Genomic DNA, 575,864 nt, shown 5'->3' with positions numbered 1-575,864 from the left:
CTGTAACTGTACTAAACAGGTCTCAATTGACAGAAACTAAACTGATGACTGGTAAAACATCAAATGAATAACACTTCATCAGGGTTAAAAAACATGCCAATATTTGAGTGAAGCAACTTCATACACCCAGGTACAAGTAACAGAATAGCTCACTAACTAGCCCTGAAGATATAAGGTGCGACTAAAAGTGCGACTAACAGACTGGTACTGCGCCTGCTAACTCGACCCACCTAGCTGCACAGCTTAACGAAAACTATTTAAGTGTTTAGCAAAAAGTGCCACGATTCTCTAGGTGTGATGGGAGATAGTGTGACAGTGCGTGAACTCTACCAATCATGGAACGGTACGGCAATCACATGCACCAATAAGAAGCTCTCATCATATGTGATTCAGCCAATGAGGCAACCCTAATGATACCACGTGATCCCTTTAAGTTTTTGAGCATGCTGTATCAGATGAGGGTTATGTAAGGTAAGGTTAGGATGCAATTAATTGGCCAATAAGCCTGTAAAGAGAAAGCTTCCAAGTTTAAAAGATCCAGACCTTGAGGGTGATGCTTGTGACACGTGCTAGACCTGTATTACACGATCTGTACCACTACAGTTCAGAGATTATATCGGTCACGTGCGCAACACCAATATATCTTAACAAGGCAGAGAGAGAAAAGAAGTGTATCACAGTTTAATAAGCCGGGCTTATTAAGATTCAACTGTAGTGGTATACCAATAAGTCTGATAGGTAGTTAATTGAAAAACTCTCCAGCGTGGAGAGATGAAGAGGACAGAATGTTAACTAGACGGAATGTACTGGGACAGAATGTTAACTAGACGGAATGTACTGGGACAGAATGTTAACTAGACGGAATGTACTGGAACAGAATGTTAACTAGACGGAATGTACTGGGACAGAATGTTAACTAGACGGAATGTACTGGGACAGAATGTTAACTAGACGGAATGTATTGGGACAGGTTTCTGACAGGAATCTACATTCTCTACAAGCTACTGATCTCTGTAAAGGTAGAACGTGACCACCAAGTCTGGGTCGTATAGATTGTGTTGAGGGTATAATGGAGGGGGTTGTCAAAGTAACTGATAGATTGCAACATCACAACTGGAGAATGTGAATAAATGTCTCACCTGGATATATATATGGCCCATTAGTAAGTTTAATAAAACAAATATTTTAATAAAACAAATATTTATTTTTACGGCACAATCAAACAATATCAATAATAAATAAATCAGGGGAGGTTTGAGGAGGTTTCAAGTGCCGAAGGCCACTGCTTATCTTTAGGATTTGAGAGTGACCTGTGCTTGAAACCCCCTCAACCATCCACTACGTCAATATAAAACTTATTATACAAATATAGAAAAATATAATTATCTAAGCTAAAATTGCTTATTGGTCTAGTTTGGTGACATAGGAGAGCCCAGTTGAGTTTTAGTTTAGGTTTATGTTTTAAATCATAGTTTGAAAGGTTAGCCATGTTTCATGGCAGAGAGAGATATCATGTGTGCAGAGCCGTACCAGCCATTTAATACAATGGTTCTGGGTTCAACTGTGTGTGGTGTAGCAATGAAGGCTGTTTTTGGAAACTTTAACACACAACATACATTAAAAGTTATGCGATATTTTACTGGGGCAGGTTAATATGATATTAATTTATGCCCAAGTGTACATCAGTGAAAACAACGATTACAACAAGAAGTTTTCAAACATGGCATGAATTCTAATCATATTTTTGATTAAACCAGCTACAAAAACAGCATAGAAATCACAAAAACAACACAAAAAGCACACAAACAGATAGATTCTTACAACTAGTGAAAAGCAATACAACATCTCGGAATGTGTTAAATCACTAGAAACTAGCTGTGAGAACTGTATACCTTGCAGAGTGTGATAAGAGAAGTAATCCCTCTCACCTCAAATACCAGACAGACTATTTGAGAAACAGAGAATATGTACGATAATAATAACAATTTAGCTTAACTATGTATCTGTTTAATTGGGTATTTTGTTATGTTCAGGAAACAGGCTACAAAACCAATCAAATAGCTTTCAAGTTAGATTTGTCAGTCATGAAGACAGGTTAGACAAATAAGACATCAATAAAAAGGACAACGAGAAAGAATTAACGAGGTGTAGTAGCATGATGAAAATCTGAGAAAATCTCAAGACTGGACACGAAAAAGGAATGCAACTCCAAACTAATGGCAGAACAACGTTAGTTAAACTGAGCGCAAAACAGGGATGAGAACTAACTGAGGCGTCGTGACAGTCAGAGTCAATTATAATTATCAAAGGAGGCACGCCATGCTGCTACAAAGGGAAGTCGGAATTCAAGGTGAAGCTCTAGGATTTTCTAAATCACAAATAAAGGCAGTAAATTATGCTGGGGAAATAAACAGGAGCTGTCAAACTGATCAAACAAAACGATTTGTTAATACACCGTTTGTGGGAGATAAGGGAATCTTTAAAACACTTCATATCCCTTCATGTACGTTCCTTTAACACATGACCTTGTAGAGCTTCAGATCTGATTGCTATCAATGAGATGGTAGATCGTGGTCCACCCCACATGACCCACACCAGGGCCTTAAAACCATATCACTTCACCAAATCTAAACAGAACTCCCAGGGTGAAATTGTGGCTTGTGTCTCGCAAAAAAGGCCTGGGTGGTGAAGTTTCGAGTTTTAATGTGGTTACATATTTTAACTGTAGGAGTAACTGTAATCAGCTCCGATGGTTGAGTCTGCGCCCTTGAGCATCACGTGATGGAACATCTGCACTGTGATTGGTCGGAACTGGGAGCTGAGTTAGGTGGTTTCCAAGGAGACCAAACAAGCCATGTTTAACCACAGTAAGCGTGCAGAGGTACTGCAGACATACAACAGCCTCACATAAAGCTCACAAGTTCCAGTGCTCTCTCTCGCGCGAGCTTGTTAACAGGTAACTTTAAACAGTGCTCTATCTCGCGCAAGCTTAAGTAAGAACGTTACAGCAGGATTTAGACGGCCCGGTTTAGTGACAGCACTCTCTCCAGGAGATATCTGATAATACATGGTTTCGGGGAGGGGTGGTGTGGGAGGTTCGGGAAGCGTTTCAGGGTAATGACTTGCAGTGCTAAACTATGTTTAAACTGACCTGCGAGAGCCGTTACATGTTTCTATAATAACATCTGGGCGTGATGTTCAGCGCCAAACCGTATCAAGTGTAACGAGGTTCCTGGTGTGCAGCCGGATTTAATTCACAGGAGCATTTTTATAACGAGGAGCAGGTCATCAGGGTTCCCCTGAATCGACCGTAATGTCCTATTCTGGGATACCAAGGACCATTCACCAAACAACACGTCAGCTCAGAACAGCAGAGAGGTGTGTAAAGACTTCCAATTCTGGGGAGAACACCCACGAAGAATGGGGGAGCCGAATCTAAAGAGTTTTGCGAGTTAAGGATTCGAATCATGGGAGTTAAAATGTGGTGCAATCTCACGTCAGCAAAAATAATGGAGATGAATCTGGAGCCGTGCAAATGCAATATAACCAGCAATTCAGACTGAAGACAAAAGAGAAATATTCGGAACACACTTTAAAAAGCAGTAATAATAACTGTAATTAAGTGAAACGGGAACTGGAGCTGTCAAATGGTTCAAAGACTAATTGCAATTGATTTTAGAAACACTATCTGACCAAAACATGCTCAAATAGTTGCATGTAATTCAGTTAAGCGTGCAAAAGGATACTAATAACCTATTTGAAACTCTGCCCCGGGCAAAGGATCAGCAAGTCAAGACTAACGCACCCTGCTGTATCGGACTAGTGACTGTTGGAGGTGGATTGTTGCGAATTAAAAACGGTAACTTAGCCCCATTAGCGTGTGACGCGGTGGTCACGTGACCGCCGTGATGTCAGGATATAGTCGCAAGTCACTCGGACCCGGATACTTCCATTATTCACAGATATGTCACCGTTATTAAAACTGTGCAACAACAACCCAACACGGGGGGACGACCGCCGTGAAACAAATACAACTTAGGGAGTAGAAAACTGTGGAGATGGATTTAGAGATATTTAATATGGGTATTTATTTGAAACATATTTTAACGGCCCTCACGTGACGATACGTAACAGGACAGATGACAACTCGGCTCGATTATGAGAAAATCTCAGAACCCCTTGTAAGGTAAATTGCCCCAATAACCCGGGGTCCGGGGAAATCGTTAGATCGCTCAGCCCGGAATTAGCTGTAAATTAATATTTGGAGGAGGTGTCACGACTCGCAAAGTTAGGGCGGGTAAGCAGACAGCGGACAAGACAACAGAGGTTGCTGATCCGTGACATTGTTACGGAGCTACTCAGCAAACTAGGTGACGTCACGTCCCGTGGTAATTACGTCACATCACGTGATGTATGTGAGTATCCACAACAAACACAGGCCGGTCGTTGTACGAGTGTTTGGGGGGTACTTGGTGGTCTTTGAGATCTCCGAGCTCAAAGATTGGAACATTGCACACAGAGGAATCGATCGAAGAAGTATAAACACCGTTGTAATACATTTATACCTTGAGCAAGGGTGCACCAAAATCCTCATAAAATATCCCACAAAAACCCAAAGATATCCAATCACTGTGCCGATCCAGCGTCTTTCATCCAATGACAGCGCTAATCTCTTCCGGCTCAACCAATCACAAGCCCCGGTCTGAAATCACGTGACTCTGACCTCAAGGTAAGGATTTCGGTGCCAGTGTTCGAATGTTACAATGTTTTAATACTGGAGAGCACTCTTCTATGCTCGTAAGGTGTTCGCTTCTCCTCAGTTGGAGCCTTTGTCTTAGTCACACGTTAGTCACGCGACCGAAATGAGAGGCTCTGATTGGATGAAGATGATATGTCGATGATTTTATTGGCAGGAGAGCATGCAGTAAACATGATTCAGAGTTTAAGAAGTAGAAGACGAAGCGGAGATATTGTGTATCCGGATACAGGGTCGTGACTGTCGGTCAAATATTCCATTAGCACTGCTGTTCTGAGACTAAATACTTACCTATCAGATTTTGTGAGACACATGTATTTCCAAAATAGGTACAAATATGCTACAAAGGGATTCTTATGATGCCGAAGTGTCGTCATTTTATTGGACAATGTCTCATCTCACCAATTTCACCATGACGTTTTATTCCTCCCAATTCCTCCGCAAGTTTAAGTTGATTTAATGTCATGTATCATGGCACAAGCGTGCTTCAAAAGAACGTGTGGTATTCGCTCTCCTCGACCTACCAAGCAGAATACTATTTTTCTAAACAACACTTCACAGAATTTTAGCAAAAAAAAACAAAATACACACTGAAAACAACACGACCATTTAATGGCTCGTATTTCTACAAACATGCAATTCTGCATTCTAGAATATCAGGGTCTAAATCTAATAAAATACAATACATTACATTGAGTAACTTAAGATCACACAGTGGTTTTATCATTTACACCCCCAGATTACTGAGTAGGAAGTATGGAGCTAATTGAATATATCTCACGGACAATCTCAAGACTAATTCAACGTTTAACTGATGAGAAACTTGACTAGGTTCTAATTATATATATTCTCAGGGTGTTCCAATCACGAGCTGATTTACTTTAATCCAGCCAGTAAGGAGCCGATAAGAAGATCACGTGATGCAGTGGGACGGTGGGGGTTTCATGCAGGATAGAACCCATTGTATTGAGAAGGAGGTTCAATTAGTTTCACGTAACACCAAGTAACTAGGTCGAAGAGACCGGGAAAAACCCTACAGTTGACAGGATTCCTTATATTTTCATATCCGTTATATTGTCCTGGAATCCTTACTCGATAACAATCGTCATAGGAAGAACGCGATCGATCGGTAAAAGAAGAATTATTACAGGACCGTTATTACTTTATTACTGCTTAAGGAGTACAAACATCCAAAAATCTAACACTCACAGGTCGATGAGACATTAAAAACGCGCTGCAAAGTAAAAATCCTGAACCAATAAAGTAAATGAGTCGGAAACAGTAAAAAACAAAGAGCTGATAGGTTGGAAGTTGGGAGGAATCGGCGACGCCAGGCCGGTCTCCGCTCGTTACCACACGGTGACATTAACCACGGCGTGCCTAGCTCCAGCTCTGACCTACCCTATATCACACAAATAAACTATCAGCGTTTACCCGCACCGTCAAATGTTTCAGGTTTGCTTTAATTGACCCGTACTATCGGCAAACAGTTACCAGTGACAGTCCAGTACCAGGGAAGCACCAGGGACATGAGGGAGATAAGTTATATACTAACACGGGGCGTGATGGAAAAGTGGAAATTAGAGAAATAGAAATGGGGGAAAACAGACTGCATTATATTATAATTGAAAATAATTGACAGGATTAAAAAAGCGTTACTAAATGCTTGTAAGCAGAAAATACCAGTTGTCGTACTACCAATATATGAAGCCTTGACAAACTGAGTCGGACTAATTTATACGCTCAACACGGTCTCGAAGAAAATTACAATTTTGTCGCGTCAATTATTATAGCGTAAAATTGCATGAAATGTAATATTATGAAGGGCTCAAAATCAAAAGCTTCCATACAAAAGCCGAGAGGTGTTAGACTTTGAGCCAATTCCAGCAATTGGAAATGTAGGGTTTTGCTAACGGGAAATGGAGCTTGTAACCGGTCGGTTAGCATTTTAAATAGAGAGTAATTCCAGAAGATACAAATACTGAGGAAAACCACTCTACTCGGTTATAGCAGGGGAGTAAGGTTTAAGTAAACCCCCAATTTAATTGTCTAACTACCAAACCGCAAAAACAGATAAAGAATATTATGAGAGTGGTTTAACTTAATTTACCGTACTGCCCAAGGTACATATTATCAATATTGGGAGGGGGAGGCAACCCCATCGATGCCTATGTCCATTTGAGTTCTGACAAAAAATTGAGGAATAAATGGGCAAAATAGGCAGCATTTTCATAATTTTTACGGTAAAAATCGAAAAATAAATATTCTTGATACCATACTATTACTCTGTTTAGCTGAAATATAGCTGTATTTACTAATAATATGACGGCGAATCCCAGGCCCCCCCCCCCCCCATTCCCCCTCCCCCGATATTATATAACTCCACACAAGGAAAGTAAAGAAGTCGTGGACCTCACACAACGAAATAGATAAACTGAATTCTGTCAGAATTCGCAGATCACGACCAACCAATCACGGAGCGAGACTGAGTGGAGAGAATCGTGATTCGCTGAACAGCCGACCTTACGAAGCGCTGTACAGTTAAATCGTTATGTGGCTGATCTTTGATATTGCGAGTTCGTCTCAGACGACTCTTAATAGAGGTTGAACAGAACGGGTTATATGAGCAGAAATGTTAAAATAAAGATTTGATTGAAAAACCATGATCTTACAGACACTAGAAAGAGTAATTTATACTCAGACTTATTATATGCCTCTCAGTTTAAAGGTTTACGAACACCCAAAGAACGCTTCCCAGCGCCTCATTAATTCAAAAACAACCAAAACACCCTGGAGAACACAATTTAAACGCATGACCACTTATTGAGAAATAGGGAGGTAGAAAGAATGGAGCAAACTGAGGCAGTTAAGGTCTGATAAAGTGTGCTGGTGACAGATCCCAACCGAGCGAGAAATATCCCCACAACAGATGGCAGCTGTCTATCACATCACGCATCATACTCTGATAAATCTGTACCGAGCTGTGTTTGTTATACAGCTTCCAGCTCAAATTCTTAGCACGTGCAGAGTTGGAGAAGCCGGAGTAGCGCGCCCCGGAGAGCGGCAGCGAGCACAGTGTACACGCTCTACTATAATTCTCTCAATCTCAGAGCAGTACAAATATACTCCTTATCACATAACGATTAGTGGGGGAAGTTGGCCGGTTGTGTCGATGATGAGGAGGAAGTTTAGTGCTGATCAGATCCGAATGTTCCATGGAGGCAAGTGCTCCGAAACAATCTGGCTTGGAACAAGTTGGAGGGTTTCGGTTGTATTTCCAGGCGTGAGTCAATATCCGTGCTGCAGATTATTAGTTTTAAAAACCTTTAAAAACAAGCACGTAAACTGTCATTAAGTCAGTCGCTTTGTGGGGGGAGAGATAAGGTAACTTTAAAACTTACACGGCCTCAATTCTTTTGATATGACAATTGATTAGGTAATTGGTGAAGTCAGACACATGGTCTAACTAATCGGGGTAGTGGTCTAAGAATTTAGAATAAGGGTAGTGGTCAAGAAAGACTTTAAAAAACAAACAATCTAAAATAATCAACGACACTGCTAAGTAAATTATACTATTCGACAAGCAATATAAGATATAAATTGAGCAATTTTAAAGTGTTTTATCGGGCAGAGGTTGACTGTGTACATCTGACAACACCACTGTCACATGTGAGAGAGATACAGTGCATCAGTAATCAGGAGTAATACCTTGCTACCTCAAGCTATAAGTATTGTTTAAGTATTATTATATATTGTACTAATACTCAGCCGATAGTCGACCAATGAAAATCACAAAGGCACGGCACAACTAGAAAACCTTGCAAATTTTGACCTTCTGCCGATTCCTCTAAATCGGGACAAAACTGGCAAAGGCATTCCAAGCTAAGGATTCCAGAACAGCTCATAAACCTGGACTTTCTGACCAGGGAAGCGGAAGAAGTGAAATTCAACTGTTTATTGTGCAATTTCCGGGCCTATAAAGGTTGCTTCACGTCAATCTAGAGACTAAAGACCAATTGCAGACGATTGAAGATAACATGTTCTAAGCACTACGTCAAACCACAATTCAGAGAGGAAATGCTACTTGTGAATCAGACATAACCATTTATCCTCGTGAATAATGATAACGGAGCAAATCTATGAATCTATATCAATGGCTCGGCATTCGGCACCCTAAGACCAAAAGGGCGCTGACTGAGTGACAAAGAAATGTCCGCTGACTAAAGGATGGCCGTGAGTCAAGACGGATTTATGGGAATCATTGGGCCTCAATGGACTAACGATCAGTTTAAAACCTCTGCTGAATGATGAAGACAATGGTGGTGGTAATAATCGGATATCAAGAGGTCAATTTGTTGGTAGACATACTTATCACTAACAATATAATTTGATAAAACACTGTCGGCTTTTGATTAGACTAACAGACGTGACAGAGACCGTGGCTGAGGCCTCACATGTGACATGTGAAGTTGATCTAGTGACTTTGATGGTCACATTGTTACAATGAACAAATACCACAAATAAAATGAACAATGGTGGGACATAAAGTCATAATTAATGTGGGATCACATAAAATGCAGTACTCACAACACACTAGATACAATAAGAGAAGGAGTGCGTGGTATGGTACAGTAGGCACAGCAACTTTGTGATGGTATCTTATCAGATGGGTGACCACAACGGAATCCTCCTAAATGCTGTGAAGATCACCACGTGATGCCGGGCTTTATATTATATGCACATTGTTGTATGACAAAACTCACTAGCTCACAGCTTCAGCTCACTAGTCCGCTAAGTCCACCGTGTTCTTTACTTAGCTCCAATGCTAATCAACACCGGAAGGTAGGGATAATTTTAAAGTCAAAGTTTCGTCATCTTGTTCATCATCGACATCGCCTTGCGTCAGGAGATGAGGTCCTACAAGTCTCAATACCAATGCCAGACGTTAATCTTAGAAATATCATCTCAGTAAGGTCTCATCTGAACGCAGAGTTGAAGTGGCACGACTAGGAGCAAGTCAGCAGTGCACGAGTCATGGACACAAGATTGGCAACATTTGGTAAGTTACACCACCCCCAGACACAGGGAGCCCATACCAGCACTAAATAATAATATATTGTAAGTTTGGAGCACTGGCAAGGGCCTTCCATTCGGGGATTATAGTTGAAAAACAAGTCTGGGTCATGCCAAGTAAGTTATACAAGTGCTTATTAGTAGCTACTAGTAGACTTTTCTCATATTATGTAGTAAGAGCGAATGAGAGAAACCAGGTACAAATAAAACTACTAATTTGTTATTTCCCTCTTGATGAGCGTGGGAGCGTATGATAAATATTATATCAATTTGTAAGGCAGTCTAGTTAGCACCTTGATAGAACTGTTCCTAGTTTTTGACATGTGCATATTATAAGCGTAATAAATTAAACTGAATATGTTTCGTATGTAAAATTGTAAACTGTGGTAATTGCTGGACTGGTACTACAAAAACCAGATTTGAACTTTGACACCGCCGTTAGTCATGTCAACAGAAACGTGACATTCTGATAAAAATTTTTTTTGAGTCTTGTCAAATTTTCCTTCTAATTAGCTGAATCTTTCAAAGCATTTTGTGCTAGCTTCTAGCTACACGTTAACAGGACTAGCAAATTTGGATAATTAGGCCATAGCACCAAGAATCTGGCTCTGATGGGCCACCCCTTGTAAAACTGATCCACAGCAAAGGGGTCATGCCGTTACTGGTACAAATTCCCAGTCACGGAGGCATGTTAAAATAAATACACGTCCTTAGCCTTATTATCAACTAGCGTTAGAAAAATATTTGAAGTCAAATTCAATAATCGGTGGGAGATAAGAGTGCTTATATTAAGTTTAGGGTCGTGTCAAATTAATTAAAGATGCTGGGAACCACAGCTTCTGCTTTTTCACACTTGTGTCTAGAAGAGTGTTACCTTGAGGGCAACAGATTAAAGTTGATATTCTAAATCATTTGATGGTATTTTGGATTTGGAAACCTTCCTAATCTAATGATGTGCCAACTACGCTACTGGAGAGAGGAAAACTCAGTGTGCATATAACCACTTGCAAAGTTATATTTCAGAAGTGTATTGAAAATAGATAAATACAATGACAACCTGATATGGATTCGTTAAATACTTGTAGAGTCAATAAAAACAGAAGCAGAATTTAAGTAGTTCACAAATACCAGGAGTAGAGGAGAACATTTCAATAATTTCAACCTGCTCTAAAATCTTGGAAATGTAGACAGAAGATGTTCCAAAAGAGAATGGTATTCCCATATCCAGAAAGTAAGATTTTTTAATTACAGGACAGCAACATTTCCAACATAGTTCTTCTAGTCACAACTCACGACACAGTGATGTTGATCAATGTATGTTTAACAAACTGTAGAACCTGATTTAGTCATGCTGTGTATACTCTATCACAGCATGGCTACAAAGGGCAATTGTTAAAATAAGGCTGATTTCTGATGATTTTGTATATAAAAAATAAAAACATCTAAGGTGGTGCATGTTTGTCTGTGCAGTGGTCATCATTTAACAGTTACACTAGATAGCTGAGTCTTGCTACTCCAGAAATGGATTCTCTCAGACAATTAAGCCACATATTCATTTTTTGAAATGTGCGACATATTCTGATTCACAACCAATGTAAAAAACCTGGTTGAGAAATGTTTCCCTCTTAAATAAGGATTTTAAACCTCCAAAAAGAAGCATTTCACAAATCTGATGACTATGGAAAGGACAAATATCTTCTTACATTTACACATCCTATCACAGCCTCATTATACTGATTCTGGGACACAGTTAGGTAGTAAAAAAGAAGAAACAAGGGGACCTCCAAGCCATGTAGCTGAGACATCTCACAGCAAGTAAACCAAAGAGGCTCTTACTTGTAAAAGGTGCATCAATTACATGCCGAAGCAGTTATAGGGTAGTTCATAATTAACATCATGGGATGATTCCATTTTACATGACAAAATACTGACTAGACTAAAAAAGATATCCTATATCACTGGCCTTGTTTTGGGAGCCTATTGTTTATCCTAAACCTGCATTTCTATAGCAAACTCCCCTGAACTTATGATGACTGACATTACAGGAGATACCAATGCAACAACCGCATACATGATTACAATTTTTTTTTAACAAACCTACCCAAGAGCTGACCTGGGATATTCCTTCCAAGGAATGATTTATTTATCCCCAGGCCACGGGTTTGGTGCTGTCATTGGTGCTGTCATGGTTGTCATTGTTGTTGTTGTGTGAACTATAGAAAGTAGGTGAAGCGATGATAATGTTAAGTTGATAGTCTCAGAAGAAAGTTTCCTCTAATCGGATTGCACTTAATAATTTAAACTTTGGCTCCAGAGTCACGAGAAAACAAAATCGCGGTTAAATCAAATGGAATGGCTACAGAAGGCTTGGTATTTAATATCTTGTGGACTCAATCTACGAGGATATACTATATAGCCTAATGGAGAAGATATCTATAAAAATTGTTAAAGGGGAAAGATGGGTAACAGTTATTGAACCAACAAACCAAGTGCACCAGCTAATTCGACAAATTCTTTTAACATACTGTGTTCTGCCAATCAGTTCTGACTGTTGATATTCTTTAATTGGGAACTGAGATCGCTATCGTGTAACTAGAAGCAGTATATGCAAAGTAACTTAGGTGATAGGTGATAGGCAATATGAAATTACACAGATCTTACTTTAACTTTATCCCGTCACCCATGGACTTATCAATTAACGGCTGGTGGTGGTGTCATCGTTTGTCGTACTCAAAACGTTTCGCGGTTGCGAATGCCGGCCCATCGAGGAAAATCTTTTTACTTTGTATTTTAACCATTATAAAGTGTGATTAGTCGGATATAGTACTGAGTTCAAACAGTCCCCGAAACGAAAAAGCAAACATTTGATTTTTGTTTCGGCGACTGAATCGTTGATGGGCCGGCAAATATTTGTTGTCGAGTAGTGTTGAATACTCATATTAACATGATTATTGATTTAATTTAGGAATTGTATATAAATATCTTTGACCAAGTTTAATTGTTAATGAGGATGCACCCCAGCACTGGGCGCGCGCGGCGGCTTTGATGTTAGCGGCTACAAGCTTGAAGCTAGGCAGCTGCAGAAAAAATGCCGCGCGCGTTCAGCGTGGGGCTTTTCGTTTTTGATTTTACAAATGACAAAGCAACTTTTAATGGTTATTAATGGAATTATCGGATATTTATAATTCAATATGTATTGATTCTTCTGTGGAAAATAAAAATTGTATTTTACTTAAAAATTGTATTTTACTTAAAATTTAATAAAATTTATTTTTGTATCTCAAAAATGATGTTGAGTTTTTAATATGACGTAGAATTATAGCTATTCCCCTACAGCCTAAGTATGCGCGTTTGAAGAACTATGAACATGCTTTTACATGCTAGGTCTTTTTATTTTGTTAGTTGGGCCTTCTATCAGAGGTCTCTCACAACCTCATTCCTCCTATGATGGAGTAGATGTGTATATAGTTGGTTGTTGATATTTCATATAATATTGGTAGCAGTGGAAAATTTCCGTTACCTGTGTATTGTGCTCTGCCAATTGCATCACTTGATTTAATTAATTGAATGTATATATATTGTTTCAATATTGCAGAGCTCTAAAATTATTCAAACAATATAACCAGATAATTTCAACAATGATAATTGTCTAGATATAACACCCTCAAAATTGAATAAGGCGTGCGCTATAATGCTATATCTCCACCAAAAGCACATCAAATTTGATTCGTATGAAATATGTCTATAACTTGCTTGGTTCTGCATTAAGTTGAAGTAAGTCGGTCAAGATTAAACAATAAACGGGGAATCGTTTAAGATCACTTTCGAGGCACATCATGGAGAAATTAGACAGTAGTGTTTTTGAGCATGTTATTCTCTTTCAAAATTATTCCAAGTGATTTAATTTGCATAAGTGCATATATTGATTCTGAACACATTGCAAAATATTTGATCTCAAATTCATGAAGTTTGTTACCTGGGGACCTCAGGCTATCATGTTCATAAACATATGAATAGAGATTAGGCGGAATGACAGGCTGAGCGCGGCCCAGTATATATATATAGTAAGAAGTTTGAAGAAAGTTACTGCAATTATGCGCGCAATTTAGGGAATGTGCTTTTAGTGCAGTGGGGATATAACCTGCGCCATTGATGATTGAATGATTAACCAATACAATAAATTAAATGCTTATCTTTTTGAATTATTGTTTTCTATTGCATTACTCAGACTCCAGCAAAGGAATTAAAAACACACAAATTAAGTGTTTAGTGTATGGTGTAGGGTTGTCAAAAAACAATTACAAATATTTTCATCATTTAGCTACAATGTGAAAGTATTAATTAAATTATTTATTTGTTATTATATTATTGATTGTACTTTATTTTCAAAATTATATATAATGTGCAATTGTTTTAACGGGTGACTGTTTTAACGGGTGATACTTTCACTTAGCCATGTGTATACGCGTACTGCGTGACGCGCGCTACTGCAAGCGAGAGGGCTCTGGTTAGAGCAAGGTGATACTTGTAAAATATTTGTTTCACCGCGTCAGTCGTCGACGAGTCCAACTCGGTGCGTGTCATTGTAGGTTATAAACCTACAACGACCTTTTTATTCAGCCCAGAATCATACTTTTCGGAACATAAACTTAAAATTTACAATATCCCTAATTTTCCTTCTGGGGAGGAAATTGGTTGACGATGTCAACCCATCGAGATCGTTGCTCTGCGAAGCAGAGCAACGATTGACGATGCGAAGCAAGAATGCTAGTTCGCGCGGCGCGTCGAAGCGGCGAAGTCCTCCAAGGGAGGAAACATTATTTTCATGAGGCGAGCATTTTGCAAAAAACCGGAAGTCTCTATTTTTAAAACTTTCGGAGTTAGGACCCAGCCAAAAAGGTTCTAGGTTTTTATCTGTGTTCTTCTCGAAATGCTGTTTTAATACTTTCAACACTACTATATAACAAATAATTTGAGGATGTCCAATATGTCCATGGCTTGCTAAAGTCAACTGCATCGGGGGTACTATGATGGTCCAGGGGGTGCTGAAACAGAAGACTGGCACTCTTAACCTGTTAAGAAGTTAAGTAGTTGTAGTGAATAATGTTTCTGTTTGGCAATGTATAACTCCATTCACACCACAATCCACAATTGGACAATTGGACAACCCTGATTAATGTGTAGATAGTGTTGAAAGAATTTTAAACTTAAAACTTGAAAATCACTGAAAAAATTCAGTCCATTGAAATTTGGGTTGCGAAAAGCTGAAATTTTTATTCTGTAAAACTGATATATTCTGTAAAACCCTCTGGTGTCGAGATTACTCCATCAGATCCCAAATTTGGATCCACTACTGTTAAGGAGACCCGCATCCAGTAGGGACTGTTGGCGGTAAGCTACAGCTCCTGCTGGTAATCGACTCGGAAAACAGTAGTGGTCCCCGTTTTTGGGTTGGAAATGAACAGTTAGAATCCACACTTACCGCTCCTATATCCCCTCCTAGAAGCCGTAAATCTCAAAATCCCACCTCCTTAAGTGAAAAGCATGCTCTCCCTATCCACATTCACAAAAGAGCACAAGAAATCCAAGCTCCTAACACAGCCATAGATGAGTTCATAACATCGGAAAGACTGAAATCTAACAGACAACAGATCCTAATATCAGACCACAGCACCCAAGAAGATATCTGTCCAACATGCCACCTAGGTGTTCTTGCTGAACAAGATGGGCTCCTTTGTGAACAGTGCAATGTTTGGCACCATCCCATTTGTGAGGAAATCAACACCAAAGAATACAAACACCTCCAAGATGAAAAGTTTGACATAGCATTTGTATGTGGTAACTGTGAAAAACAACGCCTTACTACATCCACTTTACCTCCCCCGGATGCAGTCATCGCATCGATCAACAATGCAAAATGGGGAGTCCTAAAAGGTTTAAAGATAAGGCCAGCTGTAGACTCTATCTACAAGAGGGTAGTCCTTTGGAAGAAGAACATGTTTAAGGTACCGAAAGGCAAGATAGGAGAGAGTTTTATTGAGGAAGTTGCCAATACCATCAATCTCCTTAACAGTGGCTCTAACCTTGAGAGTGTTGCAATTACTATGACGCTTATAATTTTTCCCCTCCTGCTCCAGAAACCCTCCAAATCCTCTAAAGCCAAAGACCATGTAGCACACCTGGAAAGAAGACTCCAACTATGGAAAGATGGCGAAATAGAGAAGCTCGCTAGGGAATGTAAATCAATACAAGATCGTCTACTCAAATCTAAGTACAGCCCAGGACATCACAACAAAGTCTTTACACGACTCATGTTACTAGGAAAAGTATCCGCAGCCTTAAGATGGAATGGGAGCCAGAGAAGTAAACTCCTGGACACAAGCCCTACTGTCATACAGGAACTCATAAAGAAACACCCCGAAAGCAGCCCATCACTCGAATCTAGTCTGATGAAGGGACCCATTGAAGAAGTAGACAACGTCATATTTGATTCCATTGATTCCAGCAGAATTGAAAAGGTTGCAAGAGACCTCAGCGGATCTGGTGGGCCCTCAGGAACTGATGCAGAGACATGGCAGCATATTCTCTGCTCTAAGCAGTTTAAGAAAAAGCCTGAACTTCTAAAAGAAGCAGTTGCAGTTTTGGCCAGAAAGCTGTGTTGCCAAAAGATACAGCCCGACCACCTGAAAACATACACAGCAGGTCGCCTCATCCCCCTTGATAAAGACCCAGGGGTTAGACCCATTGGGATTGGTGAAGTCCTTAGAAGAATAGTCGGAAAAGCAGTGATGACCACATTGAAACAGGACATTATCATGAACACAGCACCCATGCAACTGTGTGGTGGCTTACAAGGAGGAGTGGAAGCGGCCATTCATGCAGTCAGAAAGATCTTTGAAGAGGAATCCACAGAAGCGATCCTGCTTGTTGATGCTGAAAACGCCTTCAATGCATTAAATCGCAACACAGCCCTTAGGAATCTTCGATACACCTGTCCAGAGCTATTCACTTACATCCTAAATACATACAGACAAGAAGCTAACCTATTCATTGCCAACAGTGATGACCACTTACAATCTCAGGAAGGAACTACACAGGGAGATACCTGTGCACTCGGATGGTATGCACTGAGCCTAATGCCTCTGCTCAGAGAAGTCCAGGTTAAACAGACAGAAGCTGAAACAGAACCAGAATCAGACAGGGAACCAAACACTTATCCCAAACAAGTTTGGTATGCTGACGACTCAGCAGCAGGGGGTAAACTTGATCAACTCACGAAATGGTGGGAGGACCTTAAAGATCATGGTCCCATGTATGGGTATTACCCAAAACCCAGCAAGACATGGTTGATAGTGAAACCAGAGCATGCAACCAAAGCTAAGGAACTCTTTCCAGATGTTCAGATCACTACCAAAGGCCACCGTTATCTTGGATCATATATTGGATCAGAAGAAGGGGTAAAAGAGTTCATACTAAAGGAGACCGAAAGTTGGAAAGCAGACATTCTTGGACTCGTCGAAATAGCTGCAAACGAACCCCAGCTAGCCTACTCCGCTTTCATCTATGGAACCTCCAAAAGATGGAATTTTGTTTGCCGTACAACCCCAGGGATTTCCGACCATCTGAAACACTTGGAATATTGTGTCAAGGAAGACTTTATACCAGCCATTATGGGCAAAAGTTTTGTGCCTGATCAAATCAGAAAAATAGCTTCACTTCCTGCAAGAATGGGCGGGCTGAGCATTCCAGACTGCACATCAACAGCAGAGATGGAGTACACTAACTCAGTAAATGCTACAAAACAGCTCACAGAAGCAGTTTTTCAACAGCTTACTACTTTCCAACTAAACGAAGAACTGCAGCATGACATCATAAGTGAAGTAAAGAAGCGTAAGGAAGAGCTTTACAAACACCAACGTGAAACTCTTATGAATGAGGTATCCCCATCAACACAAAGGCAATTAGAACTCCTTAGTGAAAAAGGAGCATCCATTTGGTTATCCACACTCCCTCTAAAAGCATGTGGGTACGTCCTTAACAAACAAGAATTCTTTGATGCCCTCTCACTCAGATATAATCTTACACTGTCTACAGCTAACAGAAGTCCCCTATGTGTATGTGGAAATCAAAATCATATCAACCATACTCTAACCTGCAAAATCGGAGGCTACGTTTCACTTAGACACAATTCACTAAGAGATACAATAGCTGAACTCCTAACCACTGTTTGCAAAGACGTTGAAACAGAACCCCAGCTTCTCTCCGTTCCTCACACACTTGAACTATCTAATGGAACAAATAGACAGGATGGTGCAAGACTGGACATCAGTGCGAGATCGTTTTGGTCGCCGCTGGACAGGGCATTCACAGATGTAAGGGTACTTCACCCTCAAGCCCAGTCCAACAGTGACAAGAGCATCTCACAGATGTACCAATCTCACGAGAAAAGCAAAAAACGTGAGTACAATGACAGAGTCCTCAATGTTGAAAAGGCTACCTTCACGCCACTGGTGTTCAGTACTACAGGAGGAATGGCAACTGAGGCTTCACAGTTTCTAAAACATCTCGCTGAAAAGATCAGCCTAAAGAAAGGCCAACGGTATTGTGATGTGATGTCATTTGTCAGACGCAGACTGCGTTTTGATCTACTGAGAACCTGTATAATCTCTATCAGGGGATACAGAGGTACCAGAACCCTTCCACCCACGGCAATAAGTGATTTGGACCTTAACCTGATCAACACTCTTAAACCCTAAAAGGTCATGGAGTGCTCTAGTTGGATGGGGGTCTAAACTGCTTTTTGTTGTGATGTGATTTAGTGGATTTTATATATATTATTACAAAGGGTTTTATTTTTATTTTTACCTCAGTTTTAAAATTTGTACCATTTTTACAGAATTTTATATAGGGTCATTGTTATATTATGTGTATATTGTTTGAATATTTTATCAGAGGTGCTTCTGATATCTTTTGGGGCTGTGCTCCAAGAACAGGCTGACATATATATATGGCTTATGGATTATATGTAATGTATTCTGATTAAATGATAGGGCTTGCCAGTCCAACCACCTCATATTTTTCATACTCACTCACTCTCTTGTCCAATGTGTCGTAGTCCGTCAGTCTGTTCAATTTTTCAATCTTTTGAATCATTCTGACTAATCCAGTTTACACTTTCATTGTTTTCCACAACAGAACATTTCAAACTGCTTTCTGCTCTTCCTTCTTTTCAGTGAGTGTGCTAGTTGGACGTGAAGGTGCCCCCTGGTCTGCCTGGTACCCCCATTGCTTCTTCACCATGATGGAAACCCCCACTGACGCTCAAGAAAAGTGTGAGAAACCTCAACCTGGTGCAGACCAGACTTCATCCACTACGGTTCCCGATCAGGATACACCCACCACTTCCTCAGCTTCAGTCATTGACAATATTGACGAAATGCTTAGAGATGTCGATAAACTAATTCATTCAGAAAATCAGGACTCAGAAGAAGACAAAAATGTCAGCAGTCTCCTTAGTTTCTTCTCAAATAGATCTGCTCCCCTCGACACCTATCTGTTAACCCACGCACAGAACCTACGCTCAGAGGTAGACTTAATCAAGTTTAACATTTGCAGTATCCTGAAACTTGAAGTAAACAAGTTTGCGATCATTACACCAGCCATGATCAAGAGTTGTTCATCCCTGAACAAACTAACTTTAGCAGAAGGTCTCCTATCCCTGCTAGGTCTTGCTGAAAGTGTTTGTGCTGTAGTAAGTGGACAGAGATATGAAAACGAAGTCAAGTCCTCTTCCTACTTGTCAGCTCCCTGCAGCTTGAGTATGCCAATGGGTCACACTACCTCGGATGGTAGCTCTCTACAAGATTCTCTAGAAGCCATTCAGAAGTCCATCAAGAACCTTAAAGACAACGATAGCCATCTCAAAACTCTCGACTCCATCAACAGCAAGCTTGCTGAGCTCAAACTTGACATAAACTGTTTTAAAAACAGTAGGTCATCAAATGTTTCCACCCCTGATCTGCCCATGCCTCCTTTTAATATAGGGTCACCTGCACCATGTGAAATGGACCAAGAACAGCTTCTCCTAGATGCACAGAAGCATGCAAGTGTAGACGACCCTAAGTCCAAGCATATTCTGTCGTATGTCCCAGAATTTGTAGATGAAAAATTGAACTCTGAGCTTTCAGTTTTCTTAGACCAACATAAGGAAGCCTTTGATAGTAACTCCGAAAATGGGCATGGGGTTCTGAGCTTTGGCGAACCTTATCAATACCCCGGGGCTAAAGCTGAAAAACCAAAATCGACAGACTTCCCTGATGTTCTGAATGAGCTTGTCTCCAAGATAAAGGAAGAATGTCCTAGTTCAACAATCAATCAGTGCTTGATAAATCGGTACACTGATGGGAACAGCTTTCTTCCTAAGCACTCTGATAACGAGCAATCTCTGGTCCATGATAGTTCCATATTTACAGTATCCTTAGGTGGTGATTGCTCTGTAAAATTCACAAAAAAGGATCAGCTTGAAGGAGAGGTCGTAGAGACAATAGAGGGACGTAGTCTCTATGTCATGAGCAAACAGTCCCAGTTTCTTTGGGACCACCGAATTGATAAAAGCACAGAAAGGAGGGACTTAAGATACAGTATTACCTTCCGCTACGTAAGCAGGAGCATCAATGCAACATTGATTGTCGGTGATTCAAACACCCGGTTCCTCAAATTCGGGGCTGGAAAAGGAACATTTGGACACAAGCTGCCTGGGAAAAGAATCGAATGTTTCACAATAGATCAGTTAGACCCTGTTCTTTGTGTTGGATACAAGAACGTTGTAGTACACTGTGGTATAAATGATATCAAGAGGGGAGGGGGTGATGTTAAACATTGGGCTAATGAGCTGACGAAGAAGCTCAAGAATATTTGTGATATGTGTCCATATTCTAAAGTTATTGTCTCACCCATCCTTCCAACTAGGTCCTCCTGGCTGAATGACAGAGCCATGGAGTTTAATAGTTTATTATTTGGGTACTGTAATACTAATACTAGAATAGGCACTTTAGATTTTGATAGTTTTGTTGATGAGGAGGGTCTACTGGACAAGCAGTTTTGTAGATACAAGAAGCCGGATGACCCAATCCACCTGGGGTCAAGCGGTATCTTTAAACTCTCCCGGGCAATTGCACATAAGATCCTAGGTAGCCCCGTTGATGGGAGGTTGTTCAGTGATGTTACCAAGGCCCAAAAAAGATTTTCCCCACGTTCTCGTAGATCCGTAGTTATGTCATGATAGCCAAACTAATATGCGAAATTTGCTGCTGCTGCAATAGACCTGTGCGTGCTGGACATCCATTCATAACTTGTCAGATGTGTGACAAAATAATGCACAAAAAGTGCAAAACTGATGATAACATAGTCAAATTTCGAGATGCAACATACTGCAAAATATGCACTGATGCCAATGATATCGTTCGGTATAACCCTTTCTACCAAGCTCCCCACTTTGCAAACAATGGCCTCATTGATGATGAGCCAGCTAATTATATTGACGAAAGACAATAAGGAATGCATTGAAAATTATCGGCCTGTATCAATATTACCTTTATTTGGAAAGATCTTTGAGAAGGTCATTTATAAACGCCTCTATAATTTCTTCACATCTAAAGGTGTACTAACAGACTCACAGTTTGGATTTAGAAAAGGCCATTCTACCACCCATGCTCTTCACAAATCTATAGACTCCGTTACTAAGTCTCTGGCAAGCAATAAACATGTCCTAGGGATATTCATTGACTTGAGCAAAGCCTTCGACACCCTTGATCACGATATTCTTTTATGCAAATTAAATTCCTACGGTATTAGGGGCACAGCACTTGCCTTACTAAAAAGCTATTTGACTAACAGAAAGCAGTATGTTATGTATAACGATGTACCATCAGAAACAATGGACGTGAAATTTGGAGTACCACAAGGGTCAATTCTAGGGCCGTTACTCTTCCTATTGTATTATATGAACGATATAGTAAACTGCTTTTCAGACAGTGAGGTGAAATTTGTACTTTATGCTGATGACACTAATATCTTCATATCAGGACCATCTAGAGAAGCAACATACAAAAAAGCCAACTTAGTACTTAAACATGTCTCGATTTACATGAAATGTAATCTATTTCATATCAACATGTCCAAATGCTGCTACATACATTTTAAACCTGCCTCTGAATATGATGACACCTGTGCACGGACCAGACCATTTGCTATCCTGCTAGATGAATCTAGATCAATATTCATCAATGGTAAGGTTATTACTAAAGTCAAGGATACCAAATTCTTAGGTGTTGTTATAGATAGTAAGCTAAACTGGATTGCCCACATGCACTACATCCGTAAAAAACTGCGATCTATGACTGGTGCAATCTGCAGAATTCGGCAATCGATACCTTCTGAACTATATTTGAAAATATATAACGCTCTTTTTGAATCACATCTCAGTTATGGTATAAGTGTTTGGGGTGTTGTCCTCAAAGAACGGTCCAATGATAGTCTTTTCATCACACAGAAGCACTGTATAAGGATCCTTTTTGGCGACCTTGACTCATATTTAGATAAACAATCAACATGTGCACGTACTAGACCATACGGTATGCAAAAACTAGACCATAAACACTTTGAAAAGGAGCATACAAAACCCATTTTTAATAGATTAAAAATTCTTACGGCTCAAAACTTGTACAAATATCACTGCATCTTAGAATTCTCTAAGATTATCAAGTACCACTGCCCATACTCCCTTTATGAGGCTATCAACATTTCAAACCGTGCAACGAGTCTCACGGTTATTCTCCTAAATAAATCAAATACCTTTTTGTTTAATGCAGCCAAGCTTTGGAACGCTGTTCATAAAAAAATTTTAACTTCAAGCAATTGCCTAGAAACGTCCATTAGCTTAAAAACACTATTAATACAAGCACAGGCAGCTGACTTAAAAGATACTTGGACTCCAAACAATTTTAAATTGCAGTAATCAAATCTAATTGCAGCGGCACACACTTACTATTACTATCATGATTGTACTATAGACAGAAAATCTTTCAAATCGATTTTGGGCGCTTTTTAACCATTTGTTGTAATGTTTTTAGATACTAAATATCTAAATTTATAACATTTTTTATCGGAATGAATTAATTGATATTTAATAATTTATTCGGTAGGTTTATCTGGTATTGATATTGATTATATTGAAATTGTTATTATTGAACGAAGCTAACTCTAGACATAGTTAATACTACTTCTTTTAAGAAAGGGACTTGGAGTATAAACGACCAAGTTTGCATAAATTTATGTCCACCCAAGAACTCAGGAGGCAAAGGTGGGTGCGTAAACTTTTGGTCTGCACTCTCCGATCCTGTATCACCCTGGATTCTTCTCGACGTATCTTTGTAAAAGGTATATACCTTCTAGTCAATCTCTTGCTACTCCAAGTCCCCTAAGATATCTGATCTAAAGTTCGTGCTAGTTATATATATATGAAATACATTTTTGTCTGCTTTAATTGATACTAAATAAAATTGTTGTTTTCTTGAAATTGTTGTTTTCTTGCTGGCCCGAGCACCGAGGCAAAATATGTGGATTGTGGCCCGAGTCAAGTGTTAGAGGACTTCGCCGGTTCGACGCGCCGCGCAAACTAGCATTTTTGCTTCGCATCGTTGCTTGACAAGATCGTTATATTAAAGCACCCGTTATATTATTTAGAAGGCATTTTAAATACGTGCCTTTAAAAGCAAAGTGGTTTAGTAAAAATTCAAAACTATCTTATTTTAATTTTATCCATCTTGCTAGTTTTATTGATTATGCTACTTTCACTATGCAAGAAGCTCAAAAATAACTTTGTAAAGTTTAATCGGGTGATATTAACGGGTGATATGTGATACTCGTAAAATATTTGTTTCAAATATTGACCGTCGATGCAATGGGGCGTGATTATGGATTAGATTAATTAACTATTCTGTAAACATGCTTATAAATTTTTGTTTTAAGAGTAAGCTGTAGGATTGTGTGTTGTGAAAGCTAAAGTAAGTTATATTAATGCAATGTGTAAGCTGATTTCGAATAAGGCCTATTATATAGCATAGAAATCATCTCTTGTTGAGTTATGAGCAAATAACTATTTTTTCAGACGTGCGTACGTTGCAGGCTTGTAAAACGATATTCGAGTAATCAACTAGCAAGTTAGGTAACGGCGGGTCTAACAATCAGCTTGCACGTCTTGGTAGATTATTACCTGGTACGCCAATCCCAATGTGCAGCGCTGTTTTCAAGCCTCTCGCATGTACATGAGAAACGCGAGTACTTGTAGCGCGATCATCAATCATGCACTACTGAGCCGCACCGTGCATCAAATAATGTTTCTTGCAAAGTTATTGTAGTACATTTAGTTTGTTACTTGCAGTTATCTTCGTGTGGTTTTAATACAAATGTTTTAATTTTGTCTTTGCCGCTTTTTGGGGTTACACTTCAGATTTTTTATTTGCGCGGGGGTGATGCAACGTCAATTAATGTCAGTATTCCATAAAAACCCCAAACTGACATTGACATTAATTGACATTAATTGACATTAATTGACATTAATTGACATCAATTGACATTAATTGACATCAATTGACATTAATTTGTCTTGAAATATGAGATTATCATTATTTGATAAATATTCAAGATATTCACGTCTATGTAAGTTAGACCGGTTCAAAAAAACAAAATGTCCTTGAATAATTATGAGTATGTTCTTATCTGTTGATCATTAGGTTCAAAGATCACAAAAAAAAATTTCAGCTTCCAACTCTTCCATCTTCGGTCCCCACCGGCCACGCCCATATTTTATTGGTTTCTTATACAGGTAAAATATCTAGAATCGGCTTTTTTAGTATGAAGGAGTACTGTTAGCTGTTTAAGATTCGTTATTCAAATATAAATGTCATGAAGGAATTTCGTTTAATGTGGGTTTTAAGTTCTGATGATGTTGAGAACCACGCCCTTGGATGGCCACGCCCATTTAAGAAAATTAAATTTCGGAAAACCGTATTATTTTAGTTTTATTGTTTAATGATCTGAATTTTTTCACATTTCACATTTCCATATGTGATAGTAGTGAATAAATTGATGATATAATAAACGTTCTTAAGTGCTAAAAATATGGTAGAACTACATAATCTTGGGTCGAAAAATATCGTGTCAATTAATGTCAGTATTCCAAAATTTTGCAAAACTGACATTGACATTAATTGACATTAATTGACATTAATTGACATTAATTGACATTAATTGACATTAATTGACGTTGCATCACCCCCATTTGCGCATATCTCTCTCAACCAGCCGCTCTGACATGGCATGGTTAAGTGTTTTTGGTTAATCATATGAGCGGGATATAAATATTTCATGTTATTTCATCTGATCTTTGTGCCTTTACGTTTTAATAGAATCATCAAAAACCAATACAATAAAACATCTTGATCAATAAATGCCTAGCAGCACCAGACAGCAGCCGTGTACCTTTTTCGACTCTGTGGAGTCCCTGATGGACTTTTGTTTACTTTTGTTAATAATCGGACCAACCTTTCTTTCTCGAAACATGTATCCTATTGTATTTCATTATTGTATTAAAATGTAAAGATATACTCAATACTAGATATTACAACGAAATAGCGGTATACCAAATTGGCCCTTGATATTAACTATAACCGTGTTGATGGTTTTAAATTTTGTATGTTGTAAGTATTGTATTTTAGTTTGTGAAGCGTTTACTCCTCCCCCTCAGCAAGACAGTTAGATTGTAGATTAATGATAATATAATTGTCAAATGACGTTATATATTATATAACAGTTACAAATGTTTAATAGTTGTAGAGCGATTTCAAGAGTAGTGGTCCACAGGGGTCCGAAAAAGCCGTACAGGCACTTGGGTCCTTATCCTTGTCACTAATCTCAATTGGATTCGGTTTACACAAAACATGAACATTTAGACGTACACATTGACACGATATTTATTAGAAAGCAAAAAGTATAAAATAATACGTGCGTGCGCGGCTTGAGCCGCGCCGCATAAGAACGGATGCGTGCAGGGGCTGGAGTACGCTTGTGTGTAGATTAATGAAATGTTGCATTGTAAATATTGAGAATTGACGATATATTATGATCTAATAGTAAATTTTACAAAGCTGGCTTTGGATTTAGGTAAGATTATAATTTATTTTAAAAAAAACCACGGATAGTTTAAATTTATTTCTATTTGTCGTATAATCATAATCAATTTAATCCTGTTTTCAAGAATGCGCGGCTTTGGCGGCCAGTTATCGACTTATACATTAAATTGAATTTTAAATAGAAATGTGAATATATTAAAATTTAAAACTTTCAAAACGGAGGCTTATAAATATTATTATATTATGATTGTAAAATAAAGGATAAAATATTAAATTTGTTTCACTAAAAATTTTTTTCACTAATATTCGTAAGATCTGATTAAGTAAGTGTTACAGCATATACTGTTGTATGTTAATTCAAAATCAAAGATCGGTTTGGTTTCTGGACAGTATTAACGAGTTCAATTTCAATGACTAGACACAGATGTCCACAACCGAGGACTTAATTAGGTCGATATTGTTATTGTACAGGCTTATAACAATATACACATAATATCACAATATAATATAAAATGAAACCTTCAAAAATTAAATATATTCCCCAACTAAAATATTGGCAGAAACATTTCAAATTCACCCTTGGCCTTGCGGCTCCAAGATCAAATCTAGACTCTCTATATCTATTAAGTTATTTTATTACTTCTTTTATTATTTCTCGACCCTCTGTCTCCTTGGAGAGTAGTCACTGTTGTTCTAAGGATTTTGAATTGAAGAAGCTTCCTTATATCCTTCTGTACATGCTTATTATTATTTCCATGTGGTACTCTAAAAATCCCCAAACTCTTCTTAATCTTATTCCTTATAATAATTCTCAAAAGTTTGAAACATGAATAGTCAAGCCACATTTAAATTTCATAATTTTAGACCTGATTCTCAAGTCGCGCCAAGATATTATTTAATCTTTGTCCATATGGAGTTATTACCAAAATTTAGAAACAATTTTGACAGTTAGAAATTTTGGTATCTCAGCTGTTTCCTTAATTCATTCCTCCATATATTTTATCTAATAAAATTATTGTCGTCCAAGTAGTTGGCTGCTGCCCTGAACAAGGTTTTTGGTGCACTCTCCAATGTGATTGTTTATATTAATTAACATTTTATTCAGCAGTAATCATGGACGAAAGCAACCTTCGGCAGCAAGTAATGATCAACCAGTTCATAAATATCTGTGGCGGAACTCGAGAGCAAGCTTTTCAGATTTTATGTGAATCAAAGTGGAATTTTGAGGTTGCACTCAGCTTATTTCTGCGAGAAGCTCAGCTGTGCCAGGCACCAACTGCACAGAACAGTTTTCAGCCATTTAGAGCTCCTCGCAACACTCCAGCAACTCCCCCTAACTTCCCTGAAACTCTGGAGCTCTTCCATAAGCTGCACACAAATGATTCAATGACAACCCCTCAGGTCCCAGAGAATGCTCAGCTGAAGAGCTAGAGACCGGTGACCCCGTTGCTCAGCTATGATCTAAACCACTTCTTGTTGCATCTAGGTGACCTTGCTGCTTCAACTGGCATTTTATCATCCCCGACCTACGTTATATGTTTCTTGGGAGTGTTCCACCATGCTACCTTGTTGACTTGCTGATAGACAATGTACGTGTTGAAAAATTTTAAACTTAACAGTTTTAGCTTTTTGTTACACCAAGCAAAGAACTAAATAAATTTTCTTAGGACTGTTCAAAAGATTTTGGCAGCGTTAATTTGTTGAATAATTATTTAGTTTTTACTTTTAGGAATAGATACGCCCATTATAGGTTACACACATTTTGTCTCTGCACAAAATGTGTCTGGGCAAGTTGATGATTAAAGACATTGCTGCCAATTAATGAATGATTGGTCGTGGGTAGAAATGAAGCTGATTGTTAACCGGGACTGTTTTCTAAGATTACACTTCTTGAGGGTGCTTATATTATTGGAAACTGACCTTTTGTGTTTTAGTAAATATTTTAGGCAGAGTAATTCAAGCTGGTCTTTTATCTTAGGAACCATTGATTGGAAGTCAGCAGTACCTCATTTTGCTGTATGTTGGCTCACCCAAAATTTGAATTCTTTTAATATCTTACCAACGGAAACGAAAAGAAATGTGAAACAGTAGGATCCCCAATCCAATACTAGTCAAGAGAAGCCTCGTCACGAGTGACAAGGTATCATTTGTAACTGTATAAAGTGAAATCTGATAATTTATTTAAATCAATTATTCAGTTTTACTTGTGTCTTTTTTAGAAATCATCGAGAAAATCAAAGTCGAATGAAATTTGAATTGCCCAATTACATAGATCTCTAACGTATGAAAAATAACTGTAAAATAATGAGCTACTTTCCCCTGTATCTAAAAGGTATTAATCTAACTCGCTTAGAAAGCTGGAGAACAGTATGAAGATTTTATCGTCAACATTATGACCACGGATATCACAATAATCTAGAATATTTGACCGATCTGAGCAGCTATGTCGTCAGAGGTGCCACTCATGACTCTGAAATCACTCCAGGTAATGGGTTACAGTAATTTGTGTACAATTAAACCTTATTTGTATGAGATCTCTGAGTGATGGTTCGAGCCATCACGACCTTATCTTTAATATCAGCGATAAGAAATCTATATATTTCAATATTGCTTCCCCTAGAAATAGTCAAATAATAATCATACAATAAATTCTCATGACCTTTAAATTAGATTTTGATAAAAACGACTTGACGAAATGATTTATCATTGGTTAATAATTGGCAAATACATCCAAAATGATTTGATTTAAAGTATACCACGTCACGTGATCTAATACTATCACTACAGAAGGAGTTCAAAGACCTACAAAAGGACAGTGTGGAAGGATGTGCAGTTTGGTTGACTGATGATTCTAACTTATTAGAATGGCAGGTTGGACTGTTCGGACCTCCTGAAACCATCTTCCAGGGCGCTTACTTCAAGGTAAATTTAGATCATATTACTGTTACGTGTTAATGAAAGTTTTGGTTTTGATTTTAAAATTTTCGACTGGTAACCTAGGAACCATAGTGAATGTTGGGTGGGGTAAGGAGTGTTTGATGGCAGGTATGTATGATGTAACCTGGTTATAATATGTTTACAGGCGATTCTGACTTTCCCACTGGACTACCCTTTCTCTCCTCCGTGCATCAAGTTCATATCTGATATCTGGCATCCTAACGTATATCCGGTAAGTAAACATCACTCACTAGAGTCTGTTAATATAACAATGCAAACAATTAGTGCATTGTTTAAGTAATGTAAATCATTACTACAAGGAAGTTATTTTTGTTGGTGAGTCTGAAAGACAGTGCTCAAAGCCCTCTGTTAATAGTCAACTCTAACTTGTATTAGCTTGTTAAGTTTTCCTGGTTCTTTATTACACCTGTTAGAAATGATGGGTGTTTTGCCAAGTTAAATTGTTAAGCTATGACTGCAGTGAAGTTGTAATATGTTATCAATTTTGCGCCAAGAGCAGCCATGTCGTGAATTCCACACATTCTTTTCTTGCCAAATACAGGAATAGGAGGAACCCTCTACCTCAATCTAATGTACGAGGAACAAATATCTGCTTTGTATATCACAATTAACTCAGGTTTAATTATCCCTGGTAAAAATTATCGATGAATGTGCAATTTTGTGAATGAATATCGATTATCAAGCTGAGTAAGAAGGCATGGCAGTGAGCCAATGAGGCGTTTTGTAAACATGGGATCAGTTGGAACTCAGCTGCCGGCCTTCCTCTAAATTCACAGAGTTAGTAGCAATATGTTAAATCAACAAGTCCTCCTGGCTGCTTACAAGGGCTGCTCGACACAATGTATCATTTCATTAGAAGATTCAGACAGTTTTTTCTGGTGTTTATAATGAGGAATTATGTTGAGGAATAGACCCTGATCATAAATGAGGAGCCGGCACTCCATGACAATGAAATCTTTACCTTTTTCAGTGTGTCGCAAGAAGAATTCTTTACTTCTATCGAAAAAACTTACATGAATAATAAGTCTAGACACATTACTTCAACAAATTTTATTTTGTTCCGGATGAAGCCAAAAACTCTCTGTGTATAATACTAGACGTACTGGGAAATGTAATTAGCAGGAATATAATAGAAATACAGAGATGGTGAATGTAGCTCACAACATTCAAAATAATACACATTATCACGTGTTTAGTTGTCACGTGTTAGTTGATGTGTGTCACGTGTTAGTTGTCACGTGTTAGTTGATGTGTGTCACGTGTTAGTTGATGTAGTAAGAGCATGATAATATATAATCAAATATAAAACAAACTTAAAGATGTGCATGTCTATAATAATGTGTAAGAGCTGTACACAGATCATGTAACACACAGTGCGATTCTGTAAGTGCGGTGTTAACCAGTCTATCTACTAGTATTAGCGAGTACTAGCTACTAGCATGCACAGTAAGAGACTAGTTTACTATGTAGTTCTAGTTTACTCGCCTTTATAATAATTAGATTATTTAATATTCTCACGAAAACCTGAGGTCTGAGTGGCACGTGATCTTTGAAACACAGAGTTCAGCAGTTTACGTGTTTACCCACACACTCCCAAAATAGGCTGCAACTGATAAAACATGTTTTACATGTTCCTTGAATCTGGATATTATAATCATTTTATATTTTTGTGTCGTTTAAAAAAAATACAACCTGATTACAGCAGGAGACTGGAATATATACTGTGAATATAGACTGTACTGACTAATATACTATATATATATATATTATATATATATATATATATATATAATATTACATATTTCCTGGAATATATACCTCAGCTAAGCAGTGTTAGTTTCTGAGAAAATCAAACATAAAAGAAACATAATATGTATCTCTCCGATAACATCAAATAGTATTATAACTAATCCTGGTGTTTTTCTTCAGAATGGAACTGTGTGTATATCCATCCTACATCCACCGACTGCTGACGAAGTAAGCGGGGAGTTACCGAGCGAGAGGTGGAATCCTACCCGAACTGTCAGGTAATTACCTACTTAGATAATTACCTTACTAATTAGATAATTGGCTAGTAATTATTGCGTAATGAGGAGACAATTGGGATGTAATTAAGTGGTGGGCATGGTACGAGTGTGTCTAGGCTTCTATTTAAGGGAATATTCTGTGCGGAGACCACACAGCTGCTGACTAAAGATTAAGTAAGCTAGTGAGGTCATATTACTCTAATCGCACTCTCCCAGTGGTGTCTGTGTGATCATGGTCTTATTAACATTTAATGTAGATTATATCTTATCATACTCAACCCAATATCCTTGTCATCGTGCTGCCAGGATATTTGAGCTATGTGCTATGATGATAATATATTATTTATTTTCATTGTTCATTATAATTATCACTATTCATAATGCGTTTTGATAATTTAAGATACATCCACTAATAACCGGCGCACAATGACACCGGGCCGTACTATCGTACTGTTGGTGACAATACAAGTCAACATGTAAGCCACCAAGTGTATCATAACAGTGTTCCTGTACGTGACTATAACAGTACATATCCTAATACATTGTCTGGTTGATTATATGTTGACTGTATGTAATGTTGACAGCTCCTAGGATTGAGTAACTGTGTGAAGTGTGAACTTCCTGCGTTACACTAGGTTGGGGAGGGGGGAGGGGGGAGGGTGGCAATGGCATAAAATGGCATAAATGGAGATTGGAGAATTACCCAAGGGTTTTTCCATTTTCTCCATAGAAAAAGTCTCCATTTTATGCCATTTCAAAACTTAAAAATTTAACGAACGCAATTTTTTACAAAATTTTGACGAAATAATTTAAATATAATATTCATCTAGAATCTGAATATCATTTCGAACACCAAATAGACAATTTTTGCCCTTTTATCGTATATCGACCTTCAACAATTTTCCAGCTCGAACACAAAGGTCCCCGTATACGACAACTAGCGCTGGATGGCGACAACTAGCGCTGTATACATTTTGTAAAAATTGTTAAATAATTTGTTTTTCAAATATCATAATTTTGGTACTAAACGTTTTGCCTTTCCAAGCTGAAAACAATCCTGTAAAAATATTTCCGAGATTTATAAGTTTTCGTATTTTCTATCCCGATTTCAAAGTCCCCAGGCCCACATCACCCTCGATATACGATCTTGGAGTCGAGGCTTCCCCTTTGTAATGCGATCTCAAAGGGCAGGCCTCCCCTATGCAATACGAGCTCGGAAGCGAGAAGTCTGCCTTTAGAGGTACGTATCAATCGAATAACTCGGGCCGAAAATTTTCTAAGTCAAAATTTTAAAGTTTTTTAAGTCAACATTTTAAAGTTTTCTTTAGAAGTAAACAATTTAAAAAGTTTTCCTGAAACCATTTTTCTCCAGTATTCATGTTACCCCCGATCATTATGAGCCGAAAACATTTTTCGGTACCTAGCCCTCGATAATTTTCCTGAAAATTAATGAAATTCCTAAATTGTATCACTATCAGAGTAAATTACTACTAAATTCACTATAGAGTGAAATTGAGTGGAATTTGAATTACAAAATAGTCGAATTGATCTTGGCCTCAAGTAGCCAGGTATGTGTCTGTAGTAGCCTGGGATGAGCTTCTAGTAGCTTGGTATGAGCTTTGAGTAGCCTGGTATGCGAAAATAAACATGTTAGTGTCCAAGTAAGCTTCCAGATATGTAATTCGATGATCCAAATTCGTGGCATAAAATGGAGAATTACCCAAGGGTTTTTCTATTTTCTCCATTTTAATGCCATTGTCCCCCCCCCCCCCACTAGGTTATTGTCACTTGTACTGTCATCATAAGAGGTGTGAGAGAGAAAATATATAAAACTCTTGTGACGTTCCTTGTACCAACTACCTAATATACCTCAATATGTTCATTATATGCAAGCCTCTTGATTTATACCCATAATTTAGTTCCTTTAGTTCCTGTACCAAGGTTACAGGTAAACCATTATATAATGACAAATCAGCTGAGTCAGCTCTTACAACATGTCCACTAGTGGCTACACATATTACATGCACTTAATTCTGACTACCACTGACGTATTGTACCATTTATATGGCGAAATGGCTGGATTCTGATAAATGAACGTATCGTTCTAGAGTTCTAGAGTCATCACTCATCAGTGTTTATGTATGACTCAGTGGAGGAATAGGTGTGTTGTGATTGCTTGCTATATATTCCAAAAATTGCACGTTTTCACCAGGGAGAAAATGGCGAAAGCTTCCTCCCTTCTTTTTAACGCTGTATATTATTCATGGTGATGTAGTATATATATAGGGGTAAAGTATAAATTTTACGAAAATTGTGATGACTCCCCACCCCAAACAGCATTATAAAACGGTGTGAGCAAGTTCTAGCAACTTGTTTTTCAAACACAGAACTTATAAGTAAAACAGGAACTGGCAGTTCTACTCCTGACATGTTCCTGTGGGAAACTTCTTAATATTTCAATTTGGTTTGGACACACAGTAAGACGGCACAAATATAGGTGAATTCTTCGTAGATTTCTTATTTGACACATTTTAGTTCTAAGTATGGCCGAGATTTACAAAATCGCTAATATATCACCTCCGCTGAAAAGCTGGTCCTCGAGTAAAGACCTTTTAATTTAATCTGTTGCAAATCCAGCTTTTAATGACTAGCTTTTAGCAACCAGCTTTTCTAGAAGGTACAGGATTCAGTTATTTATATCTAAAACAGTGCACAGCGTACCCAGATTGGGCGGTATAAAGATTATATATACTTGCAGACTTGCTAATGGACCAGAATAAGGGCCAATGTGTCTTTATACCTCCCCCAAGTTAGAACCTGTTTTTTGCGGAATACTTGTGCGAACTCAACAGAATGATAAGGACCAGGTAATCAAGATGACAAGCTGGTTATGTGCATAAAATCTGTACAATCAATACAATCTGGCCACAGTGGTCTGTGTACATGCTTGAGAGTGTAGGACAATCAGTGCCTGCGTGCTCGTACGTGGTTCAGAGCCTACTTAACCTGACCAGCCTCCTGTGGATATATCATGTATGTGGATATTCGTGATCACCATTGACTAATGAGTCTATCAGAATACCAGATGTTGAAATATGATATTATGGCGACCTCGGACGTCGTATTTAGCGTATTTCAAATTTCAATCTTAAACAAAGCTTAATCAGAGCTCAAAACAGTATTTTTTGTCCGATTTAAAAAGGGTTGTGTTGTTATCATACACATAAAGAAGATAAATATTAGAGTCCCTGCTCTCTCTCTCTCTATCTCTCTCTCCCTCTCTCTCTCTCTCTCTCTACATGTCTCTAGCTCCATATTCTGATCAGTTGATTATAATCTACTTGATTAGAAGACTAAAAGAGCCGAAAATGTCCCACAATTTCATCTCCTGAATACCTTTGGGAGCACGCTCAGATAGATATATTTACAGTTACCTTATATCATACACGGTCTGTTAGATCTACTGCTATATCTCTCAACCTCGCTATTCCTGGCTCTCTCTCTCTCTGACCTGACTGTATTATGTTATAAAACTACTAGTGATATGCTACAAGTAATAAGTTGAGACGTGAAGGATGTGGAAACTAAAGCGCACACAGTGATGTACATTGTAACACCTGATATATATGTTATATCAGCACACAAAGCTGAGTTGCTGGCAGCTGACCCCGGCACTCAGTTATATAACACCCTTATCGTGTGGCTGGTGTTAAAGTCAAGCCTATACAATCTACTGTGAGTTGGCCCTGGGCCAGTCACAGGTGCATTGTCCAGAGTATTTATAATGATGTGGCTGGGCTCCGTTGAATAATGTGGTGGATTGTGTCTTGTGACTGGAACATTTATATCTACCACAAATAATAGCATTACATGATGGTTGATTAACATATCAAATGAACTTCAAATCATCTTTATTTCTTGAGAATTGGACTCGTGCAATCTCACTTCTGGGCCCATTCCAAGTATTTTTATTGGACACTTTCCAGTTCTCCAGTTCATAAACTAATCCCATTTGTCTAGTTTCTGGGCTGGAGGCCAACATTTGTGATACGTTTTGTTCTGTTTTCATCACACGACTCATCAAACGTGTATTGGTCCTCTCTCTGTTTCTGAATAATATAGCACACAAACACACCGAAAGAGAGCAACCATGAACTTTGAGTGAACTTTGAGTATATTGAACAATACGGACCATTTAACTGCTGTGTAACTACTAACTACTCATTACCGACCTTTCTCTTGGAGAGTATAACTATAAGCTATTTTAGTTCTCTTGGCACAGATTTGATGGGTAGTTAAAAGTTTTGGCTGAGTTCCAGAAGGACAAGTTTTAAGGCCACAGGGGGGGGGGGGGGGGGCCGAGGCTTCAAAAAATGCAAAAAAACATTATGCTTTGAATCAATATATATTTTTGTGGTGGATACTTTGCCACCACTCATTTGTCTGTAGCTATTTTACTTTTTTTAATAAATGAGGTTAACCAATTCTCATTTAACCTCATTTTTTTGATAAATCGATAATGGAGGGCAGAAATATTGATGCCATTACAACTGAAAACTACGATAAGCTTTGTTTTTATTGTTTTTGTGTTATTTCAGCATTTAAACTTTGAAAAATATACAAATAAAGGCAAAATACTCAAAAATCACATAACATAAAAAACAGTTTTTTGCCTCTCCTGAAAACCTCGAATTTTTGACTTCAAAATCTATCTTCTCCTAGAGTTTTTATCCATTTCACCTCAAATTTGGAACTTATGTTCCTGACATAAATTTAAAAGTTTGTTATGTAACGATTGTTGTAATTTTGCTCCTAACTCTTTTTATGAGGTTAACCATTTTACATTTTGTTACCCGCACTCATGGTTAACCTCATATCTCAGCTTTGGAGCAAGATATCATAAATCGTTACATAACAAAAACTCAAAATACCTTGAAGAACACTGTTGCCAAGTTACAAGGTTCTAAGTCATAAACTGAAAAAGAAGATAGATTTTGAACACGATTTCATTTAAAGTTTTCATTTACAATAGAATTACAGGTAAACCTCAAAATTCAACGCGCGATATCTTCAAATAGGAAACTTTGTTTTCGGTAAGGACAAAAGCATTTGTAAATTTAGATCGAGCTCTACAACATATCTCAAAATCTCAAAATCGACCTCGGACCCCCCCTGTGGCCTTAAGGGGGCATACCCCAAAACAGTGGTTTGTGCCGTCCAGACCAAATGACCTCATAGGCAGTTCAGTGACCTTCTAGCGCACCGTTTCCACACAAAAAAATAAGTTATGAACAACAAAACACTCTAAAATGCTTCCCTTTGAAGTTATGGGAGAAAATGTGATTTTTTGGCTTTGCAGATAAAAAATCACATTTTCTCCCATAACTTCAAAGGGAAGCATTTTAGGGTGTTTTGTTGTTCATAACTCATATATAAATGTGCTAGTTGCGGTTATTTTGCACCCTTCAAAAAGTCACTAGCACATTCCTATCAAAATTTTAGAAAAATCAGTAAATATTAAAAACGAAAAATGTGCCTAAATTTGTTGTTTGGCTTTGAGGTCCAATAGATCAGAAGGTGAATGAGTAAAAACATTTTTGAGGGCATCAAAAACTGCGCCAGAATTCAGAGAACAATTTGATGTCAAGCATCAAATAATCCGATCTTCCCTGACTGACTTTTTGTTAAAATAAGCCTGAAAAGGACAATTTTAGCTTTTTGACTTTAAAAATTCATAACACACCAGCCTTTTTAGATACGATATCAAGATTTTACACACACCTTGACATAGATGTGAATAAACGGCGAGCAAAATTTCAACCCGATACCGCAAGAAATAATTAACTTATAGCGTCTCAACCACAAAATAATTTTTTCCGAAAATTGCACTCTTAACCAGGAAATGCTCGATTACAAAAATGGGAATTCTCATTGCCCCCTTAAATGTTCCCCCTGTTCCAAGAGTAGTTGATTACTTTTTGGGTGCTGCGTCATGAGTTTTTAAATGAAAAGGTGTTGTCCTTGCGTAATGAGTTCTTTTAAAAACAGTAGTAGCACACGCACACCTTCAAATCGTATTGCATTACTTACTATAAAATTCTGCGGAATCCTTTGGCGAGAGACTGTAAGATTAAAAGTGATCTCCGAAATATGGAGTACGATTTACAAGCGTACTTCATTTTCAGGATTGACCAGGGTTGAGGATCACTAGCAGTGACACATGAACCATCAACACGGATTTGATATTTCAACTGTTCAGGTACCTTTTAAGGTGTTATATTGAACTTTGCTCATAATGATCCCATTAATGAAATCATACGATACTGATAGTGTCAAGCAGTCATAAGTCAAGAAATAAGAGATCATTCTTCTACCCAAACTGCACTTTACACTGCTTGAATCTTGATGTGAATTGTGATATTGGTGAGAGTTATCTGAAGGAAGCAGCTGCCACGTAACAATGGTTACTGAATACTGGCACACTGGCCTCACTTTTTACACACTAGCCTGGCTGGCACCCTCACTAGTACTACACACAGTTGTATGTTAACAACTTGAACTCGTGCCAATGTTTTAAAATGATATATCAGCCCACTATGGATCATTCGACCTTTTTATTCATTGTTCCCCTGGAGGAGGAGATTGGAGAGTAAAGAATTATTGGACTGCAGCCAAGTTCAACTAACTTGATCACGTACATACTGAATATTGTTCCTTCATCCGTAATCTCTCTCCATATTATCGTAAGCATCATCATGTTTCTCCGTTACATTCTTACACATAATTAACCCCCACTGGTAAACGGAAATATTATTTTATCATCTACAGGATACCTGCCAAATATCTAAATTTAATTAGGGTCATTACAAAAACCAGTACAACCAAAAGTGAAAACACCTCATTTTCCAACCAAAACAAGTTGTTGTAAGGACACTGGATCGACAGCAGAACAGACGCTAGGTTACCCCAGATAATGTCCGTCTGTATGCTACCTCTCAGAAAAGTTGGCACGTTTTGTATAATAACCACGTGTTTCACACGTGGTTCACACAATAATATAGAGCACAGCGGTGAATTAGCACTCGAGTACACTTGTGCCACGTTGCCAGAAGAACATGTTATAACATGACTTGTGAACTAGATTGGAAATACGGTAGTTAGTGTCGGATGGATTATATTTTTGTTACTGTCCACTCCTTTGTAAAACTGGCCGCTACTAGTTGGGTGTCTTACTGTGGAGATCAAACCGCATTTCAACCTGGTTCAACTCAAAGGTACTAAGAATGGGTTAATGGCATAATTCTTCATTTATATTCATTTATATTATTTACTGGCACATACGGGTATCGGCCTTACAAAATGACACGAAAAAGGAGATGGCTCTGAAATGCACAAAAATGAGTTTTGTTCTTGTTTTATTATCCAGATAGGTAGTTCAACAGGTATATTTTTCTTCCCGGGGGTTGATTTGATTGAAAAACCGTAAATTTTGCGATAAAAATTGTCATCTTTGAAATCTTCCAAAAAAACATGCCTTACAAAATGACAATTTCGTCACGGCTGTAATTTTTTAACAGCAGCCTATAGAAATTTGATTTCACCTAAGACAGTTAGATAAATATAATAGATTGAAGATTAGAATAGCTTTTACAGGAAAAAGGATGATTAAAAAAAGTTGGGCAATTTTGCGTGAGATAGTGCCTTACAAAATGACAACCCAAAACGGCATCACTTCAAATCCGATTTGGGAAAAAGTTTCATTATTCTTTCACGTGACTTACTGTTAGATATATATGTTGTTTATATTATACCAGTTCTGTTTTTACTAGAATATATTAAAAAAGGAACATTTTTTATACTTTGAAAAAATTTTAAAAATGTCATTTTGTGAGGCGTAAAAATCATTTTTTGTTTTCATACTTGAACACAGTATTTGGCTATATTTGATATTTTCAATGACTGGATAGATCACTTTTCAGTGTTTAGTTAACGTTTAACATGTTTTAGGAGTTGCTATTACTCTCTGCTTTCACAAAATAGAAGCTTTATTTCGTTGAGTTTTGAAATCAGAGTTTGAAATCAAAGAGTTTGAAATCAAAGTTTTGATATCAGAACTGCACTTTTTTAATGCTACTTGATTGTTAACTGTCAGATGATGATTATTTTTAACCCCTTCTTGTATTGACTGTTTCTGATCCATTTTAGATGATGAAAGTAATTCAATCTGAAAAATTGTCATTTTGTAAGGCTTTTCGGTGTCATTTTGTGAGGCATTTTGTTCAAAATTGATGATCAAACAAACACATTTAGGCTCATCATAAGCTTACTGGGTTTAAGAATACCAATAATTAGGCAAGGGGCATCCAATATAAATATGCCATCTTTGTATCATAAAATAAAACTGTCATTTTGTGAGGCATAACACTGTCATTTTGTGAGGCTAGGTCATTTTTTTGTCATTTCTTCTACCAAAGTCACTAAATCAGTTTTTTTATTTGACCAGAGTAGTCTTTGATTGACATAAGTCATGGTAGTACCTGGTTTTCTGGGGTTAAATTCTAAACTTTGGTCTCCATGCTGGGTAACAGTTTGACGGGGCAATGACTGAACAGCAAAAACGTCCATATTTATGTAAGAAATATAGATTCTATGTCATTATCATTCCTTGGGAAGTGTTAATTAATGCTTTTTCTTTCATACAGTAAAAGGAATAGGGTTCAATGTATAGGGAACCTAAGCTACAGCATGGTCTATGTGGGCTGTCATTTTGTGAGGCCTGTCATTTTGTAAGGCCGGTACCCGTATACATATGTAATTACCAAAAAAATCTGACTTATAATATTAAAAATGCCCACCCACGACCCTGGTTGCTGGTTGCTAGTCCCTGCCCTCATATCTTTGATCTAAGGTGTTTTGATATCTACGTAAAATTGGATTTTTCAAAGAAACAAAATCAAATCATTTAGGTTGCTGTATTGAAGGTTAAATGTCAGTAACCTCAGATACTAATAAGATAACATCACAGATTCTGCACACTTACTCAGTAACTGAGTTGCTAATAGAGGTTGCGTGTGTAGGATGTTGTTAACACACTTCACACCCTCTTCACTGTAAACACAGCTGTGTAGTCAGTACACCGGACACACTGTGCGTGACTCTACCAACATGACAGTTACACACATAATAATATGTGGAAATGTGGTAGTTTGAATTGTGTGTTGTTGCCATGTAACCTGCCAATAACACACACACACCATCACAACCACATGTACATAATCTCCGCACTGCTGCAAATATGATAATACTTCTTACAGCCTCCGTTATTATTAAAATCTAGTGCAGCTGGTTTGCTAGCATTACGTAAGATGCTATGTTGGAATATGATGTTACCTCAATAGTTATAGTCAATACTCTTAGTCAATTTATAACAGTTGTCCAACTAGCATATAATGTAACAGAGATTATAGGTTAACAAGATGTGATAATGGGACCGTTGACAGTGAATTACACATGTGTCTTTATCATCATAGCTTTTAGCCTGTTGTTGAAAGCTAGCACTGTAACTCTCACACACACACACACGTATCAGTGTATCACAATGATAATGATATATAAGATCCTTTGTATCGCTCACTGTCAGTAATATCTCGTATGTTTGATTATTTCTGGCATGCTGCCAGGAGAAAAAACGTACTGTGAGAAGTTTCACAAGCTCTGGGGAAGCTCTTCAGAGCGGTGTCCATTGTTTGATTTTCTTCTTTGTAAAATTCTCGAGCGAGATTCGGGGGGCGTGTTTCTCTAAGATGTGATGTGGGTGGCAAATTCATTGTTTGGAGCGATGAAATATGTAAATGAGTGTGACGTGATTGAATGTGTAACATAGGATTTAATATTTGAGCTGAGCTGGGGGAGGTCGTTGTAATGAGTTTCAAATGTTGATGAGTGCTAACAGCGACTAAGGTGACGTGGCTAAATTGTGCGACTTGTGAGAGAATGTCTCATTTTCCATCATGAGGATCAAAGCTTAGATCTGTAAGAGCAGCATAGTGTTAGTTATCTGCAGCAGAAGTAGTTATCTCGACGTGTGCGCCGTGCGGCCATTTTTCTTTAATGATCTTGAGTTTGATTCGCGGCGGAAACATTTATAATATTAGAACATGAAATTGATTTTCTGCCGAAGGTGCTCACGCTACTAAAAAATATGAGATTATTCCACTTATGGCTCGCGGTATATTATGCTACGGAAACTGCGGCATTCCAGTTATTATTATTAAGTTGGGGGGGGAGGGGGGCCCTAAGTTATTTATTACAACTATGTAAAGGTTAACATAGTTGTTTAATTAAATTGTTATTTTAAAAGTAGCCATCTTATGATCAGACGGTATTTGTAATATCCAAATATGGGCATCATCGATAAGTTCTTGCAAAATCTTGTAATTTCGGCGTGATATTTAAACATTGATTCTAGCAACGTGGTAAAACCTTAAATCCACTTCTCCAATGATACAGTCTTATAAAACAAAACAAAGCAGTTTGAAACAAGCTCTGTGTCTGCCAAGAAATATTTGATCGAGTCACGAGTGTACAGGGATTGTTGTATTGGTAATTGGATTGTTTTTACTAATTTGACATCTAACTTTGAAACATAATTCTACATGGAAGGGGTGAATTTCAGATAATTCGTTTGTAATACGTTTATAAATATAATGGGACAAAGACAAAGACGATTATAATGAGAGGCAGTAACCCTGTAACTATGATCTCTCCGGACTAAGTAACTGCAATGAAATGGGACTTACCACCCCATGGCAACATTAAATATATTGGCTCTGTTACATCGCTTTCAATGTGATTCGAGACTCTCTTCAAAAGTTAACTTTACACCTTACCAAGCCTAGACTCTGGTCTCTTGCCACGATACAAATTTGGAATAATCCCAAAAAAATAGCTGAAATCATGAAAAATTGCTCTCTTCCAATCTATCACGCCACGAATTAGATGATCAGAATCTTCTGTTTTAAATGAGAGCGTAAATCCCGTTAGACCGTAAATAAAATGGTAAAGCGTCAATGTGTCTTGTGTACAAAGCAGCGCTGCTCAGGAAGCATGCTATTGCAACATTAACAAATCACAACACGTTCGTTACACCAAGTTCCACAGATTTATATCACTGAGTCAGCTTTAGCACAGTTGTAACAGTAGTCACTGTACTTACACACAAACACACACATGTAAGGGTGTGACCGTATTACGTTATAATGTTCTGATATATAGATGTGTACCATGTAAATATAACATATAACGTGATTGTATATTATTAAGCGAGAAAAGTGATGACTTGTAAAGCGGTGACCGAGCCCTTGTTAAGAGTTGACAAGTGGCATCCAAACAAACGCAACCACATCACTTCACCCCTTACACTCTACTGAACAAAACTGAACACAGCTCTCATTTCACCTCTTACTACACGTTAACAGCTATTACACTACACATTGAACTACACATTACACTACACATTACACTGCACATTACACTGCACATTACACTACACATTACACTACACATTAAACTACACATTACACTGCACATTACACTACACATTGAACTACACATTACACTACACATTACACTGCACATTACACTGCACATTACACTACACATTACACTACACATTAAACTACACATTACACTACACATTAAACTGCACATTACACTACACATTAAACTACACATTACACTACACATTACACTGCACATTACACTACACATTGAACTACACATTACACTACACATTACACTACACATTACACTACACATTACACTACACATTACACTACACATTACACTACACATTACACTACACATTAAACTACACATTACACTGCACATTACACTGCACATTACACTGCACATTACACTACACATTACACTACACATTACACTGCACATTAAACTGCACATTACACTACACATTACACCACACATTAAACTACACATTACACTACACATTACACTACACATTAAACTGCACATTACACTACACATTAAACTACACATTACACTACACATTACACTGCACATTACACTACACATTGAACTACACATTACACTACACATTACACTACACATTACACTACACATTAAACTACACATTACACTACACATTACACTACACATTACACTGCACATTACACTACACATTACACTACACATTAAACTACACATTATACTGCACATTACACTGCACATTACACTGCACATTACACTACACATTACACTACACATTACACTGCACATTAAACTGCACATTACACTACACATTACACCACACATTACACTGCAAATTACACTACACATTACACCCAGTTGTGATATAACACATTTCACTCCTTACACTAATAATACACATAACAGCTCAATAACGGATTTATATTTCAGGACCGTGTTGATAAGTATAGCCAGCATGTTAAACTCACCAAATATCAACTCTCCGGCTAATGTTGACGCCGCTGTCATGTACAGGAAATGGAACACTAACAACGATCCAGCATACGTCGATCGAATAAAGTTAGTTTCTATTCTTTGCCACTTTATATTATCACAAAGTAACATTTAATTACTAAGTTTTCCGGTAGAGTTGTGTTGGCACGCCAAGATTTGTAATGCGATCTTAACACTTAGGAAAAGTGGGAGGCTTACTATACAATTGGTCGATATTCTTGGATTTTTGCCAAAGTACGTGACTTGAAATTGCTATTTCTTAAAAAAATATTAAAACGGATTACGATGTGATACCACGTTCAACTCAAGGGTCTTAATTAACCAATAAACAGTGCATTCCTGGAAATGTTGGTAGAAAGCCAGGTGTCTGAAATTTGAGATGGTCTGAGAACTACTCAGCACTCAGTTTCGGTCACGTTCTATGACTTGGACAGTACGCCGGTCAAGTACCTCATCTAGTCCATTTAGCATGATCGATAGTTTAAATAACGATGTAATATTTACAAATACATCATGAGACTCCGCCGAACCATTCAGTGCGCTCTGTTTTGTTTGGCAGGTATTCTCCGGAAGTTTTGTTTACAATCGTTTACGCGCGCAGTGTTAGCACTCTTATTTATGTCGAGATTCGTAGTTAAATTCTGTATTGACAGCACTTTGAAATGCGCGCTACGAGCGCGCTGACTAACCAACTGCCGGTCGCGACGAATTTTGATGACACCACGTTTTGGAACCTGCTCAAACCGGTAACCTTGAACCTCCCTTTGTCAGCACATTGCGGGTTCATACTTCGGTTCGTCCCTTACATGACAATCGGTTTCTCTAAGCAGCTAAACAATTCGAGATGATGTTTACTATTCTCATTTCAAAGGTCACAAAAACCGAATTTAACAACTGATCATGGTGGCGGTTTATTGTCGACGAAAATAATCATTACCGCATCAAAACGAAAATGCTGTCTATTTTATGGTATAATGAGCTTCGCCACCGTGGTTGATTCTATTGCCAGACTAAGCTGTTAACCGGTCATGAATAAATTGCTGTTCTGATGTAAAATTAAGATGATCTGTTTCGATATTTTCTGCACTGAGTATCTAAGTAACATTTTATTGCACATAAGCTTTAACCACGCCATTTTCAGGGATCTGATAGAAAAGAACAAGACTTTAGCGGACGGTGATGGAGTGACGATACCGTTGACTCTGGCAGAGTACACGTTCAAAACTAAACCAATAGAAGAGGCCCCAAATATGGGCGATCTAAATCTTGACTCTGATTATGATTATGATTATAACGACAGTGATTGTTATTATTCCGATGAGGAGGAGTATGATGATGATTGAGAGAGATTCAATTGTAGTTTTGTAGTCTTGCGCTTTTTCTGTGGAAATAATTTCGGTGTTATTTAAGGGGGTCAACCTTCAAGTTCTATAGAGTAAATCCACCACAGAAACTGTCCTCCGCCTTGAGTAGTGAACGTTTTGTCTGCTCAATGAAGACCACTGAATTAACGATCAGTTTACCATAGAATGATAGATTCCTCTGGATCAAATGTCAAAAATAGCTAATTTGAAATTCTCCCAACTCCCGTCTGATACGGAAGACAGAAACGTAAACGGAACCAATTTAAAGATGATTTTATTAGCCGGAAAATTGTTTTTATATTTTTAAGGGATATTTCTTTTTTATTGTATATGCTGTAAAATCTATTTGACCGTATATCTCATTGTGAAATAAAAACGATTCTTTCACTTGATAAATCAAAATAAATCTGTTGAAAATCAGAACAACGCCTTTCCTGTCATATTTGACCTTGTAATAGAGACCTAATTTTCTAAATCAACCTGTGGACTCGGTCCTAGGAGAACCATCATTATTGTTTCTAGCATTATCCTGGCGCTAATTACAGTATACACAGTTGAATTCTATCATCATTCTGGTCTTGAATAAAGAACAAGGTGTCAATTTTTGCGTCTTAAGTCTCTATTTCAATTGTGAGCAGTAAAGGGAGTGCTTATTTACATGAAGACACAACTTGTTTGAAAAAGTTATCAATCCCCGTTATTGTACAAAAGTAATCCAGGTGGTAAAATCGATATTAAAAGTTAAAAATAGAAACACTGATGGATGATTTTATTATGATACAACCGATCACTCTGTCCTAACTCCAAGTTAAGATATAATAACATAAATACATTTTTGATACCATCGCGATCGTCCTTCAGAAGGCACTCAAAGTGATGAATATTACATTGACTTCTGCTTTTAACTTCACAAAGATTAACAAGCTATGTACACAAAAGTATCTTGTTTTAGACCCGCAGATGCGTGATATACAAAGTCGTTTTCTAGTCGCCACTATAGTAGTACACTAGTAGTACACTAGTCCACTATAAGTTCATTATATTGTCCACCGGGGCTGCCTAGTATAGTTCGCGGTGTCGGACCATATTTCCCTGTCACACACGAAATTCGTGGCCGGTACTACTTGTAGTAGTACTCCCGTGGGCTGGAGTTCTGTAATCTGTAATAATCTATGACTCTCGAAGTGCGACAACGGAGGCTACATATGTCTCATTTTATGCAGTAGGACTTAGGAGTAAGAAGGGTTGAGGAGTTGTCTGTCCATATCCTTGAACCGTGATAACTTCTCCTTCTGATGCTGAAGTGCCTGTCTGTCTAGTACCGAGAGTGCGTTAAATCGTTGTAAGCTTCCTGTCAGTTCCAGGACAGAAGGACTCGGGTATTTGTTATACCTGAAAGAAGGGTTCCTGTTTGGATTTTTAAAATAGCAGGTAAAATTGTAAATACAAAATATGGTGGAATTATAAAAAATAGGTGGTTTTTAATAATTTAAAGATCCTGAGCAACATTGAACGTACACTGTGGAGTTGCGTCAGGTTCTACAGTCAAAGATTTGGTCTTTGCATTGTATATCGAATACTTTGTCATATTTTTACACCCAAAATGGCCGGTGGAAAGCTATTGTGCATATATAATATATATTATATATATATATATATATATCTTTGTCTTACTTGGAGCCAAGAAACGAGCCGTTTGAGAGTAGACTCAGGTTGAGCGGACTAATTGGACTGTGTCCTCCTCCAGGGGTCGGTGAGATCTGGTTCTGTCGTATTGGACTACTCGACCTGTTAAGTTCAACATGATTGGAGTTCAATGTTACAGTAGAAACTTGTTTACTTCATTTCTTGCACAAGAGATTTGGAAGCTTTAAAATAAAAATGTACCTTATCGGACCTAAATTACTGAGCTCGCCCACATTAACTTAATGTCTGACCAAATAAAGACCGGTAAGGTTTTAAATTGATGGTCTGTGCTGAGTGCTCTGAAGTTTACTGACTACATCTATGAGTAACGATCGTTGGAAGCATATGCGTTAACAACCATAAACCAATAACCATGGAGTCTATAAGCTAAGTTTTATACCTTAATGGGGGTTCACACTTCATCCTGATTTTTTTGTGAACTTGGTTTTGAGATACCAACAAACTAGGACCGGTGACTGAACTTTTGAGGGGGTCCCGGACCCCAACCGCCAAACGGTGCCCGCGGGGCAGTCACGCCTATATTTGGTCCAAATTAGGCCAAATTTAGCCAATACCCTGAACATGCCCAAAATCCAGATTTTAGGTGCTCTACTTGTAGCTAGTGGTCCCTTGAACTCGTATATGAATTTTCATCAAGATTGGACAAAAAATGACTGAGTAATGATCCAAAAACCATATGACCATATTTGGGCATACGCACCAAATTTGATCGATTTTAGCCCATAAATTGGTCAAATATGGGCTGTGTATTTGACCAATTTATGGACCTAACTGTGGATTCTGTGTTCAAATAATCGCAAAAAATGAACAAAATCGCCTATATCTCAGTTCGCAATATTTGCAAAACTGATTTCGCTCAAAACAATAGAACTCAATAGGGTTTCAATATTTTTACATGAAATTTTCAGAATTAGAATCAACGTAGAATCGCATTTCGACCTTAAGTTTTGGGACAGAATTTTGAGTTAGGCCTTTAAAAAAATTTGGCGGCCAAATTCCAAAATTTGCAATGCAAAATTCAGAATCTGGCTAGTGGCTGGCCGCCAATTTTTAAAAAGGCCTAACTTAAAATTCTGTCCCAAAACTTAAGATCGACATGCGATTCTACGTTGATTCTGAAAATTTCATGTAAAAATATTGAAACCCTATTGAGTTCTATTGTTTTGAGCGAAATCAGTTTTGCAAATATCGCGAACTGAGATATGGGCGATTTTGTTCACATTTTGCGATTATTTGAACACAGAATACACAGTTAGTTAGATACAGCGCTGATAATCATATAGAGAATGTGTAATATAGGCTTACCTTTCATATAAAGTTGGTTTCACTCAAAAATATTGATATTTGATGAAAATTCATGTACGAGTTCAAGGGACCACTAGCTACAAGTAGAGCACCTAAAATCTGGATTTTGGGCATGTCCAGGGTATTTGGCTAAATTGGGCCTAATTTGGACCAAATATGGGCGTGGCTGCCCCGCGGGCACCGTTTGGCGGTAATTGGGGTCCGGGACCCCCTCAAAAGTTTGGTCACCGGTCGCGGTCCTAGTTTGTTGGTCAACTGCTATCTCGAAACCATGTTCCACAAAAAATCAGGGTGAACCCCCCCCCCCCCCCCCCCCCCTTAAGTTTAACAAACCTTCTTCATTGTGAGTTACACTTGCAGTAGAGTCTGCTCAGAGTATTAAAATTTTGATGTACAGATTACCAGATCTGATAATTAACATGACCAATTGACCATGAGGTGATATGATAACAGTGCGAGCTAACATTAATTTGTTGAACTCTCGAACCACCTCTCACCTCTGATCTACGCGAACTCCATGAATGAAAGGCGACCATGTAATCAAATGAATATGATAATATCTGGGTTACAGAGGTTACTGTTGAGGTGCATCTCTAGACCATGATTGTTCCCCTAATGTTCCCTTTAGTGCCGTCACAAAGTGTAATACCGAAATACAGTGTTCTTATTAGCACACTGGTAAGTGGTAAGATACCAGGAAGGTCTGTTGCTCCAGGAGAACAATGGGGTAGTCTGAGATGTATGGTAATGCTGCTCCTGAAACTGGCACTTATAACTTGGGAACATGGTGATTAGCTGACTGTTACCTTAGGGGACTGCCTGATATTTGTCTGGTTCTGGGACGGTACATCTGACAGGCGGGACACTGTATTCCCTCCGCGTTCAGACTTTGTCGGTCCAGTTTCAGGAGGTCTCGCTCAGCTGTGATCGAGCTGGTGGCGTCCTGCAACATGATTTTTAGCTCTCTTTTAGGATTTAGCTCTCTTTTAGCTCTCTGATAGTAATATACATGCTGTTATTGTTCAATGCTGTGTATCATGTATGTCATGTTTGTTTCTTACTCGGTTTCGTCATTGATAAATGGAATTTTTTTTCATGAGGGCAGTAAAGATTTTATTTAATTAAGAAGAACAGTAGTCTTACTTTCAAAGATTTCTCTCTAATCTTAATCTCGTCTTCCCTCATCCTTAGTTCGGTTTCCAGCTTGGCTAGCTGTTGTTGTACAACACAGCATTCTGTTCGAGCTTTATTCAGGGCCTCTCCGTAGTGTTCCGTCTCTGAGACCCGGGCTGACAACTTCTCTGCTAACTTTGTCAACCTTTGGAGTATATTATTGTAGTGTCCACAAAAAACACAATTTAAAAATCTTGTAACTGAAATGACAAGATCTCCAGATTTTAAAGTTAACAAGCGTACAACTTTTTCATCTTTTGTTATCTAGTTCAGAGAACCGTATTACGACCTTGTACATATTTATTCACTTGCGAAGGTCAATAAGCGAATGTTGATAACTAGTAACCATGTATACATAATATGATAAGGTTATTTTCTATCGTTACTCATTAAAAAGGTTCCACCCGTGCAATGATGGCCCAATTTGAGCAGGAGCTAACCTTTCCTTCTCAGCATCTAAATCATCCCTATCTCTAAAGTAAGTTTTCTTCTCGTTGTCAAGTCTCTCCATTTCTGCGGTTATCTTGGTGGCTTTCCTCTTCGTTTGATCAAATATAGACTGGGCTTGTGCTTCGATATCGAGTTGCTTCACAGCACCTGTTATAGTTTTAAGGATTGAGCCGTGTGAAATAGAGGCGCAATAATATTGATAAAATTAGAGGTCTCAGATCATATATCTTTCTCAACATTTAACTTTTACAAAATTGATGCATGGGCGCAGGTGCGGTACTCCAAATTAGCATTTAAAAACTTATCAAGACAAATGATCCTGAAAACAGATACAGGTTATACTTATAGCGGGTTAGAAAACGTGCCTAGTGACCCACCTTGAGCTACCTTCTCCGTAGCTTTTTGTGATGCAGTAGCTAACCTACTTTTCTCCCTGGAAATGTCCTTTCTCTCCTTATACAAAAGCTCCATTTGTTCCCTTTGTTCGGAGAGGAGGGAACTCTTAGATCTCTCTAAATGCTCCCGACCTTTCTCTAATTTCCTCTCTTCCTCTGCTTTGTCCGCTTCCCAAGATGCCTGAGTTTTGTGAAAAGCTAATGAGAGAAATGTAAATGAGAAAACTGCTAACAATATATTCAATAAGGACTGGGGACGACTGAACGTTCCAGACTGTATATACAAAACGTTTACTAAACGTTTCGTCAGATGTGTGATTATCCCTGCGAAGTGCGAATTCGAGGATTTTAATGAGAGTCTATCATTAGGTATGCATTTTGTATTGTCATGAGTGTGGACAAGTTAGTTTATAATGACAGTGAGTGTCAATATTGCTGCAAGCCACAGCACACAGAGCACCATAATGAGTGCGGCACTGAGCACCTCGTTTTAGGTTGCTTTTTTTTGTGTTTTGGTGTATAGACTATAGAGCTACACGCCATATGCCCATGAACCAAGCTGTAATGTAATACTTCTAGGCAATGAGCTTGGTTGTGGGACACAACCAAGCTCATTGCCTAGAACTAGAAGTACTACATTATATATTATAATGAACCTGGACATTATATATGGCGTGCAGCTCTAGCGTGCTTCTTTACATAACGCACACAGTGTGATCATGAGCTGGGGCTCATCGTTATTAAAGATTTTTTGAATTTGATAAAATAGTTTCAATTACAATTACCTGAAGACTCCTTAATCTGGCCTCGTCAGCAATGATCCTATCTTGTGCTGCATTTGACTGTCGAGTCTGTTCTCGAAGGTGTGACTCCATCTTCCCCACCACGTCCTGATAAAGTGGGATAAGTTAGACATTTTCAATTTTGTTAGAACATGTAACATACTTGATATCTGGCAGGATATGTATTATTATATCTTGGTTATCATTTATAGTATTAGTTTAATCAATCATAGATACCTTAGAGGTCAATCGAAAAAACGTCTAGTCAGCAGTTAGCACTAAATGATTTTATCCCCACGATTCACTGTGCTTACTTATGAGACATGAGTATTGAATATTCGTAATAATATCAATCAATCTATTATAGCAGTCTTCAATTGACAATATTATGTGCTATAGGAACATAATTGAACTTGAATATAAATGTTTAATTATGATGTTTTCGCACTTATTTTTTGGATAAATACATTTCTAATTTAGCCAAGTTTGTACCTTTGTTGAATGTTAAATTGAACTGTTCAAGGAAATGGACCAGAACATTACCGTGCATTGGAAGCGTCTGCTCTTATACACTCTACTGACATTGGCAAGAGTGAACACGTCTCCTGCAACAACCTCTCCTGCTACAACCTCTACAACCTCTCCTGCTACAAACTCTACCAACCAGGATGACCATGAGTACTACAATTATACTACTACCAGCAGTGCTACAACAACTTGTGCGTACTAGCTGATGCAGTCAGCAATTTTTAATGTAAATTTACATACATTTTGTATTGATTTTCAATTTGTTATGAAAGTAAAACGTTTTTTTTTCTATCGGTGGCCTGAGCTGTTTTTCAAGTAGATTTGTGTAGAACACTTCTTACTGTGCTGAAACTGAAAAAAGGTGATATACATATTATTATTTATAATACTAAATTATTTTCAGATCATGCAATCCATCCTGGAACCTGCAAGGTTGTTCCAGTAGGACAATTCCTAAAATTAAAATGTAAAGATTCAAACAACCAAACGTACTTCAAATGTACTCAGGGTGAAGGAAGTTATTCAGTATCCAGCATTGATGGTATAGTTTTATTTGACACGATCTGTGACTCAGATCCTGGATTCTATCAAATTTGTGGTCATACGCAGATGTATGACATTGGCTATGATAATGACGTTCAAGATGGCTGGAATGGCATGCTTTGCGGAGATTATGTGTGTAGTAGAAAAAACCGCAACATACTCGTGGAATACTACAACAAAAGCATAGGTGATTCGCACCCCGTTGACAACTTTGACATAACTTGCAATGATCAAGAGGATTGTTTGAACACATCAATTGATGAAGAAAGCTGCAGCATTACGTCAGATTTTGACTGCAAACTGCATGATACTGTTGAATATGAATCGGTCCCACATCGCTTGGTATGCGACGACGTGTGCGACTGTTCCAACTGTGCTGATGAGGCGTTATCAAGAAACAATAATAAGCGTTGCAAAAGTGAAAATCGAATAGGCATGTTTTGTGAAAAGACGTTTAAAGAAAGAATGAAGACTGTAAGTGTAACAAAAGAAGTTTATATAGAACCACACATGATTTGCGATGATAAAATACACTGTAACAACGGAGCTGACGAAGAGAATTGTATGTCTCATAGTAAGGAATCTTGTAATTATCGATATAGATCAAAAAGGAAGGTAGTGGTAAAAAAACGCCCATTGCAATCTCGCCAAAAGTGTTCGGTCCCAAACTTTTCGAGAGGTAAGTATAAGCCGGTTTGCAGCGACTTCTCAGATCAGATCAACTGTCCCGATGAATCAAAGAATGCTGTAGAATGCTATATAAAAGTCAAAGGGGGTACTAAGTTAGCGAATTTATCGCAATATCTAGTAGATTGCGAACTTCGTTCTGCTTATATGATAGATAAATATACATCATTATTCAACCGTAAGATCAGGTCTGGGTTTTGCAATGACTCATAGATGCAGAGTGTCGAGATCTTTATAATGGTGGTAATCTTGATCATGGCTGTTATATTCATAAACACAAAATGTGTGATAATCGCATAGATTGCCCGGACACGAAATATGACGAGATTGATGACATTTGTAAAGAAATGGAAGAAGAGAAATGTATCAGAAGGGTAGGAAATGTAGAGTGGTTCATTCCTAGCGATTGGATAAATGATGGAGTTAAAGATTGTTCAGATGGATTAGATGAAAACACAGAATTTTGGGAAAATCATACAACAAATTACACCTACTGTCATGGCGACGAAAATGACTGGAGCTCAGTCAGATCAGACAACTGCTCAAACGAAAAGTTTTACTTCTGTTCAAACAGCACTGGGGAAATGCTAGATTACAAAACTCTCTGTGACAGAATTCCATCCTGTGGAAGTGAGGAACGGGTCTGTAGAGTTGCCCGAAATCAAGACATCTTTTGGACTGAACCCTCCGGAACAGGAAGTTTGCAAACAACTTGGCCAGGTTATTGCATCTCTGGATTACATAATCTGGCAGTTCTTGTAAATGGATGTAGAAAAATCGAAAGTGACCAGGTTTTCGGCGTTCTGGAACAAAGGATCACTGTTGTTCCAAACAAAACGATTGACTGTCGATTTTTGTACGGAGTGCCTTATGTGGAGGCATCGTGCCATGGCATTTGCAATAACTTAGCAACATCTTGCAGGTTGAAAGAATTGAAACACGATTCTTGTAAAAATGAAATTCGTTCGGTGGCCACTCCAAAGAGTGGAAATCCTTACCTTTCCTTGGTCCAAAAAATAGGATCATTAGAATCAACTTATGCTGCACTGCAGTTGTTTGAATGTGATAGTGGATCATGTATAACTTTGGATAAAATTTGTAATCTTGCAAACGATTGTGGGGATTGGTCCGACGAAAATAACTGCTCAAATCAATTTTCTTGCATTGGAATAACAGAAGACCGTATACCCTGGAGTAGATATTGTGACGGGAAGTTTGATTGTGAGGACCACAGCGACGAATGTGGAAATGACTGCAGACATCCTTATGAAGTTGTGGAGGGATTGTTTCTGAGTGGCTGCTGCTGGATCCTTGGTTTACTTGCCACGATACTAAACCTCATAACTATAACTACCACGTTTGTCCAGATATTTCGAGAAGATTCTTTGGTCAAGATAAGTAACCTTGCTATGGTTGTCTTCATTGGATTAGGGGATCTGTGTGTAGGTTTGTATCTTGTCGGAATATCAATAGTCAACTATCAATACCAGCATGGGGACTCTACATTCTGTCAAGATTACTACAAATGGCTCACTTCTGATGCTTGCTCTGCCCTGGGAATTCTCAATACATTTGGTTCCCAACTCTCCCTTTACTCGATGACCTTACTGAGTATTCTTCGAGTATTCTGTCTCAAGAACTCAAGCCTGAGAGGAAGTATGACTTGGAAAGGAAAAACAGTGATAGTACTTGTCTGTTCCAGTATGGTTTTAGTTGCTGCAACTATTGCGTTCATTCCTTTGCTTCCCCAACTTGAAGATTACTTTGTCAATGGACTTGCTTATTTCAAAAATCCAATGTTCACAGGATCTTATGATAAAAACAAACACATAGCCATTCTCAGAGAACATTATGGTAAATTCAAAGTAAAAAGTCTCAGCTGGAATCAGATCAGGGAGTTAGTAGCTGATATGTTCACTAGATTTGACAATAGTCCCGTGATTGGCAGCAAAGTTAACTTTTATGGAAACTCTGGCGTTTGTCTGTTCAAGTTCTTCGTACGGAAGAACGATCCTCAAAAGAATTTCAGTTGGTTCGTCATCATCCAAAATGCCATATGTTTCCTCATTATTAGCATATCTTATATGTTAATTCATATGAAAGTAGAAAATTCAAGAAAAGCATCACAAGGCAGCACAGCAAATAAGTCAAAATCTCGAGTGAAAAAACCAAAAAAGAACAGTGCACTAAACCGAAAGATAACTTTGATGGTTCTGACTGATTTCCTTTGCTGGGTCCCTTTCATAGTTGTCTGCAGTCTTCACTATCTTGAAGTGATGGATGCGACTAAGTTGTATTCTCTATTCTCAATAATAATTCTCCCTTTGAATTCTGTCATCAACCCTCTGTTATATGACACTAGTGGAGTCCTAGATTATATTTCTGAACAGTGTCTGATAATTTGCAGAAGGGTTGGTATTTTCAATAAAACTTCCAACATGAACAGCCGAGCGGATCCAGAATCATGTACGACTAAAAGCCGAACTCCCGCACAAGCCATCAACCCTGAACCGGTGGAACTAGAAAATATCAGACCTGACGCTAGTAAAGACATCGTGGCAGAGACTGCCTTCTAGGTCCTGACTTCACAGTTGTTTTTAATTGAATTTTCAATTTAACCATGTTTTTAGTTAATTTTGAAGAATTATATCGGTCATTGTAACGCCAAATCTGTACACTATGTCATCTATGCTAATAATCCCAGAATGTGTGTATGTCTGTGTGTGGGTAATTTCCGAGCGGCTTGATTAAGAAAACGGTAAGAGTTATGGGACTGGTTTTTTTTGGTATAGATTAGACAAAACTCTGACGAAGCCGATAAGCAAAGCTTTTCTAAATAGGCCGGCGGTAAGTGGTTTAATAAATGGTTTTGTATCCCAAACGTGGTACTAAAGCGTCTCTCTCTCTCTCTCTCTCTCTCTCTCTCTCTCTCTCTCTCTCTCTCTCTCTCTCTCTCTCTCTCTCTCTCTCTCTCTCTCTCTCTCTCTCTCTCTCTCTCTCTCTCTCCCCATTTACAGCTCCCCTGATTACAGCTCTGATATATAATTAGGTAATTTAGCAATGCAGCCTGTTTCGACTGGGCGAGTTCATGCTTTTGCACCGTTTATACTTGTGCAATTCAACTGCGATAGTGAAGTCCCGGCCGAAGGCGCGGGTTACACTAGTATAATTATGATTTCATATAATTTTAATTGGAATGTCTGAGGGAAAAATGAGTTCTATAGTATTAGTACTTTAGTAAGATGTTCAAAATGTTAAGATCAAGAATTATTATTAAAATTGTAGTTTTACTGCCTCATAGCATTGAAATTCTATCTAATCTCTATTCATTCTTGATATCCAAGAATAGGGTTATGGAAATTACTTCTGTTATGAAAAGAACCCGGCAAATGAAGAATTGAATATAATATTGTGTATAGAATCTCCTATAATTATAAATATCACAGTTGAATATACATGTTTAGTTGTTATTTTAATTTTATAAACCTTGAAATTGGTCTACCTCCACTCTCCTGTGTTTATGATGAAGTTGGCATGTGTGGAGGTTTAGGAGAAACCAGAGTTTTCTAAAAGAAAAACCTAGGAATTGTCAATGATCTTGTAACCAAGTTGAGTTCTAAGATACTGATATCTTCATATGTTCAGCTTCACACCAATAATAACATAAGTTTTAGTTTAAGAGATGAATACCAAATTATTCTTTAAACTAAAGCATTGCTCAACATGGTCCTGAGTGTATGAGAACAGCTTTACTTTGAAATTACACCTGTTCCAGAAGCCTCAGAGCACAATACATTTGTATCAATAAGTATTATATAGCTCCTGAAATTTAAAAATGCCTCAAATCTGTTATGCTTCATTATTTACAGTGAGTGTTTGAGTTGATCCTTAACCGCGCTCTTATGAACTAAGGAACTACTAGTAATGATAATTTCGGCTGTTTCCTACAAATAATGAATGCTAGCATTCAATCCCATGATAATTGTATGATTCTACGAAGTGAGATCCAATTAATGACGTCAGGAGCAACTGTAGATGGTACACACCGAGAACAATGCCATTATAGCCGATAACAGTGTTGCCTCACACCGGGGGTTCAAGGCTTGCGCATGCCATTTAACCTGTCTGCACATACTTATAACGTACAGTATGATCTATGGAGATTTAAAGCTAAAGTCTCGACTTGGCATTCAATCGATGAGCACGTACAACGTACATCCGAGTTATTTATGGTAAACGGTCGTTTTTGAGGTCGTCGTTATGTGTTTGCTGATTATGTCATTATCATGGTTATTACAAGTAATAGCTGACATCAATTTCTAACGTGAATTTCCTGCTTTGTTTTATTAACCGTATCGCTGAACTTCAACTACGATCATCTCCCAATAAAAATCATACAAATATTTGTAATCGTTTATTTTGGTATGCTTTCTAACATGCTTTATAAGTATTTATAGACAGATCAGTCAAACTCTTTGACTATGAACTGGAAGTGGATATTCATACTAAGTCTAATGGTGACAAAGTCTAGATCCTGGTTCAGCCCGGGAACTAATCCAAATAAGGATACAGGTATCAAATAATAAATATATTTGCCAAGATTTAAAAAATGAATTCGATCAATTCTCTGGTGCATGATCTGTAGTAGTGTACTCCGTGTCAACTCTATCAAATATAGATGACACATGGGAAGGGCTTCGTTATCTAGTTCCTATCTCTAGTCCATATCTCTAGTTCCTATCTCTAGTTCCTATCTCTAGTTCCTATCTCTAGTTCCTATGTCTAGTTCCTATCTCTAGTTCCTATCTCTAGTTCATATCTCTAGTTCCTATCTCTAGTTCCTATCTCTAGTTCCTATCTCCAGTTCCTATCTCTAGTTCCTATCTCTAGTTCCTATCTCTAGTTCCTATCTCTAGTTCCTATCTCTAGTTCCTATCCCTAGTTCCTATGTCTAGTTCCTATCTCTAGTTCCTATCTCTAGTTCATATCTCTAGTTCCTATCTCTAGTTCCTATCTCTAGTTCCTATCTCCAGTTCCTATCTCTAGTTCCTATCTCTAGTTCCTATCTCTGATTCTCTAGTTCCTATCTCTAGTTCCTATCTCTAGTTCCTATCTTTAGTTCCTATCTCTAGTTCCTATCTCTAGTTCCTATCTCTAGTTTTTATCTCTAGTTCCTATCTCTAGTTCCTATCTCTAGTTCCTATCTCTAGTTCCTATCTCTATTTCCTATCTCTAGTTCATATCTCTAGTTCCTATTCCATGGTGTTACATAAATGGTTTCAGATAACGACAATGCAAATGATGTTAATAACGATGAAAGTGCAACTGATAGCGATGAAGGCAGATCAGATAAAGAAGAGAAGAACACGGATTTTACTGAGGATTTTACTGAGAATCCTACAGATGGACAAGATAAGGAGGAAAAGGAGGAGGGAAATACACCCGATAGTGAGTACTGAATGGATTAATTAATTGATTTTTATCACTCACATATTATATATATTATGCACACATAAGATAAGGGTAAATATAGATTGGAAAGTACACAATTAGGATTATTTTGACAAGACAAAATTTTTGGATGTGGATATTATTTCTATCGGGAGGTGAGGCATATTTATTATTTACTAATCACCTTGCACTATTGATGAATCAAAACCCAGAATCACTGTCATGCGCTTCACCTCCCCACCAGAATCCACATCTGTAAATTGGATAAAAACTAATAATTGGCAAGTGTCACGTCACGTTATCTGCTATAAAAATCCAGCATCATCATCTTTAATTTCAGAGATAGAGCCAGGTGGGACTTGCAAGATAGTGGCATTGAGAGGTTTCTTGAAACTGAAATGTACGGATACTAACAACCTTACTTATTTTAAATGCAGTCAGGATAACGGTCAATATCAAGTTAAACACCTACCTGAAAAAGAATTTGATTGTTCGGAAGGAGAAAATATGATTATGTTCGATAAGGTCTGTGAAAAAGATACCGGGTTTTATCAGATTTGTGGCCATCAGAGGTGCGAAAATGACATCCAGAAGGATCGGGAAGGCATGCTTTGTGGAGACTTTACATGTAAAACCGAAAATCTGTGGAACCCCATTGATAATGAGCGTGTAACTTGCAATGAAAAGCAAGATTGTCCGAACACTGTAATAGATGAAAGTATGTGCGACTTTGACTGCAGAGTATACTCACCAAGGAAGAAGGAATTCGTCCCAGAAAGTGTTTTATGTGACGATAAATGCGATTGTTCTAACTGTGCTGATGAATCACTCTTAGGCAATAATCGGTGTGAAAGTGAAAATCCGATCGGTATGTTTTGCAGCAAATCTTTCAAAGTATCTTCATGGGTTTATGAGTCTAAAACGATTATAAAAGAAGTATATATTGAGCCTAGAATGATTTGTGACAAAATCATGCACTGTGACAATGGAGCGGACGAACTTAATTGCGAAGAAGAAAGTGTGGAATCCTGTAGTTTTTACAATGTCTATACAAAGCCAGGATTATTCGGACCGGTAGTTAAAGATAGGGTACTCCTAAAGCGTCCACTTGCACCAATGCAAAAGTGTTCGGTTCCTAAATTTCGGAACTCCGATGTTAAGATGGTCTGCAATGACTTTTCTGATCAGATGAATTGTCCTAACAAAGCAAAAATTGGACTAAAATGTTTGAAAAGAAACGGTTCAAAATCAATAAGTTTGTCAAAATACTTGGTAGATTGCAAAACGCGGCAAAGGATTAAAATATCAATCAGGAAAAACAGTAATACTCTTATCAACGACACGAGAAGTTTGAAACCCTTTTGCACTGACTCTATAGACGCTAAATGTCACAATCTAGGTTATGGCTGCATAGTTCACAAACACAAAATGTGTGATAATCATACAGATTGTCCTTTAACTAGAAGAGACGAGATTGATGACATTTGTAATGACATGGAAACAGTGAATTGTACCAGACGGGTTGGGGGAATAAAATGGTCGATTCCTTCAAAATGGGTAGGAGACAGGTGTTAAGGACTGTGAAGATGGAAAAGATGAAGACAAGGAATTTTGGAGGAAACACAGAGAAAATTACACCGTCTGTGGTGACAAAGGTGACTGGAGCTCAGTCAGATCAGACAACTGCTCAAACGAAAAGTTTTATTTCTGTTCGAATAGTACCAAAGAAAAAGTGAATTACATAAAGCTGTGTGACAGAATTTCATCTTGTGGAAGCGAGGAACAGGTCTGTAGAGTTGCCCGAAACCAAGACATCCTCCAAACAAAAACTAATTTCGGCTCGCGGAACTATAAAAAAACACGAATTAGCTACTGTCACCAAGGATTGGAGAATCAGGCATTTCTTGACAATGGCTGTAAAGAAATCAACATCACCACTTCTCACAACAGAGATAAAGTTTTTGGCGTAATACAGGGTGTGGCAATTCTCCCCAACAAAAGTATGAACTGCAACTTCTTGTTTGGAGCCCAATATTTATTGGCCACTTGTAATGATAATTGTGCTGACAACGAAACATCTTGTAAGTTGACAAAACTAAAACATGACTCATGTGCAGGAGAGATTGAAGAGAAAAACAAAGTCTATTCAATGGCAACTCCAAAACATGGAAAACCATATCTTACTTTGGTCCAAAACGTAGGATCTCATTTCAAAACTCAGCAATTGTTCGAATGTACAAGTGGGACATGCATTAGTTTTGATAAAGTTTGTAATCTTGCAAACGACTGTGGAGACTGGTCCGACGAACTTGACTGCTCAAATCAGTTTTCTTGTAATGGAACAGAAGACAGGATTCCTTGGAACAAGCATTGTGATGGAATATTCGATTGCGCTGATTACAGCGATGAGTGTGGGGATGGCTGCCGGAATTCTAAAGAAGTCATAGACGGAACGTTTTTGGTAGGTTGTTCTTGGACACTGGGTTTACTAGCCACTTTTCTAAATCTGATAACTGTAATATCAACTTCTTTCCAGATATTTCGAGAAGATTCCTTGGTCAAGATAAGTAACCTTGCTATGGTTGTCTTCATAGGATTAGGGGATCTGTGTGTAGGTTTGTATCTTGTCGGAATATCAATAGTCAACTATCAATACCAGAATGGGGACTCTACATTCTGTCAAGATTACTACAAATGGCTCACTTCTGATGCTTGCTCTGCCCTGGGAATTCTCAATACATTTGGTTCTCAACTCTCCCTTTACTCGATGACCTTACTGAGTATTCTTCGCGTATTCTGTCTCAAGACCTCAAGCCTAAGAGGAAGTATGACTCGGAAAGGAAAAACAGTGATAATACTTGTCTGTTTGAGTATGGTTTTAGTTGCTGCAACTATTGCGTTCATTCCTTTGCTTCCCCAACTTGAAGATTACTTTGTCAATGGACTAGCTTATTTCGACAACCCAATGCTTATAGGATCCCACAATAAATACAAACACATTGCCATTCTTAGAGAACATTACGGTAAATTCAAAATACAAAGTCTCAGCTGGACACAGATCATGAATATGGTCGCTGACATGTTTTCAAGGTTTAACAACAGCCCAGTTATTGGCAGCAAAGTTAACTTCTATGGAAATTCAGGTGTTTGTCTGTTCAAGTTCTTCGTAAGAGAAAATGACCCTCAAAAATTGTACACTTGGTTTGTTATCATACAAAACGCTCTGTGCTTCTTCGCCATCACAATATCATACATAATAGTCTATATCACTGTGGAGGAATCAACAAGAAGAGTTTCTCAAGCAACCATGAGGAAAGCATCCACAGCATCCGTATCTCAAGTAAAACATTCGAAAATAAACAGCACTCTCAACCGGAAGATAACTTTAATGGTCATCACTGATTTCCTTTGTTGGGTCCCCTTCATAGCTGTCTGTACTCTCCACTATTTAGAGGCGATAGATGCGACTGATTATTATTCCATATTCTCTATAGTAATCCTACCTCTGAATTCAGTAATAAACCCTCTACTGTACGATAACAGTGGCATTATCGACTATGTTCGAAAGTCTTGTACCATTAAGCTATCTAACTATGTAATCAACACTAGATCTTCGCAAAGAGACGCTACTGTGGTGAGTCAGGGAACTCAACTGGGTATTACAGAGGTTCCAACACAAAAATTAAATGCTGATATTGTTGAATTAGATGATATGACGTCTACTAGCAAGAAAGAAGCTTAAGAAAAATCTTTCCTAAAGGTTGAAACTTTCGGACAAGTGATATTTACTATTTACAAATCTATTTATGTAATAGGAAGATTGTATTCTTAAAATGCATTTGAATTTTTAATTGTTAGTTATTATTTTATTATTAGATATGCCTTGAAATTGGTCGATTTCTACTCTTCAGTGTTGTTCTATGTATGGATTTGGCACGAGTGAAGGTTTAGGAGAAAACAGAATTTTCTAGAGGAAAAAAAGGAATTATCAATGCTCTCCTGTATTCAAGTCCCAAGATATAGATTTGCTCAGATTCACACCAATAATTACATATTGAGTTGGTTAATATATAATATAAGAGATGAATACCAAAATGTAAACGCCAGCGATCATAATTCATAAATTCGCGAGCTTATGCTATAGTTCCTAAATTTAAAAATTACCCAAATCTGAAATTGATCATCCTGACTTCGATAGGAACTCCTGGTCCTGACTATATGAGAACAGCAAAACTTTGAAATCACACCTGTTCGAGAAGCCCCGGAGCACAATATATTTGTATTAATATAGAATAGCTCCTAAAAGTAAAAATTCCTGAAATCTGTTGTGCTTCACACGCTGAATGTTAGGATTGATCATTAGCCACACTCTTATTTTAGCAGGTGACTTAGATATGGACTAATAGTAATGCAATGGTCCTGAGTATTTGGGAACAATAACACCTGCTCGATTAACCCTCAAACCCTGGATCACAATGGATTGTAGTGGGCACAAGACCACGAAATGATTCAGTAATTGTACAATAAATTCCGCTCTCAGTTATTTTACGAACTGTGTAGACAAGTCAACACATTTATACTGTTGTATAGTCCAACTTCATTTTAAATGGTTATTAATATTATCACGTATTCGTTTCACTTCGCTCTCCCAGCACGAGAAGAAGCGAGCTAGAGACCAGTAACTTGTCTAACACCAGTACAGTGTACACGTGAAAAGATGTGTACAATACTTCTTCTGGTCTGTAATTCATAAGAAAATGACCGATAATGTACATGCAATTATATCGTAGAACAGTGCACTCAGCACTGCCGTGGTAATTAGGCTCCTTTAGTACCTTAATCTGCTGGGGTCCCTTTATAACTCTGTTAGATGTTATACGCACTGGAGCTCTTTTTGTATGTAAACTCTGAGAGCATTGTATTGTGTTTAATCTTCTCAAGTGAGAGCAACACTCCTTAAAGTTAGAGCTCAACGTTCTATCTTAACTACACAAATACAATGACCTAACCTAGAAACTTAATGCAAATCAGGCATTGTTATGTTCATGCTTACTCGGGTCGAGCATGGGTACCCTCTTCCCTCATTCTCTTTGTGTGATTTCCAGGTACCGTTGTTTTGTACCGTTATTCTCTGCTGTATAGTGTTTAATATGCTTTATCATTTCAACAATAAAAAGTTTACCATCGTTCAGCTGCAGGACTTCGTCAGTTGCCCAAGTGACCACCAAGTGCTCCAGAGCATCGTGCCCTAGAGCAATATGCCCAGCTTTGATCTCGTGCCAAGAAGCGGCAGAGTATGATTCAGGTTTGGGTTAGTGTACCAGGGTCAGGGTCAGGGTCAGGGTCAGGGTCAGGGTCAGGGTCAGGGTCAGGGTCAGGGTCAGGGTCAGGGTCAGGGTCAGGGTCAGGGTCAGGGTCAGGGTCAGGGTCAGGGTCAGGGTCAGGGTCAGGGTCAGGGTCAGGGTCAGGGTCAGGGTCAGGGTCAGGGTCAGGGTCAGGGTCAGGGTCAGGGTCAGGGTCAGGGTCAGGGTCAGGGTCAGGGTCAGGGTCAGGGTCAGGGTCAGGGTCAGGGTCAGGGTCAGGGTCAGGGTCAGGGTCAGGGTCAGGGTCAGGGTCAGGGTCAGGGTCAGGGTCAGGGTCAGGGTCAGGGTCAGGGTCAGGGTCAGGGTCAGGGTCACAGTCAGGGTCAGGGTCAGGGTACATTGCACAACATCTTGGGGCCCAACGCTTCGGTGTTCGACTTTAATAAATGTTTTGAGTTTAAAATCTAATTTTCATTTGTAGAACTAGAAAAAATTAAACTTCATGACAATGCACACGTTCACCGTACATCCGGGATATTTAGGGTAGCCGATCGTTTTTAAGGTCGTTGTTATATGTTCGCTGATTATATCGTTATCATGGTTATTACAAGTAATAGCTGCACTGGCACGAAAATCAATTTTCGTATCAGCCACAGCTACAAGGATCATCTCCCAATAAAAATCAAACAAATAATTTTACTTGTTTATTTTGGCATACTTTCTAACATACATATCAGTATCTCTAGACAGATCGGTCAATCTCTTTGACTATGAACTGGAAGTGGATATTCATAATAAGTCTACTGGTGACAAAGTCTAGATCCAGCCCAGGAACTAATCCTGATGTACAAGATATGGAGAAAATGGAGGAAGAAAATCCACCCGATAGTGAGTACTGGATGGGTTATGTCTCTATCTCTATCGATTGATCTACCAATAGGCATATAATATTCGATAAGTAATTTTCATTAGTCACACATAATATCAAATATAGATTCCAAGAACATTTTTAGGACACAATAACGATTATTTTGACAAGAAAAAACAAGTTACGATGTGTATTCTGGTGAGGCATATTTTTGAACACGTGACATGTCAATTAACTTATCATCTTCACTATTTTAGAGCAATCAAACCCCAGAATCACTATCATATGCTTCACCTCCCCACCAGAATCCACATCGGTAAAGCAGATAAAAACTATAATTGGCAAGGTCACGAAAAATTCATCTGCGATAAAAACCCAACATCATCATCTTTGATTTCAGAGATAGAGCCGGGTGGGACTTGCAAGATAGTGGCATTGAGAGGGTTCTTGAAACTTAAATGTACGGATACTAGCAACCTTACTTATTTCAAATGCAGTCAGAATGACGGTCAATATCAAGTAAAACACCTACCTGAAAAAGAACTTGATTGTTCGGAAGGAGAAAATAAAATTATGTTTGATAAGATCTGTGAAAAAGATACCGGATTTTATCAGATTTGTGGCCATCAGAGGTGCGAAAATGACATCCAGAAGAATCGGGAAGACATGCTTTGTGGAGACTTTACATGTAAAACTAACAGTCTGTGGAACGGCATAGTTAATAGGCGCGTAACTTGCAATGAAAAGCAGGATTGTCCGAACACAGAAATAGACGAAAGCATATGTGACTTTGAGTTTGACTGCAGAGTATACTCACCATGGAAAAAGGAATTCGTCCCAGAAAATGTTTTATGTGACGATAAATGCGATTGTTCAAACTGTGCTGATGAATCACTCTTAGGCAATAATCGGTGTGAAAGTGAAAATCCAATCGGTATGTTTTGCAACAAAACTTTCAAAACGATTATAAAAGAAGTATATATTGAGCCTAGAATGGTTTGTGACAATATCACGCAATGTGACAACGAAGCGGACGAACTCAATTGTGAAGAAGAAAGTGAAGAATCCTGTACTTTTTTCAACGTCAATACAAAGCCAAGATTGTTCAGACTCCAAAAGCGTCCACTTGTACCAATACACAAGTGTTCGGTTCCCAACTTTTGGAACTCCGATGTTAAGATGGTCTGCAATGACTTTTCTGATCAGATTAATTGTCCTAACAAAGCAAAAATTGGACTAAAATGCTTGAAAATAAACGGTTCAAAATCAATAAGTTTGTCAAAATACTTGGTAAATTGCAAAACGAGGCAAAGGATTAATATATCAATCAGGAAAAACAGTAATACTCTTATCAACGACACGAGAAGTTTGAAACCCTTTTGCACTGACTCTATAGACGCTAAATGTCACAATCTAGGTTATGGCTGCATAGTTCACAAACACAAAATGTGTGATAATCATACAGATTGTCCTTTAACTAGAAGAGACGAGATTGATGACATTTGTAATGACATGGAAACAGTGAATTGTACCAGACGGGTTGGGGGAATAAACTGGTCGATTCCTTCAAAATGGGTAGGAGACGGTGTTAAGGACTGTGAAGATGGAAAAGATGAGAACACAGAATTTTGGGAAAATCATACAAAAAATTACACCTACTGTCATGGCGACGAAAACGACTGGAGCTCAGTCAGATCAGACAATTGCTTAAACGAAAAGTTCTACTTTTGTTCAAATGGCACCAGAGAAAAAGTTAATTACAAAAAGCTCTGTGACAGAATTCCATCGTGTGGAAGTGAGGAACGGGTCTGTAGAGTTGCTCGAAACCAAGACATCCTCCAAACAAAATTGTATTCTATCTCTAGTTTACAACAAATGCCGAGACTTAGCTACTGTATTCCAGGGATGGAAAACATGGCGTTTCTTGACCACGCATGTAAGGACATCAATGTCACCACTACATCAAAAAGCGATCTCATCTTCGGCGTGAAACAGTATATGGCTATACTTCCGAACAAAACCTTGAACTGCAAATTTTTGTTTGGAAATCCGTATGTGATGGCCGCTTGTAACAACCAATGCGATGATAAGAACACGATCTGTAAATTGAAAACACTCAGTCATGACTCTTGCATAAACGAGATCGTAGACACTGACAGGATATACACAGTTGCCACTCCCAAGCGGGGGGACACATTCCTAACTGTGGTCCAAAAAATAGGATCTCCGGAAGTTGGATATCATTTTATAAACCCAAATCTTTTTGAATGTGAAAGTGGTGCTTGTATTAGCTACGATAAGGTTTGTAATCTTGCAAATGACTGTGGGGATTGGTCCGACGAACAAGACTGCTCAAATCAGTTTTCTTGCAATGAAAGTGAAACAGGAGAGAGGATTCCTTGGAATAGATATTGTGACGGAGTATTCGACTGTTCAGACCACAGTGATGAATGTGGAAAAGACTGCTCGAATTACCATGAAATTATAGAAGGGTCGTTTCTGGTAGGCTGCTCTTGGTGTTTTGGCATATTGGCTACTATCTTAAACCTGATTGCGATAATAGCCACGATTTTTCAAATACTTCAGGAGAAATCCATGGTTAAAATAAGTAACCTTGCTATGGTTGTCTTCGTAGGATTAGGGGATCTGTGTGTAGGTTTGTATCTTGTTGCAATATCTATAATCGATCATAAATATAATTATCAGAATGGAGACTCCAACTTTTGTCAAGAATTCTATAAATGGCTCACTTCTGACACTTGCTCTGCCCTGGGAATTCTCAATACATTTGGTTCTCAACTCTCCCTTTACTCGATGACCTTACTAAGTATGCTTCGAGTATTTTGTATCAAGAACTCAAGTTTAAGGGGAGACATCGCCTGGAAAGGAAAAACAGTGATAGTACTTGTCTGTTTCAGTTTGATTCTCTCAGCTGCAACTATTGCGTTAATTCCTTTGCTTCCTCAACTTGAAGATTACTTTGTCAATGGACTAGCTTATTTTAACAACCCAATGCTCACAGGATCTCATGATAAAGATAAACATATTGCCATTCTCAGAGAACATTACGGTAAATTCAAAGTACAAAGTCTCAGCTGGAGACAGATTATGGATATGGTCGCTGACATGTTTTCAAGGTTTGACAACAGCCCAGTGATTGGCAGCAAAGTTAACTTCTATGGAAATTCAGGTGTTTGTCTATTCAAGTTCTTCGTAAGAGAAAATGACCCTCAGAAATTGTTCACTTGGTTTGTTATCATACAAAACGCTCTGTGCTTCTTAGCTATCACAATATCATACATAATAGTCTATATCACTGTGGACAAATCTTCCAAAAGAGTATCGAAAGGAACCAATCCAACATCATCCGTAGTTGCCAAGAAGACGTTACCCACAGCATCAGGGAAGCAGTCTAGCAGAACCAGTGTACTAAATCGGAAGATAACCTTAATGATCCTCACTGATTTCATATGTTGGGTCCCCTTCATAGCTGTTTGTACTCTCCACTATTTAGAAGTGATCGATGCGACTGAATATTATTCTATATTCTCTATAGTAATCCTACCTCTGAACTCAGTAATCAACCCTCTACTGTACGATAACAGTGGCATTATCGACTATTTTCAAAGGTTATGCACTAAAATGTCCAACAAAGTTGGTATCACTAAGTCTCCAAAAATAGATGCTTCTGTGGTGGGTTATGGGACTGAGTTGGCTCCTACAGAACTGGCAACAGAAAACATGAATGCTGATATTGTCGAATTAGATAATATAGCGTCTTCGAATAGGAAGAAGAACGCTAAGTAAAACATTGTCATTATATTTAAATACACTACCACTACTTCCATATTAATTGTTAATGTTTAATGATTCAGGGGTTTATGCTTCATATCCGATAGTTTTATACCATTTGTTTTATCTTTGTTAATTAACTTTATGTTCATGCCTTACTCATGCCTTACTGATCATGCCTTTCTCATTGTGCACTTAAAATATATTATATAAGCATGTGTGTCCACTGTCCATGCGGTATATAAACTACATTTGCCGCATTCGAAGCACCGCAGTAAAAAACAGAAGAACCGAATAGTACCTGAAGGGGAGATATAAAAACACAAGAATAGTACCTGAAGGCGAAATATAAAAACACAACAACAGTACCTGAAGACGAGATCTCTCATCCTTGATGTCCATCTCCTGTTTGTCGAGAGCTCTCTTCAGATCGTGTAGGTACTCGCTCATAACTTTAGCAGCCTTCTCCCGCTCCTCCAACGTCACTGTCCTGAGAAGAGAGAAAACAGTGAGAAGATGGAGGAGTAGTTGGGTCTATAACAGTGGGTGATAGAAAATATTTTTCCTTGCTTTTGAGATTGAGTAATGAGTATCTGTTTAAATAAAACGATTAGCAGGAGCTCAGGGGCTTGCTTGAATGCATTCACTATCGGCCCGTTATAACAACGAAGACCATGTAAGAACTTTTGATAGCTTGATTAAGATTCAAAAGCGAATCAAGACGGGAAAAGTCCTGAGGAGAATATTGCGTTGACGTATATTCGTTGTACGAACACAAGGCAAAGTCTAATGTAAAAATTGCAAATTCATATTTCCACTTTTCCAAGACCAGTAACCATTAACCAACCTGTTAATATCCAACTTGGCAGTGAGAGTACCAATCTCATCCGCACTGAGATTTACTTTATCAGTCAACTCCTTCAACTTAGTGGTCGTCTGCTGAACACTCAAAACCGCACACAGCTCATCTTTTCTCTGTCTCTGCTGCTCCTCCAGCTCCCTCTCGTGTTTCTGTCTAAGTGAACTCAGCTCACTTTCATGTGATGACGTCATAGATTGGAGTCTGTTTTCGTATCTCTGTTCTGTTTCTTCTACTCTCATCTCCCATTTCCGGAGTTGGGACGAGTTTTCTTCCACTAACATAGCTTCTTTGTCTTTTAACCTTCGGAAGGAGGTTTGATTCATATTGTGAAGTTAATTCATGCTGTGAATCTGTGAAAATTATGTCTGTGGGGCATTTTGTCAGTTTTTTTGCACTACAATGTAAGGAAATGTATGATGGGGTATGGTTACATAACGTTTTACCTCTAAGATTGCCGCTGTTAAAAAAGATCTGATTAAAAAACATTAATACTCAAAATTAGACAAGGGCACTTTCAAAAACTATGTTAACGAATCTGTCACGGAAAAAATGTCATCTTCTAGAAGCTCTCATTTGGTGGATATATCCACCAAATGAGTATATATACTCAATATTTTGATCAAACATGTGACATCTACAAGTTTGCGATTGTGAAGTTATATCAATTATTGTTCAGTCTCCATCATATTTTAGGAGTTTGGATGGAATTAAATATTTTTTAAGGCCACCTGAAGTGGATTGGTCTGTTTCACTTTTACCCACCAGATTTAGCCCTGAATCAAAACAAAAAGGGGCAGAAAGTAAAGGTTAGGGTATTGCACACCATATCCTGGAGTTTCATCCCGTTCCAAAAATTATCCATCAAATTATGCAAAAAGAAACTGATTTTTGGCAAATTTTAATTTTTTTTTTTCGTGACAGATGTTTTTGGAAGCGCCCACAATCTTATTTGATACCTTTGGGAGGCTGATTTAATTTCGTTTTGAATTATTCTCTCCTTCTCGTCAAGAAGGGAATTTAAGCCATCTATCCTATCTTTGTGATGCTTTTCTAATGAACCGATAGAGTCCTTGTATTTTCTTTCTGTTCTCTGTTCTACTGTCTCCAAGTCTGCTGTTGCTTCGTGCAGTCTGATTAAAGTATATTAAAATTATTTCATCTCAGATTTGGTATGCAAAAACATCAATATCTTTCCGTATCAATCGCCATTTTTGTGATTATTTATCGAGTCGAACATAATATATAAAACGCTTTTCTTATTCTGATTAGAAGCCTCAAAGCTAACCTCGATTTGGCCGAAGAAACTTCTTTTTCTTTTTCTCTAAGTTTCATCTCTAAGTCTCCTACTTTCGCTCTGAGCTCTTCTAATTCATTGTTTAAACTGCCGGAAGTTTCTGAGTATTTCATTGTCGATTCGTTCAAGTTTCGTTCCAACTTTTCTTTCTCTGCCTCTAATTCGGAGATTTTCTTTTCAAGAACACCGTTTTGCTTTAGTATCATCTGTGTCGCGTTCCCTCCTGTAGCTTCCGCCTGCAAATAGCTGGTTTAGAATTTTATATTCAAAACGATCGAAGTATTTATTTATCCCTCATTTTACCAAAACCCATAATCATGGGTAGAGTGGACCGTTGCCAGTGTCTCTCTTTCCTAAACAAAAGGAAATGATATTAATTTGATTGACCGTTCTCAAATGCAAAATGATACCGAGAATGAAATCGGTCGCTCGCTTTTCCCATTCATTCACGGCTTACGAATTGTATAAATAAGTTTCGATTGATTACATCAATCAGATGCTGTAAAAATCTCTTTGGGTTGCGTTCGGGTCGATACCTAGTATTTCGGGGTAAGGGACAAGGGTGGTAGTTATTACTTATTGAACAAGCTGAAGTTTACTGAATCTTCATTGCCGAGTACAGCTGCCTTTGGGTAGATCTTCTTAATCTATTGCAATTGTAAATGAATGGGAAAAGCGAGCGACCGATTTCATTCTCGGTATCATTTTGCATTTGAGAACGGTCAATCAAATTAATATCATTTCCTTTTGTTTAGGAAAGAGAGACACTGGCAACGGTCCACTCTACCCATGATTATGGGTTTTGGTAAAATATCATCTCTTTTTGATTATGATGTCAGGGTACTTTATAAAGTCGAAATATAAACTGATATCTTCATTAATAAGGAGGAAGTTTCAACGATTTCGAAATTTTTCCTTTAAAAACATTTCCTTGTGTTTAGGGAAGCATATCGGTCGATCACTGACTGAATATGCCACTTAATACTGGCATTAAATTCATATATAATGACATTAAACTGTCGTGGCAAAGCAGAATTTGTTGGAAATCACGAATGAGCAAAATTCTCACCTTTCGCACGTGCAAACTTTGAGCGGACGTTGCGTGCGCATCCAATATTGAATCGCCGTAAATTTTGGCATGTAATTGTTTTATATATAGCTTGATAAGCATGCAAAGTTTCAAAGTATTTCAAGAAGAACTGTAATCACAACGGCACTCTAAAGTTGACAGAAAATGACGAAAACAGCAATTTTCAGTGATTTTAGCAATTTTCTATCAATTTGGGCGTGTCCCCACGTGTGCAACTTTTCGATTTTCAACTTTAAAACTAGCCTAATGCACAATTTATACCTATAGGAAGCAGAACTGAGCTCCACAATTCAAGGCATGGCCCAACACCAAGAATACTAAATCGCAAAATTGACGTTTTTATAAAATAATTCTTCAAAAAAGCACAAACTTCAATGACGAATATCTTTATGAAGGAGCAAGCTAGAACAACTTTCCGGTAGATTTTCAGAATGCTTGAACAATTATCTAAGGTGAAAATTTCCTCAGATTTTAAATAAAATTATTCCTTAATGGTTTAAAATTAATTTTAAAAGTTATTACTTTGTCAAAAATCAAGTTTTAAAAACGGTTAACTTGATGACGTCATCAAGGGGTGTTTATGACGTCAAATAATTTTTTTATTCAATGTAAACTAAAGTGTAAACAATTATTTGCAAGACCTGTGGTCGGAAATGGCTGTATCTTTTATACTTTTGAATCTATGGACACTTAAATACAGGCTACAATTGACTGGCAAAGCGTCTATCCCTGAATATATATATAATATATATATATATATATGTATATATGTATTTGACCAAAACCCATAATCATGGGTAGAGTGTACCGCTGCCAGTGTCTCTCTTTTCCAAACAAAAGGAAATGATATTAATTTGAGGAACAGTCCGCTAATGCAAATTGATACCGAGAATGAAATCGGTCGCTCGCTTTTTCAAATCAATAAGCTTTATTACAATTCGTAAGCCGTGATCGAATGGAAAAAGCGAGCGACCGATTTCATTCTCGGTATCAATTTGCATTAGCGGACTGTTCCTCAAATTAATATCATTTCCTTTTGTTTGGAAAAGAGAGACACTGGCAGCGGTACACTCTACCCATGATTATGGGTTTTGGTCAAATATCATCTCTTTTTGATTATAATGTCAGGATAATTTACACAGCTAGTCGAAACTTCATTAACAAGGAGGTAATTTCGACGATTTCGAAATTCTGCCTTTGAAAACGTTTCCTTGTGTTTAGTTAGGTATTTCTGTCGATAACCGACTGAATATGGCACTTTTTACTCATTCAAGTTGGCATTAAATTCATATATAATGCCATTTAAATATCGTGGAAAGCAGAATATATTCGAAATCACGAATGAGCAAATTTCTCACCTTTCGCACGTGCAAACTTTGAGCGGACGTCGCGTGCGCATACAATATTGAATCACCGTAAATTTTTGCATAGTGGTATTTAATATATAGTTTGATAAGCATGCAAAGTTTCAGAAGATTTCAAAAAGAACTTGGATCACAGCGGGACTCCAAAGTTGATAAAAATCGTGAAAATCAAAATTTTTAGCGATTTTAGCGATTTTAAATGAATTTGGGCGTGTCCCCACGTGTGCAACTTTTCGATTTTTAACTTTAAAACTAGCCTATAACACAATTTACACCTTTAAGAAGCAAAATTGAGCTCCACAACCCAAGGGATGGCCCAACACCAGAGAATACTAATTCACAACTTTTGTGTTTTTATAAAATTATTCTTCAAAAAAGCACTAACTTCAATAGCAAATATCTTTATGAAGGAGCAAGGTAGGAAACTATTCCGGTAGATTTTCGGAATGCTTGAACAATTATCTAAGATGAAAATGTCCTCAGATTTTGAATAAAATTACTCCTTAATAGTGTAAAATCGATTTAAAAAGTTGTTACTTTGTCAAAAGTCAAGTTTTAAAAACACTTAACTTGATGACGTCATCAAGTGATGATGATGACGTTAAATTATTTTTCAATACAATGTAAACTAAAGCTTAAACAATTATCTTTAAAACCTGTGGTTCGAAATGACTGTATCGTTTATACTTTTGAATCTACGGACACTTAAATGTAGGCTACAATTGACTGCAAAAAGCGTCTATACATACATATATATCTTCACGACAATCTGTTGTAAAACAGGGGTTCCAGAAAACCCACTTCCCGATACTCCTGAAACATGACATTTTTTTTACAGTCGATTTGGACAAGGTCTAGACGCCCTGCAAAGTTTCAGATCTCTAACTCAATTTTAACATGGTTTTTAAGGCACCTGAATATGGCGATTTTGGGTTTTTTACCTAATTTCGTATAACATGCTGGCGCGTATTTTGCGCAAATTTCTTAAAAACCTCCATACAACTATTTCTTATTCCTGTCATCTTCAACATTGAATTAGAATGTTTTGAACTTAAATGTACCTGCTGAACTACTTTCGATGAGTCTTAATGCCTGGAAAACAATAAAGGGGATATAATCGTATAGGGGGTAAATAGTGTTGTGAATATAAGGGCGACGGTAATGCTTGCCAGCATTGTGATCACGACAATCTATCGTAAAACAGGGGTTCTAGAAAACCCGTTTCCCGATGCTCCTGAAACCTGAAACTTTTTTTGCAGTCGATTTGGTCAACGTCTAGACGCCCTGAAAAATTTCAGATCTCTAACTCAATTTTAACATGGTTTTTAAGGCACCTGAATATGGCGATTTTGGGTTTTTTACCGAATTTCGTATAACAGTGCTGGCGAGTATTTTATGCAAATTTCTTAAAAATCTCAACATAACTACTTTTTATTCCTGTCATCTTTGACATCAAATTAGAATGTTTTGAACTAAAAATAAATCTGCTGAATGACTTCCGATGAGTTTTAATGCCTGAAAAACTCCTGCCGGAGGCGGCGGCCTTCGGCCGCCGCCTCCGGCTGGAGTGCACGCTTCGCGTGCACGAAAGAGGCTTCCGACGAGTACCAAAGGGGTTATAATAGTAAAGGGGGTATAATAGTAAAGGGGGTACAATAGTAAAGGGGGTACATAGTATACCCCCAATAAAGACACCGCTCGTGCTTGCCAGCACTGTGATATAATAGCTAACCAACAATTTGTAATGTACATGTTGCATATCTCAGGTCATACATAAAAATGCCTTACCGGACGTTATTTGACCGGACATTGCGTGAACGGATATAATTTTGAACGGACATTAAAATGAACACTCAAAGGCATTCATTTAATGTACTTATAACTACCTTGTTGGACTTTATTTTAATGGACATTAAAATGAACGCTAGGGCCTCCAGCGTCCAACACCCATATTTCATATTAGGCACGTATATGTGAAATTTGTATCTCAGCTTCTGGACGGCCTAAAATGACCGCAATGCGCATGTTTATATTAGCACTGTGAAGGGTATGAAAGCCCAAAATGCTCACTTTTGGAAACAATCCAGAAAAACTGATTTTCACTGGAGTGCGAATAAACAGATCTATTCTTCTAAGCTAAGTGAAATCGAGTATGCATTTCGGTGTCTACTACTTTTCTATATAATACAAGGTCCTTTTTAAGGTCATTCTGGATCAGTATTGATCATGATTCATGATGAGGTACGCAATTTTATCAGTAGTTCCAACCCTAGAAGCAAAATTTCTAAATTACCCTCAGGCGCAAATATATGAATTTTGTATTTCGGCCTCTGAACGTTGTAGGAGCATCTCTTTTAGCTCAAACTAACTACTACTACTAACTACTACTACTACTACTATGTTGACGTACTAAGTCCGATCTACGCCAGATAACCCCCTCCGTATATCCCTGTCCCGCATCAGGGTTCACAGTTCCTCTTTAGAGTTTGTCCCAACTTCCTTCAGTAACATAGACGAGTAGCTTTGTCTTGGTCGGCCTTGCTGTGCTCTACCATTCATAGGTTCCCATAAGACTAAATCACTGGCAAGTAGCTCAGGATATCTGATGCAGTGTCCCGCCTTTTTTAATCTCCTGCTTCGTAACTTGTTTGACAGCCTTGGTAGGCTACCATACAAAGTTATATTGCTGACCTTGTCCTTCCATGAGATACCCAGCACCCTGCACCATACGCAGCATCTTTGTGTATGTCCTGTCCAAACTTTTCTCTTGAGCCTTTGTTAGTGTCCAGGATTCTGATCCGTAGAGCAGTACTGACTCACAAGCCGCTATGAACAATCTAATCTTAAGGCTCAAACTAACTGCAATCGCCATATTTATATTAATTTTCAAGCTATAAGGCAACATAGGGTATATATTGCTCATTTTTAGAGATATTCATTAAAAACTGTTTTACCTTCGCTTAGTGGCGAAACGTACCAGTAGGCCGCTCCCTCACTAAATTTTGCCGAATATCCGGATGAATATTGAGTACGGTTCCGGCCGGTTATATGGCTTAATACCCGGTTCCGGTCTGGTTTAGGTTGCGTAGCTGCATATCAACTGGAAATTTCAAGATTTTTCAGGCAATCTGTATTTAAAAAAACTTCATCAGGGGATTTCAGGTAACATTCCAGGTCCTCACAGTCTGATCTTGAGACCTAAAAGCATGTCTCGAGATCTGATCCAGTTAAAAAGTCTATATGCCGGGTACTTAGCATAGGATCACAAGGTCTAATGGCAGTGCACGAAATCGGAAATTTCAAAACTGTTAGGATACATTTTTTAATTTTCTGAGATTTAGCAGCAAGTGGTCAGAAATCTTGTAACTTTTTAGTAAGATTTTAATTCCCCTGTTTGCCACTCGGTTCCGGTCTGAAAAAAAAAAGATTGATTGATATCTGACCGATTCCAGTCCTGCAGCCAAATCCCTAGACAGGTATTCGGTTCATGAGTTCCTAGTCGTATGTGATTGTATCAAATGTGTTATGTTGTATATATACAGCTAAGCGTACGCTATAATATATATCTATAAAACGGAGTACGAGTTACTGGGGTGCCATGAAAGCCCCTGATCGTTTCTCTGCAAAGTCTCTCTCGTTGTGCTAACTTTAAAGTAACTTAGCAATAAGCAACATCATATTCCACATCATTGTTTACATTCAGACACATTGTGTGTACAAGATAAAGTGACTAAAGTGACTCGATTTCAATCTGTTAAGGTATTTACAGTTAATCCGGCAGCAAGGTGTAGTTGAGTGTGCACTACGTTGTACAGAGTTTTTAACTACTGAATTGGTAACTCTAATATAAATATAGTGACTTTTAATGCTATATTATTATTTAATTAAAAAGGAAAGAGGGTGATTATGAAATGAATAACTAGTCAAGCTGGATCGCATAAAAGAGAGGCTCCTACAACGTTCAGAGGCCGAAATACAAAATTCATATATTTGCGCCTGAGGGTAATTTAGAAATTTTGCTCCTAGGGTTTGAACTACTGATAAAATTGCGTACCTCATCAATACTGATCCAGAATGACCTTAAAAAGGACCCTGTGTATAGAAAAGTAGTAGACTCCAAAATGCATACTCGATTTCACTTTATAGCTTAGAAGAGTAGATTTGTTACTCAGTTTTTCTGGATTGTTTCCAAAAGTGAGCATTTTGGGCCTTCATACCCTTCACAGTGCTAATATAAACATGTGCATTGCGGTCATTTTAGGCCAAGCTCAAGTCTTTAAGCCTTTCAGAAGCTGAGATACAAATTTCACATATACGCGCCTAATATAAATATGGGCGTGGTCCCACAGGGTTGGGACTAGTGACACAACATGCGCACCTAAGTGATTTGAGTTACCAAAGACCTATATTTAACCCAATTCAGTAGCAAAAAACTCTGTCCATCGTAGTGCACACTCAACTACACCTTGCTACTGGAGTATTATAAAAATATCAAGATTCTGTAAGATAAGTATCTGTTGGGATATCGGTAGACGAATTAATACAAGGCGTGAGCGCTCTGTTTTTGCTTTGGATGGCGCTGATGGGCGGTATTGGTGCAAAATGCAAAGATACCAGATTCTACTACGGACTGAATCTGAGTACCTTGGACAGTACACGACCAGGGGTGTAGGAATGATTTTCTTCATGGGGGGGCCAAATTCCAAATATTTTTCGAAGGTAGTCGTATATTTTATATTTGTGTTCTTTTTTAGAAAGTTCCTAGAACCTGGCCTTAGTTTGTAGATTATTCCATGGGATATTTTAACTGCCATGAGTTTTTTGTATAGTTAGGTACACTTACATGGAGTCCGGAGAGACTACACTGCCATTTGCCATGCCCTGGCTTGTTTTTATTTTTTATTTTTATAACCTGTATCCTTGGCCGGTACCACATGATTGCAGAGTTGGTAGCACATGCTTCGGCAATCTACCTGTACCTCAGTGAACCGGTGGGTGAACGGCAGCTTGCTTGCAAGCTGTCTGGTACAGGGTGATGTAGTGTGCGAGTTCCCTTAATTGGGTGTGACAATACTCACTTACTCAGGGAAATCGGACTGGGGATCCGTCGGCCTGGTCTACTACCTTGAGCAACTCATTAAATGATTGTGTGGTATTGACGGGGATACAGGCCACAGTTTGTGTTTGTTGTTTTGATCTACAAATAAAGAAAAGTGTATAATGAAGTTCAATTAATTAAATTCTTTTGAATAAATAAAGGTAACCAATATGTGTCGAGATTATTATTTTTCTCTTATAGTATATTCCATCTGATGTCTGATTGTACCACCATGTCTGCCGTAAAATATAGTTTTTAGACGTTAGTGTTACTAATAAGCAGTTTAAAGGAAAATGAGAATTGTTGGAGAATTCTAAATTATTATAGTTTTATCTTTGTTTGGACAGCCGCTCTGACATTAGTAGCTAGTACCATTCTTGGTTACTAGTTGCTAATATGAGCGGGATATTAAAAAATACTTTGTTATTACTTGTTATATTTCCAAATTCCAACGATCTTTCATAAATTGGATTTTTTAGTCATTGTATTTGTACGTATTTATATTAAAATGCGTAATTTCTTGGACCCTTCCTTGTATTATTCTTTACTGAAAAACATTATCTGGTCAGTATATGTGAAATGTGTATTCACAAGTTGTTACATTTCACTGCGATCTTCTTGATTCCTCTTCAAGCCGGTAAGCATTTCGCTATTTGCTATTTGCAACTGTGAGCTTTTCATCATGCATATGTAGATCACAATACACATTACACTCTATTATAGATGAAATGACAGTAATCTTCTGATATAATTATCTTCAGACTATCAGTATGATTATAGGTTTTGAAAATAAAAATATCATTTCTATGTTAATATGTGGTTGATTTCAGAAATATCAATCCTGCAATTGGCCATCACGAGATCGGAATCGCACAACTATCACAGTAACTACACTCCTAACAAAGCACACGATGGAAACTACGATACCTGGTACAGTGTCAAGGATGGTGCAGTGGCTGGGAACTTTCTCAAACTGTATCTCTCAAAAGTTTACAGTATCGGAGAAGTGAAGATGGTTTCAAGAAGATCAGATGATGGTATAAATTACAGACTTAGGATGCTGAATACAGAAGCAAAGGTTTACTTTGTATATATATGGCATAATTGTTACCCAGCCCCCACCCCCCCCCCCCCCCCCCCCCCCCCCCACTAAGTACCCCACCGGCCACCCTAACCCAAATACGAACCCAGACCAAAACCCCTATTGAAACCCTATGGGTGTTTTTCCGGAATTCAAATATCAATAACTAAGATATCAAACGGAGGGTAAAATAGCACACTCATTGGACTTATGCTGCTCATCCCTTGGAAACTGCTACGGGGAATGAGACACCTTGCCATTCATTAAAATAATGACACCTACCCTTATATAATTCAAATAATTTAATCGATTGTCCAAAACGCATTTAACATTTTGTTCAATGATCTCAATCTAATTTCACTCGAATTGATTACGCTAGTGTAATTTTGACACAATAGCTATGTGTAAAACTGATTACGGAGAGAAGGGGGGTTTAAATGTTCCAAAAAATGATTACGTGATATGTGAACGACCCCTAATCACTTGAAACTTACCGTAGAAAAATACCACAATATAAAATATTATTTCAATTTGAATTAGCGCTGTGCTTAACCAATACCATATGCACATTATTATCACTTCGAGATGGCAAGGCCTACTCTCATGCTGTCTATAGGTGATGATTAATTCTGAAAAACTAAATGTTTCGCAGATTGACAATTGATCGGTGTAGTTGGTGTTGTACACACTGCACTGATAATGATAACTAGGAACGGACAACTAGGAACCTTTCATGTGATGTGATACCTGTGGAAGGCCGAAATGAGAGGTTCCTAGTTGTCGGTCACCGAACGTGTTATGTAAATATAGTGTGGATATATGCGAATATATATTCTAATAACTGATATATGGCATATGCACATTATGCAATCTTAAGGAGAACTGATTGAGACAATTGATCACCATACAATGGTAGACTACAATGTACAATGGTAGACTAATCGGAGAGATAAAAGGCTATTGTGGCCTGGTGGTCCAAGTAACTCGTACTCCGTTTTATAGATCTAGATTGTAGAGTACGCTAAACAAAAATTCTATCATGTTTTACAAATTTGAGATGGAACAGAGACTATTTATTGAGACTGATTATAAAGACTGATTATTGAAAAAATGTTTTAACCTCAATTTTTAATCAAGGTGAGAGCAACAAAATGTTAAGAACCGGTCATTATATGCAAGGTTAAGGGGACATACACCAAAACTTTTTTCGCGATTTGACCTCATATTATGAAAATATAGATAAAAACAATATGATTTGATACATTAAACATTTTTTTGGGAGTATGCACTTTCGAAAAACAAAACGTTTTCTTTCTGATGATCATATCCAACTTTTGGGAACAGAATTTCTCTCAATTTTGGGTTTTAAGGTATGAAATCTGGTTTTACAGTTAGCGAAAATTTAGCATTATAAAGTAAAGAACAACAGTGCATGCTACTGTATTAACTATTATATTTTTATATAATTTGTTTGCCACTATAATATCAATTTTGGTGTCATTTTTAAAGGTATTGGGCCAATTGTTTACTGAAACTTCAAATGAACTATTACAACATCCTCCTAAAAGGATCATTAGTTGATCGAAATAAAGATGACGGAATTGAAGCATAAAACTTTCTTCTTTTTTCATTCGGCCTCAATAGTGTTTAATTTCTTAGTAGTATAAAGAATTGAGAATACCATGTCAACAATATCATATTAATTGGTAAATATATTGATACTCAAAGGCACTAGGTGCATATAGAACTCTGTGTATAAAAACCATTGTATAACAAGAATTTCGCCGCGGTTAAACCACGCACGATCAATTTTCCCTACCATGTAGTTGTACTTGTACCATTAATTCTTTTGAGTGAAAAGTGTGACTGGAAAAAAAGTGCACCATATTTACATACTATGTTTTTTATAAATAAGTGGGATTCGTGCATGGTAAAAATTGACGATTTATTTGACCAATGAAGCGCCGCGCATCAACAATAAATGAATCCAGAAAATTGCGGAAAATAACTTTGCGAAGGAGGAATTTCACTGCAATTAATTAACACATGGCTAGCGTCACGCGCAGCATAACAGACGCTTCCTATACACTTAATTATAGGGGAGTGGTCTATATTGCGAAGGAGCAGACTTTTGTCGTCATCGCAGGTCCATCGGGCCACCTCATATATCCAAACCCGATTACTTATTCCCTACGATCTTTTTGCCTTCGGCAAGAGTAGGGAAAAAATCATAGCGCAAAATTCATAACTCCAGAATCTGCACTTTGCAGCACTGAAATATGTGATTTAGTATTAGTATAATAATTACTTGTAGAAATAGTGGTTATCGTTGTTCTTATCAAAAGTAAGAGGAACTGATAAGGAACTGCTGAAGGCCGAACTAATTACAGACACTGTTACTGGTAAGCTGATCACAAAGATGACTTGTGAGTCATACCTCAAATTAACTGAAGCTTTCCAAATATTTGCTACACAGCGGAGTGAGCAAATTTTCAGTAAAGAATTGTATTGCAAAGCGCAAACGATACCTTAAATTTGTATAGTGGTTGTACATTTTGTGCTAGAATTTTATATTTGAATTTGATAACCTTTACGACAAACTAGGCGCTCTAGTGGGCTAGGAGTGGTCATTAGTGAGTGAGTATGTGATGACTCTTGCGTTTACAACATGAGATAAGTGGAAATCGATTGCCATCACACAGAATTAACAAAAATTATATGCACATTTTATTTCTCCTCTGTAGTTGCGATCTTAACAATTGACACGACGATGTTCGACATTTTCATTCTTCATCAGCCTAAAAAGTAAACATTGATTTTTTTGTAGTTGTAAAAATAGTTTAAAATAGACTTCAAGTTCGTAAAGGATCGTCGCTTGAGATCAGAGATTCCAAAATCTTTAGGAACCCAGTAGGGCCTGTCATGATATCATGGATCGCTTAGGTTCCACCAGGATCTGATAGTCCTCATAATTCTGCGGCCTCTATGTATCGTCATCTCGCACAACTCCGTAAGACCCTTGTGAGTTTGGCATGTGAAAAGTTGTAGCCTTCCAGACATTGATTGGGTTAACGAGGTGTCGTACGTCACCTCAAGATCGGGTGACGGGGGGCTGACCAGGCCAGAACCCAATTGATTGGGTCTGAGGTAACGTTATTATGAGCCTGAGGTCACGTGACTGTGACGTCACCAGAGCTTGTTCTCCATTTCCCGCTCATTGGACCAGGTGAGCTTGCATGCTTGTGAATGTGGGTGTAAGTACAGCTTTACTGTAGTTTATATCCAATTACCCACTATTATAGAAACCATAAATTTATTTTCTGACAGAAAGCTAGAAATTTACCAAAATATTGACATTGTTATAAACTTATTTTGATGAACATTCCTGAAGCTGACCAAAAATTGCACGAGAAATCGATTAAAATTGGTTTCAGAGCTCAACAATGCTTCCTTATGCCTTAAAATCCATTTGATATCGATACAATCAACATTATGATCCTGTTTATCAATTAGTATTTAGTAACAGGTAACAAATATATAAATACGCAGAAACAACCATCACACCTACATTACATTCTTAATAACGGGTCGATTTCGAGTGACCAATAATCGTCGTGATGATACGTCATCTGTTCCTGATCATCATAAGCAATCAAGAGACAGGAGCGGCAAGGTCAAAAGGAAATCACGGCACTTGCAGAATCGCGATTTTTCCCATTCCCTGCGACAAATCGCGATTTTTGACGTTTGCCGAGACAAACAGATCTTCGCGACAAATTGCGATTATTCCAGGTCTCTGAGGACCAAATTTCCGCATTCTCCTTTAAATCCGAGGGCCAAATATCACGTTCTTTATAATTATATGGAACTAATCACATCCACAGCCTTCCGAATGTAGGTACGGACCGAAAAAGTATTTTCGGCTCACAATGCTCAGGGAAGCATGAAACATGAACAAAAGTAGTTTCCAGAAAAACTTTGAAAATAATTTCGATTTAGAAAATTTCGGTCTGAGTCATTCTCGATAGGTACAATTAGGGTAAGGAAAGTGCCTCAATATGTAAGTTACTCTCCTTATTTCTATATAAACATAACTTTTATAATAATTCTTACGCTATAATTATAATAATTTTCTATTATCACTAGAAGCCGCACAGACCTACTATCTACACACAACTTACTTACTTGTACTTGAAAAGGTCTCCTCCTAGTCGTTGGAGTGGCCTGCACCACATAGTAACTCCTTTCTCCGGTGTATTAGACCTCTCCAGTGAACCCTGTCTGTAGCTTGTTGTTCTGCATCTTCTATCGTGATGTTATCGACACCTGTGAAGATTGCTGCATCCTCCCGGACACATGACAACCAGTTTTTCTACACACAAACCAACTAGTAATTTTCATTACCCTAATCCAATGAACCAGTGCATCCCTAATTCATAATTCGTGTAACAACATCATGAAGAAGAGTCTGTTTAGATTCGATCTTAACACTTAAGATTATTAATATAGATGCTATTGTTTTGCCTGACGAGCCTGTCGCTCCCTAATCTATCTATACTAACAAGCTAGTTAACGAATTTATGACATCTAGCTTAGCTCCGCAAATTCGCCGCGATTTTGCCTAGTTTGACTTGTCGCGGCGCCGCGATTTTTGGCCCAAATAATCGCGATTTTCTTTTGTCCTTGAGGAGAGGCGGTTGCTTTAAATCAATGGTTTACGTTATTTTTGTGAATTCGACCCCTGTTGAAACGGTTATCACACTTTGTAACTGCATATGTATTGAGGATAGCTTTACAAATAAGAGGATCAGTAAATAAAATTGTTACTTGTTAATAATTAATCTTGAACAGGATCATAATGTTGATTGTATCGATAAAAAATGGATTTTAAGATATAACTATAAGGAAGCATTGTTGAGCTCTGAAACCAAGTTTAATCGATTTCTCGTGCAATTTAGGTCAGCTTCAGGAATGTTCATCAAAATAAGTTTATAACAATGTCGATATTTTGGTAAATTTCTAGCTTTCTGTCAGAAAATAAATTTACCGTTTCTATAATTTAGATATAAACTACAGTACAGCTGTACTTACACCCACATTCACAAGCAAAAACGGAGAACAAGCTCTGGTGACGTCACAGTCACGTGACCTCACAGTCACGTGACCTCAGGCTCATAATAACGTTACCACAGACCCAATCAATTGGGTTCTGGCCTGGTCAGCCCCCTGTCACCCGATCTTGAGGTGACGTACGAAACCTCGTTAACCCAATCAATGTCTGGAAGGCTGCAAATTTTCACATGCCAAACTCACAAGGGTCTTACGGAGTTGTGCGAGATGACGATACATAGAAGCCGCAGAATTATGAGGACTACCAGTTCCTGGTGGAACCTAAGCGATCCATGATATCATGACAGGCCCTAGGAACCCAGCACATAGAAACTACACTAAATGACACAAACTACACTAAATGACACAAATTACACAAACTACATTAAATGACACAAAACTACACTAAATGACACAAATTTAAATAACAACTTGCAATTACTGACTACCAATATAATAACCGCTCGCATAACTACCCCCACTTAGCGTAGATAAGCAAGCATTTCACTGCCGCTAAATTCTTTTTCCATACATTAATCTCAATCGCGCACTCATAATTACTGTAAGCGCTGAGTTACCGGCCAAAATCATTAATCACTGATGGTAAAATTTTGCACAACATTTTAAAAACAATAGTCCAAGCTGTTCAGTGCAAGTCTAAACTTCTTAACCTATAGGATCGATATTATGGATGTGTAGTATCATGTGTAGCGTGAAGCGTTGTGTTTTTAAATCTGTAGTTCATAGTACTTCATGATCACTGTGTACTTTTTGATAAACCGTGTGCAGTGTCCTTTCCAGAGGGTTTTTTTTTAAGAATTCTTTAACGTTACTATTTTCTATCTATTACTGTTTGTATTATAATTTTGAGTAAACATTAATCGAGTAAACCGCTCGATTCCCAATCAATCAATCAAAAATGTTAATTATCTAACCTTTAATCAGGGGTGGGAAATTTCAAAAGTTTTCAAATAAATATTATAACTATTGACGTTTTGTTTCGGGTAATCGAGTAAGGCCTTTTAAAAAAAATTTGCCCGCCAAATTTTTTAAAAAGGCCGAACTCAACAAGAAATGCGGCCGCTTTTCTTTTGTGGATGGCCGCTCAATTTCCCGACCGTGATGGCGTATTTTATCATATTCCATACAACCTGAGGACCCCAGGTTTTACTGTTTAAAAGCATGCAGATATGGCAGAGTGACAGGCCGAGCGCCGCCCAGTTAATTCCATATCGATCTGATCTCATAGTCATAGTACACAGTATACATGGCGGTACCAAGTACAGGAGTCAGGGTTAGGGTCTTTTTTTCCTTTTTTGTCACTGATTGGTCTATTTCATAATCACTTTGGCATGTATATTTGCCTGGGGGCGAAAATAACATCAGATAAATTCTCATTTTCAAAAACACGTAGCAACACATACTCAGATATGACAATGAAATACGGAAGTTTAATCGAGGACGAACCATATAGGATAAGCCCGGACAAAAGCCTTAATGAACTTATCCACGAACTGGGCCTAGGAAGGGCTCACTGTCTCGTTTGGAGCAGCCTCGCCTCCATTATGATGATTCAAAATATGGTATACATGCTGACAACTGTTTTAATGCCTTATTTGAGCTGTGAATGGGAATTGAGTAGCCCTTTTGAATCTGCTATCGGATCTTCACTTTCTATTACTTTTTGTCTGAGTGGTATTTTTCTTGGCAATCTCGCTGACAACTATGGACGTAAATATATTCTCGTTGTCACATCGATAATCCATTTTCTGTGTTGTGTTTTGGCAGCTCTCTCGCCCAATGCAAGTGTCTTTCTACTTGTTCGCATGTTACAGGGGATCTGCAATGGGGTAAGTGGACACGTTTCGTATGTGCTTGCAGTAGAGATTGTCGGGTTTGAGTATAAGGAACTTGCAGTCTCTGTTATTTCGTTCAGTACCCAACTTGGTGGATTATTTCTGTCGTTGATGGCATACTTTCTTCTCAACGAAATAGGCTGGCGTTATTTGTGTGCAGCTCTTGTGGTTCCATTGCTACCAGGGCTTCTTGGCTTGCTAGTTGTCCCCGAATCTCCGCGATATCTGTTTGTAAAAGGACGCACAGAAGATGCTCTTCTAAGCTTAAGGACGCTGTACAGATGGAACTACAGATCTTTTCCGTAGTCGTATTCTGGGGAGAATGCAGTGAAACTCGAAAAAAGAGCGGAAATTTGTGCATTATTCCGTCAGGGCTATGCTAAAACTACAATTATCGTTACTGCAATGTTTACTCTGAACTACTCTATCTGGTTAACATTTGCATCTTACTTGCCATTAGATTTATACAAAAATCGTGAATCAATGACAAAAGTTCCCGTTGGATGTAGTAATAGTCTAAACCAAGAAGCTCTGATTGAAACATTGGTAGCATTTTCAGGTGATGCATTCGGAAGTATATTGGCAGGACTTGCTGGAAGAAAAATAGGAAGAATTTTAATGTTGAAGAGTCTTGGATTTCTAACCTTGTTGACTACAATCTCGATCTACTTTGACCTGAACACAATCTTGAAAAACATTCTCAACATGATGGTTCGATTGTCCGTTACAGCATTCAGACAAACACTATTCTACATCGCTGTGGAGGCATACCCTACAGTTATGAGAAGTACTTCTTCAGGGTTCACCAGTTGTTTTGGAGAGAGTGGAGCAATTCTGGGTAGTTTGCTGACGTACAGTATTTACCCTGTCAGTCCCATGGGGGTTGTCTCCCTGATAGTCGGATCAGCGGTGGTGCAGTTTGTTTTGGCGATGCTATGGGATACTGAGACTAAAAACAACGTTTTGACTGACAGTAAGGAGGATTGTTGTTTGGAAAAAGGATAGCATGGACTAAGACGATCTTTTGGGTGACAAAAATGTAGAACAATTTATAGTAATGTTTTGAGTGATAGTAAAGTATAATCATTTAAATGTTTATATTGGGAGCATGGATTATAAACACATATTTTAGTTACAACAGTTTTATTTAGAACATGTAGTCACTGTTTTCTCGGTCAATAGAAAAAGGAAAAGAATCCAACTTGTATCTACTATCCTACTCATATACGACAAATGTTTTGTTAAACAGCCATGCCCACATCGAAGTTGCTTTCCAAAAAAACTGAAAGTAAAAACTGAAACCAAAGCAAAAAGATATATTTTCAAATGGATTTTTCAAGCAAAAAAAATATAAAATATGTCAGGTGGAATAGAACTTGGTAGCAGGAAATGTGGGAGACTTGTCGGAAGGTGTGAGTGGCTATACCAGTACAGGACACTGCTGAACCAGCACAACATAGACACTGGTAGATTCTATCACAAAGATTATATAATTATTACCATAAAAGGTGGGTTGTGTAGTTGGGATTCACGACCATGTTATGAAAACGACATAAGATTAAAGTTAATTATTTAATATCATAGTTCTCATAGCTACAATATCTTTTAGGATACGAGCTCTGTAGATAAAAGTATAGCTGCAGTGGAAACTGCGTGGTTGTCATGATCAATCAAACTGACAACAATGATCGCAGATTCCACTATTTCCACTATTTTCTTATTTTCACCAGCGAAATTGACTGCCGAAATTATTCCTCAGAAACTATTGATTTTTTTTAGCGTGGACAAATATTTATGAATATGGTTGCCGAATGCCGATGTAAATAGTTGCTGTGACATTTTGTGTTCGACACCTCTAAGGACAAAGGTTCTTTAATGTTTCAAAATTGTATAACATATATTTTATCTTTTGAGTTCATGAATCGAAAAAATTATTGCCGGTCAAAGGTCAGCGCTTTGAGGTCCAAGATTTTCAAAATCGAATAAAAAATGTTTTAAGGCCTATCTCAAAATTCTGTACGGTTCATCTCTTTTAAATGATCCCTAGAACATATCCTGATAGTTTCAGGGTGATTGCTCAAAAAATGTAGGAGGAGATAGAGTTTTAGACTCGATTTTCAGGACGCGCGATTGAAAATCGCTTGCACAATACAATTATACATTTAAAGCGCTGACTTTTGACCGACAATAATTTCGGCTAGGAACAATATTTTACATGGGACTAAAAGCATCTGATAGATGTCACTCCTCTCTATCAGAAACAACTATAAAGTCCATTTCGAGAGAATTTTTGTGAAGACCCCCGGCCCCCTTAAGCCTGGCCTGACTTGGAATCGATCTGGTATGGTAGAGGGACATATGTACTAACATTTATAGCCACTCATAAGTTCGAAATATTGCTCTGGTTCATGGAATGAACGAAATGAACTAAAAATGAACATTATCCTAGAATCGTCTGAACTGAGCTGAAACCGACAGGAAGGGGCTCTGAGGCAATTTTTCCATTTTGGTTTCAGAGTAGTTGAGATTGTGGAAACTTATTTTGTGACCGATCTGGAAACATACCCTTGTAGCCGCAATTATGCCTGGACTCATATGTTAGTGCACATGTTCCTCTACCATACCTGATCGATTCCAAGTCAGTCCAGGCATAATTGCAGCTACAAGCCACAAGGGTATGTTTCCAAATCGGTCACATATGTTCCACAATCTCAACTACTCTGAAACCAGAATGGAAACATTGCCCCACAGCCCTTCCCAGGGACACTTCTGGTATCAATACCAATCGGTTTCAGCTCAGTACAGGGCATTCTACGGCAATGTCCATTTGTTTTTCATTTCATTCATTCCATGAATCAGGGAAATATTTCACAGGAGGCTTAAAATGTTAGTACTCATGCCACTGTATCATACCAGGACAAATCTAACTCAGTTCACGGACATATTATACAGCCAAAAATTATGTTTCCAAATCTGTCACAAATGTTTTCACAATCTCAGATTCATCTTCTGGATCTCTTTATTTTCAGCTTGTTGAAGACTAACAGTATACTCCAAGTCCATATGGATGCAAATTACAGTGTTTGTTTATGTTATATACAAACATGACGATCAAAAAGAATTGAGCGAGTGGACTAAGTCACAGGGTTCTATTTTGATTTTATAAAGGCAAAGGTCATCATTCTGTAAAAGCAAGGATTACTTAGTCAACGAATAATCGTCTACACCAAGCTTTTAAATCATTCGTGGGCGAAGGAACGCACGGGGCGCAAAATAACTCTTTAAAGCTTTAAGACAGTGGTCAATGACTTGAAGCAACTGCTATTTAACTATAGCCGCATTGTTGGAATCTGGAAGTCGTTATTTTCATAGACCATGAACATTATTCGTTGACCTACCAACCCTTACTTCAACAGAATCATGACCTGATAGTGGCTACGCTCCACCCATTACTTGACCAGCTTGAACTCTTTTGAGCGATATGTTTATATAGAACCTACTACACGAGAGCATGTCCAACAGTATAAAATATAGTTCCAATCGTGCAAGAGCGAAGGACCCAGTTAAGAGCAAGCACGCAACAATTCACACCCTTAATTTATTTGTGCTTATAGTCTGAGCTGCTAAGCCGTCTAATAAAATTTAGAGGGATATAATCCGTCAAGATATAGCCTCGAGATGGTTAATGATAGTTAGTTAATGATAGTTAATTTTAGAAACAATAAAGACTCTCTGCACTCGATGTTGTTGTTATATTTCCAAATTCCAACGATCTTGCATAAATTGGATTTTTTTGTAAGATTGCATTATTCTTTACTCAAAAACATTATCTGGTCAGATTATGTGAAATGTGTATTCACAAGTTGTTACATTTCACCGCGATCTTCTTGATTCCTCTTCAAGCCGGTAAGCATTTTGCTATTTGCTATTTGCAACTGTGAGCTTTTCATCATGCATATGTAGATCACAATACACGATACACTCTACTATAGATGAAATGACAGTAATCCTCTGATATAATTATCTTCAGACTATCAGTATGATTATAGGTTTTGAAAATAAAAATATCATTTCTATGTTAATATGTGGTTGATTTCAGAAATATCAATCCTGCAATTGGCCATCACGAGATCGGAATCGCACAACTATCACAGTAACTACACTCCTAACAAAGCACACGATGGAAACTACGATACCTGGTACAGTGTCAAGGATGGTGCAGTGGCTGGGAACTTTCTCAAACTGTATCTCTCAAAAGTTTACAGTATCGGAGAAGTGGAGATGGTTTCAAGAAGATCAGATGATGGTTATATAAATTACAGACTTAGGATGCTGAGTACAGAAGCAAAGGTTTACTCAACAGTAAACGGGGAGACCGGGAGTTGTGGGATAATTACTGGTAGGTCAGATTAAATCTATTATTTGACGCTTATGGTAAAACTGTAAGAAAAACAAATGAAATATCGTAGCAGGTCCTTCAAGGAACTATTTGGAAACCAAATCTATATACGGCATAAGCATCTTAATGAGTCTTATATTTGTTAATTGGAATTTATTTCACCTTTCTTCAGAGAATAATACTGGGGATCGAAGAACTATTGAAGGTCTTACATTCATTCTGTACTGTAACGGAGCTGAAGGGGACATGGTGTACCTCACAGACCTGGATTATAATGAAAACTTCGGCCATAACATTGCTGAAGTCAAGATATATAGCATTATAGGTATGTATATTATATAATATATAATATATTCTATATATATGGCATTATTGTCCCCCCCCCCCCCCCCCCCCAAGTACCCTTATACCCTAACGCCTAACCCAAATCCAAACCCATACCCAAACTCCTACTGAAACCCGATGATCATTCTCCAGCACAAATGCAAAGCAATCAACACCCAGTTTCCAGAATTTAAATATCAATAACTAAGATATCAAAGGAAGGGGGTAAAATAGCGCACTCATTTAACTTTTGATGCTAATCCCTCGCAGCTCTGATGCCAGCTTGTATTGTTATCTACTTAGTGTATATCTATGCAGTTGCCGTGATTTTTCGTGTTTTACGCAGGTGTTCGTAATCTCTTAGAAGAATTAGTTATATAAAGTACAAAATGTTATGAGTTTTATTTTCTTAAATTTTCATATTGAATATGATCTGCTTCCTATATATCGCCTACCTTAACTCCTTAATCATAAATACAACTTTAACGCTTAAAGTATTGACCCACAGGCTCGATCAATTTTACACCTATTAGCGTATAGTAAATCATGGATTGTTGTGAACAGAATAATATGGTTGGTGTCCAGGTGTCCCGTGTCTGGTAGATCAGAATATGGCACTGACTTTGTCACATTCTGGCCATGCGGTTAAAAGCGGTGGACACTCATTATATGATATGTGGTGTGGCGCGCGCGCTCGTGAACTGTTACACTGCGAGGTAACAATATTTGTTTTACATGTAAAGTTGTTGTCGCGGCCAACAAAATATAATCCTGCTCTTGTTAATTAGTTCGAATTTCGTTGCTACGGTACCTTTGTCTTTGTGACTATTTTAAACCCCATTGTGACTGTAAAAGTGAAAAGAAATAAACCTGAGGTGTGTCTGACGTCTTGCTTTCCCAAGGAAGAGGAGTCTTACTAGCTGGGGTACCAGGGGGTTGACTGACTGGGGTACCGGGTCCGGGGACCTGGTTAGGTGGACTTGCTGGTTTGTCCCACGGCAACGCTGATGAGGCTTTATTCTCGTTATTCTCCCAGGGCATAGACTTGTTGGGGATGTCCTCGTCTGCGAACAAACTGTCCTCTGATCGTCTTCGTCGTGGTGTTTCTGATTGTCCACCGCCCCTGTTAGTTTTTCTCAGTAAACCTCATTGACGAAATATTTGTTTAACTGCATAAAAGGATGATAATCTGGAATTAGTTTTGTTATGACCCTGATAAAATGGGTTATACCTGTTTGGTGGTCCCGTATTGGCCCGTCTACCAGCTGAAGGTGGTCTATTTTGTGTAAAAATATCACCCTCACCTGAAATAACAATAAAAGATTGTGTCAGCGTGTTCATTTCAACAAAAATTAACATTAATAACTTTAATCATTAAAGTAAAAATGTGTCAGTACCCATACGTCAATGACAAAAGTAATCGCGATTTTCTTTTGTCCTTGACGTATGGGTACTGACTTTTGGCCCACACTGTATTAAAACCTGGATGACCAGCATGAGTATGCGGTCTAACATCAGAGAATGTGTTGACTGGTTTGTCCATGTTAATTGGGGTTGAGGTCTGTGAACGTCCCTCTAATCTAGCTGTTCCTGGTCTACTCTGGCGATCTGCCCTGGGAAATGTGGGATTACAGCGGGGTGGCAGTGCACATCATTACAGAGTGTGTTTGTTGTCTGATCACATTTAATAAAGAAATATGATTAAAAAATCGATGAAACGAGGGATATCTGCAAAAATTTAATTGAAGAAATACCTAAACATATCGTCAATACTCGATGCTTTGGTTGCGGGAGTGCTTGGTTTATCAACCCTAAAACAAAGACGAGTAAAGTTAGATCTGCAACGGTGGACGTTTAACTTGCAAAATATAGGGATTTTCTGCGTATACATAATCTTGTGGTTGCAAAGTTTTTATTTCACCCTTTATTCTTTACCTGAATATATCTTCAGCAGCAGAAGGTTTAGCAGGAGTACCATGACGACTTCCTGGAGTACGGTCAACTCTAAACATATCCTCTATACTTGATGCTTTTGCCGGGGTAGAAGACTTTGCCGGTGTTCTGAAGACCGTGATCCAGTTAAAACGGTATAACAGATAAGTATGATTAGGAATAATTTTATATTAAAATACGCTAATGAAAGGGTATAATGCGTACTGTGTCAACATTAATGTAGCAGCCGAGATTGATTCAATTTTCAAATAAAGGACATTACAGCAAAAACATAAAACTCATATGTAATTAAAGTGTTAAAGAAAAAATGTACCCTCCAAAAATATCATCCTTGTCCTCTTTCATAAGCATACTGAAAGTGTCGTCAGGTTGTAAGCCAGATTTAGGCGTGTTAGCACCACTGTTAGCACCGCTGTTAGCACCACTGTTTAAACCACGCCTTGATCTTCCTGGACCACTCGAACTGAAGAAACTAACATTTGACTTTTAGCAATACTATGAGTCCAATAATTGAAATAATTTGATTTTGTTTTCACTTAGTTCAATTGTTAAAGAAGCTCCTGTATGCAAGTAGAACGTATTTAATTAGCAACTGACTAGTAACACTGAGCAAAATAATTTAAAAGGTTATTTATTTAGAGTTGTTAATGACCTAGATAATATAAATTGTATGGATTCAATGATTATTGTTATGTAGAAACTTATAAGCTTATATAATAAAGTACCTCGGAGTAAAGCCCATATTCTCAAAGTCATCGGTTTTTGGACCACGTTTAACTGGCGTGGAAGTGTCTCTAGATGGCTCTTCTTTCATCAGAGAAGTTCTATTTAAAATCTGATCAAATTTTGATTTTGATTTTGGAGTGGAATCGAGTTTACTTGCAGGGGCATTTCTCCCCCGGGCAGGCGTAACAGGTTTAGATGAAGGTTTTGGAGTCTCATGTTCAGAATCCAACATACCCAACAAATCATCCTCATCATCATCAAACAAGATTTCTTTCTTGGCTTTGGGAGCAGGTGTCTGTCTTTTTGGAGCTGCTTTTGCTGAAGGAGCAGCAGATGATTGCTTGGCTGGTTTAGCAGGGAGTTTGGGTAGAGGTTTTGCTGACGAGATTTCTGAGTAGTCCGAGTCTCCAAGAAGATCTGCAAGTAGATCGTCCTCACTGGCTGGTTTAGCTTTAGGTTTTGGAGTTGATTGGAAGGTAGCTTTCTTAACTTCAGGTTTGGGGGAGGTGAATGGTTTTGGTTTGGACGTTGCTTGTTTATTGTCTTCGTCGTCAAACATGGATTTACCAGTGGACTTCTTCATGGCTTGTAAAAGGGATGGTTTGCTGTTGTTGGTATTGCCTAGACCTCCGAAAAGTGCCTTGTCGAGGTCATCAGAATCAGTGTGCTTCCCAAAAGTACTGGTATCAGCCTCACTTATATCCACACTCGTCTCATCCCAGCTGTCACCCATCTCCTAAACAAGGTCGTGATATTAGTTATCATATGCTCATATGATATATGTAGTATTAAGATTATATATTCTCAATTTTCAAATAAATTTGCTGTTGTAATTTGACCAACAGTTTCTATCAAATGTGTCATCATATTGTGTAATACATATTATCATTATAATATGGAGGTACCTAAAGGAGGAAATTTAAGTTTTTAACACAATATCATTAAAAAAATATGGACAATCTTTTACAATGAGTAATTCATCAGATAAGCAGATGATGGTTGTTTCAGATTGTGACTTTATCACCACTTCAATACGCTCATATACCTTTAATTAGATTGCTCCAATTGGAAATATTTCAGGGGGAGTATATATTGATGCTTGCTATGACAATATGCTCTGCCCCTGGCTCCATCATCGGACCCTGGACCCGTGAGAAACTAGGGACACTACCACTACCTTCTACTACTCCTCTTGGGGAGGTTGTGGTGTGACATGCCTGCTATTAATCTGTCTGGGCAGTATACTCATCTACCTAGAGTTACTTGTTGCAGTGACCTTTTACTGTATTCTGGGTTCTGTTTTGTGGATATATACCCCCGAGTATTATCCTATTATTCCTACCTACATCCGCACCACATCAGTCGGGGTTAAAGGCGGCATCAGGTAACGGACTGAAGTGATCTTATCCAACAGTTCTATCGATTAAAAGTTCAGGATTTTAATTTTACTTGAATTAGGTTTGATGATACTTGATTATTTGATAGTAACTCGCGCATACCTCCTCTTATAATATACTACAATATAGTACTAAAATATGATAATGCTACATTTGTATCTTTAAAACTAGATCCTTTCTTATTACAGTAAGTTCGGGGCAGCAGCGGGAGTATTTACAACCGAAGTGATGGACACAATTAGCATAGTGTACACCATTATTACATTCATCATCATAACTCTAATTGCTGCGTTAATGACTTTGGCACTGAACAAAGAAACAAGGGGGCTGCTGCTGCAGGATGAGAAGGATCAGGCCCAGAACAATTATCCAATGTACAGCTCAATCGAAAATAATGAAAACGGCTCGGAGAGTCCACAAGAAAATAAAGGGCAATGAAAACGATCCGCATCTAATGACATTTTTCAATATTACCTTCTATTCTATTCTATTCGATAAAAAGTGACTAATTTGAACCTTAAACACCAATTAATTATTAATGATTGTTGATCTGCTGAATAAGATTCAGATATTTACCAAGTTAACCAATCTGTTTCGAAACACGGCTGTTATTGTAGGTTTTGACTGGCCTACACTGCAAGGTGATTGGGCAATAAGTGACACGTATGACACGTGACGTGTTACAAGTGCTTTATCTCTCCACCATGGCATCTAACATCACGTGCACAACATGTACTCGAATATTTGAACAACATAGGGAAGTAGGCCCGACTCTATATTTGTTGATGAGATCACACTATGATATTGAGTAGGTACCATTAGCTGTCACGTGATGAGACTGCCGCGCAAGAACTCTCAGAATTGTCAAATAATTGCCACTTCAACTTCCACAGAAAAAAAATACCATAATCTGTCTGAAGTTATGACATTTACAGCAGATCATTTTCCAGCTCGTTACTGTCTCTAACTACTTGAATCCAAATTTTGCCCTTTTTTCAAGGTAATGGCTGACCCCTAGGGTTATTAATAGTTCATTACGCTAGGTTACCCGGAAGTGCTTTAGTCTTTAAAGATAACAGCAACATCTGCCCTTGGTATATTTCATAATTTGCAGCATCTGCAAGTAAATACATTTTACTTGAAGAAGCTTTTATTTTCAATGTTTTTCATCTTACAATAATTTAAATGTTACCGTATTTTATTGTTATACATTTGACCAAAACCCATAATGGACCGCTGCCAGTGTCTCCCTTTCCCAAACAAAAAGAAATGATATTAATTTGAATGACCGTTCTCAAATGCAAAATGATACAATATTTTTGTAACACGGCAATGTTGCAATCTGGGAGGGGGCTTCTTATTATACACTATACATCTGTATTAAATACACGTACCCACTCTCAGACCAAGTCTGCTCAATGGTTGTGCAATTCTCTGTGACAGTCCCTTGTGTTCGTATCGGTGGTTGCTAGGATTTCCAGTCTTGAAATGAAGTACGATAATTACACCAGATATGGAATCCACGACAAAACTGAAAGGTATCTTCTCTCTGCATACACGTCCTTCATTTTCCTATCATCCGTGATAGGAGACACCCTCATTCTCATTGGCTCCATGAGGTACAACGCTATAAAACTCCACAAGATCATGGTGGTCTTCATCCAGTACATTGCTGTTGTTGATTTGGTCATCTCTATTTTCAGAGTCCTGCCTGGTGCAGTTTCTCTCATTGCTAATGACTGGATCTTTGGTGATATCTTTTGCTCTGCAAGTATCTTCATGACAGGTATCTTTGGGGGAACAGGCTGTCTTCTTATAAGTGCACTTGCATTTGCCAAGCTTCTAATAGTGAAATATCCACTAAGAGCAGTAAACTTCTCAAGGAAGATTGGCAATCTCACGACACTGGGGATATGGACAATCTGGTTCTGTTTCGGAGTGATGGCAATTTATGAAAGAGGTGCTTACTTTAGTTACATGAGCTACAATTGTGATTATTTCAATAGGAACCGTTATCCTATTGTATCTGGAGTAATTTTGGGAGGAGTCGTGATCATCGCTACAGCAATAACCATAGTCAGCAGTGTAATGCTGCTATTTCTTGCAAAGAAGATTGCTGATAGACGAACAGGGGGACTCCAGTGGCAGGGGGTCAGAACAGTCCTTCTCACAGTCGTTGTCTATGTCATAGCAAATGTTCCGTTTGCAGTTAGCCTCTTAGAAAGTGCAAACAACCAGCCACGCTATTATGTTAGGTTTGCAGAGTACATAGTTTATCTGAACATCATCTCAAACTTCTACATCTACACAGTCAGTGTGACGGGCTTCCGTGACTTCCTGAACTCCAGGATTAGGATTGTAGTTATTTCAATTGGGAGATGTTTCGTTCCCAACCCAGTTATAATGCAGGAGGGAGCGAGACAGACTTCTGCCTTGATATTGTAAATACCTGCTGGTGATAAGTGTGTTGTAACGTTGTCTCGTTTAAGAAACCTGTTGGAAACTGTTCGGACAAACAAAGCTTAAAAACTGAAAATTTGTAAATGACTATGTATATCAATTTCACTTAGGAAATCTTGCGAGGCGTCTTGTCCTTGATATTGTCTGATACATACTATTTCACTATTTTACTATTTCACTATTTCTAATATATGATTTAATACTAGTTTCACTATTCCTAATATCTGATTTAATGTTCGTGTTAAAAGAATTAACATTCTTTGTAAACTCAAGAATAAGTGTGTGGTTTGATCGTCATTTTTAGCCCTGGTCTAAGTTATATTATTGGTGGCTATAATTGTTATGTAAGTTTGGAGTATTTATATCTTTAAATAATTGTTCAAGTGATACACTAATAGGTTGCTCGGCATAAGCAACTGCTAAACGTGGCTACTGGAAGCCTACTAATTCGATGATTGATATGTTAGGCATAATCATGTATAATCATTTAATAATTGTATAATTTGAACTTGAAAATTCTATCTTAAGCATTTTAATTCTCTAATGTTACTTGACCGATGTGGAAATTATTGAATTGGATAATTAATAATACGCCTTATCGAAATAAATCATTGGAAATGCTTATATAATAGTCAGAGCTAAGCAATTCTTTGTAAGCACATCATATAACTGAGAGTAAGTTTACTTGGTGTACACAAAATACTGCAGATGCAGCAGAATTTTCATTGTTGTTCACGTGTAGCACACTCCGTCTAGCTTTTAGTGCAGTTTTCATGGTTAATCTCCAGTTTTTTAGAAAAAGAAGGGTTTCTGATGAGGAAAACATTCTTGAAATACCTCAAGAACCTTTACTTTTAGAACCTTTAGCAACTTTAGAACAACCTAACGATGATTTGATTGACAATGAAACAGAGGGAGAAACACCATTTGAGTCAGCTGTGGAAGAATTAACTGATGGGCACGTAACAGAATCACCTTCAACAGAATCGCGGCCTTCATCTTCTGGAGAAGAGAAACAAACCACAGATGTTAATCAGTGCATAGAGGAGATTGGATTTGGGAGGTACCAATGGAAGGTTATACTTGTAATGGGGATGATGTCTTTTGCAGACTCTTGTGAAATATGGCTCTCTTCCGTTATCATAAGTATGGTTTGAAATTTAAAATTTTTTTTTAAAAACTGTACTATCACAAACGTTTGAATTTGTTAGTTGAGGTGCCTAAACAAGGTGTAGACTGGAGTAATCGGCAATTAAAAGGATTGATTTTAATTTTGCTAGGTTCTTAATTCTTAGGTGGGGGCATCGTTACTCGGTACAACTTTATGATGAAAACTTCTTTCGCAGAGATGCTGGTATGTGAATGGAATCTGAGTACAATCGAGATGGCACTCATACCGTCGTGCGTCCTGTTTTTTTATGCCATAGGAAGCATAATTTCCGGAAAACTAGCTGATAAATTTGGGAGATGGCCTAATTTATTGGCTGCATACTACGTCATCTGTGTGACCGGAACAGCCTCGGCTGTTGCTACTTCTTATGTCATGTTTATCATCTTCAGATCTCTCACAGGTAAAGTATTTATCACAGCCAAACACAGCCAACTGCCAAATACAACAAAATTTCTCACATAACTTTGGTCTTATTTATAATTTAGGATACTATGGGCCAATGACCAATGATTTCCAAATCTTTAGGGTTTGGTATTGGAGCAAGCTATGGTGTATCAGTGGTCTATGCACAAGAATTTGTTCCCAAGGGGGACCGAGCCTTTACTGGTTTCCTTCTAAATCTAATGTGGGTATTGGGTGGTATCTACGAGTGTTTACTGGCCATCGCAGTTATGGGACTAGAGAATGGTTGGAGGATCCAAGTTTTGGGCACTGTTGTCCCCTGTATTTTTACTCTGATCATGCTGCATTTCTGTGAGGAGTCTCCACGATATCTTGTTATTAACGGTTAGTTATTTCATTAAACTCAACGCCGGGTTATTGGACTTATTGGATTTATATTTGTGCTCTATAATGATTTCTATCAGGTCAAGAAGATAAGGCTTTCATCGTTGTAAACAAGATGTGTGAGGCTAATGGAAAACCTCCAGTTGAGTGTCACCTTACAGTCAAGAATGAAACTTGTGGAGAGTATATGGCCGTATTCCAACAGCCTCATACAAGGTCAGACGACAAAATATGTTTGTTATAAAAAATTTAATTCAGTGAATAAGCGAATTGAAACATCTTACTTTTGCCTTATTTTATTCTAAAGAGTCGCACACTGCACAGGATGATGGATATTTCATCACGTCTTGACATAGGCCAATTCAATGAGGGACCCAAAGCTTTAAAGGGCCCTCTATCTGAACCTGTAAAAGCCACACCTTTAAGTGGCCAGGAAATAGTTACGTGATAAATACTCGCAGAACATCAGTGATCCTGACGGTTCTTTTTATCTGTAACATGTGGACTTGCTATGGTATTCTGTTTCTAGTTCCTGACATGATGTCTCATGGTTATTGCTCAATGTCAGAGTGGTTTGACGTTATCTACATCACTGAGAGTGGATGTATAAACTACACAAGGGTGAGTTATGTGTATGTAGGGACAATGGACAAGGTTAAAGCTTAACATTCAGCTTCTTTTCCGGAATATATCAATTGTTAAATAACATGGATAATCTCGTGTCATACTGTTTTCTAATTGTTTAGTTTAGAGCAAAACATATAGTTGGAAGAATTAAATACAATTTCCCCCTCCTACAGGCGGAGTACATATTCTTCTTGTGTATAACAATACTGGGAATACCCGGCTACATGATAGGCCCCTGGACCTGTGACAAACTGGGTAGACTCATAACATTCTATTACTCCACCTGGGGTGGTCTTGTTGGAACATGTCTCTTACTCTTTTGTTTCGGGAGTATCGTCATCTACACTGAACTCTTCATAGCCATGACGTTTTACACTATATTCAATGCTGTGTTGTGGATATACTCCCCGGAGTATTATCCAACGTATATTCGCTCTACAGCTGTTGGACTTATCAACGGTATAAGGTAGGCCCTATTATTAGTTGTCTTAGCTCACTTGCTCTCACGTAATGATATACTATTAGGGAAGATATATTTTGGCCTCTCATGTCTCTATTTTAATCGTGGGTAATATAACATATTCACTTCCATAAAATATCAAGACGGCCATAAAATCTGACAAACATTTCAGCAAATTCGGAGCAGCGGCAGGAGTGTTAACAACTTTACTTCTGGACACAGTAAGTATCGTCTACACAATCTACACCTACATCATCATCATGTCTGTAGCGGCGCTGACAACTTTGGCCCTGAGAAATGAGACTAGAGGAACCCTACTGAAAGATGACAGAGACTCAGTCAGGGAAAATTACCCTTCTCATTATGGATCTGTAGACAATAACGAACAAGGCCCTGAAAACTCTCCTGCGGTACCTGCTGGCCAGTGAACAGGAAATATTTGTGAATGTTCATCTTGCAAAGGATATTACAGGATAATTTTTTGTGTAGTTTCCCACCAGTTTACCCTAAAATGGGCTTTACGCCTGCTTGCACTTCCTGTAGGCAATAATTTGCTTACATTTTCCAGTTCTCTTTTTATTTGTTTGCTGTGAAGTGTAAACGGCAGTGTACAGTTTGAACAATGCATCCGGGGTCACTTACTATACCGTTTTTCATTGTATCTGGATCGTATCTTGATTGATCATGATGTATCATTGATTAAACCGATTTATTGACTTATTAGGAGCCATGTATATTGTATATGCCGGCTAAATATTTGCTTAATTGATTATTTTATGTTTTTGTACGAACCCATGCTTTCGAAAGTGAAATCTCAAAAATGAGAAAATTATATGTTTCAAGGAACAGTTTTGGTGTTTCAATAATTGCTTTATAATTGCTTTAATAATAGTTAACGATTCACCTTTACTTTTAAATGGTATTATATGCCAGTTCATGCATCATCTCATGTACTAAAATATTTCAGGGAGGTTATCATATTACGTACTAAGCAGTAAGCACATAATATATTCCGAGGAAAATATTTCAGATAAATATTTTAGAGGATTACAGCTTGGGGTATGGACTGGTTGGGTTTGAAGGAATTTTATTCGAACTGTACTATCCATCTACTTTGTTGCTATCGGTTTTGTATCTTATAATAAATCAATTTCAGTATATTGTGAATTGCCAAGTATTGGGAATGCGACCGTCCAATTCAAGAATGGTTCGGCTATCGTTACAAGCAGGTATGCTCATTGTTCAGACCTTATGTACTTCACGATCGTAATGTAAACGTCTGGCTAGGAAATGATGGAATGAAGCCAAACATTTTTATGTTAACAGCTGGGGAAAAATCTAAATTTAAAATGTACAGGTTTATCTTTGGCACTGAACTGACAGTGATTTGCAATGCTGGTTACCTACATGAGGGAGAGGAAAGAGTCAACTGCCAGGCAAGCGGAGAATTTTCAAAAACACCTGCCTGCACAGGTTAAAACAAATTATGAAAGCAACCAAAAATAATGGAACAAACAGAATTAATGATCAGTATAACAAAGCAAACGCGTAAATGACACTTGTAATGTATTAATAAATACTATCGCATTAACATCACGAAGTACATGATTACGTGATATGACGATTGACCACATTGCTATGCATTCATCAAGCAACAACACATCACTTCATCACTTCAGATATAAGCAAGGTCACGTGTCCTGTGTTGGAAGTACGGATTGGAACACTGAAATGTGACATGACAGCTGATCCTATCTCCTGTACACATCACTGTCCAGACGGGTATTTGTACGAGTTAAATGGAACCTTGCAGACAAGTGGGAGTGTGTCTTGTAATAGTTCCACAGCACAGTGGTCCCACATGTCGAGGGGCAACCCTTTGGGGGAGCTACCAAAATGTGCAGGTGCGTACTTAGTGCTTAGTGCTCAATACTAGCGATATACAAATTAGGTTTTGATTTTTCCTCGATTTGAATATTTTGTTGACAGTTTAGGATCCACTTTTCTGTAAATGTGGAATTCATTATGAACTATTCATGGAAAGAAATAAGCTCATTGACATTATAAAACCACTTTTCAGCGTCGATAACTCCAACACACTACCTTACGTTTGTGGATATGAGTTTTCTGGGATCAGAATCCTGTCCAGATATTAGCAAGACACAGCTTGCTCTGACAACGTACTTCTCTGGTAGTTCTAGTGACTCTTACAGCTGTATTAAGGGCGAAAATCCAGCGTGCAGTATAACTGAGGTAAAATTATATGCCACAGAAATTTTCGATTTTTCGCCGGCTCGAACGGTAAAAATTCCAAGATTGCTCTCGATTAGCTTAAATTTCCAATGATTCATAAATTTTCATTTTTCACAGGTAAAATGCAGTAGCTCTTCAACCTCGTTAAAGATAACATACAACGTCAAGCAGACTGGTGACTTGAAGATACCGGTAGAAACATTCAGCTCACAGATCACTGCTGATGTAAAAAGCAAAAACCTCAAGTTAACTGTCAATACCGTAAAACGTTAGTTATAAGGTTAATACGGTAGTATACCAATAAGTCTCAGCTTAAAAATGCTAAAAAAGGGGTTATATTAAAAGGGAATGACGATTTATATTTTCGATACGATTATACCTAATTTAAAACATCTTTTACAGGTAGGAAGAGAGCGATAGAGTTAACAGGTGACACGTCCGAAATAAGCGGTCCCACCGCTAGATGTGAAGCTGGGGCAGGATACGTTGGAACTGTCTGTGGTATGCCATAGATTTAAACTTTCAATAACTTGACTTCTAAAATATGCATTTTAGGATTTCCCACTTAGTATGTACTAAATGACCACACTAGTACAAACCGATGACCAATGACCATTAAAACTTAAACACTTTGATGCTTCAGTAAAGTGCCCCATTGGACGATATGAAAAAGATGGTGTTTGTACCGACTGTCCTGCAAACACATTCTCAAACACTGTCGGTAGTACAAAGTGTAATGATTGTTCAGACGATCTGAAAACCATCACTACCGGCTCTGACAGTGAATCTGATTGTACAGGTTTGTCTTAATATGACTTGTGAAAAATATTCAAACTCCCCACAGCTGGGTTGCGATGCTACAGCTGATAAAAACGTTGAATTTAGCATCCTCAATACAATGAAATTTGATAGTTGTATGTCCACATCCAAAGAAGATTTAAGAACTTACTTGATTATTTCAGCATTATGTAAAGTACCAGATATGGTAAATGGGTACAGCTATCCTGCATCTGGTTATACAGTCAGCGATAAGACGACTGTCTACACCCATTGTAAGGACTACTATTCAGTTCAACATAATATATTGCAATCCCGCCCTTGCGGACAGCTTGATTCAACCAAACCAGACTTCCCAAATTGCTACAGTAAGTAACAACTGATGGGTGTAATTATTAGTTGTTACCTTTAAATTTCTTTAGATTGGTAGAACTTAGCAATTTTAATTAAAGTTACATCACTTGTCAAATTATATGATCGACCCACTGAAAAGAGCGAAAAAATATTAAAATTACATCAATCCAAATCCGCACTTTCAGAACTGCAAACAACGCTAGCAGCAGCTACTGCCTCAAAATACAAGTTTCATAACTCTTTTAATATGCACATTTCCATGCCATACTTAGTCTTACCCCAAATAAAGGATAAACAACCGCATAATCAACATACTCTCCATCCTCCAGGAATGTGCAAGATAGTCCACATAAGTGACAGCATGTCAGTGACGGATAAATCAGTGGAGATTAATTCTCTGCTAGCTTATAAAGAGCCAGCTAATTTTACTTGTAATGATGAGAAAGACACTGCAATCTGTGCGAATGCGGGGCAGAATGTTTCCCTCTACTGTAACAAAGGTAACTATATTAATAGAACAATTATTTTAGCGCAAAAAATTCCTCACAACTATTTTCTCTTGTGCATTTGCTAACTACTTAACCACAGCGTAGGCAGCATTCATATCAAAGGTATTACATTCTAAAATCACCTCATAACATAGGATTTTTAAATCGCTAATTTCTTTAATAAAACGTCGTTCTTCCATCAGTTTCTATCATACTATTGCTGGCAATAATTGCTGGAGGAACATTACTACTGACAGTTACTATGGTTACTGTCTACTTCCTTTGTTGCATATCTGGTAAAAAGAAGGGGTAAGATAAGAAACGTCCAGTTTATGAGCTTTCTTGTTCTGACTTGATGGTTGAATATGTCATGTCGTTTGTAAGAAAAGGATAGCTATAATAAGTAATAATTACGGATGCAATTATTGATAAGATGTAATCAGTCACATAGTACAATATCACATATTTTATATATCTGTTTTGCCAGGATGGCACGAAGAGAGGAAACTGCAGTAGAGCCTATGTTAAAACTAAATGTAGGATTGGGAGGAGTCTTCAGAGGGCTTGATGAACAAACTTACAATCTGGCAGATCAACGGTATTTTTGTCAAGCACAAACTCATCTATTATAATTCAACCAAAACTTGTTATTTGTGTCAACTCGTGGATTTGCTGAATTTCAAACTGATGTTTACAAGGTGTTTTGTGAAAATCACTGCGTAAAAAATACATTTTCAGGTCAGATGAAGATGATGAATCGGAAGATAAAAAGAAGGAAACTAGTTTTTAGCAGCCATATATTTTAAACTATAATTTTAACTATCATGAATTAAAACATGTTGTTCCTAAAATTATGTATATTTTTATTGTGATATGCGTTTTTATTCACTGTGTACAATTTACAGTATTGTTAAATTTTGCCCAAAATTACTTCTCGGAGCCAGAATGGCTGTTTCATAAATGTATGTGCATGTGATATATTTTATTTTCTTGTTTTTATAATTTCTTTGATGAACAAATAATTTCCTGAAATATTTGTATACAACATTTCAAAGTTGATTGATTTAAACCATTCTTAGAATATATTTCATGCAAATTCTTAATAAAAATAAATTTTCCGCAGGATGTTTTGCATGGCAACTGTTACGATTAACAAACCCTATAATCCAATTTCAACACAACTATTAGCATTATTTTCACATGATTTCACAGTTCACACTTATCATAATTTCATCTTTAGGGAGTTTATCATGAAAACTAAATCAGAAACTTTTTGTATAAATACGAAATTCTCTTACAGTTTACTGCGTTGTTCCAACGGTGGCTAATGCAACCCTTTACACTGTGGATGACAAAGAAGCACCTGAAAAGTATGAATTTAAAGACCTATAATTTGTTTAGTAAAAAGTTTGCCTATATATTTCGAATACTTCACAATTGTCCATTGTTACATATTGATTCGTAGTTATTAATCCAGCACATTTGTAACTGTAGATTTTCAGAATTCTGTACAGTACAGTGGTTAAAGTTTCGTGCGCTGATGGTTTCCAAAGGGAAGGACCTGACAAGTTGACCTGCCAGGTTGACAAATCTTTCAGTGGAAATGTTTCTTGTATCGGTAAGGCATAGACCATATAATTAATAACTTATAAAACCAAACCAGAGTACAGGAACTTTTTTGGCTCTGAAAAATGTTTATTAATCAAACCAAATATGTATTACACTTTCAGATCTGAATGTCGTGACATGCCCGACACTTCATACTGGTTTCGGTACAATGGACTGTGACACATCAGTAACTCCTGTAGCGTGCACTTATTCATGTCCAAGTGACCAGTTCTTTAACAGTGGCGGTGCACTGACATCCACAAAGAAGGTCACCTGTAACACAGCAACTGCTGAATGGTCGCACATGTCAGCCAGTAACCCACTGGGTGTTTTACCCTCTTGTTCTGGTAAGAAATTCAAGCAACTATTCATCCAACATAATATATACATGAGGATTCTTATAGCAATTTCAATGTGGACATTTCGAACACTTCACAGTTCACACTCTTTATTTCATTAAATATTTTTTTAGTTAAATGTACAATACTGCCTATTCTATGTAGTTATCTCATAATAATTAAAGACACAATATTTCAGACAAAACAGACCCCACGTCCTACCATCTTACTGCAAAGATAGGCCTGGCTGGTTCAGACAGTTGTATTGATGGCTTAACAGCTGCACTACAAACTGCTTTGGAGAGCAGTAGTGATGAAGCTTATAATTGTATGGATAACAATCAGTGTGCTATATCAGGGGTGAGTTATTATCGGACTTAATCCCGGCCTAGTACACAGTAGTGTTACGGGACAGCCATTAATAGTGAGATGAGGGTAACTAAAACCTGTCAGGATCAAACAGTTATCTTGGATACCAGATCGATTAACATAATAGTATTTTTGGTGGAAATAATGTTGTTCGATAATAATAGTTTTCAACCAGAGTGCGAAGTGCTCCTCAGATTCTGATGGAAAATTGTCTCTCGAATTTGTTGTAAAACAAAGTGGAGGAGACCTCAAGACATCAGCTATTATTGATGCATTCAACACTCAACTGAAGACTGATGCAGCTGCAAAGACTTTTACTTTGACTGTTGGTGGTAAGAGACGAAAAACGAGGGCAACAACACTCACAGCAGATGGAACTGTTGTGTCAACAGCGGAATCGGGCTGTGCTGCTGGGTCTGGAACTGTAGGAACTTCTTGCAGTATGTCCCTGATTTTAACTTTCAACATTAAATTCGTTCATTAAACAGAATACAAGAAAGGAGAAACATATTTAAGCATTAATCTCATTCTGTTTAAATCTTATAATGTCAGTGCGAATCACAACAGTGTGAAAATAATCTTATTTTGTCACATTTTATCAGTAAAGTGCCCTGCTGGAGAGTATGAAAAAGATGGTGTATGTACAGCCTGTGCTGTTAACACATACTCAGATACTGTTGGAAGTACAAAGTGCATTGACTGTGCAGATTCTCTGAAAACTATCACAACAGGCTCGGACAGTGTCTCTGATTGTTTGGGTAAAAACATAATACAATGTATTTGACTCGGTTATAATTCTCTGAACACTAAATTGTAAGACTGACTTTATGCCCGAACTTATACCCTGGTAGAGCAGTTAATAATTTATATATTCCAGTCACATGCACTGTCAAAGATGTGGCTAATGGTTTCCGCTCTCCTACCATTGGATATACTGTATCTGAGGGAACAACGCTAACAACATTTTGTAATTCAAATTACAGTCTAGAATATGAAACAACTAACAAGGCTCTATGTAAGACTGATACTCAACCAACATGTTATAGTAAGTTTATTCAATTTTTTACATAGCTTGCCTAGTATTCCTAATGCACAGTAAATACAGTTTATCAGTTTATCTATAACACTTTTTTATATTAAATCAGTAATAGCTTAAAGTGACAATAATGTTGTACACAATTAGAACATATATATAAATTCAAGCACTATTTCATGTTTTGTCAACGTTTGTGTTTCAGAAAAATGTGTCATTCAAAGTGTTGATGAAAGAGCCACATTGCAAACAACAACTTTGAAAGCTGGATCAATGTTATCCTACAAAGAGGAGCTAAAGTTTACCTGCTCAAATAAAGACAAAGATATGTTTAATGTACAATGTGCAGGAGCAGGAAATTTGTATGACATATCATGTCCAAGTAAGAGGATTTAATCATTTTGTACAGTCAAAATCCAGCCCCAATTTGATGGCAAAATTTGATGACAAAATTTGATGGCAAAATTTGATAATTTGATAGGTTTCTAAAGAGATTCAATATATGCTTAAACTATGATCACTTGCATATAATAATGCCCAACAGTAAATCTAAGCTCACCAAAAATTAGGGACTTACTATGAATATGGGTTCGACTGTTATACCATTCACATTTGTGGACTGTTCAGTACCTAGAGTTCCAATTTCAATATATTATTTTTGAGACTAAAGAAAAATTTACTACATGGAATGTGTTATCTTCAAATTATCTTCAGCTAGCCATGCAGCTACAATTGCTGGAGCAGTCATTGCAGTTCTCGTTATCATTGCTGCAATTGTTGTTGTGAGGGTGATATATCTTCGTAACAGACCAGTGTGAGTATATAATTCCAAACATAAATGGCTTGGCTCAAATAAAGGAAGTTAAATATTTCATAAACTAACTACTTAAATATAAAAATGAATCAAGTATATAACCTGACATTTTGAAGAATATGAATTATGTATGAAATAATATCATAGGACAAGTGAACCCGAATTGATTTGAGCTGTTTAATATATCTCAGTATGGCTATCTATGAATGTAAGGGGGGTGCAGTTGGTGAGGTGACTTTCGGACCATGTAAGACTGCTTTATACATATAATTTTAGGAAACCAATTACCATCGAGCAAGAAATGGAACGTGTTCAAAGTAGTCCCGAAAGTATACTAGGATTTGTCACCGGGAAAATGGCGAATTTTTCAGAACAAATAAAAGTCTAACTTCTTAAATATGGTTAGTGAACTTAAAAAGATGATCACAATTATAATGGTTTTCTGATTAACCTTGTTCCATGCTGTGACACCTGCGTTGAACAGGTACGCGGCCATTTTGCAGCAAATTGTCACGAAATTTAGCAAAAATCAGGTGTTGCGACATGAGACAAGATTAACCTAGTAGAGACATACCAAACAGCTCAAATCTTTTTAGGTTATTATCTGAGATTGTAAACTTTGTTGACTAATGAAGTCTGCAATAATCATTCACAATTAATTTGGAATTGCTGCTCACTTCACAGTATACTTAAAAGGCTGAAATCGATAATGAAATGTTGCAGTAATACAGAGTGTGATGTGTTACGTTTTAAGGCTACATAATTTAAACAGAGCACAGTACATGTCCTAAATTTATAAACCGTCACCCCTCCCCATCACATAACTTGAATACAATATAACAATTTCAGGTCACAAGAAACTCCACCTCCGGTACCAACACGCAATAGGGGGATGCCACCTCCACTTCCTGAGGATGAAAACCAGCCAGAGCCTAACTTTCTTGATAAAGCATTTGGGGCACCAACAAAGGCATTTGATAAAGTCAAAAATATGGTTTGATCGGTTTTTAAATATTAGGTGATGATATAATCATAAGAACATAACATGCTTGGCGACAAATATAGAGGAGTCGATATTTCGAAAATATGTTGCAAGCAATTTAATTCTTCAATGAGGATGAAAAGGTTGCTGGCACGGCAGCATAAAATAGCATCATTGATCTGTGATCATGATAAAACGTTATTTAAAAATCCAAACCTTGCGATTAATTTGTGACCTTTACGTAACCTGACAAAAACTAAACCTGTCAAAATTTATATATTAATCATAACTAATATTGAATGTATTAAAAAATATTTACGAAAGCTTTTACTGATATTTAAATTGTTTCATTTTAAATTGATTCATTGTGATTGTGAATTGTGCATGTGCAAATTTTTAATTGTGAATTGTAGTGTAGAAATTCAACCTGTAAAAGTACAATAATTGCGCGCGCGGAGGTAACTAAACAGGGAACGTAAAAAAGGTTTAGTGTTTAGGGTCGCCAATTGTAATAATGTAAAAAAGGAAAACGCTACAATATTAGCGCGAACTTATATAATAATGGTTAATTTAGTAATAAAATATATGCATATATCCATTTGTTTGTTGTTATCTTGTACATTGTAGCGCGATGCACTACTGGGCCGGGCCGCGCCGCGCATCTTTTCGCAATCATATATACAGATCGGCGAGATTGGAGATGCGAAGGCATTGAAATCATTTGACATACGTTGCATGCCACTTTTCGCGCGCGAAGCGCGCGCCGCCGAAGGCGGAAAAATAATAATATCTCTGATATTTGGATACGAAACATGTATCAAGAAATCATGAAGTTTTTATCTTTTAGCTCGTTACTGCACAGCGCTTGCAGCCTGTCATTCCGCCTAATCTCTTCACATAAACATGTGTATACGCGTACTGCGTGACGCGCTTGTTTCACAAATAGAATTTGCCACCTTCGGCGGTCGCGCGCTACTGCAAGCGAGAGGGCTCTGGTTAGAGCAAATCAGTGCATCGCTTGACACACGCAGCTCAGCATCCCCTTTTGATCGCGCGTGAAGCGCGCGCGGCCGGCCGGCGTGCACGCTTCGCGTGCACGAGAGGTAATAGGTATACAACATGTAGCAATGCATCGCGGCGCATCCAATATTCAATATTACTACCCAGGAAACCTTATATACCGGTGTTATATCCGGGTATTATAATTTTAAGGCCGTATTTAATTGACTTTACTTTACGCGGAGTTTATGGATGACTTGGAATTTATGGAACATATTCAGTGTAGGATAATTCTGTCCAGATGGAAGGTAGAGACTCAGGTGTTATGCCACGGTTTAGCCGTCTGGAACAGAACCAAGTTAGATAGGAAGTAAAAGTAGAATACTAAGATGGCTGGTCTTTCAACTATTATTTATTTTGCTTGGGCTCCTTGTTGGAAGACCCAGCCAATTTTGTGTTTCTTTCTTATTTAATTTAAGGCAGTATTAGTAATAGACCTAAGGAAGCAGATACTAAGGGGCCGCACGTCCGAGCCGACGTCTCCGGAAAGTAGAAGGTTTAGTTTTGAGTTGGTTAACTTTGAAATTACAGGGAGAGTAGAGAATGAACACACTGATATTAGGCAGTGCGCCATCGACAATAAGACGCGCGCGCTGACCACTGAATGGTTTTTTAGCTCTTATTTCGGCCAGCACATTATTTTGGAAACAATCGAAAAGTTATAATACTTCCCATTTAACAATTGTATTGAAATTTGGTCAGCTTACGTAAACATTTATGTTTTACTGAACCTAATTTAGTTTGAGCAATTTCGATGGTCAGAATTTGAGTTATCAACGAATTTATACCTATTTTGTCATTTTTAGACCTCTTATTCAAGGCCAATCTCCCCCAACTAAATTAGGTTCGGTAGTTAAGTATGCTTGGAAGGTTCTGACAAATTTTTAGCATGATTCATGTTCAGGAACCGAAGATATGACAGAATAATACGACAAAAATCAACGAATTTCGTCAAATTACGCGACTTTTACACCTAATTTTGCTCCAAAAGCCGCGCACCATCAAATATGGCACCTAGGAGAAACTCACTGATCATTTCAAAAAGGTATAATAAATTTGGTACTGTGAAAATTCTCACAGTCTCTACAAAACGATGGTACAAAAATTTTGAAAATCCGAGCTTTTTAGTTTATTTTTATCGTGCACCGCCTACTGATATAATCAAGGGAATTAAATTATATAAAGAAAAGGATCTACACGTAATACTAAAAGAACCAAACTATAATTTAACGCGACAACATGTCGTCTTCCTAAAGTCTATTTTTAGTGTCTCTGGAACTGGAACTACGTGGAAGTTAAAGTAGGGCAGAGTGTCGAACGACGATTGCAGAAAGGCGAAGGTAAGGAGGGGACAGGACCTGAGGCATAATTAGGTTAGAAACGTCGTTCGGTAAATACAATTAATATCAGAGACACAGAAGTGGGCGAAATTAGAAGTGTTATAAACTTTACTGTAGGTCAAATATGAAAATGCCTATTAGTATTAAAATTACTGTTTTAGACCACTAATTGCAAAGGACAACGACTATAATGGTGATTTTATTAAAAAAACTATTACTGTTAGAAAGGATAATTTAAATTAAGGATAGACATTCGCAGACCCACCTAATTGTGCTCGTAGGCCCACGGGCTGATACTCGCTCAAGGCTTGAAGAAGATTATAAGGTATAGTAAGGGATTAGGTATCAGCCTGGAATTCTTGGGCAGAGTAGAGGAGCTAGTAAGGACTGGACTTATAGAGTAGCCAGGAATACCACGGCCGGGAAGGACAAACTAAAGAGGTCCGGCCGAGATTATAGGATGGTGGGTCTGCTAGGTTGCCTCCTGTGTTTCTAAGTTTCTTGTGTCTCCGCCTCTTCCACAACCGCCGTCAACTGCCTCTTCCACGGGTCTTTAGGTCTTCTTGCTGGCTTCATGCAGTCTCACGATCTGGGACTCAATTGTTAACTATAATTTACTTAACTCCTTATCGCACTATATTTACTAAATCTTACATATACTAAATTTTAAAGTTGTCCTAAGCTACCGGCTCTTGTTTGAGGAATATTAGTAACTATAAGCTTGGCCGACGGGGATACGGATGAGAGATTAAGTTTTAGTAAGGTTTGATATGATAAGATATGGGGCAGCTACCCGGCAGTGCATGGGAACTGGCACCCTATCTTAGTTGTTAGATTCCTAATAAGTGTAATTGTGGGCCGATGATGGTAATACAAGCGGTATACAAAGGAAGATGTACGGCTTAATGATCAAGTTAGATTATTAGTTACGGAGCCGGCTACTTATAACACTATATACCATAACAGAAAAAACTATCAATTTGCATGTATATAACAACCGGCTAGCGATATTACTACAGGGTGACCCAGGAAACCTTACTGGCTGGAGCCTAACTTTGAAAGTAAAAGAGATAGAAACGTCTGGTTTTCAATAAAATGTTCGCCTTGTAAAAATAACGTTTCCCCCCAGGGGGAAATTAAAAACAACGTAGATTTTGAATTATCGCGAAAAGTCATATTTTAGGTCATATAAAACTGCACAGCTTTAACTTTGCAGATTGTTGTTCTCTGATTGGCTGAATCGTATCACGTGGTACGCGGTACAATTGCATCTTTGGCATTTGGAATGTTTGAAGCGTGCAAATGCAATGAACTCACGAGCGCGCGCGGAGCTCAACAAGCTGTGAAAAGGCGATCACCCTGTAGTAATATCGCTAGCCAGTAAGGTCTGCTGGGTATGCGATAGCCGAGAAGCTGCAAAGGGGGGGTTGGGGGCGGGGGGGTTGATGGCGAGTTATGCTTTGTCAAAGTGGATGCTTTTAAAAATGAAACCGAAAGTCTTTAAACTTTGTATCGGTTTTATGTATAAGTATCGATTCGCATGACTTTTGACGAAATACCCAATTAGAGTTAGTATAAGCTTGACATACGTTGCATGCCACTTTTCGCGCGCGAAGCGCGCGCCGCCGAAGGCGGAAAATAACATAATATCTCTGATATTTGTGATACGTAACATGTATCAAGTATAAGCCAAACACATCGCCTTTTCACAGCTTGTTGAACTCCGCGCGCGCTCGTTAGTTCATTGCATTTGCACGCTTCAATTATTTCAAGAATGCAATTGTACCACGTACCACGTGATACGATTCAGCCAATTAGAGAACAAGAATCTGCAAAGTTAAAGCTGCGCAGTTTTATAAGGCCTAAAATATGACTTTTCGCGATAATTCAAAATCTACATTGTTTTGAATTTTCCTCCTGGGGGGAAACGTTATTTTTACAAGGCGAACATTTTGTTGAAAACCAGACGTTTCTATCTCTTTTACTTCCGAAGTTAGGCCCCTAACAGTAAGGTTTCCTGGGTATTTATAAAGCAATTACACGATATTTATCGATTATTGTAGGTTTACAACCTACCAGGACACGCGCCGAGTTGGACTGAACAGATATTTTACGAGTATCACCCGTTAACTGGATTACACAGGCCAGGATTTACAGTGCAGTGTAAATTTTGTGTTATCCATATTTATCACAGGATTAAAATTAAATTATAAATCCACTATGATCGTGGATCGACCGTCATAATTGTAACAGAATAAATTATTGAAAACATTCGTTTTTAATTGACGATGTCAATTCTTCGCAGCTCGGCGAGGCCCGCCCAATAGCGCATTTTGCCGATCTAACAAAGGTCGCGAAAAGAATTATTTGATGAGCGGGGTGGCTTAGTAATATAATGCATAACGTTAACGGGTGTTGATTCACGATGTCAATCCTTCGCATCTCGCCGATTTGCATACGTGGTTGCGAGAAGCATTATTTGATGCGCGCGCGACCCAGTAGTGCATCGCGCTACAATAACGGGTGATACTCGTAAAATATCTGTTCCATATATCATGGACCGTCGACGAGTCCAACTCGGCGCGCATCCTGGTAGGTTGTAAACCTACAATGCATAACGCTACAATGTACTACAAATTCATTTTTGTTTGAAGTCAGGGCCAGGGTTAGCCTTCACCTAGCCTAGCCTTGATACATGTTACGTATCACAAATATCAGAGATATTATTCGGCGGCGCGCGCTTCGCGCGCGAAAAGTGGCATGCAACGTATGTCAAGCCTAGCCATGAGTCTATGCGTACTGCGTGACTGCAAGCGTACTGCTGACTGCGTGACTGCAAGCGAGAGGGCTTTGAATTGGATAGAGCTAGGGCTAGCATTATAATTTTGACTAATAATTTATGCTTTATTAGGATATTCGATCAATTAGTTTCGGTTTTAAAGTAATCGTGAAGATAATTATAATATATAAAGATATATAATTCTACGATACAGGGGGAGCCGCGCACTCGTGCGCGGCGGGTCATACAACTTATGACAAGTCAACCCATGGAGATCGACGATGCAAAGCAAGAATGCTAGTTTGTGCGGCGCGTTGAAGCAGCGAAGTCCTCCAAATCAAAAATATTTATATACTTTATTTTCAAATATTTTAATTTGACGTTTTTTTGATTCATTTCCTGTTTCCACATATTATCTAAAATTTTTGAATTTTGTAGAAAATCAAAAATAACTGCATTTTCAAATATTTGGCTTTCTGTGTTATATTGCTCTAACCAGAGCCCTCTCGCGTCGCTTGTTAATTGCACTAGCGCGCGACCGCCGAAGGCGGCAAAGGATATATATTCTACTTGTGAAACAAGTGCGTCACGCAATACGCGTATACACATGGCTATGCATGGTGAATGTGTTATACATTAGCCTTTTAAAGTTAAATTTAAAATAAAGATATTTATTATATTTGCTATTTATAAATTATTTGTTAAAATTTTAATTAGCTAATTACCAACTGACTCATACTCATAGTCGAGTCAAATTCAATATTCAGATTCATGATTCAAGTGTCCATGGTCCATGAACAATGCAATTTTAAAGGATGAAGGAGCCACATTTTAAATTAAAATGCTTTCTCAAAATATGAATTGCAATTGGTCATAATCAATTAGCAGTGTTAGTTATCACAATAGTTATAGTGCAATGATTTAGAATTGGTGGTTGAGACATGAGATCTCTGATGTCTAATAAAAATAATAACAATGAATATTGAATAAAAAGGGCTTTACGGTATTTCTACTCGAAACGTTAGAAACTCTGAAAATCTTAATGATTGGATCGATTTTAATGTGTATTTTGAGCGGCTGATCATACTCATAGTAAACAAATGTTAAAACCACCAATTCTAAGTCGACGCACTGTAGTTGTCGATAAAATCCATACAAGTGTACATATCTATATTAATATAGAATTAAGAAGTAGAGTCATTGATCATGTTAGAAATTAACATTTGACATGGCCGGTTCACAATATCACACATCAGCCGAGTTGTTGGGTTTTGGACCTGGTTTCACGACTTCTTCTAGACCTTATTGCAACCACACCGGACTCTGGATTCTGGAACACGGACATTTGCTGCTGCTTGTAGACCTGTCCTTCTGGGCCACTAAGAACCTGTAAACAAGAAAGTCAGGACATGAAAACAAAAGTTATACTTCATATGATATTGATGACAAAGATTGGTAAAGTATCTTTCTCATTACTACAAGCACTCATAGTCATACTTCTCATGGTGAGGAAATTCATTTTTGCAAAATCTAGCTGATGTTACAACTCATAGATAATATTGTAACAACATCAAAGCTTCGATTAGATGCGAACTTCTATTAATTTCGATGCAGAAGTATTTATCATTACACTTACAGTAGTGCTTGAATCAGTCGCGTGAGATACTAAAATGGTGACACTATGTATAATGCAATTTGCAGGAAGTTATGACTGGTGAGTAATCTTATTATTGATGATTCACGAAGCAATCAAACATGTTATCATAATTCCTAACTTTCTCGGCATACTTTTCAAAAACTATGCCTTACCGCTGTCAGTTCATGCTCTACTTCCATACGGTAACGGTCCAACGTTAGCTACACAAGACGAGGGAAAAGTTAGATACACGTAAACTTGAAACTTGTGAAGCTGAATGCAGATATTTGGCGCGAAAGCCTTATCATACAAATAAACTGAATCAAGTTTAGTGCCTTACCTCTCGCCTCTCTGCTGTCCTATAGTTGTTATCATAGTCATCGGGTAGCAGGTCCGGACAAGTTGGGTTCAATCCTCGCATCATGAGATCCTCCATACTGTTACTATTTGAATACTGTCCGCCCTGCCCCATACTGGAGGATCTGTGGTAGCCGTTACTTGGATAGTGTTGTTGGTTACCATGGTGACCTTGGTAACCTTGGTGACCGTGGTAATTTCCTTGGATACCGTTTGGTAGACTGGAGCTCCGTCCTCTATGACTGTCTCCTGCAAAAGTTAAACATTTTTAGTGGATTAGATGTTCAATGATAATTAATTGTATAAGGTGCGATGACTCAAAATAACAATCATTACAATTAACTTGAAAGGTGTTTCTTGTCTAAATGGGCACTGACCAGGAAGGTGCATGAGGTGAGGAGGTACAGCGGAGAGGGGTCGGTCTGGAGGAAAAGTGTGGACATCAGTTTCTGATGTTCTGTGCATTGGACAATAACACGGATACTTTTCTTTGTACAGCTCGTGCTCGTGGATACTCGGTTCTGAATGGTTAAGGGGTAGTATTGTGGAATTTTACTTTAGGATGAGTAGTCAGGAGTAGGCAAGAGTAGCCAGGAGTAGTCAGGAGTAGTCAGGAGAAGTCAGGAGTAGTCAGGAGTAGTCAGGAGTAGTCAGGAGTAGTCAGGAGTAGTCAGGAGTAGTCAGGAGTAGTCATGAGTAGTCAGGAGTAGTCAGGAGTATCAGGAGTAGTCAGGAGTAGTCAGGGCTGGGTCACAGCACATTAGTTCGTAATACCCCCCCCCCCCCCCGCCCCTCCCCACCAGTATCTCATTAGCACTTACTGTTGTGAGCAGATTGGTAGCACCTGACACAGCACACGAAGTTGGCACACTTGTCGCACTTGTACCGGATGTTGCAGATAATCGTCTGGTCACACTTATCACAAAGGGTCGGACTCGAAACTTCCTCCAGCACTGAAGGGAGATAAATCGAGCTAGTTTATTAAGAATGTTAAGGATGGTTTAAATTTTGAGCTGAGGCAAGGGGGTTAGATTATCATTCATCATTTTTACACACTACTGACTACCACCTGCTGTAGCGTTATTTGCATTTCATTCTAACAATTGATACGGTGAACAGTTCCTCTGTGGGAACCTGGAACAATCTTAAAAATTAGGTCGTAGGGATAATTTCTCAGTGCCCTGTACTGTCCCAACTAAAGTGGGTTAATATCACATCATACATGAACCATCAGCAAAGTGACGATGTGGCCAACACTTCGACAAACGAAAGGAGCCGAATTTGAAATAGAATGTCAGGTTTGGCTTTTGAAATTAATTGCTGATCGAAAGAAAAAGTAAAATCAGCTATTCTGTAGAGACTGGGAAACCTTTCAATTTGTGCTTTGCTCGATTCGAACTAATCGGCAGTTATCAACTGTATTTTGACTTCTGCAGTGAGCGTTGTTTAATTATTTGCTATTTAATTTAGATTTTAATGAGATATTGACAATTAACGATGACTAGCACCAGTGACTTGAATCTCATTATCACACTATACAAACCTTCTGAGAATTTGACAGCCTTCTTATCATTTCTTAGCCGGAAATAATTAATTTGTTTATTAAGTTTAACCCTGGATCGGACCATTACACTTACATTATCAGTTCTTAAACTGCAGAGTACTTAACCACTAATTAAAGTCACTGACATATTAACTGGAAATATACTCCGCAAATGTTATGGAACGTGCTTTCATTGACACTTGACAGTCAACGAATATTCGTTTCTTGTTTTACTTGCTGAGCTTCTATAAATAGCAACACCTCAGATTTCCATACCGTACGTCAACAAAAAGCATGCTCATAAAGGACTAAAGATTATAATTTGTACCATTACTGAAACTGAACATGCTCAGTTCCAAGTATTTTCTCTCCATAATAATGACTGTTTAGTACTCACACTGCACAATGATATTGAGAGTGTCAGTGTGTCTGATGTGTTTTGTGGCGAGCTGCATTTCGGAGTCACTCGATATCGTTATCAGGTCGCCTGTATCGTCTGAAAAACACGTGCGTTAGTGATAAACTCTTACTGTTAGTGACAGTCAGTGAAATTTGGTGAAATGTGTGACCTAGTTTTTCGAAAAATATGAGAAAAGTGAGAAAGTCTGGATTTTGGGTTTCGACTTTCGTGTGAATTGTAAGTTTAATTTTAATGCGTGCAAAAAATCCAATATTTTACACACATACCACGTGACAAGCAGCCGAGCCACGTGCCAATTGACACGTGACAAACAGCAGTGTGAAGTGGCTAGGGTGTGGCTGATATTTGAAACTTGCTTTCCTGTCTGCAATTTGCCTTGGGATTTATAACCGATAAGATAAATACGTAGAGTATTTTATCGTTACTTATGAAGCTGATATTTAACAGCTGATAGGGTTACATGTGTTAAAACTTCAAGGCACTATGACATACGATACCAAAATTTTGGAATTACAAGTGACTTGCCAGATTTTGATCTGGGTCAACATAGAATTGTGGGAGAAATTTGATTTCGACCTCCTTCGTAATTAAATTGTTGGTTCTGCTTTTAAAATTTTATTGTGCTGTTTTTTGTTTGCTCTGCTTTTAAGGTTTTACAAAAATTGTGCTCAAAACTTAGCCAGTCCAAGTACGTAGTGTTGCAACTTTTTAATAAATAGTTGATTTTAAAGAATATGTGCATTTAATTTCTGACCGATACATTCAGTTGCAGAGATAAGTCTCAATAAAGTCAAGTGAAGATGAACAACAGTGAAGCAATACAAGGTCAGTTGTCCCAGCAGAACGCTACAATTTTAATAATGCAGAATCTCATTTCCCTGGCAACCTTGATCCCAGGAACTCTCCTAAACATCTTGGTCATCGCCTACTTCCTGCTCTTATCTCCTCACCGAGGTGTCATCACCAATAAGCTTCTGACCCTGTACTCTCTCTTCAACGCTCTCATTTGTCTCCAAATAACACCCCTTGTTGCCTCCATCTTCACCTCTCACCCTCTCATAACTCCAAAACACTGCCTACTTTTACTGCCCCTTTACAACATCACTTCAAACCTCTCAACCTTCTTTCTGGCTGTTCTAGCTGTTGATATTGGGTTGAGTCTGCTGTATAAAACGGAGCAGTTGCTGAGAAAATGTAAGCTTGTGGTGATGCATGTGGTTTATTTGTGCCTGCTGGTGGCGGTGGAACTAATGCAGCTGAGGTTTGGGGTGGAGGTACGGTACACAGTGGATAGGGGGGTATGTTCGTGGAGTAGTGCGGGAGATAACGTTGTTATCAACTACATCAACATCGGGTCTCTGATAGCTGTTATCATACCCGTGTTCCTGATAACATTATCTTTGTTTTCCCTGATATGTAACTTCAAGGGTATCTCTACCTACAATCATACCCTCCTGTATGCCTCCCAAGCAGCTCTACTCCTTTCAGTCTCCTACCTCATCTTCCACTCGGTCAGTTTCGTGGCGTCCCTCAGGGCTGCACTTTTGCCCCTCGTCAGCTCACAGACTGTTGAAAACAAAGTGCACGAAAGTGGTAGACTCATGAAAGTTCTGCTGGATGGATTGTATGCAACTATTGCCCCAGTTTTGATTTGTCTAGCTGTTCCGGACGTGAGACGGAAATTGTGTTCTTGTAGAGTGAGACATTATGATATCTTTTCTTCTTAAATAACTAATTTGTCGAGAATTCCTCACTTTTTTATGTTAGATTATGACGGCGTTAGATTATGATGGCCTCAACCGCAACGTTAATCATAATGTGGCTCTTGCTATGTGTTGGTTCAGCTGAATTAATTATCATATAATCAAGTTTATTTTTCTTGTTTAGTTAGCTGTCATTCGGCCACACATTAAGCAACTTATACTGCAGTACCATTTATCAATTTGAATTAGTATATCAAAATTATATGTAACTCACATTGTAATTTTGCATGGCTGAATTGTAACGCTTGATTTATGTATATTATTTTATTTTTTTTTTTATTAAATACTTTTCAAATTTTACAGAGTACAGCAATAGATGAATATAAAATAGAATCGTTCAAAATATCGCCCCCATCTGTAAAATATGATGGGCACCCAAACACGGTAAACACATAGTGAACTATGTCCGCAGTAACTTGGACCCATTACATCGAATTAATCTAAATCCAAAAATTTATGAAAAACTATTTAATAACAAACAAATCCATGGTGAATAACTGTGGATATATAGTCAAAATTGGTATTTCAATACGTCAAATTCCAGATACATTAGATACAGGTCTGATATGGTCATTAATGTGTGAGGTGTGCGGGTGAAGTGTGATATGATGTTGAAAGTATAGGAAGGTAGATAAAAAAAATTAATAAAACAAAAATAATAATAATATGGGGAGCAAAGAGACTAGGCTAGGCTGTTGTTTCACTATCCAATAAACATTTCCATAGATGCTTAGTGACCTCAGCTTTGAAAACACTTGTAGACACAATCTGTCTTACCTGTAAAGGGAGTCCATTCCACAGTATATGAGTTCTGTAGAAAAATGATTTTGCCAGTGGGCTATTTGAGGTACATAAGGTGTGTGAATTCTGACTTAACTTAGGTAAAATTGATGACACAATAGACAGACTGTCGAGGTGGCAACGTCTTAGTCGAGAAGTGCCCTGATATAAAGTGAGATAGTGAGGCAGCCATACAGGAATTAAATTGTTCAGAACTTTGTGGAAAAAAATAAGATCATTCAAGTCAAACTTTTGAGACAAAGGGAGAATGTCTAATTGTATAATTAATGTCTAATGTATAATTAATTGAATTTTCAAATAAATGTCATGCCTCAGATTATCTTTATCATGATTTTATTGTGATATAAAGGAATTATCTAGCAATCTAGAATGTGTATTACGTTATTTTCTGTAACAATTTACAACAAAAAAACCGCGCTATAAAGAAATCTGAGTAAGCGTACCTTTTGAATATTGTGACAACTCGAACTGTTCAATTTTTATGTAGTAAGATTTTAGGAGAACAAAATTGTCAAAACAAGAGCAAAACAAACTGTTTGGGACAGAGAAAGGGAAAGAAAAGGGGCAGAAATTTAAAAAAAGGGGGAACACGAAGAGCACTAGGCAAATGAAACTTGAACTGAAAAAGGGGAAAATGAGAAGTAAAAACATTATTTAAACATAAAAACATAGAATCATAAAAACATAAATTAAAAACGTACCTTGCCATTTAATTACAATGTTTTGGTTGTCACGAAGTTTGAGAACTTGTTTAAGTTGCTTTAAAAACTTCCTAAACTCTGTCTGGTGATCAGTTTGAAACACTCTAACATCTCGTCTCCAGTTCTGTTGAAAGTACAACTTCACGCTCATGCCCGACCTGCAGAGGGGGGGGACGATTTGAAACGTTACTTCATTTGTAGTGATCGAATCTAATCAACTGTGACCACTATTACTACCAATACATACACAATTACCAATACATACAAGATTATCAATACATATCACATATAAAAAATGGCAAACAACCAAACGAAGCGGGAAAAGAAACGAAAATATGTATCACTTTCGATTAAACTTCACTCATTCCCCTTCTCGCTATCTACTTACTTTGGTGCGAGGGTAGCTTTGGACATTTTAGAAGATGGCCTATCTGGAGCTTTCATAGCCTTTTTACTCATCGTGCTGACACAGGAAACAACGTCAAAGCCAAATGTACAGACGATAATATGTCTTCGTTTTATTAATGTGATGATTTATTGCCAAAAGTCGATCAGTTGTAAATAAGATCAGAGCGGTTTCAGAAAATTAGCGCTGAAAGACGGCAGCTCTGTGTCCAACAAGTGTCAGTGTAAAAGCTGGAATCACCAACTCAACAAATATCGGCCGAGATCTAAAATCAGAACAGGAATCGTGTCGTCAGCTTGTGTCAAATTTAACAAAACAAAGGATAGCTATTTGGAGTTATTGCTGGAAAAGATAGGACAATGCACATAATCGAGAGACACGTCGTGTATGATTGGAGTAATTTCCTGTTGCAACTGTGGTATAATCCGATTTTAAGTAGCCGATTTGCACGGGGAATGACGCAGCGGAACACTGCCTGAATTAAGATCATAGGTGCACTAGCTTGTTAGCATGTTAGTTTAAGTAATGATGGCAGACTGCACGTACCATAGTTCGAGGTTTGCAGGTACTGCGCAGTATTTAGTTTTATGTGTAGCGAAGATTGGAAGTAGCGATGACACGAGTATAATTGTTGAGAGATATGTTTATAACTCTATATCAATATTTTGATGCTATTACATTTATCATTAATTGGTAATACATGTTACAGGAGTGGGAATCAACAGCACGAGGCAGTAAAAAGGGGTAAAATCAGTTTTCTCCCAAAACTCACAACACGAACATAAACAACAGCATACTCAGATATAAACACAAAGTATATTTATAAACCGGGTAAACACAAAATATTACATCACGAACGCACAAGCTTGCAATTATCTTTTCAACGCCGCCCAGTTTGAAATGGAGTGATTTAACCCAAGATACGACTAGTCGACCAGCTTTATACCTGACAGTGACATTTTTATATCTAGTCTGAGTCATACATATGGGATGGGGTGTAACCAGGGAGATGGTGTATAGTGGTATAACGGGATCAAATAAATGGAGTGTTATTGTAATATTGTAATTGAAGGGGTGTATATTATCGTGACTGCTACCTGTCTGAGTGTCTCACGTCAGACTACTAATTTCTTTAGAGACTCGTGGTAGGCCGCACATTGCCAAGCAAAGTGTTGCCGATTTAAATTAAACCCTGAATTGCTTGTGCAGTTGATTGGTTAAACTTAATGCAGAATGCCCTATATTTATAAAGCTTAAATTCAATGCACGTGTCAAAACAAAGCGGTGCCGTCGTGCCGATAAATTATACTGGGCGGCATCAGCCTCTCCGTTAAATCTCGTGTAATATTACAAAGCCTGAAGAACTCAGGTAAGGGAAATTGATCCACAATTCAACCCCCAATATAACTATAACTATAAGACATCAGACATATATCGTTTGATGCCTCATGCCTGCATTCAGCATTGGACATTCCTAAATTCTGGTCAATTTTAGTGTAAAATGTAGATATATAATGAAAAGCAAGTATCGAATTAAAATGGTTCAAAATCTGGTTTACGTAAAGTATGTGAACGATTCCTTGCAGTCTTTTGAATTTGTCTGCTTCCACAGCACTACTATGCAATCCTATTCGAGCTAGTCTTAATCATAATGGTATAAAGCAAGCTAATGCACATCTGACATCATTATCGTATAATACGTATTTTTCCGTAGTTTATTGGGATGTTTCAGTTAACTGTTATGTCGCAGAATTGAGGATTGAATATCGTATTTGTAGATCGTGCACTATTAATGAGCTTCTTAAAGTTAACTTAATTTTATTTACTGGGCCGCGCCGCGCTTAGCCTAGCCTGTCATTCCGCCGAATGTTAATAATAATATGATTATGAACATTATACTTATAGCCTGGGGTCTCCAGGTAAAATTGTATCGTTACCTGAACGGCCTCCCGGCCACTATTACCCACGTTTTGTATGTTATGTGTAATTAAACAAATCCAATTTCTTAACTATATAACTAAATTGTTTTTTGATTTCGGTTTGGTATGGACAAATAGCGGAAGTTTTACCAGGCCTGCAGGATTCCAAAGATGAACAGGTTTTTGCCGAGATTCAGATACAAGTATAAACTTAAAGTGTTTTTGGCAGAACTGATTACAGATTAGAACCGACATCGATCTCATTCAGTGGGTTGGTCGGTGGTCCAGTTTTTAAACTTGCAGTGACGCATGTAAAGCAGCGCCTAAACTAACCATATTCCTACTATTTTACCTGGTGACTAATGTATCTCTGATTTAGAACACAATTAAATATTATAAAACGTCTTACTAAGTATTTAGATCTCTCACTTCACCTCACACAAGCTAAATGCTTGCGGAATGTTTTACAAATATCTTTCTACGAGGCCTACTATTAGGCCTCCGATAGTCTCTCGAAAGTGCAGTTAGTGATTAGTAAAGGGCCAGAGCTAACATCATTTTGATGTTGGTCCTAATGCATATAATGTTTACAGTGAGTGGAGAACACGTCTCCTATTTAACAAAACCTAGTATGTATGTACATTCAATTGAGAAAGATTTATGGGTTTCACAGCTAAGCACAATTGCTTTGGAATACAACACTATGCTGTCAGAACTATTTTTTGAACTTTACCACTAATTTCACTTGAAGGCATTTTGCAGGGTACCCTCATGCTCACGGTACTATTTATCGTTAATTTACTCTATTTCATCTTCAATTTTAGATTTTATTAAATACTTTTTAAATGTGTAAAATTTTAAAAGTATTTAATAAAATCTTCAATAATAGTCAGTTATTTTTCGCAAAGAAGCCTTCTGAGAGTTCGAGTTTCCTTTGATGTTATAATATTATTGGTTAGTTGGGTTCTAGTCAAGTAAACAAGGGTTTTTAATAACAGAAAACTTGGGTGAAGAACAAATAATTTACTGTGGATACGCTAACCATATGATAGCATATGCTGACCATACGCTAGGCCCTAAAAGCTTTACCGTGACAAACTTGGGAAGCAGACTGGTACCACTTGTCTGGTAGTTTGTGAGAACTAAAGTCTCACACTGTTCCCTATCACGAGTGTGCACGTGACATGTAGTACTGTACGCGTGACATGTAGTACTGTGCACGTGACAATAATGCCTGTACGCGTGACAATAGTGCTTGTACGCGTGACAATAGTGCTTGTACGCGTGACAATAGTGCTTGTACGCGTGACAATAGTGCTCGTACGCGTGACAATAGTGCTTGTACGCGTGACAATAGTGTGAAACGCACCAAATCAGCCTGATCTAGTCAGGTCTGCTGTCCCAGCTTTGACGCAGTTGTGTTTAGTTTCAACATTAAACGGCATTATAAATACACACCTTACTCATGCACACGGGGCTATAGCACAAATAACATGGGCAAGTTAAAATCGACTCAAAACCGTGAAACAAATTGAAAATTTCAAAACTTAAACCTAAAATTAAATACCATTCTCCTGAATTTCTGGATTACAATCAAATTCTCCCGGGAAATTTAACGTTAGACGCCGTGAGAAGTTTGGTCCCTTTAAATATTTTGCATTCTTAAGTTTTGGTAAGATCGTTTTTTGATCCGTGATTGCGTTGGGTAAACCCTGTAAAATTGGGCAGCCAAAATAGCAAAATTTGCATGAGGTTAAAACAACTGGGAATAAAAATGATTCTTTATTCAAAAATAAATCCAACATGTCATCTGTCTGGTAAGTGGGGAAATAACGAGACTTAAAAGAAAGTCTCCAATATCATAACCCCTCAAACAACGAATTAGAACAGTTTAAATATTCAGCCAACTGAATGGTCCCTCTTTTTTGATAGTTTGTTTTTTCAGCATTTCTTTTCCTTTCGAATTTACACGTTTGTTATAATACTTCTCGAATGTCCAGGGCGTCCTTAAGTTGAGAAGTCACATCAAATTGTCGGCTTGGTTCATCCTAGTGCAGAGCAGAAGACCTGGTTCTCGGGAACCGAATCATGTTATCCTATCACTGACTATTGTTGATCGTACTCCTTACGAATTCTGCCATATCTACGTCAGAGTTTCGAGATATTATGTAAAACTCGTGTGCCTGAGGGGATTAATCACAATTATAGGATTTGTTTTTCATCAGAAGTTTGGGGAGGAGAAATTGTTATAGGACGTTACTTTCGCTGATATTTAGTTCTACCAGGGATTAGAATATAAAATCATGAAATATTTGAAGCAAACACATCGGCGCTATTTCAATAAAGGCGGTACATCTAACCCAATGTATATGTGCTCGCAATTTAGGCACAAAGAATATTTTACCTCTAAATCAGCTATGTCTGACCTCCCTTGAGGATCTTTGACCAAACTGAAAGAAGAGTTTTACGTCATCATTATAGACTGAAAGAACCGCTATTTGTCTTAAGTCTACTAGCTGTAGCCCTATTAAATGTTGGTGTTAGGATTGATGGGAATAAGCAGCTAAGTTTTTTACAAAAGAAATTGAAATTTCTTGTTAACCAACCATTTACTGACGAAGTCCCTAAAAGGCTCCGAGAAAGTATCCTCCACTGGAAGTGTTGGCGGGTTCTGAAAAGTACTGTTTAAGGAACAAATAATCTGTAACACAATATCAAATAACTGCTAATTTTAGAAGACTTTAGAAATTTAAAATTTGATCTTGAAAGCGATTCTGCCGAAAATATGTATTCCTTTTTTGACAGAAATTTTAGAACTCTGTATGATAAATGGTTTATTAAAAGTCAGAAGTCTAGTGGTAATAATTCTCTTCTTCGCTCTGATTGGATTTCAATAGGAGTGGCCAAGAGTAGTGACACTAAAAACAAACTCTATGATATTTGGGTTATGAATAAAACTAGAGTTAATTGGAACAAATATGTTGATTACAAACGAGTGTTTGATGCTATTAGAAGTAAAGAAAAATTTGAGTATTTTGATAAATGTTTTAAAGCAAATCAACATGATTTGAAAAAGACTTGGAAACTGATAAACGGTTTGCTAGGTAGGAAGAAATCAAACAGATTACTAGTTTTTCCTAATCAAGATGCAGCGCATAATTTTAATTATTATTTTGTTAATATTGCTAATGATCTTTTACTAAAAACGTATGGTGAAAATGCTAACGCGGATTTAACAGATTTTAATAAATATATGCCTGAGAGGAACATAAGCGAGCTATCGGATATTAATTTTTCAAGTGAAGAAATAAATAATATTATAAGTAAGCTTAATAATAGCAAGGGTACGTATTATTCTCCTAGGGTCCTCAAACTTTTAGCTACCACTATAAGTCCTTTACTGGCTGATATTTTTAATAAATGTGCAAATGAAGGTTATTTTCCGAAAGAATTAAAAGCAGCAAAAATAATTCCTTTGTATAAGAATAAAGGATCTATTTCTGATATAAGCAATTATCGTCCTATTTCAATGTTACCTGTTTTTGCTAAGATTTTCGAGAAGTTAATACATAAAAACGTATCTGATTTCTTTAATAAGCACAATCTTTTCTGTGATAATCAGTTTGGTTTCCGCAGTAAGCACTCAACCTTTCATGCACTTGTTTCAGCAGTAGAAAATCTTCATGATGCTATCGATAATAAGAATTTTACATTAGGTATATTTATAGATTTTTCCAAAGCTTTCGATACAGTGCGGCATAATATTTTGTTAGAAAAGCTGGAGAACTATGGTATTCGAGGAAATGTCATTAAATTATTAAACAGTTATTTATCAGATCGGGTTCAGTATGTTAGCTATGGTGGATTCGAAAGTTGTCTCTTAAAAATAACCTGTGGTATTCCACAGGGGTCAGTGTTAGGCCCCCTGCTCTTCATTATTTTTATCAATGATTTGGCAAATATTTGTGAGTTAGCTAAATTTATCCTCTTTGCGGATGATTTAAACCTTTTTCTTCAAAATAAAGACCGAAATTTACTTTACAAAAATGCTAATGAGGTATTATCAAAGATTCACGAATATTGCTGCTTAAATAGGTTAATCATTAATTTTGAAAAATGCTGTTTTATGGAATTCGGAAATAGTAAAGTTCCTAAGAATCAAAAGTTTGTTGGAATACTTAACAACCAGTTTAATCAAGTGAATAAGTGTAAATTTTTGGGAGTCATTATTAATTCTAATTTAACGTGGAATGATCATATTACCAATGTAATAACGCAAGTTTCAAAATCTTGCGGATCACTCTACTCAATAAGTTCTATAGTACCAGCCAAAGTGTTAAGACAAGTATATATTTCACTTGTTCAACCATATTTAATGTATTGTATACCACTGTGGGGTGCTGTTTTTCACCATCCTTTGCTGCAAAAACTGTTTGTGTTGCAGAAAAAATGTATTCGTATTGTGAGTAGGAAAACAATAAAGATTGATCACAAGTTTCAAAATACTAAACCAATGTTCTTTCGTTTGAAATTATTAACCTTGTTTAACTTATTTACATACTTTACTGGATGTATTGCAATGAGGCTACTTAAAGAACAAATTCCTATTGATGTTTATCGCCGGTTTAGCAAGTCAAGTAGATCATGCAGACTGCTATATCCTAAATTCTCAATGTCTAAGACCAAGAATAGTAATTTTGTTTTTAATGCATCCAAAATTTTAAATTATCTCCTTGATCATGATGTACCGTATCATATTTTGTCAATTTCACTATTTAAAAAGAGATTTAAGAACCATTTGCTTCATATACAAAACCTAGGGCTAAATGGGGATCATGGATGGCTACCATGTAATCACGATATCTTCTCGAATGTATCAATTTCATAAAATAAGTTAATTTCAACTAGGGAAATATAAATTGAAGTTAATGTTTTGGGGACGTTTGTGTGTTTTTTGTGTGTATTTTATTGTGAGTATTTAAAACAAGATAGGGACTATAATTGTAACGGTTTAAGTGTATACGTCTTTATTAATGTTGCCTCCGATTTCACTACACTGAAAACATTCACTTTTTATTTTTTGTGTTATTTTTTACTTGAGATCTCATATCATAAAATTTTACCATCGCGATACGGGTATTAATTTACCTCCCAGCGGTGAGACACCGCTTCCCTCCATCGCCATGTTTGAAGCTCTCCCATCATCTGTTCTACTTCAGAGGGAAGTGATTTATTTTATATTTTAAAATTGTTATTATTCCAGTATAACAAATAAATTTTCTAATCGTGTAAAAAAAATCGTGTAAAAATCGTGTAATTAGGAACCGTATTTCAAGATAATTACCAAGCGTACACGCGTGTAACGTTAAGGAAAATGCTAGAATTTACACCCTTTCTATAACGTTAAATTTCTCGCGCGTTACATTTACGCGCGTATTTGTGGGTTGAATCAGACATTCTACTCTGGGGTTATCAATCATAAATGAATAAATAATCATATTCGTGTAAATATTTAGATTTTTATTCTTTGTTTAAATTCTTCTAGAATGAACAAATTAGTCTGTGCCGGTCAAAAGCTTTCCTTAAGATTGATAACACAATTGAAATATAAACTATCGAGTTTTGGACGTTCTTTGATGGTTTAATTATAGACCACTGTTATTTGTACCCCGGCAATAAGCAACTGTATCGAATAATAGAGGTCCGACTGCATAATTTAATTCTCTCGCGGAGACGCCATGTGTAGAAGAATAGAGCATTTGGAGGTAATTTTATACCTCTAAAATTGTTTTTAACAAAGCTTTTCGAAAAACAAAAGTCACGGATCAAACAAAAACTACCTTAAAGATGGTATTAGTATTTAGTTGGTCAGATAGATAACAGTTACTCAGTCCCACATTATACAAAAGCAATAGCTACCCAGCTCATGCCATTTTCCTACTGTTTCATCAAATATCCTTTTCAACTACATGAATTACAATACACCATATAAAATGGAATTAGTCTATCGTCGATACAGTGGACTGGAAAAATATAAATGAAAGGAATTATATGTAAGGAATGAATAACAATTGAGCTCACATCTTTTATCTTGATTCCACTGTAGGCAAGGAACTTACCTCTTAAATAAATTTGTTGGATTTACATCGCATTGAGCCTCTACGGCACACGCACACACGCACGCACGCACGAAAATACATTATATACACGCAAATACACCAGAAAAACTCGCAGAGGGATTTATAATTGAGAGATCTGCTTTTGGTACAATAAAACGATCGCATACCTCGTTAACGATATAATTAAGAAGCTCGAATATAGCCATGGGTGGTCGGGGGTCATTATCCTCAACCGTATCTCCAGCTGTTAAAGTCCTGTAGGATAATATCTTGTTAGGATCTTATATCTGATAGTATTTATTTTGTTTCTATCGCATTACATATTATGAACAATAATATTGTATGTATATGCCCAAAAATGAAGCAAAATATTTGTCTAGCTTGACAGAGTTTTCACCATCCATTTTCACCACATTTTCAATCTGAAAACAGTACCCTGATATTAATAAGGTGTGAGTGTAACGTACTTATCTCTATTTTCTCTAAGGGTAGCAGGATCAGGTGGAGGTATTGGGTACTGTCCTATAGCCATCTCAATCAGGGACAATCCAAGACTCCAGATATCGGACCTGATGTTGTATCTGGTTCCTAACAACCTCTCCGGCTAAAACATTACTAGTTATAGAAATATGATAATGATAAGGAAATATTACTAGTTAGTGAAATATTGCTAGTTAATGATAAAACATGGACATTTCACAGAGTGCGCATGGGATTTTATGAGAATTGTAGGACATAGGTACAGTAAAGACAGCCGACAGGTATTCGATTTACGGAGCTCGATAACTGTCCTCAAATTAGTGGTTATATTAATTTTAAGAGCTGTGAGTGAGCCACCATATAATATGTGCCATATAACTCGTTCAATTTGACAGGTGAGTCAGTTCTCGTTATAAAACCGGCCGATTTACCGTACAAATGGATGTTCACGGTGTCGGTAAGATTTTAAAATCTCCATAAATGTCATTTATTTCTATTTCTTGGAACCTATAATTTCCTATCCACCTGACAACGTATTTAATCTCACCTCTGGTAGGATTTTAATGGATAGTTATACCTAACCCAAACGGAAATCGGAGCTGAGGAGCCACACTCCATAGTGTAGACATAATTTTAAAATCTCGTGAAATGCTTTCATCAAGTGGCGACATTTCGTGAGTACACCGGAAAAGTAAGATATCACGAAACATTGCTAACTTACACTAGTAAAACAGCCGCTATTTGTGTCCACTTATAATCTGTCTACGACAAATTTGTGTAGTGGTCAAGTCGGTAATTTCCAGAGTACGACGATCTACTCAAAACACTACTTTATATCAACTTTCGTTCAGGTGTAATTGTCACTTAGTGTTAAGTTTTAAACCTGGGTTCCAAGGGCTTGAGAGGTTATTTACTCTTTTCAACAATTTATATTGATCATATTTTGAATCTTCAGAAGTTACAATACAAATAACAATAGATACAGAACAATTCTGCTCGGTTTTACGGAAAGAAAATACGTGAACCTATCATGCCTTACCTCAAAAAGCTCCACTTTTCGTGATAACATAGCCCATTAGTTCTAACAAGGAAACATCAAGAGATATACGAATACGAAGTTCCAGACTAGATGATAATTTGCTGAAAGTTCCTCCTGCACCACATTTTAGACGAATAGATGCTGCATTTATGTTTAGTGGACCAAAAATTTGGAGTGAACTACCCTAGTCAATGAGATCATTATCATCTATAGAGTTAGAAGCGCTCATTAGCACAATGGATATAATTGATATAGCAAATATACGAACTATTCCGTTCTTGCTTTAGCAACTATATTACGAGGATACAAAACACGTACATTGTACAACATAATTAATTATAATTATCATACGTTTACAGTGGGCAATTTCTACTGTCCATGTCACATACTGATTGGAAAGTGGCGTACAGAAGATTGGCAAGTCACATTATACAGTTAATATCGCGACGTGATAACATGAACGTATGAAAGTATGAACTACATAATTCAAATTTGTCGACGTTTAGTGAAAGATCAGCAGACACTTATCCTACATAATTCTAGTTCATACTCATCACAACATACTCTAATCCCTCTAATAGATCAGTGAAATAGAGTAAGCTTCACTTTCATCTTTTAAACTCTGCTCAGTGCTATGTGATAGTTGTACGATAATTGATTATTAATTATACAGATTGTTAGAACATTGCATATTCCATATAATGAGGTGAACAATAGAACAAGATAGAAGCAGACTGCAATACTTGACAAGAGCTTGATGGTGGCTGAGTAAAGATAAAGGACGTACAAACCAAGAATGGAAACTTGGGTCTATACCAACCAAATATGGAAACTTTAATTGCTGAAGTAAGGCAACAATACAATTAGTACCTTTCATCATTAATTATTCATAAATTTCAGAGGACACAAAGCCAATCGAATTTCATTAAGACCGAACTAGCTGAAGAGAAAGTGATCTCACAAGAAAACGAAAGTGAAAATGAAAGTGGAAGTGAAAGTGAAAGACACTTACCGACATATAAGATCTAGTTCCCACAAAGGTATTAGCTTTAGAGTTGATAAGTTCACCACTGACACCAAAATCACACATCTTGATCTCTCCTCTAGTGTTCACTAGGAGGTTACTAGGCTTCACATCTGAAAATACGGCATATCATTAATACGCATAATAGAATAGTAATGTTTGGGATTGGGTTTATTATTGATATAATTAAGGGATAAATCGTACATATAAATGCTATTCCATTATAGAGTACAGACTTATAGAGGGAGAGGAGGATGTTAACTATTGTTGGAACTGGGACAGGGTCCGGGTGGCCATGCACTTATTCAAGCTTATCAGTCAAACTCTGGTCACCTTACTAGAGTCGCTTTACAGTTTACAACCATTTCCTGCTCTAATAAAAAGCTGCCAGCAGTGTGTGACTTTGTTTCTTTCAGTCGTTATAAATAGTGTTCAGTGGGGAAGGTTTGTGAAATGTTGATCCGACTTGACCTAAACTCTCTCGGACAGTTCCATATTACCCAAACGGAAATCTGTGTTACGTTTATTTTTATTGTAACACTAGTGTAACCCGTGCCTACGGCCGGGACTTCACTATTGCAGTTGAAATGCAAAAGTATACACCCACCTATTATATTTGAAAATAGGCATAACATTGTCGTATAAAAGTATGAACTCCCTCTACTCCCACACACACACACACACACACACACACACACACACACACACACACACACACACACACACACACACACACACACACACACACACACACACACACACACACACACACACACACACACACAAAAAATTTTTTTGACTCTAGTGTTCCGGATATGGTCCGCACATGCCACGCCCATTTTTATAGCGTTTCTTATACAGGTAAAATAGGGAAAATCGCATTTTTTAACATGAAAGCGTCATTTCTGTGCTTTGAGACTTTCTACTCTAATATAAATGTGATGATGGCATTTCGTTTAAACATATTTTCAAAACTCTGTGACCACGCCCTGGCCGTGGACCACGCCCCTATTTCTTATACACATAAAAACACGAAAATCGCAGATTTTTAAATGATTGGATTGATTTAGAGCTTTGAGACTTTCTACTCGAATATAAATGTGACCCAAGCATTTCGTTTGAACATGGTTTAAAATTTGATAACTCTATAGATCGTCATTGATAGGATCAGTATTAATGAGATCGAATGATTACTTCATAGCTCGTCACTAACTGGATCAGCATAACATGACTAAAGACTAACGAGGTCCAGAAATGTGAGCCAAAAGATACCGTTGACACCATGGACACCATGGTCCATGGTCAATGAATGTTGAACAAGATCTGGCCCTTGACATCCTTGTAGCGTCCACGAGTCACATAACAAACCCTGGTAAGTGCTGACACCGGCAATAACGTTTAAAAGAACTAAAAACGATGAGTAATTATCAGTCAACCAACCAAGATCATTTATTTTAAAACTAGTCAGATCACCATGCCTAATGCTTTTGAGAGCGAATGGTCGCGCAATTTCACGGCCCTACTAAAAGTAATTTGATGCAAAACCCGCCAAGTTAAGGAATATAGGGAACCTAGACTACGGATGTAAAACGAGCAGCATAATGCTATAAAATGAGCAGTATAATGCAATAATGCAGGAAATGACAACAATGGGCAGGATACAGGTGCTGCCCACTTACTATTAGTCAGCTCATTCCTATCCATATTTAGAATTATTTTGCAGCTTAATTGAAGGTGTGCAGGTGAGATTATGCAACTAAGTAGTTTAATCGGAGTTGTCTTCACTGAACCAGCTAACCGGATTTGCTTCCGGGATCTTGTCTCATATAATACCAGATTAATATTGTAATATTCGCAGAGCACTTGAATGAGCAAACAGATTCCATTAACTAACGAATGTCGTATTATTGTATATAACTACAAGATTACTCGTTATATTACGAAAATACTAAATTAATTAATATGGCTACGGTTAAGTTGAGCAACTTGTAATTGTAGTTGGCAATACGGGATGGAATGGTGCTGGAGAGCACAACACCTGCGCTTGTTACTGAGGTTGTGTTGTTATCGTATAGTTCATAAATAGGGACATTATTTCAGACTTGGATAAGTTTGATGCACAGCGCTATTTCTAATTGATTACGTTGTAACAGATCTGTTGTAGCTTCACCGAATTATAGAGTTCAGATGAGAATTAACTTTAACAATTATCACAATACAAAATATACCTGTCTGCGTGGAGGAACCACACAGTCCTAAAGTTAAGATGGCCAATAATTGGTGGAACTCTCCATTTATCATCGTCTAGACATACTTGTAATATTGTAAGAGGACTAAAGTTCAACTTCTATGATACTGTAGCCGGTGCAATTTAAACTTTGATTTCAGGGGATTTCTGACTGAATCTGAATTTGAAGTTCCGATCTTCTGTGTCGTATAATGAACAGTTACTTTCGTGTTATAGTCAGTGTATAGTGCGCTCACCAGCTGCGGAATAACAACACACATTATTATATTCTTTAGACTGTTTATAATGGCATTATCTTTCGTACACTGCATAATATTATATCCAAGGAGCTTCATTATATTTAAATATAGAAGCTTCTTTAGTATACACTACACTGCAACTGGCAACCGGGTGGTACTGCACTGCCCATTGAGTACCAGCCAGTTGGTTCCGGGGAGGTTGAAAAGCACATCACGTACAAATTATACAGAAATTATCTTTGTGTCGGTGCGTGGTGCCCAGCTCTACATGGAGAGAAGACAGTAGAATAGCAGGATTGTTTGGAGCTGAAGAACGAGCGAACCTAAATGTTTACACCAGGTGTTATAACTTCTGAAATGGTTTAAATAGATAATATCAGTAGCGGGTAGCCATGTAGCGGGAATATTGGAATACAGAACTATGGCTATGTTATTGATAGTATTTGCATTTGAAACTTAATTTTAAAACTAGAATTATAAGCTTATAAAATGTGGTTCTGCTGCAACTGTCTTTAAACTATTGGTGTCAGGTGGCTGGCAGGTATTCCAAATCTGACCAGATATCAAAACATTTTTCGACCAAAGGTTTGTAGAGAGTGCGACCCAAAGTAATCATGATTTTCATCAGATATCTGAATCATTTCCAAAAGACAGACATAATTCATGGAATATAATAAGTTTTTAAAATGCAGAGATACATTTATTTTATCAGATTTAGAATCAGATCAAGCACCTTAGTTTATATTTCTTTAAAGTATTTTTTTTGTTTAGCAGTGACTGTTCAGCTACCAGATGCACACCTTAAATTCAATAAATTCACCACACGTTTTTATGTAACCGCTTTGAAACCTAAGCCTAGCTTCACTTCCGATGACCTCATTATTGCAGAGTAACTGCGCAGTTCTGATGACCTCATTATTGCAGAGTTACTGCGCAGTTCTGTTCACAGTCCACACCAAATTAAAGTCGATAACGCCCTTCTGGTAGTGAGTGATATTGTGAAATTCAACTGTTTAAAGTAAATTATCAAATGATGTCATGCAAACGTCCTTGAACTGTGAGACGTGAGTATGAGGCATGACCAGATAATTACTAAAAGATTCAGTTTTGTTTAAAGGACCTAATTCAAAATTGTACTATTTCTCAGATTGCCAGATATGGAAGTACTTCGTTTAAATTGCTATTTATATTATACTATAATTTATACCATTAACAGTAGCGTAGCTGGCATGCAGCAAGTAATCATATTGGGAGTCGCAATGTGGTCGATGGTGCAGACATTTGTAATTATAATGGTATTGGACATTGGTATCTTTTATTAGTTTAAGGCTCTTTTCGCTTTCTTTTCGTGAATTTGGATCGTTAAGTCAAACGTTCAAACAAGTCAATCAATTATTATCTGATGTTTGCATTGTATTCCTTTAGTCGTAGAGTATTTCAATTTTCCACGTGACCAACCACGTAATCAGTAATCCATCCTTATCTCTCTAGTGCGATAAAATTATAATATTATCTACAATTATTGATCTATTACATTTACAGCACAAGTAAGTAAGATAAAATTATGCCTTGCATCTTCGAATGTGGCCGAGATGTCCTATAACTGTTACTGTAGTAACATTGTTTGGGTATCGAGCAATTTGCATTTGTCACTAATTTCTGATCATATTATGATTTGGACATCATATTTCTCACGTTTTCAGACCAATTTGTGACCAATTTGTGAGCATGGACTAGAGATGCCTCAAATTGCTACAAAAGTTTCTAATTTCCACATCATGACTACGTTTAAACTTTTTTTGTGTCAATATATAGTCTCACCACTCGTCCATTGTCATAGACACTTGTGACTTGTCGAAAAAAGAGAGTAAAGGTGAATCTGAAGCTGATATATAATATATCATATCTACAATTGATCTATTATAGCCCTGCTAAAGTTTTTCATTGAACTTATGATATTTTTACATAAGCCATGCCAAAGCAATTAGCATCACTGCGTTTCCATGAATAGAGTTACCAGTGCATATAGCGAGATGTGATCTAATAATAGCTACCTACTTTGCAGGCACCGCCCTACTTGGGAGTCGGTGGAACACCCCTGCCTTTGTTACCAGGGGTGTGACGTAGACGCATCAGCAAACTGTACTGTGAATTTGAAAGACTGTGTCGAAACTCATTAGTGGATTGTGCAGTGGTTCGCAGTTTCATTACAATGCAAGGCTAATTATAACTGTGTCGTCATTGTGGTGAAGTTCCAGTTGCGAAACTGTGAAATTTATTAATTAAAAGATGAAATGTTTCCGGGCGATTTCATACACAATTCAAGTTGGAAGAACAGAACATTTTCAAATTACAAAAATGTGACTTGTAATCGTGAGATTTTTCCAGTATACAAGGGGGCCACGGAGTGTAAATTAAAAATAAATTGAAAATCAGAAAAGTTCTGAAAGTAATAAACCGGTAGGCAGCAGGTGTTTGTAAAGCCAGGTCCCTGCACCGGCGCCTCTGCACAGTCTGCAGATCCATTATACCAGCCCTCATTCACTTAACAAATATATAATAGCAGTGTAAATGAGAGTGACGTAGGAGGACCATGGTCTTTATTACAATACTTAAAGGTGAGGAATGTTTACCATGTGATGACATCACAAGGGGTCGTGACGTCATAGTGGGGTTGTGACGTCATAATGGGTCGTTCTAAAGTGTTGCGCAACTGGTGTGTGGGTGTTTTGTGATGTCGGCGCTTGAGGGCTGAACAGGGTTGAAGCTTGGAGGTAGAAGTGTTAAGTGTTTCACGAATCATTTAAACTATTAACCTTTGTTGTAAAGGTTTTACGAATACTTCAATTAACATCGTTAGTGTATTGAATGGATGCGAATTATCGCTGTGACAAAACGTTTTCCTTAAATTTCGAGGACTCTTTTTAAAATGCTGGTATGGCTTGAAAAACACCATATATGACTTTTAAAGAATTTTCCGGGCATGATACATTAAAATATTAGGACCCACCGTCCCACCAAACTAAATGTAGGAAATGTTCTGTGATTTTTAGCCTTTAAGAGTCCCGGCCTCATTGAAATTTCACAACTTCAAATTCAGTGCGACCAAATTTCTGCGTGAGAGCAGAATAAGATATATATAATATATATAATATAAGTCTTCTAGACTCACACTGCAATGATAGTGCCATGCAATTTCAGCACCTACAAATGCAACCCAGACGTAATAATATTATGCCAGCAGCTGAGCCAATCACCATGAATTCTTGCATCTTTGGGAGTGGACAATCTGTTGGGTCTCCTCCACACAATATATATCATTGAGAGGAGGAGGAGTGCTTGCTAAATATTTCCGTCTGACACGCCTAGATTCAGGGAACATTGAACTTTCTGTCACTTAGCTGTAATATCATGTAGTGTGGGTGGGGCCACAATTATTGATCTACCCAGACTTCAGAGGACATATTTCTAGGTTGCATATTGATTACATTACATGGATTAAACGGTAGTGCACAGCGACACTACGACATATTATAATATAATATAATTTATGATACATGTTGTTCAGTTTAGCAAAGAAATTAACCATGTTATTCAGTTGAATATTTAAAGTTTAGTCAGCTCATATTCATGATGTCACAACAATGCAAATGGTGGGCTGGTGTAGTTCAGTGTATGTTCCGTAGTGGAACGTATTTAGAGATGGGTCGTCAATAACTTTTGAAGGAGTTGCGGACCACAATCAACCACCGATAGCCTAAGGGCGGGGATGGTAAATATAAGAATTAATGTTACGCCCAAAAACATTGGAATTGCAGAACATTTTAAAACTGGGTTTGTGGTTGCATAAGGTCGGCTGATTAAAGGATAGGGGGTTGACGGCAATAATCAAACAGGCATGTTACTGAGATAATCTTGAAACTATCTTGTAGTATAATTCCCACAATTTTGAATTTAAGTGAGTAAAATATTTTAAACTTCTCGTATTTGCAAATATTTATAATCCTAATTCCTATTATTAGTATAGCTAATTCCTAGACCTAATTCATAACCTTGTTATATTATCCTCCAAGTAATCCTGTAAATCCAAACCTGTAATCTGCAAATTTCTTACAATCCTGATAACCTAGTAACCAACAGCCCGGAATCTAATATTTAAAAGGTTATTTGGTTTTTAAAGAGATTGAGCAGTCAACCTTGGAGATATATACAACAGCTGCGGACTCTTTAGAAGACACGGACATAGAGAACACACTAATGGAGGAAACCAATATATCGAGGATGCGGACCTGATTTCGGAGAATGTGAACGTGACTTTAGGATTAGAATGCAGCGCAGTGAAATTTATCATTATTTAGTACTGATGTTACTTTAACCGATTAGTAGTAACTTAAAACCGTGTTTCAGCATCAAAGTATTGTGGTTTTAAAAGTAACATATTTGAAACAGTCGCTCAGCTAGCTTTAACCTATTATATTCTACATTTAAACGGTTGGTGTGCAAGTTTATTAGTATAATAGTTGCAATAGACTACAATGCATATAAATAACTTGTGATGTACTGCGTCTCTTACGTAAGGTGTACTCTGCAGGGTGCCCACTGTCCAGGCAGTGTATTGCCTCCCCCCTATTATTTCCCCTCTCTCCTGACGTCATAGCACTATAAAAATCACATAGAAACCAGGCGTGTGTCTCTAGGGTTGGGGCGGCTGGGCTTACAACTCGAGGGTTCACAGTGCAGGATTACTGACGTCACGGAGATTGAGAGTTTATTTGTTCAACCGGTGCTTACGTCAATGAAAACTAGTGTTTATTTGTTTAATATAGATAATGTGCAAGTAGAGTAACCAAGGCGCTTCTATAACGTTATAACCCCCTCCCCAAAACAAGTTACTGGTTTAAAGTAAAATATTAGACTGGGTGTGAACTGACCTCTGTGTAAAACTTGTTGTTGGTATCTCAGATACTTCAATCCTTCCAACACCTGAGGGAGAATGTTTTGTTATAATCATCTTACATATTATGGACTTAACATGTACTCTAGATGCAGTTATAACTGAATTGAGTTGGAACATTTCATTAGAAATATAGTTAGAACTTGAATAGGAATTTAATTGGTAGTGGCACTTTACTTCAAATTTACATGCAACAGCTGATCATCTGAATTAAACGTTCTATTAATAACAATGGGAACAAAACGATATTATATTATGTTTCATAATTTAATAAGAAATATTATATTAACGGTAAAAATTCAAAAAGAATTATTAATTCTAGCAAAAAAGGTGTTAAAGAACCTATATCCTAATCAATGCTAATGTTGGTTCATAAAAATCGCTCTGGTCTAAAAGAAGTTATATCACATGTTCTACTCTCCCCAAACAAAATAAGTTCAGCCAAACATTTCCCCGTCGCTGGACCATTAAGAATCCCCCAAAAAGTGTGTCCAGTAGCAACATAAACATTGTGAGTCCCTGGCACCTTGCCAATAATTGGAATATCATCATGCGATCCAGGCAGATAACAAGCCTGTTTCGCAACTACCTCCGCGCTCAGTAAACACTTGGAAGCGTGACCTGCTTGAGCGATCAGCTCGTTACATTTACCAGAGTCAGGTGATATTTGTAAAGGATTATCCGGTAGTTCAACATAGTCAATCTCTCCGCACACGTACACAGTCCCATCTGGTAGAGGGTAAATCTCAGGGTCCACAGTTCCACTGGGTGTAGAATGGTATTGGAACAAACACTCTGAACCCACGCTAGTGGAGGGTCGCAGCACCACGCTGTGCGCGCGAGTCTGAGGGCGCAGTGAGGGTAACTTGTACTCTGAGAAGTGTTGGTGAATGAACTTAGTAGTCCATGGTCCTGCAGCTACCACTACAATATCTACCGGGACAGGGTCCTGATTGGTGGACGTGAGGAGGTGGGTGATGACACCGTCTGATTTATTAACTCCCAAAACTTTGCTGAGCTTCAATTGAACACCTCTAGATTGGGCAACTGCCAGCAGCTTATTACAGAGCAGTTTTGGAGAGACTTTAGCCGTGTTCTCTGAAGTTTCTAGTAGTTTTATGCCAGTGATATAATCGTCTGTTACCCATTTAACAGGTACCTTGACACATTCCTTGTCCTGACCTCCCCTTTTTTGTGAAGTATTCACCTGATAAGTGTCTACTCCTCTGTAGTCTAAATCAGGATATTCTCCCTTCAACTCCATGTGGAGGTTGTAGCTGGCACGTCCCAGTGCACTGAGATCAGTTTCATCGCACCAGGTCCGCGCAAGAAACCCACCTGCTTTCCCGGACGAGTGGCACGCAACACTGCACTGTTCGTAAATAGTGATGTTTGTGTGTCCGAGGCTTGATAAGTAATAAGCGGAACTGATCCCGATTATACCTCCACCAATAATGGCAACATGGTCCGAGGACTTCATCGCCTCAATGAGTTGATGTGGTATAAATCATCCTACTTTAAAGTTTCTGTTGTTATTGACTGTTGTTTAGTAATTGATATAACTATAAACTATCATCCTTATTAAATTCATAATTTATTGAACAAATTGCACTTACCGCTACGGTTATTTTCCCTAGAATTGGTTCAGGGATCCGTCCACATTTCTTGAGAATAAGATCCAAGGATCCACCATCCTGATAAATTCTTAAATTATTTTTCAGAGAAATTCCATGAGATCATCCCCTTTATTTTAAATCATATCATATCAAGCTGGAGCGTGGTGCTTAACTATTAAAAGAGGTAATTAAATTAATTAATGACGAATATTTAAATACTAAATTCATTAAGGCGGGGATCTAAACTTAAACCTCGTTATTAATTAAGAAAACTTCAAGAAGAAATAGTTAACTCACCATGTACTCCATACAAAGGGATATTTCCCCCACAGTTGGGCTGAAGAAGGTTCCGTAGAATCCCACAATGTAGGGTGAGTTACACTTGTGTAGAACTGTCAGCTCTTGCATTATTCTATATCTTATGGTAGGCTTGATCTCCAGTCTTATTAACTGAAATGTAGACAAATTAATTAGGTGGCTCACTGTTTTTTAAGCTGCATGTTAATTGATGATAAAATCGACAACGTGACATGGGTTGTTACATTATAATCTCCATATTGTTGTTTAGATTATATTATATATTATTATACACCCGAGCCCGATGTATGATATAATTATGTGTTATATAATCATAATTTATACACTCGTGTGTCTGCTTCCGATGGGTCCTGATAACTTAGTCCACCTGATCACCTATCACTTTTCGATCAAAATATCGATAATTTCAATTAAGTTATATCAATATCTTTTATACTTTATAAAGTCTATTTTCATAGTTTATTTATAATTTATACAATTATTAAATGGAAAGAAGACTAAATACTGCTCTATGACTAAGTCAACAATCAGACTTTTCAAGTTATAAATATAATACCTTTCTAGCCATGATTATCCCCGATTTGAGATGTCTAACTTTGCTCACCACACCTCCATTACCAGCTCCAAGTTCGTGTATCTTCTCGAAATCCTCGTCATTCATTTCACTTCCGAGCAGAAGCTTCTGGTTGAAGAACTCATTCATCCTAGCCCTCTGGGCTGTGGAAAGCTCAGTGTCTTCTACAGCTTCTTTAAGTTGTCTTACAAACGAACTGAAATTATTAACCTTTAGACATGTGACTTAACTGAAGGTAAAATAGATTCACAATGACTGATAATAGGTGAACATTCTTAAAATGCCAAAGAATGCATTACTTCAAGATATGACAAACACTAGAAAGTAAACATACTCCATGGAAGACTCCTGACTGGGAGGAGGTGACGGGGTGGGGCTCCTTTCGTTGACAGTTGCACATGATGGAATTGTGAGAATAGGTTTGTTTGGCTTCCTCCTAGAAGCCATGACCTATTTTCTATCGTTAACTTAACTCATTCCATTGACCTATGATATTTGCAAGATGATAATGATGAATTTAATTCTTGTGATCAAATTATAAAAAAGAATTCAAGAAAATATACTCATGTCACAGATAACTTTTGTATTAAGTAAGGAGCTTACAAAATTGGTGCGGGACTCAAAAGAGAAGAAGGTGGATATCAGTGCATAAAATGGAGGGTGATAACAAAAAAGTGTAGAACTTCAAAGACAATTTCAGTCTTTAATAGTAATTATAGTAATAGTACTATGTTTACAGTATGCACTGAAGGGGTATCCTAGGAAGTTTCTTGAACTTTTAACAGGTACCCCTCCTCATTTAACCCTCAATTAAGTTTCCTATCATTCGGCTGAGTCGACCAAGGAAATCACATAGATCCAATGGATCCTTAGCTACTCCCTAGACTTTTGTTTGACAAAAAACTGAATTATGATAATATAATAAACCAATTAATCAATTATCTAATTTAAAGCAAGCTAGTCCATATACAGTAAAAAATTGATTTATCGTGCCCCTGATTTCCACAGCAATGTCCTTTCCCACAAAATCGGTTTAAATCGAGGTTTTACTGTACTAAAAGTAAATCTTTGTTTAAAAATCAAAATCAATCAATTCCAAAATCAGAAATTGAAGGTTAGTAAACTTTCATGAATTTGGTCAAAGTTTATATATAACTTACTTTCAATTGTCATGGCCATAGGTCAATGAAGACTTGCAATAAAACTTAGCTTGGTTCAACAGCATCACAGTGCATGTCTTGCATAGCCAAGGTAATTTCCAGAAAAATGCGGCCTTCTCTTTGTTGGCACATCAAATACATACAATAGTGTTCATTAATCAATACATCACATATTTATTTTGAACATGTTTTTCTAGTAAAACAAAGTATTTTAGTAAAACAAAGTATTTTATTTATTAGCAGTGCAATCAATTCATATGATATAATTATAAGGATATAATAGTATGTCACACCTATTTAACTGTTACGTTTGAGTAGTCGTGCCATGGCTAAATTTAACTAGGACCAGTGGTGTCGATTTACATTTTTATTATTATTATTAAATCTAAAATAGCTAATAATTTAATAAATTATTAACAGGCCCCTTAACGTGGGCAATAATATACGCTTTATAAATTATATAAACAAATTGCAGTCTATTTTTCCAATGTTGTTAAGTGTCTCTTTAGATCTGTTTTGGTGTTTTGTGGGAGTTCCCACATTTGTTGGTTGAGAATGCTCAACATAACATACATGATGCTTGACTGCTTTATTGACCCGGACAGGCACCGGGGGCAGACATCCCAACACCAGTGCGTTGGGACATAGTGTTGGTCTGCTTCAGGACGTGTTAGATCCTAGAGAAGCTGCCATCCCCTCTACTGCTTTAGCTCAGCGGCAGCATGAGCCCTGGTTTCCTGCCACATTGGTACCTCTGAAAGTACAGAAAAGTGGTGGATTTCGGGGTCCAGGATCCTCCCTCTTTAATCTTTACGGTGGTATTATTTCTCTGAGATGTTTGCAGAGTCTTTATTTTATGATCTTTCTAGTTTAGTTGGATAAATCCTGGAGAGCATCATTTTGTCCCCAAAGAAATTCGACTCTTCTAATGAATGCTTTTTGTGTGCTGCTTTTTGTTAACACTTCATCTAGATAGGAATGTGAGTCAGCCCCACCCAGCTCTTCTTTTAGCTGCAGGTAACTGGTGTCTTGCACCTCCAGACACAATAGGAGCTGGTGTACAGGAGAATCATCGAAGCTGTTGCAGAAACGACAGGCCTCACCACTGTCACCACACATGATCTTTTGGATATTCGCAAAGAGTGGTGAGCTGCCGTGAATGTAGTCCATTATTCGGCTGTCCAGATTTTTACTCGTGTTGTGCCCGAATAAGAAGTTGTTTTTGTCTAGGAGCAGCCCACTGTTTTTGATCTTTGTGATCACACCAAGTATCTTGGTCTCCTTGTTGTTACTGACAGTTCTGCATTGCAGATTTGTTTCGATGCTGTCAATCCAGATCTTATTTTTGTAGCTCATTATGTCTGCCTGAGTGTAATAGGCCAGATCCTTGAAATGTTGCTGCGTTAGGTCCACATTCTGGTTCCGTGTGACCTATTTTCTTTCCACAGGAAGTACTTTTTCAGTGACATTGTCAAGACATGAAAGCTTGGTATTCTGCTTTCGTCAACTTGGTAGAGTGTAGCTGAGAGATTGTCACCTTGTGTGAGTACTTTGCACATGAATTTAACCGAAAGAGCTTCGAGTTGCACATCCAGTGGTGGGAGGTGGAGAGCAAGTTCGGTTAATTCCCTTTGTGGATTCAGGACTGATCCAGATATTTTACATTTAATAGGTGAGTCTAAGTGACACAAATGGAAAATTTTAAGAAAAGACGGATCAAAACACAGATCCAAGGACAAGGAGACCCCACTGCAGGACCATACATGCTATTGGCTTGTGCATGGCCCAAAAGGTTCCAGTTGTCCAGGAAACTGTACATAGCTGGTCAACTAGTTTTGAATTCAGACTAGACTTGATGAGTTCTTGGGTTTCTAGAGGTAATATTTGATGGTGACAGGTTTGTTCAGGCGGACATGGAAATTATGCGATGAATATATAGGTATATAAAAATCATATTAATATAAAAATAGATCCAAAAATAGATCCTAAAATTCACACGGCAGTCAGGGAACTTCCAGACAGGATGCTTTTGAAACAGGTATAATTAGCTCTTTTGTAATTAATTGTATGCAAGGGATGGGATGCTGATGCCTGATCAACTAAGCTGGTTCAATGCCCCAGCTATTTAGGGGGAGCCACTCAATTTCACGGGGGGGGGGAGCCACTCAATTTTCACGCCCAGGTGTTGTCAGTTGCTGGGTTTTCAGTAACAGCTTTTTGATACGGCTCTCGATAATTGAGATGGGGGAGGAAAGGTCGGAAAATTTATTAGAGCCAGGGACCATGACATTGTTTTCATTAGGAGTGCATTTGTCGAATATTTTTTCAACCAAACTGTTCCATATAGTCGTACCTTTGACGACAAAATTGTGTTTAGAAATGTCAAGTTTGTGTCGGGGGACCCGCATAGTTTGGCTACATGTTCTGGAACTTGTTTGGAATAAACTTGTCAGAGAGATGGGTTGATGCAGTTTCAAGATTTTAAACAGTTCAGTGGATATATGTTGGATGTACAGGCTGTGGATTCTTCTGTCTCTCATTGCTAGTGTACATACTTATTGGGGATCCAAGAGCTTTATTGGAAGGAGCTTGAGAATAAAATACTCTTGCATCTAAAAATGCCCTTTCCAATGGGTTCCTTATACTCCTAGAACTGACATCTAGCTTAGCTCCATCTGCTTTGTTGGCCCCTGCAGGAAGTTCTCTCCCATTGACAGGAAGAAGTTGAGGTTCAGTGGTAACATCTTTACATCCAGCAGTTTCTAAGAGCTCTGCTATTATATTTTAAACTAATTTCAACACTACAAATCTAATACATTTATTGAGAATTATGTAATGTAACGTGATGGAAATATTTTAAACGGGCATATCCTGTCCAAACCCAGGATGCACTACATGAAGAATTCGTCATTCGTTGTAACTTTGTATGAAAAGCATTAATATCTCTCAATGAATTGTGGCAAAGAGCTACATATCCACCCCTTTTGCATATTAAGGAGTGATTTATTGAGTTGTCACTTCCACAAACACATTTTCTTGCAGCATCTTTTATAGCGATACACTCACATAGCCATGAGTCTACGTGTAAGCTGCATGACGCGCTTGTTTCACAAGTGAAACAATAAGTGTGAAGGCCGGATTGGCATATGTTTGTGGTTACTAAATTTTATGTTTTTATAAACGCTGATTCTTGATTTTGATTCCGTTCACCTTCACATAGCCATGTGTATACGCGTACTGCGTGACGCGATTGTTTCACTTCGGCGGTCGCGTGCTACTGCAAACGAGAGGGCTCTGGTAAGAGCAACCGTTTAACTATCGCTACGATTGCTTTAATATTAATTGTTTTTGTTTGGCGTTTTGTGGTTGCGATGATTGACCATTGTTAATGGTCTGGCCCGGCGCGCGCTACTTCGTAACACTTGCCATCGGGCCAATAATATTTCGAGAAGAAAGCGGCACGCGCTTGTATCACGTGGTGACCCCCACTGTCGCTTCACTATAGTGTAGTAGATTTTCTACGATACAGGGGAGCCGCGCACTTATGCGCGGCGGGTCATACAACGTATGACAAGCGCGCGCTACTTCGAAGAAATTTAGAACATCCGTCAATTGCGATCATCATGATCAAAATTATTTGATATGCCCAGTACTTATTCACATAGCCATGTGTCTACGCAGCGGTCGCGCGCTACTGCAAGCGAGAGGGCTCTGCAGTTAGAGCAACAGTACTTATATTGCATATTCGCGCATGACATATAAAGAAAAGGTGCAAATTATATTTCCATCGAAAGCACATCCACTTTGATACGTATAAAATATGGTTATATGTTATAACTTGCTCGATTTTGCATTAAGTTGGCGTTTTGCGACCAAAATTTAAGAAATAATCCAAAATCGTATAACTTTCAAATAACTTTCGAGGCACCTCGACAAAAGCTACTGTATTTACGCGCGGTATTGTGCTTTCCACGAGAAATACGTCAGTGCAGTAGCATTTTTGAGCTTGTTATCATATTCAATATTGTATTTCAAAAGTATTCCAAGTGATTTGCATTAGTTATAGTGCATATATAAATTCTAAATACATTGCGAAAGATTTTACCCAACGCGAGCTGACTACTCAGAATGCGCGAGCACGTCAACATAAAATTTTTCGCGCCCTACAAACTTCGGTAGACCTTATAATTTGCAACTGAACGCTTGCGTATGTCGTAGTTCAAGCTGCGCGCGCGGTATGAGTATTTTCATTGCATCATACAACATAAATTATCGGATTATAAGTAGAAGCTATTTGTACAGGGATTTTCTCATCGATACTTTAAATGACTAATCTTTAAAAAACAAGGTCGATTCTTATACAATTACAATATATTTTGCATATGCGCGTTAAATCAATTCGTTATCATGTAATAATGTGTGTCATACTTAAAGCTAGGAATATTTGTGTATGGATTTTCATTCTAAAACATGGAAAGATTTCATCAATTAATGTAACTTGGTACCATATGGTTTATTTGATCTTATATGTTATCGATTTATATAGTTTTACGTTATCGTGTATCATGTACTGATAGTTATACATTATTATTATACAACGAGTCCAACTCAGCGCGCGTTTTGGTAGTTTATAAACCTACAAATAATTTTATCCCCTGATAAACTCCAAGATATTATACATCAACGGATTATAATCTCATTGTATAGTCACATAACATGATACCATGACCTAAATTTTGACAAATGGCTAAGCTCTTGACAAAAAATATAACCTGTAAAAGTCATAAAAATGATAACTTCACATAATCGGGTGGAAATCATGCTCTTTAAAATTTTTCACGAAAGTTTTTAACAGCATATTGTTTATCACATTTTTTTACACAAGATTAGAATCATGTTGTAATTTTGTTTTCCAATATTTTGATCAAAAATAATTTTTATTTGGATTTCAAAGTACGCACTACGCCGCGCAGTTAGAAATCGTAATTATCGTATTATATTAGGAGATTTGAGATTTAATCATTATTTTCACAAGTGAGTCGATATATTGCAATCCCATCTCTTTTCGTTGCTGCTCACAGCATAGAGCTTCAATGCTCAAACCGTATATCTAGTTGATAGTAAAGTAGTATAGAAGTAGTAAAGTAGTATAGAAGCTGTTTCGTTGCACATTGAAATACAGATGTTACTAAATGATCTTAAGAGGTTATTTAATGTAATCGATTTAGTGTTACTGCCTTTAAGCTGTGATGTGCTGGAGACTACTAAAACTTGTTCTAGTATAGAAAAGCACAGCGGATTTTGCTATCATGTTACTCTTTTGTAGATCAGGATCGAATTTGAACGTATTACTCCTAAACAGATTATTTCAATTCTGCATTATATGGAAATATCGATAACCCATTCGAGCCTTTTTTTAAACGTGTTTATGTTTTTGAAAAAGTATATTATTGTGATACTTCCATGTATTAAATCGTTTAAATGGTATGGTAAAGAACAGTACACAGATACTTATTCTTTGATGCCCCGAAACACATTCCTAGCTCTAGATCTGCCTTACATTTCAATAATGGCTCTTTCATCACAGTTGCTTGATAACTGCTGATTTGTAATGCTTAAAATTGATCCCACTCAGTTTGACTATCTTAGGTTAGCTGTAATATCGAACTCGACAGTAGCTTCCTCTGTCATGTCGGAGATCTCAGGAGACGACTGGGTATTTTGTGTCAAGAAGAGGTTAACCTCCCACTTAACAAGATAAACATCAAATTCATAGGTTTGTCTCTATTTTGATGGTTACTGATACAGCAGTTCATGTGTTTAAAATGTATGGGTTAAATTCTAATTAAATTCGGTAATAAATATTACTGCAAATGTTGTAAACGGTAAAACCATTGTGTATAAGACAGTCAATTATCTCAGGAGTGCCAAACAGGGACCGTTTTAATCGAGAGGACTTCTCTGATGACAGAGATGTGGAAAAGACTACGTCCTTCTCTGGAAAACTACAAGGATAAAATACCCACCTTCTTCGGGAAAAAGTCCATCATATGCGAAAGGTAAATCGTTTATTTTTGAAAACCCGATCACGATCAAAGCATATACAATTTGGGCATGTCCCAGCCAACTTAAGCCGAAAATCTGGCTTTGAAATCTTTAATTTGAAAACACCCAAAAATGTAGTTAATATACCCCTCCACCATACCAGATCGATTTTAAGTCAGCCAAGGCATAATTACTGCCCAAAAAGCCTGTTCCAAATTTGTCTCAATTCTGTTCCAGAATCCCAACTTCTCTGAAACCAAAATGGAACATTGCCCACAAAGCCTTTTCTGAGGATGCTAGGGCCACCAAACTTTTCAAGGACACTCCTGGTATCGATACCAATCGATTCTGATCGCCTTCAACTCAGTTTAGGCGATTTTAGGGTAAAGTTCATTTTTGTTCATTTCATGAACCAGGGGATCATTTTGCACTAAAAAGGTTTTTTTAAAGTTGAACAAAAAATGTCACAATTTGATGTGTGAAAATAGTGCTTTCGATGTGAAACTGGATGATTCTTGACGCACCCTATCCCTTCGGTGGAGTATTACATGTCAAAGAAAAAAACTTCTGAGTTGCTGAACATGTTAGTAAACAATATGCCCCTCTACCATACCATATCGATTCCATGCCAGTCCAGGCATAATTACCGCTAAAAAGCATGTTTCTAAATTTGTGTCAATTGTTTCCACCATCTCAACTACTCTGAAACCAAAATAGAAACATTGCCCCAGAGCCCTTTCTGAACATGCTAGGCACACCAAACTTCTCAGGGACACTCCTGGTATCAATACCGACCGATTCCAATTGGTTTTAGCCCAATTCAGGGGATTCTAGGAAAATGTTCATTTTGTGTTCATTTCATTCATTCCATGAACCAGGGGAGTATTTTGCACTTCTAAGTGGCTGGAAATGTTAGTACATGTGTCCTTCTACCATACCAGATAGATTCCAAGTGGACACGTTCAAAAAAAGGTGGCACTAGAGATTGATTTTTTTTAAATGAGTTTTAAAAATGGTCATTGCTCTTTGTTGGTTGATATATCTATCTATACCTTTAGAAATTCGATTAAATTTCATGATCCTGAAATCACGGAGTCTGTAGTGCTTATATCACAGGAGTTATCGTTATTTGTGTGCCAATGATTCAAAAATCACACAATTAGAAATGCAAGATGAATCAACACTAGATAATCTGAAAAGTACTATTCACAAAGACGCCAAAATTGATATGGTGACTATAATGCATGTAAGGAATAAAATGTCTTATCTGAAATTGTTATTGGTGCCAAAATGATTCAAAAATCACAACTTAAACATTGGAAATGAGCCTATTTTGAGCAGTAATTATTGAATCATCTTACGTTTTTATTGGCTTTCTATCATTTTTTAGGGTACAAAATAGTATTAAATAGTATTAAAACCAGTTAATATGATTCAAAAATCACATTTTCGTTATTGGTGCGCTATTAAGTCTCACTATAGTAAGCCTTAAATTAAGTGCACAATATGACAACATATATCCATTCTATGGTTCTTATTATGTGATTTTTGAATCCATGTCTAAGCTTATACCATATTGAAGGCCTTTGAGCGATAATTTTTGATCTGGGTGGTTAAATGATTCAAAAATCACACAAATCTGGCTACCAACTATGTAATTTTCTTTAAAGTATGACAATTGAATCATATGTAATGTTCAAGTTGTAATGACATTTTGAAAAGAAAGGTAATGAATCGATAATCACATTTCAAAAATTCAATTAAGTATTATACGTAACTGATTGATTCATTTGTCACAGTATGGAGACAAAATTATCATGGCTTGAGTAGTAAAAGTACTTGCCTAGTTTAATCAGTTTAAAATCAGTGTTTTGTGATTATTGATTCCACTATTACTCTAATAACGAACTTCTCCATGACCATAAACAAGTGCAGTGTCCCAACAAATTACTGCAGATTTACTATGAATACCAACCTGATATAGAGCCAAAAAGTGATGTTGTTGTTGTGAAACCAGTATTTCTGGTACCCATAGGGGATTTGAAATCAACTTATAAATCAAATGTCATTCCTCAAAGTATCATAATCAAACCCCGGGCGAGTCCAAAATTAGAAACCTGAGTATTGATTCATATGAAATATGAATATCTCTTTAACGATAAAATTTCCTGAACCAGATCTGACTCGCTATGTCTGTTCAGACATGTTTGTCTGCCAGATCGTGGTACCTGAGTCCCTTCATTGCCTTGCATTGAAATCACACAATAACACACAAAGCTAGAATCACGGCAAATCGACATTCATCGCTTTTTCATCGGAGTACTAATGGACAGTGTTCAAATGGACAGTGTACATTCCCCTGATACAGCATCATTTCAATACATGCTCATTTATGTGATTTTTGACTCATTATGGCACTTTTAACCATCTAAATTCTCTAAATATTAGTTAGCATGATATAATTGTGATTGATAGAGTTCATTGTTACAATCATTCCGTTGATATTCATATCACATTCATCATTCTAAAATACTTAGTCAGAATTAACCCTGTATGTGATAATTGCATCGTAACTCCACATTTAACCGGTGATTCTTTGCACTTTTAACACTCAGCTATCTCAAAAAGGTTCAATAATCACATTGAGAAGCAGGACACACTCACAGAATGTAAATTCATCATTAGAGGTGCAAGAAATGAATATTTTGTGATTTCTGGCTCATATCTGCACAATTAACAGATATAAAGAGATGAATGACTTTATTATGTGACATTTGAATCTTTTTGGACCACATTAAAATTTGGTTAACTTTCATAGCATACTCCTTGAGATACAAGTATTTTAAAATGCTTCACACAATTTTGGCAGTGAAAAATCAATCTCTAGTGCCACCTTTTTATGAACGTGTCCAAGTCAGTACAAGCATAAATACGGCTGTAAAAGCATGTTTCCAAAATTGTATCAAATGTTTCCACCATCTCAACTACTATTTTCATTTTTGTTCATTTTCCATACATTCCATGAACCTGGGTAATGTTATTTGAGTTTTGATGGCTCTTAGGCCTAGTTTTTACCTACATCCATCTTAGAAAACCGAATTGAGGCTTCCCAGCACTTAAATACAGTCAATACTTCGATGTGCCCGTGTTCCAAAAATCTGGATTCTCAGGAGGATTATTGTGCCAAAATTGGGACATTTTGGAACATTGGTAACATCGGTTCTAGACATGCAATGATTCTCAAACTTGGTTTGAGTGGTCCTAGGACTAATATAAACACTTTCCGACCCATTTTAAACCATTCTGAGCATTTTGAGAAGAATGTTCATTTTCGTTCATTTCTGGTCATTCCATGGGTAGTTTTATACGACTTTTTATGGTTCCTAGGCCTAGCTTACGGCTATATCCATCTTAGAAATCCGAACTGAGCCTTCCCAGCACTCAAATACGGCCAATACTGTGATGTGCCCATGTTCCAAATTTATGAATTCATCTACTGCATCTTCTGATGGCGGCTGGCGCGAATTCGATTTTCGGTAAAAACCACATCAGTTTTCAAATTTGAGATATTTTTAGCGCGCGGCGCGCGCACTGCGTGTTAAATTTTAAATTTACGCCAGCTAGCAGGTGTCAGATTTACTGGTTATAATTGTGGGAAGTCCATCTATGTTTATTATTAATAATTTTTGGTTGACTATTTATTTTCCCCAGGAAACTTACTCACGTGCGAAAGACGAACTCTAAGAATTGGAGAATAACGGCAGTAGACAGCAGCTAACTTCCCCTGTACTCAACGACATTGAACAATAGACATGAAATGACTCGCTGACCCCCTACAAAGTACTTGTGCTCGGAGGCAGAATTTGGCATCGTTTGGGTCGAGAGATTTCCAAGGGTAATGATACAGTTAAACTGTATAAAAATACCTCTCAAAAACAACCTTCTCCTGGTCGGCCATGTCCCTCATCCTGCACTTGACCCCTGCAGAGGTCACAAGAACATCGGAGCACAAATGAGCGAGAAACGGGGAAGCCTTAGCTTCCGGGTCAAGGACTGCATCACTAGCACCTACCTATTGAACCTATTGATAGGTTTAAAAGTAGGCATCTTCACGCAATCTGCGGACCACCTCCTAGCAGCGAAATACGGATATACCCTCCCTATTACATGCGTTCAACCGGCACCCGAACCACACGCTGTTTCTTAGACACAACTTCCCACTTAAATCAGTGTCCTGTCGCATCAACTGGCATCGGCAAGTGGCGACACTGTGTAGACTCAACCCTGAGCTTGATCAGAATCTTCAGTCACAAACCTGACACCGTTTCGGGGCTTGCAATACGGGTTTCTGTCAGGCTCCCAGCAGTTTCTTTTGGACCACCATCTCATCTGACAATCACCCGAGGATACCTGCCAGAGCTCGCAATTTACGACGAGTTAGCTTATGGCACCTCTGGCTGTTAAGTGAAGTCATAAAGCTCAAACAGCTCTCATCTCCCATTCTCTCTTCCTAGACAGCAGACCTGGGAGAAACTCCTTCTAGCCGGACGTCACGCGTGATGTACGAGAAACTACGGACAGGTGTGTACCTATACTTTTTAAAATTACACATTTCGTCTGGATTGTGATTCACTGCAAAACAAGTCGCAGGTTCCAATTGTAGAACTATAAAATTTTAATAATTCATGGTTGATTATACGGCCTAAGCGGTATACAAATAAAGCGTTATTATTATTATTGCCTCTAATCCTCAGGGTACTCCTACTTGCGTGCGAAAGACAAAGGCAGCAAGAATCGAAGAACAGAACCCCGACCACACTGCTTGTGAGAAATGAGCAGCTCTTGATCTAGGACAAAAAACTTTCTTCTGTTTAATATCTAAAACGTGTTACGTGTGATATTACACCAACTTTTGATTAATAATACGAAACTTTATACCTTATAAAGTATGATATTTAAACACGAAAATTTACATTCTGAAATTGGTATAGTGTTCCTTTAACTGTTCCTTCAACTTTCATCGTAGCTTTTTTCAAAATATTCTTCAGTGCCATCAACAAACAGATTTTTTCATTTGACTGAACTGTGCCATATTTGATATTGCCTCTGTATTTTATAGGGAAAATTTTTTAAATCTTGCAAGTTGATGTAATTAAGTTTTAAGTTAACGTATTATAGATATGTTAACACTAGTTTATGTTTCAGTATTTAAATTGTTTCCATTTATAGTTTAACCGATCCCTGTTGTAGAGTTATCAGATCTTTACTTAGGATAAACAATATAATATGAAGTTCGATAATAATATTAATAAACATTAATTGTATTCACTGTTTTCTAGTCATCAAACTTCAGATCAGGAGGTGACCGGGACATGATTTTAGGCCTGACCGGGACCGGGACCGGGATACAAAATGTGACTTGACCGGGACCGGGACCGGGACTGAGATTATCAATTTACCGTGACCGGGACCGGGACCAATAATTTCTGGGATTTCTATCTTACCGGGACCAGGACCGGGACCAACAATACAATTTTTTCGGGATGACCGGGATTTGACCGGGATGACCGGGACCAAAACTGGTATTCTCATATTGAAAGCTGCAACTTTCATTTACATTATAATTGAACAATTTGATAAGTAATAACTAGAATATTAAATTAGAAAAAACTAGAAAAAACCCGTCAACATGGGGCATGGGCCTAATGTACTACACCAATAATGTTCATGTACTGATTACTCAAGTTCACCCTCATTCCTCATTCCTCAGTCAATGATCCCTCAAATTATTCAACAGTTTCATTCTCCAATTGACAATTGGGCGTAGCCCGAGTTGAAAACTTGATGTTAGTTTGCACTTATGAGTTATGTAACGATATTAGTTACCTAAACTTGTTTAGCAATTTTAAACATTGTTTTATTTGGCTCAGAGGTTGTTTAAAGATGAAATTCACAATGAATGAAAGTAAAAACTTAAAATCACAGTGAATGAAATTATGTAAAAGATCCCGGTCAAAATCCCGGCAAATTTGAGTGATTGACCGGGACCAAGAATCCTGAATTAACCGGGACCGGGATCATAAATAAGCATTTGACCGCGACCGGGATGAAAAATGTGACTTGACCGGGACCGGGATAACTCAAAATTGCCAATCCCGGTCACCTCCTGCTTCAGATCGGGGTAATATAATGTACAAAATGATACGCTCTCGAATGCACGCTTCCTTTTCCTCACCTTCGCATCTTTGATCTTGTTAAGTAAAACACACAGAAATGTTCTGTAAACTTGACTTTTTATTTAGGCCGGTAAAAACCCATAACTGACTGAGGTTTCGAAATACAGCCAAGAACTCAGATATGACACAATCAATTTTATCAAGAGTTTAAATTCCCAAATAGTCAGACTGAGCAGGTTGAGCTGTAGTAAAACACAGTACTGAGGTGTTAAAACATTTTCATTACTATCTTCAGTAACATCCTGAATCAGAAACTCGGTTAATATCAGTTCCTACAAAGTGTAACATTGGAAATGAAATGACACAACTAAAAACGATACCTATGAATATTTTTAAAAACATAACTTTTGTGCCCCAATGCAATGGAAAACCTTTAAGATAAATCCAGTAATGGAATCCCAAACGGGTCCACGGCATTGAGCCCCAATGGACGTATAGTTCTTAGTTTCTGAATATAACGGTGTTCATCCACTCTCTCTCCACAATCAATTTTATGTGTATGAAACAAATTTTCAACTGTCTGGCGGCGATCAGCATGTCATACTGACTAAACTCTAATCGGTTTATGAAAATTACATCCCGGTTAATGAAAAGCGTAGCCTGGAGTTCCCGCTCCCAGGTAAAAATACATACATAAATGAGGACCGCCAAGCAAGGAATGAAGAACGAAATTAAATGTTATCTAATCGATTACAAATCTTGCAGATTCCTGAAATTAAATGTAAAATGCAGCTAAACTCGTGCATCTAATAATAATATGACAATATGATAGAATTGTAATAATGCTACATGCTACGCGCGCTAAAACGATGAATCTAATCTAAATCTAGTAACCATATCAACGCGCAGTAACCATAGTAACGCGCTCGATTCAATTCCAGTATAATATTGCGACGAGTGTTTACATCACTAAATTAGCTGTAACTTTGTGTGATTATGGACGATCGTGCTAAATTTAAGGCGCTGTGGCTAAAATCGTCCACTGAACCAACAGGTAAAATTTCAGAGAGATCGTCCCCAGCGCTCATTTTCACCTCGCGAATGATCAGCTCGCAGTGGGATACCTCGATTCATAAAGTTTGAAATACAAAATAGAAGTTAATATATATAAAGCAATGCGCACAATTTGGGGAGTGCATGCTTTTAGTTGTTAATAGTTAAGCCCGGCGCGTTGATTCACGATGTCAATCCTTCGCATCTCGCCGATCTGCATACGTGGTGGTTGCGAGAAGAATTATTTGATGCGCGGCGCGACCCAGTAGTGCATCGCGCTACAACCCGGCGCGCGCCATCGGTGATCGGGCAATATTTCGAGAAGAAAACGGCGCGCGCTACTTCGAAGAAATTTAGACGAGTAACATCCGTCAAGTAATTGGTATTATAATAATGTAAATTAATTTATTCGTTATCGCCATCTGTTCATCATTGCATGTACTAGGTAGTGCGCCATCGACAGTGAGTTACTGGGCCGCGCTCAGCCTGTCATTCCGCCAAATCTATATATATATATGTTAATGAACATAATAGCCTGGGGTCCTCAGGTAAACAGTGAGCCGCGCGTGCCGACTATAGGATGGTTTTTTAGCGCTAATTTCGGCCAGCACAATTTTCTTCAAACAAATAGATATTAAGTATCCTTCCCGACCTCTGATTGCAACAAAAATTGGTAAGCTTACTCATAGACTTACAAGGAAAGTGTCCGAAAAGTTTAAAGCATATCCAACCATCAGACATTATGTTACAGCTAAAAGCAGCGTATTTTGCCCCATTTTGATCACTATATCAACTCCGATATCCACCAAATTTTTCGGACAGTTGTGAAAGCCCTATTGGAAGGTCGTCGCCAATTTTCAGAATGATCTCATTCAAGGAACTGGAGATATATCCAAATAATACGACAAAAATCAACGAATTTGGTCAAATTTGGTCAAATTACGCGACTTTTATAGCTAATTTTGCTCCAAAAGCCGCGCACCATCAAATATGGCACCTAAGCGAAACTCACTGATCTTTCCAAAAAGGTATAACAAATTTGGTATTGTGAAAATTCTCACAGTCTCTAGAAAACAATGGTACAAAAATTTTTTAAATCCGAGCAAGTTTATTTTTACGGTGCACCCCCTACATGTACGTAGTACGTACATGTGATTTAAATTATCATCATCCTGCAAAAGTGAGATTCAAATCAATTATGTATGTTATCAACACTTAATATTCAAAATTAGTTAAATTTAGAAATAAAAGCATTTAGATTTATATAATCGCTGAACCTGCTAACTTGTAACTTTTTCAGCAACACGCACGTAAACCGGTAAACATGTTTAATTATATTAACTTTAACATTTAAGCTTCTCAAATATTCAGAAAAACAAAACCGTACGACTATAATATATTACTAAGGTGTAGCTGTAATGTGTAACTGTAAGGCCAAAACACAAGTGACAATGCAAGTGAATGAATAAAAATGATCTTTCGCACACGATTATACAGTTCTTTGATTATTGCAATTTTGTGATTATTAGATTTTGTCTCTGTAATAAGTCTCAATACTTTTTTTCCGTACTATAGTATTACTATTAGTACTACAACACTACAACAAGTTACATAGTTTCGGGCTGGCGGAGGTGTGCATGCGCAATGCGAAGCCGTAAATTGCAACTTATAGAATCCTTTGATAGGTCACCTTATCCCATGCAGAGTCTTTACTAGAGCGGGTCTTCTTTGAAGTCTTTGTTGAGGTGGTGGGAAGATTCTTACTTTAGATGTTAGGTACTGCCTAAAGCTAGGGACTGTCAAAGTGTATATGTAAATATTGGCTACTATGTTCAGCTGTTTCAGGAAAGATGCTACTCTTCTAAATTCAACTTCAGTAGAGAGGGGTAACGTTTTAACGAAGAGCTTCGTCAAAATGAACAGAATCATGGGAAGAGTGGAAACGCATACACATACCGCTGTCAGCAGCACAGTTGATACGCCTTTCCAATTGAGATTTTCCCCTTCTCGTCGCGCCTTTCTAGCCTCGATCAACATCATAGTGGAAGTCGCTATGACAATAACACACGGTACTATTAGCCAAATAGCATAGTTAATAGTGGTGAACATCTTCAAGTTTTGCTCGTACTCAAGCAGACGCACGTATACACATTTGTAAACACTGTAGTCAAAGCTGACTTCCATTCTCGCAGCAACCATAGCAACTACTGGCGAGTACAGGGAAAAGGTCCAAATGGCCGCACAGACCACATGAGCTCTTTTGTGGGTCCAGTTCCAAGTACGAAGGGGCCATTTCAGCTGAAGCCACTTCCCTGCAGTCATGGCGCACACCAGGAGTAAACTTGCTGGAAGGCAGAGGTAGGTCAAGGGATCTCTGATGTAGCAAAATGCGTCTCCTAAAACCCACTTATTGTGCACCAAAGACACAAACGCTGGGAAAACGTAAAAAACTGACAAGATCAAGTCAGCCACAGCAATATGCTGGATGACCGTAAGTATAAAATCTGAAAGTTTCAGAGCATCGTATTTTATGGAAGCTACTAAAATAGTCGCATCACCGACGAGAGAAGATACGAGTACGATGAAATGGTATCCCGCCCAAACATATCTGACATTGGTATCATTGATACCATACAGCGTCACGTTGTTTGAGATCACCATTTTACAAATAATAAGAAAAATAGGCAAATACGTAGAGATTTTGGAAACTAACTCTTTCAATACAGTAGGAAGGGTATACAATTTGCTCATTTCTACTCTACCATCGTTTTCGCATTTCGGAAGAAAATTACTATATTGAGTAAAAGGAAATACACCTTGACACTGCATGATAAATCAAAATCCAATCCTACACACATATTTTGTTTACATTGTTACTGGTCTTACGTGTAATCATGAAGTGTTCTACAATTATTTTTTCTATTTAGAATTTCGATTTTGACTTTTGATCCTCCATTCTTTTTTATAGTTACGCAAAAATTAACTCGTCAGGTTTGAATAAAATTGTAATCAATATTACGTTTCAACCAATTTTATATAGAAGCAAGCTTAATGCACTTTTAATGCATTCTCTTAAAACTTTTTAAGCAAGTATTAAAACTGTATAAATTACATTTTCAACGGTATTAATAGTTTATAGTATGAACGCAAATCTCAGGACCCTACGAGAAAGTATGAATCGAGTCAAAACAACATACAGATCCTTAATTTTGCTTCAGGCCTAAAAATAGATTTTGATTTAATGAACATTTTCTTTAAAATTACAAATAACTCGCATACTTCTAGTAGTTAAAGTAGTTAGTAGTCAAAAGTAGATTTGTCGGTCTAGAGAGGGGGCTTCCATCTTCAATCTTAAATTCTTAATCTGAAAATATTTAAATTAATGCTTTGTGTAACTCTATATTTGGTATGCTGTATGAGTTGTAGTTGATAACTACGTATAACTTATTTGACGTACTATTATAATTAACAGGTTAAAAATAAAAGTGGATGGAAGAAAAACTTGATGATAAGAGTCGAATCTGTAAGTGTACAGAGCCCAAAATCCGAGCACAGCACCGTAGAATTCCAATGAAGCTTATCACTGTGGAATTCCACTGAAACATATTACAAAGAAATTCCACTGAGATATATTACTGTGGAATTCCATAGAAACGTATTCCGCCGTAAAATTATGACGTGAATTGAAATTTCATCTCTATGAGTCTATCGTAATTGCCAATCGGCATCATCAGTTCCAAATTAAATGGATTGGGTAAATCACGACTTTCAGTAGAAGGATCCCAGTTCACAGAGCTGTTTGTGTCGTTTTTCTATTCTACCAGTACCACTCTTCCCAAAACCTGTCATATAATTACCTTTTCTACTTCTAGGGCAAACCGGAATTTTGATTTTCTGCAGAGGAGACAGGAGCTGAAGATAACTTTCTGCAACGACCAGCTTGGTATAGAGTAGAAGTGGTACTAACATAGTTTGTCACCAATTAAGGATTAAGGACCAAGTGATAACTATAAATATCAGCTGCGTTCTGACTGAAAGTGGTTCAATGGGTCGGGACTCGGGATGGGATGGGAGTTAGAGGTTAATAATAAATATAAGAGAGAAAGGGGTTTAATTTCACTAACTTGTGACCTAAAAGGGGAAGTCACATATGAAGCGGTTCGATGATCATGTGAGAGAAACAAATAGCACGAACTGGACGCGACAAAACAGAAAACGGGTCGGCTGACAACTCAAAACACATACACTCCTGTACTGCAGACCTGGTAAAGTTACCTTTCTGATGAGTGTTAAGGCATATTTAGTGTAGCGTCGATATATCTCGTTTTACAGTAATCCTGTAGATCGAGATTCGAGGGTTCCCAAGTTTCCCCAGTTTTTCTGTCTTGGCAAGACTATCATGATTATTAAACTTCCATATATTATGTCATATACTCACCTTTTTATTAATCGGAGCGGGATCCCAATGAAAATTGTAAATTTAACTGAGATTATACTGTTAAGTTAAACATTTATTAAGCAAAGAATTAGCAAAAATGTTCATAATTTTAGCCAGGTTGTAATCGTGAAATAGTTCCCAATATTTCACGATTATTCCTCAGCGTTAATGTTTAAGAGTCTCGTACTAACCTAATTATCGTACATGCATGGACATTCTTTTGGTCGTCAGCTTATAATTAATTAAAAGTACCGAATTTTCTTAATCAATACCATATCCTTATTCAATAATTTGTAAGCTGTAACATTAAAATGTTTTACTTGGACAAGGATGTGTATTGCAGGTCTGATCTTGCGCGTCACCAACACACTCATCTCCTCCGTGTTGAAGTGCCGGGTTAGTACAAGTCCTAGTTCGGGTTTTGGTTCCTACTCCGCATTCTTTAGAACATTCCGACCAACTACCGTACTCAGTGTACCTACCGTGAACTGAAATTCAAGTAAATTGTTTAAATATTGGAACATGTAATACATTTTTACGAAACTTATCTTAACTATAAATGATGCAGCTTTGCCGGATAATTATAATTTCGCACCTCCATTAAAATTTTGTAACTATTAAATATCCTGACGCTGAAAAACTTATGGGACCAGGAGAAACAGACAGTAACATACGTTTATATCTTACAGCTATAGTTCAAACTTACCAGGAATTGTTATTGTTCTCAGTTCAACTGTGAAAAATTCATCCGCTTTGTTCCTAAACGGAGGCTTTGCCAGATTTACCCATTGAACGACCATCTTCGTTGCTCTTTTCAGGAACCCACTTTCACATTCAAAAGTCTCATTAACTATGTCTAGCTCCATCCTCAAGTTACCAAGCGTATCCACAGATAGAATCAAGTTTGCCTCGCCAGTGTGAAGTTTCTTCAGTGCAGGGTGATCTGTTGAATCCTTGGTGCAGCTAGTTGATGAGTCCTCCCAGTTGACGACCGTCACACTCTGGTTAATAGTAGATTGTGTCTCGAATGATCGCATGTGCACTCTGACCAGTCCAATACTGGATTCTTTATCGTCTGAGAAGAAGTTGAGAACCACTTGACAGCGGTAGTTTAGGACATTATTCTTGGTAACCCCAGGTTTGAGTCCGAATCTGAGGTCTATCTTCTCTTTCGTCAAGTTGATCTCGTGCGTCTTATCACCTAATTTAATAGGGTCAGAATTTTTGCACAACGGAGGTAAAGTATGGCAGTGCAATTCTACCTATAGCTTCAAGGTAATCATATGCATAGCTCTAGTGACGCCAATAACAAACCTCCTGATCTGAAATTTGGAAACAAACCTGAACTTTTGATGAGTTGGAAGTGACACTCTTCGTCACACTCAGCGACAACTCCAATATCTTTAGCATTGGCATTTGTAGAAGCAGACTGTTTCCAGCATTTTTCAGATTGCTTAATCATGGGTTCTATCGAGTATAACCATTTCATAAGTTCGAGGTCCTCGCAAGTCTTGAGGAGAAGCCTGTTATCCTCGCTTGCTACACAGTCCTTGTCATCGTCCTTAGGTTTGATAAACCTACTCGTTGAGTTGTAGCAGAATACGTTCCTCACAGCACAATCAGAGGTCAGAATGAGAGTATCGTCCCTATTTCCGGGCACAGTGACACACTGGTTGCTACCTATTGGTCGGATCATGCCACACATTTCATACGTTAGGTTCAAGGTTCCGAGACTTTTGTTGGGATCTGAAATACGAAATGTTTATAATTATATCGATACTGAGCTTAAGATCTATTCTAACACCTTTTTGGTTTATAAGAATTGTTAAAGCGCATCTTTTGAAAGGAATATATTCAGTTAAAGCCATTTTCAAGTAATACGTTTTTTGAATCGTCCACCGCGACGTTGAAAATTTCTGAATCTTCAACGCAAAACGGACGTTGTAATTGTAATTGTAATTGTAAGTAACGTATTTTTTAGCCATCTGAACTTAAGATGAAACAACGTCAGATATTATTGTATTGTATAATGAGCTCTGGGTACTGACCTGCATTTGAAGCTGCTGACACTAAAGGGATGATCAGTATCAACATACCTAACATGTCTAATTCTACTGGTTTAATTCAACTTTCGCTGGATTACATCTATAGAAAAAAACTGATTAATACTGATAACGAAATGCAATTCAAACAAAATATTTGCCGTTTTCCTGTTGAATGGCCAGAAAATATTTCGCAAACAAAATGGATAAGTTACTGTCGCGAATATAATATAATAATACGGAGTATAATTTACTTCAAATCAACAGGACGCGTTTAAATGGACCACGTTGAAATTTAATTTTCTGTACTAAATTTTATATCAACGTCACAAAATTTCTTGGACAATAGTTTTGAAAAAAAAGTCTTTACGATTGGAAAGATAAGCATTTACTGCATCGCTTCAATATTTAAGAACAACCATCACTATTACTATCAGTAATATTGACAAATATTATTCTGTATGTTATACTCACAGCACGATCTGCTCTTTCTTTAGAATTACTAACTACTAGTTATCCCACTCTACTCCTACTATAGCTGCCTTACTTCAAGTGCTCATATTCAATAAGTACTCAGAGTAATTGCAGGACTCTTCCTCAGAACTTATTCCTTAGAACTCGCTGGAGTAAAATGAGTGCGAGAACAAAGAAACGAAGCGACAACGTCCCCCAAATACCAAATCTGAAAAGGTAAACTGGATAAAATGTGTGTAGTTGTACGGTGGCAACAGTGCATCACGTAATTACATATTAGGCAACAGGACATGTGGTCAAGTATTTTAGTAAAATTTGTATCCTCATTCTTTAAAACTAAGTTAATCTATGATAAAGGTACATAAATATTGCTTCCAGTAGATTTATAAAAGTAAAACGTTGATGCGAATTTAACAGTATTGATTATAATTTAGAATCAAATCTGCATGAATTCAAACCCAACTAAATTTAACAGTCGCCAGACGTCTTACTGACCAAACATCTCCATGTTACCTACAGTATAATTAATGAATGATTAAAACACATAGAAACAGTGTTTGATGTTTAACTTTAATACTGCAAATAATGTTAGAGCGCTGCTTGGGTGCTTATAGGAACACAAACACAGAAGGTGACATTCCATGTGGGATATGGTGACTCTTCAGCCGTTACACACGTTCATGTTCTACAAAAGAATTCATTTGGTATCTGTTTTGTGTTGACGTATTTTCGGGAACATTCCTTACCTAGCTTGTTATTTGACAGATTTGTTATTAACCACGGTACCAATTGATGGACAAATGTTAGTTGCGAGTCCGTCTCGGAAGGTTCTGCAATCTGCACCCACTATTGAGCGTCTTAAAACTTTGGTTTTATATTTTTGCTGGGATTTAGATCTTCATGTTACTTTTTATTTCATTCGTCATGGTATTGTGATTTTATTCAAGACTTCCAATTTAAATTTTATTAGTTTGACACAAATTGATACAGCAATGTAGAGCAAGTAAAGAATATAGATAGACCATAGTAATATAATGAATGAAACGGTTCTTCAAGTGATCAATTTTTTCTTAGGCACGTGGTTCTGGAACAAGTAGTCCTATGGCATATTATCATTATATATTATGGTTATCGGACAGAATGAAGTTTAAATCGCTAAAATTTTGCAGCTCAGCGGCTTTTTGTGGCGACTTAGAGGTGGCGGCATGTTGCCAGCATTGCATGGCATCCTTTGTGTAAGGTTTACACTATCACTATGTCCGTAGAAATATTTCCTTTACCCTCATGAGTTTTTGTCCATATTGTGGTTGCAAAGGTCTTATAATATAGATTAATTGTCTATATTAATAAAGGCCAAAGGGTCTATACATATAAACTGCTAACTAACCTTATTATCTTATGCCTAACATATTACGTACGTATTATTTGACCAAAACCCATAATCATGGGTAGAGTGGACCGCTGCCAGTGTCTCTCTTTCCCAAACAAAAGGAAATGATATTAATTTGATTGACCGTTCTCAAATGCAAAATGATACCGAGAATGAAATCGGTCGCTCGCTTTTCCCATTCATTCACGGCTTACGAATTGTAATAAGTTTCGATTGATTAGGTACATCAATCAGATGCTGTAAAAATCTCTTTGGGTTGCGTTCGTGTCGATACTCGATACCTAGTATTTCGGGGTAAGGGTGGTAGTAATTACTTATTGAATTAGCTGAAGTTTATTGAATCTTTATTGCCGAGTACAGCTGCCTTTGGGTAGTTCTTCTTAATCTATTACAATTGTAAATGAATGAGAAAAGCGAGCGACCGATTTCATTCTCGGTATCATTTTGCATTTGAGAACGGTCAATCAAATTAATATCATTTCCTTTTGTTTGGGAAAGAGAGACACTGGCAGCGGTCCACTCTACCCATGATTATGGGTTTTGGTCAAATATCATCTCTTTTTGATTATAATGTCAGGGTACTTTATAAAGTCGAAATATAAACTGATATGATATCTTCATTAATAAGGAGGAAGTTTCAACAATTTCGAAATTTTTCCTTTAAAAACATTTCCTTGTGTTTAGGTATGCATATCGGTCGATCACTGACTGAATATGCCACTTAATACTCATTCAAGTTGGCATTAAATTCATATATAATGACATTAAACAGTCGTGGCAAAGCAGAATTTGTTGGAAATCTCAAATCACGAATGAGCAAAATTCTCACCTTTCGCACGTGCAAACTTTGAGCGGACGTTGCATGCGCATCCAATATTGAATCGCCGTAAATTTTTGCATGTAATTGTTTTATATATAGTTTGATAAGCATGCAAAGTTTCAAAGTATTTCAAGAAGAACTGTAATCACAACGGCACTCTAAAGTTAACAGAAAATGACGAAAACAGCAATTTTCAGTGATTTTATCGTCTATCCCTGAATATATGTATATATCACGACAATCTATCGTAAAACAGGGGTTCTAGAAAACCCATTTCCCGATGCTCCTGAAACCTGAAACTTTTTTTGCAGTCGATTTGGTCAACGTCTAGACGCCCTGAAAAATTTCAGATCTCTAACTCAATTTTAACATGGTTTTTAAGGCACCTGAATATGGCGATTTTGGGTTTTTTACCGAATTTCGTATAACAGTGCTGGCGAGTATTTTATGCAAATTTCTTAAAAATCTCAACATAACTATTTTTTATTCCTGTCATCTTTGACATCAAATTAGAATGTTTTGAACTAAAAATAAATCTGCTGAACGACTTCCGATGAGTGTTAATGCCTGGAAAACTCCTGCCGGAGGCGGCGGCCTTCGGCCGCCGCCTCCGGCCGCAATGCACGCTTCGCGTGCACAAAAGAGGCTTGTAACGTGTACCAAAGGGGGTATAATAGTAAAGGGGGTATAATATTAAAAGGGTACAATAGTAAAGGGGGTACATAGTATACCCCCAATAAAGACACCGCTCGTGCTTGCCAGCACTGTGATTATGTTGTTTATTATGTTGTTTCTTCATCTCTGCCTTTGTTCATAAGAGGGCTTCTATCCATCGTCTTCTTGCACAATTCCTTAAGTGGGGTAAGTCATCGTTATGTGAATGTTTGCAGTTTTCCAGACATTGATTGGGGTGTCTAGTGGTTAATTTTATGTCTAGTGGTCAACTTATGTCCGGTTTTCTAAGCTTTTTGTCTAAGTTTTAGGGAAGTTGGGAAGTTTTTGGCTAACAATGTTACGTCAGCAGACGAGTGGGTTAAGAAATGCTTGTGAAAGTGGATTCCTGTAAACCAATTTTTACACGGTTCATGTGTCATGCTACCCAGATCTTTATGAGCCTAACATATTTTTTTCGGTTTTCTGAATTCCGTACCTACATTCGGAAGGCTGTGGCTGTGATGGGTTCCATATACTTATAAAGAACGTGATATATGGCCTTCGGATTTAAAGGAGAATGCGCAAATTTGGTCCTCAGATTTGAAGAAAAATGCACAATTTGTCGCGGAGAACGTCAAAAATTGCGATTTGTCGTGGAGAATGGGAAAATTATGATTCCTCACGTGCCACGATTTCCTTTTGACCTTGGTCACAAGTCACACGTACTAGGCCTCATAGGGTCTCAGAGTAGCGACTATAAGTATATAACGTTGGCACGTTATCTGCATTTGTCAAGATGCTTCGTTCTTCATCTTGTGACTCACAGGCGGTGGTCTTTTGTTTGATCGTGCAATCTAATCGCATTATATATCTCATCTGAAACTATGCTTGGTGTAGCTTGGCCGAACGTCGCATGATCAAGTGAAATAAGGTCGACATTTTATACCCCTAACCTACAATCCCTTCTACTTCTAGTTTTTAACCCGGCCTTTCTCGAACACTTGTACGATTTATGCGATTAACACTTCAAACTCAGAGTTCCCCAATTTTCTGTCGCTTTGGCACTTTGTTCTTTCTTATTCCACCTAAATTATTCATTTCCCTCCCTATATAGCACACCAGCTACTAATTTTATGGGAATTGTTTAGAATGAAGCTGTAGCATGCGGAAAATCCTAAAGAAGCTGCTCAAGGAGCTAAAGAATATACTTGGAACGGTTCCCCTTTTGCTTAATGGTCTTCTAATATTGGCAGGGAAGCTGATAAGAGCGATTTTAGGTAGATATTAACGGGCAATAAATCAATTCTAGAATGTTGTAGGTTAATAACGCGTAACAAAACGTACGCCGAGGTGGACTCGTCGATGGTCTTGGAATGAATATTTTATTTGTGATTTGGAACAAATATTTTACGAGTATCACCCTTTAATATTATATTTGATATTATGAATGGTATACAAAATAATTTCTCTCTTTTTTATTTTATTTAAATGTACACAATGAAAAATCTAAATGCATGTCATTGTCTTTTGTGGCAAAATTTGGGACAATATCGATTTTGAGTTATACCAAAAGTTTTATTTTGAGCCAAATTGCAAATAATAATAATTACAATTAACGAACTGTAACTTTGTATATTCTTATTACTATTAGGCGGCGCTCAGCCTGTCACATTTCTTTCCACCATTATATTTTTATAAAGCCTGGGGTCTCCAGGTAATTGGTAATGCAGATTCAAGTCCTCTGATTGACTGAATTGTGTCACGTGAAGCTTGGAATGTGTTACTGTTACGCATTCAAGATTTGCACACGGTATCTCAACGTCTCAGACTCTCAGGGACCCTAGTGCAGATACTTTTTATTTTTGACCGTAGAATTCATTGAAAGTAGTCCTGAGATGATTAAACTAACTCAACCCGGTTAAAAATGCGCGCAACTTCGTCATTTTTACACAGTACATTTGACATCGTAGCACTTGCCTAACTCAAGAATTAACCATTGTTAATGGTTTGGCCCGGTGCGCGCTACTTCGAAGAAATTTAGACGAGTAACATCCGTCAACTCGAGAATAAAAAACGGCCGCTACTTTGAAAAAATTTGAACGAGTATCGTGGCTATGAAACCAATACAACGCGCAGTTTAAAGACTTTCGCTTTCATTTTTAAAAGCATCCACTTTGACAAAGCATAATTCTGAACTCGCCATCAACTAAGTCAAATTTCAATTTTAAAATACAAAAAGAAACTAGAGAATTTTATCAACACAATAGGGAGACGCTGGATGGGGTATTAAAAACGCGATCTTCACCCTCAAAATCGACTTTTAAAATGTCATATTTTCCCCCGTCAAAATAAGCCTTATATCGAAATATCCTCCCCTCTTTCTCAACTCCCTACCTCCTCCCCCACCCCCCTTTCGTGTACTGTGCTCTCTTCTTTTGCAGCTTCTCGGCTCTCTCATACCCAGCAGACCTTACTATACTGGCTGGCAATATTATAGTAGGTTTACAACCTACCAGGACGCGCGCCGAGTTGGACTCGTCGTGTCGACGGTCCTAATATATGGAACAAATATTTTACAAGTATCACCCGTTATTCCGTTAAGCGATATTACTACAAGAGATCTTGACCATTGTTAATGATCTGGCCCGGCGCGCGCTACTTCGTAGCACTTGCCGTTTCGAGAAGAAAGAGGCGCGCGCTACTTCGAAGAAATTTAGACGAGTAATATCCGTCAACAAGTAAAGTGATCGCAGCTCTTCACAGTTTGTTGAACTCCGCGCGCGCTCGTTAGTTCATTATAGCGCGATGCGTTACTGTGCCGCGCCGCGCACTTAATAAGGCTTCTCACAGCGACAGATCGGCTAGATCGGCAAAATGCGCTACTGTGCCGCGCCGAGCTGCCATGAATTGACATCGTCAATTAAGTTAGTTCATTGCATTTGCACGCTTCAATTATTCCAAGAATGCAATTGCACCACGTACCACGTGATTGGTGATACGATTCAGCCAATCAGAGAACAAGAATCTGCAAAGTTTGATTCACGATGTCAATCCTCGGCGAGGCCTAGTGGTGCATCTTGCCGATCTACCGAAGAAGTTGCGAGAAGGATTATTTGATGCGCGGCGCGGCCCAGTAGTTTGACCATTGTTAATGATCTGGCCCGGCGCGCGCTACTTCGTAGCACTTAACATTTCGAGAAGAAAGCGGCGCGCGCTACTTCGAAAAATTAAGGAAGAGCTTTACAAACAGCAACATGAAACTATCATGAGTGAGGTATCCCCATCCACACAAAGACAAATAGAACTCCTCAGCGAAAAAGGAGTATCCATTTGGTTATCCACACTCCCTCTAAAAGCATGTGGGTATGGTCCTCAACAAACAAGAATTCTTTGATGCCCTCTCACTCAGATATAATCTTACACTGTCTACAGCTAAAAGAAGTCCCCTATGTGTATGTGGACAACAAAACCATATCAACCATACTCTAACCTGCAAAATCGGAGGCTACATTTCACTAAGACACAATTCACTCAGAGATACGATCTAGCTGAACTCCTAACCACTGTTTGCAAAGACGTTGAAACAGAACCTCAGCTTCTCTCCGTTCCTCACACACTTAAAATATCAAGTTTTAATACTTTCAACACTACTATATAACAAATAATTTGAGTTCAAGGATGGCAAGTAACAATGTACCCGAGAGGGTGTCGATACGAAAAAACGTGGAGTCAAGACGAGTCCCCCTAAGGATTCATCTTCTGATAATGTCCCAGTGCCAGAGGAAAAATACTGCCAATGTGATGTTTACATGTCAGAAGAACTATCAGTTGAATGTGAAGCTTGCCAATTATTTTGGCACCTGAGTAGTGTTGGTTTATCTGGCCTTAAAAACGAGATGTTACTGAATCTAACAAACTGGAAGTGCCCATACTGTTTTGTGGCGCCTCATCTTTGATAAGACCTCATCTAGAGTATTGTGTCCAATTGTGGAATCCAGTTGCGGCTCATGGAAGTTGGGGGACTGTTTTGGAGCTGGAGAGCGTCCAGAGGCGGTTTACCCGTCTGATTGATGAGGTGGGTACTCTTCCTTACAGCCGTAGACTGGAAATCCTTAATTTGACAACGCTGGCAGAGCAGCGAATACGTGGGGACCTTATTGAAGCTTTTAAGGTTATTAATGGCTTGACTGATTATGGTTCAGACTTGTTCAGACCAAGCAGATCAGGTCTTAATCTGGTTTCATCCAATAGATTTAGTAAGAGTGTGACAAAGGTCAAGACTCTTCAGTGTTCTTTTCTTCCAGAGCGGGTTGTTCCTTATTGGAACAAACTCCCTTCAGAGGTGAAGAACTGCTTGACAGTTTTGAGTTTTAAAATTGGATTGGAAAGTTTTAAAAAGAATATGATTTCTAAATGTATTGTAAATGACTTTCATTTTTGGCATGTTTCGAAAGAAGTTTTAACAAGAATTGAAGGTACCAGTTATATCAGTAATAAGGAAAAACACAATGATTATCTGTGGTTCCATCCTTATGTAGCAAAGAAACGTTTTATAAATCTTTACTCCACTGGGAAGTATGAATAAATTAAATTTTGTAATGTTGTTTTTATTCATGATTAATATTTGATAAATTATTACCTTTAAATTTGATGGAGAAATAGTTATTTTTCCATGTAGTGTGATGATACTTTGTAGACATTAGTGATGATTTTATGTCATAATTTTTACTTTACTTTACTACTTTATCAAATGGAACAAATAGACAAGATGGTGCAAGACTGCAACTGGACATCAGTGCAAGATCGTTCTGGTCGCCGCTGGACAGGGCATTCACAGATGTAAGGGTACTTCACCCTCAAGCCCAGTCCAACAGTGACAAGAGCATCTCGCAGATGTACCAATCTCACGAGAATAACAAAAAATGTGAGTACAATGACAGAGTTCTCAATGTAGAAAAGGCTACCTTCACACCACTGGTGTTCAGTACTACAGGAGGAATGGCAGTTGAGGCTTCTAAGTTCCTAAAACATCTCACTGAAAAGATCAGCCTTAAGAAAGGCCAACGGTATTGTGATGTGATGTCATTTGTCAGACGCAGACTGCGCTTTGATCTACTCAGAACCTGTATAATCTCTATCAGGGGATACAGAGGTACCAGAACTCTTCCACCCACGGCAATAAGTGATTTGGACCTTAACCTGATCAACACTCCTAAACCCTGAAAGGTCATGGAGTGCTTGTTGGATGGGGGTCTAAACTGCTTTTTGTTGTGATGTGAATTTGTTATATATTATTGCAACTAGGGTTTTATTTTTTACCTCAGTTTTTTAAATTTGTACCATTTTTAAAGAATTTGTATCTATCTAAGGGTCATTGCTATATTATGTGTACGGGTATATGACCCCCAGAATATAGGTCGCTTTTTGAGCACTTAGAAACAGGTGTTAAAACTACTTCTTAGCATGTTTAGGGGTGTAAATATGTACATAATAACCCTTTAAATGTTTCTTGGGTAGTTGAAAATAATTATTAGGTTTTTAAATGTACTTTTTTTTCACCTGTAAAAATACCATTTTTTAACAGGGCCCCCAGAATATAGGTCCAAACATCTGTTCCTAAGTTTTTCTAAAATTGTCACAGACAGTTATATGCAGTCAGAATATGTTGCTGAGACTGTATTGATGATGCCAATGGCTCCAGATACTAAATTGAAATGGTTTAGAGTATACTTAATAGCAAAAAACCAAAAACTATGGCCCCCAGAATATAGGTATGCAAAAATCGTCCTCAAATACTCCATCTTCATACATTTTGATGATGCCATCTCTTCAGCATATGTTCTTTAACTGTTTCTCATCACTACCCCACATTCCTCAGTGCTCAGGGTGACAGAGAAAATGCAGAATCTTGGTCGCTATTTTTTTTTCAAACCTATATTCTGGGGGCCATATACCCGTAATGAGTAAAATCTTTAATTTTACTAGTTAAAAAGCTTTCATGCACTCATTTAGTAGGGATCTTAACTAAATACTTAAATAAGATTGAAGGAGTGTCCCTAGATCTCTAGATATGATTGAGGGGGGCTGTTTTTATCTGTATCAATACAATGTGCACCTCAATGACTGTAAATCAGACATTTTTGGCCGCCAAATTTTTTTAAAGGCCTACGGGTGTGCGCTTTAGGGTTTCTTGGACAAGACTAAGGGGGACTAAGAGAAACGAGCACGTTATGAAACTGATTTAAACTATTGTAGCATATTTAACAGTAAGGAAAATGGGAGCTAGCTGTTGAACTTCTTTGAAGTGACAAAGCTCTCTCAAAATAATACGAGGCTGTGCTGATTAGAGCTGTTTGATTCAGCTTAAATAAACATGTCCAATTATCACGCTTATTTCAGTAATCATTCCTCCGACATCAATCTCGGGCATCCGGTATTAACCTCGGGCTTTCTGGTACTAACCTCGGGCTTCCCGTCTCAACAATAATTCGATATTCATGCATACAATATCATTGTCTTCGCGTCTGCGGCTATCAATCAACTTTCAAGTCATCAAACAACTAGCTCCTAAATTCTGTTATCTTTAAAATTGATCGTTATCAGAATTTATCTTTATTCTTAGAAACGGGCTTTGGCCGTAATCAATCATAAATCATTTGTCAATCATTCGGTATCGTACTGTGTCATGCTGTTCAATAAATGATTCCGCTTATTTGATCAAAGTTTGAATCACTCGAGATCTCTCAAAGAATTTAACACTACTTCAAGATTTAAGATTAAAGTGGATTTATCATTTTATTGTCCTAGATTCAAATTCTTGTCCCAAAATCAGGAGATGGAATCAGGTACTTTAAAGAAATCAGTCTGGAATCAGTTGGCACAGCTCCATATCCAACTTTACAACTTTCACGTGAATTCTACAAAAAACTAAAATTATTAAAGAAACTAAAGTTAAAAATCTAATTACGCATGCGAACTCGATCTCTACACGGGTATTTGCCTCACAGAATGGCCAAAAAAAAGGAAGGTCTCTCAAAGTCACAAAACACACTTTATTCCAGTTTTTATCTCATAAGAAGCTAAGTTGACACTCATATTTTTCTTCCCGGGGGTTCATTTATTCTCATAATCATTTTTTCTTTGAGAAAAATTGGCCGGAAAATCTTCCTCCAAAAAAACATGCCTCACAGAATGGCCAAATCTGAATTTCTATAATTTTGTTGATGGAGATACTTTTTAAATTTCTATCACCACACGTTCTTAGAAAACCTATTAAGGAATGGGGTAATAACCTAAAACTCACGAAAAAACTGAGCTGTGAAAAATTATTTCACAAAAAAGAAAAAATGCCTGACAAAATGGCAAAAAAAAAAAGAAAACGAGAAAATTTTATTTTTCTAAAACCTTTGGCTCTTGTTTCAGGCATGCTGCTGGTATTAATATGCCTTGTTAACACCCCCATATAGGTGAAATTTCTTAGAAATGAATAAAAAGGGCATAATTTCCTACACCAAAAATGGCCATTTTGTGTGGCGTTGTTCATATTCCCTGATTTCATGATTTATAACCTTCATTCGGCTGTAAAAACACTCCATCTGGGGTGTTATTGTATGATAAATAGCTTGTGAATACTTTAGACTTATGGTTTCATTGAATAAAAGGAGTTTTAAATTTTGGCCATTTTGTGAGGCATATTTTGGCCATTTTGTGAGGCGTTTAGCCATTTTAACATTTTGTTTCTTCCTAAATTGAACAATGTTCGTTTTATTTGATGAATACTATTCTTTAAACATCTTCTGTCATACTGGTGCCAGAAGTTCTCACCAAAATGCAAACTTAGTTCAAAAATTTGAAAACAAATTTTGTGAGGCATATTTTGGCCATTTTGTGAGGCGTGTAGCCATTTTAGCATTTTTTTCTTCCTATATTGAACAATGTTCGTTTTGTTTGATGAATACTATTCTTTGAACATCTTCTGTCATACTGGTGCCAGAAGTTCTCACCAAAATGTAAACTTAGTTCAAAAATTTGAAAACAATTTTTCAGTGCTCAAAATTTCTACATAAACAGTCATATTTATGCCAGAAAATGTGGTCCTAGTTAATGATTTCACCACAGGAAGTGTTGCCAGAAGACTTTTGTTTCATATGGTATCCACAAAACCTACCAGTCTTTTATAAAAAATTAGTTACAAAAACATTTACAAATTTGGCCATTCTGTGAGGCTAGCCATTCTGTGAGGCATTTACCCGTAACTCAAAATTCTGTCCCAAAACTTAAAAGGTCATGAGACAATTCTACGTTGATTCTGAAAATTTCATGTCAAAATATTGAAACCCTATTGAGTTCTATTGTTTTGAGCGAAGTCAGTTTTGCAAATATCGCGAACTGAGATATGGGCGATTTTGTTCATTTTTTGCGATTATTTGAACACAATGAAACGAAAAGTTTTCAATGAAACGAAAAGTTTTATTTTACATTCCTTTAATCATAAATAAAATAAGAGCTTAAACCACGAATTAGTTAGCTAGAAGTAAACTTGAGGAAATATTTTTGGTGATTGTATATAATTATTTAAAAAGCTTTATTTGGTTGTTAGTATTGTAATTATGGTAAGTGGTTGAATTTAGTGAGACAAGGTCAGTTTCTCTATTATCTTAGAAAAATTTCTACTTTACAGTAGGCAATGCTGAGTGGCAGGAATGAGGGACCAAAACGCTTGGGGCTAACAATGGCCCATTTACAAACCACTTCAGACATGGCAATGATGTCATTTATGCTTAATTCGTCTGAAACTGACCCTACTGCACTTGTAACATTCTATAAAAATCTCTTCTAAAATAGGTATAAAAATGCATAACACAAAACACACAAACAAAATGTTTATAATCCTTATATAATAAATTAAATTTCTATAGAACTTTTAAATTTCTATAAAACTAATAAACCTATATATATATTCATTTTGCACCCAGAGAAAGATGTGATCACAGAGGTAGTTTCCAATATTATGTTCATGACAAGGTATGGGGCTGCTGCAAGTTATATTTTGCTAAGATATTACCGCTTTTTCAAGCTTAAGTAATCTAGGCAAGGTCAATTTTAAAGTTTTTGAATTTTGTCGAACGCTGTTTAAGGCTAAGTTCCAGTCATTTGGTTCTCCTTCCTTTTGAGTGTGAGTGATGGTGATTCTTATGGATGATTTGAGGTGATTGGGCTTATAACAGGTGAATGTAGTTAGCATGAGATTTTGTCGTACTGTATTCCATATTGTCCCTGCTCTGTATATGTAGCTGTCTGATGGTTTAGGTGTCAGAATGAGGGTCTCTTTGCCAAGTCTGCCAGATGTTTCAAAGAGGGAGTATAGTGATATAGGGGTTCTATATTTCAAGACCTTGAAGATGTCATTAATACAATGGTAGAAGTACAGATTATGCACATTCATGATTTCATGAGTGTTGAAGAGGGGTTTTGTATGCTCCTTTCTGTAGAATTCCTTGCCCAAGATTTGCTCCCCGTAGGGTCTGCATCGTGCACTAGTTTTAAATTTATCCAAGTATGCTTCTTTATCTCCAAACATTATGCGGGCACACATTTTCTGTGCTTTGAACAGAGGTTCAAGTTTTTTGTTAGATGCCCCTCCCCAGACAGTTATACCATATGCAAGATAGCTTTCAAACAAAGTGTGATATAGATCTTTATGGAGTGATGTGGGAATGTTATCTTTAATTCTATTTAGCATGCCACAGCAGCTGGCTAGTTTTTTTGCTAATTTCCTTCTATGTGCGTTCCAGTTTAGGTCTTCATCGATTCTTACACCTAAGAATTTAGTTTCATGTACTCTCTCCAGGGGTATGCCATTGATATTGATTTCTTGATCTGAGGGTGTATCTTCATCTTTGTTGGATCGAGAGTATGAGAATTCAAGGTAACAGCTCTTGCCAGTGTTTATGTGAAGTTTATTGGCAAGCATGTAGCGGTGTACGGAATTTAGGACTTCATTGGCTTTTTTGTATGCTAGGTTTTTACTTTTTGCAGCGACGAAGATATTTGTGTCATCAGCAAATAGAACAAATTTAGAGTTCTTTTCAGAGTTTGTAAGATCGTTTATGTAAATTAAGAACAGAAGGGGCCCTAAGCAGCTCCCTTGTGGCACTCCAAAAAGCACAGGTAGAGTATCAGATAATCCACAGTTAGGTAGATATTGAGCTGATAATCATAGAGAATGTGTAGTATAGGCTTACCTTCCATATAAAGTTGGTTTCATTCAAAAATATTAATATTTGACCAATTTATGGACCAAAATCGATCAAACTTGGTGCGTATGCCCAAATATGGGCATATGGTTTTTATCCCATAAAGCCATAACTCGGCCAATTTTTATTCAATTTTGATAAAACTTAATATGTTTGTTCAGGAGACTAGTAGCTGCAAGTAGAGCATCCCAAAGCATGGTTTTGGGCATGTTCAGGGTTTTTGACCAACCTATATTCTGGGGGTCGTACAGACCTATATTCTGGGGGGCCGTAAAATTGTGGTGACCATAACGTTTTTCCAAATTGTCAGTTTGCAGATGTCTCGATGAAAAGATAGCTTAAAATAATACTTATACTCATACCAGTAGTCTTAATGGCATGTGTTGGACAATTTTTCGCCATATTTACCCCTCTAGAAAATGACAACATCGTTTAAATCTTTCGCTGTCATGACCAAATATACCAAAATACCTCATGTAGGTCCAAAATTCTTATCCAGAAACATTAGTTACATGTTTTACTCCAACCTAACAGTAACAGATCCCATTAGTATCGCTTATCTTGGTTAGAACTGTATCCACTAACAATTAACATGACCTATATTTTGGGGGCCACCTATATTCTGGGGGTCATATACCCGTATATTGTTTGAATAATTTCTTATGTCATTGGTATATTATGTGTATATTGTTTGAATCATGGCATGTCATAAGTCATCAGGAAATAATATGCTATCAGCTGTGTTGCACCTATTCAATCAATGTCTGTTTTCAATTTTGCTCAACCGACTAATTGCATTTAGATTAAGGTTTTTTTTTTACAAATGTCTCAGACCCATAGCTAGATCTGTGAATTTTAGGCAGACCCACTCGACAGCGGCCAAATTTTGCGCATTATGAGCCCCAAGCCCGATACCCACTTTGCCTCCCAATTATATTATCATCTCGTAACTTCATAATGAAGGTTCCGTTATTCATTTAAAGATTAAGTTTTTTCGATTCTGGGCACGTAGCCCGACACGACACGTAGCCGGGGCGAAGCTCCTTTGGTTGGCTAGGGAGGGGGGAAGGCGCAGCCCCCAGAAAATTTTTCAGAAATTATGTGTTTTAGACGACATTTGGCATTAAAGAAATTTGTAGGACAGTAATAATCAGACATTACAATAATACAAAATTGGGGGGCTAGGGGGGCGCAGCCCTGGCCTTCGGAAAATTTTTGAGAAATAGGGTGTTCCAGACGACATTTGTAGGACAGCAATAATCAGACATTACAATAATACAAGGTTGGTGGGCTGGGGGTGCAGCCCCCGGAAAATTTTTGAGAAATAGGGTGATTCAGACGACATTTGGCATTAAAGAAATTTGTAGGACAGCAATAATCATACATCAGAATAATATAAAGTTGGTGGGCTAGGGGAGCGAACCCCCAGGAAAATTTTTGAGAATTAGGGTGATTAAAACGGCATTTGGCATTAAAGAAATTTGGGGACAGTAATAATCAAACATCACAATAATATAAAGTTGGGGGGCCGGGGGGCGCAGCCCCCCATAAAATTTTTGAGAAATAGGGTGATTCAGACGACATTAGGCATTAAAGAAATTTGTAGGACAGTAATAATCAGACATCACAATAATACAAAGTTGGGAGGCTAGGGGGGCGCACCCCCGCGAAGTGTTTGAGAATTCGAAGGTAGGAAGTAATCAGACATCACAATAATACAAAGTTGGGAGGCTAGGGGGGCGCACCCCCCGGAAAGTTTTTGAGAAATAGGGTGATTCAGACGACATTAGGCATTAAAGAAATTAGTAGGGCAGTAATAATCAGACATCACAATAATATAAAGTTGGTTTGCTAGGGAGGGGGGGGGGGGCGCAGCCAATCAGAAATTTTTTGAGAAATTATGTGTTTTAGACGACATTTGGCATTAAAGAAATTTGTAGGACAGTAATTATAATCAGACATCACAATAATACAAAGTTGGAGGGCTAGGCAGGCGCAGCCCTGGCCTTCGGAAAATTTTTGAGCAATAGGGTGTTCCAGACGACATTTGTGGGACAGCAATAATCAGACATTACAATAATACAAGGTTGGTGGGCTGGGGGGGGGCGCAGTAATAATCAGACATCACAATAATATAAAGTTGGGGTGCTGGGGGGGGGGGGCGCAGCCCCCAAGAAAATTTTTAGAAATTATTTGTTTTAGACGACATTAGGCATTAAAGAAATTTGTAGGACGGCGATAATACAAAGTTGGGGGTGCAGCCCCCGGAAAATTTTTGAGAAATAGGGTGTTTCAGACGACATTTGGCATTAGAAATTTGTAATTTCAGACATCACAATAATACAAAGTTGGGGGCTAGGGCCTAGGGGGAACTCAGTACTTGTCACATTGAATGGAATAAGTACATATTGTATAGTGGGATTTGGGAATAATTTACGAAATGCTAAAGTCGATTGCCTGTCGTGTCGTTTAATCAAACAGTCATAACCACAGCCCACTTACCAGGCGACCATGGGGACTAGGGGGCTTATTTGGGGTTCAATTTTATTCCGGGGGTCTTCCCCTTGGCTACGTGTCTGCATTCTAGTTGCCAGACCCACTCTATTAGAGTGCAGACTCAACATTTTGGTTGCCAGACCCACTATTCTAGAGTCCAGACCCACAATTCTGGTTGTCATATCTCCTATATTCTAGTTCATAGACCCCCAATTCTGGTTGACAGAGTGAAGAATTACCATTCTGGTTGCCAGATTCACTCTTCTAGAGAGGAGACCCACTCTTCTAGTAGGTATAGAGTCAAGACCCACTATTCTAAAATGCAGACCCACCATTCTGGTTGCCAGACCCACTCTTCTAAGGCGAAGACCTACCATTCTGGTTGCCAGCCCCACTCTTCTAGAGTGTAGACGCACCATTCCGATTGCCAGACCCACTATTCTTGAGTGAAGACCCACCTTTCGGGTTGCCGGACCCACTATTCTAGACTCTAGACTCCAGACGCACAATTCTGGTTGCCATATATCCTATATTCTAGTTTAGACCCCCAATTCTGGTTGACACTTGACAGAGTGTAGACTTACCATTCTTGTTGCCAGACCCACTCTTAGCTAGAGTGAAGACCCACTATTCAAGAATTCTGACCCACCATTCTTGTTTCCAGACCCACTACCCTAAGGTGCAGACCCACCATTCTGATTGCCAGACTCACTCATCTTCATTCCCTTGATTGCAGACCCACTATTCTGGTTGCCAGACCCACTCTTATAGATTGCAGACACACCATTCTAGTTGCCAGACCCACTCTTCTAAAGTGTAGACCCACCAGACCTATTATTCTAGAGTGAAGACCCACCATTCGGGTTGTCCAAACCCACAATTCTGGTAGCCATATCTCCTATATTCTAGTTTATAGACCCCCAAATCTGGTTGACAGAGTGTAGACTTACCATTCTGGTTGCCAGGCCCACTCTTCTAGAGTGAAGATCCACTATTCTAGAATGCAGACCCGCAATTCTGGTTGCCAGACCCACTATTCCAGATTGTAGACCCACCTTTCTGGTTTCCAGACTCACCCTTCTAGAGCGAAAAGCCACCATTCTGGTTGCCAGACCCACTCTTCTAGAGTGTAGACGTACCATTCTGATTGCCAGACCCACTCTTCAAGGGTGCAGACCCACATTCATGTTGCAAGACCCACTTCTAGATTTCAGACCCACTATTCTAGCTGCCAGACTCACTTATAGATTGCAGACCCACCATTCCAGCTGACAGACCCACTCTTCTCAAGTGCAGACCCACCATTCTGGTTGCCAGACCAACTTCTAGATTGCAGACCCACCATTCCAGCTGCCAGACCCACACTTCTCAAGTGCAGATCTACCACTCTGGTTGTCAGACCCACTCTTTAAGCCTGAAGGGTGCAGACCCACCATTCATGTTGCCAGACCCACGTCTAGATTGCAGACCCACCATTCTAACTGCCAGACCCACTTCTAGATTGCAGACCCACCATTCTAGCTGCCAGACCCACTCTTCTCAAGTGCAAACCCACCACTCTGGTTGTCAGACCCACTCTTCAAGAATGCAAACCCACCATTCTGGTTGCAAGACCCACTTTTAGATCGCAGACCCACCATTCTAGCTGCCAGACCAACTCTTCTCAAGTGTAGACCCACCACCCTGGTTGTCAGACCCACTCTTCAAGGGTGCAGACCCACCACTCTGGTTGTCAGACCCACTCTTCAAGGGTGTACGTACACCCACCATTCTGGTTGCCGGACCCACTTCTAGATTGCAGACCCACCATTCCAGCTGCCAGACCCACTCTTCTCAAGTCCACACCCACCACTCGGTTTGTCAGACCCACTCTTCAAGGGTGTACGTACACCCACCATTCTGGTTGCCAGACCAACTTCTAGATTGCAGACCCACCATTCCAGCTGCCAGACCCACTCTTCTCAAGTCCAGACCCACCACTCTGGTTGTCAGACCCACTCTTAAAGGGTGCAGACTCACCATTTAGCGGCCAGACCCACGCTTCTCAAGTGCAGACCCACCACTCTGGTTGCCGGACCCACTCTTCTAGAGTGAAGACTCATTATTCTCGAATGTAGATCCACAATTCTGTTGCTAGACCAACTTCTAGATTGCAGACCCACCATTCCAGCCGCCAGACCCACTCTTCTCAAGTGCAGACCCACCATTCTGGTTGTCAGACCCACTCTTCTAGAGTGAAGACTCATTATTCTCGAATGCAGATCCACAATTCTGGTTGCTAGACCAACTTCTAGATTGCAGACCCACCATTCCAGCCGCAAGAACCACTCTTCTCAAGTGCAGACCCACCATTCTGGTTGTCAGACCCACTCTTCAAGGGTGTAGACCCACAATTCTGGTTAACAGACCCACTTCTAGATTGCATACCCACCATTCTAGCTGCCAGACCCACTATTCTCAAGTGCACACCCACCACTCTGGTTGTCAGACCACTCTTAAAGGGTACAGACCCATCATTCTGGTTGCCAGACCCACTTCTAGATTGCAGACCCACCATTCTGGTTGCCAGACCCACTTCTAGATTGCAGACCCACCATTCTAGCGGCCAGACCCACTCTTCTCAAGTGCAGACCCACCACTCTAGGCAACAGGGGTGAATAATATCAACAAATAAAGATTGTTTAATTTTTGCAAAAATTTCTCGTCATGTGACAACCCTTCCCAACCCCCCTCAACTCCCTACCCCTCCCCCCTAAAAAACTCATCGGATTTTTGCTTCCCGCGAACATGATTTTTTCTGAAAATTTTTGTCAAGCCAGATCTGTAAATCTATCAAATATGTTAAAAAAAAACCTTAATTTAGATCCAAGAAAACAACAATTTCAAGAAAACAAGTGAAGATCCGAAGTAAACCCCAACACACCGAATCAATTGGGTTTCTGCAAGGGTGCTCAACCAGCAGACCACATACTGACGTTCTTAACATGCAGTGGAAAAATATGTGAAAGTCGAAAAGAAACTAGTCTTATTTTGCTTTGTAGACTATGCAAAGGCTTTAGATACTGTTTGTAGGGAAGCGCTACTCTACAAACTTTGTAAACTAGGAGTTCTAGGGCGATTTTTCGATTGTATGGAATACGTGTACACCCATTCCTCTGCTAAAATATAACTCCTCAACAAGTCCTCTGTGGGACTGAACAAGGGTATCTCATGTCCACAGAACTGTTCAAATGCTTCGTACATGCCCTCTCTGAGCTACAAGCTCCATCATTATTACTAAATCTAAAATAGCTAATAATTTGATTAATTATTAACAGGCCCCTTAACGTGGGCAATAACATACGCTTTATAAATTATATAAACAAATTCAAGTCTATTTTCCGATTTTGCTAATTGTCTCTTTGGATCTGTTTCGGTCTTTCAAGGTGACACATGCTCTGGGATGATGATTTAGTACTTCTGGCTTTGAACCCTGAAAGCCTTCATAAAATGATCTTTGTTCTGTACGCCTACTAGACTGTTAGGAGTGGGGCCTAGTGGTCAACATATCTTAAACTGCTATCATGGTGTTCAACCACGATGGTTGTATACTCAAAGAGAGCAAGACCTTCGCACATGGTTTAACATCGATCGACTCAGTTCGTGAGTACACGTACCTAGGAATGACTTTTACTCCGACAGGATTCCTGAGGTCACACAGCAGTGTGCACACATTAAAGATTGTGCTGACTTGATTAAGCAATAGCGCTGACTCGATTAAGTAACCGGCGTTTGAGAGAAACAAAGAACATTTTTAGCCGTATGTTTTATATGGTTTTCTTGTAACTCTTAATGTTTTTTTTTTACTGAGTCACCTTAAGCAGAAGATGTTTTAAAGTTCTGGATACCCACCAGATGGTGATTTCATGAGATTTGTACTATAATAATTAGTTGCAGAAATTGGTTTATGTACCAATCCTTTCGGATTTGTATTGGTGGTAAATACAGGTTTCTGCTTCTCCTCAGCAGGTGTTATACATGCAAAATATAGCTGGTCGCTCATTCATGAATTAATCTACAGATGTTTGAAACCGTTCTGATGTATCAGGAACACCCTGTAGTTATATTTTCTGGATCTTTTCTTTATATAAAGAACATAATTTTTCCCCTCAATTTTTCCTCAATCTTTGCATGAAACACCTGAGGTCAAAATTTATTTACCTCACTAAGTATCAGAAAGATCTTATAATTAACATTATTACTGATCAGTGACATCTCACTCTTAGATTTGATGGAATGAAATGATGGAGAGGAACTACACAGTACACGGTTAGGTAAACATGACCACAGCCCGCTTACCATACTCTTACAACAAAGGTATTTGGGGACTGTTACAATCTACTGCACTGTACAGTTATATTATCTTCTCATCAATTAAGTAGATATCAACACGATTGCTGTGAAAGTTTCTGTATAGTGTATAGTTATTTTCAAAATAAATGCTATTTAGCTGAGAACTTTTAAATCCTTGTTGAGCTACGTTTTACATGAAATAGAGGGATGCCACGTTTTATTGACTTGATTAAAATTTCCAGGATCATCACAGCAGGGCTCAGTGTACATCTTCAATAAAGATGAAGATGGTTCCTCTTCAGAAAATGAGGACATTCCATTAAAATCTGTCCGTTCTAGGACAAAGGTAATGTTTTAGAGATTACTCATATCAGGAATATGTTTCACGTGGACATGGAGTGTAGAGAAAATTTTTTGCAAACCCTTAGAATGATTTAGCAATTTTTAGCAAGTTTTAGCAAGTTTCGATATCTAAAACTGCACATTGTACTGAGGTATGATTTTAATTTTCAATTATCTTGCTAGTATTCGAATTCTGTAATCTGTATTGACTTTTATTCCAGCAGTTGAAAGAAGACAAGGACGTGACAGACACCATATCACACGTGGTACAGCCTAGCGACACCCTATCCTCATTATCCATCAAATACAACTGCAAGGTAAGTGAATGTTGCATGTGCTGATTAAGTGTAGTCGTAGGGCGATCCTGTGCACCTATTTGGTATTGGTTTATGGCATACTGGTTCAATAGTTGTCGTGCGAATAACGAAATATTTGTGGTAGTTGTACTAAGATGTACTGATTTCTGTGTTATGGCTAAAACCAGAGCTGGAGTCTAGATCGCTTGCATCCCTAAAATACAATTTTGTTAAAAAGACTGAAAGTTATTAGAAGCTTTCTCTTTACAGAACTTGGATAGAGTAACAATTATTGCTCTGCTATGGCTGATGAATGAAGATTTAAGGTTTTAAGGTTTCCCATTTTGTTATATAATACATGTACTTCACAATTAGGAATTGTTATTTCTAAGACTCCTAATTGTTTCTTCTCAAGTTAGATTATGGATTTTACACAACTACTTAGTTTACATTTTCGTTTATTATTTCACAATCTTAATCGTGTAGATTCTTAATTATATTCAATGATGAGGGCCATTGTCTTTTGTCGCTCAATGTGGCACCTGTTCATTACTACATTTCGTGAGTAACAAGGTGTTACATCATAAGGACTAGGAACTTGTCACATACTACTTAATTACTAGGTACTTAATTACTGCTTAATTACTACTTAATTACAGATTTTAGAACTCTGCCTCACCGTCAGCAAGTTTTTATAAAGGTTATTATTACATTAGCGTTAGTCTTTGTTTCACGCACTTATCATATATAAGGTGGAATTCTAATGTATCGCTGAACCAAAATGTACTGACGACAACGCAGCCTCATGCAACGTCCGTTTCCAGTACATCACGTGGCTTATCTTGTGAATAGCACGTTATGTCAGACCATCTTGTCGGTAGTACCAACTCTAATTTTAATCAAAATTCCTGTTTAGAGCCCATCCTTTATTTAGAACATGTCTGATTAGTTGTGCTGCTCAAATTCAGAACATTCTGTGTATTCTTATGATAATTCACATGTACTGAGTACACTGTGTGGTTAGGGCCTGTCGTGATATCATGGGTTCCACCTGGATCTGGTAGTCCTCATAATTCTGCGGCCTCTATGTATCTCGTACAAAAATAGGTGTCACAGTGTGGTGTGTACACAGTGTGTGTACACACGGTCTAGTGTGGTGTGTGGTGTGTAGTGTGTACACAATACACACCACACAGAGACACAGGATAGGAGCTTGCTAATCGCAATTGTTGTTCTTTGAAACATTCAACTATAATATTGAAGTAGAACTATTGAAGTATAGATGTAAAGGTGTAAATATTGAGGCAAAGAACTATTGTCTAAACATTGAGCAGATAGTATTAATTATTGAGGTTTATTACCGACTGTCCTCACGACTACAGGTGTAGGTTAACACGACATTTAGACACCTAAATTTATTTCTGATACACACGAGTGTAACATGTGATCCGGTTTCCTAATTCGAAATTGTTGTAATTTCAAATTTGTTTGTACCAACTTTTCCTCGTTATTACGAAACCTTTCATTCTAAAACTAACAAACCTGTGAATTTAGAGCTCCGCTTATATTCTTTGTATACATATATAATGAGACTGATCAGTCAGCAGAGGGTCCATTAAAACGGTCGATTAAACAGCCTTTTCACGTTTTCCATCTCGGCTTTGGATTTTATAACTTTAACTTGTTAAAAGGGGGGGGGGGGGGGGGGGGGGTCATGAGTATTTTTGAGAGTCCCGACGAAAATGCCAAATTCTCATTCTCAAAACGTTTCCAGGCGAAAAACTCATTCTCAAAAACTGACTTTGAGTATTTTTTGACCACATTGGACTGATATGAAGAATGATTTGGTATATCACTATTTTTGAGAAAATGATAAATCCATGCTGAATTTCTCGTATTCAAAAATAATTTTTGAGACATTTTTGAGAAAATGAGAAATCCATGCTGTATTTCTCAAGATTCAAAAATGATTTTTGAGAGGAAAATTTTTGAAAAAAATGAGAAACCCATGCTGAATTTCTCAGTTTTAAAAATAATTTTTGAGACATTTTTTGAGTATTCCCGGCGAAAATGGTAAAATTCTCAGATCCAAAAATACTCATGACCCCCCCCCCCCCCCCCCCCCCCCCCCCCCCCCCCCCCCCCCCCCCTAAAAAGGTCAATTTCTGTTTAAGTGCTCAACTAATGATTTCACAGAAGATGTTACTGGTGCTCCTTCGTAAATAATGCACAGTATTTAGTCCCTTCAGAATTGTTTAAAATGGGACTTTAACCTAGTCCACTTTTTCTAGTCACAATCATTCTATAATAACCGGGAATAGAGTTATTATATGTACAATACGGTTACACCAATGTTCTGACTCATTGTTTCCATGACATTGTCGAAACAGCTGATTTAGTGATTTTACCTCATGACATTCGTATAACCCTTGAACAGTTGCTCTAAGTTAAAAGTCTAAACCATTGCCATCTATGATGTTTAGCCGTATTTAGGGAACGTACTCTCAAATCATACAAAGCATGTTTAAGTAGCTTTCGAATGAATCCTTGTGTTTTTTATTTCCGGATATTTATCAGAAAATCGTTTGGGATAAATCTGTTTTAGTTCAAAATTTACTTTATGTTGAATTTCTGGGGCTTTCTTACACTGCAGAGGCCACATTTTATATTTTTCTTTAGCAATATACTTAACATGTTAACAAATAGGTCCACCCTAAATGATAATAGACATATTATATAGTATACAAAAGGTTCAAATCTCAACAAAAGTTGTCTCTAATAATGAGGGTCCGCAGTATAGTAGTCCCATTACCTTAGTATTGCTGTTCCACTACTAAATAAAAAAGTTGTCTCTGTAAAAGTTGGTATTGTTTAACGACTACACAGTGTGTAGCGACTACACAGTGTGTAGCGACTACACAGTGTGTAGCGACTACACAGTGTGTAGCGACTACACAGTGTGTAGCGACTACACAGTGTGTAGCGACTACACATCCAATGATAAATTTAAACTTGAGCACTTACAGATCCAGAATAGAGCATCAGTTACAATCATAAACAAAATCTAACTTTCCAATCAGCAGATAGATCAATTAGAAGCTATGAAAAGATCTCGATGCAAATTTTCATGTCATATTAGTTGTTTATAATTTAGATCTCAAAAGGCTGAGCGTGAGTTTTTAACATTGTAATGTTTGGTATGGAGCATCACCGAGAGTATGTCGGGAGCCGTGATGCTCCCTACTTAACATAACAATGTTTACAATTTCCAAAGGCTTGTGTCGTATTAAGTGACCAATATCGTCAGGTGTCGGAGCTAAAGCGGGTAAATCATATATGGAATGCTAATGAGTTATCAGCACGGGACAGCGTCTTGATACCAATCGTAAAACACAGCCTACTATTAGACCGGGACAACAATAATGACGATATCGTAAAGGACACTCCCCAGCCAGTAGATATTAGAACTATTAGTATCAAGAGTTTATCCGATTCCGTTGACACTGAAATGTTTCTGGACCGAATGAACAAGGACATAGAGACCTTGCTCGCTGCAACGCGGGATAAAACTAAGAAATCATCTCTGACTGAGGTGAAAAGTGCGCTGACTGTTGAACGAATATTTCCTAAGCAAGTAACAAGTAGTCGCACCGGATCGTCTTACTGCAATTATATTGGAATTTTCTTGGGGTTCTGTTTTTTGTTTGTAGGTATTCCAGTAACGCTAGTTTATTGGGAAGTTGTTGTTCAGCGGATTAAGAATGTTGGTAGATAGATTGCTGATACTTTTTAATTTTAACGGGTATGTAATTCATTTGATGTTAATTTCCCCAATTTTAAATAAAGATTCCCTTTATTTAGTGTTCCCTGTGTGCTTTGGTATGGCAGGTATTTCAGGGGCAGTGTGTTAAAGATTCCTTACATTCCCCTACATCATTTTGATTTGATATGTAAATAAAACATGAGGTAAATTTTATCATTAAATAAATGTGAATATAATATAAGATTTATGATGTCATCCTTGACCCAATGTTATATTGAGTGTTTTAATTTGATCTGCCTCACGGCTCACCCCTCCACTCCATAATATGTTGGCAAGATATCATAAATTATCGAAACTGTGGAAGAATTTTAACTTCGTTTGGAAGAATCAGTACGTTTGGTGTATCTTACGGAACAGTATGGCCGCATTTCGAAGCTGTATTGCATTTAATTTAAGAAGTACTAGAGCGCAATCTCCGCGCGACTTGTGCTAGTAAAAAGTTAAAGTTTACATCATTCAAAACCGCGCGCGTAAATATATTATATAGCTTTTAGCTTAGATATCATCTACGTAAACATTAATGTATGAGTACTGCGTAAATGTAACATATCTATTTTACTATAACTACCATCTATTATCACTAACTCAATGCTCCTCTCATTGACCATTTATGACAGTAAATTACTTGCTTATTTCGTCAAACTTCTCGTTATACCAACTCCTATTCTGAACAAGCCACGTCACCTTAATGTGCGTCTCATCATTTACAGCCTGGCTTAATGCAATGCGGTTAAGTCTATGTGCAAACAGAGTTAAATTCAGTAAGTCTTGTATTCTTAATAATTGTAAACATGTGATTACTGGCTAATGTTTGTACGTTACATCGAATATTAGCATACCAAACACTCACAATCGACTATTTGTTTGTCTAAACTAACGGTAATCAATGTATCAACAATGTATCAATAATCAACAACACGTACTCGCCATTATCATAACATGTCCGATGTTTGTATTGTATAACATCTTGTCTCTGCTTCTTGTTGTTTCTGGAAAGTTCTTCATCCCTCTCCAGCCTGGCGAAACGGTTCGAGTTTGGTGCCAGGGACATGATATTGAATTTGGGAACTGTAAAATAAGGGGTGGGACGAGTTGTCACAGAGACTTTACATACACAGATAGCCAGCTGCCTCTTTCATTGAGTTGTAGTGCCAAGAGTAGAGAAGATAGGGAGACTGTCTCGCTATCTGTTGAGATTGTTAGACAAGTTTTCAAGTCAGTAGCTGTCGAGATAAACGATGATGTTGGGAGATTGAGCTGTCTCAATAAATCACCTGTAAGCACTTTAAGAGATGATCCCCGTGAGACATATCCCATACTGTGGTGGGCAAGTGACGCTAGAGGGTCTGGTGCTACCGGGAACATTCTAGACTCTGAGTACATCAAACAGAGATTCTGGAACTTGGAACTTTATTTTATAGAACCGGGCGATGTAGTTAATTGCAATGGAACTAGATTTAGTCATGAGGATCTGAACAAGGTCTTCACTACTCCCCCAGTTTATGGGACTTTAATTGGCAAGACTGGTGAGCCTGTGAAACCTACTGTGCCGCCCAATAATGGATCAACAAATGAAACTTCCGTAGATAGTGGGCTACCAAAGAATTCCGGTTTATCAAGAACGACTTTATTTTTGGTTTTAATAGCTGGGGGAGTAGTGTTTCTATCTTGTGTAGTGTGTGTGTTTGTGTGGTTATGCTGGAGAAGACGGTTTAGTCAGCCGCGGAGAGAACCACTTCCTGTTCAACCCGGAAATGAGTATCAAAGTCCTGATCAGTGTTTAGACGTTCACTACGAAGATATAGATCTAAAAAACAGCCCTGGCTACGAAACTGACCTCCGTCTAACTCCCTCCCCCCGACTGTGTTCTGAAACTCAAAACACAAGGTTTCTAACTCAAGAAAGTAGCTGCCCAATAAGCCCATACAGTTACGCTAGAGTCCAGCGTGCACCTCTTCCTCCACCTATCCAGCTACATCCTCCCACACTTTCACAAACCCCTCCCATCTTGCTGGGGTACAGTCAGCTTCACGACCCTCTCCCTGACCTCATGTCCTCCTCGCAGCGTTACAACACGATACCCGGCAGGGACGGTGAAGTGGAGACTAGACAGGATGATGGACGCAGGTATAACAGACTTGCTAGGGATGTTGCTGAGGATGTGACTTTACAATACAATGTGCTGATCAGATAAGGATTGTTTTTACTGTCTTTATAAAAATCCTTCCGGGCTGTTAGAGTGGCAAAATAAGGGAATGAAAACCAAGTTTTTAGTTCGATTTTGAGGGGCGTTTGTTGTGGCTATGATATTTCATATTTGGGTTTACATTGTCTGAACAAGCTTGCAAATTTTGGATGATCGACAGGTTGACTGTATTATATAAACCACAAAACTTCGTATTTTTATGTACATCTGATAACCTCTTCATTACCTTTCCTCCACGTCTTTTGCCGTACTTCAGGCAAAATTTTGAGATTAAAACCTACTTCAGACAAAATGTAAGTTAAGAAGAGATTGATAAGATGCAATATATATGTTTCCATAACCTCCCTCTGGTACAATTTTAAATAAACAGGCTTCCAAGGTTCGATAAAAAGTATTCTCCTCTCAGATAAGAGGAGGGAAGTATTAAATCGAAGTTTTAAAACGTCTTATGATTAAAATTCTACTTTGAAGGTAAATGAATTATCTCGTCATGTTTCCAAATCCATATATAAATGTATATATATATATATATATATATTAAAGGAAGAAATAGAATGGAGCCAAGCAGATAATGAAGAAACTATAGCGCTGCAGTCACAGAAGATCAAAGAATTAGAGCACCAAATGCAGATCAAAGAAGCGGATAATGCAATGATTTCCGTGGAGATATCTCAACTGAAAGAAGCAGTAAAAGAGGATATTCAGAGTATGAAAGAAGAAATTAAACTTCTCGATCTGAACGATGCAACGAGTGCTCAAGTGTGACTGTGCTCAATGGAGAGGTAGAAAATGGTAATCCCAGACCCAAATGCGCTAAATTTTGCAGTGGTACAACTGGGAGGAGGACGACTTGGTCCTTAGCGTCAGGAAAGTACGGATTCACTGTGTACAAAGAGGTTGATATAAGTGGCTATCACTACCACAAAAGAGGGTCATGCCTGGTATGGTGCTGAGGGGCAAACAGTCGGTATATCTACCGTCTATCGTGACACATCTCAATCTTTTTTGTTGGTATTAAACCCATACCATCTACTTTTGGATCAGCATTTGCCAGACGTTGGAATGTTGAATGGATAGCAGTAGGTTTTACGTGCTAAACATTGGGAATGGTTGTGGAATGTGGATACTGGGTTTTGACAGAAGACAATTATTACACGCTTGTTGATACAATGTTTTTCCTCATTCAATTTCAAAGCCGTTGAAGTTTCAAATGACGCTGATAAATATTGCAAATTTGTAGCTCTTGGCTGACATGATAAGTTTTTACTAATACATCACCAACAAGCCAGCACAGCAACATGATGTGCTTATACCTGGTGTTGTATATTCCACCCCCGCTTCAAGCTAAACACTTCTCCCCAACTCTCCGTTCTGCCTACATTCTACAACTTGCTGCAATCTCTTCTCTTGATACACACTTTCTCACCATGTTACAAGCGGGAACAAAGCTCTCCAAGGACCCTGCCGAGACTAAAGATTCCCCCGAACCCCAATTGTTCCCTCCTCTAAACTTGCCGTTCAGACACAGTGTAGTTGATGGTTGGGTTTACCCACCTTTCATCAAAGAGGACACGATCGAGAGAACCCGCAAGTTCCAGCTAAGAGAAGAAGATGTGTTCGTGGCTACTTATCCCAAGTGTGGTACGACCTGGACACAGAACATCATCTCCAAACTACACGAGGTCCATCAGACAGGGGCTCTACAAGGTCTCGGGAGTCACTTGCTGGAGATCATACCTTGGTTAGAAAACTCCTCTCACGAGCATATCGCAGAGAGACCCTCTCCGCGCTACCTCAAGACTCATAACCCCTACCAGCACCTTGCTAGAGATCCAGCAGTTCGCTGCAAGTACCTTGTTGTATCTAGGAATCCGAAAGACGCGTGCGTCTCCCTCTATCACCACGCTAAGGGGTTCTCTGTTTTCAAATACTCTGGAGACTTCCACAGTTTTGCTGAGCTGTTTTTAGAGGGCAAGGTTGAGAGTGGATGTTGGTGGACTCATCTCAGACAGTATAAGAAGAACAAGGAAGACCTGGATATTTTGCTGCTGAGATACGAGGATCTCCATAGTCAAGGTCTCCACATGATCAAACAGATTAACGACTTCGTAGGGCTGCCAAGTCTTACAGATTCTGATTGTGAACGGGTTCTGGTGGAAACTTCCTTTGATAAAATGAAGAAGGATCCTTCTGCTAACTACTCGTGGATGGATCAAGGAAGAAAGAAGGAGGAGAGCCCCTTTATGAGGAAGGGAAAAGTCGGGGATTGGACAAATTTCTTTAGCAAGGACTTGAGTGATAGGTTTGACATGAAAACGAGGGAGACGTTAGGAGAGTTTGAAGTTTTCAATGATTACATTACTGGGTTCCCAGAGCAATGAGTCATGTAAATTATACTGTTTTATAATACCAATAAATTACATTTTTGCTGAATATTTACCCGAAAAATTATGGATATTGTTGATGAATGACACGAAAATTTTCTTTTAAAATAAAAATCTTTACTGTTTTACATTCTACATTATTAAAAAACGATTAATAAACTGATTTTACTGTCCCTCTGGTAACAAAATATCGACCATTTTTCATTAGAATTATTGCCTAATACTCAACGCACCTCTGAATTGCAGAAAATTGAATTCCGAATTTTTGCCTAATACTCAACGCACCTCTGAAATTGCAGAAAATTGAATTCCGTTATGATTTATGATAGTCTGTCATCCAATGTCAACCTGGCCATTAATTGCTAATATCACCCCGAGAAATCGGACTTGATACCGGCGATTTGTCTCAATTCGTGATGACATTTCTCTTCCTCCGCAGGCGTATTATGGGGGTCTTTATTTGAAACCATCTCCGATGAAATCCGAAACGCCACTATACTATACGCCGCTTCTTCAGTTCAGAGCAAATCAGTTGACAAATTTCAAAGGTCGTCATGTTTTCTACCACGAATGTTCACTTTCCAGACTAATTCATTTCAATGCTACAAATCACGTGGCTATCATGTTGTGCAGGAAGCCCTTCTTGTATCCCTCATATTCCATCTGCTGGTAGAAAACAACGATGAACGCAACAACTCCAGAAAATATCGCTACTGAGAATATGCCAATCACAACTAAGACGACTATAACTGCGGGATGCATTCCGTCGGCCTGAAGGCGGTGAAATGTTATGCACGTGTTGTGACCTCATAGCACGTGCTGTGATGTCATAGCACGTGCTGTGACTTTATACCACGTGATATGACGCCATAACACCTGATCGAACTCTAAAATTTTATTGTTATTACAACGATGATCTAGGAAAATCTATTTTTGTCAGGATAACTCACCTCGGTGCAGCTTAAGATCTGGCCCCCTACTTCACACTGCTCCACCAGATGTACTAACAAGTTATCATTGAACAGGTCCGGTGATATCATTTCCATCCACCCAGCGGTACCGGCCTTGTACTTCCTGTAGTTAGTAAGATAATCACGAAATTATACTCCTAAATGGTCAACAATTTGGATGAAATGGGGTTCAAACAATGAGAAACATGAAGCTAAATGTTCGTACTAACTTACTAACGAGATAGTTATGAAATTGGCTCTGACTTTGCAGACAGTTCAGTGTAATTTTAAACTGAGATTCTACAAGTACTTGACTCCTGCATGTACTTGCTGCACATGACTCCTGATTTGGAAAAGCAGTGACCTAAAATAACTCAAACACCTGTTACTCGTCACAAGAAAACGTCAAAAAGTCAAGTTTGACAAATAATTCATAACAAGATAACATTTAAACAGCAATAATAAAATTTATATTTCCTTACATGAGATCAGCCAGACAGCAACCAGGATTCCTCTCCCGCTCAGATGCTATGATAACAAGATGGTTCTTACACTGGTCCGTGCAAGTCACTGCACTGCCTTTTTTCCATTGTCGTGTCTCTGTTCCACATGCCTTACTCATGTTCTGTACCACCTTTTGATGATCAATTTGAGACAATATCAATAATGAAACATGGAAATGAATAATGGAAAACAGTTTACCACTATATCATACTATATATGGATATACATGATTGGATGCGAAGGATAGTACTTTTTTCTCGGCATCCATTTCATCATGTCTCACAAGAGAGTACCTGTTTAGTACCTGTTTAGAGTGTACCTGTTTAGAAAATACCTGTTTAGAGTGTACCTGTTTAGAGTGTACCTGTTTAGAGTGTACCTGTTTAGAGTGTACCTGTTTATAGTGTACCTGTTTAGAGTGTACCTGTTTAGAGAATACCTGTTTAGAGTGTACCTGTTTAGAGTGTACTTGTTTAGAGAATACCTGTTTAGTACCTGTTTAGTACCTGTTTAGTACCTGTTCAGAGAGTACCTGTTTGGTACCTGTTTTGGGTGAACCTGTTTAGAGAGTACCTGTTTAGAGATATTGCTGTTGGTATCCAGGTACTCAATACAACTCTCCTCTGTTTTCTTATCAGCTAAACTGGCACACAGCAGATCAGCTGACTTGTACATGAGTTCTCTGAGTTGCAAGTGTGAAATACCCGGCAGGACGTCCTGTATCGGTAAGTCTGAAACACAGTTCCTCATCTCTCGCGTGACTGCAGTGAAACAGTCGTCCTTGCATAACTTTCTGGGATTATTGTAAAAATGTCAGACTCAGAACGCTGAGTAATATTTGCAGAAGAAGCGTGCTCAAAGACAAGTGGTGCTGGCAGACATTTGTTGTAGGTGGAAAATGGCAAGTTCAAAATGGTTTGGATTCGAACAAGAAATGCGGCCGCTTTTCTTTGGTGGGAAAAAATTAGATTAAATGAAAGGAAAAACATGATGCACTGGTTGGTACAAAACGTGATTTGAGCTAAACTCACTTGATGATTTCCCACTGATCAGTAAGATAAGATGTCACGTCGGTAACAGAAACATTAGTGGATTTGTAGAAACCATTAATGAGATACTCAGCTAGTTTAACTCCGTGTGACTGACACTCAACCTGTAAGTATTATCTGTACTCCGTTGTATACACCGAATTTCACAGGATTACACAGAATTAAAATTAAATTATAAGTCCACTATCGTGATCTTTGTGTTTATTGTACACAATGCAATTGAATAGGTAAACAAATCATTCTCCAGGTTGGTTTAAAATCTGGGCCAGCATTGTATACATGTGAGATGTTTGTAAAATTGGTACTCCTCAGTGTTAAAGTTCATAACCTGTCCGTCCATTCGTAGTTCCTAGGACCTAAACCTTATCAAGTCTGAAAACCTTTTAGCTACTTAAAAATGTTCGATTCTAAAATTACAATTATAGGCTACTGATCAGCGAAGAGTGACTGTAGCAAACCTTATACTTCATATTTTTCATGATGTAGTCCACACAGAACTTGGTACTGTACGTAAGATTAGATGTCGTAGAACAGTCGTACGTTTTTACCAGCTCAGGCACCATTTTTTTCTCTGGATGGGCCTTGCTCCCCTCTGAAATAGTGTCACGTGAACACACTTTGAATTCATCAGTGTAACTACAAAAGTAATGCAACAATAAGTTCTTAAAATCTGAAAGAAATACAGGCTGTAGAAATTGACCTCTTGTGTTAAGGACCATTTTAAATTCTCTGTGTTCAGTGCATTTCTTTGTCGTGACGTCACATCCCCCACGTGTTTTTGACACGGATGATTTGTACCTGGGGTGTATTTAGGGTTACTTGTAGTGGCTTGGTGGCTAGAACGTCAGTCACATGGTGTAGGAAGGGTGTTCAGATACCAGTGATTCAGAATCAAGCCACTTTTAGCTTTTTACAATACGCAACATTTATAATTCAGTTAAAAGATTGTACTATAACATAATATATAGTATAATATTGTATTTGGGCTAGAAGGGAAATATAATTATTATTTATAAGGATTAAAAGATAAGCCCACCTCTCATTCCACTTGGTGTTGGTATCATTGCAAGTTTTAGTAAAATTAGTACAGTCGACTGTCTCCTTCTCACAGGTTGTGTCACAACTTGTTAGCTTCTGCTCAGTGGTGCTGGTAATCGTGGAATTTACTGAACCTGTACACCTGCCACGTGATAAGTGTGTTATGTGTCATTTACACTGTAAATGCCGCATGTTTATGTAGTTTTGACTGCCATTCTTTCCATTTGTAGGTTAAAAGAAAAGTAAAGAATGTAAATTGTTGGTAGTTAACTGATAAGACGTAGGACCACTGTAAAATAGTGTGTTTTATAGTGTGTTTTATAGTGTGTTTTATAGTGTGTTGTATCACTGTAATGGTAGTAACCGTACCTAATGGAGGTGGAGTTACAGATGGTTCTGGCTGGTTTAAAACCAGGATAGCAGATTGGGGGGTTGTATTGAGGGTAACCCACTGCTAGTCTACTTTTTGGGACTTCAGAGACTACCTTACACTCTCCATAAAACTCTCTGAAATAAGAATTTATTTTAGACTCCTTAAGTAAGTTTTGTTCTTGCGAATCTTGCGAATCTTGCGAAAGAATTCAAGTTAAAACAACAACAAAACGGTTCAATTTACACATAATTAAAATAAATAGCAGCTACTTAGGTGACATAGGTAAGTGACTTACTGGCAAGTTGCCAGCCCTCCGTCCACATTATGATACAAAGTACAGATCCTCTCAAAATCTAAACAGGTTCGTTCAAAGTGGTGGGTGCTGTTCGGATGGGTTTTGACAACACTGTTGTTATATGTGCAGGACTGAGTGAAACTTTTGACACTGTATTTACAAGTACTTTGGACCTGGTTATTTTCTATCAACTCGTAGTGCGGCTCCACCTTCGCGGTTATTTCACATTCTATGTGAGCACCTGGGAGGTTGGAAGGTGAAATGGTTATTTTACACTGGGCGTAATTTTATGCCTATCTTGAGTATGTAAGTACTTATCTTGATGAACAGGAAAGATTTTTATCAACTTTTCATGTAACTCAACTCGAGGATGATGAAATTTCGCAAAGATACAAACTCCTTAATTCATGATCTCTTTTACGGAATACCTAAAAGTTAACAGGCATTACGTACCATTGTATGGAGGGATAGTACAGAGATGATCCTCGGTAATAGCATTAACATAATAATCCTGAGAGTTAGAACTCTGCACCCAAACAATAACCAAAACCACTACCAGTTCCACCCTGGGTACCATGTATCTTGTTGGTCTGTAATATTAGGAGATAATATCAGTAGTATTAGCAGATAATGGTACCAGCGGAGATAATGGTATCAGAGATACAGCCGCCCAGGACACGGGGAGTGTTTGTATTGTTCCCTTTTGTGGGATGGTTTAAAATAGCAATTTCAAAGGGTTCAAATCATATTTGACATGAACAATACTTGATTATCAAATGAATAGGCCGGTATTCAGAACCACTGGGTAAAATAAAGCAAGGTGGTATAGGTAACTGGTAGCTAGACAAAGTACGAAGTGTGTGTCAAGCTGGTGAGCAAACCAGAGACCACCGAGTCAAAGAGAGGCGGAGCAAAGGACACTGGTCGACATACACAGATTGTCCTGGTCACATAATTAATTATACACTCACATAATATTATATCACTATACTGCAGGGAGACAATCAGCTAATCAGACACTGCTACCGCTCACGATCTGAAGAACACAGTAGTGGCCTGCTCGCTCTGCTGTCTTTATCTAATTGGGCAAAAATGTCTTTGACATTACATTTACTGTTTAAAAGTTTGCGTGCGGGTCAGTCCGTTTTACGTCGATAAGTCTACTGTTTTATGACGTATAAACAAAGCTAGACGTTTCAGGGCGAGGTTATCTTAACTAAAATCATTAACTTAATCAATAACGCGAGTAGAAATAACGGCTTTGATGAAGCTCTCTTATCTGGGTACACTCCTTAGCAAATTATTTTAAAAGTTTGAACCACAACATCGGAATAACGAATCTTCTCGACTAACTTCTAAGAAATAGTTTTAGTGGTTAAAATTAGTGCACGAATATTGCGATATAAATTATAATGACTACCAGAAATCTGCTTATTTATTTCTTGAAAACGTGAAGTCTCTTTCAATGTGATCAGATTTGCGTTATTACAGTAAAACCCGCATTTTCTGGGAGTCTTGGGAAAGCAAATTTAGACTAATCTTCCCTGTAAATCGAAATCCCCAGTAATTCGGGGTTTACCCATGTCATTGATCATATTTTTGGGAAGCGAAAAATCTCGGTGAGTCGTGGTTTATCAGAACACGGAAAATCGAGCTTAAACTGTATGCTAACTAAAAGCACTCATTATTAATAACATAAACACTGATCCTACGAAAAACAACACAGCAAAGCAACGTAATGAGTTTATAAAAAGTATAACGATAACTACAAATACAAGCATAAGATAAGGTCATTTCAAGCAATTTCAGGCACTACACAGTACGTTGTCTATGTACTGGTTAAGTCTGGTTAATTGTGGTTTGTGGTCACATGACCTCGTTGTCACATGACCTCGGTTTACACAGCCTCATTACGCTGTCAGTAAGCTGTAGTACTGAGAGATCTTCTTGCATATTACAGCGCTCACGTCACGCAAATTGCTGGCGGTAGATTCCTCGGCCGCTGAAACATTAGACTTCCGGGATATTGGAGGGGAGGAGGTGGGGGTTTTAACTTTTCATAGGAGTTAGAGAAGATGATATGTTGAGTTAGGGTGGCTGTTTGATTGGGTTCACCCCAATATCTCCTAGTCCTTGAGTCAGATCGTACTTAGCACAACCACACTCAGTATAATTACACCAATTAGTACAATTTAACCGCAGCTCCATTGATCTTTAACATATGTGTAATGCACAATTTTGTGGTTTTTCTGCCTTTTAAAGTTGGCGACTCGGGCAGTAACTTGTCGAGATATAATATAAACTTCGTTTTTTAAGTAACCATGGATCAAACTGCGAGCAGCAGAATTAAAAGATGGTCCTAACTATGAACAGGGATGGCCAAATCCCTCGAATGATGGCAGCCCACCGCTTCTATTTTTTAAAGAATTTCAAGTAGTCAGATATAACTTTTGGTCGCACTTTAGCTCTATCAAACGACAAACAGTAATTTAAACGAACAACGAAATACTTTAGAGATTAAACAGCGCCACTGTAATTAATGAAAAATACCCCAGAAAGACCTGAGCGCACTGTTTAAGATCGTCAGTCCACAGTAGAAGAATGCAATAAGCTTAGACCGAAAATAGCTACTCATATAATATTGTATTATTACATATTTATATTGATTGTTCTTTTAGAACATAAACTGTTTTTATTTCTTTGTCTTTACAGCCCTGCCAAAAGTGGAAGACAATCAAACGTAGGTAAGGCCTAAGTACCATTCATTTAATTTCTTCGGAAAATTAGTATCGAAAACAGTGAGCTGCAATTATAACGAACAGCCTTAGATGAACAGTAGATGGCAAATTGCCGAAATAAGGGCCGTCCTTATAAGGTAAATAAAAATATATTCACATATCATAATAATTCAAGCTGTTACGCAATACTAATAATTATGTCGTTTCATATTAATCAACTTGCAGTATCGATCAATCAGATAATCAGAATGCATAGTTATTGTCACGCGTCAAAATCTTCCCAATACAATGGTATCTGATGTGTTTTTCTTTCAGATTTCAACATCGTATCCTTACTTATTTACTGATATAGACGGATCTGGATTCTAGCGGGGAGATGATCCATGTATTTGTTTTGACAAGTGACAATGGTTCTGGGATTGATAAGACAACGCTGGAAGCTGATTATTCACTGTCACGTGTTGGAAAAAAGTAATCCACATCCCTACCAATATCCAGATTGATGGATTAATAATGATAATAATGATAACACTGATCAGATGTTCGAAATTTCTAACGAAAACTTATACCTTTTTTAGTTAAGGTAAAAGTTCTAAATGTAACTGTCTACATTACATTCATGTTCTCAAATCGTGTGTTGCAAAGAGCGGTTTCCTTGGTCTTTACAATGTGAATACAAGAAATTATGATCATTAATCGGTATGCAACTAATAAATAATGTTCTAATCCGGAATTACACTATTACATAGATAAAAGATAAATGATAGTCCTTTATATGCCGTTTTTTAACGGACCAAATCGTGAGCAGTGGAAATTATGAGCAGAGAAAGGCCGCTCACGAGTTTTATTTTTGCATTTTGCCAAAATGATTTTGGCAATTTTACAATAATTTCTAAACAGATATCCTTGATAAAGGGCCCCAATTTCAATGTTTTCACTTTTCGGCTGTATTTAACTTTAACTAGGTAGTGCGCCATCGACAGTGAGCCGCGCGTGCCGACTGTAACTGTAGGATGGTTTTTTAGCGCTAATTTCGGCCAGCACAATTTTCTTCAAACAAATAGATATTAAGTATCCTTCCCGACCTCCGATTGCAACAAAAATTGGTAAGCTTACTCATAGACTTACAAGGAAAGTGTCCGAAAAGTTTAAAGCATATCCAACCATCAGACATTATGTTACAGCTAAAAGCAGCGTATTTTGCCCCATTTTGATCACTATATCAACTCCGATATCCATCAAATTTTTCGGACAGTTGTAAAAGCCCTATTGGAAGGTCGTCGTCAATTTTCAGAATGATCTCATTCAAGGAACTGAAGATATATCCAAATAATACGACAAAAATCAACGAATTTGGTCAAATTTGGTCAAATTACGCGACTTTTACAGCTAATTTTGCTCCAAAAGCCGCGCACTATCAAATATGGCACCTAGGCGAAACTCGTTGATCTTTCTAAAAAGGTATGACAAATTTGGTATTGTGAAAATTCTCACAGTCTCTAGAAAACAATGGTACAAAAAATTTTTAAATCCGAGCAAGTTTATTTTTATGGTGCACCCCCTACTTTAACTCAATCAACAAACTAAACCGCAATTAAATCTTTTCTACGGGATCTGTCAACCTTGTTTATTACTATTAGATAACTCGTTATTCGTGAATTCCAAGTTAATATATTACAAGTTCAAGGCACTTAAGACGTTGAAGGCTAACTAGAACAACGGGTGAGAAAAAAGTTACGGTCGCGGTGGCTACGGAAACTTTGGAATTATTGATTAAACACGGCTATAAATTCAAATGCAATCAGATGTTAGTAATACCGTTGACAAGTATAATTTTCTACCCGATATAAATTATAAGGATTGTTCAAAATGAGCGACCCAAACTGTGTGCGGACAAATTTTTGAGCTGCCTATTTATGAGCCATAGCCAATTTAGATGTTTTTTCTTCGAGATGGCCAGGCCTACTCTCATGCTGTCTATATGTGATGATTATCATTAACTCCGAAAAACTAGGGACAACTGGGGAATGATCCCAGAACCTCGAGATTTCGCGTCTCTTGCTCTACCAATTGAGCTACTGGGATCATTCCCCAGTTGTCCCTAGTTTTTCGGAGTTAATCATCACATATAGACAGCATGAGAGTAGGCCTGGCCATCTCGAAGTGATAATAATAATTAAATGTTTCGCAGATTGGCAATTGATCGGTGTAGTTGGTGTTGTACACACTGCACTGATAACGATATCACGTTGAACGTGTAATGTAAATACAGTGTGGATACATGCGAATATATATTCTAAATAACTGACCAATTTAGATGCTAAAATTAAATTGCTCGTTTACACTTAATCCAAATTAAAAGGGCGAATAAGGTAGGACTAGGTTTTAATAAACCAGTTTCTATATCAGTTCTTTTTCTCCATGGTTCCAATTTTTTGTAGATACGAATAATATATTATCCGGGATATAAATTGTAAATGTGTTCCACTAGGTACACGTGTTGTAGCTGTGTGTGGACTGTGGCCACACTACAGACATAATGTGTCAGCATCTCATGATCAGCTTCACTTTCCTCATTCCTGTTTATGTTGCGGTATTCTCAGTTCTTAACTGTTTATACGTTATTCATATCAGTAGTCAGTAACATTTTATCAGTTTAGATGAATCCCACGTTTTTTAATTATAGTGATTTTTATCACTAAGATAGCTTTTCAAATTAAAGTACATAGTTAGGAGTTAAGTACCCTCTGTAACCAGTTCTTTATCTCGATTATCATAAATACATAGGAAATAATTAATGCTGGTATATTCACTATTTAGAGTTATAAGTCCTCGTGATCATGGAACAGGAGACTACAGAAGAGGAGAGAGTGGAGGAGAAGAAGAGGAAGCTGCTCTATCTTCCTAAGACCTTGTCCTTGTTAACCTGTCCTACTGTAACGAGCACGTCCCGTGTAGAGATGATGTTTAATATTGTTATCTGTGTGTACTGTGTTCCAACTCGTCTTAATCACATCACTCACTCACTCTCTCATCTATAAATACCCAACTAACAGTCAGCTCTATAAGTTCAACCAAACGGTCAGCTTTAAAAAATTTTGGGGGCCGACTTTATCGAAACACCACAGTGACCTCAGTCGTCACACTACGGTGTGATGGTCAGTGCGCGCAGCTGCACACGTACATGCAGTTGTAGTGCGCGCAGCAGCACGTGCAACTAACACAGATCCCAGGACCATGTCATACTCGCGAGGTGACCCACGGTCACTACCTTGTGGGAGGAGAGATATACTATGCTGATCAGTACTTTACGAACGAGACAGTTGTAACGACTGCGTGTAAGGAGGGTTACATTGCTTCTCAACCGACTGTCAGGTGTCTTGAGTCTATGTTTTGGGAGACTTTCTCGTGCACCAAAGCGGGTAAGATTTTTTGTTGTTTGTGTCATTAATTCTTTATGAACTCAATTCTTTATGAACTCAATTAAATAGCGTTATGAATAAATATTCGACATGTTGTAACCTATCTTTTTCGACACGATCGGAGAAATTTATTTTTGACGGCTGATTACTTTTCAGGAGGACTTTGCAAAGTGCTATCCCTCAAAAATGGTCAATACAGTGACCTAAATGGAACAGTCTATGCTGCAGGGTCGCCAGTTCAAGAAACTTTGGAACTCACCCCAAATTGCAGAACTAACTATGAAATCAACAAAGTCGGCAGTTTTACTTGCAAAGATACAACAACCATCAGCTGCAACAGTGGGTAAAACATGGAATCATTTAATTATTATGATTTATTCGACTTTATGTATTGTTTATTTATCATACATTTGAAACGTGATTGTTTTAAATACATTGAAACAATACATTATTTTGTGATTGTGTTTGCGGTGGCTAAATTGGCTTTTGTCTTTGACTTTTGTGTGAACTTCCCCCGTCTCCGTACAACATTACATTTAAACGCATACAAATTACAATCGATTGCGGCATCTTTATGGCAATTGAAACGTCTTTTACCGCCTCACATAATATTCTGATCTATTCATTTCAGAGAAGAAAGACTCGTGTCCGAAACTACCGCTCACCTCCCACCAAGTATCGTGTCACGTTTTCAAGGAAACTACACTGTACACGTGCACAATGACGTGTTTGCTGGACTACTACATTATCAGTACAAACGAAGGTACAGCGAGCATGACTCAGTCTCAGAGCATCTCTTGTAACTCTGTTACTGATACATGGTCCCATCAGAGTACTGCCGGGGATATCAGATGGGACACTTGTTCACGTGAGTCCATAATGTTGTATGCGAAATACTTTCATATCTATCAAAAAGCTTTTAAACCTTTTGTGAGATGAGTGCGCGACCACAATCGTCAACCCCCGTCTCCCTCCATGTTACCAAGCATGCTAGTCTATTGCTCAATTCTCTCACGTATGCAGGATCTCGGAAAGAGCGCCGCGCAAGGGACATGATCAGGCACGCCTGGTAACCTCCATGTTGTTAACTTTACTCTTTTACTCAACTGAGATATCCCCATGCTGTTACCAGGGAAATTTTGTGACAATTTAAATCTAAATCCCGTCTCTCCAATCCTCAGCAAGTGTACCAGCTTCAAAACACTCGCTGTCAGTAAATCTAACACTGACCGGAGGATCGTGCCCTGGTAACACCACTCAACTCGACTCCGCACTCAGCACGTGGTTAAAAGCGCAGGATGACGGCGCGTACACGTGCTTCAAAGATAGCACGTGCTATATTGGAAATGGGAGTCAGTGTAAAGGAGATGGCAGTGGTGTTGTTTACAGCTTTAATTTGTTGCAGTCTAAGAAAGTTGACTCCAATTGTGAGTTTATGACAAATATTTTAGATATCTTTTGTCCACAGTACATATTTTCTATAGAATTCTGTGTATTTCTTATTTACCAAATGGCAAATACCAAGTGCTGAATATTACAAAGGCTAAATTTAATTTAATTTCAACCAGCTAAATTCGCATCATGTATTTAAAATTGACACGTATTGTCAATGTTTGAACCAATAAAACTGTTCCAAAAAAGAGCAATTAAAACTAACTGTCTCCACCCTAATTTTATGATCCCTGTGTTTTGCAGTGCTAATAAGTTTGGGAACTAAGTTGGTTGAGGAGGCGAAAACAGGATCTGTAAAGTTATCAACTAGCTCCAACACACGTGTCACTAAAACCCTCACCTCGACCACCGCAACCACACAACATTCAACCAGCTGTCCTGTGGGGGCCCAAGCTGCGGACTCCACATGTGGTACGTCACGGTTTTATTTAATTTTTTAATCTTGTAAATAATGATTTGGGTATCTATTTTGTTTTTACATTTTCTTTACTTGATGGTTCATTGAAATTACGACTTCAGATATAATCGAATATAAGGTAGTAATCGTATATAATCGAATAGAAGGTAGTAATCTTGAAGTCGTAAATAGAGTATCACAAAATTCCAGTTTTAAAATTGGTTCCTTACAAATGGGAAGTAATGCTAATACAATATTTCCTTTTTGAAAGAAGTTACAAAGAATGCTTTTCTGGAATGAAAAAATTATAAAACAATAAACTGTTAAAATGTCTGATATTGACATTAAAATGATGCCATTCTTTCTCTTTATCCCCCTTCTCTCCTCTTTATCTCTTCTTTCAGTTTCCTCTGTTTCCAGACTTCTTTGCATTTATTAGTGCCAAACAAGTGCAATAAATCTGGAGATATTCTGGGGAAAAAACTCAGAAATTACTGAATTTTTTCACTCATTCTCTGCCCAATGTAATTTCCCTTCCCCATGGGGATCACTGCCCAGAGCAGTGATCGTACAAAGTAAGGAGGAGTGAAATCTTGGATTATTTTCAGGATTTTAAACCATCCAGGTACAATTATAACTTCTTTGTTTTCTCTGATCCCACGAATTGCTTTGGTAACCAGGCATTTTGCAGACATAGCAACGGAGGTTTTTACACCGGCAAGCATCTTGGTGTCTACAATAAATGGGCAGACTGCAGTGAAATTAACTTTTGATTCCATATGATCCAGTCGTAGTTGGTTCAAAGTGTGAATTGAGCCAGCTTTTGCAGTACAGTAATCAGTCGAATTTCTCGACGGAAAGAATCCCAGAACAGATGCCATATTGACAATGTGACCCTCGTCGAGCTCAAGCATCTTTGGCAGAAACAACTTGATGAGCCACAGATTGGAAATAATATTGACTGTTAGTGAATGTTGGATCTGAGTGAGAGTCATATCCTGTAGCCCTCTTCCAAACGCCACTCCAGCATTATTCACTAGGATGTTGATAACAAACCCCGTACCTGATATTTCATCATAAAGGTCCTGTACTTGCTTATGCTTGGTAAGATCACAGGTGTATGGGAAGGCTTCGTGGCCATTTTCTTTTAACTCTGCCACAATTTTCTCCGTCAACTCCTCCTCAATATCTACACAGTGTACAGTGTTCCCCATTTTAGCAAACTGCCGGGCAAACTCTGCTCCAATTCCCTGACCAGCCCCTGTGATAAGAATTTGCTGGTTTCTTATGTCTTTCTTTGGCCTGCATCGGAGGATAAAGTAGATGATTTCCAGTAGTAGGACGAATGGAAGTTTTACGAGAGTCAAAACAAACGACATCTCCAGCTATCTTAAATTTAGGGAAACAGTTAACAGAACAGTGTACATTACATAATATATTGGTTAAATTACATGATGTTCGAATAGAAACACAATAAACTCAGTCAATATAAATAAGCTATCTTAAATATAGAGTAAGATACGGGCTCCTAGATTGGAAAAAAAGACGGATTTGACTGTACTAATAATATATTGGTTAAATTACATGATGTTCGAATAGAAACACAATAAATATACTGTTTGAATGACAGTGTCTGAAACGCAACAAACTCAGCTAATATGAAGAAAGAAAGAAAAATAAATGAAACGGTTAGGTGTCCATTTCAAAACTTAAACTACAGGGTGGCCCAGAAGTATTAAGTAACTGCCCACACGGAACCCGCTAATAACTCATGTAATGCGTATTAGAATTGCACACAAATTTCTGGGATAACTGATAATGATATGGGTCAAACTTAGATTCCCTAAACAACAAAGTTTCGTACAAATTCGTTGATTACAGTGGGCATGCCACTCCTTTTTTTTACTATTTTCGTAAATTTCGTAATAAAATGAGAATTCATTGAGCTATGAAACTCAACATTTTCAAGAAACCTTTGCTTTGGTTAGAAATAGATGAGGTATAGGACACTACAGCAGTCACCACCATGGCGGGACCTTCTCAAAAGGACGAACAGTACGGCGGAATCACAACAATGAACCTGGGGCTGGAATGTAAGGGTCATTCACTATTCATTTTATACACTTCCATTATGGATAAGATGTGAAGTGAAATTGAAAAGGAGATGAATTGTCAAATAATATGATTTTCGCAGACTGAAACATAAAAAACGACTGCAACTTATCAAATTTCTCCAAAGTAGTAAAACTGAAATAACCAACACAATAGAGTTGGTTAACCATGTCAGAGCAGCTGACTGTGAGTGATGTGAGGGATGTGAGCAAATGTGTAGATGTGAACACAAGTATAAAACATCAACACTGTACAGAAATCTTTCCCACTAATCTACGCGGGGATACGTACTTTCGTGAGGCTAATGTTTACAGTAAAACAAGAGGAGTTACCAATTACCATGTGTTATGATAGTCTACTTCCCTCGTATATGAGGCAGGAGCTGATAGTTTAACAACAAAGTGAATAAACTTTTTATTTTGTGACGAAAATAGTAAAAAAGATGGATTGGAATGCCACACCTACTGTAATCAACGAAATTTTACGAAACTTTCAGAGAATAATCAAAGTTTGACACATCTGTAATCCCTGAAATAGTTGTACAACACTAATTCTCATAATTTAAATTACTGGATTTTTTCGATCATCCTCTGTCCGACGAAATTTCCCGTTACGTTCCTTTTAGAATATTCTGTTGCAGCCCAGAGCAGTGATCGTACAAAGTAAGGAGGAGTGAAATCTTGGACTATTTTCAGGATATTAAACCATCCAGGTACAATTATAACTTCTTTGTTTTCTCTGATCCCACGAATTGCTTTGGTAACCAGGCATTTTGCAGACATAGCAACGGAGGCTTTTACACCGACAATCATCTTGGTGTCTACAAAAAATGGGCAGACTGCAGTGAAATTAACTTTTGATTCCATATGATCCAGTCGTAGTTGGTTCAAAGTGTGAATTGAACCGGCTTTTGCAGCACAGTAATCAGTCGAATTTCTCGACGGAAAGAATCCCAGAACAGATGCCATATTGACAATGTGACCCTCGTCGAGCTCAAGCATCTTTGGCAGAAACAACTTGATGAGCCACAGATTGGAAATAATATTGACTGATAGTGAATGTTGGATCTGAGTGAGAGTCATATCCTGTAGCCCTCTTCCAAACGCCACTCCAGCATTATTCGCAAGGATGTTGATAACAAACCCCGTACCTGATATTTCATCATAAAGGTCCTGTACTTGCTTATGCTTGGTAAGATCACAGGTGTATGGGAAGGCTTCGTGGCCATTTTCTTTTAACTCTGCCACAATTTTATCCGTCAACTCCTCCTCAATATCTACACAGTGTACAGTGTTCCCCATTTTAGCAAACTGCCGGGCAAACTCTGCTCCAATTCCTTGACCAGCCCCTGTGATAAGAATTTGCTGGTTTCTTATGTCTTTCTTTGGCCTGCATCGGAGGATAAAGTAGATGATTTCCAGTAGAAGGACGAATGGAAGTTTTACGAGAGCCAAAACAAACGACATCGCCAGCTATCTTAAATATAGGGAAACAGTTAACAGAACAGTGTACATTACATAATATATTGGTTAAATTACATGATGTTCGAATAGAAACACAATAAACTCTGTCAATATAAATAAATAAATAAAATCTTATACCAATTTCAATCAACACAAGTTAATATTTCTATGCAGTGAACTAGCATATAAATTAAAATTCACGATACTGCATAAGGTAAAATAAAATTATTGAAATAAAAGTAGGAATGTATTCGGACCACCTATCTAATGTAAGCTCTCCTGTTCCCTTTAAATCGATTATTTGTTGCTATGACTACATTTAACAACATCTACAAGTTGCGGACATTGGGTCACTAGTCTATACAAAGTGTCACTTGATAAATGCAAATGGTACCTGACAAATTCGATAGAGCGTTGGCAATGAGGTGGTATTGGTAAACCGTAGAAGTATAACACATCGTATTGATATCTGACTGTTAGACTTCTTTACCCGTGTAACCGCTAGTAGCAAGTGACCAGCTATAAGCAGCTTAGCAGAAACGGTATGTCAACAAACTGACAAAGTCTCGCAGTTCATCCTAATTCTAACTAGTAAATAAACAAGATCCGAGTTTTTGAAAGAAACTTATCCTTTTTAGAGCATATATACTTAGTTTCTAGAACAATTATAATTTATATCCAATCCTTTATGACAGAATTAAAGTTGACTTTTGCTGATTCTTATCAGTTATCAACACATACTGTACCACTATAAATTATCTCCAAACATTATGCGGTTCTTGGTGTCTTCATGCAAGATGCGTGAAATCACATCTTTAAGTTTTACTAAATAGTATATTATTGTATGCATAATAATGTGGCCTTTTTATTCGCGTTATATTTCACTGTTAGGTCTTCTTCCCCGTAGGTCTTTTTCCCCGTAACAAAGTTTTAGTCGGAGAATTTAGCAAGGATAAACATAAACCTTTAAATATTAACGTAATCTTCAAGACACGATTGAGGTCTGTACCTAATCTGAATTTTGTGATCAACTTTATCACAATTTGGTTAAACTGGGTCGAATAAATTAAGCAGGGTCCAATGTATTACATGCTAAAATTCAGTATTGTATTATATTTCAGTGTCATGCGGAGTTGGGCTGTACCTTGACGGTACAGCATGTACAAAATGCCCAGTTGGTCAGTACAGCGACAAGGCAGGTCAAGTCTCCTGCAAATCGTGTAGTGATAATCTAACTACACTGTTCCCTGGTAGTTCCAGCAAATCTGACTGTGTTTGTGAGTACTGATAATTATATCCCATATCCAAAAACCCGCATTCTCGCATTCTAAGAATGTAGGAAATTTTAAAAAGTAGGAAATTTTTGACAAAAAGTAGGAAATTCGAGAGCCAACTCTGAGAATTTTCGATAATATTTCAGTAGGAATTTAAGTGAAAGAGCAGACTAAAAGTTGCTGGACCGTTATTTAAATGTCCTCAGTCAGGGATCCACTGATCCAGTCTATCAAATTTCGTTTCACAGACCAAAGTTTGTTGCTATTAGCTACAAAATCTGTGCATCAAGTAACCACTAACCAGATGCTAATTATTGGGGCATTTTCGCGTACACGACATAAATAGTTGTCATTATTACTTTATTAACATTTTACTATCTACTTATCTAGTCTATGAAACCGGATATGTCTACAGTGTCACCCCAGTGTCACCCAGGGCATCAGCAGGCACGTAGACAGGGGGGGGGGCCGGGGGGGGGCTAGGGGGGGAAAAAATCGGAATAAATCGAACCCCAGAAAAAAGATAAGCCCCCTAGTCCCCATGGTCGCCTGGTAACTGGGCTGTGTTTATGACTGCAGTCAGTCAAAGATTTGAACTGTGGATTAGTAAATATCTGTCATAACATCCAAGCAAACATTCTAGAAGACTTCTATAAATAGTCAATAGTGTCCCCTAGACCGTAGGAAATGTAAAAATCTTAAGACGATGAGGTGAAGTTACCAAATTTACGTGAGTATTTGATTCTTCTCAATCCCAGTTTATTGCTGTCCTACAAATTTCTTTAATGCCAAATGTCGTCTAAAACACCCTTTTTCGCAAAAAATTTCCGGGGGGCTGCGCCCCCCTAGCCCCCGCCAAGGGGCTCCGCCCTGGACCCCGATGGGGGCTGCGCCCCCAGACCCCTGCCACAGCTTGCTCGCTGCGCAGCTGGATTGCAGACAGCCCCCCTCAAAGAAAAATCCTGGCTACGTCCCTGGGCATCAGCCCTATGAATTCATGCCGAATCAACCTAAGTTGAGGTAGCTATCACATTAAGACATTAATCGGGTGGAAAACATTTTTGCCAAAATTATAAACTCTTGATACTTCATGCTGTCTCCTATTTTGTGCTTTAGTTAAGCCAAGTGTTTAGGGATTCTAGAATCCAGACAATTTATCCCAATAAAAATTGAAATCAGAAAATAGTATGCTAAAATCGTTCTCCATTGTCAGATTCGTTCCAGGAGGCCAAATCTAGTTTAAATTTCCAAAATTTTCGGGGGCTTCGCCCCCAAAAGTAACCTAGGATTATCTATTAAAAAGCATTCCGGGCCCTAAAAAAGTAAAATTGAGAATCTGGAATCCGCCATGAAAAATCTTTGAACTGCGCGAATACAAAGACTTTTTATGCGAGCGGGCCACAGAAAACGAAAAAATTGAGAATGTAGGAAATTAAAAATTTTTTGGATATGGGAATTATATAATTATAAATATATTTTATTTAATCAAAAGTTGTTGAATAATTATTCCGTTCCATTCATCATTCGATAAATGGTTAATTTTACAGTCATATCTGCACAGCATGTTTGTATTTCATGTTCATTAAATCGAACGTGAATGGAACGTTCTACTTGAATTTAACTAAGATGACCGTTACAAGTTTATGTTTTGAAATAAATTTAGAGGTCGAAAACTTAGAGGAGAACTCGATTTAACGTCATATCTAAAGAGATGTTCAAGTTTTGAAGTTACAATAAAAAAGGTAAATATTAACACACTGAACTTCCTAAATATCAGACAAGTGCACGGTACCGGAGCTTAGTAACGGAGTATCAGTACCTGCTGTTGGCTTCTTCACCACCAACACTACCCTTATAACTCTTAACTGTAACTCTGGTAAGTAACTCCTCTACACTTTTTATGTATTTCTTCATCCCCAAATCTCAATATTTATGTGATCATTACTTTTTCCTTAGTGTGGCATGTAAAAATTGGTTGTTAAAACTCTGCTTTAAAAAAACAAAGGCTGTTAAGAAAGTTATGAAATATTGGTAGTGATAACACGTTCAGTTACTCCGCCCCCCCCCCCCCCCCCCCCCTACTCCCATCTCTCTCACCAGGGCACAACCCCGGATACAAGGAACCCCTCAAATACATGTGCAACCAAACCTACTCCTGCTACCCACAATGTCAGCTCCCTAACCTAGCAACAAATCAGAGTTACCATGACAACCACCTCGCGCCCGGAGTCCTGGTCTCGCACCTGCGTCTCTTCTCTGTCTCGTGTCTCGGAGTGAGGGACAGTGTGACTTGTAAGGCGGGGACTGTCCAGATTCCTGACTGTAAACCTAGTGAGGAAAACTCTTAATATTTTTTATAGAATTTATTGCTCAAGAACAAAGCACATAGATAAGTAGGATCTCCAAAACAAATCCACTGCACGCCCTTATGTATTAATTAAATCTGAGAACACCTGCTTCCCTAAGCCTAACCAGATTTCTTCAACAGACTTGCTGAGTCCGTGTAACATCTAGACATCGTGTTTTTAGCTCCAACTATATCTTCAGGAGTTGAAGCAGTAGGAGCGGAGAAAGTGAAATCCTCAACACCTGCTGAAATAGAGTGTAACGTATCAGCAGTGTTACAGACTGTTAATATTACTTGGTTCTCTGAAGGTCTGCAGATCGCACAGGGTGCTGACTACTACACTATAACAGAAAGTGATTGGAACGAAACTAGTTACAAACAAAGCAGTTCCCTGCAAATAGGAGTTTCTAAGACGGATAAAGACAGGGAGTTTCAGTGCAAAGTTGTTGGAGGAGATTTGAATCTTTCTTTGGATTTAAAATTAGACGTGTTTGGTAAGTTTAGTATATTATGTGGAGATATTTATGAATGCTTAATTTTCCTCGCCAGATACTGTTATTCTATTTCTAACACGCGCTACAAGCTCAGTATCGTAAATGTTGTTTTTTTGGTAAGATGTTTTCATCTTCATCCCCTGATTTCTACCACCCCAGATATTACGGGTAAAGGAGACCGAGTAGACGCGGGTGACACATCAACTCTCACCTGCACCATCACGGGCTCCAGCTCCATTCTCAACGTCACCTGGTCACGTGTTGGTGACGTCACGTTGCCAGGTGATGTTACCACGTCAACCGGCACGTGGAGTGCGGGCACTCAGGTCGCTACTCTCGTGCAGAAAAACGCTCAGAGTAATAGCACGTTTAGATGTGGAGTCGAGGATGGGGCAGGAAAGAAGCACTTTGTGAACATCGGCCTTCAAGTGATTCCTGGTGAGTACTCAGTCACTGTCGATCTCTTCACATGCTATCGATCTGTAAATTTAATGACGTAATAATATTGGATAGCAGTGCCAGCAGTATTATATCGCAATATCTTTCGACTTATTTTCTGTCCGTCGTACGACATTTATTGGTTTTCAATTTCGGTTTTATCATTTTGAACGCTGAAGTAATAAAGTATTTTTTGCACGTGCGTACAGCACTGACGCGCAATTCTATGCACACAGATTCTGACGCACGTGTGCCATTGTTAAAATTTTCGGGTTGTTTGGCGCGTTGTACGTGTAAAAGTTTGGCGTGTGCCTCTTTCTACCTTCGCGTTCGCAATTGTCATTTTCTGTGGTTTTCTTTTTTATACTTCTGACGATCAACAGTTCGTAAATGTGACCGAATCCTAATACGTGATCAAAACTATGGAGGTTCCTTCGATTTAGATGACAGTTTCTGAAGTCTGAACCGAAATGAAAGAATCGCAATATTTTTAAAATATCATGGAGATCCTTCTCAATAACAATACTCTTTCCTCTCAGAAGTGCCAGACAAGGGAGGAAGTCCACGTGGAACAGCTCCCATATTCTATCTGCTCTTCATCTCAGCACTCCTCTCACTAATGTGAACATGACATGGCACATGCAGTTTGATAATATTAAAAGTGAACTGTTTTATGAACTGCTTGTTTGCATTTCTTTCCGTGACATTGATGCTGTTTCTCTCTGTTTGTCCACAGTGTGTGACACCAACTAAATCCACGAAATGCGTGAACCAAAACTAGTTACGAATAACAGGTGTGCTACTGATCCCGTTGATACCTTTCCCGTTGATACCTTTCCCGTTGATATGAAGTCTTTGTGTGGCTGATACTAATTTTAATTTTTCGGCTACATGTTTACAAATTGCAAAACAGCACGAAAACTTAGTTTCGGCCACATTTCGGCTGCAAACTTGTAGATAAAAGAAAAAATTACATGAATTTTACCTGATATGATAGTGGTATAATAAACTGTATGCATTTTTACGAACCTTGTAGTTATTCTGATCATTTGACTTTTTAACTTCTTAACTTAACATGACGATAGTGTTTTATTCAGTAAATAAGAATGAATGAAATATATCTCGTTACTGGGCGGCGCCAGACTCTCCCTCTTACGAACATTCGATCGGAATTAGTGGCCTGAAATCTCAGCGGAAACATAATAACGTCTCTATTTCTTCAATATATTCTATCTGATTTATTGTACTCTGCTTTCTAATTTCCCCCTGCTGGTCCCATATATCCTGCTCACAGAACCAGTGTAATACTACAGTCTACACACAACATGGTGAACTGTGCATATTCTAGTGTGGATTGTTTGTTATTATTGGTGCCGCTCAGTAATGTATTCTGCTGTGTGTTTTGACGCTTCTTTCTGTCGTTTTAACCGATCATTATCTGCTAAAACAATGGCTGTCTATTGTCCATTAAAAGGTGACCCAGTACCCTATTATTAAAGACTTAATGACAACTGTTAGACAATTTATCCTGGTTAACTTCAAGTGTGGTTATCATGTAATTATACTGTAATAACTAATAACCCCATATCTAATTTCAATGTGGCTTATATAAGATGGTGCAGGTACCCTCCTCCTGTTTGAACACGTCACTTAAACGCTAACTTTCTTTGTCCCTCTGTGTCCCTTAACAATATAACAAGTTTTTGTGGAGACCACGTGATAGACACGTGATGGGTTGTAGTTGCTAAGCTACGTGTCTCTTTGTAGGTACATGTGCACGTGGTGATATATAGTGCAGTAGCAGCTGCTGGTCTCACTCTCAGTACCTCGCTTTGAAGTCGTTTTAGTTTCATTCACCCACCCCTAAATGGATCATCTGCTGTTAGTAATTCTCGTTTTTTTCTTGGCTACGTTTTATTCTTTGTTTTTTACTCCATCAAATTATCTTTATCATCAGCTTTTAATTTTGGTTCAAGTATACGCTGAGTTTTTTTGCTGGCTGTATCTGTCTGGAAACCAGGAGTATTAACGCTATTCTCATTACAGATTATTCACGGTTGCCATATTGACGCTGTGTTCAGCTCAACTTCCATCCTTCAAACAAGAGTTTATTTACGAGGATGAGCTGAAATGTACCAGTAAGTAACTTACTACTACTACTACTACTACTACTACTACTACTAATACTACTACTACTACTAATACTACTACTACTACTAATACTACTACTACTACTAATACTACTACTACTACTACTACTACTACTTGTACTGCAGTATTATCAATACTTCAACCTTGCCAATCATGAGCTGCCGACCCAATAAAGTTATTTTTGCAGTTATTGTATTTACAGGGGATTTTAAGTGATATTGATAAGTTTGGTACTCTCTAATGCTGCCAAATGATAGTTACGGCGGTTACTCTGTTGTTATTATACCATTTCAACAGCATAATATTTCCATACAATCATAACAATCCCTCTCTCTCAGCTTGCAGACTTGTTGTTGATGAAATCTCCTTCAAATTCGAAAAAGTCAATCCTAAAGCTAAGATAGAGGTATGTTTCAAGACTGAACTATTTACTTATCCATTCGTTATTTCCTAAGATTCTCATGCTTTTTATATTACCAATAATAATAATACAAGGTTCCATTTCCGTGTTCTCTGTGCAACCTTACTGTCAGTATAAATCTTCACGAGGTAATAATAATGCAAGGTGTCATATTTATGTGTTTTTGCACCCCGACTATCAATCTTTTAACCACAACCTATAATGTTTCAACTTGTCAGACTGGTCAGTCTGGAATCACACCAGAAGGAGAGTACAAACAAAAGAAGATTCCCTATCTTCTCAGTGATTCTCATATAACGGAAATATTGGACCTTGTCTGTGATAACAGGTACATTTGCAACCATTATTTCTATCATTATCCTAAACAATGAACACTAGGAAAACTCCGATTTGTCATGCCAGTGAAAGCAGGATTAATGAACGAATAGTGTGACATTGGGTTCTCAACCATGGAAATTTAGAAGTCCCTACATGCTGTTCTTTCTGGCTCCATGTGCTAGTTAGGGGTCTGAGGTATCCGAAAAATCATGTTTTGAGTACCCAAAGTGTTCTGGGTGCCAGGAATGAGGTTATTAAAGCGGCGAAAATGACCGATTTTGGACTATTTATGAGCTTTTTTGCCCATTTTCATGAGATAAAGAATCAGGAAAGCTGCTCTAGATGATTGAAATGGTTGATACCAATGAGGATACACCCAACACACATAAATATTCGTGATATATGTGATTTTAATGAGAAAAATATGATCTCAGGGCCCATTTTATACCAAAATTTGCCAAAACCACTCGCACTTGTCAAAGCTTCCTCATTTTAGACACATTTAATGATTATTATGGTATCTAACTTATGGTGGATCTGATAGGAGTATGTCTTAGCTTCATTTTAAGCCATCAATGAGCATGCTGGTGTGTATGAAAGTACTTTTATCCTCCCGTGGCCGTCCATTGATATAGTCTGGGCCATGCGCGCGCGCGCGCGCTTTTACAAACATGAATTTTCTCCCTCAGTATCTATCTAAATCTTTTAAAGACATGATTTGAATGCTATCCTACTCAGCACATGAGTGCTACAGGATGGTGAAAGAATTTCTATAAAAAATATGTGTGTGCGCGCGCGCGCGCGCTTTTACAAACTTGATATCCTCAGTCCTTTCACATATACTGAGATTTTGTTTCAAACTTAATTGACTCTGAACCGAAATTGCCAAAGGAAACAGATAGTGTAACTCAGAAAGACCACAAATGTATAGTTTGTGAGATATTGAGGTTATACTCCAAATAATTTACAATGATGTCACACCAGAAAACCTCTATTTTTGGTATATTTAACCTCATATCTTGAACGCGCAGTACTGGATTGAGCTAAACTTGGTCAGGTTTTGTAGCCCTGACTATCCTCGATCATATGGAACAGGAATAAAACTGTTTAGATGTTCTATCTTAATTATATTAGGCACTTAGTTCTGAAAAGTGAGAATGTCATTAATACTGCTTTCACTGTCGCAACTGTTGACTTTGCTAATTCCTGTTTTATAATTGTGACTGTGTAAACGATGTAATTGTAAAATACTTGAATTCTTTGGTCGCAGTTATTGAGTAACACTCGCCATAATATTTCCTGTGGTTAAGACAAGCTGTTATTACACTTTATGTAAAGGAATTCAGGAATTGTGTAACTGCGAATACCACCACAAAAACATTTCCCTGTGGTGTAACGGTATTTAATTTCAGTTGGCACTACGTCCAGATGGGTTACGATCCTATTAACAAGATGCCTCATATCCAACGTATGAACAGTTTGCGGGGTGATCCCGTCGACTTGGACGGCAGTAAGATTAATATCCAGGATAAAGAAGTCACTCCTGACAAAATAAAGCGTGCCGTAAGTTCAATCTTTTCATATAATACCCGAGTTGTGAATGTTTTTGGTGTGTTTATTTTTGGTGTTTCGTTTGTAAGCTTGCAGACATTCGATTTGGGCCGAATTCTGCTACTTGAGCACTTAGCAGTACATAAAACAGTACGCCCATTAATTTCCAACAATTTCAGTGCTTTTCTTTTGTGGAAAAGTACGAGGACGAGATAGTGGAAGTGTTCGTGAAGCTTGTGCAGAGTAAGAGTTTTGTCGAGAAGAGGAAGAGTCCTCTGAAGAAAGCCCTGAAAAGGCTTTGTAATGATAAAGGTAAGAGAGAGAGAGAGAGAGAGAGAGAGAGAGAGAGAGAGAGAGAGAGAGAGAGAGAGAGAGAGAGAGAGAGAGAGAGAGAGAGAGAGAGAGAGAGAGAGAGAGAGAGAGAGAGAGAGAGAGAGAGAGAGAGAGAGAGAGAGAGAGAGAGAGAGAGAGAGAGAGAGAGAGAGAGAGAGAGAGAGAGAGAGAGAGAGAGAGAGAGAGAGAGAGAGAGAGAGAGAGAGAGAGAGAGAGAGAGAGAGAGAGAGAGAGAGAGAGAGAGAGAGAGAGAGAGAGAGAGAGAGAGAGAGAGAGAGAGAGAGAGAGAGAGAGAGAGAGAGAGAGAGAGAGAGAGAGAGAGAGAGAGAGAGAGAGAGAGAGAGAGAGAGAGAGAGAGAGAGAGAGAGAGATAAGATAGATTTCTGTAATTGTACTTGTGTTCACATGACAGCCAAATACTGTTTTTAGGGATTTAAGTTCCATTACAAACATAGTGCCGGATTTATTCTGTATCATTAATTTGATTCATATTTTGAATTATTTTCAGATTTCTGTTCTCCGGACTTCCACAAGACGCTTGCAAAGACCGAATTGTAAGGGCATTGAAAAAGATATTCAAAATATAAACTCAGCTCAAATTTGTTCACTGTTAACTTATTTATTTGAGATTAATTAAGTTCATATTCTAATCACTAACGATATATATCATATTTTTAAATTAAATGGAGGGTTTAAGTTTATTATGTTCAAATAGAGCAAGTGTTTGGAATCGAATACACAACTTTCATATTAAGTTATTGTACTATTGATCAAGTTTTGGCTTTTCTTCCATTGTGATTTCATATTGAAATCAATTATTTCCATTCTTCATAATCATACAAGCGCCACTACAATCTTATTGAATATATCATACTATATTGAAGATAACATCGATGATATGCTGCTCAAATATAGTTGTCAGTGCAGCTGCGTATTTGGTATTGTTTACTCATAGTTTATAATGTAGTTACAAAATTCGTATTTTTCTATGATTCAAACTAAAAACGGTCAATCTTCATTGTTTGTAAAAAAAATTCAAATTGTAGTTGTTTCCTATGTGGACCTTGCATGATTTGTCATTATTAATAGACTAACCCGCCGTCCGCTACTTTGTAGCACTTGCCTGATATCAGATAATTCGAGAAGAAAGCGGCGCGCGCTACTTCGAAGAAATTTAGACGAGTAACATCCGTCAAGCGTTAATATATAAGTACTTCGAAGAAATTTATACCAGTAATTCATATATATAATATGCTTGATTCACGATGTCAATCCTTCGCAGCTCGGTGAGGCACAGTGGTGCATCTCGCCGATCTACCGAAGCATTATTTGATGCGCGCGCGACCCAGTAGTGCATCGCGCTACAAATAATATGCGAATAGTGACTAGGTTAACTTGAGCGCACGCAACCACAAAAAACTTTGTCATACGTTGTATGACCCGCCGCGCACGAGTGCGCGGCTCCCCCTGTATCGTCGAAACTCTACAGTGAAGCAAATCTCTATAGTGAAGCGACCGTGGGGGTCACCGCGTGATACAAAAAAACTCTTACTGGGCCGCGCTCAGCCTGTCATTCCGCCAAATCTTTATTCAATTATGTTATTATGTTAATGAACATAATAGCCTGGGGTCCTCAGGTAAAAAAACTCATGTCACTATGAAGAAATTAAGTTAAATAATTATTTTACATCCTGTGTGCTGTGCTTGTCCTTTGTTAATGGACTAGCCCGGCGCGCTACATCGTTAACGGGTGATACTCGTAAAATATCTGTTCCATATATTGTACGGGCGAAAAAGTTGGTCGCGCGCAGTACGCCGCGCTTTTGGTGTTGACCATTGGTGGCAGGTACTTTTTGTCCTATTATGTCACGGCGCAGTACTGCACGCACACTACACACTGATAAAGCCAGAAGGACTTTCGACAAATCTGTTCCAAATAAAAAGATCGAAAATCGAGTGTTTTAGTGAATAACTTAGAATATAATTTTGATTTTCTCAAGATCTGACTGATAGATTTTCTTTAAACTTTCCAGATAGTTACATGGCTATATGACAGATAATGTGTGACAGTTTGGGAGAATTTCTATATGCCAAAATGGAGATATGACTTCAAACACAAGAAAATATCTCAAAATGGCGGTTTCTAGCGGAACGCAGGCACATATTTCAAGATCCTACCGATAAATTTTCTTTAAACTTTCCAGATAGTTGTATGGCTATAAGACAGATAATCTGTGCGATTTTGGGCGAGTTTCTATGTGCCAAATTTGAGATGTGACTTCAAACACAAGAAAATATCTCCAAATTGGCGATTTCTAGCGGAAAAAAGTCATATATCTCGAGATCTGAATGATAGAATTTTTTAAAACTTTCCAGATTGTTACATGGCTATAATACGGATAATCTGAGCGAGTTTGGGCGAATTTTCATGTGCCAAATTTGAGATATGACTTCAAACACAAGAAAATATCTCAAATTGGTGCCTTCTAGCGGAACGCAGGCATATATTTGGAGATCTGAATGATAGAATTTCTTTAAACTTTCCAGATAGTTACATGGCTATAAGACGGATAATCTAAGCGAGTTTGGGCGAATTTCTATGTGCCAAACTTGAGATATGACTTCAAACACAAGAAAATATCTCAAATTGGCGCATTCTAGCGGAACGCAGGCATATATTTCGAGATCTGAATAATAACATTTCTTTAAACTTTCCAGATAGTTACATGGCTATAAGACGGATAATCTGAGCGAGTTTGGGCGAATTTCTATGTGCCAAACTTGAGATATGACTTCAAACACAAGAAAATATCTCAAATTGGCCCGTTCTAGCGGAACGCAGGCATATATGCAGGAGGAGGTGTAGGGGGAAGAGGACTCAGGAGGAGGTGGACTTAGAAGGAGGAGGACTGAGGAGAAGGAGGAGGAGGAGGAGGAGAAAGAGGTGGAGGAGGAAGAGGACTGAGGAGGATGTGGAGTGTGGACTCAGGAGGAGGAGGACTCAGGAGGAGGAGGAGGATGGGGACTTAGGAGGACTGAGGAAGAGGAGGAGGTGGAGGAGGAAGAGGACTCAGGAGGAGGAGGACTCAGGAGGAGGAGGACTCAGGAGGAGGAAGACTCAGGAGGAGGATAAGGACTCAGGAGGAGGACTCAGGAGGAGGAGGACTCAGGAGGAGGAGGAAGATGAGGATGAGGAAGACTGAGGAGGAAAAGAAAGACTGAGGATGAGAAGGAGGACTGAGGAGGAGGAGGAGGAGGGGATGAGGGGGAGGAGGAGGAGAAGACGACTGATGAGGAGCCAGGAGGAGGAGAAGGACTGAGGAGGAGGAGGAGGACTGAGGAGGATGAGGAGGAGGAAGAGAAGGAGGAGAAGGAGGTGGACGAGGAGGAGTGAGGACTGATGAGAAGGAGGAGGACTGACGAGGAGGAGGACTGATGAGGAGGACGAGGAAGGGATGAGGGGGACGAGGGAGAGGAGGAGGAGTTGAAGGAGGTGGGGGAGGAGGACTCAGGGGGACTCAGGAGGAGGAGGATTCAGGAGGAGGAAGATGAATATGAGGACTGAGGAGGAGGACTGAGGAGGAAAAGGAGGAGGAGGAGGACTGAAGAGGAGGATGAGTAGGGGATGAGGGGGAAGAGGAGGAGAAGGAGGTGGAGGAGGAGGAGGAGGAGGAGGAGAAGGAAGTGGAGGAGGAGCAGGAGGTGGAGGAGGAGAAGGAGGTGGAGGAGGAGGAGGACTGAAGAGGAGGAGGAGGACTGAGGAGGAGGAGGAGGAGGGGATGAGTGGGAGGGAGGAGAGGAGGGGGAGGAGGAGGAGGATAAGGAGGAGGTGAGGCAGGAGGAGGAGGATAAGGAGGAGGTGAGGCAGGACGACTGATGAGGAGGAGGAGGAGGACTGACGAGGAGGAGGACTAAGGAGAAGGAGGAGGTGGAGGACTAAGGAGAAGGAGGAGGAGGATGACTCAGGAGGAGGAGGAAAAGGAGGACTGGGATGAGGGGAGGAGGGAGATAAGGTGGAGGAGGACTCAGGAAGAGGAGGACTCAGGAGGAAGAGGTGGAGGAGGAAGAGGACTCAGGAGGAGGTGAACTCAGGAGGAGGAGGACTCAGGGATACTCAAGAGGAGGAGGACTCAGGAGGAGGAGGAGGATGATGATGAGGAGAACTGAGGAGGAGGAGGAGGGGATGAGGGGGAGGGAGAGGAGGGGGAAGATGAGGAAGAGGAGGTGGATGAGGAGGATGAGAAAGAGGAGGATGAGGTGGAGGAGGAGGACTGATGAGGAGGAGGAGGACTGATGAGGAGGAGGAGGACTGACGAGGAGGAGTATGACTTAGGAGGAGGAAGACTGAGGAGGAGGAAGAGAACGCGCCAATTTAAGATATTTTCTTGTGTTTAAAGTCATATCTCGAGTTTGACACATAGAAATTCGCCCAAACTCGCTCAGATTATCCGTCTTATAGCCATGTAACTATTTAACTATCTAGAAAGTTTAAAGAAAATTTATCAGTAGGATCTCGAAATATGTGCCTACGTTCCGCTAGAACGCGCCAATTTGAGATATTTTCTTGTGTTTGAAGTCATATCTCAGGTTTGGCACATAGAAATTCGCCCAAAATCGCACAGAATATCCGTCTGATAGCCATACAACTATCTGGAAAATTTAAAGAAAATTTATCAGTAGGATCTCGAAATATGTGCATGCGTTCCGCTAGAAACCGCCATTTTGAGATATTTTCTTGTGTTTGAAGTCATATCTCAGGTTTGACACATAGAAATTCGCCCAAAATCGCACAGAATATCCGTCTCATAGCCATACAACTATCTGGAAAGTTTAAAGAAAATTTATCAGTAGGATCTCAAAATAATCGAGTTTCGTCAAATATCGTTCCGAAACCGCCAATTTGAGATGTTTTCATGAGTTTGAAGTCATATCTCAAGTTTGGCACATAGAAATTCGCCCAAACTTGCTCAGATTATCTGTCTCATAGCCATACAACTATCTGGAAAATTTAAAGAAAATTTATCAGTAGGATCTCGAAATATGTGCCTGCGTTCCGCTAGAACGCGCCAATTTGAGATATTTTCTTGTGTTTGAAGTCATATCTCAGGTTTGGCACATAGAAATTCGCCCAAACTTGCTCAGATTATCTGTCTTATAGCCATACTACTATCTGGAAAGTTTAAAGAAAATTTATCAGTAGGATCTTGAAATATGTGCCTGCGTTCTGCTAGAACGCGCCAATTTGAGATATTTTCTTGTGTTTGAAGTCATATCTCAGGTTTGGCACATAGAAATTCGCCCAAAATCGCACAGAATATCGGTCTCATAGCCATACAACTATCTGGAAAGTTTAAAGAAAATTTATCAGTAGGATCTCGAAATATGTGCATGCGTTCCGCTAGAAACCGCCATTTTGAGATATTTTCTTGTGTTTGAAGTCATATCTCAGGTTTGGCAGATAGAAATTCGCCCAAAATCGCACAGAATATCCGTCTCATAGCCATACATCTATCTGGAAAGTTAAAAGAAAATTGATCAGTAGGATCTCAAAATAATCGACTTTCGTCAAATATCGTTCCGAAACCGCCAATTTGAGATGTTTTCATGAGTTTGAAGTCATATCTCAAGTTTGGCACATAGAAATTCGCCCAAACTTGCTCAGATTATCTGTCTCATAGCCATACAACTATCTGGAAAATTTAAAGAAAATTTATCAGTAGGATCTCGAAATATGTGCCTACGTTCCGCTAGAACGCGCCAATTTGAGATATTTTCTTGTGTTTGAAGTCATATCTCAGGTTTGGCACATAGAAATTCGCCCAAAATCGCTCAGAATATCCGTCTTATAGCCATACAACTATCTGGAAAGTTTAAAGAAAATTTATCAGTAGGATCTCAAGATAATCGACTTTCGTCAAATATTGTTCCGAAACCGCCAATTTGAGATGTTTTCATGAGTTTGAAGTCATATCTCAAGTTTGGCACATAGAAATTCTCCCAAACTTGCTCAGATTATCTGTCTCATAGCCATACAACTATCTGGAAAATTTAAAGAAAATTTATTAGTAGGATCTCGAAATATGTGCCTGCGTTCCGCTAGAATGCGCCAATTTGAGATATTTTCTTGTGTTTGAAGTCATATCTCAGGTTTGGCACATAGAAATTCGCCCAAAATCGCACAGAATATCCGTCTGATAGCCATACAACTATCTGGAAAATTTAAAGAAAATTTATCAGTAGGATCTCGAAATATGTGCATGCGTTCCGCTAGAAACCGCCATTTTGAGATATTTTCTTGTGTTTGAAGTCATATCTCAGGTTTGACACATAGAAATTCGCCCAAAATCGCACAGAATATCCGTCTCATAGCCATACAACTATCTGGAAAGTTTAAAGAAAATTTATCAGTAGGATCTCAAAATAATCGAGTTTCGTCAAATATCGTTCCGAAACCGCCAATTTGAGATGTTTTCATGAGTTTGAAGTCATATCTCAAGTTTGGCACATAGAAATTCGCCCAAACTTGCTCAGATTATCTGTCTCATAGCCATACAACTATCTGGAAAATTTAAAGAAAATTTATCAGTAGGATCTCGAAATATGTGCCTGCGTTCCGCTAGAACGCGCCAATTTGAGATATTTTCTTGTGTTTGAAGTCATATCTCAGGTTTGGCACATAGAAATTCGCCCAAACTTGCTCAGATTATCTGTCTCATAGCCATACAACTATCTGGAAAATTTAAAGAAAATTTATCAGTAGGATCTCGAAATATGTGCCTACGTTCCGCTAGAACGCGCCAATTTGAGATATTTTCTTGTGTTTGAAGTCATATCTCAGGTTTGGCACATAGAAATTCGCCCAAAATCGCTCAGAATATCCGTCTTATAGCCATACAACTATCTGGAAAGTTTAAAGAAAATTTATCAGTAGGATCTCAAGATAATCGACTTTCGTCAAATATTGTTCCGAAACCGCCAATTTGAGATGTTTTCATGAGTTTGAAGTCATATCTCAAGTTTGGCACATAGAAATTCTCCCAAACTTGCTCAGATTATCTGTCTCATAGCCATACAACTATCTGGAAAATTTAAAGAAAATTTATTAGTAGGATCTCGAAATATGTGCCTGCGTTCCGCTAGAATGCGCCAATTTGAGATATTTTCTTGTGTTTGAAGTCATATCTCAGGTTTGGCACATAGAAATTCGCCCAAAATCGCACAGAATATCCGTCTGATAGCCATACAACTATCTGGAAAATTTAAAGAAAATTTATCAGTAGGATCTCGAAATATGTGCATGCGTTCCGCTAGAAACCGCCATTTTGAGATATTTTCTTGTGTTTGAAGTCATATCTCAGGTTTGACACATAGAAATTCGCCCAAAATCGCACAGAATATCCGTCTCATAGCCATACAACTATCTGGAAAGTTTAAAGAAAATTTATCAGTAGGATCTCAAAATAATCGAGTTTCGTCAAATATCGTTCCGAAACCGCCAATTTGAGATGTTTTCATGAGTTTGAAGTCATATCTCAAGTTTGGCACATAGAAATTCGCCCAAACTTGCTCAGATTATCTGTCTCATAGCCATACAACTATCTGGAAAATTTAAAGAAAATTTATCAGTAGGATCTCGAAATATGTGCCTGCGTTCCGCTAGAACGCGCCAATTTGAGATATTTTCTTGTGTTTGAAGTCATATCTCAGGTTTGGCACATAGAAATTCGCCCAAACTTGCTCAGATTATCTGTCTTATAGCCATACTACTATCTGGAAAGTTTAAAGAAAATTTATCAGTAGGATCTTGAAATATGTGCCTGCATTCCGCTAGAACGCGCCAATTTGAGATATTTTCTTGTGTTTGAAGTCATATCTCAGGTTTGGCACATAGAAATTCGCCCAAAATCGCACAGAATATCGGTCTCATAGCCATACAACTATCTGGAAAGTTTAAAGAAAATTTATCAGTAGGATCTCGAAATATGTGCATGCGTTCCGCTAGAAACCGCCATTTTGAGATATTTTCTTGTGTTTGAAGTCATATCTCAGGTTTGGCAGATAGAAATTCGCCCAAAATCGCACAGAATATCCGTCTCATAGCCATACATCTATCTGGAAAGTTTAAAGAAAATTTATCAGTAGGATCTCAAAATAATCGACTTTCGTCAAATATCGTTCCGAAACCGCCAATTTGAGATGTTTTCATGAGTTTGAAGTCATATCTCAAGTTTGGCACATAGAAATTCGCCCAAACTTGCTCAGATTATCTGTCTCATAGCCATACAACTATCTGGAAAATTTAAAGAAAATTTATCAGTAGGATCTCGAAATATGTGCCTACGTTCCGCTAGAACGCGCCAATTTGAGATATTTTCTTGTGTTTGAAGTCATATCTCAGGTTTGGCACATAGAAATTCGCCCAAAATCGCTCAGAATATCCGTCTTATAGCCATACAACTATCTGGAAAGTTTAAAGAAAATTTATCAGTAGGATCTCAAGATAATCGACTTTCGTCAAATATTGTTCCGAAACCGCCAATTTGAGATGTTTTCATGAGTTTGAAGTCATATCTCAAGTTTGGCACATAGAAATTCTCCCAAACTTGCTCAGATTATCTGTCTCATAGCCATACAACTATCTGGAAAATTTAAAGAAAATTTATCAGTAGGATCTCGAAATATGTGCCTGCGTTCCGCTAGAATGCGCCAATTTGAGATATTTTCTTGTGTTTGAAGTCATATCTCAGGTTTGGCACATAGAAATTCGCCCAAAATCGCACAGAATATCCGTCTCATAGCCATACAACTATCTGGAAAATTTAAAGAAAATTTATCAGTAGGATCTCGAAATATGTGCATGCGTTCCGCTAGAAACCGCCATTTTGAGATATTTTCTTGTGTTTGAAGTCATATCTCAGGTTTGACACATAGAAATTCGCCCAAAATCGCACAGAATATCCGTCTCATAGCCATACATCTATCTGGAAAGTTTAAAGAAAATTTATCAGTAGGATCTCAAAATAATCGACTTTCGTCAAATATCGTTCCGAAACCGCCAATTTGAGATGTTTTCATGAGTTTGAAGTCATATCTCAAGTTTGGCACATAGAAATTCGCCCAAACTTGCTCAGATTATCTGTCTCATAGCCATACAACTATCTGGAAAATTTAAAGAAAATTTATCAGTAGGATCTCGAAATATGTGCCTACGTTCCGCTAGAACGCGCCAATTTGAGATATTTTCTTGTGTTTGAAGTCATATCTCAGGTTTGGCACATAGAAATTCGCCCAAAATCGCTCAGAATATCCGTCTTAAAGCCATACAACTATCTGGAAAGTTTAAAGAAAATTTATCAGTAGGATCTCAAGATAATCGACTTTCGTCAAATATTGTTCCGAAACCGCCAATTTGAGATGTTTTCATGAGTTTGAAGTCATATCTCAAGTTTGGCACATAGAAATTCTCCCAAACTTGCTCAGATTATCTGTCTCATAGCCATACAACTATCTGGAAAATTTAAAGAAAATTTATCAGTAGGATCTCGAAATATGTGCCTGCGTTCCGCTAGAATGCGCCAATTTGAGATATTTTCTTGTGTTTGAAGTCATATCTCAGGTTTGGCACATAGAAATTCGCCCAAAATCGCACAGAATATCCGTCTCATAGCCATACAACTATCTGGAAAATTTAAAGAAAATTTATCAGTAGGATCTCGAAATATGTGCATGCGTTCCGCTAGAAACCGCCATTTTGAGATATTTTCTTGTGTTTGAAGTCATATCTCAGGTTTGACACATAGAAATTCGCCCAAAATCGCACAGAATATCCGTCTCATAGCCATACAACTATCTGGAAAGTTTAAAGAAAATTTATCAGTAGGATCTCAAAATAATCGAGTTTCGTCAAATATCGTTCCGAAACCGCCAATTTGAGATGTTTTCATGAGTTTGAAGTCATATCTCAAGTTTGGCACATAGAAATTCGCCCAAACTTGCTCAGATTATCTGTCTCATAGCCATACAACTATCTGGAAAATTTAAAGAAAATTTATCAGTAGGATCTCGAAATATGTGCCTACGTTCCGCTAGAACGCGCCAATTTGAGATATTTTCTTGTGTTTGAAGTCATATCTCAGGTTTGGCACATAGAAATTCGCCCAAAATCGCACAGAATATCCGTCTTACAGCCATACAACTATCTGGAAAGTTTAAAGAAAATTTATCAGTAGGATCTTGAAATATATGCCTGCGTTCCGCTAGAAACCGCCATTTTGAGATATTTTCTTGTGTTTGAAGTCATATATCAGGTTGGGCACATAGAAATTCGCCCAAAATCGCACAGAATATCCGTCTTATAGCCATACAACTATCTGGAAAGTTTAAAGAAAATTTATCAGTAGGATCTCAAGATAATCGACTTTCGTCAAATATTGTTCCGCGGAACAAATGGAACAGAAAGTCCAACTCGATAAAGCTTCTCTCAGATCACAGTTTAAGTTAGAGATAAAACCTAGTTAGATCATCGATCAGTTAGTGATTAACAAAGAAAACAAAATATTGAAACAACGGATTATAATATATAATGTTTATCTTTCTAAATCCCGTGCACAGTGTAACATTATGAACTGGAATTGTCATCTTAAATTCTTTGATCGGAGCAACATCTTGAAGATTAACTCAATCTTCAAGTTCAAGCGTTCGGCATCATTGTAGAGGATTTGTAGAAGAAAGTTTTGGCAGTAACTGAAAGTAATTCATTTTAATTGATCAAAGAGGTTGAAACTCGGTTTATCAGATGGTTTGGGAGTTAAGACATGATGCATTACTGATTAAGCTACAAAAACTTGACCCACAATTATGACTGTTCACAATATTGAGCCTACAGTGTGACTGAATTGTATTTGTAAGCCATATAATTATATTCCAAAAATTCTAGTATGTCCTCACCTACTGTATGTTTTACAGTTTCAGGAGAAATAGAGTATAGATTATTCCCAGCAGTACATTATCTTCCAGAAATAATAAGGGCACGACATTCCGGGCTCCGGCACAGCAAAATGAGAGTCAGAGATTAGAGAAGAAAGAATTCTGAGTAACTTTGTCAGACGTCAGTATAGCCGTTTTCATGTCAGAGAGATCCTTCGGCGACTATCAGTATCACACAATGGCAGGTCAGTCCATCAGTAACTGAAAATAAAACCCATTACGTCAGTGTTGCTATTAGGAGCAAATGTTTAGATACAAACTGGTGTTATTATATCGGGAAGGTTGGTAAGATATAATCAGAACTCGGCTAATTAGATATTTGATTTCAAACAAGTCATTTTTAGGTTATACTATTCCGGGAACATTATATATATCGTATTTCTGTCGATAAATGGTTACATTTTTATGTACCATTTATCGACAAAAATGGGCAATTTGTGCGTGTGCATGGTAATTTTTAATTTTAAGTGGAATATGATACGCCAATGTGCAATGTGGAACCTACAGCGTGTAAAGAAATGTGTGTAAAGTATGATTATTTATAGATTACCGCAGCCTGCCGTAATAAAGTAATGACAAAGTAAGCGAACATGTACATCTCGTGATAACATTTCGGTCATGAAGTTGGAATACCTATTACATAACAACATATTATTTTAATTGCCAACTTCACTTGGAGAGAATTCAGGTACGTGTGCTAATAATTGTGTACATAATTCTGATAGGAAATTTAACGAAAATATAATACAAAATTGGTCGCAAAATTGAATATGGGATACTTAGGAGGATTATTGGGACAAAATTGGAACATTGGTTACATCGGTTCTAGACATGCAGTGATTCCCAAACTTGGTTTGAGTACTCCTAGGACCAATATTAACTCTTTCCGACCAATTTTGAACAATTTTGAGCACTTTGAGGATAATGTTCATGTTTGTTCATTTCCGTTCATTCCATGAACCTGGGTAATTTTATGTGACTTTTGATGGCTCCTAGGCCTAGTTTTTAACTATATCCATCTTAGAAAACCGAATTGAGGCTTCCCAGCACTCAAATACAGCCAATACTTTGATGTCCCCATGTTCCAAAAATCTGCAGATACTCGGGACGATTATTGGGACGAAATTGGCACATTGGTTACATCGGTGCTAGACATGCAGTGATTCCCAAACTTGGTTTGAGTACTCCTAGGACCAATATAAACTCTTTCCGACCAATTTTGAACGATTTTGAGCACTTTGAGGATAATGTTCATGTTTGTTCATTTCCGTTCATTCCATGAACATGGGTAATGTTATGCGACCTTTGATGGCTCCTAGGCCTAGTTTTTAACTATATCCATCTTAGAAAAACGAATTGAGGCTTCCCAGCACTCAAATACAGCCAATACTTCGAAGTCCCCATGTTCCAAAAATCTGCAGATACTCGGGACGATTATTGGGAAGAAATTGGCACATTGGTTACATCGGTGCTAGACATGCAGTGATTCCCAAACTTGGTTTGACTACTCCTAGGACCTATATTAACTCTTTCCGACCAATTTTGAACAATTTTGAGCACTTTGAGGATAATGTTCATGTTTGTTCATTTCCGTTCATTCCATGAACCTGGGTAATGACTTTTGATGGCTCCTAGGCTACGGACACTTCAACTTATGTCGCCCCATTATTATTTTACCATTAGAATAGTATGACGTACGCCTATTGAGTATAATTGCAGTTATAAAAATTAATTACGTAGTCATCTTAGCAAAACGGTTATGGAAAAGTTTGCAACTATTTCAGTACAAACCATTAAACGTCTTTAGATCAATACAAGATGGCCATGGTTTAGTGTTTACTCTACGATCTAATATTTTTGGTTGAGCTTGATAGCAAGGTTGTAATTATTACACACCAAACACATACTAGTAACCACTCTAAACCAGCAAGGGGCAAGCTCGCAATGGGCGCAAGAAATGGGGGCCGGCACAAATTTTGAAAAGAAATCGCCTCAGCCCTCAAACTTCCAACTGCTAAATTCAATTCTTAGTTAATGCAGTGTGAGCATTTATTATAGGGAGCGTTCACATATGAAATCAGCACTATTTTGGCAAATTTTACCCCCCCCCCCGCCTGTCAGCAACTTTCAGCATTGAGCGACCCAACCCCCCCCCCCCCCCCCCCCCCCCCCCCTCCTCCCGTCAGCATTTCACAACCCCCTCCGGCCTCCCCCTCGGCTGCTGACGTCATATGTGAACGCTCCCATGAAATTCAAAGTGTAGAGTTTCAGTTAGTATCGAGTCAGTTTAAGCGGGAAAATTTCGCCCACGTGCAGTGTAGGCTCCTCGCTACATGTTCAGTGTGCAGAAACAAATATCTCGCCAGACATAGATACTTTAATCAATTATGTTATATTACAGTTGATAAAGGGTTATGTCTGTGTGTAGAAGTAACCCTATATTATCATATTGTGTGTTAGTTTGGTGTGAAGTATTATGTTCTTTTTAAAAACTAACAGTGTTAAACTAAATTGATATCAGTAAAAGAAGATATATTTTAACAGGTAAAATTCATATAATTGACGATTAAGAGATATGGGAGTGTGTTCAGGGCTCTGAAAGTGGCATACTCTTATAGCAATGGTATGAAATGGTTAACTTTAGTCAAGGTCTCATGTCTCTACGACCTTCGCTTTTGGCGCAGTGAATCTTGCGCTTCAAGCGCAATGCCCAAATTCCTGCAGGAACTTCCCGACATTGTAGAGACCTGAGACCTCGACTTAAGTTAACCATTTCCTACTGTTTATATTAGAGGAGCACACATTTAGAACTCTTTCCATACTCCTTCGTGACTAAATTGACGATTTAGAGAATTTTACCTTTTAAAAATTGGTGAAAAATATGGGCGTGGCACAAGTCAGTATTATACGAAACCGTAGGGACACAAAAAAAATTGTGGTTGTTCTTGACCCTATAGAGCAACTAATTAGAGGTGATATCTAACTATTTGAACGAAAAGTGTTTTTTGTGAACCGCCCTTTATTCTACAGCGAATCATGAACATTGAACATGTACATAAGAACTTAGAATTGTATGAAGTATGAGTTTATACGAGTAATTTATTATGAAATGACCTTTCAATATGCAATTTCGACTAAATTCATGTAGATATCCAATCCATTTCCATGCACAACTGTTGTTTACATTTGGTCTAGTTAGACACAATTTGTTTCAGAGTGACTCGATAATCGCAATATCAAATTAAGATATTATTTAAATGGTCCATGTCATGCAATGCGGAAATATCCCCATAAATTGGCAACTGCCAAAGTGACACTAAAGTTATTGCTAATTCCTTTACAAAACTTAGCAAGTGCTATTAACAATATCCTAATGGATCATGGAAATTGAAATGTTCAATTTTCTTTTCATAAATAATAATTATAATGCGAAGTTTTATTTACCCCAAGTTTGGAGAGTAAGTAGGTTAAACTGGGAATGCCCCTTCCCAGGGACCACATCATCCCTAATAAACCATTAAATATCATGGGAGACCATGCACAGCCGATCGATTATTTACGTACGCTTTATCACAGACACAGTATTAGTCATATTAGTAGGAATATATTGGCGGAGAAACATGCATTGTTTTGTTTAAACCAATTGAAAACCAAATTTACAGCTCCTATTTGCTGTCAATACCTCGCAGTGCCACTGCCCAGGGCGATTTAAACGATCAAAAGGTACATGTTTTTGTTGATACAGCGTGATATTCTCTAAAGGCCAGAAAGTGTAAATTTGTGTCTCAAAATTTAATCTGGTGGTTTATATGTGGTTAATAAAAATACTCTAGCACAATTGTAACTGCAGTTTTACAGAACTCTAAATGCTTAATGAACACTCTTGCAGGTACCACCCGTATTCACACTCAGACCTGAGTTTAGTCATTTTCCGATACGAGATTGGGGACGGGTTCTATAAACAAACAAACAAACATATGTGGTTGCGGCGGTATAGTTCAAAATCTGCAACAATATGGTTAAGATTGCTTGACTGATTTTGTAATCTAAAAGATTGTCATTTGCATCGATAATTTTATCAAATCATTATAAATTTACCGGATCTGACGAGAATTCTGTTTAGTTTGAACAGGATATTTGACCACTTCTTCCCTTGCAAACCACATCGTTGATTTGGGTACCGCTCTTGGTTCTGTTGAAAATCTTATCCTGCAAGTAATTGACTTAAAAGTCTACAAATTTGCACAGAAATAAAATAACCTATTTCACAATCAAGTTGCATTCAAGTTAACAATAAATGACATTAGAAAATGATTTCACGATTTAATTTCATTAGAAACTGAGTCTATTAAAAAAATTCGAAAATTTCATCGAAACATATAATAGTAAACGACTAAATTAGCACTGTCTTACTTAGAGGGGTATGCGGAAATTATGATAAATTTACTTTGTGAGAATCTGAGATAACAAGATCAGAGTAGGTCACCTTCGGGTTTTATCTTTCGTGATCGTGATCCAGTTCCAGGGGAAGTGTTGTCTGTAAACGAGCTTCAGCGAAAAAGCAAAGGGGAGAATAACAGTATAACTCCTCTATCATATTCTAGTAAAATGTAGCAGTGCTAATTTGTTCGTCGTCTTCTGCAGGATGGTACTCTAGCGCTTTTCTAAAATCTGTCCGACTCTGCCCAAACACCTGGATAATTATATTGAATTAGTGAGATGTATCAATTTAATTACGTTTAAATAATTTAACTTTAAGTTTACAATGACACAAATGTATAACCTACCAACAGAGAAGAAGACAGTTTTGAAGAACCTTGATTGATGAGATAGTTAAAGTTAAGAAAGAGTGGTATTATAGCACGGGCTTTTAATTCGCCTGTTGGATTTTTCCCTCCTCTATCATATTCTAGTCAAATGTAGCAGTGCTTATTATTAATAAATATGTTCACCATCTTCTGCAGGATGGTACCCTAGCGATTTTCTAAAATCTGTCCGACTCTGCCCAAACACCTGGATAAATATATTGAATTAGTGAGATGTATCAATTTAATTACGTTTAAATAATTTAACTTTTAGTTTACAATGACACAAATGTTTAACCTACCAACGTCCAACAGAGAAGAAGACAGTTTTTACCTGTTGTAATATAAATTAAAAACTTATCAGTAGAAAATGATATTTAAAAATCACTTGCTTACATTCTCCATTCTCCATAACGAAAACTTAACTCTGCTTGTTCTCGTTAAAAGTTAACAGTACTTCATCTTGCACTAGATCAGTCCTGGCTAACGAAATTTTGAAGAGTATTAGTTCATGATAATCTCACAGAGTTAAATATTTACCGTATTTATACCGTTAAAAGCACACATTTTAAGGTTACTAAGCAACGACAAAAACCAGTAAAGAGGACTTATTTACACGGATACTAAATACTCAAGTACTAATTAACAGCAAATTTGTTAAAAATATATATTTTATTTTAAAAGGAGGTTATTATACATTTAAAGAGTGTACACCGTCAGATCATTTTCCGATTGTATGTAGGAGTTTTACTCCTGTACTGCAGTGTACAAAGGCGATGAAATCAAGGGTTCTGTAATCTATTGTCTATAAGTCTGATTTAAACTAATTAACTAAGATATTTAAAGATGAAACTGTCCGGGGACCTGGAGACGATCAATTTAGTTCCAAAATGGCGTGTTCAGTCAGCTAGCCAAAAACATTATTACCACTAGACTACAACTATGTCACGTCATTGATAGCCAATGATAATTGCACTTTCTACGGATTCGATTATACAATTATAGCGATACTGGGTTAGAAAGACGCGTGATATCTCTTGGATTATCACCATGGTAAATGGGAGGTGTTCAGAAGATTTACTTTACAAACTGAGGTCTATGTTTTAATATCCATGTTCAACGGATAATTGAAGCTTAAATAGTAGGTATGATATAATGTAATATTTACACAAATGGGTTCTTGTTATTGTAAGCAAATCATTCAGTACACACTGAGTGTAAACGGATGTATGGGAATTGGGAGTTGGGACACACCTTAGAAACACTTAATAGCTAACCGTAGTGGCCTTACGTTTAATAACCGATATATAACTGGTGTCCCTCACGTTATTATATCAGGTCTGTTACTATGGAAACGTCCGAGGGGCTAGTTAAAGAATTCAACTTGGAAGTTTAGTCACAGTTCAATAAAAATTACTGCCACTAAAAGTAAAAGCCAATGATTAGTGTACTCTACGCATTCAATTATAACAATTTACTTGGTTAGCAAATCGAGTGATATCTCTGGAATTATCACCATGGTAACTAGGAGGTGTTCAAACTCAAAAGATTTACTTTACAAACTGAAAAGATTTACTTTACAAACTGAGGTCTATGTTTTAATACACAAATGGGTTCTTGTTATTATAAGCAAATCGTTCAGTACACACTGAGTGTAAACGGATGTATGGGAATTGGGACACACCTTAGAAACACTTAATAGCTAATCGTAGTAGCCTTACATTTAATAACCGATATATATAACTGGTGTCCCTCACGTTATTATATCAGGTCTGTTACTGTGGAAACGTCCGAGGGGCTAGTTAAAGAATTCAACTTGGAAGTTTAGTCACAGTTCAATAAAAATTACTGCCACTAAAAGTAAAAGCCAATGATTAGTGTACTCTACGCATTCAATTATAACAATTTACTTGGTTAGCAAATCGCGTGATATCTCTGGAATTATCACCATGGTAACTAGGAGGTGTTCAAACTCAAAAGATTTACTTTACAAACTCAAAAGATTTACTTTACAAACTGAGGTCTATGTTTTAATACACAAATGGGTTCTTGTTATTATAAGCAAATCGTTCAGTACACACTGAGTGTAAACGGATGTATGGGAATTGGGACACACCTTAGAAACACTTAATAGCTAATCGTAGTAGCCTTACATTTAATAACCGATATATAACTGGTGTCCCTCACGTTATTATATCAGGTCTGTTACTATGGAAACGTCCGAGGGACTAGTTAAAGAATTCAACTTGGAAGTTTAGTCACAGTTCAATAAAAATTACTGCCACTAAAAGTAAAAGCCAATGATTAGTGTACTCTACGCATTCAATTATAACAATTTACTTGGTTACCAAATCGCGTGATATCTCTGGAATTATCACCATGGTAACTAGGAGGTGTTCAAACTCAAAAGATTTACTTTACAAACTCAAAAGATTTACTTTACAAACTGAGGTCTATGTTTTAATACACAAATGGGTTCTTGTTATTATAAGCAAATCGTTCAGTACACACTGAGTGTAAACGGATGTATGGGAATTGGGACACACCTTAGAAACAATTAATAACTTAACACATCAGCCTTATATTTAATAACCGATATATAACTGGTGTCCCTCACGTTGTATCAGGTCTGTTACTGTGGAATAACGTCCGAGGGGCAAGTTAAAGAATTCAACTTGGAAGTTTAGTCACAGTTCATTATTTGGTAAAATGAACAGGGACTCCATGTAATGCCGTTAATAAACATTACTGCCACTGGATTACAAGTGTGTCACGTCATTTCTAGATCAATGATTTAGATTATTATTATCATACGATATTTGGAGTACCTGCAGCATAAGGAGAACTCGAAATTCTAGTCTTGAACATATAGTTCAAGGGATATAGTTATAGCAAAAACGATCGGGTTAGGTCGCATCAACAATGCCAATAGTAAAAATATGTTTGATCTTCAAAATTAATTGTACACTAAGGTAAGCGACAAAAACCTTCATTTACATTGGCATGCACCACAATATTCGTTTGTTCATCTGCATATGCAGGTAGCAGCTTAATTATGGCCCACTGAATGACTGAACCGTAATATTGATTGATGATACACCGGTCAGATTGAATCTGGAAACAATCAAACAAATGACATGCAACTCAGCAAGCGATCAAATTAAAGCTGGAAGTGAATAGAATCTGTTATCAAATGTTAAGCTTAATTTCAATACGGTCATAGACAGCGAACAAAACAACAGTGAATAGAATCGATTATAATCTGCGTGAGGAAGTGAAGTTACAGAGCCAGACAAAATTGATGAGCGCTCGATTTTATCACAGAATTTCGAACTGCAGAGTGATTTTACGCCGCGCATAGCTCACGTGACTCAATATAAGCTCTCCTATTGGCGCAAACGTCTCAGCCAATCAGCATCTACGGCACTTTTCTGCCGTAATTGAGTCGTATTTCTACCTACCAGGACCGTCGACGAGTCCAACTCGGCGCGCGTCCTGGTAGGTTGTAAACCTACAAGCTACATCGTAATGCATGACTTGTCTCGGGCCACATTTCGAAAAGAAAGCGGCGCGCGCACGTTACTTAGTACTTCGAAGAAATGTAAACGAGTATCATCCGTCAACTTGCTCTAACCAGAGCTTAACGGGTGATACTCGTAAAATATCGAGTCCAACTCGGCGCGCGTCCTGGTAGGTTGTAAACCTACAAACCAGAGCCCTTTCGCTTGCAGTATACACATGGTTATGTGAATCCGTCAACTCTGTGCAAGAAATTCGAAAAGATCGCCGCGCATATTGGCTTCACATAGCCATGTGTTATGCGTACTTCGGCGGTCGCGCGCTACTGCAAGCGAAAGGGCTTTGGTTAGAGCAACATATTTGCATAGGAAAAGGCGCGAATGATAATATTTATATTTCTTCCTCTTTTAATCAAATCAGCTTCGTCCTGACATGATAATTATGTACAATGTAATGCAAGGCGAAGCTGGGGAAAGTAAAGTTTTACGCTTTGCATTATTATAATTAGAATTAGCACGAGAATCAAATTCACACATTGACGGATGTTACTCGTCTAAATTTTTTCAAGGTAGCACGCGCTGCTTTTTTTAAAATGTTATGGCCTAAGGCCTTAATCCGGGTAATACTCGTAAAATATTTGTTTCGACTCGGCGTGCGTCATATTGCATATAGGTTATAAACTTGATACATATTTCGTATCCCGCTTTCGTATCCCGCCTTCGGTGGCGCGCGCTTCGCGCGCGAAAAGTGGCATGCAACGTATGTCAATAATAAACTTACAATGATGGCCCGATGGCAAGTGCTACGAAATAGCGCGCGCCGGGCCCGACCATTAACAATAGTCAAATTTACATAGCAATACAATAAAAATATTAAATGATTTAAATATTCTTTGATCTGCTGTGCAGGACATTCAAATCTTGTCAGTCAAAAATTTACTCTATCCAAAGCCCTTGCTCGTATCCCTGGGGACCTCAGGCTATCATGTTCATTAACACAATGAATAGAGATTCGGCGGAATGACAGGCTGAGCGCGGCCCAGTAACGTATCACTTGCCTTGAGCCAAATTTAGAGAAGAAAGCGGTGCGCGCTACTTCGAAGAAATTTACACGAGTAACGTCCGTCAACTCCTGGCGCGGCGCCTTCCTTTTTACTTGTGAAACAGAGGTTTTATTTGCCTTTCTGTTTGCCCCGTATTTGGTGTCTGCAAATTTTCCAATGAAATACTTTGTTTGAACATCTTTGCGATCTCTTTTAACCATCCTTCTATAATCCTTATAAGTTTTGTATCTTGTAAGTTAACAACCTACCGGGACGCGCGCCGAGTTGGACTCGAACAGATATTTTACGAGTATCACCTGTTAATTTGTATCTAGAACGTTTTTCACAATATTTCGAGCATTGACATGTTCCCCCTTTATAACCAGTTTTACCAAGTTTACATTTTCCTTTCTAACTTTAGCTCAATTGCAAATTGTCATTATAGAGTTGGTAATAATGGTTGATTTTTGCTATAAGCCCAGGTGTGATCCATGGGTTATTTTGTGTAGTTCTTTTGGCACACTTAGGGATTGATTCACGATGTCAATTCTTCGCATCTCGCCGATCTGCATACGTGGTTGCGAGAAAATGCGCGGTGCGACCCAGTAGTGCATCGCCCTACAAATTTAGGGGTTGCCAACTTACACGTTTTATCGATACTATAACTACTTTTGAAAACATCATGAAATACCGTGAAGTTTTCAATTGCTTTATTTTCTAATTCATGTTCCAAGTCCTTTACAAAGGAGATAACATTAGACTTACAATAGTCGTAATATTGAACTTATATTTTAGGCTACTCTTAGTGGATCCCATACTCCTTTGATACTCATTATACTATCTACATCATTAGTTATAATTTTGTCAATACACGATGCTTCACTCATTATGAGAACTAATCCCGACCACTTTCCCGGTCGAACCGTACCCAAATCAAACTAATTTATGAACCACGCCTATAGCCAACGTCCTTGCGGTGCTGAGCCGATGTAAAACTCTTCTGTCTCTTGTTAACATTTTTGTTGTACTGTGCATAAAAGTGTGTAGTGACAAGTGTGTAGTGGTAATGTATATTATTTATTATGACGACGCAATACTTATAATGCAGAATTAAAAGCTGCTTTCGATATGACTGGTGGTGGGCTCTCTCCGGCGGGACATAGATCTATATAGGGGGTACCCGGGGTACGAGTTAACGAACAGTGTTCGTGTCCTTCCACAGCCCCCTATTACCTGTGTTTCTGTCGGGGCAGCCTAATTCATCCGTTAGAATCGCAGAGTTAGCGGAGCTCATGATATCATATTCAGTATTAATATTATCCATTATTTATTTATTGACATCCTTCAGTCTCGCAAAGTACGGCTGAGGGTTGACAACAGTCTCGGATTCCAACGCTCATGTGGATGGTTTGGGCTTCCCCAAGGCTCTGTCCTTGCACCTCTGCTATTTATCCTCTACATCTCGGATATGTTATGTAAGGACCAGCTTCCACTGGAATGCAGCTCTAACTCAAGTCTATTCAAATATGCGGACGATGGAAGCATAGCAGTATCCCACATGGATCCTATATGTGCTCACCGGATAATGCAGCTGATGTGCAAATACCTTCATGTCTGGTGCAGTAAATGGAAACTAATCCCGAACTGTGATAAAAACAAAACCGAGTGCATACGGGTGTAAGGCTGTCAGAATGATGCGGCTGTCAGAATGAAGTTTTTATCAAAAATCAAATTACGTTGTTAGAAACTTTATTTTGGGCATATTAAACAGGTTTGCATATACTAAAAACACAAATAAACACTTCCATCACTGAAAGAAAGGCTAAAAATGATTTATTACTGAAATATTTGGAAATACACTTTCAAATTTTGACATTGCATAAATGTGAGGCAGTTTTGTGATCTTGTTGTTAAAGTTATCCCTATAAGACCTGGTACTGGTATATCAAACAACTCTAAAAGAATGCATTCATACCCTAAAAAACCCTCAATAAACATGTGTTAACAAATTAAAACAGAAAATTCAAACGGCTGTCAGAATGATGGTATGGCGGCTGTCAGAATGATGATATTCTGCATTCAAAAAAAGTTGATCAAAAACATCAGAAACAACCGATACATAAAAGAATGACAGGGAACTTCTTTGGATTAATCTCCTGAGCACTGCTCACCCTCTAGGTCTCAATGACAACATAAAAGCTTCTGGTAATATTTCTAAAAGCAACTTTAACGATATTTATTTTAAAAGTAAAATAAAAAGATATAAAAGAGGACATGGCAGAAAGAAGAAAAACAAAAGCCATGAAGATAGAATATACAAAAGGACTCTCACTATAAGAGAGATTGACAATAAATATGAAAGTTTAAAAAGAAAAATGTCTGAAAGCAAATACAACTTTTATAAAGATATTTATAAGCAGCCTTCAAAAAGGCGAGCTCAAGCAACTTAGCTCTCATTCCCTCTGCAAATCTGGAGCCATTTTCCTTGTTATACAATCTTTTGCTGACCAAGACAGCACTTCTTCTCCTAATATCACCTCTGTTAATAGCGAGTTTATCACTTTTCACTATTGTTCTAAAATATTTGATAAACTCCGAATAGAATCAGTCATTCGTGATTCTAGGATCTTGACTCTTCTCCCTCCAAACCTTACGCCTTTCCTTCCCTTAAAAGTTTACTATAAGTACGATATTCCTGTCGGGCGTAAGCTTTTTAATTATAATAGATTCCTTAAATCACTTGATAATACTACTATTTCCTCCATCTTGGAAGGTGATTGCCCCTGTTCCAGTTACCCTTATTGCTATCAGCCTCGAGGCCACATCATCACCGGTGACCTTGCTTTCATTGAGCACGAGGATTTAAGAGGCATCATGAGTTACGGTACCAAATTTAGGGAACCTGTGTCTGTTCCTCCTGAGCAAATCTTGGAGAGCCTCAACGAGTGGTCAGCCAACTTCGCCACCCGTATGGCTAGGAAACATGGACTTTCATGTTTGGAATTCCAGGATTGGAAAGATGAGGTCTCCCGGATCTTCACCAATCGCCTTAACTTCCTCTCCTCCTCCCCTAATAACTTCACTCCCTACAATTCAATTCTACAAAGGGATGATGTTAAATCTTATCTCGACAGTCTTTCTTCTTCTTTTATTATTTGCTCCGTAGATAAAGCTTCAAATAATTATGTTTTGTCTGCAAGAAGTTTTATCTTTTAACCCTTCTCAACGAACTTGGCTACGATCTCACTTCTCTAGAGTGTCGTGGAAATTCTACTTATCAACCGGTTAACTCTGTAGAGGATGATATTATTCAGGAACATGTGAACTCATTAAAGATAACTTTAATATTCGTGTTTCTGAGGACAACCTTTGTCTACCGAGAATCTTTTGGATTCCTAAACTTCACAAGAATCCTTATAAGTCTAGATTTATAGCTGGGGCCAGTAAATGTACCACTAAGCAGATATCAGTTGTAGTCAACAAAGCTTTAAAAGTTTTAAAAGAATACTTTTCCAAATACTGCAACTCTATCTACAACAATACTGGAATTAACTGCGACTGGAGCATTAACAGCTCTAAACAGTTCCTGGAAAGGCTGCCTAGACTAGAGATTTTTAATATGCAGGTATACGACTTTACCACTCTGTATACCAATCTAGACCTTCAGGTTGTACAGTCACTGCTTTTCGAGCTAATAGATCTCCTCTTAAGTAATACGAATAAATTTATTTGTGTTTCTCTGTATAAGAACAACAATTTTTTCTCTAAAAAGGAATATAACGGATACTTATGTTTTTCTGCTGATAAACTCAAAACAGCTATTACATTTATTCTGTTTAACACTTTTGTTTGTTTTGGGGATCAGATTTTAAGGCAAACGAAAGGCATTCCCATGGGAGGGAATTCTAGTAGCCAGTTCGCTGATCTTTAATTCGCTAGGGAAGTGTGAATTCAACTACATGACACGCCTAATCAAAGAAAAGAAGTTCGGTCTCGCTAAGCTCCTCTCAAGAAACTGCAGATATGTCGACGACCTCAACACCATGAACTATTTGTATTTCTCTAACCTAATCAGGTCCATTTATCCACCTGACCTGCTTATGGAGAGGAGTGGTGACGACAATAAGTCCGTAAACTATCTCGACATCAACATCTTGATGAATAACTCTGGACACGTCGCCACCAAGCTTTACAACAAACTTGATGACTTCAACTTTCCTGTGGTCATGTACACCTTTCCTAACAGTAATATTTCCTCTTCTGTTGGTTATAATGTTTTTTACGGTCAGGTCCTTCGTTACTCTTCCATTATCTCTGACCTTGATTCTTTTCTGTGTTCTACCAACACCCTTTATAGGACACTTCTTTCAAGATGTTATAATGACAGACTCCTGAAGAGTAAATTCAGAAAGCTTCTGAAAGACCGACCTAGTATTCTGTACAAATACAGTATACTTGATGTCAGCGACATCCTTGACATCACATTTAACGTGGACAGGTGATCACTGACGAGTGATTGCTAGGGGGTCTTGGCACATTAAACCGGTACAGGTATTAAACCCCCGAAACCGGTGTGCCAAGTCATCTGCTGATGATGTTCACATAACATTATTTCCGCTCTCCTTTATTCCTTCCGTCTTTTCTTATACTTACAGTTCAGTTACTTTATTTCACCAGGTCTACCTAAGGATCCATTATTCTTTGGTGGGGTTTCACTTCTGGTATTGGCTTCATTCCCGTTCCTTTTCCTTATTCTTTATACTTATTTTTTTATATAGTTTAATGAGATTTCAAGCAGTTATGAGAGAGAGCTTGTAACCATGGATTGTTCTTCAAGTTGAAGTTGACAATAACATGCAATAAATATAATTGGGGGCCTAGTGCAGTAATTGGGGGCCAGCATTGGAAAAAGTTGTAGTGTGTAAAAGGTCATACTTGTCAATTAGTTCATACACACAGCTAACATAGGCCCTAGAAATACCTCACAGCCCAATATATAAAATTTAAAAGTGTACTATTCAATACGGCTGTCAGAATGAAGGTTTTCTAAATTGCGATTATTGACTTATACCAAAATGCCAGGAATGTTTGATTTGGGTAGAATAACGCTGCAGATATATGTTAATAACGATAGAGGGTCTAAAAAGATTCCTAGAGCCATGATGGAAAAATGGGGACAACTTTGTTTTGGAAAACTTCATTCTGACAGCCGCAGTCTTCCTTCTATGTTGTATAATTCCCCAAGAATAGTGATTTAGTTGATAAAAGAGGTGATATGGTATTGGTGTATAATTTACCTAACTGCCTGCAAGTCCAATATAAACCAAAAAGTTTTTTGTTTGTAATGTAGGCCTCAAAATACAAAACTTCATTCTGACAGCCGTAGTCTAAAAAGGGGTATATTTCATGCCCATTTTTTTCCCTTTTACTGGCAAATTTTAACAATTCCAAACCCCGGGAAGGAAACTTTCCCTAGTTTTTAGGTGTTTGTGAAGTTTCTGGTTTAAAACAGCTGTTTTTAAAGATTTTGTGGCTTTTATAAAAACACCTTCATTCTGACAGCCTTACACCCGTAATGATCGCACCAGCATCCTCAACTGCACCTGATGTCACAACCTTAAGTCCGTTAATTATTGGCAGCAGACCCATAACCTATACGTATCAATCAACTGTTCTCGGATTAACAATCGACAACAAGCTCACATTCAAGGGTCACGCAAAATTCAAACTCAAGCAATGCTGGTTTGCCTGGCACAGGATCACCCAAAACTCCACCCGCCACAGAGGTCTGAATACAAGCTCACTCAGAATGCTCTTCAGAACAGTGGTACTCACAAAACTTCTATATGCTGCTCCTATATGGCTAAAAGATAACCTCGACACTTTCAAAGACTTTTATGCCAGGGTCCTCTTGAAGATAAGCGGGGCCACTCACCATCCTCCCAAAGATTTGACCTCTGTTGCGCTTGGGATTCCACCCCTTGAGATATCCTACAAGATGGTCACTATAAAATTTATAATAAAAGCACTTACAAGTGACCCATTTATGCAAGGGCTCATCTTGCAGCCAGAGGAGGCAAAGGCCCACCGATACCAGCACCATATTGACGAGATATGTAAGTTTCTAACGTGGAAAACTGGGTCTAAAGAACTAAACAGAAGCAAAATAGACCTTCTGACTAGTGTCCAGAACGATGTTGTCAGCTACTCAAAAGAAGAAATAATCCGCTTCATGGAGTTTACTTGGAATAAAAATCTCCTGCTGAACCCAAGAATAAATCAGAGTGAGGGTCAGATACTGGATAACATTGATGAAAGGAGCAAACGATTATTTCCTCGCTACTCAAGCAGAAACACGGATACTAAGGTTATGTCTCTCCTACATGGCCATGACATCACCTTTGCAGCCTTCCAGGCAAGGGTAGCCAACAACTGCGACCCTCAGTGTCCAAATTGTAAGGTATTGGACACCAATTATCACAGACTCTTCTACTGTCCACTGTGCAGCTGCTCTTACAGGGAAACCCTGCAGGACCATTCCTTTAATGACCAACCATCATGGTCTATCTTAAGAGATGATAGTGATAACAGCATCACTGCCTTCCGCTCTCTAGCACAAATTGCCATTGGTGAACTATCATAAAGATGATTATTATAGTGCTCATCTCTTGTGACATTTATTCTTCTTCAGCCTCTACTACTCACTCTACTGCCTCATCTTCTGAACATCATTATCTTTAGTATAGTTGAGGATTCTCAACACCCACTTTCAAGTTGAGTACTCTCGACCCACTTAGTCCACATGCCTTGCAAACTTACAGCACGGTATTTGTAATGGTCTAAGTTCCTAATACTCGCCAAAGATGGTTCCTCTAGTCAACCGTAGGAGAAGAGAAAGCTCAACAACAAATTAGATGGCTGCATTTTGTTTTCATTTTATTAGGTCCTAGTATTTATTCCTATTGTCTTAAAGTTTTAAGAGAACTCACCTTAAATTATTTTAATGCAGTCACTCAGATAAGTTTATATCAGGACAATTCAATAAAGACACATACTCTGCCCACAATAAGGGGCCATAATTGTTTCAATTATGTAACTGTATAGAATTATTATTATTATTATTAGTCTCCAAAACGAGGTGTGAAGGTAAATTAACTTTGAGCCTTGTTTTGGCGACTGCTTAATCGATGGGCAAGTAGGTATTTGTTTTTTAGCAGTGTTGAACATTGAAACAATTATAAAATGTTTATTTTTATCTTATATAACGTACAATATGAATGACATATGCTATAGTGACGTAACATATATAGTGCAAAGAATTAGTAACTTGCTAGATGTGATTTAATAGTAATCGACGTTGACATTTTGCAATTTACAGTTGCACAATGTTAGCGTCGATTATTACTAACATTTATCTGAATTTAATACAATTACATGTCACATATAAATTGGGTAGCTGAATGAAACTCGTGCCTCAGAATTTTCCGTTATTAGCATTGCAGTGTCTGTACTGCGTTAACGACCGAAATTTTCCCAATATGCAATAATTATTTTGCTTCTAAAATTCTCTGATAATTAATAATATATCGTGACATGTAATTGTAAGATAACAAACCTCGCGCGCGCGGCGCTTACATCTGCACCTGAGAATCTCTCAGCAATGTGTGGCTGTCTGCGCGGCGGGCTGTGTATTGTGTATATAGCTGAATTTAAATTTAGATTTATTTGTAAATGTATAATAATATTAAATATGTATTGATTGTTTTGTGGTGAATAAAAATTTTGTTTTACTAAAAAAAATTTTGTTTTACTCTCATGAGTTGGCAGAGATATTAGGGGAAAAATCTTCTACTGAAAAGAACTTCCTCATAACGTTTTACAGTAGCATTATCCTTATTATGTAGATCAATTTTGAAATCACCTGCCAGGTAACTGCATTTAATTTCGGCAAATTATCGAGAATTGCTAAGAGTTCTAATGATGCAACATTTACATCACCACTTGGAGGGCGATAAACTATACACCAACAGTGACCGGAGTATTCTTGCTGCTTAAAGTAACAAACAAGTTTTTAGAGATATGGGACAAATTGCCATTTACTGTGGCACTGAGGGTATCACATACATAAAGAGCGACTCCAGTGCCTTTTCGTTTATCTTGCTGAGTGTTTTGGTAGAAACTATTGTATCCAGTCAATTGGTAAAGGTTATTTAATTCGGGGCCTTCATTTATTTCTGCTAAAGGTATGACCGAAAACTTCATATATCTCTGTAGTTCTCTTGCCAGAGTATCAAAGTTAGATTTATTACCATCGATATTTTGAAATAGTAATGATGAGTACTCGTTCATTTGGTTGCAAAATGTTTTATTAAATTCTTGAACATTATATGGGTTACAGTTATTAAGTGATCAGTTGATGTTAACTGTTTACAAGTGTTTCATCAATGCCAGTACTATTTTTTTCAGAGTCAGTATCTTCATATATAAACGGATTGTAACGAGTAGTGTACAAAGTTAGGGCAGTAGAAATCTTCATATATTTTGTTTGTACTGGATTTAATATAGCATTTATGGTGCAAAGCACAGTCAGACCTAAAACATATTGGCTAATGAAAATGAATTTTGTACAGCGACAGGGCATACCTCTTTGGTCAATTTATTCATGGGTACGGTACGTAACCTTCCCTGTGTTGAGCAGCAGCAGGAAAGGAACCGCTCATCGTCTGGGAGTATGAGCATAGTGTTGAGTCTCAGGAATATCCATCTTAGACGACAACTCCATCTGTCAAATTATATGTTTAGAATCATACATGACAATTGTCCTACAAACTTTATGAACAAATTTAGTTACATATCAGGAGGTAGTAGGAGCGGCGAAAGCTGCAACCTATATGTATAGATCAACATCACATAAAAACTTTCAATACTTGGGGGCAAAATGTTGGATATAATGTTCCAACAATCACGGAATATTGCCGATGTTCAAATGTTAACGTGATTTACTAATAGAAAACAGTACATGTCACTATAAAATTGGAGCCTAATGAAACTCGTGCTCAGAATTTCCCTATTACATTGCAGTGTACCACCTGAACTGCTTTAACGACCGAAATTCCATATCAATAATATTTTGCTTCTAATTCTCTGAATTATAATAATCGTGACATTATATTTGTCAAGATATCAAACCTTGCGCGCCGCCTTACCATTCTGACTGGATTCTCACAATGATGTGGGCTTCTGCGCGCGGGTGTGATTGTTATAAACAACTTTTAATTAATTATTTGTAACTAATATATTAAATATGGTATGTTTTTTAGGTACCAATTAAAATTTGTTTAACTAAAATAATTTGTTTTACTTCATGAGTTGGCAGATATTGGAACACATCTTCTACTAAACACTTCTATAATTGTACATGCATTATCTATTGTAGATCAATTTGAAATCACTGCATGGTAACTACATTTAATTTCGGCAATTATCGAAATTGCTAGAATTTTAATGATCAACTTTTACATCACACATGAGGCGACAAACTATACCCAACAGTGTCCGATTATTTTTCTTCTGCTTAAGTAACAACAAGTTTTAGAGATATTGACAATTGCCATTACTGGCACTGAGGCTTCACATACATAAGCGACTCCATGCCTATTTCGTTACTTGCATGAGTGTTTTGTAGAACATGACATCAATTGTAAGTATTAATTCGGGCTTCATATTTGCTAAATGTATTACCGAAATTCATATATCTGTAGTCTCAGAATCAGTAGATTTATCTAGCTCTCATTTTCCATGGTTTTGCCTCACAGGAGATATTGTGGTCTTTTCTAAATATAACTGTAATACATTGATGTAAAGTTTATTTGAATTTTGAAATATATTAATAAACATCTTAATCTGCACTGAAATCAGGTACCCCTTAAAATAAAATTTTCAAAAAATAATTTCTGGTTGATATCTGGCAAAGCACCTTCTAAACCCCACGAGAACCGTAACTTAATCAATGATTAGTAATCATGCAGAAAGAATTTTTTATTTTCAAAAATTTTATCGAACTGAGTATCATATTGTTAAATAAACTCAAAGCTTATTCAAAACATGTAACTTACAGTGAGCTCAGAAAACGACTAATTAAATCAATTTTGTCAATAATATTCTAGTAAGACTAAATTTTTAATAAGGAATGACCCAATGGGCCCTCCTTAATTGTGGTCTTTTTGGGCACTGACTCCCCCTAATATAGCATCCCCTCTAATCAGTGGTCAACTGGGACAGGAACATCATTCGGCCAGATTTACCAAAATACTGTTTATTTCATTATTGAACTAATAACAACTTTGATGTTACAAGTTACTAAATCACACTTCTAAAGTTGTGAGTTTGTCGTAAATTATATAATTGTATGTATACATACTTAGAAATCAGCAAGCCTTATTATATTGTAACTAACCTTACTGCAGTAGGAATGACTAAGTAGATGTAATGCAATGAAGAAATCGATATTCTGGATTGTCATATTCACATCGTTGTTGGCACTTGCATCATGCAGTTCAGATGGAGAGAAAAGTGCTGACAAAGGCTCTAATGACTGTCCAGGCACCGCTGATGATAAATCTGAACACAAAGATAAGGAACATCATGGAATCTCTATTGTGAGTTTGAACATTGAAATGGTGAAAACTCCTTTGGTTTTAGTGATATGGGTTTTGCTAGCCGTTGGAGTCAAGGTTATTTACCATACAGTGGAGAAGTTTGCAAAATTTTGCCCTGAGTCTTGTGTATTGATAATATTTGGATTGCTAGCTGGTCTCATTCTGAAAGAAATAGTCAGTGAAGATAATATGTTGATTTCATTTGACTCAACCACATTCTTCCTGTATTTGCTGCCACCTATAGTGTTGGATGCTGGCTGGTGTATGCCTCCTCGACATTTCTTTGACAACATTGGATTGATCTTGTCATTTGCTATATTTGGAACATTGATTAACTCCTTTGGGATTGGCCTAGGTCTTCACTATTTGATTCAAGCAGGAGCAATTGATGTTACAAACGCAGCACATAATCCAAATGGAACAGATGTGGATCAGACAATTGACTTACCTGGATGTTTGCTGTTTGGATCTCTGATTGCTGCCGTGGACCCAGTTGCAGTGCTGGCTGTTTTTGACTCTGTCCATGTCAATGAGGTATTGCACATTATTGTTGAAGGTGAATCTCTTCTCAATGATGCTGTGTCAGTGGTTTTATATAGAATTATGACGGTTGTTGTTGGAACCGAAGGTGGGTTAGAGACCAAAGAATATGGAGTTGGCCTCATAGCATTTCTGGTAATTAGTGGAGGAGGAACATTGATAGGACTGGTATACGCAATCATAACATCGCTCTTTACCAGAGTTTTAACTCATGTGAGAGTTGTTGAGCCTCTAGTGGTATTCTTCTTTGCATATTTGTCATACATTACAGCTGAATTGTTCCATTGGTCAGGTATTTTGGCTATAATCTTTTGTGGCTTTGGTATGAAGCGCTATGTAGAAGAGAATATAAGCAGAAAATCCCACACAACCATCAAATACTTTATGAAGATGCTGGCTGTTATATCAGAATCTGTGATCTTCATGTTCTTGGGGCTTGGTATGGTGACTGCAGACTTTGATATCAACTGGGCTTTCATAGGGTGGTCAATAATTCTGTGTCTTGTAATCAGATCATTTGTTGTGGTGTCATTTGTTGCCATATCAAACAGGTTCCGGATTCAGAAGATTGCTAAAGTCGATCAGTTTATTATGGTTTATGGTGGTCTTCGTGGCGCGATATCATTTTCACTTGCATTCATTTTATCTGAGGGTCTGCCATGGAAGAATCTGGTTATAACCACTACATATGCTGTTATCTTTTTCACCGTGTTCATCCAAGGCATTACCATTGGTCCTCTTGTAAAACTGCTTCATGTCAGAACACACGAAAAGAAAAAGCCCACTTTGAATGAGGAGATCATTGAACACATTATGGCACATGTGATGTGGGGTTTCGAGGAGGTAGTAGGAAAACACGGTGAAAACTACTACAGGCAGTGGTTTGATCACATTGACAACACCTACCTCATGAGATGGTTTACAAACAAAAAGCTTGACAAACATGCTAAACACGGTGATGCAGTGGATATTCTTGCTGTGTTTCACAACTTGGAGAAGAAGGACGCAATGGAACTTGCAGATAGAAATGACGTCTTCGACAACTTACATGGTAGAGCCTCTAAATCTGATGAAACATTCGCTGTTGCAAACGTAGTGAAAGCTCCCCAACTTCCCTGTGTTGACGAGTCGGTAGCTCTTGCTGATCCTAATGTTAAGTATCAGAAGTTAGACACTTCAATTAGTATGGATGCAGACGAAGATCACTTCAATGACATCAAGGACCGGACGTTTGCTGCCATGAAGCTGAACGCTCGTCCTGCACCTAAGACAAGACATCGCAGAAACCGGCTTACTCATGCTGTAGAAGACCATGATATCGACCACTTTGGTACACTCTCTGAAGTACCAATAATTTTACCAGATTCTCACCACAGCATGCCTTACCATCAACAAGCCCCTATGGAAAAGCCGCACCACCATCATCATCAGAGAAGACATCATAAAGATCATCACGGCCACAAAAAGAGTTCGAAAAGTGGTAATGGTCATCACCATGGTGACAGGAAGCATCACCACCGGCATCACCGCAAGCATGAAGGCACTGATGACCATCTCTCTGATCCAGGAAATTCCGAACAAGCTAATGTCGAAGAAGGAGTTTCTCAGAACGAGCCTGATAACAATGAAACAACAAGTCAACCACCAGCTTTAGACAGCGGACCTGAAGCGCTTGATAAGCCAGATGAGGTGCAAATGTATGATTTCGGAAACACGATGCCTGAGGTTGACCCTCGGGGCCATCCTGACGAGAACATTTAAATTGTTGTGGACATTTAAGTTGGTATATTTGATATAATTAATTCGATCTATCTGCAGTCAAAATCTCAACATGCAGTCATCAGAAACTTATGTATTTCTATCAACTTAAATTTAATACCTTTCAATATTGAATACTATTTCGATTTGAATCTTGTCCAAGTTGGGATTTGATTGCAGTGCGATATTTTAGCGAAGAATTTTAGTCACTTAGGCATGATGTTAAAGGTTGCTTGTTGGGTAATACGTTTAATGACATCCAATAATATGTCATCATGCTTACGTTTGACTGTAACCTTAATCCTCATACAGAATAAAAGCCTGCTATGCTTGTGACAATAAAATTCGAGTTTGTTTTCAGTTTTATCTTAATCTGGGAGTTGCTTTATTGAAAATATTATTCTGAATTCGATTAGCAGATTAAATTGATAATTATACATGATTTTAGGGATGATATGGTAGTTTTGCTCGATTTTTATTGTATTCACCATTAAATTTAATTTTAGATGATGTGAGAATAGTTTGATTTGTTTGATTAGATTCGAACCAATATAAATACTAAAATACTTGTTAAATGAGTGTTTAACCTATCATCAATAATGCATGCTCTTCCAAATTACCTCACAATTCAATATTCACCAGGACTCAAGGACTGTTTTCTAACATACAGCACCTGTTTTTAACAGCAGGGAAAGTTAAACTGAAAAAATGTAAACTCAACTAATTATTGATGTTAGGAATCCCCGCTGAGTATGTTGTTTTAAATTATAATTGCAGATATTGTTTTATCAACTGATTATTCGACAGATGCTTTTTAGTCTTATTGTGCGGAGGAAATTTGTTAAAACATGAAATTAATCTCATTCAAAATTGTGAAGTTCAAAATTGTGAAGTTTTTGACAAAAGTTCCGTATTCTATTAAATATTTGAAATTTTCATACCGCGCAATACCAATTCCCTAACAAAACAAACTATTCCCTGTTAGTTTAGAATGCCTTGATGAAGGAGTACAAAGTGGTGGTTTTAGGATCAGGAGGAGTAGGCAAGTCTGCTATAACACTACGCTATGTCCAGGGTCTCTTTGTGGCCCGGTATAATCCCACTGTTGAGGACTTCTACAGACACCACGCTAGACTTGATGAGGAGGAGGTGGGTCTTGTTAACTTATTTGGTACTTTATCAGTTTCTACTTTCTGTTGAGTGTTGAAACAGTGTTTATCAATAACACTGAATAGTTGTTCAATTATATCATTGCCATACTACTATACTAGACTTGCGGTTAATACTTAAAAATATTGGCAGTGATTTCGGCTGAAAGAATGTTTGTACTTGGTAAAGGACATGTTTTTGATTGCATTGATTCCAATGACTACAGTAAAAAAAAATTTAAAAATACAAATTTACACAAGAATACATTGCAACCATGCGACTCATAAACAATATTCCAATCCGGATTTTACGCTACAATAATATACGACGTCAAGTCAATAGCCCTGGCTTGTTGCCATTAATCTGGATGGGTTCTCTTTTATTAGTCCAAAATTGTTAATTATAGAAATGTTTGACGTAGTGCAAACAAAGATCTGGTTACTTAAGACTAGTTTCTTGTTCTAAACCAAAGATCTGTTTTCTTGTTCTAAGTGCCGTTTACAAGACTCTGGTTCTGACTGGTTTAAAAGGCTCTACAGAGTAGAGTCTACTCTGATTTCTTACTCTATATTGTGCACTACTAAGTCCATACAATTCACGGTTACTCACTTGCGAATACATTCAACCTGCGTTAAATATAATGAAACTATGCTTGCGTGTGCGCATAAATGCTACATTGTCAGCACAATATTACAAATTGTTAAATTTAACCCGGGTTAGTAGCAGATTATGACTAATAGCTGGAATTGTCTCGACAACGCGTGTTGTAATTATGTTGTAATCATAAAGCATGCGAGGTTGACTATATTAAGATATGTATAATGTACATACCAGGATGACTGTCTTATAGATAAAACCCCGATTTACTGCGGAGTTTGGAGGAAGGAAATTACCGCGGTAAATCGGGGCGCGATAAATCGGGGTTTTACTGTACACGAAACGGTTGTCTTTCATCTGTTTTATACCAGCAGAATGTTTTGGCTGCAATTGAACTAACATATCACACTTATCGTATCCTCTGACACAACTCTAGCGCTCTATGACGTGTTACACCAATAGTTACCCAATAGTTACCCTCTTCTTCCACTACTAGATGAACATTTGATGGCTTCAATATTGAATATAATATTATTCTCACAGCCGGTGTGTGCTAAAGCAGAATGTATTCCTGTAATTGAAGGATAGCTTCCGGTACTACCACAAACCTCATTCTAAATAGCACGACCAATTTGTAGATTGCAATTCAATTATCCAAATTCGCCACTTAGTAGTACTATCACCCTCACACTAGTAAAATGGAGGTCAGTGATTTGAGTTGGGTATAGTGAAAATTGGGATATTAAAATATATTAGTGTGTAAATCTTAGAAGGCATAATTGTTATTTGTATGTAACATATAATATAATTTTGTTGGTTAAACGTTATAACTTATTATAATCGATCAAAACGTCAGTCGGGAGACGAACATTTTTAAGGCACGTGGATAATAGCCTTAGCTTATTTGAGCCTTTTGAATGCACAATATTATATCTACCACGATACACATTTTCCTTTTATTAATGGATCGTTTTGAGAAAATTTTACCAATATTAACCACTATTTAGTTATTTAGTTCTTTATAATTGTAATTTAGAAATTAATCTTTGTTCCCTATTTTGTGGTCAGTGATATCTGGCTCCTAAGGGGCAAGTAGTAACCCCCATTAACAAAACTTTCGTTCCCAAATCATTGGTGACTGGTTAGTTAAGTGTAAAAACTGGACGTAGCTTGGTGTAACGTAGGTCATAAGCGCAAGCACCGCTGTCTTTACAGCATAAGAAATGTGGAGAGTAAAAATGGTAGAATCTAGGAAACAAACGAACGTTACCCCCTTTTGTATGTAACAAATATTCAAATATAACTAATAGCCTGTAACAGAATTACACTATAAATATCCCCACTGCACAGTAGAGTAAATGTAACTAACACGCCGTGTCCTCCGCAGGTGATGGTTGAGATCCTGGACACAGCCGGAACTGAACAGTACAGCTCCATGCACCAACTCTACATAGACCACGGACAAGCCTTTGTCCTAGTGTACGCCATCGACAACAAACAGAGCTTCAGAGACGTGGAACCGCTCCTGAACCAGATCCTGGACATGAAGAACGAGCGGCACTTCCCCATCATAGTGGCGGGAAACAAGAGTGACAGGGAGGAGTACAGAGAGGTGGACAGGGAACATGTGGAGAGGACAGCTAAGGATGTGTGGTTAGTTCCCCACATCCACACCAGCGCTAAAGAGGACCTCAATGTGGGGGAGTTGTTTAGGAGGGTGTTGAGGATGATCAAGAGTTATCAGGACAAACAGCAGGCTGTGAAGAGAAAACAATACAGTAAGAAGAGTAGCGGGTGTTGTGTGTTGTTGTGACTGTGAGGTTAACATTATAGGGTGGTGTGACCTTAAAATACGTGGTTCGACGTCATAACACGTGGTGTGACGTCATAGCACGTGACACATTGATCGCTATGACACAATATTTGACGTCTCAGTTGGTTTTACCTGTTTTTTTGTTTTTCTAGTGGACTCCTATCTAGTCTATTTTGTATACCTATCTTAGTATTAAATGTTCTTCGATTTATGTTCTAGGATCATTGAATTTGATGAATGATAAGAATTTAGTGCTGTCGCGCTGTAGTAGTATTCGATATATTGCCGCAACATATGCAAAGTGTTAGCTCATTATAACATTAATTTTATGGTTTACAGCTATGTTACTTGTAAGGTTTTGTGTATTATAATTTCTTTATAAGGAATTTAAGTTACAGGAGTTACGTAATCTGAGATGTTCTTAAGTGTCAGCTAATTATACCGACGCTGCTTTAGCATGGTTTAAGAATTAATCTGTATCTAGCATCTGGCACGTGACCTGCGTATATATATCATGATGACAACTAGGATATAACATTGGATTTAGATTATCATATATATATAGAGAAAACAAACTGTTCACCAATATACTTACAGATCTGCATGCAGTTTGGAGGTGAACCAAATGTTTCTGGCACATTAGAGCAAAGAACCAATGAGCATGCAGCATTGGAATATTAAGACCAAATGTCATTTTCACGTCTCTAAAAATATATAGTTCACCTCTCCATAAATATCTAATGCTTTTCTTATTTTTGACGCAATGTTTCCATTGGCATCACCATATTAGGAATCTGACAGCTATATTATGCAAATGCTAGCTGTAAATTCTAGGCTAATATGCTGACTTTCAAATTACATACGTTTCAAAATATTAGTTGGTTTTGTTTACATTGTAGCTGGCAACTTAAAAGGGGCCGAATTAAGTTATTATATTAACTTAAAAGTTAATCAGTTATTTAGTTAGCTTTTGAACGCTTATTTTGTACAGACAGAGTATTTTTATAAACATATTTTAAACCTTGACCATGTTTATGTGAACATGCAGATATTTAGTATATAAACATGGATTTTTTATTCGGGAGATCCAAACAAATCCATGATCGCTTTTATACGTGACGTCTTTTCTATCCTCCTGTATAAATTAACTGTCACTTACGAATAATTATTATATCTTACTATCACTATCAATCTAACTAGTCCTTTTATAATATTATCATTCAGCACATTACAAATCGGCCATCGGGGACATGTTAGAGGACTTTTAACGTTTGCATTTTCTAGAACATCAGCTAGTTTACTCTGGAAATTTTAGCGTTATTGTTTGAAGAGTTCGCATTTGTACTGAAGATTTAAATCTCATGCTTGTTTTTTTAGCTAGTAGTACAATCGTTTTATATATCACAATCAATACAATACAGTATGTAGATTGTAGAAATATGTCGCTGTTACATGTTGAATTATTTTATAATATTTGTGGCAAATTCTTGGTTGTAATAAGGGCTTGAGAGGTTTAGATTATTAGAGAGGCGGATTCAGGTTTATTTATTTTGGAGAGTAAAATGGAAATAATGAAGTGAGTTGTACTGATTTGGTGGCACGGAGGTTCTGCATATAAAGGAAAATGTTCTGGTAATATTATCCCTCTACTCAGCTTCAGTGGACAAATTGAACTGAAAAAATAGCTTATTGCAATGGACATTGCATAGAAATAATAATTGTATAATAGAATTTATCGCCTCATAGTACTTCCTACACTCGCTTTGGGCAAATTGAATTTTACAAGGGTATGTCCAGGCCATAGCTTTGAACCCGCCTATGCTTAAAAGCAGATAGGGATTTCAAATAAATCCATGTACTATTTATACTTACTTTTATTTGACGAACAGAGTAATTTATTTTTATGATGATAATATAATATGATACAGATTTTTTTTTCATTTAAAACCGATAACCGTAATGGTATTTCTTATTTTTTCATCAGAGGTAATAAATGTTACATAAATAATCTGGTTTTTATGTAGAATTTTTATTGTTTATAGTACGTATAGGATAAAATCCAAACTTTCTTAAAGTCATATAATCATTGTTTATATCAAATAATGTTATGTTTTCGATATAATTTGTGTGTTTGCTTTTGTATATAAAATGTAGCGGATAATACTAAATACCACACATTCCAACTAGACAGCTCCGCAGTCAAGGACAAACAATCATAAACTCAAACTAAATTTTAAACAATTGTTTAAAATCGCCGTCATCACGTCTTTCCGACCCCAACTCGAGGATAACGTCAATAAATCAGCTGTTTTAAAACTTGCCACCATACAATGTAATCACGGTAATTAGTCACATAGTGGAGCATATGGATGTGACACATTGTGTAGACTCTGTCTTCTCTACACCTACTCAGGTACGTATTATATCGGTGCTACTATAGTAGTAGTATACTATACACTATACATTATAGTATTATGTATAGAGCTGTATCAGTGTATTGTATCATGTTTTGCAGGGTACTCTGGAGTTGTTTAGTAATGTAGGAGCTACTTACTTTAGTCTTTACCATGGTGTTCTACATTGGACATGACTTTTATTTTCAGCAGAATCTTCCCTCGAGTCTTATCAAGAAACGTCAGAAATGTTGCACACAATATAAAAATACCCAACTATTTATCAATACAGGGGCTTTGTGGGGCGTGGGGCGTGAGGCGTGGCCCCCGCAAGGATTGGTCGCTGCCACAAAAAGAGGTGGACAAAGAAAAGATTTTGCTCATATATATATTTTATTTTTCTCGGTACACAAATTCTATTGAAAACTCTCAGTACAGCAGGACAAGTAAAGGCAACAAAAGAATTCTCTCAGAAGCAACTAACAACCTCGAAATATGTAGATGCAAAGTCGAAAGTATCCAAATTTGTTTTTTATTACACAAGAAAAAATATGTACGTGGTTCATATCTTATTATTCAAAAACTAAATGAACCTGTCTCAAAAATTAAATAGAGGTTATGAGCTATTGTCTTTAAGATTGTGTATAGAAGAGGTTTGAGAATAATAGGACACGTATGATAAACTTCTGAATGGGCAGGGTATTATATCTTGATACTATCCAGATTTCCGAACGGTTTAATCAAAAGAGTTATGGTACTGGTTTTTCCAGTATAGTTTCGACAAAACTCTGACCAAGCTTAATGATTATGGCTTTTTAAATCGGCCGTTGGTAAGTGGAGGGCTAAGTGGTTTAATTGATGGTTTTGTACTGCAAATGTGATATTAAAGTGACTCACTTTTTGTCCCTCTCTCACACTCTCACTCTCTCTCTCCCATTTACAGCTCCCCTAATTACTGCTTTGTAACCAAGACCCCCCCTCCTGACAGCAATATGACGTAATCATGGCCTGACCCCCCCCCCCCCCCCCCCTTTTTTGACTTTTTCCCTGGGAACACTTTTCTTTACGTTTGGTGCTGCCCTGATCATAGTGAGCCGAAGTCATTGTTATTACAATGTCTGGCCAATCACCTTTTAACTACTTTGTACTTACTATATCCGATAAATTTCTAAATTTTTTCACTATCAGAGTGAAATTGAGTGGAATTTGAATTAAAAATATTGTCAAATTGTCCCCCCCCCCCCCCCCCCCCCGTAATCAACAAATAAGCATTTAAAAACCCCCTTCCCCCTCGGTTGATTACGTAAATATATGTGAACGACCCCTATACACAATTATTTATAGTTTTCTGAGTATTATATATGTATGACGTACACTCAACAACTACGTAGAGTTCGAGGAGGTAGGGGCTACTGGAATCAAGTACGTTTGCTTTAATCAAGGACAATTTGCGAGTAAAACTTTAAGACAACACAACACGGTGTCAGTGTAACTTATTGTTTCCATAGGGTGGTGTAAGCTAATGTCAATGATCTTAGAATTGAGTAAAATAACAATAAGAACATGCTACTCATGAGTCAGCGTACCGTCTGGTAACTAGAAAATAAGTCTGCTAAGTTCTTGAGGAGTTAAGTTTGGGATTTAGTAGAGGCTCATTACGGGCAAAAATACGTGTTTTCTGCTATGAGTTTGGAGACCTAACCATTAATTGGACTCAATAATATGATGTGTAAGGATCAAGAAAATGTTTAGAAATATAAATACTAAATAGGACCTTATTAGTCACGTGCTATACCAATGTGCGTTTTAAACTTTGACAGTCTATAACCCTTAGGCCAATAAAGTATTTATAACTTTATTTATTTGAAAATTCGAATCGTTAATAACCCCTTTTAATTACGCTCTTTCTTCCACGTGACAACAACACGATTCATAACGATACTGGAAACTTCTGGGGTTTACAAGTTATCGTTATGTATAATTTAAGCATTTAATTATATAGGCATGAAGACCTTATAGCTTTATAGTCTTCCGTAAGGGCTGCAATCACCTTCGGATTGCAGGTTGCATGTCTAGATTTTTTCTTTCTATTATGTCGGGCGGCAATTACACCTTAACACTTGCACAGTTTAGCAACAGTTTAGCCACGTTCCTATATCTAATTATATTTTACTGAACAACTTAAATTATTTATTAAATTATCGTCCCCTCTCCCACGATCTTTCACGTGCCTGCATCACCTGATTAAACACGTGGGGTCACCTCATGTTTTTCCTTTTCTGAACCAACATAAGTCGCGAGCCTCTTACCCTTTTTGTTATTGTACTCCCCCTTTCAAAATTTTCAAGCTACGCTACTCTGTTTGTACGTTATACTTTGCACTGTTTATACTTTTGCAATTCAACTGCGATAGTGAAGTCCCGGCCGTTGGCACGGGTTACACTAGTAATGAATAAATTCCTGGAGTAAAACGGTAGTGAAGTAGTGAGATCATGTAAACCAACTACTGATAATGAAAGTGAAGTAACCCTCAATATTCGTTGTATTTGGTGTGGTTGCAACTTCCTGAAATAGATACCCTTGCAGGTACCACCCGTATTCGCACTCAGTATTGAGTTAGGTCACTTTCCAATACGAGATTGGGAACGGGTTCTATAACCAACAAACCAACCAACTTTCTGAAAAGTGCACGTGCAATATAACTGATTTATTAGTCTTTTATCTGCTGAAAACTCTCGCACCGCACGTACCAGTACTAAAGAATCAGAGTTAATATAGTCTATCTTCAGTGTTCGGCATGATTCTGATCTTGATAATTATTAGTGATGGTGCTTGCTGATTTTGGAATGCTAGCACGCACATTGTGATACACTGTGCTAGCTGATATAAAATGAAGATTCTGGAATTTCAGTGTTTAGTAAATGTTTCAAATATATTCAGTACCGGTGAGCCAGTGCTTGCTATCACAAGATTGTACTAATTGCATATCATCCGACTCAACTGCTCAGTGCTCAACAAATGTTATTGGAAACACTGATATGCCCCTGAAATCTTATTTTATGGACCACAGATTTTGCATACTGTCAAATATCTCATGAGGGTTATAAAATTACAGTCAAACCCCGATTTACCGTTCCCACATTTAATGTGAACTTTAATTTACTGTGAGGTTCATACATCCCCCAAACCGTGATAAGTGCACACTTTTAAAACCCTGCTTTATATTTTAGTGCTAGGGTTTGCTTTTCCCGAAAATTCCTAAGAAATCGGGGTTTAATTGTGGTGCTCCTGTCACAGATCAATATCCTTGTCTTCGGAATATCAAGTACCAGAAACAGTTAATAGATTATTACCGTTTAGCGATAACTTGTAAGCTGACTGAACATTGACTGAGCTAATTTGCAGCTTCGTATATAAAGTAATGTGTTGTATGCCCATATTTTGCTCGATTATGAGAGCATGCACGTAATGGTGTAATGGAAAGGTAGCCTGGATAATCTTCAATAAATTCAATCCCGTGATAGCCAAATCATGAATGTTAAGACTTTAATATATAATATAATACTATTGGACCCAATACGCACGGATTTTCTATAAAGAATGAACAACAATCAGAGTGTGCTTGTGTGAGGTGTATTAAACGGTTTAATACCGGGAGACAAAATTAAAACCATCTTCCAGTCGCCAAATGTACTCTACAAACGTGATAATGTGGTGGATTATGTCCGGTAATCAAGTTATAAAAACATGATCACCACATCCTAACTCTGGTCCTTAGGTTTAGAAATTAGATTTAAAAACCTGGGATCCTGCGATAAAGATTGAATTTCAAAGTGTACGAAGGAGTGAGAAGTGGTATGAAGGAGTAAGGAGTGGGGTGTGGGTTGTGTGTGTGTGTATGTAATTCGTCACCAGCTGATGAATGATACTTTATCATGGTGTTCGTATTAAAACTTCTGGCTTCTCAATCTTGGGACTGTTTATTGATGTTTTCAATGCTACCGTGGTGTTGGGTGTTAGGTGAGAATATTCTATAGTATGTGCAGATCTTAACAAATGTCACCTGAGACTACCTGACTCGCACTGTGACCCCACACTTAGTATGAGAATCTAAAACCATTCATTAGTCTGAAGATTAATAACCAAATGAGCTGGGATAGTTCTGAGAGATATGGACATTGTCTCCTCCTATTGGGAGTTCAGGTGTATAGTTACCAGTTAGGAGGTGGACACGAAACACAGCACTATGGTAGCTGGGCTAATGTTATTTAACACGAAACCGTGAGGTGATATTAACTTCATTACCGGGTCGAGGTTACATTTTTTACATTGTTGAAAAAAAGAAATGCGATTCGCTCGTTAACTCGTTAAGCATTTCACTTGTACGTGTTGAATATAAAAACAGTTAAAACGAGAACAAAAAACCTCTTGTTGTTTAAAAACTGGAACTACTCACGGTTGAATAGTCTGGATAGGACTTGTTAGCGACGCACTGTAGCGTGAGCGGTGACTATTTAAAGCTGTTTTAACTCTGGAACAGTAGACACGATAATTGGAATGTTCCAGAAGGGTGGGAAGGTTGGATCTGTGATAATGTGATACTGTTGTGTATGTGATAGATGATTGTGTAACACTGAAAGCAGGCGTATTAGTAGGGAATAGCTGTGTTTTACACAACATATAGATTGTAGCTACAATAAGCTTACTCAACTTTTGGGCGGGTCACGTGCTAGCATGGTCTTGTGTTATCCTTATATATTATGAGACAATAGAAACACCATCTTATGGCGCTATACTTGTGTGTACTGTGTATTAATATTATCATCTTGTTGGTATTCAGTGATTGTCCTTGAAATGTAACGACATTCATTCACAAGCAAATAACATTATCATTCACAACAAAGAAACGCGTCTCGTTAATACAGAGATACAGAGGCTTATAATTTATATCTTTATATACATTTATCATCATACTGCAGGGGGTCTGAATTTATGACTGTTCTACTGTTAGTTTTAGGGAGGCAAGCGTAATCAGGTTAACTATATTTACGTTGGAGGTAGGTGGCTGTCAAATGCCAATGCCTGTGAGAAACATGATACCGCTGACATTGTAGAAATCATACCTTGGACTTTCAACAATGCACGGACTACAATTGTATCATTAGTCTTACCACTATCAATAACAGTTGTTGATGGTTTCATTTACCATATTAGAACCATTGTAACATGATATTCAAGTATTCAAAGTATTCAGAAATGTAATATAGTTTCTGGGGCGCTTGAACTGAATTCCACGCAAACTTTTGTAAATAATACATAGGAAAGAAAAATTTTTTAGGAAAGAAAAATTTTTATTTACCACAAAACAATCAATACATAATGTTATATTCATAAATAAATTCAAATTTCAATTTCAAACACATATACAGTACGCCGCGCACACAGCCACAATTTAAAATTGTTCAGAAATTCGTAGGTCAGCTGTAGGCGCCGCGCACATGATCTATTTAATTGTTATCTTACAATTACATGTCACATTTCTTAATTTCTAGAGCCAAAATTTCAGAAGCAAAATAATTTAAAAGATATTTCTGTCGTTCACGCAGTACAGGCCGTGAACACCGCGACCTAATTAATATAATAATGGAGAGATTCCAAAAAACCGCGCGCTCGTTATTTGTGATTAAATTGAGTGCGCGCCACTGTCAACCGCAGTACCGCTCAAGCATGAAGTACTAAGCGGTACGCAGTTTTGCGTGAGGCGTAGACATTTGTAGCACACGTTTCATTCAACTAATCCATTATGTGACATGTAATTATATTAAAGCAAAAAGAATATTAATTTTAGTAATAATTGACGTAAACATATGTGTTTAAATAATATCTATAATCTAGCGAGTTACTAATACCATTTGTTTGTATTATTGATTATATATGTTTACACTAGCCTATATTATGATGGAGATATACATTGCATTATATAATTGCTCCAATATTCAACACTGCTAAACAACAAATACCTACTCGCCCATCGATGAAGCAGTCGCCAAAACAAAGCTCAAAGTTAATATATCCTCGTACTTCGTTTTGGAAACTGTAGAATTCCAATAAATAATTAGTGTTTCAATTGTGTATTCGATGGGCAAGCACTCGCCACTCGAGGCCGAGACAAACGGCACCAGCTCCGCCCTGCAACCATGAAGTAATGTAAGCAGTAAGGCGGGGCGGTGGTGTGCGCCGTTTATACGGCCCACAGCACGAGACATTTTGAGCTCCAAGACTATAAAAGTCCCGAATTAAACATAGCGACTTACCATCGTCAGCCGTCAAAAATTTAGAAGTATCTCTACAATTGTTTCCCCTCCTGATAAGCACTCTGCTTTTGACCACTCCTTTCCATTACACTCAGGCACTATCTCAGGGAGTCCCATCATTGCTGTTTCACAGATAACGATCACTGTTTGTTGAAACTCGAGCCAATTATGATTTAGTGCGTGTATCATAAATTATCGCACTACTAATACCTACTTTATTATCCATTCAAATACAACTCCATATTAATTGTACAAGTCATAACACATCATGATTCATGGCGTTATAATACATTGTTAACCTCTGTAGTCTGTACTGACTAAACCCCGCTTTAAGGTGTAATGCCTGTCCTGTCTGGCATGTCTTTGTTCGCACAGCTCTTTGTTGAGTCACTTTAAAGTTTCAGAGAATATGGCGCTTTGTTGATTAACTTATCTCCGTTATAAGTTATGCAAATATTTAAAAAGTAATATTAAGAATGTAATATTCCGCTATGACATACTATTATGGTACAGATACATGGAACTCAAACAGGTCATCACTCGATCTCTCAGACTGTAGTATCATAGTTTACACACAAATCACAATACCTATTATATTATATACAGTGGTATGTTTTATCAGGAAGATCCAGGTTATTTTGGTTATTGGGACACCGGATACATATGTATGTGACTTGCTGTTACGCGCAGTGTCAATGTTCTACTGGTCACGTGGTCTCATCAATTATAAAATAATTTAAATCCTTTATTTGAGCGCGGCGCGTACAATATTATAGCTATTAGCTAGCTTAGCTTAGCTAGCCTTGGCAGCCAGCGAGCGCGGCAATAACCAACACGATCGAACGTGATATTATTATATATGTAGCTCGATCTTGAAGTCCTGACCAACCCAGTTGTTGATGACGATGTCTCCGGTGATCCAGCACAGTGGCAAAATGAGTACAGTGAAACCATGTAAAATGATCAAACCTATGTACTTGTGTAAATGTGTACAAAACGAAGGTATTTGCAAGCCCGTATTAACAGTAAAACGCGTTGTTAATCGGGTAATTGTGAACAATTTTAATCAATATACTTGATCAAGTTCTCATTACGTGCCTCGGAACTGTGTCGGTACTTAACTGGGGGCCGGGGGGATTTGAGACTCGGTTGCGTGTTTATACTAATATTCTGTTAATGAAACATTCTTATAAATTTGACCAGGTTACATTCTGTTGAACGTGAACATGCAAACGGGCAACAAAACGCTATATGCTATCAGAAATGATGCGGAGCGGTCACTACTTATAATTTGGAACTTTACGGTTATTCTGTCATCACTTATAGGAGACAGTATAATTTTAATAGCGACTATCAAATATAGAGTCATCAAACTCCACAAACTGGTATTAACAGTAACACAGCTGTTTGTGACTTGATACAAACTGTACTCAGAGTATTTCCGGGTACTCTGGCAATAATATCAGATCGTTGGGTTGTTGGAGAGCTGCTCTGTCATGTGGAGGTAAATGTCACCTGGGCTTGTGTTCCAGTGACAGTGTTGCTCATGACATGTGCTATGACCACTCTGAAACTGATAACAGTGAAGTATCCTCTGAGAACTGGTGCCTGGTCCACACGGTTAGGACATAAAATCTGTGCTTCTTTATGGGTCCTAACGCTTTTTTGGTACACTCCATTACTAGTAGTGAGACTGCTTTACATCAGAGACACAGTCCACGTAAGCTACATAGAATATGCTTGTGCTTATAATGATCGCCTATATAATGATATACCGATCTAGTCTGGTATACATGGTACTTTCCTATCGGTGATGCTATGTTGAGTATCTTCTCCTTCACGACACTCATCGTTACATCAGTTCTTCTCCTGATCGTGGCTAATAAAGCTGCCTCCCGGCACGGAGAAACACTGAGATGGGAGGGGGTGACCACAGTACTGCTCACTGTTGGAGTGTTCTTTATATCTTACCTACCATTTAGTTTGAGGTTAATGGCATATCTATGTGGAGTTGAAAAAAGCACCACTTCCATTCGAGCTATAATTCAGCTCACTAACCTGAATATAATGGCTAATTTCTTTGTGTACTCCCTTACTGTGCGAAGTTTTAGACATTTCCTAAAAGTGAAGATATCTGAAGGACTAAGGAGACGGCAACTCCATAGTCCATCAAAGACCTGTAGACCTTCAACGGCAGAGACCATATCTAAGACAAAGACCCAATCCAAGACAAGATCCTCCAGAAGTGGTGATGACATCCTAACTCCGGCTGTAGAGCTACAAGGATCGCAGTTACAAGAGGATGGGATACAACACTTTCCAAATATATTGGAAACGACTGTTTGATTAATGAGACAGTTTTGTTCATAGTGCCAAATGCTGTACTGTATTTTCAATGTGATCTTCGATTTTCAAATCTTTACAGTGTCTATATTTTATTCTTTTGTCTTTACTATTTTTCATTCGGTATGTAAAATGTTTCGATATTACCAATTATTGTAGAATATTTCAATATTTTAAAATCGTTAATATTAATAAGTTTTTGGAAGCTAATTGTTCTGTATTGGTAAATTTAAATTTGTTTGTTTACATCCTGTTTTATAATGGTGATTATATATAGATAAAGTTAAATTAATGTTGTGCGATAATTTTGACGAAAAATGTGATTTACTTTCATTGAAAATTATTTGAAATCTTTCTAAGGTGACAAAATGTGTTTTATTTCGATTTCCGACATATTCTAACATATTTCAGCATATTTAACACATTGAACATAGTTCTCAGGACGTGATAACAGCTCAGAAATGTGATTTAGAACAGATAGTGTTTGTAGCTCTTATTGGTAAAGATGTGGTCGCTACAGCTGGGCGCCATCTTTCATTTTTGTGGTGTTTCGTGAATTTTATAGTCCTTTTTGTGGTGTTGTTAATGTCTACAAAACACTCTTAGTACTTTCAATTAGTATATTTATTTTAACTCTATATATATCAGACATTTTCATTAGAAACATCACAAAAATGCGACTCATAAATAATGTTCCTATCCGGATAATGCCATTACACATCTATATATTCAACTAACAAAGCAACTTAACATTTACAGTCACGTTGGGGGGGGGGGGGGGGCGACACACAGGTACGTTTCGCCACTTATCCTTCATCCTTGCTTTCAGCTTTGGTCTTGCTGAAAACGTCTGACAATACACCTTATTTTGTAGGTATGAGAACAAAATATTTTGTCCAGTCAAGTGTATAAGTATAACAGTCAAATGACACAGGTGGACGTGAAACTTAAAGCTGGAAAAACTTTTGCAGTGACGTCTTTACATTCTATATTAACCAATGAATAATTCAAACAGACGGTTCCAAAACAGTCGTTATTCAATGTACAATGTACGAAATAACAATAACCAAATACAAATAGACAGATCCACCCTATATGTTTAAATTAGATCGTTCACCCCCTTCGCCATAGGTTGGCTAACGTAATATGTGAACGATCCCTTATAAAATTAACCAAATTGTGTTGTCCACCAGCTGGCCAATGAACTGACAATCTTCTCGTTATATTTCAAATCTGTCCATCTATACTCAACAGACACGGCAATTTTCTAGTTAAAAAATGTAAGCCATATTTACCACCTAACTTTGATCAAGAAATAATTTATAGTCCGGTACAAAATCAGATATCATCAGTCCAATTTAAAAACGTTATACAGTTGAACACAAAGTGATAGTTTCTTTCTCTTTTTTCTGTTTAAAGGTATAAAGTTCCCCGACCAGCATTTGTCGCTTGTAATTCTTCTTCGTAGTCATTGTATCCTTTCCATTAAATGATCTTTACCAATACTTAAATACTACCCGAATTCTGAAATTATACTTTTGTTGGCCACTTCACAATACGAAATAAACAGACCCAGCAATTTGTCGAGCGGTAGATTGGTACAATTGATGACATGGGTGCAGCTTGTATAGACTCTAGCGATATTTTCACTCACCAAACTGCTGGAAGTGAGACTCCTCGTCGATCTCTGGCTTCTCCTCACTTTTAGTTTTAGAGTAATGAGACCTGAAGACCAGGAATCGGAACAAGTCTGACAGTGAAACCAGACCCACCACGTGCTTGGTGTCGTCTACCACAACTAGCCTGTGTACCTGAACAGTTGGAGCGAGTCAAGCTGTGTTTTTAGCAAATCACTCGCCAAGGAGTTTAACAATTTTTACGAAGAGGCCTTGAGTTTGAAGGGTAGGAAAGTAGCTTTAAACTGAGGAATGCACAAGAACTGTTTTGGTCATGCGTGGAATTACCTGAGCGCTGTAAATTGACTTTATAACATCTATCAGACTGTCCGTAGCCCTACAAGTCAATACTTCCACTTTCTGAAAATTGCGTAAATTAAACACAGATTAAGCTGGGTACATTTTACTAATCACACATTATTAGTCGTAAGCATTCCGGCGATAGTCAATGCAGATGTCCAGAAAATAGACGGTCGATAAGAATTTATTGTTGGGACTATAAAACGGAAGTAAAACAAGCGTAGGGTAAAAACAAGTACAAAAGATAGAAGTCAAACTGGGAAATCAATGTTTACTGGAGTGGCTGAGTGAGCACTTCCAGTGCGACCTGCTTAGAGAGTTAACAACACGTTAGTTACCTGAGTAGAACGAAGCTGCAAACATTCCCTGATCGTCATGTCCATATCATTATATTTACCACGTGAAGCCAGGGTCTGGAGAAAGGAGGAGGTTATTATTGTTGTAGCAGCGGATTTGGATGAGCAGACTCAAAAGTATGACTAAAACAATAAACAATTAGTTAATTTGAAGAGACATGAAACATTTGTATACTTACAATAACATCAAATCTGGCATAGATGTCAACAACTTTCACTAGAATGGGGATACAATTTATTATTTTAATGAATTTAATATTTAATTATTATTGGGTCAATTAAACAACGTCAAAGAGGCAGATTTATTAGATTTATTACAACCCGTTGCAATATCTATTCAACAGTTTAACCGGAAAGTCATGAATCTAAAACATAAACTTACACTCGTCATCAACTATAGGAATGGCTGAGATCTTCGTCTTCGCAAAACACTCCATAGCTTGTAGCAACTTTGAATCGTATCTGAGCTGAAAAGCGAAATGGTGAGGATAGTTGTTGATGTTATACTAGTACTACTATTATTATTATACATTATTACTTGTATTAGTTACTCCTTACGTTCATTTGTAGCACGCACATGCAACATGCACGCACTGTTTGTGACGCTCAATGTGATCGGGTGATAATTAAAATATTTATCGGTAAAACGAAGATTGTCCTATTCAAATGTTTTTACGCGACGTGCGTGCGATCGATATAATCAATATAATAATTAAATAAATATTATATTTATTATTATATATATATATATGTAATATATATTTGTAAGCAAAATTTCCTGTCCCCCTGTTCCAATTTTAGTAGTCACCATTCTAAACAAGTTTTCCCTATAACTAAGTATATATCTTGTCAGAGTTATAACCTCATTTATTTAATGGAGTGTAAGACTTGTAAACAGTCGTATGTCGGTTATACTACCTCAAATCTCCCTAAGAGATTCTCTAACCATAAGAGTCACATAAAGAAAGGTATAAGAAGTTGTAAATTAGTTAACCATTTTTTAGATATTGATCATGATTTAGATTTTAGTACCATAGCCTGCTATAATTCCTCACTTAGTAAGCACCTTTCTGTCATTATAGTAGACGCTTTAGTATTTGAGCCTAATATTAGTAAAGCAGACAAAGAAAAGGCTATGGAAGCTAGAGAGGGGTTCTACCAGACCCAATTGAAAACCCTTGAACGGTTTGGGGGTATGAACACCCTTGATAGTAACCATCTACTTTTTAAATCTGCCGGAGCTTAGTTTTAGTTTTAGTATATTTTGTAGATTTTTTTTAGTTATACCATTATTCCAGAGACGTGCATATTACATTTTTTACTTAAGTATAAATTTTACAGGTTTTTGTTGTGATTTTAAGTGATTTTCCGAGAATCAGTTATCAGTATTTAGATAAGAGATAAGATAAAAGTACATTTTTAACGGCTTTCAGTTTCTTTTTTAAATTTCAGTTCATCAGATTTTCCCACTGCTTTTAGTTTGTATTTATTCTCAATTGTATATGATTCGTATTTGTTGTAGTTACTTTAATGATATAATTTCTCAGAATTGATGTAAATAAACGATGCAAAGACTTTCGAAGATCTAATCACAACCGCTTTCTTTTATTGTGTAGAAGTCCAGCCATGAAATATATATAGCACTTCTACGCAACACATCTGACACAACGTGGTGATTCTTCTACAATCTATCAGCTACAAGCTCGGTACACATCAGAATCCCCAGAGCCTCCACGCTCCGTTTGTCATCCGACATCTTTTTATGAGATTTTAGTTTGTTTTCAGTAACTTTTATCATTATGAGTCCCCCGATGCCTAAATTGGACAACTTAGCAGTTAGATCAGTTAGGGCATCTTGTCAATTGAGATACTTACAGACTACGAGACACCACGGTAATATCCCTAGAGGTATTGCTACTCAAATCAATTTTAGGTGTGCAGTTAAAGACACTTTTTATGTAGAATCCTGTAAAGCGCTTAATCAGTTACAGAAATCAAGAATGCTAGACTTAGTCATAGATAATCAAGTAATCAGGTCTCAGACTTTGCGTAAAAGTTTTTATAGTTTCAAAAACTGCATCAAATCTGCACTTCCCCCATCAGATCATGAAAATTTAGAGAATCATTTATCTAATTTAATGCACAAGGAGAAACTTGAACTAACCAAGCGTCATGAATCTAAGTTGAAGAGAGATAAGGACTATGCTATTTATGTTGCACCTTCATATGTGGATAATGCTAAACCTGTGAAGAAGAGGAGAAGAAGGAAGAGAAAAAAGATTAATCGTACCACATCCCACAGACATCAGAGGACGTTAATCAAAGGTACTCTTCCCAAGGTTGAAGACTTGTCAATGGAAAACATGTCCAGAACAGTTGTAAATCTTACAGACAAAGAGCTTAGTAAAGAGCAACTCTATGTCTTTTTCTTGTCTCACAAGTTTGCACCTACACCTCCCCTACCAGATCTAAGCCGCTTCGAGAACGATCTGTGTAGATGGTTTTCTAAAATGAGAGCTAAAGTTGTATTTGATAGCTTTAAATGTGGACCCAACAAAGCAGATAAGAGAGTTACTGACATGGAACGTTGTCTTATAAAGACTGATGCATCACGTACTTTCGAATCTTGTAAAAACCCTGCACTTGAGGCATTTATAAAATGCTGCAGAGCAGAAGTAGACCTCCACAGGCCAACTCAGAAATTCGTCTCACCAGATAACATCGCTGCGCCCATCAGAGCAGCTCTCAAAGAAGTCAAAGGTTGGAAAGACATTGTAATCAGACCATTCGATAAAGGAGTAGGATTCTTCCTTCTTAGTGAAGAAGATTATATTCAACGAATAGGTGTACATTTAAATGATAGATCTGTATATAGTATTGTAAATAATGTAGATGATTTAGTTGTAGAATTGATTGATAAAATTTCGAATTGGACAATTGAGTTTAAAGATGAATTAGGTATGTCCAAGAAGGTCAAGGAGTGGGTTATTCCATGTACTGAGCTTAACCAGCCTGGAAACATGTACCTGAATCCCAAGGCACACAAACCACCTTTGTATCCTGGGAGGATGATTACCACCGGCTGTGGTTCATACATTGAAAACCTTTCTGCCTTGACTGCGTATGAATTGAAGAAGGCTACTTTGAATTATAGAATTATTGATACCCCTCACTTTCTGAGGAAGATTGATAGCCTGAACGAGTCTAGCATATTGTTGGGAAAGGAGGTTATACATGTTGCCATCGATATATCTAACATGTTTACCAACATTCCTAGGGATATGGGGATCCAACAATGCACTAAGCACCTGAATAAAAGGAGTAGTGGTGATCAATTGTTTAGTACAGAATGCATTATTAGTGCACTAGAAATTACTCTTGATTACAACATTGCTTCATTTAACGGTATAACATACCGCCAGGAGCGTGGAGCAGCGATGGGTCCTAAGAACTCATGTGAGTATGCTGATTGTGCTATGGATAAGATTGATATTTTAGTTAACGAAGGAGATCTAGAATATGGCCCGCCTCATAGACCAGCATTCTGGGGTAGATTACGTGATGACATTTATATGGCTTGGCCCGGTACTGTTGAGGAATTATTACAATTCATGGAATGGCTCAATAGTATCCACCCAAACCTTTTGTTTACTTACGACTACTCTAGGGACGGCGTTGAGTTTCTAGACACCTATGTCTATGCTGTTGGTGATGTTGTCCACACCAAACTCTACTCTAAACCTAGTGACACCCACTGCTACCTTATCCCCACGTCATGCCATAGGAACCATGTTGTAAAAAACATACCTTTTGGAGTGGCGAGGCGGGTGAGACAGAACAACAGTGAAGACACTAACTTCTTGGAGCAGAGAGAGGTCTATACACGTTACCTTCTAGCCCGAGGTTATCATTCCAGTATTATAGAAGATGCCTCAAACAAATTTAGTGATATAGCTAATAGGAAAAACTTGTATACCCTTAAAGACAAGAATGAGTCGACTGCCTGTTTAATACCCATGGTGATGGATCAAAATCCAGCACTTCCCAACATGGGGGGCATTATCCATAAGTATAAGCACCTTCTCAACCTTGATCCGGCCCTGAAGAAGCTGGTACGTGCGGACAGTGTATTCGTGAGTCATCGAAAGAATCAAACTATCGGTGGCATGCTTGTACACAATAAGTACCGTGCCAGTGGAACTTTAAACTGTGATAATGAGAGAGAAACAACTGCAAGCCAGATCCAGGAACCAGACTCCGAAAGTCTAAGGGCGGTTCCCGGGGCTGTCGACCCAGGGTGCCATGCTTGTGGTAAATGTTATGTTTGTAAGCAAAATTTCCTGTCCCCCTGTTCCAATTTTAGTAGTCACCATTCTAAACAAGTTTTCCCTATAACTAAGTATATATCTTGTCAGAGTTATAACCTCATTTATTTAATGGAGTGTAAGACTTGTAAACAGTCGTATGTCGGTTATACTACCTCAAATCTCCCTAAGAGATTCTCTAACCATAAGAGTCACATAAAGAAAGGTATAAGAAGTTGTAAATTAGTTAACCATTTTTTAGATATTGATCATGATTTAGATTTTAGTACCATAGCCTGCTATAATTCCTCACTTAGTAAGCACCTTTCTGTCATTATAGTAGACGCTTTAGTATTTGAGCCTAATATTAGTAAAGCAGACAAAGAAAAGGCTATGGAAGCTAGAGAGGGGTTCTACCAGACCCAATTGAAAACCCTTGAACGGTTTGGGGGTATGAACACCCTTGATAGTAACCATCTACTTTTTAAATCTGCCGGAGCTTAGTTTTAGTTTTAGTATATTTTGTAGATTTTTTTTAGTTATACCATTATTCCAGAGACGTGCATATTACATTTTTTACTTAAGTATAAATTTTACAGGTTTTTGTTGTGATTTTAAGTGATTTTCCGAGAATCAGTTATCAGTATTTAGATAAGAGATAAGATAAAAGTACATTTTTAACGGCTTTCAGTTTCTTTTTTAAATTTCAGTTCATCAGATTTTCCCACTGCTTTTAGTTTGTATTTATTCTCAATTGTATATGATTCGTATTTGTTGTAGTTACTTTAATGATATAATTTCTCAGAATTGATGTAAATAAACGATGCAAAGACTTTCGAAGATCTAATCACAACCGCTTTCTTTTATTGTGTAGAAGTCCAGCCATGAAATATATATATATATAGTATATTCACGCCGCGCGCGCGCGCGCAGTGGCGCGCACACGTGCGCGTAACGATGAAATAGATCGATGCGTGTTACAGTATTCCTACATAGTAGACCCATTTCGAATGTCGCCCCAGTTCAGATACAAAATGGCGCAAAAGTTAGGTCCGTGCGTAAATGTTACAATTTCGCCAGAACACCTCTCACTTGCAGTTTGATGAGATTTGGGCGCTGATAAACATTTTTCGGCAATCAAATATTGAACAGATAAATTTTCATAGTCATGGCAAGCAATTTACCGACATGGATCAAATATGAGTAATTAGAATTCTGTAATACGGTACATTGTTACAGTTCGGATGAAAAATATTGCTTCAGACCGAATTCGAACCCGGACCTTCTGCATGCGAGGCGATAATCTTGCCCCTGGGGCGACATTTACTTACAATTCTGAGAAATAAACCGGGCCGACATTGTACAGTTTTGCTAGAACACCTCCTCCCCATTCCACTATTTATGCGCCAAATTGGACAGGTTTAATGGTCGGTGATACATATTGGTATATAATAGTGAATAAAATGATAGATGTTGGTACATAATAGAATTGATTTACCTGTTTGACATTCTCGTAAGTGCCCACTCCTATAGTTTGTATCGGAATGGAGAAGAAAGGATCAAGTTTAGATTCTATAATGTAAGGGTAGATATGATTCAATATCCGTTTGTGTGTCAGAATGTAGAGTGTATTCCCAGATCTGGGATCTATTACCGGTAACCTGTGTATTTTCTTTTCTAACAATATCTTTGCTGCTGTAAACAACGTCTCCATAGGATCTGAAAGTATCAAGTTTGTATTATGAAGTTTCCTTTTTGTCAAAGATGGACCTTTCAAGGTTTACCGTTTACATTTATGAATTTTGTTAAATATTTGATTTCAAGCCAAAATTATTAGCGCCAAGTTGTTAAAACTTCACAGTTTTGTTGACCTTGTTAAATAAAATAGGAAGTAAAATGTTAATATTTCTATTACACTATCTTAGATAGTTTGATAACGAGCAACCATTTTACATTCCTTACTGCTGACAAAATATCATATTATTCATTATAAAGTAGTAACACTTACCAATAGAAATTAGTCCTTTATTAACATTGGATTTCTCCGAGATAACTTTCCACTCCTCGATAGTTTTATTCTCGATGATATTCGCTATATTCAGATGTTTGCCTTCCTTGTTCTGGTTTTGATGTAGAATGTTAATGAAGTCTGTGATGGTTAACATCCCAGTGTACGCTTGACAGCTCGAGTCCCATATTGGAGCGGCTCTAGTCCCTGGAATGTGAAGGGTACATTGCAACATGTTCATTTTAATACCAGACGATAACACAAACCATAGTACTACCATTTATCATGTAATGAGTAATCATTTAGTCAAAATGTTAATTTTATTTATTTTAGTGTGATATTTTATAATGGATGTGAAAAAAGTTTGCCGAAATTCGTGATTTTGGGTTTGATATTATCAGTGCCCCTCGAAGAGGTAGGGGAGGTGGTGTTGGTTTTCTCTTCAACCCCAAAGTGATTTCGCCTGTACGCAATGATGTTACTAAATATTCATCTTTTGAAGTACTTGAATGTGTCATTGAAACTGCTGGTGAGATTATCAGGCTATGTGTAGTTTATCGCAGCACTCAGGCCAAAACAAAATATGATGAAACAAAAATATCTAAGTTTATGGATGACTTTGATGGATACCTGGACAATCTTCTGCTTAAAACTGGATCTCCAATTATTTGTGGTGACTTTAATTTCCATGTTGAAGACCTAAACAATAATGTTGCCCAGAACTTTATTGCTCTTTGTGAGAGCAAAGGCTTCCTTCAGCATGTTGACTCTCCTACTCACATCTCTGGCGGGACACTGGACTTGTTATTTACTCTAGGCTGTGTAAGTGACTCATTGTCTGTAACAGATATGATGGTAGAGACAAGCACTGGAACCAGCTCTGATCACTATCTAGTAAGTTTTCAGATCCCAGTCACATTCGATTTTCATAAAGCTCGTACATATGAAGAAAAAGATGTCAGAGAGCTAAGCAAAATTGACATGGATAAGTTCAGGGAAGATCTGTTTTGTTCAGAGCTTAACCTTTCTGAATATCAATCCTTAGACGAGGCTGTGAACCTTTATCAAAATGTCCTTGAACAGGTGCTGGACAAACATGCCCCACTTATTACGAAACGATTTACTGTTGAAAAGTCTGATTTTTGGGATGAAAAATGTCAAATTGCTGTCAGAGAGAGGAGAAGAGCAAAACGAAAAGCCAAAAAGTATCCAGAGAATAATGAGTTTAAAACTACTCATTTTGAAAAGTGTGTTGACGCAGAAATCACCATCAATCGAGCTAGAGATAGCTACTATGATAAACAGCTCAGTTCTTGCAAAGGAGACTCGAAAGGGACATACAAAGTCATAAATAAACTTTTAGATAAAGAATATGGCTCCAACAAACTGCCAAATGGTGAAGATATCGAAGTGGCTGAAAAACTCAAGACTTTCTTCGACAAAAAAGTAAAAACCATTTACTCTAATATTGAGAAGGAAATTCACAACACTTCCCTAAACGGTCAAGGTACCAAAAACTCTACTTCAATAGAGAATGCAAAGTGTAGACTTGATCAGTTTAAGGAAGTCTCATTATCAGAACTTGAAACCTTAATTAAGAGTCTTCCCAATAAATCAAGCGTACTCGATGTAATACCAATGTGGCTCTTCAAGAATTGCTTACCCGAGCTTCTCCCAATCATCCATTACATCGTGAATGAATCACTAAGAGTTGGAAAGTTTCCATCTGCCCTAAAAGAAGCATCTATAAGGCCTGGACTCAAGAAACCTACCTTAGATGTTGATGAGCTGAAAAACTATCGACCGATTAGCAATCTAACCTATCTGTCCAAAATACTAGAAAAAGTAGTTCATTGCCAATTAAATGAATATGCTGATGTCAACAACCTATTTTCCCATATCAATCAGGCTATAGAAAATTCCATAGTTGTGAAACTGCAGTTACAAAGATACATAATGATATTCTAATGATGATTGATAGCAAATCGAATGTTGTGCTTCTACTCTTAGATCTATCAGCTGCTTTCGACACCATAAACCATAATCTCCTTCTTACGAAACTGAACAATGCGTATGGTATTACAGAACTAGCACTCAGCTGGTTACAATGTTACCTTAATAATCGCACATTCAAGGTTAAAGTTAAAAAAGCCACATCTTCTGAATGCTATCTGGATATTGGTGTACCTCAAGGATCCATTTTAGGACCACTACTGTTCATATTGTATACCAGAGATCTTGAGGAAATTGTCACAAAATATGGTTTCTCGATACATTTGTATGCAGATGACACACAGGTGTACTTTACTTTCGATGTTCACAGTTCTAATCCTGATTTAACAGCTGTGAAAAATTGCTTTCTGGAGATAAAGCAATGGATGACAGTTAACTTCCTAAAACTGAATGATGAAAAAACAGAGTTCATTGATATAGGACCATATGTCAGCCCAATCCAGTCAATGGATTTAGGAGACCTCTCAATCTGTCCTGTTAGCAAGGCCAAGAACCTGGGATTCCTTTTCGATCACCAAATGAATCTGGACTCTCAAATAAATGCTGTCTCCAAAGTATGTTATTTGAATCAAAGGGACTTATCAAGAATCGGTTCAAAGCTTTCCCATGAACTAAAAGTTCAGTTAGTTCACTCCAATATTCTCTGTTTCATAGACTACTGCAACTCAGTCTATTATGGTATAACAGAAAAGAATCTCCATAAGCTACAAAAGATACAGAACAATGCTGCTAGATTTATCTTTGGTCTTTACGGAAAAAAGATACGTGAACCTATCATGCCTTACCTCAAAAAGCTCCACTTTTTACCTGTTCGGTTCAGAATCAAGTTCAAAATATCACTTCTGGTCTTCAAGTGTCTTAATAACATAGCCCCTCAGTACTTACAAGGACACATCAATCTAAGGGTAGTACGAAGACAAAGTTCCAGACTAGATGATGACTTTTATTTGTTGAAAGTTCCTCCTGCTCCTCATTTCAGACGAACAGATGCTGCATTTATGTTTTGTGGACCAAAAATTTGGAATGAACTACTCTACTCAGTGAGATCATTATCATCTGTAGAATGTTTTAAAAATGCGCTAAAGACGTTTTATTTCCACCTAGCTTTTGATAATATTTCTAATATTTGTCCATAAAGTCTGAACTGATATGAAAGTGCATAATTTTGGGAACTTCATACAAATATTTGTTCATAAAATGTGAACTGATAAAAAGTCCATAATCTTGGTATTTCATCACTAAGTCTCGCTTGAATGACTTAAATGTACATCTTTGTTGGGTATATTTTAATGTCGAAGCGTGTAATAAATGTTAGAATTTATTTATTTATTATTTAAACTGAGGTTCATGAGGTACAGCTGTTACTATTACTACATTATAATTATTAACTTACCATGAGCAATGAGGGCTGTAAACGCTTTCCTGACCTGAATGTTGGGGGATTTATAAATAATACAGCTAAGCGACCCTCAAAAAAGGAAAGAGAAAGAATACTCCTAACATGGTTTAAACAATAGACCAATTAATTCCGAGTATTATAAATACCCCCAAGCTGGACGACTGTGAAATTTCGAATCAGCAACATGAACACTGACCACAATCCGAGTAAAAGTTTAGTGACTATACACCCTATACAGTACTGCAGTAGTACTGTTTACATAGTACTGTTATAGTTGTACAGTAGTTATACAGTACAGTAGTACTGTTATAGTACTGTTATAGTTGTACAGTAGTTATACAGTACAGTAGTACTGTTATAGTACTGTTATAGTTGTACAGTAGTTATACAGTACAGTAGTACTGTTATAGTACTGTTATAGTTGTACAGTAGTTTTACAGTACAGTAGTACTGTTATAGTTATACAGTACAGTAGTACAGTATAGTTGTACAGTACAGTAGTACTGTTATAGTTGTACAGTACAGTAGTAATGTATAGTTATACAGTAGTTATACAGTACAGTAGTACTGTTATAGTACTGTTATAGTACTGTAGTTGTACAGTACAGTAGTACTGTTATAGTACTGTTATAGTACTGTAGTTGTACAGTAGTTATACTTCAGAGTCTCTGTACGGTCACTGGTTACTGTGTTTGTGTGTTCAATAACCTTAAAAAACAGGCTGTGGTGGATTTAAAATGGATGATTTGCTCACCAACAGATTCTTGTCGAATACAATAAGTTTGCCGCTATTTGGAATAAGGTCGTAACACTTCTTTGATTGTAGAAACAATGCGGGTGTATTGATCAGCTGGCAATCTGAAATGTAATGATTGAGAAAACAACATATTCTCAGAAACAATTTGTACGTTATATGAGTAATCACTAACTTTCTCAAGCTTGCCTGGTTTCACTATTCACAACACATAATTAAACCTTTTAAAGTAATGTTAAAAAGTGAACAAAGGAATGCAAAGTCTTGGCTTTGTGACTTACTTTCATTGATGTCCTCAAATATTTTCGCCTGCTTAGTCGCCTGTCTTTTATACAAAGGGGACTGTGGCTGAAATTTGTCTCAATATTAATAACACAACCTATTATGTTAGAAAATAGACGGTATATTCTTTAAAGATGAGACATTCTTTTAAATGGTTAGAAATTTCAACTTGTAAATCGTAGTTCGGATAACAACAATGAAAGGATCAATGATTGCAATCATCACACTGGTGCGACACAAGCATGCACAAAGAAAAGAATTTACAAACATAGAACAGATTGACAGAGTTGTCATGATACATTTTATAATGTGCTTCTACCAACATGTCCCATATCAAAGTAAACTTTCAAAGGAAGCTAAAATACAGATGTTTCAGCGATTTAAAGATAAGAAGATCCTAGAATAGTCATGTTTCTTTATTTAACTATTCCAACTATTCCAACTTTTCTGACATAACCAGATTCCAGAGGCAGTGTCCCGATCAAATTTATAATGAGTTCTCATCAGTGAAATGAGACTCAAATGTAATGAGAGTTTGCAATAGAAACGGAGATTACCTCCACTCCAAGTATTCAAAAAACATCCGTTCCACAATTTCTCTGAATAATTAAAGATACTACCACCAAACAGATAGAAAATGAAAGTAAGTTTGTATGATAATTAACAAGAAAATAAGCAGAAGAAAATCCCAAAGTTTTTATAATCAGCAGCTAAATCGCTTGAAAACTTTAATATGAGCCCATATATAACGAAGTTTTATATTAACAGGAAACGATGTAACAGAGTCAATATATTTTAATGTTGCCATGGGGTGGCAAGTCCCCATACATCGTAGTTCGATAATATCAATAGTTGTTTATCACCGAAAGTTTTCTGCTGAATGATGGTATTGTCATCACTGCTTGAAAGAATCATCAAACAAGACTCAATAACAGTGTACGACTTAATCGTGTTAAATTCTCACTAGAGTCCCTACTTGGTAGTCAGCAGTCACGTGACTTGGTAAGTACGTGACTTGGTAAGTACGTGACTTGGTAAGTACGTGAACTTTATTTCAGAACACCACTTCTGGAATTTGACCTGTACTCTACAAGGAAATGTTGTTATATTAAATACCTGAGTTAGTAGATACTTACAGGTGAATTTGGAATAGACCGAGGAGAAAAAGAGAAACACTGTCCTTCGATCATGAGCCACCGCTGTGAAACAAGAGAATACTTGATGTTTTTTTAGAAAAAAAATCAATCAAATTTCAAGTTATATATTTTTTTGCATGTAATGAGTAAAATTTTGTTGTCGACTATTTTCACCTCAGGTAAGCTGGTTTATAAGTGTTTATCTGTTAACCAATCTTATCTTGCTAAATTAAGTACACTATTCGTAGTAATATTACATGTTATTAATAAAATAATACCCAGTTTACGGGTATACATGTTATTGTGCCCAGGTATGTTATTTATAAGATTAGAGTGGTTTGATATATAACTTTAATAGTGGAACTGGATATAATGCCAAGTGGAGATGTTCGCGGAATCCCATGCACACTGCACAGCAATGCAACATTACAATTAGGCTAACTAAACTTTTATTGTATTTATTATTAATAAACACTGTTTTCAAAATCGGCATGCACTATTACACTGTATTATGAATTAACTCTTACGTCATTTTATGTAGTAACTGATAATGTAAGAAAATAAGAATATTTGGAAAGTTCTAGAACAAATTTCTAGAACTTACTAGTACGTGTGTTATCCGTTAACAAGAACTCTCTAGGCCATACTGGAGTTCATAATTGAATATGTTCTCGAACATCACTACATCATTACATCAATACACATTATTCCTATCCATTCTCTCGAATATTCGGAGGTAGCTGGAGAAATTGAAAGCTGATTATGCCGAGGAAGATGAATATTATACATTACTTTGCTGCATAAATTTGTAACTTTACTAACTAAAAAAATCATGCACTATTATATGTATATAGTGCATGATTTTTTGCATGTATACATTATAATGTATATATAATACATTATAATGTATATAATAGTATGGCTTCACGTGCTTTTACAGTGGATTTCTTCTAATTTAGCCTTATAGAGTTTGATTGTTATATTACATGTATGGAGATACAACTGCAAACTATTTAGCGTATGCCTATCAGTACAGTTGTCATTGTACTATCGGTACATTTGATATTTTGACAGCAATTCAAGCAATTGATTCTATGTCTGGCACTTTATTTGATAAACTGTTAATACTTCTTAATTGAAATTAAGCATCGTATTACACAATTTATATATATCCATATATAAATGAATGGATTCGGCTGTCATTCTTGATCTATATATATAATACATATATATATATCCAGGAATGGCAGCCGTATTCGAGCCCTCTTTGTTCACGATATCGAGCGCTACATTATATAGGATCAGGACTGTTTTGTATGCTAGAAGGTGACAGGGACAGGGACAGGGACAGGGACAGGGACAGGGACAGGGACAGGGGCAGGGACAGGGACAGGGACAGGGACAGGGACAGGGACAGGGACAGGGACAGGGACAGGGACAGGGACAGGGACAGGGACAGGGACAGGGACAGGGACAGGGACAGGGACAGGGACAGGGACAGGGACAGGGACAGGGACAGGGACAGGGACAGGGACAGGGACAGGGACAGGGCAACGTAGCACTATCCATATTTCTTTATTTAACATATTATATACAAAGATACCGAGAGTAAGGAATTGTAAAGACACTTTCATTTTAGTACAGTACATTGTTCATTTAATACAACATATTATGTGATATAATGTATTCTCTATTAACTAGTACACTAAATAAACTAATTCACTATTGTGCAACACAGTTCAAACATGCTTGCTTAAGAGCTTTGATTATGGGATTTTTTTGACATTATGGCATGTCAAATTTTTCGAAAGATCAACAGCGTTTGATCATGAGAAATTATCTAATTTAACTTTCAGTGATTCGCTGGTAATCAGACAGCTTATTTTTTTCTTTCTCAAAAATTGTAATCAATATGTGCGTGAAATAGTGCGGTGGGGCTACAAGAGCAGCTTACAAGTATTATATAGATAAAATACGAATCACGCTTTTCAAAGAGAAAAATACAAAGCAAAGACATGTGCGACACAATCTAGGAATGCACGAAAACACGTGCAAGAGTTACAATCCTACTTACAGGGGAGTTTGGAATGCTGCGAGGAGACGCAATCTCCTCGTGCTGAGCGTTAGTCCTGATGGGAATAGTAGGGCCTGTGTTGCTGTCCTCGGAACTGGAGGACCTCCTGTGTCTGTAGATTGGAACGTCACGTGTCATCCAGTCGTGTATCTGGAATGAGGGGGTCCAGTAGAGCTGTACACACTACATTGAAAAAAAATAATTTCAAATTTGTGCACGAGAAACACCCTCTACGGAGGGGGTTTCTTGAAACATTACATTTAAACATGGTATAAATGATACAAAAGGTTTCACTAAAAGGATGTAACTAGTCTATCAAATAAAGTGTGAAATAAAGGGTCACAGTGATGAACATACTATGTAGCGAATAGCAATACCTAAATATTGTGTATCATGTAATCTATAAGTGCTTTTCAATACAGGTTAAAACGAGGCCTTCATGTCATGGAGCCAGGGTTTGGACCAGGGCTTTTACCCGCTTAAAATATTTTCATCGCGATACATAATACTCAATAAATGTAATAGATTTGTAGTGTTGTAATTAGTTTAAAACTATTATCGTAGATTTAGAGATTGACGAGTGTTTGTAAAGATGAAAGAAAGCGACGGTCAGGCATATACTATACATTTTGTAGTATTATAATTGACAATAGACCTATCACATGTTTAATATTATATCATTATGTAAAATACAAGTCATATCCTTATATCCGGATAATACATCATGGAATAGTTAAGAACGATGTTACACTGGTCGGTATTCGGTGAGGGTTGTTACAGTTACAGTGTAACACACGAGTTCACAAAATTATTGTGAGTTCTGCCAAATATGATCAGTTCACAAAATATAGTGAATTCTACAGAATATAGTGAATTCTACAGAATACAATATGTATTAGAGTTCTATATGGTGAGTTCTAAAAGATATTTTGATATTTTGACTTGACTTTAAATTGAGTTCCACAAAATAGGGTTGGTATTTTTCAATCCATTTTCAGGCAATCTCTGTACTAAGAAACTGAAGCCTTTCAAGAATTCGCGTGTTACTTTACTTCTAGAACATTGAGTCGGGGTATTTCTCAAAACTGGAAGATGATCTTAGTAAAGATAACACATTGTAATATAAAGCGTGAATCAATCTAATTCACGGCCTCCCCTAAATAAGCTGTAAGAAAGTAAATACGATATTACCTAGTAACTTGTAGTCAAACGAGAAGTTTCCGTGACGAGTAACAGTGATGTATACCAGCTGCTGGCACAACAGAGGTGCTATATTTAATGGACATTAAACGATGAGCTGTATTACATATCATTACAGTGTCTTAAATATCAGTCATTGGCCATCTGCCATATTTTAATGTATGCAATATAACACATATCTGTCTCATTTTGAAGGTGTCAAGGTCAAGATGCGACCATGAAAGAAACAGGATGTTTTTGAACAAGTTATACACCATTTTACACCCTTGTCTCCGCTCTGTAATTCTAGAAAAGTAACTTACAACACTCGGATACGTGTGTCGTCTACCCCACATGAGGTGTCGTAGCAGATCAATAGTAAAGCGCATTATTAGTGCACTGAGTCAATCACATACAGTGGCACACGTGCGTCGTGCCGTGTAGAGCTCACTTTGTATCAAATTGGAAACCTACATTGGAAACCTTCTGGACCCACATCGGGTAATAACGATGTGTGCAACACATTCCGAACACATTCCGAACACATTCCGGACACATTCCGGACACATACCTTGTAGTAGTTGGGAGGTGAGGCCACACCAAAGAACCCCATGTCAGGCATTGCAAACCCGAAGGAAGCTGGACTGGTAATGTTAACTGCTTGTGTGAACCTGTTTGTGTCTCCTGAAATTAAATAATTTGATGTACAAACCGAAAACTAGATTAGTCAGAACATTGTAACAATGTGTAAGTATATGTAGGTAATCATTACCCTTTGTTAGAGATGAAGATATGTTACAGTTACAGTTGGGGTATAAGAGATCATGCCTTATGTAATGTTTCAATGTTTCAATAGAAAGGGAGCTACCTTCAGTTTCAAGATCCGTGAAATCAAAGCCAGCTGAGTTCTCAGAATTCCCCGAGTTGGAGTTTGAATACTTGCGTGACCGGGGTGTGCTTGCCATTCCTTCTTTTGCTTCATCAAACGCAGTCTCTGATCGAACATCTGAGCTGTCTACATCGAAGGGGTCTGTTGCTGCTGAGTTGCCTGCATCAGATATACCTTTTTAACAGAAAATTTGTTATAGTAAAACCCCGATTCACAAACCGCCCATTTCTGCGCCCATTTCCTTTTCCCCAAACTTAGCAGTAAATCGGGGTTTCACTGTATATCATTATAGAAATTAGACTACATATTATATGAATTATTCATACATCTCAGATTTCAATCTGAAGTCATTTTGAGGACACTATTCCTCACACTTCTAAAATCAAACAGATGGTACGACTGGCCCAATTCAGTGAAATATCCACAAGAACTAACGTACCTGACCCGGAGAGAGCATCAGGCTCACGGTCGCGGTGGTGGCCTACAATAGGACTGTATTCATCAGGCAGGGTATATTCGGACCAGGGGAAGACAAGATTCTCTCTGACGTCCTGAGTGGGACTGGATGTCAATACATTTAATATATTTGCAGACTGCAGTGATGATGAATAATAGTTTATAATGTGCTCGGATAGTGTTTGTGTACGCAAATTCGAATCAATTCCATTACAAAATTTCTTCTTTTAAATCACTATCTGTATACCTTGCAGAAGCTGTTGTTATTTATGGTTGGGAAATGGGAATTGTGATAACTGTCAATGCTGAATCAGCTGCATGGTTTATGTAAATCTAACATAGATCTCCTTTTCAAGTTTCTACCACACATTCGACCAACTTTGATGGATATAGTTTGATTAACCATATGATGATAATGATTATATGAACTAACTGTTTTGTTAATAATTACGAAAGGCTCTGTGCATCACCTTGTATCACATGTACACAGCTTAAAGACTTGAAAATATCCGGTAACAATGTTTTTCAAAGATTGTTTTAGCTTATGTAACATAGAATCAAAGAAAATAAAATCAAAGAAAAATACCAACAAATTTTGCCTCAACACATGATAACTAGCACTTGAAATGCTTTGCAATCTATTTTTACCATAACTAACACTAAACAAAACTAATGCATGCTAATAAAGATGTTAAAAATTGAAATCATGCATAAGCCAAAAATGCAGTCATCGAAAACCAATATGACACAGCTAAAGACAATTAACCCTACATCACCCTCGGCCTCATGTCTCAGTTCCAAGTGACCAAACAAAACTGGGTTGTCCGGGACCTGTGTGTGTATATTCAATTACATCACGTTTGTTTGGTCTTGACAAAAGTTCTAACAAAGTGGCCGGGCCTTAATTTAACTGTACCCGGCAAAACAGTTGACATTGGGGATATACAGTAAATAGAGATCTGGCAGCAGAATGGCACAACTCGAACTCCAAGCTGTCATTCATATCACATGACTTTCTTTCAACCAATATTAAATTAGTTCAATGTATAGCCATAGGTGCATGTCAACTATTTAGCCTTATACTGTAACATTAGATCACGCTGTTTTTAAAATGTACAATGTGATAATATATCAAGTTGAAGAAAAAAACATGTAATGAGGTGATCATTTCAATTTTGAATTATTGAAGTCTGTTATTTATAAAGTGTCTTTCTCAGTGATACATTTCACCGCCATTTTATGGAGGAAAAGATCAAGGTTTGGAGCAACCATGTCACATTCTACTGCAACTGGCAGTTAAGAAATGCTGGAAAAAAGTTGATATAGATTTTATAAAGTTTATTTTCACACAAAATGAGCAATAAGTATAAGTAGTGAATCTGTATTGTCTTACTGTGAAACCATTGTCATCAGGCAGAGGTCCTCCTTCAGCCATGTCACAAAGCCTCCCTCGCAGATCAACTACATAGCTGGAGAATAGATAATTTAGTTATCTTTCACAATATTGGAGCTTTAGCTAACACCTTGATGTCATAATGTTAAAATTCCTATTTCAGAATATTGTATTAAAATTTAGCAGCATTATTCATATAAACACATCTTTGAAATGGTAACATAAATAATTGAACTAACTGTCCATTAATTATGGATATAAAATAAAATATTTGTTTTACTACCACATGACATATTGTGTATTATTGTACAGGTCTCCTACTCTTTTCACCGTTTATCACAGTTTCCCGATCACCAGGCGCAGGCTGAGGTGACCCTGGGGCTGCTTAATCGTCAGCTCACCCCAAAATCAATCATTGAATTACTTAGTACTCACTTGATGTTTGACAACAACCTTCATAGTTAAAGTTGGTGTATTCAAATTATGTGCTAGTAATATTTTCAATATTACACCAATCTTGATAAGACGAATATTTAAACGATTCAAGAGCTCCAGCAACTCATTTCAATCAATACATCAAAAATGGGGTTGCAGTCGAAATTTTTAAGTTTCGTATTTTTGGTTACTGTAACAATCTCTTCATTTGTCAAGATTTATTCCTGGGAACCACCAAGAAACATCAGAAACAATTGCCGGCCCCCAAAAACCTTCTTGAGAACCCCATAATAAGTCAAAATTGGAGTACAACTGAACGAGGCTGACCGAATTAATCAATCAGTGTATGCAACTGAGAAAAGTTCGAAACATAATCTTAAGGAGGAACTGTAAGCACTAACGAACGCAGGACAGGGAAAAATGGAGGAAATATCTGACGTAGTGAAGGAATATAAGCTTAAGCATTAGAAACAATTTTAATACTTAAATTCACATTCAAGTTGCTTTTGAAATAAATAGTCAAACTAAAAACTACCAAATCATCACAGTGAAAAATAAATTAAATTTTAATTTTGTTGCAGCGCTCAACTTTTATTGAGTAGTAAGGGGTCGTTGACATATTACGATGGCAAGTGCTACTAAGTAGCGGTGGCCGGGCCAGATCATTAACAATGGTCGATCATATCTTCGGTTCCTTGAATGAGATCATTCTGAAAATTGGTGAAGACCTTACAATCGTTCACATATTACGTAATCAGCCGAGGGGGGATTTCAAATGCTTACGGTTGATTACGGGGGGGTGGGGGTTTAGTCGTTGATTACGTAATCAAAATTTTAATTTTTTACCGATTTTCGAAATACCAATTGGACAATTTTTGTTAATTATGTAATCAAACGTTTTTGTTTAGTAAATGCTTTGTTGACGGATGTTACTCGTCTAAATTTCTTCGAAGTAGCGCGCGCCGCTTTCTTCTCGAAATTTTATGGCCCGAAATGTTATGGCCCGATGGCACGTGCTAGGAAGTGGCGCGCGCTGGGCCAGATCATTAACAATGGTCAAGTGCTTTGCGATTATTTCATTCATTAATCCGTTGTGATAGCTTTTAATGAATAAATGGCTTAACATGAACATGTAATAGATAGTAATAAAAATAAATCAGTAATAAAATTAAATCAGTCATAAAATTAAATCAACGACAAAATTACACAATAGCTATACCATATACGTTTAAGAACAAATAGCTCTTTCAAAGCAGCTTTTACAGCGGGTATTGTCTTCATGCTTGGGAACTAAACAAATTTAGTCTTTATTTGTGATTACGGGGGTCAAACCTTGATTACGTAATATAGGGTACGGGGGGTTCTTGTCATACGCTGTATGACCCGCCGCGCACGAGTGCGCGGCTCCCACTGTATCGTAGAAACTCTACAGCATACAGGGGAAACGACCGTGGGGTCACGACTTGTAGCGCGATGCACTACTGGGCCGCGCCGCGCATATTCTCGCAACCACAGATCGGCGAGATGATATGCACCATTGGGCCTCGCCGAGCTAGTATAGGAAAGATTGACATCGTATAGGAAGGATTGACATCGTGAATTAAGGTCACGACGTGATACTAGGGGGTTCGGTTTTGATTACGGTTGATGAGTACGGAGGGGGGTAAAAATTGCCAAAATATTGATTACGTAATATGTGAACGGCCCCAAACTGTCCGAAAGATTTGGTGGATATCGGAGTTGATATTTATAATTTGATGAAAATGGGACAAAATGGGGTAAAATGCACTGCTTTTAGCTGTAACATAATGTTTGATGGTTGGATATGCTTTAAATTTTTCGGACACACTTTCTTTGTAAGTCTATGAGTAAGCTTACCAATTTTTGTTAAAATTGGATCAAGGGAAGGTTACTCAATACGCATTTGTTTCAATAATTTTGTGCTGGCCGAAATTAGCGCTAAAAAACCATCCTACAGTCGGCACGCGCGGCTCACTGTCGATGGCGCACTACCGGTACCTAATTACACAGCATGAAAATCATTTCTTGACAAGTTATGAGTTACCTGGGGACCCCAGGCTATTATGTTCATAAACAAAAAAGATTTGGCGGAATGACAGGCTGAGCGCGGCCCGGCCCAGTAAGTTATGAGCAAATAACCATTTCCATACGCGCGCATGTGACAGGCTTGTTCAACGATATTTGGGTTGTCCATGATTTGGGATTCGAGCTAGTTTTGGTTTTAAAGTAATTTTGAAGATAATATAAAAATTTGAAGTACAAATATCAATATGTGCACTTAATAACTTTTAATATTTGCCATTAAAATCGAAATCAGCATTTACAAATGTAAGCTGCACCACGATTACCGTCAACTACATATTATTTTGTTGTTTGTAGGTGTAGTAAAACGCTTAACCATTGTTAATGGTCTGGCCCGGCGCGCGCTACTTCGTAGCACGTGCCATCGGGCATTTCGAGAAGAAAGCGGCGCGCGCTACTTGAATGTGTATTACTAATACTAATAGGCTGACCCGGCTTGATTGACGATTTTAATCCTTTGAAAAGGCAGAACAATGTTTTGCAAACTACAAAGGTAGAATTATTATTGATAGTTCGATCTCGCGGCTACTTCGAAGAAATTTAGACGAGTAAGATCCGTCAAGTAAAACCTCATATCAAACCTACCAAGACCAAAAACGTGAGGCGCAGTCACACACCTAATTGGACTCGTCGACCGTCTTGGATTATTATATATTTGGAAAAATTAAAAATATTTTACGAGTATCACCCGTTTATGGTTAAGTTAGCATACTATTCTGTATTCGCAATTCACCACAGAAAATAAAAACTGTTTAGGAATTAGGATTGCGTTGATCATTGATACACAACATTGACAACTCACAACAATGAACTTAAAAATTTGTTATCTGTATAAATATAACAATTATAATGATAGTATATTAGATCAAATTACAATTATTATCGATACCAATATTTTCAAAATCTAACAAACAATGGTAATGATCACCTCAAACTCAACAATCTTGTAGGTTTATAACCTACCAGGACGCGCGCCGAGTTGGACTCGTCGACGGTCCTGTCCTGACGGTCCTTATATATAGAACAGATATTTTACGAGTATCACCCGTTAACAACAATCTCAATTAATTTTCACATTTAATGTTTAATGTTTCAATCTTGCGTTTAAACATAAAAGTATGTTGTGTATTATAATTAGTATTGATTTGTTTAGCTCCCCAACCGTTTTACTTTTTATTTGCTCATACATCATTGATCATACGTTTTTTATACATGATACAACACATGGTTTACTCATTTAGCTTAAATATGTGTATTATTTATTGGCTGTTAGTGTTAGTTAGACAACAGGATTCGTATAATAGCAGGGGCACACATTAGCGTGGACACGCTGACAGTACCATTAGAGCGTTGCAATGTTACCAAGGTGAAACAACTGCTGGCTTTATACCATGCTTGCGTCGTTTGTTGGTTCGGTGCCAAGAGAATCCATATCCACAGCGATCTTCCTGAAAATAAAGATTACAGTGTAACCGGTAGTTACATTTCTCGCTCTGGCGGTCCCAGTCATTTCATAACTAACGCCTCATTATTATTCTCGATAATGACCGTTTCGGCGACGGACAGTGCACAGCGTAAACAGTAAAGACGAAGTTGAAAGTACACATGATGCATGACAGTTCTATTCGGGCAACGGGGAGGGTTTTATTCACGGCGGGGCTTTAATTAAGCCGCACGGCAGAATCACATGACTGCCGACACTCAATAGTGCAATTTACTAATTTATTCTATCAATACCATCGTGTTCAGTAAACTAAATTTCTTCTAATTAAGATTTATTTTTATCGAGCCGAGCACAAACCTGCATGGTGTACCAGGGACTAAGAGAATTGTGAGCAACAAAGTGTCGAGCTTTGCGTGTCTTGTTCGGAGGATGCTCCAGTAAGATTTTAGGAAGAATACTGTTCTCAAGCTGCAGGAGAAAGGGTTACACAGCAGTCAACAAGAGCATACGCAACACAAACATTAGAATACCAGAAGAAAAGGAAAGTGACTGGTCTGTGGTCGCTTTCATGAACAATATGCTGGGTACATCCTACATGACTAATCCAACGACTCACTCTGCAACATAGATTTGAAGAAAGCCAGACATTGGAGAAATCTTTCTTGCACGTTCGGCATTTTTCGAGTGTCCGATATGTACTAGAAGTAGGCATTCTGCTCATACCGCGTCTACAAAACCTAGAATCGCACAAAAATCTCCCACAGCAACTTTCACTGCAGCACAACGGCCCACAGTAAGCGGACACGTGACACCACGTTCACAGCTCGTATCACATGACAACCCCACGTGACGGGATATTTCACAGAACCCCACAGAGACTGTTCAAGGGAAGGTGGATTATCTGCTTGTTAAGTCAATCTTCTTAACCGGTCAAGTCAGGTCTTGTTTGTTAGAGGAGTGACAACTTATCTACAGAGTTAGTGTGTCACGTGACTAGCTCTCCGTTGATTAAAATGCTGTTGAACGTTCTTTGGAACATATGCAGCTTGTAGGTTTTAGATGAGATTAAAAAGACAAGAAGCACTCGAGCGGTTTTAGTATTTGGAGCAACTTGAAAATCAAATATATGAATATTTCATTTAAGTTATTTTCATTCCTACATAATGAATGATAATGAAATGTGGTTCTATGCTCAATGTTTTTAACACTCACTAATTCTCACACTTACAAAATCAAAGGTTTGTGAAAAGATCCAAGACTCGAGTATCAAACGTAAAATTGTAAAGCCTCACACATTTAAAGACTGCTCTAATCTTTAGAGGCAAATCATCTCTGATCAACTTTCAAAAGCAATAAATATAAGTATGAAAACAAACACAACATAGTTGTCATAAAATAATTTGCATTGCTCACAAAAATAATTTTGTATAAAATAAAACGAGCACGAGCCCAAACACTCACTATACCGAAACGTTCACAAACATCATCTCACACAGATACACATTGTAGAGGGCACAGGTTTTAGATTCAGCTACCCAATTTGTCTTTAAGTTCATAGATTTAGATTAAAAAGGTTTCACAACAACATATTGGTGACATAGTAAATTTTTGAACCCACTCGGTGGCAAATTATCACCTGGACACATCCTGTGGAGACTGTAAATGACAATATTTGTGAACTTTCCAATATTCATGATCTGTCATACTTCAACCTAACCAAACGCACAGCAAATCGAACAATCGCTACCGAGTCTGTTAAACAAATATCTTCAGCACATTAAAAGCGTTACTTTAATTATATCATAATGGATATGACAAGGTCATTATAATTTAAGGTGTATAATAAGTTATAAAGCGGCGAGAGAGTCCTCAATAGCGGTTTGAGCGGCGTACAGCTTAGCCAGGAGGTTATTTTCTTGCTCGGTGCAAGTCGTCTTACTAATCTTATCTCCCAATACCTGAAGAGATGGATTATTATTCTGAGAGAAGGTACATTCTTATCTTCAATTTAAGCCAAGGAAATATTTCGGTCAAAGTGCTGTATACGGTCGTAATTATTGGTAAAGTTACGCATGAAAGGAAATAAAAAACTGGGGGTCGATATGGTATTATTGGTATTATTGGTACATTGGTCGAGTCTATGCGAAAGAATGTAAATGAACTAGAACAAGTCGTGAAAACAACTTGAGAATAACTGCAGACAAATTATCTGTGAGTCCCACCTTTTCGGCAAGACCGGAAATACTAGCAAGCAGGGCTTTTCTGTCTCCCTCACGACGAGTAAAATCAGCGACTCTGTCCGACAGGGAAGGAGATAGAGTGACAATCTTCTTCTGGAAGATAATGATGGTTATTTGAGGAGCTTTATCTCTCTGGGATTAATATTAAGTCTTTAAATCCGCACTGAGATGTACGTATTTGATCATACACAGCAGTGCCTATTTTATATTTAAATCTATCGCTAAATCTAACGATAACCTTCAATAGTTGAAAAACTTACGCAAACAGCCGTGGCCTCGTCGGTCAAAGTTTTGTACACTGCATCAATCTCCTTCTTGACGTTCTTAAAGTGTTTGCCGTCTTTCTTGGCTTTCACGGCGGCCAACAGTTCACAGGTTTCATCCGAAACGCTGCTCTTTACTTTTCCGGTGGTGGCGAATAATTCCTCTACTAGATAAGCAACCCTCTGTCGAGCCTCTTTGTTCTCGTCCTGTTGAAATTGAAAATGTTCAACCATGTCACCAGATAAATTTGGATTGATTGAGTACATTGTCAATTTTGTGAACTGTCTTTAGTTCTTAAAATGATTACAAATGTGTACTCATGAGGAAAATATCTATATCTTAGTTGTGAAACTGAATGTGACACAATACATAAACACCTACCACAGATATAGAGAAGTCCAGTCGAACGATAATGATAACACTAGCGAATATAACCATGAAGGCAATGACCACGAGCAGAGGCTCTTGCAGCAACATTATTGGATTGAACTTGTAGTAGATCTGAAATAATATAATGTGAGTTGTGACAGTCAAAACTTCAAGACTTGGAATTCAGCCCATTATAAAATGGACTTATGATATTTTTCCTAGAATCTACGTCACGTTAACGTTACTTATCGTATTTAGTTCAGGTGTATAATAATGCGCGCCATTTTGTGACACGTAAATTTCCCTTTTCTGAACTTAAAATATATCCCGACACTCATTCAAAGAGCCGCGCGTTCCAAATAACAATGCAAACGCGCAAAATTGTGACGTGGGGCAGAGCAGCGGTGGTTCCAGTATTTTGTTGTGACGTGTTCCACTGTTCCTTTATCTCGTCACATCGAACCCAAGCGGAGACAGATGTAACCCGACTTGCATTTTATAATTCAGATAAGATAACTAGAGAGTTAATGTTGAGCTGAACATCATTCACTGCATATTTCAGTTGACAGGGCCGATATATCTCTTTATCAAGCGCAAACTTGTCTACCAAATGGGTAAGTCGAATCCCCTTTGTTATTGTCGAGATAGATTCGAGGAAACCTTGGAGTTCCAACTTCACGATTAGCTTGAGAATTGCGATGAAAGATTTGAAAGAAAGTAAGTTTGTTCCACAATGGTTGCTGCTTTCTTATGCACAAATGAAGGGTGGATTGCAGTTACCGCAAATTACGTACACTCGCGAAACTCAATGTTAAGTCATTTTAAAGGTGTGTCCTCTGAGAGGACTACAGAAAAATATAAATGCTTGTAATGTTGCCCCACTGCACGGAAATCTTTAGTAAAAGGCGAAAGATTTATTCGTGATGCAATGAGACCAAGCTGCCTTCTTATCTGAAAACAGAGACCATACATTCTGTTCGAAATATATTCTTGTGTTTGATATCGTATACAAGTTTTCAAAACTTTAGAATCAAATAACACCAACTCACCTCAATATTCTTTATGTGATTCTCCTCCAAGTTTTTAGCTTTAAAAGTAAGGACTGGTCTGCCAAAGGTATCTAGATATGTCTTAACTTTACCGTCAGCTTCACGGACTATTTCATAGTTGGGGTACACTATCTCAAATTCACTGAAAGTTCCAATGTCACTAAAAGTGCACTATAATATTTGTATCTTATTCAATCGCCCAAAGTGAAGGAACAGAACATTCGAATTTTACTATCGAATCTGTAAAAAAGAAGCAAATGTTCTGAGAACCAATGTCACTGACCTAGCACCCTCTGGTAGAATAACACTGACTTCAGCCTCATCAATAACGAGGTTATCGTAACTGTGATCCACAAAAGGAAACTCTAACTTATAGTTCTGCCCGCTGTGAGACAACATCTCGTAGCTAGGGACACTGTAACCGATATAGTATTTTGTCTGCCATCCTCCAAACAGAGGGAAACGTGGCCTGATCTCCAGCTCGTTTGCGTCCTCTGTCTCTCTGAAAAGTTAAAAATGGTCAGAGTCGAATTATATGTTTTCTTATTGCTGGAATATTGCGATAGTTTTTATGACCACTGATGTAATTGGAATTGGGTTACATTACCCTAACTAGTGTAAAGTAAGTGACTGCCTGGTTTTTAACACGTCATATTTTCAGCTAGGAGCAATCCTAAACTAGTCTGGCTGACCCAGTTCAGGTTTCAGAACTCTTCGATATACAGTATAGATATATGAGAAGACGTCTAATAGTTTAATAAAGAGTGACAATCATTTGATTTTGTAAACTGAACTTTGGAAACGTCAAGAAAAATAGGGGTAACATAAATACTCATCACTCAAATGTCGCTTGTAAATAGGAACAAACCTAAGATTACTGGTGGAAATGTTGCCAATGTCGTCCCGGTAGTAAACATTCTTAGAAGAAGCGGGCAGTACAGTTCTGAAGGATTTCACAGCAGTTGGGGCACCTGTAAATGAAACATTACAATACATCGTTAATGCTGTACAATGAAGTTGGTATCGGATATCACTGAAAATAACACCCTGCCCGCTTGATATTGCGGTGTATTTTAGTTGCCACACTCGCAAGACCTAATTAGACGACAGTTTCTTTTCAACACTTCATTCTCCCATAGCAGCAGACACATTACCACACGGACTGGTTGGATTCGGGATCGAGCAACCAGGAAAAGTAAACCTTATTTCCAACAGATTGACTTCATACTCTGCAAGTCCAGAAGCAAGGCACTGCTAACTGATGCCAGGTCATATGCAGGTACAAAGCACCGCAGTGACCACAAACTTGTTGTTGCCAAGGCAGATTTTTCGCAGCGCTTCAATTTGTACAGGGAGAGCAGAGCATTTCAGAAGAGTTATAACACAACAACCTTGATTGGAAGCAAACAAGCTCAACAACAATATCAGCAAGAACTTCATCAGAAACTTGAGCAAACGGTATCAGATCCTGACTTTACCTCCAATAACACGGAACAGCAATTTGATATGCTTTTTGGTGTAGTTAAAGAAGCTGCTGTTTCCACTGTGGGTTTTCGCGAGCCACAGCGAAAGAGGAATCATTCCTCTGACAGTCAAGTTGTTAGCATGTCTGAAGAAAGAAAACAACTTTTACAACAACTGAATAACAACGAATACAGAGACAGGACAGCTCTCAGAGCTAAAATCAACAGGCTCTCAAACGACATTACTAAACGGTTGAAAACATTGAGAGTTGAGTTAGCAAACAGCCTAGCTGACTCTATAGCCACCATAGACGAAGGACGGAGAATGTTTGAAGCTGCTCGTCAACTATCAGGCAAACAGAAAACGGGTGCAGGCTCTGTGTCTGTTTTCAACACTGACAACCAACTGGTAGATAATGAACGAGACAAGGCTGAAATCATTCGCCAGTACTTTGAAGAACACTACACTGGACCTGACAGTGAACCACCACTAGAACCGTTCACAGGTAACCCTAGGCCCCTTCAAAACCCCATTACAGCGTTTGAAGTTGAGCTTGCGGCCAAGAAACTCAAGAACGGTAAAGCTGTTGGACCAGATGGGATCCCAAACGAGTTCCTCAAACACTCTCCTGAAATCTTTTTTTCCACATTTGCACAACTTACTAATCGATCCTTTGAGCTCCATGAACATGTACCTTCTTTCACAGAGGGATACCTTACTCCGCTCCAAAAACCTGGAAAGCCACTAGGCCCCCCTAAGAGTTTGCGCCCACTTTGCCTACTAAACGGTACTAGAAAGATATTGTCCATGATAGTCTTAAAGCGCATCCAAAGGCAAGTATCTCAGTACACTGGTCCTTGGCAGAATGCCTATAAACCTGGCCATAGTTGTGCAAATATCGTTTGGACCCAGCGAATACTAGTGTCAGTTGTCAAGGAAAAACGCTGGTCTCTTCATAAGATGGGCATTGACATGTCCTCTGCTTTTGATACCATAAAGAGGTCGGTATTACTTGACATTTTAGCTGATGCTGGTTGTAGTGAGGATGACATTCGACTGGTAAGGTATTTGCTCGCAAATACTAAACTGAAGATCAAAGTGAACTCAACAATATCGGGAGAGTTTATTGTCACGATTGGAGCTTTTCAAGGCGACAGTTTGTCTGGAAACTTGTTCACTCTATATCTGGCAGCAGCACTTTACCACCTGCGTGCTGTTATGTCCTATCTAAGACCTAACCCTCCCATAGCTGAGAATCTGTTACCCCTCGAGTGGGAGTACGCAGATGATGTTGATTTTACTGATGAGGATAAAAGCAATTTGGAGTCTTTGTTGCCAATATGTAAAGAGATATTGGAAGAGTGGAATCTTTTTGTCAATGAGTCAAAAACCGAGTTCACCCACTTCTATCTGGCCGGCAAGAACGAGGTTGATAACAAAGGAGAGACACTCAGAGGTAGAGAACCTTGGAGGTCATCTATCTCTTTAGGCTCTAAGTTGTGTAGCATCGAAGATGTCAAGAGACGATGTATACTTGCTAACATTGCTTTTCAGAACTACAAAAAAGTCTGGGAACAAGGTAGACGTATACCCTTGAAGACTCGACTCAAGATATATGAAGCACAAGTCGTTTCAATACTGATGTATAATTGCAACAGTTGGGCAACATCTAAACAACTCCAGTGCAGTTATACACGCTTAAGCCTCTGTTATCAGCAGCGCTTATCATCTCAACAACTATCTCATACTCGCAGCTACAGCTTGTTTTACGGATACTATACACTGTGTATAACTGATCAACGATATGCCGACAGTAGCAGAACGTTTCAAATTTGACTTAGTAGAGACCGATGGACAAAAGTTCCTACTTGATACCGTGAAACAGTGTAAAGTCGATTGTGTTCAAGAACTAAATCATGAGAGCGTGAACAAAATTGGTAACAAGGGGGATTTAGCGGCAAAGTTTTTGCAAGCCATGCAGCTCATTGAGAGACAGCATAACATGATCATAAATCAGAGGGTACACGTTAGTCAGTATCAGTCTGGTATGATACAGCTGCAGGACCAAGTTATAAAACTACAGGAGCAACTATTATCTGCAAAAGAAGGACTTTCTAAGGCGATAGAGTTTAACGAACATCTCAAGACTGAGTTTTTTGAGGGTGTTCAGAAAGAAGTCAGTTCAGTTAAACAAAGTTTTAGCGATGTGGTGAAATCCGGTAGTATCGAGAACTCAGCTGCGATTTCTACAGAATCCATTAAATCAGTTGCCAAGCAAATTGCTTTGGAGGAGGAGTTGGGTAGGAACATCATGGTCTTTGGGCTATGCGAGGAGGTCAATGAGGAGATCAATACAAAAGTCGCTGAAGTATTGGAATCATTGGGAGAGAAACCCCGAGTTGAGGCTTGTAGAATCGGCAAGAAATCACCGTCAGCTGCAAGACCGGTTAAAGTTTCCTTTTCCAGTTCTTCGATTGTGCAACAAATACTGAAGAAGTCGAGTAAACTGTGTGGAACAGAGAGATTTAAGAGGGTGTTCCTAGCTCCAGATCGTACAGCAGAAGAAAGAGCTCAGCGTAAAGAACTTGTCCTAGAGCTAAAAAGAAGAGCTGGTATTGAGAAGGACAAAAAACTCTTCATTCGTGAAGGGAAGATTTGTAGCCTTGAGAGGCAAAAATGAGTTTCTAAATATTTTTCGTGTTGTGAGCAAATCAAAAAGTTTAGCTCTATGAGTATTTGTCTTCTGTGTGCTTAGTTTTTGTCGAAGGATCTAACCATTTTATTTCACTTATACAAAACTGTATAGTTTTCAAGGGATTTATCTGGTTTTAGGCGAATCTTGTTCAGAGATCGCTGTTTCATTACTCTTAGTCAGCTGGTGCAGCCTTTATACATACTTTTATATGTATATTTACAATTTTAAATTGCTGTTCAATATCTATTTTTAGTAAACATTAACTGGGGTAGTAAAACCCAGTTCCCAATCAATCAATCCTTCAAAAACTTGATGTCTGCCACAGGAATCATCTCCGTATGATCATCGGCATGACCTACCCTAATGTCATACGAAATGTGACTCTATACAAACGCTGCGAAGTTGTTCCACTAAGTGAGCGTGTTGCTCGTGCACGGTGGAGAATGCTCGGTCACATCCTCCGCAGTGATAATAACTCACCTGCCCAGCTCGCCTTACATTTTGCTGTAGAGAGTCAGAGTTTGATGAGAGGTAGAGTCGGACGACACCAGTCAAACTTGTTAAAAACTATTTTGAACGATTTAAGTGACAGAAACTTTAGACTTGTAAATACAGACGATTTATACCATTTAAGACTTTTTGCAACAGATAGAAAAGCATGGAGAGAGTTAAGCATGATTTAGTGTATTCTGTGTTATTTTTCTCTTGGTGACTTATCAGGTCATCAAGATGTTCTTTATGTTCTATTTTTGATTTGAATAAAGTTATATAATATAATAATATGGTATTTGATATCAAGTTCTTGGACATTGATGTTGTAGAGCCCCGAAACAAATATCTGGCGTGAAGCTGGCACACCTCACCTATGAGAATTCCTACACGTGGTATTTAACCGTGTTTATCTGGAAATCTAACCTTTTCTATGATACCATATTCATTGGTGTGTCCTCTGAGAGGACTACAGAAAAATATAAATGCTTGTAATGTCGCCCCACTGCACGGAAATCTTTAGTAAAAGGCGAAAGATTTATTCGTGATGCAATGAGACCAAGCTACATACAAATCTACAAACCACGGCTATATATTGTGGATAAAATATATCCTTGTGTTTGAAATTTATCACACTTGACACAAATAATTTCAACTCGTAAATTCTTAAAATCATCGAATTGATGTGATACACCTGGATCCAAATCTTACTCATATCATAACGAAAGAAAATTGCTAACCGCTAGACAATAAGTAATTTTTAGATTTCAGCATTAATTTATAAATATTTATCATAATCATAATACAGATTTAAATCACGTGACATTATCAGACTGTTCATAGAATAAGCTACACAACCGGATGTGTTAAAAGTAACTTTTCCTTAGAAAACCTGATAAAGTTACTGATAAAGTTACTACTAACCAATAGGGTTACGCTGGAAGTCAAGTCTTGAGAATTGTGACTTAAGTTTAGCTCCAGTGTGTACAAGTTGGTAATGCTCCTCGACTGCTATGTTACCCCAGTGTGATACCTGAGGAACAGGGGCTTAATATCTCACTCTCATAACTTGACTATTAAATCCACGTTTTTGGTATTATATGTATGTATATATATTTTATATGTATGTATTTATTATATGCAAACGACGCCACCCACAATTTATATATATTGTTAGTCAGCCACTACTGTCAGTAAAACAACGCCTTGACTTCAAATGTCGGTAAAATATAAGAATATACCTTTACAGTCATCCTCAATAAATGTAATAGATTTGTAGTGTTGTAATTAGTTTATATATATGTATAATGTTTATGTATGTCAATTGCTAAATTGTGAAAATCAGGAAAAATTATCTGTTCAAATCAATGGCGAATATTAGCTACCAAGATAGTGCCCATATAAGACCATAACTCCAAACATCTGCTTATTGAAAATTAGTATTATGTAGTTTAAATCATCTCTCACCTCCACAATCCTCTTTAGAGTAGTGACAGTAAGGAAAGGGGAGTTGTTCTCGAAATGAATGGTAACTTTAGCACTAGTTTGAGCAGGTATGTTACTGTAAGGTCCGTATTTAACTGTCTGGCTCTCTTTGTTGCTGGGGCTGCGAGGGGTAAAGGACTCAATCTTACTGGAACCAAGGTTAAACTCTGAAAATTAAAACTATTAATTAAGTCATATTGAAACAACTTGTAATTATTGGGCAAGAGGATCAGAATACGTCCAGATTCTTCTCTTTAATATCAACAATATTCCTGAATCTGAAGACAATTTCCATTCAAACGTATGAGAAACTTACTAGAGAACTGCTCGACAGTGTTGTATACGCTGTAGTAATAAGCGTTGCTATGGAAACGAACTAGCTGGTTGTCAGGCTGGTTGATAGCACGAGGATAAGGCTCCAAGGAGTGGGTAAATGTTGTCATGACTACCAGACTTGTTTTACCTCCACTGCTTAGAGAGGAAGACAGAGTCGCCTCGTATACTCTGGGAAATATTATTTTGTTAAAACTTGCTCAATTTCTTAAAACGGATTGTATCCTTCATGATTTATTATTATTTATAATTTTGCAGTGCACATTGTTTTGACTCTATAAAGATGTAAAAACTATGATTGCGGTAAAGTGCCAGTCAAAGGTATTGGTATGCGGAGAATCTTCTAGCTGATATGCGCAATAGAACACTTAAATACTATACATATTATATTATACTATACATATTGTACAATATATATATATACATATAACATACCCATCAGAAGTTTTAGTGACGGGTAACTCGTTGCCGTGCTCGCTAACGGAGACGAAAGAGAGATGTTTGACAGCACTTGGGTCCACAACCACCTCGTACACCTCAACAACACTTGCTCCACTGTTCTCAACTTCTACCTCAGCTGTCACCTGTAAGTGTTGTGTTAATATATAGTGTTATATACCTTAAAGGGGGTGATGCAACGACCATTAATGACCATTAATGACCATTAATGACCATTAATGACCATTAATGACCATTAATGACCATTAATGACCATTAATGACAATGTCAGTTTTGCTAAAATTTCGAATACTGACATTAATGGTCATGTTTTTTTCCGCACTTCCTGGAACAAGAAGGACGGACACGAGGACCACTTAGAACCTACCTAAAGTTAACTAACAATAAGTAGACGGTACTTTACGTCTTGGAAGGGGATGAAAAGTTAATTTTACAACTTTCTCAAACACTGATATTACTACATATTACAACTAATATAACCCAATTATACCATAACAACAACGTTCTCCCAATCTAAACTTATTATTGAACCATCCTGGGTCTTCACCCAACACTGGGAAGACATATCGTGCTCAATACAGATCGCCACCGCAGGTCTTCTCTCTCCCGACCGAGCATTTCCCTTTCTTTGTGATGCTTTAGATGTCTTAACAGATATAGAAAGCACTTTGCCCTGCACAACCGTGCGCCTTCTTTTTTCATCCTTGCCTGTTATGAGTATACCAGTTATTGTTCCACCAACTTGCACCTCTTGAGCGTTGCATAGCTCTGGTTCTGCTAAACCTTTACAGACTGGGCGATACAACCCAATACTTGTATCCAAGGCAAGACCAAAAAATCTTTTCCTTCGGCTTTTCGCACCAAAGTTGGTCTTGCCTTGGTTACAATATTTGGTCACGACCTTAGTGGAGCTATCAACCAGCTCTTCGTCCTCATAATCAGAAAAATTGTCTTCACTCTCATGGTCTGATTCATCATCTGATTGTTGTTCACTACCATATGAGAGTGGAAATTGGAGACTCCGCCGTCTTTCAGAAATAACATTTCCATTATCACCTGAAAGATACGAACTTCCATGACTAGAAGAGGAAACAAAGAGTTCCTCTCCAATCTTGGATCCTCTTTTTAAGCTTTGGATTATAAGGTTACTCATCTTGACCGAACCTCCAAAATCAACAGCAATCTTTTTCTCTGGATGTTTGCTCCACTCAGAACGAAAGAGTGTCTTCCCCCGGGTATGAGCGGTTTTATGAACACTTGTACCACATTCAACATCAAGCGTATTCTCCACCTCTAATAGTCGGTTGTAACGACCCATGGCTTCAGGGACTCTTGTAGAGTCGATTTGTGTGCGTCTACCGGAGTGCCGTCCAACCCTGATTCGAGCGAAGAGTTGTTCATTTTGATCAGACGATAAAAACCACGGTACTACTGGTGCTTTGGGGTGATTACAAATCAAGTCGACAAAATACAAGACAAGTCCGTTAGCTGCGGATATTAAGTCTTTGAAGCTTTCTCTAGTTATGAAGTTCTCGCTGGTATTTAATTTCTTCGAGTGTTCTCCCCACAGAGTGAAGAACGTGAAAACAGTCCACGCATTTTCAGCTCTTTCTGAAACAGTCAGCGATTTGTCATAAAACGCTGCCAGGAGCAAAAACCCGGCCTTAAGATAGGCCGAGAGGCTCAGAAATCCTGCTTGTTTTAGAACATCCCATTTAGTCGTTAGCTCTGCAGCACACTGCGGGTTTTGTCTATCAGAGTGCTGCAGAGTTGTAAGGGATACAGAGTCTCTGAATTCTTCACTTTCCGTAGCGAGTTTAAGAATCATCCCCCAGTTTAGGGTGAATTTCGTGTCTTCGATCGAATCAGAATCGGCCATTATGATGAATCTAGTACTGAGGTAATGGAGACAGTTAACCAGTTTTTTCAACTCATGACAGATGTCCTGCATGGGAAAGTCTCCTGTTTTGTTGAAGTAAAATACTGGCGGGTACTCCAACTTCGACAGCTCGCTCTGACTGGCTGTTTTGATCCGTTCATCTGTATTGACCTAAGCCGCTGATCTCCGTACGAAACATGATTTCTCCCCTCAATTAGTCAAGGCTACTGCCAGATATTTCAAAATTTGAGATATCTTATGACCATTAATGACCATTAATGACCATTAATGACCATTAATGACCATTAATGACAATGTCAGTTTCGGAAAAATCTCAAATACTGACATTAATGGTCGTTGCATTACCCCCACCTTAAATACAAATTATAACAGATTAGGTCCTTATCTGTTATAAATTAATGATATATTTTTAAATCTATTTATAAAATGATCGCAGGTTTGGAGACAAAACAATTTAAGAAACAAACACAAGTTTTACAAAACGTTCTTTCTTTATCCCTCCTGGCCTACCACTGAGTCAGCTGTCAGTTACAGACTGTCAAGAACAATCTGCAGATCATTAACTGGACTTAATTGACATTTACTAACCTTGGCGATTTGGGTCGTCAGGTCCACAACTCGGTTAACATTTTTGTTCACCAACTGTGCAGTTGCCACAGCAACCAACACTGCCAACACCCACAGCCTCATCCTAATGAATACGTTTTTTAAAAGAAGGATACACACTAAATTTGGTTTACAAAATGTTTAGCCAAACATTTGATTGAATCCCATTGAATGTATGGTTAACTAAATATTTCGTTCTTAAAAGGTGCTCATCGTGTCCATATTCTTATGATAGCATTTAGTCAAGTGGATAATTATAATAAAGAATACGGCATTTTGTTTTCAAATGAAATATAATAATAAATCATTATAAAACTTAATACAACACAAATAAAAGTCAGTTTTGTACATAGTTTTCAACTGATATTGCTTTGTCAATCCGAAAATATCGTTTCTTAAATGGTATATAGCGGGAGAGGGACTGTAGTACTGTCAATCACACGAAACCAAAGAATGCATACAATTATAGTTTAGTATGATGTGCACAAGAGCAACAACATATTTCATAAAGACAACTGAATGTTTATTTTGATAACACTGATGAGGGAAAGAAATGATTGTTTCGATTGGAAACAAATTTGCAGCAACTCGTGAGAAACTGTACAGAAAACTGTACATGTACCTATATACCATTTGTACCCATAGTCTACGTTCAATCTGGCAACTGATCTTAACTTCCGACAATGATGTTGTTGATGGGGATATGGATCAATTTGACGAAGAATCCAATGAAGCCCATGATGCAGAATCCAATAGCAGTTGCAGCAGCTATCTTCTGAAACTCTTTACGATCAGGTTTGGTGCATCTTTTGACTAGTCGGCAGGAATCTTTGAAGAACTGCTGGGCGGGCTCGGACATTCCAAGAATCTGATCCATGTCGAACTTTGTTCACTAAAATATATTGTATGTTATCATATTGATGGTAATAAGCAAGTGAAAAGTTGGAGTCATGAATCCCAAAATTAAGCTTGCAGTTTTGTTTTAAATTAAGTGATTTGAAATTTAAAGGAAATAAATTTATAGGAAATAAGAATGAAATCGGAATGATGCTCCATGTCAGCATTTTGGATTAGTAGATTAAAAGTTAAAACCAATTCAGTTTTGGCAAATGTCCGACCAGTCGTTGGACCAGTGCCAGGCAACAGCTGATGATCTGAGTTAACCATTTCAAAACATTATGCAATGGAATGGATCACCTCGATTTAATATTTCTAAGAAAAAATAGTGTATAAAAAGCTATGTAGGAAAACTGATCTTTTATGTTGCTGGATGATGCAACTGATCAATCGTTTAATCTGCCCTAAACTACTCTGAGTCTTTTGATGTATTTAAAGCACTTGGATTAGTGGCAGCAGTTATAAACTGGCCTAGAAAATTACTTTTTTGTCAAAATAGATCTTTTTGTTAACAAAGGAAACATATCTACAGAACTAATATTTGGCTGAGGAAGAAACACACAGTTATCCATTTGTAGTCTCCAAGTTTTGCATTTTGCAATGGTAGCACAGGCTTAGGCATACAACTATACTCAATAAGTCAACATATTGTGTCATAATGTAATATATTGAATCACAATAAAACATAATAAAACACAAGTTTCTGTCCATTAAATAGAGCTTTTAACTGGTCTTCATCTGTAATAGCAAATGTTTCGAATTTAAAATGGTATATAGAAGGAAGGGATTATGAAAACTTTATTGTCAATCAAACATTACCCAAATATTGATGTACATTTATAAAATAGTTTGGTAAGTTGTAGATAAAATTCAATCTATTTATGTCAAAACAGGATCTTTCTTGTTTACGAAAATTTTATCGTTTACAACAGAATGGAATGATTGTTTCAATAAGAAATAATGCTAAAACAAATCGGGAGAACTGTACAGAAAAACTGTACAACGGACCTTTATACCATCTATACCCATAGTCTAATCTGGCAACTGATATTAACTTCCAACAATGATGTTGTTGATGGGGATATGGATCAATTTGACAAAGAATCCAATGAAGCCCATGATGCAGAATCCAATAGCAGTTGCAGCAGCTATCTTCTGAAACTCTTTACGATCAGGTTTGGTGCATCTTTTGACAAGTCGGCAGGAATCTTTGAAGAACTGCTGGGCGGGCTCGGACATTCCAAGGATCTGATCCATGTTTAACTTTGTTCCTTAAAGTTGATTTTATATTATAATGTTGACAATTATTCAACAAAAAAGAGACCAAATAAATTCAGTGCAGCGATAAAAGATTACTTGGCAATGAATCTCGTAAGAAAGAAGAAAAAGCAATAGAAAATCATACACACAATCAAATCATGTAGACAGTTGTTGATATTTCCTGATTCCTAATATATTCCTAATATTCTCTATAAAAGCTATTGAACTCAATATTTCCAATAATAGCCCATATTAAATACCTGAGCGTAAGGTGGGGGCATCAAATCGCCGTTTGAAAGTGGGACAATTTAAAAAATGTCACTAAAACTATGTACATATTTTTACTGAGACAACTGCGGTCAAGAATACAGAAGGGAAAATGCATCGTTTTCTGATTCTGAACAGAAGGGCAACTGTCTCAACCCCAAGACCATAACAGGTGACCAAGCTTGGCTTGACGTATCTGCTAGATGAGTTTGGACTCCATTTGATAAGACCTATCTTGACAATTAGGGTCACACCCCAATTGCTTATCATACAGGGGGGGTGTCATGCCCGTCTATGTCCGCCTATGTCCTGTCCTTTTTGGATTCTATGAGACAACGGACGTGTTTTTTGGGACATTGGCGGACACGGACGGACATTGGCGGACTCGGACGGACATTGGCGGACTCGGACGGACATTGGCGGACTCGGACGGACATTGGCGGACCGGGACGGACATTGGCGGACTTGGATGGACATTGGTGGACATTAGCGGACATTGGTGGACATTAGCGGTCAAACATTTCGAGGACTGACGAGTACTGAAGAGTACTGAAGAGTACTGAGGAGGATGACTGAGGAGGATGACTGAGGAGGATGACTGAGGAGGATGACTGAGGAGGATGACTGAGAGGGAGGAGAAGGATCAGGAAGACCCAGGAGGAGGAGGAGGAGGAGGACCCAGAAGGAGGACCTAGGAGGAGGAGGAGGAGAACTGAGGAGGATGACTGAGGAGGAGGAGGACTCAGGAGGAGGACTGAGGAGGACTGAGAAGGAGGAGGACTGAGGAGGATGGCTGAGGAGGATGGCTGAGAGGGAGGAGGAGGAGGAAGAGGAGGAAGAGGACTGAGGAGGAGAAGGAGAAGGACTGAGGAGAAGGAGGACCCAGGAGGAGGAGGACCCAGGAGGATCAGGAGGAGGACCCAGGAGGAGGACCCAGGAAAAGGCCCCAGGAGGAGGAGGACTGGGGAGGAGGAGAACTGTTGAGGACTGATGAGGAGGACTGAGGACGAGGAGAAGTAGGAGGAGGACTGAGGAGGGGAGGAGTCCAAGAGGACTGGGGAGGATCAGGAAGACCCAGGAGGACCCAGGAGGAAGAGGAGGAGGAGGACCCAGGAGGAGGAGGAGGACTCAGGAGCACTGACGATGACTGAGAAGGAGGAGGACTGAGGAGTACTGAGGAGGATGGCTGAGGAGGATGGCTGGGAGGATGGCTGAGGAGGATGACTGAGGAGGATGACTGAGAGGGAGGAGGAGGAGGACTCAGGAGGAGGACTCAGGAGAAAGAGGAGGAGGAGGACTTAGGAGAAATGAGAAGGAGGACTGAGGAGAACTGAGGAGGAGGAGGAGGAGGAGGACTGAATAGGAGGAGGAGAAGGAGGGGGACTGGGAGAGGACTGGGGAGGAGGAGGACTGATGAGAAGGATGAGGAGGAGGACCCAGGAGGAGGAGGACTGAGGACCGAGGAGGAAGAGGAGGAGGAGGACCCAGGAGGAGGAGGACTGAGGATGAGGACTGAGGAGGACTGAGGAGGATGGCTGAAGAAAACAACAATTTCAAGAAAACAACAGTTTTATTTAGTATCAGTTAAAGCAGACAAAAACATATTTTATATATATAACTAGTGCAAACTTTAGACCATATATCTTAGGGGACTTGGAGTAGCAAGAGAGTGACCAGAAAGTATATGTATACTTTTAGCAAAAATACGTCGAAATGAATCCAGGGTGATACAGGATCTGAGAGTGCAGACCATAAAGTTTACGCACCCACCCTTGCCTCCTGAATTCTTGGTTGGAAAGACAATTATGCAAAATTGGTCGTTTATACTCCAAGTCCCTTTGTTAATAGAGGTAGTATTATTTATGTCTGGAATTAGCTTCATTCAATAATAACAATATCAATATAATCAATATTAATATCAATATCAGACTAAACTATCAAATAAATAAATTATCAAATATCAATTATTAATTCACTCTGATTAAAAAGTTATAAATTAGGATATCTAATATTTAAGAATTACAACTACAAGTTGTTAAAAACGCCCAAAATAGATCTGAGATATTTTCAGTCTGTAGTACAATAATGATAGCAATAGTTTAAATTATGTGCTGCTGCAATTAGATTAAATTACTGTAACTTAAAATTGTTTGGAGTCCAAGTCTCTTTTAAGTCAGCAGCCTGTGATTGTATTAATAGTGCTTTCGTTCTCAATCTTATCAAGTTAATGGAAGTTTCTAGACAATTGCTTGAAGTTAAAATTTTTTTATGAACAGTGTTCCAAAGCTTGGCTGCATTAAACAAAAAGGTATTTGATTTATTTAGAAGAATAACTGTTAGACTCGTTGCACGGTTTGAAATATTGATAGCCTCATAAAGGGAGTATGGGCAGTGGTACTTGATAATCTTAGAGAATTCTAAAATACAGTGATATTTGTACAAGTTTTGAGCCGTAAGAATTTTTAACCTATTAAAAATGGGTTTCGTATGCTCCTTTTCAAAATGTTTATGGCCTAGTATTTGCATGCCATATGGTCTAGTTCTTGCACATGTTGATTGTTTATCTAGATATGAGTCGAGATCACCAAAAAGGATTCTTATACAGTGCTTCTGTGTGATAAAAAGACTATCATTTGACCGTTCTTTGAGGACAACTCCCCAAACACTTATACCATAACTTAGATGTGATTCAAATAGAGCATTATATATTTTTAAATATAGTTCAGCAGGTATCGAGTGCCGAATTCTACAGATTGCACCAGTCATGGACCTCAGTTTTTTACGGATGTAGTGCATGTGGGCAGACCAGTTTAGCTTACTATCTATAACAACACCTAAGAATTTGGTATCCTTGACTTTAGTGATAACCTTACCATTGATGAATATTGATCTAGATTCATCTAGCAGGGTAGCAAATGGTCTAGTCCGTGCACAAGTGTCATCATATTCAGAGGCGGGTTTAAAATGGATGTAGCAGCATTTTGACATGTTGATATGAAGTAGATTACATTTCATATAAATCGAGACATGTTTAAGCACTAAGTTGGCTTTTTTGTATGTTGCTTCTCTAGACGGTCCTGATATGAAGATATTAGTGTCATCAGCATAAAGTACAAATTTCACTTCACTGTCTGAAAAACAGTTTACTATATCGTTCATATACAGTAGGAAGAGTAATGGCCCTAGAATTGACCCTTGAGGAACCCCGAATTCCACATCCATTGTTTCTGATGGTACATCGTTATACATCACATACTGCTTTCTGTTAGTCAAGTAGCTTTTTAGTAAAGTTAGTGCTGTGCCCCTAATACCATAGGAATTTAGCTTGCTTAGAAGAATATTGTGATCAAGGGTGTCAAAGGCTTTGCTCAAGTCAATGAATATGCCTAGGACATGTTTATTGCTAGCCAGGGACTTTGTAACAGAGTCTATAGATTTGTGTAGAGCATGGGCGGTAGAATGGCCTTTTCTAAATCCAAACTGTGAGTCTGTTAGTACACCTTTAGATGTGAAGAAATTATAGAGCCGTTTGTAAATGACCTTCTCGAAAATTTTTCCAAATAAAGGTAATATTGATACAGGCCGATAATTTTCAATACATTCCTTATTGTCTTTCTTGTAAATAGGAATAACTTTACCAGTTTTAAAAATACTTGGGAATGTTCCACTTTGTATACATATGTTGTAAAGCCTAGCCAAGGTACCAGCGATGAGCTTTGCCGATTTTTTTACAACGATTATAGGTATGTCACTTGCCTTGCCATTTTGAAAATCTCTGATGACCTCGATAATCTCATCTTCATTAGTTTCTTCTAGGTATATGGAGTCAGACACCGAATTAGACATGAATTGAGCAAATGATTCTACTGGTTCCAGAGAAATACTATTGTTCGACAATACATTTCTATTGAGATTGCTTGCAAGAGATGTAAAGTATTCACAAAATTTGTTAGCAATTATTCGTCTGCAAGTAATTCTCTGGCCATCTATGACAAAATCGTCCTTACATCTAGACATATTCTTACCACGGAGTTCATTGATAACTTCCCAGGTCTTTTTTGAGTTCATGCTGTACTTCTCGAATTTTCTAGTATAGCACATAGCTTTTGCCATATTTATTGAGTTTTTGAGAAACTTGTCGAATTCCTTGTAGCAGATGTGCTTGTTTTGATCCCCGTCAGGTAGTTTTAATGTACAAGTCTTCTTCCATTCGAAATACAACCTAGCTTTCTTGTCTATGGAATTAATTAGCCCCTGGGTAATCCAAGGGTTAGTTATGCTGTTGCGTTTAGTGGTTCTAGGAGTAAGAAGTTTGCAAGACAAATCTATCTTTTCTTGAAATAACTGCATGAAAGAGTCAAATGTGTCACAGCTGTGCTGGAACCTATCTATATCGTTTTCTATTTCAAGACAGAGCTTCTCTAGGTTAGCATTACAATAGTCGTAGTGTATGGTAATTTTGTCTGGTGAATCAGGTTTAGGCACAGAGTTAGGGGGAAGCTCAACAAGAGTGAATACAGGGTGATGGTGGGAGATATTATCAGATATCACACCAGAAATAAGGGATTGGTCTACTACATTGGTGTGGATATTGTCAATACAAGTCCTGGAACAGCCAGGCATTTGGTGTGTTGGTACTGATATGGTTGGTGTGAAGCCGTTGTTGAATATTATTTCTTGGAATTTGTCCTCTGATGGAGATGGGTCTTTCAAAATGTTGACATTGAAATCACCAAGAATGTATACTTTTTTGCCATTTAATTTTGAGAGAATACGTTCATATGCTTCGTTGAACAGTTCAAGTGATGCGTTCGGGGGACGGTAGATAACCCCTACAACAGTTGGGTCTTGCAAGCTAGTGATAGATACAAATAGTGATTCTATGTGTTCATTACAGAGAGATAAGCCAGTAATCTTGTTAAAGTTAAGGGAATCGTGCAGGTAAAGACACACTCCTGACCCCTTACTCTTGAACTGGTTTTTCTTTTGACAAAAGTAACGTGATTGATAACAGGAGGAGTATCCGTTAAGCTGATACAGGGCTCCATTTTCGGGATTGGTGTTTGTTTCTGCAAGGCCAATAACAGAGAATTTGTGGTCGATACAAGACAGCTCAACTGCAAAGTTGTCAAAGTTGGATGCATTTCCATCAATGTTAAGAAATAATTTGGACAAATATTTAACTGAATTTTTAGGTAGGATGGTGGCATTCAACTCTTTTATGGAGAATGTTTTGCAATTTTCAAGAACCTTTGAGCTATTGTAGATAGATTCTATATAATTAACTGGCTCATCATCAATGAGGCCATTGTTTGCAAAGTGGGGAGCTTGGTAGAAAGGGTTGTACCGAACAATATCATTGGCATCAGTGCATATTTTGCAGTATGTTCCATCTCGAAATTTGACTATGTTATCATCAGTTTTGCATTTTTTGTGCATTATTTTGTCACACATCTGACAAATTATGAATGGATGTCCAGCACGCACAGGTCTATTGCAGCAGCAGCAAATTTCGCATATTAGTTTGACTATCATGACTGAAGTACAGATCTACGGGGACGTGGGGAAAATCTATTTTGGGCCTTGGCAACAGCACTGAACAACCTCCCATCAACGGGGCTACCTAGGATCTTATGGGCAATTGCCCGGGAGAGTTTAAAGATACCGTTTGATCCAAGGTGGATTGGGTCATCCGGCTTCTTGTATCTACAGAACTGCTTGTTCAGTAGACCCTCTTCATCGACAAAACTATCAAAATCTAAAGTTCCTATCCTAGTGTTAGTATTACAGTAACCAAATAATAAACTATTAAATTCCATGGCTCTGTCATTCAGCCAGGAGGACCTAGTTGGTAGGATGGGTGAGACTATAACTTTAGAATATGGACACAAATCACAAATATTCTTGAGCTTCTTCGTCAGCTCATCAGCCCAATGTTTAACATCACCCCCTCCCCTTTTAATATTATTTACACCACAGTGTACTACAACGTTCTTGTATCCTACACAAATAGCAGGGTCTAACTGATCTATTGTGAAACATTCAACTCTTTTTCCAGGCAGTTTGTGACCAAATGTCCCTTTCCCTGCACCAAACCGGAGGAACCGGGTGTTTGAGTCACCAATAATCAATGTTGCATTGGTGCTGTTGCTAACATAACGGAACGTTATACTGAATCTTATGTCCCTCTTCTCAGTGCTCTTATCTAGGAGGATGACTGAGAGGGAAGAGGAGGAGGAGGACTGAGGAGGACTGAGAAGGAGGAGGACTGAGGAGGAGGACTGAATAGGAGGAGGAGGAGGGGACTGGGGGAGGACTGAGGAGGAGGATGGATGACTGAGGAGAAGGATGAGGAGGAGGACTGAGGACTGAGGAGGAGGAGTAGGACTGAGGAGGGGAGGAGGAAGAGGACTGAGGAAGATCAGGAAGACCCAGGCCCAGGGGGAGGAGGAGGAAGAGTAGGAGGGGGAAGCATCTAAATGTTATTTCCATTTTTGTCCGTTTTTGTCCTTTTTTGTCCGCTCTTTTTTTTGTCCGTTTTGAAAATATAGGGTACCGAACGGACAAAAAACATGATCCCCCCTATAACAGCAAAAATTGAACATTTTATTTAGCAATTTAGGTGTCCATTAATGTCCGCCTATGTCCGCATATGTCCGTCTATGTCCGCCTATGTCCGCCTATGTCCGTCTATGTCCGCCTATGTCCTGTCCTTTTTGGATTCTATGAGACAAGCGGACATAGACGGACGTGACACCCCCCCCCCCCCCCCATACAGGACAAAGACTCTTGAAGAAGCTTACGAAATGAATGAGAACAAGAAGAAGGATAAGTACTTGGAGAGAGTGTTGAATGTGGAGAAGGCTACCTTCACCCCGGCTGTACTCCTCACATTTGGAGGAATGTCTAAAGAGTGTAAGCAGTTCGTCAACAGAGTAGCAGACCTCATAGCAAGAAAAAGGAAGGAGAGATACGTGATGTAGTGAGGCATGTGAGAACGAGGATAAGATTTGCAACGTTGAGAACAACTCTTGTTACTGTACAGAGGAAAGAAGGTGGAAACCAAACATGACACCCTCTATCAGAAGTCTCATGCAACCTCATCTCTGCCCATGCCCCTATAATGGAGTAGATCATTTGTTTTGAAACTTGTGTGTATACATTCGAATGTAAAAGTTTTAAAATATTGGTAGCAATCCCTTACTGATAAGAGCCTTTTCCTTATAGTAAAGTAAAATTTATGACATGACATCATCACACATGTCTACAAAATATCATCGCATTATGTGAAAAATATAAAATAAATATTTCCCCACCAACATGAATTATTAAATTAAAAAATGTATCTAAAAACATTATCCTATTTTAAAAACCTAATCAAACTTCCCAGTGGAATAAAAATTTATAAAACGTTTATTCGCCACATAGGGATGAAACCAAAGATAATCGTCATGTTTTTCTTTATTACTGACATAACTGGCTCCCTCAATTCTTACAAAAACTTTATTAGATACATTCCAAAAATATCAATCATTTGTAAAACTTTTAGAAATCATATCTTTCTTGAATCCTTATAACTTAATTTTAAAGCCTAAAACTGTCACAGAGTTCTTGACAGAGTTCTCCTTGTCGCATCAAACGGGATCAGTAGAAATTTACCCAAGAAAACATTTCAACTATGCGACTCATAGATAATATTCCAGTCCGGATTTTACATCGGTAGAAATGTAAAGTGCTCTGCCAATTGCAACACTTAATTTGATTGTGCTCTGCCGATTGCATCACTTGATTTAATTGAATGTATATATTGTTAGAATGACCTTACAATAAGACTAAAAAATAGGCGGACAGTGTGAAGTTGAAGAAGATTTGGAGATTCTGAACACTTGCACTCAAAACATTTATTCTACAAAGCCACTTAATTCGTACCTTTCCGTGTTTTGACCTTCAAAGTGATGGGCCTTGCTCTCCTTCGATCTGCAAGGAAGTCTCATATTCTTGATTGGTACTTTTTTAAATCAATAAATTTGTACAGCTGCAGTGGTCAAAGTTATTCATAAAGTATCAATTTATATGTCGTAGGTAAGATATATGACCCAAAGGTGTACTGAAGAGGACCTTTGCAATATTCATGATCTTTTAACTAAGTCTTTTGCAATGGTAATATGTATATTCGAACGTGTTTCGTATTGACTGCGGATTTAAGTCTAAATGATTGTTATCATTTGGCAAACTAACTCGGCAAATTAATTCAATTATGATCAGGATACGATCAATTAAAATACAAATTTCGAGTAAGAATTTAAACTTTAAAGGATTAAACATAAACAATAAAATACATAAGGCGCAAGTTATACTGCTGATACTTTCGTGCGAAAACCACATATGCGTGTATAGTCTCCAAATCTTCTCTCTGCTCTTTACTGTTCTTACTCGGACTTTGTTCTTTTGAATGGAACTGTTTGTATACTATTTGTATATAATATTGAGTACAAACAGTTCCCGAAACGAAAAAACAAACATTTGATTTTTATTTCGGCGACTGAATCGTCGATGGGCCGACAAATATTTGTTGTCGAGTAGTGTTGAATACTTATATCTACATGATTATTGATTTAATTTAGGAATTGTATATAAACGTATTTGACCAAGTTTAATTGTCAATGAGAATGCACCCGAGCACTTGGCGCGCGCGGCGGCTTAGATGTTAGCGGCTAGAGGTTCGGCAGCTGCCGATAAGATGCCGCGCGCGTTCAGCGTACATCTTTTCGTTTTTGATTTTACAAAGCAACGTTTACATTTAATGATTATTAATATAATGAAATTATCGGATATTTATAATTCAATATGTATTGATTCTTCTGTGGTAAATAAAACTTGTATTTTACTTTAAAAATGGAATTTTACTTATATATCCGTCAAAAGCACATAACATCAAATTTGATACATGATACGTATGAAATATGTCCATAACTTCCTTGATTATGCACTAAGTTGGCGGCGTTGCTCTAACCAGAGCCCTCTCGCTTGCAGTAGTGAAACAAGCGCGTCACGCAGTACGCGTAGGCACATGGCTATGTGAATTGGCGTTACTGGGCCGCGCTCAGCCTGTCATTCCGCCTAATCTCCATTGTTGTTTACCAACATTAAAGCCTGGGTCCTCAGGTAAAATTGGCGGCGCGTTCTAGCGACCAAAATTTATCGGGGAATCGTTTAATATCACTTTCGAGGCACTTCGACAAAAGCTACTCATAACTCACGCTATTGGAGGACTTCGCCGCTTCGACGCGCCGCGCGAACTAGCATTCTTGCTTCGCAGAGCAACGATCTCGATGGGTTGACATCGTCAACCAACTCAAGCTATTGAGCTTTTTATGGAGAAATACGTCAGTAGCGTTTTTGAGCTTATTATTATCTTTCAAAAGTATTCCAAGTGTATCGTATAAGTGCATATATTAACTTTTGTAGGTTTACAACCTACCAGGACGCGCGCCGAGTCATGGACTCATCGACGGTCCAAAATATGGAACAGATATTATACCCGTTAAATTAATTTAAGATATATCGCAAAATAATTCATCTCGCTTCATGAAGTTTGAAATAATAGTGAAACAAATTTTTTTTAGTGAAACAAATTTAAAATTTAATTCTTTATTTTACAATCATAATATAATAATATTTGTAAGCCTTTAACGGGTGATACTCGTAAAATATCTGTTCCATATATTGGACCGTCGACGAGTCCAACTCGGCTTAACGGGTGATACTCGTAAAATATCTGTTCCATATATTGGAGTCCAACTCGGCGCGCGTCCTGGTAGGTTGTAAACCTACAACTACACGCACCGCAATATTCTTATGCGGCGCGGCTCAAGTTGCGCACGCACGTATTATTTTATACTAATATAAGTTACAGTAATGCTTGGAGGACTTCCACTTCGCCGCTTCGATGCAACGCGCAAACTAGCATTATTGCTTCGCATCGACAAGATCGTTGCTTTGCTTAGCAGAGCCACGATCTGGAAGGGTTGACATCGTCAATCAACAGTAATGCGCGCAATATGGAGAGTGTGCTTTCGGCGGAGACCGGGAGACATAACCTGCGCCAATAAATAAACCATATACTTTAAATTAAAACTTGATTTCTTTGTGCTTACATAAAACTAAAAATGAATTTATTACAAAATCTATTTGCCTCACGCTATGGGCGCTGTTGGAGGATTTCGCCGCTTCGACGCGCCGCGCAAACTAGCATTCTTGCTTCGCGTCGTCGATCGTTGCTCTGTTTCGCAGATTAACGATCTCGATGGATTGACATAGTCAATCAAGAAACCGCTTACATTTTTTGGACATGCCTCCAGTTGTGAGAAATACGGCTGGGGTGAAAGTGGCATTCTCTACGTTCAACACTTTCTCCAAGTACTCAGCCTTCTTCTCCTTTTGTTTCTTCAAGTCGTTTCTGAAATTTTTTTTAGTGAAACAAATTTAAAATTTAATTCTTTATTTTACAATCATAATATAATAATATTTGTAAGCCTTTAACGGGTGATACTCGTAAAATATCTGTTCCATATATTGGACCGTCGACGAGTCCAACTCGGCTTAACGGGTGATACTCGTAAAATATCTGTTCCATATATTGGAGTCCAACTCGGCGCGCGTCCTGGTAGGTTGTAAACCTACAACTACACGCACCGCAATATTCTTATGCGGCGCGGCTCAAGTTGCGCACGCACGTATTATTTTATACTAATATAAGTTACAGTAATGCTTGGAGGACTTCCACTTCGCCGCTTCGATGCAACGCGCAAACTAGCATTATTGCTTCGCATCGACAAGATCGTTGCTTTGCTTAGCAGAGCCACGATCTGGAATGGTTGACATCGTCAATCAACAGTAATGCGCGCAATATGGAGAGTGTGCTTTCGGCGGAGACCGGGAGACATAACCTGCGCCAATAAATAAACCATATACTTTAAATTAAAACTTGATTTCTTTGTGCTTACATAAAACTAAAAATGAATTTATTACAAAATCTATTTGCCTCACGCTATGGGCGCTGTTGGAGGATTTCGCCGCTTCGACGCGCCGCGCAAACTAGCATTCTTGCTTCGCGTCGTCGATCGTTGCTCTGTTTCGCAGATTAACGATCTCGATAGATTGACATAGTCAATCAAGAAACCGCTTACATTTTTTGGACATGCCTCCAGTTGTGAGAAATACGGCTGGGGTGAAAGTGGCATTCTCTACGTTCAACACTTTCTCCAAGTACTCAGCCTTCTTCTCCTTTTGTTTCTTCAAGTCGTTTCTGAATCTCACACCCTTCACTGATTATAGCATTCAAGTCCCCAACTTTCCACAACTTGAGCCTTTTATCAAGATAGATGTTTTACTGGGCCGCGCTCAGCCTGTCATTCCGCCTAATCTCTATTCGGCGTATATGTTTATGAACATAATAGCCTGAGGTCCCCAGGTAAGATAGATGTTGTGATCCTTTGCACGAGAGTTTTTAGAAGGTTTTTGCAGCATTATAGGAATGAAGATAAATAGTAGTCTCAACGCTATACTATCCCATTCTGTCTTGCCATTAAACAGGTTGAGTAATCTGCTTACTTCAAAAATGAAGGCGTTGCCCACTTTGCCCCGCGGCACTAGGAACATGTTCTTGGTCCATTTCATAATTTCACTGTAGGCTAAATCAGCAGCATTGGAGATCTCACTTAATTTTTGTATATTGAATTTTAATGTGAAGCGTTTACTCTTCCCCCTCGGCAATTAATTAGAAAGTTAGATTAATGACAATAATTGCCAAATGACGTAGTAGATATAGATGTTCAATGTTGTAGAGTGATTTCAAGAGTAGTGGTCCACAGGGGCCCGAAAAAGCCGTACAGGCACTTGGGTCCTTATCCTTGTCACTAGTCCCAATTGGATTCACTTTACACAAAACATGAACGTTTACAATTTAGACGTACACATTGGCACGATACTTATTAGAAAGCAAACAGTATAAAATAATACGTGCGTGCGCGGCTTGAGTTGGAGGACTTCGCCGCTTCGACGCGCCGCGCAAACTAGCATTCTTGCTTCGCATCGTCGACGATCGTTGCTCTGCTTCGCAGAGCAACGATCTCGACGGATTGACATCGTCAATCAAGGCTTGAGCCGCGCCGCATAACAATTTATGCGTTTAGGGGCTGGAGTACGCGTGTTTACAGATTAATGAATTGTTGCATTGTAAATATTTAAAGTTGACGATATATTATGATTTAATAGTAAATTTTTCAAAGCTGGCTTTGGACTTAGGTAAAATTATAATTTATTTATTTAAAAGAAAAAACCACGGATAGTTTTTAATTTACATAGTCGTATAACTATAATCAAGTTAATCCTGTTTTCAAGAATGCGCGGCTTTGGCGGCCAGTTATTGACTTGTACATAAAATTGAATTTTAAATAGAAATGTGAATGTATTAAAATTTAAAACTTTCAAAACGGAGGCTTATAAATATTATTATATTATGATTGTAAAATAAAGGATAAAATTTTAAATTTGTTTCACTAAAATTTGTTTCACTAAAGAAGCATAATTACCCCAGTTAACTAGCTTAGCCGGTTTCTTCTCTAAGGCCTTACAATTCTTACATACCCACATTACTTCTGAGTGTTGCCCAAGTTTTTCAAAAGTTGTTTTGTGCATACAACACTTAGTATGATACCATGTTTCACAGGGACCATCACACTTAACGCATTCGAAGCCGGTGACATCATGAGAGCATTTACCACATGGATACACAACAGAAGGGGCATCAGGGTTGCTTCAATTTCTGATTGGAGCCTCAACTGGGCTATGATTGTTAGGAGTTCCTACTTCAACAGAATGATATGTTTCTACTACTTTTACTGAGTCTACTACTCGGGATTGAGATTTATTTGACAAGGGTTTTTCTAATCTGACTTGAGTTTTAATTGAAAAGGGTTTTTCTGGTCTGATGTGATGTCAAAGTCCGTACCTTGAAGAAGATGTGAATGGTTTCTTGTCATTAGGAATTGAGGAAGACATATTAGGGATTAGAAAGCCAAATTAGGTGACATATTAGGTGACATGAGTTCATTGGACATACCTCAATTGGACATACCTCAAATTATTTGTTATATAGTAGTGTTGAAAGTATTAAAACTGAGAGACTAAAGTGCAAAGAAACTACTCATACAACAAAAACAATAATGCATCTCGCCGATCTACCAAAGTGTGGTTGTGAGAAACATTATTTGATGCTCGGCGCAACCCAGTAGTGCATTGTGCTACAATAGCATGAGTAGCTTTTGTCAAGTTGCTTCAACAGTGAATAGTGATATTAAACGATTCCCAGTCCAATTTTGGTCGCAAAACGCCAATTCAGTGCAGAATCAAGCAAGTTGTAGATATATTTCATACATATCAAATTGGATGTGCTTTCGGTGGAGATGTAACCTACGCCATGTTTTATCTGTCACATAACAGGTAGCTCGAGTCAGTTGTTTCAAGTCAGTTGTCACAATGTTCAAAGTGTATCTTGGAGTATATAAGAAGTTGAACTTGCTGTCGATAACTGAAACCCTTATTCCCAGCACTGGCTTTTTTTGAAATTATTATTAATTATTCGAACAATATACACAAATAAATACAGTAATGGTAATTGTCTTACTGTAAGGTTAGACGCCTGAAAGTTAACTTTTGTAAATATATTAATAAATAAAAACGGTGTAGAACCAGGGTAGTAAATAAATACCTTTGTAACTTAAAATGGTCAACTACGTAAAAACAAAATTTCATAAATTCACACCACAACAACATGTAGTTCAGGAGGACTACACAGTTAAAACTTGAATATTTTTGTGTTTGTAGTCTATGCGCCAACTGAGGGGGCTTCTGATAATGGTAAGGATGAAGTTTACCAGCAGTTGCCAAGTGTATTTGATGAGTTACCCCGACACGATTTGAAATTTATGTTTGGTGACCTAAATGCTCAGGTTGCATCGGATTGCAGCTTGCTGTCAAATGTCATTAGTAGACACTCACAGTGGTACCCGATTGTTGGTAACTATCGTTGGTACTTTGTTCCAGCAAAATAATATTCACAAGGGTACCTGGAGATAACCTAATGGCTGTGTTGTTAAAATCGAATAAACCACATCTGTATCAGTAAGAGGTTTGGAATTTCTCTGCTCAATGTTTGCAGGGATGCTGATATCGGCTCAGATCACTATTTGAGAAGAGTACGGGTAAGGATCAAGCTTATGTCAGTATTACACTGTGTTATTCCCAACTTAAAAGTTATAAAACACGTTTTTAAGGGAAATTGTCGTTAAAAAGTCACGCCTATTGCCAACTCCTTGGAAAAGTAGTAAAAATATGTGCACTGTGTAGGCAGAGATGATAGCAGATGATAGGATGTGTCATTTTTGAAAATATGATTTCAGGGATGAATTATAACAACGAGAAATTGAAATTAAGTGTAAAATTCTATTTTATTTTTTCCATGAGGGATTCAATCCCTAGAATTCCCACTGGTCGACTGTGGAGATCATGCAAAACGTATTCAAGTTTTATTTACACAATGATCTTGTCAGAATGTTATGACTTCATAGAGTTCACACTACATACCTTTCTTAAGACTAGTGCTATAAGGTTGACTTATAGAAGATAAACCATGGGTAGGCAGCTAAAGCAGCTGAGCCTTCTTATCAAGAAGAACTTCATACTTTTAGTAAGTATTCCAAAACTTCTTCAGTTTTTATGAAGTTTTTGATAATAATTTATGAAATTGGAATGGAAGCTTCTATAAGAATAAATGTTTGTTTTTAATTGTGATCAATAACTGACATAATATAAACTGTCCCCAAAATTGAACTTTCCCTAAAATTGAACTTATAATTACTATAGCAATGAAAATGTAAGTTTTTATAGATTATCTAATATTTGATAAATTTTTACTTTTAAATTTGATGGAGAAATAGTTACTGTATATTTTTCCATGTAGTGTGATGATACTTTGTAGACATTAGTGATGATGTTATGTCATAATTTTTACTTTACTTTACTTTACTTTATCTCATACTAATGTTTTTCAGTGGCAGAGAAAGTGGCAAGTCCTGTTTGAGATTTTTCTCACATTTGTGCTTTTGTTAGCATTTAGCTTTCTTAAAGGAGTATTCGAGATTGAAGAAACATGCATGAGTAAGTATAGTAATTTTAGCGTCATGTGATATAAATGGTAGTATCTGTTTTCTGCTAGACATTATATTAAGGGTTTGTTTTGCTCCCTAATGATCAGTTTGATGGTACCGGTATGTATAGTTTGTTATCTTATCATATGATACTGAGCTAAGTATGCTCTCAAGAATTTTGAATAATATGGATAAATCAATTAAATGTACGATTTTTTTCAGGAGAATCCATGTTGACGGATCCTCTACATGATATTTGGGGATCGGAGGCTACCAAGAAAATCATCGCAATGTCTCCTGAGAACGACTTAGGTAATTTATCCTCTTTTCGAGATACCTATTTTTGGACTTTGGGGTTAATGAAATCTAGATATTATGATTATTTATGAGCAATAAACTGAGAAAAAACTGCTAAAATTGCGTTGGTAAAAATTGAGTCATTTCATGTTTATATCATCACATTTATATATTAAAATAAGATTGTTTTCAGTTAAGGAAGTGGCTAAACAAATGACAAAAATGGGTGCGTATAAACTAACTGATGATGTTGATGGTGTAACAACTCTTACAAAAGACAATTACATTGAAAAACTCAAAGAAATAGAAGCTGGGTAAGTGGTATCATCTTGTATCTCACAAAAATGTTGGCCATAAGTTAGTTTCTTTGGCTGTGGCCCATTCCAAAAGGGAATGTTGTAAACCAAAGTGTATCAAGAGCCCTTAGGAAAATGAACCCTCAGCCCCCCCCCAATGTAAATGTTTTTGATCTTAAATGTTTTTGATCTGTTACTTTTGTATTAAAATGTGTACCATTCTCTTGATTAAAATATCAGGCTAGATATTCTTAAAATGGTTTTGAGCAATCTCATAATTTCACAGTGAGAAGAAGCATCTGGTGGTATTTCCCACAAATGAGATATTTGATGACTACGTCAGAACGAGCTCCGGCCTTTTCAGAGCAGCGGTTATTTTTGAAGGGGATGAGAAAAACATATCCTACTCACTCAGATATCATAAAAATGACGCGATGCATTGGGGTAAACTCTTAAATTTGCTGACATGAAATGATGGTAGATTTATTGTATGTTTTACGAAAATTCCATAGTCCACAATACTTAACTTTTCATCCAAGACATTTTGTAACATTAGAAATGGGATAAATAGGAATGATTTTGTGAATATAATCTGAAAAATATTTTAGGAAATTGGAACACTGAAAGATTGTATCTTCGAGAACCTGCTGAAAAGTTCATACAAGGAGGGTTAGTTTAAATAATTGATGTTTAATATAATAATAATAATAATATAATTATCTACTCGATATTTTACCATGTCCCTAGTGAATTTGCTCAAGCCCCCTTTGTAAAATAGAAATTGTACTGCAATATTATGTTCATTAACCATGAAAATACATCATGTTTGTTCTAAATCATTTATCATTTAAATTTGAATACTTAATTTATAGATTAATTATCTTTTATTTCAGAGCGTACGATAACACAGGATTTGCTGCGTTACAAAGGTTAATTGAATCAAGTATCCTCATGGTTAAAAAAGTGGATTATAATCCTGCTATTGCCCTCAGGGTATGTCTAAATTTTGCTTGAAATGTTGTAAATTCAGAGCTAAACTTAAAGGGGCTCCTTTTAAGTGAATATTTTATATTATAGGGTTAAGTTATATTTTATATTATAGAGTTAGTACTTTTGTTGCTTCAAACATTAGGTTTGTCATGCCTCACCTGTCGTATTGTGTCGGACTACAACTCGATATATACATACCTCCACCAAATGAGAGGCCTGTATATCGAGGTTGCCGGTATTGAGAAGTTGAGAGGCACAGTAATATGTATGCCTGTATTTATACTATAATATAGAGGTTCTACTGTATCAACGAATCTTATCGTGAGACCACCCTGGTATCACCATGTTTCAGTCTGATATCGACATTTGTCACCCTAATAACACCATGTTTCACTCTAATAACACTAATGACACCATGTTTCAGCTCGTGCCGATTCCATCAACCAAGACTGATCCGTTCGTTGACAACCTTCTCCCAACCCTACTGCCTTTCTCAATGCTTATTGGAGCTTTCCTTATCACCTCTTCTATCGCATCTGACATCGTTGAGGTTATCATCTTATAAATTATCTTGTTTTATTTTAAGTTACGAAATTCTGATTACTCGAGATGTTTCTATTTTGATTCATTGCACTAATACTATGGGATATGTCATATATGAGTGGTGATATTTTGATTAAATTCTATAAAACTCAACAGGAAAAGTGTTCTAAAATGAGAGAAATTCAGCGAATGATGGGTCTGTCTGATACCATAATGTGGCTGAGTTGGATTATCCAGAGGTCTTTCATTGTAATCTCTTGTTCCGCCCTGAACACCATCGCACTTATGGTAAGATAAAAAGTTTTAGTAGGAAACTGAATTACTAGATATATGATGACTGATATCCAACTAAAACAGTTTTAGCCACCAATTACATAAATTACTAGATTAAAGTTATTGTTAGATTTATATTGAGGATCCTGTAAGTTTTAAGTTTGTTTGTCAGATCTTCCTCCTCCCCGATAAATGAAACTTGAAACACCACAGCAGAGAGTTTATTACGGGATTTCCCTTTCAGTTTTTCGGATACACACCTTCGAGCGACGGAACGGTTATTTTTGTGTTTCTACTCTGTTACTACGGAGCTCATACTTCTTTCATCTTCTTCATAGCGTGAGTTTATAAAGTTTCTTGTCTAATATCATTTAATTTTAGGTAACTCAAATATTTTGTAATGTAATGATCAACGAATAGTCACTGACGTGTTTTGACGCTAATATGTTTCATTTGTACGAACGAACCAAAAACCATATTAAAATCTACCCATAAAATAGCTACGAGAAAGAAGAGGCATAAGATCATCATTTTGTAATCGATATCATAGCTTTCTTAATTCAATGAGAATTTTATAAATATGAAAGCGCTTATTCGATCCATGACAATGGCGTCATCTGAAATTCTAGCCCACGTACAACTCTAAGACTCCAGCCCGCGTTTGATTTATGAATTGACAAGCACTGTTACTATTTGTGTGTTCATATAATTCACTGATGTTTTGTGCAACATTTAATATTAAATAATGCATTATCGATCTTACAAATTGTCTAGCTCAACAAAATTTAAACCAGATCCTAAGTAGGTCTACGTTTTTGTGCACTAAAATATGTACCCGCCCACAATAAATTGGTGTCCCAAAAACTACCAAATATCGTATATTTTGGCATGGTTTAAGATAGTGTAATAACATCTGGTACCAAGACCGTCGTCACCTTTGTGATAGAAACTGCAGATGGTGTTGTTAAGAAATAGTATCTTGCCATTTTCATTGTCGATTATAATAAAGTGAGAAATCGAGCAATAATCACGTCTAGACACGGTTTGCAATGACACGTGGTCTTATGTCACGTGGTCTTATGTCACGTGGTCTTATGTCACGTGGTCTAATGTCACGTGGTCTTATGTCACGTGGTCTAATGACACGTGGTCTAATGCTCTAATGTCACGTGGTCTTATGTCACGTGGTCTTATGTCACGTGGTCTTATGTCACGTGGTCTTATGTCACGTGCTTCATCTTTAAATGTGGTTCATTGGTGAATTTAGTTTTACTTCAAAGCAGCTGAGAAAACGTGTCAGCTGGCCTCGTTTTTCAAATGTCTAAGTTCTATCTGACCTCAATATCATGCCTTTCATTGCAAATCAAGTGAAAATTTGAAAGAAAAAAAAAGGATCCTCTCCACGAATACTGGTTGAATTACAGAAAGATGAAACTTGAGTGCTCTTAGGCGTGTTTGAGTAATGGGTTTCACAATTTAAGAGAAAGTTTAAAATGTATTTTCTCCATATTTCAAACATTAGAGCTGTTTGGGGCGGCAAAGCAGAAAGTTTACTGTTCACGAATTATACGTTTATACCTTGGCCTGCTGAGGATGTTACATTCCGGGAATGATTCGTGAAGATTAGATTAGTAGATTTACATATTATGAATATCTCATATTATCTTATTGTACTACTATTGGACCGTGCTTGGAGAAAACACTGTAATAATAAGCAAGAAACCCTGAGATTCCTATCTTAAGTAACGATGGATTTTTGTCCAAAAATCGCTGTGAGGATTATTAAAGAAACCAGGCATCTGATTTTGTGTGTACGTGACCACTGTATTTTACGTTTTGTGTTGTGTGCTACGGTACATCGTTTCATTGTTGGATATGTTGGTATGTCCTACGGGTATTCGTATTTATCTAATTTTATGTAATACAATATTATCATAATATTATAATAAACATAAACCAGTGTGCCAATAGCTGGTCCCCAAATATGCTGTGCGTGACCACCGTCTGTACGTGACCAGTGACCATGGCGTGATTAATGTGTCCTCTCTTCTTGTTGGTGGAAAATGTTATGTCTGCTTGTGATTGGCTATTAATAGCTCTTGTCCGCGAATGTTTTAAATGTATCCACCGATCATGTACGTGGGCGAAAGAATCAGTCAAAAACAGTCTCGCGAGCACGATTGTTATTTTTGCTCTAGCTCAGAATTAACTGTCTTCTTGGGTCAGGATTTGAGCTGGATATTATTTCATTCCTGCATATAATAATCACAAACTTGAAACTTTGCACTCTCACGCTCCGTAATATACTATTATATTGTGTCGTCTACCAAGATTACCTGCACTTAGAGTGGACAATCCTTATTTCTACATATTATGTATTAATACAGTGTAACAGCTAACAATGATACTATGTGTGTAGGGCGGGGCGGGGGGCCGGGGGGGGGGGGGGGGGGGGGGGCACTCACTTTATTTACCTCTCCATTTGGGCAGAGAGGCTACGTCAGCTAACATCTATTGGAAACAATGATACTTTATAAATGTTACATGTAATGTGGCCTCAAGTAAGACTGTGTAAATTAATCCTAAACTTGTTTATTCCGCTGGTAATCAATGATAATACCACATGCAAATCTTGACTCAGAACAGTTGAATTGATAACATCGTGAGCAACGTTAACAAAGTTAAGTTAGCTAATTTTAAAACATACTGAGTGTACCCATCTTCTCTAGGGCACCAATTCTCAACTTATGACATACCAGTTACCATAGCAAATAAATAATGGGAGATAAAATATGTTTATTATAACATAACTAGCGGAACACATTCCACTCTAAAAACTTATAAAAAGAGAACGTGCGTATAGAGTACACTTTACATTGTACATTATACACAAGCACTGACTTCCTTTAGCGTAGTACAATGTGGTCAGCATCAGCCAGCTATTTTTATCTTACTGCTCAATTGTTACTATTTCTTGAAGGAGTAGAGGAATGAACAGTCATATGCTTGTATTGTCATTGTGTCCTTCAAAAAGGCAACATTGCATTGGGACTCGGAGCTAAAATAACAGTGTAGAGGATAGAAATGGTTAATTCAGTGTTGAAGATATTCAAATAAGTATTCTTAATTTAAGCTACAAGGTAGCTGGACGTCTTTTAATGGGGTATTATAAATATATTCATGCTGGTAGGCAATAACGAGTGCACCGTAAATCATCTAGATGTAAATCTACCCTTTTTCTTTCGAAAGACTTTCAAGCCTTTTTTCAGGTCGCTACAAAGGAACTTGAAAGCAGCACCAGCCTTAATGGGGTTCCTGACCTTTATAGAGTATCTACCGTACATGGTGCTATCGAGCAGGATACCTCAATTGGGCAGGTTTGTAGTTAGTTTGTAGTTAGTTTGTAGTTAGTTTGTAGTTAGTTTGTAGTTAGTTTGTAGTTAGTTTGTAGTTAGTTTGTAGTTAGTTTGTAGTTAGTTTGTAGTTAGTTTGTAGTTAGTTTGTAGTTAGTTTGTAATTAGTTTGTAGTTAGTTTGTAGTTAGTTTGAAGTTAGTTTGTAGTTAGTTTGTAGTTAGTTTGTAGTTAGTTTGTAGTTAGTTTGTAGTTAGTTTGTAGTTAGTTTTTAGTTAGTTTGTAGTTAGTTTGTAGTTAGTTTGTAGTTAGTTTGTAGGTAGTTTGTAGTTAGTTTGTAGTTAGTTTGTAGTTAGTTTGTAGTTAGTTTGTAGTTAGTTTGTAGTTAGTTTGTAGTTAGTTTGTAGTTAGTTTGTAGTTAGTTTGTAGTTACTTTGTAGTTGAGTTTTTTCTCAGTACTGTGAGGTTTACCTGTCGTTTTTTTCAAATCGGATTTGAATTCTATTTGATTTTATATCAAATTGTTCGTACCATGCTTGCATATTTTATCGACATCATTTTCTATTCCTAATTGACTCGAATACTACCAGTAATTACAATATTATCTACAATCCATTAAATTTTAAATATTCCCATAATTTCAGAGGAGTAAAGATGTTGGTGTCTGTTCTCCCCCTTTCTGGCACATCTGTCGGATTGGTCACTATCGCCGAATGGGAAAAGATCAGGGTAATCATTATTTTACCTTTCAAATATGCCTCAGTTAAATGTGAGAAGATTTTGCTCACATTTAATGCGATCCTGTAGTAGAATAATAATTAAAAGAGAATAATTATTATTATGATAATATTATTGTTATGATAATATTATTATTATGCGTATATAACTTACCCAGCTTATAGTTTTCTTAGCTTTTATTATAAATTTATGCCACAAAAACTAACACGTTGTTTATGAGAGCAAAATTAATTTCCTTATGATAAAAACTACAATTTGGCGTGATAGTGTCAAGTGATCTCTCTTGGTCCCCTCATATACGAGCCATTGCAGATAAAGCTCGCCAAAAAGCATCATGGGTTCTTAGTATATTTCACACACGATCTCACTCCATCATGCTGACGCTATACAAATAAATGGTTCGAAGTCTGATTGAATATTGCTGTACATTATGGCATCCCTCGAAAAAAATCAGCGATATCCAAGAACTGGAGAGTGTACAGAAAGCATTCACCGCCTGAATATCAGGAATGCGCGATCTCCACTACTGGGATCGCTTGGTCTAGATCTATCTCTGATGGCTCTTCAACGAAGGCGGGAGCGATTCATCATTCTCAATATTATGTGGAAAATCCTCCACGAAAAGACCAGCAATGATCTGAACTTGAAACCGACCGGATATCCGGCTGAATCCGGTTCCGGCCGGCTTCAAATCCGGTTCCAGTTTCCGAAAATTTGGCCGGATTTTTGCCATGTGATGTGATACCTGTGGGAACCCGGAATGAGAGGTTCTTAGTTGTCGGTCACCGATCAGGGTATATACTCCTCCAAATACGAACTCTGCTGTGCTGGCGCAACGAGCGATACTTTACTTCGCTATGGGGTGGTCAGAAGATGTGATGGCCCCGTCAAGTCTTGACGAAACTCAACATAGGTCACATAATGTAGGTCAATTTATAGCGGAGCATAGTGTCCCGCAGTAATGGTTGTATCTGTAATCAATATTCAAATGCACTTATCTATAGCTAATCCATACACTTCATTGACATGTACAACGTGTAACCACTAGCTGCTAGCTTCTCAAGTTAAGATGTAAGATGTAAGATGTAAGTAGTGTAAGACTATTTAATTACAGCTTTAATTTGAGCCAGGTGGTGGAAAGTAATGCCCGTTTGGACTAATTTTCGCGAGAGAAAACGAATGATCTTTAATTTGATTTGCGCATGGAAGAAGATCTAGGGCCAGGGGTCGTCCAAACATTCCATATTTTTTAAATGAATAATTTGTTTCAGCTTGGAGCACAGTGGAGCAACATAGGGAACGGAATCAGCGCTGTTACTGAATTCTCGGTGTCTGATGTGATGCTCATGCTTTTCATTGACATTTTCATCTTTGGAGCTCTCACTTGGTAAGTGACAGTAATTTATATTTTTAATGAGATTGATGATGTGATTTTATTAGATTGACTTAGAAACTATTATTTTGCTTAATAAGTTGAGCGAAAGCAGAGCCTTCTCAACAGCACTTGATGGCAAAGCTTCAAGATTTTAAAGCCTTGTTGTCCCTTTAAAAAGCTCAATCTGTCTGTGAACCATGAGTCCACCGCTGTTGTTTTACTTGCCCTTCTTTCAACTTGCCCTTTTTGAGGAATTAAAGGACAGCAGTCTTACACAATTTTAACAAAAATTCCTGAGATGCCAACAGTTTCAAACTTTAACAACAATAGACTTTAACAACAATAGACTGCACCCTCTTAAAGATTAAACCCCGTTTGAGCACCGTTAGATTACAATACAGTTCAGTATTTGCACTTTTCAATACGTTTACATATATTAATGCTCGCTTATCAGTTTAGAAATATTAGTTTAAGAATATTAGCAGGATGGAAGAAGTTGTTTTAGTTTATGTATCCATATTTCTTTTATTTTATTTTCTTCAGGCTTCTTATCAGATCTTTGAGATGTTCATTTATTTCCTATTTTTGATTTAAATGAAGTTAATCGCCAACTTAACGAGGCTCACTTGTTTTGTCTGCAGCGTTGTTTGATGATGTATAAAACGGACAAGATGCAAAAAATGGTCGACATGATGTATAACACGGACAAATACAAGGATACAAATTTCGATGAAATGGCGGATGAGGGATCAGAGTGGATCCGGCAAACTCTCGGGCTAGTGAATCTCCAACATGTTGGATCTGGTGTTCCCGCATTTTGTTTTACTACACGTCGAGAAGTTACCAGGGATGCCATGGCTAAGAGTCTCAGTGCTGCGTTGAACATTGTTAACAAACAGGCAAAGTACATTATCCAGTTGGAGAACAATAATCAGAAACATCAGTCTGATGCGATTATCAGTCAGGGAATCATTGTTGGTTTACAAAAAGAGCTGCTGGCTACCAAGGAGCTGCTGGCTGCCAAGGACCAACACGTTAATGACCTGAAAGATATGGTTGTAGCATCAGGTGAGGATTTTGTAAAAACAGAGTCAAAGACGCACAGCCACGTGGTTCATGAACCAACGAGCTCAGAAGCAGGACCTTTGTTAGGATTGGATCCAAATATATTTAAAGATGATGTCAAGAATAATGTCGGGGTAGAAGACCGAAGTCGAAAGTTGATGATACTCGTATAAAGGGATCAGTGATGTGACAAGGTCGGTGTTTTGTTGGAAATTAGCGAAAAGCACAAAATAGAGGCTAGCAGAATTGGTGTGAATAAACCCAAGAGCAAGAGTTTCGACACAAGATATAAAGTCTTTTAGAATTTTATTTTGAAATTTCTTTATAAAGATTCGGTTTTGTGAATCTAATATGGGACGAGTAAGATTCCATTTTAGAAAGTTAGAAAGGCAAATTCTTTTATTGAGAGCTGCGAAAATGTGAAAATCACTTAGAATACCAGTTTTACGATCAACCTTTTAATTTTCAGATAAATTTTCTCTTTGTTTCATTCGACAATGATGCCTTCTTATATCATTTGTTAATGGCTTGAAGTTTTTTAATCTAACTTCTTATTTCTCATATAATTCGCACGTGGGCGGTCGTACAGACATACAGAAATAATTCTTTGAATTATAATATAGATGAAACACCCGATGTATAATATATCTTATATAATTATAATTTATACATCGTGTGTCTGCTTCCGATCGGTCCCTGATTACTTAGTCTAACTGATAGTATTGATGTAGAGTGTAGCTCTGTACAGCAGTTCAGCACGCAACTAGAAAGAAAGTTCGTTGACCAGCTTCTAGAACATATCATTGGCAGTCTATCAGAATAAGATCAAAGACCAGAAAATTATAACTGTTCCGTGTCTCGTGCTACCATTACGTGTAAGATATCTTTTGTTTAACAATCTTAATATATATCACATTTCTTGATCACGTACTGGACTTTGAAGTTGCTGGTCCATCTACTATGATCATACAATTATAGTATACATTATTGTGTAACTATTCAAGAAACAGGAAGTGAATGTAAAACTGCATGAATTCTATCAACCTTACCAGAACAGTTCATGATGTTTCAGAAACATCAAGTTGTGTTAAAAGCTGTTTAATAAAAATAGAAAGTGGTGTAATTAGTCTTACACTTTTAAGAGTCATAGTACAGATGAACACTTGTATCGTTAAATATTGTGCTAACAAATAAATATTACATAGTATTACATAGTATTACATAGTAATACTTTCAACACTATTTAATAAAAAATAAGTTGAGTATTATTATGTAATGGATTGGACGTGCTTTAACCAGGTGCAGCCAGTCCACTCACCCTTGACCAATGACCCTGGCTCCATAATATGAATTAATTGTTTTAATTATGAATGAAGAGCTCAAATAAGTTAAGACATAAGTACTTTATAAATATGGAACTGATACGGAACATTCACAAATACCATTCTTACAGTTAACACAGGCACTATTTTGTCCATTATAACTCGTACGTGGCTGAGTTATGATACATTGTTATATGTTTACATAAGTCATCACATTCTTGCCGGTTGCATGGTGTGTTTATATAAAGTAACTAGATACTTCGCTTACATTTTCCAGACGCAGCATACTAGGAATTAGCTCATGTTAACAAGACAGCAAACATAATATGCATTTGCATTTGTATTTGTAACTGAGGAAAATCATTCCTACACCCCTGGTCGATTAACAGTAGCGCAATTATGTCCTTCGGTTTTTGTCCAACTCAATTTGTAGCCAAGAGTTCGATTTATTAACTATCACTCATACGAATGATGCACTATATACTTTTGGTTTTGGGAGCAAACTTGTCACATACGGGTATATGGCCCCCAGAATATAGGTGGCCCCCAAAATATAGGTCATGTTAGTGGATACAGTTCTAACCAAGATAAGCGATACTAATGGGATCTGTTACTGCTATGTTGGAGTAAAACATGTAACTAATGTTTCTGGATAAAAATTTTGGACCTACATGAGGTATTTTGGTATATTTGGTCATGACAGCGAAAGATTTAAACGATGTTGTCATTTTCTAGAGGGGTAAATATGGCGAAAAATTGTCATGACAAAAATCTGTCCAACACATGCCATTAAGACTACTGGTATGAGTATAAGTATTATTTTAAGCTATCTTTTCATCGAGACATCTGCAAACTGACAATTTGGAAAAAAGTTATGGCCACCACAATTTTACGGGCCCCCAGAATATAGGTCTATACGACCCCCAGAATATAGGTTGGTCAAAAACCCTGAACATGCCCAAAACCATGCTTTGGGATGCTCTACTTGTAGCTACTAGTCTCCTGAACCCACATATCAAGTTTTATCAAAATTGGATAAAAATTGGCCGAGTTATGGGATAAAAACAAAAACCATATGCCCATATTTGGGCATACGCACCAAATTTGATCGATTTTGGTCCATAAATTGGTCAAATATCAATATTTTTGAATGAAACCAACTTTATATGGAAGGTAAGCATATATTACACATTCTCTATGATTATCAGCTCAATATCTACCTAACTGTGGATTCTGTGTTCAAATAATCGCAAAAAATGAACAAAATCGCCCATATCTCAAACTGACTTCGCTCAAAACAATAGAACTCAATAGGGTTTCAATATTTTCACATGAAATTTTCAGAATCAACGTAGAATTGTCTCATGACCTTAAGTTTTGGGACAGAATTTTGAGTTAGGCCTTTAAAAAATTTGGCGGCCAAAAATGTCTGATTTACAGTCATTGAGGTGCACATTGTATTGATACAGATAAAAACAGCCCCCCTCAATCATATCTAGGGACACTCCTTCAATCTTATTTAAGTATTTAGTTAAGATCCCTACTAAATGAGTGCATGAAAGCTTTTTAACTAGTAAAATTAAAGATTTTACTCATTACGGGTATATGGCCCCCAGAATATAGGTTTTAAAAAAAAAATAGCGACCAAGATTCTGCATTTTCTCTGTCACCCTGAGCATTAAGGAATGTGGGGTAGTGATGAGAAACAGTTAAAGAACATATGCTGAAGAGATGGCATCATCAAAATGTATGAAGGTGGAGTATTTGAGGACGATTTTTGCATACCTATATTCTGGGGGCCGTAGTTTTTGATTTTTTGCTATTAAGTATACTCTAAACCATTTCAATTTAGTATCTGGAGCCATTGGCATCATCAATACAGTCTCAGCAACATATTCTGACTGCATATAACTGTCTGTGACAATTTTAGAACAACTTAGGAACAGATGTTTGGACCTATATTCTGGGGGCCCTGTTAAAAAATGGTATTTTTACAGGTGAAAAAAAAGTACACTTAAAAACCTAATAATTATTTTCAACTACCCAAGAAACATTTAAAGGGTTATTATGTACATATTTACAGCCCTAAACATGCTTAGAAGTAGTTTTAACACCTGTTTCTAAGTGCTCAAAAAACGACCTATATTCTGGGGGCCATATAACCGTAGGTCCAGTTTCGACTTTCGACTTTCGACTTTCGAGATCAAGATAATATACAGGGTGGAATGTGGATCAGAGTAAATGACCGGACAATTAGGCAAGGTGCTAGGATATGGGACACACTCAACTACCGCCACTATCGATATTATATACTTACTTATATAGCGAATTCTTGCTTGGAATCTCCCGTATGTGACTGTTTATGTGCTCTGACGTAATGCCAGCCAACATTAGTCTGTAAGATTTGGAACGCTCGAAATAAAATAGGGTATTTGTCACCGCGCAATTATCGACTCTGGATCACGCGCGCGCGCGCACGGTGTTAAATTATTATTAAGCTATATATTTTATTACCACGGTGGAAAATACTACTGATGTCATGATCGTCACGTAAGATTCTGATTACCTTAAATCAAAGTATACGTCATAAACAGGATTTTATAACCAGATGATAAATGATTATGCCTCGTTGCCATGGTCATTCAAGATAATCATACTTTACGTTAATATTTACGAAGAACGCCACCCATCGCACTGAGCACATCTAGAATATTTGCTTCAAAAGTCTTATCACTTTCTTCGTTTTCTAAGATCAGTTAGAGATGAATTAACTACATTGATACAACTTATACCTAGTGCACAACATGAATTAAAATGTAAGGATGTTTTGGATTTGAGGATCAGCCTGAACCTCTTTATGCCTTAATCGCAAATATTAAGCGGTATGATATGGCTCTTTCCAATCCCTTGGGAGCAATGACGTGGCTAAGTGTTGAAATGTTCATTGTTGTTCACAAATCGATGCGTCGCTAGCAATCTCTATTCATCTTACATTTTTCCTACCGAAACAAAGTGAGTGTATCCAGTATCACCTTTAAGTATCACTCCAGTAACACCTTTAAGTATCACTCCAGTAACACCTTTAAGTAACACTCCAGTAACACCTTTAAGTAACACTCCAGTAACACCTTTAAAAGGTAGCTGAATCTCGAACTAACTCTGGCAAAGATTATAATATATTATTTTATTTGCAACGGCCCTAGGATCAATGTGCTTTACTGGGTGGTGCTCAGCCTGTCACTGCCATTTATGGCAGTTACAGGCTAAGCCACTAGGCTTAGTGTGTAACATAGTTATAACTATGTTACACACTAAGCCTAGGGTCAGGGTCCCCAGGTAACAGTGTGCTCTATAACCCCAACTTTTAGTTTATACTGAACCCCGACTCTTGCAGGTATGTTGAGAACGTGTTCCCGGGAGAGTTTGGAGTTCCCAACAGTCCCCTCTTCTTTTTAACCAAGAGTTACTGGTGCGGAACTACACCCAAGAATGTGGTTAGTAAAGTTCTGTTCGGTAACTTTTCATTAATGATAGAGTCACTGAAGTGTTCGTATTGTATTGAAATTTTAAGTTTTGCTTTGAAATATATCTTGGATCTCCGATCTATCATTAAAAGTAATTGTATCACATGCATGCCAAACTTAAATTATAGCTAACAATATGCAGATCAGGATCGCGATTATGTGAAATTGAATATATCGGCAAGTCTCGAAAATATTTGAAGCAAAAAATTGTCGAACGTTCAAATTTTAATCTTTTGACCTTTTAAATCAAACTCGTGCAGTTACTGTCATTCATTGATCACACTATTCTGAACAATTAATCATATCGTTTTTCAGTTCAAACTTTATTCAAAGTATGACCAGAAAATGTTCGCTTATTATTTATGCCGGTTGAAAATTGTCAATCACCGATGTTGATTTCTTATTAAATCAAAAGCACTGTCTAGTTTTCCACACTATTCGACTATTTATTGCTATTTGTCAGGTTAACGGTTTCACTGAGGTAGCGGTAAGATGATTAGTTTTTGCTGCTAATTGGAGCTAAATGCAACGTCCAGAATTGAGTTTCTAATTTGTTTTTCAATTCCTGTCACACTTTTTTTTACTAAACCGAATCGATTAAGATTTCTGCTCACTGCTCAGCTACCCTATCTAAAACACGGCCAAGTTCTTAGCCAATATTTATCAATAAAAAATTACGCTACTGATTCCCGAGTATATCCTAAAATATTGCTATTATCTATTGAAGCTGTTAAATTTAAAACTATTTATATTTACGTTTTTCTCTGTTCTCGCTGGAATTGGTATCTTACCTACGGGAACTAAACAACAATGCAATTCTTAAAACTAACTTAAAACATAATCATGATAATAGAGGGTGACGCCATCAAAATAGGCCCAAACATTTTGTCGAATCTCAAACTAAATCATTACTTACTAGTGATGGACACTCAGATTTGACAACCGTATCGCATTGTTTTGACACGAGACAGCCAATAAGCAATCAACTTACAGCACCGAAAAAGCCGGCTAAGAAAAAAAAACAAAAAAACCGTTCTAGATATAATAAGTATAAGAGTTGAGAGTGTTAAAAGATGTAAAATAGGTCTCGGCCCTATGGGTATTATGAGCACCAAATATGTCACGTGAACATCTAAACAGTTTGTAACTGGTCCATTTATTTCTAAGCACGATACCAAACACCGAAATCAAACACTAAAATCAGCTCCTGAGTAGGCCTCAGAAAGAATCTTTGGCTGATGATTTGTATTTATTTATTTTATTTTATTTGTATCTTATTTCAACAATACAACGGTTTATTTTTGTTCAAATTTACACATGAGTAGAACTAATTTTCCGTGGAACTGAAATGATAAATGATCTGGAATTTACTGTACAGTGTACACACCACACAAATGCTACATTTTATATCTCAAAGTAAATACGTATCCTGGTGTGCTAGCCCTGATTTAACTATTCTTCACTGAACCATGTTTAATGTCATAAGTATTCTAAGCACCAAATTTGTCACGTGAACAAATAGGCAGTGTTTGATTGGTTATAGTAGGCTGAGAATTTCTGAGAGAATTTCCTGAAATTGTTGGCTCGTGTACGTTTTGGTTATGTAGGTGATCATATTTATTTCTCATAAATCTACACATTAGTAGACCTTATTCTTTGAGGTTAGTTTTATTTCAACCTGACTGTTTACTGTACACAAGAAGATTATCGCGGCCATGATCCAGCACTAATTCTGATTAAGGTGTCATGAACAAAGTGAAATAACGAAATGAATTCGGCTGTAAGATCACATCTCTTAGGGATTTCCAATGAATAAAAAAGCGATAATCTTTTTCAGAATACTGACTGAATAATTGCCTGCAGACCGATTATTATCTCAAATCTTCGTCAGTGTACTGCCTCAGCAATCCATATTTTTCAATTAGTAAACGTAAATCAGACGTTTTTGCAGTTTTGCGAGAGAATGTGAGAAGGTACTGTGTCAAATTGTTAACTGTGATCTTATTCCTTACAAATATGTATCTCTCAGAAGGTGGATAATAATGGAACATGTGCATAACACGTGCAGTACACAACACGTACAATACACAACACGTGGTAACACACGTGCATAACACGTGGTAACACACGTGGATACCACGTGATCTTATTCCTTACAAATGTATATCTCCCAGGAGGTGGATAGTAATGGAACAGATCATGATAAGGTAGACCCAGAGTACCATGAGAAAGTCACACAGAAACTGAAAGCTGGGATTGTTATCAAGAATCTCAACAAAAGTTTCCAGGTTGGATGTTAGATCGAACTACAGTTGTATGAAAAGTTTTTAGTTCCCTAACTAATTTAGTTAGGAAGTCCAGGAGCAGTTAATATTATTATTTGATCTCTTAATCTTGTATATCCTCTAGACACTTGATGGGGAGAAAGTGGCGGTTAAAAACCTGTCGGTGGAGATGTATGAGGGTCAGATAACAGCTCTATTAGGGCATAACGGAGCAGGTAATTAACATTACTTTTAGTTGTTCGTTCGTTAATTTGCTTAGTACTACACAATGAGATCAAAATATGTAGTTGCAATTTTTATTTTGTTGTCCTAAATTTGTGCCAGCGCCTCTTGCCACCATGATAGTTTAAAAGATTAAAGGGCCTTTTTTCCCAAAATCATTTCCAATTTGAATTAATTTCCAATTTAAACTCAACCCATTTGATATTCAAAACCGCTTTGAATCTAATTTTGAATTTGCCTGATCAAATGTTCCCACCCCCAGGTAAAACAACGACAATAAATATGCTGACAGGAATGTACCCTCCCTCTTCGGGTGAAGCTACTGTGGGAGGACACAACATTATACACGACATGACCGGTTTGTTAACATTTACTCACATTTTAATTGGAGATTTTCTTCTTATAACTCAAATCCAATGGTCATAAAACGTTACAACAATTTTTTAAGAACTAAACTATCATTCTCAGTCAATGGCTGATTTCTGAAGAGAGTGTACTGTTAATCACTTGCATCTACCTTATCCATACCAATCTAACCCTGTCATGATTTATTTTCTATGCCACCCGGAATAAAACCTGTATAAATACCAGGAGTACGCGAAAGTATGGGAGTTTGTCCACAACACAACATACTATTCAAATTCCTAACCGTTCAGCAGCACCTCGACTTCTTTATCCGTCTCAAGGTACTGAAACTTTCTGGAAATTTCCTGGGTAGATAAGTTCTGTTTGGAGTACAACAAGGCAAACGTTTTATTTCTAACAATGGTCAAGCACTGCATAGAGTAACTTTAACTCTCAAATTGTAACGCATTTCAGGGGGTTGAGGACGAGAAGGAAATAGCGGACGAGATTGAGCAAATGTTGGAGGCTTTAGGTATCGAGGAAAAAAGAGACGAAATGTCAAAAAGTTTATCTGGTGGCTTGAAACGTAAACTTAGGTAAGATGTTTCTAACAATTTTTCAATTTAAATCTAGATTTAAAACTAGGGTCATGGAGATCAGTTCGATAAAATGAGAAGAATTGTTAAGTTTTTAAGTTTGGAAATTTATTCTCTTTACAGTGTTGGAATCGCTCTGAGTGGTGGTAGTAAGATTGTTTTGCTAGACGAACCCTCCACTGGAATGGACGTATCGGGAAAACGAGATTTGTGGGACATGCTTCTAAAATTAAAGGTGCAAACACGAAGATTTATTCATTTGCTCTTCAAATCTTTTCCGTTTTGCAGAAGCAAGTTTACTTTTTCGTATTTACATAAACTCTGTAGTTCAAAAGCAACCTTTCCATCTTAAAGGCTGTATGTAATATGAGAATTATAAGACCTAGAGGCTTTGCCGAATGGCGAGTACGCTCTAAAACCCAAACCTAACTCATGGATCAAACCACTCATACTCTCTATCTAAATCTCCTTTTCAGGCTGGTAGAACTATAATCATCACAACGCACAGTATGGACGAGGCTGATCTTCTTGGGGACAGAATAGCTATCATGGCTGCTGGACAGTTAGTCTGCTCCGGATCCTCTCTATTCCTCAAGAGAAAGTAATTGTCTGCATGTTTGAGATATGGTGTTATATTTCTATATTTTAGTTGGTCTCGTCACATAACAGAGATCTAACAAAAAGAGAACTTATTTCCTGTTTCCGTAGATACGGAGTGGGATATCACCTGACTCTGGTGAAGGAATCAGCGGACATGAAAGACTCAGAGGTTGAGAATCTCACCACCTTCATCCAGAGCCACGTTCCAAGTGCGACGTGTCACAGCAACGTTGGCAGTGAGCTGTCCTACCTTTTGAGTGCCAGTGATGTTCAACACTTTGTCAAACTTTTCCAGGTGAGAAGATCTGAAAAAAGTTACCGAAAATTACCAAAATCTAAAGAAGGCCAATTTTGACCTCTTATTTTGTGGCTCCTTATTTTTTGGCGCTTATTAAAAGGGTCAATGTAAGGACGATCTGGTTTCCCTAACAAACTAAGTAACAATTAAATGTCCTAGTTTTCATAAGTCTGGCTTATCAAGTTATCATATCTATATTTTATCGTCCAGGAGTTTAGACGTACTCAAAAACCCGATAATGCATATCAATGGATCGTCCTCATAACTTACTAACTTACTCAAGATGCATAATATTTTTACCATAATTATTAATTCTAGGCCCTTCACAATCATCACAAGTTCCTTATTAACTGTTACTATCTCGTAGGTACTTGAGGAAGATTCTGGAAATTATGGTGTTGCTAGTTTTGGAGTATCTCTCACCACAATGGAGGAAGTATTCATGAAGGCAGGCGAGGGACACGACAGCAATGTAGCTGCTATAGAGTGAGTTTCGTCGAGTCACCTACATGCTTAGTTTGAATGTTTAAGATAAATTAATGATTTTGGGGAGGTTTCGGACAATATTCTGATGCCTTTAACCTGGTAACTACTTTACCTGTTCTCGTATTGGCACTGGATTTAATACTGTTTCTTATTCAGTGCGGATAATAAAGACGAGAGAAAGATTAGAAAGTTTGATAGAAATGAACTGAACAGTGGAGTACCTCTTCTTGGTCAACAATTCTTATGTCTGCTCAAGAAAAGGTTTGAGATAAATTATAAGAGGGTGTTTATTTAATTGTTAGTGTTTATAATTATTGGTGCGATAATACCTGCTCCGCCATAAATTTGGAAATTTTACAGAGCGATTGTGAGCAAGCGGAACAAATGGATTACTCTTGGCATGGGTTTCATTCCCATTCTCTTCATCTTGGTGGGGTTATTCACTTACAAGGGCATGCAATCTATTACCGTAGGAGTTCCTAGAGTTCTCTCCCTAAACGAGTATCCTAACAGTGAGATAAAGGCAAATGTATATTTTGCTGGTAAGTGAAAGGAGCTTTTAGTTTCATTGTAGTAAAAAATTAGGATGTCAAAACATTGACCAAATATCATCTTATCAAAAAAATAACTGTACAAATTTGATTCAGCGTTAACCTTATCTCTTGTAGTCTTGTCGGCTGAGAGTAGAGTTGAATTTGACGTAATTGACACTATTGTTGACTCCTGGAATTTTAGATGTCAGGAACACGAAAGACGACCAATCCTCGAAAGACGACCAATCCTCGAAAATAAAAGACTACCTGAAGAACAAACTTGACGTGATGCTGACGGACTTTACAGACGAAACTAACGCTCTGGATGGCAGTTATGGAGGCACTCTAAAAGATTGTTGCTCAAACCCTTTCTTACAGGTATGGGACCTTAGACCCTAAACAAAATATAATTTTCTGATTTCTTACAAAGAGATCCAAATTTTAAAAGCTGTACCGATCTTATTTTCTTGTCGTTCACTAGATTTACTATTAATTATTGTTATCTAACATAAAGACATAATCAACTTGCTAATTTTGTGTACATAAACAATGAATTTGTGACAAGTAGTTACCCACAGTTGAATACGAAATGCATTGATTTGGACGTCCTTAAATACGATGTGTGTTACGATGATTATGAAGACTCGAAGTTCACTTATACTTTCTGTCGTGCATCATGCTTTGATCTAACGGTCGACGAGGACAAAAAAGGAGCAGATTGCACTGTCAGGTAACATACAAATTTAATTAGATAATTTGTGTGGAGTTCAATCAATTTAATAAGTCTCCAAATTTGAGAAGTTTCGTCTAAGCTTCGTGAAATGATTATTTTAAATGGCTAGAGTTTTTGTTGCATTTTCAACAGTATTCGTAGATACTCCGAGTTTCTCCATATTTCCGATTCACTTCAGTCGACCTAACCCAAAAGACCCCAACGAAAAGACCAACTTCTACCAAAACTTATACCTGAAAAAAGCAACCGAGAATAAAGGCAGCTTCTTCGTCGATGTCCAAGGTACGTCTATCTCTAATAAAACAATTCCATTGCCAGCCGCTTAAAACTGAGAGATTAAGGATTCTCAAAAATAACAATTCCCAGTTCCGTTTTATTTTTAAACATGCCAAATATTGAATATTTCAGGTGGATTAACATTGTCGGACACCTCCGACTCTTACACTGTCTACAACAAAGAAGGAACAAAGGTTCCACTTTTTTTTCTCTCGTGACTTTTTCCAAGCACAATGTATGTATAGTAGAGCGAACTAAAATTTATAAATCTCAGTTCGCTCTACTATACATAACAGATGTGATCATCATAGATATATTTTCATTTTAACAATTAGGATTGATCTCTTACAGTTACACAGTGTTAACAGTGTTGCCCTCAGATACAAACTGGCTATAAAGACGGTGACACCTTAGTAAAACTGTCCTCTGAGGATGATCCCATCGACTCTGATGAAGCTAAAGGGGATGTTATAACTGGTTGGATAAGCTATCAAGGCTTCCATCTTATTCCAGCCTTCTCATCGGCTATCACAAACTTGATCCTGAATATGAACGACAAGGATGTAACAGTGACCGCTACCAACAAGCCACTGCCTGAATTCCAAAACGAAGGGGATGAATTTAGAGTTACCGAGGATCTCTTCGGATTTGTTATCACTTACATATTTGCAGGCGCTTTTATATACGCCGTTTTTACTCAGGTAGGCGAACCTGGCATATTATAGAACCTAAATTTAAAAATTCTTATCCTTGTCTAATGTCGCTTTAGATGGCGAGAACTGAATCTTTGGATTTTGAGTTCTTTTTGTCTATAAAGCGATGTATAAATTTCTAGTTATTATTATTATTATTAATAATGTCTATATACTAATTGTGCAGAGAATTCAGTCCGTCATGTTTGTTTTTCTGACCAGCTTGGATTAAGACAACCGGTCACATCGCTTTCTAAAAACAAGTAGCGTTTATTAAAACCGTCGATGTCAAGTTCGCTTTATATTATCTATCCGTTTATCACAAGAGCGAGTCCGTGTCGAAATGCGCGTCTCTGACCAATGAGAGCGCTCAAAGTGTGTCATGTGATGAAAACTGAAGACACGAGATAACAGGGACAAGGAGATAAATTATCGTAATATTAAAATAAGATTGGTTCTCTATTTTTAGACGAGCGGGTGATTGGTTGTGTAAGTATGCGCTTACAGTCAAAAACAATTTTTAAGCATCAAGGGGTTTTATAGGGTCATGTTTTTCACAAACTTGACTATGTTTAAGTATCATTACCCGATCCCTAATTACTAATTACTAATTGAAACCCCAGAATCCAGTAGAAGAGCGAACAAGTAAGAGTAAGCATCTGCAGCAGATTTCTGGGGTTAACAGTGCGGTGTACTGGCTGTCCATGATTACTTGGGATTTCCTGGTCTATTTCCTCTGCTCTCTTCTCATATTCTTCCTCATCCTTGCATTCCAGGTAAAATGTAACGCCCAAACTCAATGTAACGAGGCCTAGCTGGGCCCTTTCCTTGATTTCTGAGCTATTTTCTTGATTCTGACTATAAACATCTTTTCATGGCAAGACAACAAAATGAGTACACATATGACCACCACCTCCTTCCTATGTATCAGTATCTTATTATTTATTACTTTTCAATATCACCCAGGTGACTGGTTTGACTGAAGGTGAATACTGTGCTACCTTCTTCCTGACCATTATTCTTGCCGGACTTGCTAGCATCCCACTAGTCTACATCCTCTCCCATTTGTTCGAGAAGACATCCTCCGCTTACGGTTTTGTCACCATGATCTTCTTCTTCGTACCACTTGCAGGGTAAGTAGTCAGCAGTTCATAGATATTTCCAAACCAATTCTATTAGAAATTATCAGTTTCTAAGATTTATGACTTAGTCCATGATAAGTTAGCATCGTGCCCAGTCACCTGACACCCGTGCGGCCGAGGCTACTCCTGACAACAAATAACCTGTCTAAGTCTAACCAGGAACCTTTTACGTATTTGATTTAATTCTTACATAAATGCTGATTTCACGTGTAAACAATGAAAAGTTGAAGACTTTAAAAAAATCCATCTTAATTTAACAGGTTCTTACCCGATGATATATCATTTCAGCTTCCTCTGTTACATGATAGTGTACCCGATATATGAAGCTGAAGAGTTCATCAATAAGTTTAAAGGCATTACTGGGAACAAGTACGAATGGATTATACATGTTGACCGAGCCCTCCTTATCCATCCTCACTACGCTATGGCAGCTTCCATGTGTGAGTGCTCATCAAACTAATATATATATATATATATTTATGATGACTTCTAAACAATAAAGAAGAGGTGAGATAGAGAGAGAGAGAGAGAGAGAGAGAGAGAGAGAGAGAGAGAGAGAGAGAGAGAGAGAGAGAGAGAGAGAGAGAGAGAGAGAGAGAGAGAGAGAGAGAGAGAGAGAGAGAGAGAGAGAGAGAGAGAGAGAGAGAGAGAGAGAGAGAGAGAGAGAGAGAGAGAGAGAGAGAGAGAGAGAGAGAGAGAGAGAGAGAGAGAGAGAGAGAGAGAGAGAGAGAGAGAGAGAGAGAGAGAGAGAGAGAGAGAGAGAGAGAGAGAGAGAGAGAGAGAGAGAGAGAGAGAGAGAGAGAGAGAGAGAGAGAGAGAGAGAGAGAGAGAGAGAGAGAGAGAGAGAGAGAGAGAGAGAGAGAGAGAGAGAGAGAGAGAGAGAGAGAGAGAGAGAGAGAGAGAGAGAGAGAGAGAGAGAGAGAGAGAGAGAGAGAGAGAGAGAGACAGAGAGAGAGAGAGAGAGAGAGAGACAGAGAGAGAGAGAGAGAGAGAGAGAGAGAGAGAGAGAGAGAGAGAGAGAGAGAGAGAGAGAGAGAGAGAGAGAGAGAGAGAGAGAGAGAGAGAGAGAGAGAGAGAGAGAGAGAGAGAGAGAGAGAGAGAGAGAGAGAGAGAGAGAGAGAGAGAGAGAGAGAGAGAGAGAGAGAGAGAGAGAGAGAGAGAGAGAGAGAGAGAGAGAGAGAGAGAGAGAGAGAGAGAGAGAGAGAGAGAGAGAGAGAGAGAGAGAGAGAGAGAGAGAGAGAGAGAGAGAGAGAGAGAGAGAGAGAGAGAGAGAGAGAGAGAGAGAGACAGAGAGACAGAGAGACAGAGAGACAGAGACAGAGAGACAGAGAGACAGAGAGACAGAGAGACAGAGAGAGACAGAGACAGAGACAGAAGACAGTTTTTCTGAGATAAAATCATTGCAATTGGACAAAGTTTAAATGAATATGTTTCAGATAACCTCATGCTACTGCGCTCTAAGTATTTAACATATCAAACATGTATGGACGCTGTCGGCAAATCTGCTGCACAGTGTGGTCATCTTAAACCTGTTGGTAAGTTGTTATACATTAGGTTAAGGTATCATTTCATGCTTTGGGTAGTTAATTTGTGCACTATTGACAAATCTCGCGATAATATCGTTCAACGCAATATTTTTATCTCCTGGTGTAAACAAAATAATCAGTAGTGTCACTTCAAATGGAGCTCTTTTAGTGTCGCTATATTTTTACATCTTACAATAGCAAACTTTCAGCATTGTTCACACTCGATGGTAACGGTGTTGGACGCCATGTTCTAGCACTAGTAATATGTGCTATAGTCTACATGGGCGGTCTGCTAATTATTGAAACGTGGTGGTTTGTTATTCGGGCTAAACTGACGAAAGTGAGCCAATTCATTTGCCAATTAATATGCAGCAGAAAAGCCAATAATGGCGTCAGTGAAGCTGAGGATGATAATGTGACCGGTGAAAGAACTAGGGTACGAGGACACCAGTTTAACATCGAAATTTGTAATTTAAATCGCGTCCAGACTCACGTATATACAACTACAAGATTCCAAATAAACTTCAAGAGTTAAAAATAAATTGTCTGATCTTATGGCATCCATCAGGTAAACGAGAACCTATCAAGTTTGGTCAGCTCTGAAAGTGTTGTTATGCGAAACCTTCATCGTCAGTTCGGAAAAACAACTGCTGTTCAGAACCTTTCTCTTGCCATCGCTAAGGGAGAATGCTTTTGGTTTGTTAGGGGTCAACGGGGCAGGAAAAACCACAACATTCAATATGATGACAGGTGACACGGTGATGACGTCAGGAAAGGGTATTTGTACGGTCATGACGTCACCAGGAACCTGAGGAGTGCTCAGAAGTTTATCGGATATTGTCCTCAGTTCGACGCTCTTATAGGTGGGATTTCAAATAACGAGATGAAAACTTGATTAATTTCATTATCTTCTCTTTGTGACGGAAGTCATGTCTTTTTATGTTATTACTTTATTATTATCATTACCATGATTATGATTAATGATTATGTATTTGTTGGTATGCTAACCTCACGAAAGTTATGAGGGAGGCTTTTACTAGATCTTTTTCTAACTCTCAAACTTTGCAGGGCACCTAACGGGCCGAGAGTTACTGGAAATGTTTGCTAACTTAAGAGGGGTACCCTACTCTGCTTTAGATGATAGTGTTAACGAAGTTATCAGGATGTTCAACCTTGAGATCACGCTGAGAAGGAATGTAGATCTTACAGTGGAGGTTAGAAATCCATAAACACTTCATCGATCGGTATTTTGTTTTTAAGATGCATTCCTTTTTACGTTGGGTATAGTTGTACTAAGTACTTTTATCTCTGGGGAAAGGTTTGTCCAGGAGGATTTATCTTCTGTCAATCCAAGCACTCCAATGATCAATCGCATGTACCTTTCTTGGTATCTTATCTCTATCTCCACAGGAAACAAGAGGAAGTTGTCGACCGGTTTAGCAATAATCGGATCTCCTCCACTTATTTTCCTGGACGAACCAACTGCTGGTATGGACCCCACTGCTAGACGTTTCCTCTGGGATGTACTGTGTTACCTGCGCGGAACTGGTCAGTTTAGATTTAAACTCATTAAGTGGGATCTTTTCTATTTATACTTGAATGTTTCTTTTGGAATCGTATTCTTTGTCTTTTGAGAAATTCTGTACGGATGCCGAACAGATACCGACTTTAAACTTTAAAAATAGATTCTAGAAATATTTTTGAAAGATATATGTAGCTTGTTGGTTTTCATGAATCTATCATAGTAACCTAACCATAACCCTCCAGGTTGCAGTATTGTTCTAACCTCCCATTCTATGGAAGAATGTGAAGCACTGTGTACTCGTATTGTTATCATGGTGAGTTATAATGATGATATTTAGTAATGTTTCAACTGTCATTCTGTTGTCTAAATACCGAATACGATTAGCTTTTGTAAATCAGCGTGAAATTGAATAAAACATTTACCATTCATAATATAAGAATATTATATGCATACGATAATCTAGATAATCACCAAAAGAATTGAGGAAGAAAATATGAAAACAACTTTAAAAACTATATTGTTTCTCAGGTAAACGGAGCTTGCCGTTGTTTGGGCAGTATACAGGAGCTAAAGAATACCTACAGTCAAGGATACACAGTCTGTCTTCTCATGGAACCAGAGGACCAGACCAATGTTATCAACTTTGTTGAGGAACAGTTTAAGGGCGCAATATTGAAAGAGAACTATCCGGGTCAGTGCTATATAAATATTTCCCTAACATTTACCAACCAGCTCGCATTATCGAACATTTAAAAACATTTACATAATATATGCACGGGAAAACCCCGATTTATCTCGTCCCGATTAAACGCGGACATCTTCTTGTTACTAATAATAATTTGACAGAACAGAAAGTGATATGGTATTAAATTGCAGGTTACCTGATGTTCAGTTTGGGTATAGATTACAAATGGAGCTACATATTTGAGGTTTTGGAAACAAACAAAGTAGAATTGAACCTCAAGGACTATTCCGTTGCTCAAACCTCGTTAGAACAGGTAACAAAAATAACCGATTAATTGGTTCATTAATCGAGCTGTCGTATGTCGACGTGTCACGAGACTCAGGATCTTGATGGGGCTACCTTTATTGCTATTGTCAATCTAAAATATCGGCTGATCTCCCGAAATAACGTTATCTTTAAATCGCCAATACTCCATTTATATTTAACCACAATATAAACGACACATCTACGTTGGTTATTTAAACTCTAAAAGCCTTATGTTCAGCGATTGAATGATGTCAATTTGTTTAAAAGGAGAAGGTTTTAAGTCTGAATTACCAGTCTGATCTTCCCATCGCACAGGTATTCTTGAACTTTGCCAAAGAGCAAAGAGAGCCTGATAAGAAGAAAAAAGGTTGGTTTGGAAGGAAAAAGAAAAAGAATGAAGTAAAACCCAATGAGTCTAGGGTTAGTTTGAAAAAGAGCATCGTAAGTGAAAATCGGGCGTCAGATTTAGACCACGGAAATTCTTCAGTGTAAAAATGGGTTCAATGATTCCGCATGGCAACAATATTATAGGAAACAATTAAAAAGAGATTATAAACCTATTTGTTCAGATATCAGAATTAGATTTATGATTCAGCTGTCTATGATTTAGCTGTTTTTATTTTACCTTTTGCAATTTGCAATTTGCATGTATGATCTATATTTCTCTTCGATATTATGATCTATATTTCTCTTCAATAATATGTTTGCTGTAATAATCAGTTTTCAGATTTACAGTCCATCAAGTAGCTATTAGTGATGTAATCTTACTTTCTTACGAGTTTTCAGATCGACCTAAAAGTGTTCATCTGTTATTTAGATCAAAGTATAACAATATTGAGTTTAATGTTTATAGCTGTGGCTTATTCGTGTAACGTGTATACGAACACGATATAATATATCGTGTTCGTACTAGAAAGAAAATAAATACTAATATTTCACCCGGGACACTTGCCTAATTGTTTCTTAGTCCTTTAATTGTAAGCAACAAACAGTTTTTTTTGATTATCTCAAAATGAATTTTTACTTGGGAGGTGATGATATGTGGTTCTCATTTTGCCACGAAGTTATGCTGGGAATAGTTAGAGTTTGTCTTGGATTATGAATTAGTGAATTAGTATTACACTTTGTTAAAATGACTTCGCTGAGTGTACGAGATGAAGTTGAGCTGATGATCAATAAATGTGAAAATTGATGAAGCCGTAGTACATACATATTACATTACACTGGATCGATCGAGCTTACACAGTGTAGTTTCCTCCAATCTGCGCCTATATAAACGTACGCGGCGCAGACAGGAGGAAATTACACTGTGTAAGCTCCAGTGTAATGTAATATGTATGTACTACGGCATGAAGCTTTTGTAATTTTATCGTAGATTTTACTGTATAATATTAGCTGTTAAGTGTTTTTAAAAACTGCTGGAAATTTAAGATTCATGTTCAGTGTTAAACAGTCCAATTATTTCAGTGTTCAGTCAGATGATAAATTAAATTCTACTTACAATCTAATCAAGTTTTTTTCAATTATCTGTCACTAAAAAACGGAGAAACATGTCCCCTGCATGTTGAATAATATATATATAAGCTTGCAATAAGTGTTAGTTACTTAATAACTGAATGATATCTCAACTATGTGTTCGTTAACAGGACAGTGCAGTGATTCAAATAAGTACACCCTCCTCAAGCAGCTTGGAACTAGGAGTATCGGAGAATCAACCCTTGCTTCAGCTGATGGGCGGGACAAAAAGTGTCAATAAAAAAGCAACAATGAAAAAGAAAGTAAAATACAGTTGAATTTTAATCACATTAAGAACTTGTAGGGCGATGCACTACTGGGTGACTGGGTCGGCCATTGCTCTATACTAACCAGAGTCCTCTCGCTTGCACTTTGCAGTTGACGGATGTTACTCGTCTAAATTTCTTCGAAGTAGCGCGCGCCGCTTTCTTCTCAAAATATTAGCCCGATGGCAAGTGCTACGAAGTAGCGCGCGCCGGGCCAGACCATTAACAATGGTCAAACTTTGCAGTAGCGACGTAGCGTGCGACCACCGAACGGAAACAAGCGCGTCACTGGTCACGCGTAGACTCATGGCTATTAGAATCATCCGCCAATAAAAATTCAGTGATAGCATATACTTATAAGAACAATATAAATATTTTTCCATGAACTTAAATTTAGCTTAATATATATAAATATAGTATATACTATTATATAACGGGTGATACTTGTAAAATATTTGGTCCGAATTGAAATATTAAACTGTCGAGGCGGAAAATTAAACCGTCGACGAGTCTAACTCGGCGCGCGTTTTAGTAGGTTAACAACTTATAAAATTTTAATTGAATTCTGAAATCGCAAATATCGCGCGCGCCGACGCGGTAAATTTATTAAAAGCAGAGAGTTTTCTTAATTGACAATGCTAACTCTTCCAGATTACCAAACGCGTTGCTCTGCGCGATGCGAAGCAATTCTTAACGGGTGATACTCGTAAAATATCTGTTCCATATATTGAGGACCGTCGATTGCTCTAACCAGAGCTTACCTGAGGACCCCAGGCTATTATGTTCATTAACATAATGAATTTGGCGGAATGACAGGCTGAGCGCGGCCCAGTAAACCAAAGCCCTCTCGCTTGCAGTAGCGCGCGACCGCCGGAGGCGGTCTATCTACTTGTGAAACAAGCGCGTCACGCAGTACGCGTAGACACATGGCTATGTGAAACCGTAAAGTAAAGTAAAGTAATAATTATAACTCGTGCAAGTCCGAAATGGGCCGTGTGCTGCTTCTAGGAAGTACATATGACAGTGCATATCAGCACACTGTTGGCTTTCTTAGAGACCTGATGAGAACCAAGCGGAAATCATGATTGCCTGGTAAGCAAGTTCACACTCATTCCGAATGGCGGTAGACTTTACAGCTACACTGCAGCTTACACTGTAGTAGGAATCGCGTCACTGATATCCTCCGAGCATAATTACCAGGATAAATCCTGTACCAATCACAGCTTGGTGACCTGGCCTGCCTGCCTCAGACGGGGTTTGAACCCCGGTCTTCCGCTTGGGAGGCGAGTGAATTACCACTACACCACCCGGCCGACGAAAAAGTAAAGTAAAGTAAAATTTATGACATCACATCATCACACATGTCTACAAACTATCATCGCACTGTGTGAAAAAATATATAATAAATATTTCCCCACCAACATTAATTAATTATCAAATACAATATTTAAAAACAATTTCATCAAAAACATTATCCTATTTTAAAAACTTCCCAGTGGAATAAAGATTTATAAAACGCTTCTTTGCTACATAAGGATGGAACCAAAGATAATTGTTATGTTTCTCTTTGTTACTGACATAACTGGCTCCCTCAATTCTTACTAAAACTTCATTAGAAACATTCCAAAAAAAGCAATCATTTGTAATACTTTTAGAAATCATATCTATCTTATATCCTTCTAATTTAATTTTAAAACCTAAAACTGTCACAGAGTTCTTGACGTCCGGAGGGAGTTTGTTTCAATATGGAATAACTCGCTCCGGGAGAAAAGACTTCTGGATAATCTTGACCTTTGTCACACTTTTACTACATCTATTGGATGAAACCAGATTAAGACCTGATCTGCTTGGTCTGAACAAGTCTGAACCATAATCAGTCATAGCATTAATAACCTTAAAAGCTTCAATAAGGTCCCCACGTATTCGCCGCTCTGCCAGCGTTGTCAAATTGAGGATTTCCAGTCTACGGCTGTAAGGAAGAGTACCCACCTCATCAATCAGACGTGTAAACCGCCTCTGGACGCTCTCCAGCTCCAAAACAGTCCCCCAACTTCCATGAGCCGCAGGTGGATTCCACAATTGGACACAATACTCAAGATGAGGTCTTATTAAAGCTTTATATATAGCAATCATAACAACCTTTTCTCTAATAACTAAATTCCTTACAATCCAACAAATCATACGATTTGCCTTATAGATTAGCGATACATGCTTTGATCTGTTCGTTCCAAAGCAGGGAGCTATGGGTAATAACCCCCAAATCTTTTTCCTGATCAGATACTTCAAGTTCTATACCATTTACCTTATAATTTAAATTAGGATTGTTGTTAAAATTAATGTGCACTACTTTGCACTTGGCAGGATTAAATTGTAAAAGCCAAATACTTTCCCAAACTTCTAATTCTTCGATATCTTCAGCAACACTACCGTGGTTAGCTGCATTACCAATTAATTTAAGATCATCAGCAAATAACCTTATCTTATTTTTTACAAGGTCAGGCAAATCATTAATATACAGAATGAATAGGAGAGGGCCTAGAACTGACCCCTGAGGAACACCAGATAAAACATGTTTAACCTCGGACCATTGTCCTTCTACAGAAACCCTCATAGTCCTGTCTGTCAGAAAATCTTTAATAACATCTAAAACCTTTCCTTTGACACCAAAGCCTTCCAATTTAGACAGAAGTCTAAAGTGGGGGACTGTGTCGAACGCCTTACTAAAATCAAAGTATAGAAGATCAACCGGGGCACCTTCATCTAAAATGTCAAGAATGTCATCAAATGTCTCTAAAAGATTAGATAAACACGATTTACCCTTAACAAATCCATGCTGATGCTTCGAAATTCGATGTTCTAGAAAATTTAAAACATGTGCTCTCACCAACTTTTCATACACTTTGCACAAAATACAAGTTAATGAAACTGGTCTATAATTTAAGGGGTCTGATTTAATACCCTTTTTAAACAATGCTACAACAGATGCAGATTTCCACACTGCAGGTAAAGATCCTGTATCTGAACACTTTTGAAATAATTTAGTTATTGCTTCAACAAAATTGTTGTCATAAGCTAGCGATTTCAACAACTTCGGATGAACACCATCCGGACCAGAACTCTTAAAAATGTTAAGCTTTAAAAGTTGCTTTTTTATATCAGAACTGTTGACTTCCATATCATCAATATCATCAATACTCTCATTGTCAGGTCTTAAATTCTCAGTTTTAGGGAGAGGGCCAGGTGGTTCACGCACAAAAACAGAGCTAAAGGCACTTGCGAGTACCTCAGCTGACTCAGTCGAACTATCTGTGCGTGTACCATCTCCTCTATCTAAAGAAACCACACTAGACTTAACTTGACGTTTATTTCGTAAATAAGAGTAAAAAGACTTACAATTCTGCTTCAGATTAGATGTAATTTTCTTTTCATAATTAACTTTATAGCTTTAATTTCTGCTAATTCATAAGTATGTTGTTTGCTACTTGCATAACTAAAATTAACATCAGATGGATTAATATCAAACTCAGCCCATGCTTTATCTTTATTCTTTCTCATTCGTTTAAGTGCAGATGTACTCCATGGCAACTTGACAGGTCTGTTGTCGAGATAAACCGAAGCAGTCGGAACAGCTGCAGCAACAGTCTCCAGTTTACCATGTAATTCAGCCCACATATCTTGAACATCATTGGTAGAACTATAATCCCAGTCGATATTTTTCAAACTAAAATTTAATAACTCTTCAGAGGAAATCTTACCCCATATAGGTTTGATAATCTTCTCTTTTAAACATTTGCTAGTATCCGGCGAAACAACTAGTTCGACAAGTATCCCAACATGATCACTCTTACCAAGCGGAGAAACGATCTTACAACCGTTGACAAGAGCATCATTTGTATACAGGACCTGATCAAGAAGACTCTCCTGGAGAGTATCCTTCACAAGCCGTCTTCTAGTTGTCTCGTTGGTGAAATACCAAGTTAAACCACTGTCATTGAAAACATCCATGAATTTCTGTTGAGTAACTAAAAACTGGTTCTTGCTAGCAATATTACTATTTATGCTACCAGTTTCCCATAAAACATTTGGTAAATTAAAATCTCCTAAAAGGAGTGTTTCAAAATCATTCCTTTCACTACAGATGCTCTTGATACAAGATATTAACGCATTATTCTCAGGTTCTAAATTCAATGAAGTGGATCTGTAAATACAACAAATACTAATCAGTCCACCTGATGTGTTGATATTAACAGCTAAAGAATCCGGTGCCTTTAAAAAAGAGTTCACTAGTGAAGCATTACAACAGTTTTTAACATAAATTATAGAGCCTCCTCCACCACTTATACTGCCAGTGGAATTGTCAATTCTAAAATCTCTATCTTTTCTAAACATACTAAATCCTTCAATATAAATTTCGGCATCTAATATATCACTACTAAAATGAGTTTTATCAGTTATTTAGAATATATATTCGCATTTATCCACACTATATTTGCATTACACGTACAACGTGATATCATTATCAGTGCAGTGTGTACAACACCAACTACACCGATCAATTGCCAATCTGCGAAACATTTTAATTATTATTATCACTTCGAGATGGCCAGGCCTACTCTCATGCTGTCTATATGTGATGATTAACTCTGAAAATATATGAGTGGTGATTTCGCTCTGAGAATCAGGGTCAGTAGCTCAATTGGTAGAGCAAGAGACGCGAAATCTCGAGGTTCTGGGATCATTCCCCAGTTGTCCCTAGCTTTTCAGAGTTAATCATCACATATAGACAGCATGAGAGTAGGCCTGGCCATCTCGAAGTGATAATAAAATGAGTTTCTGTTACACAAATTACCTCAATAGATTTATACATTGATAAAATACATTTTAGTTCATCAATTTTATTAAATAGGCCGTTAGCACTGGTATAAAAAATATTTAACGGCTGGGCACTGCGGCCTCCGCTTTGTCCTCTGTCTTCTCTGGCTCTCTTTTCTTTGCCTCCTCCTTTGTCTTCTCTGTCTCTCTTTTCTTCGCTTCCTCCTGCCTCTTCTTCCTCTCCTTTCTGGCTAAAAAACGAATATCTCTGTCTGCCTTGCAGAGGTCCAAGTTGATCCAATAAGTTGACTCTTTCCAGCCCTTACCATGGTCAGCGTAGAAATTTACTGACTCTTCATCTCGTGTCTGGATGATGAGCGGGCGACGGTGATCTGGCTTGTCAGCATCAAGCTTGCCAGAGCGATGGCAACTTATCATGTCGTCCTTCTTAATCTTTAGGGTCTCCCTGCAGAACTTGGAGTCGTCCTCCTGGCGTTGCTTAGAGGTAGTCTTTTTGCTCTCTGGAACCTTGAGCACACACAGATTGAGTTTTCGTTTGTTTCGCTCAAATGTATCAGTGTGCATCTTCATTTGCACTTCCGAAATAACAGTTTCAGAAGCTTGTTCACGACTCATGTCATCGAGAACCTTCTTCTGGGTTTGTGCTGTTACCTCAGAATAGAGACGAACAGCTTTATCAACTGTTTTCTCTGCACTTCCTTTAATAGCTTCCTTAATCGAGTTAGTCAGGGCTGGGGTCAAATGTTGGAGTTCCTCTTTAATAATAGCCCTGACAGCCCCGTTTTCCTTAGTGTCAGCTGAGGTATGAGGCGCCACAAAACAGTATGGGCACTTCCAGTTTGTAAGATTCAGTAACATCTCGTTTTTAAGGCCAGATAAACCAACACAACTCAGGTGCCAAAATAATTGGCAAGCTTCACATTCAACTGATAGTTCTTCTGACATGTAAACATCACATTGGCAGTATTTTTCCTCTGGCACTGGGACATTATCAGAAGATGAATCCTTAGGGGGACTCGTCTTGACTCCACGTTTTTTTCGTATCGACACCCTCTCGGGTACATTGTTACTTGCCATCCCTCAAATTATTTGTTATATAGTAGTGTTGAAAGTATTAAAACCGTCGACTAGTCCAACTCGGCGCGCGTCCTGATTGGTTATAAACCTAAAAATGACAAAGCAATTGGCAAGCATGACAATATGGACACGTTCATAAAAAGGTGGCACTAGAGATTGATTTTTCACTGCCAAAATTGTGTGAAGCATTTTAAAATACTTGTATCTCAAGGAGTATGCTATGAAAGTTAACCAAATTTTAATATGTGGTCCAAAAAGATTCAAATATCACATAATTAAGTCATTCATCTCTTTATATCTGTTAATTGTGCAGATATGAGCCAGAAATCACAAAATATTCATTTCTTGCACCTCTAATGATGAATTTACATTCTGTGAGTGTGTCCTGCTTCTCAATGTGATTATTGAACCTTTTTGAGATAGTTGAGTGTTAAAAGTGCAAAGTATCACTGGTTAAATGTGGAGTTACGATGCAATTATCACACACAGGGTTAATTCTGACTAAGTGTTTTAGAATGGTGAATGTGATATGAATATCAACGGAACGATTGTAACAATGAACTCTATCAATCACAATTATATCGTGCTAACTATTATTTAGAGAATTTAGATGGTTAAAAGTGCCATAATGAGTCAAAAATCACATAAATGAGCATGTATTGAAATTATGCTGTATCAGGGGAATGTATCACTTTTTGGCTCTATATCAGGTTGGTATTCATAGTAAATCTGCAGTAATTTGTTGTGACACTTGTTTATGGTCATGGAGAAGTTCGTTATTAGAGTAATAGTGGAATCAATAATCACAAAACGCTGATTTTAAACTGAGTAAACTAGGCAAGTACTTTTACTACTCAAGCCATGATAATTTTGTCGCCATAATGTGACAAATGAATCATATCAGTAACATATAATACTTAATCGGATTTTTGAAATGTGATTATCGATTCATTACCTTTCCTTTCAAAATGTCATTACAACTTGAACATTACATATGATTCAATTATCACACTTTAAAGGAAATTACATATTTGGTAGCCAGATTTGTGTGATTTTTGAATCATTTAAGCACCCAGATCAAAAATTATCACTCAAAGGCCTTCAATATGGTATAAGCTTAGACATGGATTCAAAAATCACATAATAAGAATCATAGAATGGAGATAAATTGTCATATCGTGCACTTAATTTAAGACTTACTATAGTGTGACTTAATAGCGCACCTTTAACGAAAATGTGATTTTTGAATCATATTAACTGGTTTTAATACTATTTAATACTATTTTGTACCCTAAAAAATGATAGAAAGCCAATAAAAACGTAAGATGATTCAATAATCACTGCTCAAAATAGGCTCATTTCCAACGTTTAAGTTGTGATTTTTGAATCATTTTGGCACCAATAACAATTTCAGATAAGACATTCCATTCCTTACATGCATTATAATCACCATATCAATTTTGGCGTCTTTGTGAATAGTACTTTTCAGATTATCTAGTGTTGATTCATCTTGCATTTCTAATTGTGTGATATTTGAATCATTGGCACACAAATAACGATAACTCCTGTGATATAAGCACTAGAGACTCCGTGATTTCAGGATCATGAAATTTAATCGAATTTCTAAAGGTATAGATAGATATATCAACCAACAAAGAACAATGACTATTTTAAAAACGCATTTAAAAAAATCAATCTCTAGTGCCACCTTTTTTTGAACGTGTCCATATGCAAATGTGAAATGTGTATACTGTATTTGACAGATGTTTTATGTTCAATGTTACTCCTCATCCAAATTTCTTCGAAGTAGCGCGCGCCGCTTTCTTCTCGAAATAGCTCGAGGCAAGTCGCTACGTAGTAGCGCGCTGGGTAAGTCCATTAACAATTAACAAGGGACAAATAGTAAATACTGTAGCAACACTTGCTCTATCCAGAGCCCTTGCGCTTGCCGTGGCGCGCGCCCGCCTCCCAGCGGTACTAAACTTGTGAAACAAGCGCAAAGCGTGTCCGCAGTGGTTGGTGGTGCGAAAGCACATGCTTATTATAAGTGAATATTAACACTACTACAGATTGTAGCACTATTTTGTATTTATTGGGTCACTGCACTACGAGCTGGAAAGGATTTACACATAACATCAGACATTTACAAAATCAAATATGTATAAAAACTTTCATCATTCATGTTCAGTCATTATTTTGAGTTTCACATAGCCAATTAGCCATGTGTATACGTGTACTGCGTGACGCGCTTGTTTCACAAGTAGAATATATTCCTCCTTTGTCGCCTTCGGCGGTCGCGCGCTACTGCAAGCGAGAGGGCTCTGGTTAGAGCAAATTTTGAGTGACACTTAACTTGTATTGTAAATATGTAACAGCTACCAGGACACGCGCCGAGTTGGACTCGTCGACGGTCAAACAAATGTTTTACAAATATCACCCGTTAACACTTAACGGGTGATACTCGTAAAATATTTGTCGACGAGTTGAACTCGGTTAAATTTCAAATCCAATTAACAGTCAATTTATTAAATTTGTTATTATTTTACGCATTATTGGTGCTTATAAATGTTTTATATCAAACAATTTTGAACTTAAAATTTATTTGTTATTTATTTTCAATTTTTCAAACTCCAAATGTTTAGTTTAAATGCATGCCATTTTATACTTATTAAAAATGCAAAATTAAAAGTATTAAATTGGTTAGTGTGTTGTAGTCTTAGCCTGTATTATAGCCAAAAAAACAAAAGCTTGAATATTGCTCAGTTCCCCCTCACTACTATAACACAAAGTACAATAAAATAAATCATACATATAAATCGGTGTCACTTTTGTGTCACTTTTAGAGGCTTTTTTGTCGCATAAATGGTATAAATCAAAATATAACCTTTTTTATTTGAGTCCTTTTTTGGAGTCCTTGTACCAAGGGTCAACTATTACCAAAATATGAGAATCATTTGACGAAATACAAAATTGGGATAAGCTTGATTTTTAGAAAAGATATAAATCAACTTAGATCCATTTAAATGGTTAATAAATATACTTAGATTCATGCAATTAGACAGGATATATTTTGAAATATACCCTTTCTCCACGTTTCACATTTTAGAATTTTATATCAAATAGAGAAGTAGAAAGGATATAACTTGAGGTGTACCCTTTCTATATGCTATAAGAATTTGCAAATTGTAATGTCTTCAGTCTTGCTCTATCAGAGTCCTTGTGCTTGCAGTAGTGCACCCGCTGACCTGGCGCCCCCGCAGTGCAAGTGGCGCGAAAGCACATGGTCAGGTAAATGTAATGTCAAAGGGGTACATCTCAAAATATACCCCTTCTATTTGTAGATATAGGTATACTTTTGTATAATTGCTAATTTAAAAGGGGCATATCACAAAATGCAACCTTTCTAATTGTCTCCATATCGGGCCCTTTGACAGAATAATCGTCAACAAAACGGTATACTATACAGGTGTACCGCTGTTTTCTCAGAAAAGGAAGTAAGTCCAATTTTTCGAAATATGGCAATATTGGTATCAACATTTTTAGTAGAAACATAAGCTACATATTAACGTATCAAAACATTGTTGCATGCAATTCTCAAGGAAGTAAGTACCATGAGTTTAAAAAACTATGTCCGGTTTTGCCTTAATAATTTCTGAGAGAAGGAAGTAAGTCCGGACTTACTTCCTTTTCTCAGATAAAAGATCCGTGAAAGATCTGTGAAAGAAAGTAACTGCACTTACCTCCTTTCGGGAGGCTTTCTAATTTCTCGCTTTTAGACCGATTATGAATGTTGCAGAACGTTTGTATCACTTATATGTTTCAAGAACCCCCTCCATGTTATGAAAAACTGACAGTGATCGTTTTAGATCCCTTATTATCAAAACGATGTGTTGCATAATTAAATGACATTTTGATGTTGCATGATTGTGCAGAAATCATCTAGCAAACAATTAATAATAAATAAAAGGGTATATTATGTTGATATATACCCCATATTATGATAAATCCAGTGGCGTAACGTTACCTGTTGGCACCCCGCCGAAAAAGCGACCCCCTGTTGGCGCCCCTCCCCTTTTGGTGCCCCTCCCTAAAATTGAACAAATTAGGTGATTTTAGAGGATACGCCGGTAAAATCTCTAAAAAAGTGTGTATCTAGCTAGCAAAACGCGCAGTTTTGCTAGTGCTTTAGTTAAGTTTTCGAAATCGTCCCACATTCAAACAACCATTCGGCGCCCCCTAACAGGGCGCCCCCCCCGAACAGCAGGGTCAGTGGGGCCCTTCATTACGCCACTGGATAAATCCACATTTTATTATAGCAGCTTAAAAGGGTATAACTTGAGAAAGTTTATTCAAAAGGGTATATGTTCATCTACTATCCCATTTTTAAGATTCATTATAGAGATGTTTAAGGGGGCCGGGGGGGGGGGGGGGGGGTCTTCATCAAAATTCTCTCGAAATTGACTTTATAGTTGTTTCTGGTAGAAGGGAGTGATATCTACCAGCTGCTTTTGGTCCCATGGAAAAATATTGTTCCTAGCCGAAATTATCGCCGGTCTAAGGTCAGCTCTTATGTGTAATTGTATTGCGCGAGCGATTTTCAATCGCAAATTCTGAAAATCGAGTCTAAAAATCTATCTTCTCCTACATTTTTTGAGCAATCACTCTGAAACTTTCAGATGTTCTAGGGACCATTTAAAAGATTTGATTGAGCCAAAATTTTGAGATAGGCCTTTAAAAAAATTTTATTCAATTTTGAAAATCTTGGACCTGAAAAAATCGTAACATTTAAACGAGGTCCAAGATTTTCAAAATTGAATAAAAATTTTTAAAGGCCTATCTTTTAAATGGTCCCTAGAACATATCCTGAAAGTTTCAGGGTGATTGCTCAAAAAATGTAGGAGAAGATAGATTGTTAGACTCGATTTTCAGAATTTGCGATTGAAAATCGCTCGCGCAATACAATTACACATAAGAGCTGACCTTAGACCGGCGATAATTTCGGCTAGGAACAATATTTTTCCATGGGACCAAAAGCAGCTGGTAGATATCACTCCCTTCTACCAGAAACAACTATAAAGTCAATTTCGAGAGAATTTTGATGAAGACCCCCCCCGGCCCCCTTAACTGAAAATAAATATTTTGTCCAATATTTCACCCAGAACACTTGCCTATGCGACAGGAAATTGTTTCTTAGTCCTTAATTGTAAGCAACAAACAGTTTTTACTGATCATCTCAAAATGAACTTTTTAGAGATCATATACCCTTTTACTTGGGAGGTGATGATATAGCTTTTCACTATAACACATTTGCTTCTTCCGTTTAACATTATTAACTCAAATAAACCATGTAGTAGTAAGAACTTATTTTTCGAAATGAAGATCAGGAAATAGATAAATGTGAAATGTACTTAAAACTTTTTTAGTAGTTTTAAAAATAGGTTGTTACTTGTTTAGATATTGGCCTCAGTCATCGAGCAAACAATTTACGCTACAAAAGACAAGCCTTAGTTTCAGGTCTGTATATAGCTGAAATTTTCTTTTCATGACAGTAAAAGGGGAAAGTTACAATTTCCCCCTAAAAATAAGGGATTTATTCCAGTGGCATGACGTAACGTTGCATGTTACGTCATGCCACTGCCCCCCTTCAGATCACAGGCACAATACCACCTCTTCTTGCATCATCTATGAATTTTAGAAATTTCCTTACATCAGTGTACACACCAAACCTGTTCTTATTTGCACAACCAATCCCCCAACTCACTACCCCAACCAGACTGTACCTTTGTTTGTTGTACCTACTCATTGAAACATCTAATAAAGGACCTCCACTATCACCCTGACAGCTGTCTACTCCGCCATCCTTAGACCCTGCACACACCATCCTTGCAGACACCTCCCCTCTCATATACTGGTTGCACACTTCTGAGTTCTCAACAGGTACATTCGCTTTCATTAGCTTGCTTGCTAGTGTAAAAGATGGGAGCTGAGTGACTCCAAATCCAGTGATGGTGAGTATTTTGCCTTCGTTTAAAGGAGTATTAGCGTCAGGGAGACACACAGATGACACTTTAATGTTGAGGGTAAAGGGAGATTTTAGTTTGAGCACTGCTATGTCATTGTGTTGTGAAGTGGACAGGGTGTAGATGTAACGTGGTGACACATATCCTTTGTCCACTTGTTTTGTCTGTGTTTTGTCATTTGTTCTGTCTGTGGCTCCTGCAGTGACAGACATCATCTCCTTATCAAACCACTCACAAGGGGCAGCATCAGACCAATCTTTAGGATTCAGTTGAATGTTGTCTTGTTTCAGTACAGTACTAAACCTTCTGAATGAAGGAGCGGAGTGACAGATACGTTTGCTCTTGGTAGTCGCTTTGTGTAGACAATGTGCTGCTGTGACAACTGTGTCGCTGGATATTAGCGTTCCTCCACACACCACTTTCCCTCTTAAGTTTATGGTAACATGCCAAGGAAACTCACCTGCAAGTGCCTCAGTACCCCCTATGATACGTGCGCTATTATAGTCAATATAATTGCTCACTCCACAGTTAGCTGGCTTAGATTCAAGGACCACACACTCTTCAACTGATATGCTGCCTTTTCTCCGTGTCATTCTACCTCCTGGACACTGCTTACAACTAATCCCTCCCTCTTGGTCTTGATAGAACCCAACCTCACACTCATCACATTGTACAGCTCCCCTCTTATCACTGTACCTCCCTACTGGACACAAGTTACAGACACTATCCAGATGTGTCCCAGCAGGACAGTCCTCATAGCACTGTATCCAGACAGGTATAACACAGTAAGTTTGAGAGTCAGATTGAGCACAGTCCAATAATGATTCCTCCTGTCCTTCACACTCTACCTTGCTTATAGTAACACTGTACTCTTGTACACCATTATACTCACTGTACTCCCCTGACACATATCCCATACTCTTACACACCACACTTGCAGCTGCGAGTGAGAACTCATCAAAGCAAACTGCTGACCACACGTCTGGTTCTGTCTCTATGATAAGCACACCATTACTCTCACCATCTCCCTTCTCCAGCTTTACATTGCTCTGATAATCTGTCAGTTCAAGCTGACACCAGAACGGCACCCTCAGAGGGCTAAAAGGACGTCTGGTGACAGGGTTTATGACTAGGGGAGAGGTAGGGTTTGGTGGCCCGATATCGTACCACTTCCCGTAAGCCCCCGGGAAGGAGGTCATGACACAATAATCCTCACCACGCCCCCAGTTATTAGGCTGTCCTGTCTGCCAGTTTGTGAAACCAGTGTAACGGACCATATTATCAGGCGAGGAGTCTTCTAGTCCTGCAGAGATTTAGTAATATGGCACCTGGGTCCTGGAGCACAGTGTGTTTGAAATAGAACTCAGAATTTTAGTTTCACCCTCAACCTTGATTTGACAAAAAGTAAAATGGCGAAATGCAAATTGATGTTCCCACCTGGTATTGTGTCTTTCTGCGCTGCGTTTCTACTTATGCGTTCAGTTTCAGTGATGTACCCTGATCTCCACACCCACTTCCCTTCCTCTTTAGAGTCTGATATCCCAATCAGTGCAACGTTAACCTCACTGTCCTTCATAACCGCTGATATGAGGTCATCACTCATCATGATTATGTTAAATTTAGACTTCAATATAAACGGATCTTGGGCACTAACCTTGGTGAAATAAGGTGTAAGACTAAAGTAAAATAGATAGATATATTTAAATGATGAAAAATAGTAAGTATAAACCAGCCATGACGTTGTTGATCCTGGTGTTGTATACAGTAGCGAGCCCCCCTCCCTGCTCCTTACACATCTCCTCTGTCAGCACTGGTCGTGCTGGAACAGTGTAAAGTTTATAGAAAACCCCCACTAGTTTGGATATCTTGGTCCACTCGTCTTTACCGTTACACTGGTACATTCCTTCCTCTACCAGCTCTACTTCTCCTCCAGGCAGACTTAACACATCACCATTACTTACTGCTCTGAACTTTCCTAGGATAGTAGCAGTTTAATACTGTTTAGTGTTCAGGTGCCTGGTATCACCTCTATAACAGAGGAAACTAAGGATTATAGTTCTAGTTTACAGTTTTTGTTCAGGGCTCTGAATGTGCTTTTAACAATCAGTTAACATTACGTGATCACTAAACGATATAAGCTTACCCGGAGGTCCGAACGCTGTGACCTTGCTCCCTGTGCTATAAGTCAGCTCCTTTACACTACATAAACAATTAAATGTGCAAAACAATGACACTAAGATTACAACATGACATGCAGTTAGTGGTAGCATGGTGAACTACAATCTAGAACTGAAATGAAAGTGTGGCCCAGTACTAAACCTCATGTCATGTGATATTGAGGCTGTTCATGACTTGCCCTGTATTTTTAACTTCAACAGGTTAAAAATTATTTTAGCCAAAACATCTACACTGCACAGTTTTAACTTTTGCCGATATCATACTCAATAATGGTTAACCATTTTCGAGGACTACCATTTTTGAAGGTCGAATCGATGAAGACACCAGTAAAAATTAAAAAAAAAACAATTAGAACTATTGGAGAATCCTATATAATGACATTTCACAATTCCATGTTACTGCTCACTTGATTGAGAGCTGGTTAATTACACCCATTATCAAGCCAAATTATTATCTATTACTGTTTCAACTATGATAATATTAATACTGAATTCTTTGCATTATTCATAAGAATCCTCTAAAGCTAATACCATATTATATCGTCCTTAAAAGTGAAAATGTTGGCTGTTATTCTATGTGATGCACTTTTAATCAATTTTTCACGGTAATCAATTAATAATGTGCAATTGCGATAGTGGTGTTAAATGTATCAAAGCTCCTGGCATTGATTCTCCTTAGACAATGGGAAGGCAACTCAAACAACTGGTACTTCTTGTCAAGAAGAACTTAGTGCTTCTAGTAAGTAACAAGAAACATTTGTTCAACACAAGATATAACAACAATTATTATAATATTATCAATTCCGATATAATCGATATCTTGAAAGTATATTTATATACTTTTAAGATAAGTTTATAAACTTTATTACTAAATTGTACTTTAAAATATTCGACCATATTCTAATGTACACGTAATAAAATTTACCTCAGAGGCAGAGAAAGGGGCAAGTTCTTTTCGAGGTCCTTCTCACTTGTTTGACCCTGTTGGCATTTAGTTTTCTCCGTGGTACTTCAATGTTCGAAACACAGGAACAATGCATGAGTGAGTATCTGGAAGTTATTTTTATTTTCATTTCGTTTTCTATAAAATTCGATTTCTTTACGATAGAAATGACACGTATTATAACTCGTATTATATGTGTATTGTTACGATACAAATAACACGTATTATAACACGTATTAAATGTGTATTGTTACGATACAAATGACACGTACAGGAGGTGACCGGGATTGTCAATTTTGAGCTATCCTGGTCCCGGTCCCGGTCCCAGTCAAAATTATGCTGATTTATTTATTTATGATCCCGGTCCCGGTCCCGGTCCCGGTTAATTCGGGATTCTTGGTCCCGGTCCCGGTCCCGGTCAATCACTCAAATTTGCCGGGATTTTGACCGGGATCTTTTACATAATTTCATTCACTGTGATTTTAAGTTTTTCCTTTCATTCATTGTGAATTTCATCTTTAAACATCCTCTGAGCCAAATACAACAATGTTTAAAATTGCTAAACAAGTTTGAGTAATAAATTATGATCATGAATTAACCAGTTATCGACCGGAATTCCCGGTACCGGGAATCCCGGTACAGGGATTGGCAATTTTGAGCTATCCCGGTCCCGGTCCCGGTCCCGGTCAAGTCACATTTTTCATCCCGGTCCCGGTCCCGGTCCCGGTAAATTGATAATATCAGGGGATCTCAGTCCCGGTCCCGGTCCCGGTCCCGGTCAAGTCACATTTTGTATCCCGGTCCCGGTCCCGGTCCCGGTCAGGCCTGAAATCATGTCCCGGTCACCTCCTGGACACGTATTATAACACGTATTATATGTGTATTGTTACGATACAAATGACACGTATTATAACACGTATTATATGTGTATTGTTACGATACAAATGACACGTATTATAACTCGTATTATATGTGTATTGTTACGATACAAATGACACGTATTATAACACGTATTATATGTGTATTGCTACGATACAGATGACACGTATTATAACACGTATTATATGTGTATTGTTACGATACAAATGACACGTATTATAACACGTATTATATGTGTATTGCTACGATACAGATGACACGTATTATAACACGTATTATATGTGTATTGTGTATATTACCACCCTGATGTCAGCTCCTGTTTCAGAGCCCTCTTCGTTATCAGATCCTCTTCACGATATTTGGGGTGAAAAGAAAATGATCGCAATATCTCCTGCCAACAATAATCTAGGTTTTAAAGTCTAGGTTCTCAGACTCTTCTAGTCTCTCTTTTCTAGAACTGATATCAAAATGAAGAATGAAGAAGTTGATGCTTTATTTCTTATTGCTACAAATAGAATTGGTCGATTATTCACCTAAGCTGTATAGTGTATAATGTATACTGTATTGTGTATACTGTATAGGGTATAATTTATACTGTATAGTCTATACTGTATAGTGTACAATGTATATTATATCATAATTTGTATGTAATAATTTCAACAATATATTATAACTTTCAGTCGATGATTTGTCGAGTAGAATGTTGACCATGGATACTTTCAAGTTCTCAGATGTTACAAGGAAAGTACTAGATTCAGAAAATATTACCGACGAAATCAAGGAATTTAGGGACGGGTATGTACATGATACAGAATACTGCTGGTCAATTGAAAGATATGAGCTGTTTTTTGTACAATTTAAAAGATACTGACCGTAATTAGTTTTTGCTGTATTTCCATCGGCTTTAATCTTTTAATTACATCAATCTAACGCCAATAAAGCGTCCATCCATTTACATGGTTATAAAATGGTTTGAATAACACAATTTCCAACGTAAGTGTAAAGATGATTCAATTTTCTTTTCTACGATCGATCAAGATGAGTAATCGTAATCAGAAACTTTCACAGCAATTCGAGGTATCTAGTTGTATTCCCAACCAATGACAAATTTAAAGAATACTTGAAAACGAACTCAACAGAGTTCAAAGCAGCTATTGTTTTTGAAGGGGATGAGAAGAATATATCCTACTCCATCCGGTACCACAGAGCGGATGCTGGTGAGTTTTTAAATTTGTCTATTTCAGAAGAGGTTTATCTTTAGAGCTTTAGGATTCAAATTTCAAATGATGAGAAAATACACTAATTATATTTTAATTTAGCAGATTATCTGCTTAATATAACTTTCTGAAATAGTAATATAACCATCTTAATTAAACTCCTAGACAATATAGACATTGACGGATACTGGAACACAGAAAGATTGTTTCTTCGTAAGCCTGATCAGAAAGAAATTACGTCCTCGTAAGTTTGAAAAAACTCCATTTTGTGGCACCTCAGAAGTGGGGCTAGACAGTAACATTACGTATTATTTTAAGACTCGAGACTTATTTTTCGTCGAAATGACTCGTCCGTTTCGTCCGCATATGATGCGGATTTCTCGTTACATTTTACAACGGTCATAATATACTCAATTTCGTTATTCAGTGTTAATACAAATATTGTAAATAATCTTACACTTTTTTAATCTAGACCATACGACAATACGGGGTTCGCTGCTTTGCAGAGATTAATTGACTCCTGCATTCTTCTGAGAGAAGGAGTGGAGTACAATCCAGCAATCGCTATAAGGGTATTGTTATTTGTTAGGGTACCTACCTTTTGTTATCATCACCATTTATCTTGTCATTCAACTAGTAACGAATTCGGATTTTAGTTCAATTAGATATCTCAACCTTCGTCCTACTGATCTTCCATTTAAATGATGCCGATTTTTAACACAACAGAAAATTAACATTTGAATAACACAACCAGAGTGTACCTACACCGGCAGAGAAGACAGATCCCTTTGTGGATATGATGTTCTCAATGTTAATCCCTGTCTCAATGCTCATCGGGGCATTCCTCATTACTTCCTCTATTGCAGCAGACATTGTCGAGGTAATCACCCGGCAGCTGGTTTTAAATTATACCAGTTTCATTCTTAGTTGTTTGCGTTATATAATCATCAGTTAGTTAGTTTCTATTATAAATAGACGAATACATTTTGTTATTATTACACGCGTCGACAGTAAAAACATGCTCCTAAACTATATAATTTTCAAGATGTGTAAACATTTTAAGTTTTTCTCCGCTCCACTTGGTGATCGTTTTTCATGAAAAGCTCAGAGCTAAACAGATCTTTATCTTAACAAACTTGTAGGGTTGTTAGGTGCAATTGTGACAATTAATGCAATCAGGGGTCGTTCACATATTACGTAATCAATATTTTAGCAATTCTTACCCCCTCCCCAGTCCCCCTCCGTAATCAACCGTAATCAAGACCCAACCCCCCCTCCTGACAGCAATATTGCGTAATCATGGCCATAATATGTGAACGACCCTCAGTGGCAAAGTGACACTTTTTATCATCGGAAACATTTTAAACAGAACATACATGATCACAGAATAGAAAGAATATTTAAACAGTAATGTAAATTTCTATTGTTTGTCGAAACTTCTCAAAGAGTGTAAATATTCGAGCTATTTATATGGTATACCAAAAACACAGAGATGTGGTACAGTTGTACCTATAAAATATGGTCCCGTAAAAGCAAGATGAACAATCAAAATATGATTAAATATTAAATATTAAATATACAGCGTTCTACTTCTCTCAAACACCAATTAACAACTTTCAAACTTAGGGGCTGTTAAATATATTGAATAATACGTTAGTAACACATCAAAACACAGCACAATAGCAGTGCCTGAAGCTGCAATGCAAATAAACACGAAATGCATGCAGCTGACTTTTAAAAGTGTACAATAATCGGACCATGCATTGTACTTGTAGTCTATAATGTCATTCAATTTAATCGTGATTATGTTCACAAGATCAAGACACGCAACTTGATGGAAGCAAGGAAATTTGATTTGGTTCAGTTCATCAAAAATAAGTCTTAGTTCACAATCTTTTCAGTTCCAGTTCATCAAAAGTTACCAGCTCGGCTGTTTCCTAAGTTCTTTTTATCCAGTTTAGGTTGTCATGGCTATTATCTTCACAGCTGTGTCTCAGTTTCATTGCTCGTATTCGCTATCACCCCAGAAGGACTACTTGCTCTATTTTGGAGGATTCCAACGATCCACAACCTCATTTCCCTCATCCTCAAAACATAGAGCAGTGGGTTTAGAGAAGCGTTTAGGACCGTACAGAAGATTTCACTCAGAAGCCAGCTGTAGAAGTACATAAAATAGTTGTCGTATATTGGACCCGGGTATGTCTTGGCCGTCACTATGGTGTAGGTGAGGAGACAGCAGTTGATGAAAGTAAAGCAATTGCAGCAGAGGAAGAGGGCTGTAAAGTAAGTAATGGTGATGGAAGCGTGTTGATTTCTCCTTTGGGACACATTGTTTGCGACAGGTTCCTTACGGAGCATAGCAATCGAGACAAGAAACGTCAGAAACACGATGGTTGGAGGAATTCCCAAACAAGCGGTGTAGTTAAGTGTATAGAAGATTAAGAACGATGAAGATTTTGGTACTTCATTAGGTGACAGTCGAGTGGTGGTGCAAGTAATCTGGGTAAAAAGTGTAGTGTTCCAAATACAGTGGTATATGAGGTAGAGAGCAATGGACACAAGAACTGCTCTTTTGTTGACTTTGTAGAAAGGGTACTTTATGACAATCACTCGTGATAACGACAGTGTCATAACCACGAATATGGACATTTGTTGAAGCAAGGAGAGGATGGAATGCCAAATCGAGCAGATAATTTTGTTGTCGAGTAAACCAGGATTTCGGTTTTTCAGCAAACTAAAAGCAATTGGAAGGTGGATGACGGAGGAACCTATATCGATAGAGCAGGCAACTATGTAAAGAAGAGTTGAAAGATTTCGTTTCTTTGTGTGGAGGAAATATTTCAAAGCTAGACAGTTTCCCGGTAGTCCGATCACTAAGCAGACCAAGAGCCCGAACGCTATCAATCCATCATAAATTCTGTACTGAGTTTCCAGAAACAAAGTTTCATTCATTCTCAAACTTAGAATCAGTGTAGGGCTTAGGGCAGTTTGTCGGACTACTTTATCACAAACGTATGTTAAGACCTCTGAGTACTAAGTAAGCCGATAAATATTTAAAGCTGCGGCTCACTGGCCCACGTTTACTTTTATTTATATATAAGTTAAGACACCGGTAATAAAATAATTAATGAGGAAACAACTCATGAGCCGAGGCACGGGTGCGCTAAGAGACTGCGTCGCCACGTGGTTAAGATCTGTAATGAACATGTTGAGCACGGAAAACGTTTGCAGGTGATCTAATATCAAATAAAACGTTGGAACATTATTGGTCGAAGTTGTTAGAATTAGAGAACGCAACGTTGAGAAAAATGCTATGCTGCAAAATAAATAACATGGATAAATGTGAATCACTTACATTTTACCTTGCGGTAAATATGGGTCAACCTGTATTCCATAATCCACACTTCAATCCACCCCCAGGAAAAGTTTTCTAAAATGAGGGAAATTCAGCGAATGATGGGTCTGACTGACACCATAATGTGGCTGAGTTGGATTATCCAGAGGTCTCTCATTATAATCGCTTGCTCCGCCCTGAACGCCACAGTTCTGATGGTAAACTTACTTTCTACTTTATTTAATTAATTGGATAATAAGCTAATATAAACGAGTATCATGCCTTTGATTTTAGAATGCCCGGTCTTGTTATTCAAGCTAAACTGTGTACCATACTGTACCATATTAAACCATATTGAACCATATCGTACCATATTGTACCATATTGAACCATATTGTACCATTTTGTACCCTCAGTTTTGCGGATACACGCCACTGAGTGACGGAACAGTGGTTTTTGTGTTTCTCCTGCTTTACTACACAGCTCATACCTTCTTCGTTTTCTTTGTAACGTGAGCTTATATTTCATTATTATTATGATGTAGCTTTTTTGACATAGTTTGAGTGAGATTTAAATTAAATGTTTTCTGTCTTATCATAATGTTTAATCCTAGCAAAGGTTATGAAGGTTGACGGTTAAGTGTACCTTTTGCTTGAGTAAGTTTTAAAAGCTATTTCACTTTGAAAGGCCTGCCTCAGATGTATTCATATTCGAAAATTGCAGACTATAAAATCATACCAAAATCCTAATGCAATCTGCAAGACATGTTTTTAATTTTTCAGGTCACTACAACGGAACATGAAATCAGCTCCGGCAGTAATGATGTTCCTAACTTTTCTACAGTACCTTCCTTATATTGTCCTCGAGATCCCTCATCTCTCCAGGTTACAGATCAATGTTTTGTATAATTTGGATTTTTCATCGAGTACTTTTTTGAATCCTTTTTTGTGAAATGTCAGAAAAATTATGAATTATTATATATATGCTTTTAGTATCCTATTATTTTAGGAGTGTAAAGATGATTGTGTCTTTACTTCCGCTTTCGGGTTCTTCCATCGGATTGGTAACAATCGCCGAGTGGGAAAAGATTGGGGTAAGTAATTTATTGTGCAGAATATTTACTGATGAATGATGAATGGTGATCTATTTATTTCGTGCCACCACCTTCAGAGTTCAGACTTTCTTTCCTTTTTTGTTTATGGTACAAAAATATTACATCCACTTCTGCTGCAATGTAAAATTTAATGCTTAATTTTCAACAGCTCGGAGCAAAGTGGAACAACTTAGGGGACAGTCTGAGCGTTCTTACAGCATTTTCAATATCTGACGTGATGCTTATGCTCTTAGTCGACATTTTCATCTACGGATTCCTTACTTGGTAAGCTCCATATTTTCTGGAGAGGGTAAATGATAACCAGATTACCGTTATTGTTTCAGATGTTTATTGTTTAACCCACTTAGTAATATAATTTAAATGATTCTTCATAAGATAAGCTTTGTGAAGTAATGTAAGCTGTTTTATTCCGAGATTCTATGTTTCCCGCCCTTTAGGCGATTTATAAATTCCGCACGATGTTTGCCTTTTTATTTTCGACCCTCTGCCTTGAATTGTACAATTTAACAGAGAATCTGTGTTTAATCTTTTACATTAGTTGACAATTAGCATGTACATTAAGATGTGTAATTCGACACATTTTAATTGTAGCGAAGCCCGTTCACTGCAATATCACATGTTCAGACTGCCAGTCAAAAGCAATCTGTCAAGTTTTGTAACGCGCGAATCATTGTAAGATGATGTGTACCGCGCTAAAATGCATATTATATGCATGCATGCACGCGCGCAGTGCATGATATAATATGCAATGGCTGGCCGGCCGGAGTATTTACCTTATAGTCTGATCTGTTAAAAAAAGATATTTTTATTATTCATTACATGATTATGTGCACGATTATTATCAGCATGATAAGAAATGATTGTGTTAATCGTCTGATTATCGCCTCAAATACGTGGACGTCCTTCAGTAAAGTGGAGTAAAGTAGAATTAAAGAAAAGTGGAGTGAAAAGTAGAGAAAAGTCGATATAAGATAAACTTTTCACTATATAGTCCTGTCACTATAAAGTGCGTTTTGCACGCTATATAGTGACAAATATCAGCTGTCATTATAAAGTGCTTGTCACTATATAGTCCTGTCACTATATAGTGTCCTGTCACTAATCGTATAATCGCATTTTCAATGTAATATGTTAGTGTCATTCACACGAACAACATAAATATTCTTTTCACAAAAAACTCGGTGTTATCAATCATACCGTATAACTCTGACAGAATCTCCAAGTACAACCAACATATCATTTAATGGTTTAAATTCTGACTTAAAGTAACCGCGGCTTGACAGGTCATAATCTGAACTATTATATATTATAACAACACAATATACCCTTGCCCTTGAAATCTGCCGGTAAAGAATAGGTAGGTCCCTAGAATGAGCAACATCGTGTAACACAATAACTGCTGGGTATTCTAATGAATAACAACTATCAAAATCACACCACTCTATTTTATTATTATCAAATACACTACATCGTTCTTCTATTACTTCTTGATCTTGTTTACTTGCAGCATATACTATACCTATTTTAATATTGCCTGTTTTACATAATTTATCTAGTTCTTCATTCAAGATACCAAACAAACTGCTCTCATAACTTGTCTTCTCAATAACATGGACTACAATCTTTTGTCCGTGAATATAGTGCCCTTGTTTTATTATTGGAATATTACCAACATCTATAAGTTCTCTTCCTTGCTGTAGAAGTTGTAGAACAATTTGCTCTCTGATCTTAGATAGAATGTCAGTAATGTAAGAAGTATTTCTTAAGTTCAGAGATAGAGTTACAATGGTTTCAGGGGGCAAGTTTGTTAAGGATGAGTAAAATCGTTTTCTGTAACTATAAGCTGATAATGTGAAGAAGTATGACTGAGCTAAATCACAAGTTATCACACAGTTAGTTAGTGCTCTGACAATCTGCAGTAAATCGAGCTCTGGAAACCTATGTCGGTTAACTGACGGACTCATCATACCCTGCAAGTCATCAATAAATACGTGTATGTTGCTTTCCATCAGTTTAGTCACTGTATTATGTGTGAAACGTAACAAATGTGTGATCCTAACTATTACCACCCTGCTTTCACTTTCTAATACCCTCTGTACTGTGTAATCTGGATTGTTCGTGTAATCAACTATCATTTGGTTACTGATATCAGCTTTATGTAAAGCATCTTGATAATGTTTACATGAAATGTCATGCTTTGAGAAAATGAACAACACAGCTCTGTTATCCACATTTGATTTGATCACTTTTATGATTTTGGCCAACAAGATGATAGTTTTCCCTGAACCTGCTGGTCCATTAATTACCAGCAGATTCTGATCTCTGTTGAAAGCATCATGTTGTTCCACAGTCAAGTATTCTATACCGAGCATGTCTGTGAAAATGTTAATGCCACTGTCAATATTTGCAGACTTTATATCAGTTGCTTTTATCACATTAGGATTTGGTAGACGGTTTTTGCTGAGAAATGTAATATTTCCTTTCTTCAACTCGTCGTCAATGTCCATTATAGCTTTTCCCAAGCAACACTTCAGTTCATCACATAGGTTTTTATCAGTACAGTAGATAGCTACCAATACTTGCTTCATTTCCTGGTGTTTAGCGAGAAAAGCTTCAGTTTGAACAAAGCTAGATATCGGACCTAACACGTCATGTTGTTTCCACCAGCTTGAGAAATCTAGAAAGTCCTCTTTGCACAATATCTGCTTATTGGTCTGTTCATCCATGTTCTGAAATAGATCACGACTTGTGCTAGGAAACGCGGACAGGCATATTATTGAGCATTGATCTGCTTCCAAACCAACGAAAACTTGATGTACAAGACCATTTATCAATGATTTTGTCTTTTCAAGTTGTTCGAGTGAGCCTTTAAGTGCTCCTGTCAATTCCTTTCTCTGCTCATCTGTTAATTCACTATCTTCATCAATTGGGACATTCTTCACTTCAATAATGACAACATAGTTTTTCCCGATAACAACAAAGTCACATTCTGTTTTATCTGCAGCCTTACCTTTACATCGCTTGCAGTTTTTTCTGTCATGACTTTTATCACAAATTCGGTACTGATGATGGGTGTACTTGAAGCTATGAAGAACCACACACCTTTCTTCTGTCAATCTCTCCAATGCTCTGTATGTCAGCACCTCAGCCTCATAGTTTGCTTGTTTACATCTCTCGTCATCAAATTTACTGCTGGATGCTCCCTCTTCGTCGATGTAAACATCAATGTAGGTCTGTTTGGGGGCAGGTGGTAACATAATCGGAGATTGGTCTTTAAACTCGCAATACTTTTTACATATTTCTCTGCCTTTGTTTCTATACTCTTCCAGCGTATTCATTTCTGTAAAAGTTGAATGAAATCAAACATTGCAAGTTGTAGAACCCTACAATTATAATGGAGAGTCTAGTACAGTGGCTACCCGGCCGGAGATAAATGTATCAATAGTATCAATTCTATAAGAACTGCTAGATTTTATAGCATAAATCATAATAGACCTTGTTAATGTTTTACTACAAAAAGTCATGAATAATGAATATAGATATAAGTATGTACCGACCGCAAGTTGTTTTTTCTCTATCTGTACCCGATTGATCTCCTTTCTGTTTCCCACTCTGCTTTCCTTTCCCCATCTTGATGTTATATCGGTTTGTAACGAGTTTTGAGGACTAACTTTTCTGAAAAATGTTTACCAATTTAGCAAAATTTAATGTGATCACAACTTGAATTGTACACGGCAGCTTTTTACCAGAGACTATATTGATATTTACAGCTATTTGGCTAATATCATAAACCTCTGATATAAGATATTGAATCTTTTAAAAAAACTCACACAATCTATCCTTAATCCGTATCGTTCCTACATTACTTTAAAAAGTGAACAGTTCGTCTCAGATGTAGACAAAGTGAGGAGGAGGAGGAGGGTAAAATCAGGCGAATATCACAGAAAAGAGAAAATAAGAAGTATGATTGTAACAGTTAAGTAACTAAAATATAAAATAGGCATCCAGTTCGAACAGAGTCTGCTGAGAAACAAACTGCAGATCAGCACAATAAGAATTACGTAAGAGAGAACGGAGTTTGCGAAGCTAATGTAAGGATGTAGATTGTATGACCCTAATAACAGAATAGGATAATGTGCGTCATAGTAGCAGGGGTGTAGGAATGATTTTCTTCATGGGGGGGGGGGGGGGGGGGGGGGGGGCCAAATTCTAAATATTTTTTCGAGGGTAAGGACAAAAGGAAATTGCAGCATGTGCGGTATCGCGATTTTTCACGATGCCGACAAGTCGCGATTTTTCAGGTCCTGGCCTCACGACAAATTGCGATTTTTTCAGTTCTCCGCGTCAAATTGTGCATTTTCCTTTAAATCTGAGGACTAAATTCGCGTATTTTCCTTCAAATCTGTGGGCCAAATATCACGTTTTCTATAATTAGTATATGAAACCAATCAGTATCACATCCACAACCTTCCGAATGTAGGAACGGACTTCAAAAAACCAAAAAATATATTTTCGGCTCAGAATGATCAGGGTAGTATGAAACATGAACAAAAGTGGTTTCCAGAAAAACTTTGAAAAATTTTGACTTAGAAAATTTTCGGTCCGAGTCATTTAGTCAGAGACGAAACGGAATCTCGTTAGCTTTTCGTGTTAAAAGCGATTTCTCAACGGTTATCACCTCTCTAGATGATTCTTAAAACATTTGGACACTATTGCATTTTTGAAAAAAATGCAATAGTGGTGTTTTCGGCCACACCCTTTTTCAGGGTTTCGCGGTAAGTCGAATTTTTGTATTTCAGCCCAGGAAGGTCTTAAAGACTATTCCGATACACTAAAATGTGCCTAATGGCCATATTTATGTACAACTTATGAAGCCAACCCCCCCCAACACCCATAATAACCATCCAATACAACACACTATATACAACAAATACAATAACCAACCCATTATCCCAACACCTCCTTTCCTATCACACCATCTCCACAAACCCCAAACCAACAAAACTCACAAATCCCAACCCCATAACACTACCCACCCAACCCCCCCACTACCCCTTCCCACACAACACATATAAACACACCAATCACCTCTCACCAATATAAACACCCTTATAAACACTCCCTGCTTTATCTTCCTTTATTCTTATCCCCCAACCCCCCCCTCCAACTAACCTACTCACCAAAACCACCAAACAATACCCCCTATAACACCACCCATATCCATACTTCCCATACAAAAGCTCATTAAATACATCAAAACCTATACACTCCGACTTACTCTTCTAATTAATATTCATTAACCATCCTTGTTTAAACCGTGCTATCTACATTATTCATTTAACATCTACCCACTACTTATGACAAATCTACATACACCATGAACCAAGCACATCATTCATTCAAACCACATTCTTTAGATAATTAAAATACTATTCACCCCATTACAGCTCACTACTGCTTTTACGCCCTATGCGAGAGTCTTTCAGGCCTCACATCTAGCGAAAGGCCACCCACACCCCCCCTTCCCCCCCCAAACAATGAGTCCACTTTTACAGTTCCAATTTCCAGTTCTCCCTTGTGGTCACGAGCCACTCTTACTTTACTTCACTGTAATAAAAATCCGCAAACATAAATGTACACTGTGTATTTTATAATAATAAATACAATTTATACATTAGCCTACACGCACTGGTTTATATTCTATATCTAGAGTGCAGTACATTAGGCTCTGCCAATGAGAGGTCAACTTTCATAACGTTTACAGCAATTGGTAGGAACAAAAGTGAGGGTATTGTAACGCGGAGCACGATCTAGCAATGGGCCAATTGCCAAAATAGCCACCTTTATATTTCACTTCTGGGATACTTCTGGGTACTTCCCTTTCGAAAACTTCGATGCAATATGCAATTTTCCTTGCTGTATTGTTTTCGCAGAGGAGATGAGCAGGATATCATATCATCAACCACTGTGTTGATGTATCAAATCTGCAACACTGGTCAGGAGATTTTAAACAATAGATCCCCCACTCCGCTAGCACTATAGACCACTCAGCTAGCAATATTGCCCCCCTCCCCCCCCCACACATGCCCACTTATTCTAGCCACCTATAGTCCGAGGCATCTACCATCTACGGTTCAACTGTGTCACCCCATCTTCTCTAAGCTCCTAATGCTCTATTCTTATAAACATCCTCATTAGAACTGATGCACACATGTGTATATACACTTAGCCTTATCTGCACCGCTGCTCTCATCAAGCTTTAACCCGGATCGTATCCTACGCGGATATACTCTGCCCACAATGCTATGACTGTAATCATCAAGCCCACTCACTCTCTCCACTACTACACTATATGATGACACTACCTCAAGATTCGAGTTCTGTCTCCTACGGGCAAACCCCCACACGTATCTAATCACTCCTCTTTATCATCCGTACCTAACCACTCATCTCCCCCGCAGTTCCGCCTGACGTGTAGGATCCATCCCATGCGACTCCCAGCTCCTAGCCCCCAAGAGTGTTCAAACCTGTGTCCTATTCCTCCCTATGGCTCAACGCTCCCACCCACCCACCCCTTACTGGCCAAGGAATACTGTGCTTGTACTATACACCGTATGTCTCCTATACTCCAACGTGCATGACAAATCAGTTCTAGCCTCACTGACGCCCGGTCACACCAAATCTATCTGTGCATATAACAAGACCTACCCACACCTGCCTCGTACTCGTGCTGGCACCAAGTCCAATACCCTTATGTATGACTCAAGATCGATAATCCTCAGCCACTCTTCGATACACTGAAGAACATGATATCGCTCTCGCTCCTGACCCCATTCCATCTACCGTGCCCCATGCTAGGAGATCCATGAGGGGCTCGCCATCGGCCCGTGCTCTTCCAATCTACCACACCATCACCTCGACTAGTTCCACTACTAACTTCCTCACCCGTCTAGCTCCCTCCTCTCCCTAGTATATACGATCACGCACCCTCCTTCCGCACACAGTCGATGACTGTAGACCTCTATCCCTCCCCTTCTCCTTCGTTCTAGCCCCAATATCTCTCTTGTTCACAAGCCTCGTCACCATCAGTCACTCCCGCCATTCCTACCATCCGCGTCATATCCACACCCGCTCACTACCACACCGTCCCCCTTTTACTATAGATTGTCACCATCATATAAACAGTTGCTCACCCTCCACTACTATCAGGCGCCGCCACCATAATACGTCATATTACAAGGAATTCTGTTACTGTGAGAAGTTATAGAGGTCATGATAGTATCGCTCGAACTATCCCACTGCCCATAGCACTCCATCTTCTGCGAGCCATTCTATCATCCACTCTTCTCTCACTCCTGTGGCGCGCCTCAGCTACCATATTTAGATCCTCAGCCGTCACTATGCCTCTCCCAGACCTAGGCCGCCGAGTCACATTCACCACGGCTAGATATCCGTATCCGGGCCAGCTGTCCCCATTAGAGATCGCCGTCGTTCATCTCACCGCGCCTCCTCAAGACACCCAATCCCCGCTCACTCTCCTCGGCGCTTCAGCAGACCCCCCATAAAGCGGGTCTCACATCTCCTCGTCGCCCTGAACAATAAGCCCCGCCTCACATACACTACTCGCACCCACTGCTTCCTGGCATCACCAGAGAACATTCGCTCTACTCAATACTCTGATCTCGCTCCCCCCACACCACCCCCCCCAAACTCGTCGGCTCAGGCGAGATTCAACTGGTGCGAGCCGAGAGACAATGCGTCACACTGCTAAATACATACTCGTCACTATAAGGTAGAACCCCCTGGTAGATACCCCATCCTAATACCTAGATTGCTGACACTGTCCCTATCCGAGAGAGCGTGAGCTACTTCCCGGAGTCCCTACCCAATCACTTACTTTAGTTGGATTATGCAACTTAGATATAGGAACCAACCGAATATCCCCTGTACTGCTCAACCCCAGCGGTCCCCGAAATCACCGTGGATCCAGTACGATCATGTGACAATCTCTCCCGACATTCATACTGAAGCGTACAATCGGTGAAATTCCCACATCACTTCTCGGCCCCTGGCAACTACCCACTATTACATTCACGAACACCAGCGGAACCAGATAACACAAAGACACTAACCTGACGATCACCAGTGATGACTCAGCACGCCACCGGCTCTGTGGTCACCTTCATTTCCGCTATCTCGCGCTGGTCTTGCCAACACATGTGAAGCTTGTAGTCGGTTGAACTCAGAGAGCACAAGCATGTGAGCCTCGCTGATAAGCAAGGGTTGCATGCATGTAGCTGCTACGGGACTGACTCATATTAGGAGGATCAGATGGGCTCGGTATCGAGTGGTGATCTAGTCAACGAGCTAGTAACCGCGACCCTAATGTGATATAATCATCGTGTGATGATTCACCTATACGTGAGAGTATACACTTGCTCGACCAAACCACAATGAGACTGTAACCATCACAGTGCGCGCCAGCCCTTCCATCCAATATACTATATCATCTCCTACAGATTAGTATGTCCCCTCCACCACTGACCATGTATGCCCTCCAGTTAGCTAGAACGATAGGGAGTCTCGGGTCAACTTCCCCCCCATTCGCGCGTATCACGCATTACCATCAAAAGACTATCTCTACTTGTCAGACTGTCCTCATCTCTACCCATATGTCGCTCACTAAGCTCGCTCAAGCTCTCCTAGATAGACCTAATACGTGCGATAATCTCTGAAGGAGTGTGCTGAATTATACCACACACTGACTTATTCATCCGAGTCCTGCCATCTGAATGTGCAGTACCACTTGTGCTCTGATTCATCGACAAACTTGATCTCTGGAAAGTGAGCATGCAATCTGTTGTATAGCCTCTCTACCTACAGTGTATTCGTGGTCCTGAAATGTCTATGTAGACTGACGTCCTCCTACCGTTTTATTAACGCTGCCTAAGTTGAGGCCAGTCATTCTTCATAGCTCCTTCTAGAGATCGATCTTGGCAACCAATCGCGTTTTATATCAACCTCCACCAATACCTAGTGACCACCACATTCCACTAAACCACCAGAAAAGAGCCGAGAGTTGGCGTTCACACATGTTAAGTATTCTAGGTATGGCTATTCTCTTCCGTCAACAGCTCTGCTGTTGCAGTGGAGAGTGAGTAGGCGACCGCTAACTCTCCGAGAATCTACTGTCTCAATCCTCCGCATCTATGCGCATGTGCGTCTTCGCTCTGTGTATCGCTAGAGGTACCTGCCGCTATCTAATTTTTATCACGCACTGGCGTCTCACGCTAAATATTGACTTGCTCCTGACTGTTCCCGTTCTATCACACTACTACCTCTATATATCTACTCATGGTGCTCTTTAGATATTTATAAGTATAAGACGCACCACATCCCTTATAGGAACACTTCCACTCTGCCCAGTGTTCGTCGGTGTAGTGCAGAGAGATCGCTCTACCTACTTGTCGCTTTAGGACTCCATGTCCAACGTGAGCACGCCCACCCCACACTCCCCTAGCCTAGTGTACTGCACGTATGCCTAATGTGTGCATGCTCGGCTAGTCGCTAGTCGTGTCTTATCTGTTACTGACTCTGTGATGTGTCTCTAACCAACGTCACAGCTCCCTTACTACCATGCTCTATTAGCCTTGTCATTGATAGCCGAGACACAGCTCACGTCTACCTTACCTCCCCTCAAACTACCTCTAAGTGCAGATGGGCGGTTTCTTAAAATCTAATTTTAGAGTATATTAATATCTGTTGCTTCTTATTATAATAAATGTGGACAGTACCCAATTTTGCACGCTCTTTATATGCCATCCAAGCTTGATTATGAGCGTAAATATGCTAATGTAGAGTTTAGATAACTCACCATCGTTATCTACGTCTATAATTTGTTAATTTCGCGTGAACGAGATCGATAGATATCGCGTTGCGTTTATTTTTAGGAGTCAGAGATACAACATGCTCTGATAAGCACTTATCTTTCCTCGCCCACACTTCCCTCATCCCCTCCAGTTCATCTCGCTTTCTTCATTAGCATCGCATTTAGCGTCCAGATTATAAGTTTACGATCTTAGAGAGATCCTCCCGCTACCACGGATAGTCGACGATAGCTCCTCAACATATACACCCGCAGACATCGTCCACTAATTCATTAGGTACAAGGTAATATCTATACTTTGATGTATGGCGGTGCTCTCTATGATAGTGAGTGAGAGTCGCTGACACGATATACCTCCTTCCACACTCAGTCAGAACTCGAGTACACTCGCGGATCTCCGTGCGGATACCACCGCGCCCCCCTACTGCACGTCGACCTATACAATCCTGGTTGATATGCAGACCTTTTTCAGCGTATACGCTGCCCTCGTCAGAGGAAGACTCTACAGATGCTACTATACAGAGCGAGCTAAGTGTGTAACCTCCTTCACAGCTCGCTAAGACAACAATTACCCGGGCCAATTTTAAACGTCACCTCCAATAGAGTCGGTCCAGTGTCTGTGAGCTTTCTATGATATTTTGACGACAAGTCCTATGAACGCGCGTCACCCACCGTGCTCCTGTATGCTGTACAATTATTCAGATAGCACCTTATCAGTGAGATCACGACAGAGAGACGTGACTCCATCAATACATAAACGAGACGATGAGACTGATGATAAGACACCCTCGTAATTATCCTCGCGTGCTGCTGCTCGCCCATCCCCACCCCCCCCCCCCTCCCCCCCACACATAGAGGTCTATAAATGATCGACACTACCCACGGAACATTAACTCATGTCAAGTATATTAAGCAGCGGTAAACACTTAATGCGCGACATGAGAATTTACGTTGTCAGGAGATGAACTCTTAACGCGCAATTACCCTAGGCAGTGACTTGTTTTAAAACCAATAGTAATTTTTAAACAATTAATTAGATACATGTGCCTAGGGAAAACTCGATGAGAATTATACATCCTATACATAATACATTTTTCTCACCGAAGAGCTGCCCGGTGAGAAATGTAACATTTGCTCCACTTTCTTAGCTAAAGCAGGTTTGAAGAAACTATTTATATTCACGCGCATAAAATAAACTGCTGGACATAGCACACACAATTGAGGGCGTTTTCTGCTTTCTACAAAGTACACAGTTGCGATTATACCATAAATTATGTCATGTACACCTTCAACGTCATGAAAGTCAGTGATAAAGTATGTTTGCCTGTGTTCCTAGGATAGTTCAATAGAGAACTATACAACACCTATACATACGACGACTGCTTAAATGAGGTGTCAGGTTATTATATATTATGTAATTACCAGGATAATTTACGGTTATATGTTTTACGTAACACAAAGGGGGGGCGTTTGTCTACCCGGAGGGTACCTCTAGAGTCTAGAGTGTTCCACTGATGTTGGTACTGTGCTGATCAATTGAGAACACACTCCCCGCACCCTTCCTTTGTGTAGATTACCATTACCTTAGAGGTGAGCAAGTCATTATAAAATACAGTCTATTCTTGGTTAACTGCCTTTAGTTTATGAATAACACCTTTCTCCTTCATCTAGCTGTCCTCATTCTCCTTCTTTTCTGGCTACTTCTCCTTCTTTCTGGCTTTCAGATGAACTATTTTTACAACAGTTATCCCAGGTTGAGAACATGTCATTATACATGACACAACTGGTTACTTGTTCTATATATTATATCTATCATTAAACAATAAACATGAGGCCATGTGTGACAGTATTAGTAGCACTGATCAAGACTCTTCAGTTAGGATATGGTGGTTCGAGGTGAACATACTGTACTGACTTATACCGGTGACATTATCTCTTGTCGTCTCCGCTTCTTATACGGTTCCTATTATTTGAAGGTGTCGAGATAAAAAGGATGTCGAGGATATATGCATGGTATTAAAATATTTAGAACCTCCACAAATTCCAGGAATCGTTGTCTCGGAATGCAGTAATTTGGTGCGGAATGCCTGTATGTAGCGCCTGCAATCAGATGGTTGTTTATGTTGCCCGCAGTGACTGGCGCTAATTATAATTAAGCTTGTGCACTGAGCGCAAACTATTATAGACTGCAACGTCATGCAGCTTATATTTACTTCAGAACAGAACAGCCTGTATGCTATTAATCTAGCTCATTGACAACCGGTGTGCACAAACTACTCCACGATAGTTACCATCCCAAATTCGCCTAAATTGCAATTGCTTTTATGGAGCCTTAGCTGATATGTCATAAAACACCTGCGACGCATATGGCAATGAAACATGATCAGTTATTGTCTGCAGGCACGTGCTGGTCTCGTTACTGTGGTCACGTGCACAAGTTAAATCACGTGGGCAAAATTGCAGGGTCTGTGACGTCAGAGACCGTTGCGTCGAGAGTCAGGGAGTGCGCGGAGAATATACTGCAAATACAAAATATAAAACCGGCTCTGACCAACTATCAGTTTTGAAAGGCTGACAGCTCGAAAACTTTGCCTACCTTTAATGTTCTCAACACGTTGGAAACACAATTACTGTCATCGGGTAAGTGTAAAATCCACAATATTATATAGATAAATTATGTTGTTTCATTGCAATTTTCTAACAGCCTGAGAATCTTGCGAAATCGTACCAATGGAATCTAGCCAAATAGCAACTTCGTCGAAATTTAACCATCTTCTGGATGGACATAGCATTTCAGTTAATTAAACGAACAGCTGCTGTATTTAAAGTCTATTTCTCACCGTCGCACGAACTGGGCTATGCTTCACGGGCCCCCCTCTGTGTATTCAATAATTGCACGCAGTAAATCTAAAGGAACATTGGGGGGATGCTGATGGTTGATAAGGTTATATTGTGGATGGGAGTGGACATAGTGATAGAATCCCAGCTTTGGAATCATTAGGATTCGCTTTTAAAACACTCTTTCCTAATTCATTTTATTCTATTCTATGTACAATGGCATAACGTGGTGTATCTATCATCTAAGTTGACTGACAAAAGACTTAGAGGTCCTGTTGTTTTATAACTTATACTTTATAACGCCATAATACAGCTAGAGGCGAAAGCTAAAACTTGTACACTAAGCAGATTAAAGTGGAACGAATCGAATTTCCACATTATTGTTCTCTCCACTACAATTATAATGAACACGTACAGATACAAATTAACCTAAAAAAGCAGATGAACAGTAACCTGTGTTCCACAAGTCAAAGCTACATATTGCTCTCGATATCCAGGACAAATCTAGGTACAAACTCGAGGAGAACTTGTCCGTGCATAGGGGTTGGCTATTCACGCCTCTTCGTGCAGTGACCGCGCGACTTGGGTATAAACGTCTGAATAAAACCTCGTTACACACAGTCAAATTTTTATACAGTAAAAGGATCAAAAATAAACCGTTTTTCTACTTCTCGATGGAGGGTACGGAGCGAAATATACAAATGAGCGTGTCTTACTTACTGAAACTGATGATGTACAATGAACATGCTGACATGCCAGCGAACTTACTTTTATGGTACTGAGGAACATGTCCGCTATGTGGTACTATTTTTTTAGCCCGCGTACTGTGCCCCTCGCCTCCTGGTCCGTCAGTGTATGGTTTGTTCTCTACTAGTTACTATCCCCACTGTTCGTCTTGAGGACTCTTCATGTACCTTTTCCTCTAAAGAAATGGAATAAATGGTATTTTTCCAGTAATGATTAAAATATCGATTATCTTATTTAAGGGTAAATGGCCAGATGGTTAAACTATTGTAACCTGACGTCTCACAAAGATTATTATTGTATTAACTACTACGTACTGTAGTTTTTTTTAACCGAGTCTAATTTATGAAATAGGAAAACCCATATTTTACAACAAGGTGCTTTTACAGACCTAGTCTTATAAACTTTATTAAACAAACCTGGACATGTACAGTGAGCAATTTTGGTACTCCTCACAGACATGTGGCAACTGTATGCGATATTCTTTAATCACATTCTTCATGCGTGCAAACAAGGGCCTGAAGCTCTCCCTTTCCCTCAGGTGTTCCTTTTCAATGCTATTTTCATAGCTATTAAAGTATAAGTACTAAAGTTTTGACATTTATCGTATGGTCATGTACATTACCTAGAACTTCATTTCGTTAGTTACATTAAAATGTGTCTCCACATATGATATAAATAAATTACTCTGGTGGGGGACGCTTTATTTCCAATAACTGTTATTTTTCAGTTCTGCTGAACTTAGCTTCAGTTCTCTGCCATACCAGCAGTAAAGTTCAATATATTAACATGAATAACACCAGTGGCTATAACAGCATGAAAACCATGATATGTGTACTGTCCTTATAAGGATTGATCGATTATTGCATGTGTGAGTGACTATTGGATCTTAGGAGCAGGACGGGAGTATTCTTGTACATGTCTTGATTTCTTTGGGCTGTTCACATGATTCGTACACCCAGTTTGATTTTTTAAATCTTGAATTATTCTATGGAATTGTAGGCACCATACCTCAACATTGTAAATTTGCTGATTATCCAATGATGAGGTTTATGCACCATTCAACGTTATTTGTTCTATCCAGATTTGCCTATACTTCAGCTTGCATCGCTGGTGTACATGTGGATAGAAATCGACATGCCATATGTTTGGTTAGGGTCCAACATTTTTACTGGACGTAACCAGTGGCATAAGGTTCCCTGTTGTAAAACGTTATAAAATTGGGACATAATTGAACAAATTGGATTATTTTGAGAGGATACCATTTGGACTACGGTTACTACTTAGTTAGCTATAACTGTTCTAGGCTCGTTCTACGTTTATAGTTACTACAGTTTTAACTATAGTTGCTTTCAAGCATTTCCTCCTATACAGTGGCAAATAACATTACGAATGGGGGGAGCTCTATATAAAACTAGATCCTGTGAGCTAAAATAGAAAAAGCAGAGATTGTTATACAGTGCAAGTGTATACAAACAAAACATGCCAGGACACCATTTAATGTATTTCTGCAGCAGTATGTTAAAATAAGTCAGGGATAAAAATACTACCAATGGGTACAGTACGGACACCAAGTCTATGCATCAAAAGACACTAATATTAGTTGTAGTGTTAGCAAAGGCCCCAGCCTATTTAAAATACACGTAGGGCCAATATTCCACAGAAGCGGCAAGGGGTCAAGACATTTTATGTGTAATTACAGAGGGCCTTTGACATTAATCTTTAATGGCCTGGGGGCATTGTTTCAAACACACATACACATTTTGCTTGTAATTCTAGGTGGTTAATTACTTTGCCACATTGCTTTCTTATCGATGATAAAACAGTCCGTAGCTATAAGATTGCCCTAACATAAGGCAAAACCCATTATAACGGTTAGACGGGGTGAGTGACCACGAATTCTAACTTACTAGGTATAATACAAGATGATTTTTGAACGAGCATCATTCTAAGTTAGAAACTGGTTAAGAAAACAGAAGTTCATAACTGTAAATTAAATCTGTCGATGACATACCTTGCATGCCATTTTTCGCGCCGCCCGCAGAAGGCTGACTGACAGAGGCTCACTTGATAAAATGCTTAGGATTACAAGAAAATCTCAGTATGAAAAACTCATCAGCCTATCAAATTGAAGACGACATAATTCCTATAAATATTAAGAAAATTGCCTATAAAAATTCCTATTGACACAGGACCCATACTTCCTATCAAAGATGTCATATGACAGTTCCCAGTAGTGGCAAGCTTATTTGCCTGATATCCTGACGGGGAAAGGCAATCTAATCCCCTTGAGCGAGCTATCTACAGTAACCGACTATACTAGCTTTCACAAGTGGTGGTAGATGTTCCAGCTAGCGCAAGACCCTTTGGGCAAAAGAAGTCACTCTCATTTGTGGTTAATCTGTGGTGGCTTTGACCTAGCAGAGAACAGTCCTACCAGCTCACACGACCAATATATCAGGACACATAATCACAAAGCCTTCCGATCTTGAACATCTCAATGAGATCCAAACGGACCCTACATTCAAGCAAGGTTTTGAGCTTCTAGTAATCCCAGTCTCTCTCTGTAGGTCATGAGGCCCAATCATCGCTCATACGGTGAAGCTCTCTGGCGATCACCTTCCAATCCAAGGATACAGTGGACAGTTTCATCATGCTTTCGAAACAATACTCTATATGAGCTGTACCAGTGACTTATTATACAAGCCCGGGCATAACGCTTGCGTTGTCCCTGTCATCACTCCCTGGAGTATTGGATATATATGTTTATTTCAATAAATATAATATATCAAGTAAAATTAGAATAGACTCTTGTTTCTTTTCAGCCCACTCTTCTGAAACCTCTTCCTTTACATTCTCAACCTCATCATCAACTTCCTCTTCGTCATCATCAACATCATCACCCCTGTCTTCATCGTGGTGGTTGTGTGCAAGATTTTAGGTCCAGTTCGTCATCAGTATTGCTTCCATAATCCGTTCCTCTGTGTCCTTCACTGCAATCAAAAGGTTTTAAGTAGCTCAAAATCGCAAACGACGTCTGCGTGATGGAGGCTTTTGTCCTGGCTGGGTCTTGGCTGCCAGAAGTGTTGCCACTTGTATTAAGGTACATGTAGCTGTGGCCCATACCTAGGTTGGGAGAAGTGGTATGTCCTCAGTTTGACGATCCGCCTGGGGAGACAGTTACAAGGGTACTGAATAACGATACGCCTGGGTAGTCAGTTACAGGGGGGCTGAATAACGATACGCCTGGGTAGTCAGTTACAGGGGGGCTGAATAACGATACGCCTGGGGAGACAGTTACAAGGGTACTGATGACGGTTAACCGAAAAAATGCACATCTCTTTAAACGCACAACAAATTATGTTAGAGATTTAAAGCTAGACATTAGTCTGTAGTCATGAATTGAAAAGAGACAATGACCAAATCAAGAAAGAGCATACTTACGTCATTTGATGTTTGTTTATTTCCGAACCAGTAATTTTTTGTTAAAAAGAAGAACGGTTTGTTTGGAACTCCGAATTCTCCAGGAAACACGTTTTCAATGTACCTGTTGGTTTTGGGTCACGTGATTGTGAGTAAAGTTAGAAAGTAACGTGTGAAAGCTCAAAATTCTTAGCGATGTCTTAGTTAAATGGGTAGATAACAACGGATTAGCTCTAAATCTTTAAAAAACGAATTATATGATCTTTTCTCGGCAAAGAAACCTCATTTATCGCGATGTAGTAATTTCTGGTGTCACAATCGAAAGAAAAACAGAAGCCCGTTTCTTAGGAGTTATAATAGATAACAAACTGAACTGGTTGCAACATATTTCTGCCATGAAAATGAAAATGGCCAGATACATTGGAGTCATGTACAAACTTAAAAATATTTGCCTCTGGAAGCACGTTTACAAATATATCACAGCTTTGTGCAGTCTCACCTTAATTACTGCTCCCTCGTCTGGGGTTTTGCTGCCAAATCCCATATAGAAACACTATTTGTAAAACAAAAAATGAGTCTTAGAGCAATACTACCAGGTTTTGTTAATTACTGGTACAAAGATGGTAAATCTAAGTCAAAATTTTTCAAAGTTTTTCTGGAAACCACTTTTGTTCATGTTTCATACTACCCTGATCATTCTGAGCCGAAAATATATTTTTCGGTTTTTTGAAGTCCGTTCCTACATTCGGAAGGTTGTGGATGTGATACTGATTGGTTTCATATACTAATTATAGAAAACGTGATATTTGGCCCACAGATTTGAAGGAAAATACGCGAATTTAGTCCTCAGATTTAAAGGAAAATGCACAATTTGACGCGGAGAACTGAAAAAATCGCAATTTGTCGTGAGGCCAGGATCTGAAAAATCGCGACTTGTTGGCATCGTGAAAAATCGCGATACCGCACATGCTGCAATTTCCTTTTGTCCTTACCCTCGAAAAAAATATTTAGAATTTGGCCCCCCCCCCCCCCCCACCCATGAAGAAAATCATTCCTACACCCCTGCTACTATGACGCACATTATCCTATTCTGTTATTAGGGTCCTACAATCTACATCCTTACATTAGCTTCGCAAACTCCGTTCTCTCTTACGTAATTCTTATTGTGCTGATCTGCAGTTTGTTTCTCAGCAGACTCTGTTCGAACTGGATGCCTATTTTAGTTACTTAACTGTTACTATCATACTTCTTATTTTCTCTTTTTCTGTGATATTCGCCTGATTTTACCCTCCTCCTCCTCCTCACTTTGTCTACATCTGAGACGAACTGTTCACTTTTTAAAGTAAGGTAGGAACGATACGGATTAAGGATAGATTGTGTGAGTTTTAAAAAGATTCAATATCTTATATCAGAGGTTTATAATATTAGCCAAATAGCTGTAAATATCAATATAGTCTCTGGTAAAAAGCTGCCGTGTACAAGTTGTGATCCCCTTGTGATCACATTAAATTTTGCTAAATTGGTAAACATTTTTCAGAAAAGTTAGTCCTCAAAACTCGTTACAAACCGATATAACATCAAGATGGGGAAAGGAAAGCAGAGTGGGAAACAAAAAGGAGATCAATCGGGTACAGATAGAGAAAAAACAACTTGCGGTCGGTACATACTTATATCTATATTCATTATTCATGACTTTTTGTAGTAAAACATTAACAAGGTCTATTATGATTTATGCTATAAAATCTAGCAGTTCTTATAGAATTGATACTATTGATACATTTATCTCCGGTCGGGTAGCCACTGTACTAGACTCTCCATTATAATTGTAGGGTTCTACAACTTACAATGTTTGATTTCATTCAACTTTTACAGAAATGAATACGCTGGAAGAGTATAGAAACAAAGGCAGAGAAATCTGTAAAAAGTATTGCGAGTTTAAAGACCAATCTCCGATTATGTTACCACCTGCCCCCAAACAGACCTACATTGATGTTTACATCGACGAAGAGGGAGCATCCAGCAGTAAATTTGATGACGAGAGATGTAAACAAGCAAACTATGAGGCTGAGGTGCTGACATACAGAGCATTGGAGAGATTGACAGAGGAAAGGTGTGTGGTTCTTCATAGCTTCAAGTACACCCATCATCAGTACCGAATTTGTGATAAAAGTCATGACAGAAAAAACTGCAAGCGATGTAAAGGTAAGGCTGCAGATAAAACAGAATGTGACTTTGTTCTTATCGGGAAAAACTATGTTGTCATTATTGAAGTGAAGAATGTCCCAATTGATGAAGATAGTGAATTAACAGATGAGCAGAGAAAGGAATTGACAGGAGCACTTAAAGGCTCACTCGAACAACTTGAAAAGACAAAATCATTGATAAATGGTCTTGTACATCAAGTTTTCGTTGGTTTGGAAGCAGATCAATGCTCAATAATATGCCTGTCCGCGTTTCCTAGCACAAGTCGTGATCTATTTCAGAACATGGATGAACAGACCAATAAGCAGATATTGTGCAAAGAGGACTTTCTAGATTTCTCAAGCTGGTGGAAACAACATGACGTGTTAGGTCCGATATCTAGCTTTGTTCAAACTGAAGCTTTTCTCGCTAAACACAAGGAAATGAAGCAAGTATTAGTAGCTATCTACTGTACTGATAAAAACCTATGTGATGAACTGAAGTGTTGCTTGGGAAAAGCTATAATGGACATTGACGACGAGTTGAAGAAAGGAAATATTACATTTCTCAGCAAAAACCGTCTACCAAATCCTAATGTGATAAAAGCAACTGATATAAAGTCTGCAAATATTGACAGTGGCATTAACATTTTTACAGACATGCTCGGTATAGAATACTTGACTGTGGAACAACATGATGCTTTCAACAGAGATCAGAATCTGCTGGTAATTAATGGACCAGCAGGTTCAGGGAAAACTATCATCTTGTTGGCCAAAATCATAAAAGTGATCAAATCAAATGTGGATAACAGAGCTGTGTTGTTCATTTTCTCAAAGCATGACATTTCATGTAAACATTATCAAGATGCTTTACATAAAGCTGATATCAGTAACCAAATGATAGTTGATTACACGAACAATCCAGAGTACACAGTACAGAGGGTATTAGAAAGTGAAATCAGGGTGGTAATAGTTAGGATCACACATTTGTTACGTTTCACACATAATACAGTGACTAAACTGATGGAAAGCAACATACACGTATTTATTGATGACTTGCAGGGTATGATGAGTCCGTCAGTTAACCGACATAGGTTTCCAGAGCTCGATTTACTGCAGATTGTCAGAGCACTAACTAACTGTGTGATAACTTGTGATTTAGCTCAGTCATACTTCTTCACATTATCAGCTTATAGTTACAGAAAACGATTTTACTCATCCTTAACAAACTTGCCCCCTAAAACCATTGTAACTCTATCTCTGAACTTAAGAAATACTTCTGACATTACTGACATTCTATCTAAGATCAGAGAGCAAATTGTTCTACAACTTCTACAGCAAGGAAGAGAACTTATAGATGTTGGTAATATTCCAATAATAAAACAAGGGCACTATATTCACGGACAACAGATTGTAGTCCATGTTATTGAGAAGACAAGTTATGAGAGCAGTTTGTTTGGTATCTTGAGTGAAGAACTAGATAAATTATGTAAAACAGACAATATTAAAATAGGTATAGTATATGCTGCAAGTAAACAAGATCAAGAAGTAATAGAAGAACGATGTAGTGTATTTGATAATAATAAAATAGAGTGGTGTGATTTTGATAGTTGTTATTCATTAGAATACCCAGCAGTTATTGTGTTACACGATGTTGCTCATTCTAGGGACCTACCTATTCTTTACCGGCAGATTTCAAGGGCAAGGGTATATTGTGTTGTTATAATATATAATAGTTCAGATTATGACCTGTCAAGCCGCAGTTACTTTAAGTCAGAATTTAAACCATTAAATGATATGTTGGTTGTACTTGGAGGTTCTGTCAGAGTTATACGGTATGATTGATAACACCGAGTTTATCTGTGAAAAGAATATTTATGTTGTTCGTGTGAATGACACTAACATATTACATTGAAAATGCGATTATACGATTTATCGAATAACAATACCAATATTAAATTCGTAGAATCAATATATTTTGTGAGATGTCTGTTGTTTTATTAAAGAATTCAAAAAAAAGACACTGTATATATGGTATATGCATCGGATCAAATTATCAGATCACGTCGCATTGATAAACAATCTAAACATTCAATTAATTAATCACAATGAAAAATTCTTGGATTTTAATGTTGCAGAAATTTAGCAATAAGACGATTATCCCGCGGTTATCGGACGGTGCACGTTTGGTAATCGCACTATATAGTGACAGGACTATATAGTGACAAGCACTTTATAATGACAGCTGATATTTGTCACTATATAGCGTGCAAAACGCACTTTATAGTGACAGGACTATAATATAGTGAAAAGTTTATCTTATATCGACTTTTCTCTACTTTTCACTCCACTTTTCTTTAATTCTACTTTACTCCACTTTACTGAAGGACGTCCACGTATTTGAGGCGATAATCAGACGATTAACGCAATCATTTCTTATCATGCTGATAATATTCGTGCACATAATCATGTAATGAATAATACGAGTTTATCTTTTTTTAACAGATCAGACTATAAGGTAAATACTCCGGCCGGCCAGCCATTGCATATTATATCATGCACTGCGTGCGCTGCGCGCATATAATATGCATTTTAGCGCGGTACACATCATCTTACAATGATTCGCGCGTTACAAAACTTGACAGATTGCTTTTGACTGGCAGTCTGACAGAGGATTGTTTTCACTGAGTTGTAACGTTGCCCCCATCCTGAATCTGCCTTCATATATAGGTTGAGCATGCGCGTTCCCTAAAACATTTCGATTATATCTTAGAATAGTTCACGCACTAGTCCAATATCTTACCAGGCCACAGCTTCACGCCCTAATTTAATTAATTCACAGATGATTATATCTTTACTGTTTACATGATACCTGAATGTGTTCGGAGCATTGAAGTATAGTGCATCCGCCATCCAATTCTCCAAATTTTGACAAAGGAAATCGCGGTAATTTTATGTACATAATTCAATATAAGGTGGTTTAGTTAGTGTATTTGTTCTGAAGTACTGTTAGTTGTTAATGGAGTAGTTCTAAAGATTATTTTATGGTTTATTTCACCGTAACGTATTTATTATTTCTGCCCTCATGGAATAAGATATCACTATTATAACACTGAATAAGACGGTTTTAATATTATAGATATATCAACATGATATCTCATACGCCATACGGTACCAATACAGAAATATACAATATTTGGAGCAAAATCTATGTGTTGGATTGAGTCGAACTTGAGGCAGTATCCAGATAGCACGACCACTGTTCGCGAACAGTTGTTCGCCGAACAAGTGTTCGTGAATAGTTGATTTTGATCGTGAAATTGATCACATCTGATATTATTATCAATATATATATCATATATATATATATATATTGACCCCGTGGCTGAAGTGGGTGTGGTGTGTGGGCGTGCATTTTAGTTACTATATTTTCCAAAACGTGGAATCATGTTCAAATTACCCTGCACAAATCTGAAATCCTCTTAAAACCCAAGAAAAGATCTTGCTTTAATCTTCAGAATATCACTTCTTCGGTAGTTTTAATCTATTTAAAAGTACTAATCTATTATAGTCTATCTATTATATTCAATCTACTACATATCAACACACTACACAGTTATTAACTGGTACAAGATTAATTTGTAATGTGTACACTCCTCAAAGACTGTCACCACTCCTTTGAACATGCTATCAAACAGGAGGACAATAAAGAAGAGATATTAATACAACAATTAAATTAACACAGATGAAAATTAGGGTGGTTTTCAGCGGTTTTATCAGTGCAAGTATTCTGTAATATTACTGTTAGTAGTTACTGGAGTAGTGTGAACAACAATATAAGCTATCAAATATATCATTTGGAAACCATTTTAGGGTTTTTTGATCGAATGTAACGTAATTAATATCTCTGCCCCCATTTACTAAGATGTAATATAAGGTGGTTATCAGTGGTTCTATCAGTACAAGTATTCTGTAATACTGTTAGTAGTTACTGGAGTAGTGTGAACAACAATATAAATTATGAAATAAACCGTTTGGAAACCATTTTAGGGTTTTTTTGATCGAATGTAACGTAATAAATATCTCTGCCCCCATTTACTAAGATGTAATATAAGGTGGTTATCAGTGGTTCTATCAGTACAAGTATTCTGTAATACTGTTAGTAGTTACTGGAGTAGTGTGAACAACAATATAAATTATGAAATAAACCGTTTGGAAACCATTTTAGGGTTTTTTTGATCGAATGTAACGTAATAAATATCTCTGCCCCCATTTACTAAGATGTAATATAAGGTGGTTATCAGTGGTTCTATCAGTACAAGTATTCTGTAATACTGTTAGTAGTTACTGGAGTAGTGTGAACAACAATATAAATTATGAAATAAACCGTTTGGAAACCATTTTAGGGTTTTTTTGATCGAATGTAACGTAATTAATATCTCTGCCCCCATTTACTAAGATGTAATATAAGGTGGTTATCAGTGGTTCTATCAGTATGTAAGTATTCTGTAATACTGTTAGTAGTTACTGGAGTAGTGTGAACAACAATATAAATTATGAAATAAACCGTTTGGAAACCATTTTAGGGTTTTTTTGATCGAATGTAACGTAATTAATATCTCTGCCCCATTTACTAAGATGTAATATAAGGTGGTTATCAGTGGTTCTATCAGTACAAGCATTCTGTAATACTGTTAGTAGTTACTGGAGTAGTGTGAACAACAATATAAATTATGAAATAAACCGTTTGGAAACCATTTTAGGGTTTTTTTGATCGAATGTAACGTAAATAATATCTCTGCCCCCATTTACTAAGACGTAATGTTAGGTGGTTTTCAATGGTTTTATCAGTGCAAGTATTCTGTAATACTGTTAGTAGTTACTGTATAGTAGTGTGAACAACAATATAAACTATCAAATAAACCATTTGGAAACCATTTTAGGGTTTGGATAGTTTTGATATATTTGATAGTTTATTTTTTTGTTCACACTATTCCAGTAAGTAGTAACTACTAACAGTATTACAGAATACTTGTACTGATAGAACCACTGATAGCCACCTTATATTACATCTTAGTAAATGGGGGCAGAGATATTAATTACGTTACATTCGATCAAAAAAACCCTAAAATGGTTTCCAAACGGTTTATTTCATAATTTATATTGTTGTTCACACTACTCCAGTAACTACTAACAGTATTACAGAATACTTGTACTGATAGAACCACTGATAACCACCTTATATTACATCTTAGTAAATGGGGGCAGAGATATTAATTACGTTACATTCGATCAAAAAACCCTAAAATGGTTTCCAAACGGTTTATTTGACAGTTTATATTGTTGTTCACACTACTCCAGTAACTACTAACAGTATTACAGAATACTTGTACTGATAGAACCACTGATAACCACCTTATATTACATCTTAGTAAATGGGGGCAGAGATATTAATTACGTTAAATTCGATCAAAAAACCCTAAAATGGTTTCCAAACGGTTTATTTGATAGTTTATATTGTTGTTCACACTACTCCAGTAACTACTAACAGTATTACAGAATACTTGTACTGATAGAACCACTGATAACCACCTTATATTACATCTTAGTAAATGGGGGCAGAGATATTAATTACATTACATTCGATCAAAAAAACCCTAAAATGGTTTCCAAACGGTTTATTTCATAAGTTATATTGTTGTTCACACTACTCCAGTAACTACTAACAGTATTACAGAATACTTGTACTGATAGAACCACTGATAACCACCTTATATTACATCTTAGTAAATGGGGGCAGAGATATTAATTACGTTACATTCGATCAAAAAACCCTAAAATGGTTTCCAAACGGTTTATTTGATAGTTTATATTGTTGTTCACACTACTCCAGTAACTACTAACAGTATTACAGAATACTTGTACTGATAGAACCACTGATAACCACCTTATATTACATCTTAGTAAATGGGGGCAGAGATATTAATTACGTTAAATTCGATCAAAAAAACCCTAAAATGGTTTCCAAACGGTTTATTTCATAATTTATATTGTTGTTCACACTACTCCAGTAACTACTAACAGTATTACAGAATACTTGTACTGATAGAACCACTGATAACCACCTTATATTACATCTTAGTAAATGGGGGCAGAGATATTAATTACGTTACATTCGATCAAAAAAACCCTAAAATGGTTTCCAAACGGTTTATTTGATAGTTTATATTGTTGTTCACACTACTCCAGTAACTACTAACAGTATTACAGAATACTTGTACTGATAGAACCACTGATAACCACCTTATATTACATCTTAGTAAATGGGGGCAGAGATATTAATTACGTTACATTCGATCAAAAAAACCCTAAAATGGTTTCCAAACGGTTTATTTCATAATTTATATTGTTGTTCACACTACTCCAGTAACTACTAACAGTATTACAGAATACTTGTACTGATAGAACCACTGATAACCACCTTATATTACATCTTAGTAAATGGGGGCAGAGATATTTATTACGTTACATTCGATCAAAAAAACCCTAAAATGGTTTCCAAACGGTTTATTTGATAGTTTATATTGTTGTTCACACTACTCCAGTAACTACTAACAGTATTACAGAATACTTGTACTGATAGAACCACTGATAACCACCTTATATTACATCTTAGTAAATGGGGGCAGAGATATTTATGACGTTACATTCGATCAAAAAAACCCTAAAATGGTTTCCAAACGGTTTATTTCATAATTTATATTGTTGTTCACACTACTCAAGTAACTACTAACAGTATTACAGAATACTTGTACTGATAGAACCACTGATAACCACCTTATATTACATCTTAGTAAATGGGGGCAGAGATATTTATTACGTTACATTCGATCAAAAAAACCCCCAATATGGTTTCTCGATGGTTTGTTTTGCGGTTTAGATCGTCCTTGCTACTATTCCACTAACAGTATTACATTATAACAGAATAAATGGTTTCTAGATGGTTTATTTCACGGTTCGCGGGTTCGTATTGTTGTTTGCACTAACCTGTGGACCTGTGGACTACAGTCTTTGGTATGCATAATTCGATTACGTATATCCGACCGAGCAAGAAATCGTTTCACCAAGGAAACTTAATTAGATTGGCAAGGTCAGATCATGATGGGGGCAGACGTTACAACTTGGGGGCAAGAAATGGGGGCACGTTACCTATACGTTACAAATTGAGCGAAAACATCGCCTCCAGTCTGAACATGTGATATTGCAGTGAACGGGCTTCGCTACAATTAAAATGTGTCGAATTACACATCTTAATGTACATGCTAATTGTCAACTAATGTAAAAGATTAAACAAATGTTTCAACAGATTCTCTGTTAAATTGTACAATTCAAGGCAGAGGGTCGAAAATAAAAAGACAAACATCGTGCGGAATTTATAAATCGCCTAAAGGGCGGGAAACATAGAATCTCGGAATAAAACAGCTTACATTATTTCACAAAGCTTATCTTATGAAGAATCATTTAAATTATATTACTAAGTGGGTTAAACAATAAACATCTGAAACAATAACGGTAATCTGGTTATCATTTACCCTCTCCAGAAAATATGGAGCTTACCAAGTAAGGAATCCGTAGATGAAAATGTCGACTAAGAGCATAAGCATCACGTCAGATATTGAAAATGCTGTAAGAACGCTCAGACTGTCCCCTAAGTTGTTCCACTTTGCTCCGAGCTGTTGAAAATTAAGCATTAAATTTTACATTGCAGCAGAAGTGGATGTAATATTTTTGTACCATAAACAAAAAAGGAAAGAAAGTCTGAACTCTGAAGGTGGTGGCACGAAATAAATAGATCACCATTCATCATTCATCAGTAAATATTCTGTACAATAAATTACTTACCCCAATCTTTTCCCACTCGGCGATTGTTACCAATCCGATGGAAGAACCCGAAAGCGGAAGTAAAGACACAATCATCTTTACACTCCTAAAATAATAGGATACTAAAAGCATATATATAATAATTCATAATTTTTCTGACATTTCACAAAAAAGGATTCAAAAAAGTACTCGATGAAAAATCCAAATTATACAAAACATTGATCTGTAACCTGGAGAGATGAGGGATCTCGAGGACAATATAAGGAAGGTACTGTAGAAAAGTTAGGAACATCATTACTGCCGGAGCTGATTTCATGTTCCGTTGTAGTGACCTGAAAAATTAAAAACATGTCTTGCAGATTGCATTAGGATTTTGGTATGATTTTATAGTCTGCAATTTTCGAATATGAATACATCTGAGGCAGGCCTTTCAAAGTGAAATAGCTTTTAAAACTTACTCAAGCAAAAGGTACACTTAACCGTCAACCTTCATAACCTTTGCTAGGATTAAACATTATGATAAGACAGAAAACATTTAATTTAAATCTCACTCAAACTATGTCAAAAAAGCTTCATAATAATAATGAAATATTAGCTCACGTTACAAAGAAGACGAAGAAGGTATGAGCTGTGTAGTAAAGCAGGAGAAACACAAAAACCACTGTTTCGTCACTCAGTGGCGTGTATCCGCAAAACTGAGGGTACAAAATGGTACAATATGGTTCAATATGGTACAATATGGTACGATATGGTTCAATATGGTTTAAGGGGGCAGGGGGGGGGGTCTTCATGGAAATTTTCTCAAAATCGACTTTTTAGTTGTTTCTGGTAGAGGGGAGTAATATCTATCAGATGCTTTTGATCCCGTGGAAAAATATCGTTCCTAGCCGAAATTATTGCCGGTCATAGGTCAGCGCGTGTGTGTAATTGTATTGCGCGAGCGATTTTTGATCGCGTGCCCTGAAAATCGAGTCTAAAAATCTATCTTCTCCTACATTTTTTGAGCAATCGCCCTGAAACTTTCAGGATATGTTTTAGGGATCATTTAGAAGAGATGAGCCGGGCAGAATTTTGAGATAGGCCTTTGAAATTTTTTTATTCTATTTTGAAAATCTTGGACCTCGTTTTTTGATGATTTTTCGAGGTCCAAGATTTTCAAAATCAAATAAAAAATGTTTAAAGGCCTATCTCAAAATTCTGCCCGGCTCATCTTTTCTAAATGATCCCTAGAACATATCCTGAAAGTTTCAGGGTGATTGCTCAAAAAATGTAGGAGAAGATAGATTTTTAGACTCGATTTTCAGGGCACGCGATCAAAAATCGCTCGCGCAATACAATTACACACACGCGCTGACCTATGACCGGCAATAATTTCGGCTAGGAACGATATTTTTCCACGGGATCAAAAGCATCTGATAGATATTACTCCCCTCTATCAGAAACAACTAAAAAGTCGATTTAGAGAAAATTTCCATGAAGACCCCCCCCTGCCCCCTTAATATGGTACAGTATGGTACACAGTTTAGCTTGAATAACAAGACCGGGCATTCTAAAATCAAAGGCATGATACTCGTTTATATTAGCTAATTATCCAATTAATTAAATAAAGTAGAAAGTAAGTTTACCATCAGAACTGTGGCGTTCAGGGCGGAACAAGCGATTATAATGAGAGACCTCTGGATAATCCAACTCAGCCACATTATGGTGTCAGTCAGACCCATCATTCGCTGAATTTCCCTCATTTTAGAAAACTTTTCCTGGGGGTGGATTGAAGTGTGGATTATGGAATACAGGTTGACCCATATTTACCGCAAGGTAAAATGTAAGTGATTCACATTTATCCATGTTATTTATTTTGCAGCATAGCATTTTTCTCAACGTTGCGTTCTCTAATTCTAACAACTTCGACCAATGATGTTCCAACGTTTTATTTGATATTAGATCACCTGCAAACGTTTTCCGTGCTCAACATGTTCATTACAGATCTTAACCACGTGGCGACGCAGTCTCTTAGCGCACCCGTGCCTCGGCTCATGAGTTGTTTCCTCATTAATTATTTTATTACCGGTGTCTTAACTTATATATAAATAAAAGTAAACGTGGGCCAGTGAGCCGCAGCTTTAAATATTTATCGGCTTACTTAGTACTTAGAGGTCTTAACATACGTTTGTGATAAAGTAGTCCGACAAACTGCCCTAAGCCCTACACTGATTCTAAGTTTGAGAATGAATGAAACTTTGTTTCTGGAAACTCAGTACAGAATTTATGATGGATTGATAGCGTTCGGGCTCTTGGTCTGCTTAGTGATCGGACTACCGGGAAACTGTCTAGCTTTGAAATATTTCCTCCACACAAAGAAACGAAATCTTTCAACTCTTCTTTACATAGTTGCCTGCTCTATCGATATAGGTTCCTCCGTCATCCACCTTCCAATTGCTTTTAGTTTGCTGAAAAACCGAAATCCTGGTTTACTCGACAACAAAATTATCTGCTCGATTTGGCATTCCATCCTCTCCTTGCTTCAACAAATGTCCATATTCGTGGTTATGACACTGTCGTTATCACGAGTGATTGTCATAAAGTACCCTTTCTACAAAGTCAACAAAAGAGCAGTTCTTGTGTCCATTGCTCTCTACCTCATATACCACTGTATTTGGAACACTACACTTTTTACCCAGATTACTTGCACCACCACTCGACTGTCACCTAATGAAGTACCAAAATCTTCATCGTTCTTAATCTTCTATACACTTAACTACACCGCTTGTTTGGGAATTCCTCCAACCATCGTGTTTCTGACGTTTCTTGTCTCGATTGCTATGCTCCGTAAGGAACCTGTCGCAAACAATGTGTCCCAAAGGAGAAATCAACACGCTTCCATCACCATTACTTACTTTACAGCCCTCTTCCTCTGCTGCAATTGCTTTACTTTCATCAACTGCTGTCTCCTCACCTACACCATAGTGACGGCCAAGATATACCCGGGTCCAATATACGACAACTATTTTATGTACTTCTACAGCTGGCTTCTGAGTGAAATCTTCTGTACGGTCCTAAACGCTTCTCTAAACCCACTGCTCTATGTTTTGAGGATGAGGGAAATGAGGTTGTGGATTGTTGGGATCCTCCCAAATAGAGCAAGCAGTGCCTCTGGGGTGATAGCGAATACGAGCAATGAAACTGAGACCGATCTGTAAAGATAATAGCCATGACACCCTAAACTGGATAAAATGAACTTAGGAAACAGCCGAGCTGGTAACTTTTGATGAACTGGAACTGAAAGGATTGTGGACCCCAAATACGCCAAAACTATTACTAGACATAAATTTGACAATTATGAAAGCCCAGTTTATCGCCAGTTTTTAGAGCCTCTGACTTCCTGGAAACCATTAAAGACAGTAATTTAATAACTGTAGACAATTTTCTCTACGTTCTCTAAAAACAGCTTAAAGTTAACTGATAGAGCAACGATAAGTGATATTACACCAGGCACGTAGCCAGGGGGGGGCTAGGGGGGCGGCAGCCCCCCCGGAAAAAATCGAACCCCAGAAAAAAGATAAGCCCCCTAGTCCCCATGGTCGCCTGGTAACTGGGCTGTGTTTATGACTGCAGTCAGTCAAAGATTTGAACTGTGGATTAGTAAATATATGTCATTAAATCCAAGCAAACATTCTAGAAGACTTCTATAATTATAGTCAATAGTGTCCCCTAGACCGTAGGAAATGTAAAAATCTTAAGACGATGAGGCCTGAGTAAGTCGTAAATTCTGATTGGAGAATGCAGATTGCTGTTGTGAAGTTACCAAATTTACGTGAGTACTTGATTCTTTTCAATCCCAGTTTATTGCTGTCCTACAAATTTCTTTAATGCCAAATGTCGTCTAAAACACCCTGTTTCACAAAAAATTTCCGGGGGGCTGTGCCCCCCTAGCCCCCGCCAAGGGGCTCCGCCCCTGGACCCCGCTGGGGGCTGCGCCCCCAGACCCCTGCCACAGCTTGATTGGACGCGTCGGCTCGCTTCGCTCGCCGACAGCCCCCCTCAAAGAAAAATCCTGGCTACGTCCCTGTATTACACATGATGTTTCAACGTTTAATTTAATATTAGATCACCTGCAAACGTTTTCCGTGCTCAACATGTTCAGTACAGATCTTAATCACATGGTGACGCAGTCTCTTAGCGCACCCGTGCCTCGGCTTATGAGTTGTTTACTCATTAATTGTTTTACTACCGGTGTCTTAACTTATATATAAATAAAAGTAAACGTGGGCCAGTGAGCCGCAGCTTCAAATATTTTTAAAGTAGTCCGAGAAACTGCCCTTATAATTTATATTGATTCAATCTACGCTGATTCTAAGTTTGAGGATGAATAATACTCTCATTCTGGAAACTCAAGGCAGAATTTATGATGGGTTGATAGCGTTCGGGCTCTTGGTCTGCTTAGTGATCGGACTACCGGGAAACTGTCTAGCTTTGAAATATTTCCTCCACACAAAGAAACGAAATCTTTCAACTCTTCTTTACATAGTTGCCTGCTCTATCGATATAGGTTCCTCCGTCATCCACCTTCCAGTTGCTTTTAGTTTGCTGAAAAACAGAAATCCTGGTTTACTCGACAACAAAATTATCTGCTCGATTTGGCATTCCATCCTCTCCTTGCTTCAACAAATTTCCATATTCGTGGTTATGACACTGTCGTTATCACGAGTGATTGTCATAAAGTACCCTTTCTACAAAGTCAACAAAAGAGCAGTTCTTGTGTCCATTGCTCTCTACCTCATATACCACTGTATTTGGAACACTACACTTTTTACCCAGATTACTTGCACCATCACTCTGTCAACTAGTGAAGCACCAGAATCTCCATCGTTGGTAATCTGCTACATGTTCAACTACAGCGCTTGTTTGGGAATTCCTCCAATCATCGTGTTTCTGACGTTTCTTGTCTCCATTGTTATGCTCCGGAAGGAACCTGTCGCAAACAATGTGTCCCAAAGGAGAAATCAACACGCTTCCATCACCATTACTTATTTTACAGCCCTCTTCCTCTGTTGCAATTGCTTCACTTTCGTTGACAGCTTTCTTCTCACCTACACCATGGTGACGGCCAAGATATACTCATATTCAATATACGACAACTATTTTATGTCCTCCTACAGCTGGCTTCTAAGCGGAATCTTCTGTACGGTCCTAAACGCTTCTCTAAACCCACTGCTCTATGTTTTGAGGATGAGGGAAATGAGGTTGTGGATTGTTAGGATCCTCCCAAATAGAGCAAGCAGTCCTTCTGGGGTGATAGCGAATACGAGCAATGAAACTGAGACAAAGCTGTGAAGATATTAGACATGAAAACCTAAACTGGATAAAATGAACTTAGGAAACAGCCGAGCTGGTAACTTTTGATGAATTTGAACTGAAAGGATTGTGAACTAAGACTTATTTTTTATGAACTGAACCAAATTAAATTTCCTTGCTTCCATATGTCTTGATCTTGTGAACATAATCACGATTAAATTGAATGACATTATAGACTACAAGTACAATTCATGGTCTGATTATTGTTCACTTTTTAAAGTCAGCTGCATGCATTTCGTGTTTATGTGCATTGCAGCTTCAGGCACTGCTATTGTGCTGTGTTTTGATGTGTTATTAACACATTATTCAATATATTTAACAGCCCCTGAGTTTGAAAGTTGTTAATTGGTGTTTGAGAGAAGTAGAACGCTGTGCTATATTTAATCATATTTTGATTGTTCATCTTGCTTTTACGGGACCATATTTTATAGGTACAACTGTACCACATCTCTGTGTTTTGGTATCCCATATAAATAGCTCGAATATTTACACTCTTTGAGAAGTTTCGACAAACAATAGAAATTTACATTACTGTTTAAATATTCTTTCTATTCTGTGATCATGTATGTTCTGTTTAAAATGTTTCCGATGATAAAAAGTGTCACTTTGCCACTGAGGGTCGTTCACATATTATGGCCATGATTACGCAATATTGCTGTCAGGAGGGGGGGTTGGGTCTTGATTACGGTTGATTACGGAGGGGGACTGGGGAGGGGGTAAGAATTGCTAAAATATTGATTACGTAATATGTGAACGACCCCTGATTGCATTAATTGTCACAATTGCACCTAACAACCCTACAAGTATGTTAAGATAAAGATCTGTTTAGCTCTGAGCTTTTCATGAAAAACGATCACCAAGTGGAGCGGAGAAAAACTTAAAATGTTTACACATCTTGAAAATTATATAGTTTTGGAGCATGTTTTTACTGTCGACGCGTGTAATAATAACAAAATGTATTCGTCTATTTATAATAGAAACTAACTAACTGATGATTATATAACGCAAACAACTAAGAATGAAACTGGTATAATTTAAAACCAGCTGCCGGGTGATTACCTCGACAATGTCTGCTGCAATAGAGGAAGTAATGAGGAATGCCCCGATGAGCATTGAGACAGGGATTAACATTGGGAACATCATATCCACAAAGGTATCTGTCTTCTCTGCCGGTGTAGGTACACTCTGGTTGTGTTATTCAAATGTTAATTTTCTGTTGTGTTAAAAATCGGCATCATTTAAATGGAAGATCAGTAGGACGAAGGTTGAGATATCTAATTGAACTAAAATCCGAATTCGTTACTAGTTGAAAGACAAGATAAATGGTGATGATAACAAAAGGTAGGTACCCTAACAAATAACAATACCCTTATAGCGATTGCTGGATTGTACTCCACTCCTTCTCTCAGAAGAATGCAGGAGTCAATTAATCTCTGCAAAGCAGCGAACCCCGTATTGTCGTATGGTCTAGATTAAAAAAGTGTAAGATTATTTACAATATTTGTATTAACACTGAATAACGAAATTGAGTATATTATGACCGTTGTAAAATGTAACGAGAAATCCGCATCATATGCGGACGAAACGGACGAGTCATTTCGACGAAAAATAAGTCTCGAGTCTTAAAATAATACGTAATGTTACTGTCTAGCCCCACTTCTGAGGTGCCACAAAATGGAGTTTTTTCAAACTTACGAGGACGTAATTTCTTTCTGATCAGGCTTACGAAGAAACAATCTTTCTGTGTTCCAGTATCCGTCAATGTCTATATTGTCTAGGAGTTTAATTAAGATGGTTATATTACTATTTCAGAAAGTTATATTAAGCAGATAATCTGCTAAATTAAAATATAATTAGTGTATTTTCTCATCATTTGAAATTTGAATCCTAAAGCTCTAAAGATAAACCTCTTCTGAAATAGACAAATTTAAAAACTCACCAGCATCCGCTCTGTGGTACCGGATGGAGTAGGATATATTCTTCTCATCCCCTTCAAAAACAATAGCTGCTTTGAACTCTGTTGAGTTCGTTTTCAAGTATTCTTTAAATTTGTCATTGGTTGGGAATACAACTAGATACCTCGAATTGCTGTGAAAGTTTCTGATTACGATTACTCATCTTGATCGATCGTAGAAAAGAAAATTGAATCATCTTTACACTTACGTTGGAAATTGTGTTATTCAAACCATTTTATAACCATGTAAATGGATGGACGCTTTATTGGCGTTAGATTGATGTAATTAAAAGATTAAAGCCGATGGAAATACAGCAAAAACTAATTACGGTCAGTATCTTTTAAATTGTACAAAAAACAGCTCATATCTTTCAATTGACCAGCAGTATTCTGTATCATGTACATACCCGTCCCTAAATTCCTTGATTTCGTCGGTAATATTTTCTGAATCTAGTACTTTCCTTGTAACATCTGAGAACTTGAAAGTATCCATGGTCAACATTCTACTCGACAAATCATCGACTGAAAGTTATAATATATTGTTGAAATTATTACATACAAATTATGATATAATATACATTGTACACTATACAGTATAGACTATACAGTATAAATTATACCCTATACAGTATACACAATACAGTATACATTATACACTATACAGCTTAGGTGAATAATCGACCAATTCTATTTGTAGCAATAAGAAATAAAGCATCAACTTCTTCATTCTTCATTTTGATATCAGTTCTAGAAAAGAGAGACTAGAAGAGTCTGAGAACCTAGACTTTAAAACCTAGATTATTGTTGGCAGGAGATATTGCGATCATTTTCTTTTCACCCCAAATATCGTGAAGAGGATCTGATAACGAAGAGGGCTCTGAAACAGGAGCTGACATCAGGGTGGTAATATACACAATACACATATAATACGTGTTATAATACGTGTCATCTGTATCGTAGCAATACACATATAATACGTGTTATAATACGTGTCATTTGTATCGTAACAATACACATATAATACGTGTTATAATACGTGTCATCTGTATCGTAGCAATACACATATAATACGTGTTATAATACGTGTCATTTGTATCGTAACAATACACATATAATACGAGTTATAATACGTGTCATTTGTATCGTAACAATACACATATAATACGTGTTATAATACGTGTCATTTGTATCGTAACAATACACATATAATACGTGTTATAATACGTGTCCAGGAGGTGACCGGGACATGATTTCAGGCCTGACCGGGACCGGGACCGGGACCGGGATACAAAATGTGACTTGACCGGGACCGGGACCGGGACCGGGACTGAGATCCCCTGATATTATCAATTTACCGGGACCGGGACCGGGACCGGGATGAAAAATGTGACTTGACCGGGACCGGGACCGGGACCGGGATAGCTCAAAATTGCCAATCCCTGTACCGGGATTCCCGGTACCGGGAATTCCGGTCGATAACTGGTTAATTCATGATCATAATTTATTACTCAAACTTGTTTAGCAATTTTAAACATTGTTGTATTTGGCTCAGAGGATGTTTAAAGATGAAATCACAATGAATGAAAGGAAAAACTTAAAATCACAGTGAATGAAATTATGTAAAAGATCCCGGTCAAAATCCCGGCAAATTTGAGTGATTGACCGGGACCCGGGACCGGGACCAAGAATCCCGAATTAACCGGGACCGGGACCGGGACCGGGATCATAAATATAAATAAATCAGCATAATTTTGACTGGGACCGGGACCGGACCAGGATAGCTCAAAATTGACAATCCCGGCACCTCCTGTACGTGTCATTTGTATCGTAACAATACACATTTAATACGTGTTATAATACGTGTTATTTTGTATCGTAACAATACACATATAATACGAGTTATAATACGTGTCATTTCTATCGTAAAGAAATCGAATTTTATAGAAAACGAAATGAAAATAAAATAACTTCCAGATACTCACTCATGCATTGTTCCTGTGTTTCGAACATTGAAGTACCACGGAGAAAACTAAATGCCAACAGGGTCAAACAAGTGAGAAGGACCTCGAAAAGAACTTGCCCCTTTCTCTGCCTCTGAGGTAAATTTTATTACGTGTACATTAGAATATGGTCGAATATTTTTAAAGTACAATTTAGTAATAAAGTTTATAAACTTATCTTAAAAGTATATAAATATACTTTCAAGATATCGATTATATCGAATTGATAATATTATAATAATTGTTGTTATATCTTGTGTTGAACAAATGTTTCTTGTTACTTACTAGAAGCACTAGTTCTCTTGACAAGAAGTACCAGTTGTTTGAGTTGCCTTCCCATTGTCTAAGGAGAATCAATGCCAGGAGCTTTGATACATTTAACACCAACTATCGCAATTGCACATTATTAATTGATTACTATAAAATATTTAACAGAATCTGTATCCACAGATACAAACTGGCTATAACGGTGATAGCGAAAACCTAGTTAAACTGTCTTCTGATGACAATATCACTGATGCTAATGGGGATGTTTATATCCGGTTGGGTAAGCCACGAAGGCTTTCATCTGATTCCTGCTTTCCAATCAGCCATCACAAACTTGATCCTGGAAATGAACGACATAGATATAACAGTGACAGCTTCAAATGAACCTCTTCCAGAATTACAAGATGAGGAGGAGAATAAAGTTGATATTATATCTGATGATCCTCAGAAAGTCATGTTAATCATGGTTTACATATTTGCAGGAGCGTTTATGTACGCAGCCTTTACTCAGGTAGGTGCAGCGTCTACTATGGGGGAGGGGGGGGTGGGGGGGGGGGTTGCATGTCTGATGTGTCAGTAGCTGATGTGCATGATAGTTGGGAAACAACCATTTTATATAACCACGTCTAGTGCACAGATCTTCAAATTCAGTCTATATCAAGCACTTCCAAGCGCATTTTTTGTTTGATAATTACAGACGTTATCATGTTGATTTAGTCACCTTTAACTAACTTTCTAACTAGGGCCCAGTAGAAGAGAGGACGAGGTAAGTGGCAAGCATCTGACAGAGATTTCTGGGTTAACAGTTCGGTTGTACTGGCTGTCCATGTTTACTTGGGATTTCCTGGTCTATTTCCTCTGCTCTCTTCTCATATTCTTCCTCATCCTTGCATTCCAGGTAAAATTTAAAATTTATCATCTGTCAATCAAAATTAATTTATTGAACAATGATTAATTTTAAGTGACCTTACTTCTATCTCGTCCTGTTTCCTATTACTAGTGTGTAATATATCAATAAATATTCCTATGATTCCTATATGAATCTATTTAAGTGATTTTTGGTGGTATATTGTTAATCGTAGTGTGGTATATATCAATAAAACTTCCTATGATTACTAAATGATATAATTAAAGTTATATTTTCTGAATAGATTTGTTTTTGAGATGATGTAGTTGTTTGTTGCTGGATATTTTCACCTCACCCTGGCCCTTTAGAAACCGCTCTGACATGGTTAGTACCTAACCATATGGGCGGTATACAAGCACGTTATTTCATTTCATTTCATTTCATTTATTTCATTTCATACTTGGTATCAAAATGACTGAATTTTGTATCATACACCATGCCACAGGTGACTGGTTTGACTGAAGGTGAATACTGTGCTTCCTTCTTCCTGATGATTATTCTGGCCGGACTTGCTAGCTTCCCACTAGTTACATCCTCTCCTCTATTTGTTCGAGAGACATCCACCGCTTACAGTTTTGTCACCATGTTCTTTCTACTCTTTCCCCTCGTTGGGTTAGTCAGCTGATCCCATACTGATTCTCTGCACCTAGATTTGAGTCCACTGGAATAGAGTACCCAGTATTGCCTAACTGTACCTATCAATACTTTCAAACATATATGAGCACCATATCAAATCATTCCCAGGAATTTCCACAGCTTACTATTATCTATCATTTTAGGATACTTATCTACATGCTTGCTTACCCATTTTACGAGAAAGTCAGAACTTTGGCCAAATTAAGCGGACAGGATGGTACTGCCACTGGTGGTAGCGAGTATATTGTAATGTACATCGACCGAGCTCTTCTCCTTCACCCTCATTATGCGTTTGCGGCGGCAACCTGTAAGTAGTCACTCTCTCTTTTAGCGGTTCAATAATAACTTATCAGAGCTAATAACATTTCTAATGACAATAATCACTAAATCAATAATCAATAATCTCTAGTCGCCAATCCTGCGAAAGAAAAGTCTCTCTTTTAGCGGTCCAAGACCAGTGGAACCCAGTACTAAGAATGTTATTTTTGATTTTTCGAATTTGTAGAGTATTCTGGTTTCAGATAACCTAATGATGCTACGTTCCCAATCTTTGGCGTATGAAGAATGTGTGGCAGAGGTCAGCGATATCGGAGGAGCCGTCTCGTGTGTAATTTCAAAACCAGACTGTAAGTGTAAGAATGAGAATAAAGAACAACCTGTACCGGGTTGTATTTTGAGTGTTTATAATAAATTAACTTCCTTATCATTGTTTAAATAAAGAATGTACACTTTCAGCCTTGTTCGCACTTAATGGGTATGGAATTGGACGTCATGTTCTGGCGCTGGTTCTCACGGCGATACTCTACCTGGGTTCCTTGCTAATTATTGAAACGTGGTGGTTTGTTATTCGGGCATAAACTGAATGAAGTGAGCCAATTCATTTGCCAATTAATATGCAGCAGAAACAGCCATAATGGCCGTGTGAAGCTGAGGATGATAATGTGACCAGTGAAAGAACTAGGGTACGAGGAAACATGCTGAAGTGTTTATAATTTTTCTGTTTTTGGAGTGCCATTTAAAAGTTGTTTATCAAGTTAGAAAGACTTTGTTGATCTTAGTTTTTCAATCAGGTGGACGAAAACTTTGCAAGTTTGGTTGAGTCAGAGAGTGTAGTGATGCAGAACCTTCATCGTCAGTTCGGGAATATGACCGCTGTTCAGAACCTTTCTCTTGCCATCGCTAAGGGAGAATGTTTTGGTTTTTGTTAGGGGTCAACGGGGCAGGAACAAAAACCACAACATTCAATATGATGACAGGTGACACGGTGATGATCGTCAGGAAAAGGGTATTTGTACGGTCATGAAGTCACCAGGAACCTGAGGAGTGCTCAGTGTTTTATCGGATATTTGATCCTCAGTTTCGACGCTCTTATAGGTTGGGATATCAAATAAGGATGAAAACTTGATTAATTTCATTATCTTCTCTTTGTGACTGAAGTCATGTCTTTTTATGTTATTACTTTATTTATTTTCATTACACATGATTATGATTAATGATTATGTATTTGTTGGTATGCTTCCTCACGAAAGTTATGGGGAGGCTTGTACTAGATCTTTTCTAACTCTACAACTTTGCGGGACCTAACGGGCCGTGCAGTTATGGAAAGTTGCTAACTTTAGAGGGGTGCCCTACTTGCTTTAGATGATAGTGGTTAAGAGTTATCAGGATGTTTCACCTTGAGGATCACGCTGAGAAGGAATGTAGATCCTATAGTGGAGGTTAGAAAAGTGAGAAATCACATCTAGGACACTTAGTTCTTGCTCACACGTGACTTTCACTTTCATGAGTTTCACTTTCACTTTCAGCCTTAATTTAGCATAGTTAAAGTGTAGGTTGTTCTACGTTCAAAGATGAAATCTCTTTAATCAAGTTAGGCCCTTAGTACTAACAAATTGTATTTTCGGCCTAGTACACGATTTTTCGAAAGTATCCTCGATTAGTAAGTACACGTGTTATTTGTTATTTAACTACAGGAAACAAGAGGAAGTTGTCGACCGGTTTAGCAAATAATCGGATCCCACACTTATTTCCTGGACGAACAACTGCTGGTATGGACCCCCACTGTCGGTACGTTTCCTCTGGGATGTACTGTCTTTTCTTCGCGAAAGTGGTGAGTTAAAACTTTACCACTGTATCTTACTCGCTCTACTTTTCATACCTGGAAGCTGTGATTGTCCTCTTGTAGTGTTATACTAGGCGGGAACCTGTATTTTTTTTGTTCTGAAGAATGAGGTTTGGGAGTCTGGACGACGGGACCACTTATAGTATATTCCCCCCAGGCTACACGTATAATATTATTAGTATAGTTATAATAATTATTATATAGTGTTGACTGAACAGTGTTATCTGTTCAGTTTTCTCCTTATTTCTGAACAATATTCACTCCAGTAACTATATTCCCTCCCAGGTTGCAGTATTGTTCTAACTCCATTCTATTGGTGGTATGTGAGCACTGTGTACTCGTATTGTTATTATGGTTAGTTACTTGTATTACCGGACATTCTCCGTTTAAATACGGCTTCCTTTCAGTGCTCCATATAGGTTACGGGTAAATGCCTCACCGAATGGCTAGCCTCCACAGAATGGCCCTGAGAGAAATTTGTAAATTTTTTTGTAACTAATTTTTTTATTAAAAGACCTGGTAGTTTTGGGGATACCATATGGAAAACAAAGTCTTCTGGCAACACTTCCTGTGGTGAAATCATTAACTAGGACCACATTTTCTGGCCATAAATATGACTGTTTTGTAGAATTTTGAGCACTGAAATTGGTTTTCAGATTTTTTTTAAACTAAGTTTACATTTGGTGAGAACTTCAGGCACAGTATGACAGAAGATGTTAAAGAATAGTATTCATCCAACCCAAAAACGAACATTTGTTCAATATAGGAAGAAAAAAAATGCTACAATGGCTACACGCCTCACAAAATGGCAAAATCCATGACCCTCTCACAAAATGGCCCAAAATTTAAAAAACTCCTTTTAATTCACTGAAACACATAAGTCTAAAAGTATGCCAAGCTATTTAACATACAATATCAACCCAGATGGAGTTGTTTTTACCGCCGAATGAAGTTAATAAATCATGAAATCAGGAATATGAACAACGCCACCCCAAATGGCATTTTTGGTGTAGGAAAATTATGCCCTTTTTAATCAGTTCTAAGAAAATTTCACCTATATGGGGGTGTTAACCAGATATTAATACGCGCATGCACTGAAACAAGAGCCAAGGTTTTGGAAAATAAAATTTTCCGTTTTCTATTTTTTTTTGCATTTTGTCAGGCATTTTTTCTTTTTTGTGAATTAATTTTTCCAGCTCAGTGTTTTTCGTGAGTTTTAGGTAATTACCCCATTCCTTAATAGGTTTTCTATGACGTGTGGTGATAGAAAATTTTTAAAAAGTATCTCCATCAACAAAATTATAGAATTCAGATTGGCATTCTGTGAGGCATGTTTTTTTGAGGAAGATTTTCGGTCAATTTTTCTCAAAGAAAAATGATTTATGCGAATTAAATGAACCCGGGAAGAAAAATAAGAGTGTCAACTTAGCTTCTTAAGAGTAAAAACGGAATAAAGTGTGTTTTTGTGATATGAGAGACCACCCTTTTTTTGTTGGCCATCCTGTGAGGCAAATACCCGTAGGCACGATAATATGTTCATATAAAACCTAAAACTGGGACAATCCTTTGTTACGATATGAAATCGTCAACAACACTTTTTATCAAATTGAAGAGTAGTAACCAAATATGTTCAGGTTCACGAGCTTGCCGTGTTTGGGTTAGCACCCAAGCGGCTGAAAGAATACCTCCAGTCAGGGATACACCATCTGTCTTCTCATGGAGCCAGCGGACCAGGAGAATATCATAAACTTTGTTGCGTCCCAGTTCGTGGGCGCAGTTCTGAAAGAGAGTCATGCAGGTGAGTGAGTGACGTAATACAGGCAGTGACGTAATACAGGCAGTGACGTCATACATGTCAGTGACGTCATATAGGTCAGTTAGTAAACGGGAATGATTTGGAAGATAGGGATGGAGGCGTATATGCTTTTTTTCAGACGAGAAATAATTCTGACGAATAAAAAATGGTTTTATATCGGATTGCGAACCTATTTCTTTCTCGTCAGGACTCAAGATTCATCAAGAATGCGAATATAATCTTAAATTATTTATTATACCTTATACGGTAGTTAGTTTAATCATGACGGTTTTTTGGAATTTTCACCATATTTTTATTTTTACCCGCCATTTAAATAAAACCCGCCGAACAGATTTTGGAGTTCTGGATATATGGCATAATGATTTTCGGAAAATCCGCTTAATTTTATCCGCCATTATTTTTACCCACCACAATATTACCTGCCATAAATATACGAACTAAGGAATTCATATTACATATTATCTTATTGTTGAAACTATTGAAATTTTAATCAATTTAATCTTTCCTTGCCACTACACAAGCGAATGGTTAATATTTTAGAACATTACTAACAAGTAAGATAATTTCAGGTTACCTGATGTTCAGTCTAGGAACAAATTACAAATGGAGCTACATATTTGAGATTATGGAAACAAATAAAAGTGCCATTAACCTCAACGACTATTCTGTCGCTCAGACGTCTTTAGAACAGGTACAATTTTAAATCAAATAATGAATTGACAATAATATGGAGTTGTTAGTTTTTATGATAAATAAATGTGTCATGATTTATGATTATAAAATGTAATTAATTGACAAGGGGTCATATATTTATTATGTTATCAAATTTTCCGATCGTTAATATGCTTCAGTCAGCCTAAAATAATATTAAGACTATCAGTATCAGTTGTTTTATTCATATAATTACTCAGTGTTATCCTCCAAATCACGTGCAGGTATTCCTAAACTTTGCAAAAGAACAAAGAGATGCTAATGACAGAAGTGGCGGCTGGTTTGGAAAGAAAAAGAAAGCTCAAATCAACCCTAAAGAGTCTACCATGAGTTGGAAAAAGAGTTTCATAAAAGCGGAACTTTAAGATGTGCTTTCCGCATTCTATTATTGCCATTGGTGCTGGATTTGAATTAATCATTTAGCCAAGTTATGACTTTAATTTTTCACTAAGGTGAAGTTCGTTTTACACGACGATCGACGAATTTAATTTGTTGTTCATCTTTCTAGATGAATTTAAATATAAACTAAACTTTAATGATTGTCAAACAATCTTGTTATTTAATTGAAACGCAGTTGTTATATTTTCCGATATGTTGTATGGCAAATATTCTGAAGTTACTTTATATGTATGTATTTAAATTCTGTGAATTGAATTCAAGTTAACTATAGGTATTTCTTTTATTTATTAAACATGAAATGCTTCGAGGACAACATATTACACATTTTGTTCGAATTAAAAAATAAAAAAATAGGGATAATCATTAATTTAATTGTAAATTAACAATATTATCAACCAGCCAGCCCCGTAAAATAATCTCCATTTAAAGTGGTAGCATAAAGTGGTACTGTTGATATCTAGATTACTTTGAATCTTCGGTAAATCATCATGATCATTGACATTTACATGTCAAGTCAATCACGTTAAATTAACATATTATCAAGTTTTGTTGCTCTTCAGCTTATTTAGACGGAAAACACATTTCTTACCTCAATCTTCAGTAACATTACCCCAGATCAATATATCTTTATCTCTGGAGAATCTTTCGAGGCCTCTCATCTTGAATACATCTATATTCCAAATATTATTAAACATTCTATTCATTCGGCCGTACCGCTCTAGTCTTAGCGAGTAGTAGCCTGAGGCTTTCTTGGATTCGACGCTTTCTTTGGCATTCTTCACTTGAAAGTCTGGGCAGTAGACAACCTTCTTTTTCGCAGCTTTAAGCTTCAAAAATAAATCCTTGTGTTCTGCTATCTTCAGTTCTTCGCTCCAACCGCCAACTTCTAAGATGTCCTTTGTTTTTGCCATGAATACATTACTAGTCAAATCGCATCGTACACACGACGGGAAATTGACAACAGTTTCATTTGCATAATTACAGCCACGACTGTATAAAGAAAGACCCCTATTGTCCGTACCATGGTGATACTCTTGAGAAAAATGTAGAAATCCAGCAAAATGTCGGTAACCAGAACACTTTCCGCCAACCAATGAAGCATCGGTTGTGTCTAGAATCTTAACCAACTGTTCAATATCTGTACGTTCAGTGATGACTGTGTCGTCGTCAAACAGCAAAAAATATTTGGTCCTGACTTGTTGAATCGCTAGATTTCTGCCTAAAGCTATTCCCAGGTCCTCTTTATCACCAACAATGTACCTCAAATCAGGGAAGTCGGATAAACTTTCCATGACACCATCAGGGTCTGCTGGGTAGGGTTCTCCTCCGTCATCATATACGATGGTTGGTAGATCATACCCCTTCTCTCTTCTGAATGATTGAACCATTCTCAAGATCAACTCAGGCCTTCTGGCTGTTTTTGTGACTATTGTGACACATTCAGAGATGTTGTCACACCTGGACCATACTTCCAGTGGTAGGAGCTTCACTGGTGGAGTTTTGGCGTTGATTGCACAAGCTGGAAAGTCACAATTAGGATCTCCATCTGCTGGCTGTGGTAATAGCAGAGCCTTTCGTTTTTCTCTGAAGTCACTTTTCTCGATGAAAGTCAGCTGGGACGCATTTTCATGACAAAATTGAAGACCAACTGAACTTCCTAGTTGTGCCTTCTCGTCATAAATGACCAATGGAGCTGTCTCCGATGAGTTAACAGGAGACAGACATAGTTGGGTATCTTGTAGTGCAGCATCTAAATTAAGTTGGAGATAAGACTCATTCACGTATGTGAATTTAGCGATTTCCCCACTGCAGTCCCCCAATTTCAGCTGGAACGTTTGATTGAGTTTAGCCGTATCCTTGATTTCTAAACATCCTCCAGTCTTTTCAGATACCAAACTACCGTCTTTGTTCCAATTAAATGTTTCTGCTTATCCGTTCGTGGTCACCAGAATCTAAGTAAACTAAACCTTAGGTAAAATGATAATATTAATCATAAGCTAACTTTACATGTCACTACTCTTTGTTTCTAAAGGGGAAAAAAGAAGAAACATTGTCAGTCATGTCGAGTTAAAATTTGTCAGTCAGGCTATTAAGGCGGCTTTAGTAGATGTGTGACTATGCTAGTAGTGTCCCAGGCTTGCGACTGGAATTGCGGTGTGTAATATCGATTTAATGGTACAACGATCCACCTTCCCACTTGTTGTTGGATACTTAGCATTAATAGGGTAGCTGGTGCCATTTATAGCAAGAACTTAAAAACTAAAGGGGGATGACAAGAAAAGGAGAAGGAAAAAGAATAACGGGACAAAAATTAATTATTAACAGGATTTATGGAGCATTAGTATTGTCATTACAAGCTTCAATAATATCACTGACTTAAACTTCTAATTAAAATGACACTGGTTATTACGCTCGCCCATTTTCCATGGACAGTCTGAACTTCGGTTTAGCACGGTTGTACACTTCTCCTAAGTTCAGGAATTTGTTCGTTTTTAGCAGAGTTAGTACCGTGTTTCAATAAATCAGAGATCTCAGGGGAGTTCTTTTAAATAATGTTACGGTCATTAGAAAACCGAACTTCTGAAACGTTATCATATTTCCTCACACAACGTTTAATGCCTTTAATCAGTCTATCACGGCTATATCCTCTATCAATTAGAATTTGAATATTTTGTGAAGATGGGAGGTAAAGATATCCAATTCTAGTGGCAAACATTACCATATCTAAGAACTTGACGTGAAAACACGTTGTAGCCACCTTCGGTTGGGATGTCTACTGTGAGAAAATGAAATGGATACAACATGAAAATTAAAATCATCAGTTTTGTTATACACTGATATTCTAGTCCTTCCGTTGGACCCCACCAATATTAATATTTAACTCAAGGTATTAATGATTTTCTTATTGGAAACCAGCTCGCTCCATCTCCAATGAATTCGGTAAATATCTTTAATCAATTTATGAAAGTAAAGATAGTTAATATAGATAAATCGTCAACTATCGTTTATCCTGCATTGCACGACATCCCGAACCTATCTTGCTAATCCCATTTTCTTTTCTGAAAGTAAACGTTTCATATAATTAAATTCCTTTTTGCCAACAGTGAGATCAGCTATAGGGGAACTTGAATTTCCACCCATAGAATACCCTTGGTTTGTATGATTACAATCCAACGAAGACGGAAATAAAGTTTTATAAATAATAATTTTAACGCTCTTTTTAGGTCATCTTGGACTAAAGCAGGCATGACATTCATAGGTTTTACTGGAAAAGAAACATGTATTACTGTCTCTTTTAGAATACTCATATATCTATTACGGTCTGAAATATTAAATCAACAACTTCATAATCTTATTCTCTACTTCAATCAAGTCTAATCTGGTATAAAGAGTAGTAAAGTAAAATAATATACTTGTATATTATAAACATCGCCTATTTTTGATAGTGCAAGGAATTCACTTGAGGAATCTTGCTCCAAAACATGTTTATACCGCTGTTGTTGTAGATTGCCTCGCAGTATTTCTTGAAGTATTTCCTCAAAAGTTTCGACAACAGTTAACTTGGACGTTAGTTGTTTTCGTAACGCAAAAAAAAAAAACGGGCACCTGCAATGAACTCGCCTTGTAAGGGGTCTTATGAAGCTTAGGGTTTCCAGAAAATGCGTGTGTGCGAGTCGCAAGTTTTATCTTCAACCTTGTACCATGAAATCTCTCCTTTAGACCTCTCAGATATTTTCTTGACATAATATAATATATATATATAACTTCGAGATAAGAAGAGTTAGAACTTGAAGAGCCTATGCAGTTACCCCATCTAGAAAACTGAATCCTGTAGCTTAGCTTATTTTCTTTCCGGGTTTGGACAGCAACCCATTCTCCGAATTTCAAGTGTTCAGTTCTGGTTATCCTTTTGATTTTCTCAGACCACGATTCCTCTGCTTCGTGAAATGAAATATTTGCTTGGCTTTCAATGACCACTAGTGTTATCAGGTACATTGATATTCCAAACAAGCACAGTATCCACAAGACTCTTTTGCTCAACAGAACCTTTGGGAATTGCCAAATATTCGTTCTTATACTCATAGTTTATACTGATCATACAAACTGGAATCCCTGAATAATAAATTAAATTGTTTCTGGAGGAATTTTCGTCGGGAGTGACGTATACTACCACTTATTTATAAATTATAATTCATCTAAATCGACGTAGAATTGAAGACCCCCTCTTTTGGGGATTTTTGCAGAAGGACTACTATATCTTAGCGATGAAAGTGTGTAAAGTAAATCTGTGTAATAACTCATCCTAGAAAAGATGGCTGCGTATTTTTTATAGTAATGATCTAAGTAGTGGATCAGCAATACTAGGTAATGGGGACTACTGCGGACCCTCTACCGGCAAACCTTGTTAACAAAAGCCGCAGTCCAAGTTTCGGTTGTGAACGGTAGTTAAAAGCGCTTAAGAGGACATTAAGTCAATTTGGTAGGAGCAACATCATGTAGTGGACGTCTTAAGAAATGGGAGTAGTAGAATGTTAGGTTGCTCCTTTATAAATCGTCTTTTTCTCCGTTAATAAGTTGAACATCAAGCTTGAACATTATTCGAGAAGAATCTCGAAGATTTAGTTGCAGCGTGCCACATGGCTATCTAACTGCAACACCCTACCCAATTTGACTTTGTCCCTTAGCGCCTTTTAACTACCGTTCACCGAACTTGACTTGCGGCTTTGTTAACACGGTTTGGCCGCTAGAGGGTCCCGCAGTAGTCCCATTACCTTAGTATTGCTGTTCCACTACTACAGAAATAATCCTGATAACACTCGAACTCACGCCTGATCCAGAGGATATCTCCATTTAACCTTCACACAGGACATCGAACGCTGTACGAGAGACGATCAGACCTCAATTTATTGTGAATTCCCGCGCGTCGGAGAGATAAAGGCCTTGCTCAGCAATGGGTTGGGTTTTGTAGTTTAGATAGCCATGTGGCACGCTGCAAGTGCAACTAAATTATTCGAGATTCTTCTCTTTTGTTCCACAAAAGTGTTCATAAATCTGACAGTGACATCCTGCCTTGCTTTCCAAACATCTTTCAGTTTTTGTATCCATGGCTGATAGCAATTGTTGGGGTTGCACTCATATTTCGCATTCAACATATCATTTCTGTATCTTGGTTGTCTGGAAGTCCCTGATCTGATAACATATCAAAAAGTGTTGCCATGAACACTGACACCCTGAAGAAGTGTTCCGTCGTTCTTCTGTCCGTTTTGGAGAGGGGAAGAAAGCAATTAGGATCACCGGTGCCCAGATAAGCTTCCAGAACTTTCGATGTAGTTTCAGGATCAATTGAGGCCCTGAGAAAACAATTCAAAATAGTAAAACAATTCAAAATAGAAAATCTAACTATCTAAATCAAGATCGAAATCAGAGTCACCAAATTTGTATCTGTACAATAATTCTAAAAGTGACCTACCCGGAAACTCTAATTGCATCATCTAGTAAGGGGAAAGTGGCTTCCGTTGGAGTTAAAAGTTCACAGGATTTAGCAACGGAATATGGTGTTTTTAAAACCCCTACGAACATAATTAGACTTGTCACCCAATTTTGTATCTCGGGACAGAAACACCACCTTTTTTACACTTTTTACCCATTGTCCCACCTTTCTGGTTTGCCGAATCTCTTTAGTTGTGAACGTCGTAGAAGGCTGGAACTTAACCTAGAATGTTTATCTTACTCAAGAGTAAAACTTTTATAAGAAAAAATTCTTTACATTGGACAATAAGCTAATTGGAAATTATCATTAGTAACTTACCAAAAAAAAAAGTTGAAAAATTTTTATTGGCTAAAAATGATATTTTTAAAATCGTTTGAAAACCGGAGAAAGAAGAAATGTAGTTTTTAGAAAAACTTCAAAACTTTTTTCACTTACAAATTTTTTCGAGACTTGGAAAAAATTTCGAAATTTGAAAAAAAATTTTTCCGCCCAAGTGATCGAATTGCATGAAAACGTGGATAAAAATGCTGTGCAGGAACAAACTTCGAACCTTTTAGATTGGGGTAATACTAAAATCCTCAATATGTGAAGTTGGAGTTCAGTAATCTCGGCATATTTTAGTAATTAGGAATAGCTTAAGCGGAAGGCAGACGTTGAAAACGTTAACCAAAATATTAGCGTTTCATAACTAATACAATTCAGCTTTATCAATTCCACTTAAAGAAACAGCACAAAAGGACGTTTAAAGATCGAACCGATTTTACATGCTGTATACTATCATTTTATTGATATCAATGATCAAAACCTCTCTGTACCGTCCATCTTGCCAATCTACACCGGGTTATCTGAAGTACGGACCTCTTCTTTGCCTCTATAATAATTGACCAGTTGGGCAAGGAACTGCGTTTCTCACAGGGGCTTCTTTTTAACTGTTGTACTTTTGTCACTCTGCAAGAGGCTGTATAATTAAAGGGGGGTATAGGAAGTGTACAATATACCTTTCCATAATCCATGTGGTTCTTTGTGTTGTGAATGCACTTGCGCTGCGTTTGCTAATGCAATGATACCTCGAATAACCCCCATATGTCATTGCAGGGTCGGGATAGAGCGGTGATAGGCATTTCGAGAGGTTGCTAGAATAGCTAGACTTGAATAAACTGGTTGGTAGCTGGGTGTTGTAGCTGGAGGTAGCAGAACGTCGCTACACGGGGTTTCATTGGAGTTGGGTTATTTTAATGCCAAAGAGTTGCCGGAACTAAAGTTACTTAGATTGCAGTTTAGGGGCAAGTGCAAACCAGGGTGGAAGTCAGGGACACAGAGCTACGTGTAACAGTGAGGAGTACTGCAAAAAGGACCAGTGCACAGTGATACAGGTCTGCAACAGTTAAAACGGCCGAAGAAGGAGATAAGATTTCTGAGCTGAGAGGAGGAGAGGAAGGAGCAGGAACCTGATTGTGTTTGGTTGAAAGAGAGAGGAAGAAGAGTTTCCTGCTTGGTAACCGAATTTTGGAGAGGGGGGTGATGATTAATTCCAAGCGTCCCGGTGGCTGGAACCAATCAGGTACAGCGGTCCGACCTATCAAGATCACCGTCCTGAGCTTTGTACCGCGACAATTGGACCCCTAAACCAATTGATCCCCGACAATTGACCCCCTATGTAATTTACACTGGGTCAATGTCGCAAAATCTAGGGCTTAGTACGACAATTGACCCCCCATGTAATTACACTGAGTCAATTGAGCGGGTCAGGGTCAGGGTCAGGGTCAGGGTCAGGGTCCGGTCAGGGTAGGTCTCCAGGGTTCAGGGTCAGGTGTCAGGGTCAGGGTTCAGGTCAGGGTCAGGGTCAGGGTCCGGGGGTCAGGGTCAGGGTCAGGGTTCAAGGGTCAGGGTCCGGTCAGGGTCCTGGTGTCAGGGTCAGGGTCAGGGTCAGGGTCAGTGTCAGGGTCAGGTCAGGGTCAGGGTCAGGGTCAGGGTCAGGGTCAGGGTCCGGGTCAGGGTCAGGTCAGGGTCAGGGTCAGGGTCAGGGTCAGGGTCAGGGGTCAGGGTCAGGGTCAGGGTCGGGTCAGGGGCAGGGTCAGGATTAATTGTATTAAATTATATTTCCGGGGGTCAATTGTTCGGGGTCAATTGTCGGGGGTCAATTGTCGGGGGGTCAATTGGTCGCCTACCCTAAGCTTAACCTAAGCTTTAACAGCCTTTCATCATAACGGATAGCTAGACTTTATTCTAAGTCTAGTTATTTCTAGCATCTCTCAATGCTATCTCCAGCTCTATTCCCGGACCTGTCAATGACATATGGGGTTATTCGAGGTATCTTAGCCATGCAACGAGCGGCATGTGCATTCACAACACAAAAAGCCACAGTGGATGATGGAGGCTATATTTACACTTCCTATACCCCCTATAATTATTCCAGGCCTCTTGCGAAGTGACAAAAGGGCCCACAGTTAAAAGAGGCCCCTGTGAGAAATCGCATCATTTCTTGCACAATGGGTTTAATTATTCTAGAGGCAAAGATGAGTCCGGTCATTTCAGATCCCGGTGTAATGGCAAGATTGACGGTTAAGAGAGGTTTTGAATCATTGAAATCCATAAAATGATAGTATACAGCAGGTTAAAATCGTTCGATCTTAAACGGTCCTTTGTTTTTAGTATTCCCAATCTAAAAATGGTTCGAGTTTATCTGCAAAGCATTTTTATCCACGTTTTATGCAATTCGATCACTTTTGGCGGACATTTTTTTTTTCAACTTTCGAATTTTTCCAAGTCTCAAAAAAAATTTGTTAGTGAAAAAGTTTTGAAGGTTTTCTAAAACTACATTTCTCGTGTTTCAAACGATTTTAATTCATTTTTGAGCCCAATAAAAAATTTTCACTTTTTTGGTAATTAACTCCTTAGTAATTAATCCCATTAGCTTGATTGTCCAATGTACAAATTTTTCGACAAAGGTATTACTCATATAAGATAACACTGATAACCTTCTCGGTTAATTTCCAGCCTTCTACGACGTTTCACAACTAAAGATATTTGGCACATCGAAAGGTGGTACAAAGGTGGTACAAGTGGTAAATGGTGATCTGTCGAAGAATACAAACAATTGGGGTGACACGTCTCCTACTGTTGCGTACAATGGTGATCAAACCCAACACAATATACCTAATCTCCCCTAACCAATATACCCCAATTTTACTACCCCCACCCCCCCGCGTCACACCCTATAAAACACCTGCCCACCCCAATATATACCCCTTTCACAATACATTCACTAACAAACTTAATCGTCTCCACAAATTACTCAAGAGCCATCCTATTTTTCATTTTGATATTATAATATAAGCACGAAACTATTAGTATTGTGTGAGTTGTCTCACCCCAGACTAGCCGTACTCGCATCGTTCCGCCGTGTGAATAGAGATGCACAGATCATGCGTGGCTCGATCACCCCTGGAATTGCCTCCAGAGGCATCTTAACGGGTGATACTCGTAAAAATATCTGTTCCATATATTGACCGTCGACGAGTCCAACTCGGCGCGCGTCTCGGTAGGTTGTAAACCTACAAGCGGCATCTGGCATGAGGTTGGTCAGTTAGTGCGGCTATATTCAAAGATAAGTTGAGCAAATGAGTAGCTGAGCTGTACTAACTATATCGTATTTTACGCACCTGTCCCCTTTATGAAAAACTATTTTATCTTATAGTTATACAAGAAACCCAATGCGAGTGAATGTCCGTTTGTTTCTGGTGCTTCTCTTCAATGGGCGACAACCCACCCTTGGATGATCTGGAAAGCGCGCTTATACTTTATAGCAAACACAAAACAGTATAATTTAATCGAAATGCACACCAAGGGTAAATAATTTGATGGATAGTTGAGCTAGAAAAAACAGGTTTCTAGAAAAATTATCAACCGTTTAAAGTAATTTCGATTTATATAAGACCACAGCGTTAGCCCAATGCTTTGAACAGGTGTTTTTTTGAGGCTGTTATTACACAATATTTTGTATTTTTAACATAGTAGTAGTAGAACTAGAAGTTACTGTGACTTTTACGACTAATGAAATACATAACTTGAACTTTCCCGTATTTAAATTTAAGACATTATATTTCTGAATTTTCTGCATTATAGAACAATTTGCCATATTTAACAGAGTTCAAGGTTGTTGGTTTTTATCGGGGAAAAAAATGGTTAAACAAGTTTGAAAATATGCAGCCGTAGGTGTCAATAATATGGACGTGCTTCATTTATTACTAACTATAGAAAGCCTGTGATCACAGGGAGGAAAGTAGTACTATTAGTATTCTTCTCACCCCCTAGTAGTAGTATTCTTTGGTAGTCAGTTTTTATAGCATCAAAAAATATATCCGTCACGACCGAGTATAATACAGCCCATTAAGAATTAAAATGTAGCTCGCACTGAACACAACGTAATTACCACAAAACTGATAAAAATGACGTTAAAACAAAATCATTGCCACTGTGCGCGTTCAACACCGTTACCATGCACATGGTTGCTATGCAACTTCCTATTTTTCGTCTGATTTGCACGTGGGTGGTCGTACATACAGCAGAAATAATTCTTTGAATTATAATATAGATCACGTTAACTTCTACATTTAATCCTGTCCTGGCAAAAATCCTGCCCACATCGAGACATGCATGATGCACGAAATTCGACTTTTAGACCCTAAATAACACAAATGACTCGGGTACACTTTTTCACCAGTGGTACATTTCTCGGAATCACGCCCTTTTTGACCGCGCCCATCTCGCGAGCCCTTCTATAGATTATTTTAGCTTCTGATTGAGATACAGACCTCAGACATAAAAAATGAGGCTTGGTTTTTGAGAAAATTACCAACAACAGCTGATGTTAGTGTAAATAGTGAAGCGTATCTCACGTTCTGATTGAGATACAAAGCTCAGACACTTATCATGAAAATGTTCACACTTGAAACCACTTCAAGCTTCCACTAAGTGAATATTCGGATACTGATGTTTTGGATACTGAAGCAATAACATGTTACATGACATCGTTGCTAACACTATCAGTCTTTCAGCTTTCTGATCACATTATCACGTGTTATCAGTGTGATGACAGTGTTATCAGTGTGATGAAAGTGGCCCTGCTTTCTAGTGATAAAGAACTGAAAGGAATGCAACAAAGTACCCAGCCTTCTTTGCTTTGGAGATAGAATTTCAGTTTTATCTTCACAAGTATAGAATTTCTTGCACCTTTGAAGGGGAATGATAAGAGTTTGGTGTTAGTAGCTTGCTGCTTTGTTACGGCAGATTATCCCAACACGCGTTCTGAGCCGAACTTTAGCTTTGTTTGTGATTGTATCTAACCAAAAGTTAGTTACAAAACGTATTTGAGCTTATTATCGATCAATCACTCATGATAGCTCGAGCCTAATATATTAATATAGTTTAGACAATTTTTTGCGATATATGATTTATCACTCATTTTGGATATTATTATCAACGTTGATGAATGATGTTTACAAACATAGGCTGTCATAGGCCACCCTGCCAATTTTACGTATTTCATGTAGTCTAGTGCATATTACAAAATTAACAATGAATAATGCTTTAAATAGCTAATTTAAATTATCGTAAATTATAACCAGGAAATATTCATCAAAATTAATTTGTTGCTGTCGTGGCACTCACGTCAGGAATAATTTTCCGTTTTACCACAAAATTCAAACATGCGTGCCTATTAAGCAATAAAAATTATCGACCTTTTCATGCTTTTTCAGTTTTTAGTGCTAATGAAGGACTTCTCCTAAAATCTTCTCCTCGTAGTTCTTTTAATAAAGGTCCTTACTAATACCAATAGTCAAGTTAATTGTTGGTTTATATTTTTAACTCAGTTACAAAATACTATTACAGAGCCGGCAGTGCATCTGATAGGTAGATGCCTACTTATGCTAGAGTACTGACCGAGGACTGTCTTCGGGCCAGTGAGAGGTGGCACTATCAGTGTCCCTGCTCGTTTTGCCAGAAGAAGAAGAGACGTTTCGAGATCATGCGAGACAGCTAAACAGACTAGCGGATAGTGGGGGTTTGGAGAAAATGAGGATTCTGCTGGGAGACGATTTCGACAGACTTCTTGGTGGTTAGTTACTCGGTTACATATTTTTGATCCACGATTCAGAATGCAGATTCATAACTATAGATGATGCAGATTCATAACTACAGCTAATCTCAAGAGAGAAAACACTAAACAGTCCATAAATAATTTCAGATCTAGAACCACTCCTCGGTGGAGATGATGATCCTGACCACTTTAGACCTATTCTAGGCGGAGATGATGATCCGGAATACTCCAGACCTATCTAGGTGGTGATGATGATCGGAATACTCCAGACCTATTCTAGGTGGTGATGATGATCCGGAATACTCCAGACTATTCTAGGTGGAGATGATGATCCAGAATACTCCAGACCTATTTTAGGTGGTGGATGAGATGACGATCCTGATCATGTTAGACATATTCTAGGTGGTGATGATGATCCTGATCATGAATCCATCTTCGGAGGACAGTCGGATCCAGAGCAAGATATCCAGATTGCTGCTGATCCAGAGAGGAATGGGATGGTCTATCCAGGAAAGTTTGGTGAGCGATATAAGATTAGAACTTTTTCATTTAATTTAGAACATATATTTATATTTTAAAGTTGTTGATTATAATCATTTTTCCTTGTCAAATAGTCGATATCAACAGCGAATCAATACGGTTACAATGAGTCTGCATTTTCATTCATCAATGACTCCACGTCCTGTAACCCTGATGTCATATCATTGTCATTAGCGAAATCTCATTCCATTTCAGAACGAGTTGCCCCTAAAAAGTCTAAAAGTGGGAGCATTAAACCAATCCGTGGAAAAAGCCCAGCTAAACAAAACAACAACAAGGGATCACAACCTGACATCCCAGTCGATGTGGATCCTTGCCTCCCTTCAGACCTGCCTGATCCCACACCGAAAGAGGAGCTGTGTGAGACTGCGGAGTGTCCGGTGTATGAGGTGGTGGAAGTTGAGGGAACGTGTGGGTTTGAACTCAGAAAATACACCAGGTAGGTGATCTATATCTAATATCAGTCATCGTATCTGTTTTTTAGTTCTCTTGTATATTGTTGAACTGCATGCTCAAAAGATTTGTTAACCACTGCAAAACGTGGGGATAGGAATTGAAGGAGTATTAAAAGTTAAAACTAACAATGCAAAGAGCCGAAAAAATAGATAATTTACAACTTTGATATTTAGTGGCGTGTGGGTAATGACAGAAATGAACATGAAGAAAGGAATTGCCGAAGCCTACACAGAGGCTGCTGAGCAACTGATGGAATACACGAACGGTGGAAATGATGGGAATGTGACAATGGAAGCTACCAAACCAAAGACTGTGGTCTACATCATGGACAAGGTATTATCAAAATATCGTAAGATATCTTTCATATGGCACCCTTTAATCTTTATGTTATTAAGTTTCACTTTACCACTATTTGCACCAGGAACCCACGAAAATATTATAAGTTGTTTAATAAACAGAATGATTTCCAGAATACCCCGAGGAACGCATACCTCAGCCAGTTTCTACCAATTTCCTATCATGAGGATCCACCTCAACCTTCGGAAGGAAAACCTCTGGTAATAGTTAATGATAATTCCAGTGTAGTTTGGTAGTTTGATACTGTGATTAGGGGTCGTTCACATACTACGTGATCAGACGAGGGGGAGGGGGTTTCCATATGATTACGCTATATATATACTAGTGTAATTTTGACACAATAGTCAATAGCTACGTGTAAAACTGATTACGGAGGGGGGAGGGGGTACAAATTTGTCCAAAAAGTGCAAGTGATTACGTAATATGTGAAGTGTGAACGACCCCTTATGACCAATAAGGAGACAGATATGAGAAATAACTGTCCGAACTCCGAAGGACTTGTCTCTACTATACAGCCGATAAAACCACAATTAATCATTGCAGATTGTAAAACATAACCCTGAGATGCAATACTACGTGAGAGCGTTCGGCGGGAAACCTTCTATCCATCAGTACAGGAGGTTATAATTATAATTATAATAATTATATACATGTTCATGTTGGATAGGTTTTAGAAGCAATTAACAAACGTTATTGAAAAACCTTTGATTGAAAAACAGGGAGTATAACTCTGCCATATCAGGTCTCTATTTAAATTTTCAGCAGAATAGCCGTTTTGGTGAACCAGATAACTGGGAGGTCCTTCAATGTAGATTTTATATGCGAGCGTATTCCTTCCCTTTGGATATGACTGAGAGACGCACATTTAACCCAAGATAACTTCACAAGGGAGTTTGCAATGCTAGCAGCAGCTGTCAAGAAATCAGGACTAAATGCGGTCAGGACCATGCAATTCTACCACGGTTAGATACTATAACATACAGTTTCTTTATTAACATATTGCACACCTGAACATGACATGAATTTGTAATTATAAATGTAAGAAACACGCCAGTAAGCATCAAAGAAGGCTGGAGAAACCCTCACACAGAGAAACCCTCACACAGAGAAACCCTCTCACAGAGAAACCCTCGCACAGAGAAACCCTCACACAGAGAAACCCTCACACAGAGAAACCCTCGCACAGAGAAACCCTCACACAGAGAAACCCTCACACAGAGAAACCCTCACACAGAGAAACCCTCTCAAGTCTTCTTTGATATTATTATTATTTCAACCACACCTTACTCTTACTATCAATAATAATAATGCTAATATAGAGGTCTCCATTTCAGAGTACAGTAATCCAGGAGATGAGGCACAGAGGCACGAGGTAGCTGTTATGGTGGCTCCTTCTCAATCCTAGATACACCTTCTCAATCACACCTTTAATTCCACGACTGGAAGGAGACTAAAATATAATAATATAGGAGTCGAAACATAGACAATTTGACAAACGCAAATATATCCCCCGAATAGGCCAGGCTTTTGATGAACCATGTAATTTGCAGTAGTTCGCTTTATTTGATCTTTCGAGAAATTGCGTTATTGAACCTTACGAATTGACGCAAGAATAAGTTTTTAAAAAGAATTAATCAAAATTATCTCAGTAAGAATTTACAATACAATATGTTTTAATATTCACTTAATAGCCTATTTAATCAAGTTACAACTATTGACAGAATCGCATTATTCGGTTTAGTAAGCAACTTATTCTCATATTATTAAGTTTTGAATTTAAAGACAGTGTATATTATATAAATCACGTATTTTAAAGAAATTCGCGCCTGAAATGATTGCCGGAAAATTGATTCGAAAATATTACAAAAAAACTCACACATGATTTAAAATATAACAGATCCGGTGTTGAGTGAAAAACCAACACAAAGGTGAACTTTCAGTAAAAACCATTCTATGTGGATATGGTCCTATCAATAATAAATAAATATGTCGGCAACATAATGAGACATGAAATTCGTTTAAAAACTTACATCTGTTGTGCGTAACCATGGTAACGGAAGATATGATAGACAATTTAGAAATCAATGACATTCTTTACAGTTTCTAAAACAATCAAAGTCTGCCAATAGTGCAGGAGGCAGGAGCCAGTACCCTATTTGTGGAAAAATCACAGGGATAATCTAGGAGTAGGCATGCCTAAAACCATTGGATTGAATCCTTAGCGCTCTTGCCAATAACTTAGGAAATCAGGGATATCTAAGCAGGAAAATCGCCGAGGCTATTGTTCATATTCTAGTTACAACATCCGATTCAATCTTGAACCACATGGATTACCCTACAAACTCTGTATCCGTGAAAAAGATGTGGTTCGAAATATGTCATCATGATTAATGATTATTCAAAACAGGAATCAATATAAAAATGGTTCAAGGGGGAAATGAAACCTGTCCGTTAAAAAACGATGAATTGGTTCAACTAAAATTGCTAATATCTCCTACAGGTAAAACCCGGGTTACAACAGCCTAATACTAAAATCTTTACAATGTTTACGATGCTAAAAATGTTAACAATGTCGAATTTAAACCCGGAATGCTATGTTGCACACAGTACCAAAAATTCACAATCCCTCCGAATCCTCAGAGGGACTCGGAACTTAATACAATATAAAACATCAAACAATGAGATGAGGTGACTTGTTAGAGTTTGTGTTAAGAGTCAATGAGCACCGCTGCTGTTGGATCAGGAGAACGTTAGCGGAGGAGTTTCTGAATGACCGGGATTTCCTGATAAGAGGGGTCACGTTTTCAGCTCCATAAGAAGGACAGGACAGGGGGCGGGGGAGTTTAGCAGGCCGGGCCTCGTTCAGCTCATCCTCTAGATCCACACTAGACCGCTTGGAGCTGGAGTTCTGAAATTATAACCATCTGTCAGGATCTTGAGTCAGAATACAATGTCAGTGGGTCTGAGGTGTCATGTCCATGCCATTCAGTCTGAAATTATAACCATCTGTCAGGATCTTGAGTCAGATGCCATTCAGTTTCGTTAAGAATGTACTCAGGAGTTGTCTAGAAGTCGCTATTGTCGGTTCTGTGTCTTCAATACATCTTGCAGTCAGTTTACAATTTAAGTGTTGCGCCTCTTCTAACTATGTCAGTATGGTCGACAAAAGAAATATTCAGTTGATAAATATAGTTGATGTCAGATGTTTATTGTCTTGTTGTTGAGTATTTTCCCCGGTTGACATGCTTTTGTCTTCTGGTCTATAGGGCATAGTCACGTCATAGGGCATGGTCAAGTTTATTGACCACTCTGCTATCATGATCAGTCGTTACAGAATCTCAGTCAGGTCATTAATGAGCCACACTTTGTTGGCTATTTACCTGATCATTTTGCCAGTTTGTTGAGTACCCTAATATTGCGTTAAACTTTTGACGAACTTGTTCCGTATTCTTTTCTCCTGAATGCACGGTTTGTAACTCTGAAATGTGAGGATCTGTTAACAATTAACATGGCATGGTTTTAATTTCATGAACTATTGCAACATTCTTTCAATGTTTAGTGATAATTATTAGCCAAAAAGGGAAGAAATACTACAAGAAAAATATTTCCCGATCACTTAGAACGTTATATTACTGTTGAATGTTGGAGGATGGAGTAGGGTGATTGCGTGAAACTGAATACTATTCCTAAGAATTGTATTATATCATCTCTCTACGAGAAATGGTGACTGAGCCTGCTGTAATTGCGAATACAATAACCATTTTTTCATGAGATAAACGTGCCAATGTATAACAACATTACCCGCGGTAATGGAGGTAATGAGAGTATATCGGTGAAACTTTAACTTGAGCTGTAAAGCAACCTGTGATGGCGAACCGATAAAGCAGCAGGTGATATAATAGGACGTGGATAGCATTACATTCATTACATTATTCAGTATGGTTCTATCTGATAGATATTCTCTTTGTATTTTTCATTGTCAACATTATTTTATTTTCACATCACGCTATTTTTTAAAAATTGCTTACCTTACGAGACATATTTAAATGGTACGACCGTACGAAAGTCGGTGGTTTTTCGAAAAAAAACACCATATTTTCGGACTACCAAAATTTAGGTCACCATCATTATTTTCCCCAAATTATTTTACACGTATTTTCCTTAATTATGACATTATCGATTTACTATCAACTTATCAATATAATAAGTTATAGATAATAAATGTGGTTCATCTAACAATTAACGAACACTAGAGCACTAGTATTTTATCATGAATTGCTCTAAAATTGATTTTGGACACGTTCCATTAAAAATAGGCAAGCTCTGTCACTACTGTATTGGCCACGGCGGTGAAATTTTGGTAGTAGTGGAAGATAACAAACACTGTCGGTCTCCTATACTCTCTGGAGGATTATAAGTTAAGTTGAGGCTAACTTTCAAAAGCTCCGGAGAAATTGTTTACATGATGAAATAGCTGATCAGAGAAGATATTTGTATTCAATTTTATCAAATATTGGGTCTAATTTTTGTAAAAATAAGGAGATGAAAAAATACCCTGATTTAATTTGGGGTACGAAATGTGGCGGTTTCCTGAAAAAAACCCATATTTTCGTTCCCAAATCATTTAGGTCACCGGAATTATGTCGAACATAAATATGTCTCGTAAGGTATATAGGGTCACATCCGAATTTGATATATAATTAAGATTGTTTTCATCATTTCACTGTGCTAATTGTGAAATTCGAATACTGGGAAAGAGTAATGGACAATAATAGACAATTTCCGGGTTTTTAAAAACACCATTATTATCCATACTTTGTCTTCTCAGCCATGGTAACACAAAGATAAGCAGACTAAGGAAATGTCAACAACACCAACCCAAGATCAGCAGCTCCGCTACATAAACTACCAGCTCCCTCCACACAGCACTCCACTACTTATCATATGGTCTCTGGTGACTGCTGGGATATCCCTAGTTGGCAACACTGTCATCCTAATAGGCACCATAAAACACAATGCCATCAAACTGGATAATATCTCTCTGCTCCTGATCAAGCAGCTGGCGGTGTCAGATATCTGCAATACCCTGATCATTGTGCTGCCTGGGGTGGTCACTCTCTCTACCAAACGAGCTCTCTTTGGAGATAACCTGGCTGTGTGCCAGATTATCGCTTATATGCAGTATGTGTTCCCAGCCTTTAACTCCCTGGCAGTGTGTGCTATGACCATCAACAAGCTGAGCATCCTACTTAAACCCACTAAGACCCTAACGAGGAGTGATAAGACAGGGTATATACTGGTGGCTGGAGCGTGGCTTTGTGGCCTGGTCCCTGCTCTCATGTACTTTATCGTGGGAGGTACCACCGTCATGTTCGATACTCGGGTATACAGGTAAGGAACACTCTTATCTTATGTGTTTTGAACGGATAAAAGTGGGATCATTAGAAGACGTTTGTGAAAATAATAGTAATTACATAATCCGCTTTCCCCCGCAGGTGTATGCCAGATTGGAATGGATCACGGCACGAAGAGCTCTGGAAGATGCTGGATAACATAAAATCTGTCGTCTTCATCTTTATCCCCTTCTTGACCATCCTGGCAACCACCATCTGGATCCTCACATTCCTGAAGAAAGTGATCAATCTAAGCCGACAAAACATCCCCCTAGTCCTAAGTGTTGCTATCCTTCACCTCATTTCCTTCATGCCATTCCTCACCTACGTCATCACAATGAACATCTTCAAGCCATCTCGTGAAGTAAAATACAGGACCGACACGGTCGCTCAGTTGTGGGCAGCAGCAGTTTATCTGAACTACCTGAACACGATGAGTAATCCGGTTCTGTACTACTTCACCAGTGCCAGCTTCAAGACTTACGTAGGAAGGTGGTGGAGGAGGATAAGAGGGGAGGAGGGAGGAGGGAGCTCGGGTATGGAGCTCAGCACAGCCTCGAACTTGAGAGGTTCTGTTAGTGTTCTTAGTGGACATAAGGTAGCAGCACAAGCTTGAGAATAAGATGGTTGTTAAAGTTGTTCGTCGTTGAGACTTGAGGACTGATTTTGCACACGGACCAGACTTATGATAATGGACTTTTCGTTTATTTTTTCACATATTTGAATTTTCAAGGTATTTTTTGTAATAGTATTTTCTTTGTTTGTTTATTTTTTTTGCTTGAAAAACCTTATTAATATATGAATCAATCATTTTGTTACAATTTGTTTTTATGAAACTGCATTTTAACCATAATTCAATTTGCACATTTTATAGAATATGTCTTGTTTTGTTGATTTTGGAAATGGATATTGGATGAATATGAATCGTGAGAACATGATCAATTTTAAATGTAGCATGACGAACCTCTTAGAGCGTAAGCAATATCTTCATTTCGCTTGTTTCTTCTTTTATGAGGAAGAGATCTGCTTCTTCTTAAGTCACACCTCGCAGGGGGTGAAGGTTGGGTTTTTATCATGGTTACGGGGGAGTCCTCACCCGTGCAACATTGGGAACTTCTCTTGTTGCTGGATATAACCTGATATTGTGTTCTCGGTAAATAAAGTGATGTTTTCTTCATGGGGTCGTAAATCAATAGTAATTAGAATGAATATCAGAATGAGATCGAGGAATATAAATTGGTTACTTCTTCGGTGAAAATCATCGTGAAGTTCGAAGGTATCAAGTTTAAAATTGATGTGATCTAATTAGTCACCCAGAAAAAAGAAAAGAAATTCTTAATTTGTAATTATATTTATAATAATTAACAACAACTGATTCGAATTTTACAAACAGACGGTCGATTGAAATTTCCCATTTTAGCTTGAGCAATTTTCCAAATCAATTTACGTAATTTCTCTACACATTTTTCTTTTTGGGTCAGTCAGTTTCTTTATTGGGCCCGCTATTTTGCTTGTTAGGGTTGTGTAACTGCCTTTTAGCAACTCTCTTAGAATTTCCTTGAACCGGCTTTTTGCCGGCGCTTCCTTGAGCTGGCAATTTGTCCCGGGTTTTGTTAGATAGCTTGTCAGTTTGTTTGTCTTTCAATGTGTCGGTTTGTTTGTCTGTCTGTCTGTCAGTCGATTTCTCCGCCCTCTGACTTTTGGGACTGTCGGTCGGTCTAACAATTCTTTTTGACAGCATGAATCGTTGTCGTCTATACAGTGGGTCCTCAAACTTTATGATTTTTCGACCCTGACAAATTTTATGTTTTATGTTTAATCATCAGTATTTCATTCAGTACATCAGAATCATTGTTACATGTCAAAACAAATATAGTTCACCTCCCCTACTGTGTCCAGATCTATTGACTGAAATGGATTTCTTCTGAAGGTTTTGCTATGTCGGTTCCAGATCCTACGTTTAGTAGATCGACTAGTGACAAGATTATTTTCTAATAGTCCGTATAACAAGCCCGAACTAAATGATTTACCAATAATTGAGTAATCTAAGTTAGCCTGATTATAATATGGTCAGTAAGTATATTTTTCATTATTTCAATTGTTAGTTGAAATATAAACAACAAGATGTCCCACACTTACCGCTCTATCCGTGACATTGGTAGGCTGTATAGAAGCGAGGGGTTTGCCGTCAAGGAACTGTTTTATTGTGTCGTTACACCACTCACTAACAAAATCTGACTTATCAACAGCTGAATTGGCGTCTGTTTTCGTCCTGTGAAAATAACATGTTACATAGGTATCATTCGAAACTATCCTGCAAATGTTACGTAAAAAAAGAATATGAGTATGACGATTGTTAAAACCGATTGAAACATCATGAAATACAAGTCTAATCAGTCAGATAAAGAAAAGATACCGGGGCTACAACATAAAACTTACTCAATAACCATCTTATTAACTTACACATTTCCTAGCAACAACACGTTGTTCCCACTGCCATTAAAACTACTGAGTTTGCTGCTGACACTGTTATGTTCTGCCTCCGTCCTCTCCAACCCGACCCCGGGTATCAGACTCTGAGCATCGTTCAGAACTGTGGAGTAGGGGTCTGAAACAAAACCACAAGGACCCGAGATCACTGGACGGTGACTGTAGCTTGCGGAACGTTTGATTGAGAACTTGTTGAGGATACTCCTGGCCCAATGTCTGAGAGAAGATAGGAGTTAACACAGTTGCGATTTCTTGTGCAGCGATTAATTGTAAATTATGGATATTTTCAGGTGTCAGGTAACGCATCTTTTTAATTTGTCCAGCACTACAATATGTTTAAAAGAAACAACGAAAAGGTAGGCGTGCAACAGAATAACTCACGAGGAAGTAGGTCTGAACTCCTGGGAGTACCGGACAGTGCCGTTAACCTTCTTCTTCTTGTTATCCCTCCTCCGGAACAAACCCGCTGGTTTGTGAGCAGGGTCTCCTGTTGCAGTGCGCACGTCTACCTCGCTTACTGCGTGCGCGCGCTGCGCTTCTGCCAACTCCATTAGTGGGATCTGAGGAGTAGTCGTTATTAATTATGGAGAGGTTTTTCTGACATAATATGGTGATATTGATGATAATACTTTTGAACTGGTGTCCAATTTCAAGGGAACTGTTTTGTTGTATTTTGTTTTATCTATTTGCAGATAAATGTATAACCAAAGCAGATTGTCAGATTGTGGTTATATTGGATTTAAAGGTCGTAGAACCTAACCCCCTTATTTACCTTCATGAGATACTGGTATTTGTTGGCAGTGGTTGAAGTGGTCACGTGAGTTAGATCTGATGTAGTCCTACTTCTCACCACACCTGCTTCTGCTTCCTTATCTGGAGTTTCTAAGAGAGGAGAAATGGTGTTATATTACAATTGGATACTCAGTCAAAGTTTTGCGAGAATTACTAGCAGTAGTACAGCAATAGCAGCAAATCTGGGGAAACTTGGTGGACATTGACTTTTTTCACACAATTTGAGTATGTTGACTTCAACATTATGTTGCAGCTCATTGTGGTTAATCTCAATGTTGGAGTGATGTTTTTCTGGTGCACAAAACACTGCAGTACGGTTATGTTGAATAATTGTGGTTAATGGGTCATCTATGTGGCCACTATGGTGGTTAAAATACCAGTTTTAGGGTTAACCACCATTTTGAGATGTGATATTATGAACTGAGTAGTCATTATATTGAGATCATATCATGGTGCAACTATCACAAAAGTTTTCAAACCTCATGGGGGGCATTTTGTGGTCCTAATGGTGGTTAAATTGAAGATGAACGGTGAGCTATAAATATTGCTCTGATTATAGATGTATAGTGGTGGTTGTTCATTTGTGCATGGATGATAATTTTTTATCACAAATGTGCAATTTAATAGTATGGTTGATTTGAGGTGGTTAATATTCGTAAAAAGTGCTAAAAAGATGGTTAAAATGTCAAAATTTGTTGTTAACCACCAATCAAAACATTATTAATGATTTTAGTCAACATTTTATGGTCAACAAAGGACATTTGAAGGGTCTTGATAAAAGTTATCAAGAAATGTTGTCATAAAAGTGGTTAAAAGGGCTATATTACTTGCTAGGCTGTTGAACAAGGCATCTATTAAAGTGAAAATTAACCACAATATGAACTTCAGATAATGGTTTGCTATCCAAATGAGTGTATATTTGTTTGCAAATGCATAATTGACCCCAAGTTCATGCATTATGATCAATGTGCAGCTATGGTGGTTAAAATGTCTTGAAAATACCCTATATTTGCACTAATTAACCATTTTTAGAGCACATATTAGCTTTGTAAAGCTATAGCTGGCCATGCTACATTATCTAGATATAACTACCTGCTCATTTATATGACCAGAAACATTGCTGAGTCCTATGTTGCGTCCATCATGGTTAATAAAGGTCTAAAATTGACCAAAATCAGTGTTTTTGGTCGTTTTAACCACCATACGGCCACACATTTTGTTGCATTATCTTTAAAATCACTTATTATCCTTCAGCTATCTCTCATAATCAATTATCAAAACAAAATAAGGCACAAAAAGTTCGGAGGTTGCTGAATAATGGTTAATTTGTGATGGCTTCTGTTGACCGAAAGTCCAAAATAAACATGTTTTAACCACATTGAGGCCACATCTAAGGTTTTATGGTATTGGGACCATAGTCAAAAGTTTTGGGCACCTGAATGGTGACCTCTGCTTTTGAAATTATGGTGATAACTCAATGCTGTGCCATACCAGGTGGTTAAGTACGCGCTAGCGCGCGCGCACGCGTACAAACATGGTTTTTTTGATATACCACAGTTGGTGGTTAACTGTTCTACATCAAACCTTCACTAAAAGTATTGGGCACCATAGTGGTGACATAATATATAAAGAATTTAAGCCTAGACTAAATATGTTGGCCTACAGATGGTTAAGTACGCGCTAGCGCGCGCGCACGCGTACACTATAACATAAACAAATAAACCACTCCACAGACCACATTTATTAATTTTTTTAATTTCCTTCTTCAACTATGTGTCAATGAACCATTTTTGTTCAATAATGACCATCGATATTAACTGTAGTACTTATATCTTCACTGTAGTAAGGGTTTGGGTGTTAGAGGTATAAAAAATGTCCACTAACAAATCAGTCATTTTTCGACTACTTAACCACCTAACTCAGCACCAAAATGTTCTGAGATTTTTTTCGTTGCACTATCATGAAGCTATGACATTTTTGGACCTATGTAAATAATCAGATTACTAAAATTCATAATCTTTGATTTTTAAGGGGGGGTTAAATGCTTCAAATTGGTGTATTTCAAAGTTTCCCCAGATTTGCTGCTATTGCTGAGTATATATATATATTACATGTATATATATATCCGTACCATTTTACTGACACCACGGAAAGATAAAAGACTATCATGGAAACTCGTACTTCGTCGGACGTAGAATATTAAGCTCATCATTCATTATTCCGACACGTACTGTACCAGGTGCCTCACGTTCTCGGTACTACATAGAATGTGTACATATCTCATGTCAGCGTGCTGACCCGCACGTGATCCGGTAACCTGGTAACCTGGTAACCTGGTAACCTGGTAACCTGGTAACCTGGTACGACGTTACTAAAATTTACTCTGTTTGTCTATCTGGATGAGGATCTACACTTCACGTTTCTGTAGAATTTGGAGCTGATTATCCCTTTTTCACCTACTGACCTACCTATTGTTTGGATTTCATTATTTACTTCTGTTCGAGGGTTGTATGTCTTTCGGCTGATTTATGTATTGTCTCGCTTTATATATAGTAAGATATATAGTAAGATACAGCAATGAGAGAAGCTTCGACTGGTCTCTTTAATAGCATATTTCATCTCTGGCGCTGTATCGTCTTTTCAACATTTAGGTGCGGTTATATTTTGCAAATAGTGCACCTGCCTAAACACTAAAACATTTTATTTACGGCAATTAAGCTGAACAATTCGCCAAACTTGCAGCCTTAGGGTACTTTCAGGTTACCGCAACAGTGTGGTACATATTGTTATTTGCATAAGGTTATTGTCTTTAACTGAGAGTGACATTCATGTCATTTCAAGATGTATTAATCTATAGAATTACCCTCATAGAAGGTTTAACAATCATATGGGCAGGATGGCTGGGGCAGAGTATTCAATATTATGACTTTATAATATTCTCATACATTGTGTGGGTAATAACCACACAATGATTCTATGTATATAAATATATAAGCATATAAACATTAAACATGTGTTATATTTATACATACAATCATTGTGGGGTTATAATCTAAAATAGCTAAGGCCTAAATTTTAATCTGTTGGTGCCTAAATTTTAATCTGTTGAGGGTTCCTATCCAGCTTGACAGTTGACAAGATTCGCCCTCTTTTGGTTAGTCAAATATCGATAGTATTAAAAGTCAAGTCTGTCAATGCATTATCAACTTGCTAATAATAGCGAACTTTCTGTATATGGTTTTCCTGATTTTAATTCTACTTTCCAATGTTTTTGATGTTGCTATGGTTACGGGCTTGTCGATCGTGTCTCATTGCACACAGCGATACCACAAATCAGATAGAACGAATAACGGCCGATGATTCGAAAAAGTGCGGTATTAGGTAAATAGACCGATTCCGCACCCACCGCACTTATATGTTGCCTCTGCTTCTCAAGGTTTTGAACCAGGAAACGAAAAATGTAAGGTTGAAATTATTAATAAAGTACCTGTGCCAGCCGCGCTGTCATGGAAACTGAGCCTATTAACGTTTCTCCTCTGAGCTCTAATCCCTGCAAAGTGAACCAGCTGAACAGAGGAAGTCTGAGACATGTTATCGGCTGGGGAAGTACAACTTCCGGTTGTTATCTGACTCCCCACACTGAACCTAACCGAGCTGGGGGTCCCCTGGGGCTCCTCGTCAGCGAATATCAGCTTAGCGTGGTCTATCAGGAACTGTAGGACCACACTCTGGATCTTTATCTCCGTGAACGCGCTCGCGTCAGAGTCACTTGTTTGAGGCCTGGATAGGGAGGGGTGGGGTGAGACACTATTCTCAAAAAGTCGAAACTATTCTGCTCAGATATTTCAACGCCAGGTATCAACTGTGAGATAGAGAATTATGGGAGGGGTTACATTTTAATTATTCTGGCTTCTTCAATAATTTTTGGCGCTCTGTTTGGCTACCGCCAAATTAATTTGAGGGTGACCATACAAAATTCTAGATCGTTACCAACAAGAGAACACATTCCCAACAACTAACTTGAGTAGATTAGGTGCCCACACGAGAGCCAAGTTCCGGGAGTGCATGCCATGTATACTGGACTGAGCAGCCAGAGTACTGAGATGTCGGGCAAGGAATGCTAAGGTACTGTAGTGGAAAGGAGGTAGTTGCTGCACAACTCTTCTCGTTGCTTGTAACTTCATCTCTACTGTCGGGAACGACACAGCTTCCTGAGGAGGGGAGTTTTAGTAGGGTGACTCACAACCTCTCAAAACTTCACTGTTCCAATGTCTCATAAACATGCCCCAACATGACGAAGTTCCTGCCCCACAACGTCGTGCCTCAAGTTTATGTGGGCCAAAAAGTCATGAAGTGTCTTTGTGAGGCATAATGCTTACTTAGACTGGATACATAAAATGTATTCGCATGATCTATGTTTCACGGCTCGTGATTTTCGGACGTTCTTCAAGCTGCCCATTTCTTAAACATGGTAAGTAAAAGATTAAAGAAGCAGAATCTTCTTTTTGTGCTTGACAATAATCTACATCTTACAGTGTAACTCAAGAGCATTCAGTTGGATGTTACGGCAACCACGGCTAATTAATCAAAAACTAATTAAGTCATTAAAAACTAATCAAGTTATACTGAGACTCGTTGCACACGTGGACAACTCACAGCGAAGTGATCGTAAAGTTGGAAAGTGAGAAGTGGATCTGGGAGCTCTCTGAAGTACATCTTACAGAGTGAGGCTACGCAGTGGATGTCGAAGATGTAACGCTCATCCTGTATACGGGTCGGCGGGTTGTCGTGGTCAAATTCTTGTCTGAGGAAATTATGTCAGTTAACATCGGGTAACCTTGGTAGTTGGTAATATTAGGTGGTACTATTGATACTACTAGATTTTGTTCCTATATCTAATACATTCCCTTACTCGTAATACTCTTCATCATACTATAACTCATGTTTAAATCATAAACTTGTCTAGGCGAACTTCCCAACCCGTGTAACGTACAGTAAGAATAATAGATTATCACCCTAATTAGGGTAATTACTAATTAATCACCTGAATAATTAATCAATCGCAACAAATCACCCTAATTACCTGAGGCGCTGAACATTGGAGACTATACCAGGTTTCCTGTACACTCCCTCCACGACACCATACTCCTCAACTGTACTGCAGCACACTTGTACTATCAGAGGTACGCTCATGTCCGTGTCAAAGAGGTGCTCTGAGAGGTGCGCTCCGAATACTCGGCCTCTCAGGATTCCTGGATAAGGGGACTGTTAATTATTATACCAGTAACCAGTTACCAGTTACTAGTTATCAGTTACCAGTAACGATAAACAGTTACCAGTTAACATTAACCAGTAACCAGTCATTAGTTAACATTTACCAGTAACCAGTTAACATTTATCAATAACCAGTAACCAGTAACCAGTAACCAGTTAACATTAATCGATAACCAGTTACCAGTTACTAACCAATTAACAGATAACTGCCTAATTTATAATTACCAAAATCCCTTTATTTGTAAATTCCAAGTGCCAAGTTGCCTTAATACGACAAGTATTACACCACGGCAAATAGTTATAATCCTGACCGGCTGTAAGAGGGCTAATTGCTATCTAACAGCAGGTCGATATTGTACCTATTTGCCGACAACCACAATTAGTTGTATCACATAATCGATTTAAACTGCACCGTATCGGTGGTGTCTGCACCTTGTCTATTTCATAGTCGAGAAAAGGTGGCCTCCAAATAATGAGTTTTTGAGTTTTAGTGTAATTTCATTGCTATTTAGGGCTAGAAAGAGGCCAGCTTCTCTTACTCTAATCTTCATTCTCCAATGTTTCTGTCGTTTTACAGTTTTACAACGTTTTGAAACTTACCTCATATCAGTCATATGTTTGATTGTTTAAAGCCATTGACATAGATGTCAAGGTGTAGAGGCGTAGAGGTTGGGAATAACATTCTATTGTTAAATTTCAGCAGGCTGCGATGAATGGGGACTTGCCATCCCATGGAAACATTAAATATACCAGCTCACTTACATCACTTATTAATATTTTGTATATTATAATATTAGTGTTTTACTTTATTATAACTTTAACTTTTACTTTGTGATAACGTTAGTAATTGTGAAGGTCCCGTGCGGTGGTAAGTCTGCTCTATTGAGTTACTTCTTTGATAATCCTAATCTGACACCCTTTCTTGTGTTACTTGTATAATACATAGTATAGTTTACATAATATGATAATGGCCGATAAATAATCTCCATGCCACTAACTAATGATATCATGGCTAATGATATCATAGTTAATGAAAAATAATATTAATAAATATTCATATTTGGTCATGTGCTGACTGCTGAGAGGTCCAGATAATGGACCTGCCTATACCTGCTATACCTCCTTGGTATTTGCAGTTAATAGTTTGCAGATGCCAGGGAGAGTTGGACGACCTCAGTCAAACCTGTTATCGTTGATAAAGCGCGACTTAAGTTGCCGGAATTTATTTCTTAATAATATATATATGATTAAAATTATCTTAGGAATATTGCTTTTGACAGAGCAAATTGGCGCAAAATGCAAGTTTTATAATTCTGTTTCTTTAGAGATTAGAGAAAGATAATATGGCAGCATTGTGTTTACACTATATCTGTTATTTAGAACTTTAGTATATTAATATTTATTGATATTGTTTGAATATATGATAATTTGATTATCATAATATAAATTTATGTAATATCCTATTAAGGCTCACGCTTCCATCGCAGGTTTACTACAACATACAATGTATGGTCGACATAAGATTAGAGTCATCTATTATTAGTACACTCATTATTATCACTAGTAGGAACCCGTCTAACCCTAAAGTGGTGTCAAGACTCGAGAGACTAAAATAATTATTACCTATTTAATTCGCGTTTTTGACACCAATTGGCGGTCCAAATTTTTGGCACTAAAATTCTTATTTCTTGACCAATTTTTTATTTTTTCATGCTGATTTGAAGGCCATTAAAGCATTTGACCCAGTCAAAAAAGTTTCAGTTGTATATCTTTTACGGTTTTTGCGAAAAGTCACGTTAAAGTTGATGCCGTGGTGTCAGTAAAATGGCACGGATCCATCCATCCATATATATCGTCTCGCTTTATATATAGTAAGATATTATCTTAATTCTCGAAATTGCAGCATAATCGAAATTTTTTTGTTTTGTTTTTACGAGCAAGCAAGGTCAAAAGGAAATCGCGGCACGTGCGGAATCGCGATTTTTCCCATTCTCCGCGACAAATTTGTTAAGTGAGATTTGGAACAGTGAGAACACTGATCATATGTTAAGACAATTAATTTATATTATAACTTTATGACATACCTTTGCGAACACAATATGGACAAAAATTCATGAGGGTAAAAGAAATATTTCTACGAACATAGTGATACTGATAGTGAAAAACTTAAACAAAGGATGCCATAATGCTGGCAACATGCCGCAACCTCTAAGTCGTACACACAAACCAACTAGCAAGTAATTACCCTACAAACCATTCTACCCCTAATTCATAATTATATTCGTGCAAATACATTATCTATTGCTGCGATTTTTGGCTTAAATAATCGCGATTTTCTTTTGACCTTGCGAGCAAGTGGCGAGTATTTCCTCCACTTTACGTCGAGGATCCTCTTGTAGACATCGTTCAGTGCAGTAGACATAATCGCTTTGGATGCTACAGGGCAGACCATTGTACAACAATTTACAATCTTCTTATCTTATGTCAATTGTCATTTGTCTTTCTATCATCATTAATAAGAAATTAGTTAATATGTAGCTTTGTTAGCTGGCTTATTAAAGGGGTTTAATTGCAGTTTAAACTTTACTATTTTTTAAATATTATTTCATTTTCATTCGAGTTTTGCTGCATTTTCTATAGAATCTTGTTCATATTCCTTATTCTAACTCTTAATCAAATCAGTTGTAGATAAAGAAATCTACATTTACACACAGCTGGAATTTAAATTTACACAATCACAGCTACTGGAATTTATATTTACACAGCGACTGGAATTGCTGGGCTGTAAACGTATTACACGCTCCCATTCTCTATGTACAGTAAAACCCCGATTTACTGCGCCCCGATTCTTGACTTACCACGGCCATCTCTTTTCCTCAATTGAGGCTTACCATACATAATGTAAACAATAAAAAACCCCGATTTACCGGAAACCGCGGCTTTTTCCTTTCTCCAAAACTTCGCGGTAAATCGGGGTATTACTGTGCTTTTTCTTTCCGTTAGATCCTGGTTGTCCGACCAGATGTTGAAGGCTCGACACAAATATAATTGAAATTTAATTAACACAATCATTGGAACTTTTACACAATGCAATGATTGGAATTTATATTTACACAAAGACTGGAATAGCCGTCTCGAAAACATATTACGAGTCCACCGCTCCCATTCTGTACTTGGTTTCTTTGTGTTAGATCCCATTAATATCTGACCAGATGTTGATGGCTCGACACAAAATAATAGTCTGTAATAAGATGCTCTCAGTGCTATATCTGCTGCCCTTTGGCAGGCTTTCTTCTTCTCTCTTGTCTTTAGACCGATTTTGTTATACCCGTAGATTTTGCTTGTCATTGTTGTTGAAATACTTTCAGCTCTGATGAAGCTGTTGTTGCAGGGACATCTGTAAACCTATATAATTCCTCCCAAATAAGGCTTCGTATTAATTGTTCAACAGCCAAGCTGCTAACTATATACTCATATAATAGTCAATCCTAAATCAATCACTAAATAAAGCGATCGTATTACCACAGCTATACCTACTACAAGAACCATGTCTCACAACCACTCTCAGTTCCCTATAACCGAGACCATGTCAACGTCTTTTTTCTCGGTGAGTCCGTCAGCGAGGATGCTGCAACTGGACACACTCTGGGGGGTGGTTCTTGCTGTTCTGTGTGTTGCTGGGACCATAGGGAACAGCGTCTCCCTCGTCTACTTTTTTAAAAAGAGAAAGAAAACTATCCACGACACCCTGTACACAATAATGTGTGTCTTAGACACAGTGACATCTTTGCTATCATGGCCAGTTGCTGTTGTTCTCTTCTCCTCAAGGAAGCAAATGATTTTCATGAATGGTACATTCTGTGGGATCTGGACGGTTCTCTTCAAATCTTCAACAACCATGATTCTCTTCCTGGTCATGGTCATCAGTGTCTCTCGGACTGTCTCCATTATGGCTCCATATCACGCTATTATGAAGAAACTGATCCTGGGAGCCATTGCAGTGTACGCTGTCATTGATTTAGGTTTTCTCTCCGTATTGTATGTCATGGACGTTGTTCAGTTTGTTTTCTACAATGACATGGGCTACTGCTCAATATCTCCGAAATCGTTCATAAAAGAAGCAACAAGAAAGATAATCTGGGACAAAGTTTTCGTTCCTGTAGCTAACATCCAAACCTTTGGACCAATCATGGTCGTCTTTGTTAGTTTCATTTTGAGCGTCCATGCTTTGATAACAAGGAAGAATGCCGGCACAACTGGTCGTCAAGAAAATAAAGTCTGGAGGGCCTCAGTTACAATTGCGATTTTCACAGCAATCTATACATTTTGTCAACTGCCTTTAATTGTAACTAAAATGATGTCACACTGTATCAAATGGTTCGACACTAGAGATTTTTTTACGCTCGACACTTTCATCGGATGGAACTACAGTACCCTTTTCCAGGTCATCTTTCCTGTCTTGAATGCGTCCCTCAACCCCTTCCTTTACTATTTCCGAATGCCACAATATAAACTCTGGATACGAGGTGGAGGAGGAACTGTATTAATTTCTGCGCGTGCGATGAGCGCTGCCTTGACGCCAATGCGCATGAAGAAGACACCCTTACTTATAAAGCAACAGACAACTGAAGATCCCCTATTAAATAAATATAATCCCGACTCCCCCATCTGAAGGAGACTGAAACTTCGAAAATGTAGACAAATATCGTGACTTTAATCCTATATATATTCTATCGAGTGCTTTTAAAGTTTTAACTTATCCAGTAAAATTGTTTCTTTGTTTCAGATTTTGTGACTTGTATATCATCTGGTCATACTGGTCAGAACGGAGCTACATTCGAGGAATTTTTAAATTCAGCGAGTTTTCCAAGTTTTTGAGCATCTCTAGTAGCACGTCAGCGAAATTCTGGAGGTTTATTGATTTATTATAACAAAGCTCTAATTATTTACATTCCCTGTTCGATATATTTTATAACACCAAAAATATCCGCATTTGAATTTATGAACAGTTAACCTGGGTGCATCAAAACAAGCATAATTGTTTGTGATTGGTCTGTTTGGAAACCCTTCCTCCTCTGAAATTGACACGTTACTTGAGAACGCATCTAAATACAGACACTATAAGTAAAAAAGTGAGCAAATACAAGACAATATAACTGACCTTTTTGCCTGAGAGCATCTCTGTCAGGTCTACTAGCAAACAGCACAGCTAGTCTGCTCTTCAGTCTTTTCTTCTTCTTTATTCCCTGTTCCGGACCGGTGGCCGGGTCGGGGGTACCTGGTCAGATTAACATATTAATTAACTTTGTCACATATTTATGTTATGCGCATAGTCACAATTCACATATTATGGGATTAAGTTTCAAAAAATCAAGATTGGCGTACCATATAGATTAGGGTGGGTAAAATTTAAAAGGAAATAAGTGTAACGATAATTAAGAGTTAAGACGAAACGCTCGGTGGACTACTATTAATTAAGAACCTAGCCTGTCAATCTAACCAATATACGTCATCAATAATCATTTAATAAACATGCTAGCAGCTAGCCGGAAGCAACGTGAGTAATTGGAGCAGCTATGACATTTCAGAACCAATTAATACGAATTATGCACAACTAAGAACCACCAGGTTATGAATGGGTATATGGGTAAGAGCACCTCTACTCCTCAATGTAGCATAACCAAATTAAGCAATCTTTGCGCTTAGAGAAAATTTACCTGAAAATACACACATATTATTTTTTTTTGTATCGCGGTTTTGCCAAGAATTAAAAGTAAAAATAAGCTGTCTTTCATTTTTTTTCGAAAACACAATTGACAAAATTTAAAACACTATCAAGAAATGCTAAATGGCGTTCACAGGGGTATTGATCTTGAAGAGGGTACAGTCTATGGAAGGCTATTGTTATTAAATTGGACAACTGTTGGTATTGCAAGAATGTCAGATCAGTGTTTGATTGTGTTTGTCCATTAATATTGTGTAAGACTTCTGTCCCTCAATACTCCAAGTTTCTAGTTATCTGCTATTATCAACAAAGGGTTGCAGTTACTAATGTATCTACAGTTTGTTAATGTTCACTTATACAGTCACTTATAGTCCTCCGAGCTCCTCACACAAAAGGGCACAACAAAGGTAACTGTACTAGCTAACTAGCTGGCAACATTTTAAAACGTATTAAAAGAGCAGTCTCTGCTTCGCTGAAAAACTCAAGCGGTGGACTCCATAGTTTCTAAGTCAATCAAGAGAAATCCATGGATCACATCATCAAGTGATCGATAGCATAAAATCAACAGATCGGGTCCGACGAATGCCCAAGTTATTTAAAATTACCGTCAGCAAAAGTAAATAAGTAAATAAGTAAGTTAATAGTAAGTACTCACCGTCAGTAACAACATCACATGTCTTTATGTTGACTCTGGTAGGTGGTTTGCGTACGTTGTTGTCGTGGATGGAGCCCGGAATAACCTCTACACAGGATGAAGGGAAAAACCCGACCTTGGAGGAAAAAGACTGTTCATCAATAGTAACGGACACACAAGTAGAAGAAAATTGAGGCAAATTAAATAAAGTATGAAGTCAACAAGGAATTTATCAAGATGACAATAAGTTAGTCTCACCTTATTTGAGTGTTTTCCACGCCACCACGGAGACTCCTTGGCGTTAGGCATATCTATTATCGATACTAGATCTCCAACCTAAACAAAACGAAGATATATTTAATATTAAAACGGAGATATTTTCATCAAATTTATTTACATTTGAGTTTCAAAACATGTTTCTGTAATTTTCAAGAAAGTCAAAGAAGCGACTTCAAGTAATATAAACCGATGCGCCGTAAAATAGATCATGGGCATGCTAGAATATCGTGCGAGCGTATGATCTGTTATTGAGAACGTATTAAAACTAAAAATATTAGCGACTAGTGTATTTCATGTAAATATAAAGACAGTGGATTAACAAATATCACTTAACGGTGTGATTTTAGGAATTCAGTAAGATATGACGACAACGATCTTGACATAAAATAGTGCTGTTATTTACGCAACCAACTGACATCAGGTTGTAAGTTGACATTAAGACTAGATTACCCGGATTTACAAATAAGCGCGAACAGATTGACAGAAAAAAGTAAAAACTTATTGACACAAAAAGAACGAGTTAAACCTTTAAACTGTTGAAATCGTGCAACATTATATTCAAGGACTGTTCTAGCTTTTCAAACCTTCCTAAACGACGTAATTTGTACATGTAAAACGTGTCAACTTTCCTCAGAACTACAGTAGAGAGCGCACAGACTACAGCTTGCAGTAAACACAAGTTGACAAGGTAATTGTTAACGATCACAAGCAGTAAAATCACATATTGACACTCGAACACTAGCTGATTGACAACAAAGAAGTATTACAACTCTCAGACACTGACACGAGGACGATATAGCAGTACGGAGAGAAGTGTGTTCTCCACTCACACGAGCTTGCTAAGTTTTGTCAAGTACACTGTGCTTGAGATACGTGGTCATGTAAACAGTGAGTTAATACTGTGTGAGTTGATGGCAGCAGCAGGAGGAGACGGAGGAGGAAAGATTAAAGTTGTAATAATATGACAACATCAAACGATTAATACTTCGGAACAATGATTTGAATTCTTCATAATACTTTTTTGAAACGGTAAATCGTAGGACCGGCCTCGAATTAAATTTAAGTGACAGATATAGGGTATTATGTAATGGGCGGACTGCAGGAATCTCCGTGAATGGTCTGAAAGTAACCCATTCGACTGTAACTTTATTAATTTAATACCCAGCTCTCGCAGTTTATCGTATAGTATAATACTAATGGAGAAAAGTCTGCTTATACAGTATTAACTTGGTAAGCAATAAACCTCTAATCGAATCGGCAGAATTCACGTATATCCTCAAGAATAATCTAGCAAGTATATTTATAAAATCGAATCAACTCGAAACCATTGTGTAATGCCACATGAGACTTCAGCAACTGTTAAAGTAGCTAATGTGTAACCACATTCTTATTGTTTATTAGTGAGAAAGATGCACCTCAAAATCCATTTTAAGAATGGTGCATGCACTTCTATGAGTGCTGAGACTGCGAGACAGTAATTTACTGAAAATTTTGCAGCGAACAGATCAATGACCGAGAAAATGGCTGAGAAAATGGCTGAGAGGAGGGGTTAAAGTCGACAATAAAAGAAACATTGGACCTGATTACAAGTCATACGAAGGAGACGGGAAATCAGCTGACAACTTGGCAGACATCATGGACAAAGGCAAGTCTTCTCCGCAGTCCGCGGCTTACAGTCTACGATAATATCTTACTGCTAAAGATGATGGTGTCTAATAATATTGATACAAGTAACCAGTTAGTCCGACGAACAGTACTTGCACAATGCACATCATTACGTCGTGTCAAGTAATTACCATTGGGATAATATTTACAGACGGCAAATTTCAAAGGGAGATTTTCGGTTCGATTTCAAAAGGTATCGTACCAGACTAACTCTAAAAATCCATCAATTTTCACCTACTCGGGAAAGGGTTCAATGTTCATTACTCAGAAAGGGAGGTTTGTGTTACAGTCACGTGGTGTTCTCGCTATAATCCCGGTAGCCATGATACGTGAGCCATCCCCTTCCGGAACAAACATTTATAATCGCTGATTTAGAAGTGATAAAACTGAAGTTCTAGATTGTAATCGGAGAGGAAATTATTATCAGGGTTTTGTGATCTTATTTTTAGATACACGCAGCATGGGGCCATTGTCAAACAATACATTTTTATCAGCGCTGTATATGGTACATACAATAACGACTCAAACAATAATTGGGTATTCTAAATTTCAGTACGAAGAATAAAATATCATAACGTATGGCAAAATAATAAATAATACACTGATGTCTAAATATTCTGAGTCACCACAATACAGAGAAGCGACAACATAGCATTACGTATGGCTTAATAACAATTAGGTGTGTTCCAATACCAGAATCCAATAATAAATAACACAGTACAACTACACAATAACCTGGTACAGTCCGAGAAAAGTGACGTAGTGTTACGGTTTATAGCAGTAGAACAATGCATACCACAGGAAATGAGTGGAGCAACACCAATATTACAGTGTGCAAAACGGACATTTGTGCGGCTACAGACATAACGTTGTAAGTACGGTACAATGGGGTCGGGGCTGAGGAGGCCGGGGGGGGGGGGGGGGGGGAGGGGGCTGTGCTTCCTGCTGCGTATTTGGGCCATTTAATAAGATTTCAGTATTAACAATCTTAATAAACTTAATGAGATTAGAGATAAAGCAATTTAGAGATAAAGCAATTTTCCTATAATTCTGGCGTGTACAATCCTGTTTTTTAATGCTAATAGTACGTTGCAAAAAAACGCTTGGACCCCTACCACAAAAATAGTAAGCATAGAAGTTAGCTGATAGCGAAACTAACGGTTGAGTAGCGGTGTAACACAGCGACAACCAGGGTTGACTGAGCCGCTAGAGTCTAGTCACAGTTGTTATTGCATATATATAATGTTTTCATATCCTACTTCCGAGCGTGTACACACATATATTACAAGTGCTGACTAGTGACGTGTTGTTATAACCCATCAGCCCTGTTACAACAGTTTGGGTGTGTTTCTATTGGGTGTTGACTGAGAGCAGTGACAAGTGTGTTACGGGTAAACGCTGCTAAATATGTCAAAATACAATTTTATGTATAAAGTACGTTGTGTTTGGAGGGAGATACGTGGAAGCCGTATAAATGTTTGACAACCCGATTAAACTTAGTAGTAGTAGTAGTAGTAGTAGTAAACCCGCGATGGGGTGGCATGTGCCTCAATAAAAATATTACAATCATTTATTATTATATCAATGTATCATTAAATATTTCAAAAGTATCAATAACGTATGGTTGATCCTTCACACTTGGTTAAATATATAAAAATAAAGTTAATCTACACTAAAGAATAAATAATCTATATTATATAAATCAACATATTAACTCCCCATCTTCATGTAGTCATTTATCAAAGCGGTAGAAATCCAAGTAATTTTAGTACGCGGTGCGCAAGGAATTTCGTTTTTTTTAAATGTGTAGGCAAGATAAGCCTAAGTGTGGCAGTGAAAATTGAAAAATAAGTTGCAGAATAAATTGCAGTGACTGACTGTCAAATGCATTATCGCAGTTCATTTATTTGACTGCACTAACGTTTAGGATTCTTACAGCTGTTATATTTTGCTAATATTTTGTTTAAAAGTTGTAAAGGACAAAGTTCTTGTCCGTCCACGAAAGGTTTTCTAGGTCAAGTTTTTGTTTGTCCAGTAAGTAACGTACAATGTTGTCCTTGTATGAATTAATAAACTTATCTTGTAACTTAGGTACGTTGAAGGGAAGGATTTTGTTTATTTCGTTTATCGTGTTGTTATATAATCGTGGTCCTACGTTAGAGATGCTATAATCGGTGATCCGTAATCTGTTGAACTTAATTTCAAAATACTTTGGATTTCTCCTTTCCGTTTGTCTAAGCGGTGATTTTTCAAATATACTACAGATACTCGATGGTGCTACTCCCATATAAACCTTGTGCATCAAAGTTAGACAGCTTTTAGCAATGAGATTAGGAAGAGCCAAAATTCCTATTTTGTTGAAGATGGATTTTGTGTGAGATGGTAGTTTACGTTTTTCTTTGTCGTAAAAATAGTTATGATATTCTGAATCAGTGGCGCGAATAGCTTTCTTTTGAGCAGAGAATAAAGACTGAATGGAATTTAAAGATTTAGTACCCCAAACAGTAGCGCAGTAATACAGGTGAGATTGAATTAAACTATTGTATAGCATTTTTTGAGCTTTATTCGGAATGGAACTTTTAAGTTTCATCATTACGCCTGCATTTCTGGATATTTTAGTCTTTAACTGTTTAATGTGCTGGCTCCAGCTAAGTTTTGAGTCAATAATGACACCTAAAAATCGTTCATGTTCACTTTTCACTAGTCGCTGTCCTTCTATACTAATATTTATATCCTCTGGTAATCTGTTAGTGAATATCATGTATTTAGTTTTTCCTACATTAAGTTGAAGACCGTTGTTTTTAACCCATGTCTGTACAGTATTTAATACTCTGTTTGCACGCATGTTCAGTTCAGTGTACGTGTCGGCAGAAACGATGATGTTTGCATCATCAGCGAAGAAAATATAATGGGCTATATCGCTTACATTTGCAAGGTCGTTTATGTAAATAATGAACAATATAGGACCAAGAATGGACCCTTGAGGAACTCCATGTTCCAATCCCATTTTTTCTGAACTGCAACCGTTGACGTGAACATACTGTTTCCGGTTAGTTAGATAAGACTCAAACCAGGATAAGCTAAGGCCTCTTACACCATAGTGCTCCAGCTTATGTAGCAGTATCTCACTGTCTACTAGGTCAAACGCCTTGGAGAAGTCAAGAAGCAGTAATGCTGACACTTGCTTCCTTTCTAGAGCTTTATGTATGTTAAACTGAGCTTCAAGCAACGCATGTTCACAACTGTGACCCGATCTAAAACCAAATTGCGACGCATATAGAATATTACGTGATTTTAGGTGCTTTACTAAACGTGCATGCATTATTTTTTCGAATATCTTGGAGAAGCAGGACAAAAGTGAGATTGGTCTGTAGTTTGTAATTTCGCTGCGCGATCCTCCTTTATGGAGTGGGATAACCTTAGCAAGTTTGAGCTTTTCGGGGTATACTCCTTCGTGAAGGGAGTGTGAGATCAGGTGATTAACTACTGGAGACAGCACATTGCAAACCTTTTTAAGAGGCTGTATATTCATATCTGAAGTCGATTTGTTCTTAAGATCATGTATGATTTCAGCAATTTCGGAGGGCGAGGAGTCCTCCAGCTCCATATCAAAATCACATCGACTAGATTGGGGAAGAGAATGTCCTACTGATCCTGCACCGCGAACCAGATTGTTTTCACTCTTTAGGTTCTCAGCTATATTAGTAAAATAATCATTAAAACTGTCAGCTATATCTTGTGAGTCGGTTATAACTCTATTTTTATAGTTAATCTTACTTATTTTTATTTTTTCTTTTGATTTCTTGTTTAATATTTGATTAATCATTTGCCATTGTAATTTGCTATTGCTCGCATGCTTTTTAAAATATGATGCGTAATACTTCTTTTTCGCAATATCTACTTGTTTTTCAACAAACTTTTTCATATGCTTATAAGTTTTTTCATTTTTTTTCAGTAGGCTCTTTAACAAAGGATTTATATAGTTGGTTCTTTCGATTGCATGCACATTGAAGCCAATCTAATATCCACGGTTTAGAGTTTTTTCTGTGGTTTGATTTTTTCTTTTTAACTGGAAAACACTCATTATAGACTTCTTCATATTTAGTGTGAAAAGCTTCAAATTTTGTATTTGTCCCGTCAACAACTTCAGCTCCTGAACCTCATTAACAATTTCCACTCAGCGTCCTGATCCTGGTCGATATGCTGAATTCGTCTAAAAAACATAAGAATGAATGCAGCAAGAAATACGTTCAGACTTATTTTTATACAACCAATTGGACAACATTGTGCTTGAAAAAGAACAGCTATAGTCGGGATATGATTTGGTCTCGGGTTGATATGATCAATACAATCTAATGGTCAATCAAGCAAACATATCGGTAGGAGACAAATTAAAACTGATAAATTGAACTTTTAATATCACGGCAACATTCAGCGAAGGCCTTTACTTATGCTTCGTAAATATCATCGTACAACCTTGGTCCTAGATTCGGCTAGCAAAATTACCATAATAAACGAAATTGAATTAAACACAAATCCGATGTTTATGACTAAGATGACGGTCAATAAACTTACTCTGTGTATGAATTTTACTGTTCTTCTATAAAAGCTTGTGCAGATCTTTATAATTGCCCGAACACAGCAGAATTAATGGACTGTATGATACCAAACTTGAAAACACAAATTACTCCGAAAATATTTCCTCCTCTCAAACGAACAATAGAATGACGATCTCGGAAAGTAGTAATCAGATTAGACTCAAATTACATCATCGAACATTCTTGGCAATGTAGTAAGGTATTTTAAGTGTGAAATATCAAGCTTTATTGATTTGGTCATAATCAGCAAAAACACTTTAAAATGGCTTTATTTTATTGAAAAGATACCAAGGTTTTGAGACCGTCATTCCACACTATAATTAGTATATTATATGAGTAATGCTGATGAGATAGCTACAGCTTAAAGCTTTCTTAAAGACGTTATCCAGAATAAAAAGCAAAACGTTAACATGCCCAGCGGACGCTAGACCAAACATTTCAACAGAAATAACACAGAAACAAGCCTAATTACTAAACGACAAGTGACAACAAGTTCTGAGACTAGACAGAATCAAAATAATGTAATTAAACCTAATTAACTAATTAACAAATGAACGTACCCTAAGTTCAAGCTCGTCGTCCTCACGTTTCACGTAGTTTCTGGTAACGGTAGCAACAGCGATGGCAGGAACGTTGATTGCTGAGTTCACGTGCCACAGAAAATGGTGTCCTCGGTTATCCATCTAAAACAGGGTGTGAAGGGTGAAAGGCGGAAATCTTTGACGTGCACACCAACCACCAGTATATGATGTAATACAGTCTCACTTGGTATCATGACATATAAATATATACGATATAATATGCATTCCTGTCCAGCATAATTATAATCCCTAATTTAACAATTTGACTAACTTAAATCAGGCGAAATGTCAGCTCTTTGAAGCTGCTTCAATCAAGAAGAAAAAACTGAAACGAAAAGCAAAGTATCTGATTACAGTGCTCACTCACCTCCAACCAATTGAGAATACTGCCGCACTTGAGATGGATTGCCTCTCTTACAAGCTTTGTGAAACGCTCGAAATAATACGACAATTGCTCGAACGCATCCTGTAAAATTAAGAAGTGCAATTAACGATGTAATTAGGCCATCGATTCCGCCAATATGTCAGCCGGTTTCATGAAATTTCGATATTAGTTATAAAATCGTGACTAGTTTAACTCGATCCGAGACATCGATCGGTGACAGAAAATTTAAAGCAACAAATCTAGATTACAGGAGTGGTTAAGTGCGAGAGCTGGGCAGCTGTCTGCGTGCTACATCCGAGAATCAGACCACTAAACTGATGATACTGTGCCATCGCACCGGAAGAGACAGACTTAAATTCATGAAATTACGTAATTGTAATCACGATATTGGCTGGTGTGCATCATACTGCAGCTGAGCTGTCATATCATTGGCGGGTAATCTGTTCGGGTAGTGCGCGTTATGCAAAGTACGTGATGCGCGTAAAGACATATCTTAATTTTTACGCGCCCTCCGTAATTCGGTTGCCGGGTTTAGAAATTGCCCCACAGTTGGTCACAGTTGATTGAGGCCTGATTTGCGACACGAATGACAATCTAGATTTAAATGCAAGACATATAAGACAATCTTGACACATTTTATCTAATTACCAGCTCCAATATTAAATTTTTGGCCGATTAGCGTCACAGCAATTTGGTGGCCGAGAACACCCTGGCACTCGTTCATTCGTATCCAATCAAGACAATAATTAATCAAGTGCTCGCCTCGGTAAATGTATTGCGTAAAATTTATAAAGTGCTATTGATTAAAGTGGTTGACTGTCTCACCTTGTGTGGTCCTGGTATATCGTTCTCTTTGGAGAGAGTCGGCAGCATACTATATCTCCGGTCAAATATACACCTGCATTTTCAGTGTTATGATAAATAATTAACGATTGAATGTGTTAGAGGTGCAAATCGTTAGTATTATGTTATGATATACATGGAATTTGTCATTGGAAGGGCATTAAAAGTGCTCCATAAAGAATATCCTGTTAGTGCTATTTGAGTCTTCATGCAATATTTATAATTCGTCATCTGTGTGTGAAAATGAGACCAACTAATTGAATCTAATTCAGGTATCTTATTTAAAAATAAATACCGTTTATTTTACATTCAGGATATAATCTACTTAGCGAATTTAGTCCGTCTGGACAAGTACTATATCATTACACAGCTGTCTTCCGTTAAGGTTGTTGCAAAATAACTCGATTATGTTTTCTTAAACAAAGAATGTCGTACGCAGATTTTATTTTCACATTAATGAATTGGCTATTCAGTATTCATGACAAAACGTTCGCTATTTTTGCATTAATTTAAATGCCGGGTCCAGTGAAGCGCAGTATTTTTATGAAGAGGAAATATATTTGTAAGAAGAAGATATAATGTTAGAAATACAGGGCCCGTGTAAATAACACTTCTTGACGCATGTAAAATTATTCCTATCTTAATATTGTTTTCGTATGACGTTTTCTCCGCAAAAATAGGACGTAAAAACAACAAAAAACATCACAGGAAGAATGTACAATAGATAAAGAATGTACCAGAATGTATCAGTAAAATGTACAATCCCCCCGGAACTTGAAGAGTTGAAGTACCTGTGAAGTTGAATGTCAAACGTTACAGCGTCACTATATCGTCTGGTAATGGTCCACGAAGTCTTGTTACATGTCACATGTATCTGCAATAAATCAAGTTTTAAATCTCGTGTGATATTACACCAATATTACTGTTATAAAGCATTAAAATGTAACGATTATATTATATATTTATTATATAGTGAAGAGTACAAGCATAGTACTTTGGTAGATTACAATAGCATAATATGTAAGATAAGACAGTTACTTCTCCTATAATTACTACTACAATTACACTACTATAATTACACTATCAACAAATATAATGTTTAAGAGACATCTTGTGCCTGGTTACAGAATACTCTGCAACATTAAATCATTAAATAACTTATGTTTAAAACACGTTCAGTTTTAAGATAAACTTTATTCTCTACACTTCTATTTTACACGTAGAAGTGTCTCTATTCGTGTACTACTGTGATGTTAAAACAGAATACGAAAAATAATACTCGTTCACTTTCAATTCATAGCTATACCTTTTAACTTTTTAACAAGTTACCAACACTATCAACTCATCACAGCGCTCTACACATTGTACACTGAATACAACCAGCACCATCACAACCCGACACTCCCTTAGGAGAGTGACTCCCTTGAACTAACAAACTTGACGCGCATGATGACACTCACAAAAGTTGCTGTCAAATGACCTAATAATATGTTTTCAATTTCGGAGGGAAGCCGCCCTAACATCAGTGTTCAGTACCGTGTATTTTGTTACAACATATATTTGTAGGTGCTATGGTAATGTTCGGTAGTGGGGTAGATATTAGGTGACATATAACGTGAAGTTGCCGTGAAGTTGACCTGTTCATATGTTTAGTATCAAGGAGTGTGACCATAGGAAAGCCATGTAAGTGACTAAATTTTGAGCGTATTTATACAGCCCAAGTTGCACTTGTATTGCCAGCCTAAACCTTCCCGTCTATTCTCGCCTATTTTTGACCGAAATGTGCCTTTTCAGTCTAACGAAATGGGAGACAAAATGATTTAATAAGACTAATCTATTAAACACAACTTGGATATCATAGAAGTTTTAAAATAGCAATATATTATATAATATCATCAGGCTTGAGAGAGCAGCACTGAGTGTTGGGCTAGCCATGAACGGCACTAAAACTAAGTTCATGACTCTGAACATGACAGAGGAGGCGAGTAGTCTTCATAGCTGTTCTGGAAACCAGCTGGAAAAGGTGACAGACTTTGTTTACCTTGGAGCATGGATAGCAACAACAGAAAGGGACCTGCGGGTCAGAAAAGCTAAAGCTTGGGCAGCCTGCCACAAGCTAAAGAAGATGTGGAAGTCTGACCTTAGAAGAGGACTAAAGATCCGTCTTTTTGTTGCTTCTGTGGAGTCAATACTTTTTTATGGTTCTGAAACGTGGACGTTGACAGAGCAATTGAAGAAACGCATTGATGGCTGCTACACTAGAATGCTAAGGATGGCACTAAATGTGGATTGGAAGCAGCGCAAACCAACAAAGAAGACTATGGCAACCTACCGAGAGCAACCATGAAGATCCAAGAGCGCAGGATGCGACTAGCAGGCCATATCCACCGGCACCCAGAACTAGTCGCAAACCGCTTGCTACTCTGGGAACCAACTCATGGGGTGCAGAGTAGAAGGAGACCAGCCATGACTTATGTTGATAGCCTACGAGCTGACACGGGTCTCAACGACACTGGAGAAATGGGCGGACTTATGGCGGATAGAGTTTTATGGAGACAGAGCATCAATACTCGGACGCTGAAGCCGCCTTAAGTCAGTCAAGTAAGTCACTAAAGAAGCTTTAAAATGGAGACCATTTTCTTGTTATGTGACCGCTAGGCTTTTGCTTGTAACTAACAGTTCATATAGTACATTAAAGATGGTACAACAGTCGTATGTAAGTATTACTTGGGTGTAATATTTCATTTCCTATCCAGATAACACTTACGGTAAGCATTCTGCCAATGTAAAAAGTAGTAATTCTCGGGCAAAATTATTACATTTACCGATTGAAGAATCTGATCAAGAGAACATGACTAATTGTGAGAGAAAGTTCGGTATCAAAGTTAGGAACTTTGTACACAGGATTCCATTAGCTATATCACTTTGACAAACGCTCAAATAGACCGACAACTTTCACCAACTCGTCAATCTATTACGGGATACAAAGCAGTCCAAATGACAGTACGAGCGTGAATGCACGAGCTTAAAGACTTATGTATCCTACAAAATAGTTCCAAACATTTATTGTGCGGGTTTAATGCTAGAACCCTAAATTTATAAACGAACAAATTAAGCTCATATCTGAGAAAGGAAATTCTTGGTTACATTCTCTTCATAGTTATCTAATTCGTTTCATTACTCTTGGTCGATTGTTTTGTCCGAACTCGAATTATATTTTCAAGAAATTTCATTTAGTGCTGTAAGTTGTAAATAAAATCATGAGTACACAGTCAGGATGAGAAAATGTTTTACGCGGGATTTAAGAAAGCATGAAGGAGCAAGGAATTACATTTAACGTGACGTTGTTATTGAGCAGTGTTGACTCTGGACGTTGAGCTCTAAGCTTTTAGTCGTTCAACGACAAAGGTAGCTTTACATACCAATACAGAATAATAAGTGCAATTGTACATGTAAAAAAGTCGAAAAAACCCAAAAATAGATCAAGCATCTGACTATATAAAACACTGACTATATAAAAAAAGGTTCAGTATTTATTAATAATTCAATGTTCCACCTACAAGCTCATAATTTCACTGTGGGCCAATCATAATATAACAGTCACGAATATTATCATTTGCCTAGTTCCTATCAAGCTTTATACAATTCATGACGCGTTTTTGTTTACGCGATTACCCAGCTTATCCCTGTCAACTCACATTCTTCGTCAAGGTATTCCAACGATGTAATATCCTAATTTCATACAAAGATATTTTTGGAATCCTAACTAAGGTATCTTATCTGCTATTATTATATAAATGATATCAGTACTAAATATGACATATTATCTAGAATTCCGAATACGTGATTTATATAAAGCTGCATTCCAGGATCATATATCACTATCAATGCGAAATTTAAAATTTAGTGGTAAATACCTATTTTCTAATACTCCCAGGGATTCAGAAGAAAAACTGATAATACACTTAGGAATTGTGTACAATGTCTCCTCGCAAATACCCAGTGGTATAGTTATAACTTTATAAATAAAACAAATAACTATAAAATAACTTACGTAAAATACAGTGATGGTGGTTTCACCACTAAGCTGCAGTTCATGATCCCCGTGTTCAGTCCTCAAACTAACTGTAAAGTCGTCTGGTAGTGTTACCCTGTCGTAGTGGAAATGTGTACACTCATCTAATTTGGGGAACTTGGGACCACTGATCCAGGTGTGCCTGAGGGGAGGTTAGTGGTTAGTGTGGTTACTAAGGGAGGGTTCTATGGTTACTTTGGTTACTGAGGGAGGGTTCTATGGTTACAAAGGGGGGAGCTGAGGGAGTGGTGGTTACTATTGGTTACTGGGAGAGGTTATTGGATATCACCAATATCACCAATACTTGGTTCCATATGCATACTAGGCTTGCTCCATCACAATTGTAACAAATTTACAAGTATCATAGTTATTGATTATGGTTACAAAGGGTTAAAGACTAAAGAGTTAGTACTTCATCTATAAAGGGTGCAGTAAAACTAGGATTAGGGGTGTACATTCCTTTCTCAGCATTGTGATAAGAAATCTACAGTAGTATTATCACGTACTCTAAGATACTATCACGAACAATCTGTGACTGTCTCAAATTATAGGTTTGTGAATATTACAAAATAATAATACTTAGTTTGTGGGAATAAAGTAACTCCTCCCGTACGTCTACAGTATTGTGAATAAGTTTAGTGAGTAATAAGAATGTTATCCTGTTACATTCATAGTAAGTTTGAACTGGTAAAAAGAGAGAGAGAGCATTGAATAGTGACATTACATTTACGCATCTTTATCAATACGAAATTCTATTAAACAGAACGTCAGCTCAATATTTGTTTAAATTTACCATTATTGTGTCATTTAAAGACACTAGACACTAGACAGTGACAGTAAGTATTTTGTGATCGCGTAAATCGTGTAAGATATCATGTGAATTTGATTGCCTGCTGAAGAGATATGATTCTACGTTCGCGTTAGAAGTGATGTTATTAGGGGTACAGTAATCGATTCATTTTCTTAAAAACAGGGAAGTGAGGTATGCAATTTATAATGAAAATTGGATGAGAAAGTATGTGACTATTAAGGAATTTCTGACTGGACTAGTATTGGTCTACAGCTGGAGGAGGCGTTATAACACCGCTAAAAACAGTGTTATTATTTACCTTCAAGACTGTGTCTTAATTTCATGCTGTCAGGCATTCTACAGGACAAGACCAAACTGGCTCTAAACAACCTCTTAAGACTGGTCTCTTAGTGACCATGGTAACATCAGTTACCAAGGAAACACGTGGTATTCCCCAGGTTATGTCAGGTATGTGACACGGGGGCTAAGTATTAAGTAGCACTGCACCTCACGACTCATCTCTCTAGCCCTACTATAAGGTGGCATATTATATTCCGGATAAAGTACATAATGTTTTACACTATTAGAGACTGAGGTATGTGTGAATATGGCTATATATATTATATAATGAGGGGTAAGGAGTTAAGGTATTTAATATATTTAGTTAACGTTATAAAGGAACACAGTTTACAGACTTGAGGCAAGTTTAGAAATTTAGAATATGACGTGATAATTAGAGATTCCGGAAGATTTATTACAAATTGTCATAAAGCAATAAGCTATTTACATTTCACTTAATATAACTTTCACCTAATATAACTTTAGTGACCTGCTTTTAAAAACTTTGATGTTTTTCCGGTTACATCGGTTAAAGAATGGACATTTGTACGATCTGCTATGAGATAGAAAATGAATTGTTTACTGAGATCTTGTAATTCGGTCGAGTCCAGTTCGGTAATTTATGTAAAGATAGAATATCATTTAATTCTAAAGACATTCAGACAATTTAGACTCACTAAAAGTATAAAATAGACAGTGGGCTCAAAATTAGGCAGCTGTCTTGGCAGTTGTTGGGCTTGTCGAACAAAATTAAAACATTTATAGACATAAAACTTAATTTTGAGACTGAAGTTATTTTAAATAATACCAACAATCTGATACCACTTATGCTTTTAAAACCAAATTTGTACCTTAACCAGGGAGTTGACACAATTCACAGCCATATAAATAAATAGCATATATATAGCATAGTCTAAGTTACAAACTTGAAGTATAATTAATATTGAAGTGTATGTGTGAATTATAGACGCAGGTCTTCCTCTTCGTAAATTGTAAAACAAACACACATTTTCAGAACTCACTACTTCAGCACTGGTTGCTTCTAACACAACTGCGAAACCTTATACCTACCCTCAGACACCACTATCCATTAAATACGGACCCTTTCCTAATGGCTTACCTTCACTGTTCCTTCATCTCTTGATTGTTCACATTGTGTACATTATGAGTACTGAGTGCTTTAGAATACTAGAGTTGTGATCTAATAATGAGTGCACGTAATTTTAATCTACCCGTTTTACAGGTCCAATAATGAGATAAGTTTTAGGTTATTAGCTAAGTGTTAAAGAGAGAACACGTTTCCATTAGCAGAACAAGCCTAAAGCCTGTATATAATATATAAAGCCTGTCACCACTTTGACAACTAAAGTCCAGAGAAACGAAAACTCTGTCGTCACTTACAACGGTTCCAGAACAGAAGTGCTGAGAAACCCACATTTAAAATACATTTCCCTCCCTAGTTACAGTTCTTACATGTACACGTTTAGTTCAGCACTGGTTATATATAAACATAATGAAGATCCTGGAATAAAGTTTCGTTGTTCCACACACTGTAAGTCTAGTGACGTGTGCCCTTATTTGGTAAAATAAACTTCCCGACTCTTCCAGCTAGCACGTGTCAGCTGTAATGTCACGTGTTAGTTGTAATGGTAACACATGTTCATTGAACAGATGAGATCACCAAGTTGAACAGAAGTTGAGCAGAGTGAAGCAAGTGCAGTGCTGTACAGTGTAATGTTCTTATACTTGAACTTCCCGCTCAGCAACCAACAACTCAGTTGTACTTGATCACGTGACCGCTGTATTTAACAGCAAGTAGGTTTTAAGAGTTGTACTACCACGCCCCGTGAACCAGGAAATCCTACAAAAATATCCAAAAGTTACCGCTAAAGATGATACATGTTATTATATACCTCAGCTCCCAGTAAGTCAGCACTATAATAATATGACAATAATCTAGTACTACGACGTGTGCTCTGTGATATTTTAACTAATTCCTCCATCACCATCTCACACACACACACACACACACCCACCCACCCACCCACCCACCCACCCACCCACCCACACACACACACACACACACACACACACACACACACACACACACACACACACACACACACACACACACACACACACACACACACACACACACACACACACACACACACACACACACACACACACACACACACACACACACACACACACACACACACACACACACACACACACACACACACACACACACACACACACACACACACACACACACACACACACACACACACACACACACACACACACACACACACACACACACACACACACACACACACACACACACACACACACACACACACACACACACACACTGTATTACTAACTAAGTGTGCTGGGTGTCGTGGTTTAAACAACTAAACAGAGTTTAACAACCCTGGACAGATTACAGATGTCTGAGTAGCTGAATATTTGTTAGACAGCATCAAATAGCATTTAGCAACTTAGCAACTGTGGGTTAATGGTCTGGTATTGCTAGTTAGCAGCTAGTTAAATCCTCTCCCACTTAAAATGTCATTAAAGTTGTGAGTGTTAACATTATGGGGACACTAAAACTTAAAACTGTGTGAATAGAGCCGCTCGCTTTTTTCAGTAATGTTAAAAGCCAATTATTTCAGCCTAATTTCAGGTTATAGTTCCACTTAGAATGCAGAATACCTGCACAACTTCCCAGCTGCTTAGGTTGCGACTCTGTCTGTTCTATTTTGAGCCAGCTTACAAAGAAACCGAATCATCTCCTAGCACGGGAGGCAAATTTGCACGCTAATAAGCCAATCGGAAACATTAAAACTTACCACGTCGTGAGAAAAGTTTTAAAGATCCCAGCCTCGGCCAAAAAAATATTTATGAATGGTCTGAGTAAGAGAAAATTGTCCAGCTGCACGCAGTTTTTAGTTATTTGCATTGTTTATCAGTAATGAAATATCTATTAAAGTAATGAGCTACACAGATCCAGGGTCCTTTAATAAGCTACACTGATCTTACCAGACGATCTGGAGTAAGATGTTTTTACCTTGTATGTAGGGACAGAATGAGAGTTTCAACACTCCCCCTCCGTGTTTTTATCAGTCTCATTTTCAGCAGCTTCAGAACATGTCTATTTATTACATGGTTAGCTGACACGAATGTATGTGTGGAGAGTTTCACGGGTAACTCTGCGCACTGGGAGCTACACAATCAATATTAGGTTTACTCATTATCATTTCGTAATAATTAATATTATGAATAGCAGAAGGCAATAATACGGAACTTAACTTTCATATGCAAGATAAGGGACCGTGTAAATTAATATTCATATTTATCTATGCTGACCGCTAGCCACCTAATTTGGCTATTTGACGTATCTATTATATATTAAGTCAGAAAAAGTGATTTAATCTCCGAAAGAGAACGAGTATTGTCATTTTGCGAAGTTCAAGCTGTAAAGTACACAGGACCGCAACACACAGCGTACATCCTGGTAGAGGTACATGAAACACAGCTGGGCCACGTGACATCACGTCACGTGGTAACGCACGTGATGTCACGTGGTGCAGCACGTGGGCCACTGCTCGTCTTAGCAACGATATACTTTTACACACTTAGGAACATGGAATTAGCGGCCATTAAATATCGGATATGTGAATTTATCAAATAGAATAATGTATTACATCGAAATGAGTTCTCATTAAACCGTTATGTAGTTCTACCGCTACGACGTGAAATAGTAAAATAGGATTAAATTTATATCATGGAAATTAAACCACGCAAATTACATATAATATAAAATATACCATTTAATATTTAAATAATATAATAAACGTTTATTATTTCTGCTAACTTCTTTAAAAAGGTGACAAGACAATTTGATGGAAATCAGAATTTAACAGTTGAATTTCCTTGTAACGACACTTCATCAGAACCATAAAGAATTAACAGGATAAAGATATATGTATAGAAACAACATTCCACTGAAAGTAGGTAGTACTGAAAATGAAATTGCAAACATAAAACATCGCAAACTAAACTTTGTACAGTTACAATAAAATGATGATCATATCCTTAAAAACTATAAGAATGTGACTAACGCTGGATTGAACTGTTCAATTTGAACACGACACTAATGTAAATCACGTTCCAAGTGGGCTGGGTCTAATAACTTATACTAGTAAACAGTACTAGTAAACAATTAAATAATAGCTCTACTGAATCTAGATCCAATCTAGATCCACAAACGATTCCGAACAAAATGAAATCATTAACTTTGGTGTCAAGTCTTGTCATATTTTGTCACCTACTTTCTGCCTTAAACAGCTTAAATGGTTTAAAACAGAATATTCGTTCGATTTAATGAACTAAGGGCCAACACCTAGAAATCGATCATACAGCTCATAAAAACATGAACTAAAAGCGTTGCTGGCTGCCAATTGACGAAATGAGCCGAGAGCTACAACTACAAGCTGATCTAACAAACTGTAAATATATATTTACGATCTGAAATCTAAGCTCAGTTGAATGCAGCAATTGCAAAACCCAAAGCAGATTCGTATAATTATAACTATAATAATGACATTATCAGACAATGGACTATGTGTATTAGTCACGTTGTTGCGACTAAGGAGACACTTGCTGACTTGCTCTTTTTAGGAAAGGTAATTATCGTTTCTTTGTTGCAACAACGTGATAATCATAAATCATAAATGCGACACATAAGTAATATTCTAATTTGGAAATTACGCTATGGAAAAGGAGCACATGCAGGAAGGCACAAAGGAGGAGGATCACATTAGGAAGGCATTAAACTGCAGACATATTATTCTAGCGCAACTTAAAAGACGCATTAAAATTAAAACGCAAACACTGTTCCTAAATTCAGATTTCTTGGTATCGTCATGCACAGTGGGCCACCATGCTGTAATTGACGAAAAATTGAGTTCTTTTAAAAGGAATTAAGTAAGTTTTGTATTGCAGTAAAAAATCTTGGCTATTAGATGCAAAAACCATAATTGAATTAATTAAATGGCTTTCGCGCAGCGCGTCGGCGAATTTACGAAATTTTTTTGACTGCCAATTTTTTCACTTTTGGCAGTCAAAATTGGCATAACCCATCATTATATTTCTAAAATTGGCTTAAAACACCGTATATTGACTCCTAATCAAGGTGAAAGTACTCTCTTTGCTTCAATTCATGCAAAAAAACCATGTAATCATATCATTTAAGCTGAATTTTTGGCACGCACTCAATTTTAGGCCTCATTTTTGACTAATTTTTGCTTAAATTTGGCCAAAAAAAGTTTATTTGCCTCAGGTTGCCCCACTAATGCATGGTACCATCTGAAAGCTCAGACGATTCTCTAAACAATGGTAGAAGAACTGTTCTGGGGTTTTTTGGGGCTTTTTCAGAAAAAAATTCCAAAGTTGAAAAAAGGCCCAAATTTGATGGAATTTAGACTTACCTTGCAGATTTGAAAAAAATTATTTTTTCTCAAACAAACCCCATTTTGAACATCTTTCTTGGCTCTCAATGTCGTGGCCTGGTGCCATGAGGTTATGGGGTACTAAAAAGTGGTCTGTTTTGGAAATATCATCAAAAAATGCTATTTTTCTGGAATTTTACTGGTATTTTCTGACAATTTCAGAAATTTCTGGCATTCGCGCCCAATTTTCTGGTTTCAATTTGACATAACTTTGGCTACGATCAATATTTTTCATAATTCAAAAACTAAAATGATCAATAGCCTCAGGACTATCAATTTAAAAACATTCTAAACACATTCAACGATTATCTTTAGCAAAAACTCGAATTGGATGCCTCTAGACCTACATTTCAGCCATGAAAAATTTCTATGGAATGAGCCAAAAAAAATTTTCTGTGACTTATAAAGGACCAAAATTTGTTTAAAAATCAATATTCAACTGATTTGAAGTAAAAAATAATGTTTGAAATGATCTAAATTGATCACTGATGCATGGTCTATTACAGTATGACCCCCTATTCTGGCCCACTGTGTCATGCTCCTCAATTATTTCATTTGCATGAAATCTTCCAGGGCGTTCTTTTGGGAAGCATACTAGTAAGATCAAACCCGAAAGTAGTTATTCGCCAAAAAGTAACTTCAAAACTTGCCTATTTAGTCTCTGTACTTGGTGACAAAGGGGATTTTTACAATTTGAAAGCGAACAATCGGATAAGTGGTTATAAAATGTGTAGGGGTCAGCCAAAGCTTAGGAACAAGGTAATCATTCTAATGCCAAACTGGAATTTTTAGCCTGGTTATGCTTAGAGAACTACAGGCAAATTCATGCTACAATGTGTATATACTCCGTAAATAAGGTAGGTTGTTCGAATGAAATCAGTAATACCAAAAAAACATTAGCCAAATGTGCACCTATTAAAATATTAAACTACTCCAACTATGTCTCAATAATAAAGTAATGATATGGATTTATCAACCCCTTGAAACAGGTACATAACGATCTAGCCGCGAAACTATCCTTTCAGTATCCTCTATATAGGGTATAATAGCTGTAGTAAGTTTTTAAAATCAGTATAATACTGCGTCATGTTATTCACTGCAAAGACGTTCATCTATTCCTAGAAAGACGTTCTACGCACGTCCAAACTTGAAGACTTTGTTGTAACTTGCATGAAAAGCATTAATATGTATTATCATAGTGAGCCATGACCATTGACCATATCGAAAATAAATTGAAGTCAGAGAGATCTGAGAGAGATTTCTTCGTTGTGTCCTGCCCCGCCCCATATCGATTATAGATATAGAATATCATTTGATGATGCGTGCGCGCCTATGCGAAAAGCTTACTTTTCTTCTTAAACTTTATGATTAATGATAAAAACGTTCATGAAAATGAAATATGCCTGAACGCATGATATAAGGTTCTGTAATAAGCTAAAATAATTCAAACAAGTTAACATTTCAGGTGGTACGGTAAGCAAAAACTATAAATATTATAGTCGTGCCTGTTTTTTTGATATTTAACACGATAATTTCAGCTGTTCAAACACGATACCTTTTACCAACTCTAACGTCACATGACCGTGATAAAGAACTAACAGAGGAGTTTCTTTTAAATAAAGATAAAGGTGAATGACGCAGTCGCTAGTTTAATGGACTTTAAAGGACCACTTATCCAGCCAACAAATTATAGTGACGAGGTTGAGACTATTGTGGGAGTTAAAGTGAGACTATAACATTAAAACAACGGGAACGAGTTATAACAAGAACTGCAAAATAGTAGAGTTCGGGAGATGAAACTTAATAAATTAAGTTATCTAATAAATCACATGCGATTCCTCACTACAGCAGATAAGATGTGTCGCAGAGCACGGTAAGTTCCGGACATTATTTTGTGGAGTACATAATATAATACGTCATGCAGTGAGTTTATCACATCCTAGAATAGCATCCATACTTTTATAGTAGACCCTGGTTGTCGGGTCAACAAAATGATTGATATGGAGCCTTGAGTCATACTACTAACATTACTAATTTACTAAGACTTATCTAAGTAGTCATCTCTAACTACGTCAAATCTTATAATTTCTGATTGTTAAACTTAAGAGTGCGCGCAAGCTAATGGGTAATGAACAAAACGTGGTCACATTAAAACAAACGTCGAGGAAAACATGTTTCATATTCCTGCGGACAATACGAATAGGTGACACGGTGGAATGTGGTTGGGGCTGTGGTATGTGCACTACACACGCAGGCAAAGTCCGGTAATTAACACTGCACTACCACGCTTGTGAAAGATATCAAAAAATTACCACAAAAATTAACTTAATTACTACTGATTTAAACGTAATTTCAAATTTGTTCGAGATGTGAATTTCCAACGAAGAGCGTAATGTTGGCAGCTTCTAGTTCGTTCCTACGAGGAAGAATGGAGAAAAAGCGGTTGTAGGAGGAATGCGGTAGGAGATTTCATACAATAAGACAGGCTCAGGAATGAGAGATGACAATTGGCAAGGATGAAAATTTAAAAACGGTAGATTTTTCTAGACTCAATCAACACTAAATTAACCGGATTGAAAGTCTTGGTTTGTCCAAGAATTCTGGAATTTTGCTTGTCTAATTTTAGTCTACAATGTCTTCTACTGATTACTAATTATATATGAACAGATTTAAAACAGTCCGGTACTAACTAATACCCCTACATTCTACAAGTAATATACTAGCTGTATTGTCAGTGTAGCTCCAACAAAATCAGATTTGCTCATACTGATCTTCAATTTCGATTCAGATTCCATAATTTCATATTATATTATTGTTGTGATAAGGGAATATCCTATTTTATAAACCCACTTTACTCCAGACGAACTAATAGAGAAAACTATCAACATTTTACTGAAGAAAAGACGAGTCCAATTTATTTGATTATCTGAAAGTGAGTGGACGGATAGTCTAGGTTGTCATGCGAACATTTGCAGGCGAGTCAACCAAAAGGTGGGGGATTTATGGATTATTTTTTAGACCGAAACAAGGTCGACCCTAAAACGTTAGATTATGCAATAATTATAGTTAAACGAATAGTGACATAGATACAGTGACTGCGTCTAATCTGTCAACATTTTACTCAAAAAAAGACGATTCCAGTTTAATTCAGAGAACTGTGGAAGGGAAACATTTAACTGAGGCGAGGGTCTCAGGGTCAGTTCTGAGAATAAACACAGTGAGCAAAGCTGCAAGGGACTCCGGGAATTAGAAATAATACGATTACATCTCTGCTTACAAAGAGTGGGAAGGTGAAGAGGGGGTGGATTGTGGGGGGGGGGGGGCAACCATATTAAAGTATATTAAAATGTAGGATTGGCCCAGGATTTTTCCCGATTTTGACCCGGGGATATACTTTAATATACTTTAATATACTTTAATATACTTTAATATATCCCTATCTCCTTGGAGGCCTACATCAAAAATTGTTGCCCAAAATAAGCTTGAAATGCAATTCTTAATCGATTCCAAAAAGTTTGAAAAAATATTGAAAACTGATGGAGTTATTTCAATTTTAATGAAGTCATTTTGGCTAGTATATTATGTGCAATTTTCCCAATTTTGTTCATGGAGGTCTTTTTACTTAGTATCCACTATATTCAACAAACACTGAGTTATATCTTTCACATAGAATTAGTCTCATTAAAAAATATTAAAATTTTATCGAATTTGGGCAAAAGCGAATTTGGGCAAAAGCGTATGCCCAAATATGGGCATATTTTTTAAAACTCAGCCAATTTTTGACCAATCTGGATGGAAATTCATGTACTAGTCCTAGAATAGGCTTATCTTGCGAATCTTAGTGAAAAATATAGTTCATCATGTAAATCTTAACGAAGAATATAAATCTTCTAATTGTAGGTATATTAAAGTATATAATTAAAATGTAGGATTTTTTCCGATTTTGACCCGGGGATATACTTTAATATACTTTAATATGGTTGCCCCCCCCCCCCCCCCGATTGTTTACCTGATATGGGATGGAGGTAGTTGGACCCACTCATCTGCTCTTGACTCCCTATTCAGCTGTATAAGAGATCTGCCTGGATAAGTATCTATAGAGAGTCTGTGTAACTTTCTACCTTTTCCAACTCTGCGGGACAAAAAGTGGTTTAGCAATCTTCATTTGTAAGTAATTTGGGTTCTTTGAAGTTGAGGTAGCGTACCTGCTGATTGCTGGATAATGATGAAATTGTATTTCAGATTTCAGAATGAAGCACGGCCGTGAGAAGCTAGCCACTAAAGGCACGAATTTGCATTAGAATTATAATACAAAGCTCGAATTTTCGCGGCTGTGGTATAGTATAATATATCTAGTCTAGCAGTGTCAGTTTAGTAAAGGGAGTTATTTAGTCTCGTAGCTACAGAAGACTAATATCTTGTGTATCTGTTGACACTCCAGCTCGATAATGAAGTGATGCGCAGCAAACATGTTACAATAAATACTATATTATATAATAGTACTATACAGTGTCATAAGGCACTCCTATTGTAACCAATATTATAATGTTCAATATGTTCACTTGTACACTTATTGAGTAGAATAGCCTCAAATGATAGATCCATGCCTATTAAACGCGACGCGATTGTGAAGAACGTGACAAGAAATAGGTATATAATTTAATGAACAATCGCATTACACCAGGAATCAGAAAGGATCAGAAGGGGACAAAGTGAGTTTGTGAGAGTATATTATTTCGTGAGAGTGTTGTAGACTTACTGTTTTCTAGGTATCTGATCACCTTCAGCTACTTTAGTGTTAGTCATATTGTTATCTGCCCTCTGCTACTAGCACAATCATCTTGCAGTTACATTCTCTGTGATACTGCTAACAAATGTTAATAAATTAGTTATTATCACAAATCAAGATGACGTAATATAATTAATATAATTAATATAATAGACCAGCCGAGGGGTAAAGAATTGGTACACGAACTTCGCAAACAGCAAACCTTTATACACCAAATGTACCCATTCGCTAAGGATCGCACTTGTATTGGTTATAACCTATAATATAACAATACCAATATGTTACAATATTATAATATTAGTATTATGATAACAAATTATGTTATTTTACATTTAAAGCAGATGACTGTCTTATTTTTCAGTTTAACTGCTCTGTTTAATCTAACATCATTATAAAAGCCTCAATTTTCGCATTTATTCGTGTAGTGTGCAGTACATGATACAAATTAAATAATCCTGTGTGACAATATACACACTACACAGTGCAGTGCGTGGAAAGCACCACATGATAAGGAACTGCCTCACACGAGATGGCTCTCATTACATCATTTGTTCTGGATCTAATGGTAGTCTGTTTACATAATGTATAAATGTAGTTGTTTGTCCCATTGCTCGCATCTTATCCGACCCAAATACGTTTATTTAGTTGCTGGTTTCGCCTTAGTTCAGTCGTGAGATAATATCGAGATATGGCTGATGACTCGACGGAGTGCACCCCTCTTAAGACGGTGGAACTGGAGGAAAGTTCGTCCTCAAAACGCAACATTTCAGAGTAAGAATGCACACAACAATTGTTCAACCTAAACTAACAAACTACGTACAACTGTGAACTTTTGCAAAGTTATTTACATGACACTGCTGATCAGGGTTAAGAAAACTTGACGTGGTCACTGTACCCGTCTAACATAATACCTTTCTCAGATTATCATGCTATATAAAAATAACGTTACAAAGTCTAGAATGTTCCAGAAGGAAATAAAGAAATTCAGATCTTTCTGGAACATGCTATGTTTGAGACCTGGCCTTAGTTTCACAATTCAGTTCCGATGCCCGAACTTAATTTCTACGCAACATTGTACTATTAACCACCTATATTACAAGGAGCACGCTGCCGTTTAAAGCCAAGCTGGTAACGTTAGCTGCAGTTTTAGGCGGGTTCCTATTTGGGTATGATACAGGGGTTATAAATGGAGCTCTGGTACAACTGGAAGACAGACAACCTGATTGGAAGGTAAAAACAATCATGTGATGACAGATTAACGTTTCATTGAACTAATTACAATTTGTAATTTATAAAGTTGAAAAGTCGCATAGTGCGAAAAACTTTGTTGACTATGACTTAACACCAGTGATAAAACTCCAGTGATAAGACAAGATGATCGTGAATAGTATAAAACTCCATCTGTAGATCTGATCACGGCAATCTGGCTTACTAAACCATTCATAATGCTTGTTACAGTTGACAGATACCAAGAAGGAGTTAATAGTCAGTTCAGCGATATGGGCATGTGCTGTAGGAGCCTTGTTAGCAGGAACCATCAACAAATATCTTGGGCGAAAGGTGAGACTTAGATAATCTAAAACTTAAAGTTTGAAGTGTTGTATGATCTTACCAACATTATAAGATTGTATTCAAGGTTGCAGTTACCACCAGAATAGAAAATAATCGAGGACAATGCAGATACAATGTACAATGAGCGGAATACAGTAATGACAATTATATTCAGATAAGCATGATGATTGGAGCTGCTATCTTAACCGGAGCTTCTTTTATCATGGCATTAGCACCAAACTGGCAAACACTGGTCTTTGCAAGGGCAGCTGATGGAATCGCTATCGGTAATATTAATGCAATGACTCATTCAAATAATTTCAATTCAGTGCATGCCACGTGTGCTTTTTGTCTAACCCAAGTCACAATACTTGTCGACCAATGATTGTTAAATCATTCCGAGAAACGATCTATGAAGTTTAAAATGAACGGCTCAAACTAAAGAACGTATTCCAGGTTTTGTGTCAATGACAGGACCACTGTACATAGCTGAACAACTACCTAACAACTGGAGAGGTCCTATGGTTGTGTGTTACCAACTTCTCATAACTATTGGTATTCTGGTGGGGAGCATTTTGGCGGGAATATTTGAACCTGTGCCGAGTGGCTGGAGGTAAGGGTGTTATTACAAAGTTAATATAACGGTGTGTGCATGTTCAGTAAACTATTTCTGCTGTATAATAGACAGAACATTTGATTCGTAACAGGTCGGAGGTTCTCCGACTATTTTATTGCAAATACTCGTCACATTACGTCGTATAGTATTTGTAAGCGACGTGATTAACATGGATATCCGCAGGTGGACACTAGGGCTGAGCTGTGTACCGTCGACTATCATGTTTATTTTCATGATCTTCATGCCTAAAAGTGTGAGATGGCTCTACTTCCAAGGAGAGATTGAAGAAGCAAAACGAATTCTAAAAGAGGTAGCACCTCTGATAAACCGGAAATTATCTGAAAAGCGAATTAACTATTTATTATAATCCAGCACCGTAAATAACTTAAATCGCTCAAATTTCTACTATACGAGATTTGAGTCGGTGATTTAAGTTATAAAGTCACACTTCACTTCACAATCTTAATATCATGTGCAGTATTTTCAGATAATGGAATTATTTACGTACGCTCTCTTGAATAATTTATGCTTGATTTATAATATTTTACAGTTAAGGGGAACGGATGACGTAGAACTGGAAATGGAGGAGATTGCAGAGGATTACAGGAAGACGAAAGATGACAAATTACTTGGTGGAAAAGGTGATAATAAATTAAATGATTTGTACTTATTTACAGTGCATTGTATTAAATATCTGATATAAATCTGATAAGTATTTTGAAGATTAAATTATTATATAAAAACTGATAAAATTTTGAATAGAGGTGCATCATGCAGCAATTTTATTGACCAATCATAGATTTGGGTCACAAAAATCAATCACTCATGACCATGACCATGCAGGATGCCATTATTTCACAAGACTGTAAAATAAAGGCAACAATCAAACTAAAATCATCTCTTTTCAACACAATCCCCAACATTCAAAGAATCAAGCTCTCAACATTTTCCTTAAAGTCCCCACATTATAAACTCTAGAGAGTATGCCCACAGGTTGCAGTCTTCTCTTGAACATGTTGCGGAACACAGCAGTCAGGAGGGCTTTGTTACTGGGGGTGATGCTGCAGCTTTTCCAGCAGTTCTCAGGCATCAATACAGTTATGTGAGTACTGTCATGTTCTACTACTGGGAATGCAGGTGCTTTTAAATACTTGTTAACTAAATTGTGGGTCCTATCATGCACTTTAAAACCCATTTCAACCAATTTGCTCCTTCATAAAATCAAGAATTCAAATTCAAATTTGGACACGAGGCTTGGAACACACTTTAGATTTCTTATTTCAATTCAACCTTTGGGAATGGGATGAACTCATTTTCCATGAAAAAGAAAAAACTAGAGAGTATAAAGTAGAGACCACTTTAAATACGAACAGAGTAGTAATAGTATCTAAATATTTATACTGTGTTGAGCAGAATTCTAACGCACACACTATTATTGCCTAAGTGGGTATAAATATAAATATTAAATATATATAATAATCTAGATAATTTAGTGATTTGAAGATGGCACTATCTCTAGTGGTGCAGCTTGTTGAGTTTCTATAATTTATTCACCATGGCAACCTAATAATAACACTACGATCCGGGATTCCCATTATAGGCCAGGGTAACTAAGAAATTTGAAGTGCATTAATTCATCCAAGGTTCCCGTCTAAAAGTGACAAGTTAAGAAAAGCACACGTACAATGTACATAGACCAAAGTTACGAGTTGTAGAGCCTCGGACGTGATTTTCTACTTACAACTGTCCAAACTTAGATACAATCTTTCAACGGAGCATGTAGTTTTGGAATGCTGAATAGAATCGTCATTTCTTAGCACATCATTCCAGAACTAGTACTCAGTATTACTATTAGTTCCGGGGCCCAAAACGTACAAATATTTCCTACGCTATAATAGATTCCAAGTAAGAACAGAACATTATTAAATTGGACCATTATTTGCCGTCAAATATTTTATTAAACGGTTTAACTTTAACATTACTAGCTCACATATTTGCAGCTATTACTCGGCAACTATACTGGTCATGTCCGGGGCATCTTCAAACAAGGCTATTTGGCTCTCTGCTGCTGTCTGCACTGCTAATGTCGCCTTCACTTTCATTGGTTAGTAAACTGACTCTAAATATCAAAATTCAAATTATGCTTCCATAAATATCCTCAAAGACTCAATTTCGTTAAATTTGGATGCACGATGGTATATCTTGACGTATGGCTCCAAAAAAGTAAGATCATCAATCCAGGTAGCCCATACGGCATACATATATGATAATTATAAATATATTATAAATAACATGTTGTAATTCTATCTTTAACATAATGTCATGTGTAACATTTTTCACGATCCTTTGCGTAAGGTCTAATACTCCAATATAATCTAGACTTCTAAACATTGGTCAGGTGTGGTGAGTGTTGAGAGGCTGGGGAGAAAGGTACTACTGATGTGCAGCATGGTCGTCATGATGATCGGCCTTATCTTGCTGGGCATTTCCTTCATTGTCATTGATAAAACCTCTCAGGGAATCTTAACAGAAGGTTAAATGTTTTGTTTTATCAGAATTAAATTTACATTCCATTGCAGCGGTCACTAATAATCACATTGCAGCGGTCACTAATAAATACAGCAGATTACCAATTTAACCATGGCCACATTACAGGAGTCGGAGAATGTATGACTGTATCTGAGTCCTGCTACAGCTGTGTAGCTTCTGAAATGTGTGGTGTCTGCAGCAACTTAGCTGGGGACCTCATGTGTGTCTCTGCTAATGCTACTGACCTGATCTCATCTACATGTGAAGGTGAATGGTGTGGTGGACTACTGATTTCTTATGGTTGGTTGGGGACTGGCCCGTGGTACCAGCCAATGTTTACTCAAAAAATATATATAATATCAATGGTAATAAGAAAATCATCCCCGTTGGGGCACATGCATAAATACAAAATGTTAAGGAAATCTCAAACTACTCAATTTAGACTCTACCGGTAAAGTATGCAATGAAGGTTTATAACTTAAAGTTTAATTTTCTAATGGTTAATAGGTAAAGATTAAAAACAGTAAAACAAGACTGAGCACTTCAAAATTTGTAGAATTTGTAACTTGATTTGAAATACGCGGCGATAAAAAAGAATGTCCAATGTTGGCAGTGTAAATGATGAGATATGCGACGTTTATTGAGTGATGCATAAGTGTGTGCATATAATCTAAGATGTAGAGACAAGGTTATTATCGGCATTTTGGTTTATGTTACGCTTTGATTTTCTTAGTCCTGTTATACAAAATAACATGAAATTAGGCCATTCGTCTTCGATGTTTTCATTTTGCTGATCGATGAGCATAGTTTTTATACAAGTTTTGTAAATGTTCAGGTTAAATAGACTAGGCGGGGAAGTTGCTGCAACATTATATCGGTTTATTGCTAATAATGGACCTTTAAAAAATACTGAGTTGTTGTAGGGGTGTTGACCATACTTTTCTGACCATTGTGTAGTGAGAATAGAATCCGTGTTAGTATTAAATAATGGTGCGCTTTTGGGAATTGTTTTCTTGAGAGACAATGGTACTAGATTAGGAAAGTTTTTCAATTTATGCATTAAAATGAGTGCGTTCTTTACAATGATACTGTGTACTGTCAATATTTTATGTAAATAAAAGCCAGACTTAGTACTTGCTGGGGGGATACCGTCCTTGTACCAGTAATTGACGAAACCAGGTAATACTGCACGAAGGCCCATTTTCTGTTTTACAAAAAGTGAGTCAATATGAGACTTAGCAGAAAAACCCCATACAAGGCTGCAATAATTAAGGTGTGACTGCACAAAACTTTGATAAATTTGAAGACGTGCTTCGAGAGGCAGATATTTTTTAAGTTTGTACATGACTCCTATGTATCTGGACATTTTCATTTTCATGGCAGAGATATGATAGGACCAGTTTAGTTTATCATCTATTATAACTCCTAAAAAACGGGCTTCTGTTTTTCTCTCAATTGTGACACCAGAAATTGTCACATCACGATAATTAAGATTCCTTTGTCGAGAGAAGATCATATAATTTGTTTTCTTAAGGTTGAGAGCTAAACCATTATTATCTACCCACTTAACTAAAGCATCGCTAAGAGTTATTAGTTTATCGTAAACTTCATTAAGATTTTCTCCTATCAGGAAGATGTTGGCATCATCTGCGTACATAATGAAATTGTACGCAGATGATAATACATAGTATGCTGTATTTATCTAAAAAACTTAAAACTCGGTTATGCATTAGCTTTTCAAATACTTTAGAGAATGAAGCAAGAAGAGATATTGGTCTGTAATTTTTTATGTCAGATTTAGATCCACTTTTGTGAATTGGGACCACCTTCGCTTCTTTCAAAGCCTGTGGAAAGATCCCCTGTTCAAAAGAACTGTTGACAACGTGGGCTAGTACACTAGTAAAACTGGGACAACTGTTAGCGATTTTTAGAGGTTCAATTTTAGTGTCTAGTGTGGCTTTATTCTTAAGCAGGTTTATGACGTCCTCAATTTCAGTGGCAGTAACTGGCTTTAAGTAAATACTACTTGGAGTGGCGTTGCGAAGTGTGCTCTGGGTTCCACCAGGATCAAAAGTGGTCCTACTACTAATTTCAGACTTAATTTTTGGAGCGATGTTTGAGAAGTAATCGTTAAATTTTTCTGCTACAGCTGCCGGAGTGCTGATTGAGCCGTCTTCGTCAGTCAGTTTTATTAAGGTAGGTTTAGATTTTTTCCTATTTAGAAGACTGTTTATCATTTGCCACTGCTTCTTAGAATTTTCTTTGTTTTGCTCAAAAAATTTTTTGAAGTGCTTGTTTTTAGCTTTATCGATGTGTTTATTACAAAACTTCTTCAGACGGTCATATTTACTGCGGTTGCTATCAGATGGTTCCTTAACAAAATCATAATATGACTCATTTTTACGTTCTATAGCTTCTTCGAGCCAGGGCAGCATCCATGGTTTCGGATTAACACGTTCATTTTGTCTTCGTGATTGTCTTTTTGTAGGATAGGCAGACTCGTAAATCTTATTATAAGCCGTATTAAAATTATTGAACTGTTCGTTGGCATCATTGGTATTGTTAAAAATTTCTGACCAACTTTCATCTATAATTAAGTCTCTGAATTTTTGATTGTTGGTGTCGTTAAATCTACGTGTTTCAGTTTGAGATACATTTTGTGAGTTAGACGCAGAGCGGTAGCTGCTGGTTGGCGTGTTATCAAGATTTATTGTAGTGACTATTGCTAAGTGATCCGACATATCTGTTGTTAAGACATTACAGCTTATTGTATCCTCAAGATTGTTTGTGTAGATGTGGTCAATAAGCGTGGCACTATGGTCCGTTAGGCGAGTTGGGCGTGATACAATTTGAATAAAACCGTAAGAGGAAGCAATATCTATAATGTTCTGACATGCTTGGTCGCTGCTGTGCTTCAGTAAATCAAGGTTGAAATCTCCATGAAGCGTCATATGTTTACGGGTGTGTCTCCCTAGGTTGTGCAGCGTATTTTTGAAAATTTCTAGAAACGCTTCAGGTCTCCTAGCGGGAGAACGGTAAACATTGCCAATTATTTTCGTTCTGTTGTATCCTTTGCACTGATGGAGCTTAATAAATTGGAATTCGCCACTAGTATTAGTTGGTTCAGGGTTTGGAGTGAAAATATCAATTTTATCATAATCGACTACACGTTTGTGTACATAAATGGCTAGCCCCCCACCTTTTCCAGATGGGCGAATTGGATCCTGGATAAATGGTTCATGAAATCCATCTAAGGTAACGTCGTTTATTCCGTTCGGTAATTTCCCTAAAGTACAATTAGTTTCGTTAAAACACAATATATCATACTTATCATAAGTCTCAATATCATCACGTAGTTGATCTATATTCTTAATAAGGGATCTTATGTTCATAGAAAATGTTTTAAGTTGAGAGCAGGTAGATTTTTTCACGTTACGTTGTTGTTTGTACTGACAACTAGTTAGGAAAGATGAAATATTGCTCCAAGTTGAATCTTGATGCTCTTCGTTGGTCATGGCGTCGCCAATAAGATTAAATCGACTATTCTGATCGTACGGATTAAATATGTCACTATTAAGATTACTGTAGTCGTCATAGATTTCATAGTAGGTTGCGTGAAATCCAGGAATGATACTTTCACAGCAACTCGTACAGCCTAAATTATCCTTAAAACATTTGACATGGACATTACTTTGGCACCATGAGCATGTGCGAATATTTTTAATAGAGTAACACCAGCCGCTGCAGCTTGAACATTTGATCTTGACTTTGTTTTCAGATGTAACAGTGGGTTCCATTTAGAGCTAAATATTATGATTGTGATACCGATAGTATATAAAACTATAAATATACGCCTATTCACAAGCCTGCGATAATCATTACAAGGGAATGTAATGGCTCATAGCATGAAACAAGTCTTCACTTTACCTTCTCCCTTTCCAGGTGGTAAAGTGTCTGAAGTTTGCAAGACAGAATACTCCTGGTTAGCTGTAGTCGGACTGGTGGTCTACATTATGGGCTTTGCTCCGGGTATGGGACCTCTACCATGGACTATAAACAGCGAGATATTCCCAAACTGGTCACGTGATACTGCCATGTCCATCACTACTACTACTAACTGGATCTGCAACAGTATCATTTCACAGGTAAAATAACTAGCCTCACAAGTCACAATAACATTAACATTGGGTCAATCATAAATTCGAAAGCTAACTTATAAGTGGACACTGAACAACAATGTAAAATTCCTCACATCAATATTACGTGGTACTGTGACAATCTGTTTTTAGACGTTCCTACAACTAACGAAGGCGGCTACAACCTCCGGGGCCTTCTTTATCTACTGTGGTATAACACTAATTGGTCTGATATACTTCTTCATCTGTCTCCCTGAGACGAGGGGTGTGTCCCTTGAGCACACTGAAGAGCTTTTCTCGAGTAGTCTCACTTTCGTCGGACTCAAGACTGGATTAAGAAAGAAAGAAATCGTAAACAATGAGGATGAATAATAAATTAGATAATATATAATTAGATTTCAATATGTCGATCCGCACTGCTATGTTTAAAGATGAACAAAAGGTGTTTATTAGCTATTAAGCTATAACAGTCAATCGTAAAGTATCGAGTGATTTTTAAACTGTGCTTATAATATTGGTTACTACTCAATGTTGATAATTTTTTATTTTAAACTTTTGCTTCTTAAAAAAACTGTGATTCATTATGTAGATTTCTGTAGAAAAGTCCAGAGTTTCAACAACACAATATGGACAAATAGAATGACCCAATTTTATACAATCAAATAGATGAGAATAATTTACTACAAAGTTCAGCTCCGAATACAAAATAAAGGATCTAAGTCCACGTGATCTTAAAATCCTTGAAACTGTAGCCATTTCTTTATTTCAAAAGCCCTCCAGCCCAAGCAAGTGATTGTCCCAGTGACCTCATTAGCCACCACTGGGATAGTCTCATCATCCAAGAAGTTCTCCACTGCACCTCTTAAAGCTTCAATATCCCCCTCAATCTTTGTTATCTGTGTAAACCTATGAAAGTCCTGATTTTCTTTGTGTTCGACTGGAAGTGTCTGATCTACATTCCGCCACACAAAGTAAGGAAGTTGTGGTATGCTTGTTGGAGGAGGCACCCAACCACTAGGCATTGCGTTTGGGACACTCCTAGGTAAGTTGGAAATCTTTATTCCAGAGTCCTGAGTAAGTGCTGATTTTTCCAAAGTTTTCAGATAGTTTTTATATTGAGTCCTATCTATTCGTGGGACCTGACCATAATCGGGTTGCTTGATACCGGATCTAGAGAGACCTGGTCCCATGGCACCGATGTAACATCTTGTACAGACGGGTATACTGTTGCATGTTTTTCTTATGCACTGCATCCTGGTAAGTAAAAGTAAGTTAGATAACAGCTGTTAACAGTAACGCAATTTTATCATTTTCTGTACAAATTTGTGATATATCAGAGTGTGTGGTGAATTGTTAAAAGTTGACATTGATAACAGTACTAAAATTAACACATTTTCCTATTGTAATTTTTAGGTTGAATGATCTAGAACAGTGTCAAGTGTCAACTCTTGCTGAGTAACATACATTATAATCATATCATGTTAAAACTGAACAGAATATTCAATATCTGAGTTTTGATGAAGTACAGTTAGGGACAGAAAACCTTCATGAACCCTAACAACGTGCATAATGGAATTAGAATCCCTGTAATCTTGAAGCCAGTACTCACTCCCGCGGAGTAATCGGTTACCAAAGTTACCAGAAAATTAGGTTTACTTAATATTATACGATCTTAGGGGTTGTTTTTAATAACCTTTGCAATATGACCCTAAATAAATATTAGAACCTTTGGGAAAGAGCTCGATATTTCCCGTGTTCTGGCCACAAATTTTAACGCCCAATTCCATTTTGTAAATCTCTGATTGTGTTGTGTATTGAATGAGTCACTAGATTTCTTGTGAGGGTGTCACTTCAAAATGGGGCTACCGTATAAGACAAAGCTGTTAGTCTTCTCAGCGGTAATGGGTGGATTTCTCTTTGGGTACGATACAGGAGTGATGAGTGGCTGTCTAGTTGCTCTTGCAGGTGACGAACCCACATGGGACCTGGAGGTTAGTTCATGTTTGTGGAGGATAATGAAAGGGGTTATATAATGTACACTTTGTTAATTCATTGTATTGATATTATATATTGATGACTGTGTTCACTGTAAGATAATCAAATTAGAATTCTAAAACAGTGATAAACAATTTCATAAGATAGTGCCGTGTGGAAACTTCACTTGACTGGTGACCCTGGCCTTACCAATCTTGTAGAAATCTTTGTACTGATCTAACCTGCCCTTACACCATACAAAATGTTACGATTCATTGTCCTATATTAAGTACTTAATTATGAAATGAAATGAGGTATTTATATCCCGCTCATATGATTAACCAACAACACAAGGAAGGTGGTTGACCATGTCAGAGCGGCTGACTGTGAGTGATGTAAGCAAATGTGTAAAAATGAGCAAGAGTATTATAACTCAATATAAGGCTAAGACAAAATTAGAATCACTATACACATATAAATATATAAATAAAAGTTAAATTAACCCCTCTCCTCAAGACTATGCTCTATATTTGATAAATATTTCTTAAGGAAAGGGACAGCAGGAAGGAGCTCATAGTAAGCGCAGCAATATGGGCATGCGCAGTAGGAGCTCTTATGGCAGGCTTCCTCAACAAATTCTTGGGTAGAAAGGTAATGTTGAGCTTATATAAATTCATAACTTCCAGCTGTCGATCAAATAACAACTCTTATGTAGATAAATCGTTTAAGATTCATCTAAAACAAGTTGTAAATTTCAATTCCCAGATAAGTATGATGGCTGGAGCTGCTATACTTACAGTTGCTTCCTTTATCATGGCAATAGCACCTAGTTGGCAGATTCTAGTGGTTGGTAGGGCTCTTGATGGAATTGCAATAGGTAGGGCTACAATAGACTACATGTTTAGTATTTCGTCGTGACTGGAAATGACAATCAATATTCAATGCTTCCTTAGAACTTTTCCCCTTAAAAACGTCATAATTCTATAATCTATATAAATGAGATATTCAAATTTTCTGGAAACATTGACGAAGTTAGAATCTGGTAATCAGACTGCTAAAATTCCATGCAGTTAAAAATCAAACAACTTCCAGGTTTTGTGTCAATGACAGGACCATTGTACATAGCTGAGCAATTACCCAATGATTGGAGAGGACCCATGACTGTTTGTAACCAACTTCTCATTACTATTGGTATACTTGTAGGCAGCATTGTGGCAGGGATTTTTGAACCAATTTCTGGTGGCTGGAGGTAAGGAACATCACAAATTTGTATTTTCTTATCAAGTTTTATAAGGTTTCTTCTCGATATCTAGGAACTAATGAAAGGCACAATTATATAATAATAACTTTAAGGCATGTTGACATTAGCACCCTAACATTATACAGGTGGATGCTGGGACTTAGTTGTGTTCCATCAACAATCATGTTTGTCCTCTTTATTTTTATGCCTAAAAGTGCAAGATGGCTTTATTTTCGAGGAGATATTGAACAAGCGAAGGCCATTCTAATCGAGGTATGAGGAATTTACATGACAGTTGATAGAATGTTATCAAAATAAAAAACCCAAATTCATAGGTGGAACCACTATGCTCCGGTTTTATGAAGTAGAAAAAAAATATATCAGTTTTAAACAAAGCAAATTGATTCATAGAAAACTAACCTATTGTCATACAGTGAAAATATATTTCATGTTTTAATGAATATCATTAAAAGCTCAGAGGAACAGAAGATGTTTCAAAGGAAATGAACGAAATAGCAGAAGATTTTAAACAAACCAATGAAAATGAGAAGCTTGGTGGAAAAGGTTAATTATTTATATATTATCTAAATACAGTAATCAACACAACTTCAGTCAGTATATGCTAGCAATGATAATTGTATGCACAAACTTTAAGAGGTTAAATATAATGTAAATTTAATAAAATTGCTTGCTCTCAGGATTTGAAGTCTTGGTAAATATGATGAAGAATAAGGCAGTAAGAAGAGCACTGTTCCTTGGAGTAATGTTGCAACTATTTCAACAATTCTCGGGCATTAATTCTGTAATGTAAGTAGCTAACTAATCTCCTTTAAAATCTACATTTTAAATTGTTAGATAAATCATACAGTTGAATTACATGCACTGGAATTTATTTGGTAAAATGACATTATAATTCAATAACTAATGCTCTGTATCCACACCCCATTATGTCCAGGTACTACTCAGCTACAATATTGGTAATGTCTGGTGCATCAGCAAATAAAGCAATTTGGCTTTCAACAGCCGTTAGCACAGCTAATGTCACATTTACATTCATAGGTTTGTTTCAAAGTTAAGTTAGAGTTCTTTTGATCCAATTATTCTATAAAGAGAAAGGTAAAAGTTACAGAACTGTAATTTTATAAACATTGAAATCCTATCAGGTTTATTCGGTGTTGAGCGCTTTGGGAGGAAAAAATTACTCCTTGGAAGTATGGCTGTGATGATGTTGGGACTATCGTTACTTGGAGTAGCATTCATAGTTATCACAAATTCTTCAAAAGCAATGGATGTTGCAGGTACCGTATTGAAAGATTTCCTTTTGCTTCACCTGATTATGAGCGTTAAAATTTTCCACAAGATATACTAGCTTCTAATTTCAACTACATTAATTTGGTCTCTTTCAGGAGTTTCGGATTGTGCTGGTGAAATAATTGCTGAATCATGTTATAGCTGTGTTGAGTCAAACAATAAATGTGGAATTTGTGAGGGTGCATCTGGGAGTCTGATGTGTTTATCAACAAATGTGACATTAATTTCGGATATAACACAATACTGTGCTTCAGGTGAGTGATATAAAACATCATGGTGGATCGAAACGTGATACAATGCATCGGAAACAAGAATTTGTATCCTCAGCAAAATTGCAGCTGAAAGAAATGATATAAAAGGAATCATTCAAATACTATTGTGCAAGCCTGAGTTTGGCCATTGACCCACCTGCACCCTGGCCTTACCTTCACCTCAATAAAATAACACTATTCTTGGCATTTATAAAATATAAACCCCTCAGCCTTCTTCCTTAAGCTGGCTTACATAACCTGTTAATGATCCCTATACTAATAGTAAAATATTGATGTTGCTCTCTTAGGAGTCACAGATATAGAAAAAGTTTGTAAGACGAAAGAATCGTGGTTAGCTATAGTGGGCTTAATTATCTACATCATGGGCTTTGCACCAGGAATGGGCCCACTTCCTTGGACCATCAACAGGTAAATATGGAAAATTTTATCAAAATGCAGCAACTGCTTAAGTTTTATAGTCTTATTCATTGTGACTTGAAGGTAATTTCCTCAACCAACTTGGAATGACAGATGTGTAAGATTTAGGTAATATACATTTCAAATACTAAATACCATTATTAACAAGTCTTATTCCTGCAAGCGAAATTTTTCCAAACTGGGCAAGGGATACAGCTCTTTCTTTGACGACATTTACTAATTGGGTCTGCAATAGCATAATTTCACAGGTATTATTATTATATATAGTCCATTTATTGTTATAATGACATTTACATATTATAGGGAAATCAAAATAGAAATATGAATCACAGTATTATAAAAATTTCTCATGTTTCATAAATGTTTAACTAAGTTTTGATTTTATTTTAAGTCTTAAGAAGAATTAGTGTTCATGTATTTACGATTTAGTCTATTATGCTTTACCTAAATATTTTGATTTTTCACTAATAACCATATATATTGCTACACAGTTTATATTTCAGACGTTCCTCCAACTTTCGAATGCTGCAACACCATCTGGAGCATTCTTCACCTACTGTGCAATAACGTTTGTAGGAATGGTTTATTTCTTCATTTGTTTACCGGAAACGAAAGGAATTTCACTTGAACATACAGAAGAACTTTTTGAAAGCAGGCTTACATTTGCGGGATTTAAGGCTGGATATGAGCCAAAGAATAAAAACAATTACTTGAATGAGTAGTGACTTTCCAAGCAACAAATTTGCAGCTCACATTGTAAGTAGGACATAATATAATCCATTTAATAGTGTATAGTGTATAGTACAGAGATCATGGTCATTGGGAAAGATACATCGCAGCACCCACTCCCAGAGAATAGGACCATAGATATAACTGTCGATGGAAACTCTGCAAAGCAGGTCACTCAATTCACTTATTTAGGTGTCAAAATTACATCAGATGGCAAGATTGATAAAGAAATAAGTGTCAGGATTGGAAAAGCAACCGGAGCTTTTAACCAACTCAACAACATTTGGAAGAATAAGAACATAAGCATTAACAACAAAGTGCGAATCTACATTGCAGCTGTTCTTACCATTCTGACCTATGGATGTGAGATATGGAACACGACTCAAGTGCAGACAAGAAGATTGGAGTCTTTCCATCAGTACTGCTTAAGAAGAATCCTGAGAGTGAGGTGGTTCCATCGAGTAAGTAATGAGGATGTTTTAAGAAGGGCATCAATAACTGCCCTTGCTGACATAATAACAACAAAACGGCTGCGTTGGTTTGGACATGTCAGTAGAATGCCTGAAGATCGGTTACCCAACTATTTACTTGAATGGAAACCCAAGCATGGGAAGAGATCAAGAGGCAGGCCTAGGAAGAGCTTAAATGATGTATTCATTGAGGATGCTGAGCAGAGATTGGATCGTAATGGACTCACGATTGATTGTATGAGAAGATTAGCTGCAGACCGAAAGGGATGGAGAAATGTTACCCGCCGAAGTTGTATAATACAAAGTAATGACGCAGTCGACGCAGACTAATCCTTTTGGATGGAGATCTCGCCATGTAACATGTATGTATGTATAGTACAGACCTTAACAAGATTCGATGTGTGATCTTTTGACAGAACGCTCTACCAAGGTGTAATGAAAACTGGCCACGGGCCTAAATATTACATATCAATCAATTACAATTCATTAATATTATCAATATTAAAAACTATCGAAAATATCCAAGAAAGTATTCTCTAGCCAAAGGGCTCAATATTTAAATCTAAATCTTCAATATTGTCTGGTTTATATCGCAACTTGGGCCCTCTGTCCCCCCTTATCGAAATAACCGTTGTCTTTAATACCTCAAAGCGCAAGCGCTTTCTAAGATATGTAACTGAGTCTGAATAACGCTGACCCGTTGGAGATTCCATCTTTACACCAAGGTGTAATGTCTCTTAATTATAAATAGGCGATGTCCTTTACCATTTGCCTAGACGTAGATGTGTGCTAATCAATTTGTTTTACTTAAATTTTGTTTTACTTAATAAAACTAAATCAGTTTTGAAAACAGTTCATAAGTATATTTTGAGGCAAAATAAATAATTTAGGGTGCCAAAATTCAAGGCTGACCCAAATTCATGGCGCTTACTTAGTAATACTTATTTTACAAAGTTAAAAAATTTAAATTATCTTTAAATTTATTATTGTAACTCAAATATTTTGTAATATCGCACGAATATAAAATACTGAACTGTGTATACTGTAATATAAATATTAAATACAACAAATTTACATTTTATTTGTATGCATGTTTACATTAAAATTTGAAAGGGTGCACACGCAAGTTTAAAATTTTTAATTTGTTGCGTTTTAGTTACTGGGCGACAAAAATGAAAAACCAAATAAAGTGAACTTTACTGGGCCGCGCTCAGCCTGTCATTCCGCCGAATCTCTATTCTATGTTTATGAACATGATAGCCTGAGGTCCCCAGGTAAAGTGAACTTAAATGACAATAATCTGTTTGCTCTTAGCTCTATCCAGAGCCCTTGCGCTTGCAGTGGCGCGCGCCCGCCTCATTCACATAGCCATGTGTATACGCGTACTGCGTGACGCGCTTGTTTCTTTTGCCGCCTACGGCGGACGCGCGCTACTGCAAGCGAGAGGGCTTTTGTTAGAGCAACCCGCCTCACGGCGTTTCTTGACTTGTGACTTGTAAAACAAGCGCGCCCGCAGCGGCGCGAAAACACATGGTTAGGTGAAGTAATCTGTACTTAATTGTTAACGGATGTTACTTGTCTAAATTTCTTCGAAGTAGCGCGCGCCGCTTTCTTCTCGAAATGAAAGTGCTACGAAGTAGCGTGCGCCGGGCCAAGTCATCAACAACAAACAATGGTCAATTTAATTGACAATGTTTATTCTTCGCAGCTCGACGAGGCCCAGTAGCGCATTTCGCTTTACCTGAGGACCCCAGGCTTTAATGTTGTTATTAAATAGAGATTAGGCGGAATGACAGGCTGAGCGCGGCCCAGTAAATTTCGCTGCAATTTAACGAAGTTGATTGCGAGGAGCATTATTGGATGCGCGGCGCGGCCCAGTAACGCATCGCACTACAAATCTGTACAAGCTGTTTTTATAAAATTTTATCATGTAAATAATTTAAAAGTTTTTATCGGCACCAAGCTTACATTTGAATATTGATTGACGATGTCAACCCATTGAGATTGTTGCTCTGCGAAGCAAAGCAACGATCGACGATGCGAAGCAAAAATGCTAGTTTGCGCGGCTAACGGGTAATACTCGTAAAATATTTGTTCCAACTCGGCGCGCGTCCTGGTCACCCCAGCGAACGCCGCGGGCTTCATGCGCCGCTAAAACGTTTAAATTTCATTTTTATAATTCTCCCAAGACTCCTGTTAAGACAAATTGCGAATGTTTAGCTTTAAAACTACTCTGTTCTTGAAACAATTGTTTTAATCATCGAATACTGAAGAGTTCAATTCAATCCAAGGTAAATTGTTCAAATTATGAGTGATCATGAATGAAAAATGAATAATTTACACGTAAAATTTGCCTCGAAATTTTTCTTGAAAAATAACCATAACTCTGGCTATGATTTGAATTTTGAAAATTTAAAATGCTAGTGCCGCGCACAAAAATGTTCCGCGCATTTAAAACGTGTCGATAATGCGCTCAAACCAATGTCGCGTTGGATAATAGTATCCAAGCTGGTTGAATTCACAATTTTCATTTCTTGTTCCAGTTTGTAGCTTTGTGTGGCAGCCATATTGGTTTTATGCGTGCGCTTATATTGCGCGCTACCTATATATCTTACCGTTAAATGTACGTTTACAGATTTAATCGAGATCTCTGCGAGGCTTTCATAATTATGTATGATATAGCTTGATATGCTGTTACTTCAAATTGCTGTAATTTCTATTTATATTGACTGAAGTAGAGTACAAAATAAAATTATTTGCTCTCTAATTTTAAGGATGTCGACCTGCAACTGAAATTGAGTGATATTCGACTATTTCAATTTAGATTCGCTAGTCAACAAAATGATTGCTCACTCCGAAATAACGACTTTCAAGGAATGGTATGTACCCTATTATTTACAACAAGGCTCCCAGCATTATAGTAAAACATAGACAATAGACAATATTTTAATATAAACTACAGGGTGGGCCAAAAGTCAGTGTGCAAACGTTGGGTCTTATACCTCCACCGTGTTTTATATTTGAGAGCTGTTGCTTTGCAGATGGCATACTGTACTTACTGGTTCGAGGATTCCGTCGTCAAAATTTGAAAATTCGAATATTTTAGACCACGCCCATTCAATATTAAAACACCTATATTGTTTTCTCTGAACATGCTGAACGCCTAATGTTTTCAGAGACGGTAGATTATCAAATGTTGCATATGATCTGAAAACATGAGGCAAAACGGATTAGAAATGACGAAGTTATCAAGCATTTTGTGTATCTCGTTAACAAAATTGACTGGGTGATTATGTGACACCGTGACACGACACCTTAATTGGGCACCCTTAACAATTCCCATAATGTTTAACGGGGTAGTTAACGGGGTCACCTTATCAGGTGATTACGTAAACCAATCACCTGATCACACGTAATGAATAAACTCGTTATGCTTCATATCTCGGTCATTTGAGAAGCTACAGTTCTAATTCTTTCAGGACAAACGTAATTCGAATGGCCAAACACAATTCAATAACATTTAGCTTGATCCGACTATCCAAACTATCAAATAAATGTGAAAATGAACCTCCATTTGAAAAAAATGAACGCGAATATTTTTCGAGTTGACAAATTCCTCGAACCAGTGGTGGTACCAAGTCATACCAGAAGGAAGTATTTCAATTGGGCACTCAGTGACTGAGCTATTAAGGCCAACGTTTGCACACTGACTTTTGGCCCACCCTGTATAATTAATTTTTGACCGGGAACATTCAGCAGTTAACTTTGTCGTATTTTAAAACAAGTAACTCGGGCCCAGTTCGTAGAGAAGATGGATTTGCTGTATTTTAAAACAAGTAACTCGGGCCCAGTTCGTAGAGAAGATGGATTTGCTGTATTTTAAAACAAGTAACTCGGGCCCAGTTCGTAGAGAAGATGGATTTGCTGTATTTTAAAACAAGTAACTCGGGCCCAGTTCGTAGAGAAGATGGATTTGCTGTATTTTAAAACAAGTAACTCGGGCCCAGTTCGTAGAGAAGATGGATTTGCTGTATTTTAAAACAAGTAACTCGGGCCCAGTTCGTAGAGAAGATGGATTTGCTGTATTTTAAAACAAGTAACTCGGGCCCAGTTCGTAGAGAAGATGGATTTGCTGTATTTTAAAACAAGTCACTCGGGCCCAGTTCGTAGAGAAGATGGATTTGCTGTATTTTAAAACAAGTAACTCGGGCCCAGTTCGTAGAGAAGATGGATTTGCTGTATTTTAAAACAAGTAACTCGGGCCCAGTTCGTAGAGAAGATGGATTTGCTGTATTTTAAAACAAGTAACTCGGGCCCAGTTCGTAGAGAAGATGGATTTGCTGTATTTTAAAACAAGTAACTCGGGCCCAGTTCGTAGAGAAGATGGATTTGCTGTATTTTAAAACAAGTAACTCGGGCCCAGTTCGTAGAGAAGATGGATTTGCTGTATTTTAAAACAAGTAACTCGGGCCCAGTTCGTAGAGAAGATGGATTTGTTGTATTTTAAAACAAGTAACTCGGGCCCAGTTCGTAGAGAAGATGGATTTGCTGTATTTTAAAACAAGTAACTCGGGCCCAGTTCGTAGAGAAGATGGATTTGCTGTATTTTAAAACAAGTAACTCGGGCCCAGTTCGTAGAGAAAATAGATTTGCTGTAGTTGTCAGTTTAGTCGTAAAGCATTAATCAGAATATGTTTTAGGCTGTCCCAAAATTTCGGATTCTTTTTCTGGAGTTTGAAATTGGTGGGAATTTTAAAACTCTCGTTGTGGTACGTACCAAACCAATATTTTCAGCGCAGAGTTTTAGCGCGCGCCAAGAGCACACACGTATTTTTGCATTGAAGCCGCGCGTTATTTGCACGTGCACTTCTACAGATTAAAATTTGGAGAGGGCCCTTACTGCTTACATTACTAAGTTGTTATGTAGTAATATTGTGAATTTGTCCGAAACTGGAAACAAATCTTGTAAAATTTTACGAATAGAAGTTATAGTATTACTTGACTGTAAAAATTTACTGAGTTTCACTTCCATATTTCAGGATCCGACCGCTGATATTAAAATTGAAGAGTTAGATTTCATTGGAACATGGAATTACTGTAATGGAAAATAAAACAGGTCTTGCTGAGCACTGAGGATGAAGAAATGTTATGTGGGGAGAAAATGGGCTACTGGAAGTGGACCTTCTTAAACAAAGACGACTTTCACAAAATGTTTAAAAGATCACGGTCGCGGCATCGAACCTTGGACGCTTCCCCTGCCACTGTCAGACACTCAAATTGGAACAGTAGTGTGCGCTACTCGAGCTGTTGATATATGAGTTCTTCGGTGTTATTTATATAATTGTAATATGTAATGACTGACAGTGCGAGATATCTTTTTTTGTTTCTATTTGATGTGTTTAGTGTTTGTGTTGCATTCTAATATAAACCGCGTATTAGTTTCGTGTCAATTTTAAATTTGATAAGTTTATCTTTAAACTGTATTTATTAGCAGTAATAGTTACATTTTGGTATTATCCATATATTTATTATTGTAATACTGTTGTATAATGCTGTTTCTTCCTCATTGTAGCTTACATATAGGATAGCATACTTTGCTATGATCTTTAATCACAGTTGACAATACTTGATTAGAGTTAATGATTGTACGCGTTTGAAATCTTGATTTGATATCATTATAACCTTTACTAATATTCAGATGAATGAATTTGATGTTTTATTTTTCCTCGACACTATTGAAAATCCTTTAAGGGATAGAATCGGCACTGTCAAATATCTTTAAAAGGTTCGTAAACGGAATTACAGTCGATCTCCTGACAAATTTATGCCGAAAATTTGTTTTAACACGCGCAGCAATATGAAGCCCGCGGCGTTCGCCGGGGTGCTGGTAGGTTATAAACGTACAACAAGTTTATTTTAACGATGGACAAATACGAAATTGTAAAATGATTTTTTTAATAAAACTTTTACCCAATGCATTTAAAATTAATTTGAAATAAATTACCTGAGGACCCCAGGCTATTATGTTCATTAACATAGCCTGGTGAGACTGAACCCTCTAATACGCGCAGGTCTCTCGGACGGGCGCGTTTTTGCGCGTGGAATGCTGAGCGCGCAAAATATATGTTTTGTAATGATAATCGCATATCGGTAGACCTTTTAAAAGCAGTATGTGACAGAGTGGCAACAAGCCGACAAGCGACATGTTGTAAGTTACTAGTGCGGTAGCGTTGTGATACTTTATGAAGTTTCTCATTTGTTTTGGTCAATTTGCAATTGCAATTGCAATCCCGAACTTTGACGGATCAAAGGTTTCATGATGGTATAACTAGTATTACTATTACTGAATTGTTAATGATCACACGACAACTCGCCTAGCATTCCACACCAAAAACGCGACCAATGTCATTCCACCATATTATATATCAATCGTGTTAAAGAACACAAAAGCCGGAGGTCTAAAGGTTAATACAATCAAGTGGAAAAAGGTGGTAGACATATCACAGAATTTATGTCAACTTTCATATTTTAATCATTTTATTACATAATTTAAAGATCATATTCTAATAATTTTATTACATAATTTAAAGAGAACGGTTAATAATGGAGTCATTCGTAAACTATTGACAAATAGCTATTCACGAGAGTGCTCAGTTCACAGTTGTCAGTGCTATAGCCAGTACCATTACCAAATACACAAATCACTCAGAATATTTTCAGCTTTAACTTACCCGGGGACCCCGGGCTTTGTGTTCTCAAACACAGTAGTTATATTAATATTAGATTTTAGTAAATATGCTTGATTCATGACTGATACGTGTATGAAAACCTAAAACGGGGTCCCCAGGTACTCAATCGATTAGATATGTAAAAGATTCCGATACGAGGGATTATCATACCTCATGCTAGCTATGCATTTTCGTATGATACAGAATGACATTAACTGCGGAGCACCGTACTGAGTTTCTACAACAAGGTCTACACTAAACTGAAACAGTAAACATGTGAAGATGATTGATCACTCAGTACTCGACCAACTGCGATGGACAAATACGAAATTGTAAAATGATTTTTTTAATAAAACTTTTACCCAATGCATTTAAAATTAATTTGAAATCAATTACCTGAGGACCCCAGGCTATTATGTTCATTAACATAATATAGATTTGGCATATAGATTTGGCATATATATTTGGAATATAGATTTGGCGGAATGACAGGCTGAGCGCGGCCCAGTAAGAAATCAACTGTTTTCCATAAAACTAAATCAATATTATTTAGTGTATTAATACAAAAAATTGCAAAAATCTGAAATTGAAAGCGTGTCGCGCATGTATAGTTGTTGCTGTTTAAATTAAGTGCGAACAAGAATTTGTTTTATCTTCACTGATATGCTTTTCATCATGTAACCACGCCATACTTTAATACAGTTCTTCCATATCTTACACTTGTACAGCATTTTTTGACAATAGGGTCACACATCCTAACTGCGACTCGAATACATGTGTAAGCCACTTGTCATACATTGTCCCCCTGTATCGTAGAAATGCTACAGTGAAACGACAATTTGGGGGTCACGACGTGATACAACAAGTCATTAAATAAAATATACAGTGAACATGAGAAAGAGAAGCAATATTTGTATGAGGAGAGAGTATTTCGGTCAGGGAAAGGATCCTTTGTCCCACTAGTCTTCACGACATCTGGAGGCTAGGCATGGGACTGCTTTACACTGTGTTCGTAGATATTGTATCTGAGATAATAGCTGACTTCAAAATAGAAGCCAAGAGTCAGGTCAAAAATTATATCAGAACACGACTCAGGTTTGATCTGCTATGATCTGTCAAGTTCCCAGGGGAATTATAGAACGATCATCAGCTCGACATATAGGACTGCAAAACGTATCCTTCTACCTCATCCCTCGAAGACGAGCTCTGAGGTCTCCTAGATTTGTTTATGTAAATTTGTTTCAGATAATTTATTGTAATTGTTACATGCAATTTTACGGAAGAAATGATGCCAGGGGGACTCCCAACCCAACTCTTTGGCGGGTAGTTGATCTTTTTACGACCATTTCATATCTCACTTGGCACTGACCTTGATATCTATACTAATTTCTTAAGGTTGTTCACACTCACTCCTCCTCTAATGTTGGAACAGTATTGTCACACAGTCAGACCATTTAACAAAATATTGTTACACACAGGTCTACTCAGTAATAACATTGGACATCAGAACACGATTCAGGTTTGATCTGCTACGAAGCGCACTCATAGCACTCAGGGGAATCAGAGGAAGACAAAAAGCCCAGCACCTTAGACTGGATGACGTATCCTTCAATCTCATTCCTCAGAAGACGAGCTTTGTTTACATAAATTTTATAGATAATTTATTGTAGCTTTTATATTGTGTAAAATTTTACGGACGAAATGATCCCAGGGGGGACTCCCAACCCACCGCCTCAGCGGGTAGTTGCTACACCTTTCACAAGCAAGAGCCACTTTGGTCTACTTGCTGTGAGGTGTCTCAGCTACATGGGTCCGGTTGGGGGTCACATGCATGCACTCTAGAGTGGTTCATTTTACCAAAAGTTGTTCAAATAATTAGAAATCATATCTTATTAGTTGCTCTATAGGGTCAGGAACGACCAAAAAATTTTTTTTGACTCTAGTGTTCCGGATATGGTCCGCACATGCCACGCCCATTTTTATAGCGTTTCTTATACAGGTAAAATTGTCTAGATCGTCAATTTAGTCATGAAGGAGTATGGAAGGAGTTCTGAATGTGTGCTCCTCTAATATAAACAGTAGAAAATGGTTAACTTTAGTCGAGGTCTCAGGTCTCTACAATGTCGGGAAGTTCCTGCAGGAGTTTGCGCATTGCGCTGAAGCGCGGGATTCACTGCGCCAAAAGTGAAGGTCGTAGAGACATGAGACCTTGACTAAAGTTAACCTTTTTATACCATTACTATAGTGGTGTGACACTTTCAGAGTCCTGAACACATTCCTATATCACTTAATCGTCAATTATATGAATTTTACCTGTTAAAATATATCATTTATAACTGATATCAATTTAGTTTAACACTGTTAGCTTTTAAATAGGAAATAATTTACTTCACACCAAACTTACACACACCATAAAGAAATACAAAAAGATTCCAAATTGAACTTTGATTATATCCTGGGACTGGTTATCATTTCTCGATTGTTCTCCATTCTCCAACGCAGTCAGAAAGTTCAGATTTAGGTAGACTTGGTTTTCGAATCTTCATATATGTTCAGAAGTAGGCCAGAAGGGGTTTGGTTACCAGAGGAATTGAATATCTTCGTGGAACAAGGAAATTAATGAGGTCTTCGTTGATTTCTTCATAACTCGTCACTGACAGGATGAGTATTGACGAGATCCACTGATTACTTCATAGCTCGTCATTGATAGGATCAGTATTAATGAGATCGAATGATTACTTGATAGCTCGTAACTAACTGGATCAGCATAACATGACTAACGACTAACGAGGTCCAGTGATATCTTGCTGATTCGTCAAGGTCAGTAAATAACTATAAATATCGAAAAAATTTGCTTACAAATTACAGAGTGCAAATGCCTTCTTCACAACTATCGGCTATGAACGGAACAGATGAATCTCTTCTTTGGCTTCATCTTTTAAAATGACTCAGTCCCTCTGAAACAAGATAATGCTTAGGACTAGGAGGAACTTAGTTAAGTTCTCGTAGGATTCGCTAAGAGGAAAATTACTTAGTAAGCTAACATTCTTTTGTAGGATGTTACCACTCATCATATCTGTTATCCAGTATAATCCCACAACTAGACCCTCTCATTTTTGAGTCTCGACAATGACTGCAGCAATGTGTACTATTTTGATGCTCGGTCCAGGTAGTCTCCAAGAAAGCCTCCTTTTTGTATACTCTCATATTGTGTGTTAGTTTGGTGTGAAGTAAATTATTTCCTATTTAAAAGCTAACAGTGTTAAACTAAATTGATATCAGTTAAAGATGATATATTTTAACAGGTAAAATTCATATAATTGACGATTAAGTGATATAGGAATGTGTTCAGGACTCTGAAAGTGTCACACTACTATAGTAATGGTATAAAAAGGTTAACTTTAGTCAAGGTCTCATGTCTCTACGACCTTCACTTTTGGCGCAGTGAATCCCACGCTTCAGCGCAATGCGCAAACTCCTGCAGGAACTTCCCGACATTGTAGAGACCTGAGACCTCGACTAAAGTTAACCATTTTCTACTGTTTATATTAGAGGAGCACACATTCAGAACTCCTTCCATACTCCTTCATGACTAAATTGACGATTTAGACAATTTTACCTGTATAAGAAACGCTATAAAAATGGGCGTGGCATGTGCGGACCATATCCGGAACACTAGAGTCAAAAAAAATTTTTTGGTCGTTCCTGACCCTATAGAGCAACTAATAAGATATGATTTCTAATTATTTGAACAACTTTTGGTAAAATGAACCACTCTAATGCACTCATCCCATGTTACTACAATATTGTTGTACACTCACGACTCAGCCCATGTTTACAACAAATATTGTCACACACTCAGACCATGTAACAAACATATTGTCACACTTAAGCTCATGATAGAAGTGCTTTTGACGAATTTATTTAGGTAATCCTGTAATTTTCAAAGCTTCCCAAACTTTCAAACTGTGATAACCGTCTCAACAGTGTAGCAACTTTAGGTCAGAAACATCAACCTTGTAAACTCAACCTTGCAGGTTGAGTTTACAAGGTTGATTCTTGGTTATTACCGGGAAATGGAACTGCAGCTCAGGTGATGTCATAATCACGTGACATGTTAGATTTGATTTTGAAAATCTTGTACCTTGTTTATTGACAATTTTTTCCATTCACACCCTTTTGTAAAAAGGCAATACTGAAAGGTTACGAATAGTCGTTTTTGCAGAAAAACGTGGATTTTGGAGATTGCGGTAGGTGGGTCAAATATATGACGTGTTCCTTACTTACTTCCGTTCGTTACCATGTCAACTTGCCGTGCGCACGCTCACGAAGATTGCTTGTGGAGATGTGGTGTATAGTTAGCCTGTGGTCAATGAATGCGCAGCCGGCAGCGCGAGCGTATTTTAATGTATACTATGTAATGTATAGTATTATGTAATAAGCCCAATTTGTACGTGCCATGCGTAGTGTACTGATGTGTTTCAATATTATTATTATGAAGTGAGCTGATTATAGCTTATATTTATAGTTATAGTGAATGTGGAATGGAAATCTAGCGTCCGCCAAAATGAAACAATGGTCGTAATTCTTGTTAGAGGTTGTAGTAAGTATTGTCTAATTCCTAGCAGCATTGTCGGTATTTTATATTAACACCGTTCCTTTTATAACAATCTAATACCTTTCACGAACTGTTTGGGAATGATGTGATGTGCTAGTTGAATATCCTTATTGATGATCACTATTGATTTTCATACAAAAATAAACGCACTCATCTGTTAGTTTATTGAAACTGCTTGGAAAAAAGTCATTCAAGACTAGACAAAAATAATCGCCTTATCCCCTTGACTTTATAATCACTCATGAGTTACTAACCTAAAATTTACTTTAGTCATGGACGTGAAAGAGGCTCAGCAGATTATGAGGATACAGGAGCAATCCTTAAGGGAGTTGCAAAGGCAGTTTGGGGCTATGGAGAATCCACCATCAATATATCTAGAGGTTCGTTCTACAACTTAAATTTTCTCATTTTTATTCATTTTCTATTCTCATAGGAGATATCTATCATGCTGTGTGTATTCTGAATTTATTCAATATTTTCTACGTCATATTTTTAACTTAACCGGTGGCTGTTATTTTATTGTTTTTGTTCAGCCAGTTCGGAATAAATAGGCTGTTGATAGGCTGATTCAGTGAACCTCAATTTATCACAGTGTTTATGTCAAAAGAAAAAGTTCATGTTAATCAGTTTAATGAGGGTTGTTGAGTTGATCTTCTGGACAGTTACGCAGCCACAATTAAACCATTTTCAACTGATAGTACTGATTTGCACCAACTTAAAGCGGTAACACTTGTGAATACCACTGTTTATCACACAAGTTTTCAAGTCCAAAGTTCAAAATCTCCTTACAGAGAATTACTGTTTAACTTAATTGAAATAAATAATACTGTGGTGTGATTGAGTTTCACTGTGGATGTTACTTTCATGGCCTTGAGAGATACTGCACACATGATTTTTAAATTCAACCGTCTTGTTTAGTAGATCAAAATAGAAAACAATACAGTGTTGTATTGGTTCATTACATTCATTAAAAACGATGCGGAAATACCAAGTGATATACTGCATCACAATTATCACATTGAAACATTGAGAGAAAGAGAAAAAATATTTCATTGGACAAGGTCGTAAATGGTCCACTGTAAGTAAAGATGATTGTTTAGAATGAGATAAAGTTAAGGCACAGCTTTTAGCCAACTGGAACTGATGTTGAGAATATCTTTTTAGATACAACTTGCATTTCTAAAAATATTTCGATCTATTTGATGATTCATGCTCTTGTGATTGCACTTTAATTTATCATTTTGGATTAGAACCTAATGAAAGGCTAATTGACTTATTGGTTGATTGCAGTCCTCATCATTGTAAGGTGTTGGATTGAAGAAGAGGTTGCATGTCGGTCAGGACTCAGGGTGCATTAATTGAGAATTTAATACACATGTATTATATGGGTTCATTGATTCTATGAGTTTGTATTTTAATTTGCAATCAATAAAACAGTCATCGACTTTTTAATCCAGTAGTTTTCAAATTACAAATGTTCATCTAGTTCTACCGTTCACACTCATTTTTCTAGTTGTTCAAGATAAAAAGTATAAAAGTACACTAATTCCCACGTAAAAAATAAGTTGATCCCAAAAATCAGCTTGAATATAGTTATCATCATGGCATCACCCCTGCAGATTTCGTCGATTTCAGGTGTCGTCGGCACCATAAAAATTAAAAGCAAACATAAATTTTTTCCCCTAAAATCAAACGCTTTCTGCGCAAAAAATTGACCTCAACAGAAAAAATTAAACATGGCTTCAAATCCAAATTTGAACCAGAGATTTTTCACTTCCTCTCGATAAACTCAATTTTCAACCCAAAATAAAGTCTCAAAGGGGTAAATTACTCAGGTCAGGATTGTAGGCAATAATTAAATGCCAAACCATACATTTTTGTCCAATCCAGCTGCGCAGCGAGCGAAGCGAGCAAGCTGTGGCAGGGGTCCCGCTGCAGCCCCCAGCGGGGTCCAGGGGCGGAGCCCCTTGGCGGGGGCTAGGGGGGCACAGCCCCCCGGAAAATTTTTGCAAAATAGGGTGTTTTAGACGACATTTGGCATTAAAGAAATTTGTAGGACAGCAGTAAACTGGGATTGAAAAGAATCAAGTACTCACGTAAATTTGGTAACTTCACAATAGTAATCTGCATTCTCCAATCAGAATATTTCACTGTGTTCCAAAACTGACAGGATGTTCCTCTTTGATTTTTATACAATCGAAATATTTTCTTCAAAAATTTCCTCAATTAATTTGTCTTTATTCCAAAAAAATATTTCGAAATTTAGGAGTAACTTCTCAAAAATTTCCTCTTTTTCCTCCCGTTTTTCCTCCCAAAAAAAATTTCCTCCTAGGCTGCCTGGCAAGATGGCGTGTTTCTGGATGTGGGCCCTAGCCCCCGCCAATGGGGTCCGCCCCTTACCTGGACTCCGCTGGGGGCCGCGCCCCCAGACCCCTGCCACAGCTTGCAGCTTTGCTCGCCGACAGCCCCCCCCCCCCCCCCCCCATTCCCCCAAAGAAAAATCCTGGCTACGTGCCTGAGCAAAATATAGGTTTAGGGCTTTTCAGATGATTTGGCTCCTCAACAGATACCGACGTACATAACGGTCAATATGTAGTTTAGGTTTACCTGGCCCGTAGGTTACGAATGTGCCCGAGGAGGAAAAAAAAGCAAACTTAAGAAAATTTCTCGAGAACTTAAAAGTTCACCTCAAAACGAAATCTGCACCTATGCATGGCATCATGCACATTGCACATGATTAAAATCCAAATTGTTCAGATATCTTAGTTTTAGGCAAACTTGTCGTCTTGTTGGAACGGTCCACTACCCCAGACCTGCAACTCAAGAATACTGATATGTAGAGCCAGAGGGCAGAGGCTGGTGTAGAGTGATTCTTGAGGCGTAGGTTGGATCCTTATCAGACACCATAAAATCGTAGGTATTTAAAGCCTGGATGACCGCTCCAATCAACTCCTCATCAGCGTAGATGTGAGTTCCAACAATCTGCTCTTTACAACAGTTTCGGATATTTCAGATCTTGATCTTGTGAATTCTGAAGACACCACCTAATTCGATCCAAATCTTGTTATTATCTGCAGCACTTCGGGTATGACTGTATGTACAAATGCTACTGTCAACGTCTAGCTCAGATCAGAATCTCCATTGCTCTCTCCTTGATATCTTAAGCTTTATCTTTAAGCTCAAAAGCCTCATCCTTTACCCAATAAGCTTGCTCTCCGATAGCATCTGCTTTGTCTATAGCAGAGTATCCTTCTCGTCTTATTTCCTGAGCCTCTTCTTTAAGAGAATTGCAGATGTCCACCACACACTCTTCTCTGCTAGGTCGTCTCCCTTCGAGATCCGTATCTCCAAGTACCAGCTAGCTTGGTACATAAAACAAGCAAAAACAGGTCCTTAAGAAACATAGCAACCAACTCCTCTAACGTTCTAAAAATGTGCCCGAAATTGTGAAGTCAGATCAATCTAGCGATACGTGTCCTGCAATTAATGATAAGGTATTTATCAGGAATAGGATAATGAGATTTTACAGGAAGAATGCCAGCTGATTTTCTTATTTTTAATCATAGACGATACCTGTTGGTCGCTATCGGTTGTGAGAAGTGAGACAACGTATGCTACGCATGAGGCCCCAGGTCAAGATTTATGCGAGATTGCGAGCCAGACTCATCGCACAAAATTTGTAAATAAATGAGGAAACAGAAAAAGTTTAACTTAAAAGTTGAGGGAATTAGGAACTTAACATGTATTTTATACTCTTAAAGTTAACGTGTATTTTATCACTTGTTTATAGCGTGAAAACTTCGACGTAACGCGCGCGAGATTTTTGCCAGATTTTTGCGAGTTTCGTTTAAATCTCATAGCTAGGCTCACAATATCGTGAGATTCTCCGCGAGATTTCGGCATCCTCTTTCAGCACTACATATTCGGTCGCGCGCTTGCATTTTCATCGCTTTTCAGCGTGTTTATTCTTAGTTTATTTACCATGCAACGGTCCCATAATACTATTCCTCATATTGCTGGCCTTTTCGTCTTTATCATCAAGCCGACTTTTCATGGTCAATGAACTTTTGGTATTGATTGTTTTGAATTATTACTGGTTGTGACTTGTGTTACTCTGACGGCTTACTTTTCTGTACTGTCTAAGTCTTAAAGGATACTAGTTGTTGTCGATACTAATCGGTTTATAAGATCAAGATTCACAGTGGTTACTATAGTTACCATGGTTGCCATTAAAGGAGGTCCGGTAAAAGTTTGATAAAGGGTCTCTTCAACTGGAGAACTGACTTATTAATCCTAGCAGGTAATTAACTCTGGATCCTTACATTGATTCCATTCTAAAGTCTAGTATAGTACTACCTTAAGTTGCAGGAGCGCACGAATATCTATATGTAAATATTACAATGCATGTATGGAATCGTGGCCTAGTTGGTTAATCCGTCGGTTCCAGATTAGCAGATTGCGAGTTCGATACCCGGGACGGATAATTTTTTCCACTCTTTTGGCAATTATGAATAACTATACTAATGAACTAATAACTATACTAATGAATAACTAAACCTCTGTAATATAATTAGCATATAATTAGCAAAGTGAAATGAAATTGTTATCCGGCCGCGGAGCGGCCGAAAAATTTATGGTAGTCGTTTTAAAAATATATGGTAGCCGTTTTTTCTTTCCAGACTGGATTCCTAGTCCCTTTTTAAATTTATGTCACTGGGAACCATCGTGCTACGAGAGGCTTACCACGTTTACAATATGTAACATAATATAATTCATAAAAATACGCACGTAAATTTTTCGTTATTTATGGATCCAATAACAGCGACATACTTACAATTCTGAGAAATAAACATCGAGCGACATAAAGCAACTTACTTACAATTTCGCTTACAAAGGGACTCGCGAAATCTTTTTAAATAGAAAATAATTTGTGGGGCAAGAAATCTTGCAGGCTGGGGGGGGGGGGGGGGGGGGGGTTGGTGGGGAGTACATTTCGCCACTGCACGTGACACGTGAAAATCGCACTTTTAGTCTCAAAATCCAATCTCATCGCACTTTTTTTAGAATCTTGATAGGGGCATGAGGCTATTTTCGAACCAATAATTAGTGTTTTCAATATTCAAGTTTCGAGATCAAGATAAAATACAACTTGTGAAGAGTAATTTTAATTTTAAGACCCCAATAAAAATCCCTCCGGTTTCGGCCTTTTCAATCGAAAAGTAATTAGTTTTTTATCTACACTTATCCCGCATCTGACTTATACTCACCATGATGATAGGAGGGCATATTTCAATGCATGTTCCGTACCATCATCATTGATAATGTGGATAATGGTACGGGGCAGTCCCAGGTTTCTGCACACGGCTTTTGTTCACTAGCAGGAACCTGTGGTATCAACAGACATTCAGACATTCAGACATTCAGACATTTTTTTGAGACCTACATTATTCCTTCCTTGGGAAATTTAGTACTTCTTCATGCTGGTCAAAAGGCCATAAAAGCAGTCGACCCACTCAAAAAATATTTATCTCTCGGTTTTCGCGGAAAGTCGTGTTAAATTTGAAGTCGTGGTGTCAGTAAAATGGCAACAGATATATATTATATACCGTCTCGCTTTAAAATATGTAGTAAGATGTACCTCTTGAAAATAATTTGCTCGTAGTACAAATTATACAGTATATTTGCATCTGCTCATCAACTTTGTTGTGAGCTGAGGCTTTAATTTTTGCTTCTCCTTCATACTCATAACTTAAGACAAATTCTCTTATCAAGCGGACGAGAGTTTTCATTTGGTAAATATTGAAGATTTATACATCAAATTATTCTTTCAACTTCCTGATAAATTTTTCTACACAGGTCCCATCACCGGGACAAAACGACGGTAAAATTTACCCAATTTACACTAAGTTATCATTGAGTAGCTGAAACTGGGAACGATTAACCAGTAGTCATTTAGTCATCACTAATAAGATTATGTAATGTACAAAGATACTAATTATGTAATGTACAAATTTAGTCATCTACCTTATAATTTGGAGGTTTCTGTTTGTATGTTCGTCTACGTGCAAATTGGATGAGAAATATGAAGTTGTATAGTAACCTGTAATAGGATCAGAGTGGAACGCGCAAATGCAATGCACGTGCAGACATACTTGATATTTAGAGCAACATCATTCGATATATTTTGTTGTGATTACGTTCTGTTTAATGTGTTTCACCAACAACAAAAAATTGGCTAGATATCTGTTTAGGGTGGATATTTTGACAACGATACTTCGATTTAATTGATTGATGCAACAGCTGTACGGTTTCTCGATGTCACGTGTCAAAACATGTCATGTAGTCAGTAGTAGTCACATGTAATTAATTACTTAATCATTCGATTACATCGGAATCATCATCGTCGTCTGGACATCTGACTCAGAAAAAACGAACAATTTACAGCGCTATCTTCATTATCTAAGTTGTCATCTTCAGCCTAAATTTGTTTGTATGGGCCCTAGGCCTATGGGGCAGTGCATTTAGAAGATAGAGATACTTGTAACGGGTTAATGTCATAACCGAGTATACTTGAGTTCAAAATTCATTTACAAATTACAATTTACAATATACATGCTGGATTGGTTCTTCTTTAGGATATATGATCTCCCCGTGGAATTTGGGCAAAAACTAACAAATTGTTAAATGTCTTAGATCGTTTGAAGAACTAGTTGTTTATTAGTGGTTAGATAATAAGGGCAGTACGTTGATTTTATTCTTCAACTCGATAACAATTCATGACTGAGCTGGCCAGAAATCTGATTAAGGTTGACCTTTGTCTTAAATAAACTATATAATAATGATTACAAACCGGATTTATACACGTCTCAAAAATGATAACTTACTGACTTATTGCTAATAGCTGTTGTAATATGGTATTTAGAGATATCTTTTAGGATATCTTAGTTTTAGTATAACGTTTACGGGACGTATAATTTAGTATGTGTTTCCGGGTATTATATAATAACCAATGTTTTTATATGTTCGTATTTGGGAGTTACACATTTGAGTGTAAGTCGGTTGGCTGGCAGAACTACTGTCAGACTAACTGTCTGAAACGAGCCGTCCGCTCACTTTGCACCTGACTTACAGCCAGGCCTGTGGTTGGTCCTCGCGACCACAGCGTGACTGCTAGTGGAGTGCTCATTGGCGAGACGGCGTGTCGCGTGGTACAAGCAAATGCGTTGTGCCGTCACGCAGTGTGGCGTGACGAGTTTTGAGAGTATACCCGAAGAGCCGGAAGTGGAGAGCTCACTTCTGAGTTGCCCCTTGATCATTTTAAGGGATTCAAATTGACGGTAGCCAGTCTTACTGAGCACTACCATTTGTGATTAGTCACGTCAATTGATTGGAGCGAACACTTGGAAGTTTTTATCTGTTGACGTTCACTTTGTATTACTTTTCCATTTATTTAATTCTCCTTTTTTAGTTACTCGTTTCATTTCTACTATCCGGTACGCCCTGCCGTTCGTGCTACGTGACTAGAGCTTGACTAGCATACACTAAATACCTAGAGAAACTCCGTTTTCTATATCTGGAGGCCACTTTTAGTGTTGCTATTTTCTCGCTCGTGATTCTTCTTTTATCACCTATATTCAGTATAGTTTCGATAAGATCCTAACGTTGTCATTTGCTAAGCTAAGTTCGGGGTTACGTCGCAGTTCAGAAGAATTACGTGGAGGTTGACTTAGATCTTCAGTACTTCCTACTAGATTTGGTAAGTGTTGCTACGCATTTTGTGGTACCTGTATAGTGTATATTCCAGTGCTATCGTTTTAACGAGCACTCAGTTTTACAGCCGTTTGTAAGCTTCGCAGTACAGTTAAATCTAGATAGATAGCTCGTATTTGTGAGATTAAGCTACCATGAGAAATGATGATCGTAACGTTCGCCATCAGTTGGAAGGTTGTTGGGAGTGTGGTGATATTGGACATTTTCAGAGGAACTGTCCGAGCAGATTAGCTGGTAATAGAGGTAGATATCAAGACAGAGGGTCTTCATATCAGAGTGGTTATGGCCAACAGAGTTGGAACAGAGTGTATAGACCTAACAGTCAGGTGCCTTTAAACTTCTAAAGGGTGGCCCTAGATTTAAGAGGAGGTCACCCGCGGTCAAAAACACACGTATTTATGAGATTGTAATGAGATTTTCGAAAGTGTCGTCTTCTGTCATCAGGAAGCTTCAGGAGCTTGCTAACTGTACTTTTACCACGAATCATATCTCGGGGAAGAGAAACCAGAAGTGTGGTGGATTTAACCGCTATAAATACCAGGGTTATGGTAAATCTCGAGAAAATGTAGCGAGCATTAGTAGCAGTTGCACTTTTAGTCTTGAAGCTGCCTTAGAGGGAGTAAACCGGGTGACACGTGAACATTATAGATGTAAACACCCGATACTGTTTAAGAGGCTGCAGGTACCGGTTAGCAGCGAGACAGTGGTTAAGGATGATTGCAGTAATATGATCGAGGAATCTTGCAATGAGTTGAGTGTTGAGGATAGTATGATTCCGGGGTTCTTGTTTGATGAGAAGTTTAGTGATGACCATAGCACAGTAAACGTTGTTCAGATTACGCCTGAAGTTGATAGCCGCCATTGCAATTGTAGTCTTACTCAGGCTGATACTACAGAGAAGGCATCAGTAGTTGCGGGAGCAGTTGATGCGGTGGAAAATGTTTCAGCGGTTACTAGAGATGTAAGCTCTCTAGAGAGAGGGGTCTTGTGTACAGCAAGTAAGCCACCTCAGGCATACATTTACAATAAGGCTAAGAGCAGTGGAGCTGAGTTAAAGACGGACTCATCGGAGCGATTTGTAGATTATTCCGATAGTAATAGTGAAGAGGAGACAGATTTTCAACTGAGAAGAGCACCAGTTGTGAGGAGAAGAGAGGTTCATCCGAAGAAGTTTCGTCTGGAGAAGGATGGTGCAGCTAGCATTTATAAACAACCTAGTTTTAGTTCAACTCCTAAGGCTGTTAATAGACCTGCTCAACTAGATCTGAATTCTACAAATCCTAGTTTTCGTACGGTGACACCTCTCACACATAACATTCCCTCAGGCGATAGTGTAGAAACAGTTGATAATTCTGCAGAATTCTTCACTCCGGCTAGAGAAAGATCGGCCGCTAGAAGATCATCGAGTCCGGTTGTTGGTGAAGGAACGATGGGTCATAGAAGTTCTATGTCATATGATACAGTGGGGCACGACATTAACACAACAGGATCGCTTTCTCCTGTGGATCTAAGAAGACAGAGCCCTCCGAGGGAGGAGCGCAGATATAACACTAGGAGACCTGAGGAACGGAGACAACCTGATCGTCTAGGATACAACGTTAGACTAGTTACGGATCTTATAAAACTCTTCAACCAGTAGAAGACGAGGAGATGCCCGGATAGGGAAGTACACTTACTTTGGAATCTAGTTTCAGTACAGTATAGTCTTACTCACTTAGCTAAACTTTCTACTTAGTACTTAGCAGTGGTATAGTACCTTACTTAGGTATAACACGTGTATCTTTCAGAACAGTACTGATAGGGATATTAGGATCTTTACTCGCAACACGAACCGTTCAGGGCTGCTTTAGTGACGGAAACGTTAGAAACTTTCGTTTTTAGTTTGACTTCTTTGTTTGCTTGTCAAGAACGATTTAGAGATTCGGATACATCTCTATCAGATGATGAAGACTCAACACCGAAGACTCTACAACTTGGTGAAAAAGGAAGTATTGGAAGGTTTTGGAAGGTTTTGGAAGGATTGTGGAAGGCAATTTTATATGTTGTATTTGTTTTTGAGGATTTAAATTTAATGCACAGGTTTAGGGATGTGTATTATACTTTGAGGCTTGACTCATTTTTAAGTTTTGAACTTTTGATGCGTGGAAGCATTGAAATTTAAATTTTGAGTAGGGCGATTATTTTATTGTTTTAAAATATTCGAAAAAAATTTTTGGGTAGAGATGTTGTAATATGGTATTTAGAGATATCTTTTAGGATATCTTAGTTTTAGTATAACGTTTACGGGACGTATAATTTAGTATGTGTTTCCGGGTATTATATAATAACCAATGTTTTTATATGTTCGTATTTGGGAGTTACACATTTGAGTGTAAGTCGGTTGGCTGGCAGAACTACTGTCAGACTAACTGTCTGAAACGAGCCGTCCGCTCACTTTGCACCTGACTTACAGCCAGGCCTGTGGTTGGTCCTCGCGACCACAGCGTGACTGCTAGTGGAGTGCTCATTGGCGAGACGGCGTGTCGCGTGGTACAAGCAAATGCGTTGTGCCGTCACGCAGTGTGGCGTGACGAGTTTTGAGAGTATACCCGAAGAGCCGGAAGTGGAGAGCTCACTTCTGAGTTGCCCCTTGATCATTTTAAGGGATTCAAATTGACGGTAGCCAGTCTTACTGAGCACTACCATTTGTGATTAGTCACGTCAATTGATTGGAGCGAACACTTGGAAGTTTTTATCTGTTGACGTTCACTTTGTATTACTTTTCCATTTATTTAATTCTCCTTTTTTAGTTACTCGTTTCATTTCTACTATCCGGTACGCCCTGCCGTTCGTGCTACGTGACTAGAGCTTGACTAGCATACACTAAATACCTAGAGAAACTCCGTTTTCTATATAGCACCCAATTAATCAATTAATTAACGACAGGAAGAAGCGGAGCTACAGAGGAAAATAGAAGATTACCGCGACAAGGTGGAAAGGTTAAAGTCAGAGGAAGTACCTCGTATCCAGACCGATACCGTCCTGATGAGACTTTCGGGGAGACACGTCAAAATATTCTTCCCTAACAAACAACACACACTGGTAAGTAAGAGTTACGGGTGAGTAAGAGTTACTGGTGAGTAAGAGTTACTGGTGAGTAAGAGTTACTGGTGAGTAAGAGTTACTGGTGAGTAGGAGTTACTGGTGAGTAAGAGTTACTGGTGAGTAAGAGTTACTGGTGAGTAAGAGTTACTGGTAAGTAAGAGTTACTACTACTAGATCGGAAATATTCCGATATACGCCAGATAACCCTCTTTACATATATTAGTCATTATTGTAACGGTATACTAGAACCAGACAGAAACAAAGTAATAATTTCCCTGTCCCACATCACCTGGGCTCGCAGCTCTCCTTTAGAGTTTGTCCCAACTTTCTTCAGTAACAAAGACAAACAAATGTGTCTCCACAACAGCTGCGAGCTAGTATTCTAGTGGTACTCTACAGCTTATAGAACATGTGGTTCACACTTTGGTGGCTAGTACGAAGTGTTGTTAGGCTAATTGGTCTTGATCTGAATATCTAATTATAGCTATTAGCTAATTACATTAAAATTGAGCGGAGTATACCAGAATATATGCATTTAGCACAGCTGGTTAGTGGTTACTCACAACAACAACACCCTTATCATTAGGCAAAGTTTGCTAATAAAGATCACTTTTTTACAACTTGACTTCGGCGAATTGTCATGGGAAGAATTTTTCGAGATAGGCATATCATATTTCACGCAACTACAGTTCAACTCATTGACTTTATAGTTGCTTTTAGACGAGGACCAATTGAGTCTAGCGCGAGCTAGACCTTAATTTGGGGGTGAGGAAACAGGGACTTACAAATTGAAGATGTGCAAAATTGATTCTTAAAACTGCTGCCATTTAAAACTTGAAGAGATGAGGGAGAAATGTATTGTGTAGCCCCATATAATTAAAATTTGTAAACCAAAGTTTTACAAAAATAAGAAGAAACTTAATTGCTGATGGAAGGCGAATGTCGAATATTGATTTGATACAGCACTCTTCTTATCACATTACATAGCTTTACGTCTGCTATTTATCTAATTTTACAATAAATATATTCTGTCCAGGAATTTAAACAGTAAAGTTACTCATCTTTATAAGTATATCCAAATCAGCAGCCCATCCCCTTCAACCTCAGTAAACAGTAAACAACTGATAAGTGTAAGCGTGCTAACTGCTGCCCTAACTGTTATTGTATTGCTTGTAATTATCAGCTCTTTGTTTATAAGCAGAATTACTCAGTTCTGCAGGGATTCCATGATGCACTCTGCAGCACACTTTGCAACAGCTGCACAGTTTGCAGGTGGTAACTTTAGGCAGACTTCTCAATATCAAGTAATCTTTCTGACCACTAACTACTAAGTAGGATTGTATTTAAGATAATATTACGAAAGATACGAATACTAACAGCGATTTGAAGTACTAATAACAGTTATGCCAGACATGATATTTGAAGAAGGCTTTTTTTCTGAAGATTTAAACGAGGGTTTCACCCTGTTGATTTAACAGTGTTAAAACATGTAATCATAAGTCGCTACTATGTTTTAAAAAACATATTTATAGATCCCCAAGTGTTGCTAACAGGTATATTCTAAGCATTGCAGAGTGCAGGGCAATGAAATGAAGTCCGTGGCCGCAGTTGTATTATGTTCCTAATACCCCCTCCACTGGCCCTAATACAGTAATACCCCTCCTCATAATACCCCATAAACCCCCCTAATACCTCTCACCCTAATTCATCCTCCCCCTCATACCCCTCTTCATAATACCCCCTAAACCCCCCTTAAGATACCTTTCCCCCTAATTCATCCGATTACAAATGTGCAATTTCAGGTCCTAAATGTACATCATAGCAATGTATTAGACTCATTGTGGCCAGTGCTCACGTTAGTTGGCTTTATGTAATTTTAGAATTATCTTTCGTATTACCAATGAAATTAATATATTAAGCATACCGTCAGGTAGTTTTTATAATTGAGAATTTAGTGATATAATCAAGCTCTTATCTAACAGCCAGCAGCCAGCTATTGAAGGCTGACCACGTTTCTTTACTGCCAATTTCAGTCTTACTTCTTCTGGGGGCCTCGTAACACAACTGCGGATATTAGCATCGATAATAAAGGTTATGTGTGCTGCTTTGTCCAAAATAAGTGAAATTGCCACACGGGCAATGACAGACGAATAAATTTGATTTTTAAGAAGCGCGCGGTTCTACATTTTGTGATATATGGGCACTCCTTGAACGTACGGATACGCACGCTCTGCCGTGGATATCAGGAAGAAACTATCGGTATTTATATTACTAGTGTAACCCGGCCTACGGCCGGGATTTCACTGCCGCAGTTAAAAAGGGTAGGAGTAATTACCCGCTGAGTCAAAACCCGGATTAGGCGAGCAATTCTATTCGGAGTGCCCTCACGTATCCAATAGTATGCTTAAAAGATAGTAATTCTTAATCAATAATCAATAGAAATTAACCCTTAACACCATGCACCACACCAGCCTATCATATTTGTGAACATGCATTACATTGTCGTATGAAAGTATGAACTCTCTCTACAGTCCAAACAGACCGTTTGAGCACTCCCTCCCCTAATAAGTTTATAGTATTATATGACCATGTAATATATACGCCATGTAATATATACGCTACATATGCAGAGAGAGAGAGAGCTAGCCCCGTAACTCTTGCCGTTCTTCTCAAGCCATTTTATGTAACATATTTTGTGGTACAAAACCATCAATTAAACCACTTACCACCGGCCGATTTTTATAAAATTTGCTTATTGGCTTCGTCAGAGTTTTGTCGGCACTATACCGAAAAAACCAGTCCCGTAACTATTACCGTTTTTTTTGTATAACCGTTCGGAAATTACACACAGACACACACACAGACACACACACAGACACACACACATTCTGGTGTTATTAAGTTGATCGTAGTAGTGCTTTTTTTTGTTATAGATATACCAATACTATTCTTGCGTCTTTTGTTTGATATAACCACCTGGCATGACGCACGCAAGTCATTATTTACCGATCCTGCAGATATTGCAAAATCTATCATCTTGCTCAGACGAACATTATCTTGCTGTTCAGTGTTCGATGACGCAAGCAGGTACAGCCGTCGCCCAGAAAGAATCAACTTAATAACACCAGAATGTGTGTGTGTCTGTGTGTGTGTCTGTGTGTGTGTCTGTGTGTAATTTCCAAACAGTTATACAAAAAAAACGGTAATAGTTACGGGACTGGTTTTTTCGGTATAGTGCCGACAAAACTCTGATGAAGCCCATAGGAAATTTTTTTTTAAATCGGCCGGTGGTAAGTGGTTTAATTGATGGTTTTGTACCACAAATGTTACATAAAATTGCTTGAGCAGAACGGCAAGAGTTATGGGGCTTGCTCTCTCTCTCATTACTGTGTAATATGTTATAGCTGCATTTAAGTAGCGTCATAATTGGATTAGCCCGGAAGATTCGCTGTAATGTTATACCTTAAGCTTATTAGGGGAGGGGGGACTGTTAGCGTTTGGGGTCTGTTTGGACTGCAGAGAGAGAGAGAGAGAGAGAGAGAGAGAGTTCATACGACAATGTTATGCGTGTTTTAAAATATAATATGCGGGTGTGGTGCGGAGTTAACAAGGGTTAATTTCTATAACGATTTAAATAAAATTAGAAAGCGGTTCAAGACGGGAGTGATGAGGTGTAATACTCGGTGTTCAGACCTTATGATCATGGAGTGTGGTGCCTCATGGCTAATAATGACTTAATTATCCACAAGAAATAACTGATTATGAGATTATTGTTTAAGAAACTATTGGGTCACCTAATGCGGGTTTTGACTCAGCGGGTAATTACTCCTACCCTTTTTAACTGCGGCAGTGAAATCCCGGCCGTAGGCCGGGTTACACTAGTATTTAATAATTCTATATGCTGCTATCATATCATAATTGTAATTAGCCAAAATAGCCAAAGGTTACTTAATATGCACACTGCACAGTTCGGTCATATTTTGAGTGTTTATGAGACAGTCACCAATTGGTTTCTCGTGAAATCGTACGTTAAAAATATGGTATAACTTAGATTATTGGCCAAGTTTCTTCTTCCTGTTTACACTTAAGCGTGTACAAATTTGCACAGTAAACATGTTCCCATCGATATGCAGATCAACCTCCTTGTACTAAAGAGGAGGATAATTGCTACCCTCTAGCGTTGCTAGGGTTATAAATGCCTTTATCTTGAAGTTCTCTTATTGAAATTGTAAATCCAGGTTAAAGTTAAGAGTGACGTGACATTAGAAGAGACTTTATCCAAAGGTCTGAAACTGAGAGATCTGACGACTGCTGATTGTTACGCTTACGATACTTTGACACTGTAAGTTTGTTATGGGGGGGGGGGGGGGGGGGTATTGGTCACCACGGACTTAACTTAACTTTACCACCGTATCTTTGTAACAACTTTTCTCAGTCCTTCAAATTAGCTTATAGCTTATTACTCGCTGTTTTTGTGGTCTATAAGTCAAAAATACGCAATCCTATAATAATGTATTGTCGCAGTGAAAGGTTGGAATGGAACAGCTACTTAGAGGACATAGATGCTGATCAGATCACTATAGACTACACAGGAGGTTCACCGTCTCCCCACACTTTAGAAAGGAAAACTTACCTCAAGATCGCATCCTGTTCGGTGTGCACGCGGTTATTGCTCACGGGTTACAGGTGAGTGCTTTTATATCAGGTTATAGAAGCTCAGAGCTTCTATAACCTGGTAATCTATAATTCCAGTAATCTAGATACTCAGAGCTTATTTTATAAACGAACTAGAAAGCCGGTGGTCGCAGGGAGGAGGCTAATAGAATTCTTTAATAGTCAGTTTTATTGCATCAAAAATTATGTAAATTTGCATTTTTTCTCAATTTTTTCAACGAGCCTGCTAAATTACAGAATCTCTTTTTAAAGTCGGCTGTCGCAACATAAGAATCATCACACTTTCCGTCACCCATTCAGCTCACACTATCTTCATAATTAAATTGTGCGAACTTCTCCTTTAAAGTCACGGGATTGTGCAGAATTAATCGACTTAAGTTATTTGTGCAAACTGTTATGAGGTTATCAAGACAATTATGTTAATAACTCATTGCATAACCTATGAATAATTTTTGCAACTTTGAGCCAACATTACCTGGATTTGTCACCCTTCTGCGTAAATCGTGTTGTAACTTTCACCCTTTTTTTTATATAGACACTTATTTCACTTCGGAGTATTCCAACAGCCATATTGTTACACAAGTGCAACCAGCCAATTACAGGAAGCCGAAGGATTTGTTTTTAGCCAGTGACGGTTAAGGTAGTGTGTACCATACTTTCTTCGCCCGAGACTTTGCTGCAATGTGCAGCTCCTCATTTAACCCTCACACCCGATTTCTCGAGTATTCGGCTGAGTAGACCGGGGGGCTGCATAGACCACTCACGATCCTTAGCTGAATGTCAACGACACTCACCCCACGACCAGGCAGGCAGTGGGATTTGAACCTTTGCAACCTCACGATTGCAAAGCTGGCTAACCAACTGCGCTACCTGGCCGTTCAAAGACACATCTCTGTTTATCACTGCTAGAATAAAATTGATTCGAACCAATAGTAAAACGACAAGATCGTGGAAAGGAATCTTAAAGGAAATTCACGACAAGTTTCTAGACTCTATTGAAACTTCGGAGTATACTATATAACGATTATATGGATAATGTAAAATCCTGATTTAATTGGAATATTATTTATGAGTCGCATAGTTGAAATGTTTTCTTGGGTAAATTTCTATTGATCCCGTTTGATGCAACAAGGAAAAGGCTCCTATCAGAAAAGGAATTATTCAACGTTTCAATGTGACAACATCGTATTCATGATCTACAAATATTTCTATCAAAAATTCAAAACGTAAAAAATGGATAATGGTAAGTCGTGAACAAGTCATTCATTCTCTACTTTAAAAAACGAGAAATTTGGATTTTGGGATGGTGTGAAATAGGGGCAAAATTTAACAATTAAAAATCAAATTTTAAATTGTTTCAGACAAGAATTCATGGTATTTATAAACTCTTAAATGTTTGTAGGGATGGTGGCCGGCAGGTGGTTGTTTCTAGGAGGCTGTTTAGAGGACTGGAAGCTGGTTGTAGACTGAAGACTGTGGAGTAAATTAAGGAGTAGTTGATGTTTGAGAGGCTGCTGCACTGGATGATTTTGGAGTTTCAATGGGTGTGCTTGGAGTACAATTGGGGTTATTTCACAACATTTGCATCTTGGTAGGTTTGATCAGGAGTTGTTCTTGCTTTCTTGTGGAAAGGTCCCGGGTTCAAATCCGGTCTGATGCAGTCATCAAGATGCACACTTCCTGGCGCGTAGGACTTACCCCCTACAGCTAGTACACTAGTATAGTGTCGTGGCACATAGTGGCGTAGGGTTACTAAAAAGAGATAAGCACCACAGGCCATCCCAACACCAGGAGAGAACAGCCCTTATATTTTTGATGTCGGGTGTTGTTAAGATTGTGTGTTTGACGAGTAGTTGGTGTTGGAGATTTTGGGGTAAGTAGTTATCATGTGGATACTGGATAGTATTAAGGTGTTTCGAGGAAGTATTGCTGAGGGTTGTTGACTGGGATGATAAGTAGTTTGTGGAGTAAGTGGAACTTAAGATTATGTTCCCACAACTTCCCACAGAAGTATGGGCTGTTTTTGATGCAGTTGATATATTTAAGGACTGTTGAGAGGTTTCAGGGCAAGTACTGAGTAGTATATACAGTGTGGTAGTAATACAGTGTAGTATATACAGTGTGGTTAATAACAATAAGTTTTCGCATAAATTAAGATGAATTGCGACTATGAGGCTTAGAAATGTTAACAATTAAGTTAATTATATGGGGTTGAGATAATCGTTTAAACATTCTATGATTCGTTTTAATTTTAATTTCATAGAGTATTGGCTAATAATGAAGAGTAGCAGCCTGGGAGGCAGCTTCTTAAATTAAATCTACTCATGTGATAATTGTGCTAAATAATAATTTGCACAAATTGAAAATTCAATTAAATTTATGTGTAATGTTTTAAAAAATCTAATTATCATATCGTCCACTTTAAAACGTACGTAAGTCCAAACTTATTTGACCAGGTTACATAGAAATAGTCCTAACGTTAAGGAAACACCAAGTCCTGAAATTGCAACTATAGTTGGGATTTCACTTTCGTCCGACAACGACAGGGCTGAGATAACTGTTCCAAGACAAGAAGCGAGGTTTGCAACAACATTGTAGATCTTGGCAGCTTGTTCTCCGAGACCAATGTTGTGTAAATTCCACTTCTCGTAAAAAGAAAACTTGCTGGGTGTATAAAGATTAAGGTGGCACGCCTCCCCTAGCCCCATTAGCGTCAATCCTATCAACAACTGGTGTGTAAAGTCCAAGAATTTGAAATTATTTGTTGTCGCTCCAAATGCCACGACTGCACCGAAGTGAAAGAACAAGTTTCCTACTGCCATGGTGACTACAACATTAAACCTTTTAATTCTACCAGCAATGAAGCTCAACGTTAAAGCAGATACAAGTGAGACAGTGCTGAAGATGCGTAGTAATTGTACAGCTGAAGAAAGGGAAATGGAGGAAGAATACAATATCCTTGCCGGGAGCACAAACCCGATCAGTTCGCATACCGAATTATTGAGGAATAGGACTACATCGGGAAAGTAGAAAGCGACTTTTCGTGACCACAGTGTAATAGATTGAGGGCCTATACTATTACATTGGTCTGATGAGCCAGAGGAATCTTCCTCATCAGTTGATTCAACTCTCTGATGAAGATTCTCTTTTACTTGTATGTCCGTTAAGCATGGTAGTAATAAAAGGGGAAGGATGTTGAAGGAGGCCAGACCAATACTAACTAATACCCACCCACCAGCTACAAACAGCTCAGTCCCCAATATTGTTGAAAGTATTGCCCCAACTTGCATGAAGCTGCTTATCAAGATCATCGCTGTCTTATCTCCCTTGAGATACAAATCTATTACCTCACCCTGAAATGCATTATTAATAATTCGATTTGAAAGTTTAAGAGTTCTTCTAAAGTCCTGGTGTATGAAATAGGCGCAGGTAGACCGGTAGTTCAGCTACCGGTAGTTCAGCTACCGGTCCACGAACGTGACCCCACGAAATTGAAATGCGCGGAGATTTCGTCTATTTCGTATACCAGGACTTAACACACAGTAGCACATGAACATTGAACATATAAGTTTAATTTTATATCTTTGGTGCCGTATATCACATCCTCTGCGCTAAACACAGGTTCGGAAAAAAGATAAAGAAACAAAAAGCAGCTCCCCAAACAAAAAGATGCTCACCTGCAAAACCACATACAGTATGCCCACTGCAAACCCCTGAATACCCCTCAGTAACGCTATTGTCCCGAAAATGACTGATTCTCCAGAGTTCCTATCAAGCAGTACTCGAACCACGGCCATCAGAGAGGAGCAAATCAGGTTAAAGATACTCACACACATGTATCTTTTGAAAAGAGACGTATTTCTGATGGTTTTTGGTAGACATTTGTAGATATAGGGTCCAGCGGGGGAGGTTATTAGGGCTGCAGAAATAGAAACAGTACCTAAAAAAGAGCAGCTCTTATTGATTATTGTGTTGATCATAAATACAAGAGTCACCTTGGTTTAAAATCCAAATGCATATTTTTCCGAATTGCAGCTTAAGTAAATGTGAAATGTTTTATCACGAAAATTATTGTTCATCGAACATGTAATCTTACCAACGATTGTATTGAAGCCAGATTTTTTGAGGAAGTCTATGTAAAATCCAGAGGGGTACAATTTGGTCATGTACACCACGTACATTCCAAGGCAAGCAAAAATGATTATCGTCACTCGATGGCACGTCGTTAGTTCTGTAGGAACTAACGTTAGTTCTGTATGGTTCGTTAGTTCAGTAGGGTTCGTTATTTCTGTAGGGTTTGTTTGTTCGTTAGTTCTGTAAAGTTAAGAAAATTAAGGTATTCTTGAAATCCTCGTAATTAATTGTGAATTCTAAGCTACGGTGTGGTTGAGTTTTTGATTTACTTCCGTTAGTGGAAAGGAACTAATACTGGAACATTACCTTTAGACAGTTTCTCGTAATCTGATGAAACCGGTTTGTCCTTCTTCTTCGTAAGAAGACATTTCATCCCCTTAGTGGCCTTGAAGGTCATTTAAACTGTCGCCTACCCACCTATTGATTGAAAAGTAGCTTACCTAAACCATAACAAAATTGGGGAAAAAAAAACATTTATATTGTGATCGACTTCAAATAGTTGGGCACTGGGTAGATGTAGTTCGTGAAGCTGTCTGCATTGTATAGATACTACATTGACGTTCAACAACCATGGCAACGGGAAGTGGGGCTTCTACTGAAAACTTTAAATCAATAACCAACAGAGCGTAAACTCTACCAATTTTTACGACCAACGGTCAATTAAAAACAGGAAACTTAGATGTGGAATTGTGGAAGGACTTTACGAGCCCGCTCCTCATCCTGCGAGCAGTGAGAGGAGTTCCCTCCTCACACGTGACTTCAGGCTCATTCGAACATCGACCGAGATGAATCAATCATTTCATCTTCAATCTTTTCAACGGGCCTAGTGTTGCTGATAAATCCGAGATAACACGCGACTTCGACATATATGTTATATTGCGTCGTATGGGAGCGCATGGGGTCAAATTATCACAATTGTTGCAGATATTTTTTGCAGAATGGAGAAATTGCATGGAGGTATTTATGGTGGCCAGTGCCCAGTATGTGTTAGAGCTCGTGGCAGACTTTCAGGAGCCAAACCTAAAATACTCCTATGTGGTCATCCCTCCCTCCTTCCCTCCTTCCCTCCATCCCTCCATCCCTCCCTCCTTCCCTCCATCCCTCCATCCCTCCATCCCTCCCTCCCTCCCTCCCTCCCTCCCTCCCTCCCTCCCTCCCTCCCTCCCTCCCTCCCTCCCTCCCTGCCTCCCTCCCTCCCTCCCTCATCAGAAAAGAACAAATAATAATATATCTTATCTTACGTATTATTTGTAAATTGCCGGCAGCATCAATCATTCAATTCACAAATCACGTTTCACTGTATTGTGAGTCAAACTGTGATCCTCGTGAACTTAGAACGTTTCCTTGGCAAAGAAATTACAAATAATTCAAACAGTAAACTTAAATACAGATAAACGTGACTCACGAATGAAATTGTTTGAAAAATGAATCTTAAAATAAACCGCTGCCAAATTAATTAGTATATAACACACTTATTATTCACACTAACTTATTCAATCAAACAATTATCTATTTATAAGTAGGCCACGTCCTGCAAATATTCAAATACTCGTCAAACTTTGGACATACCTTCATAAAAATTCATAACACACCAGCCTTTTTAGATACGATATCAAGATTTTACACACACTTTGAAATAGATGTGAATAAACGGCGAGCAAAATTTCGAACCGATACCGCAAGAAATGATTAACTTATAGCGTCTTAACCAAAAAATTATTTTTATCCGAAAATTGCACTCTTAACCAGGAAATGCTCGATTACAAAAATAGGTATTCTCAAAATAATTTTTTTGGTGTGGAAACGGTGCGCTAGAAGGTCACTGAACTGCCTATGAGGTCATTTGGTCTGGACAGGTTTGGTGTATGCCCCCTTAATTGACCCAATGACGTAACTGCCCCTTTTCTTCTGAGGGTCGTAGAGACTTCGAAATGGCTTTGAAGTTCGAATCCGCATAGGCATGTTTATCTAGGAGTTATTGATCAACATATCATGGCATTAAAATGCTTACTTTTTGAGTTATTGGCAAAATGAAAAAGCTGATTTCCGGTTCCAGGAATCCCAAGAATCACACTGACCCCCGGTACCACTTTCTTTTAAAGTTGTCACAGAGGGAGGCACTAGGCAAAGCTAGCCCCCTCTGGTCTCCTGGTCCACAGTTTCCGAAAAATACTTTAAAGATTATTTAATTTGACACTTTTAGGTTTCCAGCAAATTCCTTGAAATTTTTAACTCAGCCCCTTTAAAACTTTTAACTTAATTAAACATAAATAAATGAAAATTGAGTATAACAGGATTAGAAAATAACGGATTTGTCCGTCTCAGGTGTATGTACTGCAATGGAAGGTACCACGAGAAGTGTGTTAAGTACGCTCCTACCACGTGCCAAGAAACAACCATGGAGAATGACGAGTTCGAGAGGTTTGCTCATTTTAAAATAGTGTTATACGCTCTACAATGTTCCGTTTAAAGACTTTTATATTTTAATACATATGATGGTTGATCGCAATCAGAGGCAACATATAAGTGCGGTGGGTGCGGAATCGCACTATTGAGTCATTAGTATTGACCAATCACTGCACTTTTTTGCACCATTGGCCGTTATTCGTTCTATCAGATTTGTGTACGTCAATTTGGTATCTATGAGATAAGATCAACATGTCCATTGTCCATAACTACGTTTAGTGTCACACGTTTTTCATGACGTAACATTAAAAACATCAGAAAGTAGAATTACTTTTTTAAATCAGGAAAAACATAATATTATATCTAGAACAATTTTTCTTATCATTATTATCAGAAGGCAAGTTGGTAATGCATTGACTTTTAAAACTATCGACATCTAATTAAAAAACAAAAGAGGGTGAATCTTAGCAAACGAGTAACGTGTCAAGCTGGATCACAATCTCTCATCAGATTGAAATCGAGTCATTTTAGTCACGTTAGTCGTCTATTATACACATAATGTGTTGGAAATCTTGTTGTAAAGTTACAAAAGTTATCATAATATTGAATACTATAAATTCCAACTATGCTTATCATCAGACACAACGTAAGGTACAGATTACAGACCACAGAATCGCACTATTTATACAAATTATTACCCCACATACATGTTGCCTCTGTTAGCTTACGGTTCCTAACAAGCCGTCACCCAACCTTGTCAACCGTCGGCTCCTCGTGAGACACTAATATACTCGCTACTACCGAACTCTTGCCTTACTCCACCTGTTTTCCATCGAACTAAATTCACTTGAAACCCTTCTGTCTTTGTCTCTCACCGGTCCCTACCAAGGACAAAAGAAAATCGCGATTATTTAGGCCAAAAATCGTGGCGCCACGGCCCGCGACAAGTCAAACTAGGCGGCAAAATCGCGGTGAATTTGCTTTTGCGAAAGATAATGTATTTGCAGAGCTAACTTAGATGTCATAAATTCGTTAACTAGCTTGTTAGTATAGATAGATTAGGGAGCGAAAGGCTCGTCAGGAAAAACAATAGCATCTATATTAATCATCTTAAGTGTTGGGTGTTAAGATCTAAACAAACTCTTCTTCATGATGTTGTTACACGAATTATGAATTAGGGATGAACTGGTTCATAGGATTAGGGTAATGAAAATTACTAATTGGTTTGTGTGTAAATGGTAGGTCTGTGCGGCTTCTAGTGATAATAGAAAATTGTTATAATTATCACGTAAGAATTATTATAAAAGTTATGTTTATATAGAAACAAGGAGAGTAACTTACATATTGAGGCACTTTCCTTGTACCTATCGAGAATGACTCGGACCGAAAATTTTCTAAATCGAAATTATTTTCAAAGTTTTTCTAGAAACTACTTTTGTTCATGTTTCATGCTACCCTGAGCATAATGAGCCGAAAATACTTTTTCGGTCCGTACCTACATTCGGAAGGCTGTGGATGTGATTAGTTCCATATAATAACAAAGAACGTGATATTTGGCCCTCGGATTTAAAGGAGAATGCGCAAATTTGGTCATCAGAGAACTGGAATAATTGCAATTTGTCGCGAGGATCTTTTTGTCTCGGCAAACGTCAAAAATCGTGATTTGTCGCGGAGAATGGGAAAAATCGCGATTCTGCACGTGCCGCGATTTCCTTTTGACCTTGGTCCCTGCCTTTCCAAACTAATTGTGTTTCCTCCTATTATATCGTCAGCACATCTTCCTTTTAGCGATTACAGTGATCCAGTTAAAATTTCATCGGCATAACTATGGTTAGGGTCAAACGTTTAACATCACATTATATTTCAGCAGGTACGGAAACGCAGTGCTCCACACTCCAATATACCCTACCGACGATAACTTTGTGCCCCGGACCCGCAGTATATCCGAACCGAACGTCACGTACAACATAAATAAGTACGGAGTTTACCACGGCGACGTAGCGGCAGCATAAAGTCGTCCGTATCCACAGTCCGCAGAGAAAGCACACCCACTCCCGGACCGCCCTCACCCACTCTGAACAGAAAACACCGCGTCTACTCCTCCGACGACTGGGAGATCTCGGAAGAGGACGTGGTCGTGGACAAGAGGATCGGATCTGGCTCGTTCGGGACTGTTTACAAGGGTTACTGGCACGGTGTGGTTGCTGTTAAGAAACTTAATGTAACGTATCCCACCCCTGCACAGTTGCAGGCGTTCAAAAACGAGGTGGCCATCCTGAGGAAAACAAGGCACGTCAACATCCTGCTGTTTGTAGGCTGTATTTCAAAACCTTACATCGCGATTGTGACTCAGTGGTGTGACGGTTCCACACTGTCGTCGCGACTCTACGTGGAGGAAGTGAGGTTCGAGCTGATCCAGTTGGTGGAAATAGCTCGCCAGACAGCTCAGGGCATGAACTATCTTCACGCGCGTAACATTATCCACCGGGACCTCAAGTCTAACAACATCTTCCTATCCGACGAGAGCACGGTTAAGATCGGAGATTTTGGTCTGGCAACTGTGAAGAGCAGGTGGAGTAACTCTGAGCAGCTCATCAACTGCCAGCCAAGTGGGTCCATCTTGTGGATGGCTCCTGAGCTTATCAGAAACGATTCACCCTACTCCATTTATTCAGACGTGTACGCGTTTGGAATAGTCCTATACGAACTCAGTACGAACTGTCTACCGTACAATCATATCACTACTAAGGATCAGATTATATTCAAAGTGGGCCTGGGAATGTTAACTCCTGACCCCAAAAAGATCAGAAGAGATTGCCCCGGTGACCTCAAAAAACTGATGTTGAATTGTTATAAAAGCAGACCAGCCAAAGAGAGGCCAACATTTAGACAGGTTCGATTAAATTCTAAGATTAAATTGATTCCTTTTTCCTTACTGATATCCCTTCCACCTTAAATTTATTTGTCCATGATTGAGACATCGAAATCAGTAATAATTTGTAGTGTATGTTAGTGGCGTGTATGTTTGTAAAATGTAATCTATTCCCAGATCATTAAAGAGTTAGAAAAAGTGAAGCAATTCTTACCAAAGCTGACTCGCAGCACCTCGGAACCTTGTATGAGCAGGTCAGTGTTCCTACTCCGTTAATCAGATTTAACAGTGTAAGGTATTTGTTATAGCTACACTAGCAGCGCATAACTCATAAAAATGTACAGTCTGAGGTATTAATGTCAGGGATAGATCGGCTACAAGACTTTCAGCTAAAACATAACCCCAGATCATTAAAATATTCTCACTCTCGTGCGATGAGATGTTGCAAAACAGACACCGACTCTGTTTCTGTAACAGAACAGCTTCTCAATGTGTTGTGAGTTATTGTGATGCAGTGCAGAGTGTGACAATCTCTCTCCTGAGTTGCTGACAAAATATTGTGTATATTACTATCATGTACATTGCATACTGTATACTGTACATTAGAGATTGGTAAGACCCTGCAGTGGTGACTGGTGAAATGGTCAGATAACAGGACGTTAAGGGAGGGCCAGGGAGGTGGCCGGTGGAGAATTAGAGAGGGGTCATTGGTATTTTAATCACTCACTCAAGAGAAAAGATGGTTCAGTGGCGAATAAGATCTCGAAAAGAGGGGAGAGTGTATATTCTGAAATGTCGGCGTGCGAGCGCACGTTACCATGTTAAAGTCATGTCCCTCTTCTGATGAGCTTCACCTACTTGACGTATTAGTCAACTAAGGACCTAACAGGGGCTAGGCTGAAGTTCTCGCTGAAGTGAATTGTGTTACAAGTGGATAACGAGATCCTTTAAAAGTCACAGTTTGAGTTAGTCTGTTCCTGGGACATGTGTACAATTAATACCGCCTCTAATTAGGTTTGGACTTCTCATTTCTTTGGAAATGTAAAAAACATTATATTACTTTTACCCCTCATATATAATAAGTAAGTTAAATTCATACAACCCCAATCGGTAAACGGACACGAGGGTGGAAGACACAAGGGTGAAGGGCACGAGGGCGTATGAAAATTTAAAATTACTAGTTCATCATTTAGGACGGTGTTTGATTCCGCCCTCGTGTCCATGTTGAAGTGAGTCATGTAATCAGCCCTAGTGACCTACTCGTCCGCCTTCGTGTCCACCCTTTTAGGTAAGTACCGCCCTTGTGTCCTATACCCGCCTGATCTGGTCGACGGTCGTCCTATTAACTGTTAACTGAGTTAACATTCCTGAAGAGGGCCAAAAAGAGCGAAGTACTTACGGGGCATAGTGATATCACATAGCACTTGCAATGTGTAGTTATTCTAAAATTAGAGGCTAAATTTTCGAAAACGTTGAATCAATCGAGTGTTGAAATAAGGCGAAGAGATTATTAAACATTCACAGCATGCTAAAAAACACAATGTTTTCAACGAAACTCTTTTTTAGTCTTTTGTCGTGTGTTTGGAAAAATAAATTTCACTTTTATTGGTTTTCTATGCTCTTGGAATTTTGGATACGCATAATATTTGTGAAAATCTTCTCATTTTTTCCTCTCTGCTGAAAAAGCCCTGTTGTTTAATTTAACTCGAAGCTTACTGGATTTATACTGTGAACTTACTCTTGGGTAGAAAACTACCATTTAGGGTAGGACTGTTTGATGTTCGAGACCTAACTTTGAACAATTATTTGCAGATGTAAAGAGTTAGCAACTACTCCACCTTCTATGGAAAATCTCAACAGCACTGACGACGAGGCTTTTGTCGATTGAGCATCTTATTAGCACTCGACAAGAGTTAGGCGCGATCTGTATTATTCCTGGACCGATTTGTTGTGAATATTGATGACTGAAAACTTTATTGTTTGTTGAGATTAATAATTGACTTTTCAATCTCTGCTTTAAGATTATTCTTTTACACCTTAGCTTTTCATTTTTGATCCGATTTTTTTGGTTTTGATCTTGGATCCGTTACAGCCCAAACACCGTTTCCGTTTTCATGACCTAATAGTAAATAGCTTTGAATTGGACGATGAATAATGAGCATTTATTCTGGTTTAGCCGATTGAATTATTCTTTGTCATGTCATCTTTTATCAATTATCATTTCTGTATTTAAAACGTTACAAAATATGATGCATACACCGAATACATGAACTATCCAATTTGTATGAAATTGAAATATGTGAAAAATGTGATACAATTTTGTAATTTTGTCTACCATGACATTTCAGATAATCCAAGATATTTTGTTTTAATTTTCATCAGACTGGTATAATTGGTAATACACGAGTATTGCCAGGTCGTGTTATCGGCCCATCACCGTAATAAGAAGATGTCATCGTTTTCTTTCTAGACTAGTACTACAGGGTGGCCCAGAAGTAACTGCCCACACGCAACCCTTTAATAACTCACGTAATTCTTCTTAGATTTCCTGAAAGTTTCGTCAAATTTAATTAATTACAGTGGGTGTGGCACGCCAATCCCTCTCGTTCGCTATTGACTGATTAAGTGCCGAGATCACGCATCTGCAATAATGCAATATCTTAAAACTAAAAGGGTCATAACTCGGTTAAATTGCATGAACAACCAACTTGAAATTTTGGGAAAGCACTTCAATTATTTGGAACAAATATTTTAAGAGTATCACCCGTTAAATTTAATTCCAACCCGGCGCGAGTCTTGGTAGGTTAAACTTACAATTCATTGTTTGACGGACGATACGTACTTGTCTAAATTTCATTTTTTGAAGCGCACTACGGCACTAATATAAGTCAATCCATTAACAATTTAAACAAGGCTTTTACAGTTACTACGGTGTACGAGAAGGGGCCTTACGAAGAAAATACATCAACATGCTTTTTAAAAAAATATATACTTTTTCAAAAAACATATATACTTTTTTAAAAAACATATATACTTTTTCAAAAAACATATGTTTATTGGAACGTATATATTTGCGGAAAAACATATATTTTTCGTGAGGCCCCTTCTCGAACATGGCGTCATGGCGTGTACGAGAAGGCGCCTTGCGTTTAAGTTTTCGCGCGTTACTAACTAGTAGATTAAAGCGCATGTTGCAGACGTATTTTTAAAAACGGAACAAGATAGACCGACACGAAAACATGGGTGCCCTCTCGGGATGCATTTTAGTAAAATCAACTTGACACTGTTCATGCAATGAAACTTCACCTAACCATCCTGACTGAAATACTGACAGAATCTGATGACGTCATGATGACGGCTTTTACTAATTCTCTCGCCCAAAAATTTCACGTGACTTTGGTTTTTATGGTTTTGCAGCCGTACAAAACGGTTGTACATAAACCCTAATCCCAACCCTAACCCTAACCATAACCCCGAAGCTAACCATAACCCTTACCACAACCCTAACCATGAGCCCTGGCCTAAACAATCGAGTTCATGTTTTACTAGCCTGTCACGTGACCAAAACGGTTTTTTGCCAATAAATCTCCGTGGAAGCATTTTTACCCTATGTAATGTGGGGTGATTCGGAATCAGCGTCCTAAAATACACCGATTTAGATTAATTTCACATCCGAAGGGCCTTTTCACAAGAATTTTCTTAAAATTTGGGCGAGCGATTTAGTAGGAGCGCTTACCTGAGGACCCCAGGCTATTATGTTCATTAACATAAATAAAGATTTGGCGGAATGACAGGCTGAGCGCCTGGACTTCGCCGCTTCGACGCGCCGCGCAAACTTACTGGGCCGCGCTCAGCCTGTCATTCCGCCAAATCTTTATTCTTTATATGTTAATGAACATAATAGCCTGGGGTCCTCAGGTAACGCGCAAACTAGCATTCTTCGACGATCGTTGCTCTGCTTCGCAGAGCAACGATCTCGACGGATTGACACCGTCAATCAAGAGCGCGCGCGCATGATGACAAGAAAATGAATTTTATCCTGCATAGATAACACTGTGGTCCTTAGCAGCTTTGACGGATGTTACTCGTCTAAATTTCTTCGAAGTAGCGCGCGCCGCTTTCTTCTCGATGGCAAGTCCTACGAAGTAGCGCGCGCCTGGCCAGACCATTAACAATGGTCAATAACAGCTCAAATCTCAGTCTTTTTCTAGAATAGGAGACTGAGTCTGAGTAGTGCTGTCCGGTTGTTATTTCCATTTTTAATTACAAATTAGGTCCATCTACGCTGCGCAGTGCCGCTAATGAAAATAGCGCGACCGCCGTAGGCGGCAAAATATATATTCAACTTGTGAAACAAGCGCGTCACGCAGTACGCGTATACACATGGCTATGTGAATATGTTCATATAGGGCTAATATTAAATACTAGTGGACTCTATGCAGGTCTGCCAGCGCCCCTAATTTTACTGATCTGGAGGTCACATTTTATTGAGCCAGTACAGGCTAATATTAAATACTAGTGGACTCTATGCAGGTCTCCCAGCGCCCCTAATTTTACTGATCTGGAGGTCACATTTTATCGAGCCAGTACAGGCTAATATTAAATACTAGTGGACTCTATGCAGGTCTCCCAGCGCCCCTAATTTTACTGATCTGGAGGTCACATTTTATTGAGCCTATGCAGTATATGCAATTCTGTTTTAGACATTGAATTTATTTAAAAAAGGTCTCACCCTCTAAAAAACTCCCATTGGAAATGTTTCTATTAATTTCACATTGGAAAACTTTTCATTGTGTTTGACCTCAACTTAGATGTATTTGTTTTTTTTGCTATTTTTAGCAACTCCAATTCTCTTTTGTAGAGCTGATTCTTGTTAAATAATATAGAAGTACACTCGATACAGTTATCTTATATAAGAAAATATATTGGACTGCCAAACTACTGGTATATCATTATATTGGGAAGAAAAATAATACAAGTTAGTATTCTTTTAAAAATAACTGTTCATAACATTCACTTCATTTTAGGTATGTGTGTGAAACATCAGAACTGAATAATGGACCAGAGAATTCAGAGATCTTTGGTTACCTGTTTCCGGTTTCGTCGGTTCACATTGCTGCGTTCCTGACCTAGCTTCGCCTGCATCATTAGATCATATTATAATATGCATTATAGACTATAGTTATACAGCTTGAATTTGAAAGAGCTACATGGTCGTTGTTTCGAGTGCTTTTTCATCTGCTGTGACAGACAGCATCAACGGTTACCAACATAATAGGTGCATTGCAAGTTGTGCAATGCTGAATGCATACGTTTCGTCAGTGACTTCCTTCTGCCTCATTGATGCGAAACTGATAATAAACATGCAAGAGAATACAGCTATAGTTACTCTGGACTGCCATGATAGAAACATTGAAACAGATATTGACTGGCTTTAGGTATGTAAGACGTAAGTATTGAAACCTCAAATTGTTATGATTAGGTTCAACATACTTGCTATGATCCTTTATATAATAATATTAATATATTACATAAAATATAATATATTACATTGTATATTAATCTTGATATAAAATCCTCGCTTTTTGATGATTGTAACATGTTCTGTTTCGTTGTAACCTTGTCCCCTACATAATTATATAATACATATTACATCATTACTTCCATTTTTCAGGTTTTTATTGGTGTTGCAAACGATGAAACGATCACTAAATTCTGTGCCTATGTGAGATTTGTTGGTTCATCGAATAACATCAAACTTACAGTGTGAGTAATTCAACAATCATGCACTTCATATTTTATGTCCCCCTACTCATTGTTCACTCTCTGTCTTCATCAGTGTTACTCTACATTTCTCTCAGTAATTACTCTCCCACTCAGTATTAACTCTCTGTCTTCATCAGTGTAACTCTACATTTCTCTCAGTAGTTATTCTCCCACTCAGTATCAACTCTCTGTCTTCATCAGTGTAACTCTACATTTCTCTCAGTAGTTATTCTCCCACTCAGTATTAACTCTCTGTCTTCGTCAGTGTTACTCTTTATTTCCCTCAGTAGCTACCCTCCCACTCAGTATTAACTCTCTGTCTTCATCAGTGTAACTCTACATTTCTCTCAGTAGTTGAGTAGTTACTCTTCCACTCAGTTTTAACTCTCTGTCGTCATCAGTGTTACTCTACATTTCTCTCAACTTAGTTATTCTCCCACTCAGTATTAACTCTCTGTCTTTGTCAGTGTTACTCTATATTTACCTCAGTAGTTACTCTCACACTGAGAGTTAACTCTCTGTCTTCGTCAGTGTTACTCTATATTTTGCTCAGTAGTTATTCTCCCACTCAGTATTAACTCTCTGTCTTCGTCAGTATTACTCTACATTTCCCTCAGTAGTTATTCTCCCACTCAGTATTAACTCTCTGTCTTCGTCAGTGTTACTCTACATTTCGCTCAGTAGTTATTCTCCCAGTTCCCACTTAGTATCAACTCTCTGTCTTCATCAGTGTTACTCTACATTTCTCTCAGTAGTTATTCTCCCACTCAGTGTTAAATCTCTGTCTTCATCAGTGTTACTCTAGACATTTCCTTCAGAAGTTATTCTCCCACTCAGTATTAACTCTCTGTCTTCGTCAGTGTTACTCTACATTTCGCTCAGTAGTTATTCTTCCGCTCAGTATCAACTCTCTGTCTTCATCAGTGTTATTCTACATTTCCCTCAGTAGTTATTCTCCCACTCAGTGTTAAATCTCTGTCTTCATCAGTGTTACTCTAGACATTTCCCTCAGTAATTATTCTCCCACTCAGTATCAACTCTCTGTCTTCATCAGTGTAACTCTACATTTCTCTCAGTAGTTATTCTCCCACTCAGTATTAACTCTCTGTCTTCATCAATGTTACTCTACATTTCTCTCAGCAGTTATTCTTCCACTCAGTATTAACTCTCTGTCTTCGTCAGTGTTACTCTATATTTAGCTCAGTAGTTATTCTCCCACTCAGTATTAACTCTCTGTCTTCATCTTCTTCTTCGTAGAGGGCAGTGGTCTTTACTACTAAGGAATAGATCAAAACCACTATAAGATGGAGCATTGAAGCCCTGTGCTTACCCCGGTACCGTTAATCTGTGAAGAAAGTAAGGTTAAGCCTTGTCCTCTCCACATTTGGTAAAACGTTTTGTTGCTTGTATGAAGCCGATGATCCTTGGTAATGAGAACTTGTCCACTATATCTGTCACACTGAGGTAGAAGGAGTCAAAGTATCCTCGTCGCTGGTAAGACCATTTCGGGCACTGACCAATAAAGTGGTTCATTGTCTCCTCTTCCATGAGACAGTGTGGACAGGTTTTAGGGACCGTTGTACTTATTGATATGGTAGTTTAGTTCACAATGTCCCGTGAGGAATTGTGTTGCTGTTCTTGTGCTCTCTTTGCCAAGTTTCGGGATTGATCTGGCGAACTTTTGTCTCCATACTCGTTTAAAGTGAGTGTGGGGTAAAGTTCTCCATCTTTCCCTCATCTTCCGATGACTTATACTCCGCAGTGCTCCCTTCCATAATACTTTTGGTATTGGTAGTTGCACTTGAGCGGAGTCCAGATTGTCGGAGCCTTTTTTGGCAAGAGAGTCTGCCTTTTCGTTGCCATCGTAGCCTTTGTGAGCTGGTATCCATCGTAGTAGGACTTGATTGTCCATTGCTAGTTGGTTGAGCTCACTTATAGCCGTGCTGGTGCTTTTAGATTTGACTTTGATGTTGCTCATTGCCATTATTGTCGCCTGGCTATCGCAGTTTATGTTTATTTTTCTAGTTTTGGTCCCAGATTCCCGTAATATTTTTGCCGCAGTGCCTACGGCAAAGGTTTCGGCCTGGAAGACGGTTGAGTTGATTCCTTGGTGGTATGACTCCTCACATGTGGGGTGTCGTTGTCCACAATGTACACTCCTGCTCCAACTTTTTCATTCATTTTGGAGCCGTCTGTGTAACATTGTATAGTATTGGTGTCATTCTCGATTACCTCATAAGCTCATACTCAGAGAGTCGGGGAATTTCTGTGTTGAAACCAATGTCAACATTCAGTGATGTTGTCTGTTGATCTTGTCCTTCAGAGTTGAGACTGATAGCCTTTAGTAACTGTTCATTAAGTTTTGTGTGGGTGGTTAGGTTGCCCTTCTTGTTTACCATCGGCTCATATATCCACTGGTTGTTGGATTTGAGTCTGAGAGCTCTGCTGCTTCCTCTTCCATCACCAGATCAATAGGGATGATTCCGGTGATGATGTCTATACTAGTGCTGCTCCAGGAGTCGATGGTAACCCTCCTGTTATGAGGATGTTCCCCAGCCGCTGTACACTGCTAAGAATTGTTAGGTTATGTTTTTTGGACACACCATTGAGCCAGATTGTCGCAGCGTATGTCAGAGAAGGTCTGACAACGGCTGTATAATATATATACTCTGTCTTCATCAGTGTTACTCTAGACATTTCCTTCAGAAGTTATTCTCCCACTCAGTATTAACTCTCTGTCTTCGTCAGTGTTACTCTACATTTCGCTCAGTAGTTATTCTTCCGCTCAGTATCAACTCTCTGTCTTCATCAGTGTTATTCTACATTTCCCTCAGTAGGTATTCTCCCACTCAGTGTTAAATCTCTGTCTTCATCAATGTTACTCTAGACATTTCCCTCAGTAATTATTCTCCCACTCAGTATCAACTCTCTGTCTTCATCAGTGTAACTCTACATTTCTCTCAGTAGTTATTCTCCCACTCAGTATTAACTCTCTGTCTTCATCAGTGTTACTCTACATTTCTCTCAGCAGTTATTCTTCCACTCAGTATTAACTCTCTGCCTTCGTCAGTGTTACTCTATATTTCCCTCAGTAGTTATTCTCCCAATCAGTGTTAACTCTCTATCTTCATCAGTATTACTCTAGACATTTCCTTCAGAAGTTATTCTCCCACACAGTATTAAAGTATTAACTCTCTGTCTTCGTCAGTGTTACTCTAGACATTCCTTCAGTAGTTATTCTCCCACTCAGTATTAACTCTCTGCCTTCATCAGTGTTAATCTACATTTCCCTCAGTAGTTACTCTCTCATTTAGTGGTAACTCTCTGTCTTCATCAGTGTTACTCTAGACATTTCCCTCAGTAATTATTCTCCGACTCAGTATCAACTCTCTGTCTTCCAACCAAGGGTTTCCTTCTCCTGAGAACAGTAAGTACTCTCTGTCTTTGTCAGTGTTACTCTATATTTAGCTCAGTAGTTATTCTCCTTACTACATTATATGTGCAAGGCAAATTTCTGGAGAATCGAGTATTTTTTTGTAGTAATAATTTGAATTATAAAGCGACAAAATATTATGTGTTCTCTCTTGGTTTGATTTTTTGAATAACAGCCAGTAATTTTAGAAGGTAAACGGTCAAGCAAAGTGTGCAAGGTCGTTGATGGAGTATTCCATGTGAAATCCTCTCACCAGTCTGAGCCCCACCAACTGAACATCAGAGGACCAACTTGCACCTGCAGAAACTTCAGCAGGACTCACATCCCCTGCAGACATATTTTTCAAGCTATCGATGATGGTTTAATGAAATGGGAGGACCTACCTGAAGATTACAGAAACATACCGTTCTTCGTAAAAGATAAAGGTCTGTTAAATTGATCTGTATGCATGTTTACATTCCAATTTGAATAGACAAGACAAAATTGAGGTTCATAACTCGTTCATGTGCTATGGCCGTGCGTCCGCGTCGATGTAGGAGGTGTGGAGCCTGCTTGTAGAGAAAATATGAAGTTTCCTACAGTAAATATTATTATCAATATCAAAGGCAGGGCATTACTTCGACCTCCGAGGCGAGGTATCCGTGTGGACTCTGGTTGTTATCAGGGTTGGAAAGACAAAGATAATTTTGTCTGTTAAAGTGGGTTGTCACTCTCTGCCATCAGAGTCATAAATCACATCTCCGCAGGGTTTGCAAGGTTTTCCCTATTGCTTTGCTTCCAATTCTTATAATAGTCAAAATATAAAATCCGATATTATTTTTGCAGGAAGCGATATTGAGATATGGCCAGCTGATGCAGATGTAAACAAATGCTGCGATTATCCAGCATCAGAAGACGAGGATGAAGAAGTAGAAGATGATGAGGTTGGAGGAAATGGGGATAAAAGAAAGAAGAAACGGGACATAGACTATATAAAGGAGATTGGCGGGAGCTTTCAAACAGAATAACTTCCTTCGTTAATGATCCCGAGTTTGACGTGATGGACGATGATGTCCGTGCATTATTATATAAGAAACTGTCAGATACCGCCAATGATGTGGCATCCTATATTTACAAAAGAAACTAATATAGATAACATAGATAAGATTATGTTTGATAATATATTACTGTAAAAGCCGTGCAATCATTTTAGATATTAGATATTAAACTAACCATATTATGATATTCTCCGTCTAACTATTCGATCTGTCACCATCTCACTATTCAATCTGTCTCAACGTTCATTCTCTGTTTAACTATTCAATCTCTGTCTCAGTGTTCATTTTCTTGTTTAACTATTCAATCTTTGTCTCAGCGTTCATTCTCTGTCTCGACATTCATTTTCCGTCTGACTATTCAATCTGTCTCAATGTTCATTCTCTGTCTCGACGTTCATTCTGCGTCTCACTATTCAATCTGTCTCAATGTTCATTCTCTGTCTCGACGTTCATTCTCCGTCTCAATATTCAATCTGTCTCAACGTTCATTATGTGTTTAACTATTCAATCTCTTTCTCAGTGATCATTCTCTGTTTAACTATTAAATCACTGTTCATTCCTGTCTCGACGTTAATTCTCCGTCTCATTATTCAATCTCTGCATCAGTGTTCATTCTCTATTTTAGAGTTAATTCCCTGTCTTACCTTTCAATCTTTCTCGGTGTTCATTCTCTGTCTGACTGTTCAATTTCTGTCTCACTGTCCATTCCCTGTCTCGCTGTTCAATCTTCGTGTTTCTTTCTAAGTGTTACAGTGACAAGGAGACCGAATGATATTGTTGTAAAATAAAAAGCTTGTCCGCTTTAGTTATAGTGATATTAAAACATATACAACACCATGTATTATGAAATTTTAGATTTTGTTACAAAATATGGACAGTGAATTTGATGTTGTTGTCTAATAATACAAAGATACAAGACGTGAGGCGCGGCGACATTATAAATTTTAGAACTGCCCGCGCATTTTGCTACTTTGCCGCGGCTCCACGTACTAGTTTTTAACGTCTACCGTTCATATAGCCATGTGTATACGTGTACTGCGTGACGTGCTTGTTTCACAAGTTCGGCGGCCGCGCGCTACTGCAAGCGAGAGGGCTCTGGTTAGAGCAATGATGTATGGAAAGAGTTGATCTATCCAGAGCCCTTTTGCTTGCAGTAGCGCGCGCCCCCGAAGTGGCGCGAAAGCACATGGTTAGGTGAATGGAAAGAGCAATTTCGAAAACGAATATTTTCATTAGCGGCACTGCGCAGCGTAGATAGACCTAATTTGTAATTAAAAATGGAAAGAACAATACCGGACAGCTCTGCTCATATCAGACTCTGTTTGATAATAATAAAAAAGTATATATGTTTTTTGAAAAAGTATATATTTTTTTAAAAGCATATATTTTCTTTGACGGATGTTACTCGTCTGCGCGCGCCGCTTTCTTCTCGAAATGTTACGGGCCAGATCATTGTTTGTTGTTTGTTTGTTTATAGAACCCGTCCCCAATCTCGTATCGGAAAATGACTAAACTCAGGTCTGAGTGTGAATACGGGTGGTACCTGCAAGAGTATTCATTAAGCATTTAGAGTTCTGTAAAACTGCAGTTACAATTGTGCTAGAGTATTTTTAGTATATACGATTGGTATCAGATATATATCCCTACATGCTTATTGCTTCCAAAATTTGTAAAGCCGTAGTACATACATATCACATTACACCGGAGCCTACACAGTGCAATCTCCTCCAGTCGATCTGCGCCGCATATGTTTATATAATTATAAGCGCACGGCGCAGACTGGAGGAAACCACACTCTGCAAGTTCGATCCAGTGCAATGCTACATGTACGTACTACGGCTTCATCTCCAACTTTCTGCACAATGTACTGGAATGTTTTGAAGGAAAAGAAAGAACAAAAAAAGTGATATATATAAATAAAATCAGCGATTTAATGTTAGCCTTAGGAGGGTAACTTTAATTCCCTGGTTCCTAAAATCAGCTTTTTTTTTCAAATAATAAAGTATGTAACGTCGATACCAAACCGATTATTGAGCGATAATAACTGAGTAGTTGATTCCTGGGTTGCGGAGTCATTCAGATGTTCCAGTTTTCGAATGTAGTTCTTGTTCAGTTCTTGACCAGAAGTGTCTAATGAAGTAAGTCAGACAAGCAAACTCTTCCTTAAATGCTGATATAAGTCGTCTCAATCCCAGAAATTATGAAGATGACCCAGTGTAAAAGTGCAGAAATCGGCCGAAAATAACAAAGACTAAAAACAGTTAAAAAGTGACAGGATTCAAACACAAGGAAAATTAATAACTTAGAGCGTAATAAGGAATATCTCCAAGCGGAGTTTTCTGAGAGGGTGAGAGGTTCTTTAATTAGAGCTAATGATTAAATGAGACCCACTAAAGGTACTAAATTAACCGGACTGCTAGCAAGGAATCGAGAATAACTGTAGATTGGAATAAAAATAAAAGCGGAATAAATTTTAAGATAATGAAACAGAAACTGAAAGCTAAAATATATACCGTTCTAGAATGCCTCCGCAAACAATTGCTCCTTTGTAATGCACACGTGTTAGTAAGTGTAGTAAAAATATAAAAATAATAAAGCTATAAAAATGAACGGAGCGGTGAAAATCTGAGAGGGTGAGACTGAGAGGTTCTTTAATTAGAGCTAATGATTAAATGAGACCCACTAAAGGTACTAAATTAACCGGACTGCTAGCAAGGAATCGAGAATAACTGTAGATTGGAATAAAAATAAAAGCGGAATAAATTTTAAGATAATGAAACAGAAACTGAAAGCTAAAATATATACCGTTCTAGAATGCCTTCGCAAACAATTGCTCCTTTGTAATGCACACGTGTTAGTAAGTGTAGCAAAAATATAAAAATAATAAAGCTATAAAAATGAACGGAGCGGTGAAAATCCGAGAGGGTGAGACTGAGAGGTTCTTTAATTAGAGCTAATGATTAAATGAGACCCACTAAAGGTACTAAATTAACCGGACTGCTAGCAAGGAATCGAGAATAACTGTAGATTGGAATAAAAATAAAAGCGGAATAAATTTTAAGATAATGAAACAGAAACTGAAAGCTAAAATATTTGATTCACGATGTCAATCCTTCGCAGCTCGGTGAGGCACAGTGGTGCATCTCGCCGATCTACCGAAGTTGCGAGAAGCATTATTTGATGCGCGCGCGACCCAGTAGTGCATCGCGCTACAATTCATTTTTGGAATGTTTCGAAAGAAGTTTTAACAAGAATTGAAGGTACCAGTTATATCAGTAATAAGGAAAAACACAATGATTATTTGTGGTTCCATCCTTATGTAGCAAAGTTGATTCACGATGTCAATCCTTCGCATCTCGCCGATCTGCATACGGCGAGAAGCATTATTTGATTGCGAGAAGCATTATTTGATGCGCGCGCGACCCAGTAGTGCATCGCGCTACAAGTAGCAAAGAAACGTTTTATAAATCTTTACTCCACTGGGAAGTATGAATAAATTAAATTTTGTAATGTTGTTTTTATTCATGATTAATATTTGATAAATTATTACCTTTAAATTTGATGGAAAAATAGTAATTTTTCCATGTAGTGTGATGATACTTTGTAGACATTAGTAATGATGTTATGTCATAATTTTTACTTTACTTTACTTTACTTTCATTGTCAATGGACTAAAACCCGGCGCGCGCTATTTGAAAGTTGATTCGATCGTGCCTCGGGTTATATATTCAATATTTCGATGAAGAAAATGAAACAAATATCATCCGTAAAAAATCAGTCATAACCACAAAATTTTTGTAGGTTTATAACCTACCAAAACGCGCGCAGGGTTGGACTCGTCGACGGCTTTAAATTAATAATAACGGTATATATTCATTTTTCGAGGGTGTCTATTTTTATATAGCTAGACAATTACCATTGCTGAAATGCGGAAAATCCGTTTGGCTCATCTTATTATAGAGATCTGGTGGATCCGTGTAGTGTTATTGAGTCTCATGATTTGATAGTTCTTTCATTGACAGATTCTAATTCAAATAAAATTTGTCAGTTGCAGTTTTATCTTCATATCTGCTCAGATTTCGTTAAAAACTATTTTTACAGTGGATAACTATTTCACAGTTATATATTTTGTTTGAAATAAATTTCGTCGTCAAATTTTAATGTAAATATTGGCGCTTTTACTAATTCGCTCGCCCAAAAATTTCACATGACTTTGGTTTTTATGGTTTTGCAGCCGTACAAAACAGTTTTACATAAACCCTAATCCCAACCTTAACCCTGACCATAACCCCGAAGCTATCCATAACCCTTACCACAACTCTAACCCTAACCCGAGCCCTAAACAATCGAATTCATGTTTTACTAGCCTGTCACGTGACCAAAACGGTTTTTTGCCCATAACTCTCCAGTACAGGGAAGCATTTTTACTCTACGTCATGGGGGGGGGGGGGGGGGGGGGGGGGGGGGGGTGGGGGGGTCCGGTGATTCGGAATCAGCGTCCAAAAAGACACCGATTCAGATCATTTCATACCCAAATGGCCTTTTCACAAGAATTTTCTTAAAATTTGGGCGAGCGATTTAGTAGGAGCGAAATATTGATCGTTATAATTGAATTAATACTATTTCAGAATATGAATATGACATGGAAATGTCGATATGTTATTCAGCTATTTATTTCCATTAGAACTTGTCTTCACTGAGTCCATTCAGAAACAATCAGAAATTTGAATGAAAGAATTATTATAGAAAGTGAAAAATGTGTCAAACAGTATTATATATAAACTATATACAATAAATTAAGTAAAGTAATGCAATTGGCAGAGCACAATACAGAGGTAACCTAAATTGTCCACTGCTACCAATATTATATATATGAAATATCAACAATCAGTTAATATTATATACACATCTAGTCCATCATAATTGCTGAAATTATCTGCAGTACGTACAGGGTGGCCCAAAAGTGACTACCCACACGCAACCTCTTAATTACTCACGTAATTCGTCTCCAAATTGCACCAAAATTTCAGAGATTATAGATATGGGTCAAACTTAGATTTCCTGAAAGTTTCGTAAGCCACGCCCAATTACATTGGGCGTGGCGTGACACTCCCTCTTTTTCACTATTGTCTTCATAAAATGAGAACGCTTTAAGCTAAGAACTCAAAATTTTTTGAGCCCCGTAACCTTAAGTCATTTAAGCTCGTACAAGCCAGGGAGTTTTTACTTAGTTTTATCATCCGAAGCCTAATTAGGCTTTGAACTATGAAGTGCAGTAAAAAAGGAACAGCTTGAAAAAGTTTTACAACAAAAAATGTTATTTCGCTTGACACATCTCAAACGCAAGGAAATATTTTTAAAACCAGATATATATATAAATTTTTCCTGACCATGGAAAGATCATCTGAACATTGCATTTACGGTCATAGACAACTTCAGGTTGTTGATTTAAATCTTTATTTAAATCAGTACCTCACAGTAGTAGAACTGTTGTTGAGAGTGGGCTCCTTGTTCCTATGGGAATATCGGGCTCTCTCTGAGCAACTGATCGATATTTCATGCCCCCGGGTGAGAGCCAGTGCTCCCCATCGGGGCATGTAATATCAATTCTGCTTTCCTGCCAAATTTGGCTCGAAAGTGTGATAATATTTATTATACAGAATGTGATTGATCTTTTGTATAACTTTAAAAAGTGGCCTTTGTTGATTTGTCCACTTGAGAAGGTACAGTGTTTAATTTATTTTAAAATGTATTTCAACTACTGGTTCTTGGATGATGTGTCATGTAGTACAAACATGTTTCAGTACATATAATCACCACCAATATAATGACCTTTTAAAATGTTGTGTCCATGCAAGTCGTATACACTGAAACAGCTTTATGTCCACAGCGGGCTCTTTTTGCTACAGCGGGCAAACGCAGCCTGTTAGGACAGTGATTTTTCAACAGTTTGTACCGCAAAAAGCCCGCAAAAGGGGGTGGGTGTCTTAATTATTACCCGAAAAAACAGTTATTACCATGAGGGTGGTCGGTGGGTCGTTTTGAAAGATTCCAAAATTACAATAAGCCGACGTCACGTACAGAACTTAATCCCAGAACCCCCCCCCCCCCCCCCCCCATTCCATCAAAGTTTTCTCAGGGAATTACCAAATACTTGCTCATTTGGTGATTGATTTTTGGTTGGGGACTGGTCCATAGTACCAGTCAATGTTTACACCAAATACTGATTTACTTAATCTTGTTATGTTGTAGAACATAAAGTTTGACCATTTGTGTGCAGTAATGGTCCTTTATTAGAATATTGAAATATTATATACGAGTGTTCATCTGGCGGTTGAAGTAAATGCCGAACTTTTTCTGAACAGACTCCGTGACAATGTTATAATGAAGGTAAGTGAATTCACGTTACAGCATTCATCATCATATTAATATTCTGAAATTTTGTTAATTTTTAGTGCAATTCTCGATAGCTTGAATTTAATTAGTACAATTTCAGAATATGATGTTGAATGTTGCAACATGCTTTACTCAATACTTACGTCCACTTTTATGTTGTTATCACTTAGTCTACTCTTAAAAATCAAAGAATGTCTTGAAAGAATCCATCAGGTCACATAAGGAGGTACTATGTGGCCATTTATTCACAAATATTTTTTTAAGAATTAAAGTGCTGTTAAGTAACAAAGTTGTGAGCTTTTAAGTTCCAACCATTTGACTGATTCACTGGAATATTGAAATGTAAGTTTAACGTAAATACATTCATTGATTAAGCTTAATAAACAGATAGTTAATGGATATTTTGTAAACATGCAGCATGGGAATGTACAATTTAGAACAATTGAAACAATCGAAATTGGTAGCAAACAAATCTTCTCATGATTGATATAATATAAAACTATAACGATTATCAGTGCCAACTACATAAATTTAGAAAGTTGTGCCTTTGCTTACCAATTTGATTGTTTTGAAATAATGAACTGTGCAGAGCATTTGACTTTCTAAATAAAGACAAAGTAACTTAAATAAATTAACTTAGCTGGGGAATTTTCCGCATTTCATCGTTTCTGAGAGACCCTTACGTGTATTTCAGCTATCAAATTCCAAGCAATGTTTCTGCTATCTTGTAAAACACAAAAAAACAGAGATATTTGATTGTTGTTAGCTGATTTATACTTCCCAAAGCAGTGTCAAATTACTTTCCTTATCTTGTCCACTGAAAGCTGATAAATTAGCTGGAAAGGGTAACTTGATAACTTTTAGTATTGTTATATTTGCCCAGTCACTGGAAGACGACAATCTGTCAGAACTCACCTCGCCGTGTGTGAGTTAGTCAGCTTATTTTATCTTCAAAATAAACCTTGGTTGCTATAATTACTATTTTAAATTGTAACTTAGTAACTACGCTCCCTCAAGACAGTGCACCAACTTTTTATAAACTGTATATTGAGGGGTCACGTTTAATCTTATATAAACTTCACTTAAACATTGAATATCGTGCTGTACCAGCGCTATCTTGTACCAATTCATTTTGCTTTTGCTTGCACTAACACTGTAGCAATACCACACTCATTTCTTCTCGTCTTTTTGCGCAACAACGAGCGCAAAGTGGCCTGGCTCAAGCATTAACAAGGAGACTGTAAACAAAATATTTATTCACAAAATCTTTCTTTTTCGTTTTAGTAAATTATATATTAACATTATAAATCTAAATCTTATGACAAATTGTTATTATCTTAACAGTTACTGTTGTAACTTAAGATTTTAAATTCGTATTCCTTGTATGCCTCGTATTCCTTGTATGCCTCGTATTCCTTGTATTCCTTGTATTCCTTGTATTCCTTAAATAGTTTTATCATGTTAATTGTTACTGTGAATTATTTAACTGTAAATGCCTGTCCGTAAAATAGTCCATTAATTTTACAGATCGCCACGTTCAGGGTCACGTTTACTGTCATATGAACTTCACTTGAATAGTTTTATCATTTCATATTGAGTAAAGATTGGCTGCCACTACGGACCAATTCCCAATCAGTAATTGTTATAGACCGAAAGTGCTGATTAACGATGACGATGCTATAGTCATGCTGCTTTTAAGTTTGCAGGTTTATTACACTACATTATTACACTACATATTTACACTACATATTTCAATGTTGAGAATATTTATTTCATTACACTACATATTTCAAGAACTCTGAATATTTCCGATAATTTCCAGCTTATTAACAAACGATATAAAGTACCTCCAGTAATTAATTTAAGTACTCAAGTATTTGTCATCATACTGCTGATTAACACATGGGCTAAACCGATGATTCTTATTTTACCATGATCTCACGATCTGTATCAGGACAAAATCAGTAACTTAACCTCAATATTCTTAATAAGGATGTCAGAGGAGACTAGTGTAACTGTCGGTGAAGCTGAAGCTAAGGACTCTAAATTTACTGTGAGTACCTTACTGTTCCATTCATTGTTGTTGTGAGGTGGTGTTTTTCCTAATTTGTGGGTATTTATTATTATAGTTGGGCCTTCTCTTGTCTTGCGCCAACAAATCATCTAATCTCATTAATGCTGGCCCTGTCAATGACGAGCTACGAACGATCCTTGCCAAAATCTTGTCGTGACCCACCTTAACCTCGGGTTTCCCTCGGATGCCTAATTTTGTCTGTTAACTAGGTATATCGTTTATATAATGTAATGATCCCGTTATGCTAGGATCAACCTCGTTATCGGTTTGCAAAGATTTGTCTCGTAACTTTGTAAAGTCAATGTGACATAGTTCGAAAATATTTGAAATTTTTTGAATGGTTTCATCATCATTATATCCACCCTCATCATCATAAAATCTGTCACCACTATCACTCATTATTTCAGCAAAGGGGCTATAGCGAGAATTCACATTAGGAGAACACACCTTGCCTACCTAAACCATTTGTGGGGCAGAAAGGTGCCACTTAAAAGCATTTAGTATGTCCTACATGTTGAGGGGCTTTGAGCATGGCTCACAGACCTCATTGTTAGCTTCTGCCTTCTAGCTTCAACAATTGGGCCTCAAATTCTGATCAGAGGCCCAACATATTACATAATATAAGTGTGGCGGGTTTGTAATCACAATATTGGTTGTTTTCCGCACAGTTGGGACTCTCCGCTCAATGCTTTGTGAATTATGAGTGGACCATGAGCAAAAGCTGAACATAAACAAACTGTAGATTTATTGGCAACCGCTATTATCGTTTATACTTGCTGATCAGAGAAGACAAGGGACAGCAGTCTTACACAATACTTATGGAAAACGTCTAACATTCCTGCAATATAATACCAGTAACCAGTCTATTTGCCAACTTTAAGAACAATGGTATTCTATATATATCAATCCCCTCATTAGCCAAGTTAGCCCATCTTAATAGTGTAATCGAAGTTGTAAACTGACTGTTTTCACGCTAACAGATTGCTGATCATGAATCGTTTTTTAACACGCTCAGCACCTCCACCATACGAACCTAGCAGTACTGACACTGGGCTACATCTCCATATTTTACAACTTGCAGGAAAGTCATGGTAGTTTCTTCGTCGAGTTCAGGTAGAGTGCACTGTGTATACCGTCATGATTTATAGTAGATTCAGGTAGAGTGCACTGTGTATACCGTCATGATTTATAGTAGATTCAGGTAGAGTGCACTGTGTATACCGTCATGATTTATAGTAGATTCAGGTAGAGTGCACTGTGTATACCGTCATGAATCATGATTTATAGTAGATTCAGGTAGAGTACACTGTGTATACCGTCATGATTTACAGTAGATTCAGGTAGAGTGCACTGTGTATACCGTCATGATTTATAGTAGATTCAGGTAGAGTGCACTGTGTATACCGTCATGATTTATAGTAGATTCAGGTAGAGTGCACTGTGTATACCGTCATGATTTATAGTAGATTTCAATGAGTTGTAGAGTAGGATCAATATAGTTGTGTTGATTAGATGGAATAAGATATAATTGATAGTTCGAAGGAATAGGGTGTCCATTTCATACAGTTCTTTATTGGTTATCTGAGTTGAGGATACAGTGAGTTCCGCTATTACATGTTACTCTTTATTGGTTATCTGAGTTGAGATACAGTGAGTCCGCTATTACATGTTACCACGTGAACTTATTTCTAAACCCGTTTAGATAAAATATAGTCCTGTAAAATCTGCCAACCCAAAAACGATGGTAATAAACTGAACTTGTGAATTGCTAGATCTCATGAGTCAAATAATTTGCGCCTAGGTAAATTTTTCAATAACCACACTCGCCTGCTATGATTGCTAATTCATCAATGTCCTAATTGTAGGCAACATTCAGAGTCATTATTTGGACCGTATCTCCTTCTTTACACCCGGAGGGGACATCGTAACTAGGGTCCCCCGTCCTCGTCATCCTCATAGTACACTGAAACACCCCCACTTACTACCTTCCCACACAAGTCTTTAGACCAAGTGTGTGTGTGTGTGTGTGTCGACTGATTCTAGAGAGGCTCCCCAATGATGCAGTATTTTCTCAGTGCAGTATCCTGCGTCTAACTTGTTAAACCGCTAAAATGATTTTTATCATCTTCTTGTGATTGTTAAACTCGCATACGGCTACAGTATGAATAATTATTGTGTAATAGATGTAGTATATTATTTTAGATTTGACCATTCTTCTATTTAACTCTTATTCAAGTCAATTCAGCATCAAAACCCTATTTCAACTGATATCAATACAACTCAACAAAACAAAAATTACAACGAAGAACCGTCACGTATTTCAAATGTAAGTCCTTAAAAATGTCTCCTTTTATTGATGAGAACTGGGAAGTATCCCGCCACTCTGCTAAACCGGTATTAAAGTATTGTAGGCAGAATAGTAGGTGATACAAGAGCTCTGCAGTCTGGCGACTAGTAGGGGCATGATTTACCTGGTAACATTATGTCAGATGTTCTTATACTTAGTAATATTACAGACGTGTAGCTTGTTGCTTTATATAATACCTCATTATATTAGATTAGTCACTTGTCAAGCGAATGTCTATTAAAAGTGGGGGAAGAAGAAGTTGAGATGTGAAATCATTAGTTAGTCCTGATAGTCAGAGGCTGTTTCGTTGTTACTTTCAGAGAACAAAAGATATCAGCAGAGTAGCAGGGACCTCCAACTAATGCCCGGTAGCTTTCCTGTAGTAATACAAAGTTGGCGACTATGAATCAGGAGATTGGTCTTGGCACAGCGCCGAGTGCTAGTGCAAGTGGAGTAAGGGGACAGAGCTTCCGAAAAACTCATTGGGCCCAAGTGGCATGTGATTGGAGATAAATAATTCTAATGCGAGATCCCTTACAAAGGAAACCAGAAAAAAAGTTTTATTATTAACAGTTAACTGAAGGGTAGGGAGCCGAGATTCGAAATAAAAAAGGCTAATCCATTGCACCACTGCTTGTTTCCTTCCTCTCATTCAAGAAGACAAATATTTGCTGGGTGATAGGTATAGAGAACTAGATATAAACTCACAAAACTGCCACGCGAGTTCCGTCATTTGTTATTTCAAGCATGATCGTTACCAGTAACGGTATGTTGATGATAATGTGATGAGTTAAAGAAGATTCTGACATTTAGAATGGGCCCTGTTTTGTAACTTCTGATTTCATGCACTCGTGTATATTGTATGTAGGAAATGTGATCATTTCAACTACTCAGTACTCCAATTGGCTAGTACAATTTAATTCCTTATTCAGTTAAATAGGGGTTAACTCTTTATGTTATTATCACCTATCCCATTTTCAATTGTGACCAACAAATGTTTTCTAACTTTGAGCTGTGATTTAAGAGTTTACGATATTCAAGTTCAATAGTGTATGAGTTCCGTCATCCAGTAATGCCATGGTGCTGGTTACAAGAACAATGACCGCAATTCTTGTAAAATAATTCAAGTAAAGTCGGTATAGTGATGTCATTATGCAAGCATAAAATAAACAAGCTTGAATATGAACAAGGGGAAGGGGGGGTCATGAGTATTAAGATAAGAAGATAAGAAGCTTGGAGAGACATTTTTGAGAAAGTGAGAAATCCATGCTGAATTTCTCAGATTGAAAAATGATATTTGAGACATTTTTGAGTATTCCCGGCGCCCCTCCCCCCCCCCCCCCCCCCCCCCTAAAACAGCCGCAATATTTATCAACGAGGTACGTGATACTGACTTTAACTTGGCATTATTCCAGCTGTATAAAGTTGCTGTACAGAAACAGAATGGTGCTAAGTGGTACGTCTTGCGAAGGTACAAGGAATTCTACGACCTCTATCAAACGGTATCTTGGAATTATTTATTCTATTGTTTAATATCTAGCCATTTAAAATCTTACTTGACAACTAATTGCTTGACGAAACGCTCAACAAGTGCTATTGAACTGATAATTTCAATGAATTTTCAGCTGAGATCAGTTTATCCCCACGAAATGTCAAACATCAAATTACCTGGGAAGAAAGTCTTTGGCAATTTCGATCCAGGTATGTTCTGTTTGACCCTTATCTGTCAACCACTTAATTCTCAGAATGATCTGTTAAATTCTCAGAATTTTATTACATTTCTGGTAAACATCCGACCGTACCACTGCACACTTCAGTATTTAACTCAAATATGTGCATTTATGTGAGTGTGTATTAGCAGCAGTAAGTAACCAATCAACAGTCTATTATAGCTGGTACAGCAGGAAGTATTACTTCACCTGGTACGGGTGTGATATGGGTGTGTTTCTTATAACTAGTTATTTCCTTTTCGTTGTAGACAAGTTCGCGCGTTAAAAACATTTAGCGCGCCGCCCGCGCGCGCACGTTTTTAAGCTTCTATATAATATATCTTATCATGCTGTATTCTGATTTGAAGGTACACAAAAAAGTACAACAAAATAATATGATCCTTTGAATTCGTGCACAGATCAAACAAAACTAAAGAGCATTCTTCGAATTCTTTGTGCAATCGAATCATCTTAATTCTTCAGAATATTACAGATCCTGAATTCTTGGTATCAAGATTCTCTAGTTCATCCAAACGCTGTGTATGTGTATCGATGTCACGTCCGTGTCTTTAAATTACTCTCACTACAAAACTTCTATTAAGCCGGAAATTATTGGTTCCTCCATACCAGATATAGTCATGACATAATCTTTACAGAGTCACAATATTATTTATTTCAGCGTTTATAAAACAGCGCGCCGAAGGTCTGAACGAGTTTGGGTCACTGTTATTTGAGAATGAGAGCTTAAAGACCTGTAAAGAAGTACAGCGTTTCTTTGGAATTGATAAGCAGCCAGTAGACGCTGACAACAGTGTTGGATTCAGTGCTGATGATAGCGTAACACCTGAGGTATGATGTTGAAGGTGTTTTTAAATAAGTTTGTCGTCTGATATCACAGATTACACTGACTGACTCGTATTAAAAATGTGCATCAAATCATAAAAAGAGAAGTTGCCTTAATTTTTAGTGATCTCAGATGGTAGGTTTATATTGTGTCATTCGCATTTGTAAGTTTTAACAAGTTTTCTGTGACAGAAGATAAGGAATTTTATCAGCGCGTGAAAAGTGTGATTAGAATTATATCACGTTATAACAAGGTACCTGCATACCACCAACAATATATTATCGTGATATCATTCAGCACCAGGTATGACAATTTCTTTTTAACTGTCTCTTTTTCAGTTAGATGACGGCATCAACCTGGGTACAACACACAACAAAAGGTAGGTGTGACTGCCTGTATTTCGCGTCATCATCATCTCATGTTGAACCTAATTGAATTTCAACACGAGAACTGATAAAATTTGTGACGTGTTGCAAATACCGGCTACACATTTTAGTGTAGTTTAATTTAGTCCACTAAGTTTAATTTAGTCCACTAAAGCGGATTAGAGTTCAATAATCCAGAAGCTTCTCGAACTTTCCTATGAGTTTGTAACGATTAAATCACGCAGTGCTAAGCTGTCGGACTTTTCTTTCATAAAAGTGATCGGTACAGGTAGTTTTGGGAAAGTAAGTTACGTGTGTTCAGAGTGGTACCTTGATTCTATATCTATAAATAAATGTAGTGTTACTTCCTGGAATCAATGTGGAAAGTCGTCAATCAATTGCCTTTCAGTGTAAAGTATACAGATTTTGAGATGATACGATTTATCGGGAAGGGCAGTTTTGGAAAGGTAAATCATTTTAGACCTGTTCAAAACTAAGAATCTACTGACATCTTTCTGACACCTTTCTGGAATTTTTCTGACTTTAAATCTGTATTAGGTGCATCAAACTAAGACATATGACTATTGACTTACTTGGCTCTTGAGTTTCCATCTTCAATAATTTGTTTCTTTTATTAAAGACTCCCAATGTGGTTTTGTTGAATGTTCGATTCAGTGTGAACTGATCACCGTACTGTGAACTACATGTTTTTAGGTTATTCTTGCTAAACACAAAGAGACAGGCAAGCACTACGCTCTTAAAGTTCTCGAGAAGCGATTGATCATTGTCAAAAACGAGGTAAATACATCTTTCATCTTCTCCTTTAAATTACATATCCACTGCTAGTTTAGATGTTAACTGCGTAGGTGATATTAGCGTCTGAGTCACCGGGGAAATACTACGCTGTTAAAATAGTCGATAAGAAAACTATCTTGAGAAGGAAGGAGGTAAGACGTCCTGTGTAAAGTTAATTGATCAATTAATTAGTAATTAATAAGTTGATATATTTATCAATTAATTGGTGGTTTCAATTTTAAAACTGGTGAAGTCGTAGTTTAGATGATTACTGTAGTTTACAAACTATTTATAGTTTATAAACAGTTTATAAACAGTTTAAGTTGAATTGTGGACTGCGGGTCAAAGTAATTAGATGTAGTAAAATGTGGTAAATTGTGGTAAAATGTGGTAAAATGTGGTAAAATGTGGTAAAATGTTATGTCTGCTATGAAAAAGTAAAACATTTCTGTTAGTTTTTATGAGTATTTTTAAGTGTTGTCAGATATATTTTGTGTGTGGGATCAGAAAATTCTAAAGCGAGAATCTGTCGGAACCTTTACTAATCGTGTTAGTAACGGTTATTAAACAAGCAATTTCTAAGTGCACCATCAATGCGTAGTTACAAGAGACTATAATATATGTACATTCTAGGCACTGTGACACGGACATTTTTGAGTAGAATCTTTATTTGTTATCTTATTTCGTTAAATGCGTAATTTGATATTCACTTTCTAACTGCTCTCTTCCCGATATCCAGGCAAAACACATAATGGCAGAACGAAATGTGCTTATCAGAAACGTCAAACATCCCTTCTTGGTGGTCAGTAAGAATTATAGGCATTTTCCGTATTATAAGTTAAGAAAAACGCATCAATACGTTTTGTTGAGTTTTCTTTATTACAATTTACTATTTTTACAGTAATTTCTCGAAAAGAAAATTTAAAAAAGTTCTGGTTACTATACAAGCATATTATATTGATGAGAAGTGGCCTCATTTCAGCGATATTCTTATAATGATGCAAACACGTGTACACAGTTAAGTGCACACTGTTTTGAATACAGCTGGTATATAAGGGGTTATCATCCATCGTTTTATTGAAATTTTTCAGGGGTTGAAGTACTCGTTCAAGACACGTGACAAACTTTTCTTTGTATTGGACTATGTGAACGGGGGTGAACTTTTCTTCCACTTACAGAGGGAACGAACGTTTCACGAATCAAGGTTCATAATACACTTCTTATTTGAGCACTATTTCATGGTACCTTTATCGGTAATAACAGCAAGGAATTCGGTTCTCCTTGATGTATATGAACCGATCTCTTTTTTTATTTACACTTGATCATGATAGCAGTATCAATTATTATGGAGAACATTTTTGACGGTTTCGTTTGACTGATACATATTTTTCTCCTTTTCAGAGCTCGATTCTACGCAGCCGAGATAGCAAGTGCTATCGGATACTTACACAGCATAAACATTATCTACAGAGATCTGAAGCCAGAAAACATTCTTCTCGACCGAGAGGTGAGCGTTATTTTCAGTCCTGTTATAGTTGTGTTCATAATGTTAAAATGTAAAAATGTTATTATCACGTCATATCGATTGCAACTTATATTAGTATTGACAAAGTTCCCAATTTATCAACACCATATAAGTTGGAATCTTAGAATTATAATTCACTTATATTTTTGGTGTTCAGTTAAGTGTAAACTTAACTCACCTATATTAACCATCTGTACAGCAGTCTTGAAGATGAAGTTGTCAGAACTTCTTGTCGTCAATGTCTTGCTCTTGAAATACTCCACATTTTCCCTGCTATTTATCATGGACTCTGTTGACTTTACTCTGTTGATGGTGACCTCATAGTTATCCTGTGTTACTTCAAGCAGGATCTCAATCTCTAGTCCATCTACCAGGTCCATCGGAAAAAGGTACCGCTTTTCGTAGCCTAATGCTGCTACTGAGGCGTATATGTTTCATACTTGCTGGAGACTAAGAAGTAGTTCAAGTTACCCCCCAAAGGTGTTTTCGTGTAGTTTATCCGTAGTAGCAATATCAATGGTAGGTTTTCGCCACCATCGGTTAGGAAAACTCGTGCTTGAATGCCACTTGAGTGCCCAGTCTTGTAAACTCCTTTGAACTCAAATCTTGAGCCTACAGTGACAGGAAGTATCGGTTGTCTAACTTGGTCAGTCTGCAACGGGATCTCTAGAATTTTCTTTGTACCTTCAAGGCCAACAAATGCAATGAGTGTCAGTAACATGTCGACTGTCGAAGGGGCATAGCAAATTCTCTTTACTCGCACAAGAAATGATGCTCAGTGTGGTTAGGCCTCTCTTGGGAGAATAATTTGAATAATAAACAGGATTTTGGCACCTCACGGGCTAAGTGACTTACATTTTATACAAGGGTTAACTATAATTATACAGGCTTCTCTGTAAGCTGTAATAAGGTTCTTTGTGAGCAGTTATTGTCCTCTAAAGGTTTTCTGAGTGCTGTCTTTAGAGAGTTAGCGAGCTAGACTAACCCCATGAATAATTAATCTCCTAGAATAATTTGGAGGTTGAACCTCCCTCTAAGAGTCGGGTCACTTATAGAAAAGGAAGTTTGGCAACTTTAGAGTGCGGTAATAACAGCGCACGATAAAAAAGGTACACTACCAAAATGTGTTTCATTTTATAGTTATATATTGTTACTCTCTATTGCTTTCAGGGCCACATAGTGCTAACAGATTTTGGACTCTGCAAGGAGGGAATAGCACTGAACAAGACCACCAACACCTTCTGTGGGACACCAGAGTACCTTGCACCTGAAGTCATACAGAAACAACCCTATACTAATGCAGTGGACTGGTGGTGTTTGGGTGCTGTGCTTTATGAGATGATATTCGGACTGGTTAGTGATTTGTGGGGGCTGGGGGGAGGGGGGAGGGGGGAGGGGGGAGGGGGAGGGGGAGGGGGAGGGGTACTAACATATTTATTGGTTATTGGTCAATATTCCTATATTCTAATTGGTCTAATATATCAGGGATTTGCGAGTTTAGTGTTTCTGTTCTATAATTCCTTTCTCATTTTTGTTCTAATGACTTAGAACAGTAAAACTGAAAGTGTCCTTTATCATGAAATTAAGGAACCTTTATATTTCAGCCTCCGTTCTACAGTAAAGACACGCGGCAGATGTACGAGAATATTCTGTACCAACAGCTGCGCTTTAAAACACACGTGTCGCTGCACGCACGGAAACTACTGGAGGGGGTGAGCTTATGAACTATTTTAGATATTCCAAATTTAAAGTGTTTCCGTCTTTTCCTGCTTTTCTGTTATTTGTTGTGTGAAATTGCCATTTCAGCATTTAAATTTACCAAGAATTTACTTATATCTTGGTCAATTACGGTGAGACTGTTTATTTTTATCATGTTACGCTAACATCTGACATTTTCTCATCTCAGTTATTACAAAAACAAACGAACAACCGTCTGGGCTCATCATCTCGCGACGTGGTAATTTACTTATTACTTACTTCATTATTATTATTACTTCGTATTACTTAACTTTCCATTTATTATAATAACTCCATTTTACTTTGTCTATTTATACTTTAGCAGAAAGTTTCACATCGGTACTTCTAACTTTAATGTTAACTTAGATGTCCCTATGTTTTTATGTGAAACGCTCGCAAAAATTTCGCTCTCAGACTTCAGCATCACCCGAAAAAATGTTAAAATTCAGAATGATTACTAATATATTCTTTTAGTACCTTGAATTTATAAAATCAAATGTTTTCCAATAACACACCCTTAATTATCAGATGGAGATAAAGGAACATCCGTTCTTCAGCTCAATAGACTGGGAGTTGTTAGAAAAGAAGCAGATAACACCACCATATGATCCCAATGTTAAGGACAATCTCGATTTGAAACACTTTAGTACTGAGTTTACTACGCAGAATGTACCTGGTAAGTTTAAGGAATGTACCTGGTAAGTTTAAGGAATGTACCTGGTAAGTTTAAGGAATGTACGTGGTAAGTTTTAGGAATGTACCTGGTAAGTTTAAGGAATGTACCTGGTAAGTTTAAGGAATCACCTTCATTTGACCCTTCTCAATCTCACTTTATCGTTGAAATATGTATCTCACTGATAAAACCCCTTACTCCAGATTCGCTGGTAAAGTCTCCAGATAAGCTGAGTGTGAGTGTAACGGACCCGGACGACGAGTTTACTGGGTTTACGTACGTGACTCGTTCTTACGAGAGCGACGACTGAGAGCACGTGTTATAGTCGCTGATCGTCATGGTAACGAGCACTGAGAAGCCAGGAAGTGTCGTCATGGTAACCCGGAAGTGTCGTCATGGTAACACCTTTACAGCGGTTTGCTGTAGCCAACCGTCTGGTATACGGGAGAAACGGGTTTATGACGTAAGATGATGGAGGAGAGACTGATGTGGTGAGCTGTGTCATGCAGTGTGAGACAATGAGGGAACACGTGTTCGGACTGGAGTTTCTTGTTGTGGTTGTGGCCAGTATTGTTGCTATGGTAACGAGTTTTGAAAGTTGTAAATTGTTAAATTTTACTTCCGATTTCTAAAACTGATCGAGTAGTGGAGTTACTGATAGTAAAAATTACTTCACGTTAGTGAACGAATATGAACAAATATGGCTCCATGTTATCGACACTTCCGAAAATTTGTATTAAGCCGTTGCATACATACGATGATATCCGGAGAAATTTATAGAGCTTCTAAAATTCTAACAATATAAGACGAAGTTTTAGTTTCGTAGTCAAGCAACGAAACTGGCACAACTTACATACTCGTCCTAAAAGTTGTATTATAATTATTTGGTTACCTTACATGTTATTTTCGCCTTAAATTGACGTGACTTGATACGTTTTCCCCTAACTTTTCGTGAATATGTTTATTGTTTATACAGTATATTAATAAACGTTTCTTACCCATTTTGTGGATGTTGTTTATAATGAGATTTTGTATGAGAAAGAATGTTATTATTGTTGCTATGGTAACAAGTGCTATTGAGTATTGACCCGCCCGCTCAATCTTGCAATGCCAACGATGTCAAGGTTCTTCAAGAAGTTCTTGTTGGCCATTAAATCAACTACGATTCTCAAATGCTGCTGAAGCAGTTTTAACTGGAATAAATTATAAAATTGAGAATTTGAAAATGTGAGATTGGGTTAAGAGCTAGTTCTGCATATAATTCTAATAAATTATTAACGTGTAACACCGTTCTGTTTTGTGCGGTGTGACTTAAAGGGACAAGATGTGGCAGGAAAATTCCCAATGTTTTGCGAAAATTTGTACAATACATTTAAACTTTGATTAGCGATCAACTTCATTAATGGCCATGGTCTCTTGCTATGTTTTCATTGACTGAACCTTGCTTTTAACGTCATGTCACGTCGAATCTCAAGTAATTTCTAATATGCAGAGTTAAACCGTTGACCACTTTTGATTTTTGTTGCCATCAGATTGTGGAACAGTCACTTTCACCCTAAACAGGAGGATTTAAACCCAACAAATTCACCGTTACGCTGTCCGATATAAATTATTAATTGGAACTCTACTTGTTTATGAAGTTTATTTTTGTTTTACAAAGTTAGATGCATTGTTTAGCTGTGACTATTACCCACTCCCAGTGGCGAAACATACTTATGTGCTGCCCCCCCCCCCCCCCCCCCCCTGACCCGGCATTATGACTTCCAGTCCTCAATTTGGTTTTATACCAATCATTTAACTGACTAATTGGTTTTGGTCGTGGAAATTTCATCTTCAAAAACTGAAAATGGGACAGAGATTGGGACAATATGATTTTACAATTTTATTCGGGATTTTGACTTCCAGTACCCCAATTTGGTTTCATACTATCATCAATTAACTAACTAATTGGTTTCTGGGTAAAAATTTCATCTAATCTGTCAAATTTGTGTTCAGAAAATGTCATATTTGAAAATGGGACAGAGTTTCGAAAATACAACTTTTCGTTTTGTTAAGATTTCTGCTGTTAGGTTCCTCCTACCCGAATCAAACTTCCAGCACCTCAATCGTGTCATTTGGCATCTATAGTTGACTGACTAATTGGTTGCATGTCAGAAATCCGGCCGAAACTGTAAAATTTCGGTTCTGGAAATTTCAGCTCCAAAAACTGAAAATGGGACAGAGTATGGGACAGTATGATTTTTCCAATTTTTTTCGAGATTTTGATTTCCAGTACCCCAATTTGGTTTCATACCATCATCAATTAACTGACTAATTGGTTTGTGGGCAAACATTTCATCCAATCTGTCAAATGTGTGTTCAGAAATTTTCATATCTGAAAATGGGACAGAGTTTTGAAAATACAACTTTTCGTTTTGTTAAGATTTCTGCTGTTAGCTTCCTCCGACCTGAATCAAACTTCCAGCACTTCAATCGTGTCATTTGGTATCTATAGTTGACTGACTAATTGGTTGCAAGTCAGAAATTCGGCCGAAACTGTAAAATTTTGGCCTTGGAAATTTCAGCTCCAAAAACTGAAAATGGGACAGAGTATGGGACAGTATGATTTTCCAATTTTTTTCGAGATTTTGATTTCCAGTACCCCAATTTGGTTTCATACCATCATCAATTAACTGACTAATCGCCCGACCGACCTCCGACCGACCTCCGACCGACCTCCGACCGACCTCCGACCGACCTCCGACCGGCGCCCGACCGACCTCCGACCGACCTCCGACCGACCTCCGACCGACCTCCGACCGACCGCCGACCGACCTCCGATCGACCTCCGACCGGCGCTCGACCGGCGCCCGACCGGCGCCCGACCGGCGCCCGATCGACCTCCGACCAACCTCCGACCGACCTCCGACCGGCGTTCACCTACCGCCGACCGGCGCCCGGTCGACCTCCGACCGACCTCCGACCGACCAGCCTTGTCTGATCTATGACCAGAACATCTAAGGGCATCACAGACCTGTTATTGCCTCAAACTTCCATCGGTTTGAAACCGATAGTCCCTCTAAGAAGTGAGCCACGGTTCAAAGAACCGTGTCACTATTTAGCAGGTTAAGGTCTCGTTCGTTAACGGAATTAACCAGACAAATCACTCCACCAACTAAGAACGGCCATGCACCACCACCCATAGAATCAAGAAAGAGCTCTCAATCTGTCAATCCTTCCTATGTCTGGACCTGGTGAGTTTTCCCGTGTTGAGTCAAATTAAACCGCAGGTTCCACTCCTGGTGGTGCCCTTCCGTCAATTCCTTTAAGTTTCATTCTTGCGAACATACTCCCCCCGGAACCCGAAGTCTTTGATTTCTCATAGCGTGCCGAAGGAGCCTTACATGAGCGACCTCCGATCCGCAGACGGCATCGTTTATGGTTGGAACTAGGACGGTATCTGATCGTCTTCGAGCCTCCAACTTTCGTTCTTGATGAATGCTTTCGCAGAAGTTCGTCTTTCATAAATCCAAGAATTTCACCTCTGACAATGAAATACGAATGCCCCCAACTGTCCCTATTAATCATTACTTCGGTCTCGGAAACCAACAAAATAAGACCAAAGTCCTATTCTATTATTCCATGCTGAGATATTCAAGCGACTGCCTGCTTTGAACACTCTAATTTTTTCAAAGTAAACGTCGCGAATCCCGGTGAACGGACCGAATCACTACATGACTGAATCCCTAACGGACTGAATCACTACCAATCACTATTGGTAGGGATTGAGGTATATTTTAGGACTAAATCACTACCGGACTGAATCACTACCGCTAATATCTAAACCCAACCACTTTGATGTGATCCCTACTGAACTTTGCAATAAAGGCATAATTATTTCATAGTCCACCAGCACCGACTGAGGGTAGAAGGGTCCGTAGGAGTCCAGTTCGTTGAGGATGTTCTCGTACATGATGGTGCGCTTCCCGGGTAGGAGTCCAAAGGCTGCAGGGATTCTCCATCCAGTAGGGTGTAAGGCGTGGACTGTGAAGAGTTGAGTAAACAGGTCTGGAGAGGTCTTAAAGGTTCCATCCACGACGAGGTGATCTGACTGATAGATGATGTTGATGTTGTCTGCAGTACCAAGGAGGATAGATCTTCTGGTGTTGGTGTCGTAGGAGGAGTCCCAGAGCAACATAGTGTCACCACCGGGAGAGGTCAGGTAGTTAGGAGGAATCACCAGGTCTTCTAAGGAGATGGGGTTGACAGGATGGGAGTAGGCTGCCATTCTGGCTCGTCTGACTAGTCGTGCCAAGGACTTGGGATCACAGTTGAGCCGGGACGAGGCTTCGAAGGATAGTCCAGCGACAGAGTCTGCAACAATCTGCTTAGTTGAGTTCTCAGTAGTAGCTGCGAGGGTCTTCATTTTAGACTTGGAGCGGTGGGCTGCAATTTCTGCTGGTTGAGATTCGTGGTCATGAGGGGTAGCAGAACAGAAGGTGTCCTGGACAAGGATCAGGCGGGACTTGCACTTGTTGCACTTCCAGTAGGTCTTGTCTTCCCTCTTTCTGTTAAGGTGGTAGAGGTGACCATCGTAGAGGACGTTGCGGCTGCCTTTCTTTCTGCCAGGAATAAACTCGATGGATGAGGAAGACATAGTGGTATAAGATAAACACAGGCGTTGCGGGTTTATATATTATTCCCGCTAGCTGATTGAGATACCGAGCATGTGAAGGTTCACATCACTGTATTGTCGTATAGCAGGTCATTATGGATGACTTGATCCAAACCAGTTCTCGTTAGGGCTCCTCGTTGCGTACGTAAGTCTGTGTATCACATGTCTGACAGGCCCCATAGCAAGCACTCCATGAGAGCACCGGCTCAGATCACGTCATGATATTAGACTAGTGAACTAAGATCAACTGGTAGGGATTGAGGTATATTTTAGGACTGAATCACTACCGGACTGAATCACTACCAGTAGTGATATTTGCGTGGTAGTGATTCCGTCCGGTAGGGATTCAGTCCTACAATCGCGAATCCCGCGCCCACCCAGTTAAGGGCACACGCGGTCTTCGCGAAGAAGAACAGACCGATCAGTACACGATCCAGAGGACGGACCAATCGGCCGGTTCCGAAATCCAACTACGAGCTTTTTAACTGCAACAACTTTAATATACGCTATTGGAGCTGGAATTACCGCGGCTGCTGGCACCAGACTTGCCCTCCAATTGTTCCTCGTTAAGGGTGTTATATTGTACTCATTCCGACTGCAGAAGCCGTTGGCGCCTGCAACGTTATTTATTGTCACTACCTCCCCGAATCGGGATTGGGTAATTTGCGCGCCTGCTGCCTTCCTTGGATGTGGTAGCCGTTTCTCGGGCTCCCTCTCCGGAATCGAACCCTAATTCTCCGTTACCCGTTGTCACCATGGTAAGCCAATACCTTACCATCGAAAGTTGATAGGGCAGAAACTCGAATGAAACATCGCCGGCACGAGGGCCATGCGATTCGAACAGTTATTATGAATCACCGAAAAGCGTCGTTAAACGCATTGGTTTTTAATCTAATAAATACATCCCTTCCAGAAGTCGGGACTTTTCGCATGTATTAGCTCTAGAATTACTACGGTTATCCATGTAGTAAGGGCACAATCAAATAGACGATAACTGATTTAATGAGCCATTCGCAGTTTCACAGTATAAAAGTTTATACTTAGACATGCATGGCTTAATCTTTGAGACAAGCATATGACTACTGGCAGGATCAACCAGGTAGCTTTCATCGCGGTCTCGACATCGGGATTGCTCCCTCTGCCGAGACCGGCCACACGAGCAGTGCACGAAGCGACTGCCGGCAGCTTTTGCTAGGTAAGCGTTTCGTAACGAAACTACTTGTTTGCCTACACCTTCGAATCTCCTCGAACGGCAATCGCACAAGATCAACTTTCCGAGACGGGCTTTCGGCCGAATGGAGCTGCTTGGGCGAGAGAACGTCCTTCGGTGCGAGTTGACTGACAGCCACAACGACGATCTCTCGAGAGAAATCGCGTTCTGACACCAGACGAGCTCACGTATTGCTTTTTATAGCTTTTGGCATTGCCTATTCGTACAACCGATTCTCCCTTTCTGCATAGGCCGTAACGGCCTTTGCATCACGCATCCGAGCCAGCGAGTAGCCGGTACTCGTCACTGATACCCTCGAGCATCAGCTTAGTCCGAGTTTTCGTTGACTCTTACGGTCGATTTTTTCCTTTTCCCCTACATATAGTGCCAGAACGCCGCGCGTTGCGCGATTGTCATAAGTCAATATTGATCATTTTTCAAAACGTCATAACTTACCACATTTTGCTCAATTTTGTTAAATATTTTGATCGAATGTTAGTTGATATACATTCTATTGTTGGTGAAATTTTGAAAGAAAACAAAGTTAATTTGGGGCAACAAATTGGAAAATTGTATCGAGTACGTCACCTGGCATGTTTTATTCTCCGATATCGTAAACTCGCTTCCAAGGTCAAGGACCCGGCATGTTTTCGCGTATCGTATAATGAGAAAGAGGCTGTGTTGCCTCCTTCTGTACGCCAGAAACAACTTGCAGGATACTCTAGTAAGGGAGCTTCCTCCCTCCCTGTGACCTTGATAGCTGAGAATTTGTACCATTAAGAGAGGCAGAGTTACTCCCGCCGTTTACCCGGCAGTTCAGTTGTTGAAGTGCCGGCCAGGAAGATGGGAAGATGGTGATATCGGTTTCTCTGTTAAGGGGGGGGGCCAATGGGTATTTTTTTGTGAAACTTGATTTCGAGATAGCAGTTGACCAACAAACTAGGACCAGTGACCGAACTTTTGAGGGGGTCCCGGACCCCAACCGCCAAACGGTGCGCGCAGGGCAGCCACGCCCATATTTGGTCCAAATTAGGCCCAATTTAGCCAAATACCCTGTACATGCCCCAAACCCAGGTTTATGGTGCTCTACTTGTAGCCAGTGGTCTCCTGAACTCGTATATGAAATTTCATCAAGATTGGACAAAAAATGACTGAGTTATGAGCCAAAAACCATATGCCCATATTTGGGCATACGCACCAAATTTGGTAGATTTCGTCCCATAAATTGGTCAAATATCAATATTTTTGAATGAAACTTACTTTATATGAAAGGTAAGCCTAAACTACATATTCTCTGTAATTTATAGCTTTATATCTGTTTAAATGTGGGTACTAAGGCGAAAAAACCACAAAAAATGAACTAAATTGCCCATATCTCGGTTCGCGATATTCGCGGAATTGATCTCACCAAAATTGTAACAACTCAATCAGTTTTCAAAATTTTTGCATGAAATTTTTGGAATCGACTCGAAATCGCATTTCGACCTTATTTTAAGAACGGATTTTTGATTTAGGCCTCAAAAAAAATTTGGCGGCCAAATTCCAAAATTATATTACAGAAATTCAGAATTTGGCCGCCAAATTTTTTTTGAGGCCTAAATCAAAAATCCGTTCTTAAAATAAGGTCGAAATGCGATTTCGAGTCGATTTCAAAAATTTCATGCAAAAATTTTGAAAACTGATTGAGTTGTTACAATTTTGGTGAGATCAATTCCGCGAATATCGCGAACCGAGATATGGGCAATTTAGTTCATTTTTTGTGGTTTTTTCGCCTTAGTATCCACATTTAAACAGATATAAAGCTATAACTTACAGAGAATATGTAGTTTAGGCTTACCTTTCATATAAAGTAAGTCTCATCCAAAAATATTGATATTTGACCAATTTATGGGACGAAATCTACCAAATTTGGTGCGTATGCCCAAATATGGGCATATGGTTTTTGGCTCATAACTCAGTCATTTTTTGTCCAATCTTGATGAAATTTCATATACGAGTTCAGGAGACCACTAGCTACAAGTAGAGCACCATAAACCTGGGTTTTGGGCATGTTCAGGGTATTTGGCTAAATTGGGCCTAATTTGGACCAAATATGGGCGTGGCTGCCCTGCGCGCACCGTTTGGCGGTTGGGGTCCGGGACCCCCTCAAAAGTTCGGTCACTGGTCCTAGTTTGTTGGTCAACTACTATCTCGAAATCAAGTTTCACAAAAAAATACCCATTGACCCCCCCCCCTTAACTGGAAGACTGTCAGACATGGCTAACATCAAACATGGTCCCTGCAACAACTAGACCGAAGAAATCAAGATTTTAAAAAATGGTTCAAAAACGAGGCATTTGGCTATGACTCTGCGCGTCTCGAGCCTCCGATATCGCAACTTCGCTTCCAAGGTCAAGGACCCGGCATGTTTCGGGTATCGTATTATGAGAGAGAAAGAGGCTGTCTGTGTTTCCTCTTTCTAGACACCGGCCGGAGAAGTAAGTAGCGGCAGTTACAGTGAGGGAACATCCTTACTCTCAGTGACTAAGATGGCTGAGAATTTGAACTATTAAGATCCACTCTTCTACTCCCGCCGTTTACCCGTCGCCTTTTAGGCCGGGTCCTTCACTTTGAATGCAAGACTGGTAATGGTAAGCGAGCGGGTTGCGTGGTTGTATAGGCTGGGTCCTTAACTTTGAAAGCGAGAATTCGCTTTATTCGACATTTATTGGAGCGACCCCCCACCCCGCCGAGACGAAAAACGTGCACCGACCCAAAAAACGTTCCCGGTCCTTGACCCCCAACGTCTGAGTGCGCGACCAAGAACCCGTCCTGCCAAAAATCCAAGCCAGCCAAAAGATTCCCGGTCCTCGACTTTGAATGTCGAGTTGCTGACACGAGAGCCGGTCCTGCATTTTGGACATAGAGCAGCGGCCAGACGGGGTATTGATGCCCGGTCCTTTTAAGTGAACGTCGAATATTTTCATCTATGACCCGGTTCTTTGCTGACTTGGAAAAAATATTAAAGCCAGATAAACCTTCCCGGTCCTCAAGCTTGACTACCAAAGCCCAGCAAGAGGCACCGGGATTCTTTTGGACTCTAACTTTTTTTCATGCCTCGGCATCCTCGACTCCGACGTCTCGAGTCCGAAGCTAAGGACCCGGGACGATTTTCCGTTAATAAAAAAAGGTACAAATCAGGAGAACATAGGGCTTAATCTCAGAGGATCGTAGCAACGAGGCTACTCTACCCCTTACAATACCCCGTTCCATATTTAAGTAGTCTGCAAAGGATTTATCGAAAGAAATATTTTTAATTCGATTCAGGTTTCGCCTCGAGACTTTTTCCGTCCGTTGGCTCAACCCTGACGTGACACTGGACGCCGAAGCGCCTATTGTTGTTCGCCTAACATCTCTCTCGGTAGGTATTGTCCCGTTCTAGCCTGGATTCTGGCTTAGAGGCGTTCAGCCATAATCCTACAGATGAAACTGTCCGGGGACCTGGAGACGATCAATTTAGTTCCAAAATGGCGTGTTCAGTCAGCTAGCCAAAAACATTATTACCACTAGACTACAACTATGTCACGTCATTAATAGCCAATGATAATTGCACTTTCTACGGATTCGATTATACAATTATAGCGATACTGGTACTCTAGTAGCAGGGCATAGTTGAGTGTGCACTTCGATGTATACGATTTCTGACAACACAGGGTTGTTTGTTAGGTCATTCTAAACCAGAATCGTTTAGGTGGACAATTTGTTTCGCTAGAGACAACCCTACAGGGCAAATTTTCTAAATTACCCTCAGTCGCGTATACGGGATTTTCGTATTTTGGCTCGTGAAGGTCATAGAGACTTCATTTTTGGCGTAAAATTACCGCAGTGGCCACATTAATATACAACTTATTAATGAATGTATGGTCTAAAATTGTTTGTTCCCGAGATATCTGCAAAAAACTAATTTAAGCTCAGGCGTAGGCACAAATTTCATTAAATTTGTATCTCAGCTTCTGAAGGTCTTAGAGACTCAAACTTTGGCTTAAAATAACTGCAATGCACATGTTTATATTGACACTATAAAGGTCATAAAGGTCCAAAATGCTTGCTTTTGGAAAAAATTCAGAAAAACTGATTTTCACTGGGGCGAGTGAAAAAAATCTACTAATTGAAATCGAGTATGCAGTTTGGTGTCTACAAATTTTCTAGAAACCAGGTCCTTGTATGGTCATTCTGGATCAGAATTGATAAGGTACGCAATTTCTATCAGTAGTTCCAACCCTAGGGGGGGAAATTTCTAAATTACCCTCAGGCGCAAATATATGACTTTTGTATCTCGGCTTCAGAACGTTGTAGGGGCCTCTCTTTTAGCTCAAACTGACTGCAAAAGCCACATTTACATATAATACAAGCAATAAAGCAACATAGGGTTTATGGTGCTTAGCTTTGGAGATATTCATTAAAAACTGTTTTAACTTTCGTGCATCCTATAATAGTAACATTAATCATGTAATTAATTTTGGTATCCTGGGCTAAAAAAGTCTTACAGACACTTTACTTGCAGAACAGCAAAATGTTCAGCATGAACACATTCAGATAATATTTATGGAGCAACACAATTCAGTTTCAGAAGCTCCTTCCACTTTCCAGCTATCTTATCTTATCCCCAAATGTATACATCTAACCATCTCTCTGTCTACTTCAAACCACTTCAATCCCCAAATTTATATATCTGACCATCTCCCTGGTTGCTTCCATTTTGTTAAAGCCAAGGCTCGACCGGGACCGCTTGTTTGGCCGGGACTGGGACTGGGAAAAAGTGCCAGGACCGGGATTAAGACCGGGATTAGGGATCGGGATTAAGCCGGGATCCCGGTCTTACCACAAGTTGGGCTCTCTCCAGTACTGTTTGGCTATTATGGCTAATCAACTCCAATCCAACCTCATGTAGTAGAATCTACTTCTAGTTTCCTTCAATTCTGCTACCTCCACTCTACCTCCTTCTAGCAATCTCTGAGTGCTATTTCCTGCTTTATCTAGCTTCCACCAACACCCAATAATTGTTGTTTAAATGTTACCACTAGCACCTGCAAATTCTAGCCCTATCCAGCAACCTCAGACGTACTCCTACTCTGTTCAGCTATTGCCAGCACTTGCAAATTCTAGCCCTATTAAGCAACCTAAGACTACTTTCTGCTCTATCCAGCTAACACTAACAAACGGTACCCACAAATTTTAGCTTCTTCTAGCTACTTCGGGCTACATCCATCCATATTCAGTTGGTTGAGCACTCTAAAATTCTATCTGTTTTTACATAATTCATGCTACCTCCAGGCTCCAGCTAGAATTTGAGGGTGCTCGTGCTATCTGGATATAGCATAAGGTAGTCTGAGTTTGCTGGATAGGACTAGAATTTGCAGGTGCTAGTGGTAGCTTAACACCAATAAGTGGATGTTGGTGGAAGCTAGATAGAGCAGGAAGTAGCATTCAGAGGTTGCTAGAAATAGCAGGTTTCCTCTTCCTCAATGAGCTGGAAATTGTTGAATGCAGCCGAGGCAGCCGGAAAGAGCCAGAATAAATTTTTGCTGGCGGTGCTATAAAAGGTAAGAGGTAGCTTAAGTTAAGTTTGCTAGAAAGAGCAGAGGTTGGAGGGGCCAGGGGGCCTTGCAGTAGTTGCTAAATAGATGTAGCCGAAGTAGGTGAAAAGAGCTGGAATTGGTGGTTTCTGCCCACTGCTGGTACCTGTATAGAGCAGGAGGTGACATTCAGAGGTTGCTAGAAAGAGCTAAAATTATTTAAACGTGCTGGTGGTAGCTGGGTAGAATAGGCATGGCATGGAGGTAGCTTAATTAAAGGTAGCTAGAAGTAGATTCTACTTCATGAGGTGGGATTGAAGTTGATTAGCCATAATAGTCAAACAGTACTGGAGAGAGCCCAACTTGTAGTAGCTATAACAAGATAGTTAGATGTTCATGTATAAATTTGGGGATTGAAGTAGTTTGAAGTAGCCAGAGACATGGTTAGATGTATACATTTGGAGATAAGATAAGATAGCTGGAAGGAGCTTCTGAAACTGAATTGTATTGCTCCATAAATATTATCTGAATGTGTTCATGCTGAACATTTTGCTGTTCTGCAAGTAAAGTGTCTGTACGACTTTTTTAGCCCAGGATACCAAAATTAATTACATGATTAATGTTACTATTATAGGATGCACGAAAGTTAAAACAGTTTTTAATGAATATCTCCAAAGCTAAGCACCATAAACCCTATGTTGCTTTATTGCTTGTATTATATGTAAATGTGGCTTTTGCAGTCAGTTTGAGCTAAAAGAGAAGCCCCTACAACGTTCTGAAGCCGAGATACAAAAGTCATATATTTGCGCCTGAGGGTAATTTAGAAATTTCCCCCTAGGGTTGGAACTACTGATAGAAATTGCGTACCTTATCAATTCTGATCCAGAATGACCTTACAAAGGACCTGGTTTCTAGAAAATTTGTAGACACCAAACTGCACACTCGATTTCAATTAGCTTCTAGAGTAGATTTTTTTCACTCGCCCCAGTGAAAATCAGTTTTTCTGGATTTTTTCCAAAAGCAAGCATTTTGGACCTTTATGACCTTTATAGTGTCAATATAAACGTGTGCATTGCGGTCATTTTAAGCCAAAGTTTGAGTCTGTAAGACCTTCAGAAGCTGAGATACAAATTTAATGAAATTTGTGCTTACGCCTGAGCTTAAATTAGTTTTTTGCAGATATCTCGGGAACAAACAATTTTAGACCATACATTCATTAATAAGTTGTATATTAATGTGGCCACTGCGGTAATTTTACGCCAAAAATGAAGTCTCTATGACCTTCAGGAGCCGAAATACGAAAATCCCGTAAACGCGACTGAGGGTAATTTAGAAAATTTGCCCTGTAGGGTTGTCTCTAGCGAAACAAATTGTCCACCTAAACGATTCTGGTTTAGAATGACCTAACAAACAACCCTGTGTTGTCAGAAATCGTATACATCGAAGTGCACACTCAACTATGCCCTGCTACTAGAGTATGGGTTAGAAAGACGCGTGATATCTCTTGGATTATCACCATGGTAACTGGGAGGTGTTCAGATTCAAAAGATTTACTTTACAAACTGAGGTCTACGTTTTAATATCCATGTTCAACGGATAATTGAAGCTTAAATAGTAGGTATGATAAAATGTAATATTTACACAAATGGGTTCTTGTTATTATAAGCAAATCGTTCAGTACACACTGAGTGTAAACGGATGTATGGGAATTGGGACACACCTTAGAAACACTTAATAGCTAATCGTAGTAGCCTTACATTTAATAACCGATATATAACTGGTGTCCCTCACGTTATTATATCAGGTCTGTTACTATGGAAACGTCCGAGGGGCTAGTTAAAGAATTCAACTTGGAAGTTTAGTCACAGTTCAATAAAAATTACTGCCACTAAAAGTAAAAGCCAATGATTAGTGTACTCTACGCATTCAATTATAACAATTTACTTCGTTACCAAATCGCGTGATATCTCTGGAATTATCATTATGGTAACTAGGAGGTGTTCAAACTCAAAAGATTTACTTTACAAACTGAGATCTATGTTTTAATACACAAATGGGTTCTTGTTATTATAAGCAAATCGTTCAGTACACACTGAGTGTAAACGGATGTATGGGAATTGGGACACACCTTAGAAACACTTAATAGCTAATTGTAGTAGCCTTACATTTAATAACCGATATATATTATATAACTGGTGTCCCTCACGTTATTATATCAGGTCTGTTACTATGGAAACGTCCGAGGGGCTAGTTAAAGAATTCAACTTGGAAGTTTAGTCACAGTTCAATAAAAATTACTGCCACTAAAAGTAAAAGCCAATGATTAGTGTACTCTACGCATTTAATTATAACAATTTACTTGGTTACCAAATCGGGTGATATCTCTGGAATTATCACCATGGTAACTAGGAGGTGTTCAAACTCAAAAGATTTACTTGACAAACTCAAAAGATTTACTTTACAAACTGAGGTCTATGTTTTAATACACAAATGGGTTCTTGTTATTATAAGCAAATAGTTCAGTACACACTGAGTGTAAACGGATGTATGGGAATTGGGACACACCTTAGAAACACTTAATAGCTAATTGTAGTAGCCTTACATTTGATAACCGATATATAACTGGTGTCCCTCACGTTATTATATCAGGTCTGTTACTATGGAAACGTCCGAGGGGCTAGTTAAAGAATTCAACTTGGAAGTTTAGTCACAGTTCAATAAAAATTACTGCCACTAAAGGTAAAAGCCAATGATTAGTATACTCTACGCATTTAATTATAACAATTTACTTGGTTACCAAATCGGGTGATATCTCTGGAATTATCACCATGGTAACTAGGAGGTGTTCAAACTCAAAAGATTTACTTGACAAACTCAAAAGATTTACTTTACAAACTGAGATCTATGTTTTAATACACAAACGGGTTAACTTGTTATTATAAGCAAATTGTTCAGTACACACTGAGTGTAAACAGATGTATGGGAATTGGGACACGCCTTAGAAACACTTAATAGCTAATCGTAGTAGCCTTACATTTAATAACCGATATATAACTGGTGTCCCTCACGTTATAAATCAAGAGGCTTGCATATAATGAACATATTGACATGGGTGCAGAGTTGAGTCTGTACGGAACCCAGTAGTTTCAGTTCCTTGTTTAACTTGCCGTACAGCAAGGACATCCACTACTTTAGCCAGGCGGGGCACATATCTCACTCTACAACTCCATGTCAAGTGTTTCATATATACTAGGTCTGTTACTATGGAAACGTCCGAGGGGCTAGTTAAAGAATTCAACTTGGAAGTTTAGTCACAGTTCAATAAAAATTACTGCCACTAAAAGTAAAAGCCAATGATTAGTGTACTCTACGCATTCAATTATAACAATTTACTTGGTTACCAAATCGCGTGATATCTCTGGAATTATCACCATGGTAACTAGGAGGTGTTCAAACTCGAAAGATTTACTTTACAAACTCAAAATATTTACTTTACAAACTGAGGTCTATGTTTTAATTAATACACAAATGGGTTCTTGTTATTATAAGCAAATCGTTCAGTACACACTGAGTGTAAACGGATGCATGGGAATCGGGACACACCTTAGAAACAATTAATAACTTAACACATCAGCCTTATATTTAATAACCGATATATAACTGGTGTCCCTCACGTTGTATCAGGTCTGTTACTGTGGAATAACGTCCGAGGGGCAAGTTAAAGAATTCAACTTGGAAGTTTAGTCACAGTTCATTATTTGGTAAAATGAACAGGGACTCCATGTAATGCCGTTAATAAACATTACTGCCACTGGATTACAAGTGTGTCACGTCATTTCTAGCCAATGATTTAGATTATTATTATCATACGATATTTGGAGTACCTGCAGCATAAGGAGAACTCGAAATTCTAGTCTTGAACACATTATAGTTTAAGGGATATAGTTATAGCAAAAACGATCGGGTTAGGTCGCATCAACAATGCCAATAGCAAAAATATGTTTGATCTTCAAAATTAATTGTACACTAAGGTAAGCGACAAAAACCTTCATTTACATTGGCATGCACCACAATATTCGTTTGTTCATCTGCATATTATATGCAGGTAGCAGCTTAATTATGGCCCACTGCACACTGAATGACTGAACCGTAATATTGATTGATGATACACCGGTCAGATTGAATCTGGAAACAATCAAACAAATGACATGCAACTCAGCAAGCGATCAAATTAAAGCTGGAAGTGAATAGAATCTGTTATCAAATGTTAAGCTTAATTTCAATACGGTCATAGACAGCGAACAAAACAACAGTGAATCGATTATAAACTGCGTGAGGAAGTGAAGTTACAGAGCCAGACAAAATTGATGAGCGCTCGATTTTATCACAGATTTTCGAACTGCAGAGTGATTTTACGCCGCGCATAGCTCACGTGACTCAATATAAGCTCTCCTATTGGCGCAAACGTCTCAGCCAATCAGCATCTACGGCACTTTTCTGCCGTAATTGAATCGTATTTCTACCTACCAGGACCGTCGACGAGTCCAACTCGGCGCGCGTCCTGGTAGGTTGTAAACATACAACAAAAAATAGAGGGATTTTTCAAATTTTTATATCATCTTGTGCGGCTGTGTTTTAGCTATAATTAGTGTAATAAGCGCCAAGCGCGATCACAGAACTTTTTTTCTCCGATTTCGATAAATTTGGTACCAAAAGTTGTCTAAAAATGTGAATAAAATAAATCCACCGTGTAGCAATTTTCGCTAAAAATGCTACACGGCGCTTGTTCGTCGCGCGTGCTTTTTTCGCGCAAATTTTTAGTTTTTGGTCTATAACTTTCACATTTTCAGTTATTATCACGTAATTATTATGGCATCGTAATAAGCTCATCGAGACTAAACTTTTGGTACTAATATTTTAAGATTTAAAGGAAAATTATTTTCAAAAATTTTTAATCTGAACACAAGGGTCCCCCCTTGTGTGAAATTTTGACCAAATTTTTGAAAATTTTTGTGCTTCAAATATTATAATTTGCAAACTAAAAGTTGCGTCTGACTAAGCTCATTACGATCCTGTATGAATTATTTCAAAATATTCAATATGTTAGGAGTTATAGGCATTTTAAGCAATAAATTACCCATTTTTCGTCCTTTGTACACTATTGCGATGCACAAAAGGCCCACATACAGCTCGACGTTATCGTGCTACACGGTGAATTTTCATTATTCACACTTTGAGGCAACTTTTGGTACCAAATTTATCAAAATCAGAGACAAAAAATTCTGTGCCAGCTCATGGCGCTTATTACATAGACTACTATCTCCATGCAAGTTTTGCCGACATGCCAACAAAATTAACTTGTTCAAAATATCAAAAAACATGGTTTTTTGGCCTATTTTTTGCCCAAAAATCGGTTTTTTGCAATTTTACCCCCAAAAAGTCAGTCCAATCATCTTTAAACCACTTTTAATCGATTCTACGGTCAAAAATACGTCTAGTAAGGTGTATCTGGGGTCCCTAGCGTATCGAGCAGACAATGCCCGTAAGAGCCTCTACTACTGTTGACTGTATCGAGTCGAAGACTATATATAGTCTTCGACCCCCACTTCGACCCCCACTGTCGCTTCACTATATATAGTGAAGCGACAGTGGGGGTCACCACGTGATACAATGGCCCACCCTGTAGATAATGACTCAGAATCAGAAAGCGATGATGGATGAAGAACCTGATGTATCAAGGTATTACTATTAGTATTAATAATACAGGTATTACTTACTTATCGACGCGAAACAAAAATGCTAGCAAGAAGCAAGAATGCTAGCAAGAATGCTAGCAAGAATGCTAGCAAGAATGCTAGCAAGCGAAGCAAGAATGCTAGTTCGCGCGGCGCGTCGAAGCGGCGAAGTCCTCCATCCAACTGCTTTTGTTTTTGAGTTTGATCTTGCTCATTTCTGCCCACGTGCAAATTAGATGAAAAATAGGAATTTGCATAGTAACCGTAGTAACTGGGGTTGTTACACGCACGTACACGTGCAAAGATTTGTGATTGACATGTGGCATTTTGATCAGTTTTGTCGATATTACGTTGTGTTTTATTTAGTGCGAGCAACATTTTAATCGGCTGTATCTTCGGTTGTGTAGGATATTTTTTGACGCGATTGAAACTTATCAACAAAAAATACTATTAGCTTTCTCCCTGTGACCACGGGTTTTCTATCTCTACTATAATTCAGAGAATTGTTTTTGTTGTCTGTCTGTACGACCGCCCACGTGCAAATTAGATGAAAAATTGGAATTTAGGTAACAACCAAAAGGTTTCATAGCAACGGTGTTTTAATGCACACATGCACGTGCAAATATTGTTTTAACGTCATTTTGATCAGTTTTGTGGTAATTACGTTGTGTTTAAAGTGTTTTATTGTTTATATTTAAATCGGCTGTATCTTCGGTTGAGATGGATATTTTTTGATGCGATTAAAACTTTATTTCAAACATCAAAGAATACTACTAGCTTCGTCCCCTATAATAAATTAATTTACAAATTATCTGTCGTATATTTATATGTTATAACCTACCAGGACGCGCGCCGAGTTGGACTCGTCGATAATAATTGGAACAAATATTTTACGAGTATCAGTATCACCCGTTAAATTATTTGATGATGGCTTATTAAGTACGAATGAGTCAGACTTTTCAATTTACTCGTATGATCGTACGTACTTTACACATATAATAATAAATTTCAGCGTCAGTCTGCGAACAAAGTTTCTGAGATCGAACCACGCTAGTATTTATAACGGTTTCACTAATTCACTCGCCATGGATTGTTTGCTGTCACAAACAATGCGCGGTATAGAGGTGACCAATGAAATCACGGCATTAAAAACACGTGATAGCGCGCTGGCGAGTGAATTAGTAAAATCCTATTTATAATTATATAGTAATTGCATTTTATGGACATACATGTTACGTATCCCAAAAATGGCATGCAACGTATGTCAACTCAAGTAATACCTGCTCTTAGTCTTTAAAAACTATTTTTAATTTGACCACCTCGGTCTTGCATCTCAGTGTAAAATTTTACAAGATGTGGAAGCACTAAATAATAACTCTGAAGAAGTGAACGAGGAAGCTGAAGATCAAGAAAGTGATCATGCCATAATGACATTATGTCAACCCTTACTTACTCAACGGCTTAGTGGCTCAGTTGGTTAATCCTCCTGGTATTGCTTGAGGTACCAGGTTCGATTCCCGACTCTGTCACTAGCCGTGGGGTGAGCGTCGTCGACGCTCAGCTAAGGATCCTGAGTGGTCTATGCAGCCCCCCGGTCCACTCAGCCAAATACTCGAGAAATCGGGTGTGAGGGTTAAATGAGGAGCTGCCCATTGCAGCAAAGTGTCGGGCGAAGAAAGTATGGTACACACTACCTTAACCGTCACTGGCCTAATGTATAATTGAATCCTTCGGCTTCCTGTAATTGGCTGGTTACACACTTGTGTAACAATGTGGCTGTTGGAATGTCCGAAGTAAAATAAGTGTTGAGATAAAAAAAAACTTAGAATATTTAGATTGTATAATAACTCGTTTTTCATTGATCCAATGATATAGTTTATATATTAGTCCGAATCCGATCATAGAAATTACAGTTGACTGAAATTAAAAAGTTGTCATATCCTAAACACATGAGTTCGCAGTGGAATAATTTTGGTAAAAAGCTCAACGGACTTAAACTTGGATGGACCTTAAACGGACGGACTTTAGTTGAACGGACATTAAAATGAACGCTAGGACCTCCAACGTTCAATTAATGTCCGTTCAAATAAGGTCTGATAAGGTATACTGGTAGAGTCCTGGTATAGTTATACTGGTAGAGTCCTGGTATAGTTATACTGGTAGAGTCCTGGTATAGTTATACTGGTAGAGTCCTGGTATAGTTATACTGGTAGAGTCCTGGTATAGTTATACTGATAGAGTCCTGGTATAGACATAGTTATTATACTGATAGAGTCCTCGACTTCATTGTCTGAGCGGCAAGCTCACGTGCTGTCTTTAAATATTTCCTCGCCTTGTCTTGCCCACGTACGCTGAGTACTGATCAGCAGCAGACATGTAAGTGTAAGCGGAGATGTTCTCCGCTCCGACTAAACTGCAAGATTTACTTATATCTCCCAACTCCTTCTCGTAGTCATTTCCTATCTGTGAGTGGTGGAAAGGTTAGCGTATTACTAAATATTATAAGATTAAGCTATAGAAATTGCGAATAAGGTTTTATTCTGCTATAAAGCCTAGGGACTAGGATAATTAATTAAAATTCATGCTGTCCAGTTCAACTTTAAAAGGATAATGCGACATTTTATGACTAGACGCTTCCTGTGTGGCTAAACGCTTAAACGAATATTTTCGGTAATTAAAGCATATTAATCGACAAAATAGAAAAAGGAAGAGGAAGCTTGAGCCTACTTTATCATAAGATGGGTAGGGAGATTCTGTCAACTCAATTAGTTCTATCAGTTTCTCTGCCAAGTTTAGGTGACCTGTGAAGTTATCAATATTTAGAATTATATTGTTAATAACGTGTTTAAGTTTTCATCATACTATAGTGTGCTTGAAGTTATATTTCAATGCGAAAAATGTGTTATAAATTATTATGGCAAGTTAAAACTTAAACTTATCGAAGTTGAGATTACTTTACATCACAGAAATGCAAGTACGAAAAGTTCAATAAAAATACGAAAAAGCCGCCACAAAGCTAAACTTAATGAAAGGTGGCATCTAATCAACATGTTTAATATCAACATAATATTATGCTCTATCCAGATTCCAGCGGCCAAGAATAAATTAATATTTCCTTTCCTAAGATATTTTTAATCTAGAGTTCATACATTATACCGCCACCCGACGTCCCCCCTTTCTCCCCGAAATTACAACTTACCTTCATTAGATAGGTTGAGCCCATCACAACCAATATTAGAATCAAGAGCAATGTCTAATAAAGCAGAAGTGTCTACGAACTGTCCTTCAATTCTTTTAGCAACCTTCTCTGTCTCTTTAGTGTACTCCTTTATAGTGCTCTCGTCTATAGACAAGCCTGGGAATTATATAATGTTAGCTATCTTAAAACTAAAAGTTAATATTGGTTCTGATCACTGATGTTAATTTTGTAATAATTAGTAATGATTCATAATAATTAGTATATGACGGTAAAATACCATGAGTGTTGCTCCCATTTTCGCCAAATCTGGCGGAATGAACCGGAATTGGAGAAAGCAATATAAAACGCTTAGAGCTCATGTCGACTTCATTAGTTATCTTGTCTGACAACGAGTAGAGGTTCTTTCTGAACTGAAACACCCACCATTTACACAATTACTATATATTTGAGTTAAAGTTAGTTAATTGGATTACAATTGTGTGAGCAAGGAGACACCCTAAAGCTCTAAAAGAATTGAGAGACGTAAAAATACTCGAAAGGCGTCAGACTAACATGCCGTGTAGCAGGGGACTAGAAAGAGCTAAACTAGTAAGCGGGGCATAGCCAATACACTATACTTCCATCATTGAGTATATTACCAACCAACAAGAAAATTTCCTTGTGTTTGGAATCTACCAAGACGAAAGTTGTACAATCCAGCGAAATTCCGAAGAATCATTCCAATATTATAAGACCAAGCCAAGAGGAGATTACCTTATCAGGAGGAGTGACAGGTCTCTTATCTTGCTTACTCCGCAAGCAATCGTCTCTACCACACAAGATGATGACGTAGTCAGGAGTTGAGCCCAAGTTACGAGCCACACTGCTTATTAGAAGTTTTATCCACTCTGTTGTGTAACCCGGGAACTTCCTGGTTTGAAATTATATTAAAACATATGTTTGATTAGTACAAGTTATTAGTATTACTAATCTTTTCTACTTTGAATAAATAACATGTGCTCTCAAGTGAATATTGAAAAAATAGTGATTACTTTATCCTCACAATATGGGGATGCGTTTTGGACAATGCAAGCTAACAATTAAAAATTGCATGCTATGACTTGGTTCCACTAGTCGGGATATATCATTATTCCTAGCTAATTCATACACTATATCACTATACTTAGACACGTACGACTAGTAACAAGTCACGTGATATTTCCTCAGTAATGGCAATCACCTCAATATCCATGATTACGTTTGGTAGCAATATTATATTTATATGTGGTTCAACCAATATCGCACGATTACCTGTTACCGGAGAACCTTGAGCTGTGTAGCTCGTTGGAGAGAGCTAGAGAGAGGTTGGCGCAGGTAAGATTTTTAGTCAAACACGCGATTTATAATATGAAAGTTATCTTCACGTTCTACGCAAAGTGTTCACATTTGATTTTTATAATATTTGATGAATGATGTTTTACAGTAATTAAGGAAAGAAAATGTCAGCGACAAACCTTAATATCACATCTGCTTCGCCGCTGAATCGGTCGTTTAAGATGGAGCCAAACCCTTGAGTTTTTAAAGCTGATTCTACTTGACTGTCCCCAATAATGAGAATGCGAGTCAACATCGTCAATATAACTGCTTATACGAAAGGTTTGTTATGAATTAATAAGTGGTACTTATTCAATTGATAAACTGTTGAAGTATTTTAAATAAGCAGATATTATAATATAAGATGCTTCAACAGTTTAAATTTATTAACGAAATTTTTGATACAATTAAAACGTCAAGTGTCTCACGTTACTCTCACCTCGATCATTTATGTCAAACTGTTTCATTTGTTAATTTTTATATCTTTCTTTGTAATCATCAAACAGCTCATCATCAAGAATTACAATATTACTACAAGTACTGCAGCTTATTTATAATACTTAATTTAAAATACAGTGTCTCTCGGAAAACTATCTCCATCAGTAACGAGAGATATTACTATTAGTGGTGCTGGTGCTGGTGCTGGTGCTGGTGCTGGTGCTGGTGCTGGTGCTGGTGCTGGTGCTGGTGCTGGTGCTGGTGCTGGTGCTGGTGCTGGTGCTGGTGCTGGTGCTGGTGCTGGTGCTGGTGCTGGTGCTGGTGCTGGTGCTGGTGCTGGTGCTGGTGCTGGTGCTGGTGCTGGTGCTGGTGCTGGTGCTGGTGCTGGTGCTGGTGCTGGTGCAAAAAACGTTTGGCAAAAACTCTTGCAAATAATATATAATAGAACTATTACTTCAGCCATACAAAGATTTGAGACCAAACTGTTCTGGTCTTTGTAAAACATAACGTGACAGTAGAACAAAATGACACTTAATCAACATAGTCAGGAACTAGCAGAGTGGTTCAGGAGGTTTTACAATTAGATTAACTTATGCTGCAGACTGTGTTGATGTATTTTATTGTAGATACAAAGCCGGAAATTCTCCAGCACTCCTAAATTTATTTTTTCTCCTCACTTTAAATGTCAACCTATCTGCAGAGACAATCAGGTAAAAACGACCTGTTTCTCGGCAGTCCATAAACAATAGCCTATATTTAGCACACAAAACCTGTATAAATTCGATGACAACTTACAACTGGTGGAAGTTGTCTATTTCTAAATTGTTCCCTAAACTTGCCTGATAGAAGTATAACAGAACATGTTCTTAGATATTGCCTGAATTGTTGTCACTATTGAAATGATAAATGGTTAATTATGAAGAGTAAGTAAGTGAGAGCGGCAGAGAATATAGTTGATAGGGTACCAATAACCAAATTTAAAAGGAAGACAGCGATTAAATTAAATCAAATTAATTCACCAGTCTGCCATGTCGAGCGTTTGATTGATATCTATTAGTCAAGCCGTCAAGGTTTAATTAATGCATGCCTCATTTTAAGTAGAAGCTATACATCTAATGGAAGTTCCAATAGATATTCCATTTAATTAGATGTCTCATCGTGGATTTTGAAGATATTCCAAGTTAAAATTAGGGATTACCAACATCAGCAATAAATGTCGAGTACGATCTTAGTAAATATGCGGAGAATTGCTGTCAGTTGACAGTTATGATTAGTGTTCGTGAAAGCTCCGGAAATACTTAAAGCTTTATAGTAATTACCTTACGAAACATATTTAAATGGTTACGAAAGTCGGTGGTTTTTCGAAAGAAACACCATATTTCGGACTACCAAAATTTAGGTCACCATCATTATTTTTCCCAAATTATTTTTCACGTATTTTCCTTAATCATGACCTTTATCGATTTACTATCAACTTATTAATATAGGGTTGCTTGTGGGCAGTTATTTCTGGGCCACCCTGTATTATATAAGATGCTCCAACAGTTTATTAATGACATCTTTGATACAATTAAAACGTCAAGTGTCTCACGTTACTCTCACATCAATCATTTATGTTAAACTGTTTTGTTAATTTTCACTATACTCTGACCTCAATCATTTATGTCAAATTTTGATATCTCTCTTCTGAACGAATAATAATCTTCCATTTTGTAATCATCAAAAAGCTCATCATCAACAATTTAAACTACAGTGTCTCTCAGAGAACTATCCCCATCAGTATCGAGAGATATTAGTGGTGATATCAGTAAATATGCGGAGAATCGCTGTTAGTTAGGATTAGTTCGTGACAGCTTCGGAAATACTAAAAGCTTTATAGCAATTACCTTACGAAACATATTTAAATGGTACGAAAGTCGGTGGATTTTCGAAAGAAACATCATATTGTCGGACTACCAAAATTTAGGTCACCATCATTATTTTCCCCAAATTATTTTTCACGTATTTTCCTTAATCATGACTTTATCGATTTACTATCAATTTATCAATATAGTGAGTTATAAATATGATTTATCAAATAATTAAAGGACACTAGTATTCGATCATGAATTGCTTTAAAAATTATTTTGGACACGTTCCATTAAAAATAAGCTCTATCACTACATTATTGGCCACGGCGGTAAATTTTCGAGAGTAGTGGAAGATAACGTAAACAAAAACTATCGGTCTCCTATACCCTCTGGATGATTATAAATTAAGTTGATGCTAACTTCCAAAGGCTGCGGAGAAATTGTTTACAAGATGAAACAGCTGATCAGAGAAGATATTTGTATTTAATTTTCTCAAATATTGGGTTTCATTTTTGTAAAATAATCCCCAAATACCAGGATTTAATCTGGGGTACGAAATGTGACAGTTTTCAGACAAAAATCCCATATTTTCTCTTAAGGTAAGTAATTAGGGCTAGACTTGATCTTTTAAAAGCCCTCTTACTTTATGCGTTACAAATAAGCTCACTGTTTCAATATATCGTTATATTAAAATATAATATTAAAATGCTGGAAGATATTGCATGCAATATCTTCCAGGATGCAGTTTTCTCAGGAAACATGGAGCGAGTGAGTTGGCGAGTGACTGCATGCACTGGAGGTAATTAAAGTAATTTTCAGACATATAATAACCATAAAGTAGTTCCCGCAGTCAGATTCTTCAAATAAATCTTAAATGATTTAGGGGTGAAACTTAATTACTTTATCACTTTATCACCATCTGTTCGTGTTAAGTGTTTATTTTTAATAATCAATCTAATATTAAGTAAATTCCAAACCAACAATAACCTTTTTAATGTGAAAATTGCAGTGACTTTAAAATATACTAGTGTAACCCGGCCTACGGCCGGGATTTCACTGCCGCAGTTAAAAAGGGTAGGAGTAATTACCCGCTGAGTCAAAACCCGGATTAGGCGAGCAATTCTATTCGGAGTG

General features: G+C 37.9%; 32 protein-coding genes, 5 long non-coding RNA genes and 2 other non-coding genes across 49 annotated transcripts; 21 read left to right on the top strand and 18 right to left on the bottom strand.

The window, feature by feature from the left end:
- Positions 1–28,372: 28,372 nt before the first annotated feature.
- On the top strand, positions 28,373–45,245 carry LOC134815843 (ubiquitin-conjugating enzyme E2 R2-like). The gene is made up of 6 exons (XM_063824425.1): positions 28,373–28,504; positions 28,807–28,941; positions 29,102–29,188; positions 30,907–31,004; positions 43,443–43,571; positions 44,647–45,245. The coding sequence occupies exons 1-6, from the start codon at positions 28,463–28,465 to the stop codon at positions 44,846–44,848; spliced, it is 693 nt and encodes a 230-aa protein (XP_063680495.1). The 5' UTR covers positions 28,373–28,462; the 3' UTR covers positions 44,849–45,245.
- On the bottom strand, positions 45,150–93,747 carry LOC134815839 (fas-binding factor 1-like). 3 transcript variants are annotated; one of them, XM_063824420.1, is made up of 18 exons: positions 93,009–93,747; positions 92,597–92,755; positions 92,266–92,391; positions 92,085–92,141; positions 91,813–91,943; positions 91,562–91,634; positions 91,201–91,453; positions 70,001–70,245; positions 69,672–69,845; positions 68,701–69,015; positions 68,223–68,343; positions 50,685–50,789; positions 49,882–50,080; positions 49,495–49,651; positions 49,025–49,199; positions 48,688–48,824; positions 46,544–46,657; positions 45,150–46,261 (listed from the first exon to the last, which is right to left on the bottom strand). In XM_063824420.1, exons 1-18 carry the CDS (start codon positions 93,740–93,742, stop codon positions 46,099–46,101), a joined length of 3,438 nt encoding a protein of 1,145 aa, XP_063680490.1. In that variant the 5' UTR covers positions 93,743–93,747; the 3' UTR covers positions 45,150–46,098. The 3 variants fall into 3 exon arrangements, with proteins under 3 accessions (XP_063680490.1, XP_063680491.1, XP_063680489.1); XM_063824421.1 differs by having other exon boundaries at positions 92,597–92,746; XM_063824419.1 differs by having other exon boundaries at positions 45,255–46,276; positions 92,597–92,746.
- A 2,147-nt stretch (positions 93,748–95,894) lies between these two features.
- On the top strand, positions 95,895–100,338 carry LOC134815419 (synaptic vesicle 2-related protein-like). Its single transcript, XM_063823954.1, has 8 exons — positions 95,895–96,192; positions 97,725–98,012; positions 98,162–98,437; positions 98,563–98,724; positions 98,904–99,039; positions 99,285–99,444; positions 99,624–99,916; positions 100,083–100,338. The coding sequence occupies exons 1-8, from the start codon at positions 95,895–95,897 to the stop codon at positions 100,336–100,338; spliced, it is 1,869 nt and encodes a 622-aa protein (XP_063680024.1).
- Positions 100,339–100,515: 177 nt separating this feature from the next.
- LOC134814654 (uncharacterized) lies at positions 100,516–104,653 on the top strand. The gene is made up of 12 exons (XM_063822814.1): positions 100,516–101,139; positions 101,268–101,383; positions 101,590–101,814; positions 101,991–102,163; positions 102,281–102,431; positions 102,566–102,664; positions 102,807–102,962; positions 103,126–103,308; positions 103,624–103,794; positions 103,986–104,091; positions 104,270–104,380; positions 104,521–104,653. The coding sequence occupies exons 3-12, from the start codon at positions 101,649–101,651 to the stop codon at positions 104,570–104,572; spliced, it is 1,368 nt and encodes a 455-aa protein (XP_063678884.1). The 5' UTR covers positions 100,516–101,139; positions 101,268–101,383; positions 101,590–101,648; the 3' UTR covers positions 104,573–104,653.
- Positions 104,654–105,088: 435 nt separating this feature from the next.
- LOC134815418 (uncharacterized) lies at positions 105,089–107,526 on the top strand. Its single transcript, XM_063823952.1, has 8 exons — positions 105,089–105,152; positions 105,285–105,400; positions 105,513–105,737; positions 105,928–106,088; positions 106,273–106,537; positions 106,700–106,855; positions 106,975–107,142; positions 107,336–107,526. The coding sequence occupies exons 3-8, from the start codon at positions 105,560–105,562 to the stop codon at positions 107,524–107,526; spliced, it is 1,119 nt and encodes a 372-aa protein (XP_063680022.1). The 5' UTR covers positions 105,089–105,152; positions 105,285–105,400; positions 105,513–105,559.
- A 7,580-nt stretch (positions 107,527–115,106) lies between these two features.
- On the bottom strand, positions 115,107–122,014 carry LOC134815753 (uncharacterized). The gene is made up of 7 exons (XM_063824331.1): positions 121,715–122,014; positions 121,327–121,484; positions 118,038–118,136; positions 116,919–117,050; positions 116,475–116,618; positions 116,081–116,346; positions 115,107–115,491 (listed from the first exon to the last, which is right to left on the bottom strand). The coding sequence occupies exons 1-7, from the start codon at positions 121,783–121,785 to the stop codon at positions 115,357–115,359; spliced, it is 1,005 nt and encodes a 334-aa protein (XP_063680401.1). The 5' UTR covers positions 121,786–122,014; the 3' UTR covers positions 115,107–115,356.
- A 2,622-nt stretch (positions 122,015–124,636) lies between these two features.
- LOC134815842 (dual specificity mitogen-activated protein kinase kinase 2-like) lies at positions 124,637–142,790 on the bottom strand. The gene is made up of 11 exons (XM_063824424.1): positions 142,597–142,790; positions 142,245–142,458; positions 141,668–141,820; positions 141,371–141,448; positions 139,732–139,783; positions 132,302–132,426; positions 130,238–130,374; positions 129,938–130,025; positions 126,258–126,322; positions 126,056–126,101; positions 124,637–125,834 (listed from the first exon to the last, which is right to left on the bottom strand). The coding sequence occupies exons 1-11, from the start codon at positions 142,707–142,709 to the stop codon at positions 125,751–125,753; spliced, it is 1,155 nt and encodes a 384-aa protein (XP_063680494.1). The 5' UTR covers positions 142,710–142,790; the 3' UTR covers positions 124,637–125,750.
- Positions 142,791–149,069: 6,279 nt separating this feature from the next.
- LOC134815721 (uncharacterized) lies at positions 149,070–154,780 on the top strand. The gene is made up of 4 exons (XR_010160284.1): positions 149,070–149,198; positions 149,345–149,481; positions 153,179–154,048; positions 154,222–154,780. It is a non-coding gene; the product is annotated as an uncharacterized LOC134815721 (long non-coding RNA).
- A 6,660-nt stretch (positions 154,781–161,440) lies between these two features.
- Positions 161,441–163,237, bottom strand: LOC134815417 (uncharacterized). The gene is made up of 4 exons (XM_063823951.1): positions 163,183–163,237; positions 162,476–162,880; positions 161,841–162,335; positions 161,441–161,622 (listed from the first exon to the last, which is right to left on the bottom strand). The coding sequence occupies exons 1-4, from the start codon at positions 163,235–163,237 to the stop codon at positions 161,441–161,443; spliced, it is 1,137 nt and encodes a 378-aa protein (XP_063680021.1).
- Positions 163,238–170,156: 6,919 nt separating this feature from the next.
- LOC134815085 (lysM and putative peptidoglycan-binding domain-containing protein 4-like) lies at positions 170,157–188,271 on the top strand. Of its 2 annotated transcripts, none has more exons than XM_063823560.1 (5): positions 170,157–170,185; positions 183,532–183,622; positions 183,841–183,944; positions 184,165–184,257; positions 187,544–188,271. In XM_063823560.1, the coding sequence occupies exons 2-5, from the start codon at positions 183,586–183,588 to the stop codon at positions 188,009–188,011; spliced, it is 702 nt and encodes a 233-aa protein (XP_063679630.1). In that variant the 5' UTR covers positions 170,157–170,185; positions 183,532–183,585; the 3' UTR covers positions 188,012–188,271. The 2 variants fall into 2 exon arrangements, with proteins under 2 accessions (XP_063679630.1, XP_063679629.1); XM_063823559.1 differs by having other exon boundaries at positions 184,162–184,257.
- A 3,377-nt stretch (positions 188,272–191,648) lies between these two features.
- Positions 191,649–192,785, top strand: LOC134815354 (amine sulfotransferase-like). The gene has a single exon (XM_063823879.1). It carries the CDS (start codon positions 191,693–191,695, stop codon positions 192,644–192,646), a length of 954 nt encoding a protein of 317 aa, XP_063679949.1. The 5' UTR covers positions 191,649–191,692; the 3' UTR covers positions 192,647–192,785.
- On the bottom strand, positions 192,753–197,902 carry LOC134815353 (uncharacterized). Its single transcript, XM_063823878.1, has 12 exons — positions 197,830–197,902; positions 197,312–197,448; positions 196,859–197,099; positions 196,560–196,697; positions 196,189–196,332; positions 195,853–195,950; positions 195,611–195,744; positions 195,135–195,256; positions 194,677–194,896; positions 194,082–194,233; positions 193,600–193,723; positions 192,753–193,420 (listed from the first exon to the last, which is right to left on the bottom strand). Exons 2-12 carry the CDS (start codon positions 197,433–197,435, stop codon positions 193,259–193,261), a joined length of 1,659 nt encoding a protein of 552 aa, XP_063679948.1. The 5' UTR covers positions 197,436–197,448; positions 197,830–197,902; the 3' UTR covers positions 192,753–193,258.
- Positions 197,903–202,826: 4,924 nt separating this feature from the next.
- Positions 202,827–214,073, top strand: LOC134815084 (uncharacterized). Its single transcript, XM_063823558.1, has 11 exons — positions 202,827–203,018; positions 203,175–203,357; positions 203,650–203,886; positions 204,200–204,445; positions 204,714–204,881; positions 209,564–209,719; positions 211,494–211,592; positions 211,817–212,047; positions 212,264–212,557; positions 212,717–212,995; positions 213,535–214,073. Exons 1-11 carry the CDS (start codon positions 202,985–202,987, stop codon positions 213,618–213,620), a joined length of 2,013 nt encoding a protein of 670 aa, XP_063679628.1. The 5' UTR covers positions 202,827–202,984; the 3' UTR covers positions 213,621–214,073.
- LOC134814691 (epidermal retinol dehydrogenase 2-like) lies at positions 205,236–206,289 on the bottom strand. The gene is made up of 2 exons (XM_063822870.1): positions 205,723–206,289; positions 205,236–205,338 (listed from the first exon to the last, which is right to left on the bottom strand). Exons 1-2 carry the CDS (start codon positions 206,244–206,246, stop codon positions 205,236–205,238), a joined length of 627 nt encoding a protein of 208 aa, XP_063678940.1. The 5' UTR covers positions 206,247–206,289.
- LOC134814690 (epidermal retinol dehydrogenase 2-like) lies at positions 207,457–208,445 on the bottom strand. Its single transcript, XM_063822869.1, has one exon. It carries the CDS (start codon positions 208,443–208,445, stop codon positions 207,546–207,548), a length of 900 nt encoding a protein of 299 aa, XP_063678939.1. The 3' UTR covers positions 207,457–207,545.
- Positions 214,074–214,755: 682 nt separating the features above from the next.
- LOC134815086 (protein canopy homolog 1-like) lies at positions 214,756–218,744 on the top strand. The gene is made up of 7 exons (XM_063823562.1): positions 214,756–214,876; positions 215,042–215,133; positions 215,485–215,552; positions 215,786–215,895; positions 217,298–217,448; positions 217,616–217,748; positions 218,278–218,744. Exons 1-7 carry the CDS (start codon positions 214,863–214,865, stop codon positions 218,325–218,327), a joined length of 618 nt encoding a protein of 205 aa, XP_063679632.1. The 5' UTR covers positions 214,756–214,862; the 3' UTR covers positions 218,328–218,744.
- Positions 218,745–228,865: 10,121 nt separating this feature from the next.
- LOC134814990 (uncharacterized) lies at positions 228,866–233,760 on the bottom strand. 2 transcript variants are annotated; one of them, XR_010160204.1, is made up of 4 exons: positions 233,708–233,760; positions 233,242–233,448; positions 232,854–232,964; positions 228,866–228,956 (listed from the first exon to the last, which is right to left on the bottom strand). It is a non-coding gene; the product is annotated as an uncharacterized LOC134814990 (long non-coding RNA). The 2 variants fall into 2 exon arrangements; XR_010160203.1 differs by lacking the exon at positions 228,866–228,956 and having other exon boundaries at positions 232,633–232,964.
- Positions 233,761–248,591: 14,831 nt separating this feature from the next.
- LOC134814987 (Na(+)/H(+) exchanger beta-like) lies at positions 248,592–251,885 on the top strand. The gene has a single exon (XM_063823382.1). It carries the CDS (start codon positions 248,615–248,617, stop codon positions 251,078–251,080), a length of 2,466 nt encoding a protein of 821 aa, XP_063679452.1. The 5' UTR covers positions 248,592–248,614; the 3' UTR covers positions 251,081–251,885.
- Positions 251,886–252,060: 175 nt separating this feature from the next.
- Positions 252,061–256,758, top strand: LOC134814989 (ras-related protein Rap-2a-like). Its single transcript, XM_063823387.1, has 2 exons — positions 252,061–252,226; positions 254,211–256,758. Exons 1-2 carry the CDS (start codon positions 252,077–252,079, stop codon positions 254,634–254,636), a joined length of 576 nt encoding a protein of 191 aa, XP_063679457.1. The 5' UTR covers positions 252,061–252,076; the 3' UTR covers positions 254,637–256,758.
- Positions 256,759–266,705: 9,947 nt separating this feature from the next.
- LOC134814988 (5'-AMP-activated protein kinase subunit gamma-1-like) lies at positions 266,706–318,828 on the bottom strand. 4 transcript variants are annotated; one of them, XM_063823383.1, is made up of 19 exons: positions 318,803–318,828; positions 285,906–285,981; positions 285,284–285,343; positions 284,496–284,607; positions 284,036–284,215; positions 283,739–283,851; positions 281,989–282,138; positions 279,915–279,977; positions 278,778–278,844; positions 278,497–278,600; positions 277,737–277,770; positions 274,331–274,537; positions 273,821–274,041; positions 268,401–268,485; positions 268,198–268,235; positions 268,001–268,075; positions 267,651–267,722; positions 267,341–267,497; positions 266,706–267,210 (listed from the first exon to the last, which is right to left on the bottom strand). In XM_063823383.1, exons 2-19 carry the CDS (start codon positions 285,945–285,947, stop codon positions 267,200–267,202), a joined length of 1,791 nt encoding a protein of 596 aa, XP_063679453.1. In that variant the 5' UTR covers positions 285,948–285,981; positions 318,803–318,828; the 3' UTR covers positions 266,706–267,199. The 4 variants fall into 4 exon arrangements, with proteins under 4 accessions (XP_063679453.1, XP_063679455.1, XP_063679454.1 ...); XM_063823385.1 differs by lacking the exon at positions 279,915–279,977; XM_063823384.1 differs by lacking the exon at positions 285,284–285,343.
- On the bottom strand, positions 291,735–295,390 carry LOC134815416 (dolichyl-diphosphooligosaccharide--protein glycosyltransferase subunit 1-like). Its single transcript, XM_063823950.1, has 8 exons — positions 295,288–295,390; positions 294,678–294,780; positions 294,093–294,311; positions 293,810–293,951; positions 292,773–292,892; positions 292,388–292,597; positions 292,110–292,259; positions 291,735–291,845 (listed from the first exon to the last, which is right to left on the bottom strand). The coding sequence occupies exons 1-8, from the start codon at positions 295,388–295,390 to the stop codon at positions 291,735–291,737; spliced, it is 1,158 nt and encodes a 385-aa protein (XP_063680020.1).
- On the bottom strand, positions 293,591–293,701 carry LOC134816198 (U5 spliceosomal RNA). The gene has a single exon (XR_010160383.1). It is a non-coding gene; the product is annotated as a U5 spliceosomal RNA (small nuclear RNA).
- LOC134816200 (U5 spliceosomal RNA) lies at positions 298,912–299,022 on the bottom strand. Its single transcript, XR_010160385.1, has one exon. It is a non-coding gene; the product is annotated as a U5 spliceosomal RNA (small nuclear RNA).
- On the bottom strand, positions 303,911–305,394 carry LOC134815414 (protein transport protein Sec61 subunit gamma-like). The gene is made up of 2 exons (XM_063823949.1): positions 305,200–305,394; positions 303,911–304,108 (listed from the first exon to the last, which is right to left on the bottom strand). Exons 1-2 carry the CDS (start codon positions 305,392–305,394, stop codon positions 303,911–303,913), a joined length of 393 nt encoding a protein of 130 aa, XP_063680019.1.
- Positions 318,829–320,274: 1,446 nt separating the features above from the next.
- Positions 320,275–413,657, top strand: LOC134814986 (phospholipid-transporting ATPase ABCA3-like). Its single transcript, XM_063823380.1, is given in 46 exon segments — positions 320,275–320,413; positions 320,778–320,883; positions 321,096–321,185; positions 321,364–321,484; positions 321,753–321,910; positions 322,075–322,135; positions 322,360–322,459; positions 322,881–323,006; positions 323,156–323,287; positions 323,517–323,611; positions 326,542–326,649; positions 327,269–327,353; positions 328,634–328,749; positions 334,519–334,618; positions 336,823–336,936; positions 337,058–337,148; positions 337,418–337,513; positions 337,747–337,841; positions 337,975–338,096; positions 338,220–338,331; positions 338,573–338,697; positions 338,805–338,991; positions 339,362–339,480; positions 339,637–339,741; positions 339,841–340,022; positions 340,216–340,391; positions 340,592–340,743; positions 340,925–341,028; positions 341,155–341,216; positions 341,403–341,723; positions 342,338–342,490; positions 342,681–342,847; positions 343,145–343,296; positions 344,293–344,391; positions 344,592–344,818; positions 344,951–345,073; positions 345,075–345,153; positions 345,156–345,245; positions 345,451–345,558; positions 345,561–345,596; positions 345,793–345,930; positions 346,150–346,220; positions 346,436–346,485; positions 412,149–412,261; positions 412,849–412,970; positions 413,215–413,657. Coding segments are annotated over 46 exon segments (5,487 nt in total). The 5' UTR covers positions 320,275–320,356; the 3' UTR covers positions 413,356–413,657.
- Positions 360,234–361,487, bottom strand: LOC134814689 (plasminogen-like). The gene has a single exon (XM_063822868.1). The coding sequence runs from the start codon at positions 361,200–361,202 to the stop codon at positions 360,234–360,236; it is 969 nt and encodes a 322-aa protein (XP_063678938.1). The 5' UTR covers positions 361,203–361,487.
- LOC134815090 (phospholipid-transporting ATPase ABCA1-like) lies at positions 363,427–370,786 on the top strand. The gene is made up of 13 exons (XM_063823564.1): positions 363,427–363,525; positions 363,717–363,828; positions 364,934–365,017; positions 365,289–365,403; positions 365,677–365,825; positions 365,991–366,069; positions 366,298–366,397; positions 366,580–366,705; positions 369,246–369,377; positions 369,576–369,670; positions 369,942–370,043; positions 370,168–370,252; positions 370,422–370,786. The coding sequence occupies exons 1-13, from the start codon at positions 363,469–363,471 to the stop codon at positions 370,539–370,541; spliced, it is 1,356 nt and encodes a 451-aa protein (XP_063679634.1). The 5' UTR covers positions 363,427–363,468; the 3' UTR covers positions 370,542–370,786.
- LOC134814686 (phospholipid-transporting ATPase ABCA3-like) lies at positions 386,868–397,850 on the bottom strand. The gene is made up of 6 exons (XM_063822854.1): positions 397,826–397,850; positions 397,456–397,557; positions 397,247–397,331; positions 396,962–397,077; positions 387,186–387,288; positions 386,868–386,909 (listed from the first exon to the last, which is right to left on the bottom strand). Exons 2-6 carry the CDS (start codon positions 397,539–397,541, stop codon positions 386,868–386,870), a joined length of 432 nt encoding a protein of 143 aa, XP_063678924.1. The 5' UTR covers positions 397,542–397,557; positions 397,826–397,850.
- On the bottom strand, positions 397,851–403,744 carry LOC134815814 (uncharacterized). The gene is made up of 3 exons (XR_010160301.1): positions 403,637–403,744; positions 398,851–398,982; positions 397,851–397,920 (listed from the first exon to the last, which is right to left on the bottom strand). It is a non-coding gene; the product is annotated as an uncharacterized LOC134815814 (long non-coding RNA).
- Positions 413,658–425,242: 11,585 nt separating the features above from the next.
- LOC134815728 (uncharacterized) lies at positions 425,243–428,069 on the top strand. The gene is made up of 8 exons (XM_063824305.1): positions 425,243–425,270; positions 425,354–425,499; positions 425,716–425,959; positions 426,150–426,309; positions 426,447–426,533; positions 426,877–426,953; positions 427,222–427,295; positions 427,668–428,069. Exons 2-8 carry the CDS (start codon positions 425,478–425,480, stop codon positions 427,736–427,738), a joined length of 735 nt encoding a protein of 244 aa, XP_063680375.1. The 5' UTR covers positions 425,243–425,270; positions 425,354–425,477; the 3' UTR covers positions 427,739–428,069.
- On the bottom strand, positions 427,937–470,602 carry LOC134815727 (rho GTPase-activating protein 33-like). 4 transcript variants are annotated; one of them, XM_063824301.1, is made up of 22 exons: positions 470,475–470,602; positions 469,725–469,847; positions 459,047–459,209; positions 455,784–455,866; positions 454,975–455,047; positions 454,132–454,230; positions 453,744–453,866; positions 446,900–446,977; positions 446,663–446,777; positions 445,444–445,560; positions 440,092–440,260; positions 439,665–439,812; positions 439,029–439,219; positions 438,496–438,788; positions 434,989–435,098; positions 434,598–434,776; positions 434,190–434,432; positions 433,866–433,998; positions 433,608–433,634; positions 432,691–432,862; positions 429,714–429,811; positions 427,955–429,241 (listed from the first exon to the last, which is right to left on the bottom strand). In XM_063824301.1, the coding sequence occupies exons 1-22, from the start codon at positions 470,519–470,521 to the stop codon at positions 429,005–429,007; spliced, it is 3,021 nt and encodes a 1,006-aa protein (XP_063680371.1). In that variant the 5' UTR covers positions 470,522–470,602; the 3' UTR covers positions 427,955–429,004. The 4 variants fall into 4 exon arrangements, with proteins under 4 accessions (XP_063680373.1, XP_063680371.1, XP_063680374.1 ...); XM_063824302.1 differs by having other exon boundaries at positions 428,082–429,241; positions 429,714–429,790; XM_063824303.1 differs by lacking the exon at positions 433,608–433,634 and having other exon boundaries at positions 427,937–429,241.
- LOC134814685 (olfactory receptor 4C12-like) lies at positions 431,195–432,342 on the top strand. The gene is made up of 2 exons (XM_063822853.1): positions 431,195–431,724; positions 431,829–432,342. The coding sequence occupies exons 1-2, from the start codon at positions 431,195–431,197 to the stop codon at positions 432,340–432,342; spliced, it is 1,044 nt and encodes a 347-aa protein (XP_063678923.1).
- Positions 470,603–471,011: 409 nt separating the features above from the next.
- LOC134815724 (proton myo-inositol cotransporter-like) lies at positions 471,012–479,900 on the top strand. Its single transcript, XM_063824298.1, has 13 exons — positions 471,012–471,275; positions 471,605–471,734; positions 471,963–472,064; positions 472,231–472,342; positions 472,512–472,668; positions 472,855–472,981; positions 473,222–473,312; positions 473,665–473,773; positions 474,672–474,775; positions 475,070–475,204; positions 475,327–475,467; positions 479,143–479,345; positions 479,490–479,900. The coding sequence occupies exons 1-13, from the start codon at positions 471,193–471,195 to the stop codon at positions 479,706–479,708; spliced, it is 1,713 nt and encodes a 570-aa protein (XP_063680368.1). The 5' UTR covers positions 471,012–471,192; the 3' UTR covers positions 479,709–479,900.
- Positions 479,901–481,125: 1,225 nt separating this feature from the next.
- On the top strand, positions 481,126–485,352 carry LOC134815725 (uncharacterized). The gene is made up of 13 exons (XM_063824299.1): positions 481,126–481,327; positions 481,860–481,961; positions 482,076–482,187; positions 482,403–482,559; positions 482,697–482,823; positions 483,024–483,114; positions 483,249–483,357; positions 483,506–483,609; positions 483,714–483,848; positions 483,957–484,115; positions 484,421–484,541; positions 484,714–484,798; positions 485,054–485,352. The coding sequence occupies exons 1-13, from the start codon at positions 481,193–481,195 to the stop codon at positions 485,270–485,272; spliced, it is 1,656 nt and encodes a 551-aa protein (XP_063680369.1). The 5' UTR covers positions 481,126–481,192; the 3' UTR covers positions 485,273–485,352.
- Positions 485,353–488,386: 3,034 nt separating this feature from the next.
- On the top strand, positions 488,387–491,456 carry LOC134815726 (uncharacterized). Its single transcript, XR_010160285.1, has 2 exons — positions 488,387–488,628; positions 490,789–491,456. It is a non-coding gene; the product is annotated as an uncharacterized LOC134815726 (long non-coding RNA).
- A 5,892-nt stretch (positions 491,457–497,348) lies between these two features.
- LOC134815935 (serine/threonine-protein kinase B-raf-like) lies at positions 497,349–524,298 on the top strand. The gene is given in 9 exon segments (XM_063824549.1): positions 497,349–497,475; positions 507,791–507,946; positions 512,188–512,291; positions 512,474–512,635; positions 519,083–519,178; positions 521,031–521,143; positions 521,146–522,056; positions 522,213–522,289; positions 523,848–524,298. Coding segments are annotated over 9 exon segments (1,803 nt in total). The 5' UTR covers positions 497,349–497,367; the 3' UTR covers positions 523,924–524,298.
- On the bottom strand, positions 514,806–517,170 carry LOC134815934 (uncharacterized). Its single transcript, XM_063824547.1, has 4 exons — positions 517,064–517,170; positions 516,720–516,911; positions 516,301–516,563; positions 514,806–515,976 (listed from the first exon to the last, which is right to left on the bottom strand). Exons 1-4 carry the CDS (start codon positions 517,152–517,154, stop codon positions 515,068–515,070), a joined length of 1,455 nt encoding a protein of 484 aa, XP_063680617.1. The 5' UTR covers positions 517,155–517,170; the 3' UTR covers positions 514,806–515,067.
- A 2,763-nt stretch (positions 524,299–527,061) lies between the features above and the next one.
- On the top strand, positions 527,062–531,871 carry LOC134815936 (uncharacterized). Its single transcript, XR_010160325.1, has 3 exons — positions 527,062–527,473; positions 527,710–527,801; positions 531,423–531,871. It is a non-coding gene; the product is annotated as an uncharacterized LOC134815936 (long non-coding RNA).
- Positions 531,872–540,650: 8,779 nt separating this feature from the next.
- Positions 540,651–552,399, top strand: LOC134815933 (serine/threonine-protein kinase Sgk2-like). The gene is made up of 15 exons (XM_063824546.1): positions 540,651–540,720; positions 544,504–544,590; positions 544,714–544,789; positions 545,477–545,646; positions 545,980–546,020; positions 546,416–546,473; positions 546,721–546,804; positions 547,541–547,603; positions 547,893–548,005; positions 548,203–548,308; positions 549,497–549,679; positions 549,931–550,038; positions 550,233–550,283; positions 550,592–550,739; positions 550,940–552,399. The coding sequence occupies exons 1-15, from the start codon at positions 540,661–540,663 to the stop codon at positions 551,044–551,046; spliced, it is 1,455 nt and encodes a 484-aa protein (XP_063680616.1). The 5' UTR covers positions 540,651–540,660; the 3' UTR covers positions 551,047–552,399.
- The last annotated feature ends 23,465 nt before the right edge of the window (positions 552,400–575,864 follow it).

The sequence above is a fragment of the Bolinopsis microptera genome, chromosome 5, assembly GCF_026151205.1.
Source record: "Bolinopsis microptera isolate Bmic1 chromosome 5, MBARI_Bmic_1.0, whole genome shotgun sequence".
In the NCBI taxonomy this organism is placed as follows: domain Eukaryota; kingdom Metazoa; phylum Ctenophora; class Tentaculata; order Lobata; family Bolinopsidae; genus Bolinopsis; species Bolinopsis microptera.
The sequence above is the reverse complement of the archived record's forward strand: the minus strand, read 5'-3'. Positions and strand labels throughout refer to the sequence as shown.

Bases quoted from the DNA above. Each gene is read 5' to 3' on its own strand.
- LOC134815843 (XM_063824425.1), top strand. From the start codon at position 28,463: ATGTCGTCAGAGGTGCCACTCATGACTCTGAAATCACTCCAG. The intron at 28,942-29,101 runs GTAAATTTAGAT...ATATGTTTACAG, and splicing joins TCCAGGGCGCTTACTTCAAG to GCGATTCTGACTTTCCCACT. The intron at 43,572-44,646 runs GTTAGTTTCTAT...CGCCATTTTCAG, and splicing joins GCATACGTCGATCGAATAAA to GGATCTGATAGAAAAGAACA.
- LOC134815839 (XM_063824419.1), bottom strand. From the start codon at position 93,742: ATGGGTGACAGCTGGGATGAGACGAGTGTGGATATAAGTGAGGCTGAT. The intron at 92,142-92,265 runs GTAAAGAATAAA...TCTTTGTTTTAG, and splicing joins GCTGCTGAAGATATATTCAG to GGTTGATAAACCAAGCACTC. The intron at 46,277-46,543 runs GTAAGACAAAGA...AAATCCAAACAG, and splicing joins GGCTCGTTTCTTGGCTCCAA to GAACCCTTCTTTCAGGTATA.
- LOC134815419 (XM_063823954.1), top strand. From the start codon at position 95,895: ATGAAGTACGATAATTACACCAGATATGGAATCCACGACAAAACTGAA. The intron at 96,193-97,724 runs GTATCTTTGGGG...CTTTACTTTTAG, and splicing joins TGCAAGTATCTTCATGACAG to AACCTTTAGCAACTTTAGAA. The intron at 98,438-98,562 runs GTAAAGTATTTA...CCAAATCTTTAG, and splicing joins CATCTTCAGATCTCTCACAG to GGTTTGGTATTGGAGCAAGC.
- LOC134814654 (XM_063822814.1), top strand. From the start codon at position 101,649: ATGACAGCTGATCCTATCTCCTGTACACATCACTGTCCAGACGGGTAT. The intron at 102,665-102,806 runs GTATGCCATAGA...TTGATGCTTCAG, and splicing joins ATACGTTGGAACTGTCTGTG to TAAAGTGCCCCATTGGACGA. The intron at 103,309-103,623 runs GTAAGTAACAAC...TCCATCCTCCAG, and splicing joins AGACTTCCCAAATTGCTACA to GAATGTGCAAGATAGTCCAC.
- LOC134815418 (XM_063823952.1), top strand. From the start codon at position 105,560: ATGGACTGTGACACATCAGTAACTCCTGTAGCGTGCACTTATTCATGT. The intron at 106,089-106,272 runs GTGAGTTATTAT...GTTTTCAACCAG, and splicing joins ATCAGTGTGCTATATCAGGG to AGTGCGAAGTGCTCCTCAGA. The intron at 107,143-107,335 runs GTAAGTTTATTC...TTTGTGTTTCAG, and splicing joins TACTCAACCAACATGTTATA to AAAAATGTGTCATTCAAAGT.
- LOC134815753 (XM_063824331.1), bottom strand. From the start codon at position 121,785: ATGAGTAAAAAGGCTATGAAAGCTCCAGATAGGCCATCTTCTAAAATG. The intron at 118,137-121,326 runs GTACGTTTTTAA...CGTGTTTTTCAG, and splicing joins CATTGTAATTAAATGGCAAG to ACGATACAGGCGACCTGATA. The intron at 116,347-116,474 runs GTCAGTGCCCAT...TAACTTTTGCAG, and splicing joins TCACCTCATGCACCTTCCTG to GAGACAGTCATAGAGGACGG.
- LOC134815842 (XM_063824424.1), bottom strand. From the start codon at position 142,709: ATGGCTTCTAGGAGGAAGCCAAACAAACCTATTCTCACAATTCCATCA. The intron at 126,323-129,937 runs GTATGCGATCGT...AGTACTTTTCAG, and splicing joins TTAATTATATCGTTAACGAG to AACCCGCCAACACTTCCAGT. The intron at 126,102-126,257 runs GTTGGTTAACAA...CTCTTCTTTCAG, and splicing joins AGGGACTTCGTCAGTAAATG to TTTGGTCAAAGATCCTCAAG.
- LOC134815417 (XM_063823951.1), bottom strand. From the start codon at position 163,237: ATGTTAGGTATGTTGATACTGATCATCCCTTTAGTGTCAGCAGCTTCA. The intron at 162,881-163,182 runs GTCAGTACCCAG...TTCGTATTTCAG, and splicing joins GTCAGCAGCTTCAAATGCAG to ATCCCAACAAAAGTCTCGGA. The intron at 162,336-162,475 runs GTTTGTTTCCAA...CTATTAAATTAG, and splicing joins CCAACTCATCAAAAGTTCAG to GTGATAAGACGCACGAGATC.
- LOC134815085 (XM_063823559.1), top strand. From the start codon at position 183,586: ATGACCACAGCCCGCTTACCATACTCTTACAACAAAG. The intron at 183,623-183,840 runs GTATTTGGGGAC...TAAAATTTCCAG, and splicing joins ACCATACTCTTACAACAAAG to GATCATCACAGCAGGGCTCA. The intron at 183,945-184,161 runs GTAATGTTTTAG...CTTTTATTCCAG, and splicing joins CTGTCCGTTCTAGGACAAAG to CAGTTGAAAGAAGACAAGGA.
- LOC134815354 (XM_063823879.1), top strand. From the start codon at position 191,693: ATGTTACAAGCGGGAACAAAGCTCTCCAAGGACCCTGCCGAGACTAAA.
- LOC134815353 (XM_063823878.1), bottom strand. From the start codon at position 197,435: ATGGTACCCAGGGTGGAACTGGTAGTGGTTTTGGTTATTGTTTGGGTG. The intron at 196,333-196,559 runs GTACGGTTACTA...ATCACGTGGCAG, and splicing joins TGTAACTCCACCTCCATTAG to GTGTACAGGTTCAGTAAATT. The intron at 195,745-195,852 runs GTCAATTTCTAC...ACACTATTTCAG, and splicing joins AATGGTCCTTAACACAAGAG to AGGGGAGCAAGGCCCATCCA.
- LOC134815084 (XM_063823558.1), top strand. From the start codon at position 202,985: ATGTTTTGGGAGACTTTCTCGTGCACCAAAGCGG. The intron at 203,358-203,649 runs GTGGGTAAAACA...TATTCATTTCAG, and splicing joins AACAACCATCAGCTGCAACA to AGAAGAAAGACTCGTGTCCG. The intron at 204,446-204,713 runs GTGAGTTTATGA...TGTGTTTTGCAG, and splicing joins TAAGAAAGTTGACTCCAATT to TGCTAATAAGTTTGGGAACT.
- LOC134814691 (XM_063822870.1), bottom strand. From the start codon at position 206,246: ATGTCGTTTGTTTTGACTCTCGTAAAACTTCCATTCGTCCTACTACTG. The intron at 205,339-205,722 runs GTCGAGAAATTC...TTTTTTCCCCAG, and splicing joins TCTGTTCTGGGATTCTTTCC to AATATCTCCAGATTTATTGC.
- LOC134814690 (XM_063822869.1), bottom strand. From the start codon at position 208,445: ATGTCGTTTGTTTTGGCTCTCGTAAAACTTCCATTCGTCCTTCTACTG.
- LOC134815086 (XM_063823562.1), top strand. The intron at 215,134-215,484 runs GTAAGTAACTTA...CCTCTCTCTCAG, and splicing joins GGATGAGCTGAAATGTACCA to CTTGCAGACTTGTTGTTGAT. The intron at 215,896-217,297 runs GTACATTTGCAA...ATTTAATTTCAG, and splicing joins GACCTTGTCTGTGATAACAG to TTGGCACTACGTCCAGATGG.
- LOC134814987 (XM_063823382.1), top strand. From the start codon at position 248,615: ATGAAGAAATCGATATTCTGGATTGTCATATTCACATCGTTGTTGGCA.
- LOC134814989 (XM_063823387.1), top strand. From the start codon at position 252,077: ATGAAGGAGTACAAAGTGGTGGTTTTAGGATCAGGAGGAGTAGGCAAG. The intron at 252,227-254,210 runs GTGGGTCTTGTT...TGTCCTCCGCAG, and splicing joins CTAGACTTGATGAGGAGGAG to GTGATGGTTGAGATCCTGGA.
- LOC134814988 (XM_063823383.1), bottom strand. From the start codon at position 285,947: ATGGCTGAAGGAGGACCTCTGCCTGATGACAATGGTTTCACA. The intron at 285,344-285,905 runs GTAAGACAATAC...ATACACACACAG, and splicing joins CTGATGACAATGGTTTCACA to GTCCCGGACAACCCAGTTTT. The intron at 267,723-268,000 runs GTAACTAACGTG...CGCAATTTTCAG, and splicing joins TGCAGCTTCGTTCTACTCAG to AAAGTGGAAGTATTGACTTG.
- LOC134815416 (XM_063823950.1), bottom strand. From the start codon at position 295,390: ATGATTCCTCTTTCGCTGTGGCTCGCGAAAACCCACAGTGGAAACAGC. The intron at 294,781-295,287 runs GTAAAGTCAGGA...TTTCATTTACAG, and splicing joins GCTGTTCCGTGTTATTGGAG to GTGCCCCAACTGCTGTGAAA. The intron at 293,952-294,092 runs GTCAGTGACATT...TGGAACTTTCAG, and splicing joins ATTCTACCAGAGGGTGCTAG to TGAATTTGAGATAGTGTACC.
- LOC134815414 (XM_063823949.1), bottom strand. From the start codon at position 305,394: ATGGATCAGATCCTTGGAATGTCCGAGCCCGCCCAGCAGTTCTTCAAA. The intron at 304,109-305,199 runs GTTGGAAGTTAA...GACATGGATCAG, and splicing joins TCCCCATCAACAACATCATT to ATTCTTGGAATGTCCGAGCC.
- LOC134814689 (XM_063822868.1), bottom strand. From the start codon at position 361,202: ATGACACGGAGAAAAGGCAGCATATCAGTTGAAGAGTGTGTGGTCCTT.
- LOC134815090 (XM_063823564.1), top strand. From the start codon at position 363,469: ATGGGAAGGCAACTCAAACAACTGGTACTTCTTGTCAAGAAGAACTTA. The intron at 366,070-366,297 runs GTAAGTTTGAAA...TTTTTAATCTAG, and splicing joins CAGAAAGAAATTACGTCCTC to ACCATACGACAATACGGGGT. The intron at 366,706-369,245 runs GTAATCACCCGG...ATCCACCCCCAG, and splicing joins TTGCAGCAGACATTGTCGAG to GAAAAGTTTTCTAAAATGAG.
- LOC134814686 (XM_063822854.1), bottom strand. From the start codon at position 397,541: ATGAAATCAGCTCCGGCAGTAATGATGTTCCTAACTTTTCTACAGTAC. The intron at 397,332-397,455 runs GTTACAGATCAA...CTATTATTTTAG, and splicing joins GAGATCCCTCATCTCTCCAG to GAGTGTAAAGATGATTGTGT. The intron at 397,078-397,246 runs GTAAGTAATTTA...AATTTTCAACAG, and splicing joins CCGAGTGGGAAAAGATTGGG to CTCGGAGCAAAGTGGAACAA.
- LOC134815728 (XM_063824305.1), top strand. From the start codon at position 425,478: ATGGTCTATCCAGGAAAGTTTG. The intron at 425,500-425,715 runs GTGAGCGATATA...ATTCCATTTCAG, and splicing joins GGTCTATCCAGGAAAGTTTG to AACGAGTTGCCCCTAAAAAG. The intron at 425,960-426,149 runs GTAGGTGATCTA...TTTGATATTTAG, and splicing joins GAACTCAGAAAATACACCAG to TGGCGTGTGGGTAATGACAG.
- LOC134814685 (XM_063822853.1), top strand. From the start codon at position 431,195: ATGTCAACAACACCAACCCAAGATCAGCAGCTCCGCTACATAAACTAC. The intron at 431,725-431,828 runs GTAAGGAACACT...TTTCCCCCGCAG, and splicing joins TTCGATACTCGGGTATACAG to GTGTATGCCAGATTGGAATG.
- LOC134815727 (XM_063824301.1), bottom strand. From the start codon at position 470,521: ATGACTAACACTAAAGTAGCTGAAGGTGATCAGATACCTAGAAAACA. The intron at 455,048-455,783 runs GTACTTCAACTC...CTGAAAATGCAG, and splicing joins TTTGACATTCAACTTCACAG to GTGTATATTTGACCGGAGAT. The intron at 439,813-440,091 runs GTAATTAGGGTG...TAATTTCCTCAG, and splicing joins TCCAATGTTCAGCGCCTCAG to ACAAGAATTTGACCACGACA.
- LOC134815724 (XM_063824298.1), top strand. From the start codon at position 471,193: ATGGCTGATGACTCGACGGAGTGCACCCCTCTTAAGACGGTGGAACTG. The intron at 471,735-471,962 runs GTAAAAACAATC...TGCTTGTTACAG, and splicing joins ACAGACAACCTGATTGGAAG to TTGACAGATACCAAGAAGGA. The intron at 473,774-474,671 runs GTGAGTACTGTC...ACATATTTGCAG, and splicing joins TCAGGCATCAATACAGTTAT to CTATTACTCGGCAACTATAC.
- LOC134815725 (XM_063824299.1), top strand. From the start codon at position 481,193: ATGGGGCTACCGTATAAGACAAAGCTGTTAGTCTTCTCAGCGGTAATG. The intron at 481,328-481,859 runs GTTAGTTCATGT...ATATTTCTTAAG, and splicing joins AACCCACATGGGACCTGGAG to GAAAGGGACAGCAGGAAGGA. The intron at 482,824-483,023 runs GTATGAGGAATT...TATCATTAAAAG, and splicing joins CGAAGGCCATTCTAATCGAG to CTCAGAGGAACAGAAGATGT.
- LOC134815934 (XM_063824547.1), bottom strand. From the start codon at position 517,154: ATGACCTTCAAGGCCACTAAGGGGATGAAATGTCTTCTTACGAAGAAG. The intron at 516,564-516,719 runs GTAAGATTACAT...GCTCTTTTTTAG, and splicing joins TGGCTTCAATACAATCGTTG to GTACTGTTTCTATTTCTGCA. The intron at 515,977-516,300 runs GTGAGCATCTTT...AATGCATTTCAG, and splicing joins TACTGTATGTGGTTTTGCAG to GGTGAGGTAATAGATTTGTA.
- LOC134815933 (XM_063824546.1), top strand. From the start codon at position 540,661: ATGTCAGAGGAGACTAGTGTAACTGTCGGTGAAGCTGAAGCTAAGGAC. The intron at 545,647-545,979 runs GTATGATGTTGA...TCTCTTTTTCAG, and splicing joins ATGATAGCGTAACACCTGAG to TTAGATGACGGCATCAACCT. The intron at 546,021-546,415 runs GTAGGTGTGACT...ATTGCCTTTCAG, and splicing joins GGTACAACACACAACAAAAG to TGTAAAGTATACAGATTTTG.